This window comes from Pantherophis guttatus, chromosome 4 (genome assembly GCF_059756535.1).
Source record: "Pantherophis guttatus breed Tessera chromosome 4, ASM5975653v1, whole genome shotgun sequence".
Taxonomy (NCBI): domain Eukaryota; kingdom Metazoa; phylum Chordata; class Lepidosauria; order Squamata; family Colubridae; genus Pantherophis; species Pantherophis guttatus.
In genome coordinates this window covers 137,053,130-137,629,845 of record NC_142066.1, presented here as the reverse complement: position 1 = coordinate 137,629,845, position 576,716 = coordinate 137,053,130, and the positions used below count along the sequence as shown (strand labels likewise).

General features: G+C 37.1%; 12 protein-coding genes and 3 long non-coding RNA genes across 62 annotated transcripts; 8 read left to right on the top strand and 7 right to left on the bottom strand.

Moving 5' to 3' along the window:
* Window positions 1-18,248: 18,248 nt before the first annotated feature.
* On the top strand, window positions 18,249-103,412 carry ARHGAP21 (Rho GTPase activating protein 21). Of its 21 annotated transcripts, none has more exons than XM_060684277.2 (28): window positions 19,119-19,301; window positions 31,943-32,059; window positions 33,818-33,952; window positions 58,644-58,826; window positions 58,922-58,946; window positions 67,989-68,081; window positions 68,876-68,954; window positions 72,708-72,762; window positions 80,910-80,939; window positions 82,356-84,279; window positions 87,294-87,455; window positions 87,546-87,645; window positions 87,744-87,780; window positions 88,277-88,402; window positions 90,755-91,033; window positions 91,702-91,766; window positions 91,844-91,992; window positions 92,442-92,504; window positions 93,687-93,835; window positions 93,952-94,107; window positions 94,185-94,263; window positions 95,440-95,513; window positions 95,603-95,692; window positions 96,641-96,766; window positions 96,939-96,980; window positions 97,351-97,456; window positions 99,226-99,257; window positions 100,488-103,412. In XM_060684277.2, the coding sequence occupies exons 1-28, from the start codon at window positions 19,221-19,223 to the stop codon at window positions 102,048-102,050; spliced, it is 6,120 nt and encodes a 2,039-aa protein (XP_060540260.2). In that variant the 5' UTR covers window positions 19,119-19,220; the 3' UTR covers window positions 102,051-103,412. The 21 variants fall into 21 exon arrangements, with proteins under 21 accessions (XP_087749015.1, XP_087749017.1, XP_060540273.2 ...); XM_087892886.1 differs by lacking the exon at window positions 19,119-19,301 and adding an exon at window positions 20,187-20,325; XM_060684288.2 differs by lacking the exon at window positions 33,818-33,952.
* A 3,872-nt stretch (window positions 103,413-107,284) lies between these two features.
* On the bottom strand, window positions 107,285-132,743 carry LOC117655194 (uncharacterized). Its single transcript, XR_004588584.3, has 3 exons — window positions 132,602-132,743; window positions 130,881-131,031; window positions 107,285-107,463 (listed from the first exon to the last, which is right to left on the bottom strand). It is a non-coding gene; the product is annotated as an uncharacterized LOC117655194 (long non-coding RNA).
* A 15-nt stretch (window positions 132,744-132,758) lies between these two features.
* On the top strand, window positions 132,759-138,901 carry CLXN (calaxin). 2 transcript variants are annotated; one of them, XM_034402372.3, is made up of 6 exons: window positions 132,759-132,900; window positions 133,209-133,364; window positions 135,264-135,368; window positions 135,607-135,758; window positions 136,121-136,225; window positions 137,148-138,901. In XM_034402372.3, the coding sequence occupies exons 1-6, from the start codon at window positions 132,843-132,845 to the stop codon at window positions 137,196-137,198; spliced, it is 627 nt and encodes a 208-aa protein (XP_034258263.1). In that variant the 5' UTR covers window positions 132,759-132,842; the 3' UTR covers window positions 137,199-138,901. The 2 variants fall into 2 exon arrangements, with proteins under 2 accessions (XP_034258263.1, XP_060540298.1); XM_060684315.2 differs by lacking the exon at window positions 135,264-135,368 and having other exon boundaries at window positions 132,781-132,900.
* RBM48 (RNA binding motif protein 48) lies at window positions 136,711-143,078 on the bottom strand. 5 transcript variants are annotated; one of them, XM_087892899.1, is made up of 7 exons: window positions 142,893-143,043; window positions 141,395-141,509; window positions 139,218-139,408; window positions 138,876-139,021; window positions 137,705-138,255; window positions 137,457-137,549; window positions 136,711-137,200 (listed from the first exon to the last, which is right to left on the bottom strand). In XM_087892899.1, exons 2-6 carry the CDS (start codon window positions 141,404-141,406, stop codon window positions 137,457-137,459), a joined length of 993 nt encoding a protein of 330 aa, XP_087749025.1. In that variant the 5' UTR covers window positions 141,407-141,509; window positions 142,893-143,043; the 3' UTR covers window positions 136,711-137,200. The 5 variants fall into 5 exon arrangements, with proteins under 5 accessions (XP_087749025.1, XP_034258259.2, XP_034258260.2 ...); XM_034402368.3 differs by lacking the exon at window positions 141,395-141,509 and having other exon boundaries at window positions 137,417-137,549; window positions 142,893-143,078; XM_034402369.3 differs by lacking the exon at window positions 141,395-141,509 and having other exon boundaries at window positions 142,893-143,078.
* A 124-nt stretch (window positions 143,079-143,202) lies between these two features.
* Window positions 143,203-178,858, top strand: PEX1 (peroxisomal biogenesis factor 1). Of its 2 annotated transcripts, none has more exons than XM_034402252.3 (24): window positions 143,203-143,456; window positions 145,281-145,424; window positions 148,264-148,347; window positions 148,513-148,627; window positions 148,713-149,476; window positions 150,788-150,907; window positions 153,059-153,176; window positions 153,897-154,003; window positions 155,015-155,103; window positions 155,330-155,462; window positions 156,426-156,522; window positions 157,197-157,367; window positions 158,985-159,139; window positions 159,387-159,576; window positions 160,874-161,040; window positions 161,605-161,739; window positions 165,342-165,406; window positions 166,586-166,728; window positions 167,788-167,891; window positions 169,262-169,438; window positions 172,022-172,252; window positions 173,126-173,323; window positions 175,489-175,613; window positions 178,410-178,858. In XM_034402252.3, the coding sequence occupies exons 1-24, from the start codon at window positions 143,343-143,345 to the stop codon at window positions 178,489-178,491; spliced, it is 3,828 nt and encodes a 1,275-aa protein (XP_034258143.1). In that variant the 5' UTR covers window positions 143,203-143,342; the 3' UTR covers window positions 178,492-178,858. The 2 variants fall into 2 exon arrangements, with proteins under 2 accessions (XP_034258143.1, XP_087749007.1); XM_087892881.1 differs by lacking the exon at window positions 143,203-143,456 and adding an exon at window positions 143,995-144,091.
* Window positions 178,859-187,230: 8,372 nt separating this feature from the next.
* Window positions 187,231-210,430, top strand: LOC117655142 (1-aminocyclopropane-1-carboxylate synthase-like protein 1). The gene is made up of 14 exons (XM_034402272.3): window positions 187,231-187,564; window positions 191,420-191,479; window positions 191,821-191,891; window positions 193,312-193,381; window positions 194,447-194,513; window positions 195,366-195,463; window positions 195,799-195,876; window positions 199,785-199,885; window positions 201,373-201,459; window positions 203,626-203,671; window positions 205,175-205,316; window positions 206,270-206,412; window positions 207,373-207,526; window positions 208,994-210,430. Exons 1-14 carry the CDS (start codon window positions 187,397-187,399, stop codon window positions 209,173-209,175), a joined length of 1,467 nt encoding a protein of 488 aa, XP_034258163.1. The 5' UTR covers window positions 187,231-187,396; the 3' UTR covers window positions 209,176-210,430.
* Window positions 210,431-212,226: 1,796 nt separating this feature from the next.
* On the bottom strand, window positions 212,227-235,910 carry GATAD1 (GATA zinc finger domain containing 1). 2 transcript variants are annotated; one of them, XM_034402274.3, is made up of 6 exons: window positions 235,840-235,910; window positions 235,574-235,660; window positions 222,800-222,925; window positions 221,238-221,297; window positions 216,306-216,489; window positions 212,227-214,565 (listed from the first exon to the last, which is right to left on the bottom strand). In XM_034402274.3, exons 1-6 carry the CDS (start codon window positions 235,867-235,869, stop codon window positions 214,375-214,377), a joined length of 678 nt encoding a protein of 225 aa, XP_034258165.1. In that variant the 5' UTR covers window positions 235,870-235,910; the 3' UTR covers window positions 212,227-214,374. The 2 variants fall into 2 exon arrangements, with proteins under 2 accessions (XP_034258165.1, XP_034258164.1); XM_034402273.3 differs by lacking the exons at window positions 235,574-235,660; window positions 235,840-235,910 and adding an exon at window positions 225,051-225,443 and having other exon boundaries at window positions 212,938-214,565.
* A 13-nt stretch (window positions 235,911-235,923) lies between these two features.
* On the top strand, window positions 235,924-256,597 carry LOC117654911 (protein lifeguard 1-like). 2 transcript variants are annotated; one of them, XM_060684322.2, is made up of 10 exons: window positions 235,924-235,982; window positions 238,876-239,220; window positions 243,319-243,397; window positions 246,000-246,053; window positions 249,855-249,945; window positions 251,791-251,828; window positions 251,919-252,006; window positions 254,626-254,715; window positions 255,891-255,938; window positions 256,407-256,597. In XM_060684322.2, exons 2-10 carry the CDS (start codon window positions 238,887-238,889, stop codon window positions 256,554-256,556), a joined length of 972 nt encoding a protein of 323 aa, XP_060540305.1. In that variant the 5' UTR covers window positions 235,924-235,982; window positions 238,876-238,886; the 3' UTR covers window positions 256,557-256,597. The 2 variants fall into 2 exon arrangements, with proteins under 2 accessions (XP_060540305.1, XP_060540312.1); XM_060684329.2 differs by lacking the exon at window positions 255,891-255,938.
* Window positions 256,598-258,610: 2,013 nt separating this feature from the next.
* Window positions 258,611-310,556, bottom strand: ANKIB1 (ankyrin repeat and IBR domain containing 1). 6 transcript variants are annotated; one of them, XM_034402258.3, is made up of 21 exons: window positions 310,055-310,556; window positions 299,434-299,693; window positions 297,843-298,143; window positions 294,153-294,335; window positions 292,036-292,153; window positions 289,734-289,942; window positions 284,953-285,041; window positions 284,136-284,280; window positions 283,273-283,439; window positions 280,703-280,791; window positions 279,561-279,691; window positions 279,088-279,222; window positions 277,870-277,956; window positions 277,710-277,776; window positions 276,382-276,527; window positions 273,360-273,538; window positions 271,489-271,540; window positions 264,019-264,130; window positions 262,279-262,412; window positions 261,927-262,059; window positions 258,611-261,611 (listed from the first exon to the last, which is right to left on the bottom strand). In XM_034402258.3, the coding sequence occupies exons 2-21, from the start codon at window positions 299,619-299,621 to the stop codon at window positions 261,316-261,318; spliced, it is 2,961 nt and encodes a 986-aa protein (XP_034258149.1). In that variant the 5' UTR covers window positions 299,622-299,693; window positions 310,055-310,556; the 3' UTR covers window positions 258,611-261,315. The 6 variants fall into 6 exon arrangements, with proteins under 6 accessions (XP_034258149.1, XP_087749008.1, XP_087749009.1 ...); XM_087892882.1 differs by having other exon boundaries at window positions 264,019-264,112; XM_087892883.1 differs by having other exon boundaries at window positions 262,369-262,412; window positions 264,019-264,112.
* KRIT1 (KRIT1 ankyrin repeat containing) lies at window positions 310,468-344,802 on the top strand. 3 transcript variants are annotated; one of them, XM_034402267.3, is made up of 17 exons: window positions 310,468-310,559; window positions 315,353-315,491; window positions 316,733-316,892; window positions 317,666-317,755; window positions 319,070-319,199; window positions 320,846-321,089; window positions 321,179-321,294; window positions 324,257-324,400; window positions 328,558-328,714; window positions 329,495-329,602; window positions 330,386-330,542; window positions 332,323-332,474; window positions 334,023-334,189; window positions 334,384-334,471; window positions 336,372-336,578; window positions 341,637-341,753; window positions 342,853-344,802. In XM_034402267.3, the coding sequence occupies exons 2-17, from the start codon at window positions 315,387-315,389 to the stop codon at window positions 342,916-342,918; spliced, it is 2,208 nt and encodes a 735-aa protein (XP_034258158.2). In that variant the 5' UTR covers window positions 310,468-310,559; window positions 315,353-315,386; the 3' UTR covers window positions 342,919-344,802. The 3 variants fall into 3 exon arrangements, with proteins under 3 accessions (XP_034258158.2, XP_034258160.2, XP_034258157.2); XM_034402269.3 differs by having other exon boundaries at window positions 310,472-310,559; window positions 315,368-315,491; XM_034402266.3 differs by having other exon boundaries at window positions 310,528-310,797.
* LOC117655144 (uncharacterized) lies at window positions 329,304-369,042 on the bottom strand. The gene is made up of 5 exons (XR_004588569.2): window positions 368,948-369,042; window positions 347,205-347,273; window positions 332,297-332,454; window positions 331,491-331,632; window positions 329,304-329,532 (listed from the first exon to the last, which is right to left on the bottom strand). It is a non-coding gene; the product is annotated as an uncharacterized LOC117655144 (long non-coding RNA).
* On the top strand, window positions 348,454-359,148 carry LRRD1 (leucine rich repeats and death domain containing 1). Of its 4 annotated transcripts, none has more exons than XM_060684377.2 (6): window positions 348,454-349,093; window positions 350,393-352,467; window positions 352,942-353,140; window positions 355,189-355,350; window positions 358,263-358,383; window positions 358,900-359,148. In XM_060684377.2, exons 2-6 carry the CDS (start codon window positions 350,437-350,439, stop codon window positions 359,078-359,080), a joined length of 2,694 nt encoding a protein of 897 aa, XP_060540360.2. In that variant the 5' UTR covers window positions 348,454-349,093; window positions 350,393-350,436; the 3' UTR covers window positions 359,081-359,148. The 4 variants fall into 4 exon arrangements, with proteins under 4 accessions (XP_060540360.2, XP_034258153.2, XP_034258152.2 ...); XM_034402262.3 differs by having other exon boundaries at window positions 349,071-349,125; XM_034402261.3 differs by having other exon boundaries at window positions 349,072-349,321.
* A 59-nt stretch (window positions 369,043-369,101) lies between the features above and the next one.
* Window positions 369,102-386,650, top strand: CYP51A1 (cytochrome P450 family 51 subfamily A member 1). Its single transcript, XM_034402271.3, has 10 exons — window positions 369,102-369,336; window positions 370,442-370,540; window positions 372,087-372,263; window positions 373,804-373,930; window positions 374,755-374,929; window positions 376,763-376,882; window positions 380,908-381,103; window positions 381,791-381,886; window positions 382,357-382,525; window positions 385,690-386,650. Exons 1-10 carry the CDS (start codon window positions 369,178-369,180, stop codon window positions 385,884-385,886), a joined length of 1,515 nt encoding a protein of 504 aa, XP_034258162.1. The 5' UTR covers window positions 369,102-369,177; the 3' UTR covers window positions 385,887-386,650.
* A 412-nt stretch (window positions 386,651-387,062) lies between these two features.
* AKAP9 (A-kinase anchoring protein 9) lies at window positions 387,063-518,683 on the bottom strand. Of its 10 annotated transcripts, none has more exons than XM_087892872.1 (51): window positions 518,354-518,683; window positions 505,536-505,790; window positions 502,280-502,324; window positions 498,645-498,698; window positions 498,119-498,289; window positions 493,980-494,135; window positions 492,548-492,739; window positions 489,241-491,658; window positions 486,180-486,378; window positions 485,948-486,027; window positions 485,531-485,636; window positions 484,604-484,701; window positions 482,781-482,889; window positions 482,136-482,334; window positions 479,652-479,742; window positions 478,863-478,937; window positions 475,638-475,973; window positions 472,126-472,350; window positions 471,745-471,876; window positions 471,211-471,314; window positions 470,026-470,234; window positions 461,687-461,895; window positions 451,166-451,328; window positions 448,319-448,531; window positions 445,384-445,422; window positions 443,800-444,032; window positions 441,610-441,729; window positions 439,367-439,543; window positions 439,135-439,239; window positions 436,300-436,452; window positions 435,902-436,081; window positions 434,323-435,327; window positions 433,453-433,587; window positions 431,804-432,265; window positions 431,459-431,516; window positions 431,218-431,336; window positions 430,770-430,961; window positions 429,545-429,733; window positions 414,338-414,479; window positions 413,576-413,771; window positions 404,556-404,706; window positions 399,991-400,659; window positions 394,132-394,352; window positions 393,545-393,650; window positions 392,909-393,085; window positions 391,907-392,107; window positions 390,873-391,105; window positions 390,485-390,570; window positions 389,526-389,649; window positions 388,129-388,268; window positions 387,063-387,606 (listed from the first exon to the last, which is right to left on the bottom strand). In XM_087892872.1, the coding sequence occupies exons 1-51, from the start codon at window positions 518,399-518,401 to the stop codon at window positions 387,563-387,565; spliced, it is 11,544 nt and encodes a 3,847-aa protein (XP_087748998.1). In that variant the 5' UTR covers window positions 518,402-518,683; the 3' UTR covers window positions 387,063-387,562. The 10 variants fall into 10 exon arrangements, with proteins under 10 accessions (XP_087748998.1, XP_087749001.1, XP_087748999.1 ...); XM_087892875.1 differs by having other exon boundaries at window positions 472,126-472,305; XM_087892873.1 differs by having other exon boundaries at window positions 492,548-492,733.
* A 32,823-nt stretch (window positions 518,684-551,506) lies between these two features.
* Window positions 551,507-554,901, bottom strand: LOC148114365 (uncharacterized). Its single transcript, XR_015734075.1, has 2 exons — window positions 554,352-554,901; window positions 551,507-551,759 (listed from the first exon to the last, which is right to left on the bottom strand). It is a non-coding gene; the product is annotated as an uncharacterized LOC148114365 (long non-coding RNA).
* Window positions 554,902-576,716: the final 21,815 nt, after the last annotated feature.

The window sequence follows — 576,716 nt, the reverse complement described above, 5'->3', positions numbered from 1 at the left end:
ATATCACAGCAAAGTTAAAATGTTCTCTGAACAAATGGCAAGGTTCCCCATATTGCAATTATAATTTTTAGCAAGCTATGCCCTATGGGACCTTGGAGCCAAGATCACCAGATTTTTTATTTTATTTTATTTTTCATTGTGACTACAGTAAAATTTCAATTTTTCAGATTCTGAAGGGTGCTCATATGCAATGGATGAAATCCCATCATTTGTATGACATCATCATCAGGAGCCTGTAGTACAGTGGACTAAAGCACTGTTATTAACAGTTATTAACATCTGCTGCTTGCAATTACTGCAAGTTCAAAACTCACCAGGCTCAAGGTTGACACAGCCTTCCATCCTTTCAAAGGTAGGTGAAATGAGGACCCAGATTGTGGGGGCAATAAGCTGACTTTGTATAAAATATACAAAAGTATGAAGGCTATTGCTTAACACATTGTAAGCCGCCCTGAGTCTCCGGAGAAGGGCGGCATATAAATTAAAGCAAAAAAAAAAAAAATGTAAATGACACCGTGGATATCAATGGATTGAGCAGACTCTCAGGAATAATCAGCATGCCTCTGCCCCAATTAATTTAAGCATTCACTGATTAGTGAAATTAATTAGATCATTAGAATGAGCTATCATAATCAAGAAGCTGCTACATACAATATAAGGACATTGAAAAAAAATTACTGTACTTATGACCCAAATTGTATGTTCCAAATGTTATACATCCCTCTAGAGGGAATGGGGTGTTGAAAAAGCAGCACATGTTTAAAAGGGGGAGATTTGTTGACAAGGGTCCCATTTTGTGTTATTGTGAAGTACTCCTGTTATGTTCATGTAAGGATTGTGAAGTGGTTGCCAGATTTGTTAACTTCCATTTGTTATCTAATCTTATCACAACACATTGCTTTACCTGGAAATTTTTTAAAAAAAATCTTCTTGATGCTATTTCAAATTAAGGCAAAGAAGGGACTCTGGTTATTAGCATCAGTTTGATAGACAGAAGCATGAATACAGAATACTTTTATTTGCTAGCAATAAAAGGAAGGCTTCCAAGACTATTCTCCCCAGCTTGTACACCAAGGATTGGCAGCATGACCGAGAATCCATACCCTGAACAATGCAGGATCACTGGGATTCACAATCATTCTTCAAATATTTCCCACTAGAAATCTAGGAAGCCAGGGTGTCCGTGGGAAAGAAGGAAGATCAGAATAATTAGAATGGTGGCCCCAACTCAGGTAAGGCTTAAATGGCATGGTTGCAGTTGTTATCTTCAATTTTCTGATTTATTTATTTATTTATTTATTTATTTATTTATTTATTTATTTATTTATTTATTTATTTATTTATTCAATTTGTATGCCACCCCTCTCCGAAGACTCAGGGTGGCTCACAATGCATTTAAAATCATTATAAAAAAACATTTAAGTATTAAAAACATTAAAACTCATTCACACCATTCATGGTTGGATCTTGCCGGATCACAAGAGCGAGATCAACGGCCCCTGGCCTGCCGGAAAAGCCAGGTCTTCACCGCTTTTCAGAAGGCCAATAGGGTGGGGATGGTCCAGACCTCAGGAGGTAACTGGTTCCAGAGAGCTGGGGCAGCCACAGAGAAGGCCCTCCCCCGCGGGCCCGCCAGCCGGCATTGTTTAGTTGACGGGACCTGGAGGAGACCAACTCTGTGGGATCTTACCGGTTTTTGGGAGTTATGCGGTAGAAGGCGGTCTCAAAGATACCCTGGCCCTGAGCCATGTAGGGCTTTAAAGGTAATAACCAACATCTTGAATTGTGACCGGAGACCAATAGGGAGCCAGTGCAGCTCGCGGAGAATTGGTGTAATGTGGGTGTACCTAGGTGCACCCACAACAGCTTGCGCGGCTGCGTTCTGGACCAACTGTAGTCTCTGAACACTGATCACGTATACCTCATAGATTTATGGTTCTGATGATTAAACAGAATAAATTATTTTTTAAAAAATAAAATTCTGTTGTTGTAACAATATAGAACAAGAGATATAACTGTTTTAGATATCTATTTATTTTTTTGTTCATTCATTCATTTATTCATTTATATTTCATATTTCTAGACCATACATCTCCCTCAAGGAGGGGCTCCAGGTGGTGAACAATATAACTGACAGCATATGAAACATCATATAAAATTACTATTAGAATATTAAAATTATTTTAAGATTTTTTAAAAAATTATGAGGTAATAACATTATAAAATTTCAAAAAAAAAATAAAAAATCCCAAGATGGCCATTTAACATTGGTTAATAAAGATGGAAGTAGGGTTCTCATGGCACTAGCCAATTGCATGGTTCTTTGTGCCCCACATGCCAGGCTGCAAAGCCTAGTTTTGACTCTTTTATGGAAGGCCAGGGAGAGTGGGAGCCTGCCTCAACACTTCCCCCTAATTTTGGGGAAGGATGTTCTATACTGCGGGGACAGAGAAAACTCTCTTTCTAGACCCCAGCAGTCAGAATTCTTTTGGGGTCTGCACAGTGGTGGGTTGCTCCCGGTTCTATCCAGTTCTTTAGAACCAGTAATAAAAGCAGCGGGAGCAGGGGTGAAATGCTCCTGGTTCGGACCGGATCACCTGATCCAGTAGCAATGGCGGCAGGTGGTTTGGAGAACCGATAGCAAACATCCCTGCCCTCCCATGCCCAGCTGAGCCACACGATCATCAGAGGCTTTTTTTTTTTACTTTTAAAAGCATTTTTTCTACAACCTCTTCGGCTAAAAAAATGGTTTTAAAAGTAAAAAAAAAAAGCCTCTGATGATCGCGCGGCTCAGCTGGGATCATCAGAGGCTTTTAAAAGCAATTTTTTTCTGCAACCTCTTCAGCCGAAGATGTTGTAGAGGAAAAAAAAGCCTTTAAAAGCCTCTGGCGATCCCAGATGAGTTGCCTGATCGTCAGAGGCTTTTAAAAGCATTTTTTCTGCAACCTCTTAAATACTTTTAAAAGTAGAAAAAAAGTCGGCCACACCCACCCAGTCACATTACACCCCCCCCTCCAAGCCACGCCCACAGTACTGGTAGAAACAAATTTTACACTTCACCACTGGGTGGGAGGCTCCGGATGTCATAATTGACGATCTGTGCATGTGCAGAAGTTTCTGCACATGCGTAAAAGTGCACAGACATGCTCCCATTGTGAACCAGTAGTAAAGGTAAGTAGACCCACCCCTGGGTCTGTAGCATGCCTTCCCTGCCTGACCAAATGGGATGGGCTGAGGTGATGAGGCGAAGTCATTCCATAGATAGACTGGTCCCATCCCATACTTTATATGTGATGACCAACAATATAGAATTATGTTACAACCATAGAGCAAGAGATATATTATAATGGTACAACTGCTGTAAAGAAGAATGGAAGCTACTTTTCTGTATCTTTTTCTTTCTTTTCTATTTTTACTTTCTGTTTTTCCTTGCACGATTACCTCTCCCTTCGACTTCTTTTTTTCTCCTTCTTTTTTCTCACTCTATGTGACTTTAAAAACTAATAGAAAATCTCTTTTAAAAAAAATCTTTAATAAAAATATATATTTATAATTTATAAATTTCTGACCCCTTGCAGAATAATTTGCCTGGCCATGCCAAGCAGGTCAACATTCCACAGCAGTGTTTTACATCTGTGCTGTCAAAATTTCAAATGTTTTTTTAGTTGAAAAGATAGCCTATGCCTTTCCTACATTGGCTGCCAACAATAATCAGCAACTAATCTTAATGCAGCAAGAGTAATCCTAACTGTATCCTAATTCTGATCATTTCCATTAAGGTGCTATGGATCAACATGGGGCTTATTTCATTGTGGGGGGAATTTAGAGCTGCATCTTTATCTGCTTTAGAGAACACAGATCATATCACAAATTCAACTGTGGCAAAACTTCAAGGGCTGCTGATTTCTGGACTCAGTCAATTGTGTTAGAAAGCGTTTTATTAACTTGTACTTAGTTCGCTTATTTCATCTGAGTGCCTCAATTGTTTGGTGACTGCTGATCGCACATCTCTGCATGCAGCTTGTAGTTTTTTTTTAATTCAAAGTCTGGAGCATATTGATACAGGACTGCTGCAGAATAACAATTAATCATTAATATATTCCTTTTTACAAATGCCACACATTATGCCTGGTGCTTTAATCTGTCACAGTGCAATCTGCATAGCCAAACAATACTGGTGTAAGTCTGAAGAGGTAAGCAGTGTATATGAGAGCCCAGATCTGTTCATTAAGCACCCTTAACCTATACAGCTGGGCCTCCTTTCAAGCATTCATTTCTACTGACAGATAAGCCACTAACTTGCCAAAGAAATTTTGCTGCTCTCTCATTCTCAGATAAAAAGTTCTGCTTAGCCTTAAATAATGGTCCAAAGTTCCAGGTGTCTTCTGCTGTACAGGAAATCATTCTGAATTTTTATCAACTATGCAGCTGTTAAAAGGTTGGTATGTCCTGGGTCTGGCCAGCTATAAAACAACAATTTATCAAGACATCAAGGCAGTTGCTCCCCACCACAAAGTCCGCTCCCACCTGCCAATATGTCCTTGTTCCCAGCTCAATTTTGCCGTTTTTTCTTTGAACTTTTCAAATGTTAGGGAGTGGGATGGGGTAGTCACATTTTGTTTTATAATATGGGAGATTCCCAATTTTTCAAGTGGTCAAGGACCCTGCCAAGAATTCAGGAAGACATCTGGGAGGGCTTGTCTTTTGTTCATCCTCCTCCTTCCTGTGTTTTATCTTTTAGAACCACTGAGATGTCCTTGGTCCTGCGGTGGTCCATAAATATGAAAAATAAACAAATGACTTTTGGATTTGGTGGTGAAAGACCGGATACAATAAAATATTTTCTGCATCCAAGGTTGAGAGAAGCAAAGTTTTAAGTAAGAGAAGATAGAAGAAAGAAAGAGATAGCAAGCAGCGGAACTACTTTTACCAAGTATTCTTTCTTCTTCTTTTCAGATCAAAAATGTCATTTCATGGGATCAAACGCAGTAACTGGGTCCAACAGGATGATTTTTATGCCTGCATTAATTGTGTCCTACTCTTTCTCAATATAAACATGTTCACACAACCTGGACAACCAATCAGTTGCTCTCCTGAAACAGAAAACTTAGGTTTGTGATGTTCAGATCAAAGGGACGCTCAATATATTTTGGAGCTTTCCACAAGAACATTTTTTTAAGAAAAGGAAGTAGACACCCAATTGGAATCTTGGCTCCCGAGCCGAGGCCAAAGGTTTCAATATCCCTTGCTCCCCAGCTTCTCCTCTCCTCTAAAATATTTATTTAGTCAGTTCTACCCATTTCGTGCAAAAGAAGAAATTTGTCTTCTTCATTTTCAAAGGAAGAATCAGAGGCATAGCAGGTTGGGATCAAATGGAGTTCTCATCCTCTCTATAGCAGGCTTTAGTTGTTCGTCTCAAGACTCTGTGCCTCTGTTAGCTATGAAATCCTTGGAGCTCTCTGAACTTGGTTATTTATTTGCAGACATCTCATTACCCAACTAGATAACATCATCAGTGTAAATCCTTGCTAGCCGTTTTCTTTACAACTCTGCCATGTGAGTAAGATTAGCCCAGTTCTCCATCTGGCAAGATCTAGGACAAAAGGAATTCAATGGGCTACCCTAACTAGCGAAGAAAGAGGAGGCCAGCAGGCCGGTCCAATCACCTAAAATTGGATGATGAAATGCAGAGATACCACAGGATGAAGATTGGGGTATGGATTCAGGATAGCTGGCTGAGAAAGCAGGCTACTGCAAAAAAGAACCCCAACATTGTCTTGAGTGTTGTCCCTCCAGACTTTGAGTTAGGGAGAAGCTAATGCTAGTGGCTCTGTCCCTATTCTCTTTACAATACTAAGGAGGAAGAGGGAGGGGATTTCCCCACCAACCATCTTCTCTCACCTGTCAGCCCCATTACCTTGCCACAACTTGTGTTGTAGAAGTTCCACCTCTATTTAATGTTGCAACTACAGGAATGGTTTATCTTTCTATATTCTAACATCCTCTAAACAAAGAAAAGTTGTGCCATAACAACAATTATATACAGACAACAATCTCTCAAAAGTAAGATCCGGACCATCAGTCCACCCTCCAAATGACACCTTTCACTCTTGGTTTTTAAGAAGCAGAAGAAAGTATTAGGTTTAGGGTATTAATTGTTGCCTAATTTCTGTGTAGGCCCCTCTTGATCTTGAGGCCCTAGGCTGAAGCCTAGTTAGCCTATAGGAAAATCCGGCCCTGACCTCCTCTATAGGTTTGTCTCTGTGCTAGATCTAGCTGTTTGCATACAATGAACTTCTTTTTCTGTCCCAGTTAAATGTTTCTACATGAAATAGGGCTAGTTAGGGTCTTGAGATATTTCACTGTAGTTTTCAGTGTGTGACATAAGTGTCTTACTGCCAGTCCAAGCCCATGGCTCTTTTATTTATGCATGTTGACATATTAAGTATCATAAAATCAATGCAGGATTGTGCTAGTGAGGACATTTTATTCAGCTGTCCTAACACTGAAAGTGAAGATGAGAAGCTGTGATGACAGGGTGTTCTTGTAATGTGCTGTTATTTTTTTTATACTGTAATATTTCTTTTGGAGATGGGGTTTTATGTGGCTGACATTCCACAAATGTCTGAAATTAGTATTTCAAAAAGATACATCCATCCTTCAAAATTCCAAGGTTGTCTTTCTTCAGACAATTCTGACTCAGAGTTGAAGATCTTTAAGGAATTTTGTACTGCTGTATACAAGTAATGTCACAACACGTGGTAGCCTTTAATGGCCAGAAACCGTTCTTAAGAAGCTACACAGAATTAGATTTGCTTATTACTTGGATGAGAGACAAGAAACCACAGAACTGTAGACAAGCAATGGAAGAACACAATGTCATTCTTACTAAGAAAACAATAAGGATGTATGCTTTTAATTCCAAGAAACTGAGCTCAGTTCAAGTCTTTACAAGGCAGGTATTGGTTATATTTTATGCCAATGAAAATATTTGTTTTTCACACAGAATACAGTCTAACAGACTTGGAAGAGCTCTTGGAAATCTTCTAGTCCAACCCTCTGTTCAAGCAAGAGACCCTATACTATTCTGGGCAACTTGGCTGTCCAATCTCTTCTTAAAAACCTGTAACAATGGAGCACCCACAATTTCTGGAGGCAAGTCATTCCACAGATTAATTGTTCTCACTGACAGGAAAATTCTCTTTAGTTCTAAGTTGAATCTCTCTTTAATGATCTTGTCTACCTGTTACTTCTTGTCCTACCTCCAGATGCTTTGAAAAATAGGTTGGCCCCTCTTCTCTGTACCAGCATCTCAAAGATTGGTACTCAAATATTGCTATCATGTCACCTCTAGTCACCCCTAGTCATGGTAAGCTACAATCCAGTGATCATTCATATCTCAATGAAGGTGGGTACTACCATTATGGGATTTTTTTTTAAAAGAAAAGTTTTAATTACACAAAGGCAACAAGATTAAGGGCTAAGAAAATTAGTGTGCTTTTTCCTTTTAATTCTTGTCTCGGTTGCTGAGTTGTAATCAAGATCTCTTACTAATATTTGCCCAAAGTCCAGCAGGAGTGAATAGTAACTGATGATGACTATGAGTACTGCTCAGATTCTGAAAGCAAATTCTAATGATGGATAATTTATACTATTTCTTTCCTACTTTTACAGTAAGTTATTCTATTCCCTTAAACATCCACTGTGTTGTCACAATTACCCATGGTTAATGAAACTATGGTTTGCTCAACCAGATTAATTTTCTTGATTTGTGTAACACTGATTAGTTTTATATAATACACTAGGTTGGCTAGTTGTAGTGTACTTTGTGAAGCCAGACAATGGACTTACCTACAATTTTTTTTTAAAATTTAATTTATATGCCGCCCTTCTCCGGAGACTCAGGGCGGCTTACAATGCGTTAAGCAATAGCCTTCATACTTTTGTATATTTATACAAAGTCAGTTTATTGCCCCCACAAACTTGGTCCTCATTTTACCTACCTTAGAAAGGATGGAAGGCTGAGTCAACCTTGAGCCTTGGCGAGATTCGAACCAGCAGTAATTGCAGGCAGCTGATGTTAATAACTGTTAATAACAGTGCTTTAGTCTGCTGCGCCACCAGGCTCTTTAGTATGTTGTGCCAATGCAACAATGGGATTAAATCAATAATGTGTGGGTTGATGTGTATTAGTATAGTTAGTATATATGACCTTAGCAAGGTTTTGCAATTGACCCAATTGGTCTACCTTGAAGTTCATAGAAGAACAAAGAAAGATTGCAGAAGCTAAATACTGACCTTTTCCAAAGTATGCATTCTGGTCTGTAATTTTCCTGTACTTTATGAGGAATAAAAATCCTAACATGGATATTAGGAAATAATTCCCATTGAAATGGGCAGACATAAATAAATGGCTAGGATTATTCTAAGGCTATGTTTACATAACTAGAATGGGCTTACATCACATTCTGATCTAAAAACAAATGACTACATTAAGAATTAGCATGTGATACAAACCTGATCTTAATGTTAGTGATTAACTGAGAGATATAAGATACAAGTAGACTTGATTTACAATTGGGACCAGAATTTGTGTTGCTAAGCAAGGTGGTTAAGTGAGTCAAACCCAATTTTACAACCATTTTTTTGCCACCATTACTAAGCAAATCAATGCAATTGTTAAGTGAATCATCATAGATTCATTTGCCACTTATAACAATGTACAAAAAGCCAAAAGGCACAAAAGCTTTGGAATTCTTTCCAACCCTTTCAATACCATCACCAGACACCATTACTTCTTTGTAATGAAATAATGTCTTGCATCCCTTAGTGCATCCCTCATATTGCATATCTGTGTGTAGACATAAGTGTGCATGCACAGGGAAACTGTATATCCACTGCTCTGGGTTACACAAGCAAGAGAAACAGAACTTGGACTGGAAGAGTCAGCAACATTCCAAGCAACTACCTAACTTTCTCCCATGGAGATGCAGTGGGGATATTTTCCTGGAATATTTTCTCTAATTGGATCTGACCCATTTTCAAATATAATGATTCTTTCACTGGCTTATCCTTTCCTTCACACCAAATTTGATCCCAGTCTGTTCAATTTTTCTGGAGTTAACACACTGATACAACTTCAAGTTCCTTTATGTTAATTTCTTCCTAACATCTGAATTGGAATAAAACAATCCATAACAAAAAATTATGTTTTTAATAAGTTTAATTTAGCATACTGTTCGATATTAAATATATCAGATCTTAGCTGCAAAAATCCAGTTGACCCTAGATCAGGGGTGTCAAACTCTATTTCAATGAGGGCTGCATCAGGGTTGTGTTTGACCTCAGGGGACAGGGTGGGAATGACCAGGGTAGGCTACTCGTGTCGGGGGCGCCTGTAGCGGCCTGAGCACTCTGCCAGCAAAAATGGGCTCTTGAGCTCTTTTAGGCTGCAACAGCCTCCTACAACCTTCTGCCAGTGAAAATGGAGGCCAGGAGGGCAGCCCACAGTCCTCGCAAGCTCCATTTTTGACTGCAACGGCCTCCTGAAACCCTCTGCCAGTGAAAATGGAGCCCAGGAGGGCCGCCCGCAGTCCTCACAAGCTCCATTTTTAACTGCAACGGCTTCCTGCAACCCTCTGCCAGCAAAAACAGAGCTTGGGAGGGCCGCACACAGCTTTTGCGAGCTCCGTTTTCAGTTACGATGGCTTCCAGAAACCCTCTGCCAGCAAAAATGGAGCTTGGGAGGGCTGCATGCCATTTTCGCTGGCAGAGGCATGGCGGGCTGGTCCTTTGCTGTTTCCTGCTGTTTCCAGGGCAGCCCTGCAGACCAGATCTAAGCACCCCATGGGCCGGATCTGGCCCTCAGGCCATGAGTTTGAGATCCTGCCCTAGGTAGTAGCAAAGATCTGGTAGCCTAATTAAAGAAAAGATAGAAACTGTTCTGAAGGTAGCGAAATACTGGTGTTTGTTATACAAATGTTGCAAATTTGGATGATCAGCAGCAGTCATATTCATGAAATTCTTATTAATCTGTGTGTGATTCACAGATCACCCCAATTTCTCCATTTTATAAAGCAAGAATTATACTTAATTTAATGGGTTTGAAAAATAATTTAAAGCAATTCTCATTGGCTTTGATTTTATTCTGTTTCTACTTTAAGGCCAGATAATCTTCTTCCTGCTTCATTTAAAAATAAATTTCTCCTTCACCTTCAGGTATTAAATGAATGGGTCCAAGCAATGTATCTGCAGTTAAAAGATGACTGCTCATCTCCTGGAAAAAAGAAATGACTGCTTCTCAAAACTCATATACCGGAAATACACTATCGTTGTCTAACACTATTTAGGACAAGAAAAAGGATGGTTTTTCTTGAGTATAGGTAGTCCTCAATCTACAACTATTTGCTTAGCAGCCATTCAAAGTTACAATGGCACTGGGAAAAAAATGACGTATACTTACAATTATTGCAACATTCCCACAGTCACGGGACAACTAGCATGAATGCATGATCACTGCAGAGTTCTGGAGTCATATCAGGGGTGAAATGCTCCCGGTTCGGACCGGATTGCCTGATCTGGTAGCGATGGCGGCGGGTGGTTCGAAGAACCGGTAGCAAAAATCCCTGCCCCCCCCATGCCCAGCTGAGCCGCACGATCATCAGAACTTTTTCTTTTTTTACTTTTAAAAGCATTTTTTCTACAACCTCTTCTGATGAAAAAAATGCTTTTAAAAGTAAAAAAAAAAGCCTCTGATGATCGCGTGGCTCAGCTGGGATCATCAGAGGCTTTTCAAAGCATTTTTTTCTGCAATCTCTTGGCCGAAGAGGTGGTAAAAAAAATGCTTTGAAAAGTCTCTGACAATCCCAGCTGAGTTGCCTGATCATCAGAAAGGCTTTTCAAAGCATTAGAAAAAATGCTTTGAAAAGTTAAAAAAAAAAAAAGTTGGCCACGCCCACCCAGTCACATTACCCCACCACCACCACCAAGCTATGCCCAGAAAACCGGTAGTAACAAATTTTACATTTCACCCCTGAACCATATGATCACCATTTGTGACCTACGGAGCCAGCTTTTAACAAGCAAAGTCAATTGAGGAAGTTGGATTCACTTAACAACTTCAGTGATTCACTTCAGACTGTGACCAAAAGGTTGTAAAATTGAACAAGACTTCTTTAACAACTGCCTTGCTTAGCAATGGAAATTCTAGTCCAAAATGTGGTTGTAAATCAAGAACTACCTGTAGTCAAGTGGTTGAGACCTGTTCTTTTGATTTGGCTATATGTTATTTTACGTTGATAAGAAGATGTTAAAATAATCCCATAGATAACTGTTATGTATTAAATAGAAAAGTAAAGTATCCTGGTGGTTTTATGGACATTGGATGCAGAAATATTTCATTACTTCTTTTTTTTCAGGGTAATTTTTTTCCCCAGCTCTATACCTTTGGTATTTTCTGAATGATCTTCAGATGGCCAAATATTGGCAAAATCAGCCAAATGATCCCACTTGGCTAGATATTAATTTAGATTATTTTTTTAATGAGCAAAAACATTTTACAATATTTGATTTTTCAAAGCAATATTTACATATTTGAAGTACCACTATTTACAGTACTTCCTTCTTCCTTGTTTATTTAGGATTATGGTTCTCTTTCACCTTCCAAAATACTAAATTCGAAAGGAAAAAAAATCTAGAATTTATTTTACTTTAGTTGGAGGGAAGTTGGATTCCTGTGCTTGCATTTCTTGTGGACACAGTCATACAGAAGCAGGACACAAATTAATTGTTTCCTCTCTCTCTCTCTCTCTCTCCCTCTCTCTCCCTCCCTCCCTCCCTCCCTCTCTCTCTCTCTCTCTCTCTCTCTCTCTCTCTCTTTCTCTCTCTCTCTCTCTCTGTATGTGTGTGTGTGTGTGTGTAATGGCCTGATATACTATTACTGCCATTGGAAAAAATGCAGAATTATTAGTGTTTTTCTTTACCTCTTTTTGATGCTTGTTACAGCTTCACTGACTGTAGGGAGAAAAACTACCATGCCATCCTTCCCATCCATGCCTCCCATTAACCTTGACTAGCCTTAACCCGTCAGCAAACCTCAGACTGTAGGACAAAGGACACTAAGTTCAGAGAAGTGGCTGGTCATTTAATTTGGCCAAATGAGGGTACCTGCAACCATGTAACGTCCAGGTTTTTTTTTTCTTCTATTCTGTTTTCTCCAGGTATTGCCACCTCCACTATCCAGATTTCTCTGTCATTCTTATTGAAAAGTGTTAAATCCTGGGTGTTATGTGGCAAGCACCTCTCTGTTTGAATTCTAAAATTCCACAATACCTTAGCATCTTTGTTTTCTATTATCTATTTTATGGTCCCACCAGTTTTTGCTCACAGGCAAATGGTATTTCTTGCAGAACTTCCAGTGCACCATTGTTGCCACTTTGTCATGTTGTTGTTTGTAGTTGGTCTGTCTAAAAATCTTGCAGCAGCTAACCAAGTGGTCCACTGTTTCTTTAGCTTCTTTGCAGAGCATTTGCTGTCTATTGCTCCTTTCTCAATTCTGGATTTTGCATGCCTTTGTTTTTAAGACTTGTTCTTATGCAGCCAAGATTAGCCTCTCTGGCTCTCCTTTCAACTTTCCTGCTCTTAGCCATTTCCAGATGTCTTTATTATCTGCTTTGCCTTCTGTTGTTGTTTTTTTTAATGTTCATGTAATACCAAAGGCAATTTTTCCAAAAATCAAGTGGACTTTCTTGTTTTCTTTTTCTTTGAAAACGTTTAGCTTCTCATCCAAGAAGCTTTTTCACTTCTGATACGTTGTCATTATTTTTCCTGTCTTCCTATACAGTGGTTTTAATTCTGCTTAGTCCAGTCCGCTATTCTAACAGTGTGTCTAATAGCTGGAATTGCCCAGGTATTAATTGCCATGATGGCATATTCTCCACTGAGTTTGGACTTTTAAGATTTTCTTCACTGTCTTGATGTATTCACTTCTAACTTTTTTATTTGTCAAAGTAGTGCCTCCTTGGGGGATTATTACTATTATTATTTATTATATGCCACCCCTCTCAGAAATAAGGTGACTCTGGATGACAGTAAAAACATAAATATAAAAGCAATTAAAAATTTAAAACGCTATATAAAAAGTTAGAATCAAGGCAACAAATCTCACAAAGATAAGTTATTCTTACTTCATTAACCACCTCCAGAGGTGATTGCTCCCTTGGGGCACCAAGCCAACCCTCAAAATCAGGTTTTCATACCTTTTTCTTAGGAAAGTGGCAAATACCAGCAACTTAATTAAACTAAAATCTCAAGATATGAAAATCCCTCACACCTACAATAGGTTTCCCCTATTTCACACCCATTACCCAAGGTCACCATCTGGAATCACAAAGGGTAAAGATTGTAAAACCATTGCAGAGTGAAAAGTTCCTCTCAGCATTTCCTCTCAGCACACTTTTTGAGAGACAAAGTATATCTGTGCACTTTCTAAAACAAAAGATGGGCCTCTCTATGATGTAACTAACTTTTTTTTTAATTTATGCCCACCTTCCATTGTTAGTCGTCCGTTTTGCTGTCAAATAAACTTCACTTCCACTTCAAACAGTTATCCTATGGTCTTTGAAAACCTGGCTTGGAATGGACCAGAATCTCTTCTTATACTGAGAAACCAAAATATAGATAGGCAAACCAAGACTTCTTTAAGAGGTAAAAGAACATCTCCTTACTCAAGAAAGAGTTCACTGCCACTGCACTATACACTGCCACTGTAGCCATTATCTTTTTCAGGCCGCTTTAACAAATCAGGAAGATCATAGATCTAAAGAGCAGGTGGCCTTAAGACCCTGACCACTTTCTCAAGTTCAAATAGTCCAAACTGTTCCTAGATAACTGGACAAGACTTCTCCCCTGGGCAGGGCCGGATTTTCCTATAGGCTAACTAGGCTTCAGCCTAGGGCCTCAAGATCAAGAGGGGCCTACATTCAAATTTTAGCAAAATTAAAATTACACTTTCACTATAGGTGAAAGGGCCTCATAAGTGGAATAGCCTAGGGCCTCTTTTCATCTGAATCCGGCCCTGCCCCTGGGTACTTTTCCAGATTTGCAACAAGATCGGCATCCAACTCTGAGTTGATTTAAGCTATTTTGTCCAATAGATGTTGAACAAATTCTTTCATATTCCTGCTAGAAGTTCTCCTGAATCTCTCTACTGTACAAAGAGAGCAAGTGTCATCTGAATAGGCCAGTAGGATATCAATGCATTTCTCTGTAATAAAAGCAGAGAGGTACTGATGCTTTTTCACCCATATCACCACAAGGTAGGCCTTAATAGCAGCTCTGATTCATGTTCAATCAAGTTTGCCACCTCAGACCTCAGTCCTAGAGAAGGCAAATTGAAGTGACTCAAGAGTCACTTCATGGACTCTTCCACGACATGGAATCAAGGAACTCAGACATGAAAATTGCTGTTTAGCAGGTAGGTTGGACTGATTAGATACAATCCAATAACTTCAGCTGACCCCTAGAACTCAACTGAATGAACAGGTTACACATCTGGCAGCCTATAGAGAAGCATTCCCGAAAGCTGTAAAGAATTACTGGATGACAATTGTTATGCCACCACTCCTCCTTTTGGATCTTGACTGATGTCATATGCAAAAGCCAGATAGGAATATCTCAAAAACAACTATCTCCCTTTTTAGGAGGTGGGCGTAAAAGAGAAAAATTACTTCCAGGTATTGTTTGCCCCTTCATATGATACTCAATTGTTAAGAATTCTGGGAGTTGAAGTCCACACGCCTGGAAGTTGCCAAGACAGGAAAACACTGGGTTATTGTGTCCCCACCAACATAATGAACTACTGTTCTACTTTTTTAAATCTATCGGTCATCACTGAGAATTATAAATGAAATTTATATGAATTTAGCAATTTTAAACTACTGAATGCAGAGATGAACTGAAGCACACAGGCACATCAAATCTGGGTTCGAAAAATGTATATATTAGGAAAAGTAGATGTTAAACTATGTAGTGTGCAAAGTAGTGTGTAAAACTAGCTACAAAATACATATAACACGCTGAATGCACATGAAAAAAATATATTTTTGAGTGACTGTGCATAGATATGTGTAAAATGTGACTCTGCAAGCAAATACATTATATACTATGTGATGGAACTACTTGTATATTCTTGTATATGGTTGCAGTATCCAGAAGGTTACTGTTAGTTTGTTCAGGAAACATAAGGAATCTTGTTGTAATAAAATACTAACTCAATATGATATATCTTTTTAGAACTAGAGTTCACACTCTTATATTTTAGAAGTTTTATTATCTATATAGAAGTATAGAAGACAAGAAATGATGAATCTAAAATGCAACAAGTACAATGTATGACAATTAAATTAAATTTTAAATGCTTGCAAAACAAGCATATTGATAGTAGTAATTGATTATAATACAGTCATTTTCAATGTTTTCCACAATTTCAGAATTAACTTCAGACTTTCTCCCCGCAGTTCCAGATAAGTAGAAATGAAGATGATTGTGGGTGCGTTTCAAATTGATTTGTGAGGAACTACATAGCACAAATGTTGATAGTATGGAAATACCCATAGCTAAGTAATATTTTTTTTCAGGGCAAGCAATTAGTAAATCAAATTTTTGTTCAAAAATGCACTATTTGAGAAAAGCAAATTACAGAAAGACAGCAGAGTGCAAGAAGCTGAATGTTCTCCTACTGGCTTTTGAATGCTGACAATATTACTGATTCTAGCTCTTAAATTAAGACAGCTAGTCAAAACCAAAAGGCTACCAAGCTACAGAAATATTGTGGAGAGATTATTCAGCAAGTCCAGATGCAAACCTTCTCCCTAATGTATCTTGGCAACTGTTACCAGACTTATGCCCAGTGCATTTTTCAGTAAGATATATGCTGTTGTGACCACCAACGCTCTTCTATTTTTGGCAAAAATGTTAGTCTGTTTGGAAAATAATACATGAATTGCATACCTTTGGTCATTTATCTGCTAAGCTGAAAGCTGAAATTTTTCAGCAGAAGACCTTGAAGATGAAGTTCCACTTAACATACTTTGAACAGGAAATAGTAACAAAGATTGATGGTCCCACTATTATAGGTATAATTTATTCAGCTACGTTTAGATGACTAAATATCACCAATTAATACTTAATGTGCTTTTGAATACATGCAGGAGGTGATGGTGGCAAATAAGGTGTTGGACTTGCATAACGAAGGCCTAGATTCAGCCACTCATTGAACAAGTCACTCTCTCTCACAGGCCAACCAACCTTATGGACCTATTCTGGGGAAAATAGGAGTGCAATGATTTCTTTATTGGTTTTATTTATTCTTTATATTTTTATCCTGTTTTTATTACTTTATAAGTAATTCAAGGTGGTGAATGTACATAATACTCCTTTTCCTTCTATTTTCCCACAACTCTGTGTGAGGTGCGTTAGACTGAGAGAGAGAGTGACTGACCCAGCTTTCATACCTAAGGAGGAACTAGAACTCACAGTCTGCTGGTTTTAGCTTGATGCTGTAACTACTAGATTAGATTGGCAGCTATATGGCAACTATTTACGGTAGCTAGGCAACTATGGTTGCCACCTTGAGCTCCATAACAAAAGGTGGGATATCAATCTAGAACTTGTATTCTCTGTATTTATTAAAATAATTACTGAATTACATTTACATTTCATTGCTGTACTATGTCACCTTCGGTCTCATGTGCTTCAGACATTTGTGGATTCTAGTCAATAAAATGTTGTGCTAATATTTGTCACTTTGTATTTAAATGCAAACTTTTTCCATCTTTGAAAAGGTAAATTTCTTGAAATTCAGATACACACACACCCAAACACATACACACATACACAAGGATGCTATGAAATGTAGTAGAAAACCATTCTCACAGCATTTCTAATCTGAGGTTTCAGCAAAAGTTTGCAAGCAAATGCACCATAATCATTAATCATAATCATTAAGTTATGGGTTGAATCTGATATTGTAAAGCATCTCTCTATCTTCCATTCCTTTCACAATGTTAAAATCTTTGAAAAGTGATCTTTGATTAAGTCTAGAGGCAGATTTAAATACAGTATGTTTAGATGGACAATTATCACCCATTAATAATAAGTGCTTTTGAATATATATATAAGAATTAGAGGAAGGTGGAAAATAAAATACTGAATTAGGCATTGTTTTCACGGAAGTTTGTTTTTATACTTTTTATCAACTTTGGTTTGAGGAGCCATCCAGTTCTTTTCTTAGCATAAGAACTCTGAAAAATAATTGGGAGGACACCGCAACTCCAAGTGCTGCTTTCTGAATTGTTAAGCTCCAGCGGAACGCTCTTGGCTAGATTTTTAATGGTGGTGGTGGGGGAGTTACGTAAATACACCTGGTTTGTCTCGCTCTGTCAAACAGATTGGCTGAAGATGCCTGTAGTGTCCGGCAAACAATAGATGGGTATATAATTTGCCTTGCAGTTTTCTGTCTTCCCCTCTCCAGAAGAGAAATTGTTGCTTTATGTTGGAAATAGGTTTATATTTTATTTTATTTTTTTAATATTGTCTCCCCAACTCTCTCTTTCAGCAGCACATAAAGCACCTATCGGGCGGCTGACAGCTAGAGTAGACCTGGGTGCAGCTGGCACTCCTGCAAATTGCCTAGGGCAGCAGGGCAATGCAAATGCTTTGTTTACTTAAAAAAAAAAAGTAAAATAAAACCGGTAGCTTATTTCTTCTTTATTAAGAAGTTTTGATCCCTGTTTTTTTTTTTTTCTCCGTGTTAAAAACAGTGCCTTTTCCTGGCAGCCTTAAGTTTGCTCGCTGTGCGGCAAGCACGTTTAAAGAATTTAAAAACAGAGTTAGGACTCCCTCGGGCAGGGAGAGGTGACTTCCGTTTGCGAAATGTAGGAAGGCGAGGTGCTGGGCAGTTTTGCCAAGGTGTTTGCAGAGGAGGTATTTACACTATTTTTCCCCGGGAAGGGATTCGAACTTCGAAGCCAATCGGCCGTGAACTACCCACCGAAAAGCGATCCTCATTTGTAGAAAGGCGGCAAGAATCAGCGCTGCGCGCTAGGTAGCATACCTGATAAGGGCGATTTGGACCCCTTATTGGACTTAAAAGGCGAGCGAAGCCTTCCCTGATCGATAGTTTTCCCCCAGCACACCCCTCTCCCCGCTTCAGGTTGCAATCGGCCTGGGCCGGTTCAAACTGTGTGCCAAAAGCGTATGCAGCAGGCAAGACTTCCGTGTCACATGCCTGGCAGGATCGGGCAGAAAAGTTTTCAAATTCCTGAGCTTCTCCAAAGGAGCATCCGGTCCCCTCGCCAACCTGGCCCGGACCTTGCGCTCCTCCGTCGCTTGAGAAGGAAATGTCGGTCACGGGGAGGGGGCGGGAATCTTGATTTATTTCCCTGTCCTTGGACAACTTGTATATATGGGTTGTCCTCCTCCCTTCTTTTCTCAATGCTTCAGACACGGGTGTCTGCGTGCGCGCTGGAAGGAGGCAGCGGCAAGCGCCTCTGCTCCTCTCCGCCCAATCCTCCCTGCGCTACGGCTTTACAAAGGAGGAGGAAGAGGAAGATGGCGAGCCAATGCAATTAGACTAACAAGGGACGGACGGCAGCGGGAACAGGCGGCGGCGGCGGCGGCAGCAGCAGCAGCGGCGGCTTTTGCCCGGACCACTGACACATCCCCCTCCCCTTTTTTCCCTTTCTTTTTCTTCTCGCCGGGGCGACCGGTTGAGAAAGTCCAGCAGGATCTTTCCCTGCGCTCCCCCCCCTTTTTTTCCCCTTTTACTCTCGCAGGGCTTTTTGGACAAGACTCCCTTTTCCTCCTGGACCCCATTGTGAAGGCGAGGCTTGCTTAGAATTTGCGTGCTGGACAGCGCTCTTTTTAAAAACATTTTTTTTTTTTTTGCTCTCTCCCAAAAGGCAGAGACGGGTCTTTTTTCCAGCTTGAGCGCTATTCCCTTTTTTTTTTTCCCAGGTGGGAGTGGCTGCACCCCTTTTCCTTGGTGCATGTGGACAGCCGTGTTTTTCTTTTGCTTTTGCCTACAGCCCCACTTCCTCCCCCGGGAGCCTATTTTTTGCCGCGCGGCCACCCCCACCCCCACTCCCCCATACGCAAACACCCCATGTTGACTCCAGCAGATCCTTTTTTTTTTCCACCCATTGTAACTGGAGTCTGAAATAATGGCGAGCCGTTGGACAGTGGGGCCACTCTGGGGAAAAAGAGGCTCCTCGCCACCCGAAGTCCCCGAGAAATGCAGCCAGGTAAGATCCCGGGGGGCGGACGGGCGGGCGGCGTGGGAAGGAGGGGGGGGGGCTGAACCCGATCCCAGCTGTGGGGCGGCGGGGAAAGGCTGAGGCGAGCGCCACCACGGTGTTTATGAGGGAAGCCACGGCCGGGGGGCGGTTCGGTTGCAGTCGCCGCGCGCTGGGAAAGCCTCGGATTGGAGCGGCTTTAATGGCCGCCCCATCCCTGCGGGGCCTGCCTTGCTTCCTGCCTTCCCGTCCCGGAGTCGTTAGAACGGCGTGTGTTGCTCTCGGCCGCCCGACCCTCGAATGGAGGCGGGGAGGGAGAAAGACGGGGGAAAAAAAGGGGCGGGAAAAAAGAAAAACGAAAAAAAAAAAAAAGTTTCTCCGCTCTCTTTTCCTCCTCCCGCTTTTGGAGGCTGGATGGGTTCCTGGTCCTGACAGGACGCGGAGGCCCGGGGCGAAAGATCGGTTCCACTTTCTTTTTTCTTTTTTTTCTTTTTCCCTCTCGCCCCGTTTACTCCTTTGGGTGTGTGTGTGTGGGGGGGGGGGTTGGGATGCCACAGCGGGACCTCCCCTTGTTGATAAAGGGAGGGAGCGCTGGCTGCTTCCAGCCCTTCGCCCGCCCTCTCTGGGAAACCCTTTTAGAAAAGGCAGCCCCCAGATTTTCCTTTCTCTGCCTCTCTCTCCCCCCCCCTTTCTCTTTGTCCCATTGATCTGATAGGAGGGAGAGAGGGGGCGGTGCAGTCTTCCCCGGGGTTGTTTTTTTTTTTTTTCCTCTCTCTCTCTCTCTCTCTCTCTCTCTCTCTCTCTCTCTCTCTCTCTCTCTCTCTCTCTCTCTCTCTCTCTCGTGAAGCCCTTGAATGACACTGTTCTATTTTTCCCTCCCTCTGGAGCCTCTGTGTGTGTACAGTACACACATATTTCCTCCCCTTCTTTTTCGCGAGAGCCTAGCTTAGACCGGCAGCTTCCCGGGGGCTCTCCCACCCATCCCGGCTCTGCTGCTGGGGATGCTAAGTCCATGGATCTCACATCGGAAAAGGTGTGTATTTTTCTTGGGCTGAACCGTGGAATTGCCACTTTCCAATTTAGCAAGGCTTGCCCTTAAAGAAAGCCAACGATTTCAACCCTGGATCCCTATTAGTGGCACGTAGAAACATTAGATACTTTGCCGGCCGTAAGTATCAAAAGTGACCCGTTTGACTTAGAAATGCTACCGGAGTGTCTTTTGGATTGGCGTGCCAGAATATTGTGCGGTGTCTCCTGTGGATGCGGAGTGTGAAAGCATATGGTGTACGGACGTTTTATCTTCCACATGGAAAGCTTTTGAAAGCTTTGGTTATGAATTGTGTGCGTTTGTTTTAGGGTGTTAGGGAAGCCTGTGGAGCTGATTTATTGCGAATGTCTTCTTGAGAAATGTAATTTACACTTTTTAGATATGGAGTTAGTTTAGGAATGTAGCTTTAAAACACCTTCTAATGTTTTGTCCTTGGTTTACCTTGTGCTTTAATGTAAAAGTGCCAAATGGTGTTATGGTATTGTAAGCTCATTCTTAAAAGTGTTGCTTTCACTATAATACCTGGGCTGGGTAAGTCCTACATAGAAAATTATGACGGGGAACTGTCATTGTTTATATTTAAGGCTTAGCATTAAATGCTTTTCCTTCTCTTTTTTTCTCTTTTTTTGCAAAAGGGTAATGGGTTAGATTCTTATTTCTCCAGCCCCATTCTATTTATGTCTGAAAATATTATTATTAGGAAATGAAAGGGGAAAAAGGGATGCTTGACTGAGATTTTATTTCTCAATAACTCTTCCACTAAGTAGAAGTTGTGGACCAGGCACTACTTATATAATCCATCTATCATTAGTATGGTAAACTAATTAATCCCTTGCAGTTGAGGCATACAAAATAAGTAAAGTGATACCAATTAATTGAACTAGCTTCTGTTTTTTAAAAGGCAACTTCAAGTTGAATAGAAATTAATGGAATGCTTTTTTTTTTTTTTTGGTCCTTTTTTGAACTGAATGTCAGTCCTTATATTCTATTTGGGAGGCAGGGGTGAATATATTCTATCCTGAAATATTATGTGTTTTATTAACTATAATAACCTCTACTGACTCGCGCTGATCTCCAGTACTGACAGAGTTCTACATCTTTCCACTGAACTCTATTAGATCTGTATCTTGCAGTGCTATTTTTAATATTTGTTCAGGATAAGGAAAATATTTTTTTAAATCCATAATCATATTTCTGACCATGTATTTGATAAAAATAACCGTCCTTGTTTTTAAAAAAGTATATCCCATATTTGGTTCAGGAAATAACTTTTAGCAGTTCTGGAATCTCTTTGAGATGAAATGTAACTTTTTTTACTAGAATACTATAAATTTTAATTGTGGCATAGCTGAAGAAAAGGTATAATTGACATCCACAATAACTGATCTGTGGAGATAGTTCTTAAAATGTAACCATATATTGAGCTTTAGCAACTTTATACTGATGATAGAGTAATTATGAAGTAGAGCCCCAGTACATCATTTGAAATAATATATTTTAATTTTGTTTTCTTTCATTGATTCATTAATGCTAACTGTGGTTCTGGTTTTGTTTTCTCCTTTAGAAGTGAATACTGAATCATAAGTAGTTCCAGCTAGAGAAAGGAAAACGAGGGTCCTCTCAGTCCATGCAGTTGTTCTATTGATGAAAATTGAGTTGATAATTAGGCAGTATAATACCTGAACTGGTTTTATTTTGATGATAATGATACATTTTAACAAATAGAGAACTATGATTTTGCTGCTTTTATACCTTGGAGTCACTTGTTGAATATGAACAGGTAGCAAATATGTTTGCTTTTCACTGTACAAAGACATATTTTTGTTTAGAGATTTGTCTGTGTAGAAAAAAACCCAGATTTTTTGGAAAGATCCAAAAGAAAATATAATTTTCCCACTTATATTGAAAATGATAACAGTTGCTATATACATATTTAAAAGCTGATTAAAAACTGTTTTCTAATAGAAATAATTGTACTGGCCGTGACCAACTTAAAATGAAATGAGAATTTGTTCATGCCTTTACCTTGCCTTATTAACCTTTAGTTGAACAATTTATATTGCAAAATATTAATAGGACTCTGTCTAATATTTCCTAATATTGATTTTGTCCCTTATGTGGTATGTAGTTTTTATTTTGAAAAATAATCTGGAATCTGTTCACAATTTCAAAAGAAGTAGTGTACATATACACATACATCTATATGCATCAAATATATAGAACAAAAGTACTTCTGAGTAGTTATACAAATATGCTAATACTGTGTTTCCCCGAAAATAAGATCCTGACTTATAATTTTTTGAACCCTGAAATAAGCGCTTGGCTTTATTGCCATGCGCTCAAAAGAACCAATTGGGTTTATTATCAGGGGATGTCTTATTTTGGGGGAAATAGGGTATTATGGTAATATAATGTAGTCTGCTCAGAGTGTGGCAGCTTCTTACAACATTATGAATCAACAATATTTTATTTATGAATATAACTATCATAAACTTTAAACTTCATGGTTAACTATTATATATGTGAATCTTGCCTTGAAACACAATCCCATAGTAATTATTGTAGGCAATAAGATGCATATGATGAGAATAAGTTTTAAGAAAGGAATTGTAGTCCACCTGAACAAAATAATAGCGCTATTGGAATAATATCTATTATCAGTGTTGAATTTGTTAAGAAATTAATGATACAATAAAATCAAATTGTATTCATGGAGTTTTGCCTTTGTTGTAGGAATTGTTGCTTCAAATGTAGGATTTATGAATGTCTTTAAGGATTGCTATCTTCTTCTTGTGCCATATCCGTCATTGGATGTTGGCAATCATGTTGGCAATTCTATTTTTATCAACAGCCTCATGAAAAAGTTCTGTTGAGTTTTGTTCAAACCAGTCCCTTAGATTTTGTAGCCATGATGCTCTTCTTCTGCCTGGGCCTTGTTTGCCTTCAATCTTTCCTTGGGGTCTTGTATTCAAGCGTTGAATGCATCTTACAATATGGGGAATTATGTGTTAATTCTTTTTCATTTCAATATTGTACTCTAATATAGATGTGTGTGTGTATGTGTGTGTGTGTGTGTGTGATTGATATCTGTAAACACACACATACCCAAACATATACTGTATATACTTAAATACACACACAGCTAAAGATTTTCAAATTAATCATATGTGTATTTACTCAGAATTTGCTCTCTCTCTGGATTTAGTAAGGTACATGTTCATAAATAGATTGCAATCTTATTAATAGAGAAATAGAGGGAATACAGAGGAAGTGATCTTGAACATGGTTGTTTCTAATTTGGGGTATTAAAAGATCATTCAAGTGAGTTTGTATTTCTAAAGCCTTACCAAGGCTGGTCTCAATTATTTATTTAAGCTGCAACTTGAAAAAAGTCAAAATGATAATAGGGTTGGCCCTCCAACTTAAAAACCCTATTCTTTGTTCCCAGGTCAACTACTGATAAAGCATCTTGTATCCTGGATTTATTTCCGAATGAAGCATGAATGTGGCATGTACCATGAAGACCTGTCTGAGTGAGATGATGGGGATGGGATGGAGTTAATCTTTTGTAGCTGTTCTCTCCAGGTTACTCCATGGTTCTAGGTAAATTAGGAATGAAAATCTGAGAGGTGGACTAACTCTGATCTGTACAGAATTCATGTTTCTGAACAGATGTGACATCTGACAGTCTGCCAATTTTGGATGGATGATGCTATTTTTGAGTGTCTAGAAAAGATACCATCTGGGAATAGAGATGCTGTATAATGTCTCTTTTTGAGCTAGCTAAGGTGGTCTTTATGGTGATCTTGCCCAGTCAGGAGCAGTCAGGATGACTGGCCAAGTTCACCATAAAGATGAGAACCCTCTCTGAGAGCTCAGTTCTATAGAACCGGTAGTAAAGCTGGCAGGAGGCTCCACCCACCTGGCATGATGTCATCATTGGTAGTAAAGGTAAGTGGAACCCACCCGATACACACACACACACACACACACACACACACACACACACACACACACATGTATATATATATTAAATCTAAAGATGGTAGATCCCTGTGTGACTGTTGTCATGGTTACCCAGTTTCCTAGGTCAATTTTAGATTGTTGGTATAAGAACACTGTAATGGTAGGTACTGGTTAAATGGTTAAGATAATTTTGTTAATGTGCTTAAGGAATTTCCCATAATATTTGTGTATCATGCTGTCTTTGGCTGCTCTGTGAAATATAAAGGGTTGTGGGGGGACACATCCTTGCACAAACTGATTCACAATGTTTTATTAGTTTATCAAAGTATAAGGTACAAAGAAAAAGAAAAATAATAGGAAAATAAGGGAAGAAAAATAAGAGAAAAAAGTGTAGGGTACAAAGGAAAAGAAAATGTATTGACTTCCAACTCTTTTTAGTGCAGTACAATAATGTAAGAACATACAGCCTCAACTTTTTCCTTTTACAAAATAATATATACTATTTCTATAACAACAAACCTTATCAGCAAACTCAAAATCAAAGTTTCATTTTTTTCCTACCTCAAGCACAAAATCCAGAAGCAATTTCCAAATAGAAAGAAAATTGGTTGTATCCTTTCCTTTAATTAAAGCAGTCAATTTAGTCATTTCTGCTAACCCTTTGCAGCCAATCATCCATTGTGGGAATTAAGGTATTATTCTACTTTTGTGCATAGAACGTTCTTGCTGTTGTCAGCAAATATAACATTAAAATTCCAATCTTTTTTTCAAGATCTTTGTCCATTAGGCCTAAAAGAAAAAAACTCTGGTTTTATCTTTATATTCATTTTAATAGTCTAGATGTGAACCCTATTCCAATATCTCTTTGCTTTAGCACAAGTACACCATAAATGATAAAAAGTTCCTTTTTTAGATTTACATTTCCAACATAAATTTGAAGTAGCTTTGTACATTTTTGACAATTTATCTCGTGTTACATACCAAAAGTAACATTTTCTTTTAAATTATAATTTAATGTGAATTTTAAATCCTTTCTTTAGTTTCCCATCGTTCAAGCATTAAATTATGTCCAATTTTCCCGTTGAATCATACATATTCATTCTCCAAATTCATTTTCAATAACAATTTATAAACCTTAGCAATAATACCATACAATATAAATAGTCTCAATTTACAATCACAACTGAATCCAACATTTATGTTGTTAAGTGAAACATTTGTTAAGTGAGCTTTGCCCCATTTTGCGACATTTCTTACCACAGTTAAGTGCATCACTGCACCTGTTAAGTTAGTAACACAATTTGTCAAGTGAATCCGGCTTCTCCATCGACTTTGCTTGTCAGGTCACAGAAGGTGATCACATGAACCCAGGATATTGCAATCATCATTAATGTGAGTCGGTTGCCAAACATCTGAATTTTGATCATGTGGTCATGGGAATGCTGCAACCATTATAAGTGTGAAAATGGTCATAAACCACTTTTTTCAATCCTGCTTTAATTTTGAATGGTCACTAAATGAACTGTTGTAAGTCGAGGACTATCTGTAGAGTTTCCAATTTGTTTTGTACACAATCAAATCCATAACTTTTTAAATCTAATTTAAATCTTTCTTTCAATTGTAAATATGTAACCAGTGGCAGACAAGTCCTTTTAATTTCAGCTCCTCTTTGAATTTGGGGGTAGATTCACCATAATTAAAAAGTATTATTTGATCATAATTCCGCCAGTCTGATTTTGTCAACATTTCTTTTCTTTAAAAAGCCTTCCCGCAGTGACATCCAAAGAACATCTTCTCAGGGAACATTACTTTATATTTATTTCAGACCCTCAGGATGGCACGTCTAACAAAGTGAATGTTGAAATCAATGTTTACTTTAATCTTATCATTTCATAAATAGGCATGCTGCCCAAATCTTAATTCATGACCCTCTAACTCAAGTAACTTCTTGTTTTGGAGAGTCTTAAATTCTTATTGTGCCGCAGTAGGGACAGTGAAAGTGATTACAAGTAGACTTTGTTTAGTGATTATAATTGGGACTGGCAACTCATTTATTAAGTGAAACTGTCACTAAGTTAAACTGCAGTTGTGCTTATCATCTTACTTCAGCTTGCCTTTACAGCAGTAGTGGGTTTCTACTGGTTCTCCCTGGTTCGGGCAAACCGGTAATGGCGGCGGTGGGAGGCTCCACCCACCTGCCCGGACGTCATCATGGATGCTCTGCGCATGCGCAAAAGCGCCACACACATGTGAAGCTACCAAACCGGTAGCAAAGGTAAGTGGAACCCACTACTGCTTTACAGACCTGCGGAGTTTGTTAATGTGAACGTTGTTTGCAAGTTACTTTTTCAACACTTTCGCAGTTATTTTATAATGCAGTTGCTAAACAGTTTTAAACTGTTTAGCAACTTTACTGCTTCAGTTCCATCAACATAGAACAATGCAGTATAGTTTTAATGTGTTATATTTGAAACATCTATCCATCAAAATATTTGCAAAAAGGAGATAAAACAATCTATGTGGGCAAAATTAATATTTCCCATAAGATGGACTCCAGTGTTAGGGCAGAATATAGAAATGTAACTTCAACCAGCACTTGTCCTGTTGCTTTGATTTCTTCTCAGCCTGTTAGCCTCAAGGATGTGGCAAGTTATGTGGAAAAACTGGGGGCTAACTTTTTCTTTGACCTCCACAGGAGACAAGAAGATTTCACTTAAAAATTTCTTCCTTGATTCAGGACAGCTAACAATTATAGGCCAGTTTCAGCTATTTTTGGAAAAGATAATCAGAAAAGTGATAGTTTCATAGTTTCAAATATAACTGAAAGATATTTGAAATGATTTAAATTGGGGCTTTGGTGGCTATTATATATGAAAAAAAAAAGGACTTTGGGGTTTCATGAAAGAGTAGTTTGTTAATTTTCCTTGGACCTCTTTAGTAAAATTCAGTACCATCACTAATAGTATTTTTCGGGACTTAAGGTGCAATTTTATAATGGAATTCGTTCTCCCTATTGGGCTGTATTCAGAAAATGCTATTGTGGGGCTACTGTATGTAGATAGTGTTGTAGAGCATCCAGATTGAATTATATAGCATCCCTGCCCCACAGGGATTCATTTTATCTCGAGGGATCATCAACATCTACATGAGGTGATCTAGTGTTTTGGAGTGGCATACAGGTAATTCTCAAGATACAATTGTAATGGAGCCTGCCCATTACGGATGCATGACATTAAGTCAAATGTCTCACTTAATGATACCCCCATCCAGTGGTGGGATTCAAATAATTTAACAAGCGGTTCTTTGTCCTAATGATTTCTTCCAACAACCAGTTCATCAAACTGCTCAGAAAGTTAACAACCGGTTCTCTCAAAGTGATGCAAACTGGCTGAATCCCACCACTGCCCCCATCCCTGCTCTCTCCAATGAATTGTTAAAAGAACGTGAAAGTATTAAGTGGAGCATGGAATGTCTCAGGGGCAGGGAAGACCTGGTCCAGGCCCAGGCCCGCTTGCACCAGTTGTCCTTAGGTTTCCCCCTCAAGACATCCTGTGCTCTGCATCCTGCCCCCCACCCCCATGTCCCCACAGGTCTTTTCCCACTCCCACTGGATTCCCCCCAAGCCTTAGGCCTGATTTCCACTAGGCCAAATACCCCCCTTCTGGCTTACCTTTTGAAAAGCTCCGGGACCTTCCAGAGTGCTGGAGTGGCTCACTTCAACATGGGACCGTGTGGCACAATTCCAGAAGCAGCAGCGATATTTACAGCTACCAGAATGCAGTTCAACTGTTGGAAAAATGGCAGCTGCTTCCAGAATAATGTTGTGCGGCTGAGGGACAAAGCAACCCATTCTACTTTGCTAATGCAATCGGCATAGTCTTTTAGAAATCTCTGGGCCTTAAAAGCCTGTGCTGACTGTGTTAGCAAAGTAACGGCCCACTTTGTCCCTCAGAGGCTTGGGGCAAATTCAGAAGCAGCTGCTATGCTTCCACTGGCTAAATTGCACCCTTACTTCCAGAATTACCCCATGCAGCCCTGGGACAAACTAATCCATTTTGCTACCTTAATGAGGTTGCACTGCGCTGTAGAGAGCTTCTGAACACTACAAAAAACATCTGCAGGCTTGCACAACTGAGTTAAGGCAGCAAAATGGAGCAGTTTATCCCTGGTTGTCCAGCAGCAACTTGGAAGCAACTGCCATTTTGCCCCACCTACTTGTGGGCAGGGACAAAATAGCAAACGCAACACAAATTGCTCCGTTTTGCTGCCTTAACAAGGTTGCACAATGCTGCAGCACACTTCTAAAGTTTAACATTTTTATTAGATTATAAGATAAAATACAGAAGTAAATAGGAAGACACAGGGGGGGGGAGAAAAATGTGAGGAGAAACCAGGGAAAGAAAAGAAGAAACATTGACTTCCAACTCCCTCTGTTGCAGTAAAAAAAAAAGCATTAGCATCAAAACTTTGTTTTTCCGTGCTGCAGCAAGCTTCTGAAAGCTGTGAAAAGCTTCTGTAGCACTATGCAAGCCATGTTAATACAGCAAAAAGGAGCAGTTTGCCACTTGCCCATGCAGCATGATTTTGGAATTGTGCCAAAGCAACCCATTCCAGTGCTATGGAAAACTTAGAATCTCTTCAACTGGTAAGGGAGAAGTATGTGAGGCCTAGTGGGGAATGAATCAGGCCTAAAGCCAGCGGGGAGCTGATGAGGAAGGGAAATATTTTCAAGGACCCCATGAGGATGGGAAGATAGGTGGGAGGTGCTGCAGTGATCCTGCATTTGGTTATAAAAATGAATGAATATGGGGGCACTGCAGTGGCCAGAACTTTAGGACCAGATTGTAAGTAGCTCTTGGGTGGGGTGGGGGTGGGGGGTCTGCCGCAACTTTGAACAGCTGTTAAACGACCAATCACAAATTGAAGACTACTTGCATAAATAATATATTGATGGCATTCAACCTATTGCTCCTTACTGTTTAACTCAAAGAAGTCATAGATATTCTTGAATATTCATTAAATATAGTTATGGACTAAATTAAGTGGGCAAATTACATCCAGAAAATATAAAGGTATTCTTGACAAATGGAAACTGTACTCAGTAACAGAGTTGGAAGGAACCTTGGAGGTCATCTAGTCCAACCCCCTGCTCACACAGGAGATCTGTACTAGGGATTCGAACTGCCGAACTGCTGACCTTTCTGATCGACAAGCTCAGTGTCTTAGCCACTGAGCCACCAGTAGGATTCACCTATATTGGTGAGGTGGCGTTCCATTGAGAGAATATTCACAATTTTGGAATGGCCCACTATCCCTAGTATAAATAAAATATAGGACAAGTTTTCAGTTTGGTATAGGGTTTCCTGCTTGAGCAGGGGGTGAGATCTCCAAGATCCCTTTCAATTCTGTGATTCTCTTATCCATAATGATAACCTGTGTGTTGAGTGGCATTTCAGGCTTTGTGATCTGATTTGAATGGCAGCATCTTGGAAATTGAAGCTTCTTTTGTTTGGGATTCCAGGGAGAATATACTAGGCATTGACTTGTAAACTAAAGAGAACTAGGTTCAGACATAACAAAAAATTATGTATAGCTTGGAAGTTGAAATAAAGGTTTCATATTCTTCTTTGAGACTGCACAAGACAGAATGGTAGAACTTAGGTTAATTCACAATTTAATATTTTGTCTTTAAAAGGCCAATTTTGGGCTAATTAACCTTTTTTAGTTTCTCAGTAGCATAGTTAAGTTTTTTTTTAAAATTTTGCACTCACTGAAAAAAGTTGCCAAACCATCTGTCATTTTGAACTGCTCCTGATGCCTTTCTATTCTGAGTACGCATGCCTATCCACACAGTGAGAGCACTAGGAGGCAGATGAAAAAAATAACACATGAAATAATCACACAAACATTGTAATTTATGTTCTTGCATCAGATGTAGCGATACAAATATGTGATAGTGCCATCTGTATGATAATGCACCCCTCAAGTTTGACATTACTTGTGGTTTCTTGACTGTGAGCACGTTTTATTAATTCTGTACAAATTGAAATGCTACTCAATTTCAACAAAAGGCTAGTTCTCTGATGCGTATTGAAACGTTAAGCTTTATTCTCAGTTGCCTTAATTTTCTCATCACTTTGATAAATTTTAGAAGTACAGTATTTCTTTTTGTAGAGTGTTTCACTCAAGGTCCAGATATTTATTTATTTATTTATTTATTATTCGAATTTCTATACCGCCCTTCTCCTTTCGGACTCAGGGCGGTGAACAGCCAAAATAAAAAACATTTATACATAAGTACGATTAAAAATAGATTTAAAATAGTTAAATTTGGCCCATAGTTTAAAATTTATCAATTTAAAATCCATATCAAAATTTAAAACCAACCATAAAATCATAAAATCAAGAGAGACATCAAGAGATATCAAGAGAGATATAATTTTATGTGTGAAGAAAGTCAAGAAATTTGTTCTGAATTATGCTTAATTAATACTGAAACAGCAAATCTGCAAAGAAGCAAGGATTGCAGAGCTTTCACCAGTCTTAACAATTGGCTTTCTGTTTGAAGAATAATAATAATAAGGTAGAGGTTTCCTGTGTAGTTGTATGTGATTCTAGGGGGCAGTGCTCATGTCCATTTCCGAAGGCACTTCTGTGGTCATGTGGCTGGCATGAGTATATGCCAAAGTGCACTGAACCCTGTTACCTTCCCACCAAAATGGTACCTATTTAATCACTTGCTTTTACATGCTTTCGAACTGCTAGGTTAGCAGGAACTGGGGCAAGAACGGGAGCTCACCCCATCACATGGTGCTTGGGTCTCAAACTGCTGACCTTCCAGTCTACAAGCCCAGTATTGTAACTACTAGGCCACCATCTCCCTCAGTTTGAATATTAAACAGTAAATGGGATTGGTATGTCGTTTTAGATCAACTTCTAGCAAGGATACTGTGAATACTGACAGCTTTCTGGATAAAGATAAATCAGACTTGCTATACGTAGGATATACTTGCATCTAAAGTCTACTGCAATATGAATGAATCGTTTATATGAAAAATATTTTTATCCCATCTTTTTATGTATAACTCAAGGCAGCAAGTATAACTAATTCTCCTCCGTCTTGTTTTCTTCACAATAGCAACCCTGAGTGGTAGGTTGACTGGCTAGGAGGCTGATTGGTTTAAAACCTTCTGGTTTTTAGGGCACCATTTTAAAAATTATACCAAACTGTTGGTGCTCTTCGTATGTATACATTATACCAAATGTATACATTTGCTAACTAACTAATGTCTTATTCACAAATATTTCTTTTTATTGTGTTCCTCCAAAGTCTGATTCTTTTTGTATTTTCTCTTTTCATAATGATGTCATCAGTTGGAGGTAAATGTGGAAGTTTATTAAGGAGCACCATGATTTATGTCTTATTAGCATCTTAAAATGGTAGTGATTGAAGGTATCACTTATCTGCATATTTAACCAAAGTGTTAATGATTTTTTTTATTATAGAAACAGGAGAGGCGTTGCATTATAAATAGGTATATTTACCCAAAGGTGCAAATATAATTGTTCTATTGAGTATATAGTATGGGAAAGGTAACGGTAAAGGTTTCCCCTGTCCATTTGTGTCCGATTCTAGGGGGCGATGCTCATCTCTGATTCACAGCCGAAGAGCCAGCATTGTCCGAAGACATTTCCGTGGTCATGTGGCATATGCCAAAGGTGCACGGAATGCTGTTACCTTCCCACCAAAATGGTACCTATTTATCTACTCACATTTGCATGCTTTCAAACTGCTAAGTGGACAGCAGCTAAGGCAAATAACAGGAGCTCATCCTGTCACACAGCCCTCGGATCTTGCATCTAGACTGTCATCTTTAAGGGTACTAGACTGGAACACTTTATCTAAACCAAATGATTAATTCATTGAATATTAGAATTATATTGACCAACACTTCTCTGAAATATCTGTGAGATATAGCCTTTGATTTTTTCCAATTGGACTTTTCATTGACTTATAGTCAATTATCAAACTATTGTGTACATCAAATTACTTTGATAGTCATGGAGGCTTTGGAAATATAATTGTGCTTCAGCACTGGATTTTTCAATAACTGTTTGGTAATAATTTTTCTGTCTCTTTTAGACAATAATTTTCCCAAAGCTGTGCCTAAACAAATTCTACCCTGCTACAAATGGCATAGCTCTTAAGAGTGAAATGGATAACTGCAAAAAAGTTCTCTCTTGTGTTGGTTTTTTTTTATTTCACTGTTTTTGTTGTGAGGGGGAAAAAAAAGAACCTGATACTGTCAACTCTATCAAGTAGAAGTATCAGACCAGGAAATCAACTCTACAAGAAAATTAAAACTATTTTTATATAGCTAAATGTCTATGGAGATTCTCAATCATCCAAGTCATGGTGTTCCCAAAGGTGCTTTTTTCAAGAGGCAACTGGACTTTCTGGTTTTTCCTTGAAGATGTTTCACTTCTCATCCTTCTTCAGAGCTGAAGAAGCTTCTTGGATGCGAAATGAAAAATCTTCAAAGAAAAACGAGAAAGTCCAGTTAGTGGGATGCCCTTGTTACAGAATTTTTTTTTGACATCAGCTCTCCCCTCCATCCGGCTTAAAGCTTTAATATTTCTTACTGATTTTTCTGTGGAGATTTGAGGGGGGGAAAGATTTATTTCCCCTTATTTTGTTATTCATTTGGTGTTCTTGGGTTTATGCTTGTTATATTTATGTTTGTACCAATTAGGTTACTATACTCCAATGTTCTCTGTTAGAGTTCCCTTCCTGTAGAACTTGAAATAAGCATTCTCATAGTTAACATTCAGAAAGCTGTAAAAAAATCCTGGCTGTTGGATCTTTGAGCTTAATACCAAGGGTCTCCACTGTATTGTAATTTATATTAAAAGAGAAAGCGAAAAAGAACTGCTAAATACTGATAAGTATTTAATCTCCAAGTTCCCCCCACTCTATTTTTTAATTTATAAACTAATTGAACATATCTCACAGTTTCTCAATATTATACTCAGCATCAATTGTACAATTTAAGCAATGCTCTGCCATTTATATATCAGAAATCATATTTTACATTGATAGAAATTTTAAATACAGCTAGTCCTTGACTTATAACCATTAATTTAGTGATCATTCAAAGTTATAATGGCACTGAAAAATAACTTATAACCAGTCCTCACTTATAATCACGGTGGCATCCCCAATTATTGTGGCATCCCTGTGATCACATGATCAAAATTTGAGTGCTTGGCAATCAGCATGAAAAGCAAGCAAAGTCAATGGGGGAAGCCAGACTTGCTTAATGATCATGTGATTCACTTAACTTCAGTTATTTGCTTAACAATCATGGCAAAAAAAATCATAAAATCAGGCGCAGGTCATTTAACAAAACTTTGCAATAGAAATTCTGGTTCCAATTGTGGTTGTAAATCAAGGGCTACCTCATTTTAATTATTAACCTTACTATATAAGGCTCTTATTTATATTCTATAGTGCGGGTGTCGGCAACCCGCGACTCCGGAGCCGCATGCAGCTCTTTGGGCCTTCTGCTGCTGTTCCCTGCCCCATCACTGGCTGGCCCCACCCCTCGCCCTCCCTTCCCAGTCACTCCTCAACTGGCCTGAGAAGGTAAGGGCAATGGCGGGGGATGGAGAAGCGGCCGGGGCTGATTCTCCGGCACCTCACTCTTGCTGGAGCTTCTTCCAACCCTTGTTTGTGTTGGGCGTGCCTCGGTTGCTTGGGGAGATGCTCGACCTGCTCTCCACCCCAAGAAACAGGCCCAACCTGGCCACGACTGACACCGGCCTCACTAACATGAGGGCTGGCAGGGTGGGAATGGGATCCAGGAGGATGGGACGACGGAAAGGGGGACGGGCCCATAGTGCCCAGCCACAGCTTTAAGAAGCTCAGGGCAGTGAGAAAAGGGAGCTGGCCCCACCGAACTTCGCACACCCAACCCGGAGGTCAGGCTCAGAGAAAGCCGGAGCGCCCTCACCAAAGATATATATATGCAAAAAATTAAAATCTCGGGTGTTTTCCCGCGTCATTGTAAAGATTTTACAAGAAGATTTTAAGCTGGGATTTTAACCAGAATTTTAAACATTTTAACCAACTTATTTACAATGATGCGGGAAAACACCTGAGATTTTAATTTTTTGCATATGCACACCCGCAATATATATATTCTCTTTCTCTGTCTCTCTGTCTCTTCTCACTCTCTCAGAAAGCCCAGCAACTCTCCTTGGGGCTCTTTGCTACTCCTTTTCTTTCTTCTTGGCAACGTTTTTGAAATTCGGACTGGCTAAGGAACAAGCGTGAGCCATGGCGGAGGCTTCCCTCCTCTTCCTCCTCCCCCTCCTTCTCCTCTCGCAACCCCCTGGCTGACTGTGGCGGATCCGGGAGCGTGCACACAAGTAGAAAAGACCCTCCTCAAGCGAGCAGCCGGCTGCCCCGCACATGCCTTTGCTGCACTTTGGCTGAGGCCAAAGCGAGATCCCAAAGCGAGATAGAGAGAGGGAGAGAGAGAGAAAAAAAGTGGGAACATTCTCTCTCCCTCTCCCTCCCTTCCTCTCTCTCTCTCTTTCTCTCTTTCACACGCACACACACACACACACACACACACACACAGGTCCCTCACCCCTCCCACCCCCCAAAGGCAGCCACATCTCTTTACTAACCTGCTTTCCAGCTCTGTTCTCCTCTGCGCGTGCAGAGCAAGAAAAATAGTCTGTGAGACTATGGTAAAAAAAATAGTTCAGACCAGTGGTGAAATGTAAAATTTGTTGCTACTGGTTCTGTGGGCATGGCTTGGGGGGGGGGTGTCATGTGACTGGGTGGGTATGGCCAACTCTCTTTTTTTACTTTTTTAAAGCATTTTTTTGACTTCCTATTCGCTTGAACCGGTAGTAAAAAAAAATGCTTTAAAAAAGGTTTTTAAAAAAAGTTTCAACAATCACAGCTGTGCCGCGCGATCGTCAGAACTTTTTTTTTTTACTTTTTTAAAGCATTTTTTTTACTACCTATTCGCCAGAACCAGTAGTTTTTATCACTACCGGTTCACCCAAACTGGAGCGAACCAGTAGCATTTCACTCCTGGTTCAGACCTTCCAACTTCTCAAAAAAAAGAAAAGAAAAGATTTTGAAAAGTTGGAAGGTCTGAACTATTTTTTTTTTTTTTACGTAGTCCCACAGACTACTTTTCTTGCCCTGCTCACACAGGGGAGAACGGAGCTGGAAAGCAGGTTAGTGAAGGGATGTGGCTGCCTTGGGGTGGGGGATGGTGAGGGACATGTGTGTGTGTGTGTGTGTGTGTGTGTGTGTGTGTGTGCGAGAGAGAGAGGGAGAGAGAGAGAGAGACTCTCTCTCTCTCTCTCTCTCTCTCTCTCTCTCTCTCTCTCTCTCTCTCTCTCTCTCTTTGCAGCAGCAGCGGCAGCGCTTCAGTGCCTGGCCAGTAGGGTGCTTCTCACCCAACCTGCCTGCTGGCCCAGCTGCTGCTGGGACACTTCTTGGCTGCGGCGGGCCCCATTCTACCTGCCAAGTGGCTGTCCCTGTTGCTGCTGGCCTCGCGGGGGCTCTTCACCGTCTTGGCAACACGTCTCTGGGCTGCCCTGCTGGGCCACCAGCCTGCCAGGGCCCCTTTGCCAGCCGCCACCAGTGGAGCCATGCTGCTTGTGCCGCCTCTGCCCACTGCCACCTTTGGGCTGCTCATTGCTGGCCTGCATGGCTACTTGGTGCTGCAGACACTAGGCTTATAGCTACACTAGTTTTAACTTTGCTAGCTTCTTAGATTTGCCAGTTAAAGCAAAATAAAAGCAGTTTGTGTAAATAATAAAAAATAAATTAGTTTCCCTGAAGTGCCTTGAATAAAACATGGGAGGCCTTCCCTTTTATAGATATTATTCAAGAATATTGAATTCAAGAATTATTGACATTTAAAAGTATATAATTTAGATTATTAATCAAAATCTTATTTTGTTCAGAATACAGCAGATTATTTCAGAAATCAAGTAGGTTTCATGTTAAATGGTATATTTTAGTTTCAGTGAACCTACTAGACCTAAACACACTGAAAAAACTAACCTAGTCTAGTTATAAAATAATTGTACACCAGTTGATGTACAGAACAAGAACTTTGGCAACTATTGATTTTGGGTCAATCTATCTGTCTCAGCCTGTTCTATCTCGCAGGGTTGTTGTTTAGGAAAAATAGAAGGAGGAACATGTGTTGGATATGTCTGCTACCTTGAATTATTTGTAAAAACAATGAATGCAGGATATAAAACAAACAAGAAAACAAACAACATATAAAATAACAGTTAAAAGTGCTGCTATGTTTTATGTGTGAATCTACTATAATTTATGCCTAATACATATATGTGGTCTAGTTAAATGGCAACAACATCCATTTTTACTTGGAATAAGTAAAGAACTAGCTCTAAATATGGTTGCTTTTAAAATATCAAATATTGCACTTGGAAGCTATCTCAATACTAGTTAAATTAGATCAAACAAAAACAGAGTATAAAAATAAATGCTTATATTTTTACTCTCTATATTGCCCAGAGACCATCATTTCTCTTGAAAAATTCAGCGATATTGCATGCCCAAGCAAAACACAATTTACCTTTACCCTCAGTAATATCATATCTTCAATATTGCAAAGTATGTCAGCATTTTTGGAAAAATTGGTGATGTTATATCTGCAAATTCTATGCCATAATCTATTCAGATTCTTACATATTTCTATGGATGTATGACTATGCATGCTTTATTGTTAATGTTGGCACACCTAGCTTATCAGGACCTCACCCAGACTGTGTCAAGCAGCAAGAGGCCCTTTCACCTCTAACATAAGAGTAATGAGATGAATCACTGTCATCAGCTCCAGGTTGATTAAACTAAATTATTTAAGAAGTGAACTTTAATCTGTTAGATCATAGAACTAGGAGCTCATTATTTTAAACTCTCTATCAGATCCATGCATATTTTCTTACACCAAACATTACCTCGGATACTTATTTGCTACATAACCTGTTGAATGTTTAGAACTACTGGGGAGAAAGATGGGTTGATTTCTCAGTTTAATGAGTCTTCCTTTCCTTCCTCCTACAGTTTTTAAAATCAGAATGGAAATCTTTGGAAGGCCTAAATAATTTAGCATGTTTTAATTTTTTTTTTCAACAAATGGCCGATGATTTGCCACTAGCTGTCATTTCAGCATGGCTATATATGTTACTTTCATGTTACTTTTATCTCATTCTTCATCCCTTTAATAATCCCTGTTAATTTACAGTGAAATTTCTTCTAGAATTCAGTTATATGGATTGGCTTACCCCGACTAATGTTAATCTCGTTTAATAATATTAGTTAACTTAAATAAATAATGGGAGTGCATTAGACATAATAGATGTTGGCAAAATCTCTCTGGTTAGATTCCTTAAAAAATAATAAGATATCAGCTAGATAGTGCACAAAGACTGATTGCTAACAGTTTCGGTTTAGAGGAAAGTTTTGTGTGAAGTGCCATAAAACTCCTGTTTTTATAAATAACTCAAGGTGGTAAATAAATCTAATACTCCTTCCTCTCTATTTCTCAACAACCCTATGAAGTGGATTTGACTGAGAGAGACTGACTGACCCCATAAAAGTCAACCAACTGGCTTTTATGTCTATGGCTGGACTCCATCCTCAAGCCATGGTCTCCCAGTTTTTGAATTGCTACCTTAACCATTAGACCAAACTGGCTCTTCTTTTACTTATTATCATCTTGTTCATGACCAAATGGCAACCCATTTACTTGGAGGACGGAATTAAAGAGATGCTTATCAGTTAACATACAACATAAACTGGAGATGGGTAGGTGGTTGGCTAATACTTCCGAGAAGAGAGAAAAAGATTTACAGTAAAAAGATGAAATTTGAAAAAGATATATAATATAATAACATAATATAATATAATATTCTAAAATTGATCAGGAAGAAAATAGTACCATGAGGGTTAGAGATTTGGAAGCCTGGCTCAAGAAGGTTTCAGTTATGTTGAGCTCATAGCAGTCTTCAAATATGAGAACAGAGAACATGCCGAAGAGGGTCCAGACTCCACACACAAACACACACACACACACACTGAGGAGAGGAGAATGGATTCAGTATAGATGCCAGGAGGATCAGTCTGCTTCACTGGAGATCTTTAAACAGAAGCTGGCTTCTCATCTATCAGTCATTCTCTGAGATTCCTTTCAACCCTATTGTTCTATGAAGTCAAACTATTTCTTACTGTATATATTTTATAGATATACTGTAAGCCACCCAGTAGCAGCAGCTGATAATGCTGCTTGTGGTCAAATGTCTGGATGTTTTGGTTACCAGAAGGTGAAAGGGGCAGGGAATTGATAGGAACAGCTGCTGGATAATGGTTTAAACTTCAAAATGTGGTTAGAAATCCCACAACCCTGAACCTTTGAGGTGCCTCATTATAGACCTCCAGTTCCTTTAGTTATGTAAAGATACTATATTACACATTACTGAAAGCTTTCCGTTTGATTTTACTTTCTGATGAAAGCATAATATTAAAAGTAGTCCTCAGCGTAAGACAGCAATTGAGGATGGAATTCCTGTCACTAAGGGATGTAATCATAATGCACAACCACATTGCTTAGTGACAGCAATCCTGCAATCCCAATTGCAGTCTTTAATTGAATGCCGTGGTTGTTATGTGACAAAGTCAGTGGAGAAGCCAGCAGAAAACTGCAAATCCCAGACCAGTAGGCTGCTACTACGGGGGGTGGGGGGTGGAGGAAGAGTGTGAGAGGATTGGGGAGGTTGTGAAGATGTGTGCAAGAGGCATTTGTCTGAGAGAGTACACAAAGGTGTGAGGGCGGTGTGGTGAGAGTCAAGGAGGGTGTGTGAGTGATCAGCACAAATGCAGGGGTGGTAGGGGAGGGTCAGGGAGCACCCCAATGACCTATGATCTTCTACAAGCTTCCCCATTAACTTTCTGGAAAGCTGTAAATGGCAATGACAGGATCACAGGGTGCTGCAACGAGTCAGATGTGTTAACTGATTGTCAAGTACCCAGATCATGATTGTGGGGTGCTGGGATAGTTGGAACTCCAAAGATTAGTTAAAACCATCAGTTGAGCCCCATTATAGCTTTGAACAATCACTGAACAAATGGTCATACGCCAAAGACTACTTATACAAATATTTGCTCCTCTCTTAACAAATCAGTCTTCTTGACCTTTTTATTTTATACCTTTCTTTCAAATGAGATTTTCTTGGAATCAGATTTCCAGTATCTGTTGGCGTATGTATCATGAGTTTTGCCATGATCCCCTAAAATGATAAATAAATTGTAATGACAGTACTCATCATGATTTTGTTGGATTTAGAGTTGAGTAAGAAGTTAATATGCCACTTTTAATAATTATATTTTAATCTACGTGTCAGAATAAAGATGCAGTAAACTTTCATAATTTCATAAAATAAAAAAATTATATTTATTCCCTTTTCATAGTAAATAAACAATAAAACCATTAAAGCTCATTTTAAGGAGAAGAAAAAGCATGCTTACTTTTGTATAACTTATAAATGTGGATTTATGTATTTTTGATACAGCCTCTCTTATATTTTGGATCAATTCTTGCTAATTGTTCTAAACAGCTATAGAACATCCTTACTTAGTTGCTTCCTTTTCCATTGTCCAGGCAAATAGAGGAGAATTCTGTCATAATTGTAGCTTTGGGTGCATCTACCCACTTCCTAGTTTGAGAACTCCTGGATATATTCTGTACTTTTCTGTTATTTCTTTTCCTTTTCCATTATATTTCTCCAATGCAATCAGGATAATAAATAGGAACTTTTCACAGTTCAAGTAAAGTTGATATTATGCTAATTCTAATCCATTCTGGGAGAAGGCTAAGTAATAATTTGACTATAGTAAAATCTTGCATATTTATTACTGAATTTGGGCACTTCGGTGTAAGACTTGAAACTTGCACTATTTTAACTTCTTAAAAATAGAAGTCTTGTTTTTAATTTCTTTTGCCTGGTTGCTGAGCAATAAATTAGATGTCACTTTGGAATCTAGTCCAATTACAAATCGCCTGTGCTGGCTGGGTGATTCTTGAAATAGTTATTGCATTTATATCTACTTAATATGCAAGTTATATGGTAGCTTCTTTAAGTGCTGTATTGAGCATAACAAATAGGATATAGACTAGGATCATTACCATACTGGAAAGATGCTTTTGGTAAACAAATATTTCCATTACTAGTTAGAATATACTTCTGTCATTTTAAAGCTGGTTTAAAGGTAGGGTTGTGCAATAACTCAAATAGTTTCTTTATGTACTGAGTTCTCCAGCAATCAAACGAGTCCTGGCTCTACTTCTAAACTAACTTTGCACTGTACATTCCTCACTTGGATTTGCTGAAAGAGTGATGTGCCCCTGTGGAGCTGATTATATTTCCTGGACTGCATATTTTAAGTGGATTTTGGCAAATTTAAAACTTTCAGCCCAAGTCTCTACAATGTTTACTCAGAATCAAGTCCTCCTGAGGTCAGTGGGACTTCTTCCCAAGTAAATGTACATCAGAGTGCAACATTTTTAGCGCATACACATTTATTTTGGGAGGACATATTTTTAATAACAAGACATTTGGAAATGTGGTTAATGGACAAAAGCATTCTAAGTTTTTTGACTGAGTTTATAGTTCCAGTCTAATAATGTTTACTCCTTTTGCAGCAGTTTGGTGAAGATCTTGATAATATAGTTAATATAGTTCTATGCACATTTTTGAAGCCAGATGTTAAAATGATAATTATTTTCTAACAAGTAATGGAAATGGATTTTGAGGGATGTTGCTTACTGTTTTAATGAGTTCCTGTTTTAAACATAAGTGGCAATGAAATAATATTTTCAATAGGTATGCTTTAGTCCTTGACTCTTTAATTTCTTAGGAAAGCGAATTGTGGCAAAGAAGTACCTGTGGGTATATTATTTGTTTGCTTTAATAAACAATTTATTAAATCATATGAGGAAAGTTAATGTGATTATAAAATGGGTGTGCAACCTAAGACCAAGAGCTGCATCACAATCACTAAACTTTACATTTAACTATAGAAACCTTACGAAAGTTATTGCCAAACTGTAATTTTACTGAGACACGGGGGCAAATTCTTAAATACAGTGAAATGATCATATTCACTGTATTCAAATTAAATTAAATCAAGTATTTGTCTTGAGTCCATAAAATTTGGTGCCTCTAGTATCAAGTGTGGCTCTTGGGTTAGAAAAGGCTCCTTACATTTTTATAAAATGGAAAAACGTACCATGGGCATCTTGAAGCTCTTCCCTGTGGTTAACTGCTAGAAGGCTGAATGTCTGTGGAGATTCTCAGTCATCTAGGTCATAGTTGTCTCAAAGCAGGGGTGAAATCCAGCAGGTTCTGACAGGTGCTGGAGAACCGGTAGTGGAAATTTTGAGCAGTTCGGAGAACCAATAGCGGAAATTTTGAGCAGTTCGGAGAACCGGCAAATACCACCTCTGGCTGGCCCCAGAGTGGGGAAGGAATGGGGATTTTGCAGTATCCTTCCCCTGCCATGCCCACCAAGTCACACCCACCAAGCCACGCCCACAGAACCAGTAGTAAAAAAAATTGGATTTCACTACTGTCTCAAAGGTGATTTTTCAAAAGGTAGCTGGACTATTTTTTTCCTTGAGGAAGAAGAAGAAGAAGACATTTTGCTTCTCATCCAAGAAAGAAGAATCCAAGAAAGCTTCTTGGATGAGAAGCAAATCGTCTTCTTCCTCAAGGGAAAAAAAAGTCCAGTTGCCTTTTGAAAAAGTACATTTGAGCCTGCTAGAAGGTAGCAATGCTATTTTCAATTCTTCATTTTTGCCCACACAAAAGGCCAGATTCAGTACCCTAAAGCTTTAGACTTATTAAACAAGTCTTATTATTCAGATAATGACATTGCTCATCACAACAGCAACTGTGAAATTCAAAAAGCAGTGATGACAAAATAATTTTGTGGGATAGCAAAACAATATTCTCTACATATTGCCACTATTATATATTGACATAATTATAATTCATATATTGGCTGCTGACAAATGATCTTTCAAAAGAAAGAAGATCCTGGCAAATAGACTTTTTCTTGTTTCTTGAATTGTTTTTTCATTTTTTGTTTTTGTCTCTTGATTGCAGCCAGTCAGTAATCCAGTTTATAGATGCTTTGTTAAATATAAGTGTATGTGTAGACATTTGTAGAAGGAATTCTCCTTTGATACTTTTGGTCTTCAAGTATATGCACTGGACTGTATAGATTTAACTTTGCTCAAATATATTGAATTTGGAACTGATCTTAGAATGGTTCTACTTTGTTGATGATAGCTTGGTAAAGCTATGAGGTAAATGTGGTGGACCACACTAGTGCTACAATTCTGGAGCATACGTTATTTTCTCCCCACCCCCTTTTTTTTTAAAAAAAAACAACCCATTCTAATTGTATGAAGTTCTTGGATTAGTTTAGTGCCCATTTGTGGTCCAAGTGATCATATGTATAATATATTCAGCTCATTCATCTCGTGTTATAATTATGGGAAATGGGAAATATAGCTAAAGTAAGAATAGAGTAATGAACATCTTGCTTTCCTTTATGAAGATTGGAAGATGGAACTCCTTAAGAGACCTTTTTGGATATGGTTTTGCCTTTATGTACCCTGCTATAATTTTTTAAAAAATGTGTCATTCATTGCTACTTTTAAATTGTTATAGTGTTTCTTTGGAACACTATAGGAGTTATGCTGGCATATGGAGTCTACCAGGAGTTAAAATGGATGGGGCCCCTTATTTATTTAAGATAGTCCTCAATTTACAACAGTCCATTTAGTTACCTTCCTATGTTACAACGGCACTAAAAAAAGTGATTTATGACCATTTTTCACACTTTCAACCTTTCTATCAGCCCCATAATCATATGATCAAAATTCAGATGCTTGGCAACTGGTTCATAGCTATGACCATTGCTGTGTCTTAAGGTCACATTTTGCAACCTTTTCCCAAGCAAAGTCAATGAGGAAGAGATTCATTTAACAACTGTGGCAAGAAAGGTCATAAAATGGGGGGAAACTCTCTTAACAAATGTCTCACTAACAACAAAAAATTTGGGCTCAATTGTGGCTGTAAATTGAGGACTACCTGTATTTATTTATTAAACTTACATGCTGTCTATCCTGCTAGCAGTGATCTATGAATTAAGGTTATGATGAATGTAATATGGCAAATTGTAGCTTATGCTATGCAGGGAACTCTCCTGAGTTGCACTGCTTGAAAATATTTAATATGTCATGAAATACTAATATTTATCAGAAATTAATATTTAATAAAAATGAAACATAAGAATTATATTAGTTTTCCCCTTCTCACCACCCTTGCTTTAATAAAATATGAAATGCTGTACATTCTGTAAGCCGCCTTGAGTTGCCATGTGCGAATAGGCTGCAATATAAATTCCCTAAATAAATAAAATAAATAAACCATAGAAATATGGCTGAAGCCTTAACATACATATACACATAACCAGATGAAGTTTGAAGATAATTTATATTATGAGAGATATAAACAGAAACCAGTGCCTTGAGCTAAACAAATACTGCAGCCTTTGTCTTATTAGTGTTGTAAGTGTTAATGATCAATTTCTGTATCCATCCCTACATCTGTAATATTCCATGTTGATAGGTTGACAATTCTCATAATTCCTAACTTTGGAACCTAGTGTGTTATGTCTGATAGGAGTTAGAATCCAACATTGGTATAATGTTCAACAGGTTCCCAGGTTTTCATTTTTTTAAAAAAAGATCTGTTTTATTCTAATTAGAGTACCATAATTAGAGAAATACAGAAATAGGATATTATTGTTTTTGTTTTATATACTGTAATGCCATTTTTCTACTCTGATAAACGTTCATGGTGGATTTAAGAAAATGTATATATAGTTACAAACATAGATTGAAATTAATCAGGAAATAGATATTAAAATATTAATCATTAGAAGTCTAGTGAAAGGGATATATTGTTAAATATTTCCTGAATGCTGAGTATGACAGCCAAAAGCCATTTCTCAGGCACTTCTATAGCCTGGGAAAAAACCAGAGAAGACCTCTCTTGTGCTTTCGAAAGATGAGCCTCTGACACTGGAGCATTTTTAAAAAGACCTTTTCTACAGATCTTAGTAGCTGGACAAGAGAGGCTTTTATTGGAGGCAGAGTGGGCAGGCACAGGTGGCTAAGCATGGTCATTTGTTGTAAGTTATCCCATATAGGTAATGATGTGATATTCAGATTTGTAGGAATTTATGCTTTCCACCTGCACTACAGATAGATCACGTGAGGAAGACTTCCGATTTGCTAATGTCCATTTTTATAGCACTGTTGTAGGTATACTGATAACATAATTCCCATGCATTTTACAGTATGTTACGTATAGAACAACAAAATTAAAGAAAGAGCAGAGACCTTGATTGTTCAGTGTTTGTACAAATGGGATTGAGTTTGCATTTGGAAAAAGACTTTTTAAAGTTCTATAATAGTGTCAATTGAACACAATTTAGGATTGGTCTGGTTTATAGGATTATTATTTTTCTATAGGAACAATTTACCTACTGATTCTGGATTCTCCATATCTAGATATTTTTAAGATGAGGCTGGATAGCAACCTTTCAAAGAAGATTTCTTTTTTTCCTGCACAATGCAAAGAGTTGGACTAGATCCATGATGGCAAATTTATGGCACGTGTGCCGGAAGTGGCACGCAAAGCAATCTCTCTGGGCATGCCAGCCGTCGCCTGTTTCTATTCTGGGTTCTGGTATACACATGCGGGCCGGCCAGCAGGTTTTTGCGCGTGCGGGAGCACCAGAAACGAGAAGACCAGCTCCCTGGCGCACATGTGTGCACTGGGAAGCTGAGCTGCCGGTTTCAGGTGTGCACATGCGCGCTGGCCAGCTGATTTTTGCATATGCATGAGTGCCAGAAACCGGAATACCAGTCAGACCAGTCAGAGTTCTCTCTGACCAGAGAACTCAGCTTCCTGGCACGTGCATGCACGCCGGGGAACTGCTCTTCCCCTTTCCAGCGCTCCCGCATGTGTGTGCCAGGGAGATGCTCTTCTAGTGTCTGATGCTGCCCTGTGCATGCACGCACTCCCATTTCGGCACGCAGTGCCAAAAAAGTTCGCCAACACTGGACTAGATGATCCTTGTGGTCCTTTCACACTCCACAGTTCTATGGTTTTATAATAGATGTTTTCTAATGTTTTTAAAGGAGAAATTGCTAAGTTCCAGTGGCAGCTAATGACCTCCCTGTAGCTGCAAAACACCAGCTGAATTTACTAGTATTAATAGTCATTATCCTCATAAGTTTGAATTTTTCTAACTGTCAAGGCTCAGGCGATCATCTCTTTCCTGTCTGATAGTTTCCCAGACAGAATCTCTTCCCTTCAATTCCCCCAAGGTAATCCACACATTCCATTACAGACTATCTCTATCTGTCTGTCTGTCTATTTTTCTAATTTTGAAGCCGCTCATCTCCCTCACAGAGGGACTCTGGGCAGTGTACAAATAAAATATTAAAAATAAAAAAACAATATATAAAATTTAAAAAGGTGCAAAATTCAATTTTAAAAATTAATTAAAAAGTGGGGAGAAAGTTCAGGGTGCTAACCAATCCAATGGCTATGTGTCCCTCTGTGCACCCCAAGCAAGGCTGCAGTGTCATATTTTCATGCCTTTCTGGAAAGCCAGAAGAGTAGGGGCAAGCTTCACCTCTGGGGAGGGGGTAGTGTTCCACAGGATGGGGGGCAATAGCAGAGAAGGTTCTCTTCCTGAACCCTGCCAGTCAGAATTCTTTGGCTGATGGGGCACCTTCCCTGCCTGGCTGTGTGGGTTGGGCTGATGTAATAGGACAAAGACAGTTCTGTAGGTAATCTGGCCCCATACTATGTAGGGCTTTAGACTTAATAAACAACACCTTGAATTGGACCAGGAAGCAGACTGGCACCCAATGCACTCATGCAACAGAAGTGTTATATGTGTCATTCTTTAGATGTCACAAATTGCCCATAGAGCCACATTCTGTAAGCTGAAGCTTCCAGATACTTTTCAAGGATAGTCCCATGTAGAGTTTATTGCAATAGTCCAAGTAGGAGCTGTCCAGGGAATGAGTGACCCTATCCAGAAAAGGGGGTATGGTGCACAAATTAAAGTTGAGTAACTCTATGGAAGCCACATTCTCTTTGACTAGGAGCTGTGAGTCCAGGAGGACCCCAGACTGGGTGTGTCCAAAATAATGTAACCCTATCCAAGATCAAATAAACATCCAGAGGCAGAGGGGCCTACCCACAACCACACCTTCTTACCAGGATTCAGTTGAAGTTTGTTGTTCTTCATCCAGCCTCTAGGCACCATGAAAGAATGTCTATAGCATCATTCACTTCACCTGTGATAGAGATATATAACTGGGTATCATCAGCATACTGATGATACTTCATCCTATAAGGATGGATGATCTCACCCAGCAGTTTCATGTAAATGTTAAAAAGGAAAGCACTGAATCCTGCAGCATCCTACTAAGCAGGGGCTGAGAGATGGACCTCTTGCTTCCTGTCAATATTGATAGTGGCCTCAGAGGAAAAAGGTAACCAACACAGAATGGTGTCATCCATTCCTAAGTTTCCCCAAAAGGAGACCAATGGTCAATATCATTCTTGACCTTGTTTCAAAATTCAAAACTAAGCACTCTTATATTGAACTGCGACATATTTTTCATTCGTGTTCTAAAAGAAACTCATGGTAATCCAAGGCAAGTGAACCAGTAGACCCTATAGGCTATACTAATTAATCAAACTGTCTAAATTTTGAATCAGTTACAAGCTTTTGAATAATGATTCTATAATACATATAGGAATCACAGTCATTTCTGAATAAAAAAAGATATTGAAGTTTGCTTATATATGTAAATAAAGTTTACAAATGCTATTATTTCTCTTTAACTTAGTTACTGTTTTGTTCTTATCTGAACTTCTATTAATATCTATAATGTTTCCACCCTGCTTGATTTACTCTGAATTTGTTTATCATATTTAAAAACATGAATGATTTTAAATATAGAACAAATTTTACTTAGGAGATTACTGAAGCAAAGCTGCTAAGCTTTTATCTTTGAGCATTATGAAAAGAGGGGAAAAGACTTATTGTTCAAACAACAGAAAAACAAGTTGATAGCTAATTGGTTCCATTGTCAACAATTTATGGATTAGTCATCTCATGACTGCTGTGATCCCATTTTAACTTCCTCTCATTTTATAGATTATTGATCACATTCAGTTGTTTGCGAGGTTTCCTAACATCACATGCTTATTATCTCTTAATATGTTTGTGTAAATCTGAGCATAATATTAACATTTTTGGGTGCAAAGAGACATCAAAAACTTTGGTTTATATGTTTGAGAATTTAACTGGTTAAGACCAGGCTTAGCAGGGAGTGAAAAATGTGCTAAAATAGTAGTAATAATATATATTTATAATGCAAGGACAATAATACAGTTGAGCCTTTGTATTTTTTGTCTTACTCAGTAAATTGTTTTGCAGCTTTGTCAATATGTGTAGGTATAAAGTGTTGATATCCAGAATGTATGATTGTAGGTCTTTCATTTTTAAAGTCCTTAACTTTTTCATGATCCAATAATATCATTGCAACATTTGGATATTTTGGATTCCAATAAAATAATGAAACAAGCATAGGCTGTTTCTCTTCATTAAGAGGTTTCTCCTAGACCTTTCATCTTTCTTAATCTCATTACTATTTTTTCATTCCTTAGACTGTTCCTTCAATCTTTCTAAAGTTGTAAGCATTGGAAATGGCATCCTATTTTAGTCTGTATAATGTTGCAAGATGCTACATACCCGCTGAGTTCAGTGCATATAGAAATAAAATAATTTGCATATGCTGAATTGGATCAAGAATTACTCATTCATATAATAGTTTCAATAAAATTGACAGTAAATTGGTAGGGTGTAATTAATTCATGGGTCCTCGCTTAGTATTATTACATCTATATCCAAATCCATGGCTTTCTCTGCTGAACTCTTGACTTTCATTAAGAGGGATAACCTGTTTCACCAGTACCTGTACCTCTTTTTTTGTACTGAAGTTGGAAACAACTATTACACTTTTTTCCTCTATCAGATGAGATCTGTAATGTTCAGATATGTTCAAGATTGTTTTCTCTGGTTTGAAAAGATAAATATCAAAATCCTGAAATAACGATTTCAACCTTTGTTTATAACAACTCAGGTAGAGAATGCAAACATAACCTAGGCATTTTAATGGAGGCAGTGACTTTTTGATCTTGCTCAAGGAGGATGTCTGTCATTCCTGGAAGTCTTAAGGGACTGCAAAACTACCCTTACTAATGGGAGAGCCTCAAACTGTTCCTCTTGAGAGCTACAGGTATCAGTGTTGTTTTATAGGTAATACGCAGCAGTATTTGTCAGATGTACATTCTTGGCTTGATTGTGGTGCTTATAGCAGTTGAAAAATAAAAGGGGAAAAATGGCAAAAAAATGAAACCTTCCAGTAATTTTAGTATCACATTTTCCTATTTAGGGGTATATTTTTTATGTATGAAAAAAATGGAAGAATAATTCCAACTTTACTGATCTTCACTTTTGCTGAAATGCAAGATTGTATTGTGTCTCCATCTACTTCTCTCTCATTTTCTCTCAAAATTAAAAGGATTTAATCAGTATTAAACCATAAGCAGCTTTTTAACTGATACCATCCTGCTGCATCATTTTCAAAAATCAGGCCCAGCTTTATCATTTACTAGCTGGATACCCGTGCTCCACTATGAAACTTTGTGATCAGGCTTGATAAATCGATACTTACAGCATGAAAATTAATGAGTAGTTATAATCGGCCTCTCCTCTCCCCTTCTCTCCCTCAGGCTTGTCCCACAGAAACGTCTCCTATCCTATCCCCTTCTCTTCCTCAGCCATGCCCCAGAGAAGCCTCCCCTATCCTATCCCCTTCTCTCCCTCAGCCTTGCCCCACAGAAGCCTCCCCTATCCTATCCCCTTCTCTCCCTCAGCCATGCCCCAGAGAAGCCTCCCCTATCCTATCCCCTTCTCTCCCTCAGCCTTGCCCCACAGAAGCCTCCCCTATCCTATCCCTTTCTCTCCCTCAGCCTTGCCCCACAGAAGCCTCCCCTATCCTATCCCCTTCTCTCCCTCAGCCATGCCCCACAGAAGCCTCCCCTATCCTATCCCCTTCTCTCCCTCAGCCTTGCCCCACAGAAGCCTCCCCTATCCTATCCCCTTCTCTCCCTCAGCCATGCCCCAGAGAAGCCTCCCCTATCCTATCCCCTTCTCTCCCTCAGCCTTGCCCCACAGAAGCCTCCCCTATCCTATCCCTTTCTCTCCCTCAGCCTTGCCCCACAGAAGCCTCCCCTATCCTATCCCCTTCTCTCCCTCAGCCATGCCCCACAGAAGCCTCCCCTATCCTATCCCCTTCTCTCCCTCAGCCTTGCCCCACAGAAGCCTCCCCTATCCTATCCCCTTCTCTCCCTCAGCCGTGCCCCAGAGAAGCCTCCCCTATCCTATCCCCTTCTCTCCCTCAGCCTTGCCCCACAGAAGCCTCCCCTATCCTATCCCCTTCTCTCCCTCAGCCATGCCCCACAGAAGCCTCCCCTATCCTATCCCCTTCTCTCCCTCAGCCATGCCCCACAGAAGCCTCCCCTATCCTATCCCCTTCTCTCCCTCAGCCATGCCCCATAGAAGCCTCCTCTATCCTATCCCCTTCTCTCCCTCAGCCAAGCCCCACAGAAGCCTCCCCTATCCTATCCCTTTCTCTCCCTCAGCCTTGCCCCACAGAAGCCTCCCCTATCCTATCCCCTTCTCTCCCTCAGCCATGCCCCACAGAAGCCTCCCCTATCCTATCCCCTTCTCTCCCTCAGCCATGCCCCATAGAAGCCTCCTCTATCCTATCCCCTTCTCTCCCTCAGCCAAGCCCCACAGAAGCCTCCCCTATCCTATCCCCTTCTCTTCCTCAGCCACGCCCCATAGAAGCCTCCTCTATCCTATCCCCTTCTCTCCCTCAGCCAAGCCCCAGAGAAGCCTCCCCTATCCTATCCCCTTCTCTCCCTCAGCCATGCCCCATAGAAGCCTCCTCTATCCTATCCCCTTCTCTCCCTCAGCCAAGCCCCACAGAAGCCTCCCCTATCCTATCCCCTTCTCTTCCTCAGCCACGCCCCAGAGAAGCCTCCCCTATCCTATCCCCTTCTCTCCCTCAGCCATGCCCCACAGAAGCCTCCCCTATCCTATCCCCTTCTCTCCCTCAGCCATGCCCCACAGAAGCCTCCCCTATCCTATCCCTTTTCAGGCTGGGAGGGGGAGTAGAAGGTCTAACTGATTAGCATCAGAGCGTGTCAATAACAATATGAGAAATACTAATGATCTGATGGTCATTTTGAAAAATCCTTTCTTAGCGAGCATGTAGAAGCCAAGAGGAATATATGTGCCAAATTTCAAGTTTGTAGGCTTTATGGTTCTGGAGATTTCGTGATCTCAGCATGAGTGGTTTTCGCTTTTATATATAGAGATTTCCAGCTATCTGTGGTGTTAGTACTGCATAAAGCACTTTAAATAGGAATACAGTTTATGGCCTTTATTTCTAAAGAAGTACTTTAGGAAAGCATCTCATTGAAAGCACTTGTCATGTTGGAAGTGACTATGAAGTTAGATTTAAATAGGCAAAAGCAGACTGTTATAGGTATCATTATCTCTCAACATTGCTTGATGCTGACAGTTGGGGTTTCTGTCAGTGTCAAAATAAATGCTCTTCATGAAAGGAGAAGTACCTATGATTCATTTATGCAAACATAATTGCCAAGGCAAAGAAGTGCTATTGCAACTATTTGTGAAAACTAACATTGAAAGCAGAAAGCTACGGTTTTTCTTCCAATGCAGCCTGTTTGAGTGTATAAATTCCATTGCCTTTTTATGTGGCATATCAAAGGCCATATTCCAAAAGTGTATGCAATCAGGAACAATTTTCAGAGGTGTTTTGGGAGATTTATGATTGAAATGAATTCCTTTAGTACTAGCCATGATTAGGCACCTGTTTTACACCTTAAACTCCAAAAAATTGCATTTAAAAGATGTTTAGTCCTGTCCACTTTGGGGTATTCTGGGAGATCAAAAAAAGTATACCATCTATAAAAGTCTCTGTAAAATATAGAGGCTAGTATAGGCTAACAACAGTAGCTCTATGCTGAACTTTTTTCTGATTATTATTTTTTTACAAATATTAGACATTAATACAGATAATTCTTGACTTACAACAATTCATTTAGTAACTGTTCAAATTACAATTGATTTATGATCATTTTTCACACTTATGACCATTGTAACATGGTCATATGATCAAAATTCTTACCTTTCCAAAAGTGGTAACTACTGATCTACTTGCATTTACTCAGTTTTGAACTGCTAGGTTGCAAATTAAAAACACTGGTCTATCAAAATGCAATCCACACTATCCAATTGCTCCATTACCAAAGTAACAACTCAATTTCCAACAAGATGAGCTATGTGAGATCAGATGAGCACAAACTGTAGTAAACCAGAACACCATAAAAAGGAAACATCATCTGTACAACATCTTCCCACAAATGGATACCCACACAATTTTATTAAAAAGTGCCTAGCTAGTCAATCCATGAAAGATAACACTACCATACATCAAAAGCCTCTCAGGCAGAAGATTAGCACAGCACATGCAAGAAACCAACCTACCAGTCAGAAGACATAATGAAAACTCTGTAATCTGACAACACATGGTTAATCTCACATGGTTGGATAGATTCAGCCATGGTTTCAACTGGAAATTGTGAGCATCATAGGCCAAGCTAATTCCAAAAAACACTAGGGTATTCCTGGAAGCTTGGCACTCAGATAAATCTGTTAATAGCCACATAGTGATAGACCATATTTATACACCATTCAGATCAGACAATAAATAAGCTAAGAATGAAACAAAAAACCAGAACACATCCTCAAGGTATCCAACACTAAGAAGGGATTAATGTAAGACTATTAAGTAGAAAATAATACTCCAAACAAGGAACTGCCAAGGAGAAAACCACATCCCCATCAACATGGGTAGGCCAACAAAGCAAGCCCCCCACTCACGACCACTAAAAATCTTACCTAATTAAGTAATGAAACATCTACAAGCAAACAATCAAGCTCAGAGAGGACTCCTCAGTTCAATCCTGACCTGCACTACAGATATTCTTTTCTGCTAGGAGCAGTACGTTTTGTATGGAACCGAAGCCTTAATTTACATGTAGTTCTAATATATTCAGTTGCAAAGAGCATAGAGAGATCTCAACTACACTGGAGTTTTTGACCTCAACATATTCAGGGATTTCCCCTTCTCCCTTTTCTCTCAATGTAGAATATGGCACTATCGTTTTGCATTTTAAATGCCCTCTGCAGTTTGCTATATTGCTGATTTGGCAGCAGGGAGACAGGGGGAGGGATAGATCTCTTTCCTGAATCTCTTCACTGCATAGCTTGCAGATCTGAGTACTACACAGGCAAAAGCTGAGTCAGAGGAGAGATGCAGCTTGCGCTATAGGCAGTCATGGCCCAGTTAAGGATTTTAGACTGCATGATCAACCACAACTGGAATTTGATATGTAACCTCTATTGCGCTTGGAGTGGTCAGGTTTGTTCATTATATTTAGTAGTTTATAAAGCAGGAAAAATAACATTATGCAAAAGGAGGAAACTAAACTCTTTCCCCTCTCTTTTTCTGCACTTCATCTCCAATTCTTTACAGTATGCCATAATCTTTAGTAATTGATTGTGAGCTGAGTATTTAGTGTGCTTTCTGCCTTGACTAATTTGTTTTTAACTATTAAATTGGTTATTGAGAACTCTTTTCTTAAAGATAGGTTGCAGTTTTTGGAAAAGGTAGCTCAGTTCAAGAATAAGATAGAGAGAAGCAAATTTACAATGCATGCAAGGTTTGAAGTTCTAATTGTTATATAATTATATTTTAAGAAAAGTTACTAATTGATTATCAATTCATTTACTTAGTGTCCAGATTACCACAAGTATGTATTATAAGAATTTGTCATTGCATTGGAAAGAAATAAGTAGTATATGACTTATTTATAATTTACACAATTAAATAAGAAACATAAGGTAAATTAAAATAAACAAGCTAAGCTGCTTATACAAGGAAGGTCAGTAGCTGAGATAGTACAGTTTGGATTTCATGTAACAGCAGTTGTTCGTATTCTGAAACTCCGAAGTCTGATGTTACTAAAGTTAACTTCATTTTTGCTTCAGAGCAAATGATATATTTTTAAAAATAATTTTGAATTTTAAAGTGCAGAACTGAACTTTAAGGAAGGAACAGATTGTGAGTTGGTGTACGCATAAGCACTGAAAGGATGGATGTTAAGGGCTTAAGGCTGGTAGTCTCTGCATTAAGAGTGAGAATTATTGTTGCTTGTCCCTCATGAAAAATATGAGAGTAGATGGGAATCAAGCAATCTAAGTTGAATTTGACAAAGCTGATGGGTTGCCCTAAAGTGTGGCTTAACTTACTGGTTAGAACTTTGCCCATGTGCTGCTCTGGATGTGGTACAAGGTTTTGGTTTTATAACCTACTCTACAGCTACAAACAGTAATATAAGCATTTATTTTCTAATGAAGCTTGAGTTAATTAATATTAACAGTTGGTTACGCTTAAGAAGTCACAGTGCAAAGCCATAAAAAGTTATTATGCCTGTTTTACTTAGACACCTCTTATGGGTTTTTTTTTAAATCATTCTGTCCGTTTTCTTGCACACATTGCTGCTTCTCTTGTAGAAAGAGGGCATTCTTTTTCAGATAGTGGCAAAGACCATTGTCCAAGTAGACATTTTATCCCCCTTTGGGCATGGTGATCCTTTGTATTGTGATGTAGATTCCCTTGAAGTGGGGAACAAAAGCTAATCAAGGTGACCTTACAATTTATTCACCCCAATTGTAGCCTATGAAGAGCCTATGAAGAGGTTCCAATAACAAGTAATGGGTAAGCTTTGCCCATTTGTGGGGGAGGGGGCTATATCTGCCTGAGACAACTGATCAAAAGACAGGAGTCCTCTGGTGGACTCAACAAAATGCCTGCCACTGTTGTTACCTCTTTTATCTTTCATAAATGATTGTTTATATATGGATTTCCCTTATATTCATTCTCAAAACTTAGTTCTTATGGTTTAATGAAGATCTTGAATTGACTGCAAGTAAAACTGGAGAGTATAAAGATCAACATCATTAGAGAACCATTGATGACCATTTTAAATTCTATAGTCACAAAATCACAGACTTCGGAGTAGCCATTTTAATGAAAAATGAATGTGAGGGGCAGTTGAAGTATTAGATAGTGGCACTGAATTGATACTATTCATCTTTCAGTCCTTTTATGCCTGTTTTAGAGAGGCAGTTTTAGTTATCTTGCCATTTCAAAGAGTTGTGTTTACTATTGTACTATAGAATGATCTTCCCTGATCTCAGTCTAAAACAGATATGTTAGATTAAATCTTTAGGATTTGGGATCCCTATACAGGGAAAAAGTAAAATGGCAACACACGTCTTGTAATAGAAGACAAATATTGTATCTGAAATGTGAAAATACTTATTTAGAAGACTAAATGATTAATTTACACATTTTGACAACCAGTTTTAATATTTCTGTTCCAGGAATATTAAGCTTCCCTCTTTTATATCAACCTGTACCAAAGTTTCTGTAAGACAACCCATGTCAATCCTCATACATAATGGAACTCAGTTTAGAAGACCTACATGTGCCTGTCCTATCGTATATTAAAAGAAGCCTTTTATCTCTTATTTTTTAATTTTGTTTTATTTTTATATAATTTGTCACATGTAACTGCTAGAGACGACATTTTAATTCCTCTGGATTTAAAAAACTGTAAATATATATTTCATACTTCAATTATAGATCAGTCCCTTTTCTATGCAACCCAAATATTCTTCATGAGAAATAGCTTGGACATTTTTAGTGGTTTCTCAATGTCTAAAGTTAGTTTCTTTTTATCCCTCCACTATGAAAATGGTAACCATGTAAATGCATTAACCTCAGATTAACAATGCTTTTTGGAATTTTTTTGGGGAGTGAGGGAGAGCAATAGTTACTAGATAGTGTTACTTTGTCACCATAATGAGAAAGTATTGCAAACTCATCTATTGCATTGCTCCAACTTTTTAAACATTTTTTAAAAGGATTTCATTCCAAGGATGTTGCTCCACAGGTTGCTAAAATTCATATTCTGTTCATTTTGTTGGGTTCTTAGAATCAGTTGGGATTGTTGCTATGTACAGTTTCCCTGCTGCATAGCAGCCTCCCTGCCTAAGTTGGTTGATCCCATTTTTGGATCTTAAGGGTCTTCAAATGACGCCCTCTTTAAGACTGGGATCAGAGACAGCTCAGGAATTCATAGTCACTATGACAACCATGGGCCTATCCCATGTCATCCAGGACCCAAAACAAGACAGCGGTTGTACAGTTGGCCTAGCTTTCTTAATGGAGCAGTGGCAATGTGATCTAGAAGTGGGAGAGCTTTTGGTGGCAACCCCCCCCCCTTATCATGGTCAGATCATGCACTGATTACTATGAGGTTCTCTGGCACTACTATTCACTACAGGGACCAAAGCTATTAGATCAGTCTGCATTTACACCTGAGGGACCTGGATGGGTTTCAGACAGAATTTGGAAAGTGTCCTACTGATCTGCTGCACTTCCTGGCTGAAGCCTTGGTTGATTGGCTCACATCTGCCTTCTTGTGGATCCCATCATTCTCCATAGTTCAAAGAAGAGATGAAGGAGATGAAATGGCAGAAGAGATGTATAGAATGCTCCTGGCATTTAACAAAGAACAAACTCAGTTGAGCATGGGTTAGAGCTACTGTTAAGATTATCTAGTGGTGATAAGGGCAGTAAAATGACACTTTTTCACCCTTATTGCCTCTGCAGATAGCCTATCCCATAGCCCTGTTTTGAAATATAATGAAATATGTTCTCTTGGGTACAAAAGATTCATAGATACATTAAAATAGACTATTTAATATTTAAATGGATATTAAGTGAGCCTTCAAATAATACTAATTCTTGAATATTTGATTTTTGAATAAGTAGATTCAAATAATAATCAGTTGATTATTAAACTTGTCCTTAAACTTGCAATTAAATTTTACCTATCCTTCTACAAGGCAAACTAAAATCCTTGCTTCTTTGTGTGGGAGGGTGAGATATAGTAGTTTTGTACTGTAGTACAGTACACCTTGCCATAGTTTCCATTGCAGTTCAAGGTGTTTCCTTCCAAATGCCTGGAAATCTTGGAAGTATGCCATGAGGGAAACCTTTTGACCCTGACTATTATTAACTAGAAAAATGAATCAAGACTGCATATACTTCTGTACAGAACCTTTGATAAAATTATCAGAATGCTAGAGTATAACTTTTTAAATCAAATTAATTGGTTCAATATATAATCAAGTTGCATTAAGCTAAAATGTTCCCATGTTACTCTTGGGTATTGGAACTACTTTCTGTACTTCAGGAAAATTGAAAATATATATATAGTGAATTGGAATCCAAATCAGATGACATGCTTACTATTCAAGACATGAGTCTATGTGAAGGAACAGAGTAGCAGAGATACTTAGAAGGCTTGACTATAACCTAACTAATGATAGAAACATATCTATTAAAATAGTGAACATTAATAGTAATAGTAGTACTTAGACTTATATACTGCTTCACAGTGCTTTATAGCCCTCTCTAAGCAGTTTTACAGAGTCAGCATATTGCCCCCAACAATCTGTATCCTCATATCACCGACCTGGGAGGGATGGAAGGCTGAGTCAACCTTGAGCCTGGTTAGAGTTGAACTGTCAAATTGCAAGCATCCAGTAGTCAACAGAAATAGCCTGCAGTACTGTGTTCTAATCACTGCGCCACTACAGCTCTAATGTTACGTTATACAAGTGTCTACACTTAATACAGATTTAATTGTGGAAGATAGTGGGGAATTCTATACAAATTACAAGACCACATCTAAAAAAAATATAGTGGTATTAAGGGCTAAATGCAAATCTGAAATAATGAAGGATTTAATAAGGACAGCAAAAAGAGAAAAAGTAACATGAAAACAAATATTTAGGAACAAAGAACTCATAGGATTTTTTTTTAAATTAAGGTAGGACAATTCAAGTGTAATTATGAAAGCGGCTTAAAAAGGCATGTGAGATTTTTAAAAAGATGAAAAGATTATGTAACATTTCCAACATTATTATAGAATGAGAGAAAGATTTAGTGAAAAGCTAATTCAGGAACCAACATCATTGGAAAATGTTTTTTAAAAATCAGTAAGACCAGTTATAAACTATGAAAGCATTAGTTACATATTAACTATCCTTTGGACTGTTTAAGCTATAGGAAAAGAAGCTGTGAAACTATATGGAGTGTATGTTTTTATGATTTATTGTGAGCTGCTCAGTGTAAAGAGGTGATCTATAAAGTGATAAAAGAGAATAGAATAAAATAAAATACATAGAATTGTTCAAGTTACTGAACCATTACAACAATTTTGCTTAAGGTTTAACAAATAAGAATAAAGGCGTACAAGAGAGGAACATGCAAAATGAACGAGTGGGTTTTGGAAAATACAAAGGAATATGAGATTGGATAGATAGCCTAAGGTGGGTAGAGAGAGAACAAAAGAATTTAAGGAGTTTTTTCTTTGCTTGATTGACTACAGCGAGATCTTGACAATATAAGTCATTCTAGAATGTGAAACATCTTAAAATTAAGAGTTGAGCCAAGACGGTTGAGAAATCTTTACTATGAACAAAAAGCTAATGTAATAATATAGTTTTATGGTATAATGTGGTTTAGGATAAGGTGGAGACAATGATATATAAGTTTCTTATATCTGTTTCATTTATATTATAAAATGACTATAAAATGAACTGATACACAGAATCAAAATGTGGTGATCGAAGCACAGCTTGTTATGTAACACAATAACAGAATAACAAAAAATAAAAACAGAATAAAACAAGAAAAACAAGAACCTGTCTTTTCCACAGGTTCACTTCCCTGAGTAAAACTTCTTCCAAAAATATAATGTACTGCATGAAATTAAAGACATTAAATTGGTTTTTTCCCCCCTCTTACTAGGTATCCAAACATGAAGATGAAAAAGGGCAGTATGAAACAGGGTCAATGTCAGAAGATGAAGAAACTTTATCTTGGCCCGGACTCAAACTGATAGCTTTACGAAGATCACCAAATGGTTTTGGTTTTACCTTAAGACATTTTATTGTTTACCCCCCAGAATCTGCTATTCAGATATGTTTAAAAGTGAGTGAAATGAATTATGAATAAAACTTTTTGTTGTTATAAGAGGGTTGTAAGAAAAAAAATAGTGACTCTGAATTTTTCTGAATCTTTTACAGGATGAAGAGAATGGAAATAAAAGTGGTATGTTTTCTCTTTGATACTTGTATTTAACTTTCCACTTTTTTGTGAATATTGGAATATACCGTATTTTTCGGAGTATAAGACACACCTTTTTCCCCCCTAAAAGGGGGTGAAAATTTAGGTGCGTCTTATACACCGAATGTAGCCCCCACCCACCCACTGGCCCCCATCCTTTGGCCTCTGCCTCCCAGTAGTTTACCTCCTTGCAGCAAGCAGCAAGAAGAAACAGCTTTCAGCTTCAGCACAGCCTAATTAGCACAAGTTGATTGAATTGGCCTCCCGATTCTCAACTGTTTTGCTCTCAGCTGTTTTGCATGGGCCTCTGCTGCCTGCTGCAAGGAGGTAAATTGGTGGGAGCAGATTCTTGTGCTAATCAAGCTACGCTGAAAACGAAAATGAAAGTAAAGCAGGCTATTTGCTGTTTGCTACAATGAGGCAAAATTGCTGGAAGGCAGAGGCAGATTTCTTTTTCTTATTTTCCTCACCAAAAAAGGTAGGTGCGTCTTATAGTCCGGAGCGCCTTATACTCCGAAAAATACGGTATGTATGAAATATTGGTAGTGTGCAGGGATGAAATGCTCCTGGTTCGGACCAGATCGCCTGATCTGGTAGCGTTGGAGATGGGTGGTTCGCGGAACCGGTAGCAAAAATCCCTGCCCACCCCCATCCCCCATGCCCAGCTGAGCCACACGATCATCAGAGGGTTTTTTTATTTTATTTTTAAAAGCAGTTTTTCTTCGGCAGAAAAAATGCTTTTAAAAATTAAAAAAAAGAGCCTCTGATGATCACGCGGCTCAGCTGGGATTGTCAGAGGCTTTTAAAAGCATTTTTTCTACAAGCTCTTCAGCCGAAGAGGTTGTAGAAAAAATGCTTTTAAAATCCTCTGACGATCCCAGCTGAGTTGCCTGATTGGCAGAGGCTTTTAAAGAAAAAAAGCCTCTGCTGATCAGGCAACTCAGCTGGGATCCTCAGAGCCTTTTAAAAGCATTTTTTTACAACCACTTTACGGAAGAGGTTGTAGAAAAAATGGTTTTAACAGTTAAAAAAAAAAGTTGGCCACGTCACATTACTCCCCCCACGACCAAGCCACGCCTACAGAACCAGTAGTAACAAATTTTAGATTTCACCACTGATAGTGTGTTATTTAATTTATATGTGAAGTTTATAAATGTACATATGCTATGTAGCATTTTCTGTCTACCAAATAGACTCCCAAGTATTTCCCTTTTCCCTCTTGTAAAATTTAATATTAAAAAACAAAAAAAAAACAATTTGGCCATCCATATAACCATCATGATTTGAAGAATGAGGATGAGGAATTTATTTTTTTCCTCTATCTTTTATTCAAAAATAATTTAGATAACATTTTATGTTAATTTGTATATAAGGATGCTAATTGGAAAGCTAACACAGCTCATGAAAGAGAGATACCCTTAAAAATTACATTTGCTGAATTCAGAGTAGTTAGCAGGCTGAGAAATATCCACATTTCCATAAGTCTTCAACTTTTGCCCTTAACTAACTCTAGCAAGCTTTAGTCATGTTCAGTTGTAGATATTACAAATCTTTTATAATCATGAAATTAGAAATTATTATAAGAGTGCTAGGACTGCATGTTATATGTAAGTAGAGTTAAACATTATATAGGCAGTCCTTGGGTTAAGAATGAGATTTGTTCCCAAGTCTGTCTTTAACTCAGTTTTGTATGTAAGTTCTCCTTCCTTAAGCCAATGAATTGGTGAAGCCACACAATGTTTTCACAAACTGCTGAAAATAAACTATATATTAAATTTATATTTATAATATACAATATATATTATAATATACAACATATACATAAGTATATATTAATATTTGTATATTATATAATATATGTTTAATATATTGTAAATATACTAAGCAGTTCGTGAAAACATGGTGCAGCTTCAGCAGTTCATTGGCTCAAGGAAGAATGCTGTCCACCATTTTTACTAATAGGCAGGCTGTTCATAGGTATGAGTTGTCCATAAGTCAGATGGACTGCCTAAACCTTAATGGGATATAGTAGGATACTACATATTTTTATAAGGACAGATGTGAAAATTAGGATTTCTCTAAATAAGTCATCCAAAGCTATACTAGATCAAGTTATCATGTTCGATTATGAGAATGCAGAATTTGTTCAATATCAAATTCATCTTGTTCCCTTGATGACAATAGGGTCTTCAATACACTTTATGAAGAAATGTATCCATATTTTTCTTCATTTTTAAGTCATATACAGAAATGCCTTGGTTAGGAAATGATACAAAATAACTGAAGATATCTAGAGAAAACCTCTCCCTTTGTCCCAGGGTCTCCTCTTTGAATCCTTAGAATCATAAATATGATAATAAATCCATATCAGTAGAAACTAACAAAAGCCCATGGAAGCCAGTTTTAACTGATGCCATCAATTAAAACTGGTGACATACTGGTACACATGGACAAATAATAACATTTTAATTTAATATTAATTAAATTTGTATGCTGCCCAATCACAGGATTCCTTATGGTTTAGCACATACAAAAACACAATAAAGCATTTAAAAAGAACACAGTAACATAGATAAAACTCAAATCAATTTGTTTATCAAACTAACAGAACTGATGTAGGGCAAAAATCTCTAAGGGTGATATCTGTCTCTCTTGGTGAATAGTTAGACAGACTAAGAGCCTTGTGCACGGATCTTAGATATCTGAAAAAATACTATTTCCAAGTTACCCAACATCATTAAAACATTGCAACAGACTGCTGGGAGAAAAAAGAAAAGTTTCTCTTAGCCTTACCTGAGAAGAACTTAGCTCTACTTTCTTTATTACACCAAATTAATTACAATAGTTAGTGACGGTTATATTTGGAGCCAGGAAATTTCATCCTTGACAACATCTCTATGAAGAACATGAAGCAGATGAAAATGGAGGCTAAGACAGAGAGGGTATTGCTTTTTTGTGTGATTTTCAGTATTTGGGTCTGTCCCAGGTGGATGTATTAATACTGAACTATGACAGTATGTGCTATCTTAAAAGAAGCTAAAAAGAGGGTTATTATGCATTTTGAGGGGAATAAATAGCAGCTTAGGTTTGCCCGTACATGGGTGGGGGGGGGGGGGAAATGAAATTTAGATACTAGTTTTACATTTGTGAATTATGAGGTAAATATTGGCAGTTGAAAAAGATAGAAATCTATGTGTTCAAGAGATTGGAGTAAATTAAAAAAAGAAGGATTTGCCATTTAAGTAATTGTAGAATTAAAATGAAGGGAAACAGATGGTAGTTGCAAGACAGCAACTGATATCAAATACTGATCAAATCAATGTTTATTAGCCATTGGATACATTTAAAAAAAAATCTAGTCATTTAGCAGTGAGTATAGGGAGCTTCATGAAAGTTAAAGTAACTACATTGATTTTCTACAAAGAAATAATAGGGATACAGCTAGTTAACTTGCAAAGTTATGACAGACCCCCTCCCCTAATACTTATGACCCAGTTCTGAAGTTTTTATGACTGCTCTCCCCCCCTCCAGTCATGTGACCAGAATTTGCAACATTTTTTCTGAAAACTGGCTACTTCTAGTTTTGGCAAAAATGCCCATAGCAAACAATGGGTTCACTTAACAGTCATCATGGTTGCTTAACAAAACATTCTTAAAAATCAGGTTGATCACATGATGATCTGCTTTTACAACTATAATAACTTACAACCATAATTGGCAGTCTCCATTCTGCTCATAAATTGAGGACTACTTTAATTATTTAGGTTCCTTCATTATTATGCTTTTATGCCTCCTTTATTTTAGTAGCTCAGAAAGAGAGTGAATTGCTTGTTTATTTTGTTACTGTGCGAACAATCTCTCTTATGTATGGACTTCATTTTATTGGGACATGTATTTATTTTATTTATTTTATTTGTAGGGCCATCCAGTTGACTATCAGCTCATAAAAGTGACCCTCCCCCAGGACCTGCTTTAATAATAAAATGAATGAATAAATAAAAGAGTTTAATAATAAATAAAAGAGGGATTTGATTTTCTGGTTGTGGATCCCATCTGAGTTTTTCAATCCTCCTCTTTTTGAACATCCCCTCATGTGTATAAAATACATAATTATGGGTTAAAACCATACATTTTCAGATAAATTAAAAAGTAAAATTGTAAAATAAAACTTACTGATTTCTCAATTATAGATGCATGAACAGTATGCCTCAATAACTGTTTTATTAAAAACATTTTAAGAGCAAGTTAACTTTTAAAACATAGAAAAGGCACCATAAAATTCTGTATTATGAGGGAATAAATAACTCAGAATTCATGCTCAGTATGGCCATATAAGAGTAGCATCAGAAAGTTTATGTTTTTATATCTTTATAAAGTAGCTAAGATATAAGGTAGCCAATGTTCATGTAAGCATACTTGTCATAGTGGATAGATTGGTTTTTTACATGTGAAATTTGCTGCTATGCTGGTGCTTTAATTACATGCCCAGGAGCCACCTAGTGGCATAGTTGAGTAAAAGTATGAAATTCTTTCAAACTTGAGTAGCAAGTGCTCTGAAAGTAATAGATGGAGCTAACTTAGCAAATTATGCTTCACAGCCATCAATCATTGTTGATTGATTGATTGATTGATTACCAATCAGTGAGACATAAATGGTTATGATTCATTTCTGACATTGACTTATCCAAGAATAATTAACAATGTCTGGATTCAGAAATAGTTTTATGCATAAAAACAATTACTTGTTATGAAATTTTCTTACAGGTCATTTAGACTGAACATGGACTATCAATAAATGAGGAAAATATTAAATAATTCTGTCAAGTTCATTCTGAAAAGTTAGCATTTTTTTTCAGTTGTAAAGCCATAGTTTAATGTGTAAGCCTGACTCACTGTAGCTCTTTTATTTTAATAATTTCAGCCAGACCTTAGTGGAAGCCAAATTGCCTCACCCTTTTGCTGATAAAATCTGACACTGTTAACTCCAGAGATGCAGTTTCTTGAAATGGAATCAGGTGTTGTGGGGTTTTATTTCTGAAAAATTACCTGTCTACATTTAAGATTGTTAAAATTAGGAAGTTGTTGATATGCATCATTCACCTTACATGAGTGTTTTTCTCCTGGATTGTGTATCTAATTTTTCCTTTGAATCTAGGATGTAATTGTGATAAGTAGTTACTATTTTCAGAGAATTTGTCAAGTTCACTTTTACAACTAACTAGGTCATAATATATTTTGAGGTAATAAGATCCATAACTGAACTAGAAGTGGTGTGAAATGTGGTTTCCTTTTCTATAATTTGAATCTTGTGTTATTAGATAATGTGAAATTTTAGTGTAATGAGAAATGGGTCAAAGCTTTTCTGTATCTACTTTTTGCATACAAAAATAATGTTGAGCTATTAGAATACTTCAATGTGTTTTGTGATGAATGATTATTGATTTTGCTAGAATTCAGTTCTAGAATACGGGTATCTTTAATTTCTTTTTATATCAGTTATAATTATAAAAATCAAAAAGTGTACTTTTAGTCCTTATTATGAACTAACCTGGAATTTGTGAGTTCTAGTTCCAATTTAGGCATGAAAGCCAACTGGGTGACCAAGGGCCAATCGTTTTTTTAGCCTAACTCAGCTCACAGGATTGTCTTTCTGGAGAAATTTGGAGGAGAGAGAATTAGAAATGCTCTGTGCCCTGAGCTGTTTATGAAAATAATAAAGACAGGATATAAAATAAATAAAACTATTGAGAACATTATTAGATAATTAAAATTCAACATGATGATATAAAGGTGCGTGGGTATATGGTAAGCCTTACCTTATTTAAGTGGAGAATATATGTATGCAGGTAGTCCTTGACTTACAACCATTCATTTAGAAAGTTGCAGCAACCCCACAGTCATATGATCAAAATTCAGACACTTGGCAATTGGTTCATATTTTATGACAGTTGCAGTGTCCCTGGGTTATGTGATCACCTTTTGCGATCTACTGACAAACAAAGTTAATGGGGAGCCCAATTCACTTAACAACCATGTTACTAACTGCAGTGATTCACTTAACACTTGTCATAAAGGAAAGGAAAAGGTTTCCCTCGTATATATGTGCTAGTCACTCCTGACTCTAGGGGGCGGTGCTCATCTCCGTTTCAAAGCCGAAAAGCCAGCGCTGTCCAAAGACATCTCCATGGTCATGTGGCCGGCATGACTCAACACCAAAGGCACATAAAATGCTGTTACCTTCCCACCAAAGGTGGTCCCTATTTTTCTACTTGCATTTTTTACGTGCTTTCAAACTGCTAGTTTGGCAGAAGCAGGGACAAGAACAGGGAGCTCATCCCGTTACGCAGCATTAGGGATTCAAACTGCTGAACTGCCGACCTTTCGATTGACAAGCTCAGTGTCTTAGCCACTGATCCACCGTATCCCTAAGAAATGTCATAAAATGGGGCAAAACTCACTTAACAATTGTCTCATTTAGCAACAGAAATTATGGATTCAATTGTGGTCATATGTTGAGGACTACCTGTACACATACATTCATTCAATTTCATTTCAATTAAATAAGATACTTTTTTTCCTTTTTGAGAAGCATGTTAAATGAAGTAGAGAATATTTATTTATTTATTTATTATTTAGATTTTTATATCGCCCTTCTCCCAAGGGACTCAGGGCAGTGCACAGCCACAATAAAACACATATATCCATAAAGTTTAAAAACAGTTTAAAACATATTAAATAATTTGGCCCTTATATTAAAAAACTAAAACACCCATTAAAATTCGTTATTTCTATAATTCCTCTAAGATATTTTTGTGCACTTATCGTGTTTTCTGTTACTTCTTCTAACCATTTGCCTTTTGATTTTGTGTAATGGTATCCATGGCAACTGCAATTTCAATTTCCTTATTTTCATCTATCAATGAATGCTTTTCAGGCGATGTGAGCTACTAAATCTCATTTTTGCTACAGCTGTAGTCACTTCATACTTATTTAGAAAATGCAGTATAGCTATTCCATTAAATCATTACGGTAAATTATTAAACATTTTTCAGGTCACTGTGGAGCACCCCAACATTCAACATTCTGAGGACCCTAATTTTTTTCAGAAATCTTTTGAGATTTGACTGTTTGCCTATATTAGAATCAACAGATGGAAAAGTAATATATATGTACAGCCAGTACCCATCACCATTGCTAATAATTTTATAAACTGATTTTTTCTTAAAATAGCCAAGCATTTGTCTTTTCACATTTTCATGAGCACCATTTTTGCCATCTCATATTATAGAGATAGTGTAAATAAAGTTCGTTGAAATGAAAAAGAACTATTCTTTCTTTACTCTGTTATATTGAAAATATGTTTCATAGGTTGAAGAATGAGTTATTTCAATCAGCCTGAGTTAAAATTTTTGCAAATAATTTTAACAAAATGCACAACCAGTTTCATTCTTGTCTGGATATGAAATCCTTTTCCTATTTATAGCAATATAGATACAATGTGATGGATTTTCTTCTAATTAAAAAAGAATAAATGTGTCAAAAAGCTTAATCAGTTGTAGAACAGGGAGGAAAAAGCACCATTCATCTTTTGGGCTTGTTTGTTTGTTTATTACCATAATCTACATGCTGCTTCATTTTCAAAACTCTGTGGCATACAAGTGTTAATATATTAAGACTAGAAGCAAAAATTAGTTAATAGAACAATTCACAGGTTAAGGCGAGACTTTAAATTTCATCATTAATTGCAGCTGTGTCAGCCAGAACCTATTTCTTCTGAACCTTTAAAGAAAGATGCTATTACCTGTTGTAAGCTGCAAGAACGTTTGGACTGCAACAGGGTGGAATGGTGGTTGAATAAAAATGTCTAAGGATGGGTTCAGGATGTTCTTGTCCTAATCCATGCATCCCTTTCTCTTGCTCAAGAACTGAAGTAGACTTCACTGAAGTAGCTCGAGGTTTGTATTTTAAAAAGATTCCTTTTGGGAGAGGTTCATGAATTTAAAGACATGGAACATTAGTGGTAATCTTTGTAAAGATTAAATGTTAGGGCAACCACTATCAATCCCCAAGTATTTGCAAAATTCCAGAAAAGTTCTCACAACTTTATAGATATTGGAGGATATTCTAAAGAATGCAGAAGAATGTTGGGATAATTTGTAACAATCTTCAGTTAACATTGACCGTTGAAATTCTATGCAAATGTAGAGGAGAAATGTTAGGTGAGTTAATGGATCATATATAGCCATCATCATTTATTAAGTCTATTTTCTTGGGTCGTTTTAACTGCCTCACAAATATATTTATGGCATTTAATACAGTCAGTACGGTAAACTTATTATGGGTAGTGTCTGCTTGCACTTTTCAATTCATATTTCAAAATAAAATAAGTTTTGAGTAAACCTGCCCATTTAGTGACGTCCATGAGCAACAATTGTTTTTCTTAATTAGTAAATAATTTATTTTTGATAATAAAACTTAGATATAATTTTTCTAAAGAAAAATAGTCTTTTCTAGAAGGACCTAAATTCATCTATTATACAATACAGTTTGTATTTTTCAGTTATAATGGTATGTGCGTGTTAATTTCTGTCTTTCAGCTTTACTATTCAGCTAAGCGTGCTTCCATTGTTATGTGTCTGCTGCTATTACTACTATTACTATTAGTAATAGGGCTGCAAATATCCAGCTGTTCAAGATAGTTATTTGTTTCTAGCTATACATATATTAATGAAACCAATCCACAAAGTTATTTATGCTGTTTCAGAAAATCTTCATAATTACCACCAGACTGAGCTATTTAGATGTCTACCACATACTGCAATTTGTGAAAAAACTGGATAAAAAGTTTATAACACTAGATGCTACAATGAAACTAATAATTCAAAACTTGAATAATTGTCTACAAAATTGTCTACAAAATAAAACTATTAATATTTCAGTAATGAAATGTTGACTTCTTACAAGGATATTCTATATATCTATAAAATATTTCATGGCCTCAATATTTATGTTCCATTTATCTTTTAGGGAGAACAAGAAAGAAGCCTGAGCCAGTGGATACCATATTTGTTAAACAAGTTAGAGAAGGAGGACCTGCTTTTGAAGCTGGACTATCCACAGGTATTTTTCACTTCTCTTTATATAGTAATCATATCTCTGAATCTGGCTGGTATAGGATTTTATAGATAATAATTCAATAGGCAAATTTAAACTTCTTGCCAAATTTCATTGTTTGGCAAATCAGTCTGGATGATTCTCAGACATTTTATATACATGAAGTACGTTTTGTATGTTTTACACGTGCATATAATACCATTAACAATTTAATGGTCATTTGGCAATGGTGGAAATTACTTCACCTCTGTTAGCTCATTAAATTGAGGTTTAATGAAATGTCATAAATAGAATTATTTTTTTCAGTGTTTCTGAACAATAAAAGAACATTTCTTGGATAAGAGTGATATCTAGGTAATTCTTTTTAGGCAGTTTTAATAATTTATGGCTAGTTTTTGTTGGTGGATTTTTAAAAGAGTTAATGAGTTTTGAAAACCATAACCACTTCATATATTGCTAGAAAAGGGCAAGAAGTTGTTCTATATTTCCATATTGTGAGATCCATGTTCTGTAAATGCCATGAGATCTGAAATAATAAATGAGTTCCACACTTGTAGATTTTCATCCATGATAACATAGCTGGTATTATTAGAATAATCCTAGTTATGGTATCGAACATTCTCAGTCACTCAGGTATAGTTGTCTGGAAGCTGAGTCATCTTCCTAGTTCTGGTGTTATAGTAGATGTAAAGAAGACAATTAGAAAATTAGAATTGTTTTTAATTCCCCTTTTGTTAAAACATTTATGTTAGCTTTAAATCAAGAAAAGAATGACTTTGTTTCCTTTTTTTAATCTGTAGGTGACAGAATTATAAAAGTGAACAGAGAAAGTATCATCGGAAAGACATTTTCTCAAGTAATTTCTTTAATTCAGAACAGGTAAACCATTTATTTTTAAATATCATTTGAATTTTCATATAAAATATTTCATATAAATATTTCAAAAAGTATTGATTGATTTATGAAATATGTTCTGTGATAAGATACGATGAACTATAATAAACCTCAAAGTCAAATGGTTGACAAATGAAGGTGAATGGTTTAAAACATCTAGTTTTTCTCCTCTTCCAGTTTAATCATTTCAGTCTTGCTTTTCTTGTTGATAACATTTACAAGAATGAAAATAATTCTGAAGTGAATTTCACCACACTTTACACCAGGGTTTATAGGTATTTTTTTTCCAAAATATATCATACTTAATCCAATCATTTACTAGCCAAGTCTTCTTATGTTTGGTTTGCTAATGGACAGTCACACTAGTCGGGTCAAAAGTCATTCTTCAGGAATATATATCCTTGCTTATCAACCACAATTGGGACCAGGAATTCCGTCACTAAGCAACACAGTTGTAAAGTACGATGTCACCTGATCATGCCAACTTACAATAGCAATTGTGGCAGTTCTAATTGCCATCACTAGATGAATCTTATACAGGTGCTGTATCCTGCAATCACTTGATTGCCATTTGTGACCCCCCTCCTGACTTCATCATTGACTGCTTGATGGAGGCCAGCAGTGAAGGTGGTGATCATGTGACTCTGAGATGTTGCAGCTGTCATAATTATGAGCCAGTTATCAAGTGCTCAAATTGCAGTCTTGTGATTACAAGGACACTGTGAGGGCTGTAATTATAAGGATGTGTGCCATCATAACTTTGAATGGCTGCTGAACAACTGCTCAGTCACAAGGATTATCTACATGTTCATTCAGAAAATGCTTGGTAACCCACCAATGGACACTTCTCCCTGGAAATACTGGCAGGCTTCATTATTAATCCCTTTCTGAATGGCCAGGCAAGCTGTTTGGGGGATTGAATTCAGCCTGTTCTTTCCACCTCTATTTCTTGCTGGTCTGTATAAGCAAAAATGAGCAGTTGACTGGGATTTGGTGTTCCCAAAACATGGCTAGATAGCTGGGATTAATTTAATCCTTTGTAAGTGTGGATCTATTTTACTTGGACTTCAGTAAAGCATTTGATAAAGTAGATCATAACCTACTACTAGATAAAGTAGAAAAATGTGGGTTAGATAGCATCTCCACCAGATGGATTCGTAACTGGCTGACCAACCGCACTCAACATGTAGTCCTCAATGGAGCTGCATCTATATGGAGGGACGTATCCAGTGGAGTACCCCAAGGCTCTGTTTTAGGCCCAGTACTCTTCAACATCTTCATCAATAACTTAAACAGGGGATAGATGGGGAACTCATCAAATTTGCAGATGACACCAAGCTGGCAGGAATAGCAAATACTCCAGAAGATAGGCTCAAGATACAGAAGGATCTTGACAGACTTGAACATTGGGCGCTATCTTACAAAATGAAATTCAACAGTGAAAAAAGTAAGGTTTTACATTTAGGGAAGAAAAACAAATGTACAGGTATAGTATATGTATTATTGCTCAATAGTAGTAACTGTGAGAGGGATCTTGGAGTCCTAGTGGACAACCATTTAGATATGAGCCAGCAGTGTGCAGCAGCTGCCAAAAAAGCCAACACAGTTCTGGGCTGCATAAACAGGGATAGAATCAAGATCACGTGAAGTGTTAATACCACTTTATAAGGCCTTGGTAAGGCCACACTTGGAATACTGCATTCAGTTTTGGTCGCCACGATGTAAAAAAGATGTTGAGACTCTAGAAAGAGTGCAGAGAAGAGCAACAAAGATGATTAGGGGACTGGAGGCTAAAATATGAAGAACGGTTGTAGGAACTGGGTATGTCTAGTTTAATGAAAAGAAGGACTAGGGGAGACATGATAGCAGTGTTCCAATATCTCAGGGGTTGCCACAAAGAAGAGGGAGTCAAACTATTCTCCAAAGCACCTGAGGGTAGAACAAGAAGCAATGGGTGGAAACTAATCAAGGAGAGAAGCAACTTAGAACTAAGGAGAAATTTCCTGACAGTTAGAACAATTAATAAATGGAACAACTTGCCTACAGAAGTTGTGAATGCTCCAACACTGGAAATTTTTATATGCTTTTAAAAAATGCTTTTAAAAGGCTCTGATGATCAGGCAACTCAGCTGGGATCATCAGACCCTTTTAAAAGCATTTTTTCTACAACCTTTTCAGCCAAAGAGGTTTTAGAAAAAATGCTTTTAAAAGTTTTAAAAAAAAACAACCTCTGATGATCGCGCAGCTCAGCTGGGCATGGGGGGTGGCCAGGGATTTTTGCTACCGATTCTCTGAACCACCCATCACCATCGCTACCGGATTGGGAGATCCAGTCTGAATCTGTTGTGGCCCGCCAGATTGGAATCATGGCTGATCCCAATGACGAGGAGGCTGGTGTGGGGTTGCGCCAGCAGCCGGCGCAGCCGGCGCTCTCATCAGACAGCGAGGAGGTGGAAGAGGATGTGGTGCCAGAGGCAGAGACTCAGCCAGGGCCTTCAGAACCTCCAGAGGCTCCTTCAAGTGGAGAGAGCGAAGTGGAGGAGCCTCTCTTCGAGCACACAGGGCTGCCAAAAGGCAGGAGTGGCTACTCAGGAGGAGGAGGTCTCCTCGAGAGTAAGGTTTAAGGATAATTGGCCACTCCCTTAGCCTATTTAAGTCTCATGCAGTTAGTAATTTCTTGCTGGAAACAACGTGTAATTATTACAGAGCATTTTGGAGAATGAGTGTCTTATCGTATCTTGTTTTCTGGGCTGGTTGCCAACCTTTGCGGGAGTTTGTTTTTTCTTGGTACATTATAACTTTGATAAGGACCGTTGGTATGTGTCACAATCCTTGGGAATCCAGAGCTGGGGCAGAACAGAACTGGGAGCATTTCATCCCTGCCTGAGATAGAAGATGAAACAACTGAAGCACATTTTCATAGGATTTGCCCCTGCCTACTGCCTTCATACAGGTAGTCCTTGACTTACAGCCATTTAAAATGACAACAGCACTGAAAAAAGTGATTTATTACTGTTTTTCACACTTACGACTGTTGCAGCATTCCCATGGTCATGTGATCTAAATTTGAATGCTTGGCACCTGGTTCATATTTATGACAGTTGCAGTATCCCAGGGTCATGTGTTCCCCTTTAGTGACCTTCTGAGAAGCAAAGCCAATGGGAAAGCCAAATTCACTTAATCATGTAAGTGTTACTAACTTAACAACCGTGGTGATTCACTTAACAATTGTGGCAAGCAAGAAAGGCCATAAAATGGGGCAGAACTCACTTAAGAACTTTCTCATTTAGCAATAGAATTGCTGGGCTCAGTTGTGGGCGTAAGTCAAGGACTATTTGTGTTTATATTGGAAACTACAGTATGAACAGGAGATATTCTAAATGTTTTATTTTCTTTTAATTTAATTAATTAATTAAATTTATTTTTCTAAGTGGCAGGAATACATTAATTTCATCATTTATTTTTGCATAATAAATTATCTGCATGGAGGTAATTTTGAAAACAAATGCATGGGTTGTGCTTTAAAAAAATACAAGTGACTCATAGCAGATAATATTAAAAGAAATAAATATATTCTGTGCTGGGTTTTTCTTATATTCTCTGGATTTTTGAAAAAGGGTAAGTATTAAAGTTATTAATATTCCTATTTTTATAGCTAGAAATGAAATTCCTTCTCAAATTGTTAGTATATTAATTTATTTCCTTGATAATAAAGTTGTGTATTTATTTTTCCCACAGTGATGATGACTTGGAACTCAGTGTTATGCCAAAAGATGAGGACATTCTTCAACTTGTAAGTTATACTTCTAACCTGAAATCTAAAATCAAAGTCTCCATAACATTCCTGCAAAAGGGATTCAAGTCTTTAATTAGCATATTGAATGTAACAAAGCTTTGAATAACTCTATTTCTGTATTTATAAATGATCACTCACCCCTCTTATTCTATTCTACTTTATTTTATTTTATTTGCAATTTTAGTGCTGTAAAACTAGGTAAAAACGAACTAGCAAAAAAGATACTTTTTGTGTTTCTTATAGTTCATTTTAGTGAAATGAATATAAATTATGTTGCCTTCTTATGGAACAGATGCACTCTACTCTTCTGAAATGCATCTTGGGGGTGGATAAATCTCTACCAACTCCAGGAGTAAACTCACATTTGGGTATAACCCCTATACCCGTGATGATGAACCTATGGCACACGTGCCAGAGGTGGCACACAGAGCCCTCTCTGCTGACATGCGCACCATTGCCCCAGGTCAGATCTCCGTGGCGTTTATTTTGTGAGCTTCTGTTTCCCTGCAAACAACAAAACAGAAGCTCATGAAAGAAAAAGATCTTAACTCTTGCTGCGCATGCCTGCAGCTCCACATGTGCATGTGTGCATGTGCGTGTGTGTGTGCGTGTCTGTGTGTGCACATGCATGTCCACACAAGTGCACCTTCTTGTGTGTCCACGCAAGCATGTGCATGTCCGCACATGTGCGCATACCTTTCAGTTTGGGCATGTGCATGCACACAGTTTGGGCACTCGGTGTCTAAAAGGTTCACCATCACTGCCCCATACAAACCCAGCTAGTAATAATTCAACTACTGAAAATCCTTTCTATGGATCCAGATAGACTATCCAAGCCATGTTTCGAAGAACAGTTGCATGACAGGCTACCTTGAGATTGATCATTCTGCTTTCAGATGTGTCATCTCACAATATGGATTCTCCATCCAATTTCCAGTCCAATGAGATCTAAAGGCCAGCAAAATTTTCAAAGAGTCACTAATGTGACTGTCCCAATATTATCTAGCATCACTTAAATATTTTAAGTTTTTGTAGTGCCTGGCTCAACACAAATCAGCCTCCCAATTCGAAAAAAAACATTTAAAACTGATATGCCTCAATGTCTCAAAAGAGCTTTTGCAAGAGCTTGTTTCAAACAACTAGACTCCCTGGTAAAATATGGGAGATTTCATGGAGTTTCATTTGAAGAAAGACTGTATTTGTGGAACACCAGCCTTGGAAGACAGTGGACATTTTTCATTTAATTTCATGTAAAAACTAAAAAATACTGCGGTACCCAGGAGAAACGGTTTTACTTTTTGCAGCCCATGAATCTGCATATCACTAGGAAAACCGCCTTAGTTATACAAGGGCCATTTCAAAGAGGACAGAAAGTTTAGACCATTTTGGGATTAACTGTTGGGGTGCTAATTTATTGTGAACAAGTCCTATTGTTTTCTTTCTATCTACTTGTTTATTAATATTAGTTTTATACTTTGGTATGGTCAAATGACTAATAAAGTTTATATAGTATTCTATAAATGTTATTAGCTTGAAAGGTAGTCCTCGACTTATAACCATAACTGAGCCCAAAATTTATGTTACTAAGCAAGAGAGTTATTAAGTGAGTTTTGCCTCATTTTAGAACCATTTTTGCCACAGTTGTTAAGTGAATCACTGCATTTGTTAAGTTACTAACATATTAGTAACATTGACTTTGCTTGTCAGAAAGTTGCAGAAGTTGATCACATGACCCCAAGACACTGCAACTGTCATAAATACATGCCAGTTGCCAAGCATCCAAATGTTGATCATGTGACTATGGGAATGCTGCAACAGTTGTAAGTGTAAAAAATGCTCATAAGTCACTTTTTTCAGTGCTGTTGTAATTTCAAACTGTCACTAAACAAATGGCTGTAAATTGAGAAATACCTGTATAAGAACATGAAAATAATTTGATAATCTTCAGAAAAATAGAGATGGAAACTTATTGAAGAGATTATTTTCATCTTGAACTAAGGAAAACATGTTTGCTTTCCTCTTTAATATGCAAAAAGTTTCAGATAAATTCACTTTTTTGATAAATACTGTCAGAATTTGAACATAAAATTTTACTGAAACTTAATGTAAACTGAGATTATGAATATACTTCTAAAAGGTAAACCGCTTCTATTTGCTTGGCTTTCATTCGTTAGAAGTGATACTAGAAATTTCCTTTGGTTCATCTGCTCTAAGTTTTGTCCCATGACCAGCAACAGAAAAAGAGAGGTGATGGTAGTCAGTAATCCCTCTTTAGACGTTGGTATATTAGATCTGTATTTGCTTTTGCCAGTAAACAACCAACCTACTAACAACCAACAACCAACCTAGTTACCTACAGCAATGAACAAAACATAATACAATATCACTATGTTAACTATCATTACAGTTAACACCTAGAAGCCCTCTGTTATAACTTGATTTTAATTAGCTTTGGGGCAGAAGCAGGGGTCTTGTTCAAGCAACATGCAGGCTGATTTGTTTTGAGGTAAAATCCATCCTTGGGCCTTCATAAGAAAGGCCTAGAAGAAGACAAACACTCTGTACTCATGAACCAAGCATCCTGTTTGAGAAGAGTACACGGGAGACTGTTATACCATCTGTGGTTATTCTAAGTTTTGCAAAAGTATAAAGATTAAGGTGTTATCATGACCCAGACACTGAAAGCCTGAATCATAAAAATCCTCATTATCAAACATTGGACCCAAATTGAAAGTGCTTTTTTTGTCTTCTTCAATACAATATATGAAGGTTACCAATTCATCTTGTTAGAATACTTAGGATGATCCAGAGAGCTTCGGGTCTGTTAAGTCTGCAGAAAGGTTTTTAATGAGTGTTTTCTATGTACCCCTTAATTTGTTCTTTTTGCTCACGTCAACAATTTATCAGACAATTATGAAGTATTTTTATAATGTAGGCTTTCAGAGTCTGGGTCATGCTAACATCCTGAGTCATTACTGTTTACAAAAATATTTCAAAGTAAAATAAAATTAGGGTGGTGGAATTAGCCTTAAGTAATTTTGTACACAGGAGTCCAAAGCTTTTACCACCTTTTATATTCCCCCAGAAAGGCTCAAAATAGGATATGTTGTAATGGTCTCTCTCTCTCTCTCTCTCTCTTTTTTTTTTTTTTTTTTTTTTTGCTTTCTGATGGATTACTTCCAGTTAAACTTTGCAAAAGTATGTGTCTAACTTTTTTTCAATAAATTTTTATTTTATTCACAACATTAAAATATGAGCTCCCAAAAAAAGGGGGGCGGAGAACAGAACTAAACAAGATATGTATATGTCAAGAATAATTTCTCCCCATTTAAAAAGAGGCCTATGGTTTATGAATTTCTACAACTCTAATTACCCAACCAATTTGACCTGACATCTAAACTAAACTTTGCAAGTGTGTGTGTCTTTAACATTTAGAAAAGGCAAAGAAGTTCCTTTTTATGCATTAAGGTAATCTATGTATGTATGTCCAGGCATGAATGTTTCCAGTTAATTTTTTCAAAAAATGTGTGTTTACATTCAGAAATACAGGATGCGGTTTAAAATGACTACTTCTAGCATTTAAAGTGCTGGTTTTAAACACATTCAAAATAAAATATTTTGCTTCAAAATATAGGTTTCAAAATGTAGTGAATGGTGATTGATTGATTTAACAAATTTATGTACCCACCCAACTCATACATAGTGATTCCAGGTGGCATACATTAACAATCCAAAACTTAATCCTACACCCATTGTATTTTCAATCTATTAAAGTCAGGATTACCAGACATCAACAGTCATTACAGGTGTTCCTCGATGTACAACTACAGTTGAGCCCAAAATTTATGTTGCTAAGCGAGACAGTTGTTAAGTGAATTTTGCTCCAGGTTACAACTGTTCTTACCCCAGTTATTAAATGAATCTGGCTTCCCCATTGACTTTGCTTGTCAGAAGATCACAAAAGGTGATGACGTGACCCCAGGACACTGCAACCGTCATAAATATAAGTCAGTTGCCAAGTATTTGAATTTTGGTCACATGACCATGGCGATACTGCAACAGTTGTAAATGTGAAAAACAGTCATAAGTCACTTTTTTCAGGGCCATTATAACTTCCAAAGGTCACTAAATGAACTGTTGTAAGTCGAGAACTACCTGTGTCTTTAGGGTTGGTGAACATGGGATTTGGCTTGATGGAATTTGGTAATATCATATCCAATAGAGTTTGTGATTTCATGACATTTTTCTTTTATGGTTGGTCATGCAGTCAGTTGTTAAGACTGGATTCTGCATTTTTGCTACCTATTGAGTCTTTCCCATGCACCTGGGACAGGCAAATGTTTTTGTTGAATAATATTAAAAATATTATTGCAAGATACAAGCTGTTCCAAGTAAAACTGACTTTTGTAGTTAACTAAAAATTATTTGCTCAATGCAGATTGTGTTCAAGACATCTTTTACCACTGGTTCTATCGTTGGGTTTTTGTTTGTTTGTCTTTTGTTTTTTTGGCCAAGCCACTCTGTTTCTATTTGCAGGTCTTTGTATTTTGTGATTTTCTCCAGTTCTTTCTCTTCTGTTTTGCTGTCTACAGGTATTGCCACAACCACTGTCCAGACATTTTTTTGTCTTTCTAATCAACAAATGTTTTTGTGTGTGCGTAATCTACAGTGATATTCACAGTCTAAAACTGGTGACAATAATTCAAGCTTCTTTATTTTCTATTTCTTGTGTCTGCTTTGTGTTCTCACCAGATCTTGCTTGCAACAAACAATATTTCCAATGCACCATTGTTGCTACTTTGTTATGTTGCTACTTTGTAATCAGCCTGTGCAATCATGCAGCAGCTAATGATGTGTTCCACTGTTTCTTCCGTTTCTTTGCAGAGAGGGCATTTTCTGTCAACTGTTCTCGTCTTAATTCTGGCTTTATATGCATTTTTTTTCTTAAGGCTTGGTCTTATTCTGTCAGAATTAGCTGTCTCTTTCTTTAACTTTCCTGTTCTTAGCCATTGGCAGATCTGGTTGTTATTTATTTTGCCTGTTGGCTTTTTATGAACAGGCTATGTAATACTTTGCGCTGCCATGTCTCTTTTCTCGCTTCATTTGGTCTTTCTTATAGACCAGTTTGGTTTCTGCTATTCAATAAGCCTTCATGGTGTCCTAGCTTCAGCAAATCTTTTTCACTGCCCTTCAGAAGGTCTTCCAATGGCCTTTTTCCTTCCACTGTTTGGTATACGTGCAAGATTTCACCCCCCACCAATGCTCCTTCATCTGTCAACATTGCTATGTGGATGAAGGGGATGATTTATTGTTTCTGGTCTTCCTATTCAAGGCTCCCAGTTGATAGTTTGAGTCTAATCCAGTTTTTCAATTGTACATCTAATAACTAGAATGCCCAGGTATTAATCACCTTGATGGTATTTCTGCCATCTAGTTTGAACTTTAAGGTCTTCTTTACATTCTGATGTATTCATTACAGGTAGTCCTTGACTTACAACAGTTTGTTTAATGACTGTTCAAAGTTAGAGTGGCACTGAAAAAAAGTGACTTATGACTATTTTTCACACTTACAACCATTGTAGTATTCCCATGGTCATGTGATCAAAATTCAGATGCTGGTTCATATTTATGATGTTTGCAGTGTTCTAGGATCATTGCCTTTCCGACAAGCAAAGTCAATGGGGAAGCCAGATTCACTTAATAAACCATGTTACTAATTTAACAACTGCAGTGATTCACAAACAACTGTGGCAAGAAAATTTGTAGAATGGGGCCAAATTCACTTAGCAAATGTTTTGCTTAGCAATATAAATTTGGGCTCTATTATGGTTGTAACTCAAGGATTACCTGTGCTAAACTTCTTCTTGACTTCAGTATACCTGGTATAGTCAGCTTGAAGGATGCCCAGGTATATGTAGTGATCTTCTTCATCCATACTTTTGATGTTATTTCTACAGGGCATCTTGATTCTGTTACTTTTCACTATTTTCACCCTGTTGATGGTAAGGATAGCACATTTGTCCAATCCAAACTCCATTGTAATATCTTGGCTGTATGTCTATGGAGATTCTCAGTCATCCAGGTCATGGTTGTCCCAAAGGTGCTTTTTTTCAAGAGGCAACTCTATTTTCTGTTTTTTTCTTTGAAGACATTTCACTTCTCATCTAAAAAGCTTCTTCAGCTCTGATTGGATGGTGGGATATAAATTTCTCCATTCCCCACCATCCAGTCAGAGCTGAAGAAGCTTCTTGGATGAGAAGCGAAACATCTTCAAAGAAAAAAACCATAAAATCCAGTTGCCTCTTGAAAAAAAGCACTTTTGGGACATCTTGGCTGTATATTCAGCATTGAGCATTTTGTTTAGAATGTTTATCACACTTTTATTATTGTTATAAATAGCAAAAGGCAGCAAACATATTTAATATTCATTCCTCCTCCTATTTTCTTCACAACTCTGTGAAGTGAATCAGATTTCAAGAGAGCAACTGGCCTAAAGTCATCCAGCTCACTTTCATTTCTAAGGCAGGATTAGAACTCACAGTTGTCTGACTTCTCTCTTGGTGCCTTAACCATTGGAGATTTACCAAGAAATAAAAGATAAACATGAATTTATCTGAAGTAAAAGTAAGGGAAAAAAGACAAAAAAGCCATAAAAAGTAATGCAAGAAAAAGGAAATATATATACAGAAGTGACTTTTCCACAACAGTTACTAACAAATATATTCCATATTCAACCCTTTTTAATCAGAAAATCTATAAATCCCAGGGGGGTGGGAGTTTCTCAACAAAAGATCCACAAAAGATTTCCAATTTTGTTGTATTACCTCTATCAAAATGTCAATTTTGCCATTTCTACAAGTTCTAAGCATAAAGGCTGTATCTGTACATGGAACTCTTACATATTTGATATCACTGTAAAATATTTACTTTGATTTATATATTTTTCTGTATATGATGTTTTCTTTTGAAATAATGAATGACCATACTTGAATTTTTAAGAAAAATAATCAAAATGTGATATTATTAATAACTTATTGATTAATTACCTAAATAATAAATTACCTAAATTTCTTATGGCTGCCTACTCCAAAAGATCCTAATTTCCAAAATATTTAGCTTCAGTTGTATGTGACATCTTCTTATATATATTAAAGATTTTTTATTTTTTAATATTTTCTCCTTTGTGCTAATAGGAAATGAATCAGGAAATGGCTTACAGCTGGTGATTATATCAGCCTTACAGCTTCATACTTTTTTCAACCTTTTTTTAATGCCCATTTTTCAGAATTTTGCAAATGTGCAGGTTTGAGAATAAATATTTGAACCTACATTAGACTAGGGAGGCAGTATAGGCATCTTTCAGAGTGTCACTCAATATGTTGTTTCCTTAAAATGCACCATTGCTTAATTTTCTAGATGCATTTTTCCAGTGTATCTGCTCTCCTGTTTTCTTCTCCTAATAATCTGAGAAACACACAAATGCAGAATGTATATTTTCTGGTATAACTAATACATGCAAATATACCTTACAATTGAAACACAGCTAATTCCTAATTTGTCAGGGAAGGAACAGCAAAGATATACAAAATGAAAATAATCACATGGTGGGAGTGTTTCTTTTTTTAATGAAAATTATTCTGAAATCATCTTTCTAATGTCAGATGTAGAGTCAGCTGACAGCTTGTGGCTGTTCAGATTTATGAGAGGAAGGGGTGCACAGATTTAAAAGGCATAATAAAGCCCTTGTTTCGTCATCTGGAAGCAGGGATGGTAGCAGCTCAGACGAGATGAAAGACTGTTATGTTGCTGTAGCAGAAGGGATGCCTTGTGGCACAAGCAGAGGGCTCAGTTTGCAGCACGAAAGATGCACTGAAGCACACAGCACGAATGTGCTTTCTTTTTTTCTGGAAAGCTAGGGAAGAAATGCAAGAAACAGGTATTTAAAAAAATCCGAGACTGACATGCTCACAAGGAGGCTGAAGTTATTGTGTCCGCTCCGGTGCACCTCAGCCGTTTTGGTACCTTCCAGAGAAATTGGTGTAGCTGTATTTTTAGCTTGCTGTGTATTCGGCTTCAATATGACAACATAATTCTATCTTTACATATATAGGCAGCTTTTACTATGTTTTCCTGTTTTGTGCCAGCTGCAGTTTTCAAAGGATATCAGAGCACTGGTAAGAGTGTACTGTAGCCATTTCTCTGATTTTTGTAAGGCATGTGTTTCTTCGTAAATTTGCAAGGAGCTGGATTGTTAAAGCCTGCAAGTTGCTGAAAGCAAGCTAGATCTGCTGGTTAGCTGAATCTCAATTGTAATAGCTATCCTGTTATCACTTTAATGTATGCCTGTGTTAAAATTTTGGATTATTTTTTTTACAAAAAGCTTATAATACTTTGCATTTAATTATTGCTCGCTGTAAAATTTATTAAGCTCTGTGTTTCAAGCGGCTCGCCTTTTCATCCTTAACACTTGCTCTTGATCTAATGTTTATGATTGCATTTAGGCTTGTACAACCTGTCTAATGCTAAGGCAGGGCATGTTGATTTCTCTGAATGGAGCATGTTATGGTTTGAGAGGAAATGCTGTATTACAGTATCACACACAAGCTATGTTTGTTTATTTTAAAAGCATCAGGAAAGGATTCCTGCATTGTCAATTCTTATTTTTTTTTATTACTACTTCAGAAAGTCGTTGCAAAGTATAAAATAATAATATTTACAATTTCTGGGCAGACCTAGAAAATATGCTATTGTTGATAGTTATACAAATAATGTAATATAAAGGAAATAATGCAAAATTTAAAATAAATATTTCTTTAAGAATCATTTATTTAAAGTACAAGATGAAAATGATGAAGTATATAAGGAAAAATTACCTTAAGACAGACTGTGTTTCATGCTTAAGGAGTGCTTGAATATACTTACCAATAATGTACGTTCAGGATATCTTTGACTTTAAAAAATAGCACTACTGTGAAGAGTATGGAATTTATATAAGTAACATGTAAGTTTATTCAGAGGGAGGGTGGGCGTTGGCTGGCAACAAAGACATTGCCACTGTCTAGTCATGTTAGATACAGGAATTGTGCCTTTTAGAAAAGCCAATGGATCAAATGCAGAGGTTTCTTGCTGTTTCTATGTGACAACAAACTGCAAATTTAACCTGTCGATATTTATAGAACCCAGCCTCTAAATATAAAAAATATAAAGGGGGGGGAGAAGAAATTTTAAAATGTCATGGCGGAAAAATAGTTTATATTTATAATCTCTCTTTTTCTTCATTGCTTGCAGCACTTGCTACAATTTGATACATACACACACACAGAGGGGGGGAGAGGGGGAGAGAGAAAAAGAGAACGAGAACATGCTTCTTTCTGAAGACTTTTCATGCATATTTTTATCCATGGAAAACAATAATAGAAAAATATTGAAAAAATCCCTAGTAGAGAGCACCTATTTCACTCTTTTTAAATAGGAAGTCCATTTCTGTCAAGGAATTTAACTTTACCATGTTCATGCCTCTGAAATAGCATGATGGCTTTCCAGTAAATACTTACAGTGATTTAATTTCTTTTTAAATTTTCTGTGCACAGGCATATTCCCAAGATGCCTACCAGAAAGGCAATGAAGCCTACACTGGTAATGCTCTTTATATACCTGAGCCTCCACCAATAAGTTATCCTCGATTAACATACCCATCTCCTGTCCTGGCATTACCTATGGAGAAAGCACCTCCTGACTTATCACTGGGAAAGCAATCAAATAGTAGAGCTGTACCGACATTAGCGCAACCTGAAAAGGCCTGCAGAAAGGAAATTCAAGTGCCTCCATCTCCAAAAGATATTGCAAAATCTAACACAGCTGTCTGTGTTTGTAATGAGACCATAAGAACAGTTGTTGTGCCTTCTGAGAACGATGTAGACTTTTCATCAGTTAGAACAAACCATACTAGTCCATCACACCAGACAGAAGATATAAAATACAGTTTCAAGGAACAAACCTCTGTAAAAGCAAAACCACGAACCACTTCACCTTCCTCTTCGATGTCCACTGCCATTGTACTTCCTCAGACTCCACTTACAAAACCAACAGATTCCCCAGAAACAGCTTATGATTCTGGAAACTATGAAGGAGAGCCAGAAGGAGCTTCAGGTTGTAGTTCTCCTGCTCAGAGTGGAGATTCTCCCTCTGTTAATGTTAATCACACCACTTCTCCAAGTGCCCGTCATAAGATAGACTGGAAAACTTACAAAACCTACAAAGAATATATTGATAACAAACGCTTTCCCAAATATGGTTTCAGAACCATACAGGAAAGGTTAGATAGTTTAAGAGGCACGTCTTCACATTCAATAGATTACTATATTGGCTCACAGGTACGCTGCAGAAGCACCTCTCATGATAGGAGCTCACAGTCTCTATCTGCTCGGCAAAGGAGCATATCCCAGGAAAGAGTTAAGGATACTGTATTAATCAAAAGGTGGCCTAGAAGTGCTTCGCAAGATACTTTAACTTCACCAGTTATCAGCCCTCGAAGTCGTAGGGCACGCTCCTGGAACTATTTAGGCAGACAAGGTGAAGCAGTGGAAAGTATTCACAGTGAGGACCTTATTGCAGATTCAAGCACAGCCAAAAAAATTACACATGAATGTACTGGACTTACTGATCAAAATGACCCTCAAGGCATTTATGAAACTTCATGGCAACATACGTTTCAGGGGTCCCTTAGTGATTTTTCTGTGGCTCCTGGTGTTTATCCTTCAGGCAACAGACAAATAAGCAACCGAGTCTTAGGACCCTTTGCTCAATTCCAGAAAAATTCAACTGATGTAAAATTGCTGCAGACTTCCAAGGATTTGCCAACCACTAGAGGTTCAAACTCTACAACCACTTTTCAGGAAAGAGCACCTCGCTCAACAATTAGAAGCACAAGAAATAGTTCTTTGAAGACCTGTGTACGTTATGCAGCAAAGCCATCATTTCCTTCTAATCAGAGTCTGGATAGTGCTACAACCACAGACCAAAGAGAAATTAATTATGTGCACTATAGTGGTTTGCCAACTCAACAATCCAGGAAACATGCTGAAAGTCCACCAGATCCCAAACTAGACATGAGTAAGTCTAATCTTTCCCCCGTTACCTATACAGCTTCTGTCAATTTTGTCCCACAAGTTAACGAGCACTTAACTACCTTGGTTAATTTAGATGTGTCTGTCAGACAAAAGATTCAAAATTTTGAAACCGAAGCTATAAAACAGTCTGAAGTTCAAGCAATAGATGAGACAAATGAGGAGGAAGTGGTTTTGCGGGAAAAGTCATCTTCTGGCAATCAAACCCCACAACTTTTGCGACATCAGTCCTATATTTTAGCTGTAAATGGTCAGGACTCTGCCTCTGAGACCACTTGTTGGTTACCCAATGATGCACGGAGAGAAGTTCATATAAGAAAAATAGAAGAAAGGAAAGCCTCTTGTTCCTGCACACCTTATGATTCCTTGGCATCAATTCCATTCATAGGTGAGCAAAACCATTTTTATTTCTCTGAATTTGATACATATTTGGATCTTCCATTTAATCCTTTGGCATGAATACATTGTTTTATTCAGTGTAGGTTAGTTTTCTAAACGATAATTTTAAAAATGCATTCAAACTCCATGGTGCCTACTGGATCCTTAAACATTCTACCAGTTTATTATTCTCAGATCAGATTTTCAATCGTTTTAGTCCAAGGCTAATACACATACAAAAATAAGGCTAAAACTGCAGTAGAGGAAGACCAGTGAAGAATGATCTCCCACCTCTTTTTGAAGTGTAATATGGCTAATGTGTAGCATGTGGGTTTTTTTTTCAGTATCCTTAATTGTGTAAGATTGTTAAATTGATTCAAATTCAACATAAATCATAAAGATTTGAAACAATAATAATGTCTTTTTTTCTCCAGCATGTGGACATCACAGCCATCTACATTTTCTTAATTGGATATCTGATAATTTGACTACTTGTTTGAAGTCTTTCAAAATACTGTAGCCATTTCAGAAAAAAAATCCTGATTTCACTGATGGGATGCTTTTACAAAGACTTTGGAGTTTGTCTTATTTCTGTTTTGCAACCAGCATTCATGAATATTACACAAAGTCCATATGAGGATTTAGAGCCAGAATAATTGTTTTAAAATCATTTCTCATGTCACCTCTGACTGATACTTGTAAGCAGTATATAGTTATATTCATATTTAATAGATAGGAGCATATCCCTGGAGTTTAAGGTTTTGGAGAGCAGAATCTGCCATGTTGTAAACTACTTTGGAAGCCCCTTTAAGCTTCTCAAAGGTTTTCTTTTTCAGCAAGACAGACTAAAGTCCCTTGGATTTTAGGAGGTAAGGTGCATGGAGAAATGGACCTAATTGTAATATTGAATTACACATTTTAAAAATCTGATACAAAGTTCATTTGGAAATTTGATACTCTCTGACCACCTCACAATAAAATTGTAGTTTAATCTTTAAAGCATCGAGAGGCTTTTTAAAGCTTGACCTTTAACTCTCATTTTTAGAAGATTTTATCTAACTGTTTGTGATATGGCTATCAGAATATCACACAACATACTGAAACAAAAATACAACACACAACATAACTTGATTAATTTTTGTAAGTAAAAAAAATGAAGATTTCGGAAAGATTGACATCTGAATTATTGGCTAGTGAAAAAAAGGCCATGAAATAACACAACTATTAGGATATTATGGCTTCCTCAGCTATATCCTTCACATGCTACTGCATTTCAGATTGGCTAATGTGAAGCTCATTGCAGGAAGACTGCTTTGTATATTTTGAACAAATGGACAGTGTTTTGGGTCAAGAACTTGCATATCAGCTGATGGAACTATAGACATGTTTCTTTGCCTGATGGTAAAATAGAACTAATTTTTATCAACCTTTTTACTTTCAGTTATATATAGCTAGCTTTTTAAGGATTCTATATACCTCTTTAAAGAGAAATGCTATTATTCTGAGAAATTTTGCAATATAATAGCACAGTCTACAGTACTTCTTAATTTGCTCCAAATAAAGCATTTCTTGGTCAAGATATTGAATGTGAATGAAACTTGAAGTATAAAAATAATATGCCTCATTTCATTATCTTTATTTCTAGAAGATATATGTTGAGAAGATATAACAAGAACCTATTTTATAGATTATAAGAAATCTTTCCCTTTTTTTACAGATATACATTTTGGGGACCTGTTTTTTAAAAAGTCTGAGAAATAAAGTTCGCATTGATAAATTACAGTTGTTCATGTTTTTAAGATTTCAAAGCAGCAATTTTGAAAGATTTTAGCTCTGAGAGAGAAAATAATACTTTAATTTAGATTGTGAAACCATACTCACAAGGAATCTCACAAGAAATCATAGAATTACTAAATCTACCTAGGGTAGAAAAGATGAGACATTTTTGTTTGCAAGTTGGTGTATGCATGTGTGAACTAGGAAACTTGAGTTATAAACCCCGTCTCCTTAAATCAGAGCCACCAATTGCTTTGAAACCACAATGCAATAGGTGCTGATTTGTTCATACAAGAAAAAAATAAATCACTGTTTGCAAACGGCTTGCTTATCTCAATTGGCCTTTTAGAAACATATCATATTAGAATGCACAATACGTAAAACTATATATATTAATTAATCACAAGAAAAAATGCTCACGTTCACAATCTTGGTTTCTTTATAATTCTGTTTTATACATGGAAACCACAGTGAGAAGCCCTATTGCTATTTCAAAGATAGGCTTTGTATTATTTTGTGAAACTATTTTAGATTTTGGCAATTTCTACAACTCTGACAAGGTTTCAAAACATTTAGGCTTTAGAATATGAAGGATAGTTTTGGTGGCAATAAAAAGTACAAGTTTCTGAATATGTACAGCCTGTGACAAATTATATCAGAAGTTACTAGAAGCTATAATCTGCATGTAGCATAGCAGATGTTGATATTTCAGAGATTATGTTGTGGATTTTATTATTTTAAAAGGTTCATTGGGTAATTTTAGCTTCTTACTTAAATTTTCTGTAAGAATAATAGCATTTCCCTTCTTTTGCCGAAGGTTCATTATAATAAACGTGGTTATTTTTGGCAAAACTTTAAAACAGTTTTATTTTACTGTTGCATTCATTTTGAAATCTTATTTATGCCAATCAATTGATAGACCAATCTTTTAATAGATAGACCATCTAAAAGATTTATTATTTTGACAAATTTCTTTTATTTAAAATATAGATAACCCTATTATTAAAAGCTTTTCTAATGACACTGTATTGATTCAGCTCAGTCTTTGTTCAATTCAATATTTGCCTAAATCTTGTATATTTATACAATATTATACAATATTTATACAAATCTTGTATAAATACAGCCACTTATATTTCTACCAACATGTATTCTGGATACTGCTGGAGAACCTCCTAGTTTTCCCATATTGAGCCAACTCTTGTCCTTTTTACTAAAATATACTAATTTGCTGTATACTTTTTGTAGATGAGCTGACCAGTCCTAGTATTGACCTGGACATCACCCACATTCCAGCTTCTGCTGTTATTTCACCACCTCCTTCACGAGCAATGGGCACCACCAGTGCTGTTCCTTTGAGTTGTACTGCTCTTGTACCTTTTATTCGGCGTCAACTGTCTTCTGGCCATGGTTAGTATAGTGTTTCAAGCTGTTTAAGCTAAATTCAACAAAACCTGCTTATTTTTAAAATATGGGATTTTGCTTTTGCTTTGGTTACAGAATCAATTAGGACTAGTGACCTAGATGATCAATTACCTGCAAAAAATGAAAGGTCCAAATCTTACTCTGAAGGACTTGATGACTATAAAGAAGGAAAAAGGTAAGAATATCTATAAAAATATAAATGTGCATCACTGGATGTCTTATTTAGGAATTTCTATAAAAATGTTCACTAAAATATCTACCTTACATCTATAGGGCCATAAAGCATGCACCGAGCTTAAAGGAAATTAAGGTCAGTTATTTTATTTTCAATATTTATCTGCTGTGTAAATAACATTAGTATTGTATGACTAAGCATTAAGTTACACCTAGGTATGTGCGAATATAGACTGCTTAAAATTTAATGGTGATTTTTTTTTAATTAATATCCAAGCTTAGTGGACAGATGTTATTGACTTTTGCCAATTATAAAGATTAGATAGCATTTGATGAAAAAGTCCTTTTTTGGCTACAGACAGGATGGTACACTCTGTAGTTAACTTTAGAATTATTACTACTTCCTTGCATATTAAAAGAAAACCAACTTATTGAGATATATGGCAGGCCTTTTCTGTAATTCATTGGGGTTCCTTTGAGCTGATGGCTGACTGGAATGTACTGTTCCGTTAGTATTAGGTCCCGTTTCATGCTAGTTGTCTGTATTCCCACCTGACAGATGGAAGGGAAAGAAGAGGGAGATCTTGAATTATTAGAGAATGCTGAAGCTGGTTTGATTATGTTTTCTTTAGATTCCAAATAGCCAAGCATCTTCAGAAAATGCAGGATTCAGAAAAGCATCTGCTTCAGAAGTCTTTGGTGACACCTCCAAAGAAGGATATCTTCATTTTCGGCAGTTGGTTACAGACAAGGGGAAGGTACAGTTTTCCAAACCACAGCTAAGTGTAAAACCTGTCTTCTTATACATATTCAAATGTTTTCAGATGCCTACAGGTTTTTCATTTCCTGTGAAAAATACTCGAAACTTGCTTGTTTTTCTTTTGGCAGAAACTCAACTTTTCAAACTTTCCCGTTAATCTGCATAGACCTGGTATAGTTGTCGCAATCTTCCTGTTCTTGAACTGTTAAAACAAACATATAAACATTAAACACAATTAAATGATCCTTCGCAACTCAGTGCTCTGCAATTCCATTGCTTATCTTACTGATATTTTCACCATAAGAAAATTTTTGGGCTACTGACACAGATAAATTATTAGGATTTTTTTTTCTGTTTGAATGTAAAAATTCTCAGTGATATAAAAACAAGTCCTATCTTATTTGTATTCCTTGATAATTTGTCATTTTTGACTCAGAAAATATTCGATAGGCATTATTACAATTAACCTATTAAAAAGATTATATTTGCTCAGAGTGCTTTAAAGCATCAGCCCCCAACCTTTTGGGTACCAGGAAACAGTTCCATGGAGAAAGGCTTTTCTGCAGACCCACGGGGCTGTGGTTTTGTGTGCTGCCTGTATCCCATAGATGGGGTTTTGCTTGTTTGCACAGCCCAGTTGCTGGCATGCTACAGTCCAGTGCTGGTCCACAGATTGGGGTTGAGGTCCCCTGCTTTAAATCACTCTCTGAACAAATATCAAATTGCCCCCAACAGTCTAGGTCCTCATTTTACCAACCTCAGAAGAATAGAAGGCTGAGTCAACCTTGAGCTAGTCGGGATCAAACTCATAGCAGCTGGCAGAATTTGCTTGCAATGCTGCTTTTTAACTACTGTACCACAATGGCTGCTTGCTTGGTGGCAGTATTTTTTTTTATTATCTCTGTATCAAATTTCTACACCATCCATTTCACCAAAGCAGGCAGTTTACAAATTTTAACATATTTATTTATTTATTTGTTTGTTTGTTTCTATTTCTATACCGCCTTTCTCCAAATAGGACTCAGGGTGGTGAACAGCCAAAGTAAAAACAGAACATACAAAATTTAAAAAACAGTTTAAAATAATTAAATATTTTGGCCGTAAATTAAAACAATCTGATTTAAAATCAATTTAAAATTTAACTCAAGCCAGCCCAGCTAGTTGAAATAAATAGGTTTTCAGGGCCCGACGAAAAATCCGGAGGTCTGTTATTGTACGTATCTCTGGGGGGAGGTTGTTCCAGAAGGTGGGCGCCGCCACAGAGAAGGCTCTCCCCCTGGGGGTCGCCAGCCGACATTGTCTGGCGGACGGCACCTGGAGGAGGCCCACTCTGTGCGAGCGTACTGGCCGGATGGGAGGCTATTGGTGGCAGAAGGCGGTCTCGTAAATACCCCGGCCCTAAGCCATGGAGCGCTTTAAAGGTGGTCACCAACACCTTGAAGCGCACCCGGAAGACCACCGGGAGCCAGTGCAGCTCGCGCAGGAGAGGTGTCACATGGGAGCGCCTCGTCGCCCCCATAATCCCCCGCGTGGCCGCGTTCTGGACCAGCTGGAGCCTCCGGGTGCACCCCAGGGGGAGCCCCATGTAGAGAGCGTTGCAGTAGTCCAGGCGAGAAGTGACGAGTGCCTGAGTGACTGTGCGTAGGGAGTCCCGATCTAGAAAGGGGCGTAACTGGTGTATCAGGCAAACCTGATAAAAAGCCCCCCTGGCCACGGCCGTCAAATGATCTTCTAAAGACAGCCGTGTGTCCAGGAGGACGCCCAAGTTACGAGCCCTTTCCGTGGGGGCGAGTGATTCGCCCCCAATAGCCAGCGATGGCATCAGCTGGCTATATCGGGATGCCGGAAGCCACAGCCACTCGGTCTTGGAGGGGTTGAGTTGGAGCCTGTTTCTCCCCATCCAGGCCTGCACAGCCTCCAGGCACTGGGATATCACTTCAAGGGCATCGTTGGGGTGGCCTGGGGTGGAGATGTACAGCTGGGTGTCATCAGCGTACTGATGGAACTCCACCCCGAAGCCCCGAAGATCTTACCCAGCGGCTTTACATAAATGTTGAACAGAAGGGGCGAGAGGACCGACCCTTGTGGCACCCCACAAGCAAGGTGCCTCGGGTTCGACCGCTGCCCCCCTGTCAACACAGATTGCGACCAGTCAGAGAGGTAGGAGGAGAACCACCGCAGAACAGTGCCCCCCATCCCCAATCCCGCCAACCGGTGCAACATGGTCGATGGTATCAAAAGCCGCTGAGAGGTCTAACAGGACCAGGATAGAGGAGCAACCCCATATAAAACACTGGGCACACTCCTCTTGTTTTCTTAAATGAATATTATTCTTGATCCTATTTTCTAGAGAGTTGGTGGGAGCATCCGACCATGGAAACAGATGTATGTCATCCTCAGAGGGTGTTCATTATACTTATACAAGGATAAAAAAGAACCAGCTATGCTTTCTGAGGAGGAACAGCCCATCAACATCAATGCTTGTTTAACAGACATTTCATATAGTGATACCAAGAAGAAACATGTGTTTCGGCTTACTACATCAGACTGTGAATACCTGTTTCAAGCTGAAAATAGAGATGACATGCTGGCATGGATTAAAGCTATACGAGGAAACAGCAATGAGGAGGTTGGGTTCTTGTTAAGAATTTATTCTACTTACTTGTTATATTTTGCAGAGATCGTGTTTTTCCAGACCCATTATGCAATTCCACATGGTAGCCCTGACATGCAATAAATACAAGCTAATGCGATTAAAATCCATAATCTTACAGGCTTTTTATAAAGTTGCATGAGATTTCAGTGTTCCTACCAGTGAAATAATACATCCTTTAAAATGTGAGAAAGTTATATTGGTAAGAGTCTGTATGAAGTAAAAAGAATCAATTACACCTTTAACATTTGGCCACACTATTCCAAGTAGATTATGGTTCAGCTAACATGAAATACAGCTCATTTAGATTGTCAGGATTTCAGCCAAGGAAGAAGGTACAACTTGCCCAAAAGTTGCGCAATCCTCCTCCCTTTCTCTTCTAGGCCTTAGTCTGTTCACCACTCTCTTCTGTGCCTGAGTCTGTTCTGGCACCTTTCCCTTGATATTCCTTATTTACACTGTATTTGGATTCAGTTGTGCATACCTGCTGGGCATCTCCTCATCTTTCTTGTGTAGCTATTTCCTTGTGCCTTGCACACATCTGAGGGATGTCCTGCTCCTGTCCTAAATATGGCTAGTTAAGTTTTCATTTGTGGAGTTGTGCAAAGCAGAAATTCCAAAATAGTTCTCTATTGATTTTGCAGGACACAGGTGTCTCAAGCAGAGATCTAATTAGCCGGAGGATTAAAGAATACAGCACAATTATGGGGTAAGCCATCACAGTACCATTTGAGAGCTCAGTTAGTCAGTACATGGATTTCCTGCTTTTAAATATTTTTTTTTCAGTGCTTCTAGTGGCAAAACTGAGCCACTTTCAAAACCATCCCGACCGAGCCTAATTAAAAGACAGACATTCCTTGGCACTAAAACTGAGCAAAGAACTCAGAGTCCACATTCTCCTAAGGAGGAATCAGAAAAGAAATTCCTTACTAAAGGTATTGTATATTGAATATAAGAATACTATTACTTACTCTAGGTTTTCCTATTATACTGAAGGAAGCCTGATGGTGAGGACACTAAGTGTCATGGGGTTTGGAGTTTCATTGATTTTTAAGAGAAGTTCATTGAATAAACATCCTATGCTTTGATAAGTAATGATGAAACTCCTTTTGCGCTGGGAACTTTTGATTATTCCTTGTTTATAAGGAAACTCCAGATCAGAAACAATCTGGAAAATTATTATTTGAAATGTGCATGCCTGTGGGGTAGAATTGAAAAGGGAGTGGGAAAGAGTGTGGGATGAAATAGACTGAAAAGGGCAAATGGAGGGAAGGATACCTATATAAAAAGGATAGAACCATTTCATTCTGTAGTTGTGATAATTCCATATCATTTTGGGAAAGAAAGTTGATAAATACAGAGTATCTTCTGTTTTGTTATGAAGTCACGAAGCTTTGGAGATATTTGCAATCTTCTGTCAAGGAAAGTGGAAATGGCAGTGGGATCGGTAGGAATAAAACCATCATTCTCTGATTACTATACTCAGAACTACAATTTTGTTTTTTATTGTAGCAATTTTCGATGCAGCCTGTTTTATAAAACAAGGTTGCTTGTTTACATCTAATTGTTTTCTTATTTATATAAATGTAATAAATATAGCATGCTCTTTTGCTAAGTATTTGAATTAGGTCTCATAAGAATATTGCATTATTTCTTAGCTTAGGTAGTTACTTGAAAGTCAGAAGAGATATTTAAGTATGGATACTAGGTTAATAAAGAATTTATTACCCACAAAAAAATTTAAATCTCAAAAGTAAATCTTAACACATAAGAATCTTAATACAAATAAGAACCCCTTCTTGAATTACAATTCAATACATGGATTTGTACCACATTCAAAATGTGGGTTTCTGTCAGTGTAAAGTTTGTATTTTAGTTTTACAAGACTTCTAAATTAGAATAGATTTAGTAGCATGGACACAATTTTGTACAGTTCACAATTTCATTTTATGGTTTATAATGTGTTAACCAAGCTTCTTGATATTGATATTTACGCTTTGCTTAGAGTTTAATACTGATTTTTCAAGCTTTTAAAATGACATTTATTTATTTATTCAATTTCTACAGCCACCCATCGCAACCAAGTGACTGAATAATGTATTCAGGCATTCAAAATCAAGTAATGATACACTGGAAAATTACATGAGATTTGTAAAATCCTTGTTTACTCATTTGTACTCTAGTCTTTTACTCTTTTCTTCTTCCTTGTTTATATATTTTCTCTTCTCGATATGCAAACACACACATATGTACATAGGCATGAGCGCATGCATATAAACATGCACCCACACAAAAATACACATACGAATATCATTTTGTTGATTGTGTCGATATACAAATTGTAAATTGTTTGATTTATGTACTGTTCATATAGATTGCAGATGCCACCAAATTTGATTCTGTTCAGAGTTAATATAATTGCTAGACATCGGTTGCTAAGGTTGTGGTTAATCTGTGGCCTGATTGCGGAGAAGCCGTAGTCTCTAGTCTGTTTCAAGATTTATATGTACTAAGTATCTTATACTCATCTATTATTTTGATGATGCATTTGATCATTATATCCAGTTATATTCCATTAGCTTGCTGAAGGTTTTAAATGACTTGTTTTCCTTTTTGTTCTTCCTTGAAGAAAAAGATGAGACAAGTCCACCCAAAGATAAAGGTATATGGCGAAAAAACATTCCAAGCATCATGAAAAGAACTTTTGAAAAGAAGCCATCTGCCGCTTGCACGTTTGGTGTCAAACTAGTTGATTGTCCCCCAGCAGAGAGCAATAAGGTATTCTGTTTTTAAAAAAAAAATACAGTCATGAATATTGATAATTTCTTTGAAAAATATTCCTCAAGATACATAGATAGTGAACACAAACTTTCATTCCCTTTTGGATTTTTCAGTATATTCCAAGAATTGTTGAAATATGCTGCAAGCTAGTTGAAGAGAGAGGTCTTCAATATACTGGTATTTATAGGGTTCCAGGAAATAATGTTGCCATCTCAAATATGCAAGAAGAACTGAACAAAGGAATGACTGACATTGATCTTCAAGATGATGTGAGTTCTGCCCTCTCTGTTTTAAATTCTCGTAGTATTTCTTTTTAATGACAATGTTTTGTCTGCTCAATTTTTAGAAATGGCGAGATCTGAATGTCATAAGTAGTTTATTGAAGTCCTTTCTCCGGAAGCTTCCAGAACCACTCTTTACTAATGGTAAGTTTTGATTCAAAGTAGTGGGGGGGGGAAGAAAACTATTGAATAAAACGTATCACATAACTTATCTGTGATTAGTTAAATTAGAAGACAGTTTTGTTAGAATTCAGTTAAGCATTGTTCTCCTTAATTTTAATATTGCTTAGATATACCAGGATTCTTTTGCATTTCTCTTAAAAAGACAGATATATATTATTGGCTTATATGAAGAAAACACAGGTTTTATTCTACTTAGCCAGGAAATATATCTTTGCAAGCCACCTTGAGTTGCCATGTGCGAGTAGGCAGCAATATAAATTTTCTAAATGAAATAAAAAATTATTGAAGCTGATGCATAATGACTTATCTCTGCCTAAGACTATGAACAATACTGCTAAACAGAATAAACAATTCCAAGTTGCTGCAATTGCCAGTTGTTTGACTTTTTATTATATTTCTTCAAGTATTCTCATATGCAGGTTGTAGCCAGTAATTCAAATACTATACAGTCCTCCCAGTCACATATTAACCTGTAGGGTGCATCCATTTTCCATCTCTATGAACAAGGCAAACAAAGTAAAATGTCTTGAAGCCCAAGTGGATTGCGATATGTGGCTGGGGAAGTGGATTTGAGTAGATGAGTCATAAACTATATCAGAAGTTAATGGTTGGGAATTAAATATTAAAAATATGTTAGAATTGTACTTTCTTGCCTTCCTTTAATGGCCCCGTTTCTGTTCATTTGCTGCTAATATGCCATCTTTGGGCTACTGGGTTTTTCTAGTTACTTGTTTCAGCAGGAGAAAAAACATACAAGGAATGATTTCTCCATGGCAATATCAGAGGCACTTGTGTGGATTATTAAAACAAGTGGTTGTGTTGCCACTTGTGTGGCAACAACTAGATGAGATACATAGTAGGATATATAAACATCAAAGAAAATCCATTTGCATTTCTGTACAAAGGCAAATCATATCATGTTTTTCTGATCCCACAGTTTCAGTGTATATACGTAGTTTTGCAAAGGCGTATTTTTGAACTCTTATACAGAGGATCCAGGCTATTCACATTGGTTGAAATAAGTTAGAGTAAGCAAAACATTGACACAAATCCATTGTTTATGCTTAGTTGGTCCTCTTTTTCCTGCAGAGGGGTTAAAATGCAGTCTTGCAATAAAATTATTTTCTTTCTTATTAGAGAGATATGCAGCTTTCATAGACGCCAACAGAAGAGAAGATCCTGTTGAACGACTAAAAACATTGAAAAGCCTGGTATGTTGCTTTTGACAGGGATTGAATCAGATACCATTGTTATATTTTGGGATTATTTTTAATTTTTATGTTTATATCATCCATTTCAGATCCGTGATTTACCTGAACATCATTATGAAACACTTAAATTTCTCTGTGCCCATCTGAGAAATGTAGCAGAACATTCAGAAGAGAACAAGGTACTATAACTGGCTTATCTGTACCAAGAGTCTATATTTCTGATAACTAAATTCAGTGCTTGCTTCTAGGAGCTGTAGTAATAGAATTCTTTTTCTGGCTATAAGGCATACTCCAGATTATTTGGAATGTAAATATTGTAGTCTGCATTTGCTTTCTCAGCTCATTGGCTCTGTGGCTGCTTTAGCATGGTGAACATAGAGGAAAACCAATAGAGTAAGCATGTATGGAGAAAAAAAAAACAAGAAGCAAAGGACTGCCATTATCCTTGGGATAAAAATAAATCTTTCTTATTGAGTTGCTTCCCACATGGAGATAAAGCAAACAAAGAAGACACCTAGTCTTATAGATCAAAACTATTTTTGCTTTCTTTTTCTTAAATTGTGTACCTCGATCTGCAACATTTGTGGAAAAGCATTATTAGGTTTTATGGGTTCTTTTTCCTTCCACACATATTGGATGGACAGATGATGTGCTTAGGTACACAGAACCCATAGCTACTGCATTATGTGGCTAGGAAGCAGTCCTGTAGTTACAGGTTGAAGATTTATTGCAGAAAAAAAAATGTGTACTATAGCCCATAGGAAAGTCACCTGCTCAGCATTTAATTAAAGCTTCATAACATGTTGAGAGATGGGTGTACTACTTTAGATTGAGGAGAGGAATGGATACAACCAGACTTCTCTTTCTAAATCCCTAAATTTATGAACATTGAAGAATTATTACATTCAGGAACAGATTAAAAAGAACAAGGTGTCCTGATCTGCTATATAAATCAGTTTTATACACTGATCAGCTTTTGCTTTGAATTTTCATTCTAATGAGGAAGTTCAGGTAAATTTGGCAAAATTGACTGCTACTGTTAGATGCTTCTGCTTTTTAAAGAGACTTATACATTTATGTAAGTACAATGATGTGCTGTAAGAACACTCATTTTCTTTATTCTTTAGATGGAACCAAGAAACCTGGCAATAGTATTTGGTCCAACACTTGTGAGGACATCTGAAGATAACATGACTAATATGGTTACTCATATGCCAGATCAATACAGAATTGTAGAAACACTTATCCAAAAAGTAAGTGAATTCATTTCATGTTGCTAGACAGATTATTCAGACAGAACTTTATCTTTAGTTAAATCAGCCTGGATTTTGATTTTCTCATAAACTATTCCTTATCTCTTCAATGTCCACATTTTAATTCTTTCATTTCTGGGGAGTTTTTCACTTCTTTTATTTTGAATTGTAGCATGACTGGTTTTTCGCAGAAGATGATGCTGAACAACCTTTTGTAAGTACTAACCTTAACTAAATGGATTCTCCTCCTGTTTTAATTCAGAACATACAAATGAATATATGATTTCCGCCCCTCTCCAATGTGTTCTAACAGTGTTCTTTATTCACCATACCAAAACATACCAATGGTTTTTATCCATGAAGAAATAGCATATAAAATGAAGTTGTAAATTTCTCTTCCAGGGTAGTTTTTTTCTCCATTTAATATGCCAGCTTGAGTATTTTTCTTTCTCCTTAAATGTTATAAAGGAAGACTGACATTCTTTGCAGTTCTCAGCTGACTAATTTTTCTAAATACTGTTGAATCATGATGAAACCACTGACTGTGACTTGATGATGAAGAAATCTTTGTTTATTAACTATAGACAGGAGTTCAGGAAGCAAACACAGTAGAGTCTCAGCCAGTGCCAAGCATAGATCATTTACTCAGCAACATTGGAAGGATTGGAGTATATCCTGGAGATGTATCAGGTACCGTAACTCTTGCCTGGACAGTTTGTAGGTTAGAAAATTCTCTCTTCTGATGATCTATTATAATGGTCCTCTTTTTCTTTCTTTGCTAATAAACTCGATTTCTCCCTTTATCTACATGATCTTGGGTGTGTTATTAAAAGATCAGCAGTGAGTTGAGCATGTTGCATGATGTAGGTTGGAATGCTTTCTCAGCAACCAGTATAATTCTTAGACCACAAGAACAGCATGTTCACTAGTGTATCATTGACCATGGTTACCCATGTACTTTTTAACATGACACGGATAAGGTACCTACTACTTTCTAAGTCGTTGAGAAGAAGGCAGAAAGCTTTAATTTCTACACACTGTTCTGATGGTAGTAATTTTTTAAACTTAGAGAAGGCAAAATCAAGATTTTTAAATTCATTCTGCTTGACTAATAAGTATATTTTTCCAAACTATATTGCAACTAATTATGTTTATTCATTACTAAATGCTTTTTCTTCTTTATGACTGCCACCTTAATATTCAGCTAAATACTATTACTGCAAACTGCCACCATACTGTCTCACTAAATATGTTTTTATCCCAAATGTTATTCCTTTGTCTCTAGCTTGTGTTTTAGCTTATAGAAAACTTTTTTCAGCATTTTATTGAAACAGCCCCTCTATCCTGCTGTTGAAATAGGAGAAGTGGGAGGAGTCTATCACACGGTGATGTCACTAGTGGACTCTGTGGTGTCACTGATGGACAACTGGAACTGTAGGAAGAAGGAGGATTGTTGCCCACATTGTAGCTGCCTTGTCTGCAGAAACCCCCGCTTCTTGTAAATGCACAAAGGACTAGTTGATCTGTACTGTAAATTTATCCTTTCAAGAGTATTTGAACAGATCAATGCTACTTTTTAAAAGTATTTCTGCTGTTTCTTGTTACTTCTGAAGCAGACCCTGAGGAGAAATAGCATGGTATGGTCCACTGGTTTTTCTAGTCATTAGCCATGTGTCAAAAGGGGCATGGCATGGGGTTCAGCTCATTAATTCTCCAGTGGGGTCACTCTCCTGGCAAGTTGGAGAATGTCTTTTAGTTACTCTGCTAGCCCCTCCGTACCCCCTTTCTAATTGTATAACCTCCGTTGTTTTATTTTGCCGAATAGTATAATTATGGTATCCATTTTTCATTTCATAATAACGCTTCTGTTTGGAAATGAGTACAAAACTGATGGCTGTGGAAAAAAACCTACATAATGATAAATTCTTAAACAAATAGCTCGGAGGAGCACTGAAATGTTAACTGGGGCTTTTAAATCCATAAAGCCCAATATAATTTGACAGCATACAAAAAAGAATTTTGATAATTGTTTCAGAAAGTAGTCTAAGGCACGAAAGATAATGCTTTAAATGTACATTTCATTTGCTGGAATGTACAGAGTACAGTCCTGAAAAGATCCCCCAGCTGCGGTTTTGCAGGGCCCTGCGCTTAGAGCATTAAATAAATATTAGTATTTCTGTTTTATTTAGAAGAAAGGGCTTTTTTGCCATTTCTGTCATTGAGCTGATTCTGCCTCCAACTCACAGCATCCTTTCATGGCGGTGGCTTTCTGTGGTGCAGCTTGCATCTTTGTGAGCGATTACTATCCACTGTTCTGATTATTTTTTCTGTTATCTGTTTGCTCTCACCTTTTGTTGTGCTTGTCTTCTTTCATACTTCAGCATTGTCTAGAGTAAAAGCAAAACTTTGTGCCATGTTGACTAAAGTGCTATGTTGGTTTTTTTCTCTCTCTGCAATAGATTCAGCTACTGGTGACTTTTCCAAATTTAAGGTAAATCATTCATCTATATTTTTACAGGGTTGAGCCTATACATTACAATGTTGAAAGAGGGCTCATAGGCTTATTTATACTAGATCTCTCATGTGCTGTTGATAAAAATGGATTCTGACAATAAAGGGCTTCCCTTGCTTGTATTAAGCCCCATGGAGCTTTGAATTGGGCTCTGGTTTTTATATCTGAATTTAAATGACTCACCCACTGTACTTCTTGGGCCTGATTATTAAGGGTAAGACATATGTCATTCACTTTTATGTTGCTATGTATAAACATAATATGCGTAATATTGTTTCATTAGCATGACTAGAGGCAACTATTAATTTTAAAGATAGATTGTGGGAAAGAGGTTAAGATGTTAAATCCTATGTTGTCCTGAAATGCTATATGGATTTACATTGAAAAGTATATATTGGCAGCATATAATGTAAGGGATATTATATACAGATGTTTGTGTTCTTCATATCATAGTTTATGAGTCTTTTATAAAGTCTGCACAAATCCTGTATTGAAAATATAGAATATATTGTGAAATATTTTTAAAGCAGTATAGAATGAGTTTTGTAAAAAAAAAAAAATCGAGTGATAGATCAGAATTAATGTTAATTGGTTTGAGACACTCACAATTGTAAATTTTGATTAAAGTAAGTAAAGCACTTTATTCAGTCATTCAGTCAAATTTGCAAATCCTGATTAATGTTAATTGGTATTTGATAAATAATCAACTGCATTTTAAGAATATACTGGCAAGGTTATTTTTAATTTGGCGCTGTTTCAAAAAAAAGGTGCTACATTCATTTCACTTAGGCCACTGTGCTTTTACAAATTATAAATGATTGCATTTAAAGAAAAAACCTTCTATATCACAGCAACTGCCCAAAAGCACTAGTATAGATAAAGTAAAGAGAACAGGTTTTGATAGCAATCTAGTTATGGCTATGCAAGGCTGATCAGGCTCGTAATAACAGTGCATTTATAATGGGTGAGACTTCCTAAAGAGTCCTAAGCCACAGGTTAAGAAACCATGGCCTATGTAATTGATATGCTATGGTGCTAGAGCAGTTTTGTGCAGAACAACTCAGCAGTGACAGGTAATAACTTATATCTAGTTTCATATACATAAAATTTTGCATTGGAAGATTGGTAAAGAACATATTTTGAACCACAAATATGATTTTTTTTAAAAAAAAAAATCATGATGCTTATGATGGGTTTCTTTCCATACAGGGTTCTTGGGGATCTGGAAATAATCAATACAGCAGAGAGCTACTCAAGTCCTCTATATTTGCCACAACCAGTCGCAAGCGGAAAAAAGCAAAAGACAAACTACAACCCAGCAGCTCTGAAGATGAGTGGGATAGTGTTTTTTTCATGAAGGAGCCTGCAGAGCTCCATTTCAATGACTCAGCAAAAGAGGACACATCTAAAACGGAGCTGGAGAAGGAAACCACGGGGGGAATAGAGAGAGCAGGATTTCCGAAAGAAAAGGAAGACTGTGTTAACAGTCCTTCTACAACAAGCAAGGATGAAATGTTGCTGAGGAAAGAGAAATTGTTCTCTGAAGAACCCTCAACATCTTATATTCAGAAATACAGGAGATCTCCAAATCCCATCTCATGGCAAAATACACAAAAAGATTACCATAAAGTCCCTAATTTCCAGATTGCTTCTGTGTTGGAAGAAACCATTTTGGACTCAAGCGCCACCCTCAGCTGCAGTTCACAAGCTTCTCTGCAAAAAGTATCCTGTAAAAGATTAGGAGGCCCTGAAAATAAACGCAGTGAATTTTTAACTGCTGATGTTGGCTCCATCACTTCAGGTTACTCCACAACATCCTCCACTGCATATTTAGCTGGTGTAGATTCCACTGTGCTGGCTGCTGAAGTGCTTTACTCAGTGACAGAGAGTAAAGGAGAAGAGGCCGATGATGAAAGTAGTGAACTGATCAGTGAAGGTCGCCCTGTAGAAACAGACAGTGAAAATGATTTTCCTGATTTTGCAGCAAGTTCTTCTGTGGATAGGCTATTCAGGGAGAAGACTCAAGACATGGCAAAGAACCTTAGGAGGAACTCTGAAGAAAGTGAAGTAAGTTGTTCAGGAGGAACTTCAACACCAAAGTTAGACAGTCACAGACTTTTCAATTCATACAAACTTATTGAATGTGATACTCTATCTCGGAAAAAGTTGGCCAGGTACAAAATGGAGAGTGAAGGCTTAAGGGATGCAAAACACGAGGAGGATATAAAGAAAGGAAAGATAGACAGCAGCTTAACCCCATCAACAAGAAGTGAACCTGTCAAACAGGAGCCTACATGGAAACTCAAGATTCCAGACAGATTAAAACTGCGTCTCAAATCATCTGCCGATGATATGCTTGGAACTGGCAATGAGAAGACAAACCCTGCAGAGAGCTCCAAAAGAAAGAACATCAGGCGAAGGCACACATTAGGAGGACAAAGAGATTTTATTGAATCAAGTGTTCTGAATGCATGGAAAATTCAAGAAAAATACCCAAGCATGGAGAAGGACATTTTAGCAGTAACCCCGTTTAAGGCAAAATCCCCATCCCAGTACACAGAGTATGTTGCACAAGACCGTCTGCTGAGTAACCCAGTAGACCTTAAAACAAATAAAACTGAAAAGGTGAATGTAAGCCAATTAGATGATTCTTCAAAGGCAGAATCCTCATTTTCTGCAGAGATATCATCAGGAGGTGATAGTACCACTTCTTCTGGTAGTTCTTCCACTGAAGCCTGGTACATAAAACCCATGGAGTACTCAGTACTCTAGACCATTTTAGTGGAGAAAGCTACCAGACTATGAATGAGGCCCATCAGCCTGGCTGTTGATGCTCACCGTCATAAATTATCTGAGACCTTGGAGATTATGTCTCAATTCTACTAGTCCTTTTGACACAGTTAAATAGCCGCCGCCACAGTTCAGTAGCATATTTTCTTTTTTTCAGTTGTTCTGTATGCTTTTCCCCACCCCACACACAGTGTTAGTGTGCACTATGCATAATGCAGCTACAATATTATTAGTCAGAAGAAAAAAATAATTCTTTTTATTTTAGTCGTTAACAAGTGCCTCATCAACTTTTTTTAAAAAAAGTTCATTTGATTTGTTAAGGTGCCATAATAGTTGTTATATTTAGATATTTATGTTAACTGTAAAGAGCAAATTGCTGCATTTTATTGTAGAGACTGAAAGGGAGAATGTAAACCAATTAGATGATTCCTCAAAAACAGAGTCCTCATTTCCTGCAGAGTTATAATCAAGAGGTAATAATATCAGTTCTGATAGTTCTTCTGGCCCCAGGTTTGAATACCAGTTCTGATAGTTCTTCTGGCCACTGAGTACTTGGACTTCTAGTACTTGGATTTCACTTCAGTGGGAAAAGCTACCAATATATGAACAATGATGTTCACCCTCATAAGTTATCTGGGCCCAGGAGGATATAACTTGATTCTACCAGTATCATTGAGACCATTAAATGGCCAGCACCACAATTCAGTAGCTCTCCTCTTCCCTCCCTTCCTTTCCCCTCTCTTATTCTATGTTGCCCCACTCCACAGTGTTAGTATGCACTATGCATTAATGCAACTATGACATTGTTAGTTGGAAGAAAAAAAATTCTTTGAGTTCAGTGGTTAACAAGTGCCTCATCAAAATTTAAAATTTAAAAAAAGTTCATTTGGTTTGTTAAGGTGCCATAATAGTTGTTACATTTAGACATTTATGTTAAACATAAAACAAATTGCTGCATTTTATTGTTAAGACATTTCATTACATTTTTAAAAATTTAACACACATGGATACAGAGCTTCCATTTAGGCATTCCAGTTGGATTTTTGAGTTTTATATTCTGATTTTAATACAGTTTTTGAGTATTATGTGACTTGAATTTTTACTCTTTCTGTAAAATAAATAACTTAAGTGTAAATACACTATGTGTGTATCTTTTCCTCAGACACCAGCTTTGATATAAATGTTGTAACATAGAAGTGTAGATAGTAGATCCTGGATATGTGGATAGAACTGGTTTCTTTTATCAAGAATATAATTCTGCATGAAGAGTTAATAAATCCAGATCTGTACATGCTTCTGTGTATATCCACTTAAAACACTGGAAATAAATTGGTTTTGATTGTTCTTGTATGGACTGACTTTAATTTAACAGAGACAATAAACATGTCAAATTTATATCTATATAAAGCATAGGGATCTGCTATTTGAAAGATGGGTGAATTCTTTGACTAGAACTTGCTTGCAAATTTTATTAATCAATGAGACAAATAATTTTGTAAGGATTACTTATCAAATAACAGCCTTTAATTTTTACAAGCACACTATAAGCAAACAATGTTCTTGTACATACTAAAACCTTGTGTCAGCTTGATGAGAGTTTAGTTTGTTTCATTGCTAAGATAAGCTCCTTCATTTTACATTATAAAAATAAAATAAAAGTAAAATATTTCAGGAATTTTGGACGAAGTTACCATTCCTGGGAATTATTTAAAAGAAGACAGAATAGAATAAAATAATAATAGAGTTGGAAGGGACCTCAGAGGTCTTCTAGATCAACCCACTGCTCAAGCAGGAGACCCCATATTATTTCAGACAAATGGTTGCCCAGTCTCTTTTTGAAAGTTTTACAGTGGTGGAACACTCACAACTTCTGAAGGCAAGTTATTCTATTGGTTAATTGCTCTCGCCGTTAGGAAATTTCTCCTTAGTTCTAGGTTGCTTTTCTCTTTCTCTTTGTCTTTCTCTTTCTGAAGCACCTTTTGGTGTTTCAGAAAGTAGTTTGAATAGATGTACCATGTCTCCCTTGGCCCTGTGGATTTTGAGCTAATATACAGTTTTGCAAATATGAGCATGTTGCAAGCTGTGAGATGATAATTTTCTGAGTCATAAATTGGACAGTTAACAGATGTAACTGAAATGTTCATTTAAAATAAAAGTTTGAACTTCAAGATAAAACATATTTCCATTAAGAAAAGTTTTATATTGCAAGTTTACATAAAGCAAATAGTTTACATAAAGCAAAGATAAAAAGAATTTAAATTTGGCTTGGATAATAGAAGATAACTGATATTTTAAATTCAATGATCAGCATATAATATTATTTCTAACTATCAAATGAACACCAGAAATGAATCTCATGAATTCTAGAGAAATTCATTTTGAAACCCTTATCAAATATTTGATCCAACAGTAGTTCCTTGTCCTGATCTTCAAATCCTTCTAGCCCCTCCTTTTCGCTTCAATGCCCTAGAGCCAAACTGTCTCAGGAATTCTGGAAGTTGAAGTCCACAGGTTGTAAAAGAGCCACAATTGCCCACCCCTGCCGTAGAGCAAGGGTGTCAAACTCAATTTTATTGAGGGCTGCATCAGGGCTGTAGTTTACCTCGGAGGGACCAGGCTGACTGGGTGGACATCGCTAGCTTGACGCCACTCCCCAAACTGCTGGTATGTTTCCTCTTCTCATTGGGTAGATTGGGCCGAAGCTACGCTGACCTGGTCTTTCCTCTTCACATTGGGTAGACCACGACGGCCCCGAGGGCCAAATCTGACCACATTGCAAGCCAGATCCAACCCATGGGCCTTGAGTTTGACACCCCTGTCTTAGAGCATGACTTCTGCAACATTTTTCCTTTAAAAATGAATAAAGATCAAATAATGGATAAGGTAACAACTGGGAATGGCATCATCATGGATCCTTAGAGCCACATTTTTAATGCCTCAGACAAAAAATAACCGCACAGAATAATTTTAATATATATATACAGTATAATGGTCCATTTACATAGAATGTTATCATTTCCCTTATGAACACATATAACAGATGGGATGAGACTCTTCTTAATTGTGTATGAATATGACTTGGGGTATTGAAAGACCTGAAAAATAAAAAACTGCTAGTAATCACGTCAACACCACCCTAATTCTTCCGGACGCCAAAGAAAAGTACAGGTAGTTCTTGTCTAATGACCCTAATCAGGTGTGGAATTTCTGTCACTAAGCAATGCAGTGATTGGGCAAAATATTCTATCATTGCACCACTTAGCAATGGCAGTTTTTGCAGTCCTGCTTTTGCAGTCATTCGGAAAGGACTGCCAAAGCCCCTCCTGCTCGTCCCTTCCTCCCCAATCTGCTCTTTTAGCCCTTGGTTGTCATTGTGGGTGGACTGCCAAGCATCCAACTTCATGTGATCATGACGGCACTGCAATAGCTGTAACTTTGAAGACTGGCATAAGTACCATTTCTTAAGTGCTGTTATATCTTTGGTCGCAGAATATTAAGCGAGGACTACATATATATAATCAATGCCATTTCCACACTGTATCCTGGCTTGAACATGACTGAAAGATTCAAATAATCGATTTCCTCCAATACCCTCTGTAGTTGCAAGCTGGTCACCCTCTTAGCACCCTTTCCTAAGAAAAAAAGGTTGGAATCTGGATGAAAATTATTTAGCATGGTGGACCCACCAAATGTTCCTTGGCCTGGGTGGGGGGGTTGTGGGGGGGTACCACTGACTGCCTCCTTCCTCACTTAAAGATTTATTTGCATGACCCAATCACATGTCACCTGCCAGGCAGAGTTAACTAGCCAAGGGAGCAAAGACAAATATCTGCATTAATAGTCCTAAGGATGCAAATCACACTTAACTAACTGATAAAATGTATCTTAAACAAGTATCACCTCATGAGCATGATAAAGATAGATCTCTGTATGTTCCGGACTATTGTTAGTAAGAGATCTAGTTTATGAGGTTCTTCTTTTTTTAAAATCTCATAGCTTCCAACTTGATACAAAGAATGTCTCATGTTTTATTCAGCAATGTTGGAAATTTACCTGTGAAAATAAAAGCCTATGAAATACACCTGAAATGCAAAAGGGACTAAGTTCACTTATCACACTGAAATTACCACTGTGCCAAATTAAGTTGTGGAGCAAATTATAAACGAGTTGGACTCAGCTGTCAAGTATAGATCATGAATTACACTATACTATTTTGATTTAATGATATGTTCAGCCAGAGAACCAGAGGTAGCCAGGTAGCCTATTTAATGTGACACTCATTGGATTATTTTCGTCTACTTCACACTAAGTCCTTCAAAACAATGTGGTAATGATAAAATGAGGGGTGACCTCATATTATTTCTTTGAATCACTTAGAGTAATGCAAAATATAGATATAAAATATGCAACATATTAATCAATAAAAATCCTACACTATGACTTACTGTCATGTATTGATCCAGCCAAAGGGTTAGGCCTATTGTTCAAATAGTAAAGAAAAAGGTTAAGAGAGGTAGAATTCAGATTTTGAATCTTTATCTTCATCGGCAAATAACTGGTGGAAAGCTCCAGTTTTGGTTAAGGAGAGCACAGAGACTACCGTTCACATATCTGATAAATTCAATATTGCTTTATCTTATGAATTATCTAGCAAACATTTCTTGATATATAAATGACTTTTCTTTCTACCCTTGAAGGAGACTACTGTAAATACGCCTAGATACAATGCATGACTTTTTCTAGTTGGGATGAAAAAGCAGCAGGCAGTAAATAGTATCAACTTGAAGCAGACAGGACTGGTGGAATGATATATTTAGGGAATGTCTAGGGCAATATTTCTCAATCTTGCTGGCTGGGGAATTCTGGGAATTGAAATCCACATATCTTAAATTGCCAAGTTAAGAAACACTGATTTGGAGTCTGAAATAACAGCCCAGTAGGTCTGCATTTAGGCCACAGGCTCCTAACTCCAGTTCATCATCCTACCATCCATTTCCCTTGAACTCTATAGTTTCACAGAAGGAAGTCTTGATCTTTCTTCACCCTAATTCCACCCTCAAAATAAACTTTTAAGGTCCATGTCTTATTTCTTGGACCTAATTCCCACTGATCTCAATAAAACATACTTCCAATGTACTTGAGGGAAGCTGGAGCATAAGAACCAAGGCAATGCTAGTTAGATACTAAAACCAAAGGGAAAGAAAACCTAAAGGCACCTTTTGGAGTGTGTGTGGTTAAGATGACTGTGGTGAGAGGGCAGCAGTAAGTTGGCTGCAGCAAATTGTCCCATTCAGCTTTGAGGGGAGGAAACTTCCTTTCCAACTTGCCACAGGAAGAAAATTCCATCTTCAACATCTTTCAATATTATTGTCTTGTTAGATGTCACAGATTCCTTCTTAAATAAATAATAATAAAATAAATAAACTTTATTATCGTATCCGTATACACAGTATATACATACAACAAAATTTACTTGACACCCAAAGACCAGGTCCCACACGCATAATCCCCAAACACACTCCCACCCACCACAATTCCCCACTCCTAAACCACCCAAACATCGATACAACAGACCAAGTAAGGAGCTCCGAGGAGCTGAGAAAGATGAAGCGTCGGAAAAGATGCCTAGAGAGCATTTGGAGGACTAGTCAATCCGATTCCGACCAGACACTGGTGAGGTCTTATATCAAGATCTACTTAGTGGCAATAAAAGCGGCAAAATCTAACTATTTTTCCGCTCTTATCGCATCTGCAGAGAACTGCCCAGACGCTCTGTTTAGGGTGACCCACTCCCTTCTTCGGGGGGGGGGAGCGCAGGAAGATCCCTTGCAGGGTCGAGCTGAGGATTTTGTGCAATTCCTGCATGATAAAGTCGCTCGGATTCGGGAAGGCTTGGACTCCGACTGGGTGAGTCCGGGGGAGGAGACGAGGGTAGGTCTTGAGAACATTATCTGGGAGGAGTTTGATCCTGTGGCTCCCGAGGATGTGGACAGGGTTCTGGGTAGGATTAGTGCCGCCACATGTTTATTTGACCCGTGTCCCTCCTGGTTGGTACTGGCCTCCCGGGAGGTTACACGAGGCTGGCTCTAGGGGATTATAAGTGCTTCTCTGAGTGAGGGTGCCTTTCCCGCTGCCTTGAAAGAGGCGGTGGTGAGGCCCCTCCTCAAGAAGCCTTCCCTGGACCCGGCAGAATTAGCCAACTACCATCCGGTCTCCAACCTTCGTTTTGTGACGAAGGTTGTTGAGAGTGTGGTGGCAAGAGAACTGCCCGGGCACCTGGATGAAGCTATCTATCTGGACGCGTACCAGTCGGGCTTCAGGCAGGGGTACAGCACAGAAACGGCATTGGTCGCGTTGGTGGATGATCTCTGGAGGGCTCAGGACAGGGATTGTTCCTCTGTCCTGGTCCTGTTAGATCTCTCAGAAGCTTTTGATACCATCGACCATGGTATCATGCTGCAGCAGTTGAGGGGGTTAGGAATAGAGGGCACTGTTTTGCAGTGGTTCTCCTCCTTCCTCTCCGACCGCTCGCAGTTCGTGTTGACAGGGGGGCAGAGGTCGACTTCGAGGTGCCTCGCATGGGGAGTTCCGCAAGGGTCGGTCCTCTCGCCCCTTCTATTCAATATTTATGTGAAGCCTGGAGACAGTACGGGTCTGGATGGGGAGAAATAGGCTCAGACTCAACCCCTCCAAGACTGAGTGGCTGTGGTTCCCAGCGTCGCGATATAGTCAGCTGGTGCCATCGCTGACTATTGGGGGTGAGTCTTTACCCCCCACAGAGAGGGCTCGCAATCTGGCCATCCTCCTGGATGGACAGCTATTTTTAGAAGAACATATGACGGCCATGGCCAGGGGGGCTTTTTATCAGGTTCGCCTGATTCACCAGTTGCAGCCCTTTCTGGATCACGACGCCTTGTGCACAGTCACTCACACCCTTGTCACCTCCTGACTGGACTACTGTAATGCTCTCTACATGGGGCTCCCCTTGAAAAGCACCCGGAGGCTCCAACTGGTCCAGAATGTGGCCGCGCGGGTGGTTATGGGCGCAACTTGTTGTGCCCACGTGACACCCCTCCTGCGTGAGCTGCACTGGCTCCCAGTGGTCTTCCGGGTGCAATTCAAGGTGTTGGTTACCACCTTTAAAGTGCTCCATGGCATTGGACCTGGGTACCTTCAAGACCGTCTTCTGCCACCAGTAGCCTCCCACCAGCCAGTCCGCTCCCACAGAGAGGGTCTCCTCAGGGTGCCATCAGCCAAATTATGTCAGCTGGCGACACCCAGGGGGAGGGCCTTCTCTGTGGGAGCCCCTGCCCTTTGGAATGAACTGCCCCCAGAAATGCGTAAGATCTCCGATCTCCGTGTATTTCGCTGTGCCCTCAAAACCTTGTTGTTCCGCCAGGCCGGGCTATCAATGTAAAGTTTTTAATTGGTTTTAAATATGGGATTTTAAATTTGGGGGTTTTAGAATTGAGCCAATTATTTAATAATTTTAATAATTTTTAAATTTTGTCTGTGTGCTTTTAATCAGGCTGTACATGGCCCTGAGTCCTTCAGGAGAAGGGCGGTATAGAAATAAAATAAATAAATAAATAAATAAATAAATAAATAAATAAATAAATAAATAAACAAATAAATAAATAAATAAATAAATAAATAAATAAGATCTTGAACAAAACTTTCTAGCTTATCGGAAATATAGAAAAATTCAATTGTGTGTGATGACTGCTTTATGGACAAGATCCATTCTTTCTTTGAAATGGGAATTCTTTTAGTTTCCATTCGTAGGTTTGAAATTATTGTTTTTGTATCAGAATATTGCATTATAACATTCTCCCCATTCATATATTTTGGATTTCATCTTCTATAGTTCTCAATGTCAACAGTTGAGAACTACAGGATTGAAATCCATGTTCCATACAATACCAGATGGGAGTGCACTGATACAAACAAAGCCCAAGAGGCATAATTAATATTTCATTATCATATACATTTAGTCTATTATCTTGTGTCCCTAATTTCATCAGGAATCAAGTTCAGCTCAGCTTCTTATCTTTACACCCAACTACATTTGTAGACCTGATTCCCACATAAGCATTTAATGTACTGATACTAAACTTATAAATGGCTGATATACATTTTAAATCAAAGATACTGCACTGACCAAGAAAAAATGTGCATTTTAAACTAGACCTGGACTTGGATGAAATGACAACCAAAAAGAAGGAATCAGGGGAAGACTTTGAGATAATTATACAGTGTTTCCACGAAAATAAGACCGTCTTATTTTTTTTTGAACCCTGAAATAAGTGCTTGGCCTTATTGTCATGTGATCAAAAGCCCAATTGGGCTTATTATCAGGGGATGTCTTATTTTGGGGAAAACAGGGTATATAGTTCTGCAGCTGTCAAAGAATAATCAAACAATGATAGTGTAGAAAACTTTTTAAAGGAAACAGAATAAAAAAGCAAAGTTGTAGTCTAAACAACAGCCACTAGATGGCAGGAAGCAGCCAACACTTCTCCATGGATAAGAGAGATGGCATCATTCAACAATTGATACATGTATTGTGTCTGCATCTGTGTATCTATGTAACTAAAACCCAATAAATGGAATTTGAAACTAAGAACCAGAAACGTAAAATGACCACATGGGCTGGGTTTGTATAAGATGATAAAGCCATGCCAAAGCCAAATGGAAACTAATCCAGTTTCACTTGTATGAGATGTAGACACAAGATTCTTTAACTGACCCAGTTAACATACTGTCCAAACACAGCCAATCTGTTCAAGAATCCATGAATCTTTTCCCTAGCTCAGGTATTCAGCCATTCTTAAGCTGTGGGTTGTCCTTGCATCATGTATTGTGTGTGATTCTTGTTGACTACCTAAATAATTGTATTTAGTTTCTGAGTAACATTGTTTTCTCTCTGCCTTCTTTTACAACTTCCCAGACTCACCTGCAGATCTGGGAATTACTGATTGTCTCTTATTAGTACTAATTAAATCTGATTCTGCTCAGATTTTTTGAGACAGTAAAGATGAAGCGGGTGCTAGACCAATGAAAAATGTTTATTTAATTTATTTATTTAATTTATTTATTTATCAAATTTCTATACCACCCTACTCCCAGAGGACTCAGGGCGGTGAACAGCCAAGATAAAATACAGATAATACAAACATTAAAAGTCCATTAAAATTATTAAATATTTTGGCCGAAAACAAATTTAAAACACCCAATTTATAAAACAAATTAAACGATTTAAAAATTTAAAAGGGAGAGTTAGGCCAGGCCAGCCTGCTGAAATAAAAATGTTTTGAGAGCACGACGAAACGGGAGCAGATCCGGGATCCTCCGTATCTCCGGGGGAGCTCGTTCCAGATGGTAGGTGCCCCCTGGGGGCCGCCAGTCGACACTGTTTGGCCAACGGCACCCTGAGAAGCCCCTGTCTATGGGAGCGTACTGGTCGGTGAGAGGCTATTGGTAGCAGAAGGCGGTCTCGTAAATACCCCGGTCCGATGCCATGGAGCGCTCTAAAGGTGGTAACCAAAACCTTGAAGCGCACCCGGAAGACCACCGGGAGCCAATGCAGCTCGCGCAGGAGGGGAGTCACATGGGAGCGCCACACCGCTCCCATAACCACCCGCGCGGCTGCATTCTGGACCAGCGGGAGCCCCATGTAGAGAGCATTGCAGTAGTCCAGGTGGGAAGTAACGAGAGCATGAGTGACCATATTTAACAAGTCCCGATCCAGAAAGGGACACAACTGGTGAATCAGGTGGACCTGATAAAAAGTCCCCCTGGCCACAGCCGTCAAGTGCTCTTCCAAAGACAGCCGTGAGTCCAGGAGGACACCCAAGTTGTGAACCCTCTCTGTGGAAGCCAATGACTCGCCCCCAATAGTCAGTGATGGTACCAGCTGACTATATCGGGATGTCGGAAACCACAGCCACTTGGTCTTGGATGGGTTGAGCCTGAGTCTGTTTCTCCCCATCCAGATCCACACAGCCTCCAGGCATGGGGACATCACTTCAAGGGCATCATTGGGGTGGTCCGGGGTAGAGATGAACAGCTGAGTGTCATCAGTGTACTGATGGTACTTCACCCTGAAACCACGGATGATCTCACCCAGCGACTTCACATAAATGTTGAACAGAAGGGGTGAGAGGACCGACCCTTGTGGCACCCCACATACAAGGGGCCTCGGGGTCAACCTCTGCCCCCCTGTCAACCCGGACTGTGACCGGTCAGAGAGAAAGGAGGAGAACCACTGGAGGATGGTGGTCCCCACCCCAACTCCTCTAGCCGGTGCAGCATGATACTATGGTCAATGGTATCAAAAGCCGCTGAGAGGTCTAATAGGACTAGGACAGAGGAACAACCCCTTTCCCGAGCCCTCCAGAGATCATCAACCAACGCGACCAATGCCATTTCCGTGCTGTACCCAGGCCTGAAGCCCAACTGGAACGGATCCAGATATGACAATTAATCCAGGTACTGAGGGAGCTGTCGCGCTACCACACTCTCAACAACCTTCGCAACAAAGCGAAGGTTGGAGACTGGACGGTAATTTGCCAACACTGCCGGGTCCAGGGAAGGCTTCTTGAGGAGAGGCCTCACCACCGCCTCTTTCAAGGTGGCGGGGAAGACACCCTCACTCAGAGAAGCATTTATAATCCCCTGCAGCCAGCCTCGTGTAACCTCCAGAGAGGCCAGCACCAGCCAGGAGGGACACGGGTCCAGTAATTTAATTTAATTAAAATGTTCCCTGTTTCCCCTAAAATAAGACATCCCCTGATAATAAGCCCAACTGAGCTTTTGAGCACATGCGTTAAAATAAGCCCCCCCAAAATAAGCCCTCCTCGAAAATAAGCTCTCCCTGAAAATATTTAAATGCATGTGCAGCCGGTCCCTGCCATTTCCTCTGGTTAGGATTAGGGAGACAGAGCTGGAAATCAGGTAAAACAGCAAGAGGAGCCCCGTCTTGTTCCACATGCCCCAAAATAATAAGACATCCCCGAAAATAAGACCAAGCACTTATTTCAGGGTTTAAAAAAATATAAGACAGGGTCTTATTTTCAGGGAAACACGATTACTCTCCCTGGGTTCATTGATTTGTCCCTCTGTCCTATTAAAAAATAACAATATAGCAGTTGTTTGAATGGGGCTTTAGGGAATGCATCCAAAGTTCTAAGTCAGATTTTCTCAAACTTGGCAATTTTAAGACGTGTGGACTTGAGCTCCCAGAATTCCCCAGCCAGTATCAACCTAATGTTGAAATCCACTAGAACTGATCTAGGGGGTGGGCTGAAACTCTGAGATAATTAAACTATAGACTTTGCCTATTTTTAAAGATGAAACCAATATTAACAAGTTGTTAAGGTGATGGAGTGGATAGGGAGAATAAACTGTGATATTATTCTTTACCGGCTAACCATAAATCTGAGCACTCCATTTTTGCTGGATTTTTGGTACTGGAATTTCTTTCTAAGATTGATCTTGGAGAGGAACAATTTTGTTGCTTTAAAAAAAAAAATTAAAAAACTGAGTGAACTTCCATTGCTCAAATCATGTGTTCTTATGGGCAGCTTAAGTAGAATTAAGCCATCTGAAACTCAACAGGACTTAATCCTCCTAAATATGCACATTCCAGTATATACATATTCATTTCTTCCAAAGAGCTTGTTAAGGGTGAATTGGATTCCTTAAACAAATTAGTAATAGTTTCTTTTAAAGACAATGATCTGTAATTCATGTGAGCGCCAAAGCATCAGACTTTCACAGACTTGTAGTAGACAAAGCATCAGACTTTCACAGAGCTGAACAACAAAAACTGGATGGTTAATAGCTATCACTCTCTTACCTGTCAGCATCCTTTACAATTCAAGTTCAAGTTCAGCTAGAATATTATGCTAGTTCCATTATTAATATTACTTAATTGGTGCAATGAGGGCTGGCAATGTTCTACATTAATTTTTTTTTAATGCAGGTGTTCCCAGAACACAAACAACAGCAGAGTGCAAAGTGACAAAGGAAGAAAAGAAAGATAAATTGATACAAAAAGCCAATCAAAGGAAAAACTCTAAAGAAATGTGGACTTCACACAGCAATGATGGTTTTCAAGTTATTTTCCCCCCAGACAAGAACAGATAACATTTATTTTATTTTATTTTTTTTTTTTTTGGCAGTCAAAGATTGCAGCAGGCAAAACAATGGTAGAATTCAATAATTGAAATAACAGAGCTGGGATTTCCAAAATTCCAGAAGTTCTTTTTCTCTATGCCTCCCTCTTTTTGGAAAAGTAAAAAAGAACCACACTGCTGTTTTTCAGAGATTTGCAGCCAAATTCTTAAGGTTTTTTTGATGACACAAATAGAAGATTCAGGGACCCAAACTTTATCTACAGATTTCAGATTACTGTCCAAAGCTTTATAAACATTTTTCTGACTAAGATATATGTCCCATTGGCTTATCTGAAAAATTAATTGCAAGAACTTCCTTTAACTTGAGGTATCCCAGACAACTTCTGCTAACCTAGCAGTTTGAAAGCATGTAAAAATGAAGTAGAAAAATAGGGATTGCTTTTGGTGGGAAGGTAAGTGTTCTGTGCGCCTTCGGCATTTAGTCATGCTGGCCACATGACCATGGAGATGTCTTCGGACAGCGCTGGCTCTTCAGCTTTGAAACAGAAATGAGCACCACCCCCTAGAGTTGAGAATGACTGGCACATATGTGTAAGGGGAACCTTTATCTTTACCCCAGACATATGAACTAACCAATTCCCCTAATCCTTTCTCCAGCATGGAAATCTTGTGAGGAGAATGGAGAATGCCTTCAAACATATCTTGTAGCTACTGTCACAGATTCAGAAAGGAGCCAGATGCTAGAACAAACCAATAATACAAACCAATACAGTCCCGCTCTATGGTTCAAGGTCCATGCAGCTGCCCCGGCTCCTGGAAGACTCGGCAGCAGGCAGCTGGCCTGACTGGCCTTTTCTCCACTTCCAGCAGCCGGAGTTTGGAAACCACAGACTCCTCAAGGACCTGGTGCTCACCAGCTTCACCCACATTGTGATCCTGGGATACTGCTCAGCTGGTGAGTGGCACTCTGCCTTGCCGGAGGGGGGGGTGTCCGCTTGGTGGGCACCAAGTGGCAAGAGATGCCAGGCAGCTGCTCTCTTGTGAGCAGGCTCCTGAAGAGCCGGGCACAGGGACATGAGAACGTGGGCACGGCCTTGGGCGAACAGCTGATGAGCAGCTGTGTTGCGCTGCCGCAGCAGCACAACACAACAACAACCATGAGCACCCTCAAAATAATAAGACCTCTGATAATAAGGTCAAGCCTTTATTTCAGGGTTCAAAAGAAAATAAGACCCTGTCTTATTTTTGGGGAAACACAGTATTAATTAATTAATGCAAACTAAAATTTAGAAGTTCTATGCCTCCATGTGTTAAATAAAACTTTTAGAAGAGAAGAGGCCATGATTTTCGATTAGGGCTATATCTAAGTCTACAAATATATGCAGATTGAAACAATTGAATGCTTAATTGCAAATTCGTTTCATTATGATTTCTCTGAGCTGCTATTTCAGTCAATTGATCTTAGTATATAGGGCTTTCATTCTTGAAACCTCTAGAGAACATTTATGTCTACATCAACCATTTCCAGCTTCCTTAGATTGATTTTATGGAATGCAATGATTGTGATGCTTAACTTAGACCAGAAAGACTAGTTCAAATCCTATATAACCATGGAGTTCAAGACATGACTTTGGGCCAAATATTTTACTTAAACAAATTTAATTCACAGGGTCAATATTATGAGAACAAAACTGGGAAATCCATCTTGAATTCTCAAAAACAAGGCAGGAAATCAGTGATTAATTGATAGATCCCAATCAGCATATTTAGAGGATAGAAAGGCTGATGAACACAGAGTTTAGATAAGTTTTGCACAGTAGTGAAATCCAAATTTTTTTATTACCGGTTCTGTGGGCATGGTGTGGCTTGGTGGGCGTGGCTTGGTGGGCATGGCAGGGGAAGGATACTGCAAAATCTCCATTCCCACCCCACTCCAGGGGAAAGATACTACAAAATCTCCATTCCCACCCCACTCCGGGGCCAGCCAGAGGTGGTATTTGCCAGTTCTCCGAACTGCTCAAAATTTCTCTACCGGTTCTCCAGAACATGTCAGAACCTGCTGGATTTCACCCCTGGTTTTGAAATAATCAGAGTGATATACTATAATCATTGACAATCATTCCAAGCCTATTTCTAGACCATTATGATAAGAACAGCAGCAAGAGACTTGACTTAAAATAATTTTGGAAATAAAGAAACTGTTCCATATAAAGACCTACTTGTATACAAGGATGACTAATACAACTAATTAATTATATAAAGATTAACATATAGATGGAAAAATGTTTACTGAGCAAAGTCATTGATTTCATTGCAATTTAATCAGTAAAGGTGATGACCTTGCCTAAAAAGTACTTTAAGCTACTGAGCCAGCTAATACCAAGGATGGAAGGCTGAGTCAACCTTGAGCCTGGTGAGATTCGAACTGCCAAATTGCAGGCAGCTGGCAGTCAGCACAAGCCGCCTGCAGTACTGCACTCTAACGACTGCACCACCATGGCTCATTTACAGTAGAATATCATTCATAAACCTTAATTCTTCCATTAGGCTCACAGCAAGGAATCCCACAAGCACAACCTGATCCTCTTCTTGCTGAGACAGGACAAGACTGACTAATTTCAGAAAGGTTTAATCTCAAACTTGAGTAAGACTTCAATCTAGCACAGCTTCTAAAGACACATATTTGATTAGAGGTTAGTGCTAGATTACAACCATTTGTTTAGTGACTGTTCGAAGTTACAACAGCATTAGATCAGATTCACTTAAGAACCATGTTATTAACTGAACAATTGCAAATGATTTGCTTAACAACCTTGGCCAAAAAGGTGATAAAATTGCGTGTGTTTCACTTAACAACTCTCTTGCTTAACAATGGAAATTCTAATCTCAGTTGAAAGCAAAAACTAGCAACGTTATTAATATAGTAACTATACATCTAAATTCAGCAGAATATTGATTAAAAAGACATGGGTTTTTAAAAGGATTTTTAAAACATAGTTTGTTAAATTAATTGTAGATACAGTACCTTTAGTTTTACATGCAAAACAGAACAAAGTTTTATTTCTACTACATTCATGAGCAATAATTTTCTAAAACTCAGTATTAAGCACAGATATTAATCAGCATCTGAAAAGATGCTACTCTCTGGCTTCTTTTCCTGAAGGCATAAATAGGCTATTTCTTTAGATAGACCACCTATTCAATTAGCTGAATATAATTAATATAAAAAGCAATAAAAATGATAAGCAAAATCCAAATGGGGAGGCAAATTTACAGAAGATAGAAGGGAGGGAGGGAGGGAGGGAGGAAAATGTGATTGAGAAAAAGGGAGATAGGTCAAGAGAGCAAGCATCATTTATTCATTTTATTTATTTATTTATTTATTTATTTATTTATTTATTTATTTATTTATTTATTTATTTATTTATTTATTTATTTGTCATATTTCTATGCTGCCCACTCTCCGAGGACTCTGGGCGGCTTACACCAAAGACAGTATACTAAATAGTATATCGCCCCCAACAATCCGGGTCATCTCGGAAGGATGGAAGGCTGAGTCAACCTTGAGCCGGTGAGATTTGATCTGCTGATCTGCTGAGCAAGCAGTCAGCTGAAGTAGCTGCAGTACTGCATTCTAACCACTGTGCCACCTCGGCTCATTTTCATGAATGAATTTTCATTTCATAAATAAAAATTTATTTATTTTATTAGTTTGTCAAACATGTACAAGATAGCAAGTAGAAATATTAACATGGGCATGAACGAAGGAAATGAATACAAATAAATGGGGACAGTAGGACAGGGACCAGTAGTGGGTTGCTACCGGTTCACCCCAGTTCGGGCGAACCAGCAGCAGCGGTGTTTCCAGTTTATTGATTTGGTGAGCTTGATGCGAGTAACTCCAGAAGCAACAGAAATGAGAGACACCTCTATGCCAAGGCGGTCCTGGAAAAATTGAATCCACCTCTGGATTTAGACCAAGAATTCAGTATTAAATCAATATTTAATTATTACAGATGTTGAAAAAAAATGAAAGATGACCATCAATTTACCCCATAGGAAACATGATTTCTTCATTTCTGTATTTTCAGAATGAGATCTGATAGAAGAGAATATCTATAGCTCAAGGTTGAACTGTAGAATTCTTGGGACTCTGATTCTTTATTTGCTGACTAGGTAACATCATCAATGCCGATGTTAGAGGGTTTGCTCCCAATTTCTATACAGTAATTTGCTCTGCCATTGTTGGGGTATTGTTCTGTTCTTTGATACCTTGATTAGGATATTATATTCTGCTGGATAGTTTGGTATCAATCCCTGCTTATTGGGTGTAGACTGCCAGAATTGATGTATTCTTGTCTTTTGGTTTCCTTCTTAGCTTCTTATATTCTCTTTTGAATGGTGTGTAAATATGATTTATAGTTAGTTAGTTAGTTAGTTAGTTTATTATATTTATATACTGCCCTTCTCCTGAGGGACTCAGGGCGGCGAACAGCCATGGTAAAAACAATATACAACAAAAATTAAAAGCTTATTAAAATAATTCAATCATTCGGCCAAATTTAAAACATCCAACTAAAATCATTTAAAACCCCTATCAAAACCCAATTTAAAAAACCTTTATCCTGTCAGACCAGCTTGCTGGAATAATAGGGTCTTCAGAACGCGACGGAAGGCATGGAGGTCGGGGATCCTTTGTATGTCCGGAGGCAGTTCATTCCATAGGGCCGGGGCCACATTATCTCTGTCAATCAGTAAAAATGCTGATTAATCACCTGCCTATCAGGTACTTAGGAGCTGAGGTGTGGCAGCACAAGGAAACAACAACTAATGACTTTATGTCAACACCCTAATTAATAATTTACACACAAATAATTTACACACAAAACCCTTTTCCTTTAATCTTTCCCCTGGCTCAAGCTGATGAAGGGAGGAGAACTTGTGGCTCAGAAGGTTAATTCAACTGCCTAACATGCAGGAAGCCCAAGTTTGAATCCAAGTAAGGGTATGGCTAGCTGATGAAAGCTAAAAAGCTTGAAATAGATCTATACTAGTCTCCCTTTATTTCTTTATCAGCAAAATATAAATTTGATATATATACACACATATAAGTGTGTGACCACATATACATATATGTGGTCTTTTCCCCCTCTCTTTTTTTTTAACTGTTTAAAAAAATAGTTTTTTTCTATTCACTCTCTGTCATTGGAAATGTTATCTCAATTTTTCCTGCAGTCAGTTTGTTATGGAGTATCTACTTCTTTTGTCCTTAAAAGGAACCTCCTGCATTTTGTTATGAAAGTTCAGCAACAAGACAGATTTGGGCTATATTAAAAATGATAACAAATTAAGGATTTTTACTATTATATTCTTTACAATGTCACTCTAATGCCAACTGGAGCTGTTTCGTCCTCACACTGCAAAGCTGGTAAGGTCTGAGACTCAGCTTACTCACTACATAGTACAATCTAACATATACATAAATAGAAAAAAAATGAGCACTGCCAGGAGGACTCTACAAGTCTTCAGTTTCCATCAAACTGTACGGAGGGCTAAAGTGATCTCAAGAGCCATAATCAGATCACCTTGTGAAAGAATAGTTAGCTCAAATCTAGCATCAAGCATGGAGCAGCATCACTCACAAGAAAGGGTGAATTAATGGGGAAACTTACATTTCAAATCCAGACATTTTAAAGGATAGGGATGTTTTAGAGGGCAGGGCAGGGTGGGACAGGACAAGGAAGTATACTCAAGACAGGTAAATTAAATCTATATATTATTACAGCCCATATTGGTTAGAATAAGATATACCTGCATCTCAAGCTCAGCTTGTCTAGTTTATTCCTTAAAATCTGGAAGCCATGAGGAGCAAATAACAAAGAAATCATCAGATAAATAAATTTTAGGGCACATGTATTACATTAATAACTATATTGATTGCACAGTCTTTGCCCAAATTACATGTTCTTAGAAAATTATTTGATGGTTCAGATTCTGATTACCAAACACCCTTTGAGTCATATGGATTCCTCTCACCAAATTCCTCTCTTCCAGATCAATTCTTTTAGAAGAAATCTGGTAGCTCTTTTTCCGATTAAAAATGTTAATAAAAGGGAAATTTTATTAAATATACTGCTCAAAAAAATAAAGGGAACACAAGCAGAAGACATAGTGTTGCCAGGTGTTCACTATTTGAGCGGACAGTCTGCTTTTTTCACATTATGTTCACTATTTTTTTTCACAAAATAGTGGACTTTTTTTTTATTCAAAAGCTTTATGATGAAATTAAAATGTAATTTAATATTTTACATATTATTATAATATATTTGATGTTTTGAATTTTAAGTAAAGTTTTGAAGTGATTATTTTAATACGTGTTAAAATGTTTGTAAGAAAATATATAATTTAATTGTAAATTTTTTTTTTATTTTTTTACTACTTAACACCCCCGCCCCCAGCTTGTCCGCTATTTTTTGGAAGCAGACCTGGCAACCCTAAGAAGACATCTGAGATCTGAATGAATGAAATAGCCTTATTAAATACTTTGTTCTTTACATACAGTAGTTTATACACTGGTCAAACAACTAAAGGGAACACAAAACTACTGTATGTAATGAACAAAGTATTTAATAAGGCTATTTCATTCAGTCAGATATCGTATGTCATCTGCTTGTGTTCCCTTTATTTTTTTGAGCAGTGTATGATAGTAGGAAAATATGCTTCCAGACATCTAACACAACTCTCCTTTAATGCCTGACACTTTTTTGTAAACTCTTCTGAATCTTCCCAAGCAAAAGTCATATGCATATGGTAACACATAGCACTATTCTCTGAAATGTAAATCTTAAAACAAGAAATCCTAGATTTTACCTATTTGCAAGAGGCCTGGTGACAATCTTCAGATCATTTTTACTTCTAATTCCTTAGAAATTAGCTTTTGTATTCCTCAATCTCTACATTCAAACTGTTTTTATCTTATGATCAACCATTAGTAGTTGAATTTTTCCCACTGTTCTCACTCTTTAAATCAGTTTTTCTCAACCTTTTTACTCAGAAGACTCTTGAAATGATTTTTAAATCTCAGCGAACCCCTGAAGAAAAAGTAAAATATCTACAGTTGGCATCATGGTGCACAGAGTTAAAAGATTATAATAATTGTTAATGATTTCTTATGAAACAGCACAGAGAGGTGATTCATGATGTCATCCACAGGATCTATTTACTGAGGGATGGTGCATTCTTTTGGTAGTCAAACAATGCCATCTGAACATGGTGTTTGCATCATTCCTACAGATTAGGAAAAAAGAGTACCGTAATTGCTGTCCTTAAATGTAGGACTCCTGCTTGAGCTTTTGAGTTTAGGGTTCAAAAGAGAAAAATGCAGTGTTAGATACATTATCCCTGAGACCTCTAGTAAGGAATATATCAGGGAGATTCTTGTACCTCATTTTGAGTATTCTCTACATCAGGGTATCAAACTGGCAGCCCAGGGGCCGGATGCGTCATGTGCAGGCCACGCCACCCCAGCTCCATGAATGGGGAAAATGTCACAAAACGTCACGTGAAAGCAATGTGACGAGTTTGACACCCATGCTCTACACTGAGGATGGGACATATGTAGCTTTCTCTATGTTTTTAATTCAACTCCTAATAAACCCAGGCAGCCCAGCTGAAAGATGTCTGGCCTATCGTTAACGAGCAAATGATGGGCTAATCATTTGTTCCCAAACTGCACCTATTGGGAATTATTGTGCAAGGTTTCACAAAGGGTTTGTTTGCAATCGATGGGAGGGCTTGAAGCATTTCTATTCTGAATTACTGCTGAACTCTTGGTAATGGATCAGGAGGAACCTGATGGCAACTTTTATGACTAACATTTTATCTTAAAACACATCAGCTTTCATGAGCTGCAGCTCACTTCATCAAATTTCTCTTGTCCTCAGAACTTTCTATTTCTATAATTATTTAATATAATGAAATCTTCATTCTGGGTTAAATCAATTTTTTTTTCTCTTAAACTCATTTTATGCAACCTTTGCTATATCCTCTTCCTTTCCAAGTTCCCTCTTAAAGACAGCTTGCTTTGCAGAATTAGAAATAAAACAATTTGCCATGAATGAAGGCAAATATATGTCTCTCAGGATAATGAGATAAGATTGACTTCGGGTCTTTCGCACTCATGCTGGAGCCCATCTTCAGGGAATTTGTCTCTACTGGAATGCATAAAATTATCCATTTTTCGTTTCATAATGTTTCTGTTTTTGAGATGAGTGTGGAAAACATGGCTGAGGGAAAAAATCTAATTAATAATATTACTAATTAGTAATAATTAATTCATTTATAATTAATGAATTAATTTAATAAATTCTTAAACATATAGCTTGGAGGAATACTGAAATGTTAATTGGGGCTTTTAAATACATAGAGCCCAACATAATTTGACAGCATACAAACAGAAACTGCAAAAATAATTTTAAAAATTGTTTCAGAAAGTAGTCTAAGGCATGAAAGATAATGCTTTACATGTACATTTCATTTGCCGGAATGTACAGAGTACAGTCCTAAAAAGATCCCCTGGCTCCAGTTTCGCAGAGTCGTGTGCTTAGAGCATTAAATAAATATTAGTATTTCTGTTTAATTTAGAAGAAGGGGCTTTTTTGCCATTTCTGTCATTGAGCTGATTCTGCTTAATCTTGTTTCATTAGTATAATTAGAGATGCAATTGGTAATTGTGGCAAAGAGGTTAAATTCTAATCCCTATTGTCCTGAAATGTTCTGAATTATGTGGATTTACACTTAAAAGTATATGATTGATGGCAGTGGTGGGTTCTGTGGGGGTGGCTTGGTGGGGGTGGCATGACTTGCTGGGGGTGGCTTGGTGCACGTGGCAGGGGAAGGATACTGTAAAATCTCCATTCTGTCCGCAATCCAGGGGAAGGTTACTGCAAAATCCCCATTAGCTCCTGATTTGGGAGGCAGAGAATAGAAGGGGATGGGGACAGTCAGAATTTTTACTACCGGTTCTCCGAACTACTCAAAATTTCCGCTACTGGTTCCCCAGAACTGGTCAGAACCTGCTGCAACCCACCTCTGATTGATGGCATATAATGTAAGGCAGTGGTGGGATTCAATATTTTTAACAACCGGTTCTGTGGGCGTGGCTTAGTTGGGGTGTGTGGCTTGGTGGTCATGTGACTGGGTGGGCATGGCTAGCTGGTCATGTGACCTGGTGGGCGTGGCTATGTGCATAGGGACTACTCAGAGGGCTGAAAAAAGTCATTTCTGACTGGTCCTCGCACTTATGACCATCCTCACATTTATGCCCATTGCGGCATTCTTAACAACCGTGTCAGTCATTTCACCACTACTTCTCTTCACCATGGTGACAAGATAGGGCGTAAAACGTAAAATGTGAGGACAGTTGTAAGTTCAAGGACTGGTCAAAAGTGCGAGGACCGGTCAAAAATAACTTTTTCAGCCTTCTGACTAGTCCATATGCACATAGGGACTATTCAGAGGGCTGAAAAATGTCATTTCTGACTGGTCCTCACATTTTTGACCGGTCCTCGCACTTATGACCTTCCTCACATTTATGCCCATTGCGGCATTCTTAACAACTGTGTCAGTCATTTCACCACTACTTGTCTTCACCACAGTGACAAGATAGGGCGCAAAACATAAAATGTGAGTACAGTCGTAAGTGCGAGGACTGGTCAAAAGTGCGAGGACCGGTCAAAAATAACTTTTTCAGCCCTCTGAGTAATCCATATGCACAAAAGAATACAGCAATAGAGAGGGATGAAGGAAGGAGAAGAGAGATGGAAGAAAGAAGGAGAGACAGGGAAGGAAGAGAAGGGAGGAAGGGAAGGGAAATTAGAGTAAGAGTGAGGGTAAGAGAGGGAGGAAGAGAGGAGGAGAAGAAGAGGGGGGGAAGAGAAAGTAAGAAGGAAAGAAAAGAGAGAGGTGGCAGGTTTGAGGAGAAAGATTGCTGTACAGTAAAAAAGATGAAATGGAAGAAAGGCAACCCCAAACAAATATAAAGATATTAAGATAAAGAATGAATTGTTAAACTTTAAAGAATAAAAGAGAATAAATATGAATAAATAGCAGTAATTAGAAACACACATACAAACATACAATGTATTTTCTTTGAACAGAATATTTGGCCAGTGCACAAATTTAAACAGTGTTTAATCATTTCAATTAAATTTACAATTTCTATATTTCCTTTTTGCCATATTTATTCCTTATCTATTTTTTTAAAAAAACAATATTACCCTTCATCCTCATCCCTAATCTTAATCAAATTCAATTTTTCCCTTCTATTCTATATTATACCCCTTCTCATTGTCATCTATTTTTATATCCATCCTCACATTGGTTAATTATGTAATATTACAGTTGTTCAATATAAATTCAACATTTTAATATAAATCAATTAGTTATATAACTATCTTTTTTGTATATTAATCAATATGAACATGAATATTCCAATTATTTCCATGCAATCCAATTTCTTACAAATCAATTAATTATATTTACCAATAATAATAAACCAAATAATTTCTCTCATATATCCCTCCAAACCACAATTTAACCATTTCTGCTTTCAACGCAATATACAATTAATAGTATCTCAATTATTACAATTCCCTATTTAAATAGAGCTTTTTTTCTTTTGTGTTTTAAAATCTTGAACTCTCCTCTTTTTCCCTAAAGAGGAACTACCTCTTTAGGGAAAACTACCTTTCCACTAAAGGTAGTTTGCACCTACCTTTTTTGGTGAGGAAAAAGAAAAGAAATCTGCCTGCCTAATTTTCCAACGTTGCAGCAACAGTAAAGCAGGCTTTTACTTTCAGTTTCGTTTTTCAGCATAGATAGGGGGAAAAAAATCTGCACTCTTTGCAAGCAAGCAGCAGAGCCCTGAGCAAAACAGCTGAGAGCAAATCAGCTGAGAGTCGGGAGGCCGATAGAATCAAGGGGCTAATTAGCCTATGCCAGTGTTTCCCAAACTTGGGAACTTCAAGATGTATGGACTTCAACTCCCAAAATCCCACAGCCAGCCATGCTGGATGGGGAATTCTGGGAGTTGAAGTCCACACTTCTTAAAGTTCCCAAGTTTGGGAAACACTGGCCTATGCTGAAGCTCCGCGGGCCAATAAAATTACAAAAAAACACCGAACCATTTGTTAAATTGCTGGCTCGCCCGCCCCTCGCCCACCACTATTTATTGGCAATAAATAGTGGTGCAGAGGGGCGGGGCAAGGGGCGGGGTGAGCCAGCAATTTAACAAAGGGTTCGGCCGAACCCCCTAGAACCGGCAGAATCCCACCACTGATGTAAGGGTTATTAGGCTTGGTATCTTAGTTTTTGAGTCTTTTAAATATCAAGTCCACACAAAGCCTGTAATGAAAATGTAGAATAAATTGCAAAATATTTTTAAAGCAGTACAGAATGAGTTTTTTAATAAACTGAGTGACAGATTAGAATTAATGTGAATTGGTTATAGAGATACTCACAATTGCAATCTTGATTAAAATAAAATATTTCAGTCAAAATTAATTATTAATATTGATTAATATTGTTATTTGATTAATGATTGACTGCATTTTAAGAATACACTGGCAAAGTTATCCTTAATTTGGCACTGTTTCAAAAAAAAAAAAGTGTTATATTCAATTCACTATACCCAACTGTGTTTTTACAAATGATAAATGATTGTAAGTTTTTAAAAAATGTATCAGTGTAGCTGCCCAAAAGGATTAGTGTAGCAAAGTGCAGGTTCTGACAGCAGTCTAGCTCTGGATAGGCAAGGCTTATTAGGTTTGTAAAAACCTTGCATTAATATTGGGTAAGCCTTCCTGCAGGGTTCTAAACCACAAGTTGAGAAACCATGGCCTATGTAATTGATATGCTATGGTTTTGGAACAAATTTGTGCAAAACCGTTTTGCACAAATTTTTTCTAACACCATAGTATATCAATTATATATTATATGGTGACAGATAATAGCTATACAACTCAGTTTTACATCCATAGAATTTTGCATTTGAAAATTCATAAAGAAAATATTGCAAACCACAGCTATGGTTATTTTTAAAAATATAATCCTTACAATGGGTTTCTTTTTAACCCTTCCATTTCATACAGGGTTCTTGGGGATCTGGAAACAATCAATATAGCAAAGAACTGTTTAAGTATGATTTCATCAATAAGAAGTGAATCTATCAAACAGGAACCAACATGATGAAGACTCAAGATTCCAGACAGATTAAAACTGTGTCTCAAGTTATCTGCAGTTGATATGCTTGGAAGAGGCAATCAGAAGTCAAACCCCACAGAAAGCTCTAAAAGAAAAAAAAACATCAGACCAAGGCACACATTAGGAGGACAGAGACGAAAGATTTATACGATCTGAAAAGAAACCAGAGTAATACGAATATGGGAAGAAGAAAGGAGGAAGCAGTATATGAAAATCCTGAGCTGGTTATCAACTATGGAAGCCATGATCCACCCCAACACAATAGAGATTAGTAAAATGATTAGATATAAAGAAATTTTAGACAAGCATGGAAAACTCAAAAGTAACCAGGTTTTAAAAGAGCGGAGAATATCTATCGATTGGTGGCCATATATACAAATACAGTCCAGATACAAGAAGGATATGGAAGAATTTGGTATTGAGGTAGAATTAAATCAATTAGATAAATTGTTGGTGGACCCGGAAAGAAAATTAATATCTAGACTATATAATTACTTATTAGAATTTGATAGAGTGGAGGAGGTGGTAAAAGAACCAATGATCGCATGGGCCAAAAATATAGGGCACAACATAAATTTAGATGAATGGGAATTAATTTGGAATAAAAATTATAAATTCACAAAATCAGCAGCATACAAGGAAAATCAATATAAAATGCTATATCGGTGGCATTTAGCGCCTGCAAGATTGGCGAAAATGTATCCAAACTTAAGCCCTAAGTGTTGGAAGTGTAATCACCACCAAGGTACCTTCTTTCATATGTGGTGGCTACGTCCTGAAGCGAAGAGGTATTGGAGCAACATACAACATTGGTTACAAGAATTAATTAATAATAAAATCAAATTAATCCCAGAAACATTTCTCCTGGGTATACTAAAAACAAAATACGATAAAAAAATAAAATACTTGATTTTACATATACTTACAGCAGCGAGAATAGCATATGCACAATATTGGAAAGGAAATAATGTACCACCAGAGGGGGTAATTATTCAAAAAATATTTGAATGTACCGAAATGAACAAATTAACTTTAGAATTAAAAGAAAGAGGATTCAGAATACTATGCGGTGTGGGATACATGGTATAGGTGGATTGATAACCGAAATAAAAATAGATAATGTCTAGAAGAAGGTTGAAGATATATATATATAAAGTAGAGTTTACATGAATAACTAATCCAACCTGTCTTTTGGGAAAAAAATGACACTGTCTGTTCAAATATGTATTGGAATTTTGAAAAAGAAAATTATAATAAAAATATATTAAAAAAAAAAAAAGAGGGCAGAGACATTTTACTGAATACATGGAAAACTCAAGAGAAATATCCAAGCATGGAGAAAGACATTTCAGTTAAATGGTTGAAGATAAAATCCCTAACCTAAGACATATCAATTTCAAAGTGGATTGCACAAGAGCATCTGTGGAGTAACACAATGGATCTTAAGATGAGTAAAACTAAAAAGGCAAATATAAGCCAATTAGATGATTCTTCAAAGACAGAGTCCTAATTTCCTGCAGAGTTATTGTCAGGAGGTGATAGTACCAGTTCTAATGGTAATTCTTCTGAAGCATGATAAAAAACCACCCGGTTATATATGTGATACAACTCAAGACCATTTTAATGAAAAAGTTCATATGGTTTGTTAAGGTGCCATAATATCTGTTCCATTTACACATTTATATTAAACATAAAGAACAAATTGCAGCAATTTACTGTTAAAACATTACATTTTTTTCTAAATTTAACATGGTTGGACACAGAGCTTCAGTTACATACGATTGGTTTTAGCTTCAGCTTCAGATATGACATTTTAATTGGATTTTGAGTTTTATATCCCGGTTTTAATACAGTTTTTGAATGTTATGTGACTTGATTTTTTTTCTTTTTCTGTAAAATAATTTCAGTGTAAATACACCATGTGTATCTATTTTAGATACCAGCTTTAATAAAAATGCTGTAATAGAAGTGTGTATAGCATATCCTGGATACCCGGGTAGAACTGGTTTGTTATACCAAGAATATAATTCTGCATGAAGATTTAATAAATCCAGATCTGCACACGCTTCTGTTTATACCCACCTAAAACACTGGAAATAAATTGGTCTTGATTGTTCTTGCATGGACTGATTTCCATTTAACAGAGACAATAAAAGACTTTCTGATTTTTCTTTGAAGATATTTAACTTCTCATCCAAGAAGCTTCTTCAGCTCTGATGGTGGGGAATGGAAGGATTTATACTCCTTGCAGAAAGTTGGTCATAGAATGCAGATGACCAGCTATCTGCAAGGAGTATAAATCCTTCCATTCCTCACCATCCAGTCAGAGCTGAAGAAGTTTCTTGGATGAGAAGTGAAACGTCTTAAAGAAAAAAACAGAAAATCCAGTTGCCTCTTGAAAAAGCACCTTTGGGACAACCATGACCTGGATGACCGAAAATCTCCACAGACATTCAGAGACAATAAACTTGTATCTTCCAGTTCACTGACTACGTAAAATATAATGAAAATAAAAATAATAATTGAGTCTGTACTGTAGGAATCTCCTATTAAAAAGCTACGCAAATTCTTTGATCAGAACTTGGTTGCAAATTTTATTAATCAATGGAACAAATAATTTTGTAGTTATTATTTATTTCATAACACTTTTAATTCTTACAAGCATGCTATAAGTAAACAATGTTTTTGGGCATTCTAAAGCTTTGTGTAAGCTTGATGAGAGTTTTGTTTCATTATTGACAAGCTCCTTTATTTTACATTACAAAGTAAAATAAAATACTTTAGGAATTTTGGATGAAGTTATCATTTCTGGTACTTATTTAAGAGTGGATGTGCAAGGTCTCCTTTGGCCCTGTGAATTTTAGAGTAATGCATAGTTTTGCAAAAATTGTTAATACTGTATATAAAATATCCCAAAAATGGGGATAGCAGACATCATATTGATGCCAAAGCATGGTTCATGTAATCATCAAGCTTCAAGCTCAATTCACATTTAACTGTTAGATTAGGTTCTCCAAAATGTCACTATTGACCTCCAAGAGTAAATGAAAACATCCAAGGGCTCATTATTATTATTCATATTATTAAAATGGACTTTTAAAAATTATTTTCGTATAATACATGCTTGAGGGTTGATGAACACTTAAACTTCATAAAAAGGATGAGCTGAACAATTGGGAACAGCTGGTTTAGATGGATATCTGTCATTGTCATCGGCTTTTTTGGCACTACAGCACACTTCTGGCTCATATTTAAGGAGTTGTCCACTAGAACTCCTACATACATTTATTTATTATTTATTTATTAATTTAATTTGTATACTGCCCTTCTCCCAGAAGGGACTCAGGGCGATGAACAGCCAAAATTAAAAATACATACAATACAAAAGTTAAGATAATTAAAAAGAATTAAATCATTGGCTTCCCAATTTAAAACCCCCAAGTCTATAAAATTTTAAATCCCAATTAAGAACCATTTAGGCTAGGCCGGCTTGGTGGAATAAATATGTCTTCAGGGCCTTACGGAAGGTACGGGATCAGTCATATTCCAGGAGGCAGCTCGTTCCACAGGGTGGGTGCTCCCACAGAGAAGGCTCTCCCCCTGGGGGCCGCCAGCTGACATTGCCTGACCGACGGCACCCTGAGGAGGCCCTCTCTGTGAGAGCGTATTGGCCGGTGGGAAGTTATTGGTAGCAGCAGGCGGTCTCGCAAATATCCTGGCCCTAAGCCATGGAGCACTTTAAAGATGAGAACCAATACCTTAAAGCGCACCCGGAAGACCACCGGGAGCCAATGCAGTTCGCGCAGGAGAGGTGCTACATGGGAGCGCCATGTCGCTCCCATAATCACCCGCGCAGCTGCATTCTGCACCAGCTGGAGCCTCCAGGTACTCCTCAAGGGGAGCCCCATGTAGAGAGCGTTGCAGTAGTCCACGCGTGACGTGACGAGGGCATGAGTGACCGTGCACAAGGAGTCCCGATCCAGAAAGGGGCGCAACTGGCGTATCAGGCGGACCTGATAAAAAGCCCCTCTGGCCACGGCCATCATATGCTCTTTTAAAGACAGCCGTGTGTCCAGGAGGACACCCAAGTTGCAAGCCCCCTCTGTGGGGGTCAGTAACTCACCCCCAATAGCCAGCGATGGCACCAGCTGGCTATATCGGGACGCCGGTATCCACAGCCACTCGGACTTGGAAGGGTTGAGTCGAAGCCTGTTCCTCCCCATCCAGACCTGCACAGCCTCCAGACACTGGGACATCACTTCGAGGGCATCATTGGGTGGTTTGGGGTGGAGATGTACAGCTGAGTGTCATCAGCGTACAGATGGCATCGTACCCCAAAACATCCCTTTCATAGTTACCACTGTTGAGCCACATACTATTTATTCTATACTTGTGATTTGGTTTTTCTTACCTAAGTGTAAAATCTTACTTTTCTCACCACTGACTTGCATTTTGTTGGACAGGGCCCAGTATCTATGAAAATTCCTCTTCTTAACTGTAGGCTATTCTTCCCAGATTGGCGTCATCTGCAAATCTGATGAATTCCTCTTCTATCCTCTCATCTAAATTGTTTATGAAGATGTTGAAGAGTATTAGGCCTAAGACAGAACCCTGGAGTTCCCCAATGCATGCTTCCCTTCATGTAAATGTACTTTCATTGAGGGTTACATGCTAAGTGCAGTTGGTCAGCCAGTTACAAAGCCATCTGGTAGTGATTTTGTCTATCCCACATTTTTCTATCTTACCGAGAAGGTTGTGAAGTGATGAAGCTCTTTCCTAATTACATGTAGTCCTTAACCTACAGCCATAACTGAGCCCAAAATTTATGTTGCTAAGCGAGATTGTTAAGTGAATTTTGCCCCATTTTACATTTCTTGCCATAATTGTTATGCGTATCACTGAAGTTGTTAAATTAGTAAGATGGTTGTCAAGTGAATCTCTCTTTCCCATCGAATTTGCTTGTCAGAAGGTCGCAAAACGTGACCACATGAACATGGGCCATTGTAACCATCATAAATATGAAACAGTTGCCAAGTAACTGAATTTTGATCGTGTGACCATGAGGATGCTGCAATGGTAGTGTGAAAAACAGTCATAGGTTTGTTTCAGTGCCATTGTAACTTCAGATGGTCACTAAATGAACTGTTGTAAGCTGAGGACTACCTGGTATAACCATTTTTTAAAATCTTCCATTTATGTTTGCTTGCAGTTCCATGCAGAAAATGCCTTTGCCTCAAATCTCTGCAAAAGGTCCACCCAGGGGAGATTGGAGCGCCCTATTTTCTGCCTCTCCCTTCTGGCCTGGAATTCCTCAATTTTGGTCACCATACTACAAAAAAGATGTTGGGACTTTGGAAAAAATTCAGAAAAGAGCAACTAAGATGATCAAAGGCCCAGAGAGTAAAACATATGAAGAAATACTGCAGGATCTGGGTTTGGCTAGTCTAAGGAAAAGAAAAATTAGGGGCACATGATAGCAGTCTTGAGAAGCTAGGTGGCTCAGTGGCAGAAACGCTGAGCTTGTCGATCAGAAAGGTTGGCAGTTTGGTGTTCGAATCCCTAGTACAGGTCTCTTGCGTGAGCAGGGGGTTGAACTAGATGACCTCCAAGGTCCCTTCCAACTCTGTTGTTGTTGTTGTTGTTGTTAGTATTAGTGTATTAGTATTAGTATTCCAGTATTTGATGGCTTGCCAACAAAGAAGAGGGGGTCAAATTATTCTCCAAAGCACCAGAGGGCAGGACAAGAAACAATGGTTGAAAACTAACCAAAGAGTGAAGCAACCTGGAATTAAGGGTTAATATTGAGGACAATTAACCAGTGGAACTGCTTGCCACCAGAAATCGTGGGCACTCCATTACTGGAGGTTTTTAAGAATAGACTAGACCAATGTTTCTCAACCTTGGTAGCTTGAAGATGGGTGGACTTCAACTCCCAGAATCCCCCAGCCAGCAGCGCTGGCTGGGGGATTCTGGGAGTTAAAGTCCACCCATCTTCAAGCTTCCAAGGTTGAGAAACACTGGACTAAACAGTCACTTATCTGAAATGGTATAGGTTCTCCTGCTTGAGCAGGGGCTGGACTAGATTACCTCCAAGGTCCCTTCCAACTCTGTTACTGTTACCCATATTGTTACCTTCCACTTCTATTCTATTCCTCCTTATGGAAAACCAGAGGAACGACAGCCCCAAAGCCGGGTTTTGTCTTCCCACAAAACATAAATAATAACAAAAAGCCCCGGAACTTGCTACTCCGGCATAACAGCTGCCTTTAAACTCGTTTACATCCGGGGCCCGGCGGCAACAATTCCCTGTTGTTGCCATGGAAACAGCTTGGCTTGTGACAACCGGGCTCAGCCGGGAGCCAGAAAGCTCAAAATGAACAGAAAGAAGCTGCAGAAACTTACCGAGTCCCTGTGCAAATCCGCGAAACATTGTGAGTGAAAGTTGGGTCTACTCTTTCTTCTGTACCTCTTTAAACCCAGCTGCTCTTGAGTTCATTAACCGATCAGTGACAATTGTTTTTATATTATTATTATTATTATCCCGACCGGAATAAGATCCAGCTTTCCACCCAGAGAGGCTTGAAACTACAACTCCCAGAATCCCTTATCAGCGGTGTAACCCAGAATGGCAACATTAGAGAACCGGAGAGAGAGAGAGAGATACATATTCAAATTTACATTGGCTGGTGGACAAATGCAACTTTCATTGTAGCTTTTGTCTCACTGTTTCCTTTTGCAGTTAATAAATTTGAAGTGGAATGTCTCATAAAACTTTTCAACAACCTGGATGTGGAACCCAGCGACCGTCATGCTATTGTTGGTTTAGATCGCAACTCATTTCGCAATATTCTACACGTGACATTTGGAATGACAGATGACATGATTATGGACAGAGGTGAGATTAAATCGATGCTCATGAATTATTGTATTTTAAAGTATTTTTGAGAAGCTGTTTCAGATTGCAGTTTTGAAAACATTTTTTTTGAATTTTTAAACAAAACATACATACAAACATAAAACTATCTTCAATTACACAATGTGTGTCAGTTGGTTACAGGTCTTTTGTGCATCTTCACCATATTCATAGCTTACAGTTTACCTAAATTCTCATATTATCGATCTAATATATATCTATGTGTTATTATTCTCATTAATCATTTATTTGACTATAGGTATTCTCTCATTTTGTACAAAATATTCTAAAATTGGAGTTAATTTATAACATTCGTTTCATCATCCTAAATTGATCCAATAATACATCTTTGTTATATTTTATATAATTCTACAATTCTTGCATTATAAAGATCTCTATCATCTCATTTCCATATTTTTTTATCTAACCATTGATAAAATAAGTCCCATATCTTATAATATTGTTTATCTTCTTGTTCCCCAATTTCAAATGTCAATTTGTTCATTTCAGCACATTCCATTATTTTCTTAATAACTTCATCTTGCGTTGGTATTTTCTCATTTTTCCAATTTTTAGCAAACACAATTCTAATTCACATTTCTATGTTGGGTAATACGTTCATGAAGTTTGAAAATCGCATGTAAGTTCAAATTCATGTTTTACTTAACATGATTCATTGCTCATAATTAATAAGCCTTGAGTAGGATTTATTCTCCTGCATACTGAGGTCTGTTGATAATATTACTTGATCCTTGTAGTATTTGGGTTACTGCATCATTTGGCCTTTTTAATGTCCCCACATAATAGCAGTATGTAATAAATAGCAATAGCTCTAGTATAATATTTGTAGTACTATTTATATTGATGCAGAGCTAGAATTGCAAATTTTAATTTTAATAAAGATCTAAAAATGCTTCAACTATAGATATATAAGCTAACTTTGGACATCAATCAATTTATTTACAGCATGTACACCAGATGTGGGTTTCAGCAGGTTCTGAACAGTTCTGGACAACTGGTAGCAGAAATTTTAAGTAGTTCGGAGAACCGGTAGTAAAAATTCTAACTGGTCCTACCCCCATCTATTCTCTGCCTCCCAAGTCCCAGCTGATCGGGAGGAATTGGGATTTTGCAGTAACCTTCCCCTGAATTGGGGACAGAATGGAGATTTTACAGTATCCTTCCCCTGCCATGCCTACCAAGCCACGCCCACAAAACCGGTAGTAAAAAATTTTGAAACCCACCACTGATGTACACTGTGTAGGACAATATATGATGTAAAATATAAAACCTCCTTGGAGTTGAGTTTCACTCGAGACTTCCATATGACTCAATATGGAAAAGATTTGCTACTGATTTCTGGGATATTTTTCAACTTTTCAGTCTAGCCCACAGCCCTGGGCTTTCATTTCTAGTGATCTCCCTTCTAAGCACTGACTATATTCAACCGTTTTGCACTATGTTTAAACGTTATGAAATTGCTTTTTTAAATTTTCCAGGAACTTGAGATTCAGTCAGATTTGAATGGTGGATCTTCATACCGTATCAGAAACTTTGATTCAAACATGAAAGACTATGAATATAGTCTTATTTTGCAGAGGTATTGGAAGAGTTACTTAGGGGATGTCTGATTTTAGGACTGGCTTCAACTGCTTGATATTTGAGATATATTTATGAGATTTTATGATGCGATGTTACAACTTTAGAGATTACTATATTTTGGGATTACTGTTTCACTACTTTTATTGTGTTGTCCAGTCTTAGACATTCAGACATTGACCACATACATAGGTATAGACAATGTTCATACAAAAGAAAAATCATTTTAATACAAATGCCAATTAAAATAAAACTTTAGAATAATCTTTATTTTTCCTTCAGTGTTCCGTGCTTTTGACAAAGACAATGACAGCTGTATCAGTGTAACAGAATGGGTAGAAGGCTTATCAATATTTCTTCGAGGGACTTTGGAAGAAAAAATGAAATGTAACATTTTTCTAGTAAAAATTATTTTCATATTAATCTGAATTTTAGGGCAAATTCATTATGAAATATATTATAAAAATAACTATATTGTAATCTATTCCATACATACTGTACAATATATTTAGTCTAATTTATTACAAAATTGGTTTCTTTCTTTAACTACAATTTAGTTGTTTTCAATTATCTGGAAGGTATTTTGACATGCATGCAGTTAACGTAGTTATTATACCTTTTAAAGATTGCTTTGAGGTTTATGACCTGAATGGTGATGGATATATTTCACGAGAGGAAATGTTCCATATGCTAAAGAACAGTCTGCTAAAACAACCATCAGAGGAAGATCCCGATGAAGGAATTAAAGATTTAGTAGAAATAACACTGAAGAAAATGGCAAGTATAATAAATTTAAAAATCAGGTTTAGATCGTACTAATAGCTTATCCAATTAACTCAGTTGGGATTCATACCCTTAGTGGATAAAAAAGACAGAAATGAAATCAGCCAAAGAATAAATAGATAATCTTGGGAAATCTATTGGGTTAATCAGCAATGCCAAATTAGTGACTGGAACAGTATCAGAATATTTTTTAAAGTAAATAAATTTGTACAGTAGCAATTATATGAAATTTGACTAGCATGCCAATAAAAAAATACCATATTTAATTCCAATTGTATTTTAGCCCCAAATAATTATATATATAAGGCTATAGTGTAAACATAGTGATTATATGGGGTAAATATCTTATTTCATAGGACTATGATCACGATGGCAAAGTCTCTTTTGTGGATTTTGAAAAGGCAGTAAGAGAAGAAAATCTCCTCTTAGAAGCATTTGGACCATGTTTGCCTGATATGAAGGTATTTGTGAAGTCTATATCAAAGTATATTAATAATTAATTAGTAATTTTATTAGTAATTGTATTCCTATTCTAGATTTGAACTAAATGTTCTAAATACAAAACTAAAGTTATTAAACTGCTTTTTTTGAGTGGTCACTGAATGAAGCTAACCAAAATCATTATATATGTGAATATTGTGAGACTTTTAATGCTGATCATGAAGCAAGCCAATTGTATTACAGCATGCTTTAACTGAAGTCTTCCCCGATGTAAAATAACTTTAGCCCAATTTCAATTAATGCAATTAAAAAACATTTTCCTGCAGATATATTGTCTAGTTGTTATATAAACTTCCTAACCACATGTATTTCTGTAAACCAAAGTGTTTCAAAATAAATGTCTTTATATTTATGGACTATTTGATAATGGAACAAAGTATTATATGAAATGAAAATATTGATGTACAATAAAGACCCAGAGAATGATGCAACTAGCTTCATGTACTTAGGGAAATCTTTTATCTTTTATTTCTCAAAAAGCAGAAATTTGGCAAATAATTTCAATAAATCACGACATAATGGAATTATCTTTACATCTCTTTGTATAAAATACAAGGGGGAAAATATACCTAATATTCCTGCCTTGTATTTTCCCCACAGCTTCAACCCTGTGAGGGAGGTTGGGCTGAGAGTGACTGGCCTAGAGAAATGATTGGCCCAACCATCATTCATACCTAAAGCAAACTTAAAACTCATGAGTGTCTTGGTTTCTAGGCCAGTATTTTAATGGTGACACCAAACAGGCTCTTAAAATTTGCCACTTAAAAGTGGGGTATTGGACCTAATTTTGAACCATATTTGCCAAAAGTGTAAGCATTGTTCTATGGATGTAAGTTTGTTATAGTTTTGTTTTTTTTAAAATGTTTATTATTTCCTTTACAGTGCAGGATGTCCTTTGAGTCACAAGCTTTCCAAGATGCTCCTGAATTGTAGATCTGCAAGTAAAATATAATGAATGAAATGTAATATAGCTGGATAGACCCAATGCATTGCATCATAGGATAGCATTAGGAGCACAAGAAATAAGGTGATAACATTCATAGCTATCAATAAATTTCAACATAATGGATTAATAACTTTAAATTTACAAGAACTGTTTCACGTTAACAAAGGAAGCCATACTTCTTTGTCTAGAAACAGTCAGAGCCTACCTGTTTGTGCATCAAATATAAATGTAACATGCAATCATACTTATATTCGCCGCCTCTGCTTTATTATTGGTGTTGCTTGATTTTCCACTAATAATTCTTCAGATGAGTTTGAAGTTTGAACTGGATCAGCAATCTAGTTAAAAAAAGAAACCTAAACTTAGTATATTATATGCATCCATAATGGAATAGCAGGAATTAAGCTACTGCAAAATAATTAATATATACAAATTCTAAATGATGTTAGAACTACGTATTTTCAGAGCATTTAATGAAAAATTATTGGCCCACCTTTTTTAGTCTATTGCGAATTAAGATTGCCGAGGTGTTCAGTGAATCATCATCCAGATCTATTTTAGGTATTTCTGGTAGCCTTGGACCAAAAATAATTTCTTCACCATTAGGCTCTCTTCCCAAAAGGGCAAGTTTATTGTCTTCATCTCTTCTCCTCTTTCGTTCCTGAAGTTGAGTAGTTCGAGGCATGAATCTTCCAAGACCTTCATAACATGGAACCTTTTTTTCTAGGTTCCAGCAGGCCAATGTGTCATGCTGTCTTTGCTGTGGCTTCTTATCCATTCTTATCTTTTGGCTAAAGCATGCAGATGTTGTAGCATAGTGATGAGAATAATGAGGTGCTACTAACATATTCTGGCAATGCTGTTCTGCAGGAGATGTAATATCCTTCAGTAATAATGTGCAACAGGAAGATTGACAGGGGTCTTGTGTATATGTTGCTGGATTCCATTTGTTAATGGCTGTTTTAGATGTCCATGATCCATGATCCAATGGCATGATTTTTGAAGAACGTATACCACGATCCTGTTTTGTCTCCAGTGATTGCTCTCAAAACACAAAAAAATAATGTGTTAAGTTAGTGAACAGTAAAAAAGGCATTTTTGAAGTGAATTTTTATTTAGTTAACAATTTACCATGGTAGAAAACAGAGAACAGGATTTATTTGATGAGCAGTGAGAAAAAATGTTTTAATGTATTAGCTGACTGTTACAGAAAAATTCCCTCCAAAGCATTGTTCTGGTATGCTTAGGATGTGATGATTCTATATGCATTTTCAGAGAATTGGAATATTCTAATAAATTACATAAATGTCCATCATTCTGATGTTTTTTGGACTTGTGCAAAAATGTACAATGGAATAATAAGCAAAACAATTTAAATGAAATTGAAAATAAATTGAAATTGAAATTAAGAAAATTAATTACATCGTAATTCAAAGTAAATTCTGCAGACACTCTGTGTTTTTTGTTTGTTCCATACCAAGCAATTTAGATTTGGAATAATGCAAGATATAAAAAGAAAGAATATAATTTTTCAAACAGTAAGTGTAAAGTCCTCATTGAATTGAGTTTGATTTCTGATAACAACTTTGGCGAATTAATATTGGATTGGGGGGGGATTACAAAAGTTGTTTTGCCTTTTATTGATTTAAAATAAAGCCACAAACCACTGAAGTTGGTTGCTTTTGCTATATATTTTCGTCTGTCTCTTAGTTTGTCTCTGGTCTCTTGTACACTCTCAAATTCTGGAGCATAGCATATATGTAGCAAACTGCCAAAGAAACTCCGCTCATCCAGTTTTCTTTTGGCTGCCCTAAAAGAGAGGAAGTGTGATACACAATGTTAAAGACAACTCAATCTTGTTGAAGTTAAGTTCTCTTTAAATCCAGTAAGTTAAGTTTACACAATATAAAAATAACTGTTGTGGTTTACATAAAACTGATATATGAAAGATATTTCAATATCAAACAAGTAGGGATTCTAGGCAGAACAAAAGCAATAGTTATTACCTCGCACTTGGTATTTTTAAAAACTTGATCAAATACACTTCAGTAAATTCTTCTGCTGGATAACCATCCAGTGGATTATATTCCTCGATAGTACCATATAATGCAAAAAGTTCAATTAGCTCCTTCATAACTCCCAATGCAGGAACACCTTGGATTAACAAATATCGAGACTCTAAATTGACAGTGTAAACCTGAAAAACAAAATCACTTTAATAACACTTTAATATATGTAACTGAGCTGTTCTATTTTAAAATTAATTGTTTATAGTAATACAGTATAATAATTTTAAAAGAATGTGTCAAATGTGAGATATTTTAGCGTAAGTGATCAAGTTCATCCGTGGTAGTCCTCTACCTGTAAGCACAATTGGGACCAGAATTTCCATTGCTAAGTAAGGCAGTTTTTAAGTGAATTGCACCTGATTTTATGATCTTGTTATATGCTGAAGTTGTTGTTAATGCTGAAGTTGTTAAATGAATCATGTGGTCGTTAATGCAAACCTGGCTTCCCCTATTGACTTTCTTGTCAGAAGCTGGCTGGGAAGGTCGCAAATGGCAATCACATGATCCTTGAATGAAGCAACTATCATAAATACATGCCAGTTACCAAGCAACCAAATTTGGATTATGTGCCTGTGGGGATGCTATGATGGTTATAATGATGAGGACCGGTCAGTCATAAGCAACATTTTTCAGAGCTGTTATAACTTGGAGTGGTTGCTATACAAATGTTGTTAATTGAGGACTATATGTATATCTTGTTTGGTTATGGCTTAATTTGATGAATAAACCTAAGCAATCATATTTTTGATGCATTAAACTTTATTAATACTGTGAGACCAAATAAAAGTAACAATACAAGTTATAGAGTAAAAACAAACCAAACAAGTAAAGGAAAAAAGGAAACTAATATCATGTAAAATGAACATTTAAGTTAGTGGAAAAAACATCGTAAATAGTGGGTAAAAGAATAGAACCAAGTTCAGAAATTAAAGATTGCCAAGACATACAGTATAGGAAGAAACATATCAGTAATAACTGTATTATAGCAAGGATTCTAACTGGTTACTCATAGCATTTGGGCAAAATACGATTAGCTACTATTGTATCTTGGATACTTCAAAAACTATATTATTCAAGAGAAACAAGTGTTCTCATCAGACGAGCAACAACCATGGTTTACAGCATGGTCACAACACTGGAAATTATTGTTCAAATTTTCCTTGGACATTAACATACAGTATAAATTTCACAAGATAGGAAGCATTGTGAAAATTAAAGTGGTAAAACTGGAGATACATTTGACCACTCCAAAGACTACTGCTTCTATTTGGGTCAGTAAACTGGCACAATTCAAGAAGGATCTAATCCCTGAAGAGGTCCCAAAAATTATGCATGATGGTTTAAAAAGCAAACTGACAAATGTCTTATCAGGAAACAACAGATGTAACAGCTAAACACAACTTCCATTTTCAGAGGATACTTAGATTCAATAAGGCATTTGACAAAGCGGACCACAACTACTATTTGGTAAAACAGAAAATTGTGGAATAAGCATCACCACCAGTGGTATTATAATTAGCTGATCAACTGCACACAACGTATAGTTCTTAATTCAACTGCATCTACATGGGGGGAAATATGCAGTAAGGAACCTCAAGATTCTGTCTTCGTCCCAGTACTCTTCAACAATTTCATAAACAACTTACATGAAGGGGTACAAAGTGAATTCATCAAATTTGCAAATGATACCAAGTTGGTGGGAATAGCCAACACTTTAGAACAGGGGTCTCCAACCCATGAAACTGCATGCTAAGGATCTAGGCTAAATGGTCCTCCTCCCCTTCCATTCCCTAAAAAAATATGTTCCATGAAACCAATCCTTGGTGGCAAAAAGATTAGGGACTGCTACTTTAGAAGATAGGCTCAAGACAGCCTTGAACACTGGATCCTATCCAACAAAATGCTGTTCAGTGGTGAGAAAAGTAAGGTTTTACACAATCCAAATGCACAGACAGAGACTAGGCAATACCTTAATAACAACTGTGAGGGATCTAGGAGTCCTGGTGGACAACCACTTAAATATGAACTAGCAGGGTGGATTTAATTTAAATAAACTCGATTTAAATCATAATTTTTAAAAAACAACTGTCATCTCTGACCCGCTGTTGACTCACCAACAGTCCCATTCACTTTAATGGGATGACTGGTGATGCGGCAGTGACACAAGGCGAGGGATGTGGCAGGCAGAAGGTGTGTGGATATTCACTAACAGGTGCTGCCATGACGGATCTGAAATGACAGGTGCTCTTTAAATGTAAGGACTCATTCTTGCTGGTAGTCAGAATCTTTAATATTATTATTTGCAAACAAAATGAAGGTTTCCTATTTACCTTGGAGAGCTTGGATTCATTGAGTTTACCAAAAATGTAAATATTGCAGAATATACAGCCTCATGCTACATAACTAAGCTCCATTTCATGCTGAATAAATTAAATTATTAATGTATCTTAAATAGAAAACTATCTTTAGATAGATTTTTTACTCCAAAAGCATTTTATTAAAATAAATTTGATAAAAATTTAGAAAAAACATGGATTGTTATTCACCCTGAGCAGTATGCTACAGCTGCCAAAAAAGGCAGTGCAGTCCTGGGCTGCATTAATAGCGAGATAGAAACAAGATCATATGAAGTGTTACTACAGCTATAATGCCTTGGTAAGGCCACACTTGAAATACTGCATCCAGCTGTGGTCGCCATGAAACAAAAAAAGATGATGACATACTAGAAAGAGTGCAGAGAAGAGCAACAAAGATGATTAGGAGATTGGAGACTAAAACACATGAAGAACACTTGCAGGAACTGGGTATGCCAGTCTAATGAAGAGAACTAGAGGTGACATGATAGCAGTGTTCCAATATCCACAAAATCACAAAGAAGAGGGGATCAACCTATTCTCCGAAGCACCTGAGGGCAGAACAAAAAGTAACAGATGGAAAGCTATCAAGCAGAGATCCAAGCTAGAAATAAGGAGAAATTTCCTGACAGTGAGAACATTAATCAGTGGACCAGCTTGCCTTCATAAATTACGCCTGCTCCATCACTGGAGTTTTTTAAAGAAGAGATTGGACCTTCCACATTGTCTGAAATGTTTTAAGGCAGGGGTCCCCAAACTTGGCAGCTTTAAGACTTGCGGACTTCCAACTCCCAGAATTCTCCAGCCAGCATAGTTGAAGTCCACAAGTCTTAAAGCTGCCAAGTTTGGGGACCCCTGTTATAAGGTCTCCTGTTTGAGCAGGGGGTTGGATTAGAAGTCCTCCAAGGTCCTTTCCCAACTGTATTATTATTTTATTTATTGTATTTTATTATTTTATTTTATTATATTATATTTTATTATATTATATTTTATTACATTTTATTATTTTATTTTATTTTATTTTATTTTATTATTCTATTCTATTCTATTCTATTCCCTGTTTAGGTGCTGCGACTGTTATGTGTAAACAAAAAGGGGAGGAGGGAGGGAAGGAAGGACAGATTTGCCTTTTATCCGGCTTGTAGGCTTCTTAGGGAGATCTCAACAAAGTATTTGTATCCGAGATACAAACCGGGTTTCAAACCCCGGTTTGAAAAGACGAGGAAATGGCTCAAGGGAGAACTTTTTTCTCTCTTACCTTCACCGCTCGTGGCCTGCGCCCTTCACGATACTTGGCGCGCGAGGCGCAGATCGTCTGCTGCGCGTGATGCTGGCAGACGCCACCGACCTCCCCCTCGTCGCCAGCATCAACCGCCGCCATCTTCACTTCCGTGATCTCTTGTCGCTTCTTCAAAACGTCATCCAAGTCCTCCTCCCCGCCCCCGCCCCCGCCCCCGCTCCAAGGAAAGGCGGAAAGAAATCGACGAAGAACCCGGCGAGGGAACGAGGCGGAGCCGTGGGCATTTTATCCAATCACAGCAGAGAAAAACGGCTGGGCTTCCAATGACCGTTAGGGCTAGCCGGAAGCCGGAACAAATACTACCGCCAGTCTGATGACGGTCAAGAGTCGCGACTTTCTGTAGTTTTGTCTTCTTTTAAGGTGGCTGATTGGGGTACCTGGCCGTAGGTGGCCGTAGGGTCGGCGGTGATGTTGGGGGCAGGAGGATTCGGAATAGCCGCGGCGAGAGTCTCCTTGAGCGGCGTCAAGAACTGCTTTCTGCACTTGCCGCCTGGGCTGGTTTCTTATCTCGGACTGCAGCAGGTATAAGGAATTCAGGAAGGTGTCTACCGACCTCCATTCGTTCTGTGTCCCATGATTACTGAGGTTGAACTGTTCATTCACAGTCACAGCATACTTTATCTTATCAACATCTTTCCATATTCAAGTATGGGGCTGTTGGCACCTTCCATGGAAAGGGACTCTTGCCTGCCTCCGGATAGTATCAAAAGGCTAACTTATCAGAATAAGAGACGGGACCTTGGACATCTTCTCATCCAACCCCCTGCTCAAGCAGGAGACCATTATCCTCTTCATTAGCCATGCTAAGTAAAAGCAAGTTATTTGCTCCAGACGAAAAAGAGATTTGCAGACTGTGCCTTGTGGAGGTTTCTTGGCCACACTACAGAAATGATAGGCTATTTGTCTTTTTCTGAGGATGTTCAGATATCACCCGACATAGGATATCTTGGTGCTCTCCCAGCTAAGCATTCATCTGATCTTGCTGGGCATTTTGTTTTCGAAATTTGCCAATAGTAGGTGCTGCCGCCCACTGGGGATTACTGGCATATGGCACCGAATGTCATGAAGGGGAAAGAGGTGTTTCATTGCTATATTTTTCAAGCATTGCAGTATTGAGAATGATCTGAAATCAATTGCAACTTTCTGCAGTTATTAAAGTAATAGGAGTTTTTAAATCTGATATAGTATACTTTATCTTTTTTTTTTTTTCTGTTAGACCTGTGGGTTTTCCCCCCTCAGTGTGGTAAACACTGTTAAGAACTAGGTTTTTTTTATCATTTGGAAAAATACCTTATAATATCCATGATATGGTACCTTAGGGCAGTGTAATAATTATTGGAGGGGAGGGGAGCTAAGAGCTAAAACTGAAATTACCAAATTCCAGGCCATCAAACTATTGACACTCTGATTCAACCCTACCCTAATTCAGTGCTTATGGGAAGAGCCAAGTCTTTGGACCTTCCAAAAGGCTGCTCCTTTCCAGATCACTGACAATCAGAACTGATCTTCTAAAGGTTGAAGCTGAGAAAGCCAAAATTAAGAAACCTGAAACCACACGGGGTTGTTAGCAAAATGTGATGTATTACTTGCACTTCCAAGACTTAAAAATGTGCAGGTGCAATACTATATGATGTAGTATTTGTGCATATATGCAAGGCTGAAAAATGAGCAGCATGACTTCTATTAACTCATAAAAGCAGGAAAAATACATTAAAAATAATAAAATAAAATATAAAACTCAAACCCGGAGTATTTTATAAATAGAGGGATGGATGGATGGATGGATTGAGCCAGTCATTCTTAGCCTAACCAACTGCCATAATGTTGCTGTTGCAAGAAAAATCAGAGGAGGAAGGTGTTTTATGTTTGATATGTTTGAATTATAGGTTAAAAAGCCAGGATAAAATACTAAGAATAATAAGTGGGTTAAGGTCTTATGGGACTTTAGGGTCCAAATTGACCTGCATCTTGTTGATATATGCCTGATAAAATAGTTATTGAAAAGAAAAGAGTCTGATTCTTTGACGTTGCTATTCTAGGTGATGCTAGGATTGAGGAAAAACAATGGGGGAAATTACAAAATCCACGATTTACAGATCAAATTTGAACACTTATGGAAAAAGCAATCTATTGTTATACCAATTTGATTGGAGCCCTCAAATTGATACCTAAATGAATTCCTCAATATCTGGAAAGATTGAATTTATCAGACCAGAACACTTTAATTTTACAAAAATAAAAAATCCTACTCTTGCTTGGATCTGGTCTATATGTATCTATTTATCCACTTACATGAAATATCCCCTGTTCGTTTAATATAAATGTATTTATTTTTTAAATTCATAGGATCAAATTGTGAAAGCTTCTTGGGGGAATCAACCAGTATTCTTGGGTTGGATGGAAATCAGACATTATCGTCAAACAGAAGAAAATATTGTTGAAATAAACAGACAATTAGCAGGCAAGCTTGGCATCAAAGATGGACAACAGGTTTGAAATGCAATCTTCTATTTGTATACGTAGAGTAGGATATGAAGTTGATACATATGGAATATATCAGTTATTAGTTTCAAAATCTGGCTTCTTATTAAATTATCAAATTGTCTACAAGTTATGCTTAATAAAATACCGAGACCTAGCAAACATATTTCAAATGACATAGTTAACTTTTGAAATGATTGTTGTATACATTCTCTATTAATTTATTTGCTTTGCACCTGCAAAGCACATATACATCAAGTGCATTTCTTATGGGATATGCAGACATGATACACAAACGAAGAACTGCACACAACAAAGAACATTGCTTGAAAGGAACATGCAGAAATAATACAGGTATTCCTCAACCGAAGACTATAATGGAATCTACTCATTACATTCAGAAGTCACGAGTGTCATTAAATGAAGTGCCTATGCGATCGCCTCGTTTACAGAGCCCTGTTCTTTTTTTTCCCAATGCAGCCATTAAATGAATGTGCAGGTTGTTTAGTGAAGCACAGGGTCCCTAAGGGACCATGAGGAGCCCCTAGGAGGCCTAGCACATGTCCTACGCTGGGCCTCCCAAAACTCTTCCCTCCCCCCCCCCCCAATCCCCTTAGGCACTCAGTGTGCCACTTCCCATCCCTTGGGATTCCTGCACGCTTTGTGTCTACTTAATGCCCCACCTTGCCCCACACCCTTTTCACCCCATGTCATCCATTGTGCGCTTACCTTTCAAAGATTTCTCGAGCTTGATTTAGGAGGAGGAAGGAGGGTAGGCAGCTCTGTTCCTGGACCATGTGGCACAATCCTGAAAGCAGCTTAGGACAGCCACATTAAATTGTGGGTGCTCTGAAAATGATGGTCGCTTCTGGGATCACACCACACAGCCTAGGAATGGAGTGGTTTGCTCTGCTTCTTTAAAAATGAGTTCCAGAGAATTATGATGGGCAGGGAACTTTCCAGAACTTGCATTAGGGAAGCAGAACAAGCCTCTTCATTCAGAATAAAAGAATTGGAAGGGACCTTCTAATCTAACCTGCTCAAGCTGGAAACCCTAAACCACTTCAGACAAATGGTTGTCCAATCTCTTCTTAAAAACCTCCAGTGTCGAAGCATCCACAACTTCTTGAGGCAAGTCGTTCCACTGACTAATTGTTCCAACTGTCAGGAAATTCCTTCTTAGTTCTAAGTTGATTCTCTCCTTGATTAGTTTCCATCCATTGCTTCTTGCCTTGCCTTTGGAGAATAGATTGACCCTCTCTTCTTTATGGCAACCTCTTAGATATTGAAACACTATCACTTCATCCCTAGTCCTTCTTTTCATTAAACTAGACATACCCGATTCTTGCAACTATTCTTCATATGTTTTAGCCTTCAGCCCTCTAATCATCTTTCTTGCTCTTCTCTGCACTCTTTCTGGAGTCTCAACATATTTTTTATATCGTGGCGACCCAAACTGGAAGCAATATTCCAAGTGTGGTTTTACCAAGGCATTATAAAATGGTATTGACACTCGACATGATCTTGATTCTATCCCTGTATTAATGCAGCCTAGGACTGGACAATGTGGTTTGATCCTAGAAGTGGACACTATTTTCTGGCCAGCCTCATTGAACTGTGGAGGCTCTGTAAATGGCAGCTACTTCTGGGATCACACACTACATGGCCCAGGTGCAAAGAGGCTTGTTCTGTTTCTCTAATACAAGTTTTAGAAAGCTCCGCATTGGGTCAGACCTCATGTAAAATAAGCAGAACAAGCCTATTCGTTCCTGGGCCACGTGGCACAATCCCGGAAGTGGCCACTATTTTTAGGGTAGCCACAATTCAGTGCAGCTGACCAGAAAATGGTGGATGCTTCTGGGATCACACCACGCAGGCCAGGAACAGAGCAGCCTCTCTTCTTTCATCACCCAAGCGCTGGAGATTTTCAAAGAGTAAATGAAGAGGGTGTGAGGCATGGGATGGGAAGCAGGCCCCCCGGGACCCAGGGTGAGGATGTAAACAGGGGGACTCCTGCAATGTCTCTATATTCAGTCATAAGAATGAATGACTGTAGGGTACTGCAGCGGCTATAACTTTGGAACTGGGGTGTCAGTAGCTTTTGGATGGTTTGCTGTAACTTTGAACAGCTGCTAAGCAACCGGTGGAAAGTTAAGAACTAACTTTACGTTGAATTATTTTCAGTTCATCATTTATACCTCTCTAGTATTGTGACCCCCTAGGTGAGATCTGCACCCACCCTTCTGGCTTTCTGAAAAAGTTTGAAGATCTGCCTCTGCCAGCTGCCCAGGCTCCCCAATGAGAGCATGTCATTCTGGAGATGGTTAATGAGTTAAGACAAGACCCCAACTCCTCACCATAGCATCTAGTTTCCTTCCTACTCATCTTTTTCATTTTCTATATCAATTTTAGTGTTAATATTTACTGTTTTAATATTTTATTTTATTAAACTGCAGCTGCCTCTAGGCAAGATGGCTGGCATTTAAGTTTAATAAATAAAATAAAATATTAGAATATTTTTGCTTAAGATTCAGTGAGTCGGTCAATAGGTCAACAAATAAAAGTTTGCACATACTAACATTGTTCTCAAACTGTTTAGTTTTGGTTACTGTCAGAATTGAATAAAATACCATTTATTTGAGGATGTCAAAAGTATCTTTTATATTGGCAGAGGGAATAAATAACACTAATTATATAGTCAGATTGTATTTTGAAAATGTATGTTGCCAGTACAGATCAGCAACCATGTGATTGTTATGTCAGATTTTCTTTTCTCATTTAGAATTATTTTCAGTGGACTGATTGTGAAAATACTGAAAGTAATTTAATTAGATTTCTTATCTGCCAGGTATTCCTTGAACCCTGTTCTCAGGTTTTATCCTGTCAGCAAGTAGAAGTAGAACCAATGTCAACAGATGATTGGGAAATACTGGTAATGCAGTTTTTTAATATAATTCTTATTTTTTCTCCTCTTGTCTGTTTGCACCTTAACTAAACATGCTGTTTTATTTGTTAAAACCATTTTCGTGTCTTCATTTTGTTGCAATCTTCTCAGTCAGGATCAAAAAAATGTTAACATTCTGTAAAATGATTATAGGAGCTGCATGCATTGTCCCTGGAAAGGCATCTTCTTAATCAAATTCGAATAGTATTTCCAAAAGCTATCTTCCCAGTGTGGGTTGAGCAACATACTTGTATCTATATCCGGATTGGTAAGTGTTTATGCAAGACTTTATCAGATTTAGAGAGATAATTATAATTTTGGTATATATATTAACATTTCCCTTTTTATTTTAGTTACTCTAAAGCCCCAAGCTCTTTATGGAAGACTTGAAGCTTGCACAGAGCTTCTTGTATCTCCTAAATTACGGCAGTGTGAAGGTAGTTTTGCCATGTTGCCTTCCCTGAAAGATGACATTGTGCAGGAAGATGGCCCTGAAACTGAATTAAAACCAAGGAAAAGAAATGAGGAACCCAAAGAAACACATTTAAATAAACAATTTCAGCAGCATCAGCCAAACGCAAAGGGATCACTGAGTACAAATATTTTCCCAAACATTTGGAATTTACTTGGGAACATTTTTTTTTATAATTCTGAAAAGCAGCATGAGCCTTCTAATGGTATTGATGAACTGAACGCTGCTAAAAATCGTCTCTTAAACTTGATTCAGGTGGATTCTGTTTTTAGAGTATGTCAGGGGCAGCCTCCCAGCATGAAAAATACCCTGGAAACATGCACATTTCAGGAATACAACACTGTTTTTGTTTTTCCATGGAATGAAGTATTTCCTGTTTTAGAAGCTAATTCTCCAGTTTCCTATGGGAAAATTAGTAAACTACTTTCTCCAAAACAGCAGATGCAAGAGTTAAAGTATCATCTAACATCAAAGAAAGAGAAACATCTGTTTAATACAGAAGACCAAAAGCAATTTACTTCGAGTAAGGTTCAAGAACCTAATGAGTTTTCTGTTGTGCAAATAATATGGAATGGATTTGAGGATCTAAAGGATGCCATAATGTTCAATAACAATGTGGAACAACTGCATGTTGGAAGAATTTGGGTTAGTGAAATTTATGAAGGATACAGGGAAAATCATCATATTAGGCTCATTAGCATTTTAAATCAATTTTTGATTAGTTGTTGACTGATTAGAGCCATGATGGTGAACCTATGGCACACGTGCCACAGGTGGCACACGGAGCCATATCTGTGGGCACACAAGCATTGCCCTAGCTCAGCTCCAGCATGTATGCGTACGCCAGCCAGCTGATTTTGGGGCCTTTTGGACCCACCAGAAATTGGAAAACAGGTAGTTTCTAGCCTCTGGGGACGTGGGGAAGGCTGTTTTCGCCCTCCCCAGGCCTGCTGTGCCATTGTGTGCCAAAACCGGGGGGGGGGAGGCAGGGGGGGGTCGCGGATGCATGCACGGGGGGCAGTCACATTGAATTATGGGTGTCGGCATGCGTGCGCTCAACCCCCCGTACTCCTCCCAGCTTTTGGCACGCGATGGCAAAAAGGTTAGCCATCACTGGATTAGAGAATTAAAATATTTTACCTAAAAACTAAGGTGTATTAAATTTTAGTGCTTACTCAGAAATAAAAAAATGTGGTTATTTTGAGTGCTGGGCAGCAATCTTCAAACTATAATGCTTAAGACTGTTCTTTTGTAATTAGTGAGCACTATATCCTAATCCAACTTTAAATAAAATAATTCAAATAATTTCAATTTAAAAATACAAATTTAGTTTGCTTTATTTACTTCCAAGTATTTATATACCTTCCTAAATCAAGTTCTTAAAGTGGATTAAAGTAGCAAAACAAAAATCAGTGTATTTTTCATTTGTTTTTGTTCACTTGGACATTTCTGCTGCAAAAATAGGGTTACAAGTTAATATTATTGCCATAAATAATATGAAAGCCAGTTTGGTAAAGGCACAAGGCTAGAAAAGCAGGAGACTGAGTTCAAGTATTAGTCATGAAAGGCAGCTGGGGTTAATGTTAAGGGAAAATAGGAGAAAGGTGTATTGGATATGTTCGCCCCCTTGAGTTATTTGTAACAATATTAAATGTGGGATACAAATAATTAAACCAAATCAAATCAATCAATAGTGGTGAAAAATACAATGCAAGGAATCCTTTTTTCCCTTGAGAGAATTGAGAAATTATTAACATTTTAACTACAATTATAGCCTTTGAATAGCTTTCAAATCTTAAGTTGTCTTTATTTCTTTCTCAAATCTCTATACCAATCATCTCACCTAAATGATTCTACATAAACCTCACTACTATACCAGTGACTACATCTTATGAAAGATTAACGTTTTTCTATATTAGAGAAGGAACTGTTTGTGATTTTTATTTTGTATTTCAGATACCTGAACGGTTGAGAAAGAAGCTAGATATAGAAATGCATGCTGCTGTCAGAATCACGTCAATCAGTTCAGATCCTAAAATTCCAACCTCTCTTAGAATTCAGCCTGAACGTACTTTAGTGAGTTTGACCTAATTGATAAACTGTTGATAAACTTTCCAGTATCTTATTGTCTACTTACAAATTTTACTTCAACTCTCCTCACGCACCTATCTCTGGTATGCAAACAGCATACCATGGCAGCAGTGGTGCTGCCAATGGTGCTGGGACTGAAGTAGAAGCCTGAGGCCTTCAGCAGCCAGCTGTTGCTGCTCTTGGCCTCTACTTCAGCTCCAGTACCAAAGAGTGCCACCTCAAGTCCTGTACTTCAGCTAGCTATCTTTACAAAGCCTTGCAAAAAGTGCCTGCATGATTTGGAGAAAAGCACACAACGTTTGGAAAAAGATGACCACAACATTCTCATGAGGGTTTGGAGGACCTCCAAAGCATCCTAAGAAAGGGACATGTGGCCTTGGGGAAGAAAAGCCAGGCCAGATTTTTTTTAAAAAAAAATTGATTTATATGCCGCCCTTCTCCGGAGACTCAGGGCGGCTTACAAGCAATAGCCTTCATCCTTTTGTATATTTATACAAAGTCAGCTTATTGCCCCCACAAACTGGGTCCTCATTTAACCTACCTTAGAAAGGATGGAAGGCTGAGTCAACCTTGAGCCTGGTAAGATTCGAACCTGCAGAAATTGCAGGTAGCTGTGTTAATAACAGGGTGCATTAAACCACTGTACTACCAAGGCTCCAAGATATGCTTTATCAGCATTGGAAGAAGATGGCAGAAGTCATGGCAGGGCCAATGGAGCACAGGGCAGCAGGGGCAGCTGAGTCTGTATGTTGTGAGGGTAGAGTGGCCAGGGCTTGAGGTAGCATGACGCTTGAGGTAACACTTCCTAGTGGTGCTGGTGGCTGAAATAGAGGCCCAGGCACAGTAGTGACTGCTGAAGGCCATGGACTTCAGCCCTAGTGCTGTTGCCACCATCACCACTAAAGAGTGCCACTCTGCAGGGCAGCCGATAGGACAGAAATGGGGAGGAGATAGGTGAGTGGGAGGAGTTGAAGCAACCCTATGGTCATAAATGTGAACAGACTGCCTGAATTTTGATCACATGACCAGCTGTAACTTTGAAGACTGGGCATCATTATAATTCATTCAGTGCTGCCATAACTTCCAACAATCACTGAATGAATAGAGGGCTATCTGTAATTATATTTTTCTATTAATTTCTGATAAATTTGTCCTCAGTTAAATGTTTTATCAACAGTTATATTTTTTTTCTAGCAACTTACAGTAAGTCACATTCAGCCCCAAATTATTCAAAGATAATATCTTAATGATGAGGCATCTCTTTAGTGTATGCCGAAATGGATTAAGCCTCCCTAAAAGTTGTAATTTTTAAACTAATTCTTTTTTCCAAAGTTTTGTCAAATGAGTATTTGGATGATATTATTTATAGCCTAAATTTACTGAACAGTCATAAATGAATGGCTTACACTCCAAAAGTGCTTCACAGGCACAGAAAGCTCGTGGCTTTCTAATGATTCATCCGTTTCTCTCTGTTCCTGCTTTCATCCCACACGATCTATATCACAAGTTGCCCATATTTCTCCAATTCTTACTAACAATTCTCTGGCATGGTGAAAACAGTTATGTTGATTTTTTACTTAAAAGGAGCATGGCAGGAATTCTGCCAGTATAACTATGCTCCCAAATGTTCAATTCAACAGAGTTGGTAGAAATCGGTATGTTTAGTTCAGTTCACAGTCTTTATTTTATTTTTTTTAGGCCGTATTCCCCTACAATTCTGAGCCATATCGACTTATTTAAAGCTATTAAATCAATGTCCATTTTTAAAAATCTACGTTGCAATTTGTACCCTGGAAAAATCCAAGTGTTTTTTGTTCTTTAGTTTCCAAATAAGCATTTAAGAATAAAATTTCTGGAATGCTTGGATTGGTTGAGGGCTTACTCACTGTTGATAGAAACATAATGCCAATATGTCTGAAATTGTCATTTTGTATAAAAGACGTGAACCCTGCCAAATTTATATACTTTACCCCACAAAGACATCAAAGTGCCTTAGAAGATAACAAAAATGAAATCAACTTCTGATTACTGGTAACCCATCAGCCAATGGGTAACAGAATAAGAAAAGCTCCTTATAATTTTTTTATTAGAAAAAAATATTATTGAATTAACAGTCCTCATCATTTTTCATTTTAGAATAAAGGAGTAAGTGAAGAAGACATTAAAGATGCATTTAAATTGTGGCTAGAGGATTACATTAGGCTTCCCTTGATCACAGCAGAAGCAAGCTATCTACAATTGGCACTTAATTTTGGTAAGGAAAATTCAGCTTCACTTGTAACTATTGGATGTTGCAAGGTTTTTCCTATATATCAATTTTAAAAGATTTAGCCAATTACAATTGCATTTCAGTTAGTTTATCTAATATATTAGTTTAATAATTAAATGTCTCTTGCCATAAATATTTTTTGATAATTTATAAAAAAAGCTGCAATATTGCAAAGGAAATAGGTAATGTTTTATTTATTTGATTGTAGCACATCCAGTCTGACCTAACTGTAAAGGACCTTTCCCTCTGCTCTGTTTAGTTCTTTAAAATTGGGTTTTTTTTATAACTAATGAAAAGGAAAACTAAAAATAATGAAATACACCAGCAGTCCCCAATCTTTTCATCTTTGCCGACTGGTGCAGGGGAGGGGAAAGGGGATGGTTCCATGCAAGCAGCAGGTGAGCATGCATGCACAGAGAGAGCTCCACATACGCCCACTGCTTGCACAAATGGAGCTTTGCGTGTAGGAGCGCACCACCTACTGTTTTGCACAAGTGGAGTTGCGTACACACACATGCTCACTCACAGCTTCTGCAGCCCAGTTCTGAATGGGCTGCGGCCCAGTAATGGGCCACGGCCCCCAGATTGGAAACTCCCAATGTCCACAATGAAACTCATTGTCACACCAACTATATTTACTAAGTTAAAATATGGTATATTTTATATTGAATTATAATCAGATTAATGCTCATTGTATTTTGGAAGGCCTGGAAGACTTTGTCCTCACTGTAGTCACTTCTGACACTGAAGAAGAGAAAGCCAGAAATACTTTCATCTTGACCCCTAGCTTGCTACAGAAGGCAAATATACAAGTAAATATAACTAATTTCAGATAGTCAATAATTTAAAATGTTAATGCAATTTACTCAAGATTATTATTTGTATTGATTTTCTTGATTTCTATCTAAGATAAAATATTAGATTTTACTACTTATAAATTTATGATGCATTGTAATATTTGAAGAGAATTCTGGAGAAACCTCTTTGCAAAACAAGCTATTATCTTAGCTTACTTTAGCTTAGTTTACCTTATCATCTTATCTTATCTTTTAATTTGCTGTTCCTGACCATAGTTCTGTGATTAGTAGCAGGTGAAATGTGATGTTATAACCTAAAGAGTTGAAGTTTTGAAATACAAGGAAATGTGAACCTTATTTTGAATACAGTATTGTAATTTGAGGTTTGCACATCACTGTTAAAGTGCCTATTGTTATTTAAGTGCATCAGTCAATTTAGTCAAGAAATTCATCTTGAGCAAACTATGCTCGAGTTCTGAACTTCGGATGCCTTATACGATGTGGATGAGACCAACATTTTCAGTTCATTTTTTAGTAAAGAATATTAAAGAGCAAAGTGTGTGAAGTCTTATAGCTTAGTATATTTTAACCTTAATACTTCCCATAACTGAGCCACTTTTTCTTACTTTATGTAAGTTAACAGAAAAATGTGTGCTTGACAGCTTCTATTTTTATAAGTTCCTCCAAATAAAAATGAGCTCCAAAATTGGTCCTATCCACCTTGTGTTGTTTTGATATCACTGATCACAGCTCCCCATTAATTGTTTGAAAAACCATTTTGGAAATAAAAAATATGCCTGTCCACAGAATATGATACTTGTTCTTGTGTTACACTACATGCTTCTAGAGTTGCTACATAAATGCTATTTTTTATTTTTAAGTAATTGTATATCATTATGTCTTCTCCAGGATATTATTTCTGACTGATCAGAAATAAACTTTATTGGATTTAATGGGACTTACATCAGTATAAATGTGGCTTCTCCTTTATCACTTTTTCTGCTCCTAACTATATTCTTTCTGCAGGTTTTGTTACATCCCGAGTCTCCAGGATCCAGCGGTAATAACTTCCAGTCTTGTTGTGAACAGCCTTGGCTCAATCTAAACTGCTTAGGGTAAGTCATTTTAATAAAAACACAAAGGAAAGAAATGAATGATGACTAATTGAATTTTTTAATATTCATTGTGCATAATGTTCATCATCTTCACATTCAGTAATATCACAAGTGTAAGCATACGGTATTGGATTGCTTTATACAGTACTCTGAAAACATTGGACCTTTATTTGATATGTAACTTGAGTAGGGTAGACATGAAAGTTCTCGATTTTGTTCTTTGCAGAGGAGTGGATAACATTGGATTATCATCTTTGAAACACATATCGCATAGCCTCTTGATACATCCCTTGTCTCAAAAACTAGCTCCCTTCTGTGCTGGACTATGCAGTGGGGGTATCCTAATTACTGGAGCAAAGGTAAATAGGCTTTTAATTTCCCTTTTAGCATGCAGGATATTTTCATTTTAGTTATCTGTCTTTTTATGTCAGGCAGTCATGAAATTGTTTCAATTTGCTCCTTCTAAAGGAGTATTTTATGCAGTTCTTTGACTCTTAAATATCAATGTATAACAAATATATTTCTTTGCTGCCTTATACATATATAGAAGGCTGTATTATATAGCCTTCTATATATGCCAATAAAGAATAGAAGCAAATTTTAGAATCTCTTCTAGAACCCTGAAACTGGTAGTAAATATATAGATGATGATTGATTTTGTGTAACCTGAGTTGTGTAAACTCTGCCTGTTCTCATGGATCTGAAATTTCATTAAATTAATATGATTCCAAGAAACCAAGGTTCCAAGGTTTTACTGTGAGACAGGGAATGCAAACATGAGGGGTTGAATTTGCATTATATAGAAATATAAATGAAAATCTTCTCAGTAGCTGATCTGGTTCTTCAGATGAGGCAATGACAAATTATAAGAAATAATAAGATAAACTAAGTTGAGCTTAGTTCGTACAGATAGCTGCTCAGGTGTCAATGGAGAATCCCAGAACAAAGCACTGAACTCTCTTTGGAACAAGATATATCCCCCATTTGACTAGTTGCCAGAGGCTTTAATTGGTGGCAAACTGAGGGGTTACAGTCATTCATTTGATAAAGCCAATGATACGAAGCATGGGAAATAGATTTAAAAGACTGAAATGGTATGTAATAACACAAGACATTTGAGTACAACGCTCGATTAAGCAGATATTTTGCTGGTGGCTGAAGGAATGATAGATTTCTGAATTTATTGAACTTCTTCATTTTATCAGTTTATATTAAACTATTAGAATGTATTTTCTTAGAGAAAATGGCCAATTATAGCTAAGGCAACAATTTCTGTAATTTTCAGTATGTATTTTCAGTTTCAATCCAATTTTCTTTTACAGGGAAGTGGCAAATCAACATTAGCAAAGGCCATTTGTAAAGAAGCATTTGATAAACTTGATACTCACTTGGAAGTGATTGATTGTAAAGCTTTAAGAGGTAATGTTTGTCTTTGCCTATGTGCATTTTCTATGTGCATAGTAATGACTTCCAGCATTTATTCAACCTAACAATTCTTAAGAGTTAACTATATTAAACTATATGACTTTAACCAGAGTTCAGATCTCCTGTCCAAATGATGGTTTAATATTTATATTTGCCTTATTATAATTGGGTGGGAAAGGGGCACAGTGGCTAACACGCTGAACTTGTCGATCAAAAGGTCGGCAGTTCAGCGGTTTGAATCCCTAGTGCCGTGTAACGGGGTGAGCTTCCATTACTTGTCCCAGTTTCTGCCAACCTAGCAGTTTGAAAGCACATAAAAAATGGAAGTAGAAAAATAGGGACCACCTTTGGTGGGAAGGTAACAGCATTCCATGCGCCTTTGGCGTTGAGTCATGCTGGCCACATGACCATGGAGATGTCTTCAGCAGCACTGGCTGTTCGGCTTTGAAACAGAGATGAGCACCGCCCCCTAGGATTGGGAACGACTAGCACATATGTGCGAGGGGAACCTTCACCTTAATTGGTGGGTATTGGTAAGTGAATATTGTTAAAACTTGTGGATATAACCAGAACTGAAGCAAAGTTACATAAGGATACATTGATAACTGCATTGGATTGGTAAATGGTCCGCTTTTTTTTCTATCACTGACAATACATAAATGTTCCAGGGAAAAGATTAGAAAGTGTACAGAAGAAGCTGGAAGAAGCCTTCCTAGAGGCAGCATGGAGACAGCCGTCGGTCATTCTGTTAGATGATCTTGATCATATAATGGGTGTTCCCCTTGCTCCAGAACATGAGAACAGTCCTAAAGCAGTCCAGAGCACTTGTCTTGCTCATGGTAAATGGCTTCTGGGTTTGTTTGTTTGTTTGTTTGTTTATTTATTTATTTATTTAGTTATTTATTTATTTATTTATTTATTTTTGATGGATTGGTTCGATTTATATGCCGCCGTTCTCCGGAGACACAGGGCAGCTTACAATGCGTTAAGCAATAGCCTTCATGCTTTTGTTTATACCTGCTTAGTAGGGCTTTAGCCCCCGCCCCCAGTGGTGTTCTTTTTTGTACAAAGTCAGCTTATTGCCTCCACAATCCGGGTCCTCATTTTACCTACCTCGAAAGGATGGAAGGCTGAGTCAACCTTGAGGCTGGTGAGATTTGAACATGCAGTAATTGCAGGCAGCTGGTGTTACTTAACAGCACTTTAGTCTGCTGCGCCACCAAGGCTCTTTTTGTTGGGTTGTTGGGATGTTGTTTTTTTAACCGTGCTGTTAAGAATATTCAAGTATATTAGCATTTTTCTATCTGATTCTAAATGTCTTCCTTGGTTAAATCAAAATGTGTTGCTTATTGTTGTGGGAAATATTGTTCTGGAACTGAATATAGTTCCAGACTGCCCTCCCTCCCCCCCACCCCTTTTCAGAATGATCCCTTATGCTAGCTTCCCAGGAAATCCAATCTTTCTGAAGCAGAAGAAGGGCTTTTCCCTGCTTCAGGAATGATCCCTTTTGAAAGCAGGGAGGAGCCAATAAATCATGATAATTTAACTCATGTTAGTGGAAGTAAAAATTTTTTACTGTTCTGTGGGCATGGCTTGGTGGGTGTGGCAAGGGAAGGATATTGCAAAATCTCCATTCCCACCCCACTCGGGGGCCAGCCAGAGGTGGTATTTACCAGTTCTCTGAACTACTCAAAAGTTTCCGCTACCGGTTCTTCAGAACCTGTCAGAACTTGCTGAATAGCACCCCTGTTTAGCTCTCTTATGTATTGAAATGGATGAATGTGTTAATAACATGTTTGCCTCTGGATACACAAAGATATCAAGGTTAGGAAGTCAAAGTGCTAAAAATTAATACCTGGAGACATAATGTTAATCTATAACCCCGAGTGTAAGGAAGAGATCGTCATTTTTCTCATAATCAGAATGGCCAGTAAAAGGAAGCTTGAATCTTTAGAATCGAAGCTTCCTTTCTCCAGTCCAGTGGAAGAATTCCACTTCTTTTTTGACAGGCAGGTCTTTCTCTCTGCCTATTTATTGACCTACATGGTTGCTTAGCAACCACACCTGGGAGATGGTGAGCAAGGCAATCACATGGGTACCTAGTTTAACGACTGTCATGATTTGCATCCATAATAGAATAGAACTGGCTGCATTATGATACTAAGTTGAGGGCTACTATAATTGATATGCTATACATTGTATCCATTCTTGACAACATAATAAATGCACAGAATGTATAGGCATTTCTTTGTGATGCAAAATTAAAATACTGTAGGGTTGTAGATGCATAGGACAAATGCCCATTGGAAATAAACAGAATACATAGTTTCAAAGCCAGAGGTCTTTTTATGGAACAAACTGAACTTTAAGAAGTTCTTGTGTAAAATTTAATAGTCATATAAATTCTGTTATATAATCTTTGAATGTATAAAAGTTGAACTTTTTTAAAATTCTAGTTCTGAAAGAAATGATAAAAGAAGTTACTTCCATGCACAGTTTGGTTGCACATATTGCCACGAGTCTATCTGAGCAGTCTCTACATTCTTCCATCATTTCTACTCAAGGAATTCATATATTTCAATGTTTCCAACATATTCAAGTTCCAACTCAGGTAAAAGAATCATAATTCAGCTTCATTTAGAAGTTATTTAAAACCATAGAATCTTATTCTGACTAATTTTGCTTGAAGTTTGAAATATGATATATGGAATGTTTAGAGCTGCATTTTATCAGCTTCCAAATTTAGCCCTTTTACTTACGTTTAAAATTGATGTTGTTTATTTTTTTTGTACCTGGCATAGAGGTAAAATTGAAGCTTTCAGGAATTTCCTGGCTAAAATTGCTGTTTTTCTTTTCAGGGGCAAAGATATGAAATACTTGAGTCCATTATAAAAAACAAATTTGACTTCAGTTTACAGAGATTCTGTGATCTTGACCTCCATCAAATTGCAAAAGAAACAGAAGGATTTGTAGCTAGAGATTTTACAGTGTTAATTGATCGTGCCATCCATTCATGCATTCTTAGGAGGGGAACTTGTAAAAAAGAAGGTATATGTGAGCTGTGATTTTATTCTAATACACTTTAAAATGTTTGAAGGATTTTGTAACACAAAGCCATTAAATATAGAAAATAAAAGGCAAGGGGTTTTTTTCATCTTCTATTCGGTCATATATAATTTTTGGAGACTATACAGGTCCCTGCAGTTTTCTTGGCAAATTTAAGAATTAAAATAATGTAAGATGGCATTCGTATGTTTATTGAAGGCATATATAATATTGGATCCTTTCACAAATAGAACTATGATATCCTTTGCCTTAATGTTGAAGTAATGACTCTTAACAACTGTAGTTGTTCACACTTTGCAGATAAATTGTAGGGTAAGGAAGGTATTCTTAAATTTTGTACAGTCTTAACCATCCAAAATAATAAATAGAGTTGTCTGAACCCTAATAAAAGAAACTGTTGGCTTTGCTCTGACGTGGCCTCAAATGCAAGAGTTGTTGAAGGAAAATCCCAGCATTGGTATCCCATTCAGAGACCTATCCTGTGCCCAACAGCTCAGTCAAGGCTGTCCATATTCAGATGGAATTGAAGCAATATGACTCTACCCAAATTTCTTGCAATTGTTTATGTCAGCAATCCTCAACTTTTCTGGCTTGGCAAACTGGCACGGGATGGTGGTGGTTCTGTGTGAGTTGTGTGACCATTTGTGCAAGTGGCAGGTGTGGCCACACCTGCCACTCTCCCAATAGAATAGAATAGAATAGAATTTTTATTGGCCAAGTGTGATTGGACACACAAGGAATTTGTCTTGGTGCATATGCTCTCAGTGTACATAAAAGAAAAGATACGTTCATCAAGAATCATAAGGTACAACAATGATAGTTATAGGTTACAAATAAGCAATCAGGAAACAATATCAATATAAATTGTAAGGATACCAGCAAAAAGGTTACAGTCATACAGTCATAAGTGGGAGGAGATGGGTGAGGGGAACGATGAGAAGATAAGAAGATTAATAGTAGTGCAGACTTAGTAAATAGTTTGACAGTGTTGAGGGAATTATTTGTTTAGCAGTGATTGTGTTTGGGAAAAAACTGTTGTTCTAGTTTGCAGTGCTCTATAGCGTCGTTTTGAGGGTGGGAGTTGAAACAGTTTATGTCCAGGGTGTGAGGGGTCTGTAAATATTTTCACAGCCCTTTTTTTGACATAAATGGAGCTTTGTGCACAAGCGTGGGCGCCCACTCACCCACCGTTAAAAACTCCATTGTATGAGATACCCAGAAATACTTTGTGTGTGGCTTAGTATTCCAATGTAATACATGTTCTTCTCTGTTTTCACAGATTTGGTTCTATCAACTTTAGATTTCCAGAAAGCTATACAAGGTTTCACCCCAATATCTTTGAGAAACATTAACCTCCATAAACCTCAGAATTTGGGCTGGGATAAAATTGGTGGTCTTAAAGAAATGCAGCAAATACTTAGAGATACCATCCAGCTACCTGCAAAGGTATTTTTATGTGTGTGTTTTTGAGATCCGAGACAATTCCTTTTATCATTCTATTTTGTCTGAGAACTATAACAAAGATTTCTGAAATGTTCTAACCTAAGAAACAACCCTTTCACAACCTAAAAAGGGCATGTGTATGTATAAGTTGTATAAAGCAATTGATAATTATTGGTCTTAATATGTATTATAATTATTATAATGCACATAATTATTTTACATAATTGTGTAATTATGTATATGTATATGTATATATATATAATGCACATAATTATAATACACATTAACTCACATTAAAGTAAATGCAAAAAACAGTTGTCATCAGTAGAAAGCAAAAACATGTTTATTACACTTGAAAGAAGTATAATTAAATGAAAGTCCTAGTTTTTTAAAAGAAGCTACATTTTTTCTAGAATTGTTATTGTAGAGATCGTTACGCTAATTCTATTGATAATTAGGAAATACTCTAGCAAGCACAGAAACACAGCAACAAGGGTCAAATGAGTGTTAGGCAGAGTTTTGATACTTTTAAAAGCAGATAATATTTCTGATATGTTCCATTTCCAGTATCCAGAATTATTTGCTAATCTACCCATACGGCAAAGAACAGGAATCTTACTATATGGGGCTCCAGGAACAGGAAAAACTTTATTAGCAGGTGTAGTTGCCCAAGAGAGTGGAATGAATTTTATCAGCATCAAGGTAATAAATTGAACGGTTATGTAATTCCTGAGAGTGCTAAGGTGTAAGTGATTGGTTTCCAAGTAAAATACATATAGTGTTTGCCAGGTAACTAAAGCCTTTTTAAAATATACAAGATGCAATTTTGAATCTGTTTTGCAACTATCTGTATATACAATTAACGTATATTAATACAGTGATTATAGAAAGGCCTTTGATTGAAGTCATGTCAAGCTAGGAGATACAGAAAATTGGTGGCAAAAAAACACACATGATCCATTGTATCAGCCTTTTGAGGAGTTTTTGTTTGTTTTTATTTTCTCTTTTATTTTAATTTTTATTATTATTAATTATTTTTATTACAGTCTGTCACACAGCCAGCCAGGTGTTCAGAGTGGATTTGGCAATTTTGTCTGCCAATTAAATCCTTCCCAAAGACCCAGGGATAGGCAAATGTGGATGTTTGATGGTATTACAAATATTGTTACACAATGTATTTAGTTTGTTTCATTGTTTTGTTTTGCTTTACATTTTGAATTAAAATGTGGAATGTGTTCAGAAAAATGGACATCTCAGAAACATGTATTCTTCTTGTGAGGGGCTTACATACAGATCAGAAAACCCCTGTACTGATAGATTGTGGTGAAAAAGACTGGCTCCAGATTGGCAAAGGAGTGCAACAAAGCTGTATACATTCTCCTTAATTCATTCATCCTATATGTGAAATACATACTAAGTGAAGGTCAATTGGAAGAAGATAGCTATGGTTCTAAAACTAAAAGATGAAACTTCAATAATCTGTGCTACTGTGACAACCCTTCCCTGACAGCCGAAAACAGGTATCCTCAACCTACAATCATCCAGTCAGTGACCATTCAAATTATGATGTTGGTGAATGAATGGTCATTACAACTGGTCTTCTGAGTTGCAGTTGTCCTAGAAACCCATTGGTTACATTACTGCACGGGTATCAAACTCTCAGTGTCATGTTGCCATCACGTGAAGTTTCATGATGTTTTTTCCCTTTGCGGAGCTGTGGTGGGTGTGGTCTTCGCGTGACGCATCCAGCCCACGAGCCTCCAGTTTGCCAGTCCTAAATTACCACAATTTAGTTGTTTGGTAACCTGTTTGCACTTAGGCCAGGTTGCCAAGCAGCCACAATCATGTGATTGCCACTTGTAACCTTCCCTGCCAGCTTCCTCAAAAAGTCAGTGGAAAGGGAAGGACAGAGAAGATCACAAATTGCTGGGGTAAGTCTCGCCTACCTGTGCACACTCCCCCAGCCCTCTGCATTTGTGCCATTCGAGCCACTCATGCACCCCTTACTTCTACACACCATTCCCAAACCACATGGTACCTCTTATGCACTTTCTCACACCAACGCTGATCCTGCATAGCATCTTTCACTCAGCCTCCCTACCTGTGCAGTGCCTCTCACACACACCTCCCCACAACCTCTGTGGCACCTCTTACACACATCCTTTTCACATCCCCTATTCATTCCCCAACCACGCAGTGCCTCATTCACATCCTTGTGTAGCCCTCTGACGCCATGCTGTATCTCTCATATGCCCATTCCAACTCACACAGTGCTTCTCACACATCTCTCAGACCTTCACGCACCCTCCCCAATCCACATGGCTCATTTTGCACACCTACTCACACCCTTCTGCTTGGTATGCAATGCATTGCCTGACTCCATCCCCAACCTAGAACCAGGCATTTACATGCCTGTTGCCTGGCATGTGCAATTTCTGCTAGTTTAGTTGTAGGAAGTTGGCAAAAGTTGCCTGAGGGATTCAGTTAACAACAACAACTGAGACTGACGCTAAGCGATAAAGTCATGCTTTACAACTACATTGCTGAGGAATGAAAATTCTGGTTCCAATTGCTATCTTAAGTTGAGGACTAATTATACAATGCTCTGCAAGCTGGAGTAATATCAAGATGCATGGTGAAACAAATGAAACTGAAATTAAATATAAAGAAGATCAAACTAAGGACAATAGCTAGAACTAGCCTTAAAATTGACAATCAAAATATCAAAGTGGTGGATAGCTTCTGCCTTTTAGAATCAACTATCAACAAGAAAGGACCAAGCAGTCAAAAAAGCTACAAGTTACAAGCAAGCAGTTGCTAGAGCAACTATTATTTATTTAATGTATGATGAGAACATGACAGAAGAGAAGTAAACCTATGTAAACAGTCCACATAATTATAAATAAAACTTCTATAAAGGTATGGCAGTGGTCTCATAACTGGATGTCCAATTCAGCTATCCAGGCGATCACCTCTGGTGTTGCTTCATGCAGAGCAACCATGAAGGTCTTGAGAAAGAAATTTAAATTCTAGGATGTTTCTATACTTACAAAGATCAGAGTCATGGAAGCTTTGCGACACTCTATGGAAGTGAAAGTTGGATTTGAAGAAGAAGAGTTGGAAAAGAGTATTGATGCTTTTGAACTTTGGTGTTGGAGAAGACTTCAAACAATACAGTGAACAGCTGAAAACAAACTGATGGATCAAGGAACAAATAAACCTAGAATTCTCACTAAAGGCACAAATGTCTAAGCTCAACTTATCCTACCTTAAAAATACCATGCAAAGACTTAGCATTCTGGAACAGGCTCTAATGCTGGGAAAGGAAAGAGAAGAGCATGACCAGCAGCAAATCGGATGGACTCAATTGCGTGCCAATGGGTATATAATTTAAATAGCTGTGGTGGGGGGAATTATGGATATATTGTCATGTACAATATCATGTGGTTGCTTGGAGTTGGCAGTGATGTGATGCTCCATAACCATCAGTCAATCAATGGAAGGAGATTGTACAGGCAATTTTCTGTAATCATGCCAGCAAAACTCAGCAGAATATTGATAGTAGCATCTATTTTAATATAGTTTTATTATTTAATTGTATAAAATGTTTGTAGGGACGCGGTGGCTCAATGCTAAGACATTGAGCTTGTTGATCAGAAAATCAGCAGTTCAAATCCCTAGTGCCGCGTAACGGGATGAGCTCCCGTTGTTCCAGCTTCTGCCAACCTAGCAGTTCGAAAGCATGTAAAAAAATAGGGAAAAATAGGGACCACCATTGGTGGGAAGGTAAACAGCATTCTGTGCGCCTTTGGCATTTAGTCATGCCAGCCACATGACCACGGAGATGTCTTTGGAAAGCGCTGGCTCTTTCGCTTTGAAATGGAGGTGAGCACTGCCCCCTAGAGTTGGGAATGACTAGCACATATGTGCGAGGGGAACCTTTACCTTTACCTATAAAATGTTTCTATATAATTTATCTTTAGTATATTAGTTTTTCTCAGTAATTTTAACTTTAATTTTAAATTTAATTCAAAATTTAAAAGTATTGTATTATTGTTGTATTTATGGTTCAAAAGAATCCTTAGTCTTGTTTATTCCTCTTCTTTGAGAAGTATAAATCCTTGACAGTTTGAAAGTTGTAGTAGAAAAGTGAGATAGAAACATTTTAAAACAATATACATTTAAAAGTGTGTTAGAAATATTTTAAATCACTATATTTTTAAAATTACTTATTAGCGCAATTGCTTTTCACTTGTACTATATAACTTGATTTTTTGGAACATTTATCATTTTGTTTTTTGCAGGGGCCAGAACTGCTCAGCAAATACATTGGAGCAAGTGAACAAGCAGTTCGCGATATATTTAACAGGTTGGGTCCAGTAACACGGTGTTGTTTCCTGAGTCTATTTTTATGATTATTACAAAAAAAGTCATTGAATTTGCTAAGGGGTGATCTGAGAAAGACAGAGCAAGAGGATTATGAAAGAAAATAGCTAGTCCTGTACCAAATGAATGATACAACCATTCTAAGTTACTTCACTGAAAAAAATAACTTATGGCCGTTTTTCAACACTTAAACCCATTGCAGTACTCCCATAGTCACATGAACAAAATTCAGACATTTCACAGTTGGCATATTTTTATAATAGTTGCAGTGTCCTGGGGTCATATGATCACCTTTTACGACCTTCTGACAAACAAAGTCAATAGGGAGCTGTTCTGCCCCAGCTACGGACCCCAAAGAATACAGCACACAGAAAGTTTGTACAAAACTTAATTTACTAAAATAACTCAGTCTTTTTCAAAACAAAGGCTGTTAATAAACTTTCTTAACAGCCTACAAGAAACCAAAGATAAAGTAATCACAATTTTACTACAGTTGGCAGAAAGCCCAGAAGCAATTTACAGAGAATCCAGACGCGAAGTAGAGTGAACTAAAGTTGTTCCCCACAGATTGCTTCAATCGGTGTTCCTCCTTAAGTAGGCTAAGGAAGTGGCCAATTAGCCCCAAGCCTTACTCTCGAGGAGACCTCCTCCTGAGGAGCCACTCCTGCCTTTTGGCTGCTCTGCGCACCCGTGCATTGAGAAGAGGCTCCTCCTCTTCGTCCTCTTCACTTAAAGGAGCCTCTGGAGGTTCTTAAGGCCCTGGCTGAATCCTTGCCTCTAGCACCACATCTTCTCCACCCTCCTCATTGTCCGACTCGAGTGCCAGCTGCACAAGCTGCTGGCGCAACACTACACCAGCCTTCTCACTGTCAGAGTAAACTACAATCCGCACAGACCGCTGACGGGCCACAACAGGAGCCAAATTCACTTTGCAACCATGTTACTAACTTAACTAATGATTCACTTAACACTTTCACTTAAGAAAGATTGTAAAATGGGACTTAACACTCACTTAACAACTGTCTCGCTTAGCAAGGGAAATTTTGGGCTCAGTTGTGGTCATACGTTGAGGACTACCTGTAACAGGATTTGCTAATTTCACATTTTCACTTTTGGTAGATGATGTTTTGTTTCTTCAATCTCAAGTGTATTTATATTGCAGAGCTCAAGCAGCCAAGCCATGCATACTTTTCTTTGATGAATTTGATTCTCTTGCTCCTCGAAGAGGTCACGATAACACTGGTGTAACTGACCGAGTTGTTAATCAACTGCTGACTCAGTTAGATGGTGTAGAAGGCTTAAAAGGTATGTGTATATATATTGTCCAAAACCAATCACAAAAGCAAAGTAAAACAAATATAGTAAATAAAAGAATAATATTACATTGCTAAAAAGTCTGAAATGGTAAGTTGAAGGTGCATTAGATGGTTTCTAGAAACAAACCATGGTTTATTGATAAAATTTTTGCAACCTCCTGAGAATTTAATAGCATAAAGGAAGAGCATAAATCTCATAATCAGAAGAGCAGTTCAATTATTGACAACTGAGGTTGTGAGTTTTCATCCTTCTTGTGCATACAATAGGTGTTTAAATAACGTAACTGCAGCTTTCATATATAAATTTAGTGTATCTGCTAGGTGACTATATGTGTACTTTTGGTTTTTCTTGCCTAAGTGTAAGACTTTACTTTTCTCTACATTGAATTTCATTTTGTTAGATAGAGCCCAGTATTCAAGTCTGTCAAGATCCATCTGGATCTTGAGCCAATCATCTAGGGTGTTGGCTATTCCTGCCAGCTTAATATCATCCTCAAATTTGGCAAGTTTCCCTTTATGTCATTTCTGTCATTTCTGAAGATATTGAAGAGTACTGGGTCTAAGATGGGACTTTGTGGTATTCCTCTGCTTACTTCCCTCCATGTAGATGTAGTACCATTAAAGGCTACTTGTTGAGTACAGTTTGTCAGCCAGATACAAATCCATCTAATGCTATCTATACCACTTTTTTCATTATTACTACTGAATTTGGAAATTTGGAAATGAAACCTAATACATAGATTCAAAGCAATCCCAGCCACCATTAATTTGGATGATATGATTGTAGGCTAGATAATAAACCTTTATCAGAATCTGATTAGTTTGATCAGCTTTCAGAAGAATAGCCATGATTAAATTGTTCATACAAAATAGGCAGAGTGTGAGAGTATGGCATATCAGAAATCAAATATAACAATTAAAATATATAATTAAATAAAGTAGCAAAATAAGTTTTTAAAAACCCTTAATTATTACATTCTCATGTCTGATACTTTCACAAAGATGATTGGCGGGTTTTTAATAACAGATATTCTTAATTTGATTTTAGGAGTTTATATACTAGCAGCCACTAGTCGTCCTGATTTGATTGACCCTGCTCTTTTGAGACCCGGTCGATTGGATAAGTGTCTATATTGTCCACCTCCTGATCAGGTAAAGAAATAAAATACTATGCCAGATGTTACATTAGGGAGCGCTTGTTTTCCTCTGTAAAATAAAAAGGCAGAATGAAATGTATTTCCTGACAATCACTAGTATGGCATGAAATCAGTGATAGTATGTTCTTCTCTTAACCTGTTGTAAGCATGAAAGTCAGACCAATTATTACGTAATTATGACCTCCAAGTCTACTGATTGTATTACCATCTCAGATGTCAAACAGGCAACCAGGTCATTATAACCTTATGCAGCAGCTTCTTCCCTTGGCTCAGGCTTTCTGAACACTCATAGTTTTAAATAGTATTAAAAAATTAAGCCTTGGAAACTATCTAATATTAAATATTTTAACTGAAATTTTCCATTTTCTCCAAGATCTTCTGAACTCATTTAAATTATTCTTAAAATATGTCACTGGCAGAACATCATATTCTTAACATTTGGTAAATTAATTGTATTTGAAACATTTTGATTTCCAGATTTATACCTAATCTTTTCAGTTGTATTAGGCTCAGAATAGGCCATGCTTGTTCTTTTATCCAACAGTGTGTTTTTTAGAAATCAAACAACAGTTCTGTATAAATATTCTTACCTGACATCTTTAATACAATGCATCCCAGGACAATATTGACATGAATGGAAAGGCTGTAGTAGCATATCTGTTTGTGAATAAAGACACAATATTTAATTTCACTCACTAAATGTTTTATTTCTGTAAGTGACATTGGGGATGTAATCCAGGAGTGAAATACTCTGAGGTCTGCTACCGGTTCGCTTTGCTACCGGTTCGCTGTGCGCATGCATGCGCAGTGCACGCATTGCGTGCGCTTCGCACACACCTCGCACACAGGTGCATCACAGACGCTACCATGCAGCACTGAAAAAGGAGGCATTAAGGAGCCTTTTCTAAGGTAAGTAGAACGGTGAGGGGCGGGGAACAGCTGTGCCGCGCAATTTACATTCACTAGAAAGCAGGATTTCCTGCTTTCTAGTGAACATAAATTGCGCGGCACAGCTGATCATCGGAAATACCTGTTCGCCCGAACGGGTAGCTTTTATTACTACTGGTTTGGGCGAACTGGTCTGAACCAATAGCATTTCACCCCTGATGTAATCCATAAGAGAGAATGTTATATCTTGTCAGAATTTTAAGTTAAAAATTAATCATTCTCATTGAGATCTAAGTAAACTTTCAGTTGAGAGAAAAAAATAATGGAAATGTTTTTACTGTACAGAATAAGTCATTTATTTCCTGTATCTTTCTGTGTGCTACCTTCATTTCCAGAGTCTCTATTCCTGATTGACAAGAGTTTCCAAGGATAAGAATCAATTCCTTTAATAACGAAGTGTCTTTTAATTTTCTAAAGGCTTCCCGATATGAGATTTTAAAAGCTCTGAGTCATTCTCTCCCTTTGGCGCATGATGTGGATTTTCAGTATTTGGCAGCAAAAACTGAGCATTTCACTGGGGCAGATTTAAAAGCTTTATTATACAATGCCCAATTAGAAGCAGTGCATGCTAACTTGAACTCAACTTTGACCCACGTAAGTATATTGAAATGTAAAAAAAAAAAAATCCTTAGCCTTTTATTTATAATTTCTAAAATGAGGCAATGGTTGGGAAAATCTCAGATAGCTAGTAGCTGGATTATTTAAAATGTCTTATTTAAGAACACATTTTGTATTCTTAATATTCCCAAAATATTATTTTGACTTCCCTGCACTGTATAATAGTAATGAAGTCGAGGTGAGTATTGTAAGCTTTTGGCTTTGAAAAACAAGTTTCACGCACATTTCTGTGGAAATTCCAATGATTTAAAAGCTTCGGTCATATCTATTTTGGTATTGAATATTATTTCATCGCTTAAACCACTGAAAATATGCTGGCTGTAGATTTGTAGAATTTATCATTCTGCAGCAAAATGTAAAACATTTCAGTGACCATGCAATGTGATTGTATTTTCTGATTGAGATATATTTTCCCTCCTTTCTGAAGTTTTATTTATTTATTTATTTATTTTTCATATTTGTATACCGCCCTACTCCTGAAGGACTCAGGGCGGTGAACAGCCATAATAAATACAAATACATATAGAAGTTAAAAACTATTAAGAAACAGATTAAGTAATTTAGGCTCAAAAATTAAAAACATCCAAATTTATCTAAAGAGGTTTAAAACCCAATTTAAAAGCCAGTTTAAAAGCCAAAAGACCAGCTTGTTGGAATAGAACTGTTTTCAGGGCACGGCGGAATATGCGTAAGTCTTGGATGTTTCGTAACTCCGGGGGAAGCCCGTTCCAGATGGTAGGTGCCCCCACAGAAAAGGCTCTCCCCCTGGGGGCCATCAGTCGACATTGTTTGGCCGACGGCACCCTGAGGAGTCCCTCTCTATGGGAGCGAACTGGTTGGTGAGAGGCTATTGGTGGCAGGAGGCGGTCTCGTAAGTACCCTGGTCCTGAACCATGGAGCGCTCTAAAGATAGTAACCAAAACCTTGAAGCGCACCCGGAAGACCACTGGGAGCCAGTGCAGCTCGCGCAGGAGGGGGGTTACATGAGAGCGCCACATTGCTCCCATTACCACCCGCGCGGCCGCATTCTGGACCAGTTGGAGCCTTCGGGTGCTTCTCAAGGGGAGCCCCATGTAGAGAGCATTACATTACATTACAAGTTGACTATATTCAGTATTGACCACCAGGAGATCAAAACAGGCAAGATGGTAAATGGAAATTTGGGGTTTAGGTCACCATATGGTGTACACTGCTGATTACATATTATATGTTGAATATAATGCTTTTTCACTGATGTGTACTTCTATTCTTAGCTTTATTTAACAATGGGATTTCTTGATTTTATCATAATCTTGCCAGCTAATCTATTAAACATATTTATACAAAATATTGTATAAATATGCAAATATACATTTTGCCAGCTTATCTATTAAACATTTCTTTTCTTGTTGCTTTGAAATGTTTTTTTTTTACTTATCCAAGTAGCTTTTTTCACTCTGAGCAAGTTGCTTGGATAAGCAGAGAAACATTTTGAACCAACAAGGAAAAAAGTTCAGTTGCCATGGATCAACTTCCAGACTATTGATAGCTATTTACAATTGTTATGATGAATGATATTCATGTTTGGCATAGAATTGCTTTCTAACTTATATAAACATTAGTATGTACTGTACACTAATATACTTATTTTATTCTGAGCTGTTTTTAGCTCTAGACATTTATCCAATTTCTACCTGTTTGTGTACATGATCTCCATATTGTTTGGTCAGTCTTTAGTCCAACAACTTAACATTCTTTTTTTAAAAAAGAGGTTCAATATAATTAAAAATAGCATAATTTGTTTGGGAAACATTACTTACCATTTGGGAGTAAAATACTGAGCAGTATTTTTAGTACAGGATATAGAATAAAGATCAGAGTTATTCACTATTATATCTCTAAGCATGTTTTTCTGTTTATTTATCAATCCTTACTGCTCTGAAATAAACAGACATCTAGTTTTATTCAGTATTTGAAAGTTCACCAATTATCTTTACTCTGCTTATATGTTATAAATGAACACATAAATGTTTACACTTTCATTTTTCTAAATTTATGGAAAATATTTCAATCCAAGAGAATATGTTTTCTCACAATGCTTGCAAAGGTTTTTAAATAAAATCAATAAGTGCTGAACATTTGAATTGTTTCTAATTAAAAGTTAGTACTAATTAAGATATTTCTGTTTGATAAACCTTTTATCTGTGATTTGATAATAAGATTCTAAAAGCAATTTGTAAGGTTATTGAAGTAGAATTAGCAATTGAAACTGAAGCAGCAATAGCACAACCTACCAGTAAAGGAAAAAAAAAATAAAACACTTAAGATCAAACACAGGCATTTGTATTTAATGTTTATAGTATTCATATGATTTTTATGTTTTATTATTGATATTGACCTAATTCTTGATTGGGAGATATTTGCCTGAGTTTGGTATCAGATGGGTGGCTATATAAATGGGAAGAGAGAGAATATTTTATCACCTAGTCCAAAGCCTAGGAGGGACGGAGTAGACCATCATTTCTTAAAGAGATCATCATATATTCTAGGAGATTCTAATTTTATTTATTTTCTATTCAGGAGGTAGGTTCCAGCTCAGACAGTGATCTTAGTCTATCTTCAATGGTTTTCTTAAACCAAAGTAGTGGATCAGATGATTCTGCCAGAGATGGAGAAGGAGGCTTGGAACAATCATTAACTTCCCTTGAGCTGTGTGACCTGCTTCCTGAGGATCCAAGATCTAACATCTATCGCCTTTACTTTGGCAGTTCCTATGAATCTGAACTTGGCAATGGGACTGCTTCAGAAATGGTAAACTTTCCCACTTTGCTTAATTGCTTGTTTCCCCAGTGATTTAAAAATCATGCAATTGATTTGGAAGGGACATTTAATTTATCCAAATAAAATTCAGGTTTTTCTTTTGGAGTGGTGAAATAAATAAAAATAATTCCATGTGTATAAAATCAGCACAAGGGAATTTGAGTTTGCTTCTCTGGATCAGTACTTGTTCAAAGAATGTTGTATTCCATTCAACACTTTGCATTGTTGGGACCAAAAAGTTGAATATTTTAAAAATCAGTAGACATTTTTGTATTCGCATTTCTCCTCCTCAGCTTCTATTTCTTTTTTAAAAACAAAACTCTGCATTAAATCTGTTTCCCTGAATCATTGGTTGAAAAATGCTGTAACATAGAACAGTGATTCAGCTATATAACATACAGTATATCAAATACAACAGGGGTCCCCAACCCCTGAGTCAAGGCCTGCTGGGAACCGGGCGCAGAAGCAGCGGGCAAGCATGCAGAGCTCCATTTGCACAAGCAAGGTGCATGTGCACGAAGCCATCCCTTCCCCACCACTAGATGTTTGTGCTATACAACAAAACTAAAAAGAAAGCTCTATACAAAAATTAGTTGATTCTGGGAGAAGAATGGAATGTTTTGGAAAATGGAATATTCAGGCACTAAAATTTACATTTTTTGCTTAAATATTTCCTGCAAAGTAATTATTATTTTTTGTTTTATTATTATGTTTTAATTATTTTGCTTAAAATCAGTAATTGGATAAAACATTTCCTAAAGCTTATCTTATTGAATATTCATTACGGTAAAACTTTTATTGAGATATTAATAACTTAAATGACACGGTTCATTCTTTTTATGTTTCCCCTTCTTCTTTCCATAGAGTTCTCAGTGTTTTTCAGGATCAAACTCCATAAACCATGAATTAACCAGCATAACTCTGAAGGATTTAGTATCTTCTCAGCCTCCAACCTTAAGAACCACTGTACAGGAAGGCTTCCAAGAATGTAATCAAGAACAAATAGAACAACTCAGGGCAGAAATCAGTGCCATCAAAGCTAACTACAAAAGCATGAATGGAGTATGGGAAAAACTATAATTTTCTTCTCAGATAAATATTTTTAGTTATGGTGTTAGAGTCTGCAATTACAGCAAAACCATGGCCTAAAGTAATGTTTTAACAGCTTCCAGTTATAAACATCTTATCTTAGTTCAGACATTAAAACAAGCATTTATGACTGAGCATTTGTTACTCATAAGATTCAAATTAGTGTATTGTATTGACCCAATAGGAATTAGAAGGTCTAAGAATAGCAAAGGCTGTTGCACAAAGTTGCAAAATTGGAATATCTTTGAAGTGAGGGAGGAGGAATTGCCTGCCTTTTGGTAAATGTGGCTTTCTTTTTTCTTTCCTTCTGGATCAAATTATTTGTACCTTTGTTTTTCTTTCTACTTTTTCTTTCCCTGCACAACATCTTTCTACATATTCTATCTCAATCCAGCTTCCTTCCTTTTCTTTGTCTCTGCTGAAATGAGGAAGAGAAATATGTGTGTATTTGTATGGCTATAAGAAAATGAGGAGTGAAAAGTAATATTTGTAATTAATTGACATCATCTAGCTGACACTGACAGCTATGCAAGATCGTATCTGGTTAATAACTGAATCGAATACTGGGAACTTCACAATTATTCCATTTTATTTCATTGTTGCCAAGGAAATAACATGGACTGTTTATGAAATCACAAAGAATCATCATTGATTCAAATAATTTCTTTTTTATTTTAATTAGTATTTTTTGTGTTCACTCTGCTTTTGGGGAAGGGAGATAAGGATACTCTTGGCAGATGTATATACGTGTTATTTATACATGTGCAAATGTATCACAAGCATATATTTTCTCCAGGATTGCTATTCAGCTAGAGTTTGGCAATCCTAATTTGAAAAAATGGGCAAGCTGGCTATTGCACAGGAGTTATTTCATAACTGTGTGGTTTGTCAACAACTACCCTGTCACATCAAGCCATCATGTTATAGAATTCTCAGAAATGTTCAGAGGGAGTATTGGGTAATCCCACTTCAGCTGCCCATTTCACCCAGTCTTACAACTTTACCTTAACCCCTGCTGTCCATCTGTCCTAGTTTTTAAATTGGTTCTAGGTGTAAGAGCCAAGATGACAAAAATACACAGGTATTCAAAGAACAACTATTCATTGATTATTTTTTAACATTTAACTCTTATCTGGGATAATGATCCAAGATATTTTTCAGCCTATGATAAAGAACAAAATTATACACTTCCCACTTCCTTTCAAAAATATCCAACCAGATTACCTTATTAAAAGTAAGATTCAGCTACCAATTGGAATATCATTTGCCTCTGAATATCTACCAGAGATAGATGCCTTACTCTGTGTAATGATGAGAATGGTTCGTTTAGGATGTATTTTCAATTCCTAGTCAACCTCCTAAATATATCTAACATGCTCATCTCCACAGTTAATGAGGAATGTTATTTTTTTTCTATAATTCTACAAAATTCAAGTATAGTTATCTATATCTTTCTAGCACTCACTGAAAATGGGACTGACTCCATCAGTGAAATGGTGCTGATAATTGAAAAATACATTTTTAAAGGCTGGGCATTTCTTAGATAATGTTAAAAGAAGGAAATTTTAAGGCTGCAGATGCCTTGATTGTAGTGCTACTGAATCACTACAAGATCATTCAGTGTCATTTTTATTATTACTATGGTAATTCAGGATAAAATGTTTAGGAGTGTGCAATAAATCTGGATTTTATTGTAACATTTGGAAAATATACCATACTCTGCAGTGGTGAAATCCAAATTTTTTTACTACCAGTTCTGTGGGTGTGGCTTGGTGGGCATGGTGCGGCAAAATCTCCATTCCCACCCCACTCCAGGGGAAGGATACTGCAAAATCCCCATTCCCTCACCACTTCTGGGGGAAGAATATTGCAAAATCTTCATTCTCACCTCACTCTGGGGTCAGCCAAAAAGTGGCATTTGCCGATTCTCTGAACTACTCAAAATTTCCGCTACTGGTTCTCCAGAACCTGTCAGAACCTGCTGGATTTCACCCCGATACTCTGTCTTAAAATCAGGTTTGGTAGAATCTCTAAGCTCAGATGTCATTATCAGGAGATTAAAAATGTAGTTATTTTAAAGATGTTTAAATTTTACATTTTTAATATGTTAAAATGTTTTTCCTTAATTCATTTTTCAGGAGGAAGGCACTACCTGCATGTCATCCAAGAGAACTTTAAATATTACTCAGATTCATTTAATGGCTGCTCTTGAAAGTACAAAGCCTTCCATTAGTCAGGAAGACTGGAATAAGTTTGCTGAACTGTAAGTATCTGAGGAACATATGAGCTATTCTTTTTTAATGTTATCCATAAAATTTTTGGGAAATTAGTTTATTTAGTCTATTTCAAAAAGATCAGAAACATATTTAAAGATATTAAAATATCCTTAAAATGTATGCAAAATATGCATACATCTAATACTTATATTAGATCTCATATACAAATACAAAATAAATAATCATTCAAGATTTTAAGTCTACTTCCAAAATAGAACTCCAGAATTTGAAACTTGTTTTTAATCACGCCTGTTAACCAGCACTATTTCATATTCTCTTTGTTCTCAAAGAGAACAAATTTAAGAAGCTCAATTAAACAATTTAAGAAGCTCAAAATATTAATATGTTTCGTAATCTATAAAAGAAGAGTACTTGCAACAGTTCCAATCTCATCTGTTTGTATACAAGTTAGATTAAAGATGCCCACACACCCCTATCAATGCTATTAGTACTAGGAAAAGGATCTACAGGTATCTGAGCTATAAACATTTTGGTTCTGTGAAACTAGAAACCATAGAACTAAAAAGTCCATTAAAGCTATGAGGTTTAGTCCCCTGCTTGATACAGGAATCCAATTGAAACATCCAGGAAATATGCCTATCTATGTTCTGGCTAAATCCAGAGGACAGAAGTCTTTTACCAATCCACATCTTTGGTTTTGTTCTATCCTTGCTGTTAAAAAGGTTTTTTTCCCCAAGATTCAATTTGAATCTGCTTTCTTATAGTTTATATCATTCCTATACTCTTGTGGGTGAGGAGGGGCAGAGAGAAGGACTTGGCTTTCTTCTGGTGACAGCTTTTCAAGTATTTGACTAATAATATTACTATATCCCCCCCAAATTGGACCAAGCTGGATGTCAACTGTCCTGTAGCTCTGCACTTGATTTGTTTTCTGTGATTTGTATTGTCTCTGTTAAATCTTCTACTATCTGCTATCTTCAATTTACTAAATAGCCATAAATAAATCTAAACATCACCATTGCTCTAACCAGTTCTCTTAACCCTGAGATAATTATTTGTGACTCAGTGGATTGCTTTCAGAATCTCTAGGCCATTATTATACTGCATCTGTAAAATGTTGCATTTGTTGCATAACAGGGACTTTTTTCTTCAAGATGGCACCATCCCAGTGGGTATTTGCAGTGCTTTGCCCTAATAATCTTATGTTCCTCTAACCAGTTGATACTAATAACTTTGTCACTACTTCCTATCACTTGAAAACTTTATAGACAACTTATAACTGTTCATTTTGATGCTTCACCAACTATTCAGTAAGCTGTCTCAAAAACTGTTTTCTTCCAGTTTTTTTCTGTGCTGCTGCTGCTGTTTGTTCTCCAGTGTTATATTTTGCTTAAATCTGTTGGTTTTGCTTTCCAGAGCACTGGTGGGTACTTTAGGATTAGATATGACAGAAACCGTTCATGCAATTGGAGAATCATCAGTTGTGTTGCACATCTGTTTCTTGACTGATAAGCTAACTATATCTTAATGTAGGATATTAATGATCACACACACACACACACAAGTCCCTTTCTATGTAATCCTTTGACTGGAAATTAAATTGCACCATCTCCAAATTAGTGATTAGGTATCTAGCTACTCCATTAAGAAATTCCATGCAACTGACCATATACTTTCTGCTGTGCCAGCATTTCAATTATACTGAAAAGCCATCAAGTGAGAAGAAAGCTTTCTGATCATCTTCGTGTACTGTATTGTCAACAATTGAAGTACGCCAGGTCAGGGAACAATCTCCACAGGAAGTGCTCTGTTCTTTATTGATGTATAGTAGTAACACAATCTTGAAAGCCAAGGAGAATTAAGGCAGAGCTCGATTGTATTTCTTTCTTCATTTCCAGGGTTAAAATTAAACTTAAAATTAAGTTTTGCTCACTGTCCAATGTCACTTTAATAGTTCTTTACATGCATAAAAAAAAAAAAACAGAGCAGACTATATTCAGCTGTAACTCGCATTCTTCATATTGTTACCTAGCAGTTTTGGCTTATTAATTAGCAAATTCTGTTGGTTAGAGCTTACATAGTAATGACTTTGAATGCTGGGATATTCTGATTGATATTCAGCATAAGCTCAGAACTCCTATGAGAGGCAAACACTGCTCAGATGTTCTCTTAAATATTAATGGTTTCACATAAGCAGCTTGTTTTCTTCTGGATTCTTTTGAATCCTCTTTCAAGCTGGGATGATGAGTAAAACTATGGCTTGGACCCAGACTCTGCTTCTGCTATTCCTGTGAGTAGGGCTTTGGTCCCCTTCATTCACAGCTGCTATTTAGCAATGACAGATAGTTGTATCATTACCATACAGGTACTCCTCAAATGTAGGCTGATTGCCAAGTACCCAGAATATGACAGTGTGACTACAGGGGCCATCAGAACTTGGAGTCTAGGTCATAGATAGTTTTAGGGAAATCTGCCAGAACTTCAAATTGTAGGTCGGGGACTATTTGTATAATATTCTAGCTTTTAAAATAGCAACCCTTTTCCTTATAAGTTATAATAATTTTGATTATTATGTTAATGTTTATTAATTGATTATATTTTTAATATTAACTATAATGAAATATTTTTTAATCTATTCTGGTTTTCTCAATAGAGGCTGGGGAAAAAAGTAGAAACATTTCTGTGACTTTCAAAAAATTGTACTAAACCAATTAATTAAAAATATCCTTGAATGGGTTTAACCTGAATATTTACCTCATACAACATTTGCTTGGTACTAATGTGCTCCCGTTTTCTTTCTTTTCTTTTCATTCTTTTTCAAGTTATGAAAATTTTCAAAATCCAAAGAGAAAAGAATCCAGTGGAACAATTTTCAAACCAGGACAAAAAGTAACATTAGCTTAACTTCTGTTAAAGAAGTAGTAATCATGTTTACTAACAATTTTCTAGTAAAGTCTTTATTTGCTAAATTGTATGAACAGTCTATGTTACTGTTAATATTGCAAAGAACATTTGTTTACTTGTTAAATTTTATCTGTCAATAAGTCTATGTTACTGTTAATATGACAAGGACATTTAATTATTAATTACTTCATGATTATTTTGCATAATTTTAATTTTCAAAGTATGTTTTACTGAAAACTATATTAAAACCTTTTGAGATAATTACCTTTACTTTGTATTCAACTTTTTTTCTTGAGGGGATTGACATTCTTGGCTTAGTCATTCTCTTGCTCTTTCAGAAATAAAATTAAGCAATTTAACAACTGTCCGTCTGCTTTGAATAAATTTATTGCATTTAAACATATATATAATTGAAAGCCTAATTATGTATCAATATTTTTTAAAATATTCTAAGCAATTACTTTCTAAATTAACTCACCATGCTTTGTAGAGGGCAGATAATTGTAATGGAAGTCTTCATGTTCCAATATCTGCTGAAAAACAACTCAACTAAGAATGAGGCATCCAGCAGATCTTGCTGACAATTTCATTTTTCAAATGAAAATAAATTTAATCCTGCCCATCAGGAAATAATTGGTATGTATTGAAAATATCAGCCTCTTTGGATGAAAGTAGTTATGCCATGTTGGTAGCTCAGATTAACTGGAGAAGAAAATCTGAGGAAAACTGATTGGAATGAATCAAAGTAAAGAGTGATAACACACTATAATGTCATTTGCAAATCTAAAGGAAGAACAAGGTTAATAGGGATAAGAGAACCTGAAAAATGATACATAAAAACACAAATACAAATGAGCTCCCTGGAAAAAAAATCTCCCTCAGATAGGGGCTCTGGGTGGTATACAATGTAATCAATAAGCATAAATTAACATTAAAATATTAAAATTAATGCAAGTTTTAAAATGTTACAATTATATAACATTAGAAAATTTCAAAACATTATCAAAAATTTCAAAAACTGTGGGACTTCTCATGGGGTCAGCCAGCTGCACAGTTGCATGGTGTCTCCATGCAAGGCTGTGATTTATTACAATCGAAAGGGTACCTTCAACAAAGAGTTAATAGGGTTTTTTTATTGGCTGTAGCAGTTAAGTACCATAGTAGTAAGGCTCTAGAAAACAGGAAAGGATTTGAATATGTCTGTTGAAAAAGTTGACTGCCAGAAAGTAAATACAGAAGATGATTTACCTAGTTTCATTTGGTTGAAACAACAATGCATGGTAATTTTCTGCTACCTAATTCCAGATTTCTAGATAATATTAAATAAAATTAAATGTTTTTGCTTCTATGTATACTCTGCAATATTGTTAATTCTGAATTGTTAACAAAGGTTTAAAAGCTATTTGGTTTTTATTGGTTTACATTTTATTTACAAAATGTAAACAAGCTATATTTAGCTTTCGGACAAATCTCCCAAAGGATGCTAGTGATATCAGTGTACTTGTGACACTGAACCTCCACAGGATGTAAATTTGAGTCAGTATCTTATTTCAAGCATGGAGCCAATTATTTATGCACAACAGCATCTGTATCTGAGGTAACCAGCAAGTCAGCATTCCATAACTAAATCCCTGTATCTCACACATAGCTCATGTGATAGAACAAACCATAAATTCAGTTTCTCAGTATTTATTTCAGTCAGTAGAGGCTGACATGCAATCTTGTCCTTTCACTGATCTAATGGCCTATGCTCTTCTCAGTTGACCTATCCAACTGACCGTGAATAACCTTTCCATTGCTAGCCATTAATTTTTCTCAAAAATTAGCTTATTAACACGTGCAGACACTCAAATTTACATTGTTGCCTTCAAATTCTGGTTAATATGAAGAATCCACTGATATAATTCAGTTGTTACCACCACGTATATTTGCATCAATGGCTGGCAGTTTTGTCAACAGCTGTCTACATTTGTAATCAAGATTTTTGTTGTTAATTGAAGTGTTTAATAAAAAATAGTAAAAACCAAGACAAACTAGAAGAAAAAGAAAAGTTCAAAAGGTGCAGAAAAAAGACAAGAATAAAAGTAGAGAGAAAAATATACCAAAAGCAACAATAAAGTGACTTCCAACCTTCATTACACCAAGCATAAATTAACATGCTTTTCACCCTTTTTTAAAAGTTACAAATAAAAATCTTTTCCTCATAGCCTAACTGTTATCCAAATCCAAAAATCATCATTTTTTTTCAGCCATTGTTCAGGAAAAAATCCATTTGGAGTTACCAGAAATATCGAATAAATGGTTTATCCCAGTGGTGAAATCTAAATTTGTTACTACCAGTTCTGTGGGCATGGCTTGGTGGGGGGGGGGTGTAATGTGACTGGGTGGGCATGGCCATTTTTTTTTTTTTTTACTTTTAAAACCATTTTTTCTACAACCTTTTCGGCGAAGAGATTGTAAAAAAAATGCTTTCAAAAGGCTCTGATGATTCCAGCTGAGTTGCCTGATCGGCAAAGGTTTTTAAAAAAGCCTCTGCCGATCAGGCAACTCGGCTTGGATCGTCAGAGGCATTTAAAAGAAACAAAGGGTTTTTTTCTTTTAAAAGCCTTTGGCGATCCCAGCTGAGCCATGCGATCATTAGAGGCTTTTTTTTTTTTACTTTTAAAAGCATTTTTTGGCTGAAGAGGTTGTAAAAAAACGCTTTTAAAAGTTAAAAAAAAAGCCTCTGATGATTGTGCGGCTCAGCTGGGCATGTGGGGGGGGGGGCAGGGATTTTTGCTATCAGTTCTCCAAACCACCTGCCTCCATCACTACCTGATCGGGCGATCCGGTCCAAACCGGGAGCATTTCACCCCTGGTTTATCCTTGGTCAAATATTATAACTTTATATTCCTTCTTTTTTCTATGCACAGTCCTGACCTTTCAGACATTCCTATGGCACCCTATTTCATTATTCTTTGCATTTAAAAGGAATCTTGAAAATTTTCACAAGCCTACTTTTTAATTCCATAAAGAGGATTGTCCATGATTTCTTGTCACAGCTATTCTTTATTTTTATTTATTTTATTTATTTATTTAAATTTTTATACCGCCCTTCTCCCGAAGGACTCAGGACAGTGTACAGCCATATTAAAACAAACATATACCCATAAAATTTAAAAACAATTTAAAATATATTAAAATGCGGACCTATATTAAAAACTACAAACACCCCATTAAAATTCATTTTCTAAGCCAGCCCGGCCTATTGAAACAAAAGGGTCTTAAGGGCACTGCGAAAGGTACGTAGGTTGGGGATCATGCGAATCTCCAGGGGCAGTTCATTCCAGAGGGCAGGTGCCCCCACAGAGAAGACTCTCCCCCTGGGTGTCACCAGTCGACATTGTTTGGCCGACCGCACCCTGAGGAGTCCCTCTGTGGGAGCATATTGGCCGGTGGGAGGCTATCAGTGGCAGAAGGCGATCTCGTACATACCCAGGTCCTAAGCCATGGAGCGCTTTAAAGGTGGTAACCAGCACCTTGAATCGCACCCCGAAGATCACCGGGAGCCAGTGCAGCTCGCGCAAGAGAGGTCTTACATGGGTGCACTGTGTCGGCCCCATAATCACCTGTGCGGCCGCATTCTGGACCAGTTGGAGCCTCCGAGTGCTTTTCAAGGGGAGCCCCATGTAGAGAGCATTACAGTAGTTCAGACGGGACGTGACGAGGACATGAGTGATCGTGCACAAGACATCCCAGTCCAGAAAGGGACGCAACTGGTGAATCAGGCGAACCTGATAAAAAGCTCCCCTGGCCACAGCCATCATATGATCTTCTAAAGACATCCGGGCATCCAGGAGAACACCCAAGTTGCGAGCCCTCTCTGAGGGGGCCAAGATCTCACCCCCAATAGTCAGCGATGGAGCCAACTGGCTATACCGGGACGCCGGAAACCACAGCTACTTGGTCTTGAAAGGGTTGAGTCTGAGCTTGTTTCTCCCCATCCAGATCCGCACGGCCTCCAGGCACCAGGACATCACATAAAGGGCATCATTGGGGTGGTCTGGGGTGGATATGTACAGTTGAGTATCATCAGCATACTGATGGAACATCACGTCAAGGGCATCATTGGGGTGGTCCAGGGTGGAGATGTACAGTTGATTATCATCAGTGTACTGATGGAACTTCACCCCAAAACCACGGATGATCTCACCCAGCGGCTTCACATAAATGTTGAACAGAAGAGGCGAGACGACCGACCCTTGCGGCACCCCACAAACAAGGTGCCTCGAGGTCGAACTCTGTCCCCCTGCCAACACAAACTGCATACAGACAGAGAGGAAGGAGGAGAACCACCACAACACGGTGCCCCAACTCCCAACCCCTCCAATCAGCGCAGCATGATACCATGGTCGATGGTATCAATAGCCGCTTAGAGGTCTAATAGGACCAGGACAGAGGAACAGCCCCTGTCCCAAGCCCTCCAGAGATCATCAACCAATGCGACCAATGCCGTTTCCGTGCTGTACCCCTGCCTGAAACCCAACTGGTACGGATCTAGATAGACAGCTTCATCCAGGTACTGGGGAAGTTGTCGCGCCACCACACTCTCAACAACCTTCACCACGAAGCGAAGGTTGGAGACTGGACGATAGTTCGCTAATACAGCCAGGTCCAGGGAAGGCTTCTTGAGGAGGGGCCTCACCACCGCCTCTTTCAGGGGGGAGGGAAGAAACCCGGTGCTTCATCTCCCTCAGCTCCTCGGAAAACCAGGGAGCCAATTGAGATCGGCCCCGAGTCAGAGGCCGCAAAGGCACGACGCGGTCCAAAGCTCCAGTGGCCACCCTATCCCAGGTGGCCACCAGTTCTTCAGTCAAGTCATGAACCAGAGCCTCAGGGAATGGCCCAAGCTCCATCAGGAACCTATCCGGATCCATCAGGCACCTGGGACGGAACCATCTAGTCGGTTCCGTCTCCCTGCAGTGGAGAGTAGCGGCTCGAAAGTCTAGTCGAAGGAGTGAATGATCTGACCATGTCAAGGGCTTGATGGCTATATCCCCTATTTCTAGATCATTCAGCCACTGACCAGAGACAAAAATCAGATCCAGAGTGTATCCCCCTGTGTGTGTGGGCCTTGAATTAACTGGGTCAGGTCCATGGCCATCATGGAGGCCATGAACTCCCGAGCCGCCTCTGACGTTTCACCAATGGATGGTAGGTTGAAATCCCCAATGACCATAGGTCTGGGGGTATCCACCGCCACCCCGACTACTAGGGTTGAACAGCTTGGGCAGGGAGCCAGGTACGCAATCAGCAAGCTCATCTGCACCCCACAACCCCACTTCACAAGGAGGGACTCACATCCGGCTATCTGAGGCACAGTGGCCTCCCTCAGACAAAAACTTTCCTTAATAATCGCCGCCCCGCCCCTACCCTGAGCCCTCGGCTGATGGAATGCACAGAAGCCTGGCGGGCACATTTCCACGAGGGGAAACCCCCCTCCCAGCCCAACCAGGTCTCTGTAATACCCGCCAGGTCAGCACTCCCCTCTTGAACAAGATCGTAAATGAGGGGGGCCTTATTTATCATGGACCTGGCGTTGCACAGCATCAGCCTGAGGCCCAGGCCCTGAGGGTCTGTGCAACCCGGGGAACGAGAAATGCATTGGGGGCTGGAGTGCGCAATCGGTCACAAACAGTGAGTGCGCACTCCCGAAACCTGATATGCCCCCCTGCTTTCACCATATCTGCCCCTCCCACCCACAGTACTAATCAAACAGCCCTCACCCTTATCCCCCTGCACCCCATCCGTACTCCCAACCCCGTCCCTCCCGCCACGACCATCAGACCAGCTGTGCTTCCCTGTGGCTATATGGATCCCCCCAGATTTCTCCACATAACCAACTACCCCCCTCCCGGAACCCCTTAAAATGTTCTCTAAAAAATTTCCCAAGAAACCCCTTAACCCCCTTCTAGCAACATGCCATCTAACATGCCATTCTATATCTAGAACTTTTTCTTGACTTGTCTTCCATGCCTTCAAACGCTATTTATATGTCAGATAAGTTTTTTTAAACTTTTTCTCATTTCCTAAAAGTTTATCAGTTGAAATCTTTTATCATTTCCAAGATTCATATTTCAATAAACTGTTTCAGTTAAAAAAAATGTTATTTCCAAATTAGTCATTTTAACTCCTTTCTGCCTGATTATTTAATTCTTTCTAGTTCTCATCTGTAAACTTTCTCAAGTCTCATTAATATGGGTTTAGTTCCATTTCAGTTATTTCCCTCAAGTATTATTTAATTATATATTTGTTTTTCAAATTTTATAGCAAAATAGCTAAAACTCCATTTTTTCTCTGGTCTCCAATCTTTTTTAACACTTTCTTAAAACAAAAAAAATTCTTTTTGCAATTGTGTATTATTTATTATTATATGGTGTGTATTACTATAAATGCTTAAATCTATTTTTAAATTTTCATAAATTAGAAACCCAGGTGTTTTGAAGATATCCAATATCTATAAATAGCTAAACATTTCTGAATATAATTAGAAAGTGAATTTGGCTGGTTTAATGTCCTTGTGAAAGGCTTAGCCACTGCTGAGAACAAAAATGTTGTCTCCTATAGCTCCTGCAGGATCAGCATTCATAGATGCTCTTCTGATCTCTCCTTTTCTTGATACATATTCTCAAATTTACCAAGTGATAATCTTAATGCTTTTAAGGTTATAGTTTGTGGATATTTTGCAATGATATCAGATTGTTAGATATTTAGCTGATTTGCTGGTTAAATTGCAATTCCTTATTGGTAGGAAGCATGCAAACTCAATTCCATAGAAAGATTATAAAAAGGGGGACTTTTTGTTAGCTAGTTGAGTAGTTCTTAAAGGATTTTAGATTTCAGATTAATCTCTGATCAGATTATAGATTATATAAAAGTCTCTAATCTAAATATCTGTGGAGATTGTCAGAGATCCAGCTCACAATTGTCTCAAAGGTACTTTTTTTCAAAGGGACAGAACTAATCCTTCTAATCTAATTGCCTTCTGAAAAAAGCACCTTTGAGATCTCTAAACTATAAACCACCTTTTTATTCAGTAGCAAATAAGAGCAAGTCTTGAAAATTTTTAATTGGCTGTAAAAGTTTATTCACTGCAAATAATAATTCCACTTATTTTATTCTACAGTGTTCCCTATTTTCATGCCTGTCAGGGATTTTCTTATCATTCCTAATCTAGTATTCTTCAAGGACAGCAGGCTAAGTATACTTTTCCTACTCCTATGGGAATTATTTTTCCTAGTCAGTTATGTAACTAACCAACGGAATTGTCTATCATGCAAGATAGGTATCTGTTTACACTAGCTATGTTGAGCTTTGCCAGTTTCCAAAAACAAGCCAGCTAGCTCAAACTGGAAAGGATTAGTGTTGGTTGAACTTAAGAAACTTTAGATGTGATTCAACAAAATTGCCTTATTTAGCCTAGTGATTCAACAAAGCTGCTTATGGTATATTTGGAATTATCAATAATTATTACCTAGACTGTTCTAATAATGATAAAATCAGGCGATAATACAATTTTGGTTTGTTTACAATATATCTCTGTGTGTGTGCTGTACACATAGAAACTGTTACACAGTAGTATAAAAACACAAAACAGACAGCATTGATAAAGTCTTATAATGTAATATAATTAAACCATTATTTCTAAGAATAGTTGTAATCTGGTAAATTTTTAATACGGTTCAGAAGCTGAGATTTGTAGTCCCATCAATATTATTTCTATCTAGGTTTCTGTGCTCATTCCAACTTGCTTAAAATACAGTTACTGAACATTGAGGGATTAGGTCCTTGTATAGTGCAAAATTGTGTAATGTTTTTTTCTGGAAAAAATCAAATATTTAAAATATAAAAAAGTATATTTTACAAAGCAAGAATGCAATCCTCTACTTAACCATTAATTGTATAGTGCAATTAATTATGTTTCAGTCAATATTTGTTCTTGATTAAATTACTACCTTTTTTTTAAAAAAAATTGTTTTATATGCCACCCTTCTCCGGAGACTCAGGGCGGCTTACAATGCGTTAAGCAATAGCCTTCATACTTTTGTATATTTATACAAAGTCAGTTTATTGCCCCCACAAACTGGGTACCTCCTTCTCAAAGCTACAAGTGAAGATTGGGAATCCGCCTATTCTGCTTATCTTTTCCTTATCTTCTAGACATTCTTGTACCATTGACAATTTTTAATTTAAATGAAGAATTTAGAAACACCTGAAAGTATTCCCAATCCCCCTCCTCTTGGAACTATATGACAAAAATAAATGTATATATGATATGCATTTGTCCTTTCCTTGCCAGCTCGAGTTGTCGCATCTGACAATAAATGCAACCAAATATAGCAACCGTAATCCAGCAATCAGATGCTCGAAATGTAACTTCAGGCTTTGCAAAGTTGATCGACCCATTTCAAGAGCGCCTGGTTTCCACGAAGTTACAGTATTTTCTTAGTGCTGAGGGTGGTGGAGGTGTCATTTATTCTCTTATGACTAGGAAAGAACTAATCTGGGTGGGGTAGACTTCCCACCCCCTGCAACAGAAGAGACAAGCCGGGGAAGAAGCCGTCCCGTTGCGTAGCATCTCGCTGCGTCTCCACAGGACGGACAAATAGGGACAACACCCCCCCACGAAGCGAGGCCGAGAGGTGAGGGGGCGGGCTAATCGGAAGCTTCGGCCACGCCCACTGGGCGGGAAAGAAACCCGGCTCGGCCATTCAAAAAGGCGTTCATCCTGAGACGAGCCGTCACCGCTTCTGAGGCGGAGTCGCCTCATCTTTACGTGTCATCGCCGTCACTGACTCCTTCCTTTCGTGCGTTATCCTCAAGCGGGCCGGCAAGGCCCTCGCCCTTCGTCTTTCCCCGCCGCAGGATGACCGACTTCAGCGGAAGCTTGCCAAGCGTTGGCGGCGGCGAAGGACCCGGTCAGGGAGAACTATCCGCTCGCGGAGCCCGCATCGCCGATGGCACCAAGGGCCTCCTGGACAAAGGCTTCGATAGGTACCTCGACGACCCTTTCGACGCGGACCAAAACCCTCAGGTGACCGCGACGTTTCGAACCGCTCTCGACGGTTTGCAGGATCTCTGCCCTGGGATATTTGCGCCGCATCATATCACGTTGGGCTCGGGGAGGGGAAAACAAAAGTCGTCTTTGAGGATGGATAACAGATTAACAGAGTTGGAAGGGACCTTGTGGGTCATCTAGTCCAACCCCCCACTCCCGCCCAAGCAGACCTTACATCATTTCTAACAAATGGCAGTCCAGCCTCTTCTTGAAAGCTTCCAGTGATGAAGCTCCCACAACTTCCGAAGGCAACTTCGGTTCCACTGGTTCAGGGGTCAGCAATCTGCAGTTCCAGGGCCGCATGCAGCTCTTTGGGCCCTCTGCTGTGGCTCCCTGTCAGGGGATCCCACCACTGACTGGCCTGACCCCTCACCCTCCTCTCCTAGTCACTCCTTGCCTGGCCTGAGAAGGTAAAGGTGGCAGCAAGGGATGGAGAAGTGGGCAGGGCAGAGACAGAGAGATACAGAGATAGGGGGAGAGGAGGATGGGGAGGGAGGGGAGAGACAGAGATGTCAAAAGGTTTTTGTGGTTCCTGGTGTTTTTTAACAACTGGTTCTCTGCCCTAATGACCGGCTGGGTAGGCGTGGCTAGGGGGGGTCATGTGACTGGTGGAAGTGAGTGACATCGAGTTGGCCACGCCCACCCAGGTTTTGTGGCTCCAGGTGTTTTCTTTTCTATGGGAAACGGGTCCAAATGGCTATTTGAGTGCTTAAGGTTGCAGACCCCTGCATTGGTTGATTGCTCTCACTGTCAGAAAATTCCTCCTTATTTCCAGGTTGAATCTTTCCTTGTTTAGTTTCCATCCATTATTCCTTGTCTGGCTTTCAGGTGTCTTGGAAAATAACTTGACCCCTTCCTCTCTGTGGCAGCCTCTCAAATATTTCAATACTGCTCTCATGTCTCCCCTGGTCCTTCTCTTCACTATTTATTTTATTTTATTTTATTTTATTTTGAATTTGTATACCGCCCTTCTCCCTGAGGACTCAGGGCAGTGAACAGCCAAGTAAAAACATCAAATACAAATATTAAAATACAGTTAAAATATATATATATAAATTTGGCCCCATTAATTAAAAACGATAAACAAAACAATTAAAAACACTTAAAAAAAAACAAAAAAAATTAGGCCAGCCCGGCTTGCTGGAAAAAAAAGGTTTTAAGGGCACGGCGGAAGGCACTGAGGTCATGGATTCTCCTTATCTCTGGGGGCAACTGATTCCAGAAGGTAGGTGCCCCCACAGAGGAGGCCCTCCCCCTGGGGGTCACCAGCCTGCACTGTTTGGCTGATGGCACCCCGAGGAGGCCCTCTCTGTGGGAGCGCACGGGTCGATGGGAGGTCATCGGTGGCAGCAGGCGGTCTCAAAGATAGCTAGGCCCTATGACATGGAGCACTTTAAAGGTGATAACCAACACCTTGAAGCGCACCAGGAAGACCACCGGGAGCCAGCTCATGCAGGAGCGATGTTACATGGGAGCGCCATGCTGCTCCCGTCACTACCCGTGCTGCTGCGTTCTGGACCAGTTGGAGCCTCCGGGTGCTCTTCAAGGGGAGCCCCATGTAGAGAGTGTTGCAGTAGTCAAGGCGAGACTAGCCGTGCCCAGTTCCTGCAACCATTCTTCATATCTTTTAGCCTCCAGTCCCCTAATCATCTTGATTGCTCTTCTCTGCACTTTTTCTAGAGTCTCAACATCTTTTATAGTGTGATCACCAAAATTATAGTGGTGACCAAAATTGGACGCAGTACTCTAGGTATGGTCTTATTAAGGCTTTATAGAGTGGTATTAGTACCTCACTTGATCTTGATTGTATCCCTCTGTTAATGCAATAAAAGGATTGCATTTGGATTTCTTGATGATCTTTAAGTGGAGATTTCTCTCAAGAAAAGCCTCTGTGGAAATAAAATAGTAGGTAGGTTTCAGAGTCTGTAGAGATTCTCAGTCATCTAGGTCATGGTTGTCCCAAAGGTGATTTTTTCAGGAGGCAACTGGACTTTCTTGTTTTTTTCTTTTGAAGACGTTTCACTTCTCATCTAAGAAGCTTCTTCAGCTCTGACAGGATAATGGGGAATGGAAGGATTTATATTCCTTGCAGACAGCTGGTCATTGCATCCCTTTAGAGGGTCTTTGAAGCAGTTGGAGGTTTATCTGTGTCCTCGGGGTCACCTGAGTAGTGCAAACGGTTCCTGTAGTCTGCAATTTTTTCCCCTGGAAATCCATTCCTACTCCCACACCATTCAAAGGGTGTTCATCTCAAATTGTATAGCTAAAAGAATCTTTAGAGATTCTCAGTCATCCAGGTCATGGTTGTCCCAAAGGTTGGTTTCAGAGGTCCCTGGCTTACGGTTGGAAGGGCTCTTGGCGAGAAGGTATAACATTTTCAAGGAAACAAGGGAAGCTGAGATTTAAGAGAGATGTGTGAATCCATGTTTTTGTAATGTGATGGGAAAACAAAAGAGTAAGCAGGTTGGATAAGGTGACTGGGCTTTATCGGAAGTTTAAGAAGAATTTGGGGAGGGGAGGGTTGTGTGTAGGTAGTGGAAAAGCTAGAATGAACGATGCATGTTCAGGTGTAAGGATATTGGGTGAATCAAATGAACCAGGGGGAAGATAATGGCTTTGAACTATTTGGGGAACAAAGATATCTATAAGAAATAAATGATGGGAAGTGGCAAGGGAATGAAATGATGTTTCAGTTACCCCAGATGATGTGAGTAAAGGCAAAAGAAAGGCCAGGAAATGTGAGATTTAAGCACCTCTAGCTTTTCTTTCTAGAAGTGGAGAAATAAGGCAGTTATTTTACTTCCAAGTTATCAGAATAAGATGTGCAGCACTTTTCAAGACCAAAAGATGCAAACCCATGAATACTGCAGCTTTTCCCAAATTAGTGCTTTCGAAACTTGTAGAATTTCTATTCCCATTGTGGTTATGGTAGGATTATCTCAAAGGGACCAGGCTAGGCAAAACTGCTATAACAAGCCAGAAATTCAAGAAGAGAGAACTGGCAGCAGCTGCAGTTTGTTTCAGCTCAGCTTAAGTATCATGCAAGTCTGGTTCAATATCAAGTCTGGTTCCACTATTTCCTTGTCTGACATCCACTATGTTCTTAATCAGCAAAGCAGTTGTCTAGGACTGGAACATACTTACCGAACCTATACATAAGACAGCATTGTCTATGCAAAAGCTTGTAGGGAAGGGAAAAGAAAAGTTATATAAGTTGATTTTAAAATGCACAAAGTAAATACAGATAGTCCTTACAACAGTTCATTTAGTGACCATTGGAAGTTACAATGGCACTAAAAGAAGTGACGTACGATCATTTTTCACTACCATTGTAACATCCCCATGGTCATGTGATTTACATTCAGATGCTGGACAACTAGTTCATATTTATGATGGTTGCAGTGTCCAATGGTCATGTGACCACCTTTTACGACCTTCTGACAAGTAAAGTCAATCGGGAAGCCAGATTCACTTAACAACCATGTTACTAATTCAACAACTGCAGTGATTCAGTTAACAAATGTCACAAAAAAAGTCATAAAATGAGACAAAATTCACTTAACAAATTTCTCAGCAACATAAATTCTGGTCTCAACTGTGGTTGTAAGTTGAGGTCTACCTGTAATGCTGGCTATCTTTGAGAATCAGATAACTGATTGCTTCTTGTCACCTATGGCAGGTAATATAAAACATTCGTAAATTATTTTCATATTGCTCTTTGGTTTAGTAGATCAACATTTCTGATGCGAAAATTTATTCCTTTAAAATTTTGCCATATGGAAATAGAAGATGTTACTGGTCACGTGCTGAATTTGTTACTTTTATTCTCAGGGCATTTTGAATTTTGGAACAAGCGAGAACAAGCTTTGTTTTGATTTACTACAGGAAAGGGTAAGTTTGGATTCTTATTAAATGTGCAGGTTTCTAAATTTTTGAAATATTTGACAGATTGGTGGCTATGATTTACTATGTTTAAATAATCTAATAATATTGGAAAAAGATAATTATCATAGACACACATTCTTTGCTGTATTGTAATTTCTTCCTATTGATAATTGATGTATGGAATATAATTGTAGGTTAGTTTGTAAAGTTCTATATAGTTATAAAAAAGTAAGATCAACTGAGTTCATGTAAGTGAGATAATTTCCGTATTAAAAAGACCCTGTAAATCAATAGAATCAAGTGACTTATAAGAAGTATTGTCTCCCTTTCTTTATAACAATGGATAGCTTTCGAAACCTGATATGAATTATTTGGAGCCTCATTTACTCCAATACTCGGATACCCAAGGCATTAAAAGGTACAGTATGAAGAATCATTTCCCAATTTGTAAAACATGTTTTCAAACAAATTAACTAATTTATATTTCTAATTCCAACTGGAATCCAAAGGGTACAATGTATGGTTTCTATTTCTACCTTCACAATGTGTGTGATACACAATAAAAGACAGGGAGGCGGGATTCCGTTGACTATTCCATTATTTCCTAATAGTAATGTTTGGTGGGTTTTCTTAATGTGGATATATTGAAATTAAAGGCTGGATAAAAATATGATGATTTCAGTTTACATTCTAATTTATCATCATCAAATTTGAAGCCTAAGCAGCTTTTCAGCCCTATTCTACATTATGCAATTATAATAATGACTATGACCGTTCAATAACTATTATTGAACTTTTAATAGTGGCTATTCATAAAAAAATGATTAAAAACCATAATATTTTAAAATTAATAATTACATGTCTTCAATGTTTTTTCTGAAAATATATTTCTCGTATGTTCCAAAAATTTGATTTTAAATTTGACAACTATTGTACTTATCACTATGATACTTATCATTATGAGTATCACTATGACTGCTATTTGAAGAGATCAGAAAGATTTGGCCTTCTTTTGCAAGAGATTTTTCAGAACTGCAGTTGTGGTAACATCCTCAGTATGCTTTTGAAAAATCCATGAGTAGTAATCTCTTGCTCTTCTTTGTTTTACTTCTACATCATGCTGTAACAGATATTTTCACTTCTGATGGTTCAAAGAGGAGGGAAAATGAAGCAAAATTTAAGTTTTCTCTATTCTTGCTGATGTGAGCTGCCAATGTCTTAGAAAAGTTTCTTAGGACTTAGTTGATACTTCTGGGATGAGATCTTTCTAAACATGGAATACTTTCTCATCCAAATTCTTGGTGGTATCTATGATCAAACAACTTTAAAATAAAATTGTGTTCCTTATACTGTAATTCTTACTTTAATTACTGTTTGAGTATTTTTTTTTTTTTGCTTTAATTTATATGCCGCCTTTCTCCGGAGACTCAGGGCGGCTTACAGTGCATTAAGCAATAGCCTTCATACTTTTGTATATTTATACAATGTCAGCTTATTGCCTCCACAATCTTGGTCCTCATTTCACCTACCTTTGAAAGGATGGAAGGCTGAGTCAACCTTGAGCCTGGTGAGATTTGAACTTGCAGTAATTGCAAGCAGCAGATGTTAATAACAGTGCTTTAGTCCACTGTACTACAGGCTCTTCTTTTTGCTAGATTTAAAATCAAGCTTTCTGAAATAAAAATCAGTATATCAAATTTATGCTCAACAGATAAAACCTGCCATATATTGTTTGAATGCTATCTGTATGATTTTTCATATAACAATAGATGAAAATGTTGTGGCAAATTATTTGGTTAATTTGTTAATTATGGAAATATATTAATTTTAAATTTTAGCTTCCGAGAAGAAATTGCCAAATTTCTTACTGAATATGCAAATGCTTCAGTACCATTAGATCCAGAACATGTAAGATGCAAGGATATTTTTTTTCTTTCTTCATAGTTGATAACATTTGATGAAACTTATCTAAAATGTCATTTTTAACAAAGTTGATTAAATTTATTACTTTTAAATTGGTTTGGAAAATATGCTGGGATATATCACAATATTTTTATGCTCAAACCAATGTTAAATTGTTTAGATAAGTTTTAGATTCCTAACTTCTTCAGATAATCAGTCCCAGTATAGATATATTTATAATGATAATTTGGAAATAATATTCAGGCTTCTTAACATTTCTGAAAATGTTCTGTTTGCTTGAATTATCTTCATTCTTAACTCTGGTACCGTCACATTACCTATTTAGCATACTTTCCTATCAAATTAGTATAGCATTCTCCATGACTGCCTATCGATTGTTACACAATGTGGAAATATTAGTTTAGAGGTAGTACTTGCTTACTGACTTCCTGGACTGTTCAAAGTTATAATGGTTGGTAAAAACAAAACCAGCTTTGCGACCAATCCTCACATTAAATATTGTCAAAGCATCCTGCAGTTACATGATCACCAATTGGTTGCTTCACAACCAGCATTTATAGCTGTCATACCATTCCATGACCACCATTTGCAAGCTTCACAAACCAGCAAAATTTATAGAGAACACAGAAATGAAATTGTGAATTGTGGTCATGTGATATCTTGCTTAATGACTGTAGTTATTTAATAATGAAAGTGGAAGTGACATCATAAAATAGGCACGTGTTATGATTTTTCACTTGGCCACCGCGGCACCTAGCAATGGAGTTGCGAGTCCCAGTTGTGGTCAGCAAGCAAGGACTACCTGTAGCCCTTAATAATTTCAAATAACATTATAATCTATCAGACATTTTATAATTTATAATTTAATTTAATTATATTTAATTATATAATTAAATATAATTAATTTAATTATATTTAATTTAATGACATTGTAATGCCATAAGGATTATTAGATACTATCTAAAACCATGATGTGATAGTTTTTAGACTGGTCCCTTAGTATTTCAAATGATTACCAATGTTGTTAACTGCAACTTGGCATTTGTCTAGATTATTGTGATGAATGGCTGCTGTGCTGTCTTTGCAACTCTTTCGACTGTGTTGTGTGATCCTGGAGGTAAGACAGCTTTAGTGTGTATATATATGTATGTCAACTCTGAAGCGAACCTGGCTGAAGCCTCATAGTTGCCACAAACTCTGAGAGAGGGAAGGGAGGGGGAAATAGATAGGCTTGCTAATAGTCAAAACAAAAAGTTTTCTTGTGGGAACCAAGGTCATCCTAACAGGCGGCAGTTGAAGGAGGAGAGAAGTGACCAAGCAGCCTGCCGGCTGCTTTCATTGGACAATGTGACAGGTGACATCTGAAATATTTGCTTTTTTAAGTTGGGGAAAACCACGGAAACTTTTAGAGTTGATTTTCACTAGCTGTGCCGATATGATGTATCCAATAAACATGTTTTTTGAGGAATCTACCTGCCTCGGAGTTCTGCTTTTAGAGGGTGCATTATTCAGAATGTTTACAAAGTATATGTTTGTGTGTGTGTGATTTTCACGCAGTACATGTTACTGTAATAAGTTTCAGAGGTGTCTTTTTAAAAGCATATGTTTTCCATTGGCTGATATAAAGAGGTAACTTTTTCGGTCAGGTAATATTTACAGTCAACACTATTTATGTTATTTTCAAAGAACACTGCTAAAATTAAACAGTTGGTCTGCATTCTTAAATACCTGAATATAATTCTAATAAACTCTCATTACTTAATTATTTGTTTTAAAAATGAAAAAGGATAAAATACTGCTAAAATGTTTACTTAGCTAATAAATAGCATATTCATAAATAGTATTTATTGAAAAACCATTAGGATTTATGGAACACAATAATTAAAATGAAGCAAAATAATATAGTGCTTATAATAGCTAGTAAAAGTCTCCTAAAAAAGATTTCCTTTGTTTGTTTGTTTTTTTACAGATGGATATCTAATTCCAACTCCATATTATGGTGGCATAAATTCCAAAACTTGGCTATATGGTGGAATGCAACCTATTCATGTACCATTATTCAGTGAGGTATTTTTTTAATTAAATATAAATATTTATTTATTTATTTAATTATTTATTTATTTGCAAGTATTTATATGCCGCCCTTCTCCCGAAAGGACTCAGGGTGGCGAACACAGGTAAAAACAAATAAACAGATAAAAACATACAATTAAAACCCAATTAAAAATAAGGAAGTGTGTCATTGTATTTACCCTTTTCAACAGAGGGAAGTTCTACCAGCATGCTTCTTTATGCCTAAATCATTGACTACATTGACGTTTCCTCAAATTTGTTCAGGATTTTTTAAAGTAATAATTGCAATATCTTATTGAGTTACTAACATTGAGAGTTTTGAATTTTAGGTAGCTGACAAAGGAAGCCAGCCTTTTCAATTAACAGTTGAAAAATTAGAAGCTGCGTACAAGGGAGCCAGGAAAAAGGTAGGAATATTTTTGTTTGAACTTCATATTCTACCGGTAATTGTAGATGAATATTATTTGTAAAATGATTTTAACCTTTCTGGTAAAATACATCTGCTAAAATACAAGAGAGGCAAATGTGTTGAAAAGTGGGGAATTGATTGAGAAATGTTTCATTATCTTTACCCTTCCTATATTACCCCTATTCTGCTCAGCCTATTAGCCCTGTAGGCACATTTGAAATTTCAAGAATATGTCATGAGTGCTTTCTCCAAATAGTTGAATATGGCCAGGCACAAAATACGTTACTAACGCTACCTTTCCTACTATCTTTAGGATGATCCTATTATTCAGTGTACCTTTATTTCCAAAGATATGGGAGAGGATATTTCCAAACAAACTACTATGCAGCTTTTGCACACCACTTTTATTTTCAAAAGTAATAAAACAATGGTGCCTGGTAGATGCTTTTTAGTAAGCAGTCTTTCAACTTAATTTGTTTTAAATTTAAAAAATATCCTAAAGGATAAAGTATTAATAGGAAGTTTAGCAATTATGCCTGTGTGACTCTCTTAACCCTATACTCCTCATAGTTCACGGAGAAGCTCTAGCTTCTGAAAAACGCTGAAAGAAATCTGAAGTACCACTGGAGGAAAACAAGGGATGAATCTGACCAGATACAATTTAGAGCTGTTATTAAGGCCTACCTTGTGGCAGAAATAGCAGTGTAACACCATTATTTCTCCACCCTCTCTGAATCTATAGTGTTGCCTGGCAACCCTGTTCAAGATCACTTGATCCCTCCTCAGACAGGTGATCATCATCAGGCCATGCAGGGAAATTTTTTGAATACTTGATGGACAAAGTGGTTTCTACTTGGACCAATGATACCAGTTCTATTAGAGATGCCTGGAGAAAGGTCTTATCTGGTTATATTTGAGAATGGTTTGATCCTGTTGGACCTGGGGAAATGAACAGGGCCCTTGATGCTGTCAGTGCAGTGACTTCTCAATTAAATCTCTGTCCCTCCTGCTTAATGAAAGCTTTTAGAACTTGTTGACTGCCTGGTGATTCAGGCAGATTCTTAACTGCAGAGGGGTTTCTAAGACCTTTCAAGAAAGCTCTGGTTTCCCCCGTCCTCAGAAAACCATCTCTTGATCTCACCTGTCTGGACAATTTTTCTCCAATTTCCATCTTCCCTTTTTAGAAAAGATAGTAGAAAAGGTGTGGTGGCTTGGCAGCTTCAGAGGGTCCTGGATGAAACAGATTATCTCGACCCTTTCCAGTCAGGATTTAGGCATGGTTATGAGACAGAAAAAGTAGTGGTCACTTTGGATGAACTCTGGCATGAGGATCCTTGACTTTTCAGTGGCCTTCAATACATTGACCATGGTATCTTTTTGGGTCTGGTCAGTACAATCTTGTGATAGTTTGGCTCTTTTCTCCAAGGCAGGTCCTAGTCACTGTTAATAGTGAGTAAGAGACCCAGACCACAGCTGCTCCTTTATGGTTTGCTCATTGCACTGCACGCTCCACTCTGTTCTGTCCCCCATCCTCACACAGACAAATGCAATATCCAACACCCCTGCCAATAATGTATTGTATAAACAGACCAGAATTCCTGGTAGACGAGAGTTCTAGCAGCTACTTGTAAAATGCCTGCCAAATCCAATTAGTATTCCCAAAAAGTAGAAGAGGCCTTATTTGCAGTCCGGTTCCAGAGCGACAAATTATCCACAAGAGTTTAGTCCAAAATATATCTGAGCCGAAGTGCAGGATTCACGATGTGACTCTTTAGAGTTTAAACGTTTGTCCGTCACAAAGCCTGCCGAGCAATCACACCCCCTTTTATTCCTTGTGGGGCGTGGCTCAGTGACTCAGTTCAATCCATGGTCCTCCCACACCTCTTCCTTTGCTGTGCACGCTTCTCCCTCCGACGCTGCCTGGGATCAAGCCAGGATTCATCAGTATCACTCTCTATCAATGGGTGCTCCGAAATGCCTTCCTCCTGGCACATCCCAGGCTGTTCCTCCTGGCCTTCAGATGGACCTTGAGGCATTACCAGAGAGGAAGGTCCTGGAGAGGGAGGCCTTGCCAGTTCCTCCCCCTCACCTTCTGAGTCCTCTTCCTCCATGAGGACAGGCTCGGGAGTCGAAGTCACAACACACTCCTTTTAAATGTATATATGAATCCACTGGGTGAGATCATCTGCCACCATGGAATGAGGTGCCATCAGTATTCTGGTGATACTCAACTTTAAATCTCCATCCCCAGTGACTCAAATGCATTGCCCTTTCATGGTGCCCGAAGACTGTGGGTGTCTGGATGTGGGACAACAGGTTTCAGCTGAACCCTGGGAAGACCCTGTGGCTTTGGGTGGGTGGAGCTTAGAGACCTGGAACTTTAACATTTCTGGATGGAGTTGCATCACCACAGACAGACCCAGTGTGTAATTTGGGGATCTTCTGGAATGGACTCAAAAGAGCAGGTGGCAGTCGTAGCTGGGAGAGCCTTTGCACAATTTTGTTGAGCTCCTTCCTGGATTGGGAGTCCCTGCAGTCAGTTACTCAAGTCTGATAATCTCATTCTTGGACTACTGCAACAGGCTCTTGGTGGAGGAGGGGGGCTACCAGTGGTGGGTTGCTACGAGTTCGCCCCGGATCAGGTGAATCAGTAGGTGGGAGGCTCCCCCCACCTGCACGGAGAAGCGGCACGCATGCACACCCACAAGCAAACCAGTGGCAGTGGATTTTGAAAGCTCCCCCGGGGGCTACCCTTGAAGAGTATTTGGAAGTTACATCTAATGCAGAATGCAGCTGCATGTCAGTTCTTAGGTCCCTGGGGTGGCCCAGGGTTGCCAGATTGCTTTTAGGTCCAATTCAAGTGTTGGTTATCACCTTTAAAGCCCTTCATTGCATGGCTCCTGGCTATCTGAGAAACCATCTCACCCCAAAGGGATTGGCCTGCCCCACCCATGCTGGCAGAAGAGGCAAGCTGCAGACATACCAAGTAATTCCAACTGGCTGGGATCCAGGAGAACTTTTTCTGCTATGGCTCCTGTCCTTTAGAACTATATGCAGTCCGCATCCCTTGTGAAATTTGTAACCACTCTTCTGGCCTTCTGAAAGAGTTTGAAGAACTGGCTTGGGGCTCCAAAGTGGGGTGTCATTCTGGATTAATGGACTAGATTAAGACACCCCCCCCCCCATGGGCATCTTGTTCCCTTGGCCCCATCTTTTTCAATTTCAAACTAATTTAAAGTTATTTATTATTTTAATTTTTATTGGTATTTAATGATTGCAAGCCACATTCGCTTCCTGGTGAGGTACTATGAGTCATTGGAACGGCATATTTCTGTATCAGGATTGCGATGAAAGTGTGAAAACTTCACACGATCTTTTTAAATCCAATAGAATTCTTACTAACAATAAAATAACTAACAGTTTCAGTAGCCGACTGTATATTTTTGTGGAATATTATGTATTTTCCTTCTTTTGATTACTAAAATTATTGCCATTTGAAAAAATACAGAAAGTTTTCAGTTTTTATTTTCAGTTGTTTCATTCATTGTTTTTAATCTAGAATCAATTAAAAATAAAAATGTTCTTGTAGGCTATAACTAGGTGAATGGAATATGGTTGAAGTGCCTGTTTTAATTGATATAAAATATCTGTTCTTGAATTTTTCTGAAATTTATCTTTTTAGCCATTGAGGATGAAAACTACTAAGAGAAAAAATGCTGCAATTTTAAGATCATTTTCTTAAATTGCAAAGAATGCTGTTGCAGGAATAAATATGCATGTAAACAGTCTATTGTTTTCCATACATGAGTGACACTTTTAATGAAGGATGGCAGTGTTGCAGACTCCGTCTGCAAGTATGCTTGACGTCATGTTGGCGTCTCCGACTATCAGTTTTTCTTTTTTCAGGGCATCCGAGTCAGAGCATTAATCCTGATCAACCCTCACAATCCATTAGGGGACATTTACCCAGCACAGTTACTGACAGAATGTCTAGAGTTTGCGCACAGGTTTGCGTCCTAGCGCTATTTATTTGGGCTTTAATTTTCCATAATGCATTATTTCAATTAAGAAAATGATTTTGGCAATTTCCTTTCATTTGGCAAGTGCTAAATATGATTATCTGGCCTACTTAGGAAGTATATTGGGGCAATAATTTATCTTCTAAGTTTTGTGAAGAAACTAAGAATTCTTCAATAACTACAGTAATTTATGAAAACATAACAGCGATTATTAATGTAGGCATTGCCAGGGCAAGGTTACTCTTGTTAAAACTCAAATGCCTGATGTATGTATGCATATATACATATATATGTCAGAAATTGAATAATGGTCATTGCCAAAATCAATAGTAATAGTAGTGTGTAATATATTAAACTCTTGATTTCAGAAGTATTTTGATAGCAATTTATGAATTGGGGATTGCGAAAAGTCTCTAATTTTAAAATTAGAGATTTTAAAATATTTTAAAACCAGTAAATAGAAAGCTATATGGTATATGAATAAATATATCTATATCTTTCGCAAAGAAGGGTGTTTGGTTTAAAACAAAAATTGCAGTATATTCAAATAGTTAATTGTCTTTGAATACATTCTTATAGTTAATTAATTTATACACTATATCTTTAAATATATCCACAATTTTTTGTCTTACATCCAGTGAAATTTTAAATTTATTGATTTATAGTCAGAGAGACCAAAAAAAGAGGAGGAAACAGAAAGACCATTAGTACAAAAACTAGATAACAAAGATAGTGATAATATTTTAAACCCATCAAAAATAGACAGGCATTGTGCTGCAGACGACATCAAGCAACAAATGAATTATTTTTTTCAGAAATATTTAATGGAATAATGGTTCTACAAGCTGTAAATGTAAACCCTATAATGCTACCTTCCATCTTTCTGTGATTTTTTTTATTCAGTGACTAGAGTAGAAATAATTTAAAAAATTTCTAAGCTTTTTAAGCCTCAAAATTAGTGTTTTTCTATTTATATGTCTTTAGAAATGTGGGACTGCATTTGACATTAGAAATAAAAAAACCAGTTAACAGAATTTTTCCAAGAAACAGTTTTTAGAAAAATATTAAGTAGCTGTCAATACATTTCCAGAAATTCAGGAATATTTCTATCCGTAGCAGACTTCTGAATGTCTGGGAATATTAGAATAAAGAATTCAGTTTGTTATATATGTTGTGACTTTCATCGTGTAATGTAAGAGTTTCTAAGGGTTTTTAAATATGTTTTTAATACTCTGTTTTCCCCAAAATAAGACATCCCCTAATAATAAGCCCAATCGGGCTTTTGAGTGCATGGCAATAAGGCCAAGCACTTATTTCAGGGTTCAAAAAAATAAGACAGGGTCTTATTTTTGGAGAAACACGGTACTAGACTTACGGATAGTATGTTAAGAATTACTGAATGAAGTAATGAATTCATGGATCAAAATTAATACTTGAAGACTTTAAGGAATTCTTATATACTTTTCTGTATATAGGTATGAGTTACATATAATAATGGATGAAATTTACATGCTGTCAGTATATGGTGATACCACATTTACAAGCATCCTTAGCTTAAAGAGGTAAGGACACACTTTCTAAATATCTATGATATGTATATATGTGTGTTTCCATATTCATATATAGTTTTTCTGTCTCCAAATGTATCAGGCCTACAAGACAGATTATGTCAGGAAACAAATTCCATAGGACGCCTTTATTGAGACAGACTAGAATAACAGAATTTTGCAAGACTTCCTATGAAATTTTCCTTTCTCCCTTCTTATTCTCCAGAGATTTTGGGGGGGTTGGGGGGGTCAGTCTCTTTCTAATCTTTTTCCCTCATCCTGGGGGAATGAGGGAGAATATTCTGAACTTGTTGGTGTTTTAACAGCTTCTGGATAATTTCTCCAAGGTCATCTCAATGGATAGGTAAAGGTTCCCCCGCACATGCGTGCTAGTCATTTCAAGCTCTAGGCTCTAGTCGTTTCTCAATGGCTATCTCAGTATTTTTCAATCTTTGCAAGTTTAAAAGCGTGGACTAGCTGGAGAATTTTGGGAATTGAAGTCCACACCTCTTAAACTTGCCAAGGTGGAGAAACACTACATACTTTTTCCAGAATAGTATTTGATGTAATATCATGATTCAAGAGTTAGTAGACTTTTCTACCCACTCTTTCTATTCTAACAAAACATAAAGTAAAAAAACCCAAGAAAGTTGATATTTGAATTTTAATAATACCTTTGTTATTAAATGTATTATTTAATATTAAAATTAAGTCTGATTACAAATTTTTGCCATGGCTAGTTCAATGTTCTTCACAATAGGGGCATTCATATTCAAAAGACTTTGCTGTCAGATCCATAATGTTTTAAAGGTTTAAAGATTAATACTAATGTCAATAAGCAATTAGCAAAACTTCTTATTGTAGTTAGCAGTCTAGTTGCTGTATTCTCTACCTGTTTTAATTTTTGGATACATCTCAAGTGTCTGCATTCCTTATGTAGAATAGGTTGTAATTCTCATCCGGCAAAGGTCTCATCAACCATTGAAATGTAGGTAATTATATACAGTATAGTAGCTTTAAGATCTATCCAGACTGATGCTCAATAGAAAATCTCTTTTGTCAAATTCATTATTTTTTTATAAAATATACCATACACTCTTCAATACTATGTTTATGATTTAACACTCTTTTGTGCAAAGAAATTTTTCATTAAGCCCTAATATGACGAAGTCCTAATACATTGCTTCATCCTTATGCTTATTGCAACATGGCAAGCAAACCTCTTTAAATCAAAGTTACCCCATCTTTGATTGGAACTGTCTACTGTCATATTCAATCCTGGAACTGGAATATGTTATGTATAGGTGGGTGGATGGATGGAATAGGATGAAGATGAGAAGTTTCAGCAGTGATAATGTGCCTTATAATATGCTCAGGATAGCAAAAGTGTATTAGCCATAAGAGCAGGAAAGATGTATAAAAATGCTGGAAAACACGAGGACCCTCTACATATCTTATAGACCTATTATAAGTTTTTATTTATTTGAAATAATTGTTTTCCTGTGTTTTTATAGCATTGCACATTCTCAGACAAAATATAAGTAATCCTCACTCAGCTACAGTGTTTGGGATTAGAAACACCATCATTAAGTAATACAGTTGTAAACCGAAAAACCAGGCACTTAGCAACAGCAGTTCCAGTTGCCAATTTTTAAGCAAAGACCTTACATTATTGTAAGGTCTTTCTGCTGGCTTCCCCATTGACTTCGCTTCTGGGAATCCAGCAAGAGAAGTCACAAATTGTGATCATGTGTCTGTGGGACAACTCAACATTTAAGTACAAGTTCCAGTTGTCACCACAACTCATTGTAAATTCGAACAGTTGCTGAATGAGTACTTTATTAAGCAAGGACCACTTATATAATCAAAGCTCATAAACAGAATACAGTTCACTATCATAAAGCTATATTATTGTCGTCATTAAATAAGGACCATCTATAATTCCAAAATATCAAACTTGCACTAATTTCTGCAGAAGGTACAATTTTATTATTTGCAATCTCATTACAGGGTTTTATATATCTTCAATTGATAATTATAATTACAAACCTCCTTTGTAATTCCTATGCGTAATGAGGCCACTTGTAACTAATAGATTTTCTCTACCAGGGTATAATTGTCCTTATAACTAAAGATTTTATAAAAAGAATATATTAATTCTTTGTGAATATTTCTTTTTAGTTTACCTGATCCAGATCGAACCCATTTTATGTGGGGATTTAGCAAGGTAGGTTAGAAATACTTGATATTAATGTGTATTCAATATGTACCTGAGTACTTGAAGTGTCAAATTTTCCTCTCCCATACTATTCAGTTTGCATGGTAGAAATTATTAATGATACTGCTATTGGTAAATCTGGAATTCAGACTTTTTGTCTCTTACAGTGGTATGACAGACAGTTTCTAGTGGAACCTAGGCATTCTAATTAAAATCAAAGCATAGTTTAATCTCTTTAATCTAAAAAAAATCAAAAGCATCCTCAAAGAAAGTTGTAAGATGACTTCCCTTCCCTCAATTTTTCACAAAAAAATTTGTGTGCATTTATATCGCAGTCTGCATGCAAATATGTAAGCAGCTTTTCTTGCATTTTGATTCCACATTTTAGAATTTGACCTTTCCTTATGCCTACCCCTAGAATGCTGTGCAAATGTGCATATATTTCTGGGTATAATACTTCTTTCAAATGCAGTTAAGAAAGCATATATTTCTATGTCATCTTCATGGTTATTTGTTGTTAATAATAATATTTGTCTGCTGCTAAAGCTCTGATACTATGAAAATAACTTGTTTTGCCCTCCCAAAGCTGCTAAGTCTGCATTAGGTAGTCTAGACCAGTGGTGAAATGTAAAATTTGTTACTACCGGTTCTGTTGGTGTGGCATGTTGGTGGTGGTGGTAATATGATTGAGTGGGCGTGGCCAACTTTTTTTTTTTTTTTTTTTTTTACTTTTACTTTTAAAACCATTTTTTCTACAACCTCTTTGGCTGAAGAGGTTGTAAAAAAATGCTTTTAAAAGCCTCTGACATCCCAGCTGACTTGCCTGATCGGCAGAGGCTTTTTTTAAAAAAAAAAAAAAACATTTTTTCTACAACCTCTTCAGCCGAAGAGGTTGTAGAAAAAATGCTTTTAAAAGCCTCTAAGGATCCCAGCTGAGCCACGCGATCATCAGAGGCTTTTTTTTTACTTTTAAAAGCATCTTTTCGGCTGAAGAGGTTGTAGAAAAAATGCTTTTAAAAATAAAAAAAAAGCCTCTGATGATCATGCGGCTCAGCTGGACATGGGGGGCCCCAGGGATTTTTGCTATCAGTTCTCCGAACCACCCACCACCATTGCTACCGGATCGGGCGATCCGGTCCAAACCGGGAGCATTTTACCCCTGGTCTAGACTCAAAGATTCCTGCCTTCAGACAGAAGCTGTCGGGTTTTTCTTTTTCTCTTTTTCTAAAGATCTAGGTGGTGAACAAAAATATTGCCTAGTGCTATTAATTTAATAAGATCAACAGGGCAAGTTATTAATAAATTCTGCTTTAAATTATTTATGCGTAAAAAGGTAACAATTTATTTTTTAAAATGTAAACTTTTGGATTATATAAATGAAATTTGAGAAATTCCATATTTTATCAGAATTAGAAATTCTGAATATTGATTTACTTACGGATATGCATGGGGAAACTGCCATTTTAAGGGGATTTGAAATTACATTGTTCTTTATTTACCTCTCCCTTCTAGGATTTTGGCATGTGTGGTATTCGAGTTGGAATATTATACACCAGAAACCATTACATCAGGAAGGCAGTTAATCAGCTTGTGGTTTTTCATGGATGTTCTGGCCCTGTACAGCATGTTCTCCAACAAATCCTTAAAGACAGAGGTTAGACAAACCTGAAAATGTTACTACAGATTCTCACAAACAGCATCTAAATAATGAACATAGAGCCAGTTTGGTGTTATGGTCAAAGTATTAGGCTAGAAATCAGGAGTCTGAATTCTAGTTCTGCCTTAGACACAAAACCAGCAAGGGTGGCTTTGATTCAATTTCTCTCTCTCTCAGCCCTGGGAAGGAAGCAAAGGCAAACCATTTCTGAAATCCTGCAAGAAAGTTGTAGGGGCTTGTCTATGTAGCTACTAGAGTCAACAATGATTCAAAAGCCAAATAAAATAAAAATAAACTTTGATCTTTAGAACAATAGCTATTGAATTTTTTTAAAAAAAATATCACCCTAACTGTGACCAAAGTATGATTTCTCAAGCATTATTGTATTCAATAGCAAGTTATGTAACCAAAATTCACACTAAAATCCAGCTAAAACCAACTGTATTTTTTCTAGTACCATTAATTTGTCACTTATTGGTTGATACTATCCATGTTAGTGATCATAATTAGAAAAATACTTAACAAGTATGTTAAAATGTCAGATTACTTAATCCCCCAATAGCATGAGTCCCTTTTTGAAGCTAAGCAGTTACATTTAAAACCATGACCTATCAAAAATTCTCTCACATCCCTGTTTACACTCTAAAATTCTCACTGAAAAACCAGATTATAAAGCGATGGAAAAATTGGACATTAAATTGAAAAACTAGAAAAGTTTTTTAGAGTATGTATTTTGAAAATGTAAGTATGCTACATGAAAACTGCCAAGTTTTTTCTGCTTCTTCCTATTTTCGTCTGTGATAAAACCTAAGGTAGAAGACAGTGTATAAATTCCACTCCGGCTCTGCAAAGGCAAAAAATGACACGATACATCACGCGACACGATCGAGTTTGACATAGTATAAAGAACAGGAAATAAAAATGCATTATCATTTGTATTGTTTTGACAGACTGGCTGGATAATGTCTTTTTCCCAATAAATAAAAAAAGATTAAAAGAAGCTCAAAACATTCTTGTGGATGGCCTTGCAGATATTGGAATACCTGTTTTAAAAAGCTCAGGAGGGTTATATGTGTGGGCTGATTTCAGGAAGGTATGTAAAAGAAATAAAAGAATAAAAAGTATTGATTGAAGAAAATAAGTTCTATTGGCCATTTGAAAAATAAGGATGAAAATATTGATATTTTAAAATGATAGTTGATGTTTCTATATCAATCATATTTTGAGGCAGTGATGTATAAAATACTTTATTTCAAAACAGTTTGAACATGAAATACCACAAAATTTTTCACTATGGACATTTTGGAAATGTTACAATCTTCAGAAAGAAAACCCACAAATAGTTAAAGTGGTCTTGTTCTACATTCATATTTAGAGTATTTAATGAAATTTTGCATTTGTTAACATTTTAAAACAAAACATTTTAAAACAAAACATTTTGTATTTTAGTTAAACTCCTAAGGTGGTATTATCCTTACGTATAGTGATGAGCATGCAGAATCATAACATATACCCTTAATAGTACATTTATGTAATGCTCTAAGTTAGGGAAAAAGTTGGAAATCTGGGAATTCATTGATAGGTAAATTAATTGAAAACTTTGATCAGATCAGAACCAGTTTGGTCTAGCGATTAAGATTTCACCAGGCTCAAGGTTGCCTCAGCCTTCCATTCTTCCAATGTGGGTAAAATGAGGACCCAAATTATTGGGGGCAATATGTTGACTCTAAACCACTTAGAGAGGGCTGTAAAGCAGTATATAGGTCTAAGTGCTGTCAGGCAAGAAACCAGGAGGCCATGAGTTCTAGTCCTGCCTTAGGCATGAAAGTGAGCTGGGTGACTTTGGGCCAGTCTCTTGAGCAAAACCTACCTCATAGGATTGTTGTGGGGAAAATAGAAAGAAGAAATATTAGGTATGTTTGCCATCTTGAGTTATTCATAACAATAATAAAGGTGGAAAATAAATTCTTTATCTTTTTATTCTTTTCATATAAGGTGTTTATTATGTTAATTATAATTTAATATAGTACAATTCATGTTGTTGTTGTTTTAGTTTTTAAAAACACAGACATTTGAAGCTGAAATTGATTTATGGATGAAGATTCTTGACGAAAAACTTCTTATTAGTCCTGGGAAGGCCTTCTGCTGTTACGAACCTGGATGGTTTAGAATAATTTTCTCAGATTCTGTACATAAGATTATTTTGTGTAAGTTTTGAGTTCTATAAAATCATTATGATTCTTTTTCCATTTATGCAACTTCCATTCCTGATATCAACTAGACACATCAAGACTCAAGCAGAAAATATAGTTTGATATCTTACTCTATTGTTCATTCAAAAGAGCACAAACATATAATGAAAAATATTTTAATGTATCTATTTTTGTTATGATGTACTGTATTTTTCAGTGTATAAAACACACTTCCCCCTCCCCCAAAGTGGGTGGAAATGTCTGTGCGTCTTATACAGCGAATGTTGCCAAAGCCCCGCTCATCCACCGGCCCCCATCCTTCGGCCTCTGCCTCCAAGCAATTTGCCTCCTTGCAGCAAACAATCTGGTCAGCTTCAGCACAGCCTGATTTAGCATGTGCAGCTGATTGGTGGTTGGATCTGCCTCCCAGAATACTGCCTATCAGCTGTTCTGGCTGCGGAGATAATTACTGCCCATCGCTGCTGCCACCTCCGCACGCCCCATCTTTGTCCTCTGTGCGTCCCATTTTTGGCCTCTACACGCTCTGTTTTTGGCCTCCACGCACCCCATTTTTGGCCCATTCCATGCAGGGGGGATGCCTGCCGCCACCTATCTCTGCCATCTGGAATGGGCTAAAAATGGGGTGTGCAGAGGGGGGAAATGAGATACGCAGAGGCTGAAAATGGGTTGTGTGGAGGAGGCGATTGGCAGCAGCAGCAATGGCCAGCAACGGTGACAATGGGAGGTGCTGATCTCCACAGCCTGGAATAGCTGATAGGCGGTATTTCGGGAGGCAGATCCAACCACCAATCAGCTGCAGGTGCTTAATCAGGCTGTGCTGAAACTGACCAGGCTGTTTGCTGCAAAGAGGCAAATTGCTGGAAGGCAGAGGCAATTTTTTTTTCTTGTTTTCTTCCCCAATAGCTAGGTGCATCTTATAGTCCAGAGTGTCTTATAGTCCGAAAAATACAGTATTTGATCTTTCTTGATCATTTGAGAAAAAAATTGTAGAGAAAATTGATTAGTGCTGTAAATGAAGTAAGAATTGTAAATAAAGATCATACTACTTGATTATACTAATTGGATGTTTTTCTGAATCCTTAATTTGTATTTACTAAAAATAAGTCAACAGAATTTGAAAAGTTAATTATTGTTTTCTAAAAAGGTTTTGGAAAAAAATTAATATTGGGATATAATTGAAGGTGATATGATCAGTTTCAGATCAGTGCTGTAACTTATAATTTAGAATTTTCTGGGTGAAGAATTGTTTACATTTCATTTCCAATACTTCTGTATGATGAGAGACTTTATCTATTGGAATAAGCCTGTTTAGTCTAATCTAATGAACCTGGAATTTTATATTGCACATCTGTGTTCCTCATACCAATACATTAATTTTAGATTTGCTTTTTGTTGAATGCACAAAGACAATCTTGATATAAATGCATTCTCTAAAGTTGATTATTCTCTTTGTTTTTATAGGCATTCAGAGACTTCAACAATTGCTTTGTGATAAAATGGATGAACCTGTTACTCTTTGTTCATCTCCTGAAGGAAACAAATGTACTGAGTCAGATGACAATGTTTCTGCTAACGTCATAAATACACCAGTGGATGATATGTCAGAGGGTTATTCACAGCTAAAGAAAATAGCTGTTTTCTAAAATCTGGACTGACAACATAAATAACCCGTTTTTATGCATCATTTGACTCCCTTTCTTTTCTCTTTATATAACCTGAATATAGCTTTTACCTTGTACTTTGTAATTTATGGTTATTAATTTAAAATAAGGACTATTATATCTGGGAATGATTAACTTCCTTAATGAGGTTTCTCTTAACTGAAGTGTTAAATTTATATTGGAAAACAACCATTTCTCAATGTGTTTCTTTAAGACAGGTTCCAAGGCTTAAAACAATGCTTCTACTGGTAAACAAACAGTTGGGGGAAAGTAGGTGTGCTGGTGAACAATTACCACATTTCATTCATTTTCAATCTGTTTAAAATTGCTTTTACATATTTTATATGAATTTATGCTGGCAGAATTTCATTTTATTTTAATAATAATTCCCATTAGTCCATATTACTATCTTACTTTGCAATATTTGAGTTTCACTAATATCAAGTCAAGCATGTGTGAATACAATTGTTAATAACATATTGTGGACTTTGTATTGATCCCTTTATTTGTAAAATGTTAAAACCAAATGTTTTAAAACACTGAAAGTTAGTTTTCTTGACGTGTACTGCATTTTGCTTTCTAAGAAAGTTCAATTTTTCTGGTTATCGTTCAGTTCTATAAGTGTCCTTGTATGTTATGCTGTTCTTCTGGAAACAGTTCTATTTGTTTTGCACCACAGCTCCAGCTATCACAGGATCTGGGATCATGATTGCATCACATTGAGTCATGGTCATGTGATCGCAATTTCTGATGTACTTTGCCAGTTTTTCACAAACAAAGTGAATTGGAAAACTGGCAGGAAGTCAGAAGTCACAATTACATGAAGTCCTCAGTTAACAACAGCAATTGAAACTGCTAAAATTGCCATTACTAAACAATCTGATCATGTAATGCTTTACTGTCATTTCACATAACAATGGAGTTCTCAGTTCCAATTGTCTGAAGATTACCCGTAATAACTTCAAAACATTCTGACTAAAATAAGAATCAAGACAACTTTATGCCTACTAGGATTTTAAACAGTTTTACTGCATAATGTTAAACACACATGTGATTTGCTCAAAAAATTGTTTACTTAAGTTGCATATAAAATGTACCTTTCAGCAATGCAATGGAGAACCAATTCTACTCTTCCTTTTTTACAATAGGTATTACATCTTAAATATAGAGAAGTTGGATCTTAGGTTGGTAAAATCTAAAGATCACTAATTTACTGTAATAAATTGTTCGGCTGCAATTCCTTGTGTTGCATCTTCAATTCATTTCAGACGTGCTGCTTGAATAAATTACCGTATATTGTTAACCAAAAATTTGTTTTTATTTTTAAAATGTTTATGTACATTTTAATTTTTTAAAAAGTTTATACTACACCAAATATGTTTATAGTAATGCACAGATATTAAACACATAAAAGTTGAAGGCTAATATGCTGAAATAGCGGAAGGTAAAAAACAAGGTTGTTAAATGATAGAATCAATATTTTCCAAATGTTTCATCAAAATGAAACAGGCTAGTTAAAATGAAGATTCCTTTTGATGCCAGACTACTACCAGATACCTATTTTATCAGATGAAGTTATCTGTCAGTGTCAATATTAGAATTGTCCTAGTTAGGCAAGAAAAATCTGGGCAATTACTGGATAACATCAAATAGGTATGAAATCTCCACTGAAAGTGTTAACTTAGCATGTGATCATGTCTTTTATGATACAATGTTTCAGCAATGACTGCTAATGTAGATTAATATCAGCATTTATGATTTCATAAGTGGGACATCATTGGGGTATCAATTCACTCTGCAGTACTTTGTCTATTACACCAAGTGCAAACTTCCATGTTACTCAAGCTAGCAAAGGACTTTGTGGAAAGCTGAAAAATTTGATTGTTTATTTATATCATTATAGTCATATGCTAGACTTGGTTTATATACCTGAAAAGTGAGGTGCAAAAAATAGGCATTTTGGATGTATCAAAATATGTATGAATAATTTGGAATGAATCTTTCCCTGAACCTCCATTGAAAGTTGATGTTGCTGCCAAATGTGGATCTAGCTGGCTTTTGCTTATTTTGCATTCTGTTTTATGCAAGCTTGGTTGGTGGAACTGCAGCACTAACCAAGGTCTTAGAAAATAGTAGTGTTACAAACACAACATTAAATCGGATATTGCTGAATGCAATATTCTTATTTCAACTTCAGTATTCTATTTCATTCCACAATGAAAAAAAATGGAATCAATGGGTAGAAATGGTTTATCATCAGTTTTTCTTCTGCATAGAAAACAGAATTTTTGAGGATATCTGCATTGATAGTGTTAAAAAGTATTGCCACATCATATAAGCTGTTCCAAATAAGAGGTGCCTTTGCAATTAACTGATGGTGATTTTGTCAATTCCAATATATTCAAGTGGTGCTGCAGATGTTTTGGGATTGCATTAAAGACACCTATTAGTATTGGTATTATATTTTCTTTCTTTTGCCAATAATTATATTTGTAGGTTTTTGTATTTTTGTGGATTTTCTCCAGTTCTTTCTCTTCCACTATCACCAGGTACTAACATGTCCACCATATAGACCTTTTTATTTCTTATCAACAACTGCCAAGTCTGAAGTGCCTGCTTGCCTGTTTGAATTCTATAGTCCCAGAGCACTGTAGATTAATTTTCTATTCTTTAGTCTAGTGGCTCTCAGTCTGTGGTCTGCTGACCCCTGGGGAGACACAATGTCGATGGGGGGAACACGACGTGGTTTGTGGCCATTGTCCATGTCCACAAAAGGTATTTAAAGGGGGTCCTTGGTAAAGATTTAAAAAACACTGCTTTAGTCTATTTTGTGGTCTCATCAATTTTTGCTTGTAGGCAAATGGTATTTCTTGCAAACATTCTAATGCATTGTTGCTACTTTGCCATGACATTGCTAATGTCTTCAGTCCTCATTTAGTGACTGAAATTTGTTCCAGCCACTCAGTCATTAAGCGATGTGCTTGCTGTGTGAACATTATAGGACCGTGATTGGGATTATTATTTTACTTTAGCTTTTCTTTTGTTTTGTTTTGCTGCTTCAAGGAACAACCTCAAATAGCCCGTTGAGCCCAAACAGCAGGAAAGGTTTCCATACTCAAAGGGAAGCCATTTAATAGGGCAAACCTTATAGTCCCGTGTCCCCCCCCCCCCCGCTCTCCACCTTTTGAAATGTTCTTCCTGGGATTAGGATAATTAACGATAAGAGAATTGATGTATTTACATTCACTGGAAAGGAAGGGATTACAAAAGAATAAGCAGGCACACAATGGGGAGTACACATAGAAAGAAATGTGTTAGCACCAGCTATTGGCCTAGCAAACTGCTTAGGAGGCAAACAAAAACCTTTAGTGTGAAATTGATTAGTTTTGTCAATGTCAGCAGCACCAAACTAGAGAGTTCTAATTAACTAGTCAGAGAGCTGAGCTTGTTAGTGTGTGGTTAGCCCTTTTTAGAGAGACACTGCTGCAGAAGAAAGTACTCTAGAAAAGATCACTGGTTTAGATACTCCACTTTTGAGAGGGATGAAAAAAAACAAGTCAGGCACAGGATAATGCTTAAGCTGACAATGATGATGAACATGTGACTGGAGAGTTGCTGTAAATGTTGTAAATGTGGGCAGTTTGCAATTACTGGTAACTGAATACTGTCCAAGACAATAAAGCTAAATGAGTATCTGTATCTAAACAAGTCTTAATAAATTGAAGTTAACGCAAAACAAGTCTGTGATACTTATAATCTAACAGAATTTATAAACAATAGAATTGATTCATACAGCACTTCCAGAACATCAGAAATACTTTTTACCAGAAGGTCTGTTTTTACTAATTCTCTGGTGTAGTCATCCTTCACGTATTAAAGCCTAGATATGAATACAGTCCGTTTATTGTTTTATGCGATGATACAAAAAAAAATATATCTGGATTTCTTCAAAATTGTTCATGAGTAGTAGTAGCAGCAGTATAAAAAACTATTTTGATGTTAAAATAAAACCTGGTACCAAATAAACATGAAAATAATCAGGCTGGGATTGGGCTTTACATTAAGCCACAATTTAAACATGGTTTCTGAACAATTTACAATTAAATGGGTACATACAACATACTGAGACAAAATTATATGATTTAGAGTAATTGCACCAGGTTTTTATATTATCCAAGTTCAATCTAACAAACCATCTCCATTTCTGAACAATGTCTAAGGCAAAAGTAACTGTAACTTGATAAAATTTAAAAGAACACAAGGGATAGCTATTCAGCTATCTCTTAAAAGATACCTGGCATTTTAACTATTTTACCACTCCTCCTTCCACCTATTCATTTCTATTAGCCACAAAGATTTAAGGTAAAGAAATAGAAAGTTACATTTCCCCAAGATTACCCTTGGAATGAATCAACAAGATATTCTTTAATATAGCATCCCCAACATTTCGCACTTGGCAGACTGGGAGGCAGGGGAATGGTTTCCTGCGTGCGCACACATGCCTTTCACAAATATAGGGTCCTCGCCGACCACTCCCACAACCTGGTTCTGAATGGGGTGCAGCCTAGGGGTTAGATCTCTGCATTAATACGTCACAAGAATTACAAGTTGGTTCAAGAATTCACATTAAAGTTCTTGCAAAAGCCATCATCCAAATAAAGTGCCCATTATAATAGAATCATGTTGAAACAGATGATTTTCTACCAAAATTGTTTTAGAACTAATCCTTACATTTTTCTTAAAATCACCATGGATCTTATGTAAGGGAGATTTTGTAACTTTATTTCCAGATAAGGATAGCACAGAACATTTGCAACAATGGAAATGTACTCTTTTTTTTCCATAATGTTTTTCAACTGAACATTTTAAATAGATATATCTGTATCAAGGTTTTCCTCCATTTTCCTATAATTTCAGCTCACTTTTTAATGAACTTGTCTCCATCCCTCTGCTCCATGATCAAATTAAATACACATTAGTGTACATAGTATGCTAATATAAGGGCACAGTTCTAACACAGCAGGAATACTTTAAAATATTCATTTATCTAGATGAAATCGTATTTTTTTTGAGAAAAAAAAACACCTTCAAAAATGAAAAATTGACAAAGGCAGAGATTAACAATAAATAGAAGTCAGGTGGTAATTTAAAATATAAATAAAAGCATTTTTTGAAGAGATATTACAAGCTGGTACTAACAGCTTCCTTGATTGAAATTGCTGGAGTAGGTCCAACATGAGTCCAAATATAACCTTTTTCTGGCCTAGTGGGAATCGTAGGAAAAGGAGTTGATCGAGATTTGAAATATTCTGAAGGTGCATGGCAGATAAATTCTAAGTACTCAATTTTTCTTGGAAGATCTTCTTCTGGTCCTAAAAAAAAAAAGCATTTATTTTCCAGACAGTAAATCAAAAAGCACAGAAGAATCTTGGGGTCCTCTTAGTTGTGCAGCTATTGCTCAATCAACAGGTGGTAGCTATGGCCTGGACGGTCCTTGCAGAGATTCATTTTGTGTGCCAGTTGCATACATTTGCTTTTCCCAGCACAAGGTCTTCAGACAGTAAGGTTAGCACTTACTGCAATGTGCTTTACATAAAGGGGCTCTGGTACTTCCACCTGCAAGCTAGAGTTGTTCCAAATGCAGTGGCATGAGCAGTAACAACTTTGTTAACTCCCCTGTGTCATCACTGCTACAGGAGCTGCACTGGTTACTATCTGACTTCCAGGTGCATTTCAAGATGCTTGGTGTTACCTATAAAGTCCTTTATAGTTAAGTCCTGGCTATCTGAGGGACTGCCTATCTCTTTCTGCCTGTCCAGTACAGGTACTCCTGATGACCGATTGTTTAGTGACCCTTTGGAGTTAAAACAGCCTCAGAAAGGGTGCTTTATAAAGCTCTTCTAATATCATAAAATGCTACACTGCTATAGTCACATGAGCCTGATTTATGAAGTCCCACCCCCCCCTCCGAGTTTCTGGCAAAAACCTGCTGATTTGAGAATAGCTTTGGACTTTGGACTATATGATTAGCTTAATGACTGCATATTTTAGACTTACAGTCACACAATTCGCTTAATGACTACCATAAAATAGTTGTAAAATTGGGTCCAACCATGTGGGAAATTTTACTTAAGACATATCATGACTATCTAGTCTCAATTATGGTTGTAGCTAGAGGATGTTTGGTCAGAATAGGGGGGCTCACACTCTAGGACCCCTTAGTTAAACACTGTAATTTTGTGGGAATGAGGAAGCATGACTTCTCTGTCACTACCCCGACCCTTTGCAGCAGCATTCACCCAGAGATATATACGGCGCCCCCTCTTCCTGGAATTTGGAAGATCTTACTTTGTTTCCAGGCCTGGGGCTAATATATTTGTATAACCCCCACTATGTTTTCATTTTTACAGTTGTTTTTAATCTGGCTGCCATATTTTATGTGTTTTATTTTAAGTGTCTAATTGGATTTTGTAAGTTGATCAGACTATGGGAGTGGGCAATCATAGTAGATTAATACATAATAATTTAATAAATAAAGCAGATAGACATAAATTCATAGTATCTAGAGCTATAACCCTATTTTCTGCATGATTATTCCAGATGATGTTAAAGCACGGCAAAGACTATGTATCCAACTTGTTATATTTCTGTACCTTATTTTTTTTTCTTTTTTTGAGGGGGGGGGGAATTCTTTTGACTTGAGATTTATAAGGCTGATTGGTGGAAAGCTAGTCTTTCCTGCTCTTCCAGATCTGTAGACCAATGCCCAGTATTCTTACTTGCTCTACTGGTGGGAAACTTTGGGAACTGAATTCTATACTTTTGGAAGGTGCCCAGATAGAACAAAGCTAAAAGATAATGTATAAGATTGACATACGCTTCTAAAAAGAATGTGTAAACTGATCCCATTTAGTGGCATTTTTGCCTTAGCACACAGAAACACTGAACAGAAGAGGATGCTGTTAAATAAACATGTTTCTAATGCAAACGTATTTTCTCTAAAAAGATAGGCCAGATGGTGCCATTCTAGCGGAGAAAAACAAATTAACTATGAAGCCGTACAATTATCCACAGGACAAGCCAGACGTAATATTTTAGTCCTTGGAACTTACCTATTATGTAAGTTGCAGGATCAAAATAGTCTTTTGGGCTTGCTGTAGTAGGAATGAGCCATGTTAAAGCTGCACTTTTTTCACAGTATTGGTCTTGAATAAAACCTCTAATCTGAGCATAGTATGTTTTACCATCTTGCTCATCAATGACTGAAACAATATCTCCAATTTGATAGTATATTCCCTAGAAAAAATACAGATTGTTAAAAATGTAAAATGAAAAAGCTTAACTGCAGCTGAAAGATTCCGTTAATTTATACAAACTGTGCCTTGTATCTACAAAAAGTTTGTAGTATCTTCTCTAACACGAAAATTTCCTAAATATAGTAAATATTTAGTGTCTTCCAACAATTTTGTCTTAAGAGATAAAAATGTATTTTGATAAAAAAACAATAGCTTCTCATTTGATAGGAAAAACAGCATATTTGATTGATTATGTGTTATCAAGTTAGATGAATTTCCAGCAACTATACAGTCATATCTTTTCCAGGATGATCTTCTCCCCAGTTGGCCCTTCAGTCTTCCAATGATGCAACCATTGTGGCAATAATTGAGGCCATGCACCTTGGTGCTAGTTCTCTTATTTTCATTCTGTCTACCTTTTCCAGAGTTATGGTCTTCACACAATGTGGCTAAAATTCAATAATTTGAGCATAGTCATTTTTGCCTTAAGAGAATTCTGATTTATCTATGTATTTGTTTTCATGGTTATCCATTGTGTTCTGAAAAATTTCCTCCAAAATTAAATTTGAAAAAGATCCTTCTATCCTGGTTATTCAGACGTCAAGCTTAAATTTCTAGTTTCCATAAAGTATTATAGAGGGAGTATAATATTTTTAGACAGACTAGATTTGTCTTTTAGTTCCTCATTGCTACCAAATGCTGACATATCACATATTACTTGACTTTATTGATAACAGTCTATCTAAAAAGAGAGAAAAGATAAAGCTGGTGGCTGTACTTCTCATTAGTTTGGTTGTCTTTACAAATGTAGTTCAATTTTTTTTTCACTGTACTTGTTTACTTTTATTACTAGAGTATGAGTATCAGAATAGTGTCATCATTCTATCAGCTATTAATGCTTCTTCCATTTTTAAAACCACAGAAATTTTCTTCAACCAGTTTCCCCAATATACATTCAGCATATAGGGCGTATAAACTAAGGCGTATATAGTCTTATCTCCCTCTTTTGCCAGCAGGAGCTACCCTATTTCATAATGGTCCTTACAGGCAGTGGCTTCCTCTACCGCAGGGGTGTCCAACCTGATTGCCTCGCGGGCCGTATCATGATGTATCAGGATTGTTTTTGCCCTTGCGGGGCCAGGGTAGGTGTGGCCTGCACAGGCTTTATCTGGCCTGCAGACGGCATGTTTGACGTGCCTGCTCTACTGTGTGTAGATTTCTCATGAGGATGAGATATTCCAAAGATCTCCAGGTGAAGCAATGAGGAAGGAAAAGAAAAGATTATGACGTGGTTGATGAACTGACAAAGCTGGACCAACAGAATCTCTCTGGCAAAGAAAAAACGAGACATCTCCCACTTATGCTCATAACAACTATTCTTTGCAAGGAGACTGCAAGACAGCAGGTCTAAGCAACAGGAGATGAGAGAAGCCACCAAATTCTCAAGATAGCAGAGCCTTTAAGAACAGTGGGTCTGTCTGGCTTCACTTCCTAAATTTGGATTTATAATTATTTTTAAAGAGCTCTCCCAAGCAAAATGTTTGAAAAACAAAATAAATTGAGAAAGTTAAATAATTGAAGAAAGTTTAAAACAAATTAAGAGACAAAACAAATTTGGGATATTAGGATTTTTGAAACAACAAAATAAAATAAAATAAAATAAAATATTTGTGGGAATATAGTCTATTAAGAAAGAGATGACTGGTTGAAATTTGAAAATAAAGAAACAGACATTTGAGATGCTGTGATTACAGCAACGGAACACTAGAAGGGACCAAAGTCCCAGGTAGGAAAAAAGAAATAAATGTGGAAAAAAATTCCTGCCTTTTATCCTTGAATCACAAAAGAAAGAGTGAAATTATAAAATGACAAATAAAGATATGATTTTAAAGGATTTTTTTAAGAATTTGGAGATAAACTTACAATTAAATTGACAATAATAATTTCTTCACTTAATCAATTTTGAGGACTCTAAAGAAGAAACAAAAGATGGAAAAATGAACATGAAAGAATCAAAATAAATCTTTATTACCATCATAAACATAAAAGAAATTATGGACCAACAAAAAAAGAGATGAAACAAGTTCTAATCAATGGACAAATTTTGGAAAACAAATAAATTATGATTTATAAAACAAAGATGATTGCAGAATGGAAAAACAAATGATGAGCCAAGTAATGAAAAATGATGTGAGAAAGGATTTATCATTGGATTTTTTGTTTGTTTCTTTAAAAAGGTAGTTCTAAAACCTTGAACTCTCTTGAGAAAAAAAAAGTTTGATTTGAGTTTTAATCAATAGCAACAGTAAGATTTAAAAATAAAAGATCACAAGAGCCCCTTCTGGGCTATTGCTTAAGACACCAATTGAAAAATGAGAAAACTGTGGTCCTAGTCCTGCTTTAGGCATAAAAGCTGACTGAATGACTTTGGATCAGTCACTCTGTCTCAGCTCACAATCTTACTACACAAGATTGTTGTTGTAAGGAAAATTGAAGGAAGGAATGGAATTTTAGGAGTATTATATTCTTTATCCTGGGTTTCTTATAAAAACAATATGGGATTAAAAAAAAACTTTTAAAACTGTCAAAAACAAAAGGTTTTTGGATCTATGGATCTATGAATGGAAGAATGTTATAGAAACAAATGAATACCTTTATGGTCAGATTAACTTGACCATACAAATCCACTTTATCTGTTTCCAGTGACTGGAGCATAAGCTTAATAACTGTCATATTAAAAGCTAAACTACAAATTCTAATTATTATTAAGTCACCGCACTGTTTCCAAATATCATCTTTGCTATATCCTTCCTAATTATGAAAGCAAGGTAATCCCTTTGGGTTTTTTTATCCTATATATTAAAGTGTTCAATTCCAGTCTTTTTCAATTTACTGATGCCTAAAATATCAATGCATAATTAATTCATTTCCTTTTTTCCTGTTTTGAGATCCCATGTTCACACTTTTTAGGTTCCAGCTTTCCACCTTTATTCTGTTATGGGGTGGAAAATAAACACTTAAGGGACAGGTTATAAATAACTGTTGTGTAAGGCAATTTAGTTCAGCAACCATCAGATAAAAGATCAAAACAAAAGAAACATTGCTAGAGACCCTCTGTCTCGGACAGGGGTTAGCAACCCGTGGTTCTGAAGCCGCATATGGCTCTTTCATCCCTCTGCTGTGGCTGCCTGTTGCTAGTCGGCTCCACAATTGATAGGGCTTTCGGTTAACACAGGTAGAGGAAAAAGGACACCGCACTACGATGAGACTCTATGGTGGGGGAACCGGACTTCCGGTTGGCTCCAAAATTGAACCCGGGGGGGGGGAGGGAGGCCTTCCAGTTAGGACCTTTGTGGCTCTTTGAGTGTTTAAGGTTGCCGATCCCTAGTCTAGGATATCCCCATGTTACTGGACTAGACGTTTGACCAGCTCCAATTGTGAGAGTCACATAAGTGAATGGGTAAATAAGAGTGAAACTGTAGGTATAAAATGTTACATTTTAATAAACCTTAATTCATTAGAATTGTATGTTTCTATGCTTAGAATAACTAAAAGATTTTAAGACAGTCCTTTAACTGCTATTAGGGAAAGAAGTCCCATTGGGTGTTTTCTCTTTGCAAGTTTCCCCTGCAAGTTCAGCACACCTGTGATGTATAGTCATTTCAAGTCAACTTGCAAACTGTTGATCAAGCACTTGTGAAGGATCTAAATGCATGTATGCATAAAGGGGGAAGAGGAAGAAAAGTAACTGCCTCTATGTGGGACTTTTAAGATTAGAGCCAATTAGATTTTGGGAGAAAATTTCATGCCTACCACCCCCAAGAAGACATCCAAGCCCAAGCATAGGAAGACCTGGTGCAAGTATTTCTTTATTCTGGAATAAAAATATACCATTAAAATTTAGAAATACATAGTCCTGGAAGTTTCCAATCCATATCATAGCTCAGCCATGAATTTTCCAACCACATTATTCAATATATTATCATATGTGTATATTCACACAGTTCAGTAACACTGTATTGTCAAAATATAAACTCAATATACTATAAACTGTAAATTCATTACCCAATTATAGTAACATAAATACTGAATATTGAAATATTGAATAATATTTCAAACATAGTATATAATTATTCAATAATGCAAGTATTTACAATAAGAACTCTTATAGACTTGAATCCTTGAATAGGAGGAAGATAACTTAGCTCTTGCAAATGTCATATTTGCTTGAATTTTCCACTCATGCAAATTAAAACCTCTTTTTAATTAAACGTATTTTATTTTAGAATATTATATATATATTCTTTTAGAGAATTTTAGAAGAAACATGTAACTCCCAGACACAATCATTTTGGGAGATTCATTAACTTGCAGCAGGAAAGAGCCTGAAAGATCCTATTAAGTCAAGACAACACTCATAAGACTTAGATTCCAATTCCTACTTATATTTTTAAAATATATTCTGATCAGATGTTTTCCTAAGGGATTATAAAATTCCTAAATCATTCAGGTAAGTAGATAAACTTCATTAAATTCTTCAACCAACATATAAACCATTTTCCTTGATTTTTTAAAAACATTTTGCTTCAATATTCCTGAACTTTAACAGTGTATTTGCTTAACAGTAGAAACATTTCTAAGACTAAAAGGGCAATCCTACAACCTTATACTCAGAAATAGATTGCAAATGCATTCAGTGATACATATATGTAGATAAATACAATCTTTTTAAAAACATCAAAATCATACCTTATAGAAGATAGATTCTGCTGTAATGATTGTGGCTACAGATTCTGGGGCTTTGATAGGCTAAAAGAAAAAAGAAAAAGTTTATGACTGAATTGAACAAAACTATGATAAAAATGTACTAAAGTTGCATGCTGGCTAGTATTACTAGGAAGTATTTTGAAATACAAACATGTAATAAAATCAAGCATTACAGAAACTGCATTTCAAATTGCCTGAAATCTATCACTAGTTTATAGCAGAGCAATTAGATGCATCTGCTTCAATAAATGAACATACAATAACAGAATAGACTATTACTGGAGTTTGTAAATTGAATAACTTGGATGAAGCTTATATTACTTCAGATATGAAATTATAATCTTGTTTAGACATTGGCAGTATGTAACTATACTGTGCTGTATACAATATGGACCTGTTAGAACAAAGTTTGAAAGTGACATGAAACAAATATTAGTTTCCAAAGATGGATCAATTCTGTTAGTGTGTTTGAACAAGAGAATAAATAAAACAAAAATAGCAGGTGAATTAATAGAAAATAAAATTTGGAATACAAAATAAACAATATAAAAATATATAATATACAAAAAGAACATGATCTAATTAATTTCATATTTCATTCTGTTACATTTCTGACAATTGAATTTATAGACCAAATATGGCATACTTAGTATACCAAATATAATTAGAATGTTGGTGATTGGCCCAGATTCTACATTTCATTCCATGAAGATAAGGATATGTTCCTCATACAAAGCTTTCTTTTATAAAAAATACAAAATTTCTAATTTAGCATTTTTTGTAAAGTATTGTAAAAGCTTTAACATCCCTTGCCATGGAGTTGGAGCAACTGAATAGAGAGGTGAGGCAGCCAACAGGTGGAGTTCTTGCCTCACAATCAGGAGGCTCTAAGTTTGATCTTAGGTAGCAGCAAATATTTCTCTTTCAGGGCGCAATGACTAATTGTCTGCTGCAAACTCTATGTAGATGTTAGGAAGAGCACCTGGCCAGTAAACATTCGAGCTCTGTTCAGTCACCCCAAATGTAAAAGCTTAATAATAAAACCTCAATCAATAGTTGCAAAAACTATTAGTCCATTAGCTTTTTCAAGTCTCATCTCAACGAAGATTTCTAGTCCACGTTTCTATCTACCCTTTCCTTAATTGATCCCCAATTCATCCAATTCATTTCATTTTCCATATTGACCAGTTTCAAAGGTACCATAAATACAGCCAATAAATTTGGGTCTATTTTCAAGCATGTAAATCCAGTCACTGTGATTTATAAACAATGGCTCAAAACTCAGCATTACATGAAAATAATAATAGCTTGGTGCAATATGTATACCGAGGAATGAGCATCCATCACACATATCATACATATCATAGTATTTTAAACTTATGCATCTATAAGTACATATATAAAAATAGATTTTGACTATTTGTTGTTTTTCTACAGAAAACTGTTGATCATGATAGAAAACATATCAAGAATTTTTTAAACTGTTTAAGTCTTGCTGGTATTAGTAAATGCTTAACAGTAACAAGAGCCCACAATCTCCTTACATTTTTTAATTTGAAAATATGCCTTCTCCCTTTTCCTTTAGTGGAAACCTTTTTCTCAGCAGCAGGAGCAGATTTATATTTTGTGTTCCTCAATCGAGCAGATCTTCTGTGAATTTCTTGCTTACTCTATGGCATATGAAACATAAGAAATATTTAGAAAGTGTTAGTTTGAATTCCATTTATATTATTATGCATATTTAAAAAGAAACATGAAGTAAAGTGTAACAGGTGAAAAAGGTACAAACTAAGTTCCTATTCAAAACTTATTTACTTGAAAGCACATCTCAATAATTTCAATGAAAAATATTTTTCATGCTTTCCTCATAGGTTAAAATGACTCATAAGAAAATAAGACACAGTGCCAGCAGCTTCAGCAATTCTCAGAAATCATTTCCAATCATTTCCATGAATTCTGGGAAATATCCCAATATCCTACCTCATGTACTTCATTATCTGTTTATCCATCTATCTAAACATATGACTAGCTTACCACCCTTCAAAAAGACTCTCTGCGGCAAACAAACAAACAAACAAAAAAAGAATTCATTAACAGCCAAATTATAAAATGAAAAATTAGTTAATCTCTGTAGTAACAATAAACCAGCACAATACAAAGAACAATAACATCCCAAAATAGAAGTTTCTCTAAAGCAACTTAGCTTTCCAGAGTTTTTGAAAGATCAATAAAGGAGTGGGATCATCCACAGGGAGCTGTTTCCACAAAATTAGTAGTTCCACGCAGTATATTTATTTGTCTGTGGCTTAGTATATATGAAGTCATATAATTGTGGTTACTTAGTTAAAAAAAAAAAAGTTAAGCAAACTGGCATACCTCAACCCCATGACTGAGATTTTATTCCCAAGTGAAAAGGGCACTCATTCACAATTAAGACTGCAACCCTAACATATACATACATACACACACACACACACAGAGAGAGAGAAAGAGTACACCTGTGAATTTAATGGGACTTCTGAATAGAAACATATAGCAATAGCACTTATATACCGCTTCACAGTGCTTTTACAGCCCTCTCTAAGCGGTTTATAGAGTCATGGGTTTCAAAAAATTTTACTACCAGTTCTGTGGGCGTGGTTTGGTGGGCATGGCAGGGGAAGGATACTGCAAAATCTCCATTCCCATCCCATTCCAGGGGAAGGATACTGTAAAATCTCCATTCCCATCCCACTCCAGGGGAAGGATCTGCAAAATCTCCATTCCCATTCCACTCCAGGGGAAGGATACGGTAAAATCTCCATTCCCATCCCACTCCAGGAGAAGGTTACTGCAAAATCCCCATTTCCTCCTGATTAGCTGGGACTCAAGAGGCAGAGAATAGATGGGAGCCAGTCAGAATTTTTACTACGGGTTCTCCGAACTACTCAAAATTTCCGTTACCGGTTCTCCAGAACTGGTCAGAACCTGCTGAAACCCACTTCTGGAGTCAGCCTATTGCCCCCAGCAATCTGGGTCCTCAATTTTACCCACCTAGGAAGGATGGAAGGTTGAGTCAACCTTGAGTTTTTAGATCCCAGCAGATGCAACAAACTTTTTTTCAATGTCTTCTACCGTATTTTGGACTAACCTGGAGCGCACTTTCCAATGTTTAGTCATTTATACTTAAAAACAAAAACAAAAAAAATGAAGGGTATCTTTTCGGTGTGTATTTTAAATAGTAGTTAAAGTGCATAAAGGGTGCCTACCGTCCCTGTCCTAATATTTATTTATTTATTCAATTTGTATGCCGCTCGTCTCCGAAGACTCAGGGCGGCTCACAATGCATTTAAAATCATTATAATATTCCTTATTACTTACTCTTTTCATGTATTCAAGTTATGTTTACCTGTTATCTTATATATGCTTGACAAATAAATAAATAAATATTAATTAATTACAGTACTACATTAAACAGTAATGCTCCCCGTCTTAGTTACTGGGAGAAGCCAAACCAACCGCATGTAAACGTGGCCGCTAACGCAAACTAGCGTGATTTATAACCACAACCTGCAATGATATATGAATATTCAACGTATTTTTTTAATTTTTTTTTTTTAAAAAACCCAGTTTCCTCGCTGCTTGGCGATTGAGAAAGTCCTTAATCCAAAGACTGGATGGAGGGGAAGGGAGGGTGGAGGGGAGAAGGTCGAGGCCCGCAGCCCTCAGAGCCGGACTAACCTCAGGCAGCTCTGCCTAAAAAAAGTAAACCGCGCGGCGACCGATTGTTTCGGGGCGGCTCCTTGAGCACCTCACCTGCTTCCCGCCGCCACCCCCGCTATTCCCGCCGCCGCCGCCGCCTCCTCCTCCTCCCCCGCCGCCGCCGTTGCTGTGCTGCGAGGCCGCGGAGGTGCCGGCGTAAGAAGCTGCCCCAGAGGCGGGCGGCCCTGAACGGCCCGTGCAGTTGTTGCAAAGGATCTCGCCCTGCCCGCCTTTCTTCCACATGGACGAGGAAGTGGTGCGGCAGACGCTGCACGTCGGCTTGAGGCCCAACGGCATCCTGGCGCCGGCCCGTTTGCTCCTTCGGTTCTTGACACTCGGCCCGCCCGCCACGACGGCTCGGTCGCGGAAGCGGCGCCCAAGGCGAGAGGCCAGCGCTGCTGAGGAAACGGAGGGAAAGCAGGACGACGACGACGGAGAAGGACGCCCCCTGCCGGATGCCCAGCAGGATGCGCGGCTTGAGGCTGCCGGGGTGGGGGGGGGCGTCGGGGGGGGGGGAGCCTGTAATCATGGGGTCTGTCAAAGCCGGGATGGTGGGGGGTGTGGGGGGGGCGGCCTTGGTTGTGGCTCCGAGGCAGGCCAGCCGATCGTGAGGGAGCTCGTTGGCAACCAGGTTTACTACCTGGGATTTTAGGTTTTTAATAAATATATTATAAATACACATAATATTATTTATATTAAAAAAAATAATAATATTATATCTGAAATTCAGGAAACCATGCTTTCTTTTTAGCCAAAGCCCATATTTTAGGTGCAAAAAACTTTGCCTTTTCAGCAACTGAACAATAGGGACTTAGAATAACTTTATTGTCGCTTTGAATGTACACTAATCGGCATACGTTAAAATGAAATTTCGTTGCATGCGGCTCTCAAAGGGTCACCACCTCCAATATACACTACATAAACATGACAAAATAAACAAATACAAAATTATGCATATACCCACATATATGACATGGAGAAACCAACAGTCTAGTTCGGATGTATGGCAAAAAAAAAAAAACCCTGCAAGTTTACTAGACGGATAATGGCATAGGGAACAAATAGAGAGTATATTCTGAAAGTCCATGATTATACTTGCTAATCTAAAGGATACAATCCCAACCAGGAAAGAGAAACCTATAAATTTGCCACTTGGAAGATTATGTAGAATTTATGTTTTCTGTTTTTCAAGTCTGACGTGTACAGGTAGTCCTAGACTTACAACCACAATTGAGTCCAAAATTTTGGTTACTAAGCAAAACAGTTATTAAGTGAGTTTTGCCTCATTTAACAACCTCTTGTGCCACAGTTGTTAAGGGAATCACTGCAGTTATTAAATTAGTAACAGTTAAGTGAATCTGATTTCCCTTTGACTTTGCTTGTAAGGTTGCAAAAGGTTGCAATTATGACACTGGGACACAGCAACCATCATAAATATGAGTCAGTTGCCAATCGTCTGAAATTTGATCACGTGGCTATGAGTCATAAGTCTGCAACAATCGTAAGTCACTTTTTCAGTGTTGTAACTTTGAATTGTCACTAAGGGAATTGTTGTAAGTTGAGGACTACCTGTAATCAATATCTTTTATTGTTTGATCATTTGCCTTCTGATGTATCCAAATACATTTGTTTGTGCACCCTATAAAAATGCCTGATTCCCGTCCCCATAAAGGCTTTTTGTTTTACCTGTGTACATTGTGATTTGAATTTTTGGAAGGCAAAGAATCTCCTTTACAAAAATGAAAATGACTCTCTCAAATTCAGGGTTCATGTTCTTATGGACTCCGTGTCAAAGTTAGGGTGTCTGAGTTTCTAAGAAACAGATTGAAAGTTCATTTCCTCACCTGCAAATAATTGCTGGTAACCTGTGGCTACCTTAGGAAGCAAGTTTTATACCTTACAAAGGACATGATGGGACTCACTGAAAGGAAGTTCTCATTAGCCACAGAGTGCTAACGTTTTTACAATTAGCACATGAACAAACCATCTATAATAGGCCTGTGAAACTGACAGCCCACGGGTCAGATATGTCACACACACACCCCAGCTCCACAAAGGCAAAAAAGTCATGATACGTCACGGCACGTGACATCATCAAGTTTGATACCTGTGACCTATAAGAGGAAATTTTGCATAGAAAACGTGCATTTGTAGGATTGGTTCCTTTTCATCCTTATTTGTTTCAAAAAAAGATTAGCTCAGCCTTAAAAGAGGAAAAAAGTATGTCAAGGCAAATTCTAAGAAAAAGTAGGAACTTTTAGTAAAATGGCAGTAAGGATGGATGCGTAATATAGACAATTTTTCATTTTAATAATTTTAACATGGTAAACTATGTTTAATCTGGGTTTGTTAATTATTCTTTTTATTTGAGGGAGTTTTATTTTACTCTACTCTTCCATTATCTCCATGGTGATCACAGACTCATCCAGCACCTCTGCAAAGCTTATTTTTATGCTTCATACTAAATCAAACAATACAGGTGAAATTTAATAGTAGGGAATTGATGATTAAGAAAAGAAAAGTCATTAAAATAACAGAAAATTTTAAACAGATAAACCATAATCTACTTTGACCCCCAGCAATAACATTGAAGAACAACTTTGACATTCTTGATAATTATACTCTGGCTTATCTTACGCTGTTTATTTTTGGCTTTTGATCTTCTGCTATTGTAATGGGCAAGCAAGATATATTACAATTACAGAGCTCAAAGGGAAATTAGTATATTACAGGACGGCATGTGTTATTTTAGCTGTTTGGAGAGATATAAAGTATTCCAGGTCTCAATGAGAAGACGAAAAGGTATTTAATACAGAGGATGGACTAATATACATACATACATACATACATACATATATATATATATATATATATATATATCATTGTCTCCTCTATTTTGGATTTTTTTTTTTCTAAATTGAAATCAGGAATTGGAAAGCACACGAAACACAAATTAACAGGACTCTAATTGACTTGGATCTTTAGACAATAATAACCATTACGGGAGGAAGGCTTACAGAAGAGTCTGCATCAAAGCCTTGCTAAAAGCAGTATTGTTGAGCTATTAATAGGTATCAGGATTTAAAGTCTGAACATTAGTACTTTAGCCACAGGCACACGTAATTTTTAAATTTCCACAACTCGAGAAACAACAGTTTCTCGAGTTGACTTTTTTTATACATTTTAAAATAGAAATCTATACAGACAAATGCTTACAACATTTGGTCACTTCTTTCCATCAATATGAACATTGTCAACATGAAATTTTTCTCTAAAAAATAATCACATTTCACTGCTTGTTCTTGCACAGGTGGTTCTTCATTTACAACAGTCCATTTAGTGACCATTCAAAGTTACAACGGCACTGAAAAAAGGGACTTGGGACCATTTTTCACAGTTACAAAACTTTTGAAGCATCCCCACAGGCATATGATCAAAGTTCAGATGCTTGACAACTGGTTTATACTTTTAAAAAAAGGCAAAAAGAGCTATGCAGATAGTCCTCAATTTATAACCATTCATTTAGTGATTGTCCTAAGTTACTATGGAAAGGAAAAAATTACTTACGACCATTTTTCACGCTTATGGCCCTTGCAGCATCTCCATGGTTATATAATCAAAATTTGGGCATGTATTTATGACTGTTGCAGTTTCCCAGGGTTATGTGATCCCCTTTTGCGACCTGACATCTAAGTTAATGGGGAAGTAACAATTGTGTTACTAACTTATCAACTGCAGTGTTTCACTTAACAACTGTGGCAAGAACGGTCATAAAATGGGGCAAAACTCACTTAACAAATGTCTCACTTAACAACAGAGAATTTGGGCACAATTGTGGTCGTAAGTCGAGGACTACCTGTACACAATCTGTAACGGCCCTATAGGGACACAGAAGTGCTTCCTGATTGTCAGCTGAGGGCAAGAGAGGTCTAGTCCTGGTGCAATGATAAGAGAGGTTCATACAGGATCTTCTGCGCATGCCCCAAGATGGCGCTGTCCATGTGAGATCCGCCCGATGATGGGACGGTTTCTGGTCATTTGGGGGTCTGGGGAGCTGACTTGACCATCTGCAGCCCCAGCCCCAGCTGTGGGAGCCTCTGCCCAGCCTGTTGAGGGCTTTTTCGCCCTCCGGAGCATTGCGGCTGGGCGGAGCCGATGCGAGAGGCGCTGCGGGAGGATGGCGGCCTGGGTACGGCAGTCTTCTTCGGCGGAGGCCGCGGAGGCCGGGGCGGCCCCGGCCCCTGTCGTGGGAGCCCTGCCCAGCCTGCTGAGGGCTTTTTTCGCCCTCCGGAATATTGCGGCTGGGCGGAGCCGACGCGGGAGGCGCCGCGGGAGGATGACAGCCTTCTTCTGCGCCGGAGGCCGCGGAGGCCGGAGCGGCGGCAGCTGTGGGCGCGGCGGTGGTGGCATGGAGCAGGCCCTCCCCTCCCAGGCCCTGGATGTTGTCCCGGTGGTCCTGGGATGTGCCGAGGGGCCGGGTTCCAGACGGCATCGACGATGGCAGCTGAGGCGGCAATGGCGGCTGTGGCTCGATGGCGAGACGATGGCGGCGGCGGCCTGGTGCTTAGCAGCGAAGAATGAGGGGAGATATGGCCGCTTTGTTTCTGGCCTTACCATTAATATCTGGAATAGACTATCTGACCTGGGGGCTGGAGACTGGAGGCGGGAGATACAATCAGGGGGTGTTATGAAGTCCTGGGGGTTGGAGAGGCTGGAGTGCGACCAAAAAACTGGTCATCTGGTCGCCTCGATTGATCTCTCCCCCCCCTCCCCCATGCCCTTGACTTGGTCTTCGGCTCCCCGCCTCCAGATTGTATCCAGCTGTATGTTATCCCTCCCTTTGAACATCTTCTCTCCCTCGGGTTTAATAACATCATGCCTCTATGGTCTGGCTCCTTTTTCATCTTGAGCCCCAAGCTGGAGGGTGTCTGGGCAACTGTCATGCGGGAGCTGAGGGAGTTGCTGCCTTTCACCAATGGAGGAATAGACCATCTAACTTTCCTAAGCCCTTTCCATCTGGGCTAGCCACCGTGAGAGGGTGGCTTGGATTCTTACGTCCAATCTTGATGAAATGACACGGGACTCCTCCCACTGCAGTGAGAGGGCAGTGGAGTCCAGCTACCTGCTTTGAGATCCATCTTGCTCCAACATCTTAGACTATTTATCAAACTCCTGACCAGACTTTTTTACCTCTCATCTATGTATGGCTTATACCACGACAGACCTGCTTGCGCTGCGAGATGCCCCCCTCTCGCGGCGATGGCCTTCCACGTTATCAAAGGCCTACCTTAAGGACGGGCTTTGGAGCCCTGAGAGGTGGCATGTTTCAAAGCGGGGATTAAGGGGTTTTTTAATTAGGGTTTTTAATAATTTTTTAAGGGGAACCGGGAGGACGACCAAAGGGGATGGGGGGGGTAATCCACCAAGGTCAGAGCCGAGCCCGGCACTGGGTAACGGTTTGGAGGACATTGCACGAGGGAATGGGGAGGGGGCGGAGGGAAATACCATCTGCACGGTGGCTGGGAGGGGCAGATATGGCGGGAGCAGGGGGCCACATCATGTGTTGGGGACGCGCACTCGCTGTCTGAGAGCAATTGCGCGCCCCGGCCCCCAAGGCTCCCCTCGGATACTAGGTGGCTTAGATACTCAGGACCTGGGCCTGCGATTGATGCTGTGCAACGCTAGGTCTGTGGTAAATAAGGCCCCCCTCATTCACGATCTTATCCAGGAGGGGGGAGCGGACCTGGCAGGTATTACGGAGACCTGGTTGGGATCGGAGGGAGGTGTCCCTCTGGTCGAGATGTGCCCACCAGGTTTCAGAGCATACCATCAACCGAGAGCCCAGGGGAGGGGCGGGGGGGTGGCGGTTATTATTAAAGAAGGTCTTAGTTCGAGGGAGACCACTGTGCCTCAGATTGTCGGATGTGAGTCCCTCTTCGTGAGATGGGGTCATGGGGTTCAGATGGGCTTGCTGCTTGCGTACCTGGCTCCCTGCCGCGTGGCAGCAGCCCTGCCTGAGCTACTCGACGTGATAGCCGCGGTGGCAGTTGATACACCCAGGCTTATGGTCATGGGTGATTTCAACTTGCCATCCGTTGGTGAAACGTCTGGGATGGCTCGGGAGTTCATGGCTTCCATGACGGCCATGGACCTGACCCAGTTAGTTCATGGCCCCACTCACGGGGGGGGACACACTCTAGACTTGATTTTTGTCTCTGGCCAGTGGTTGAGTGATCTTGTTATAGGGGATATAGATATGGAACCCTTGTCATGGTCAGATCACTCACTCCTTCGTCTGGACCTTCGTACCGCTACACCTCGCCGCAGGGAGGCGGACCCAATTAGATGGGTCCGCCCCAGGCGCCTGATGGATCCTGAGAGGTTCCAGACGGAGCTTGGGCCAATTCCTGATGATCTGGCACACGACTCGGCCGAGGACCTAGTAGCTGCCTGGGACCGGGCGGCTGGTGGGGCCTTGGATCGAGTCGTGCCTTTGCGGCCTCTGACCCGGTGTCGATCCCTCGCGGCTCCTTGGTTCACCGAGGAACTGAGGGACATGAAACGCCGGAAAAGACGCCTAGAGAGCAGTTGGAGGGCCAGTCTCGCTGAATCTGACCGAACACTGGTAAGGTCGCATATTAAGACCTACCTAGTGGCGATAAAGACGGCAAAGTTTAATTACTTTTCCGCCTCTATTGCGTCATCAGGAAATCGTCCGGCCGCCCTGTTCAGGGTAACCCGCTCCCTGCTCCATCTGGGAGCGCGGGAGGATCCCTTGGAAGGCAGGGCGGAGGATTTTGGACAATACCTGCATGACAAAATCGCTCAGATCCGGGGGGACTTGGACTCTGACTGGGTAGATCAGGGCAGGGTGACGAGGAATAGTCTTGAGAATGTTATCTGGGAGGAGTTTGATGCTGTGACTCCCGATGATGTGGACAGGATCTTGGGGAGACTTAGTGCGGCCACATGTTTACTGGACCCGTGTCCCTCCTGGTTGGTACTGGCCTCCCGGGAGGTTACACGAGGCTGGCTCCAGGGTGTTATCAACGCTTCGTTGAGTGAGGGTTACTTCCCCGCGGCCTTGAAGGAGGCGGTGGTGAGGCCTCTCCTCAAGAAGCCGTCCCTGGATCCAGCAATATTGGCCAACTACCGTCCTGTCTCCAACCTTCGCTTCCTGGCGAAGGTTGTTGAGAGTGTGGTCGCGCGACAGTTCCCGCAATTCCTGGAGGAAACATCCTATCTGGATCCGTTCCAGTCTGGTTTCAGGCCTGGGCACAGCACGGAAACGGCATTGGTCGCGTTGGTTGATGATCTCTGGAGGGCTCGGGACAGGGGTTGCTCCTCTGTTCTGGTCCTGTTAGACCTCTCAGCGGCTTTTGATACCATCGACCATGGTATCATGCTGCACCGGTTGGAAGAGTTGGGGATGGGGGGCACCGTGTTACGGTGGTTCTCCTCCTTTCTCTCCGACCGGTCACAGTTCGTGTTGGCAGGGGGGCAGAGGTCGACCTCGAGGCCTCTTATATGTGGAGTGCCTCAGGGGTCGGTCCTCTCGCCCCTCCTGTTCAACATTTATGTGAAGCCGCTGGGCGAGATCATCCGTGGCTTTGGGGTGAGATACCATCAGTACGCTGATGATACTCAGCTGTACATCTCCACCCCAGGCCACCCCAACAATGCCCTTGAAGTGATGTCCCAGTGCCTGGAGGCTGTACGGATCTGGATGGGGAGGAACAGGCTCAGGCTCAACCCTTCCAAGACTGAGTGGCTGTGGTTCCCGGCATCCCGATATAGTCAGTTGACTCCATCACTGACTATTGGGGGCGAGTCTTTGGCCCCCACAGAGAGGGCTCGCAATCTGGGAGTCCTCCTGGATACGCAGCTGTCCTTGGAGGAACATCTGACGGCTGTAACCAGGGGGACCTTTTATCAGGTTCGCCTGATCCGCCAGTTGCGGCCCTTTCTTGATCGGGATTCCTTGTGCACAGTCACTCATGCCCTCGTGACTTCTCGCCTTGATTACTGCAATGCTCTCTACATGGGGCTCCCCTTGAGGAGCACCCGGAGGCTCCAACTGGTCCAGAACGCAGCAGCGCGGGTAGTGACGGGAGCAGCGTGGCGCTCCCATGTAACACCGCTCCTGCGTGAACTGCACTGGCTCCCGGTGGTCTTCCGGGTCCGCTTCAAGGTGTTGGTTATCACCTTTAAAGCGCTCCATGGCATAGGGCCTAGCTATCTTCGAGACCGCCTACTGCCACCGACGACCTCCCACCGACCCGTGCGCTCCCACAGAGAGGGCCTCCTCGGGGTGCCATCAGCCAAACAATGCAGGCTGGTGACCCCCAGGGGGAGGGCCTTCTCTGTGGGGGCACCTACCCTCTGGAATCAGTTGCCCCCTGAGATAAGGAGAATCCATGACCTCAGTGCCTTCTGCCGTGCCCTTAAAACTTTCTTTTTTCAACAAGCCGGGCTGGCTTAATTTCTTTTTAAGGGTTTTATTAATTGTTCTGTTTTGCTTATCGTTTTTAATTAATGGGGCCAAATCTATATATATTTTTAAATGTGTTTTAATATTTGTATCTGATGTTTTTATCTGGCTGTTCACCGCCCTGAGTCCTCAGGGAGAAGGGCGGTATACAAATTCAAAAATTAAAAAAAAAAAAAGAAAGAATTCAGTCAAACCATTCAAGAGGAGAGAGATAAGCAATAACAAACAATTTGCTCTATTAGTTGTATATTTTTAAATAAAACAAAGGATGTTTATTCTGATTGTAATGCACAGTATGCTATTTGTCTACTAAACCTTTCTAATACTTTCATGTTTCAAATTACCACTTTGCAATAATTGCCTTAATCTTTCCAATTTACTTAATACTCTACCCTGGAAGAGTATTAATAGGAGGAAAAATTACAAGCGTCAGTGGAAAATTAATTCACAAAAAGGAAACTGATCTTTTTCACTTTTATCATTAAGGTGAACACACATTAAAAACTCTTTTGGATGTTTGATATAAAATACATCAGTTAAAAGTTCTCCATTCTGGTCAAGTTTATCATATTATCCAAAAACCTCCGTCACTTTCTGTTAAGAAATATAGCTATTTACTCATTCTAATTTAAACCGAGAGCTTTCCAGCATCCTAAGCCTGCAAGCATTTTTCTGAATAAGGTTGTTATACAATTCTGAGGGAAGAGTCCAGCTGCTCCTATGGTGATATCAGTCTCTTTTTAGCTATGCTTTTTATGCTCTTTTTGTGATTCTAGTGCTCACAGACTAGTTCATTCTCTCACAAAGTAAGCAGTCTCAGACTCCCCCCCCCCATGCCCATATGCTTCTTCTTGAATACCATCAGAACCAATTACAGGTAATCCTCAATTTACGACCACGATTTCTATTCGCAAGTAGCCCAAAATTTCTATTGCTAAACAAGACAGTTGTTAAATAAATTTTGCCCCATTTTTTAATCTTTCTTGCCACAGTTCTTAAATGAATCACCACAGTTGTTAAGTTAATATCACGGCTGTTAAGCAAATCTGGCTTCCCCATTGACTTTGTTTGTCAAAAGTCACAAAAGGCCTACAACTGTCATAAATATGAGCCAGTTGCAAAGCATCCAAATTCTGATCATGTGACCATGGGGATGCTGCAATGATTGTAAATATAAAGAACGGTCATAAATAGTCACTAAACAATGGGTGTAAGTCAAGGACTACCTATAGAGCTGTTTCTCCATCAGGTGAAGCATCCATATTATTGTAGGTCTCACGCTGTCACAATAAGTTTCCTTGGTCCTATAATGGATCATGAGCCTCAACAGATTCCCCAAGATTGTGCCATTTTCTTACATTTGAGTTATCTCCTAAGGAACTACCAGCTAGCATTTACCTCCTCCTAACTCCTTAGTTGTTCACTTCATTCAAAGGCAGAGGGGTGAATTCAGCCTAAGCTGACTGTCACCTGTTCTCTGATAGGGGTACGAGCCCAAAGCACACTGTGTTCCTGTTGCCCATAGAATTGGAAAGAGTTAGGAAAGCTGGCTAGGAAAAAGTTGGAAAGAACCTAGAAACATTTGAAGAAACTTAGATTTGAAAGAACTTTGTAAAATGGCTTTTACATGTCTCCCCACAATGGCAATACAAACCACAAGTACTTCAGGCAAAACTTTATTAAGGGGCAGTTGAGTGTTTATATAAAGCACAGATGTGCATTTGATTTATGTAATGAAAAAACAAAACAAAACAATAAAAGACATTGATGAGCAATAAAGGCTTGTTATGGTTAGGCATTAAAATATGTTGTGCTTCTTTCCTTAACACTTGCAACTTTACTGTAATTAGAGTCTTCAGAATACAACTGTTTTGTTTAATTGAGTTAGTTTTTGCACCTGTAAGGAAATTGCTTTGGCTCAAATGAAAAACATGGTTATTTAAACTTCATGACATTTTGCCATGTCAGAATGCCAATATCACCTTTATTGCAGTAGTAATGATAAAGCTTTTTTTTTTTCATAACAAAGGAAATGCAGAGATGTGTTACATTGCTGTCTCTAGATATTGTAAAAGCACATTTTCACCTTTGAATCTGACGTTCTGTACAGTTCTGCTAGCAAAATATAGTCACCAACCGAGCCAAGGCTGTCTGCCATACTTCTGAACTTCCTCTTTTATAGTTCCCAGTAGAGAAAGACAAATAAGCAGTTGGTTAAATACTTTCAGTAACATGATAAATAAAGCAATTATAGTTTTGAAGTTCTTAGTAATAGAAGCTTTTACTAACAGAGCACAGAGATATATTGGTCTGTTTTAAGAGAAACAGATTTTGGCTGTTTTGGGCCATTACCTTTCCCCCATGTATTTTTCCTTGGCTCATGTAAGACTCTTTTTACCAACTGTTGCTCTTAGAATTTTCTTGCTTGAAACTTCTATGTATCACGTTGCCATAGTGTCTTCTTGAAAATAAATGTAGCAACCATCTATATTTTAGTAAGTAATCTTAACTTTGATTGATGCATAGTATTATCTGAATGAACTTTCTTTACTTCTTGTTCTGAACTTGCAACTCCTTGTAATGTAAAACACATTTCTTATTGATGAAAATGCTATATTTTGCATTAGTGTAAGAAACATTTGAAGAAACCAAGATCTGTTTTAATCTGCATCTAATTCTAAAAATAAAGCTTTGATTAATAGTTTAAATCCTGTGACTAGGAAGGTTATAGTGGGCCAGACAACATTCTTGCCAAAATAACATTTTAAATCAAAGAATAATGACAAAGATACTGGGAGACCATCCTACGTTGCATGATTTGGACAAAAATGTTAATGTCTACATTGATCTTTCAAGGTTTGGATTGATCATTTATTATCTCACATGATTTCAGGTAACAACATTAAAATGTTATTTTAAGAGAGCCGTGGTGGCGCAGTGGTTAGAATGCAGTACTGCAGGCTTCTTCTGCTGACTGCAATTGGTGGTTCGAATCTCACCAGGCTCAAGGTTGGCTTAGCCTTCCATCCTTTTGAGATTGGTAAAATGAGGACCCAGATTGTTGAGGGCAATATGCTGACTCTGTAAACCGCTTAGAGAGGGCTATAAAGCTTTGTGAACAGGTATGTAAATTTAAGTGCTATTGCTATTAAAAATTAAGTTCATTTCAGCTTCCTATGGATGAGACAGGGAGACTGCTTCTGCAGTGTGGTGGATTTTAATGGTCTGCATAAATAAAAGGTTGATAGTCATTGGCAAAGAAATATTTAAATGTTTTATTTATAACTAGTTTTTACCAACCACTCAACTATAATGTGTGCATCTCTTGGAAGAATTTCTTCCTTTTAATTTGCTCCTTGCTTAGATCAAAACACCAAACTCTGTAATTCAGAATTTATAAGTTTATTTAGCATTCAGATCAAGCGCACTGAGCACCCCTCTTTTATGGTAAATTTGCACATACCAAATTCTAAAATTCTTAGGTTTAGCTGCTCTAATAAGGAATAGTCTGATACTCACTGTTCTAATTGATACAGTTTTTCTCTATTGTAGAAGTGTAAACCATTCCTCCTTGTTCTTTTCTTATTTGTCTATGTCACGCTCTCATTTCTATATAATGGCAAACCACTAACTGCTCTTCTAAAATCACAATTGTTTAGCTTTTTAATAACAACTTTCCAATGTACCCAATATTTGTGTACTAGAATTGTGGTTTCATGAGGGATGTGGTGGCTTAGTGGCTAAGACGCTGAGCTTGTCAATCGAAAGGTCGGCAGTTCAACAGTTCGAATCCCTAGTGCCATGTAACAGGGTGAGCTCCCATTACTTGTCCCATCTGCCAACCTAGCAGTTCAAAAGCACATAAAAAATGCAAGTAGAAAAATAAGGACCACCTTTGGTGGGAAGGTAACAGCGTTCAGTGCGTCTTTGGCATTTAGTCATGCCAGCCAATGACCATGGAGATATCTTCGGACAGCGCTGGCTCTTCAGCTTTGAGATGAGCACCGCCCCCTAGAGTCAGGAACGACTAGCACATAAGGGGAACCTTTACCTTTACCTTATTGTGGTTTCAATATTGCCAGAAAGGTACTAAATGTTACCTTCAGATACAAAAAGATGTTTTCCTCCAAGTAAGCATTATTTATTGTTTTTAATCATAAAATATAAAACTTTACTTTTGGGGGATGAAATTTCATTAGATTAATATTTCACATGTATTTTAGAGTACTTTAGCTTTTCCATTACACTTCAATGGTCACTATTGTTTCGTTCAGTTCAGTAAAATATTTTGTTTTTGACCTGATTATATCTAAGTCTTCTTGTAAACATAATGGTATGAAGATATTAGTCCTTTAGTGTGATTTCCCTCACCCCCCTCATCCTTAATCTTATTCAACTGGCTTTCAGGGAAGAGACTGTCTCCTCCTGGTTTCTAATTTATGAAAAAATAATGAATTTCAATCTTCAATTTTAGAAAGTATAGGAGTCAATGAAGAACCTCAAAGAGCTAAAATAAAATGAATTGACTTTAGAAGGTAAAGTCTACCCTGGAAAGCTTTAACTTCTTGATTAAGGTGGAAGTAAAAACAAATGAATGGACTACACAGGGTGGGAAATGTTTTAGGAGGACATACTTATAACCTGAGGTAAAAAAAATAAAGCCAGCCATGGAAGTATCCTAAATTCTTTTTCGTAGACAGTAAAAACCCCGCAGGGAAACAGCAAAGAAACACCAACACTTCTTACCTTCACCTTGACAATTTAAAACAGATGAAAGCAATCCAAATAACAGCTTAATCTGCCCATTGGTTAACAATACTTTATTTAACCTAAATTATTTCGGAGAAAAACAGTTTGCACTTTTTCTTGGTAAATGATAGTAATTGGGACTGAAATTTCTATTCCAAATGATGTAGCTGTAAAAAGGGATGTCACATGACCATATTGCAATTCTTACATGCCCCTCGCCCTTCTTAAATGAATCTCACCAGCTGTTAGGCAAGGACTCGCCCAGATTCCCAACTTGCTTCTTTCCAGCATTGGTAAGGTAAGAAACTACCTCCTTCTTAACTCCCCCCATCTGCCTATCTCTTCCCATCTGTGCTCTTTTGGTCACTCAGGACTCCACTGCCTCTGCTTCTCCCAGCTGGTCTTTTCCATCTCCTGCTGTTGATGAGGCATGCCCAGCCTAGAAGGCTTCAAAACCTCATAAGAAAACTGCGCAAAGCATATGATCTCAGGAAGAAGGCCTGGCACAGCTAGCAGATATCTCAGAAAGTGCCAGTCTAGGCATAACTCATCAGCAGTAGGAAGAAGAAGAAGAAGGCAAAATTGAAAGAGTTTCAGCACAATAACCATTGTAATGAATTTATTGGTGTTCATCTAAAGGTATAACTGGAATGGAATTATCCAAGATGGAAAGTAACATACCAGCAAATTTTGGTGGAGATATAACATACATCAAATACCAACATCCTGGTGGTGATTCTCCAGAAGTCCCAAGTCCAGTGAAGCAATTTGTAAAGCAAGATATATTACCACAAAGTAAGGAGAAAATAATTGCTCGAGAGGCTTCATCAAAATTTGAAAGGGTTCCATCAAAAGTAAGAAGAACAAGATCTTCTCCATCATACGGCAGACATCCAAGACGTGGACAATCGCACAGAAGACGCCAACACATGATAAATGTTATTGAAGATGCAGGTCCATTTGCAGACAGAGCCATTCGCAGAAGTAAGTGGCAACAATCTCTGGCAAGTCTAGAACATGTAGGAAAGAACTGGTATAAAGTTGTCAATGGTTCTCATCACATGGTCATTGGTCATAGAATGTATATTACTTCAGGTTGAAGATAAAAACCTTTTTATTTCTTCCCTTTGGATTCATATCCCCAGGAATAGAATTGATTTTGGTAAACTTTATCCAAGATTTTGTAATATTCATTTTAAGGAGTCTAATGCAGTGGTGAAATCCAAATTTTTTTACAACCGGTTCTGTGGGCGTGGCTTGGTGGGCGTGGCAGGGGAAGGATACTGCAAAATACCCGTTCCCTCCCCACTCCTGGGGGAAGGATATTGCACAATCTCCATTCCCACCCCACTCTGCAACCAGCCACAGGTGATATTTGCCGGTTCTCCGAACTACTAAAAATTTCCACTACTGGTTCTCCAGAACCTGTCAGAACCTGCTGGATTTCACCCCTGGTCTAACCTACAATAACAAAGATTATTCAGAGATAATGGGTATACTTTGAATTGGATGCATTTGGCTCTAAACAATCATATTTAAGTTCATGAAGTAGCAGGAATTTGAAACATTCTGAATTTGAAATAAATCTAAATCTGTTCTGTATTTGAACTATTCAAAATTGCTATCAAACTTAAAAAGAGATATTTTGAATTTGAAACTTAAAATTCAAAATATTTGTCCCACCCACACCCCCAGTACTTACCATAATTTCCTGATTTTCCTTCATATCCAAGTGGAATCTACTTTAAGTTTAAAACTACTGTTCGTTTCTGCTTACTCGGTTACCTAGTGATGAGAAGTGAACAGAAAACTGCAGCAAGAAGGGTAAGGGGAAGAACTTCAGGAAATAGAAAATCTAGAAAGCCATTCCCTTCCCACTCGCACACACATTAGAGAATATCCCAAAGGTGCTTTTTCAGGAGGCAACTGGACTTTTTTCTTTTGAAGACATTTTGCTTCTTATTCGAGAAGCTTCTTCAGCTCTGACAGGATAGTGGGAAATGGAAGGATTTATATTCCTTGCAGACAGCTGTATTTTGCATCCTTTTAGAGGGTCATTGAAGCACTTGGAGGTTTATCTGTGTCCTCAGGGTCACCTGAGTAGTGCAAATGGTCCTGTAGTCTGCAATTTTTTCCTCTGGAAATCCATTCCTACTCCCACACCATTCCAAGGGTGTTAATCCCAAATTGTATAACTAAACGTATAGCTAAATAGACTTTTAGCTATAGAATTTCAAAGGCTATACACCCTTTGAATGGTGTGGGAGTAGAAATGGATTTCCAGAGGAAAAATTGCAGACTACAGGAACCAGGAGCACCACTCAGGTGACCCTGAGGGAACAGAAAAACTTCCATGTACTTCAATGACCCTCTAAAAGGATGCAGATTGCCAACTGTCTGCAAGGAATATAAATCCTCTGTTCCCTACTGTCCTGTCAGAGGCTGAAGAAGCTTCTTGGATGAAAAGCTAAATATCTTCAAAAGGAAAAACAAAGTCCAGTTGCCTCCTGAAAAAAGCACCTTTGGGACAACCATGATCTGGATAACTCTACAGACCTTAGAAAATAGTAGAGATGTTTTTGTTTCTTGACATTTCTTGACATTTACACTATGCAAACTTTGAGTTCATTGTTTCCACTGCTACTTCTTTTTCAGTTATTTTTTTCAGTATCAGAAAGTGAATTCGCTAATATCTGGCCATCCTAGTAACTCATTCTTTGTGATACATGCTTTGCTATGTAGCATACAAGGCAATCGATCAACGAAGTACAGAAAGTATTTTCTTTACTGATGTTCAATCTCAGATATCCACCTGTGGAATTTCACCAGAATGAAAATGTAATAATGTCCATTGCCAGCTGTAATGTTGTTTGGCAGCAAAGATTAATCCATTCATATCCCATCAACATTATTTTTTCATTTACGAAACATTTTCAAGAAAGAATATAATCCAAAATAAAGAAGATACATTTTATTTTGAATTCAGCAAAGGCTGTTGGTTGTTCTCGGCATTGATCAATTTCTTTATGGAGAAAAAAAATACAGATCGTCCTGGACTTACAACTATTTGTTTACTGACAAAGTTGTATGAAGTTGCAACGGCTGTCAACTTCGAAACGACTTTGGCCGAAACCATGTTTATTTTCTCTTCGTTTCTTAGTTGCCATTCTTGGGACGGAGAGGGGAGTTAGAAAGGATTGGAATGTGGTGCCTTAATCCGCTAGACAAAACATGTCACGGAACCAGTGGTGGGTTGCCCCTGGTTCAGACCGGTTCTTTAGAACTGGTAGTAAAACGGGCAGGAGGCTCTGCCCACCGACCCCAACGTCATCAGAATGCTTCTGCGCATGCGCAGAAGAGCATTCACGTGTGGTCCCATTGCAAACCGGTAGTAAAGGTAAGTAGAACCCACCCCTGCACGGAACTATGACAACGGCACTGAAAAAAGTGACTTACGACCATTTTTCACAACCATTGTGGCATTGATCATGATCACGTGGTCAAAATTCAATTGCTTGGCAACTGATTTATATTTATGATGGTTGCAGTGTCCCAGGGTCATGTGGTCACCTTTTGCGACCTGCCAAGCAAAATCAATGGGGAAAACAGATTAATTTAACAACCCTGTTACTGATTTAACAACTATAATAAGAAAGATCATAAAATGGGGCAAAATTCACTTAAATGTCTCACTTAGCAACATAAACTTTGGGTTCAATTGTGGTCATAAGGCGAGGACTACCTGTAATCAAATAAGTAAAAAAAAATCAAAGGATATTTTATCTGTTTCTCTGTATTGTCAATGGAAATTATGGGTTTAGCAATATATTCCTCTTATGCATCTCAGTGAGTTACACCTGTTTGCTGTCCCCTAGTTGACTCACAGGACTAAAGAGCTGATAATCAGGAAGAATACAACGGCAGAAACTCTTTTGCTCTTCATCTAAGAAAGTTGTTGAACACATAGTTGTTCAATGTCTGAAAAAGCAACTGAGGTATATTACATTTGAGAGAAATTACCTGGGGAACATAATAAGTTCTTATTTACATTATCTAATCTTACATATTTGATGAACTGAATAATTCATGGATTTATTAAAATGGTGCCGTTTTTGCTTTCTGAATATTATTATTATTATTATTATTATTATTATTATTATTATTATTATTATTATTATTATTATTATTATTATTATTATTATTATTATTATTATTCAAATTTCTATACTGCCCTTCTCCTTTCGGACTCAGGGCGGTGAATAGCCAAAATAAAAACATCTATACATAACATTACAGTTAAAAATAGAGTTAAAATAATTTATAAATTTGGCCCGTAATTTAAAACTTGTCAATTTAAAATTAATATTAAAATTTTAAAACTAACCCTAAAATCAAGACAGACCGGCTAACTGAAAAAAATAAGTTTTTAGGGCCCGACGAAAAGTCCGGAGGTCGGTGATCACTCGTATCTCTGGGGGTAGATTGTTCCATAGGGTAGGTGCCACCACAGAGAAGGCTCTCCTCCTGGGGGTCACCAGCCGGCATTGTCTGGCCAACGGCACCCTGAGGAGGCCCTCTCTGTGGGAGCGAACCAGCTGGTGGGAGGCTATTGGTGGCAGAAGGCCCTAAGCCATGAAGCGCTTTAAAGGTGATCACCAACACCTTGAAGCGCACCCGGAAGTCCACCGGAAGCCAATGCAGCTCGCGCAGGAGAGGAGTCACCTGGGAGCGCCCCGTCGCTCCCATAATCCCCCGCGCGGCCGCATTCTGCACCAGTTGGAGCCTCCGGGTGTACCCCGGGTGTACCCCAAGGGGAGCCCCATGTAGAGAGCATTACAATAGTCCAGACAAGAGGTAACGAGTGCTTGAGTGACCGTGCGTAGGGAGTTCCGATCCAGAAAGGGCGCAACTGGTGTATCAGGCGAACCTGACAAAAAGCCCCCCTGGCCACGGCCGTCATATGTCCTTCTAAAGACAGCCGTGCATCCAGGAGGACACCCATATCTTTTAACTTCCAAACAAAACTTGTTTGCCTGATTTGTTTTAAACGTATAATCTGAAATTATTTTTCTGTTTCCTTAGGCTTTCTTTGGAAATTATATCTCATGTTGGCATTTCAACTGGGTTACACTGTTGGTATAATATGTATGTTCATCTACTGGTAAGTGTATTTTACTGCAACTGTCACCAACTTGGTGCCGTCAGGATATATTGGGACAATAACTGTACTGGGTACCCATGTTCATCAGCAACTGGTTCCAATAATAATGCAATATAATACTTGACTCATTCCATTACACATGAATTACTAAATATTGCATGCCACTGAAAAACCAGTGTTTTGCTTGAAGCCAAATATGTCTACCACTTGATGTGTGCAGGAGATCTACCACAGGGATAGATCTGGTCACATCAGCATGTCTTGCAGTGGTGGCTCGCCCCCGCTTCAAACCGGTTCTATAGAACTGGTAGTAAAACCGGCGGGAGGCTCTGTCCACCGACCCTGACGTCATCAGGAAGCTTCTGCACATGTGCAGAAGCACACGTGTGGCCCCATTACAAACCAGTAGTAAAGGTAAGTAGAACCCACCCCTGATGTCTTGTATCTTGAATGGTTAAGGGTTGTGTATATTTTTGATGTTATTTACCATATTGCAGAAGGTGTATTTTCTTTCAGTCTTCAGTTGTTCCAACTAGCATATTCTTAGCCAATTGAGTTTCTCAATATTGACATGTGAAAGTCTAATCTTTTGATCCTTTTCTCATTTTCTCTTCCCCCATGACTTATTTCATTTTGGTGGATTCAAGTATTTCCTCTGTTACTGTGAGGGAAAAAAACCCTGTTCAATAATAAGATGCAACTTAGGAGAAGATAAACAAGTTCATATGAACCAAAGTGACTAACAAGTTATTCATGATAGAACTTCCATGTTTTCTAGGATCTGAATAATAGGAGGAGGGACCCCATCTTTCTACTATGTTCTGTGCTTGAATTACATCTGGGGCATAAAGTCTATTATTCAGGTTATATAGAGAATTATGTGCTAAATAGCTTATTATACAAAGGTAGGAAATACATTTCAGCTAGAAAAACAGAATAACTGAGTTGGAAGGCACCTTGGAGGTCTTCTAGTCCAAACCTTGCTCAAGTAGAAAACCCTATAATATTTCAGACAAATGTTGTCCAATCTCTCTGCAGTGTTGCACCCAAAAATTATGTCAAATTTTGATTTGAAATACAATTTTAAATGCAGAAAAATGTTCAGCTGTACAGTAAACACCATTTAAGCACCATTTAAATATACATAATGGATTTATGCAAAATCTACCCTTACAGATTTATATTTGACAGTTTTTCTCCTCTCTTGTGAAAAAATTATGCTCTGCTACTAAACAACTACTTGGCAGCTAATTTTTGTTTTCTTTGGATGGGGAAAAAAGTCCAACATCTTACAGGGCTACTGTTATAGGAAAAAGTAGGAAGAACATTACATACATACCACTTTTCACTGACACTGATCTGGATGGGGAGGAACAGGCTCAACCCATCCAAGACCGAGTGGCTGTGGTTTCCGACGTCCCGATATAGTCAGTTGACACCATCGCTGACTATCTGGGGCAAATCGCTGGCCCCCATGGAGAGGGCTCGCAACTTGGGCGTCCTCCTGGATTCACGGCTGTCTTTAGAAGAGCACTTGACGGCCGTGACTGGGAGAATTTTTCATCAGGTTCGCCTGATTCGCCAGTTGCGTCCCTTTCTGGATCGGGACTCCCTACACACAGTCACTCATGCCCTCGTCACCTCCCGCCTGGACTATTGTAATGCTCTCTACATGGGGCTCCCCTTGAGGAGCACCCGGAGGCTCCAACAGGCACAGAGTGCGGCCGCACGGGTGGTTATGGGAGCAACATGGTGTGACACCTCTCCTGCGTGAGCTGCACTGGCTCCCGGTGGTCTTCCGTGTGCGCTTCAAGGTTTTGGTTACCACCTTTAGAGCGCTCCATGGCTTAGGACCTGGTTATTTACGGGACCACCTACTACCACAAACAGCCTCCCACCGGCCAGTACGCTCTCATAGAGAGGGGCTCCTCCGGGTGCCGTCAGCCAAGCAGTGTCGATTGGCGGCCCCCAGGGGGAGGACCTTCTCTGTGGAGGCACCCACTATCTGGAATGAGCTCCCCCCGGAGATACGGAGGATCCCGGATCTGCGCACTTTCCGCTGTGCTCTTAAGACCCTCTTATTCCAGCAAGCCGGCTTGGCCTAATTTTTCTCCCCTTTCTTTTAAATTTTTTAAACTGAAATTTTAATTTGTTTTATATTATTGGGATTTTAATTGTCGTGGGCTAAATTATTTAATTTGGTTTTAAATTGTTTCTAACTTTTGTATTTCTGTATTTTATCCTGTGCCTGTTCACCGCCCTGAGTCCTTCGGGAGTAGGGCGGTATACAAATTTAATAAAACATAAACATAAACAAACACAAAGGTGATTTTTTAAAAAAGAAGTAATTTCTCCTGTATAAATTATTCTTAAATATAATAATTGTAAAATGTTTTCTGTATATTAAGCTCCTGTGCAGTAACATTCATCATGCTTTCTACATTTTATTGGGTTTTAAATCTCATTATTTTTAATATTGTTATGATCCCTACTGAATATAGAAAGGTGAGATAGAAATATTTTAAAATTAATTGAATAAATTACTATTTCCATTGTATCCTTTCTATATTTCTGCAACCATATTTGAATTTTTTTGGTCTAGGAAGTTCCTTAAAATATGGGTTCGGAGACGTCCATGGTTTTGCTATTCTCTATTGTAAGTATTATATATGCAATTGTCAATTATTAAAACCTGCTCCTTAGTAAATATGTATTGTTTCTTAAAAAAACTATAAAAAATTCAACATCTCAGAACAAGCAAACCAACTACTTGTAGTCCCAATTTTATCTGCAGTCTCTAGGTTAAGAAACAGTACAGTACTTAATATTAAGCAATTACATTGTATGTTTGATATATGATGATCACCTGTTTAAAATTTCATCAAAGAATATATTTTAAACAAAAATTTATATTATTTGTTCCTTATCTTGGCTATAAATGCTAATCCATTGCCTTCAAGTATCTTAAACCAATGATCCAATTAGGAACCTATAAAATTCTGTCTGGTAAAACTATATATTAATAGAATTGAGAAGGTGACAATGAGAAGATGATTTACTTTATTAGTATTCTGGTTTCTATTCCACTCTCTAGCTAATTTACATTTACATTGGCATTTAATATGAAAATCATAAATAATTTGATTATGAAAATAATAATTAATTATTAATTATTATGAAAATAATTAATAGACGTGGTATGCTCAGTAAATTGGACTGTAAGGTAAAGTCATCTTGAGTTAACACAGTGTCAGGAGATTATACCCACACTATTTTATTGGTAGCAATTGGAAGAAATTTGCCATTTTTTTCCAAATGTATTTTTTACTTTCAGTCTAATCTATAGCTCTAATTATAGGAGGCCCGCCACCAAAATTCTCCGCCTGTAGTCAGTCCTGCTTATCCTCAAAAATTAGCCAAGGACTTCCGGTTGGCACCGCAGGCTTCGTGGCGGTCTTCTTAGACCGCCAGCCCTGTGTCTGCGTAAAAGCCGTTTTGACAGCGTAAATCGGCTGTCTGGCAGCTAAAAAATCTCCCCTTCGGGAAAAGTAGGAGAGGAGAGCCGGTTGGCGAGAATAGAGCTCCCCAAAAGCCCTCTGGAATATTTCCAGAGGCTTGGAGGGTGAGAGTTCCCTAGTCAGCCCGCCAAGAAGCTCCGAAGCCGGGACGAGTCTGTGAAGGCAGAGCGAGAAGCCACGATCCGATCCTGCTGTCAAAAGTGAGTCTGACTGATTACAAGTGCAGGCAGAGCGGAAACAGGAGAACAAGCCTTAAAAGTACAGAGCTTAACTCCGAAGTTACTTTGTTTCAAACTGAATTTCATTGAGCTGGAGGCTGATGATGGCGTCTTTGTTATGGTTTTGAAAGTGAAAGCCAGAAACGAAAGTGCTTATTGAGAACTTTGCACTGGGAGAGTGGATTAGCTGCTTATTAACTGCTGGGAAGTGAGAGTTGGTGGAGAAAAAAAAAGCTACCTTGCCTGGTAAATTAGAGACTATAAATTACAAACATCTTAAAGTTGTTTAAGGGACTTTGTGGCTTTGGAAAAAAAAAAGATCTTTTTAAAAGGGGGAAAAAATGGCTTCTAAACAAGTGAAACCAGGAGTTGTTAAAGGAGGGGGAGGTTCTCCAGTTGTGTCAGTGGTGACACAGAAAGCACAACTTCCGGCTGATTCACAGAGTCAGGAGGCTGCACTTAATGATTTTAAAGAATTTATGAAAGAAGCCATGAATAATCAAACAACAGCAATGAAAGAAGCTATGAATAATCAAGCCACAGCAATGAATAATTTAACAGTACTTGTGGAAGGGAAATTAAAGAAAGTTGAGGAGGATATAAGATCAATTAAAGAAGTGGTTGCAGAAAAACACGATGAAATAAGAGATGATATTGTTTATGCTGTATCAGGATTGTCAAACCTTGTTATCCAGCTCGATGGGAAAGTGGAAGAAATTAATGAAGCCAATTTAAATTTGGAAAGCAAAATGGGAGATGTAATGACCAAAACAGAGAAATTGGATGATGAACTGGTAATGTTACAATACAGATCCATGGAATTTGCTTTGAGATTGAGAGGCTTGAAAGAAAACAGCAAAGAAAATTTAAAAGATATTTGTGCTGATGCTATTGCAGAGATAATTAAAGAAAGACCAGAAGATGTGGCAAGTTATATTGATAAAATTTACAGGATTAATTCCTGGCTGGCAAGACAAAGACAGCTGCCAAGAGATGTGGTGATTTATTTTACAACCAGGAGGATCAGAAATGATATTTTACAAGCTTCCTACAAGAATAAAGTTCAGGTGGCTGGGCAAGAGGTGGTGGTTTTGAAAGAGATTCTTCCAAAGATGCTGAGAAGTAGAAAAGACTTTGGCTTTTTGGTAAATGAGCTGAGAAATAAACAAGTGGCATACAGATGGGATGTTCCAACTGGTCTAATAGTGACTTATAATGGAAAAAGATATCATAATGCATTATTGGAAATAGATTCAGAAATGGAATTGGTTAAGGATTGTATGATAAAATGGGCACAAAACTTTCAGGAACCAGTGATGATGGAAACGTGGGAAAAGATTTGGGTCAGAAATGTTAAATTTACGCAAGCACAAAATTTGAGAGAGAATTTTTATAAAATGTTTTATAGATGGCACTTAGATCCTAAAAAATTATCATGTATGTACTCGAATTTGCAAGCTAAATGTTGGAGATGTGAATGTAATGATGCAACCTATTATCATATATGGTGGACCTGTAAGAAAATCAAGGCATTTTGGATAAAAATTTGGTGGTGATGCAGAATATTCTGAAAAGAAGGTTGAAATTTACTCCTCAATTATTCCTATTGGATATAATGACGGATTGTACAGTATCAGAGACTAAATTGATTTTGAACTTAATATCAGCAGCTAGGCTGTTGGTAGCGCAATATTGGAAGAAGGACTCTTTGCCTACTATTGAAGAGTGGATACTGAAAGTAACAAACTTAGCAGAAATGGCGAAAATCTCAGCATACTTGAAGGACCATACACAAGAAAGATATATATCGGAATGGAGAAGATGGATTGATTATATTCAAAATAAGTATCAGACAAGAAAATATCAAATAGCTTATGAATGAACGTTAAGTATTAGAAGTATTATGTTATCTATAGTGGAGTTAAGGTTTCAGGGGAAGAGTTAGTAGTCTGAGGATAAGTAGGTTAATCTAATTTATGATTGTTAAATGAAATACCTTGTATTTTGCTCTGGGAAGTCTGGGGGGGAGGGTGAGATGAGGGGAGGGAAAGGGTGGGGGGAACATGGGGAAGAATTTTTTTTTTCTGTAAAACTTTTCAATAAAAAAAAAATTAGCCAAGGTCAATTAGGTGCAAAAGTAAATTAGTCTTTTAGTTGAGTTATGGATACAGAGATATTCTTATAATAATCATGACAAAGTTCTAACACCGTAACTAGATAGAATAGAATCTCTTATTGAGATTTTAAAAATGGATGCCAGTCTTCTAACCAAAATGGGAAAGGAGTGATTCTACTCATTTGTCAAATTTTCATGTTCCCCAAAAAATACTCTTGAGGTTCAGTGCAAGTCATTGGGGCCGTATATGTGAGTTTGAAAATTGCCCTTTCAAATTTCCACTGAGAGAAGCAGCTCTATTTATAGGAGACCTGCATCAATTATTAACCCAATATGGTTAGAGTGAAATTTGGAACTGATGTTTGCTCTTTGAGAAATTGTGTGTTTACTGTAATATCTTAAGCTTTATCACTGTATTTCTTTTAAAGAAGTGTAAAGCTCTATTCCGTTTATATTGTTTTCCTTTAAAGGGGCTTTATTGAATTATTAAATGTAAATGTGGTTTTATCTGTAATTATTTATTGAATGTTAATTTTTTAAATTATAATTTCAATTGTAAAATAACAGGGCATTTTAAAGATGGCAGTATGTTTATCTGATTTTAGACCAGCAATCTTGTTAATGATTATTGGCGTAGCATGCTGTGATCAAGCACGAAGAAAATTTCCTTTGAATGTCATTTTATTAGCATTATTTGTAAGTATCTCTTGAAGGTAATGCTCTATATCATATATTAATTATATTTTAATATCAGTTTTTTATATATGTCATTGCTACTTTTTGCTGCATCTAGGCTCTCAATACTTTAGAATTTGAATAATGCACTACTCTACTTGTACAGTAAAAATGAAAACAGAACTGTCTACTGTGATATTTTCCATTCCAAACTGAAATGTGCTGGACCAGAATTTCTGCCAATATTACCCCAGGTCCCAGCCAGCTTGGCTAAAGGAGCATCAGGTAGAGAAAGCTAATCTAATTCATATAAAGTTCAAAGCAACAAAAGTTTGTACTTTCTATACTACAGCTATTTCTATCCCCAAAATAAGTTTTGGGAAAATGCTGTTTCATCTCCATATTGCGTATAATAGCAATTACGAATATGCAGTGTGTTGGCATAAATAGCATAAGAACATTTATCAAAGTTGTCAAACTGAATCGGTTAAAAATTAATTTTCTGCCATTCTTAATTTTTACTGTAGCATGTTGTAAATTATATTAGCTCATCCTGACCTGACTACTTTTGCTATATACTTACCATAATTAGCTACCCTAGAATCAGATCTACATTACTGATAGATCACAAGTCAGTTCAAATTGTTTTTATTATTAATAGTGCACAGGGGTAACTGTATTTTATAAATGATTGCATATAGGAATGCACCTGAAACATACAATAGCTACCTGATTCTGTTATCATTTGCACTTTTTCAAGTGAATAATAACAGAATAACAGAATTAGAAGGGATCTTGGAAGTCATCTAGTCCAACCCCTAGTACCATTCTGGACAAATGGCTGTCCATCTCTACTTAAAAATTTCCAAGGATGGAGCACCCATAACTTCTGGAGACAAGCTGTTTCACTGATTAATTGCTCGGATTCTCAGGAAATTTCTCCTTAGTTCTAGGTTGGAACTCTCTTTGATAAGCTTTCATTACTTCTTGTCCTATTGGCTGGTGCTTTGGAAAATAGATTGATTCCCTCTTCTCTATGACAGGCCCTCAAATATTGGAAGACTGCTATCATGTCATTCCTACTCCTTCTCTTCATTGGAAAAGACTTACTTAAGTTCACAACTGTTCAATATATGTTTTAGCCTCCTACCCCAATCATCCTTTTTGCTCTTTACATTCTTTCTAGAGTCTCAATGGGTTTTTTCTGTACTGTGGTGACCAAAATTGGATGCAGTATTTCAAGTGTAATCTTACCAAAACAGTACATAGCAGTACTAATACTTCACCTGATCTTGATATTATCTCTCTGTTGATGCAGCCTAGGACTGTGTTGGCTTTTTTGGCAGCTGCAGCATACTGCTGGCTCATACTTATGTGGTTATCCACTAGGATTCCTAGATCCCTCTCACAATTAATGTTGTTGAGCCAGCAGCATTATTCTATATCTGTTGCTTTTGGTTTTTCTTGCCTAAGTGTTAAACTTTACCTTTCTCATCACTGAACTGCATTTTGTTGGATAGGACCCAGTGTTCATGTCTGTTGAGATTCTTCTAAAACATTGGCTTTTTCCTCCATCTGCACATTCATGAGCTCCCTTTCTATTCCCTCATCTAAATTATTCTAATACAGTATACCATAATTTTACAAAATGTATTGATACAGTCTGTTCTAAGAAATACTGTTGTATGTAGGGTTGTTTTTTTTTGTCTGAGAAGTTATATGTAAAAATTATATATTGTAGAATGAATTATAATTTTTTTCTGAACTGAAAAGAATCTCCTTCAGGAACAAATGCAAAAAAGTTATTATGTACAATACTACTAATAATACATGGATAATGTAGTAATAAATTATTTTTGTTTTTAGACAATCCTCATGGGTACATGGCTTGGATCCATTGATGCGTAAGTTGTTAATAAATAAATTGAATTGCATTGTGTTGTATTGATGTGATTATGGATTCATAGAAATATTTATGTGTTCTTGGGTTTTAGCTTCTTCGATGCAGATACTTTGATGTGGACTGTTGGTTCTACTTCATTAGTGACATTGGGACTGCATTTTTTTGCTCTTCAGAAAAAAGTAAGCAGTCACTGTTTAAATGTCCTACAGAACCATTTGAGATCTGAACAATTAAATCATAATTAAAAATCAGATATGTTCTGTCTCTTGAACTACAGTGCATTCAGAAAGTATTCAGACCCCTTTCACCGTTGTCAATTTTGTTATATTGCAGCCTGATTCTACAGTTGTTAAAATTATTTTTTCTCATTAATTTACACTAAGTACCCCCTAATGACAAAGTAAAAACAGAATTTTAGAAATGTCTAAAAGTGAAGTGAATAATTTCCTATATTGTCTTAATTTCTATAGCAGAAATGTCAATTGGCCTTAAACTATAATTTATACAACAAAAATAATATTTATAATGCATTGGACACAGTTATGTTTGTATATTAAAAATCTTTGAAAAGGATTCTCTAGAAATAGCATTTTGTTGGATGTTTCCTTAAAAACACATGTTTTACAATGTCCTATACTTACTAAGTTTTGGGAGAAAGTAGTGGAATATAAAATGTGAATGTGTAACAAAAGCTAACATTTTTTGGGAATAACATCTTGAATCACATTCCCAGCACATGGAATTTGACCACTAGGTAAGGCAAATAGATTCTATGTGTCTTTATTGTAGCTAGAAGAATGATATTGCAGCATTAGAAAGATAAATATACAGCCCTGTTTATTCAATGGATTGGAAACCTGATTATACTTGCAACTTATGAGTTGTTTGCCTATAGACATAGAATTTGTAGGGATAAGTATAATAAAATGGTCTAATTTATTCAAAATATAGGTTAAAATCATGATAGTTATTAATTATGTAAGTACATTAGAAATAGACCTGTACACATATGTATATATCTATATCTGCATAATATTTGCGTTAGATAATTATATATAGAATTGTAATTATATACTATCAATCATTGTAATGTCATTTTTTTCTATTGTATTTTCTTAAGATACTTTTTAAGCATCATTATGTAATTTTTAAATAATGTTTATACCTTTGTTTTTTGTTTCTTTTGTTTTTCCTTTGCCTGATATTATTTTAAAATAATAATTTCCAATAAAAATAAATAGCACTAATCTACATTTTTATAGTAATTTTATTAAAGATTACAATTAGAACAATAAAAACTAGTATGTTCAAAAGGTTGTTGAATAAATGATCATTAAGCGAGGTCCACCAACATATTGGCATTTATTTATTTATTTATTTATTTATTTATTTATTTATTTATTTATTTATTTATTTATTTATTTATTTATTTATTGGTTCGATTTATATGTCGCCCTTCTCCGGAGACTCAGGGCGGCTTACAATGCGTTAAGCAATAGCCTTCATACTTCTGTATATACCTGCTTAGTAGGGCTTTCGGGCCCCCCTAAGCAGTGCTCTTTTTATAAAAAGTCAGCTTATTGCCCCCACAATCCGGGTCCTCATTTTACTTACCTTGGAAGGATGGAAGGCTGAGTCAACCTTGAGCCTGGTGAGATTTGAACTTGCAGTAATTGCAGGCAGCTGGCAGCTAAGTGCTACTTAACAGCACTTTAGTCTGCTGCGCCACCAAGGCTCTTAACATTTGTCTATGTTTTGAAAAATACCAAAAATAAAAATTTTAAAATGATTCCAATAGAAAATGTTTAGATTCATCTTTTTCTGAAGTATATTTATTAGCATTAAAATAAACTGTAAACTCTGAGAGTTGAATCAAATGACAGACTACATAACTGAACTACAGGGAAAGGAAATCTTTCTGTCCACTGTTAATAGCCACAATTTTCTTCTCCATTTCTCCAAATTAGTTTTCAACAGTATTTCTAAGCTATGTGCAAACTATTTAGCAGAAGAAAAACTGCGTTTTTCAGTTAGACCTGGAAACTAAGCTCTTAATTAAATATACTTTTATCACATACAGGAAATCTTTGCTGGAAAACATCCAAGATATAAAATGGCATAGAAGATTTTTATTAAAGCTATTTAGCTATTGTTGGTCCCAAAGCAGTGGACGGGATCCAATGGAGATGTCAGTTCAGCCATCTGTGTTTTAGTTCTGTGTCGTTCCTGGCTACTGAAAGCTTTCTGAGAAACATGTAATTGGATCCAAATACTGATGAATTGATCTCTGAGGCAGTGATACTGGCCCTTCTTCCTCAAGAAACCATCATTGGACCCAACAAGGAGCATTTCTCTGGTCGGTTTAGAGCTTTGAGAGATTCAGAAAAGCTTTAATTCCACTCGGGACATGCTCCTTATGAGTAGCAACTGTCTAGTGCACTTGTGGAAAGTCCCATCTTTCTCCGACCCACTCACCTGTTCTTCAGTCTGCTGTGGTTTTGGCCACCACTTTTAATGGAGCTGTCTTGAGTTCCTCATTTTTTTCCTGGAAGTTGCCTTTTACAACAAAATGAGACCTGGTTCTTCATGAGGGCAGTTATCCATCATCCCAGGTGCAATGTTCTGTTTTAATTTAAATATAAATTTAAGAAATAAGCAGGGATACTAAGTTTGGTAGGGACTTCATGTATGTATTACTTAGAATTTTTCCTTGTATGCATCCTATTATTCAGATATTCTAGATCTGAATATTTGTGAGATGACAAAAATGTGTTGATTTCATTGTTGCTTCTTTTCAGTGGCAACTTACCATCACATCTGGAATATTGCTAGTCTTGTTGTTTTCATTGACAATTACTGGAGTTCTTTGTAACTTTCTGCAATCACAAGTAAGTGAAGTACTTATATCTATTTTTCTCACTACTTTTTTCTTTTACCTATTTTACTCTTAACTTCATAAACTGTTAGCTAAGGAAGAATACAACTATAATCATTTTAGCTTTTATACGTTAATTATGGTTGCAAATACTTTTAATTCTGCTAAATCAGCCTTTGGTCTTCCAAATTCAGCTAAGCACAATCATGTGGAGTCTCCTGGTAATACAGGTTATATGGCACTGCCTTTTCAATGCAATTGGAGGCAAAATTTGATGAGTTTTTTTGACTGGAAGATTAGTATAGTTTCATTAGAACTACCACATTTAACTTTTATATGTGGAATTTTTGCTGACAACATATGCAGACACTTAACCAACAAAACATAAATGTATACGGGGGCAAAAAAACAAGAATTGGTAAGCAGGTAAAAGTATAATACCAAAAATAGTTTAATGCTATTTAATGCTCTCTAGCAAAAAGAAAGAACCTGGGGAGCAATACTCTACATAGAATAGATAGAAAGGTGACCCCAATATGGCATATTTTTGGAATAAATGTATGAAGTGCCCACATGCAAAAAGTGAGCTAGGAAGGGGCCCAGCTAGCATGCAACTTCATATAACCTAATTATTTGGATGAGGAGTCCCATCATAGTAGATTAATTGATAACTCCCAAAGGGGTAGATATAACAGATGAAGAGTGTCATACCATATTCTGAAGAGGTTTTGTGGCTTATGACCTGGAGTGAGGCTCAATTTAGTGAAGCATTCTGCTGTCTTAGCTTTACAAAGCATACCAATGAAGAAGGGTAGAAACATCTGAAGAATACCAAATCATCAAGTAGGGATGGTACATTAACTGTCATTACCATAGGATCCTCATTTAACTGACACTGTCAAAAAAACCTTGGTTTTTTTCCTGAAGTATCAGGACACGAGTTTGGTAGAGCAGACATAGATCACTGGTTCTGTTCATTTTGAAACTAAAAGAAGTACAACTCTTAGACAAGAAGCTTCAACTTCAATCTATGCCAAATCTTTAATCCAAGGAAAATATTTGCCTTCTAGGGAATGGAGAACACCAAAGTATTCCTGTGTGAGGATCATATGGATACTAATAGATTTTTAAGGAACCCTAGTTACTTTTGTTCCTGCTTAATTTTAATTCTTAATTCTTACTTTGCAGTTGAACGAAGTATTTTATTCTGGTATTGGAACACTTCTTTTTGGCATAGTAAGTCTTAAATTTAAATTAGCTACAGATTGAATCTATACCACATAGAGTGAGAGGCAAACAGCTCTGTGCAAGACTGAAACTCATTACAGCTTATTTCTGTAAAAAAATGATTTAAATGATTATCTGAATTAGGTCATCAGATTTATGGCCATCTGTTTTGCTTAGTTTCTAATGAGTTTATTTTTCTGAATACAAACCTTAAGATGATATCATTGTATTAGAAATTCTAACAATAATTACCACAAAATGGGATTGTTTTTATTAATACAGAGCTTTACCACATTAAAATATTAAAATCACTTAACTAGACCTTCGAGGATTAAGGTGATAAAAACAGTTAATTATGCAAACTGTTATGCTAGATAATTGCTTTTAAAAAGAATTGTACCTTCAGTGACAAGTGAGACAAAGATTTAGTAACATAAAGGCAATACCTGCATTTTTCTTTTCTTGTTTTTTTAAAAGTACCTGTTGGTCGACACACAACTAATGCTGGGAAAGAGACATCATTACCGACTGAATCCAGATGAATATGTATTTGCAGTACTGAATGTCTACATTGACATTCTCAATTTGTTTTTATTTATATTGAGATTTGTTGGTTTCATGAAGTGAAAAGCATGCCGTATAGGTTGAATAAAGAAGACTGTACCAAAGTAAAAGTTTCAAGAGAACTTCCGGGCAGAAAAAAAAAATAGAATTTATGAAACATTTATAGAATTTATGCCATAATATCATGAAAATTTGAACCGAACAAATATAATTCACGTAGTTAGTCCTTGGTTAATAACCATCTATTCAATTAGTTCCCAAAGTTATGGCTGATGCAGCAGTCACATGATAAAAATTCATCCTCTTAACAGCCTCAGGGGCATTCTAGCACCTATCTCTCCCCCACCCCCATCTTAGTATTTTTTGGGGCTATCCTGCACGAAGGCATTCCTTGCCGATGCTGGCAGGATGAGGTTGAGTAGAGTTTTGCACGGTGGCATAGGTATGGCTGTTGGCTGTGGCTTGAGGCAGCACTCCTGACTGGCAGTGGTGGGTGTACTGGAGCTGATTTAAAGGTCCAGTAATGGTGGTGGCCAGTTGACAATGCTGAAGGTCTCAGTGCTGCCACCACCAAGGAGTGCTGTTATACAGGATGGCTAAAGGATGGCAGAGATGGGGGAGAGATAGGCAAATGTGGGGAACTGAAGAGGAGGAAGTCCATTACTTTACCAAGGTTGAGGACTGACAGGGACTAAGCTGGGAATGGCTTGGCTTGGCTTGAGTCCTCGCCTAATGACCAGTGTGATCATTTAATGACAGCAATAGGGAATTTATTTATTTATTTATTTATTTATTTGTCACATTTTTATGCCGCCCAACTCCCGAGGTATTACCAGGGTTGCTGTTACTAATATACTTGGTCAAGTAAAATTTCATTTTTCAACTGCATTTAGCGACAGAAATTTTGATCTCAATTACCCACATTAACCAAGGGCTACTTGTAGACGTAGTATAGAAAATGTGAAAATGTAAATAAAATTATCCACATGTAGTATTTCTGAAAGACTTAAGATAATCTAATATGAAAATAAAGATTGACATCAACTCTATTTGTTTACCCTTCTTAGAATGTTTATTACCCTGTTTCCCCCCAAATAAGATACCCCTGATAATAAGCCCAATCAGGCTTTTGAGCACATGGCAATAAGGCTAAGCGCTTATTTCAGGGTTCAAAAAAATATAAGACAGGGTCTTATTTTTGGGGAAACATGGTACATCTGTTAAAAATAAACATTTTGAATGAATGAATAGTTGATATCTGAGGGCAAATTGCACTTCAATCAGCATTCCTTTCTGGTTTCAGTTTAAGAAATGTTCCAAGTAACGGAGGTTTTTCTAAGCAGAATTGTTAACAGTGCTATTTATTTTCATCAGAGTTTCAGATGCTAAATGCTTAATTATCTTTGGCCTATTTCTCTTCATAGTATTTACTTTTAGATACAATGTTTGAAATACAGAATAGCGGATTTGATCTCAAGATTCCAATTTCTGTGTTCAGATGTCTTCTGCTTAACTGGGTTTGGTTTGGTTTTATAGGTAGTCCTCGGCTTATGACCATAACTGATCCCCAATTTTCTGTTGCTAAGTGAGGCGGTTATTAAGTGGATTTTCCCCAATTTTACAACATTTTTAACCACAGTTGTTAAGTGAATCACTGCAGTTGTTAAATTAGTTACATGGTTGTTAAGTGAATTACACTTTGCTTGTCAGAAAGTCACAAAAGGGGATCACATGATCCTGACTCGCTACAACCATCATAAATATAAATTAGTTGCCAAGCATCTGAATTTTGATCACATGACCATGGGGATGCTGCAACAGTCATAAGTGTGAAAACTGGTCATAAGTCATTTTTTTCAGTGCTGTTGTAACTTTGAATGGTCACTAAATGAATGGTTGTAAGTCCATTTATTGTAATTCCATTACCTGTACTACAGATAATGTTCAACTTTACGCAAGAACAAATTACTTCTGTGCAGCATAAGAATTATTAGTGAAACACTCTGCTAGAAAATCACAGAAAATTGATGCATACCAGTGTGAGCTTTTTTTAAATTCCAAACACCATTCTTTCATCTAAAACAATATTTGGTAAAGAAATACAGGAGATAAAAGAATTAGTTTAAGTAATAAATGTTTAATCAAAAATTTTACATATTATTAATAGCATTCATTTGGCCAAACATCTATACGGTTGTAATATCCTACTGTATATAAAGTGGGAATGTATCAAGTATATACTATGAAAGTGCAAATACCATTTTCAAGATTATAGTAGTTTTGTTTTTCTTTATAAAATTAATTGGTTTACAAAATAGGCTTGCCAAACTTTCTTTCAGAATTCTAAATTCAGTTAGGGGGCTGGTCTTAAATTTTAAATAAGTATCAAGAAAATACAAATTTAATATGCTAAATTTCATGCTCAGAATAAATTTTACAATGGAGTATACTTCACAATTTAAACCAAGTTACAGAAAACCAGAACCCACAAACTTCACTATCATCACAGAAAGCACTCATACATATCTTCTCTTAGCTTTGCAAGACATCTTAATGCAATACACAAAACCATGTGATATTCTATTTTGAAATTAAAATTCAAGGAAGCTGTATGTGTATTTAAAATATGTAAGACCAATTAGTGACGATAGTGTCAAGATCTATTTTAAGTTAAAAAGGATTCTGTAATAGCTTTTTAAAGAGATAATTTTCCAAGGCTAGAAAAAGGGATTCAACATCAATACTTTCAGGACAGGGCAATTAGAAGCCAAGCTAAAAATATAATGGATGTACAGCATATAATAACAGAGAAGCAGACTACTCCTTCCAAATAAATGTCAAGAAACAGTTTTTTTTAAATGGATTAAATAGTTAATATTTAATTTTATGAGCCACAGGGATTGCAAGATCCCAACAGTTATGCTTAAATGAAGGATTTAACACTTTTTTTTGTAACACACAGTAATCAATATATATACCTTTTCTGCCATCAAAATACCTTACTGTACACAATCAGTAGCAAGTTTTTGTATCAGACGTAACCAATCTTTCATATCAAGTCAAACAAAAAAGAAATGGAGTATTTCATTCATTTTACTTCTGTTAACCTAGACTTTGATTATTTGCAAGCAAAACAGTAATTTAAAACAATTACTTCTAGTTAAAGTTACAATCTGCATCACTAATTTACAATGAGGTTTTGATGTTTTTAAGCCAATTTCAACAAAACTTTTCTTCACAGTAGGACACCATTAGCGAAGGTTTGGGGTTGTTTTTATTATTTTTACAAAATATGAAACACCAATCATACACTAAATGAATATTGTGCAATTGAAAAGAATACATTGTAGTGTTTAATTATTTCTGTAAAAATGTTGACATATAAGGTATGATACTCCCACCACAGCTATAGTGTCTGCAAATAAGGAATTTGTCTGAACAGCTGAATTTGACACCCACTTTGCAGAGTGTGTGTGTGTTGGAAACACACTCTCTTATTCCTGTGTTTCCCCTCTCTTTTCAGCTGAAGCTCACACAACCTCACAGAGTGAAACTAGTAGGCTGGATGGAGATATAGGAGGCACACACAGATACTCACATATGCTGTACTGCCCTCAAATGCATGCTGACAAAGATAGGATAGGGAGAGAAGGAGAAAAAATAAGGCTCTCTGGAATCCTATGGGGATCCTTCTAGGTGTGCATGCTATACCTGTATGGGGAAGGCTTATACCCTATATAGGTATTGAGTGGAAAGGAAAGGCCATGAGTGGTTTTATGGAGGTTTCTGCAGTTCATAGCATACCATAGTATACTCCAGAACAGATAAGTAATATTCATTTAACTGTGTCAACTATCTATTTAGCTTAGGCAAAGGCACAGTAACATGTTTGTGATATTATTAATCTTTCCTAGGTTGGGGGGGGAGGGCGGGCAAGGAGACTGTCTCTAGCTTCAGAAAGTTGCAGACTTTGTTGTTTTGTAAAATGTTACTGCTCAAAGCAACTGCACTCAAAGTGCAGAGAATAAATAGAAAAGACTGCACTTCTGTTAAAATGTCTTTTCAACTGAGCCAACTTGGCTGTTTAAAATAACTGTCTTTAATAGCAGAATTAGATTTAATTAAAATAAAATTATGTTAATGCAATCATAATGGTGATAAATATGAGTGAAATTTAAAAAAAGATATATGTGTATGTGTACATGTGCATGTCATTGTGCATATGTATGTATTCTTTACATCCTTAAAAATAAGAGTTAGCATAAAAAACCCAATACTGCATATTTTTTATGTTGATTTGCTGCTCAGTTTGGCACATTTATACTGGTACATAAACATGAAAAGTATAATTAGAAAAGGTTCACTTTACCTCAGTTCATACTATTACTGATTAATTGGGGAAAGCAAAACATAATTTTAGTGCTAAACCTTCTTAAAGGATAAGACAAATAAGAGAAAAAGGAGAAAATGTTTTAAATGACTCTCTAAGGAAGCCTTTAATCTCCCCTTTCAGTTAAGGATCATCAGCCTAAGGCTAAATAGATAATGTATTGTGTTAGGAACATGGAGTACAAGCTTTCTACTTCCTCCAAACAAGCAAGCCGCTTTACTGTCCAATGCAATAGAAATTCCCTGAAAGGTTCAAATAAGCTTCATAAAGAACACCTAGGAAATTTCTATTTATCCCATTTTTTACAATTCGGGTAAACAACTGAGCTCTGCTAGGATTGGTCAAAGTTTCCACTATATATTATACCACTGATAATTGCCTAATCATTTTGGCTCCACAAACTATTCATTTTTCCCCCCAGACTTTTTGTGATTACACCAAATGCACATGTTCAGCCCATTCAGCTGAAGTTTTAGATGTCTGACGTGAAACATCTGAATTTACAATTTGGCTGCTCGTGTCTCCAGAAGCCTCTTCGCTTTGTGGAACTGTTTCTCCATAACTAATGTCTCCAGCAGCAGTAGCACCTTCTTCCCTTTGAGTGCTTCTGCCTTCATTTTTGACTGCATCTTCAGAAGGTGCATTTTCCTCTAGAAGATCTTGTCTTACTTGTGGCTGCTCCATTAACCTCTCTTCAGTACTGGGTTGCTGTGAATCATCATCTGCTTCTGTAATTGCGGAAGGAATGAGTGCAATACTCTGAGGATTCATGTCATGGAACCAAGCCATTATGTTTCCAAGGAGATTTTCATTTATATTAAGATCTTGGCTACCTGAGTCAGATTCACCAGATGCTGAATATAAGCCACTTCTTGTATTATTGAAAGTGCGAGAGCTAAGATGGTCTGTCAAAAACTGATCACTGTCTGCACTTAATTTTATCAGGCTATCACCAAGTTCTAAAAGTTCAGTGCTACTTAGAGCTGCTCTTGGATTATCTACATTTACAGGGCCAGAGTCTAACCTTGTAGGCAAAGAAGTACCTATTGCTCCTAATGAAGCTTCATTAGTCAGGAAGTCTCTAGTTTCATCGTCAATAACTAGGCCAGATTCTTGCAATGATAACTGAATAGCAAGAAGTATGTTTGGATCATCTTCATCCAAGGAACTCAGAGCCTATAAGAGATATCAAAATTAAGAAATGCCTATATACTGTATGCCAGTATAATCAATGATGATTATTTCGGCTAAGATTCTATTTGAAATCTGTTATGTAGTCAGTTCCATAACTAATAATAATAATATATATATATATATTCTAATAAGCTGATGAAGTTAGAAGATAGATAACAAGCTAAAGAAATAAAATAGTAAAGAAAAGATAAAAGACTATACCTGCAGAGAATCCTGGTTTTCAGAGCGACTAACAGGAGTATAGTCATGAAGAGAAGAGCTGTGAAGTATACTCATGGAAGCTGAACTCACCATGGAATTACCGTGTCTTCTGTTACTGCCGGCTTCTTGAGTATCTGCTCAAAGAAAGTTTACAAATTAAAACAAGGAGTGTACTTTTGTCTCCCCCTCCCCAACACTTTTTTGTAGTGGATGTTTTTCTAGGAATTTTGAATTAACGTGATGCTATAGAATACTTGAGACTAAAATATCCTTCTCTCTGTCTCTGTCGCTCTCTCTCACACACACACCCCTAGCAAATATTCTTTTAATAATTTTGGGGAGGGCATGTCTTCAATTGGCTTTGACACATGGTGATTGCTTAGATTAGCATCTCCATGTTTCTTGGCAAGATTTTCGATTTCCCCAATGCTTTCTTCAGGCTGAGAGAGAATGACTGATCCAAGGTCACTCAGTTGTCTTTGTGTCTAAGACTAGATCTCACTAAACTACATCAAGCTGGGAGGTGACTTGAAGAATTATATTGAAAAATTGGAAGTGTAATACTGGTATTATTTCAGATGTCAGGGAATGATAGTTGAATATCTATTCTGGAAAAGGAAAATTAGTATCTTCTATTCTTTGTATTTAGTATTTACTATTACCATATTTTTCGGACTTTAAGACGCTCCAGATTATAAGATGCACCTAGCTTTTCGGGAGGAAAACAAGAAAAAAAAAATCTGCCTCCCAACATCCATCCGTTAGTCATCTGGCCTGTTTGCTGCCACCGCCACTGCCCTTTCAGTGTGGCCCATTCACCACTGCAGCCCATTCTAGAACAGCTGATCAGCAGCACACCAAACCCCCTCCCCTTATTCTCTGTATAAGACACACAGACTTTTCCACTCACTTTTTTGGGGGGAGAAAGTGCGTCTTATACTCCGAAAAATACAGTATATAAATAGTACTTTTTTAGTATTTAGAAAAATAGCATTTTCTACTAATCAAAGGATAAAGCAATATGTGTTACTGTATCAGAGATTTTTTTTGATACTTTACAATAACATTTTGTACTGATTACATTACAATATTTTTTCAATAGTCACAAACCAGTGACTATTGATAAGTATAAAATGTAACATAGATTTATTTTTTCTTTTCTTTTTTAGTTAATGTTGTTGATTGGGGGTTTAGTTTGTATTCTTGTCTTTTCTATTTTCTAGTTTTTCCTTTGATGTCTATTTTTTAAAATTTAAAGATGGTTCTATTTCTTATTTAACTTTTAAAAATGTTAAATAAAAATAAAAAGACAAATTTCTGAAATATCAAGATATATTGATATGAACGACCAAAATAGAATGCACCTCAAACGATGCTTCATACTTTTCTAAAATAGTAGAAAGGAGAAAAGTTATCTAATTCTCAGTTTATTATGAAAGATAAAATTACATTTCCATCTCTATGCAATCTAATAAATTCTGAGAATCCTACATTTGTTAAGCATACTGCTATATCTAATTTTCATTTTGAAAGTCAGAAATATGGTACCTTTTTTTAAATATTTCACTTTTCTTTTGAGGACTTAAAAGAAGGGATTCTCTTTGGCAATTAATATGGTAATTGTGTTAACTAATCACTTCTTTTTGTTGAAAAACAACTGAATGATAGCCCACCATTAAACTTCTGATTAAATAAAAGCTGGTTAAAAGGAAAATAAAGACACTGTAGGAAAAAGGTTACCTAGTGTACTCTCACTTGGATCATCAGGATCTGGAGCATTACTCAGCAGACTCTGCATATCTCCACGTCGGCGCTGTCTGTGTCTCCTCCGATACTGAAATTCAGCATATTCCTGCATAAACCAAACGTTACAAAATACAGGGAAGCATGCAGTAATATATTTGGAGCACAACAAACAAGCTTAATGGGGAAAAAAAAATACTCCCTGTGATTTTATGCATTATAAAATCACCTGTTTCATAAAAAGTAAATAACTAAGTAGCAACCAACACCATGCAGTTTTGGTAAATAAAACTCCAAAAATACATAAATTTGCTAAATAAATTCAGCTAAGATCAAAGAAGCTGCTACTGCTGCATGATTGGTTGCATTTTTATGAGTATTTCAAGGCTATTAATTTAAACTAATCAGCTTAGTATAATATATGCACATATTATTTTATATATAACTGTGTGTGTGTCGATTGTGTGTGTGTGGTGTGTGTGTGTGTGTGTGTATAAAATCCAAATTGATATTGTATGCTCTTATTCTTCTTTTATCAGCACTGATAACAATGTAGCAGACTGGATGAACAGACTTTTGCTTCCCTCTTTGCTTTTCTCTTGATATAATAAAATAAGTATTGCCAACAAAAATTGCCTGATAATGTCTCTGTTAAAACACTCAGCAACACTCTACTAGTTCAGTCTATCAAGTGTTCTTTTTTTATGAGTTAATTACCAAAATAACCTGCAGCAGTTTTAGCAAGTGTCATATTGATAAATTATATCTTTGGATTAAGCATTCTAGCAAACTCAGTGTCATGAATCAATCATATTCAGAAATGTTCAATGTTCAATTGATCTAATCAGCATATTTTCCATCAACTGCTTATCATGTAATGTGAAAAAAAACCTTGACTTACAGTTCTGTGAAATCCTGGAACATTTTTTGTTCAAAATGAAACAGGGTGATAGTTGAATTATTTTCAGAGTCACTTTTTTTTTGGCTTTGGCTTTTTTTTTTTTTTTTTTGAAGGGCCACAGAAATCTGCAGCCCAGATTACTTTTGAAGTGCACCTAGTCCTAATTGATAAGTATTCTTTATTTCAAAAATCAAGAACACAGGTCAAAAATATCAGCACACATCCCCAATTGCAATGGAACTCAGTGGAGGACATATGAGGAGTCATCATAGGCATAAATATCAGTAATATTTATTAATTGTCCAGAAATAATATATATTTCATATAAGCATAACTAGCTTTAGTTTCTGATTAATTCAGACTGTGATGGCTAATGGATGGGGGTGGGTGGGTTTGAAAAGACTGTACATTATAATGTTATTTTTTCTAACTAATACCACAATCAGATGCTGTCAGTGATATAAAATGCACAAAATAGTTCAGAGGAGTTTCTTGGAAAAAAATTGTTGGTCTAGTCAATAATAAAAATTCTGAATTAGACAAATTTTTCATCCAATGCTTCTAAGGTGACTTTTTTTTTACTAACTTGCTTCAACTTTTCAAAAATATTCTCATCTTGCTTAAATATTGATCAAGCTTAGTTTAGGTAATAATTTCATTGTTTAGCATTATATAATAAACAGGCAAATTCTCAAATAAAATTATTAATTTCTCTCATACCAGTTATACAGCAGTGCAAACTTCAAATAAGATTCACTGATTTTGAATAATTAAAATGTTTCATTGCAAACATTTAATTATTGGGGGGAAAAGCCAGCCAGTTTATTTGAATATAAGAAGCAAACTATAGTCTTGCAAGCATAATGCTATCCAGTGACTATAAAAAGGAAATATGCATAAGTATGCAATAGTATAAATCACAAAACAATCCTAAAGAAAGGATTGAAGAAGAAGAAAAAATCCCTTCCTCTCTATCCCAGTTATTTTCATATTTATATTTCACGTGCCTGGAATTAGCAAGTTTTATTTTTTAATTTCCTTTTCATTTTGTAATCTTTTGTTGTTCTTGCTGATGACACATTAGGCTGGGGCTAATTGGATTCTCATAACTATATGGATAGTGTTTCTCCACTGTTCATTTTTCCAGTTTTTATTCAGTCTACTGTGCTATCTTGCAACAGTACGATGAACTCGTTCATAGAAATGATGGTGCTAATTGTAAGGCACAGATCAAAAACAAAATGCTAAAGATAAAAGGGCACAGTCAACTATGCTTATACACATGTGAATAATGCTCCTGCATAGGAACTATGTCATGGTTGCAATAGTGTTTTTTGCTGGAAGCACTCACCACCAAATGGGTACACTTGATCATAATTTCCACCTGTTCCTTTAATTTCCCAAAACTGGGTCAGCCCTTGAAAAAAACGAGTCCTTATGAGACGTCAGTAGAGGAGATAATATCTGAGTGTCTCCACAGATCTGAAGAACTACAGTCAGAAGTAAGCAATCTGGTTTTTTTTTAATCCATAGTCTCTCTAGTTCTTTCATAAAGCTAAGTAACAAGCTTACATCAACAGAGATACGAGGGAATGCCCAAACACATACGTACAAAAGAGCACTACCCTCTCAAAATATTTTCTGTAATTCCACTCCCCCCTCATCATATTGAATGAACAGTGAAGGTTCTGATCAAGCAGCTACTTAAGCTTATTGAAAAGAAAATAAGTTTGGAATACTTTCTATAAGAAGATCTCTGCTTACAAGGTGGCAGGTAGTCAGTTTGCAAAACTCTGATGTAAGGTTAGCGAACGTTGATAGCATATGAATATCCGAAGTAATACAATCCATACAAAAATCTAATGCTCTATAAATACCTAGGGTATGATGTAGAAGAATATGAAGCAGGTAAGACAAGTAGTTGGAAGGAAGCAGAAACAAGTTTGTGAAGATACTTTAAATAAAATCAACATGTTTAGTTCTTGTAGTGTAGAAATAAGGTGATCAAATCATAAGGGCTCACAATCAAATAGCTACCATTTCCACCATCACATAACTTTAATAAAAGATTCTTGAAAAGTAAGTGAAATTAAATACTGAAATAGTGAAATATAGACTGTAGAAAGTAATTCAAAGATCTCTAACAAGATTAGAAGTGGACTAACTCATCCATTTGGCTACATATATGAATAATGGTGCCCTTTAAGCTGAAGCCAACATTTTCATCACTTCCTTTGAAAAGAAATCAATGGAATAATTAACCAACACCAAGGGAATAATCTTTTGTGATAAAATACTAAAATGCTGTTATTGAGTTAGAACATCTAATTTTTGCAGCAACTGAAATTAGTATATGCCATTCTGTGAAATCACTGACTCTTGGGATTCCCAGAAAAGACTTTAAATGCTAAAAATGGCCATCACTGTTAAAACCACAGCAGACGGAAGCCTTGCATTTTAAGGGTAAACAAAATCTAGCCTGCTCTCTGGTATATCCATACAGTTTAAAAATATAGAAAGAGGTTTTTTTATTATCTATTTCCTTTCTGTTCAAGAATGCCACTTAGATTTTATCAGTTGCTTCTCTTAATGCAATGAAAATGAATTTCCTGGAATCGGGGAAAAGTGCTGGAAAATGGGATTGCTGATGATGTGACCACCTGAACCAGAGATTATTTAAAAACATCATCCTTGGGCCTGGTTTAGAAATGCTCAATTCCAGAATAGTCTCCCTACAACTAGATAGAAGGTCTGAGAAGAATATTAAAATTAATTCAAGGCAAATTACCAACTTTTTATTTGATTTGATGACGGTTTAGGGATCATTGATATATGTAGATAGAATCAACAATTCAAGAGAATATACCTACTTTTTCTGAAAAACAAGATGCTTTTCTAAGATAGAGATGATGTGGCTACTATATTAAGGTTTCTAAAGTACCAATACTGCCAAAGACTTTTTTGGATCATAATCCTAGAATTTGTGAAAGAAAATCCAGTTCTTAAATTCTATAGAAATAAGAAATAGTGGATTGTAAAAAAAAATTTTTTTTTAGAAATAATTTAGATAAAAGTATTGATTTAAGAATTGTTTGGAACAAAAGTAAACTTTTAACAGAAATTATTTTATACAACATAATAAAACAACATAATAAGACAAAATGATAACAAAAAAGAGGCAGAAGAAAACACAAGCTATTTTGGATGGTATAAGGAGAAAAGAAGAAAAATTAAATAAATTTCCAGACAAGGCAAGCATGTCTCAACAAAATAAAACTTTACAAAGATTGTTATCTATGTTAACAGAGAAATGGAAATAAAAATGTACTATATAAAGCCAAAAAATATATATCCTTGAGTTTACAAACAAACCAGGCACATTTTTGGCATATAAATTACAAAAAAGAAAATAATGCTGAAATTACAAATGGAAGACACTGTATTAATGGATAGCATAATAATATGGAAGGCATTTCATCAATATTATTTCAACTTGTATAATGCAAGTAATATATCTCTGAAGAACATAGATGTATTCCTAAATTTTACTGAGGATTACAGAAGTACAGAAACAAATTATGAATGGATCTATAACAATAAGGAAAGTTTGTGAAGCTATAAAAAAGATTAGCTGAAAAGGTGCCTGGACTGGATAGATTACTAGGTTCTTATTATAAATATTCTGAGGATGAATTTTTACAAGTTTTACAAAATACAGCACAATGAATATCTCACAGGGAGTGAAAACGCAAGGAAGTTGGAAAGAGGCTAATATGGTAGTAATACTTAAAGAGGAACAAAATTTGGCTTTACAAGGCAGTATAGTTGAATCATTATTGAATAATGAGTAAAAGTTGTTTACAACAATGCTGACTGACAAACTAAAAGTAATTTTTAAGAATGTATTCATGGGGATTAATATGGATTTTTACTTAAAATATAGTTAAAGGACACTATTAGAAATGTGTTGGACCTTTTGGAATATTTGGTATAATGAAAAATAAGCCACTTGATTTTCTTAGATGTGTAGTAGTCCTTGGATTGGACCTTCTTGTTCAAAGTTTTGGAATAACTTGGATGTGGCTTTCTTGTTCAAAATTTTGTAAGATAATGAACTTTGGAAAGAACTTTATAAAATGGGTAAGAATGATTTATACTTCAAAGGAAGCATGAATAACTGCTAATGGATATCAAACAAAGGATACAGAAAGGAGCAGGACATGTATGTCCTATCTTGTTTATTGTGGTTCTTGAAATACTGAATTATAAGACAGGATAAGAAGATTTAGGAAGTAAATATAAAAAAATAGCTTACAAGTTAAGGGCTTTTGCAGGTAACTTGGATTTAGAAGCCTTAGCAGCACTCACTCTTTCATCAGACAATATTGTCTAAAATGTGTAAAGGCACTTCAAAATTACATTGTAAATATGAACAATAAGAAGTACCTTTCATCTTGCTTGGTGGAAGTATAGAAAATTTTGGATTCAAATACACTGATTCAGAGAATTTTAAAGTTTACAATTTGAGACCAGAAATCTTTCTTCTGGAATTGATGAACAAAGAGTTGGAAAAAGTCTCAAAACTCTGATTTTTTTAATATGACAAGTAGAGCCAGATTATTGTACTGTATTTATAAACTTTCAGCAATACCTATAATGGAAGATTGGTTCATGAAGATGATGTAATTTGCTGAGATGGCCAAACTGATTTACTTCATTAGGGAAAAGACATCATCATGTTTTTTGTTGATTGGAAATCCTTTATGGACTTTTTGCATATAACAGAAAAAATGGACATAGGTTTATGGTTTTGATGATTAGACATGAGATTATAGAAAGAAGAGAGTCATATTGAGGCTTTAGAAAAAGAGGTAAATTTATAAATTGTACTTATAGCTGCTGTATAGAAGACTGAAACCACATCTTATTGTTATCTTTTTCCTTTCTTTTTTATTTCCCCCCTTTCTTTCAGTTTTTAGCTTTTTTTAGCTTTTCTTTTATTTCTATCTCTTTTTTTCCTCCTTATGTATATTAGTTAGTATTAGTTTTGATCTTCATTTTTAAAATTTTCAATAAAATTATGAAAAAGAAGGAAATGCTCAGTTCCAAAATAAATATTACCAATTACAACTCCAGAAAAGAGGTTGCTATAATCATGATCCACCCCCATTTTCAGAAGTACAATCCTCCAACTCATTTAGTGAAGTAGTGGCAATGTACACAAGACAGATAAGGCAGAGAGATTGTCTATAGTCGGAATACTTCCTGAAGTCTATTTTATATGCCACAAACTCTGCAATCTCTTGAATGGTGCGGGTTGGAATGAGTTGCACGTAAAGTAAACAATAATTTTTTGAAAAAGAAAAGATTTACAAAGATAAAACAAAACATGTATAATTGTCATCCACAAGGAAAACAAGAGGAAACAAATGTTCTCTGAGAAGAAAAATCCAGATGCAATTGCTTGTTTTGCAGTAAAAAAAGAAACTGCCTAGAGAAAGATAGAAACTACCACCAGGAATATGCATGCTGGGATAAAGATATTCCTGCCAAAAGATCTTTCACACCACTAAATGTTTCCTGTATTTCAAAAAATTTATTAGTTTATCTGAATGTAATATAAAATACAAAAATACAAAAGACAGTAATAAGAAAACAAAGGAGGGAAAACGGAAGGGAGAAAACTGTAGGGCAAAGGGACAAAAGAAAGAAAAGGCATTGACTTTCCACCTAGATGTTTCCTATGTGAACTCTGTGTAGGAGTATCAACTTTATGGGTAAGATACCAAGAGCACAAAGAAAGATAAAAATCTTAGCCATCACACAACAGATGTAAAAAAAATATATATCCATGATACAAAAAGGAAGTTAAACTCTTCTGGTTAATCTGTTACAATGTTACATTAGCTTTTTGTTTGTGATCCAATGCCTGGGCAGAAAATGGTCTTACAGGAACATATTTGTGCTCATTAAAAGCAAGATTTTAAAATACTTGTAACTACAAGACAGTAGCCAAGTAAGAAGCATTAAAAAAAATTTAAAAAATGAAAATTATGTACCAAACAACAGCTAAATAGTAAACTCAATTCAGGAGCCAGCTCGGTAAGTGACTGTTGTTTTGTGGTACACTGTTGGCAAGGTTGCTCTGCCATGACAACCTGATTGCAGCGTTCATTTTCTAACAATCAGGAGGAAGTAGGGAGCTTCATTTGCAAGGGATAGAACATAATTGCTCTCATTCGTTTAACTAAGTTCAAAATTCTATTTCAGTTGTGACAATTATCACCATTTGCCCTGCCAGAACTCAAGCAGACGTTGAGAAGCTGGAAGACCAGGCTGCCGATCAAACCCTTAAGGACAGAAATTTATATGTTATATATTATTCACCACTGGATAGGAAAAAAAAATCCTTGCATTGTAAAGCTACAAAAAATAGAAAGTCAAACCACACCTTGCAAACTTTTGTACAATTTGCAACAACATTGGGAAGCTATTCATGCAAAGTGAAATTCCTTAATTATTTCTGTAATAAGTAAATTTATATAACTAAAAATGACAAAAATTACCTCAGGGGATGCAAATCCTAAATATTCCCAATCCCATGTTCCACCAGCAAAGCTATAAATTAAACATACTTTGTTATTGGAGAACAGAATTAACTATGAACAATTTCCCCTCAACCAGACAATTGAAAAGTTATTTGCTAATTAGCTATTTATATAATTTTAATAGCGTTAATAAGCCAAGAAAATTAAAAATTGGTCAAGATTTCAAATTATCAATCTAAACATTCATTCATTGCATGGACACAAAAACATATCCCACTCAATCCAATCCCACCAACTTTTTCAGTTGAAACATGGATAGCTAGTGCTAACACTACTTTCTAGTTGGCCAATAACAGCAACATTTATTTATTTATAATTTCAACTTTCTTGGCTACCACTAATAAAGACTCTGGGCAGCTAGTAAGGATTACAATAGTAGAACAATTAAAAGAAGTTCTAATGGTGTGGGAGAGGAGGAAATGGAACCAAACAATTCAGTAACATCCAGCCTTACATCCTGCTTTCTTGAAGGCAAGGAAGGTCAAGGATCTTTGGATCATGGACGAAATTTTCTGCTAATGCCTCAGGAAAAGGTATACCATACACATTTAGTTAGAATGGACTTAATGGCTACATTGAGAACCTGACAATCTAATGCAATATTTGAATCAGAAACAGCAAAAATTACAATTCAACCTTCTGTGCCTTGTTCCGAAAATGAGTGGTTGAAGTAATCTCTTCTCTGAATCAGTTCAAGAAGAGCACATTAACCTATTTTTTTTGCTTTTTATTTAAAAGTGTATCACGTTTTCTGTCATCATGATTAATTTTCAAGTGTAATTCTATTTTCAAGGTACTATTTTCACATTTATTTAATTTATTTATATAGCTGCCCATATCACATATGTGACTCTAGGGAGCTTATCATAAAATAAATAGAATGCAAAAAATATACAATATATAAAATAAATATTTCTTTTCTCCTATAAATAAAATTTGGTATAAAATATTTGATTTAATATGATCATTTACTATGAGAATAAAATTTATGCATTAAATGTATAAACTGTCCATTTCATAAATATGAATTTGGGCAGCTCTGAATTAAAAAGAATGAAAACCAGAGTTAAAGTAGCAAAAAGGATATAAAAATAGCATCTGAGAAGGCTTACAAACATTCAAAGAAGCCATGACACAGGTTTACCCTTGCTATCAGGGCCCCAGGCTCCATGACAAAACCAGGTTTTTAATGCCCTGTGAGAGATCAGCAGGGTTAGGGCAATTAATAAGTTAATCAGACTATCTAGCATATTTACAAATGCCACAGAGCTCTAATTCCTGGTATTGGCACAATTCTGTACTCATGAAAAAAGGTCAGCTGTTCAAAGGGCAACAAATAAAATTCTGTGTTTCATAACACAGCACATATATGTAGGGACATCTGCATATACATTTTACTTCAAAGTTTCTAAGGACAATTCTGCACTCTCACCTCTAACAAAATGGAACATGCATAACTTTTCTCCTTATTTTAATTTTAGTCACAAGCACCAATGCACCCCATGACTTAAAATAATTAAGCAATGGAATGATTAAACCAAGTTCATAAATTTTTAAAATGAATTATTCAAGGCAAACTATTTGCTGTTTTTCTAAATCATGGGTAGGCAGCCTGATGCTTTTCAGATGTTTTATACTTCAACTTGCATCAGCTCAGCTAGTATTGGCTATGTTAAAAGAATGAAAAGAGTTGCAGTCCAAAACAACTGGACATCATCAGTTTACTATACCTTACTCTCAACAAACAAGGTTGTAAGACAGGCTTACCATACTTGGTACTTACAAATTGTACTTCTTTTGGGGTGCAAGTCTTTATTTTATGGGATTACCTGCGCCTTGGAGCTTCTGGAGAATCAGCAGGAGCAACTCCACGGGCTACAGAAGCTAAGAACTCTTGCCTCTTCTGTTGAACAAGGCAAGCTGCCCGGATGATTTTATGGCGGGGAGTACGAAGGTAAGGTCTGTTCACTTTCTGAGCAAGATCTTCTGTAACCATTTCAAGGTCTGTCTACAATAGAAAATAATACTGTAACCAACACTTTACAAGATGAAAATATATGTGCCGGCTATATAATCAATGATGAAGACAAATATATGCACAAAAAGATGCATTCCCTATTATAATGGTTAGGGATATAACTAAAATTAAATTCTACTGGAATTTATAGTTCCAGTAAAAAATTGAGGTTTCTATGGTTTACTATTTTATAACTGTATAATCCACTTAAGCAGGAAGCATTACAACACATGCAATAATGCACTTTTTACTATACCAATAAAAAAAGTAAGAAATCTTTTGAGTTTTAGATTGGCAGCAACACCCCAAGGAGTCATTTTATTTATTAAAGTGTAATCCCTTTGAAATTAACATTTTAAAGAGCCATTTATTTCTTGTAAAGAGTGCACTTCAATGACTTCTATAAGAAGAATATCCATTTAATGTAGATTATAATTTATTAATGCAATGTAGAAAAAATAATTTGGGGAAAAACTCGGTAAAATGATAGGTTCAATCTATTAAAGCCATAAAATTATATCAGCTGAAAAAAGCTGGTTACTAGAGGCTTCTGATAAGTGAGCAGTTATGCCCCTGTGATAGAGCTGAGGTCGAACATGCTGTGGAGCATGTTCTTTTACACTGCCCTATGTATAACGAGGGCAGGACTAAATTACTGTCTCTCCTAGAAACAGATCTCTCTGGATCCAATGCTAGTAATTTGACCTTATATTGTTTAGGGGATGGCTCCTCACACATTACTTCTCAGGTTTCTAAATTTTTTTAAAGAGCCGTAACCATTAGAGGAGAATGCTGTAATTCCTCTCAGCCAAGGCTTCTGGTGGCCAACTGTTCATGATGTTACTTTTCCCATGTTCTTTTGTAATTATATTTGTATTTTGGTCTGTGACAGCAAATAAAAGTGTGTGTGTGTGTGTGTGTGTGTGTGTGTGTGTGTGTGTGTGTGTGTGTGTATATATATATATATATATATATATATATATATATATATATATATATATATATATATATATATATATATCGCTGGTTACTAAACAATAAATGTTGTTTGCACATTTGTGAATGCACATACCTGGATTTTGTGTTAGATTCATATTTATCTGGGTTGTTAAGTCATCTTAGAAAAATAAATCTATGAGAATGGCTGGGCTGAGGGAATGGGGCTGATTCAAGCTTATCTAGTGAGTTTCTATGGATGAAGTTAGATTTGAACCTGTTTCATAATACTCCTAGGACCTAGGCAATGGTAGTGAACTTGTGACATGCCACTATATTTTGGGTGACATAGTTGGATTTGCCAACATCCAACAATTATTCTCAAAAATGTCCCTGTTCTTGTACAATTTTTGCAGGTTGCACAAGAATGCTCTTGTATGGCCTTCATGTCCCCTAGAAATCATACCAGAATTGAACCTCCAAAAATTGTGCAAGAATGAAATGTGCTTTTGCATGATGTTCAGAAGCAGCATAGGCCACAGAACATCATTCTTCAAAGCCATGTTAAGATCAAAGGGTTCATGTGACTCAGAGCAGCCTTGAATAGGCCATAGGGGTCTGTCACAAAGAACATCAGCTGAAGGTAAGTGGCTCATGGCAGATCCTGGGAAGTGTTGGGTTATCCCACCATTCCCCAGGCTGATGCACTTTGGGAACAGTGTGAGGCAGTCTTTTGAAGTAGCATTGGGGCTGAAATTAAATTGTGGGTGTCTACTTCAGGCTCAGCTTTGACCCTGCTGCTGAGTGCCACTCATCAGGGTGACTTGGATTGGAGATCGGGAAGATAAGAGAATTGTTCCTGTATTGTTCAGAGAAGTGGGTATAACACACTAGCGGGGTCAAGTCTGAATTTTTGATGCGCTGAGCCCAAAAAGTTGGCCATCACTGTCTTAATCCAACTTTTTAACAATTACACTATATTGATAAAAATAAGAATAAAACATATAGTAAAGTGGGGTCAAGGGAGTCTTTATATAGCATCTTGGACAAGTCTTTATTTTCTATTGTTAAAGTTGTTTTTTTATTATTATATTTCTATAATGCCAAATCTATCAAAGTCAATATTCCCCCCCCCCCATGCAACTGACAAATAAAGTATTTGCAATACAAATAATCAAAATACTGGCAATAAGTAAGATAAATGTGTTTGTAATGCATGACTAGTTTATCAAATTATGGCTTGAGAAGTGTTGGGTGGGGTTCAGAATGCCTGGCCAATCCAAGTGTCTCAGATCAGAGTCTTCCTATCAAGCAACTACTTAAGGTTAGTGGCACAGATCCAAGGAGCACTGAAGCATTGTCTTCCTATGTGATCTTTTATTATGAGATGGTAAAACAATTGGGAGAAATCATAACTGGTAGATGAGAGCCGTGAGTAGCTCAGGATACTTTTTGTAAAGATGGCGTAGTAGAGAAGGCTCAAAGTAATGCTTTAAGCTGTATGGAATGATTTATTTGGTCAAGGATGCATAGTAAAATACCTGATTGTGTAGATGTAATTTTGCAACATGCATCACTTTCCTAGCGTTTTCTAAAAGGTATTCAAAAGATAATGCAGGGCTAGAATTGTTGGCCATACGTACAACATGATGCAAAGATGCTGAAAGGGGAATAACTGCTATGGCAATCAGAAGAGTAGTGAAGATTCTGTTGGGAGTTCTACTTAAGTGCATACTGAACACAACATATTCAGATGTATGTTGGTGTAGCACACTTGCAAAAACAACAACATAGGAATTGCTATTTTCTGAGTTGGTATGCAGGCACAGAATCCCTTTGTCTAAATCTTGATAAAGAAGAATTGCAGAACAAGGGCCACCACAGGGTAATATATTTACCTGCATTAGTTCAAATATTTCTTTCTTTGTGCTTTTTGGTTCTAGAAAGAATCCATAAGGATAAGAACACTTCAGAATCCGTCGAGTTTTGAGGAGTTCTTGTACTGCATCTTCAATGAATGTGGTATCAGGACAACTTCCTTCTGCTGCAAGATATGTTCGGGTATTGCAAGTAAATGTTTATTTTTTTGGTTCCTGAAAAAACTACTTCAGCAAGCATAAGCTCTCTTCTGAATTAAACAAAAACTATTAATATCGTATAAAATTAGAATGGTTTCTCAGCCTTGACTTCAAATAAAAAAAAAATACTTGCAAGTAACTTTCGAATTGACTGTATTCAGATTTCTGAAATTAGTAAAATTAGATTATGATAGCCATCCAAAGCAGATATTTCAAGATATAAACATGATAATTAGTTTTGTGACTGAAAAGTGAACAATTCTTACAGATATATAATTCTGATTTTTCTATTAATACTTCAACCTATATACTATTATTCTTTTTTAATGACTTGCTATTAAGATTTCATGTTGTTAAAAATAAAACCACAGAAACACTAGCAGAGTTTTTAGACATGAAAACAGATACAAAAATGCATTAAAAATACCCCCAAACCATACAAATTTGAATTCAATGAAGAAACTTTTGAGTAGATAAATTGTAAATTCTAATTATATTCTTAACAGAGTATTTTTATTTCTTCATTCAAGTATTTATAACTTTTTCTATAGCAGTAAAGGCTGGCAGAATATTAACAATTACTATATAAAACCATAAACAACCGGCACAAAAACAGAGTAAGTTCTAACCTGTTGTTGTTCAGACCAAAATCTTTGGTAAATATCCAAAATTTCTCTTGGGACTGAGAAGGAAACAACAGCACTGCAACTAAAAATGCCTTTCCTCATATCCATGCATAATGTATAGTTGTGATGGACACAAAAGAAAATCCTTTACCTTATCTTAAAAAGGACAGATGTATCTAGAGAACAATGCTTCCTTAAATATAAAAAGGGAGTATTTAGCTGGGCAAAAATACTTTGGGTTCTGTTCAGACTGAAGCATCAATTCAAAGAGAAATGCAGGAAATGCATCCGTTTGACGCTAGTATATTGTATATCAAAGAGAGATTTAGAATGAGATTTAGTTGTTATAATTTTGTTGCAGAGAATATGGCATATTTTCAAACACGCCTAAAATGCTCTGCTATATATAATATAATGTATTAGATCATTAATCAAACATAGTTGGCAAAAATAATTAAATTAATACAAGAATATTATTCTGAGTCCTCAACCATACTGTAGGGGGGGGGGAAAGGCACTTACATCCACCAAGGGCTCTACTCAGCTGCTCCATTTTTTCTTTGGCTGTTTTGAGAAGGCGCTGTTCCAACTAAAAGAAATAAAATGAAGACAATAATGAAAACTTTGTATTTTGAACAAATAAAGTTGGAAACTGATTTAACACAACTATTCGTAATCATACCTGATAGCTGAGCTCATGGTTCTTAAATCTTGTATAATAGTGCATAAATCTGTCAAGTTCTTGAAATCTTTTGTGTTTCTTTTCAGCCTCGAAAAAAATGTTTAAAAAGGGAAGAAAAAAGCAGATTTTAAATTTTCCTCATAAACAAGACCAAATATTCCACATTCTTAAATTGTGTACAGTAGAAATATACTCACACACAGTAATGAATATTGAACAAATAAATTAGTCATCTGAATTCAACAGACAAAATAGAGTAGTTAATCAATTTTGAATCAAAGAAACTCATGATATACTGGAAGACCTTGGGTTTTAAAAGTCAAGTGAGGCCAAACATGTTGATTCTGTCTGGATACAATGCTCACTCCATTCTAAAATGAAAGGGAATAGCTGTTCCATAATGATTTTTTTAATTATAAAAGTGGTATTCTAAAAGGTCAGGTTAGGCCCCATCTACTTATTAACTAGAAATTCTGGCTGAATAGTTTACAAGAGACACTTGCTGACTACGAAAATTCAAAGTCTCTTTTTTCTTTTGTAGTCCAATATAAGGGGCAAGTGTCTTAAAACTGAAGCCTCCTCCACCTTTTTCTATATTGCCACTTTCAATATAATGCAAATGTTAGGACATTTTAACAAACTCAAAATATATATCAGCACTCCCTTGCTGCAATTAATGAACTGAACTACTAAGGGTTTTTTTTTTCCAGTCAAAGTAATGCAGCTACTATTATGAACCAGTAAATCAAATTTTGTTGTTGGTAAATGATATTTTGGATTACATTTGAAACAGATTTTCAAAAACAGTTCCTCTCGCTCACAAGAAAGGCTTTAATCTTTCACTTCACATCTGTTTTCTGTACCTTTAATTTTGGATACTGATAGAAAATTTGGCTGGCTTTCAATTACTGCTGAGTTCGACCTTTGCTTAAATTTCTGATATGCACAGAAGACACGGATGAAGAATGTTTATGAGGCTCATATTACATATATTTTGGAAACGGATAGATGATGAATACTTAACTAACAAAAATACTTTTTAAAGTTAGATTTAACATCATCTTAGTTCATGTTAACTAAGTTAATGTTAATTGTCTAGCTATGAGTTAAAGAATCACAGCTTAGCACAATGTATGGAATCAGCCATTATATTCAAAACAAGAGAATAACACATAATGATGATGATGATCTATTCCTGAAAATAAATCATTTTCTTACCTCTGCTGTCATTTCTTTAGATTGTTCTTCTACGTGTTGAATTACTTCATAGCGAGTACATCTATAATATCCTCCAGTGGAAGAACTATGTTTTTTCCATTCTTCAAGGCATATCCAACAGAAATCATATTTGCACTAAGAAAGGAAAAGATATACATACAGTATTCTGATATACTATACTACACTAAAAATGTAATTATATCTGAGATGATGACTTCAGTAATAGGTCTTTATCAATTCTTTAGCAAAGTCTAAAACTGATAAATGATTATTAACTATGAGTCATCTGAAATTATTATCTAGAATGTGATTTAGATAAATGTTGCCTTTTATAACAGTATACTACCCTAAAATATGGCTTGGTCCAATTGTGCCTATCTTTCTGAAAACACTAAATATATCTTCTGGTTCTTTTTATTTTTCTTTAGACATTGGGTCTAAGAGTGACATAACCCTGGACAATATTTGTTCACCTTTGCACACTGCATGTGGTTGCATCCTTCATTTTTCTGAATGGGAGATTTACAGTTGGCACATGGTTTGGAGTTTGTGAGTAACCATAAGCAGTTAGCAGCATCTTCATAAGCTTCACTAACTCCCACAACTTTGAAGAGGGAAACAAAAATATTAGGTGCATATAATGTTCATGTAATATTTCTTAAAACAAAAGGCTCACTGCACTTCCTATTTTTTTAAGTTTGTAACCTAATGTTAAAAAACCTAACTTTAAAAATTTTTGACACAGAATTTAATTGAACTTGAAAACCATTTGAGATTATAATTTCCTATTCATGTGACACTGACCACAGGGGTTCTGCAACTCTCCCCTCTTCTCCCACCTGCCTATCTGTCCCATCATTTCAGCTGCCTATCGAGTGCACCAGCGAGTCCAAGTCTGCTCCCTACTTTCCACATTCAAAAGGCTTCTGCAAGTTACAAGGCCCAGCAGTACAAATAAATTGCTCCACGTACCCTTGCATTTATTTGCAACTACTGGTAGGTGCATCTAGGCAATGCAAGGCATGGCCTTCCAGAGAAGCTGCCTTGTGTCATACTGCAAGTGGACACCATACTCATGATACTTTGGAAGATTCTTTTCCAAGTTCACATGATTTGGAGAAGAGTGTTCCAAATGATTGTGAGAAGGATGTCAGCTGTTGTGATCACTAGAAAGAGGATCTTTCTGAGTAATCACCTTTGCTAGCTTTCTACACTTTCTAAGCTTGAAAGCTAGCAAAGGCAATAGTTTGGAAGGCTCCTTCTCTAAATTGCGTGATTGGGAAAAGAAGCCTTCCAAACAATTGTGAGAATGCTCCTTGCAGAATGATATGAGGCAGCTTCTGTAACAAGGCCAGGGGTCATTTCAGCTGGGTTTGCTTGTCAGGAGCTACAAGAAAAAAACAACACAAAGGTAAGTGGAGCAATTCATGTACACTGCAGATCCCTGCAACTGGTAGAAGTCTCCCAGGCATGGTGGGATGGGGAGAAGAGATCCAGGCCCTCTGGTCCACAGTAGGTTTCCATGCACCAGTAAGTCCCATAGCCTGCATGAGTCTTATAACACATTGCATAGTTTCTATAAAATAAACAAAAAAGACACGATGGACATTCTTACGCTCTTCAGGTTTCATTTCTGTTATTTTCTGCAGCCAATTTTTCCAAGTTTCACAATCGCAAGGTTCATGGGCTTCACCTAAACACTCCCTAAAAATGAACCCAGAGTTAGAATAAGGGAAAAAGTAAACTTCACATTAAAACAAATGAAACACTTACTACAGAATTTTCGAGAATAATTGTAAAAAAACTGAAATTTTAATCTATTACTTGAGTTCATTAAGTTGGCCAGCTGTGAATTCACATATAAAAGCCCTGCATCTACGGGGTATCCTGTCTAAAGCACAAAGAGATTTAGGATGGGAATCCTACCCTTATGCAATATATATTTAAGTATTGCTCCCTTCATTTCTGTCGTGTCCTACAATAAGAGGAGTGAAAATTGAGGTGCCTAAAATTGAGATTTTCATAAAGTGAAGAAATAGGTGAACTATGTAAACTCTACACAGTGCTGTAAGCACCCCAAAAGATAAGATCTGAAACTATAATATGGTTTAGAAGTGTACAAAGCACGAATGAAGCCTAGTCAGAGCAGTTTATTTGCTTATATTTTATCTATTAGCTATACATTCTGTGTTTCCTTGAGACAGCTTACCTGAGAAGTCTCAATTTATTTTACCGCCATGACAATACTATAAGAAAGACAGAATGGCTGAAACAGAAAGTGATTGGCCCAAAGCCACTCAGTCAAATGCCATGATTAACTATTGATTTGAATGTTAACTTCCTTGGTTCTAACCTAATACCACTATAACATTCTGGTTGTTAAAAACAGACCAAATATTTAATATCAGCTCTCAAATAACAGGCCAAAGTTCTATGAACTAGGGTTCCCATAATTATTCAAGGCAGTTATTCTTTCAATTTCACCCACCCATTAGACACAACTTCATCTTTTTCTAAAATACTTGAGATTTTAAATGATACTTCTGATCATTTGCAGAAAATTAACCCCTCTCTGCAATCTACATGCAGATTGGCATCACATCCTATTTCTCAGGAGTGAGAAACTCCATAGGAAGAAAAGCATTGGGATAATCTTGCAACCACGTGATTTTAGCAACCACATTTTTGGGAACAGGAAGGAATACTTAAAAACTGGTTAAACAGCAATATTATGACAGCGCATATGCCTGCATAGCAGGCATATTTTCCCTTCTATCCTTATTCCTCACAGATCAGTTTAGAAAATTTTTATGCATTATAAAAGAATAACAGGTGCCTGATGGACAGAGAAATGTGACCACGGCTCGGAATAACCAGTGTTTTAGATAGTAAAAAGCGTACATTGCTTGATACAAAAAATAATGTTAAAATCTTAATTTTCAATATCCTGGTTTTCAATATCAATTTACGGTAATGTATATTCCTTACATCAGAGGTTGGTAATATGTGGACATGCAGGTAGTCCTCAGTTAACAATGACAACTTAAACCAGAATTTTCATTGCTATGTGATGTGGTCTTAAAGTGTGACATCATGTGACAGCACTTAATTAGTGATGATATCCCAGAAATCCAAACTACTATTATTAGGTGAGGATCATGGATGATTAAGTGGCTTTCAACAAGCCAAGTCAGTGGGAAAGCCAGGAAGTTCACAGGCAGGCTGATGGGCAGGTAATTGGCTACTGAGTGCAGAAGTATACACAAGGGTCCAATGTCACAGAATTCAAACAAGGTGGGGCTTGGGGGGGATGCTGCAGAGTATAAGAAAGTGCAGACAGGCCCAGCATAGTGAGGCTTAGGGTGGTTGCTGCAAAATGTAAAGGACTAGTGTGAAGCAATGGGCTCACTATGGCTGCTACAGGGTGTGGAAGTGGAAGGTGTAAGTGTATGTGGAAGCCAAAGTGAGCATAGTGCAGTTTGGGAAGATTCAATGTGTTATGAATATGAAGGTGTTTGGGATAGCTGCCCCAGAGTGTAGGGTGCACTTGTGTGATGAAAGCATGGTGTGGCTCAAGGTGGCTGCTGCAGGGTGTTGGGTGGTATATGAGAGGCTGGTGAGGTGCAGTGTAAGTGTGGCAGGGCTGGAGCTGGTTGCTGAAGGGCGAAGAAGACGTACTTGAGTAACTTGTAACCTTCCCTGCCAGTTTCCCCACTGATTTTTCTTGTTGGAAACCAGCAAGGAAGATCTTGAATTACAATCATGTGACTGTGGGATACTGCAACCATCGTGACTGCAAGCTGGTTGCCAAGTGCCCAGATAGCAATCATGTGGCTGCTAGGATAGCCAGTTCTTTGATGGCGAGTCATAAATGCTCATTTAGCACTGTTGTAACTTGTTATAACTTGTTGTAAGTGATTATTAATCAAGGACTATCTGCACTGAACAAAGACCACTAAAATATGATAATTCATTTTTTATTGAATTATTGAAAATTTTGAATTAAAAACATTTATTTAAATAAAATTAGAATATTGGAAATATGCAAAAATATATTTACAAAACATTAATTATATCAGCTCCCACAACTGTTACCGGTAATTATTTCAATGCTTATACACAGCTTTCAAAATTAGTCCAAAATAGCCAGTAAAAATTCCAGGATCAAAAATAAACAAGCATTACCAGCAGAAAAGATGTCCTTTCCCACAATCCACAGCGGGGGCTCTTAATAATGGGAAACTAAGTGTTTCTGAACCGGTTGTATTAGATCCTTGTCTTGTTAGCCTGACTGCTCTTTCACAAGCTGGTGTAGGGCACCATTTAATAGAAGGATTATTTTCAACAAAGGCCTGAAAACAAGATTTAAAAATATAGAACTAGAAATTAGTTTCCATTACAAACTAAATCTTTCTATACAAACCTTATTCAGTTGATAAGTAGCCTGAAGAGTATGGTTTAAAATAATTATAAGAATAAAAATATATCAGGCTAAATAATTTTACTGATTTGAAACATACCCCAAGAATTATGTGGCATGAAACTTGATTATTAATAAATAAAATGTTACAATGATAGGAAACTTTGATATGATCCACCTGAGTGAGCTACTGAGTGTAGAGTAGGTCCCAAGTTTATTAAGTGAAACTGTAAAATACCAACATATTAAAACTGATTGTTCTCAGTGAATTGCTGATTTAAATGCAAACAGTCAGTCAGTCAATCAATCAATCAATCAATCAAATAAATAAATGCAATCAGACAAATTGTTCTCAACTAATAACTATCTAAGTGACTGAATGGCTTGACCAAGGTTTATAGGATGCAAAGCCCAAAGATAACTTTAAATTATATATACATTCAATTATCAGAGTACTTTGGATCATGGCTAAGTGAACATATATACTATTTTCCAGTGCAGCAGCAAATACTCTGATGGTTCCGGGAGCAGCAATTATTTGCCCACCTTTCTGAGAGATTTATTTTCAATTTAGAATAATAAACTCAACCAGATGGTTAAATCACATTCTCATAATCTCACAGTTTACCTTAATATCAAACTGTAGGTAGCGTTTATCCATCTCCTTGGAAACCACACTTTCTATTATCTCCACTGGAACAAGTTGAAAGCAATCATACGCTGGGCAAAAAATATTGTGAGCTTCACCCTCTTGAATCTTCATATTCAAAAATCTATTGAATATATATTAAGATTGAAGAGAAAATATTAACTTCCTCAAAGATACAGAACAAAATTAATTGTCAATAATAGTTTATCCATCAGGATAATCCAACAATTTGTAGTTAAACAAGTAGTTTCCAAAGGTTTTTTCCAACCACATGGGAGGTGGTCAACAAAATGAAGAATATACTTATGAAAGATTCACATGGGGTTGTTTTTATCATAATAAACTTTCAATGTTTCAATCTTATGAGAAAGATTATGGCTTGGTTAAAGGTTTATCCACTTTGATTTGATCTCCCTTCTCCCTTTCTTTTACTGTTGCACTTGCTTTATGATGCATCTAATCTTTTTTATCTTTAGAATAAGCCACCTTCTAGATGGCCAGGCTGGGAAAAACAGGCACCATCATTAATGGGAAGGATTATTTCCAGAAAATGAAAGCTACAGATTGCAAAAGAAAAAGGAAAAGGAAAAGGAAAAGAAAGAAGGTAGGAAGGAAGGAAGCAAGCAAGGAAGCTGCACTAAAATCAAATTTTCTACATTAATATACATGAATAGGATTTCTTATTTCTGATGATAACTAGCATTTATATATCAAAACTTTTTAAAATATAATTATAAGAATTAGACTGTGGAACATCCAAAATAGTTTTTAATAAAGAGGTTAAATTTGTACTTACGCTTCCCAACATGCTCTACAAAACTCATGCCCACAAGGCATATCTACTGGATCTTCAAAGATAGAAATATTACACATACAAATTTCACACTGCAGATAAAAAAACAGTTTAAAAATTAGTGTATGTTAAAAAGGTCTGATCTGATCCACAGCCTCTTCTAATTTCTTCCATTTTATTTATTTCATTTACATCCTGCCCTTAGTCTGATGTTGCTGAAATGTGAGAGTAACAACACATAGAGGCTGTGGTGGTGAAGAGATGTAGATGAGGAAGATAAAAGTAACAACTTATATTGATTGGTTCAAAAATTCCTAGCATTTCAAAAGAGCAGCGAACAAAAAACATGCTGTAAAATGTTATTCTTTGTTTTTTAAGATGAAAAATTAGACTGAATGAGATCATATTCTCCAAGGCTTAGAAACTGCTATTCTAACTCAAGAAAACTATCACTGTTTTATATTTCTAAATCCACTGAAAAAGCCATTTTACACTGGTTGCAAGAAGGCTTTTTATCAGCCCGGCTGATAAATCAGATGTTCTATTCTTCCCTGAAAGGGAGGATCTAATATAGACAATGCATCCATTGCTAATATTAAATTACCAGATTACTGCCATGCTCAGTTTGTGAAGTAGCCCATCAAGGCAATATGTCCCCCAAATGCAGTAGCAAGAATTGTGAGTAATGCTTTTATTTAATGCCACCATCTCCCCTACAGCTTCATTAGTTACCCATTATTTTCCAGACTCAATTCCAAGTTGACTATGCTCTATAAAGCTTTCAATGGTTTGGACCCAATTACTAGAACTGTGTACTCTGGTCTGTCTGGCACTCTTAAATCCACAGTGAGTCACATTTTCCAAGTCTCTTTATAATAGCAACCAACAATGGCTTTTCTTACAGGTAGTCCTTGACGTACGACCACAATTGGGTCTGGAACCTCTGTAGCTAAGTGATGTATGAGTTGTGCCTGATTTTGTGACCTTTTTTGCTGTGGTCATGCAGTTGTTAATGAATGTGGCTTGCTCCATTGACTTTGCTTCTCGGAAACCCCTGGGAAGATTGCAAATGGCAATCACTGACCCTGGGACGCTGTAATCATTGTAAATAACTGCCAGTTGTCAAGTGCCTCAATTTTGATCATATGACCATGAACAATGCAATGGTAATAAGTGTGAGGACTGGGTCGGAAATCACTTTTTTCAGCACTATCTAACTTTTAAGAGTTATTAAATGAACTACCGGAATTGGAGCACTGTAGAACTTTTGAAAAGAAGACCATTCCCTTTTGTTATGGTTTAAATGGGGAAAGAGTACATAAGCCAAAGCCATTTATACAGAGGCCATTTATACATATTTAAATAGAGTGTTTATGTTTGACGCTGACAAGACAAATATGAAAAAAAAACATGAATCCATAACTCATTTTAAAAAGGAAAGTGTGTAGGGGGCATTAAAAAGGGACTGTTTTTCAAATGGATTTTCCAATTATAATGAAAAGCCTTTGACATATTAAAAGTATGATGTTCTCACTGATATATGCAAGATCACATAGTAATAGTCTTTCTCATCTACAGTACCAGAGTATTAGGAGGCTGACTTTTAAAATTAGATAAAGTGATTGCTGTAAGGTAAGAGAGAGACAGAAAAAGAAAAGGAACAAGAAAAACTTAAGTACAATTACATACAATAGAATTACATCAATTACATACAATAGAAACTAAAATTCAAATTTTCAATGGAGTTACAAGGATATCTTACAGAATAATAGCCACAGAACTGATCACAATTCAGCAAAATTCGTTTTTATGTAAATTGTCAAATATCACACCTCTTACTGCAAAACTACTAGAATGAAATAAAATATAGTACTTTGCTCTTCACAGAATGGTAGTCAAAAATGGTCATGAAATTAATATTAAAGGGATTTCCACTGTTATGGTTTCCACCTTTCCTCTCTTAAAAGCACAGGTAGTCCTTGATTTACAACCACAATTGGGATCGGAATTTCTATTGTAATTAAGGGCAGTCATAAAAATGAATCACACAACTGTTAAACCAATTTGGCTTTCCCAATCCTTTCCTTGTCTTAAACTGGTGGGAAGGGAAAGGAAGGGAAGGAAAGGGAAATTTTTTAGGAATATTTCAACCTCTCATGATTGCAGTAGATTTTATTTCAACAGCCCAGTTTTTTACTGAGGGCAATAAAGTACCCTTATTGCTTAATCTGAATTTGAATAATCCATCATATGCATCTGTAACATTTAGAGAGAAGAAGAAAAAGTTTTATGAGAAAGCGTTGTTTAATTGTTTACTTCCTTTATTTGGGTTGCATTTGTACATACTGGCCATATAAAAAACAGTTACTATTTGACCTATTACAGATAACCCTCCACTTATGACCCATAATCTTGATCATTGAACAAAACGGTCATTAAGTCAGACACTATATGACTACTTTGCACAATGACAACAAACCTGGCTCTCTCAGTGGTAGTCATTAAATGACTGTGCGAATCATTAAGCAAAGCACCTGGCAGAGGGCCAAGACCTCTTGGGCATGGTGAGGTGGGGAGAGGGCCTGGACCTCTCAACACATCTTGGAGGTCCAGACTCTCTCCCTGCCTCACTGAAAACAAAGGCAAATTCTTCAACACTCTTTCAGAACGCTGTCATTCACTGGCATTTTCAAAAGACTCCAAAAGACTCAGAAAGGCTCTGAAGGGGAGAGAAATTGCTAGCAAATTCCAGCATTCTAAAAATTCCCAAATGCTGGCATTCACTAGCATTTTTGCCAGATTTGAGGTCCGTCCTCCTGTGTGGGTAAAGAGGGGAGATGAAATCTATCAGCATGCAGAGGGTTTCATTCTAAAATTCAAATGTACCCTCTGCTTGCAACCTTCCCTACCACTGACGTTTTTGGGAAAATAGCAAAGATTGGAAATGGAGATCACATGATCATAGGCACTTGGCAACTGGACATAAATGTGAACAGGTTGCCAAGCACCTGAAATACAGATATGTGACTGGGTGCATTCAGCAAGTTGTTTTACTGTATTCACTATTTGGTATAAGTAAAAAGTTGATATAACTCTATCATGGGTCTTACTGCACCGTAAGTAGTTGGAAGTCACTGCTTTTTGTTTTTCTTTTCTCTTTCCCTCACTTTATCTCCTCTACGCTACCCACTTTTTCCGTTGTTAATGGAGTATGATGGTTCAGCAGTTAAAGACACATTGTCAGCTGGAAAGCTGACAACCCAAGTTTGAGACATGAGCACCATGCCACAGGGTAAGCTCCTGTTACTTGCCCAGCTCCTGCACACCTAGCAGTTCAAAGGCATGCAAATGCGAGTAGATAAATAGCTATTACTTTGGTGGGAAGGTAACAGAATTCCGTACAACTTTGGTGTATAGTCATGCCGGCCACATGATCCAGTGGTGGGTTGCCCCCAGTTCGGACTAGTTCGCAAGAACCGGTAGTAAAACCGGCGGAGGCTCCGCCCACTGACCCGGATGTCATCACAGATGATCTGCACATATGCAGATGAGCGCGTGTGTGCACAATGCAAACCGGTAGTAAAGGTAAGTAGAACCCATCCCTGGCATGATCACAGAAATGTCTTCGGACAATGCTGGCTCCCTTGGCTAAGAAACGGAGATGAGAAATGTCCCTAGGGGTTGGAAATGACTGGACAGGAGAAACCTATCCCACAGAGTTGGTCTCCTCCGGGTCCTGTCAGCTAAACAATGCCGGCTGGCTGGCCCATGGGGGAGGGCCTTCTCTGTGACTGCCCCAGCTCTCTGGAACCAGTTACCTCCTGAGGTCCGGACTACCCCCACCCTATTGGCCTTCTGGAAAGCGGTGAAGACCTGGCTTTTCCGGCAGGCCTGGGGCCGTTGATCTCGCTATTCAATCTTGCGAGATCCAGCCATGGATGGTGAGCATGTGTTTTTAATGTTTTTAAAATGCTTTTATAATGTTTTTTTTTTTAAATTTTATGTTCACTGTTTGTATTATTTCTGTTGTAAGCCGCCCAGAGTCCCTTGGAAGTTGGGTGGCATAGAAATATGATTAATTAAATTAAATTAAATTAAATAACTTTTTTCCCATTGTTTTCATTTCTATTTGTATGTTATATTAAGAAAAAAAACATGTAGTAAAAACATATATAAATGGGAACAGGTTGACAAGCATCTGTAATATAGTCATGTGACCTGGGAGAATGCAGCATATTGCTTTAAGGTGGTCAGAAATGTTTTCTGGCCTGTAAATCATCAATTCCATGGCCATCATGACTGCAATGCGTCGGCTGACCTGAAACTCTGATGATGCCTTCATCTCAATGTAGAATTAGGAGGAGAATATTTGCTCACTACAGCTCATGTGTTCGGTTCTGCATACAAGGATATTACCTAAGCAGGACTAATAAAGCTACAGTTTAATAGCAACATTTTTCTAGTCAAAAGTGAGATTTCATTCTACTACCTAATATAGGGAGAGAAATGTTGTTGCAACTACTTAAAATATGACTCAGTGAGATATTTAACAACTTGAAAATGTAGCGTAATCATGTAATATTACTTGCACAAGTAATATATTATTGTACATTGAGAGCTAATGTGGTATCACAAGGTTTTCATTGTAGGGAGAAAAATAGGAGGAGACTCTGACCACTGCCCTGAGCACCTGTACACATTTGTATCCCCCTGAACAAAGGATACAAATCTAATAAATAAAATATTGTATCATTCTAGAAATGTATTTTAAAAATGAAGTATACCATAGTTGTCTCAATGTCCCCTGGTGAGAGGCTAATTTCATCTGGAGAAGTGATAGAAGAACGAGTAGTCCGAGGAGTTCTTGGTGAAGGAAGTGTATCCCAGGCATTATATCCACTTGGAGGTGGTGTTGGCATTTGAACACCTGAACGCTGGCAGCAGTTCTCTGGATTTGTCATCCAAGCTTCAAGTAATTTTTCTCTGTCCCAATCTTAAATAAAAAGTGTCAAGAAAGTAGAATAGCTACAACCTTTCAACAAAATGTCATAGAATTTTAAAGTATAAATGTTATAATCTTTAAAAATTCTTATACATAAACATGGGCATATGTAATGGTGAAGGAAAATCTTCAGAATTAAAAAATTAAGATAAGATTAGGACTAATCACAATAATATATTCAGAACAGCTTCCCAACTTTCAAGACTGTGTAGTAGAGACACAAAGTACAATACTGTCTGATAAAATATTAACTGATCTATTGAAGGAAGGTTTTTAAAAGAAAAATGGGGTTTGACTTTTAAAATTGTTTTTATTTTATAGAAAAAGTAGATCCATCTTGTTCTTAAAATTATGTGGTTGATCTTAAAAACATAAGCAGGCTAGGATAGTAGACTATTCAAAGAAATCGGAGAAAAAAGTATTCTGGAATAAGACAATGGTAAACTGCTTTTATTTTGTTGTCAAGGAAACACATGGTTGTGTCCAAGAAATCATTAGAAATTAAATTTAATTCAAAGGTGACTTTTCTATTATATACGTATGTGCTGGGTAGATCAAACTTTATTTTTAGCTAAGAGGTAAACTAGTTGCAAGATTGGGAATGTAAAGAGTGATACATTTCCCATAGCTATTTAGACATTGAAGAAAAAATATGTTAGTTTTAGAAAACTAAAACACAGATTAGATTTGTGCTACGTGTTATGCTGTATTATGGTTAGATTTAGTGCTGTCCGAAGTAGAAATGATTTCCTTTTGTGGTCTAACTTTTTTGAGCTTATAACAAATTATTTCAGTTCAGTTTTTAATTGAACCACTTTACTACACTCTGACATTTTGCAACAGTGATGAGAAAGCCAATTTTATTAGTTGCTGTTCAACAATTTATAAATTGATTTTTGAGATTTTATTGTACTATATATAGGCACAAAAAAGCATAAAGTGTTTTTATTTCTGCCCACTATCTTAAGTTTTGATCAGTTTCTCTTTGTTCATGGCTCGTTCACTGATTTATAACCATTGTATATAAAAAAATTAAGAACCAAATCTCAGGTATGTACTGCTATATGGTTCCAAAATTATCTACATAAAGGATTTAGACCACAGAATTTTGGTTCTGCTTAACTAAATAGTTGTCCTGCTTAATTCTAAATAAAGATAGAAAAGTCCTATTTTTTTTAACATACAAGGTATTTACATTTCATGTGACCAAATGAATAAAGTTACAATTAATATATTACTAAGAAACAGTCCTCTATAATCTCAATTTGAGAATGAAATGAATGAATGAATGAATGAAATTGCTCTAAATTTGAAACCGAGATCTTATAGTTTGATTTACAGTTATTCATGATTACAGTCACACTTTTTTATTTGTTACAAGCCCTGATCCTTTTTTTAATGTTGTTAAAAATTGATCTCATAAATGAGATCAATCATCTGAACCTCCTTAAATAAATTAGGCTAAAACTGTAAAATTCAAGTTAATTCCTTAAAGAAAGTGACTAAACCAAATCATGATCCAAATCTCACCTTATTCTGGATTATTAATTGGATTGTAATAATAGTCAATAATTTGACATAAATTTTCATCCTTAAGAAGGTTGCTACAACCTTCTTAAGAACTGTTAGCATTCAGTTGTTTATTCTGATCAAATATATTTTATTCTTCAAGACAGGAATAAACAATTCAACTTACTTCCGATCTCTTGCAGCTAAGAATTCCATGAGAAAGGTACATCTACAATTCACATAACTGTTAGATTATACTTTCATAATGAGTGGACCTATCCAGCTTCAGACGAAAATGATTTCCAACATTTTGTGCTCAGGCTTGAATAAAATTACTATTCTTTCAAGATGATCATTAAAATACTAAATATAATCTCACCACTATCAATGTTAAAAATGATTTTATACTTTGCAACATAAGGAATGGGTTAAATTACAAGAAATGCAAAATGGAATAAAGTATTTAAGCAATTTGCGCTTATAACACTCTGTCATTTTTATTAGAAAAGCGGAGGAAAAACATATTAGCATATTTTGTTATTAAAGTTTTGCTGAATGATATAGTTTCTGATTACCATGAGCTCGGAGCAAAGCTTCGGCAGTAAACAATGGTGCTTGCAGCATATCAGCAGATTCTACAATCAGCATATCTTTGAGCTTTCGAAGATCCTGAGGTCGTAGTCCTTCATATGGCTGTGAGATGGAATGAAATAAGGTAATAAAAAATATTTTATTTATAAGGAGGTTTCAAAATGAACTGGATAAAAACTCTTAAAATGAATTTTACGGCAACTATTCAAGGCAACCTAACCTTCACATTTTTCTACCCAATAATCCCCGACAATACCAGGAACTCCAAAATGATTTTTGAAGTCCTCTGAGCCAAAAAAGCCTGTTGATTTCAGTTGACAGTAGATTAAAAAGCTATTTAAATATTAATATGAGTTTTACTTTTGAATATTTTTTGATAGAAATGTGGAGAGAGAAAGAAGTTTGGTCATGATTCTACAAATATAGCTTCGCTGAGTATGCACTATCATCCTGGCTAATGCAGATTTCAGGCCAAAAACAGAACCCGAACATTCTCCTATAAAGTGCATATTGTATTGTAACCAAAATCTTGTAACCAAAATTTTAATGCAAGTTGGTGCGTTACGGGGGCACATTTAGAAGAACATTGCTAAAACTGAAAATTACATGCAGTCAGTGTAAGAATTTGCGGTTATGACTTTCATTTTTTAGCCAATTTGACTAATAAAGGGTCCAAAACCACTAGAATAGACATGTAATGTGCTTAAACATGTGCTTCAGCATATATGGAGTAACAATTATTTTTCAGATATTTTTTTAAAAGAAAAAAATGGTTCCTAGAATGTCAAGCTTGTTCAACTTGTCATTAATATCTTTTCTTCTCCTATTGAATCTTTCAGAAAGCATTAATTTATACAATGCACTATTGTGTTATATATAACTAGGGCATAACACTAACTCTTCGCCTCATTTTCTATCATTATGCTTTGTTTTAATGTACATCCTCCATTTTCCAGTCTTTTAAAGAATTTGGAGAGTTAAGACTGTAATGTTGTTATACCTATCAGAACTAAAAACTACTGCAAAGCAGCCCAAGGTATGAAATAGATATCTTTCTTAAGATTACACAGGTTTGCAAATATACTATGCTGCTTTTAGTTTTTACCAGGTTTGGCTTTGTGTACAAGCACACAAATTCTTGACCATTAGTCTTCATGTAGTCATGAAAGAACATAAAGACGAATTGTACATTTTGAGAAGTGCCAAATGGTTTAGATGGGAAAAAAGTCACCCACATTCTGTAAATCTGACCAATTAGAAGCATGTCCACAACTGGCATTCTTCCAGTCTTGAACTGCAACACTCCATGCTGCAACATAACCCCTCTTGCCTTATCTTCCTTTTTTGGAAAAAAAAATGTATTTCTATAGAAAAACTAAGCCTGCAATAATTTAAAATTACTAATAATAGTAAAGTAAGAGAGAAAAATCCCTATTTACCCAAACCCTCAAACATTTAAGGTAGCTAGCTGCTATCTTTTAGACGCTTATAAGCTTTTATCATAATAGGTTGAATCAGGGATCCCCTATCCGCTGGTTGTAGACTAATAGCAGTCCATGGCCTGCCAGGAAATGGTCTGAACAAATGAGAGAAACCTCATCCACTCACGTGTGGGATCCAGGCAGCTTGCAAAACCATGCCCTCTTGGTCCACAAAAAAAAAAAAAAAAAAAAAAAGCCCTCCAATAGACCGGTTCCTGGTAACCAAAAGGTTGGGGACCACTGGGTAAACTAACGTTACATTTTGTATTTATAAAGTACAGATATTTGCAACATATTTCTTTCTACATACGTAGTTTGAAAACAATTTGTGTAAATATAGCACAGGATATAGTCAATTCAAAGAAGATATAGGGAGCAAATCACATTAAAGAACCGTGCTTTCCAAAAGCATCTGAACAGTTTGTGCTTATTAGAGAATACAACAGTTAGATGCATAAATCTAGTTGCTCTAAAGCAGCTCCTTGTGATTCTAATATACAAGCCCAAGAGCTTACGATAAACATCACACAGTTCTCCAGTGACTCAGGCTTTTTCTAATAAAAAGCACATTAAGAGGATACATATTTGGCTGATATAAATCATTCTTCATTTTATTTTACCTCCTTTTTATCTAAAGCAGCATATTCTGCTTCAATACTTTCAGCTTCAGGATCTCGTGAAAACACCATCTGAGATTCTAAATTGAGAGCTAACTCTTTGTGGTGCTGCTTCTCTGCACAGTCACAGGGAGTATCTTTATTTTCATTTTCAGCAAACAAGTCTCCACCATGTTTTACAAGAAGCTAAAAATTAAATGGAAATATCAGTGATTTTTTTTTTAATACTATGGATAATACTATAGAAAGTCAGGAAATTTCAAGAGCCACTTTAATATAAACATCTTTAAAAAGCTACCATATATTACAAACTTTCAGGCAGTGTTGGACAATATGAAACAATAGCTTTTTTCTTTCACTATGGAAGTACAACCAAAGTGTTTAAGGGAAGTGTAAATTTAAGGTGGCTGCTAGAATGCATTAATTTAGAGGTTTGATGTGTTGCTGTAAGATTTCGGTCAGTTGGAATATGGTCTGTTTTTCAACTAAGCGGTGAAAATATTGCTAGATCACTACATGTGAACTGCTGGAGAAGACCTGCAAAGGTCTCTGTTGTCCTGTTTAGGCACCATAGCTTGAATTACAGCTTTGATCTGGAAATTTTATCTGGGGGTCCAGATGGTTGATTAATTCCTGGCATTAGAATTCTGGACAGCTTTAAATTAGCAATTAACATTTTGACAATCTCTCTCTGTGTCATGAAACCCTAAGTTTACCAGAGTGGAAACAAGCAAGAGCTTTAAGAAAGCAAAAGGTTTTTATTGGCAGCTATTGACATAGCATTGGCTCCACTGGCTTTTTTTTTTTAATCTATTGACTTTTTAATTCATCTGGATTATTCAGGAAAATGGTTTGGAAGAATGTTTCTGGAAGCTTAATCCTTTTTATTATAGCCTGGAATGTGATCTGGGACAATGTCCTTGCTGAACTACTGTACATCTGCCTTAATGTCCTATGAACTGCTCCTTGCAAGAGACTTTGGAGACAGCACTGGGTTTGGACTTTGGGATCTTGGCTTGTTTCCTGAGTGACAGCAAAGGCTTCAAATTTCCAATTTTTGTTAGAGCTTCCTGTTTTTGGTGAGAGCAAGATATGGCACCAGTGGTGGGTTGCTACCAGATCGGGAAAACCAGTAGCGGCAGCAGGAGGCTCTGCTCATCCACCCAGATGCTTCTGTGTGCGCTCGGGCACATACCCACAAGCAAACCGGTAGCGATGGGTTTTGAAACCTGCCTCTGTATGGCATCTAAGCAGATGATCTAAGCCTGAAGTAACTGACTGAGTGTTCCTTTATCAGATTTCCTTGGGAGAGAGAAAATTATTAGCTAGGAGAAGGTCATGGAGGAACAGGAGCTTGATTGCAATGGGCAAAGTAGGTATGGTAGGTGCTCTTGGGGAAAGGAGATTCCACACCTTTATAAGAGCCAGAATCAGATATTTGGATTCCAGGGGCTCCTGAGCTGCTATTAAATGCCAGATCTCCACAATTTCACTATGCATAAAAGGGCAGATCTGACTTAGATTACCAAAATCTAAAAGGGGAGAAAAGGGGAAATTAACCATCTCAGAAATCTGCCTAAGTGCCAAGTTTGGCACTTGATGTAATTTCTGAGCAATCAGTAGCCTTTTTGAAGGATATACTCTCTTCATGAATAAGGTGATGGAATGGAAAGGGGATTTTAGATAACCTTGGATTTACCTTCACTCCCCAACTTTTTCCCTTGTGAAAACACTCATTATTAGATAGGAAACAGGAATACGGAAATTGGAGGCTCTAACTTTAGTTAAACTCCCTTTTTCCTTTCAACCTAGATCAAAGCCTTCCCCCTGCTAAGGAATGCTTTCTTTATCAGCTTGCTTCATATAAGTACCAACAAGCAATTAACTTCTAGGAACCACTAGCTATTGGGTCATATGCCAGTTATTTTTTCTTTCTCCTACAGTGCAGACTGTGAAAAAGAATTATCAATGAACATTTGTACAATTCTTTGTTTCAAAAATATATAAAAATTAGTTAATTCCAAGATTGCCATGCTAATTTTGAAAATCCCAAGTGCCCTTTTTCTGCAGAAAATTAATTAGCATTCATACTACATGTGAATGGATCCAGTATTTAATATTAGATTAAATGGTGCTCTAACCTTTATTCAATAAAAGCATCAAGAAACTTCATGCATTGCAACTAAGGGTTGATCTTCTCCAGCAGATCACCGATATATATGTATCAAACATGCTACATGTATCATTCACGTCATACTTATGCTCAAACTTAAAAGCTGTAATTACTCTAGTAGTCGGGGACATGAAAGGATCCTCCACCTGCTGTTAATACATTTAGGTGTCCCCTGGGCAACAGTTTATAGCTGGCTAATCCTTTCAATACCTGAAGCATCCAAAGTATAATGAGGTGCTCATTTCTATGCAATTAATTTTGCTAGTTTCAGGGCAAGATCTGTTTAACTAGTACATATTTTAACCTGGTATCTTATATTTTAAATTTTATGTCATATAGTATGCCTTATTTTAATTGTGATGCTTCTGACATGAATAAAGAAACAAATGCCTAATAGTAATAGCAGTTTAAACGCTAACGCATGTAATCTGTAGCTGCCACCACTCAGTTTTCCTTCTACAATTTTACTTTTAGTCAAACATTATTTTTAGCATCACCACTTTTTTCCACAGGCAAATAATTGGCAAATAATAGTGCTTGGCATTATCTTTTACATAAACAGGATCTTTCTGCTTTTTTCAAGTGATTCTCACATAAAGATCATTATAGAAATTTAGCCTTAAAAATCTTGTGATCAGACTGAAATCTTGACCCTTTTCAGGTCTTAGGTCTCTCACCCTGGCTAAGAAAACCTAATCGATAAAGAAATGACATCAGTGTAACGTAACAAGAAATTCTAGGTCTGCTTCTCCATGGTAACTATGCAACTTGAAGAATCATTTCAAAATTGATATTTAAGTTTAAATTCAGAGGTTACACTTCTACAACTAAGATAGTAGAACATATGGAATGCCATAAGGTATTTTAAGAATAGCTACTGTGCTTGATGAAGCAAATCTGTTGAAGTTAAACAGCGACTGAATGGAGCCCCATTCCAAGTTTGAGGAGCATTACCTGTAATTCTACCACAGAAGAAAAGCAGGATATAAATGTATAAAAATGTAATATAAAACACAGTTCTTGTGTAGCATTTCTTTAGTGCTTTCTTTAATACTCTTAAATTATTAACATTGCCTGATAATTTATTACATTGCCTATCTTTTGTGCCAAGTATATGTTTTTTATTCACTTCAGCAAGTATTTACAGGTAGTCCTCAATTTAGTGACTATTTGAAGTTACAACAGCACTGAAAATATTGACTTATGACTGGTCTTCACACTTATAATTGTCACAATATGCCCAGTTGACTCTTGACCAGTGGAGTATATTTGTAACAGTTGCAAAGACCAGGGGTCATGTGATCATCACCTTCCCAACTGGTTTCCAAAAAGCAAAGTTAATGGGTAAAGCTGATTCACATAACAACAAGATTCACAACTACAATGATTTGCTCAACAAGCATAGCAACAAAGACTGTAAAATCAGGCATCACTTATTTAACAACCACCTTGCTTAGCAAAGGAAACTCTGGTCCCAACTGTGGTCATAAGTCAAGGACTACCTATATATGAATTTTTACCTCTACACAAGTCTTCATTCCTGAGGCAGCAGCATAGTGCAAAGATGTATTTTTTTTGTTATCAACAGCATCAATGGCAGCTCTTTCATATTCTCCTTGATCAAGCTTTGCCCCTTTCCATTTTAAAATCATCTGTAGACAATCTGCTCTTCTGAAATCATCTTCAAAAGGTCTTGTCAGGCGAGGTTGAAGAGCTCCATCAGAAATCATAATCTGAGGTCCCATACAAAGCAAGTGCATAGAAGTTTCATTGTGCACATTTCGTTTATTTGGGTTCCCATCTCTCACAAAAAGAAAAGTCCTATATAAAGAAAATAATTATGTAATTTGGAAGACAATTTTTACTACTCTGAATTTTAAGCAACTCTGAATTATATTTTTCCTATGCTACTGAGTTGAAAATATTTCAGAGAAAACAAAATAATTCAATAATCTTGAATTCTTTTGCTAAGACATGTAATTAAAATAAGTACTGAACTTTTTATTAATGTGATTGTTCCAGGATAATTAAAATAGTGAAATCATTAAAGAGAAAATTTTACATACAGTTCTGACCTGTGTGAGACAGTTCACAAGAAGAAAAATGAAATAATTATTACACTTCCAGATTTTTAGTAGGGATTTTGGTCTTTTACTGAAAAGTGGCAGTTGTGAATAACCAATTACATATTATTATAGCAACCAACCAAAATGCTACAACTGCATATCAAAAGAAATATATGCATACAAATATAAGACGAAAATCTATAAAGCATCTCTTGATCATGGCTGTACAAAATACTTCTGCAAGGACAGAAAAATGTAAAAAATAATTTTTTCCCATTTTAGAACAAAATGCTCAAGGTCCATCAAACACTTATTTCACCTCTTTAGAGATATAAAACAAGTTGTAATTTTAGTATGTTTAAGTGATATGTTTACATATTATAACAAGCTATAGGTTGTTGCTGAATAAGATATAAAAAGCCAGAATCAAAAGCAAAGAGCAAAGCTATCATCGCTTCTTTGGCTAATTTCACATTTTTCACCTTTGTCCTTGATTTTTAGATGTCCTTGCCTTGCCTTTTTGTGAATTAAGATAGATATTGCATAAGGCACAAGACCAAGCCAAGAATTATCCACAATTTCAGAAATCAAGCAAGTCATTTCATTGACCATCTCACTAAGCTACAACTACAGTCAAGAACCGAAGAGCAAATGATGTTTTCAAACAGTGCTTAATGCCCTAAAACTTTGGCTTATTACTAATTCGCAACAAAATAAAACATTATGGTTTTGTATCTAAGCATATACTGCAATCCAGTTAGCTAAATGAAAAATACGGAAATAGCCTTCCACTTGACATTTTAAATGAACAGAATATTATGTTGCCAGGAGACTCTTCCCTGCTTCCCTGCATCCTATTGATACATTTCATTGTGTTCATTTCGTTTATTTGGGTCTGGCAGAAATCCTAATCAGTACTGTCCATGCTTTATGAAATTACATTTCCACTTCAAAAATAAAATCATGTAGGAACCATCTGGTAATAATGCAATCTTATTGTGTGTCTCACTGAAGCAAGATGAAAACGTACGTCTATAATGCTCACCCCAATATTCGATTCATCCCATGCCTAGCAGCATAATGTAATGGAGTATTGTGCTGGTAAGGTTCTCCATAAGAAATATTAGGATCCAGAGATTCTTTTAATTGAGGGTTGCTCTCATATATTTGGCAGGCCAAATTTTCATCCCCATTGATAAGTGCTTTGCGGAACTTAGTAGTTGTATTTCCCATGTTGATACTAACAAGTGTGCTTCTTTTATGTCTTTTCAATAACTTGGGATGAAGATCAGTAGCATGTTAAGTCTGAAAGAAAAAAACAGTATTCCAATTCTACTGAAAAATTTTAGTAAGGTTTTGTCAAAACTAATCATATTGAAAAATTACAGTAAATCATAATCTTAAAACTTTATTGACTTTATCTAGACAAAAGGGGATTCTCTAGCTGTTTCTACAGAGTTTTAAGATTTATTCTGTTAAACTATAACATCTTTATTAGAAAAGCATAGTAAAATATTATGTCCAAAAACACACTTTGAACCCTAACCACTGGAAAAAAGCAACACAAGCTTTTATTCTGCAATGTATTATTTTATTCTGCAACAATACAAGATAACCTTCTAACTAGGTAAAGGCAAAGGTTCCCCTCACACATATGTGCTGGTCGTTCCCGACTCTAGGGGGCAGTGCTCATTTCCTTTCAAAGCCAAAGAGCAAGCGCTGTCCAAAGGCGTCTCCATTGTTATGTGGCTGGCATGACTAAACATCAAATGCGCACAGAATGCTGTTACCTTCCCACCAAAGGTGATCCCTATTTTTCTATTTGCATTTTTTACGTGCTTTTGAACTGCTAGGTTGGCAGAAGCTGGGACAGTTAACGGGAGCTCACCCCATTACGCAACACTAGGGATTTGAACCGCTGAACTGCCGACCTTTCGATCGACAAGCTCAGCATCTTAGCCACTGAGCCACCACGTCCCTCAAACCTTCTAACTATAGCATAATTAATAAAGAATTAAAAGACACTGAAATTGAAAATTGGAGTTAAAAGGTGTCCTTTACTGGGCAAAATGTTGTTTAATTCAGTTAATTAAATCAGCCAATTGAATTAGGAAATGCTAAATTTTCCAATTTTCTACTTTACACTATATGGAATTATCACCGAGAAACATTTCAATGTATTTGAATGACACACTCTGTGTCTTAAATAAGAATTTTCATGGCAAACTCAGTAAACAGATAAGCCTTTTATAAGCATCACATGTTCTTTGCAATGTTTTAAAGTGATTTTTTGGTTTTGTGCTTTTTTGTCCCCATTGTCTAAAACAGAAACTTTAGCATAAAGTTCTTAGAAAAGGATTCCTACTATAATGTTATCTTAGCTGTCAGCAATCACAAGACCAGAATGTCACTACAACTAATAATTTTATTATGTGATGATATCATAAAACTGAGAGATAACTCAAAAGATCTGAACAAGATGTTCAGACCATGGATGTATGATCATACTTTCTTTGCCAGAATGGGGTTGCAATGATCATAGCAGATGAAGGTTATATGTGGCACTTTGTGCCACCAGAAGTTATTTGGGTACAATAAGGTTTGGTTAAAATTGTTAAAGTGGATCTTCTACGTATTTCTTCCAGAACTCTTCCTCAATATTGTTTGTACTTAATTTATGTACTCATAAAAGCAAACTAGCACCAAAAGACAATAATTGAACTGAAGAGAAACAAAAACTAGACAAACAAAATGAAAGAAATTAATCTGAAGAGGCAAAGAATCACAGAGATGACTTTGAAAAAACAGTATTACAAAATCATTTTTTAAAGTCTGGGAGACAAAGAAAAGTTTTGAAAGAGACTCAAACTGACTTTGCCTTAAATACTTGAGTTATAGGAGGAAGGGAAAGGAAAACACCGTCTGGCTTTCAGGATTCTGCCCTTATAGCCTAAGCTAATAAAGTACAGATCCAGTCATTATCAAGACTGTCTCCTACTGATCCAGGCTAAAGAGCTGGCAGTAAACTAGACAACAAGCAGGTTAGACTGGAAAGCAAGGAAGCAAAGCTTGAAGACGTAGACATTACTCAACTATGGTCCTGTGCCAAAAGAGAAGCTAACATTCCCTTTCATTATTTTTACATGGGATTTAATCAATCAAATTAATAGACTGTCCATCTCTCTTATAGAGCAACTCTGTATATAACAACAAAAAGTTATCAAATAATAAATATAATTTGCTGGAATCATCATTATGATTATATTAAGAAATATATTGAGTATTTGCTTTCTAATATCCTATAAATATATGGTTCAGTTTTTACATTACAATGAAATAATAGAATCAGATCATGATACTTAAATATATTTCCTGTCAGGACATAAAATTTAATAAGATAAGAGAGACTTCATTTCAGTATGAAGCTTTTAAACACTAAGATAATGACTATATCGGGACGCCGGAAACCACAGCCACTCGGTCTTGGATGGGTTGAGCCTGAGTCGAATGAGTTAAACGTAGTTTAACAGTAGACAGTAGACAAATTCCATCTACACTACATACTATCACAAAACTGCATGAAAATTAGGATTTTCGCTTTATGAAAATCTCAAAATGATGTAATTATCTCCATTTATTATATCAATGTAATGGCCCAATAGGGTATGAATAAATGTTTTGCTATGCCTGAAAATCCATGCCATGAGCTCAGTTAAATTAGAAACTATCGGGTTCAGTTTTGTGTTTTATCTGCATCAAGAAATCGTGATCAATGAAAGCCATTCTAGCCAGGGATGAAATGCTTCCATTTTGGACCGGATCAGGTGATCTGGTAGCGATTATGGCAGGTAGTTCGGAGAACCGGTAGCGATGGCGATGCGAGGCTCCACCCACCTGCCCAGGTGTCATTACTTCCTGGTTTTAACCAGGAAGTAATGTGTTTTTTACCCTCTGCGCATGCACAAGTTTTGCGCATGCGCAGAGGGTCTGCACGTGCATACGTGAGCATTGCTCACGGTGTGTGCACTTCCAAACCAGTAAGGAAGGTAAGTAGATTTCACCTCTGATTCTAGTTTAATAAGGCAAAATATGCGCATCCAGAAGAGATCAATGTATCTTCTATTCCCAATAACCACTGTCATTTGAAATGGTGTTCTGTAGTATGTGAAGTGTTTCTAAGTCAGACTCTGTCAAGAATTTATCCACAATTAATAAAATGGAAATGTAATGAATAGATAAAATCTTGACTATGCTTTAAAATAGCACCAATTATCTCTACTAAAAGGGAAATAAATAACTGTTGAACCCTATTATGATAGCATTTGCTTTAAAGGTACATCTAAAGGAAATCTAACATTCATATAATCAAAACCATTACTGACTGAAGTTCAGGAAATTATTTCAATTTGGTTATATAACAATAGTTGCTTTTTATATTGAAGTATGAAATAACATGTCTTTGTGAATGTAACCCAGAATTCAGTTTCACTGCAGTTTATTGGCATTGCATTGCAAAACTATACAGAAATAAGATACTTAAAATAAATAATTATAATTACTTGACTTCAGATCACAGAAAAAGATTTAGCTATATTAGTGTACGGCTACAAAAGTGGCAAAAACATTTGAGAGCTATTTAGCAACTACAGGATGCATTCTCTTACCAAGTATTGACTTCAATTTGGGCTGTTGTTGCTGTTGCCAAGCAGTATCACTTGGGAACTCAAGAAGAATGATGACACTAAGTACAGTATTTCCCTTTCAGAGAAAACTAGCTAACCTGAACAGTTAGTTCATCCATTAAGCAAATACTTTTTAAGAAGTATCAAAATATCATAACATTTCAAATTATCCAATTGCAAATAGAGACTTACAACGAAAATGAACTCTCTCTCAGTCTCCTGGAGAAAAATTCCCTTAACCTTATTCTAAAGACGTTCTTTATGCTTTTTCATCAGATTTAGCTGATTTCATCAGTGCTCAGGAGCTAAGTAGGATCAGGCTGAGGTAGTAATTGGATAGGAGGCTACTAGGACCATAAACAAAACTAGGGAGCAGTATAAATGTATAAATGCTGTATAAAGGAATATAAATCTTTCCATTCCCCGCCATCCAGTCAGAGATGAAGAGGCTTCTTGGATGAGAAGCGAAACGTCTTCAAAGAAAAACCAAAAAGTCCAGTTGCCTCTTGAAAAAAACACTTTTGAAAAAAACTTTCTGCAAAAAAGGCAATTGGCAAATTGTGTCCACTTTTGACAAGAAAACTACTGTACATGCAATCACCAGGATTTATGTGCCATTGAATTGTTTTCAAAGCTACTTTGTTCTGAATTCCATGCTTTTTGTTTTCACAAAAATTTCTAGATTACATATATACAGGTAGTACTCTCTTAACAACTACCCTATTTAGTTATTGTTCAAAAGTCCCTACAAGCATAGCTGCAGATGGGGCTAGCAGCAAATAAGTTATGTAGGCAGGTACCAGCTAAGGTTCCGTTCTGAATGGATAAAGAGCATCACTCTTTGATCACTAATATGTGACTACTTGTTAGGTTCGACCACCAAAGGGATAATGGATTATTTGTTTTTTAGGCATAAAATTAGGAAATTACACATTTAATAGAGAATATACTTACCTAGAATGCTCAGCCAAGACGAGGCAGATATATCAACAGCCTTAAGATATATGAGTTGAAATATAAATTATTGTGCCTAAGTATTATATATTATTCCCCATGGTCTATATTATTCTTGCCAATGGCATATCATTATTATTACAGTGAAATATCTATTAAAGATGTACATTATATAAAGTTAATGAATTACTAAACAGGAGAAGTTTCTTCCAATGGACAAGGAAGAAGTCATGATTTCTACTTAGAAGAAATGCTTAATCCATTCCTGTTGTTCTGAAATGTACTTCACAATAAGTTCAACTGCTCTTTGCGGTCCCCTATAAGGAGTTTTAGAATATTTATTGAAAATTATTTCCCTGACCACTTTTTCTCTAGATTGGGTGATTATTAATAAGCTTACAAAGTCTGCATTCAAACGTAACCTGAATCTCAAGAAGGCACAGCAGCAAAGATGAAGTGCATACATAAATACAATGCTCAAAAATAAACCAACCAGTAATGGTTTTTGCATTTAGCACTAACAGTTAATCAATCTATTGAAATAAATTTATTTCTCCAGCAAAATCCATAGTTGCTCTTTAGCCCTATGCTCAAATAATTGCTGCTTTTTACTTCAGCACTATTTTCCATCCAGTCTAGCCCATATCATAAGAACTTGAACAGTCCCTGCTGCCGTACTAGCTAGGCTTGAAACATTAAAAATGCTTAAAACAAAACAACAACCAGAAACAATCACATGTAACAATACAAAAATCCAGTTGCAATGCCCAGAATATCCCAGAATACTGAGCTGTTTCTCAAAACGGCTAAATCTAAGCTTAGTGGGGAAAATGAACCTTTGGATCATCTTTTGTGTTGAAACATCGAAATTGTTCTGAATTTTTCAAATCCAAAACATTTTATATTCTGACTACAAAACTTGTTTAAAATTTTCCTATAAATGCATTTGCATATGATTTATACGCAGATAGAACTATTGTTTTAAGATACCTGTGTCATTGTATTATATTGTTTTAACTGCACTATATTGTTTGATTTTTTTTTTACTATAAACTAATGTAATCAACACATTTCTTGGTGGAAAAGTAGAATACAAGCCCAATGAATAATAATGTACTAAAGCTGTTTATTTTTTATTGTGATATCAGATTGCCTCTAGAAATAGAAACAAACATCTATATAGTAATAAAAGTACACCAAAGATGTATTCTATGCTTTTTTTTACCTCCAACAATAAAGGACTCTCCATTAACTTATTGCTAAATCTGGAAGTATTAACAGAGTTTAAATAATTTCCAAATTTATCAGTAGGTGATACTTCGCAGTTATTTAACTTTTAAATATCACTAAATATAGGGAAAATATAAGTATCATTTTAATTAAGAAAAATGGGGGTTTTGTATTATCACTTATTAGTTTTGAAAACAAAAATCCTTTGGAAAGCATATTATTGTACTCACTGTATCATGCTCAAAAATATCCAGAAAAACTGCAAGCACTGAAAAAGATTTTGTAGATGTTCAGTCCAAAATAATTTCATACAGTTTGGAATCATCTAAATTGTACAAATTTGATGTAGTTATATTAAGCTGGTGGCAATTTATCTGATGGGACATATTTATTCTGTAAAAATACAACAAACCATTTCAAATTTCAGGAACCGCCTACTTTAATATAATAGTTTTTCCGCTGAAAGGATGGCTGCTGAGATCAGAGATGCTTTTTCAATAAATTTTCCTTAGCAATTGTATCTTTCATTCTAATTAAGAATTCAAGCAAGTTTGAAAATGCTAGTATATTTTGTATTTTAAAACAGAAATTGTAACGCTTAACTCATGTTCTGATCAAAACATTGGAGTTTACAAAAATAAATTGTGCACATTTTATATTCTAACTGTAAATGTCTAGATAGTCTGAAGTAGGATATCTAATTTGAATTATCTTATAAATCAGTAGATACTTCACTGCATTTATTGGTGAAAAGAACTTTTAGCTTCAAATATGCAGTTTGCAGACATACCATATTTAAATTATTAGCCTCTGAGCACTTAATCAGAAAGTATTCATTTTCAGTCAGCATTATATTACTAAACTGAAGATTCAATACCAGTAGTCTTCAATTTACAACCATTCATTTAACAACCATTTGAAATTACAACAGCATTGAAAAAGTGACTTAAGCGATCACTTAAGAAATGATCCTTTAAGGATTTAAATGGTCACAGCATCCCCACAGTGGCATGATCAGAATTTGGGCAATTGGCATGTATTTACAATGGCTGCAGCACTTTTTGCAACCTTCTCAGCCAGCTTCTGAACAGGTAAAGCCAATGGGGAAAGCCAGATTGCTTAACAACTGCATGATTCACATTACAAATGCAGTGACTTGTTTAATAACCATGGCAAAAAAGATCATAAAGCATGACTCAGTTAATAATTGCCTTGCTTAACAATGGAAATATTGGGCCCAATTGTGGCTCTAAGTTGAGGACTACCTGAAAACAATTTAGACTTGTAATAATTAAAAAAATTGGGTTCCTGAATGCAAGTACCTTTTAAGTGCATTCCAATAAACTTGAGGAGAACCAGTTTCAATACATTTATTCATGTGACTGCCAAATAACCAATCATTAGTTTCAAAAATCAAATTTTATTAGAAAACAGTTTTTGTGCTTTTTAAAAATAGTAATTCTGAATTTTCTGAAAAGTTGGTATGATTTGAGTTGAACAACTTTATAAATATACTTTTAAAGCAGAAAAGTGACCTTAATTTTTTTTAATCCAGTGCTTGGTACAACAAAAGCTTAAAAAAAAATTACATGCTATTGAATGCTGATAAATTTTCAAGATGTTGGTGATCAAAAATAAACATGGAAAGCAACAATTGTGACGGAAGAATCTTTCCTTGTTTGTATTCTGTAAAGATGCATATCTTTCCCACTTTTTATGCATTATCCAGGTACTCAGTTCTATTTTTTTCCACATTGGTTAGCATGAAACAGATAAAGCCTCCAAGTTCAAAGTTCATCATGTTTATTATCATAAAAAAGGAAGTTTTTTACTTTCTCTGTTTTAGATTGTTCAACAGGATAGCTAACTATTATCAGTATATGCTTTGGGTAAGAAAAACTGTGTAATATGTCTTCCATGCTAAACAGTGCATACTGTTTATGAGTGTGCTGTCATATGATTCACTTCTTTAAAAGAAGACTCAACTAAAAGGACAGCTCTGATCTTCTGCATTCTAATAGCTTTATTAATAATCTATTCCAGTAAAACGAAGCAAAAGCAGCCACTTTTAACTACTAAAGTTTCTTAAACACTAACAGAAAGACATTTGTTTATAGCTTTAATTGTTGTGCTCTGAAATAGTACTTTAAGGAAACAAAAGTATAGAAGTAAGGTGTCATATTTAATTTTTAAAAATATCTTAAGCAAAACAAAGTGCTTAATTTTCAATTATCCAAGTCAATATGCTGAAACTCAAGGGCAGTGATCTTTTGAAAAGCCTAGTTTATAAACAGTAATCTTCTTCTTCTATACAGTCTTCATTAAAAAGCAATGATGCCTTTATGAATTTTGAAAATTACAAAAGAAATATAAATTGTTTATACACACACAGACACATATGCAATTAAATTTGTAAATAAAATATATATGATTTATTTCTCTGGCTTAGCTATTGTTTTCCTCCCTCACTTTTTAAATTTTTTCCCCTTTTCTTACTTACCTTTTAAGAAAAAGTATTAGAAACAAAACTACTTCAGAATTATTTATGAAATTATAGTAGAGTCAAAGAGTTGGAAAGGCCATATGAACTTCTGAATCCAACCTCATTAAAGTCCGAGATCCATACTAAAATGGTTCCCAACAGATTTTATTTATTTGTGCCCATTTCAGTCCCTAAAGATTCTGCATGCTATAGAATATTAAAAGACAGAAAAATAGGGTAGTAAAACACTAACCCAAAATCAAAACCCAATTGGCACAATAAATCAATTTAGGCTTGAGATAGTTTGAAATAAAACTATAGAATTTTATAGAAACTTGTGAATGCATTTGCAATAAACTGGCATTTGCACGCACATAATCAGTTGCTTAAACATCTCCAGTGAAGAGGCAATTAACACTTCCATTGGTGTATATGGATATACATAATATGTTGTTGTTCAGTTGCCAAGGTGTGCCAAATTCCCCGCAATCCCATAGTATAGGTATATGCTTAATTATACCTATCATTAAGGAATTTTTTTCCTAACAATCAACCCCTTATTGAAACTTCAATAACCTCCACTATATGGTAATAGGAAATAAATCTGAGTCTTCTTTTGTATAAAAGGAATGTGGTTTGTTGCTTTAGTTGTCTTTTCTAATGTTATATTATACCATCTCATAAAAAGGATTAGTTTACAGTCTGCTGCACTTTGTTGCTTTTTTCTTTATCAGTTATGGTTTGATTTTTTTTGCCGAAAGAATACTCATAACTGGATAAAGATAAGTTAGTTGGACAAATGTGTAATATAGTTACTTCCAGTACTTTGGAAAATACCTAATTAAAATGCAATTATGCTTAACAGCTATTCAATTTTGCTGGAAATTTCTAAAACATTTTCATTTCTCAAGCTTTTCATCTAAGGCTTTTTTTGATTTAACCACACAAAAGGTTCAATTTAATCCCACACCTTTAGCCATAATTTCCCATTCTCTGTTTTTGGTTTGCTAGCTGAACATTTATTTCTCAAATTTACTAGCTGAATTTAAAGACAGCTTTAAATTTAGGAACATCCTATTCAAATGTCTAAGTGATTAAAATCTAAGGGCTTGTCCTAAGACTTCGTTTGTGGAGAATAATGCTACTAAACACATTCACGTCTAACAGCTGTTTCTATAAACAGTGGGCATACTTAAGGTAGATCTATAATACAAATAGGGTAGCTCTAATCACAATCTGAATCCTGTCAATAGAAATAGAATGAAATAGAAAAAATGAAATAAAATATTTTCTTGAACCATTCTATAAGGTAATAGAGAGAAATTAGATTTGTTGGTTTTGAAAATTAGTACGCATAGTAAAACCAAAGTTAACAGGTAAATTGAATCTGTCACCTGGCCAATTTTGCAAGAAAGAAGTAGGAAAGAGAACTGGAAAACAATTTACGCTAGCCCCTTACATAATAATTTCTGAGCAATCCTTGCACAGACAGCAGCCCATTATCATCAGAAAATTAACTTTCTGCTACTCTAATTAGATGCACATCTTTCTTTATAAAAGATCATATCCTTCAATTCGTTGCTAATTAGAATCAATTAGAACCTGTCCACCCTACATTATAAATTGCCAAAATAGATTTGGAAATCTGAATTTTACCCGCTAAACTGACGCTGAAAAATAAAGAATTTTCCTAGAGGGGAAAAAAAATAATAATCTTCCCCTTCCCCTGGGTTACTGCCTACGAGAATAGTCCGGAGGGATTCCAGCCGGGCTGGCTTGGAAAGGTCAGGCTAACCCCACTAAGGCAAAAGCTGAAGCCCCGCATTTTCTGAACCGGACTTTCCTCCATCAGACTGGATGTCCACCTTCCCCTCTCCTTCCACAGACGCCCTCCACAGACGCCTTCCATCCCTGAACGGCAGTGAAGTTTCGGCTAGGGGAAACTGTTTTCCCTCGCCAGTTTTTTTATTAACCATCCAGGATAATCTGCTTTATCCAGAGGCTGCTGAGATTTGCGATCTTTCTCCGGCCTTAAGCATCTCCTTCCCAGCGGCAGCTACAGCGAAAGGGGCATGAGAAAGTAGCTGGGGACCGGGAGGGAGAGATCCCTCTCGTACAAACGGCACACAAGGGGTACCGAGGCTTTGCGGTTCCCAGGCCTATCCGGGGACGAACGAGGAAAAGCGCCCCGAGTTCCCCTCAGCAACGCTCCTTCTCCACATAAGACACCTGCTCTGGGCGCCTCTCACCTTCCATCCACTCCGCAGCGCTTCTGAGGCAACCTCTGCCCGTCTATCTGTCACCCCCCCCCCCCTTACCGAGCTCGCTTTTCCCGGGAGATCGGCCTGCTTTCCAGGCGCCGAGGACAAGGTGGACAGCCGCGGCGGGCTTCCAACGGGGATAGTAATCGGGAGATGCGGGGAACGAAGCCGGGTGAGGATCGGAGCGGGCGCTCCGGTGCGTCTCCTTCTCCCCGCTTTTGTTCCGCCCTGGCGGCAGGGTTTGCCCGTCTTCGGATCGCCGAGCCCGTCCGCCTCTCTCTTTCCTCAGCCGCCTCTTCTTCTTCCGACCGGCCCTCACAGTCCCGACTCAAGGCGATCCATCTCGGGCAGCCACAACAAGGCGACTGCTCCTCCTGCGACCAGCGGCGGCGCCCATTTATCAGGCCTCCGACCCGGAACCTTTATCGGCAGCCAGAGCTGTACGGGAACCGGATCTAGAGCCGGCTAAATGGGTGGGAAGTAAGGCGGAGCCCCGCCGGAGAGAAGCGAAACCCGGGCTTCAAGGATGCGTCTCTATCTGGAAAGTCTCCAAGGCTCCGTGGTAAGGAAAGCCGAGAGTTTCCAAAGCTTAGAGCGCTCCGGCGCTTTATATCGCTCTCCGTCCCTTTTGGCGCCGCTGCAGATGCTCGTTTAAGGGAGACAATCGACGAGCATTTGGTTGGCGGAAAAGCCAAAAGCCTCCGCGGCTCCCACCCTCCCTAAATCGGCGGTCGTCTTGAGAACCACTTGGATAGTCTTCGGATTTGGGATGCGTGGATCTTCCCCACTGTGACGAGCAGGTGTTGTTGCTAGAAATCATCATCACAGGATGAATATATATATATATATATATATATATATATATATATATATATATATAAAATTATATGCTGTGTGTGAAATATACTGCGTTCGTATTAATATAGCCCGTTCAGCCACTGATGATGTTACCTAGTTTGGGTAATGAAACGTCTGCAAGTCTGTAGAGATTCTCAGTCATCCAGCTCATGGTTGTCCCAAACGTGCAACTGGACTTTCTTGTTTTTTTCTTTGAAAACCTTTTGCTTCTCATCCAAGAAGCTTCTTCAGCTCTGACAGGATAGTGGGGAATGGAAGGAATGGGGGGAAAAAAACCCCAAACAAACAAGAAAGTCCAGTTGCCTCCTGAAAAAGCACCTTTGGGTCTGCAAGAAAACAAGCAAGCTCAGAAAGCACCAAGGACCCTTCAGTTACTGATTTCTACTAAGAAAATACAGAGCACCAGTTTGGTGTAAGTGGTTAAAGCATTGGGCTAGAAACCAGGAGATCATGAATTCTAGTTCCCACCTTAGGTACAAAGCCAGCAGAAGTCCCATCAGTTTCTCTCAGCCCTAGGAAAGAGGTGATGGCGAACAACTGAATAAAAAAAACCCTGTCAAGAAAACTGCAGGGACTTGGCCAGGCAATCTCACAGAATTGATTGTGTCCTGTATCTATAGGGAGTCCTCTTGGTTAACACTGCTTATGATCTCATACTTGCAGTCTGTAATCGTCCACTTTTAAGAAAATTTGCAGCACTATAATCTTGATAGCAGCCTGTTTGGTGGAGGAAACTATGAGTTCTAAATCCACATGAAGCTAAGTCACCATCTCTCAGCCCTAGGATGGAGAAAGTAGCAAACCACTTCTGAAAATTTGCCAAGAAAACAGCAGGGACAACTGCAATTGCCAGGAGTAAAAAAAAAAAAAAAAAAAAAAAAAATCCAATAAAAATATTGATAATATAGGAAGTCCACAATTTACGACCACAATTGAGCCCAAAATTTCTGTTGTTAAGTGACACATTCGTTAAATGAATTTTGCCCCATTTTACAACCTTTCTTGGCATAATTGTTAAGTGAATCATTGCAATTGATACGTTAGTAACCTGGTTGTTAAATGAACCTGATTTTCCCATTGACTTTACTTGTCAAAAGGTTTCACAAGATGATCATATGACCTTGGGACACAGCAATGGACATAAATATGAACCAGCTGGCAAGCATCTGAATTTTGATCACCTGATCATGGGGATGCTAGAAAGGTCATAACTATGAAAATTGTCATGTCACTTTTTTCAGTGCCATTGTAACTTTGAATGGTCACTAAATGAACAGTTGTAAGTCGACAACTACAATGGTTGCTTTACTACCCAGAATGGAAATTTTGCTTTGATGTAGAATTTTTGTCCACAAAATAAATGCCACAATTGCATGGGGGGTGGTGGTGGGGAGGGACTTTTATCATCAGTTTCTAATGAACCTATAAACTAGTCTCGTAATGTTCTCTCTATATATTTGTTAATACTTTTTAAATGTAGCTTTAACTCTTAACTCTCTCTAGTTGGTTGATATAAAAGTACAAAATAGCAACTGCCCAGCAATGGGACAAAATAGTATAGACCATATAAAGCAGCTTGTGATTGATCTAGATGCCAAAATGTGCTTACATATTTATTATGGTGGCACTCTTAAAGTACTTAATAAATTCAATCTCAACCTTTTGTGATTTTAAAATGTGGTGTATGACACATTACTAACAAGAACCTTTGTCAGCTATATGGGGGGAAGAGTCCCTACTGACAAATATAGAGAAAAAACATCATAAACGAGCCACAGTGGCACAGTGGGGTTAGAGTGCAGTAATTGTGGGCTACTTCTGCTGACTGCCGGCTGTCTGCAGTTTGGCAATTCAAATCTCACCTGCTCAAGGTTGACTCAGCCTTCCATTCTTCTGAGGTGGGTAAAATGGGGACCCAAATTGTTTGTCTGTAAACCGCTTAGAGAGGGCTGTAAAATACTGTGAAGCAGTAGATAAGTATAAGTGCTATTGCTATAAATGGCAATTTCTCCCATGTTTTTTATAATTAAAGTATTTATTTATTTATTTATTTATTTATTTATTTATTTATTTATTTATTAGTCGCATTTCTATGCCACCCAACTCCATAGGGACTCTGGGCAGCTTACAGCAAAAAAAGCAGTGTGAACAATATCCCGTAAATTTTTTTTAAAAGAAAACATTAAAACCCCATACACTCCATTCCATGGCCGGGTCTCGAAGATCGCCGTAGCGAAATCAACGGCCCCAGGCCTGCCGGAAAAGCCAGGTCTTCACCGCTTTCTGGAAAGCCAATAGGGTGGGGGCAGTCCGGACCTCAGGAAGTAATTGGTTCCAGAGAGCCGGGGCAGCCACAGACAAGGCCCTCTCCCGCGGGCCCGCCAACCGACATTGTTTAGCTGACGTGACCCGGAGGAGACCAGCTCTGTGGGATCTTACCGGTCACTGGGAGCTATGTGGTAGAAGGCGGTCTCAAAGATAGCCTGGTCCTCAGCCATATAGGGCTTTAAAGGTAATAACCAACACTTTGAATTGCATCCGGAGACCGATAGGGAGCCAGTGCAGTTCGCGGAGAATTGGTGTAATATGGGTGTATCTAGGTGCACCCACAATAGCTCGTGCGGCTGCATTCTGGACCAACTGTAGTCTCCGAACACTTTTCAAGGGTAGCCCATGTAGATAACTTTGCAATAATCCAACCGTGAGGTGACAAGGGCATGAGTGACTGTGAGGAGAGCCTCCTGATCCAAGTAGGGTCGCAATTAGTGCACCAGGTGAACCTGTGCAAACGTCCCCCTAGCCACAGGTGTATATTTTCTGGAGTTGAGAAACAGCAAAGGTAGACTTTGCAGAAGAAATTGATGAATAAAAAGTTTCAACTCTATGTACCATGGCTTCAAAAATGGATAGTTTTGCCTTTTAATTAAACCATGGTTGAGTGTATCCAGTTAGTTAAGCCAAAACCAAATATCTTATATCCTAGCTTTCAGTGTGCTTTTTTCATGGGCACAAAGATCATCATTTGAAACAGATAGGCCTGACATTTTGTAAGGGTTTCTAAGATTTAAAAGCAGTCAAACCTATTTTTGATCTTTGCTATTAGAATAACAGAGTTGGAAGGGACCTTGGAGGTCTTCTAGTCCAACCCCCTGCTTAGGCAGGAAACCCTACACCACTTCAGACAAATGGTTATCCAATCTCTTCTTAAAAACTTCCACTGTTGGAGCATTTACAATTTCTGGAGGCAAGTTATTCCACTGATTAATTGTTCTAACTGTCAGGAAATTTCTCCTTAGTTCTAAATTGCTTCTCTCCTTGATTAGTTTCTACCCATTGCTTCTTGAACTGCCCTCAGTTGCTTTGGAGAATAGCTTGACTCTGTCTTCTTTGTGGAAGCCTCTGAGATATCATGGAAGACTGCTATCATGTCATTCCTAGTGCTATCATGGAACACTGCTATCATGTCACCCCCAGAAAACTGTTGTGATCTTACACAACAGTTTTCATGTTCTTTATCTTAAGATAATAAAAGAAATATGCCAGCAGGTTTTTTTTACAATAACAGGTAGAAGGGACTGACTCCAAAAAAGATATCTAATTATAAACCATAATTAAGCAAACCTATAGGGTTCATTTGCATGAACCCAGATTTACCAATGTAAACATTTATGTTATAAATCAACAGTTGAAAATCCATTCTGTATTTACACTTGTAAGCTGGCGAAAAATGTCATGCCTTTAATAAAATAGATCTACAAAATCATGCCATAATAAATATTTGTTTTAAAATTCCACAGGATTTTGTTAGAATAATCCAAATAAGATTGGTCTATCAAACATTGTACTTTGGTACAGTATATATATTTCATTTATAATCTTTTTAAAAGATAACTTGCTTTGACTTTTGAGTTATCAGAATATTATAATAAAATAATTTCAGACTTGTATACAGTACCTATAAATAGACATAGGACTGATTATTTTTGCCCATGTATAGTTATTTTCATATCGGAAACTTGTAGCTCGATATTGAAAGCATCACATGAAAATCAGCTTTGCTAATCATAATGAAATTTGTGTTTGCTTTAATGAGAACTTCAAGCAGAAAGGCTGACTGCTGAAATGCAGCACGTAGAGAATTTCATATATCCGCCTTTTGAAATAAAGTACTTATATAGAAGAGTGCAGTCTTTGTATCTTTATAGGAAGGGAGGCAATTCAGTCTCTTCCCCTCCAGTGTCTAGCAATATCAAAAATGAAAGCATTAAAATCTTTCCAATCTGTGTAGTTAGTTCACAAACATCTGTTGCAAACTGCAAGCTTTATCTTAAAAAGAATAACAGCCTAGCTTTAGAAACCACAGAAAGACAGTTTCCTTTTGCATAAGATTTGCAAGCATATAATTCATGTAATATTCATGTAGACAAAGAAGGATAGAGCAATTGAAACACTGCTGTTTTTGGAACCTTGTTTTCTGAATTTAATTGTTATTTTCAGTTGATTTTTTTCCAGTAAGAAAAGTTAACAACAAATGATGGGAAATCCAGAAACAATAACAGAAGCCTACGTGGCTGTCATTCGTCCAAAGAATACTGCAAGCCTCAATTCTCGGGAATATCGTGCTAAATCCTATGAGGTAAAATAAGGGGGCAGGGGTTGACTTTAATGAAAACAACTTTTATAATTACCAGTAATTATATTTAATCATCAATATATCCATAATGTTTCATAATGCAAATAAAAATTCAGGAATATGTTCAGGTTGTAGAATGATTTCTTTTCCAGCAGTATCATTTCCATTATAAACATTTTTGCCTGTGTAAGCCATCCTTTCATAAATTGGAAATGATTATATAATTATATAAATTGCTAATTTCTCAATTGTAATTATTCGATCATAATGGTAGGTGATACCACAGATGTGGGCTTATGAAGATGATATTGAATCTAAAGTATGTAGTTGTTCCTTAATAAAGGTAATGAAATAGATTTGAAGCAAATGCTTTGAAATTAGCATTGTGGTTCTGTTTCAGATTTTGTTTCAATATTAGGTATTGTATTTATTTATATTTATTTTTGGTGAATATTTATAACATCTCTGGTGGCACAGTGATTAAAATGCAGTTTTGCAGACTAACTCTGCCCACAGCCTGGAGCTCAATCCTGATAGGGCTCAAGGTTGACTTAGTCTTCCATCATTGTTGGTAAAATGAAGACCTAGATTGTTGGGGACAATATGCTGACATTTGTAAACTTCTCAGAGAATTCTGTAAAGCACTACGGAGCAGTATATAAGTCTAAGTGTTATTGCTGTTGCTCTTTCTTTTTGCTTTATTATATAGTTCTTTAAAATGAAGTAATTTCAACCATGAACTTTTAAAATATTGGATTTAAAGCAACTCCATGCTTAATGATCAGAACGATCTGAAACAAATAATAGTGACAAAAGTTCTGTTGGAATGTATTTTGACAAATTAAAAAAAGAAAATTTTATATTTAAAAAAAGATTCATAGCAAAAAGTATCTATGCTTGATTTAGAAAAAACAAGTCTTGCTCGTAAAAAGGATGCAATACTTTCGGAAAATCTTCTGAAATTTCTTGACATAGTATTTAGTTACTTCTTATATGAGGTCTACATATTTTTGTTGATAATTTCTGCTTCTGATACTAATTTTATTGCATTTACTTTACATGCAGGAAAGTATGTCTTATTCTAGCATTTCTAGATTTAAATTTTGTGAGTTATAATTTCCATAGGAGAATTTTGGGTTGGGAAAGATTAGATTCTATCACCCCAATAGTTAGATATAGGTGTTAGATTTTTAAATAAATATGGATCTTTATGTTTCAATAATATTTAATTTTATCATTGCAAGATTTTGTTACTTGAGGTTCCCATTGAAGGACATAAGAAAAAGAGAAGGAAAATGTTATTAGAAACTAAGATTCAGGAAGGCAGTGATATAACCCAAAGCATCTTGGACTATATACTAGAAACCACCAAACCAATTTCACCAGGAAATCAAGGGATTAAAGGTAATGATGGCTTTAATGCTTGTGTTCTGTGTTTTCCTATATCCAGCCATAAAAGAACATTTCCATACTCTAATCCCATCAATTAATATCAATTAATCAACCCAACTAAAATATTGTTCTAATTCTCTGAATGCTTCCTAGAAAAGATACATTTTGACTTCTTTTTGCAGTATAAGATTATTTTATCTATCTTTAAAAAAATGGAAAGTTCTCCTGCTTTTAAAGACCCTTTCTCTTGCCTCTTCTAATCTAATCTCTGATGCTTTGAGTAAGTCCTAAAATGTTGATATATGGTCAGAAAGGTACACAAAAGAAGTTTATATAATATTTATACAGCTTAGGTCCAAATCAATAATTTCTAAGGAGTCTGGAAATTATAAATAGCTAATATGCGCTTTGCATCTTATTCCTAGAATCACATAGATGGATGTATTTTTAAAACTAATTAAAGTTTTCAAATAGCATTAAAGGCAATCCTTTGTAAGGTGTGTTATAGCTGTTTTCCTAAAGATTACCAACTATGTACTATAAATCATCTGGTGGGACACTGGCATACTTATTAAAATTGTTTAGAATCATCAGTGGTCATAACAACCCTTTGAATTCACAAATTTTTTACATGCACTGTTACTTCCAAATCTGCAGGTTTTTCAAGAATCATTCTTGAATTCTAAATCCCCAGGCCATTAATCTAGTTTTCGGTATGTTTTATATGTGGTAGAGAAATACTACTTCAGCTATTTAATTGAGAAAGATTTTCTTATTATGTGAAGGAAAAAGAGTTCTACTAATGAAGACGTTTCCTCTTGGGGAGGAAACAGGCAAGGATGCATCTCTTTTCGTTGTACCAACAGTTGTCAAAGGTAAGATAAAAAGTGCATTTTAAAAGTACAGGTGTTAATCAAAAGTTAGAAAATATTCTCTATATATGTACTGCTTCTGCTTTTTTTAAAAAGAAGTCTCTCTATATTAGTTTTGATATGGCTTGTGTTGTTTTTTATTTGTTGGTTTTTATGTGGCTGGTTGTTTATGTTTATGTGATACAGATGAATAATTAAATAAGCAGCTAATTAATAATTAGCTGCTTATTTAACTAACCCCATTACTTTGTTTTGCCTAAATGTGCACTTTATGGTATTTACGAAAACAATTTATGTCTCAGTCTTTATTCTTTATCAATTATCTGTCAATGATTTCATTAGAATCTTTTTGGGAAATCAGCAATGGAGAAGGAAGCTATAAGCCAGTAGTTCCCATTATGTAGAAGGTACTACAGGTGATTCTTGTCCAGGCACTTTTTCTACACATCTAAGGATTTCCTATTTTTTCTATGGTGTCCAGTGGTGGTTTGCTGGCTTGTGTGCTAGTCTTTAAAAGCTATCAGTGATGTAATTATCTGTGTAAAACACTGATTTACAAACATTATTCCAAGTTAACTATGGAGATTCTCAATCATACAGGCTATAGGTATACCAAAGATGGTTTTCCAAAATGCAACTGGACTTTCTTGGTTTTCCTCCTTTGAAAGTGTTTTGCTTTTCAGCTGAGAAGCTTCTTGAATGTCAGAAATGAAGAAGCTTATTGGTCTTTGAAATGACATTACTTCAAATTCCAAAGATAGATTTTGTGTTTTAAAGCTTTCTTTAATTTCTTAAATTATAGTATTTTTATTTTACCAGTTTATCACTTCACCAGTTTATCTTCTGGGCTACAATTATTTTGCCAATAGTCAAGTTTGTTAGAGTATTTTAAGTTTACTATCGATTATCATTCATTGGATATTCATCTTTCTTAAGATGATTGATTTATGATTATTCTTAAACTAGGAACTTTGGCTGTTTGTTTATTAATATCTTAGAGCCATAAGTCACATTTTTTTAGTTTAGCTTATACAGTTTTGTTTAGACATTTACACTGACAGAAAAGAAACGGGAGCAGCCAAGAATCCATTCTTACTTAAAATGATTTCTGAAGGACTACGATAGCAAATTATGTGGCCTATGTAAGGAAAAAAAAAATACGGCAGCAAAAGTATTTCTGTACAGTCTAAGAAGGGTGTGTTGAAAAATATACCTAGGGGAATAAAAATATAAATGTATACTTATACTATATATTAATAAAATATTAAAAAAAGATTAAAAAGTGCTTTACCTTTTTAAAAATTCTTTTCTTTATAGATAATACAAAGTATGTTTACAGTCCTGGATGCCCAGTTTTCTACTGTTTACAAGACATCATGAGAGTCTGCAGTGAATCCAGTTCTCATTTTGCTACAATAACAGCTAGAATGTTACTTTTCTTAGATAAGTAAGAAATGTTTTTTTTTATTTTAATTTTAATTTTAATTTTAAAATTCTGTCTGTAGGAGAATTACTCTCTCAGTAATTAACTTTTGTGACATACATAAGTGCCTGCTGCGTGGAATGGAGAAATGCATTTTGTACCAAATACAGGTAGTCCTCAATTTACAACAGTTTATTTAATGAATGTTCAAAGTTACAACAGCACTGAGAAATGTGACTTATGACCGTTTTTCATAGTTACCACCTTTGCAGCATCCCCATGATCATGTGCTTGGCAACGGGTTCATATTTATGTCTGCTGCTGTGTCCCAAGGTCATGCGATCACCTTTTGCACCCTTCTGACAAGCAAAGTCAATGGGGAAGCCAGGTTCACTTAGCAACCAGCTTACTAATTTAGCAACTGCAGTGATTCACTGCAGTTGATAAGTTAACAATTGTGGTGTAAAAAGTTATAAAAACTGTGGCAAAACTCATTTAACAAAGGTCTCACTTAACAATATAAATGTTGGACTCAATTGTGGCTGTAAGTCAAGAACTACCTGTATGAAAAAAAAATTATGGGACTGAAATTCAGCTGAACCTTTCTGATCAAGTCATAATTCATCTAAGTGAAACTCAGAACATTGTGATAATTGTAAGTTTCAGCTTCCCTCTCCCCCACAATAGAAAACACCCTAGAGAGATTTCAGAGGGCAAATGCAGCGAGGCGTTGGTGTTTCTCATGCTTTCCTTTTTAATGGTGGTATGCCAGCCTGCCTGTCCTTACCCCTAGCTGATGAAACTGCATACTACCACCTTTGAAGTCAAATGCAACCTATCCAACAAGCTGCCCTGTCCCATTTGGGAAAGTAAAAGGAAAGAGAGCTTGGAGAGATAGGATGTAGTACAGTTGACTAGAAGGGCAGCGGCCAAATGGGGTTATGTCTGAATTCAAGTGTAACATATCCAACCTGCCATTCATTCTTTACATCTTGCTGCTCCTGTTCTTTCCCTTACTTCTCCATAGCTCCTGTTACCTTATCCTGCCATTAGTGGGTTTGGGTTTTTCACATTCTCCTCACCCAGAAAATACTTCTGTTTGGAGCATTACATGTTTCAGATCCATGCCCTGATGAAATGTTTTAGTCTAAACCAGTGGTGGGTTGCTCCCGGTTCTGTCTGGTTCTGTAGAACCGGTAGTAAAACCAGCAGGAGGCTCCGTCCATCCACGATGACGTCATCATGGGTGATCTGCGCACTGCAGAACAGTGATGGGATGCACCCAGTTCGCACCGGTTCTATAGAACTGGTAGTAAAACTGGCGGGAGGCTCCGCCCATTGACCCCGATGTCATCAGAACACTTCTGCGCATGCGCAGAAGAGTGCGCGCGTGGCCACGTTGCGAACCAGTAGTAAAGGTAAGTAGAACCCACCCCTGGTCTAAACATAAACTATCCACAAATAGTTCTTCCATACACATTCCTAATGTATGTATATGTACATTCCTGCTAGAACTCACACTTTAAAAAGGGCAGAATTAGGAAGAAATATTAACAGTATATATAAAATGATGCCCATTATTTATACATGGGGCAATGTGGGTCAATCACCCTGTTTCTTGTCTGATTGCATGGGTAATACTGGTGAGTCTAATCCATTCTTTTCTGCAGATGGTTAGAAGAACGGCATTTGCAATCTCATTCGATCCCAGCTTTATTCAGACCATCTCCTTTAGAACGGATTAAAACAAACGTTACAAACCCTGCTTATGCTGTTGAACCCGGACAGAGCGAGAGTACCCTTCACATGGGATACACTGCGTTGGAGATCAAGAGCAAAATGCTTGCACTAGAGAAGGCGGACATGTGTATTTACAACCCTTTATTCGGATCTGATCTTCAGTATACCAACAGAGTAAGAAGAAATAATTATTAATATCACTTTTGGGCTTCATATTTTCATTTTGGGCTTTAAAACTTTTTAAAATTCTGCAATACTTCCAGGTGGACAAAGTAGTTATAAATCCTTATTTTGGACTTGGAGCTCCAGATTATTCGAAAATACAGATTCCAAAACGGGAAAAGTGGCAACGAAGCATGAGCAGTGTCATGGAAGACAAGTACTATTTTATTTTTATTCATTTTAATTATTTGTTGCTGTTTTATCCAGTCAGTCATAACTGACTTTAGAGACAAGTGGTCTCCATGCTGCCCTGTCAAGCACAACTTCTTTTAACTGTTGGATATTCATCTTTGTATCATGTTTTATATTATCAAGCCAGTGTGTTCTTGGCTTGGCCCTTCTTCTTGTTCCACTAACCATTCCTAGCATCACTGACTTCTCCAACAAATTTGCAAGCATGACACAGACAAAGTAAATCAGATGTAGTGTTATGATTTTAGCTTCTTCCTCCCCCCCCCAAGTTTTTTATTTTTTTATCAAAATATCAAATCAATGTGTGAACAGTGTGGCACCTGGGTGTCATACATTCTAACACAAATAAAGCTAATCAAATTAATAATAATCTTTACATTCAATCCGCTTATATATTTCTAATAATAATGCATACTTATATTAATTATACCCTGTCATTATTCAATTATTCCAGATTTTCTCTTGTTATTACTTTCATTTTGTAATATAAAAAGTCTATACTAATATTCTCCCTCTTCTTATTTCTATCACTTATTCTAGCTTTTGATCATATCACCCTTTAATAAAAGAAAGCTTTTCCTTTCTTATCTAACTTCTAATCATGTCACCTACTTAAAAGAGGAAAAAGGAAAACGATGCAGAAAGCGAGAGAGAAAAAAAAAAGTAACTCATAACAACAAAAGAGCATCTATTATCCCTTGCCTGCTTCCATACTTTCTTTACTATGCTTTACAAGAAAAATAGGAAAGAAGGAGAGTAAATCAAAACAACAATATATTAATATCCATTGTCTCTTGCCTGCCTCGCAATTTTAATTGCTATGCTGTTTTTTTTTTACTTGCCTCCCAAATTCCTCTCTTAAATCTGCTTCCTGAATATTTAATCTAGGTATTTGTCCCACCTCTACCCCTTTCTACTGCCTAGTTTCTAACCTTTCTAGCCAAGTCCCTATCTTGCTTTCAGACCTCTCTTTCCCTTCTGATATATTCTCCCCCTGATTTAATTCATTAGCCATTATTATTTCCATAGTTGTCTTCTCTTTGTCTTCCTCCTTCTTCATTCCTTCAGTTGACTATTCCTTTTCCTGGGCGTCTTTGTCTGTGCTTATCATCCCTTGTATAATATTTTCCATTTTGCCCATAGTCTCCTTAAATTCTTCCTCCAAAATTTTTTAAATTTTGAAACAGTAAATCCAACTTTTGTACAATTCCACCCATCTCTCCTTTATTAGGTACCTTGTTTTCTTTTTAACAAGACTTCAGTTTTTATCCAACAATCCAAGAGGCTATTTATTCAATCTTTAATTTATTAGTCCCAATTTTTTATGTCCCGTAAATCAGTTCCATTTGAATAGTTCCAGAGGTCAAACTTGAATCTCCAATAATCCAATAGTCATAGAGTACCTAGAAGTAATTCAATACAGATTTTCATATAAATTCCGTTGGATATTTCCAAGCTTGTAAAATAAAATTATTTTCTAATGTAGTTTTCTCTTTCGTCAGCAGGTAGCACTCTCAGTTTAGATTTCAGTATAATCACATTTCCAGTGTATTTTTAGTTATAACAGGGTTATAACAATAGGTTTTAAATAATTCCAGCATAAAAATATCTTCCCAGTACCAGTACCACGCCTTCCCAGTTAAAGATTTAAATTTCTATATATTTCAAAGTTTCAAAGTTCATTATTTTCACTCCAACAGTTCACTTCCTGTCAGATGGTCTGGTAGTTTCTCTGAGTGCCTAGCCACAGCTTAAACAGCTGATTTGGAGCCAATTATTCTGGATTATTCCTTGGGGTTAAATTTAAGGTTAAAAAAAAAAACCTCTTTCCCAGTTCCATCACAGCTCACCTTCTTCTCTCCTGCACCAGTCTTAGCTTTTATTCATCGGTTGTCCCAGCTTTGTAGCGGCCATCTTTAGGCTGCTGCTTCTTCTTGCTGTGGCTGAGAGGGAAAAAAGCGCCTGAGCGAGGCAGGAGAAGTGCGATTCTGCCCGGCCTCACAGGACGCTCCCTCCTTTGCTTCATCCCTCCTTCAGGGTGGCTTAGGCCAGGGGTGGGCAATTGTGGCTCTTTTACAACCTGTGGACTTCAACTCCCAGAATTCCTGAGACAGCCAAGCTTAGGCTCTCCAGAGCCCACAAACAGGAAGAACTCAGGACAGAGAACATGGAAACCCATTTCTCTGTGTTTGAAATTGCCGCGATGTCAACCGGAAGTTCAGATTTTAGCTTTTTATGATGCGTCTGGTTTTATATAATTCAGCACTTCTCTGTTGGTTGCTATGGCTGTCAACATGCAATAATTTATGCCACACCACAGTACACTAAGAGCATATGCACCAAAGACAAATTCCTTGTGTGTCCAATCACATTTGGCCAATAAAGAATTCTAGTCTATTAAAATAATTTTCATTCATTTTTTTAAAAAAATATGACTTTCATAAGTGGGAGTTGGCAGCTAAATATCAATACCAAACCAAACTCTGTTGATACAAAAACCTACACAGGATCAGTCATTGTTAATATTTAAATAGCAGCCCGAAAAGGAAATCTTAAAGCAGTAAGCTAGACTGGATAGTCACCAAAAAATGTTGAAACAGAACTGTTTCTAGTGCTGCCGAAAAACTACGTAGATGAATCTATGAAGGCATTGGGAATTGAATTCAACATGAAGGAGACCTTTCTTACAACTTTCTAAAAGCTTTTGTCAAAAGTGAATGGATTTTTAAAATTTTTAAAAACGTGTTACTGAACTAGATCTGTGAAATGTAAGATAAACTTGGATGTAATTTGTTCAAGTGCATTCACTTCTATTGCATTAGAAAATAGATTTATATGCTGTTTTGTACACATTCATAATATTTTATATTCTGACTGCTTTCTATTGGGACACGATTTAAATATTACATCTTTTTTATTCCTCCTAGGGAACGTCAGTGGGTTGATGATTTTCCTCTTCATCGTAGTGCTTGTGAAGGTGATATTGAATTACTGAGTCAACTTTTAGATGAAAAGTTCTCTGTAAATCAGTTGGATAGTGATCACTGGGCACCTATTCATTATGCATGCTGGTGAGTTCAATAAAGTTGCAGATCAATCTACAATTGTTCAGAACTGAAGTGATTTTAATATAGAAAAAGCTCATTACAAAGCTACAGTGACTAAAGTCACAATGCCACGCTTGGGTCTCCCTCCTGCGTTACTCCTTGAGATGCCAAAACAGAGCTGACCCAACAGCCATCCAGCTCCACCTCTGATATAGCTGAAGATTCCCAGACAAAAAAGATGACAAAAGCATGTCAAATGCTTTTGACAAAAAAAAGAGAGACTTTTGATGGAGTAGATCAGCCATCAATATTCCAGGTTAACAAGAAAATTGTATCATCATTCAAAGATAGTAAATGGCTATGAATTCTATTTTGGTGAGCTAATGAACTGAGATCATTGCATTGAGCTGCAGAGCCAATGGGAAACCAACCAAGCCTCCTGCAAGAGTTAGCTTGTCTCATGCACATTCCTGGGTATCTTGTTAGAATACGAAATCAGCACAGTCCAATAAAGTTTGCATTGCAGGGACATTGTTCAGCAACAATGGATGGAGGATTGATGGTTTTTGCTATATGCTGCTCTGCTCAATTGGATCAGCAAGAAGTCTGCTTCCTGCCCCCTGTTTCTTGCTTGTAAACCCAATTGGGTATAGCAATAGCAATAGCACTGAGACTTATATTCCACTTCATAGTGCTTTACAACCTTCTCTAAGGAGTTTGCAGAGTCAGCATATTGCGCTCAATACCTTGGTGTGCTGGAAAATCCCCCTCCCTCAGATGTCCTAGTGCCGTGATGTTGAACCTATGGCATGCATGCCACAGGTGGCATGCATAGCCATATCAGTGGGCACGCGAGTTTACCGGCCAGCTGATTTTTGGGCCTTCTGGGCCCACCAGAAATAGGGAAACAGGCTGTTTCCTGCCTCCAGAGGGCCTGGGGGGTGGTGTGGAAGGGTCGTTTTTCTCTCTCACCTGGCTCCAGAGCCCTTCTATGAGTCTGGGGAGGGCGAAAACAGCATTCCCCACCCCCCTGGAGGCACTCCGGAAGCCAGAAACAGCTTGTTTTTTCCAACTCCCAGTTGGATAGGAAGTGACGTTTTTTGCTGTCCCCAGCCTCCAGAGCCTCTCAAAAGTGTTTTTCAAGAGGCAACTGGGCTTTCTGTTTTTTCTTTGAAGACATTTCACTTCTCATCCAAGAAGCTTCTTCAGTTCTGGCTGGATGGTAGGGAAGAAACTTCTTGGATGAGAAGCAAAACATCTTCAAAGAAAAACCACAAAGTCCAGTTGCCTCTTGAAAAAGCACTTTTGGGACATGGATGTTTGATATAGCTGACCTAGAATTGAACAGCAATTTAATCTTTTTGTGATAAAAGACTCTGCTGGACAAGATTTCAAATAAACCTAAATATGTTCTCATCTTAAAGAACATAAGTAGAATGGCAAGTTGTTTGAAAGAAGAATCTGTTAAGATACTTGGGAGCCATTCAGAAGCATATAGATCTCTCTGGCCATGCTGGCAGTAAGTTGACTTAGAGAAGTTATTATTGCTCTGTTAAAATTCCAGCATTTGATATTACAGCTATTTACAATATGCTGAGAGCAGTCTGTTGTGTCTGCCATAAAGAGTTTGAATTACAAAGATTCTTCAACAACAGCTGGGCGAGCTTTAGTATATGTGAAGCTTGCCTTGTCAAGCTTTAAAGAATATTCAGGTACTGTGGCATTTTGTCAGATTGTTTTACTTTTTCTTTATTTGCCCCAGATAAAAGGGTTAAATAGACTGCCTTGATAGACATGAATGGTCCAGTTTCATGCTTTTAAATATAAACTTATATATGATCTTTCAGCATGTCCTGTTCATATTTTATGACTGAGAACTGTTCAAATTAATGGAGATCAACGTTTAACCTGTGTGCAGGCACTGTTCTGCCATATATTCTATTGAATTTTCCCTGGGGGAGTTCTTCCTCTTCTGATTTCAGCTTTTATCTTTCAGCTTGTTTTTAATTCCCAAGGCTGGTAGATGGACTAATTAGCTGGAATGGTGACTCATAATGTGAGTCCATGAGGGAGTCCTAACTCCCATTTTGTTCTTCCCTAACAGATAGGAATGCTTTGACAGCTGTTGTTTTTCTGTTTCTGTTTGAAGGTTCCATTCTAAGGCATCAAATTTGTTTGAAATAAAAGAATCATCTGTTTTACTTACAGATCCTTTCCTTGTAAAGTGCTCTATCTTTATTTATTTGCCTTATTTCTGTAAGGGAGAGAGTCTTGGCTAACAACATGTCATTCTTTCTTTTTCTCATATCATTCAAGTCCACAAAAAAATCTTTATCTATCCTTCTACCTTCACATTTGTTTCACCCAAAGGAGTATAACTTGAATTTAAAAGAAAGCTCCATTAAAAATGACTAAAAACTAGTGATATAGTTAAAATAAAAGGAGCTACAAGGAAATGTGTGTTACTGAGCTGATAGTTTTGCTTCCCCTCAATACAGTGAATATTGCTATACCATACTTGATTAGGATTTTGTAATATGGGCAAAGTTTACCTTTCATATCCTATCCTGGGAAGTTTGAATTAAATTAATACAATTCCAAGAAAGAGATTAATGTGCTATAGTGCAAATCCAAATGAAGCCGTATAGGATATATGTCCGTCATCTACACATATCCTGTATTCCCCAAAATAAGACATCCCCTGATAATAAGCCCAATCAGGCTTTTGAGCGCGTGGCAATAAGGCCAAGCGCTTATTCAGGGTTCAAAAAAATATAAAACTGGGTCTTATTTTTGGGGAAACACGCTATATACTACCATATAATAATAATAGTATTTCAAAAACTTCTGATGATATTTATTCATTGGCTGTGAAAAGATGTGGCAACTCAAATATAATTTCTTTTGTGGAGTTTTCACAAGCTATGAGCTGTCTTCCTGCTATAATATCCCCTGAACTTTGGTTGAGAATGATGGACATTCCTTTTTTTAGCCATTTACAATCAGAACTAAAAAGCAGGGGTAAAATCCTACCAGTGTGGACTAGTTCGGGCGAACCGCTAGGGATTATGGGCATCAGTTCGCCGAACCAGTAGTAATTACCCCTCCTTGGCCTTACTCACGCCCAGCCGGTTGCCCACTCGATATCCACAGAATTCAGTGTTAAATGCAGCAGAGAGAATGCTAACTTTTCTCCCTCCATTCACAATGGAGCTGCTGCAGCCTGTCCCTTTTAAGGTAGTCCTCAGGAGGAAGGGGGAGGGGGGGAAGCAGCTAGAATGGAGCCATTTTTGTGAAAGGCAGAAAAATGGGGAAGGGGATATTCCTGATTACCATCCTTCCCAGTGTGTGCTGAGATTGAGGAATGGATGACAGGCAGGAAAATCCTCTTCCCCATTTTCCTGCCATTCGCGACAAGGAGTGGCTGGGAGGGGAGGGGTGTTAGAAGCCACTCAAAGTGAGTGATGTCAAGTTGGCCACGCCCACCCAGTCACATGACCTCCCAACAAGCCACGCCAACAGAACCGGTAGGGGAATTTTTAAAATTTCACCCCGCTAGAAAGGTAAGGTGTTAATTTGACTAGACCTCATACTGGAAGTCTCAACACTTCCCTATGTCTGGGCTTTGTATAATTGTGGTTATATTCACTACTGACCACTAGAAAGAATGAAATAATTCGTTTTATTCTTGTTAGAACATATTAGGCATAGATGGTTGTATATCTGTTCTATGTATATAATATAATATAATTAATAAATATAATTAATATAAATATAATTAATAAATGTTCAGAACCTTACTGGAATTTAAATTAAGAGAGTGAGAACATTTTATTTGAAAAATCTGGGTGAAATAGTGGTAGATAGAAATATCTGATCTCCTTAATATATTGGAAAAAAATAACTTAATTCATTTAAAATCATAAAGGCACACACAATTATTTTTCATTAGATTGCACCTGTATTCTGATGAAGGCAGTGTATTTATTCAAGACATCTGTCATGTAGTTTCTACCAGGATTATTGATGACCAAGATTAGAATTATTTTCTAGAATTATTTTATACATGTTTATGTATTTATTTTTATTTTTTCTAAAGGTGCCAATCTCACAAAGAAGTGAGTCTAGTTTGAATGAAATAAAATCCTTTATTTTTTTATTTTTTTTTTAAATTTGGGCAGGTATGGAAAAGTAGAAGCAACACGAATGCTGTTAGAGAAAGGAAAGTGCAACCCAAATTTGTTGAATGGACAACTCAGCTCCCCTCTTCATTTTGCTTCTGGTGGTGGTCATGCCGATATTGTTCAGATTCTCCTAAACCATCTAGAAATTGACAGGGTAAATTTTTTTTTACTAGCTACAGTTAAACTTGCTTAAAGGGACCCATTTTGTCCTTTGAATGATAAAAGTAGGTGGCTTTTTGGTATCACCGTGGTACATAAAAAATTAAGATTCTTAGGAAAGAACTGATTTCTCTTGCAGGGTTTCTGATTTGCTATTGCTACAGTAATTATTAACATCATTGCCAGCCTTTGAACAGTATATGCAATTTACCTTTTCCTAGGAAAGACTGGAAAAGTCTCAAAAATGCTCTTATTTATATTTAGAAATGGTTTGAACTTCAAACGTAAAGATCCAGATCTTATGTATTGAAACTGGAAAGCAGAGATGAGTATGGAGTCTTTTAGATGATTACTTAAGAAGGTTTTTGGGACAGGAAAATTATTGTACATGTTGCAATTCTTACCAAAACTATAATAATATTATAACATGTGCTTTACAAGAAAACAATCTCAGGTACAAGTACCTGTAATTTTAAAAATGGCTGGAAAAGACACTTCTCTGAAATCCTGGAGAAATCAGGAACTTTTGTTATGCTGGGCAACAAAAACTGAAAAGAAAAGAAAACAAACACATCCAAAATCTCATGAAAATTTAGTTTTTGAGAATATTTTGTGAGATTTCAACAACTTTTTAAAAATTATTAAATAACATTGGTGTAAAAATATATGTAAAAATTACTGGGGTAGATAAACTCAGGTCTCACTAAAAGGAAAGTACAATTTGATTTTATATTTGCAAAACTGTATTTTTAAGTTGTCTTATTTCTGTTTGTAGCACATCACTGATCAACAAGGAAGAACACCGTTGAATATCTGTGAAGAAAACAAACAAAATGAGTGGGAAAAAACAGCTATGTTACTTAAAGAGGCCATTAATAAACAAGTAGGTATCATGTTCCTAATATTATAATACCTAGATTTTATAGGCTAAAAAGGTTCATATCTGGTATAATGACCTATAATTTAAGTGACTGATTTTGGACCATTACAGCAAGGCTAAGAACTATAAAGGTAAAGGTTCCCCTTGTACATATGTGCTAGTCGTTCCCGACTCTAGGGAGCGGTGGTCATCTCCGTTTCAAAGCCGAAGAGCCAGCGCTGTTTGAAGATGTCTCTGAGGTCATGTGGCCAGCATGACTAAGCGTCAAAGGCGCATGGAATGCTGTTACCTTCCCACCAAAGGTGGTCCCTATTTTTCTACTTGCATTTTTTACGTGCTTTTGAACTGCTAGGTTGGCAAAAGCTGGGACAAGTAATGGGAGCTCATTCCGTTAAGTGGCACTATGAATTCGAACCGCTGAACTGCTGACCTTTCGACCTAAAAACTAAGAACTAAAACCTCTGTTAAAATTAATAACATAATTTAATAAATAATGGTTTTCTAAAACAGGCTGTTTCTTTTGCATTTTAATTTTCTTATGTTGCTTTCTATCAGTATGATATGATTTCAGTAGATTAAAACAAACTTTTCTGAAATTCTTGGAATTTCATGGTGAACTCTAATGCTCTTCCTGACCTTCTGCACAGAGAAGGGGGATGAAAGACCTTGTCTTGACCTTCAGGGATGCTCATTAATTGTAAAAGGGATAGTTCCAATAACTATGTATTTTTTTTTGCTGTCAGTACTATGCAAAATTTGCTGATCTTCACCTTCAATTTTCTATAGTATGAAAAAGTACGAATTTATCGAATGGATGGTTCATATCGTTCTGTGGAATTGAAATATGGAAACAATACTACTGTGCAGCAGATAATGGAAGGCATGCGTCTTTCTCAAGAGACACAGCAATACTTCACTATTTGGATCTGTTCTGAAAACCTTAGTGAGTAATTAAAAATGCTTTTGTTGATTCTGAAATATGTTGATTTTAGAGTACGAAACCACTTTTTCTTTTACTTCTAATAGTGTCAACAGCCATAGAAATTATATATGGGTAGTCCTTGATTGTGACAATTGAGTCCAAAATTTCTGTTGCTAAGTGAGACAGTTGTTAAGTGAATTTGCTCCATTTTACAGCCTTTCTTGTTAGTTATTAAGTGTAATCACTGCAGTTGTTGAGTTAGTAAGATGGTTATTAAGTGAATCTGGCTTCCCCATTGACTTTGCTTGTCAGAAGGTCGCAAAAGTTGATCACATGATCCCAGAAGACTGCAGCCGTCATAAATATGCGTCAGCTGTCAAGCTTCTGAATTTTGATCATCTGACAGTGGGGATGCCACAATAGTTGTAAGTGTGAAAAACAATCATATCACTTTTTTCATTGTTTCATTGAAAGCTCACTAAATAAACTTGTAAACTGAGGACCAACTGTACTTAAGGTATTCTTTTAAAGACAACTGGGCAAAGTCCTTTAATCCTATAAAGCAGGGGTGTCAAATTCGATTTCATTGAGGGCCACATCAGGGTTGTTTTTGATCTTTGGGAGCCTGGGTGGGCATGGCCAGGGTGGGCATGACCAGCTCAATGTCACTTGTGTCGGAGCACCTGTAGTGCCCCGAGTGCTCTGCCAGAAAAAACAGAGCGTGGCCCTTCCGATCTCTGTTTTCACTGGAAGAGGCACCACAGGCTGGTCCTTCGCTGTTTCCAGGGAGACCCCATGAGCCAGATCTAAGCACCCCACAGGCCCTATTTGGACCACAGGCCTTGAGTTTGACACCCCTGCTATAAAGACATTTAAGCAGTAGTGAAATCCCCTTCGTTCTATCTGGCTGGCTGAACCCGTAGTGCCAGCAGCCCACCTGCCTGGATGTCATTACGTCATTTTTTTTACCATCTGTGCATGTGCAGAAGGTTCTGCACATGTGCGGAAGAATTGCGCACACACTCCCATTCCCAAACTGGTAGCGAAGGTAAGTGGATTTCACCGCTGCATTTAAGCTTCAGTTTGAATGATTGTAGAGGCTGGAAAAATCCTAAGGACATTAATGAAAATAATTGCATTCTTTTTGGTTGACATGATTTTGAAATAAGAAAGTGCAGATTCAGATTCTCTCCAATAAGGACAGGAGGAGAATCTTAGTTTGAGCACAGTTTTTTTATGCAAACCAAAAACTAGCTTAAAATAAATATAAATTTCCTAAGCGAACTACAAAAGCAATTCAGGCTCTAAAATTAGTTTGTCGTGTAAATTAATACCTAGAATTTACTTTAAAACTTAGTGTATGGTTTGCATATAGCAATACATTTTGAAACTGCTAAATGAAATTAAATTCTAATTGATTCCAATCCTGATCATGAAAGAGGAATGAGAATGGTTTAAGATGAGGGCTTGACATTTCATACCATTTTTCCTGTGCACCAAAAATTAAATTATATTTCATAGTGAAAATATCAGAATTTGTGAGGAAAAAATCAGCCTTATTTCCTTAACTCTAATGGAACTTTAGTATGATTTGCCAATATGATGGAAACAGAATAACGAATTACAAATTTTATATTGATTCAAAAACGTGATTTTATTTTCAAGTATTTAAAATTTAAATTTAACACGAACAATATTTTTTGAATTTCTTCCTCTTTTAATCAGTATAGCCTTTAAAGCTAAAAAGCTGTCAAATATATGACTTTGGTATTTACCTTTAAATAGAGCTGTTGTTGTATAGGTCTCCAGCTGAAGCCGTACCATAAGCCTCTCCAACATGTTCACGACTGGCCCGAAATTTTCACTGAATTAACAAACCTGGATCCTCAGAGGGAAACACCTCAGCTATTTTTGAAAAGGGATGTGAGACTACCTTTAGAGATTGAAAAAAAGGTTGGCATTATAAGTTACTCTATGTCACATGCAGGTTCAAAACCAGAGAATGAAACTGGAGGCCAATAAATAAAGTGCTGTCTGAATGTTCCATAAATTATTTTATGCATGCACTTAACAAGGCAAGTTATCTTGCTTAAAAAAAGTGGATGGGATAGTTCCTACGCATCCAACTTATGAGCCATAAAAACCCACTACAGTCAATAGTTATTAAATTTCTTTGTTTGCTAAATATTTGTCATCAGATAGCTGATTTTTAATCAGTTTAGATATTTGCTTCTTTAATAGCTACAAAGTTATTTGTAATTTTGAACAAAAGTGGCTTACTGTCAATACTTTGAAATAGGACAGATTGGGAAACATTCTAGTTCAGGGGTGTCAAAGTGGCAGCCCGCGGCCCAATGCGTCATGTGCAGGCCATGCCCACTCCAGCTCCGCAGAGGGAAAAAAGTCGTGATATGTCACGTGACAGCAATGTAACACTGCGAATTTGACACCCATGGTCTAGTTTATTGTTGCAATGTACAGTAACAGAATCTTGAAAGCCCGGCAGAATTAACTCTGCCATCATATACCAAAAGGAATCAATGTAGGACAGTCTTGGGTTTTTTCTCAGCTCTTCCAAGAGGGCTATGCTAATGTTTACATAACCACTCTTACAGCCCTTTTTCAAGGTACCAACCAAGATATACCTACAAATATTCCATCTGTAACATATAAGAATATCAGATTTTATTGATTTTGATTATTATGATGCTTCAGTTATTTATGTTATTAAAAGGAAAGTTATGGTTATTTCACTCTGAAAAATGTATACAATTTTAAAAATGCTGTAATATGCAAGCTTCTGAAGTAAGTCTATAGGATTTACTCCTAGAAAAATATATATAGGATTGCAGTCAAAACTGGTTGTTGTTTTTCTCCAGAAGTATTTATATGATTCCTGTATTATAGAACATTTGAAAAAAAGCAAATGAATTAGCTTTTAGGATAAGACCAAACCACTTGTTTCCCTCTATTGATAATTGACCCAAAGTGCAAAGCATTTGATTATTATTCATTCCACTTTGAGCATTTGTTTGCTTTTAGTAACTGTTAATTGCTTTGAATCTTAGAGATGGAATTTGGAATTTAAAGAATGAATATATTGGCATGTTACTGAATACAATAATATAAACTGGATTTCACAAATTCAGCATCTGAACTTTGACTTACTTGACAGTGATTTAGTTATATATGCATCAGAGGTGGGTTTCAGCAGGTTCTGACCGGTAGCGGAAATTTTCAGTAGTTTGGAGAACCGGTAGTAAAAATTCTGACTGCCCCACCCCCATCTATTCTCTGCCTCCCGAGTCCCAGCTGATTGGGAGGAAATGGGGATTTTGCAGTAACCTTCCCCTGGATTGGGGTGGGAATGGAGATTTTACAGTATCCTTCCCCTGCCACATCCACCAAGCCACACCCACAGAACCGGTAGTAAAAAAATTTGAAACCCACCACTGATATGTATCTATCCATATAATATATCTTTATTTTATATGTTTTCAGATTGAAGATCCACTGGCAATCCTTATCCTATTTGATGAGGCCAGGTACAATTTATTGAAAGGGTTCTATGCTTCGTCTGATGCCAAACTGATCACACTTGCAAGCCTCTTGCTGCAAATTGTTTATGGAAATTATGAAAGTAAAAAGCACAAGCAGGGCTTCCTAAAGTACGTGCATTTAAATTATTGCTATTCCACAGTTTATTCAATAAAATGTTCATAAGAATGTACTACAGAATATTTCATGTCTGAGACTTTTAGCGCATATTATTTCTCTATGCACTTATCATCTCTTAAGGCAAATATGTTTTATTTTTTCAAGTTTTCTATAATAATTTAATATATCTGATTTTAATTTTTAGTGAAGAAAACTTGAAGTCTATAGTACCAATCACCAAATTAAAGAGCAAGGCACCCCACTGGACAAATCGAATACTTCATGAGTATAAGGTAAGAAGCTTATTATAAAGTTATAATTAGGTAAAGGTAAAGGATCCCCTTGCACATATGTGCTAGTCATTCCCGACTCTAGGGGGCAGTGCTCATCTCCATTTCAAAGCCAAAGAGCCAGTGCTGTCCGAAGATGTTTTTGTGGTCATGTGGCTGGCATGACTAAATGCCAAAGGCGCATAGAACACTGTTACCTTCCCACCAAAGATGGTCCTTATTTTTCTAATTGCATTTTTTACGTGCTTTCGAACTGCTAGGTTGGCAGAAGCTGGGATAAATAACGGGAGCTGATCCCTTTACGCAGCACTAGGATTCGAACTGCTGAACTGCCAACCTTTCCTTAGTGGATAAGATGCTGACAAGCTCAGCATCTTATCCACTAAGCCACCATTATAATTTCAGAAATTCAGGCTCTTTTGGAAAAAAACTTGTGGAAATTTGAAACAGAACATGCCTGAAACAAAAGTACTGAACGGAAGATTTTTTAAAAATGGAATGGGTTACTACAATTAGAGTATTATTTTGTGATCGCAATGAACATCTTAAAATGATATGGTGGTGCTCAAAAGATTAGCCAAAATTATCAGGAAGATAAACTGTAGGAAAATTAGAAGATTTGTTCCTTTTAGTTGATGAGCAAAGAACATGTTTGTTGTTTATGAAATTGCATAGGAAGTATGCAGTTTTCTCTCATTCTTGAAGTTGTAGAACTAAATGATCTGAGGAAGCCAAATTGTTTCAAGATTTAAAAAGATTCAAGATTTTTAAACAAGATTTAAAAAAAGATTCAAGATTTTTTAAAAAAATACTAGACCTAAAATCTATATAACACAAGGATTTAACTATTATGTAATATGGTGATGATCACTGATTTAGAGTTCTTGAAAGCCAGTTATTGGAAGATAAGCCTGGCTAAATATTATTTGCAGATCAGAGGCACAACCTGGAAGATTACGCATGTGGATGCTGATTTTTATGGATGAAAGCAAATATACATGTCCCAAGATAATGTTACAGGGTCCAATCTGAGTCAGACCAAATTGGATCAATGGGCCAGAGATTTGTTCTTCCAAGCTTCTGGACTCGCACTGGAGCCCTTGTTTGAGATTGAGAAGTTTCCTGAGGATGGGTTTCCGCATGAGTCTGAAAGCTTGTTGAGACGCTAGAAAAAGTGCAGAGAAGAGCAACCAAGATGATTAGGGGACTGGAGGCTAAACAACATGAAGAACGGTTGCAGGAACTGGGCATGGCTAGTCTAGTGAAGAGACGGACCAGGGGAGACATGATAGCAGTCTTCCAGTTTTTGAGGGGCTGCCAGAGAGAGGACGGGGTCAAACTATTTTCCAAGGCACCTGAAGGCCAAACAAGGAATAATAGATAGAAGCTGATCAAGAAAAGATTCAACCTAGAAATGAGGAGGAACTTTCTGACAGGGAGAACAATCAATCAATGGAACAGCTTGCCTTTGGAAGTTATGGGAGTTTCATCACTTGAGACTTTGAAGAAGAGATTAGACTGCCATTTGTCAGAAATGGTGTAGGGTCTCCTGCTTGGGCAGGGTGTTGGACTAGATGACCCATAAGGTCCCTTCCAACTGTGTTAATCTGTATCTGTATCTGAACAAGCCTCTGGTCCCAGTGACTGACTTAAATTGGATCCTGATTTTTATGATTTTATGTATTTCCTGCCAATACACTGAAAAAATTCAAAATCTTTTGGCGTAACTTTTAGACCAATCCACAAGTTATTAGATACAGCATTTACCTTCTTTAACTATTTATGCTTATTTGAAACTCAACAGCACGTTCATTTTTACACAGGTTTTAAATTTCTTTGAAGCTTTTAAATTTTAAAAAGCTAAATCTATATCCTTTGTGGGCATGTCCACTTATATTTCCAGAGCCTCAGTACTAGCGAGGGTGTGAGTAAAGAGATGCATCATCTGCAGCGCATGTTTTTGCAAAACTGCTGGGAAATTCCTACGTATGGAGCTGCTTTTTTCACAGGACAAGTATTCACAAAGGCAAGCTCAAGCAATCATAAAGTCATCAGAGTTTATGTAGGCATAAATGTCAAAGGGCTCCATCTTCTAAATATGGAAACAAAGGTATGTGTGATGCTTTTATTGTAATACTTATTACAATAAAGGGATTTTTATTATTACAAGGATTTTTAAAAGCGATATATACAAACATTTTAAGGCATTCCTTTGAGATTGGAGTTTCTCAAGCCCAGCAAGTTTAAGATGTGTAATTGTCAATTCCCAGCAGACTGATTGGGGAGTTCTGGCAGTTGGAGTTCACACATCTTTTTTTTTTTATATAATACGTTTTTAATTTTTTTTTTAACTTGAACATATTAAACAGCGTGTGGTCTGGGTACAAATGTCTTTGCTATTACAATCAAAATTTACAGTATTCGTTACATTGATAATAATTCTCCAATCTTAAAATCATCATCATCATAACTATTCATTTCTTCCTCTTAACGTATCTTCTAATGAAAATATAGTATTATATTAAGTATAATAGTCTTAATCATATTGATAATAATCATCATATTGTTTACATCTCTATCTTAACATATATTCTTTGTTCCACTAATCTCCATTCATTTCTCACTTCTGTTTTTATTCTCCAACCATCCATAAAATAGCTCCCATGTCATATAATATTCAGTTTGTTCTTTCTCCTTTATAACAAGCGTTAATCTATTCATTTCTGCACATTCTAATATTTTCCTAATCACATTCTCAGCCATTGGGATCTCATCACCTTTCCAATTTTGTGCAAATACGATTCTAGCTGCAGTTAATACATGTATAATTCAGTGGTGGGATTCAAATTTTTTTGCTACTGAGTCTGTGGGCGTGGCTTGCTTAGTGGGTGTGGATTGGTGGTCCTGTGACTGAGTGGGCATGGTCGGTCAGTCATGTGATTGGGTGGGCGTGGCAACTTGAGGTCACTCATGTCAAGGATTAGGGTTAGGGTTAGGGTGCCTGGCCTCCCCTCACCTCAAAGGCCTCAATGAGGTACAATTTCCCTGTCTCTTTATTTACTACTACTGAACATTCAAAACATACTATTTAATCCTATGTATATATGCCGTATGTGAACAAACATATTACATAGTATAGAGTGTGTATAGGCACACAAAATGATAAATTATCTACTATATATACTGTATGTGTATGTACACAACACACACATACACACACACACAGCTCTTCTAAAACTATACACATTCAACGTCACTTACTACATTTGGAAAAACACATCCAGAGTCCATTTTCTGCCACACATTTAACTATAATTTCTGTACATTTAGAACATTACACGTGTCTTCAGATGTTCTTCCCTAGCTTGCACATGTTAGAGCCAGGAGAAATCATGGATTTAGTAAATTGTGGTGAAACTCACTTAACAACGCTCTTGCTTAGCAACCAAAGTTTTGGCCTCAATTGTAGTCATAATCTCTGCCTTCCTCTGCATGGCAGCCTTGTCCTAGTAAGTATGTGTAACTAGTAACAGTCCTAGTAAACTCCTTCTCCTTTCTGTTAGAGGCACCAAAATAAACCAGACGATATAAGGTTTATTGCTGGAGCAGGGGCTGAACTAGATAGCCTCCAAGATCGCTTCCAGCCCTAGATTGCTGTGCTGTTTCAAAGCATCTTATAAAGCCACGTCTAGTGCCAGGGTTTGTGGTCCTTCCTTCCTTCCTCTTCTTTCTCTCTTTTTGTCTTTCTCTCTCTCTCTCCCTTTTTTCTTTCTTCTTTCTTTCTTTCTTTCTTTCTTTCTTTCTTTCTTTCTTTCTTTCTTTCTTTCTTTCTTTCTTTCTTTCTTTCTTTCTTTCTTTCTTTCTTGTCTCTCTCTTTTCTCTCTCTCTCTCTCCCTTCCTTCCTCTTCCTTCCTTCCTTCCTTCCTGGAATGGAGCCGCGCTGGGCCCTGGCAGCTTAGCCAGCTACCCGAGCTCAGTGGGGATGGTGGTGCTCTGGGGAGGGGGGGGCCTAGCGCGACTTACCTGTAGGCAGAAGGAGGCAGCTTAATTGGGGCACAGGGCAGACACCACGTGGGAAGGCAGCTTAGGCAGGCAAGCCACCCAGGAGGTAAGGAGTGACTGGGCGGGGTGGGTGGGCAGGACGAGCGGGCGGGCGGGGCAAGTGAGCAGGGAGCAGGCAACCGGTTCGGGGGCATGGCCAGCCAGCGGTTGCTACCGGTTTGGTGACCCAGATGACCCAAATTACTGCTACTGGTTCACACAAACCAATGAGAACCAGCTGAAAATCACCACTGGTATAATTAAATATGCATTTCCTTTACTGTAAATTTCGGGCAAAATGTCCAACAAAAATATTTATGGTTTTAAATCAATATGCTGCATTATCATCTTTTCCAATCACATTTGTATTTTTGTCCAATATTTTTTTGCCTCTACACATGTCCACCACATATGATAATATGACCCAGATATCTGGTGGCATTTCCAACATTTGGCTGGTTTGTCTTTAAATATCTTTGCCAAACTTGCCATCTATAAAACATCTTATATAAATTTCCTTTGTATATGGTTGACATTGTTAATTTATAATTCCTATCCCAAACTTCTGCCATTTGTCTAATTCTATTGTATAACGAAACTTTTTTGCCCATGCTATCGTTGTCTCCTTCATTTGTTCATCTTCCAATTTAATAGCCAATAAATACAGCTTTTTTATCAGTCTTTCTTCTGTCCCTGTTAATATCTAGTTCTGTTGCCTCTTTATTAAAACCATATAATTTAGCATCTTTCTCATATGTAGAATGTATCTGCACCTGTGAATACCATGTCATATCAATCCCTTGATCACTCAATCCTTGTTTAGTTTTGAGTTCCCCCTTTTCATTTAATATATTTTAATAACAATAGCAATAGCACTTAGACTTACATACTGCTTCATAGTGCTTTTACAGCCCTCTCTAAGCGGTTTACAGAGTCAGCATATTGCCCCCAACAATCTGGGTCCTCATTTTACTCACCTTGGAAGGATGGAAGGCTGAGTCAACCTTGAGCCGATGGGATTTGAACTGCCGAACTGCAGCTAGCAGTCAGCTGAAGTAGCCTGCAGTACTACACTCTAACCACTGCACCACCTCGGCTCTTAAACTTGCTAAATTTGAGAAACACTGCTCTAAAATAATCTCAAATTGCTTGACAGTTTCCTAAATGTAGTATGAATGTTAGTGACATTTCTGTAGTCACTATTAAACTAGCTAGCTGTCTTGCTGAATGTATTTATTTAAAAGGATGAATAAACCATTCCAGTCACAACCAGCTTTTAGAGGTATACAATTCAACTTCCTCAACTTGGACTAAACCAAATAATTGGTTTATTATTTATTATTCCTACTCCTAGAGTAATGGTTGATATGTTCACAAGGAGTGCCTGTGACTACTTGTATAACTGCAGTCTGGATCAGCTGTAACTTCATAAAATCTCATGCAAACTGCATGTAATAATCCTGTCTAGTAAGGAAGTCATGAGTGATAGTGAGCAAACTTCTCATTTCAGAAAGAATTGTAATTGATGCAAAGGCCTCTAGCCATAGCTGCCTCCTGGCTTCTTGTATAGGAATTGTAAGCCTAGAAAGACTCAAGTTTTGTATCATTACTTCATATTGGGTTTTTTAGCTCATTTAATTTAAATTGTGTTGAAAATGCTACTCATGGGAAGAAAAAAAGGAATTTCTAGGCATAATATTTCAGCAGATATTTCATATTTAGTGGTTTTTTATCTGATAGTTGTATTGATACTCTTGAATTAGTTCTCTGTAATTTATTCACTAATAAAAATGTATTTTCCTTTGAAGGTTCCTTCAAATTATTGCCCATTTCCATTTTTGTTTGTTTTTCAAGCGCCCATTTCTTTTCAAGAAATAATAACAATGCTACAAAAATATATATAATTACTTTTAACAGGTGAATGTAATGTAGCCAATATGAGTTCTCAATACAGTCACATACTTTATCTGACAATTATCCGAAAGGCTTAATATATTGGTACCAAGGTAATATTCTGTGCACATCCTTGATATTATTAGTTTAATTCATGTAGAATCTAAATTGTTTGGCTCAATTCATAGGAAAAGAAACTCTGGATATTAAAAACCCCATGATCACATTTACTTTTAGTAGGGGTCCCCAAAGTGATCAGTATTGACCCCCCCCAATGATTAATGGTTTTATCCAAGGGTCAGTTAATGGCTGGAAATCAAAAAGGTGCTAGTAACTGATTGGGAGTCAATAGGTGATCAATAAACGCTGGAAGATCAGTTAGGATCATTTAATCTTTGGAATTCTCTGTTGAGTTCCACCCCAGTCCTTAATTCTGAATGTGAGGTCACCAATGATGAAGCAGTGTTGGTATTCAGGATTGAATGAACAGCCAGCAGTAACAGCAATCTTGAATATTTTAATATAATAAATGTTAGAGAGTTGATGAAGAATCTGAAAATTCGTGAATTGATTGAATGAAGATTTTGGGGATTCCTGACTTACAGATAAGCATTCCATTCTAATTAGGCCAAGCAACACAGTTTCAGGCATTGACAAAAGCACAGGTTTCTTGTGGAGTATTTAGAGGGAAAAACATTTGTCCCCCTTGGCACTAGTGCATATTAGGCTTACTCCCCTAACTGGCGCTGATGTATAGGGGATACTAATGGGTAGAATTGGTTCCTAGAAGAATCAGTGAGGAACTGGAAGAGGAAACAAGGTTGACATAAGAGAAAATAGTGAGATGATACCAGGGGTGGGTTCTACTTATCTTTACTACTGGTTCGCAACGGGATTGCTCGTGCGCACTCGCTTCTTTTGCGCACGCACCTTCTGCCCATGGGCAGATCGCTTCTGATGACATCAGGGTCAGTGGGCGGAGTCTCCCGCCGGTTTTACTACCGGTTCTATAGAACCAGTCCAAATGGGGGCCACCCACCACTGGATGGTACCCAATTGCTATACCTCAAAATGTATTTTGTTTTATTTTAATGTGATTAGCTGTTGTCATTGTTGCCATTATTTATTAGATGTGTTTTAGTGACCCCACTCCAAAAGATTTTGAGCAATTAGCACATTCCAATGTGCTAATTTATTTGTCATTTTTTTTCCTTTTATATTTTTTATATTCCAGGCTTTGCTCATAAGTTTAAAATATGGTTGCTTTATGTGGCAGTTGGGAGATGGCGATACCTGTTTTCAAATACATAGTCTGGAAAACAAAATGAGCTTCATAGTTCACACCAAGCAGGTATTTAAATTACAGCGTCCTTCCCTCTAATATTCCCTAATGGTAAATCTTCCCACAATAAGAACATTTGGTTGACTGGATTATTAGGTTAATGTAAAGTTATTGAATGAAGTCTTCACAATATAATCATCTGATCAGATATGTTCTGGCAGCAGCATAGAAATATTCTCAACTATAAAAAATAATAATAATTAAACCTGCCAGAAACTGAATTCAGAATAATTCAGGCAACTAGTCTGCATATGTCAGCTTTGCAAGATTATACAGAATATATGAAGCTGTTTGAAAACACTTGAGTGGTTAAGGCTGGATAAAATGTTAATAGCATTTTATATAATCTTATACTTAACCAAATGCCAAATTATACTCTAGAAAATATTTCAATCTGCATAATTATTATTAATCAAAATGCAAACAAACCCTACACTTTTAACAGACAGAAAACAGCATTTAAACAGCTTCCATTATTATGCTTTTCCTTTCAAACAGTTTGGCCTGCATAAAATTATGCTGCTGACAATAATACTTTAGCTTACCTACTGGAAATTAAGGAATTTGGAAAGCTCAAGCTTAAAGCAGTGGAAAATACAATGTGCTTGTCTTGTTATCCCCAAAGATTTGGGTATCTTTGTGCCAGTCTTCAAAGAAGACTGGGTTGTGAGACCTGGGCAATATTCCCTAAGTGGGTATGTAGAATGCTTATTTGCACAATCCTCAATTATCAAGTTTATCCTTGAGACAGTTATAGAATTCTGCTCACTTAGTTTTGGTCCGTCCCTTTAATCTTTGGGAAACCCCTTGAAATATTTTTCTATTGCCCTCGGGCATCCTCTAGAGAGCCTGCAAGGTGGTTGTATGATATTAGGTGATTGTTATTCCCCCACAAGTTTGGCTTTTTTATAATTTATTTTTTGTTCATGTTTCAGTGTTTTAAGAGTGGCTACATTGTTTTAACTATTGCTGAATTTGTATGCTGCCCAACATCACATGTAACATGGTTGCCCGTATGAATTTTCTAAATAAATAGATGAATTACAATTCTACAATGCTACAATTACATGACTTTTATTACTATTTTAATGTCTTTTTTTGTTTGTAGGCAGGTCTTGTCATAAAACTTCTGATGAAGCTAAGCAGTCAGCTGATACCTGAGAGAAGCGACTAAATTAAATGGGGACCCATTGTGTTCAAATGTTCCACATTGATTAATTGAACAGGATAAAAGACACTGCCTGATGGAGGTCCTACCGAAAGCGCCCTGATCATTTGTATATTTATATTGTACAGCACTATTCTAATATAATCATTTAAAGTATTTGGTTGGTAAAGCCATAAGAATAATATTTGTGTATGTAATTAACAGGAATTCAGGAAATAAAATGAGGACTATAATTCTAGACATACTGAGGCATACTGACAAGGGAATTCTTGGAGTTGAAGTGCAGATATCTTAAAGATGTCAAGGTTGAGAAACACCTATTTTCAAAAAGCATGTCTGTTCTCCCATGATTTTTGGAGTCTGCAGACTGAGAGAATGGTGTGTGTTCTTATGCATCCTCCAGAGCCACTGGACGTCATGTGAGATGGCTGTGCTTTTGCATGGCCTTTAGAGCAGTGATGGGCAATTAATTTTCCTAAGAGGCCACATGAGAAACAAGGACCTTTGTGAAGGGCTGCCACTGTGCTACCCTACAGTCGCCATGGACCAAACAGAGATAATCAAAGGGCAGGATGTGGCTTGCAGGCTGTAAAACATTCTGCTTTAAAGTCTCCAAAAAGCATGTGAAAGTGGGATTTTACAGAACTCTTTCACATGGTTTTTGGAGGCTATGGAAAAGCATTCTCCAAAGAGAGAGTGGAGAATAAATGAAGGCCTCATGAAACCTAGAACAGCCTTGGGTAGACTAGGTAACAGGCCTGTCAAAAAGAATACTGTCTGAAGGCCACATGGCAGATTTTGGGCTGTGGGGACAATCACACTGTTCCCCAAGGCTTACACTCCTTGGAGAACAGGATTAGGGTGGCTTTGCATGGCACCTGTGGCACTAGGACTGAAATCAAGGCCTGGGTCTCTATTTCAGGCCCAGCCTTGGTGATACTCTGAGTGCTGCTGTTCAGGGCCACAAGATATGGTGGGAGTGAGGAAGACAATTGCTTCTGTTTTGGGTTTTGTGTGTGTGTGTGAGAGAGAGAGACAGAGATAGAGACATCAGTAGAGCCAAGTTAGGCATTTTCTGAGTTTTTAATAAACTGAGCCCCAAAGGTTTACCACAGGGGTGGGTTCTACTTACCTTTACTACCGGTTCGCAATGGGATCACATGCGCAGACCGCCTATGATGGCATCCAGGTCGATGGGCGGAGCCTCCCATCGGTTTTACTACCGGTTCTTGCAAACCGGTCCAAACCGGGGGCAACCCTCCACTGGTTTGCCCTTACTGTTCTAGGAAGACATCAGGGTACTGGCAATTCAATATGAAACCTATGAAACATTTGCATGGGATCTTTCTAAATTCCTTATTTGTGGTGTTGTGGTTAAAAAACACCAAATTTGTAGTGGTGTGGTTGGATTATGAATGGGAGACATATATTTTAACTTGTTCACAAGCACACAATTTGTCTGCTTAATTTCAGTATTTTTGTCTTAGCCTAGTCTACCTCACAGCTGGAAAAAATAAGAGGGGGTACCCTAAGTATGCCTTCCTGAACTCCAAAATAAATGGTGCGGCATGCATCCCACAAAAATAAATAAACAGATGCCTAAGTTATAGGTAATTTGTGGGACCTGGGAATCTCTAAGGCAGGTCCCTAATCTCTAAGGTGTAACTGGCTACATATTGGTATCTCAAAGATACCTTATTACATATTTTGAATAATTTATGTCAATAAGAGTTACCTTACATAACAATTTGAAATATATGGTCCTTGTATGCCCTTGCTGCATCAGATAATAATTCTGTTTTTAAATTATGTTTATGAAATACAGCATTTAAAAATATTTGTATATAAGCTGAAGAAAATGTTTTTTTAAATAAAAATGGTTGATTAACATATGATTTGGGCAATATTTATGTATTTGGTGATAATAGAAAGTTCCTTAATTAATTTTATATAATCAGTGCAATGAAACTTGGATTTAATGGACTATAAATGTGGATGAACTTTCCATTTTTTTGTCATTTTAGGTAATTTGTGGCTGTTATTTTGTCATTTATGGATGGCATAATGTCTCTCCAGCAACTGGGATTGACAAACATCCATCCCCTTTAGTTGAGGGAAGTTCTAAAGTACAGTAAACTCTAATTACAGTACGTTATTTTCACCCATATGGATGGTCCTACTAGCAACTCCTATGAAATATAGTATAATAGGAATATATTTGGCTCTTATCCAAACAAAAGGTAGAACCCAGAATTATGTGGTGTAAGTTTCTGTGCAGAAAGTCAAAATTCAGTCTCTGGTATCTCACACTAAAATGTTATGTAACCATTGGGTCAAGGATTTCTGCCCAAGTCCTGGAGACCCACTGCTAAACATGCTCCTCACATATGGTATTTTCCTATATCTTTTATTATTCTCACTCAAAAGTCAAAATGTAGTAACCAAGATAGTTGAGCAATGCTGAGGAATGAGGGAACTCCAGGGTGAAATGCGCCTGGTTCAGACCGGATCGGGCGATCTGGTAGCGATTGTGGCAGGTGGTTTCGAGAACTGGTAGCGATGGCGGTGTGACGCTCTACCCACCCACCCGGGTGTCATTACTTCCTGGTTTTAACCAGGAAGTAATGTGTTTTTTACCTTCTGCGCATGCGCAGAAGGTTGTGTGCGTGCGTGGCATGTGCACTTCCAAACCGGTAAGGAAGGTAAGTAGATTTCACTCCTGGGGAACTCCAATGCCAGAATGTTGAAATTCTATATTAAAAGACACATCACCTTTTTGGGTAAAATCATGTGAAAATAAATAGCTGAACGCTTAAGTAAATCATTCCTGTTAGCAGCCATTGCTCTACTGCAATGATGGCTAACCTTTTTGCCATGGCAAAAGGGGGTTCTTGCACGTGCGTGTGTCCACACCTATAAATCTATGCGCTGCGACTCCGCACATGTGTGCACAACCCCCCCCCTTCCTGACATGCGATGGCCCAGTAGGCCTGTTTTTTTTCTCTTGCCTGACTCCAGAGCATTTCTAGCAGTCTGAGGAAGGCAAAAATGGTCTTTCCTACCCCCATGGAGGTCCTCCAGAGGCCAGAAATGGCCTGTTTACCAACTTCTGGTGGGACCGGAAGGCCCGTTTTTTTGCTGTCCTCAGCTTCCAGAGCCTCTCTAGGAGTCTGGGGACGGCGAAAACGGCCTTCCCCACCTCCACGGAGGTCCCTCGGAGGCCGAAAACGGCCCGTTTGCCTAATTCTGGAAGTGAAGAAACAGGCTGTTTTCAGCCTCCGGAAGACCTCTGGGGGATGGGGAAGGCCGTTTTCGCCCTCGCCAGACTCCTAGAGAGGCTCTGGAGGCTGGGGACAGCAAAAAATAGGCCTTCCCACCACCCCTCAGGCCGTCCGGAGGCAGGAAACAGCCTGTTTCCCACTTCTGGCAAGCTCAAAAGGCCCAAAAGTCAGTTGGCCGGCATGCGCCAGAGCTGAGCTTGTGTACCCAGTGATATGGCTACGTGTGCCACCTGTGGTACGTGTGCCATAGGTTCGCCATCACGGCTCTAGTGCAATGTTTCTCTGACATGAACCCAGAACAACTTGCTGGTCAGAAATAAACCTGCCATCAATGTGGCCCAGCATTGAATTAGAACTATGTAAATTTATGTTTTTATTAAAGATTTAATATTTTTAAATTTAAATGAATAATTTCCCCCTTTCTAGTTTCTGCATTTCTGCCATAAGACAAGATGAGATAAATCACTATTGCCAGCCATTGCTCTAATGCAGAGCTGTCAAACTCCTGGCCCGTGGGCTGGATGTGTCATGTACAGGCCATGCCCAGACCTGTTTTAGAGAAGGGGGGAAAAGTCCTGATATGTCACATGATGCCACTGTGAAGATGTGACAGCTCTAGTGCAATGTTTCTCAACCTCAGTAACTTTTAAGATATATGACCTTCAACTCCCACAATTTCTAAGCCAGGGATGTCCACACATTATAAAAGTAGCTGAGGTTGAGAAACACTGTTCTAGTTGTATGGCTGGTAGGCATCCTATGGGCAAGACTTGAGTTTCTTTCCTCATATTTTGTTTACCCCCGCCTTTTCAAATCCAGTAACATATTAAGATGTTATATTAAAGTACCACTGTAAATGAGGAAACAAATAAGGCTTGGCTATACCATCAAATTAGAAGAATTAACACATACTTGTCAGATAAAATGTCTAACTCTTGTATTTATTCTGCACTCTATGGTTTAGCATGGGTTAAATCCCTTAAACCCATCCCATTCCCAATTCCGCCTTACCTTTGACTCCTTCCTCCGGGTATATAAGTCCTTGTCTGTAAAACTTCTCCCTCAGATTTAGATGAATACCTATGAGATAAAGAAGCAAGGTTATAGATGTGTATGAATAGGTTAATTTATATTCTCAATAATAAATACATAAGTTATTTCTGTTATTGATGAAGTACTGAGAGTTATTGGGCTAGATCCTAGAAATTTAACAATACTCCAAGCAACTGTTTCTCAGGGGCAACCCTTATAAAGATAGAATTGTTGATATTCAAAGGCCAAAGAATTGAGGACTATGTTTTTTTTTAAATTCTTTATTAATTTACTTACAAAATTTATATTCCAGTTTGTATTCCAAACTACTGATTCTTTTTTTTTCCAGCTTTGCCCTCCCAAAAATTTAATTTCTTAGCTAGGTTTTATATCCCTTTCTAAATGACCCATATGATATTTGTTTTTATATCATACTCCAGATTGAACTTTACAAACATTGTGAATTTAAAAGCACATTCCCCATATTTAAAACATTAGTAATTAGGATGTACGTGTCACTGTTTTCATCCTAATTTCTAAAATTTAAACAGGAACTTGAAGTTGGGTAAAACTAGTACACAAAGGGAGGTAAGTAGGATCTTCTTAATTCACCAGCCATCTGCACCATGGAACAGCCCTATTGGGGCCCCAAGTCAATCAGCAGAGCCATGTTTTGAGGCCCTTGTGGAAGGGTGGGAGTAGCTCTCACCTCCATCAGCACAATGTTCCTGAGAGCAGGAGCCATTGCAGAAAAGGGTCTTTTCCTGGATCCTGCCAGACAAAGTTCTTTGAATATAAGATGGGCAGCAATGTCCCTTCTGTTGGAGCAAGAAGGGTGGGCTATTCCTATCGGAGTGAGAAAGTTTATTGATGTTATTTCAGTTAGAATAGAGATAATGCAGAAAGTTCCTGCTTTTTACATGAGAATAGTATAATATAAATAGCCCAGAATTGCTTCTATTCCATTTTATGATCTTTTTGCCATAGTTTTTAAGCACATCATTGCAGTTGTTAAGTGAACCAAGCAGTCATTAAACAAATCTGCTTTCCCCTATTGACTTTGTTTGTCAAATGCCAGCTGGGAAGGTTACAAATCAGGGGTAGATTCTACTTACTTTTACTATCGGTTTGCAACGGGGCCACGCATGCGCAGAAGCGTACTGATGACATCAGGGTCAGTGGGCGGAGTCTCCCTCCGGTTTTACTATCGGTTCTATAGAACCGGTCCAAACCACCACTGTTACAAATGGTGCTCGCATGACACCAAGAAGCTGCAGCTATCATAAATACATGCTAATTGCCAAGTGCCCAATTCTGATCACATGACTATGGGGATGATGCTATGGTCATAACTGTGAAAAACAGTCCTAACAGTCACTTTTTCTGTACCACTGTAACTTAGAATAATCACTAAATGAATGGTTATTAGTCGAGGATTACCTGAATGCAACTTTTAAAAAGATATGAAAGTAGCATTACAATAGAATATTCTTCTAAAAATACCAATATAGTGAATCAATATTTTGTCACAGAAGACATTTCCCAGGCCTTTGTATTTTTGTTTGTTAAACTGTTAAACAAATAAGGATCTAATCACATGAGGCACTTTCATAGATATTACATTGATATGCTTTCTAAAGGAAAGAAGTTTACATTATCCACTCACAAGAACACAAGATAATATCAAAGTTAAAGAAACGTATTGTCAATTACTTAAGAAAAACCGCTTGGGATAAACTCAAAAGTTATACAACTGAAATCCTAGATCTAAACAGAATCTCTAGCTTGGTGAGAAAAATAAGCCAATCAGAATTGCTTTAAATTGGAACTTGCATTAGAAAATCTCTGGCAGTTGGAAATTCTATAAGGTGAGGTTTAAAAGAACAACAAGCCCTACTTGGTAAATATACTCTAGCTTTTAGTAATGACAGAAGGTCCACAAATGGCAAATATTCTAGACACTACACTGTATGATGGCTACAGAGACTTTCAGATTCAATTTCACAAAGATGTTTTGCAGTACTGTATATAGATTTGTAGCTGTGGCAACTCTTTACAGTAAAGAAAGAAATTGGTCTTTTAAAAGTTGTAGAAAGGTATGACATTTGTATCCAAAGCACTGCATAATCTTAATATCTAGGTATAAGCCTCATAAGATTTAGTCTTGTTTCTAAGAAGATATGTTTAGTTTTTGCAGCCATGAATGAAATAAGGATTAACCTTACCTGAATAAGATCATAGTTTTATAGTAAGTTTTATTGTTATTAGAATAAGCTGTTGATATTATTAGAATTCTTTTATGTTTCTCTCATCTGTTTACAAATTAAGTTTATAAGATACATTATTTAAAATGTAGGTGTGATGGTTCTAAGCAGTTACAAACAGCTAAAATTCAATCTAACACTTACAATTTACAACACTTACAATATCACTAAGTGATATTTTTGCTTGATTGTTGGAAATGAATTCAACCAACAAGCATGGGTCGATAAAAACAGACTTTATTAAAAGAAAATAATAAAAACAATTTTGCAAAATAGGGTGGTATCCCAGCACACCTCAACAAGGAGTTTGAGCCACGAAGCCACACCTAAAGTTTCAAAAGCATTACATTTTATCCCGATGCCCCCCATGCCCCACCTACATCGCATCCAGTGACCGACCACAGCTGATCCGAAGCGCCTTTTAGAGAGAACATCATCTCTTTCTCTAATTACATATTTATCAACTTCTTCCCATAACTACCCATACAATATTTTGCAAGCATAGCTCTTTCTTATTTCTACTGCCCTAGCATTAAGGAATGTCCCCCTTTTCAAGGCCTCTTTCTAACGGTCCTAAAACAAAAGAAGATTTATTCTAACACAATATTGTTACATATTGGTCAGCATGTTCTCCAACTATCTTAAAGCAAAATAATATCTAACAAATTTACCAGAGTAGCAGAGTTGGAAGGGGCAGGTCATCCAGTCCAACCTGCTGCCTAAGCAAAATTGAATCTTTACTTATATGCATTTCTAACCTATATACCTACAAACTATTTTATTTTTGAATTTTCTTATATCCTACACTATTTCACTAATATTGTCTAAATCCTGTTTCTTACCTATCATATATCTTGCCATTATATTATGGTTTTCTCATTTATTTTTTATTTTTTAATAAAGGCTGGAATAAGCAACAACAACTGATCCTGCTTTTTTTTCGAAGTATGTCCGATAAAGAAGAAGACGCAAATGAAGATGGGGACGTAAATGAAAGCTCTCTAAAAGAGATTGAAAATGGCAGTATGCAATCTATTAAAGAACATGATACAACTGGAAGTTCTTCAGATCAAGTGCCAGAAGAAAATCAGCATGAAGCCACTGATGCTAATGAAAGTGAAACTATCCCACAAACATTGGAAATGTCAGAAATATCTTCCAGCAGTTTGCCCAAGGAAAAGGCAAGTGAATTCCAGGAGACTGAAACTGAAAAAGAAGCAAAAAGCTCTATGAGTCCTGTACAAGATAAAGAAAAGGAAAAATGCAGTTTAGATTCTTCAGAGAAACTAGAAACACTGAAAAAAGTTCCAGTAGATTGGACAGTGGATACAAAACATGTTGAACTTTTGGCATATCTATATGCTGAAGGATTAGCTGAAATCCCACAAGATTTTCTTGAAGTTCAGGCTAAAAAAAGTTTATTGCACTCTGTAGAAAATGCTTCGGTGTCTCAAATGCTAATCAGAGAATCACCATCTGAAATGATGTTTGATGACTTTACAGTTCAGTTACATACAAGAGGGCTCATAGAAGTTCCTTCAGCGATTTTTGACACAAAGAAGTTGAAGTTTTTGAATTTAAACAATAATGAAATAAAGACCCTACCACAAGAAATAAGGTTGTTGAAAAACCTGGAAATACTATGTATGGAAGAAAATCAGTTAGCTTCATTACCTCCTGAAATTTGTCTTCTTAAAAAACTTAGGACTTTGAATCTCAGTCATAATCAAATATCATCATTGCCACAAAATTTTTCTGAACTATCAAGACTCAGATGTCTTTTGCTCAGTTATAACAACATTGAAAAAATCAACTTTGCTTTAGAAAAACTTGAAAGGCTAGAAGTGTTAGATCTCAGTGGAAATAATGTGACCCTCCCAGACTCAATATCTACCATGAACAAATTAAATGCACTCTTTTTACATTCCTGTAGCATTTCAATATTCCCAAAGATGGTCTGTTACATTCCAAATCTAAATAAGCTTATTTTGTCAGAAAATCAGATCCAAAGTTTACCAAAAGAAGTCAAAGAACTCAAAGGTTTAAAAGAGTGTTCATTAAGTAACAACAAGCTTACATTTTTGCCCGTGCAGCTTTTTCAGTGGTTACATATTGAAAAACTGAGGTTGGATAACAATCAATTAGAAAGTCTTTCAGATAAAGTGGAAAAGCTTGAAAAGCTTTGTGACCTTAATCTTTCTAATAATCTGTTAAAAATAATTCCTGATAGTCTTTGCAACTGTACCATGTTAGAACGCCTCAACCTTAATGACAACCAATTAAGAGAGATTCCTTCCAGTCTATACAGATTGAAATATCTAAGAGAATTGTATCTAAGCAGAAACCAACTGATCTTGTTAGATGAAAAAATAGCATACATTAAGAAACTCTTAATTTTAGAAATATCAGGAAATTCATTAATGTATATTCCTGTTGAAATAAAAAGCTGTACTGAAATCATTAAAATTGACTTAAGTTATAACAAATTGGCTGTGTTTCCACTTGGATTGTGTGCACTAGCTGCTCTTAAACACTTAAATCTCAGTGGAAATTATATTTCAGAAATAACTATTGACATTTCATTTATTAAAAATCTGCAGCATCTAAATTTTAGTAAGAACAAATTGCCATCATTTTCCATACACCTTTGTACTCTTTCTAGACTGAGCTATTTAGACCTAAGTAACAATGAAATAAGCACTGTTCCCACAAGTGTGCATAAAATGCAATGTCTCCAGGTTCTGCTATTATACAATAACAAATTTACTTTGTTTCCCAGAGAATTATGTGTTCTAAGTCATCTAAAGGTTCTTGATCTTTCTGAAAACAAAATACAGTTCATTCCTGAAGATATTAAGGAACTATCAAAGCTAAAAGTCTTAAATCTATCAGACAACAAGTTTGCATCATTTCCAAATGAAATATGCCAACTTTTATCATTGCAGAAGTTAACTCTGAGTCAGAAAAATGGATTAAGGGTAAGCTACTTAAAATTATGACTCTTTATGCTGGCTGGGGAATTCTGAGAGTTGAAGTTCATACATCTTAAGGTTGCCAGGTTTGAAAAACATGATATATGTTCTGGTACACTAGGCCCAATAGCACAATCAAGATTGATTATTTTTTCTCCATTTTAAAATTACACCTTCTCCTTAAGCTGTTACCTCCTGGAATTGAATCTTCCTTAAATTATATCTGTACTCTGACTTCTGAAACGACTCCTAAAGATCAGAGAGCACCAATCTTTACAGTTCAAACCTGAGCCATATATATATTTTTCTATTGAGAATATTAAAAAGATTATTTGGATTATTATCCTTGTTTTATTTTGTTGTCCAGCACTGTTTTAGCAGAATCTATTTAATATTTTCTTATATAGGTAACAAAAGATGATTCTTTTATAACAAAACAATTCCTTGCTATAAAAATATTTTAATTGCTTTTATTTTCAGTTAAAATCATTGACAGAAGAGGTATCAAAGCTGAAATCTCTTAAAGAGCTGGATATTTCTCACAATGAATTACAAGAAATACCAGAAAGTATAGGGGACATACAGAGCTTGGTCACTCTAATAGCAAACAACAATTGTTTAACAAAGCTTCCCTCAAGTTTTTCGTCACTCTGTAATTTGTGTCATCTGAATCTGAGAGGTAAGCGGTTTTATATTTATTATCATAGGAAATGATACTCAGGTGTGAAAAGAATAACCCTAATCCAGTGAGAATGCGCAAACAAGTTGTGATATGCAGATCAGATGTAGCAAGTATAGAAAAGTGAGTGTAAACATGTACAAACTTGTATTCAGCTGCAATAGAATGCCAATAAATTATTTTGACAATGCTTGGATAACTGGAGAAGTGTAGTTCTTAAATAAGAAGATAATTTGGGTATATAGGGTTTGAATTACATAATAGAAATATTTGTCAGCTTATAAATGAAATGAAATCAATTGCAACATGATAAAATTGAATTAGAATTAAAATTTAAAAATCAAATGATTCATATAGTATAACCCACTATTTCCCCACAATTATATCAGTGTAATCACGTTGCTTAATATTAATATTCCTATGGTTATTAGGATTTGAAAGGAGGAAGAAAACAAAATTTATGCGACACAGATAATTTTTTTAAAAGAGGGAGAACAAGAGTAATCAATATTCCATAAAAGGCCCTGAGGAGTTTACATTTTTCTAGTATTTTACAATGCACACAAATGTGACTAAGAGTTGCTATGTAAACACAATACAGCTCAAAATAAAAGTCTTTCCCATAAACTGAGATTAGAGTAAGATGTGGTCAAAAGCTGAAGTTTGGGGTTGGCTGCAGGATATGGTCAAAAAAATTAAGGTGGTTGCTGATGATGAAATTGAAGCTGTTTATGTTTTTATGTGAATTGTACATTTAACACATCAAAAACAGGTGCGCTTTCAATTGCATCATTGTGGCTGCCATCTTGATGTTTTTTACCTTAGGAACTTGGAGTTTAAAAGGAAAGGACAAGTATGATAATACAGGTAGTCCTTGATTTACAACAGTTCGCTTAGTGACCATTTGAAGTTAAACAGTACTGAAAAAGGTGACTTATGACTGTTTTTCACACTTGCAGCATCCCCATGGTTACATGATTTATATTTGGATGCTTGACAGTCGACTCACATTTATGACCGTTGCAGTGTCCCAGGGTCATGTGATTCCCTTTTGTGGCCTTCTGACAAGCAAAATCAATGGGGAAACCAGATTCACTTACCAACTGGTCACTAATTTAACAACTGCAGTGATTCATTTAACAAATATGGCAAGAAAATACGTAAAATGGGACAAAATTCACTTAACAAATTTCTCACTTAGCAACATAAATTTTAGGCTCAATTGTGGTCGTAATTTGAGGACTACCTGTATTTTTACCTTATTCAGGATGTATTGTAAGAATAGTTATATATATATATATATATAAAATGACTATGAATGAATCAAGGCTATATTATCTAGAGCCGTCTGGTCTGTTATATAGTGGTCTATTGTATAGACTGTTTTACAGACAGAAAAGTTGCCAAGATGCCCTGCAAGAAGATGCATTGGCTTACTTTCTGCCAAAAATGTCCCAAACAAAAATTGTTTTCCAAACAATTCAAATTCCCAAGGGCTTCTTCATTTTGCAAGGAACAAAAGTCAGATTAAAATTATGCATGAGGAAAAAGGGCCAGCTGTACTATTGATCAAAAGCAGCCTATCCTGAGAGGGCCACAAATTCATTGCATTTACTATTCTTGTATTTTAATACAAGTGCAGGATGAGATAGTTGCGGAGTTTTCAACCTCCTAAACCAAGATGACTTGGTTCAGGATTGTAGCAAGAATTGCAAGATTGCAAGGAAAGTGTGTGTATGTTTGTTTGTGTGTGTATGTGCGTGTGTGTGTGCATGCGTGAACACATGCACATCCACCCTGGAGCAAAGTCAATAATAATGGGGCAAGGAGATCCATATACCTTTTGCCAACCTTTGCTGTAGCAAATGAGATTTTGTTGAGTACCAGGAGGTTGTGTTAGATTTCAGTAACCATGATTCATTATTGATGTCACATAATATTTATAATACTGATTTATTTTTGACTAATGAATTACAAGACTGAATCTTTCATCATGGCTGTACTTAGTTAACAATTCAAAATGGCTTTCTTTGTATTTATTTTACTAGAAAATAAGCTTATATACTTGCCTAGTGATATGCACCTTCTTCTGCAACTAAAGGATATAGATTTTGATGAAAATACTCTCATCAGGCCTCCTCTGGAAATCTGTAAAGGGAAACAACTGCTCCCCATCATACATTACTTAGAAAATGCTGATCAAAGAGATGGTAAGTTTGGATTAAATATCCCAGTATCAATAGACTTTCTACTCATGCCTCAGATTGTTTTCTTTGGGCTTCTGAGACTTCCTATCTACCACGGGGTAGGGAGGTACCAGTCTCCCTTGTTTCTTGATTGCTCTGATCATTTTACCTCCAATTGGAATAAGTCACATGAGTTAGAAGAAATTTATTATCTTATAGCATTGATAGATAATAGACAATGTTCAATGACGTTGTAATTATGTGTCCTTGCTAATAAACTGTGGCAGCAAATTATGAGTGTCTGCAGATTGTTTGCTGAGCATAAAACATAGCTAGACTGCACCAACACGTCACCTTAATTCACACTCTGAGGAATCCCACACTCTGACCCTCTTTTCATGGGTCAGCTGCTTGTACTAAGCCTCTTCTTCATCTCATTTTGGACACCAGTGTGGCAAAGACCTTTGTAAATAGAGGTGGAACTGACTTAAAAATTACAAAAAGCAAATGCTGGACTCTCCAAAGACATAGAGAACCTATTGAACTCTCAGTCTTTTGAACATTCAGAGAGAAAAACTGAAACAAAAGCAGACTTTTGTAGCTTTTTGTAGCTTCCATAGTCCAAATTGAGAACTTAAGATAGCATTTAAAATAAAATCTTTAAGCAAAGAGATAAATTCATCCAGCAACCATTTGAAGTTTCTGTTCTCCTATTCTTACACCAACAGTTTTAATAAATCTTCCAACGCTTCTTGAATTCAGTAGTGTCTGGCCCCTTCCTTCTGTACAAAAAGTTTTCTAGGTTGAAGAAACAATTCTCTTGCTTGTTTATACAGATCTGATAAATTAATCCAAGAGAGGTTTTCTCTGCTGACTTCTGTCATCTGCTACCTCCCTCAACCTTCATCTCTAATCCCTTAGTCCTGTATCAAAAGAGCCTTTAGGAATCACAGGCACTGAGTAGGCAGGTACTTATATTCTGCTGCTGTGGTTTATTTAAAAGAGGTTGCATTTTCTCTTCCCCATACAATGGATCCCCAAAGAAAGTCCTCGGTTACTTTGTATTCTACTAAAGACTAAATTCCATTAAATATAATTTTGTTCATGGCAAATACCTGGAGTTGCTTAAATGGCTCAAAATTCATCCCACTGTTTTTTGGGTCTTTCCCAGAACTCATGCTTGTTACTTGGGTCCTACTTACTTTGTGCTTTCCCTATCATTGTTTCTTCACTTCTACATTTTACATTTATCAGAAGATGAGTGGGTGGGCCCAGAAAACATTAATCAATATATATTACAAATCAGGAAAAGCAATTCCATTTAAAGTGTTTTCCTAAACAGACAACTATAGTCTATCAGTAGCTTGAAATCAAACAAAATGATATACTACAAATTAATAATTGTCTCTACAGACTGTTCTGGCTATATTAATAAACCCACAATTTAATACCTAGTTAAGGATACAGTTAGTCTCCAATCCTATATTCTTTTCAGTTCAGATGCATATTTAATTGTGATTTATTTTATTTTTATTTATTTATTTTATTTTATTTAAATGCCACCCTATCTCCACAGGACTCAGGGCGGCTCACAACAATAAAATAACCGAATAAAAGCGTGTTAAAATATATGTTAATCCCCGCAGTGCAGGCTGAACAACCATGTCTTTAAGTCGCGGTAGAAAGTGCGGAGGTCAGGGGCCAACCGGAGCCCCAGAGAAAGTTGGTTCCAGAGGATGGGAGCACCCACAGAGAAAGCTCTGCCTCTAGGGGTCGCCAGTCGACACTGTCTAGCTGACGGCACCCTGAGTAGGCCCTCCCTGTGAGAACGCACCGGGCGATGGGGAGCTGTTGCTGGTAGCAGATGGTCCGACAAATAACCTGGACCTAAGCCATTTGGGCTTTATAGCTCATCACCAGCACCTTGAATCTCACCCAGAGGGCAACCGGCAACCAATGCAAGTCGCGCAGGAGAGGTGTAACATGGGCGTATCGGGAACCACCCATCACAGCTGCATTCTGTACCAGCTGAAGCCTCTGGATGGTCCTCAAGGGCAGCCCTAGGTAGAAAGCTTGCAGTAGTCAATACGGGAGGTGACTAGTGCATGAGTAACTGTGCGTAGGGCATCCCGGTCCAAATAAGGGTGCAACTGGCACACCAGGCGGACCTGGGCAAACGCCCCCCTGGTCACGGCTGTTATATGATCTTCTAAACTCAACTGTGAATCCAAGAGGACACCCAAGTTGCATGCCTTGTCTACCGGGGTAACACCTCATCCCCTATAGACAAAGATGGAACCTCTAGGTCGGACCGGAATGCCATCGGACCGACAAGCCACTCGGTCTTGTCAGGGTTGAGCCGAAGCCTGTTCCTCCCCATCCAGACCCATACTGCCTCCAGGCAGCGGGACATCACATCGAGGACATCACTGGGCTGGTTTGGGGTGGAAATAAAAAGCTGGGTATCATCTGAGTATTGATGATACCTCACCCCGAAACCACGGATGATCTCACCTAGCGGCTTCATATAAATGTTGAACAGAAGAGGTGAGAGGACTGACCCCTGGGGCACCCCACAAGTGAGGGGCCTCATGGCCGACCTCTGCTCCCCTGCCAACACCGCTTGCGTACGACCCGAGAGCTAAGAGGAGAACCACTGCAAAACAGTGCCTCCCACTCCTAGCCCCTCGAGACATCGCAGCAAGATACCATGGTCAATGGTATCGAAAGCCGCCGAAAGGTCTAATAGGACGAGAACAGAGGAATAACCTCTGTCCCGAGCCCTCCAGAGATCATCCACCAGCGCGACCAATTTTGATCTACTCTTACTAGAGCAACATTTCCCAGAATTGTGTTTATAGTCTAAATAAATATAGTCTAAATAATTTGTAATATCAAATTGTTGTCCTCTAATATTTATAACATGTTTATTTTAGAAAAAGTCCTGGAGAAAATATTGAAAACCATTAGTAAAAATATTCCTCTTGAACATTTGGATTATTTTTGCCGAAAAATGCAACTTGACAATGATATAATTGTAAATATTGAAAATAAGAGGTTAGTGATATTTAATGATCAATATTTAATGAGACATTCTATCTTGTTTTGTATGGGTTGATCGCGGTTTCCCTTCTTTGTAAGCCACCAGGGTCCCATTGTCTAAGTTGAGCGGCCATATAAACACTTACATAAATAAATGCAATGTTTTTCCTTTTCCTAGTAGATAGCAATAGCACTTAGACTTATATACTGCTTTACAGTGCTTTACAGGCCTCTCTAAGTGGTTTTCAGAGTCAGCATATTGCCCCCAACAATCTGGGTCCTCATTTTACCCAACTCGGGAGGATGGAAGGCTGAGTCAACCTTGAGCCTGGTGAGATTCAATCTGCTAAATTGCAGGCAGTCGGCAGTCAGCAGAAATAGTCTGCAGTACTGCACTCTAACCACTGCGCCACTGTGGCTCAAAAGATAATACTTTTAATTAGTATTTTCGTTAATGTTTCATTGGTACATTTTTTTCACAGATTCTATCAATCATGGGGACATCAAGTATTTTTCTATTTATATTTTTAGATCATTTACATTAGAAGAAAAAGTTGCTGAGGCCTTGAACTCCTGGAAAGCAGCAAATCAAAATTTGTCTCCAACTGCTATGGTAGACCAGTTGATTAGAATATTGATTATATCTGGCCTCTATTATCTGTCCAACAAAATCAAAGCTTTAAAGCTGTGTTCAAGACTGGTAAAGTTTTGATAAACACTGTATTTCCAATTCCAACTTTTGGGCATATCTTGAAACTAAATACATTTATCAGCATTCAATACCTTGTTGATTTAGTGTGCTTAATCAATTGCACTCTTAATGGCCCTTGAAGACCATTGGACGCTACAACTTGTCCACAGTAGGTATTGCGGCTAGTGCTTCAGCAACACTACTATGACTTGAACTGCGTTGGTTTCAAGCAATGCCAGACATTGTCATATATAAAGCTCTACATAGTTTATTTGGATTATTTTGGAAAGTGTTTCCTATTGCATCTGTCCATCCAGTAAGAAACATGGTTTAGGTCCAATCTAGGGACCAGAGTCATTTCATGGGAGTGAGGAGGTATGTTCTTAGTTCACTGCATTCTCTTGAAACAAGATGCCATCTTGGATCTGCACAGCCTGCCTTCAAAAAAGTACTTAAAACCTGGCTACAATACTGGGTAGGACATCTGGAGTATCCCCACTACCCTGTCTTTAGATTGAATTATTTACCCCACTTTAACCACTGGAAATGTTTTAACTGTTTGTTTTAAACAGTTTGTTTTATATAACTGGGGGAAGGGAATAAAAGTTGAAATTATAAAAAAAAAATCATTATTTAAGTTTAAAAATGGATTTCAAAGAAAATTGCAAAATAATTGTAAAATTCCGTACTTAATACACATATAGCATAGAATTACATTCAGTACATTTAGTGCTTGGATCCGAACACAACTTTTAATCTTTAAGCTCTGTCTCTAAAAATTACAATCCCACATGTATGATTTGATCTCGGCCTGTCGTTCGTTCAGAACTGCGATAGGAAATAATCACCAGTAACGCACAGAGAATCAGGGTTTACTTTGGCAATGATAAGCTTGCAGTCAAAAGTAAAGTACAAGTCGGTGTTTTGGTTCAAAGTCAGCGCTGGGTGTAACCACACCACAGCGCTATTTAACAAAAACTCAACCCCTTAAACATACATCCGGTGATTAGCAATCAAGCACCCCCCACTCCCTTAACAGTAACAGCTGCAGCTGAGAGCACCAGAGCAGTGAGGACAGCAGAATCAGAGAGGCCCGGCAACGTCATCAATCATCGCCCTGCTATGCAGGAATGCTGATATCCAGGAACTGTTTGTGTGTTCTCTGCAGCTGCTTATCTCCGCTCCTCCGTCTCCCACACCCCCCATCGATGGCGAGCTCCGGTAGGACTCGACATTTGATTTGCACATATTTGCATTTGTTATTATACAGCCTGTCATAATAACATTATGATATATGCCTGGATTATGACCAGCACATAATGTTTTTCCCCCAAGTTTTTTATTTTATATTATTTATACATATCACTGCGTGAATAGTGTGGTACATGGGTATCATACATGTACCTATCTATTTGTATCAAAGACATAATATTATTACTTATAGTTATTACATTTCATTTTCATTATTTCATATTGCTTAAACAATATGACCTCAGCCTACCTCTTACTAAATGGACAATAAATGAATGTACAACGGAACCCATCCATACAACCCTATACAATGCTGTTAATAATCTAGGTCTAAGCCAACTAGTAACTAACAAGTCTCAATAACTGCCTCGACCTCATCTTCTGCAACAGCTTAAACTCAATTTATGGACTATAAATAAAAGAATCCTTTTACAACAGTGACCACAGCATGATTGACTTTTGTCTCAATATACTCCCTTACAAAAATCACCATAATAATGGGATACCCAACTACAACTTCAAAAAAGCCAACTATGATCTCATAGACACTGACCTCTCATCTCTTGATTGGCAAGACCATTATAACATTTTCTTGCTCGAAATCAATAGTTATTAATCACCACCAAAACCAGGAAAAACAAATTACCCATATCAATAAGAAAGCTTCAATAAAAAAAAGTCCCTCTGGTGAAAAACCAAAACTGGCTACATAGCTAACTTCAAAAGCTGCTACAAAAATATATGTCACCAAATAAAGACTGAATGTACCAATTATATCAAACAAGAAGAAAACCTTCTGTGCACAAAATCCAACTGCGCATTCTATAACTTTTGTAAACAACAAACTTAAAAACTCAAGATCCATCCCATCCCTAAAAGGACCTAACGGTAAAGACTGCAATGATGAAGCAGTTAAAGCAAACCTCTTTAACACATTCTTAGGCTCAGTCTTTGTAAACAGCAATGGTTCGTGCCCAACATTCCCTAGTCATACCACTAATAACTACAACGTTCTAACACAAATAGATTTCACAGAAGATAAGCACTACGCAGACTAAAACCATCTCTATCTATTGGACCTGATGGACTATGTGCATACTTCTTAAAAAAGCTTTCCACTGCTATAGCTGAACCCCTAAGCATAATCTTTGAAAAATCTTTCAGGACCAGCTGTCTCCCCAACCTATGGTCATCCCTATCTTCAAAAAACAAAAAACAAAAAAACAAACCCAGCCTAGTTGAAAATTACAGATCAATCTCTTTATGCTGCGTCACCTGCAAAGTCATGGAATCAATCATTAACCAATCCATTACCATCCACTTAAAAACAAACAACCTACCCTCTAACAAACAATTTGATTTCAGAAAAAAATTATCCTGTAATCTACAACTTTTACACTGCAAAAATATATGGACTACAAATCTTGATCAGGGCAAAGCAATAGATGCAATTTACATAGACTTCTGTATAGCCTTTGATTCAGTGGTACATGATAAACTACTTCTAACACTAAAATGCTATGGCATCTCCGGACCCCTACATAATTAGATAGCCATGTTCCTGTCAAACAGACAAGTGGTCAAAATAGGGAGCGCCCTTTCAAATCCTGCACCTGTTAATAGCGGTGTCCCCCAAGGCAGCATTCTAGGACCAACACTCTTCATACAATACAAAAATGACCTCCAATCATATTATAAGCAACTGCATTTTCTTCACCGATGATGTAAAACTATTTAACACCACCGACAATGCTGCTACCCTTCAAAAAGACATTGGTTTTGTGTCAGAATGGTCAAACAATTGGCAACTCCAAATCTCAACCAAAAATGCTCTGTCTTACACACTGGCAAAAAGAATCAGAACACAAAATACAAGCTGAGTGGACACGACCTTATAGACGACCCTCACTCTGTCAAGGGCCTTGGAGTACTCATATCCAATCATCTAAGTGCCAAAGTCCACTGTAACAACATCGCCAAAAAGGAATTAAGAGTTATAATCCTAATCTTAACGTAGCTTCTTGTCCAATAATATCACATTACTAACCAGAGCACATACAACATTTGCTAGACCAATTCTCAAATACAGCTCATCTGTCTGGAAGCCACACTGCATATTGGACACTAATACTATTGAACGTGTCCAGAAATATTTCACAAGAAGAGTCCCCCACTCCTCTTCTAGCAACAAAATACTTTATGCCACCAGACTTGAAATTCCGGTCTTAGACAACTTAGAACTACACCACCTTTGGTATTATCTAAGTGTAGCTCATAAAATTATCTGCCACAATGTCCTTCCTACCTGTCAATGACTACTTCAGCTTCAACCACTTCAACCAGCTTCAACCACAGCAACACACAAGTACGCAATAGATACAAACTGAAAAGTGAACTGCTCCAAACTTGATTACAGAAAATATGACTTCAGCAACAGTGTGGTCAATGCCTGGAATGCACTACCTGACTCTATGGTTTCATCCCAACCCCCAACCCCCCAAGTTTTAATCTAAGATTGTCTACTGTTGACCTCGCCCCATTCCTAAGAGGTCTGTAAGGGGCATGTATAAGAACACCAGCGTGCCTGCTGTCCCTGTCCTAATGTATCCTTTATTTGTATTCATTTATTATTCTTTTTTTTTAAAAAAATAAATTGATTTATATGCCGCCCTTCTCCGGAGACTCAGGGCAGCCTACAATGCATTAAGCAATAGCCTTCATACTTTTGTATATTTATACAAAGTCAGCTTATTGCCCCCACAAACTGGGTCCTCAATTTACCTACCTTAGAAAGGATGGACGGCTGAGTCAACCTTGAGCCTGGTGAGATTCGAACTTATAGTAATTGCAGACAGCTGGTCTTAATCACAATGCTATCAGTCTGCTGAGCCACCAGGCCCTTGCAATTCATATTTATATCTATATATACCTATATATATTAACTAATATGTACTTGACATATTAATTTCCAAACCTCCCTTTTATTATTACATATATCTTGATACACACATACACATACACACTAGTATTCCCCTTATTTCTTGCTCTATTTTAACTTTTTTTCCCATGTTACCATAATATTCAAAGATATTTCTTTTCTATCTTCCATCTTTCACCCGACCAGCACATAATGTTGTAAAACTACAAGATTTTTAAACACCAGAGAGCACTATATAATTTCTTTTCTATTTTGGATTTGGCAAACCAGCATTAGATATCCCTAATATTCTGAGTTGGTAAGCCTTTCCTTACCCTGGCATCAGAGAATATTTATGGCTCAGGATTGAAATGAGGCTGCTTGATGCTCTAGGAGCTTGGTTATTTTCTTGTAGATGTTTCAATACGTAAACTAGATAAAATCACCAGTGTTATTATTCCCTGTATGTTTAACCCGTCTACATCTCTTCCTCCTGCACAATCATGGAGGGCTTCAGTTAAGTGGCCATGACTACAATTTGATTTTTTTTAATCCTTCTTGAATCCTTCTGAAGACTCAGCCAGATGTGTAAGTTTGTAAGTTGAAAGTTTCAGAAGTGCTTCAATCTTTGCACATATTTCTGCTATTGAGTGGTCTGTCTTTTCTCAAGTTTCTATGATGGCCTGGAAAGTATTGTCGCCTATTTTCATTTTCATTATCAGTTCTTTAAAACAGCAACATCTTTTCTACAACTCAGTGCAAAAACATATAAGCAGCTATCATCTATCATTGATCTCATCTTCTGTATCAGTTTAAATTCTATTTATGGACTACAAAGAAAAGAACCATTCTCCAATAGCGACCACAGCATGATTGACTTTTGTCTCAACCTATACCCTCTCAAAAATCATAATGATGGGATTCCCAGTTATAACTTTAAAAAGGTCAATTATGATCTCATAGACAATGAACTCTCATATCTTGATTGGCAAAATCTATTCTCTGGCTGTAATGCTGCTGATGACCATTACAACATTTTCTTGCACAAACTCAAAAGAATCATTAAACTTTACGTACCACTAATACCTCACAAAACCAGAAAAAATAAACTACTGATAATAATAAGGAAATTACAATCCAGAAAAAAAATCTTTGGCAAAAAAACAAAACAAACTATGTAGCTAACTTCAAAAAACGCTATAAAAACTTTTGTCAATAAATAAAGACTGAATGTACCAATTACATCAAACAAGAAGAAAACATTCTGTGCACGAAATCCAACCGTGCAATCTATAACATTTGTAAATGATTTTGAAATATCTTTCAATACCTGCAGCTTGCCCTACCAATGGTCACAAGCCAGGGTCATCCCTATCTTCAAAAAGGGAAACCCTAGCCTAGTTGAAAATTACAGACCAATCTCTTTATGTCACCTGCAAAGTCATGGAATCAATCATTAACCAATCTATTACACTACACCTAGAGACAAACAAGCTACTTTCTAACAAACAATTCGAGACTACACATCTCGATCAGGGCATAGCAATAGATGCAGTTTACATAGACTTCTGTAAAGCTTTTGATTCAGTGGTACACGACAAATTACTTCTAAAACTAAAATCCTATGGCATTTCTGGACTCCTACATAAATGGATAGCTGCCTTCCTGTCAGACAAGAAGTGGTCAAAATAGGAAGTGCTCTATCAAATCCTGTACATGTTAATAGCGGTGTTCCTCAAGGCAGTATCTTTGGTCTAACACTCTTCATACTCTACATAAATGACATTTGTGATCATATTAAAAGCAACTGTGTTCTCTTCACTGATGATGTTAAAGTATTCAACACCACCAACAATGCAACTACCCTTCAAAAAGACCTTGACTATGTGTCAGTTTGGTCTAACAAGTGGCAACTTCAAATCTCAACCAATAAATGTTCTGTCTTGCACATTGGCAAAAAAAATCAAAACATAAAATACAAATTAAATGGACATGACCTTGTAGATGACCATCACCCTGTCAAGGACCTTGGAGTACTCATTTCTAAAGATCTAAGTGCCCGAGCCCACTGTAACAACATCGCCAAAAAATAAAATACTTTATGCACCAGACTCCAAATTTTGGGCTTAGACAACTTAGAACTACGTCGACTTCAATCTGACCTAAGCATAGTACATAAAATTATCTGCCACAATGTCCTTCCTGTCAATGACTACTTCAGTTTCAACCACAATAATACATGAGCAAATAATAGATACAAACTCAAGGTAAACCGTTTGCAGAAAATATGACTTCAGTACAGAGTGGTCAATGCCTGGAATGCACTACCTGACTCTGTAGTTTCTTCCCCAAACCCCCAAAACTTTAACCTTAAACTGTCTACTGTTGACCTCACCCCATTCCTAAGAGGTCTGTAAGGGGCGTGCATAAGTGCACCAGCGTGCCTACCATCCCTGTCCTAATATTCCTTTTTACTTACTCTTTTCATGTATTCAAATTATGTTTATACTTTAACCTGTTATCTTATGCTTGACAAATAAACTTATGATTATGATTATCACACAATACGGAATAATGCTTAGAGCAGTGATGGCAAATCTTTTTGGCAAATCTGGAGGGTCTGAAAGCCATGAGAGAGAATGGAAAAGAAAATTCTGGAGGGTCTGGAGGATGTGTGAGAACACACCCTATTCCTACATGACCTCTGAAAATCATGTGAGAAGAGGGCATGTTTTCAAGAATAGCTGTTGCATATTGATGTCATTTCCAGAAATCTCCTACGGCGCTTTCCAGTCTCACAATCGCCTGGGCTCGCTCTGTTCCAACCTGACCCAACTTGGTGGGCTCCGCCTGAGTGTTTTTGGATCCCGCCTTGTAAGAGCCCGTGGCATGTCCTCCTGGGCTGAAAGCACGATGGAGCCGAGCTGGTTCCAAGCGGGTGGCTCTCTGCTACAAAGGGTCGCGGCTAACAGCCCCAGTCATCCGACTCCAGGTGCTAGGGCAAGGCGTCCTTGACTCTCTGTTCTTTTGACTACATATCACCCACACTCTATACCTGTGATGGCAAACCTATGATAGCCATATCAGTGGGCACACCAGTTTATCTCTGGCGCGTATGCACGTGCCGGCCAGCTAATTTTCGGGCCTTCTGGGCCCACCAGGAGTAGGGAAACAGGCTGTTTCCTGCCTCCGGAGGGGCTGGGGATGGGTGGGGAAGGCCCGTTTTCTTTTTTACCTGGCTCCAGATCCTCTCTATGCATCTGCAGAGGGTGAAAACACCCTTTCCCATTCCCTTGGAGGCCTTCCAAAGGCCTGAAACAGCCCATTTCCCAACTCCTGGTGGGACAGGAAGTGACATTTTTTGCTGTCCCAAGCCTCCAGAGACTTAAAGTTGCCAAGGTTGGAGAACCCTGTTCTATTGGGTAATATTTTTCCCCCTTTGGGAGCTTTAAAAAAAATAGTTAATTGGGTTTTTTTTAGTTGTTCTTTTTTGAGACCTAGCCATTTAAAGTTTAGGAAGTTTTAAATTTAGCTGCTTTTATATAAAAATAAATTAAAATAAAATAATATTTGTGCAGCTTTCTGAGATTTAGTGTGTTCTGTAGTGTTTCACTCACACACACAAAATCTCACAAAGCTGTATGTGGAATTTTGTGTGTGTAAAGTGTGAAAGTTGGTTTTTTGGGCTTTTTGTGGCTGTGTGAGGTTCCTGTTTGTTGCGGGGCCATTTTGGGTCTAGCACAGCTGTTTTTACATTGTGGGTGAGCCAGTTGTGTTGTGTTGTGTTTTGTAGGTTAAAAAAGGGCAAAGAAGTGACATTGACTTGGCCACGCTCACTCAGTCACCTTACCACCAAGCCACACCCACTAATTAAGCCATGCCCACAGAACCGGTAGCAAAAAAATTTAGATTTCACCCCTGCACCATTGCGCTTATTTCACATGCTAGTAAGGTTATGCTTAAAATCCTACAAGCTAGGCTCCAGCAGTTATGTGGATTGAGAACTACCGGAAGTACACGCAGGATTTCAAAGAGGCAGAGGAACTAGAGATCAAATTGCCAACATATGCTAGATTATGAAGAAAGGTAGGGAGTTCCAGAAAAACATCTACTTCTGCTTCATTGACTATGCTAAAGCCTTTGATTGTGTGGATCACAACAAATTGTGGCAAGTTCTTAAAGAGATGGGAGTACCAGACCATCTTATTTGTCTCTTGGGATACCTACATGCAGGTCAAGAAGCAACAGTGAAAACTGGACACAGAACCACAGATTGGTTCAAAATTGGGAAAGGAGTCCGGAAAGGCTGTATACTATCACCCTGCCTATTTAACTTATATGCAGAACACATCATTAGAAAGGCGGGGCTAGATGAATCAAAAGTTGGAATTAAGACTGCTGGGAGAAATATCAACAACCTTAGAAATGCAGATGATACCATGTTAATGGCAGAAACTGAAAAGGAACTAAAGAGCCTTTTGATGCAGGTGAAGAAGGAGAGTGCAAAAGTTGGCTTGAAACTCAACATTAAGAAAACTAAGATCATGGCATCCAGCCCTCTCAATTCCTGGCAAATAAACAAGGAAGAAATGGAGGTAGTGACAGATTTTATTTTCCTGGCTCCAAGATCACAACAGATGGGGACTGCAGCCAAGAAATTAAAAGACGCTTGCTCCTGGGGAGGAAAGCTATGGCAAATCTAAACAGCATACTAAAAAGCAAAGACATCACCCTGCCAACAAAAGTACATATAGTCAAGGCTATGGTTTTCCCAGTTGCAATCTATGGCTGTGAAAGTTGGACCGTAAGAAAAGCTGAGTGCTAAAGAATTGAGGCCTTTGAACTATGGTGTTGGAGAAGATTCCTGCGAGTCCCTTGGACTGCAAGTGATCAAACCGGTCAGTCCTAGAGGAGATCAACCTTGACTGATCTTTAGAAGGTCAGGTCCTGAAGATAAAACTCAAATATTTTGGTCACCTAATGAGAAGGACTCATTGGAGAAGAGCCTAAGGCTGGGAAAGATTGAGGGCAAAAGAAGAATGGGATGACAGAGAATGAAATGGCTGGATGGAGTCACTGAAGCAGTCGGAGTGAGCTTAAATGGACTCCAGAGGATAGTAAAGGACAGGGAAGCCTGGAGGAATGTTGTCCATGGGGTTGAAGGATGATTCGGACACAGCTTCGCAACTAACAACAATGGTACGTTGGTTATGAAGAAAATTAATGTTGGCCAGGAAATTAAGAAAATTGCAATCTACTTCCAAGAAAAGGGAGCTGTTGAATATTATCTGCGCAGAAATCTGTGTGATATGATAGTTTATTATTTGCATATTCCAATATTCTGTTGAATACTTTCGGCAGCTAAATACAAACATGCAAGGATATATCAAGTAAAACATTAACCGTTAAAGTTTTGATGAAACAGACATCTGTTAGCTAGATGTTTTAAAGTTAATCCACCTAATGCAGTTTCGGAATAAATGTTAAGAAGAATGGTCCTGGATCGCAGACAGAAGCCATTCAAAGAGCGTCGGATCTCTCCTAAACAAATGAATAGGTAGAGAGAGAGAAAAATAACAAGAGAGGTTAGTTTCCACGACCCACCCTCCCCCATCACCACGCCATCCCTTCCCAATCCTAAACCGGTCCGCAGCTAGCTTCACCGTTGTCTGTAGTGTCTACAAATACCACGACCCAAAAAAAAAATAAATGTCATTAACCAGATCTGAATCTGCGGCTCTTTCCAGTCTCACAATCGCCCGGGCTCGCGCTGCTCCAATCCATCCCAGTCCTCCCGTGATCACCTGTCCTTGCGCGCTCGCCGATTGGCTGCCGTGCGCTCTTCGTCAGATGGGCAGAGATCTGCCCAGCCGCGGTGGGCTCCGCCCAAGTCTTTTTGGATCCTGCCTTGTGAGAGCCGCGCGGCGCATCCTCCCGGGCTGAAGGCACGATGGAGCCGAGCTGGTTCCAAGCGGGTGGCTCTCTGCTGGAAAGGGTCGCGGCCGACAGCTCGCTCTCTTTGCTTTTGGCCGCTTCTGCTTTTGCCCTGAGCTTGGGTTACTTGTTCCAGCTCGGCACTCGCCAGCAGCGGCAGTCTGCCAGCGGCCAAGTAAGTAACTTGATCCTGGATGGCCTTTTTTCTTTAAAGGCACGGCGGAGTTGGTGTGCTGTGTGTGTGTATGTGTGTGTGTTGAGTCTCATTCCCCATATGAACCCTTCGGTGCATTTACTTTGATGTGACTCGGGGTGCCAAAGAGCACAGTGCAGGTGTGACACACAGTTTCCCTGCCCTTCAGGGGTTGATAATGAGAACTCCTTTTTGTTTCCAAAATAAAAAGAGCATCTATTCCTTGAGCTTTTCTTTGTAGAAACCTGTGTGTAGGGTGAGAGACCTGTCCTCAATATTCCCTGATGAAAGACAAAAGCACTGCTTAGTTCATTGTGGTGTCTGGCCATGACACTCATCTGGCTCCCATATGTATTGGGAGCGTTCAGATGTATTGGGTTCGTGACTTCCAGAATCTACTGCCAGTGTGGCCAGTGAGCACTGGCAAAGGTGATGAGCCTTTCTTTCCAATGTACAACTTCAGTTTCTATTCCCTTTCAAGTTTCAAAGATAGTAGGTTGCATAGCAACTGCAGATCTTAAGAATATTTTGCTACCCAACCCAAAATAAAAAGCAGTTGTCCTCCGTTCCCATAATGGAGTACTAGAAGTGAGCATTTTTGGGCCTCTGTGTAATGGTTAACTACTGTGAGAAACTCTGCTTAGCAACCAATAAATTAAATGTGAAGGGGTAGGACCAGTAGCACAGGTTTTAGGTTTCTAGCCAAAAGTTATGTTCCCTAAAGTAAAATGCTTACTTGTTCTATTCTTAAAATGAACTTACTCATTTTAAGCATTACTCTTGATCTGTTCACCTAGCATTATTTTCATTTTTCTTTCAGTTATAGTCTTCTGATTTTCTGGGATCAATTCCATGCAATTTTTTTGTATGATTAAAGCCTCCTCCAATCAGAGTTTTGTTTGTTAAAATGTTATCTTAGCAGTCTTATTCAGCATTTGTTCACTCACTTCTAATAAAGACAGGGAAGCAAGAGATTCAATAAAGATTTTAAATTTTCTGTTTAAAACTAGTCTGGTTAGATATGTAGTGCTCTCTGTACAGGTATACAATAGAGTTTGTTTCTCTCTCTCTTATTTTCCATCTGTAGAAGTATCCACCTTACATTCCATCAAATATCCCTTTTCTGGGACATGCAATTGCCTTTGGAAGAAATCCTATCCAATTTTTAGAAGATGCCTATGAAAAGGTGAGCCTAATTCTTTTGCACCGCTAATGTAATAGTTCTGTAATAATACAGTTATTCTAAATATTTAAACAGCAATATTTGTTTTGGATAACTGGAGGAATTAATGAATCCATAACTAAATAAAGACAATAGTTTAGTTTGACAAACATAATTGCATATCCAACAAATCTAAGAATATTGATGTTACTCATGGAGCATAAAAGCAGAGTATTGTACGTAATCTTTTTGCCATGTCTTCTCTTTCTCCAAAGGTCATCTTGTTAGTGGTTTCAATATTTCATTTAGGGCTGCATGTGAAATCTAACAAAAACTTATTCTTAGGGCAGGTCAAAGCAAAGTGATAAAACAATATGGACTTAATATGGAGGCAACATATGGTTTACTTTGCTGAAGTGAGATGGGAGCAATTTGCGTCAATGCAAAGGTCAGGTGGCTTTGAAGGCAATGTTACAGAAGGAAGTTACTCCTAGGATTCTCTTGCAGCGTTAGGCCAAAATACTTCCTGACTGAGGACTGCCTGCCTTACAAGCCAGTGGTCCTCATTGTAGAAGGACGTCCAGGATGGGAAACTCCACTCTGTATTGTGAACCCATCCAGTCTAGAAGAATGTTGGGGTCCACAAAACCCCAACATGTTGTTGCTTCCTTTGCAATACTGAGAGGAGCCTTTGTGATGACCAACAGATACCATTCTTCTTTTGTGACTGTTTCAGGTTGTCTTCCGTTGGCATGTACTGCCAACGGAATGGTAATGGTTGCCCAGTCTATAGGCTCGCTGTCTCTAGTACATGCTGCAGGATAGCCTGAAACATGCCCCAAAATCACCCGGTTTGGAAAATCTTAGGTGCTCAATATGGGGTTCTAGATTGGGCAAGCTTTAGGAAACACTGCACTTGAAGACCATCTTAGCTGCTTTCTGCAGTGCTCACTGAAGAAGGTTCCTCTCTACTACAGGATCTAAATCAGTGTTTTTGTGAGATATGGAGACATGGAGAAGGAACTGTGGAAGGAAAGCAGTAAGGACATAGCATATTACAGAAAGAAAGGGGGGAAACAAGTAAGGATTTGGTCTAGCAAGAGTCTGTCTATTGGGTGTAAATAAAGAACTGAACTCTGACTGAATTATCCTATGTTGCTCTTGGATTTACCCTGACCATTTTTCAAACTTGGTAACTTTAAGATGTGGGAACACTCAGAATTATCCAGCCAGCAAGGAAGTTGAAATTCACATATCTTAAAATTGCTGAGTTTGAAAAACTGATCTAAACTATAATTTAAATAAAATAAGAACATGTGAAATTAGAATTTTATTGTCAAGATGAAAAAGAATGAAGAAGGCCCCAAATAGTATACAGGTAGGCATTTTAATTATAGCAAGGAGAATTTCAATATGTAGTTTGGTTACTTGTCAAGTTGGGGAACTCTTGCAGTTACTTACGCAAAACATGATTTTCACTCATATGCAATTATGCTAAAAATTACATTATTGTACACTTCTGTTTTTCTTCATTTTTCTTATTTCTAACTGCTCGGTTTGTCCCTTGCAGTATGGGCCTGTATTTAGCTTCACTATGGTGGGAAAGACCTTCACTTACCTCCTGGGCAGTGATGCAGCTGCTCTCTTGTTCAATAGTAAAAACGAAGAGTTGAATGCAGAAGACGTTTATTCACGGCTAACTACTCCTATTTTTGGCAAGGGAGTAGCTTATGATGTACCCAACGCAGTATGTATATCGTTACATAAATCATTAGTTTAATTACATTTCAGTACTGAATCATACAAATAGAATATAAAAACTAACATAAAAGTTTACGTTTAATTGAAAAAACATTTCTCTTAAAGATCTCTAATTATAAAGGTTTACTGTTGACAAAGAGCTCCATTTGGAAAAAGTCAATAACAAGGCTGGATTTGTGATGAAAGTACAGCTTTCATCTTCTGACTGCCTTGTTCAAGGGCACAGTTTATACCTTCAGCTGAAGTAATGGGATCTTTGGATGACTTTGGGAAATGAGTTAAAGAGATGCAATTTAGGATTAAATCAAACAAGGGATTGCGGAGCCCACAGCAGCTTAACAGGGAAAGAAATTTAGGAAGGACCCACCTAATTGTTCAGGTGGTTAAAAAAGAGTAGAAGGAATTTTGTATCTTCAAACTTGTGAGATTCTGGTAATGTATCCTTATAATAAGAGCGTAAAGTAAGTGTGTGTGTGTGTGTGTGTGTGTGTGTGTGTGTGTATACATATATATGCATATTCTTTCTAGCCAGGTTTTACCTACGTAAACTAAGTTGTTCTACAGCCCTGGTTCTGTGAAATCTCATTCACAAGTTTCTGTGCCTTTTTTCTGCTGACAAACTGCAACTCTGTGTTGCTCTCTGGGAGACTCAGATAGCTATTTCTGCCTTTTAAGGTGTCATCAGTGAGCCACACCCACTTCTCAGATATCCTCCCTGTAAAGGTACAATGTGTCTTTTTCTTTTTCGTAGGCTTTTATGTGCATATTCTTTCTAGCCAGGTTTTACCTACGTAAACTAAGTTGTTCTACAGCCCTGGTTCTGTGAAATCTCATTCACAAGTTTCTGGGGCTTTTTTCTGCTGACAAACTGCAACTCTGTTGGTCTCTGGGAGACTCAGATAGCTATTTCTGCCTTTTAAGGCGTCATCAGTGAGCCACACCCACTTCTCAGATATCCTCCCTGTAAAGGTACAATGTGTCTTTTTCTTTTTCGTAGGCTTTTATGTGCATATTCTTTCTAGCCAGGTTTTACCTACGTAAACTAAGTTGTTCTACAGCCCTGGTTCTGTGAAATCTCATTCACAGCTTAGTTTACGTAGGTAAAACCTGGCTAGAAAGAATATGCACATAAAAGCCTACGAAAAAGAAAAAGACATATATATATCTACAAAAGCTACAAAAAAAACTTGGCTACGTAGGGAAAACCTGGCTAGAAGAAAAACATATATATATATATATATATATGTGTGTGTGTGTGTGTGTGTATAGTTAATATATACAGATATACACATACATACATAGACACACATACATACATATATATATGTTTTTTTTTTGTTTTGTTTTTTTAATTTGATTTATATGCCGCCCTTTTCCGGAGACTTATGTTATGTGTGTGTGTGTGTGCATGCATGTATGTATGTATGTATGAATATATCTTCTGTGAATTTAGATTTTAGTCCTCCAGAAACACAAAGTTTGAGCAAGTATTTTGCTTTGAAATTAATATTCTTTTTATTTTTAAGGTATTTTTGGAACAGAAGAAGATGCTAAAAACAGGTCTGAACATAAGTCAATTTAAAAATCATATACCAATAATTGAGAAAGAAACTATAGAATACTTTAAAAGCTGGGGAGATAAAGGAAAAAGAAGTAAGTATACCATTTGAAAAGTTTTACATTTGGACTATAGGATTTAATCTGATCAAACCAAGGAAGGCAGATGTAGTATATAGAAAATGTATGCCAAGCCAAAAAAACACTTCAGTGAAAATTGTAATAATAACATCAATTCCAAATTCCAGGAAATTCTGGTAGTTGTTTTCTCGCTACATTATTGGTTGTAAATGGTACTTGCTGTCTTGCAGAAACTTGATGAAATTCAGTTGAGATCATGGCTGGCAGTTCTGTAAATATCAGACAGAACTCGTGTAAAAATTTGAAAATACAACTAAATAAACAAATGTATTATCTGCTTTCTGATGGCTATTCATGACTTAGGCAAGGGCTGGCCCTGAATGCTGTTGAGCTTCTGTACTGTTCGATGATTAAGTGCAGAAGTAGGCTAGTTTTGGGTTGGCCCTGGCATTCCTTATTAGGTAGAATGCAGACTTTGGCCAGTTTGCCTGTGATAGATTTCTGTGTACATAACTTACTTTACTGATCTTATCAGAACTAAAGTGCAAGCTTCAGTGGTGATATGCTGTGTGTGTGTGTGTGTGTGTGTGTGTGTGTGTGTGTGATATTCTTTGACAATGAGGGATGAAAAAGGAAAGTCATCTTATCTCTTCTCTCCCCATCTTCCGCCCTGTTCCAGAACATCTTTCGCCTTCCTATCTCAAAATATCGACCAAGGAACCATCATAAAATTTTATATTGATCTTGCTATATTCATCTTATTAACTTTTGTAATTTTAAAAATGGACTGGAAATAGTAACCCTATTTTTTTTAAAAAAATCCTTATTGAATTTCACAGATTTACTTGAAGCCCTTTCCGAACTAATCATTTTGACTGCAAGCCACTGTTTACATGGGAAGGAAATAAGAAGCATTCTCAATGAGAAAGTAGCACAGCTCTATGCCGATTTGGATGGGGGATTTACTCACGCCGCATGGCTCTTACCAGGGTGGCTGCCTTTGCCCAGCTTCAGGTATTTTAACACCTTGATCACCCAAGAATAGTATTAATCAAGTATGATGAACAGTATGTGGGAATGACCTTGAAGACAGGATGAACAACTGTAGCTTGCTCAATGGTTTTATAAATGAAATTTGAATTCAGAGGGAGAGATGAGAATAAAGTCTCAGAAGGGAAGACCCTCCCTAGAAATTGGGAGAGTAAAAGTGAGGAATGGGAGGAATATTTTCAGACTTGCAATAAGTCTATTAATGTTGCAATAAAATTAGAGCTAGTAATCCTCGTTACTGGCTTGTGATGAAAGCTAACACATATTACTATTTTTTAAATCACTAACATGTTACTTTTATCTCTCTTTATGCCCAGCACTATCCATTAAACTTCAACACAGAATCCAATGTTTCCTAATTGAATTACAAGTTGCTGTCAGTTTTGCCCTGTCAAATTCTAGAAACTTGTTTTTCAAATGTGTGGATAAGCTAACCCTTGAAATTTTCAAATGTTTTAATTTTCACAATTTGCTAATGTGCAGATGGCACTTCTTTCATGGCAAAAAAGTATTATTGCATATATTTGTGAATAAGCCAATCCAATTTTGGAAGTGTATTTTGGAATCTAAAATTCTCAGTTAATTCAGTAAACTTATAAATGAAAAAGTCTTCTAAACTCTCATTCAGGATTGAAAGCTAATAGTAGAGACTTATGAGCCTTTTCTATTAGGTATAATTATTTTCCATCATCATAGATTGTGGTTAATGTACTCAAGAGTGGCCTGTTAACCAATGTCTGAAACTAGATAGTATTGTGATTATACCAGTTCTACCATCTATAGGCTGGAATCATAGAATATAAGGATTGAAAAGGATCTTGGAGATAATCTAGTGCAAACATTAGATACAATTGTACAAGAGAGAGGGCAGCTAAAATGTATAAAAGCCTTTAGAAAAATCAATTCGATAAGCGGGTTTTTTTTTATTTAAATCCCTTTTCTCCCCCATATATACTTCAAGGGTGCAAACATACTTAACACTACTTCCTCCTCCTGTTTTCTTCACAATAATAATCCTATGATGTAGGTTGGGGTTAGAGTGACTGGTCCAGCCAGTTTTCATTCCTAAGAAAGGATTAGAACTCAGTCTCCTGATTTATAGGCCAAAACTTTAACCATAACACCAAACACTTTGATCCTCAAAAAACTCATTAGTTTTATTTGGCACAGTGTCTCAGTGCCTAAGATGCTGAGCTTGTCGATAGAAAGGTCGGCAGTTCAGCAATTCAAATCCCTAGTGCTGTGTAACTGGGTGAGCTCCTATTACTTGGCCCAGCTTCTGCCAACCTAGCAGTTCAAAACCACATAAAAAATGCAAGTAGAAAAATAGGGACCACCTTTGGTGGGAAGGTAACAGCGTTCCGTGCGCCTTTGGCGTTTAGTCGTGCCAGCCACATGACCATGGAGACGTCTTCAGATAGCGCTGGCTCTTCAGCTTTGAAATGGAGATGAGCACCGCCCCCTAGAGTTGGGAACTACTAGCACATACCTTTACCTTTATTTAAAGTAAGTTACAGAGTTCAGGCTATAACTTCAAACACCAAAGGAAGTGTACTGGGTCAGTTCTTCAAATGCAAAAGAAAAACAGTTCTGAACCAAGTTGGGAATTGCAGACTGGGCAATGGATTGCTTTCAGTAAGTAATTGCCAAGTTTTGGCAATGCACTACAATAGCCCTTTTAAAAATTAGACATATCTTTTGTCCAGCGTTAAAAAAAAGAATTTAGGGGGCAATTAAATATTCAAAAATATCTGTAATATCCAAGTTTACATTTTTGCAACTTGTTTTTAATTTCAGATGCAGAGATAGAGCCCATCGTAAAATAAAATCTATTTTCCATGAAGTAATTCAGAAACGAAGACAGTCTTCTACGAAAGAGGATGACATGCTGCAAACACTATTGGATGTTACTTACAAGTATGTGAAATTGTTATAACACCTGGATAAGGATTACCATAATCCTAATAGGAATAAAAACAGAACTGTGTGAAAACTTGTATAATGGATTAGAAATCAGGAGAAGATTCAAACTTTAATCTATAAAACACAAGAACAATTTTGAAGAACCACACATTGCCCATTCCTGCCATAAAGTATTTATCTGATAAATTCAAAGCTACTTGTTTCCAGGAGCCAAACTTTTATAAAAGGCAAACTTTGATCCTGGCTGAAAATTTTTGAAAAGATTTTGTGTATAGACATAGCAGCATTAAGAAGTTTTCTTTTAAAATGATATTTAAATAAATCAATATCTAGAAAGACTAGTTAAGACATTTTAAAAGGAGACTGTTGTGCCTTATTACTTTGATTAGTCCTATAATCTCCAATATTTTAAATTTGTAAGCTCTCCCCCACCCCCGCCATTCCTGATCCTGCCTTTCTACTACCAAACAGGCAGTTAGGTTTCTTTCCTCCCCCCCTTCCCCCCCACATTCCTTACCCTAACTCTAACCTATACCTCACATGGACCAACAGGCTTGGTGAGTGGCAGCTGGCTCATCAGTATCGACTGAAGGCGGAGACCTCATTGGTCAGAACGGCTTCAGAAGAATAGCACACGGTGTGGTGGCAGCCACTTGAACAGCATGTGCAGGTGTAGAAAGCAAAGGGAAGACTACTACACTATATATTTCCCAAGAAAATCATGTTAATGGCGGCAAAACCTAACAATGGCCCCGAGTATGGGCACCCCTTAAATGGGGCAGGTGTGCTAAGATTCTCCCGGTCTGCTAGACGCATGATAAACTCAAAACTATGAATTGGAACGTGGAACCTGAGAATCTGGGAAAACACACAACACTACCCAAGAAATGTTCAAATACAATATCTCTATACTGGGAGTGAGTGAAATGTGCTGGCCTGAAAATGGAATGTGTAGAATAGGAAATTATACTATCGACTACTCTGGTGAAAATAGTAAACATCATCAAAATGGAGTAGCTATAATAGTAAACAATCTTGTAAATAAATGCATCAAGTCCTTTATTCCTGTATCCGATAGAGTGATGATAATCCAAATAAATAGTACTCCAGTAAATATGAATGTTCTACAAGTTTATGCTCCCACAGCTGAAGACATAAGCAGTATATTGAAAACCCTAAAAAGTAATGATACTCATGGGGACTTCAGTGCAAAAGTGGGAGAAGGAAATGATACTCCTGTAGTTGGAAACTTTGGCTTAGGAACCAGAAAGGTAGAGGTGACAGATTTATAGACTTCTGCAAGAAACATAGGCAATATGTGATGAATACTTTTTTCAAGTTACCAAAAAGACGCTTTTACACTTGGAGATCACCGGCAGATACACGAAATAATATAGTAAGGAACCAAATGACTCTTTTACAATAAACAAAAGATTTTGCAATTAGATTTAGCTGATTTTGCTGTAAAATCAGCAAAGACATACCCAGGTGCAGATGTACCATCCGATCATAATATACTGCTTGCCAAAGTCCAGTTGAAACTAAAAAAGATGAAAAACCCGAATCCTCCTAAACCAAGAATTGAACATGGAGATAAGATAAAAGAACTAGAAAATCATTTAAGAGAAATGAACAACCGAAATAATGAAGATGTAGAAGTGAACTGGAATAAATTTAAAAATGCAATAGTAGAGGTAACAAACTCAAAACAAAGAGAGAGGTACCACAAGAAACAACAGTGGATGATGGATGAAGTTCTTCATCTCATGGATGAAAGATGTTCTTATAAAAATAAAAAACAAAGAAAAATACAATGAATTGCAGAAAACAATTAGAAGAAAAAGTGGTTTGCAAAGAGATGCAAAGAAATAGAAGAGACAGAACATATTCATGATAATTTCAATTTACACAAAAAAGTGAAAGAAGCAGCAGGTATCTATAAAAAGAAAGCCAACAACTTAGTTGACGAGGGGAAAATCATCTTGGATAAGGATGAAAAATTAAAAAGATGGAAGGAATATATTGAAGAACTTTTTGAGGACACTAGGGATGATACTGATATGGAAAGTATAACAACTGGACCAAACATCACTATGGGGGAGGTTGAACACGCAATAAAAATAGCAAAAATAAGGGCCTGGTAGCTCAGCAGACTAAAAGCATTGTGATTAACACCAGCTGTCTGCAATTACTGTTAAGTTCGAATCTCACCAGGCTCAAGGTTGACTCAGCCTTCCATCCTTTCTAAGGTAGGTAAAATGAGGACCCAGTTTGTGGGGGGCAATAAGCTAGCTTTGTATAAAATATACAAAAGTATGAAGGCTATTGCTTAACGCATTGTAAGCCGCCCTGAGTTTCCAGAGAAGGGTGGCATATAAATCAAATTAAAAAAAAAAGCCACAGAACCTGATGATATCCCAGTAGAAATTTTAAAATTGCTGGAAGACAATGGAAATAAATTTTTACTGCAGCTCTTCAATCAAATATATGAAACAGGAAAGATACCAAATGATTGGCTAAAGTCAATCTTTGTGACGATCCCCCAAAAAATAAATTCAAAGAAGTGTACCGAATACAGAACAATAAGCTTAATGAGTCATGCCCTGAAAATCTTCCTGAGAATAATTCATACAAGAATATACAACAAAATTGAGGAGTGTCTAAGTAACACACAATTTGGTTTCAGAAACAATCTTGGTACATGGGATGCCCTATTCAGGATTCAAGTTCTTGTATAGTGCTGTAGAGATGTCAGTCACAGTGTTCACATGTGCTTCATCGATTTTGAAAAAAGCATTTGATAAAATAAGACACAGCAAACTATTACAAATCCTGAAACAAGTGAGGCTAGATGACAAAGACATCCGAATCATAAAGAATCTATATTGGCATCAGATAGCAAATGTGAGACTAGGCCAAAAATAGTCAGATAATGCAGAAATACGAAGAGGGGTCAGACAGGGCTGTATTCTGTCTCCACTGTTATTTAATATCTACTCTGAGTCAATTTTCAACGAAGCACTGGAAAACACTGATGCTGGCCTCAAAGTAAATGATATTCAGATCAACAATTTAAGATATGCTGATGATATAGTTCTGCTTGCCAGTAAGTATGAAGACCTTCAGCTCCTCAACAACAGTGTCTCAGAAATATCTGAAAAATATGGCTTGAAGCTTAACACCTCAAAAACCAAGATTGTGGTCGTCAGCAAACAACCCATTAATTTATCACTGATAAATTTGGAAGGAATACCATTAGAAAAAGTTGAAAGGATCACCTTGGTTTTAATTTACATGAAAGCTGGGACATGTTCAGTGAAGTAAAGACAAGGCTAGAGAAAGGTGGAACAGCATTCTTCAAAATGAAAAAGGTTTTCTGCAGTCACGACATAAGCCTAAGACTGAAAACCAGGCTTGTCAGATATTACATCTTTTCTATCCTTCTCTACGGAGTAGAGGTCTCTGACAGAAAACCACTTGAAGAAACTAGAAGCATTTGAAATGTGGATTTACAGATGGCTGTCACGTATAAACTGGGTTAACAATCACAAATGAGGAGGTGATAAGCTGCCTGGGAAAGCAAAGGGAAATAATCAAGGCCATTAAAAGCGAAAGTTAGAGTATTTTGGACATGTGATGCGACACCCAGAAAAATACAGCATCCTTCACTTAATCCTCCAGGGAAAGCTTGAAGGCAAACGAGGCCCAGGCAGAACATCATAGCTTCAAAACCTAAGGGACTGGTTTGGACAAAACTCAGCAGCACTTTTTCATACGGCTGTTGATGTTGACAAAAATAGGATTGCCAACATGATCGCCAACGTCTGATGACGGACATGGCACAAGAAGAAGCAGCAGCTCTTTAAATTGAAGTCAGTATAGAAATGGCAAGACTTAAATACTATTAATAATACTGATACCTATGCTGAAATTCTGTATTGTAAAATATTGTGAGGATTAACAAAAAATTGGGGATTGTCCTTCTCATTCTGGTGTGTTATCTATGTTTTGAAATTCAGAGACGGACGATCACTAACTGATGATGAAATTGCTGGGATGCTTATTGGATTGCTCTTAGCAGGCCAGCATACATCTTCAACCACTAGCACTTGGCTTGGCTTCTTTTTGGCTAGGGATAAATCAATACAGGAACAGTGTTATGAGGAACAAAAAAATGTATGTGGAGAAGATTTACCATCATTGACCTATGATCAGGTTTGTAGGCCTATTACTCCTTTTCAATTTACCAATATAGCTTTTAAACGTATATGTGGAATCAGAGAAAGTTTGCATTAGTGAGATAATATATACTATTCTAAACCTACACGTTTTTTTGCATATGGATATTAAGACAGAAATGTATTAAACAAAAAACTCCTCTGTGACAGTTTTTAAAAGTATTTTTGGTCTGCAGGTGATCATTTATACTCTTAGCCTGAAAGTGGGTGTCCAATGCTTGCTTTTCTTTTTCTTGCTTTTCTCTCTCTCTCTCTCTCTCTCTCTCTCTCTCTCTCTCCCCATCCCTCCCTCACTCCTTCCTTCCTTCCTTCCTTCCTTCCTTCCTTCCTTCCTTCCTTCCTTCCTTCCTTCCTTCCTTCCTTCCTTCCTTCTTTCCCTTTTGTCTAGATTTTGCAGTGACTATTATGTACAAGGTATGTATTATGTGTATCAAGTTTTGTATATTACTATCAATACTAAAAACTCATTTCTATTTCTTTGCTTGGGAGTAAATTCTTCTGAATGCAATTTTAAATCATAAGTAGATATTACCATTCTTGTATCAAAGCTATTTAGTTCATTGAAGATTTGCAATATCAACTACACGAACATGAAATTATATCTTATAATTATATTTTTAAAAAATTCTGAATATAGGAAATTGTAAATAAACTTTTTTTCTAGATCAAGAATTTGAATGTATTGGATCGTTGCTTGAAAGAAACATTAAGACTTAGACCACCTATAATGACCATGATGAGACTGGCTAAAACTCCCCAAGTAAGACATTTGAATATAATATACATATTGAATATATATCAGTGTAAATAAGAATAAATCCCTAAGGTAATATTAAAAAGAAAACCTTGCTTGCAGATGTTGCAATACCCAACTAGATAATGTTATCAATGCAAAAGTATGGGGGTTTTATAAAGTAGTTTTCCTTTCAGTATTGGTAGGCAGTGTGCATTTCTCTTTGATAGTTCCTTGATTAGGCTGTTGTTTTTCTGTTTGATAGTTTATCTGGTCTTAATCCCTGCTTATCTGAATATTGGTTACTGGAGATGATGTGTTCTGATTTTTTGTTTGTTTGTTTCCTTCTTAGCTTTTTTATTGTCTCTTTGGTATTTTTTTGTATAAATGTAGCTTATCTCTATTTGTGTATTGAAAGTTGTGTCTGAATCCCAATTCCTAATGTATATTCTTGGTAATTTAGGCATCAATAAACTTTTATATTCTTTTGTCTTTAGACTGTTGCTGGTTATACAATTCTACCTGGTCATCAGATTTGTGTATCTCCTACTATTAATCAAACACTTAAAGACTGTTGGATGGAAAATTTAAAGTTCAAACCAGACCGCTACCTTCAAGATAATCCTGCAGCTGCAGAAAAGTTTGCCTTTGTGCCATTTGGTGCTGGTATGTTTACTTACTACATCCCTATATTTCCAAATTCTAATTTTATTGCAATGAATGATTGCTTGCAGTGTATCCTTCCTAATACTAGGAAGTATTACTCCCTCCCCCCTCCAAAAAAAGCAGCAAAACAACCATGATTTCAACTAATAAACTGGAACTGTTGGGCAGAACATTCATTGTTAGGGAAAAAAAGTTACCATGCCCAAAGTATAGTTAGTGCTAATGTTTCAAGTATTTAAAGTTATTTGCAAATTCAAACAGTCTTATTAAAAAAAGTTGTTCTGTTGAAATCAATAATGTAAATACTTCCAATGATTGGCTTAATTAAATAGAGTCGATATGGGAGTATGAAGGAGAGGCGCATTTTCAGTCTACCTGGTCTCACCTGGCTCTGCAACTATTAACAACCAGAGCCAATCCCGGAGATTTCCCTCATTCCCAATAAGCCTGTGTTTCGTTGTACACACATAACATATTTATTCACGCTCATTGGCCTAAAGCTACTCCCAGAAAGTTCATGGTGAGAAAAAAATTAAGATTAAATTGAATGAGATCTCCACCCCGGACCACCCCAACAATACCCTTGAAGTGATGTCCCGGTGCCTGGAGGCCGTGCGGATCTGGATGGGTAGAAACAGGCTCAGGCTCAACCCATCCAAGACCGAGTGGCTATGGTTTCCGATGTCCTGATATAGACAGTTGTGCCATCACTGACTATTGGGGGCGAATCGCTGGCCCCCACGGAGAGGGCTCACAACTTGGGCATCCTGGATTCACGGCTGTCTTTAGATGAGCATGTGATGGCCGTGACCGGGAGGATTTTTCATCAGGTTCGCCTGATTCGCCAGTTGCATCCCTTTCTGGATCGGGACTCTTTACGCACGGTCACTCATGCCCTCGTCACTTCCCGCCTGGACTACTGCAATGCTCTCTACATGGGGCTCCCCTTGAGGAGCACCCGGAGGGTCCAACTGGCGCAAAGTGCGGCCACGCGGGTGGTTATGGGAGCAGCATGGCGTTCCCATATAACATCTCTCTTGTGCGAGCTGCACTGGCTCCCGGTGGTCTTAACGTGTGCGCTTCTTGGTTACCACCTTTAGAGTGCTCCATGGCTTAGGATCTGGTTATCTACGGGACCGCCTGCTGCCACCAGTAGTCTCCCACCGGCCTCTACGCTCTCATAGAGAGGGGCTCCTCCGGGTGCCGTCGGCCAAACAATGTCGACTGGCGGCTCCCAGGGAGAAAGCCTTCTCCCCCTGGGGGCACCTACTATCTGGAATGAGCTCCCCCTGAGATACGGAGGATCCCAGATCTATGCACCTTCCGCCGCACTCTCAAGACCTTTTTATTCCATCAGGCTGGCCTGGCCTAATTTTTCCCTTTTTCCCTTTTTCAAACGCAAATTTTAATTCGTTCTTAATTTATTGGGTGTTTTAAATCTCTCTTCGGCCAAATTGTTTAATTCGGTTTTATTCAGTTTTAAATTTTGTATTTATGTGTTTTTATCCTGTGGCTGTTCACCGCCCTGAGTCCTTCGGGAGTAGGGCGGTATATAAATCAAACATAAACATAAACAGATGCCTATAGCGTAGATTGTCCTATTTATAAAATTGATTTCTGCATATTCTCTCCAATAACAATGCCCCCCCTCTGCAAAAAGCACCTGAAGAAGGCTATCCTGGGAAGGGTGAATAATGGTAAATGGGGATTCTTAAATATGAGAAACCAATAACTGGATAGGAAAAGAGCAGCTCTTTTCTGGGATTACAAAAATGATTAATATTCATTCTCTAGAATGAGGAAGTTATTTTTTCTATCATTATTTTATTTATTTGATTTGATTTGATTTCTATACCGCCCCACTCCCGAAGAACTCAGGGCAGTGCACAGCCAAACAATAAAACACATACATACAAAATTTAAAAGTAGAATAAAATCAAATTAAATAATTTGGCCCCGACAAATTAAAACCCCAAACTATTTAAAACCAATTTTAAAATTGAATGTATAAAATACTAAAAGATATTTAAAAATTAAAAATCTTTTATAAAAGAGGGAGAAAATTAGGCCAGGCCCGCCTGGTGAAATAATAAGGTCTTTAAAGCGTGGCAGAAGGTGCGCAGATCCGGGATCCTCCATATCTCTGGGGGGAGCTCGTTCCAGATAGTAGGTGCCCCCACAGAGAAGGCTCTCCCCCTGGGGGCCGCCAGTCGGCATTGTTTGGCCGACGGCACCTGGAGGAGCCCCTCTCTATGGGAGCGTACCGGCCGGTGGGAGGCTATTGGTGGTAGTAGGCGGTCCCGCAAGTACCCAGGTCCTAAACCATGGAGCGCTTTACCCAAAGGTTTTAACCAAAACCTTGAAGCGCACCCGGAAGACCACCGGGAGCCAGTGCAGCTCGCGCAGGAGAGGTGTTACATGGGAACGCCATGTTGCTCCCATAACCACCCGCGCGGTGGTTATAACATCAGAATGCATAGAAAAGTAGTCCTTGACATACAACAGTTCATTTAGTGACCGTTCAAAGTTACAACAGCACTGAAAAAAAGACTTATGATCATTTTTCACACTTACCAGTGCGGCATGCCTGTGGTCATGTGATCAAAATTCAGATGCTTGGGAACTGACGGATATTCGCGATGGTTGCAGTATCCCACTGAGCTGCGATGGCACAGTGGTTAGAATGCAGTACTGCAGGCTATTTGGGTCTCACTGGCTCAAGGTTGACTCAGTCTTCCATAAATTCCAGACCCAGATTGTTGGGGGCAATATGCTGACTCTATAAACCGCTTAAAGAGGGTTGTAGAGCACTGTTAAGTGGTATATAAGTCTAAGTGCTATTGCTATTTATTGCTAATTTTTGGGCTCAATTATGTTCATAAATCGAGGGCTACCTGTATGGAAGACAAATGTATGCTGATGTATCTGTCTTTCTACCCATGAATGTCATATACTTTTTTAGAATCCCTGTGAGGCAGAAGCACCATCTTCTTTTCGGTGCACTAATTCTTCAAAATTCATGGGAGTAGATGAGAGGGGGTGTGAATAATTTTCTGTTTGTATTTTATGTATAAATAATGAGAATTCTGCTGTTTTTAAAGTAGACTAAATAAAATGGAAACAATTTTTAAAAATGGAAAGTCAATGTGCTTTTTTCTTTTTAGGTCGTCATCGCTGCATTGGAGAGAACTTTGCATATATTCAGATTAAGACAATTTGGTCAACACTTCTGCGTTTATATGAATTTGACTTAGTGAATGGATACTTTCCTGCCATAAATTATACAACTATGATACACACACCTACTAACCCTATAATTATTTATAAAAGGAGATCACCAAATGAGACACATACATTGTAGAGCTTTTCTAGCACAGCTAAAGAAGTTGAAAGTTGCCTGTAATTTGTAAAGAAAACTTGAAATTTTGTGTTACAGTTTGCCATTTTTTTATGTTTCAGTAACTTGAATGTGTTTGAGTTAATTTTTCTTGTTAGATGAAAACTCTTACTAAACATAATTTGTAAAGCTCAACGGTAACATGGATGAAGAGAGACTGGTTCATAAGGCACATAAGATGTCATAATTTAAACATGGGGAAAAAAACTAAAATACTATCAATGAATTTTTAGAAATACAAAATCAATTTCAGGTTGCTATAACTTTGTAGATATTGGCATAGTGAATTTCTGTATGACTAACAAGACTCCTTCCTGGAAAACTGCTATTAACATGCTTACCAGAAGTTATGTTATTTCTTCTAAAATAAAATTTGAATAGTTTTTTAAAAGCAGTTTATAATCATTGGGGAAAATAGAATCTTGTTCCCTTCATCTTAATGACTGTGACGCCTGATGCCTATTAAGTTAATATAAAGCATATATGAAATATTTGCTATTGCAATATGGCAACTGTCTAAGTAGAAAATAGCAATAAAATCTGCAGGATTTAAAGAATAATTTGTTAAAGTGATGACATATTAGTAACTCCTTTTTAGAAACTAGAAACATTCAGTCATTGGGGGGTTATGTACTGTAACTAGGCATATAGAATGTACAGTGGAAAAATGTTGTTATTTAACTATTTGACCTTCAGTAATGTTTTTAATTAAAGAGAATGAAAACTGACCGGTACTGTATAACACTTGTCATATATCATCATGTATCGTAAGCAGGTGGATTTTTAGCATTTCAATCTGATTCATTCCCTTTTTAATATTCTAATGGAATATATATTCTGTATTATTAGAATATATAGAAATGGAATTTTATATATAGACTATATTCTAATATTCATATAAAGACACAACAGTTCTTTACCCATTTAAATGCTATAATCTTTGTGGCAACAAGTTTCTGTTAGCTTGGGTCTACTGTATTTACAACCCCAAGAAACCTACTCTGAAGTTGAGTTTTTGCTGTGAAGGACTGATAAATGTAGATGTCAATACAAATAATTATATTTAAGCTTTTAAAACAACATTTTCATTATTTAAAATCAGAACACAAAAACCCATTTTAAAATAGTTTCAGACACGTATTAAAATGATGAAATCATCTTTATTTCAGCACTTTGACAAAATAACCAGAAAATCCAAAAGTTCTACCTGTACAAAAATAGGTCTCTAGAAGTGATATTTCTCTCTGCGATGCCAGTAGCAAATAGAATAAAATTGTGAAAAGTCCTTCACTTAGACCTTATTGGGAGGAAAAAGTTGTGCTCCTATGCATTCAGTAATCTCAATACTTAAAGGTTTTACCCTCTCACCCCTTTGATAAATACACACTTTAATAATTTAAGTGTTTAAATTAGCATTCCACAAATATACATGAGATTTAATAATCAAGCTCAAACAACCACAAAAAGTGCCTATATACATAACTTCTAATCTTTGTGTGGTGACAGCAAGGTGAACTGCATACAATTGTTGAACTGTGTTCATGTTGGTCCCACGACATTGTACAAAAGCACAGCAGCAGGATAATTTGCAGAAGGCATTTCATTTGATTTTACTATTGGTGGCAAAAATATTTCTAAGATTATCTTCGGAGAGCAGAATGCAGCTGAGTTTGTGAAGCAGATGCTGTGGGGCAGAAAGACAAATATTCAGAATCTTAAAGATCTTATACAATCAACATAGTAACTACTGAAAGCAGCAATACAGGTAGCACTCAACTTATAACTGCAATTAGCCCAACATTTCTTTTGCTAATTAAGACAGTTGTTAAGTGAAGTTCCCCCTATTTTATGACTTTTCTTGCCATAGTTGTTAAGTGAATCCCTGCAGTTGTTAAATTAGTAACTGTTTTTAAGTGAATCTGCCTTCTCCATTGACTTTGCTTGCCAGAAGGTTTCAAAAGGTGCTCACAGGACCCTGGACGCTACAAGTGTCATAAATATGAGCTAGTTGCCAAGCATCCAAATTTTTATCACGTAACCATGGGGATACTGCAATGGCTGTAAATGTGAAAAACTCTCATGTCACTTTTTTCAGTGCCGTTGTAACTTTGAACAGTCACTAACTGTTAAGTTGAGGACTACATGCAGTAGAATTTAGTCTGAGGTACCAGACGAGGAAACTAACTAAAAGAACAATAATATCTACCTGGCTGTACATTGCCAAGTCGTCTCTGTAGGGACTCCAGACGATTAATATAATCTGTTAAAGCTCTATCAGGATCGTAATTCTGCAGCTGAGAACATGCAAGGGAAACTGGGCTGAAATCAGTATGGATGCCCTGATACCTTAGAAAAGAAAAAACATAAAAAATGGTAATGAAACAGACTTGCAAAATATCTGGCAGTTTATAAATACTGAAAAGAATGTCCTAGATACTAGGAAAGTAAATATATTGTATACTGCAATGCCCTGAAGAAACACTATCAATTTAAACTTGTCAGGTATTTTCCTGTCCATTAATTTTAAACAAATCCTTACTTGGCACCATTGATATGCATCTTTAAAAAAACATTGCAATTAAAGATTCAACAAAAGAAATGGAGGCAGGTTACATGGAAAAGTAGTTTACAATTATTTCAGTTGCACTTGATATTTGAAGTTCTTATTGTTGACTAGCCACAGAGGTTTTCAACTGATAAATACACTAATAAGGTGAAGTTGTGTACGACTCTAGGGAGTGGTGCTCACCTCTGTTTCTTGATGGAGGGAGCCAGTGTTGTCCAAAGACAATTTTGGTGGTCATGGAGTTGGCAGGAGCTAGGGCAAATAATGGGAACTTATCCTATTGTGTGGAGCTCAGGTCTTGAACATGGGCTGTCAGCTCTCCAGCTGACAAGCTCAGTGTCTTTAACAACTGAGCCATCACATCCCTAAAATACACTAACATAGCTTATAAAATAGCTTTCCTATAGTACAGTACTATTCACTAAATATATTTTGTCAAGACAGTATTATTTCCAAAAGTTTCCAATATTAAAAAATACTCTAGATAACTAATGCATCTTATGAAAGTGTTTTCCTACATCCACAAAACAAAGAGTTGTGCTGATTTAGTTTTGATTTCAGCTCCTTTTGCTGAGTTATAGATTTCTATGAAGAATTCCCCAATCTTCAGAAGCTACTTTTAGTAACGCAAAATTGGAGAAGTTGGAGAACTTTTTAGCATACAAAAATTCTCCTATCATAAATCAATTAGTGGAACAGTAGAATATCTGGTCAAATTCAACACAGACCTGAGATGTATATGATACGTAATGGAGCACAACAGTTTCATAATATACTTGGGAAAAAGTATATACTTACCAGGTTCAAGTTGCAAAAATTACTTTGCAAACCAATAAAAACTACCATTGAATACTATTCCGAGTTGCAAAGATTCACATCAAAATATTTCTAGCATTCAATTTCCAGAGTCACCAAACATGTGCATCTGGAGAGCTAATAAAATTGTTTTATCAACCGCATTTTTACTGAGAAAGGGTGTATACGCTCTAGCAACCTGATATTTGAAATGCAGGCAATGAGCATAGATCAACATTTACCTTTGCTGATAAGAAAAAGGAGATCTGAGAGATTCCAGTTCCGATCTGGATCTATAAGAAGCAGCTCTATGTTCTCCACAGAGTTCCAGACTACCAGAAAATGAATCGGACCGTAACTCGTTACCTACACAAAGAACAAAAATAACCTTATTTTAGAACTTAAGCAGCTTTCTTTAAGAAAGCTGTTTCTCTGTTAAGAGCCTGTAAATATTCTGACAAATTCTTAATTTTTTTTAGAGAAAGCTTTTGGCATAGGTACAAGAACGATGAGAGTAAAAGATTTTATTAATCATGCCTCCAATGATTGCTACTGTTAGCCAAATATATTTTTTGAAATTTCCTTAGCATTTTGGAAAGAATAAACATAGATAACTTCAAGTAGCAATAGGCATCGGACACTTTTACAACCATACAATATAGAACAATAAATACAACAAAATTCAATTGAAATTAATTAAAACTGAAAGTCTTAAATGGTTGCCATTTCCTGGTGAAATGACTTTTGGGTAATACCATATGAAACAAGGAACATGTGATATTTCACTCTTCTTGTTCAGAGAAGATCTGAAACTGAACCTTACAATAAATACCATGTTCTTATATACATGTAGTCTTTGACTTATAACCACAATGGAGCTCAAATTTTCTGTTACTGAGACAGTTGTTAAGCAAATTTTGCCTCATTTTGAGACCTTTCTTGACACAGTTGTTAAATGAATCACTGAAATTGTTAATTTAGTCACAGTGGTTAAGTGAATCTGTTTCACTTTCTCCATTGACTTTGCTTGATGGAAAGTTGCAAAAGGTGCAAAATATGACCTGGGACACTGCAACCATCATAAATATGAGCCAGTTGCCAAGCATCTGAAATTTGGATCATGTGACCCTGGGGATGCTGCAATGGTCATAAGTGTGAAAAACAGCAATGTCACTTTTTTCAGTGCCGTTGAAATATTTACCTGTGTTCTGACTACAACTATCTCTGTTGACGCCAATTAAATGATAACCAGTAACTCGTTTCCACCTTCGAACTAGGAACTTCATTCTGCATTTATAATAAAGGGAAATATGTTGTAATATTTAGGACATCTGATATGAAAAATCAATAATAAGTAACACATTTCATGTCCGTATATGAGAAATTCTTGCTAGATATAACTAATTTCCTAATTTACTATCTCCTTATTTGCTTTCTAAATATTCTCTATGTACTTTGGGGAATAGTTTCCTAGATAGAAGACTTAGTGTTTAATTAAGTACCTTGTTTTCACCATTTTACCACTTTACATACAAAACTAGCTTGATGTATTTCTTATTAAAGAAAGAATTTAATCTTTTATGTCTTACCTTGAAATTGCAATTAGCACTCTAGCAGCTGAGCGAAATCGGGTAAAACTTTTTGAATGGTGTGTAATGACCTCCAGTTGAGTGTAGGAAGGCTGCCCACCCATTCTTGCAATAAGAGTTAAAGTGGCTTCTTCACACTCCTGAAAGCCACCCAGTAAGAGCAGCAAATATTTCTTTTGATAGATGAGAGCCTTCCGAAAGCTCTCTGCTCTCAGGTACCTTCCATAAACTCTCTAGAGTAGAAATTAAATACAGTGATAAATTACATATTGTGAAGTGCTATATGCAATCATGCTTCTCGGTTTCTAGACGAATAGAAACTTTCAGTCTTATGAATAAAGACTAATAAAGAAGTTGTGATTTTATGGCATTCAGCCCACTTTATCATCTAATAAATCAAACTGAGACTGATGATAATTTATGTTATTAGATTACTATTCTTCTGAGTTGCTGGCTTTAGTAATACAGCATGGATGCATGAAATTTCCAATCATAAGTGGACAAATGCTTTCTTCTGAAAATCAGCTGGATGTGGGAAGCTGATTTTTCTTTCAATTTAGTCCAGGCATATATTTGGGTGAGGGATTTAATTCAGGTCTCTTTGTTGCTAGTGGGCTACACAACATCTTTTACTGATGCAGTCATATCACAAAAAGAAACACGATAAAGAACTTTCATACCATTTTATACTAGATTTCAGAAGGAATGAAAATAAGAATGCTTCCCATTTTTAAAATCTTCAAAATCCCAATCGAGTAAAAAACAGATGACACCAAAGCTCAAGCATTTTGCTACCCGATTTGTGAGATTCTATAGGAAATATTAGATTACCATTATATTTGGTTGTGGGGCTGTCACCATTCCTTAGTCAAAAGAAAAAGATATGGAATGTTTTGCAGCTAAATTGAGACAAATAAGGGTGCCACATTTCAGACTTGGATCATTTGATTTCAGATTGCCATAAAAAGCAAATCAGTGCAACATCTAATGACAGAAGAAATGATCCAATAAATAGTTAAGATAAAGCTTTTCACCTTTAAAGCTGCATTTTCAGAATCTGATCCCAGTTCTCTCAAGAAAGCCTCATTTCTTAATTCTGCTCTCAGTTTGGCCAGTTCGGTTTCCGCCTGCTTGAGGGACTGTTGAAGACTTAATTTCTCTTTATGCCAGATTTCTTTTTCAGAAGCAATCAGTGCATCAACATTTCTTCCATTATGTAATGACTGTCTAAAAGTCTTGCGAAATTTCAAAAGGAACAAAAAGAAACATTCAAATTAATTAGTAGTAACTACACCTATTCCTTGTTACTAAGAGAAAATAACAAATGTAATGTACACAGCTAAACTGTGTACAATAGTCAAGAAAGCATTTATAGAAAGATCTTGGTAATTCTTTCTGGCCTCAGTTATCACTGGTTGAATAAATATGCAAATAGGTCCTAGTAATCATAACCGTTAAGACCTATGGAAAACACTTAATGCTGAACTCTACAACTTAAACATATTTGCCTCTTATATATTGTGTGTCAATGCAACGTAAGGCAAGTCTAGTAATAGGATGTGCTCACCTACCCATTATGCTTCTGCAGATTGATTACCTATTACCGTAAAATGATTATCTGTGATTAGTCGAAGTATATGTAATTGCATGCAAAAGTGAATGTTCTTAAATAGAAACCACTGCTTCTTCACTATGGAATCTGCATAGGATTTCAATCTAAGTACTGAATTACATATCCAGTTAAAAATACTTTTTATATACATAAGATCTAAAATACAAATATTAAAGGGAAAGCTAATAATTTTTATACTGCGGAAATTAAAAGGAAACCCTTATAATGAAATCCTTTTAAATTATTTCCACTGGAAGGAAATCCACCATTAGTCTGTTTTCATTTTTTAAAAAGGTGTAGGTTAAATGAAAGATTTAGTATTTAACTTTACATTGGGCTTGCAAATTATTTTCCAGTCTGTCCAAACAAATAAGTACTTAAGATGGAGTGGAAACCGATAGTTTCAAAGAATGGAAAAACGTACTGAGTCTCCACAAGATCCTTTGTATTGATATCTTCTCAATTCCTCCTCCAGTTTCATGACTGTGTTCCTCATATTGTTCTTGTCCTCACTCAATTTACTGACAAACCCAGTCAATTCAGCATTCTGTTTTAGCAGTCTTTCAGTCAATGAGGCTGAAGATGGGCAATCTGAATTAATCTATGTAGGAAAAAAATAGGAAGTAAAGCAGCTCAAAATAGCTCGAACTCATCCACAATTAGGAAAGATGCTGCAATGCTGCTTTCTAAGAAATGGAAGTCAAATCAAATCACAAATCTAACACATATTTACATTGCATACAAAATCTATTGCTTCTTTTCAGATAAGATCTTCCATGAAAGATTGTACTTTGCTTTATGCATTTGGATTCATTGTAAATTACATGGATTATTTCACATAAAGGCAGAACTGATTCAAAATTCTAGCGCCATGTAGTAAAGACCCAATTGTACTCTCCCAAATTCCAATGTTAAAAACAGTGCATATGCTTTAAAACAGGAAAACAGAAGTTATCTTATGCTTGCAAATGTACACAAACTAATTCAATTTAAATAAATCATTTTTAATCTTAAAAATAGGCCTAAATAAGTATTTCTGCTCCCTCTCTCTGAACATTACCTCCAGGCTATATAAATCAGAGAGCACTTGCAATTTTAATAGAACTTCTTCAATGTCAGTTTGTATTCCAATTAAGTCTTCATCATCTGATCTTTCAAAGGGTAACCTGGAATTTAAAAAATAACCTCTGACATTTGTGTAACACAATTGACCATGAAATACACATAATCATTATTTTCCCTGTCCCACTGTCATGATTTTCCTATGTCTATCACAGATTTTAAATGCCAGAGGTTCAATAATGATGTTTTGTGAAAAATGACACACATAAAAGTTATTACAGAACGAGGATTATGATTTTAAAGCAATCCAAGCCGAGTTAAATTAAAGCAATCTATGGTCATAATTTTAAATGTAAAACATAAAATAATGGAAAGTAAATAATACAACTTTGGTTATTGCTTAATACTGTAAAAAATTTAAAGACTTCCTTCAGAAATTGTTACTTTTATTTATGACTTAATGAGTCACATGAAGCTCATAACCTGGCTTCTTATTACTCACATCAAATACTCCTAAATTGTAATATACACATTATATACAGGTTTTTCATCACTGTATTGCTATTAAAAATAAATATATCTAACCTGCAGGCAGCTTTATTGGCCAAGTGTTTCAACTTGGAAAACACATTTTTGAGCTTCTGCCGAACCATCTCAAGCTCTTGACATTGTCTGGAGGCATCACCTGCTCCTCCTCCTCCAATGCCCATTAAGGAAGAGTAAGATAATTCTTTTGTTTCAGCTTGTCCCATTTTCTGCTGGAAAATCCACTTTCTTGTTCGTTCATTAGATTCATCCAAAGCAACCTGCACGGGTAAGCCCACCTCCCCCTCATGGGGAGGTGAGGGGGAGGTGAGAAGAGAATAAAGCTACTTTCTACTAAATATATGAAAGTTCTAAAGTCAAGAAAAGACATTTTTAAGTACGTGGTGTTTGTATTTTTTATACAGTTAAATAATACTTTTACTGAGTAAGAGTATCTATGGAGATTCTTAATCATCCAAGTAATGGTGTCCCAAAGGTACTTTTCCAAAAGCAACTGGACTTTCTTGGTTTTTAATGTTTTCAAGGAAAAAGACCCAAGAAAGTCCAGTTTACATTTGGGACTATTGAGAAAGAGCTTTATTTAAAATATATACTTACTTACATTATTAAAAATAAGGTAAATATTTATATTGTTATTCCTGATCATTTATATTGCTTGTTAGCTGCTTTGGGAGGATTTGTATTTTGAATTGACAAAATATGATATTAAAAAACATATATTGTGATAAAGAACTGTTAAGAAGATGGTTTTGTGTGTGTGTGTGTGTGTGTGTGTGTGTGTGTGTGTGTATTGGAGGTAGAGAGAGAAAAAATACTTTTAGAATAAACAATTCTAAAGAAAAGATTAGCATGTGAAAGTCTGGTTTAGCTTATTTTATATAAGTCTACATGGTCGCAGATTCTCCAGCTTTTAGAACAGTTATTTATGTTTGCAACAGTTCTAAAAGCTAGAGAATTTATGACCACAAAGAATCATTTTAACATAAATTTGATTAACCTTTACATGTGTCACAGGATATTTTTTTAACTATACCCATTTTAATGGGCTCCAAATACAAAAGAGCCAACCATAGAGATCCTTATACAACGGTACCTAAACAAACATTTACAGATATTACTCATTGCTCACCACTACAGCGTTCTTCCCCACTGTTTACTACTACTGCTACTGCAATTATCACTCCTTCTCCTATTACACCTACACCTTGTGAATACTATTACAGAACAATTATCTCTTTCTAGCTGCTTCAGACTGCTTTACTCCACAAATGGAAACGTAGCTTCTTCTCTCTCCCAGACCCACTACACCCAACTGTCTCTCAGCAGAGCTTTTATTGATAAAAATTACCGGTTCAGGCAAACCAGTAGTTTAAAAAGTAAAAAAAAGGTTCTGATGATCACATGGCACAGCTGATTGTCAAACCAGAGCAAACCAGTAGCATTTCACCCCTGCTTTAGAGTGAGAGACAATGTTGCTGCCGTTCTCCTCTCTCACAGACCAGTTCCAATCAGTGATTGTAAGAGGAGAGCAGTCTAGCTCCAGACTCCTGCTTTGTTATATCTATGCCCCTGACCATGGGACAAATGGACAGCTATGATGTGGGCCCTGACAGAGTCCGGGTTACTACTGCTATTCCTTACCAGAGGGGACAGTTTTTTGAACTTCTCCACAGCATATTCCATCTGGCCAGACATCGTGAGAGGATGCCTGGGAGGAACACTCCCTGGATTTGCTGAAATGGCATAAGACTCCTCCCAGTCGTGGGAGGACAGTGGAATCCAGTTACCCACGCCTTTGAGTTTGCTGCCTCTTTGTCTTCAGGACTTTTAGACTCTTTGGAACCCTGGCCAGAGGTCATCTTCACCTTTTCCGTTTTGTGGATGTACTCAACTGTTGAACTTCTTGCGCTGCGAGACTCCCCCCTCTCGCAGCTCTGGCCCTCCACATTATCGAGGGCCTACCTTGATGACAGGTCTTGGAACCCAGAAAGGTGGCATGCCGCGAAGAGGGGGTTGAGGGGTTTTTTACACAAATTTTTAGTCAAACTTTTAAGGGGTTCTGGGGGGGAAGGGTCAGATTAGAATTCGGCCTGTGGATATGGGGGATAATCTACTAAGGGGAGGGTCAGGTCTGGCTGTGAAGCGCGGCATGGGGGGTGGGGGACCCGGGGTCGAGGGGGCGGTTAGAGCTTATCCAGATGGTGTTTCTAATATCAATACTGTGGGTGGGATGGCAGATACGGGGGGAGCAGGGGGCCATATCGTGTCAGGGGAGCGCACACTCGCTGTTTACGAGCGGTGGCGCGCTCCGGCCCCCAAGGCTCCACTCGTTCCCCAGGTTGCACAGACCTCAGGGCCCAGGCCTTCGGCTGATGTTGTGCAATTCCAGGTCTGTAGTAAATAAAGCCCCCCTCATTTGTGATCTTGTTCAGGAGGGGGGAGCGGATCTGGCAGGTATTACAGAGACCTGGTTGGGCCAGGATGGGGGGTCCCATCATTGAAATGTGCCCACCAGGTTTCCATGCATTCCATCAGCCAAGGTCACAGGGGCGGGGCGGGGTGGGGTAGCGGTTATTATTAAAGATCTTAGACCGAGGGAGGTCACTGTTCCTCAGACAGCTGGCTGTGAGTCCCTCCTTGTGAAGTGGGGTCATGGGGTACAGATGGGTTTGCTGATCACGTACCTGGCTCCCTGCCACATGGCAGCAGTCCTGCCCGAGCTACTCAACGTCATTGCAGCAGTGGCGGTTGACACCCCTAGACTTATGGTCATGGGGGATTTCAACCTGCCGTCCGTGGGTGAGACATCTGAGGCGGCTCGGGAGTTCATGGCTTCCATGACAGCTATGGACCTGACCCAGCTAATTCATGGCTCTACCCACACGGGGGGAAACACGCTGGACCTGATTTTTGTCTCTGGACAGTGGTTGAGTGATCTTGAGATAGGGGATATAGTCACCAAGCCCTTGTCATGGTCAGATCACTCTCTCCTTCGTCTTGACCTTTGAACCGCTGCACCTCGCCACAGGAGGCGGAGCCGGTAAGATGGTTCCGCCCCAGGCGCCTGATGGAGCCTGATAGGTTCCAGATGGAGCTTGGGCCATTCCCTGAGGCTCTGGCTCACGCCTCGACTGGAGACCTAGTGGCCGCCTGGGATAGGGCAGCCGCTGGAGCTCTGGGTCGGGTCATGCCTTTGCGTCCTCTGACCCGGCGCCGATCTCATCTGGCTCCTTGGTTTACTGAGGAGCTAAGGGAGATGAAGCGCCGGAAAAGATGCCTAGAGAGCAGTTGGAGGGCCAGCCTTTCTGAATCTGACCAGACACTGGTAAGATCTCATATTAAGAATTACCTAGTGGCGATAAAAGCAGCAAAGTGTAATTATTTTGCTGCTCTTATTGAGTCATCAGATAACCGCTCGGCCGCCCTGTTTAGGGTGACCCACTCCTTGCTCCACCAGGGAGTGCGGGAGGACCCCTTGGAGGGTAGAGCCGAGGACTTTGTACAGTATTTGCATGACAAAATCACTCAGATTTGGGAAGACCTGGACTCCGACTGGGTAGTTTCAGGGGGCATGACTGAGACAGGTCTTGAGAATGTTATCTGGGATGAGTTTGATCCTGTGACTCCTGATGATGTGGACAGGATTCTGGGTAGACTGAACACGACATGTTTGTTGGACCCGTGTCCCTCCTGGTTAGTGCTGGCTTCTTGGGAGGTGACGCGAGGCTGGCTCCAGGGGATTATAAATGCTTCCCCGCCACCTTGAAAGAGGCAGTGGTGAGGCCTCTCCTCAAGAAGCCTTCACTGGACCCGGCAGTGTTGTCAAATTATCGTCCGGTCTCCAACCTTCACTTTGTGGCGAAGGTTGTTGAGAGTGTGGTTGCGCGATAGCTCCCCCAGCACTGGATGAAATGGTATATCTGGATCTGTTCCAGTCGGGCTTCAGGCCTGGGTACAGCACGGAAACGGCACTGGTCGCGTTGGTTGATGATCTCTGGAGGGCTCGGGACAGAGATTGCTCCTCTGTCCTGGTCCTATTAGATCTCTCAGCGGCTTTTGATACCATTGACCATGGTATCATGCTGCATCGGTTGGAAGAGTTAGGGGTGGAGGGCGCTGTGTTGCGGTGGTTCTCCTCCTTTCTTTCCGACTGGTTGCAGTCTGTGTTGGCAGGGGAGCAGAGGTCGACCCCGAGGTGCCTCATATGTGGGGTGCCACAAGGGTCGGTCCTCTCGCCCCTTCTGTTCCACATTTATGTAAAGCCGTTGGGCGAGATCATCCGTGGTTTCGGGGTGGACTACCATCAGTACACTGACGACACTCAGCTGTACATCTCCACCCCGGACCACCCCAACGATGCCCTTGAACTGATGTCCTGGTGCCTGGAGGCCGTGCAGATCTGGATGGGTAGAAACAGGCTCAGGCTCAACCCATCCAAGACCGAGTGGCTGTGGTTTCTGACGTCCCGATATAGTCAGTTGGTGCCATTACTGACTATTGGGGGCGAATCGCTGGCCCTCATGGAGAGGGCTCGCAACCTGGGCGTCCTCCTGGATTCACGGCTGTCTTTAGAAGAGCACTTGACGGCCGTGACCAGGAGGATTTTTCATCAGGTTCACCTGATTCGCCAGTTGCGTCCCTTTCTGGATTGGGACTCCTTACGCATGGTCACTCATGCCCTCGTCACTTCCCACCTGGACTACTGTAACGCTCTCTACATGGGGCTCCCCTTAGGAGCACCCGGAGGCTTCAACTGGCGCAGAGTGCGGCCGTGCGGGTGGCTATGGGAGCGACATGGCGTTCCCATGTAACACCTCTCCTGCGCGAGCTGCACTGGCTCCCGGTGGTCTTCCATGTGCACTTCAAGATTTTGGTTATCACCTTTAGAGCGCTCCATGGCTTAGGACCTGGTTACCTACAGGACCGCCTGCTGCCACCAGTAGCCTCCCACCGGCCAGTACACTCTCATAGAGAGGGGCTCCTCCAGGTGCCGTCGGCCAAACAATGTCAACTGGCAGCCCCCAGGGGGAGAGCCTTCTCTGTGGGGACACCTACCATCTGGAATGAGCTCCCCCCGGATATACGGAAGATCCCGGATCTACGCACCTTCTGCCACCCTCTCAAGATCTTTTTATTCCATCAGGCTGGCCTGGCCTAATTTTCCCTTTTAAAATGTAAATTTTAATCTGTTCTTAATTACTGGAGTGTTTTAAATCTGTCTTGGGCCAAATTGTTTAATTCGGTTTTATTTTGCTTTTAAATTTTGTATTTATGTGTTTTATCTTGTGGTTGTTCACCGCCCTGAGTCCTTCGGGAGTAGGGCGGTATATAAATCAAATAAAACCTAAACCTAAACCTTGTGGAGTGAGTCAGGGTTATATTCTTTCCCTGCTTTTTTATCATCTGCAGGAAGTTGCTGGGGGAAATAATCTGTCAATACATCTGTCTCTCTCTCTCCCCATTGCCCTCTCCCCCCCGCCACAGACTAATCAAGTGATGCTCTGAGGTTCTGTCCTAGTGTCTTGAGATTGAAGAACCTTAGTTGCAGAAGTAAAGGCTTCAGATCAACCCTGAAAAAACTGAGTGGATGTGGAATTGGACTTCCCTGACACTAGAAGTGGAGATTTCCATCCTATACATTATCTGGGAGTTTTCAGAAGGGCTTTGCAAAATATTAAGTGCCCATTTGTGCCTAATCCCAGAAATCATGCTTATGGACATTCTCCTCATATTGTTAGTGTCATCTGCATTATAGGAAACAATGAAATTATTTATAAAAGAGCAATAAACAAAGGCAGGTTTTTGAAAATTACTCTGGACAAATAACTAATATAAATGTATTAATAACCACCTCTAATACTAAAAGGCAAAATAATTTTGTTTCTGAGGGACACGTACCTCATTTACAGCATGACATGTTGCTTTTTCCTCCTGCGATTCTACCTCTTTTCTCTGTATTTTTTGCTGTAATTCTTCAACCATGTCTTGCTGTTTTTTTTCATTACCCAGCAACTGAAGACCTTGTTGTCTCTCTTCTTCAAGTTGCCACTGCAAGTCTTCCATTCTGGACTCCAGTTCATGTATTTTTTTCTGTGCCAAGATATTAGCATCTTGTTCTGCCTGTAGAGTTTTCCTCTGAATCTGCCTCTCTTTTTCCAACTGTTGTTTCAATTTCACACATTCCAATTTGTTCTCTTCCAATTCGTTAACCATTAGAACTATACGGTTATGCTTTTCATCCAACTGCTTTTGCAAATCTTTGAACAGTTCTTCTGAATGTGTAGAACTTCCATCCCGCTTTGTCTGTTCAATCATCTGGAGCTGGGCACGTAAATCTTTTTCTCTCTCTAGGGCACTGCATAACTCAAGAACTTTGAGCCTCTCAGATTCCAACAGTACTTGGAGCTCAGAATTACAGCTGTGCTCCTCAGATAGTTGTACTGCATTTAGTGCTTCCTGGGATTCAATCTTCTTTTGCAAATCATTTGACAGCTCTCTTTCAAGTTCCAAAAGATTACTCAGTTCTATATTCTTCTGTCTTTCATTTTCAAAAGAAGATTTCAAATCCTTACAAGAGGAAAACAACAAAAACAAGAAAACTGTCGGTATATAAGTCTTTGTAAGACCACTGTGGAATGTACCATAAAAAACAGTAATTTTGAAGATGTTAGAACCTGGTAGTTAAAAGCTTGGGAAGACTCTAGTCACATGCTTATCTTGCTAGGATTCTAATTCAAAATTTAATTCAGAAGTCTGTTCAATATTTTTTTTCTGGACTACTATATTGAGGATATATGTCACTTACGATTTTAGGAGTAAAGCTATAAATCATAACTATTTATTTTACTGTCAGCAAAGCTATCTTGGAATAAATAATGAATAAATAATGAACAAATAATGTTCAGGAATGAAAGGCTGATCTAATCTGAGTCCTGTTTAGGCATATTGGAACAAAGGAGATCTAAATCAACTCTACTAGTTGAGTAACCAATAAACAGCACCAGCACAGGTTGGATCGGAGAAGAAGAGGTTGCCATGGCCTCGCACAACATGTTTGGGTGTATGTTGTAAGTATTTGTACTGCCCATGTTGCTGTTCAACATCTTCCCTGCCTGAGCTGGTGGATACAATCTGAAAAAAGGCATTTATAGCGAATAAAAAAACTCTCGGATTTTAATAGGCCTAACACATATTGGTTACTTTCATCTGGCTTTGAGATTGCGGTGGCGGGGGGGCGGGGGGGCGGGAGACGGGGACTGACACGGAATTTATGATTGGTGGGGTGCAATTCACTTCATGGTGAAATGTGAATTTTCTCTAATTATCTTTTCTGAAAGAGAGAAGTAGCCATGCACCCTCAGAGATAATTCCTAAATATTTTTAAAATATTTTTTCAGATGCAATGCCTGACAGTTCTATGGAAATCTCTGTACCTCTACTAAACAGTGACATTATGTTTCCCAAGAGCATCTTTGGTTATGATGAGTCCAAAATGATCCTAAGCTTACAGACCAAACATCAGACAAAGGAAACAGGCATAGAATTACTGACTGCACAGGTAGCACACATCTTGGGAAAATACTACTGACCATGGATCAGAATGCGTAACTTCACTTATGCAATGTAAAAGAGAGTTAATTTCTCCCCCTCACTGCATCCTTAAACAGTAAGTTTTCTTATTGACTGGAGGCTAAAACAGAAACAGATTCAGAACATATCTGTAATATCTTTGAAGGATAACAATATTTGCATCTGCTCTTGTTAACTATGGGGGTCAAGTCAGTTGTACTTACAAAATCAATTTCACCTAGTGGACCCTAAGGAAATGTACATTTATGGAGGCTTAAACCAATTATCTGAGCTAGATTCTTACTCATAATTGTTAAGCATCAACAGGGATCTTACAGTGTCCTAAGAATGGACAGTGTTTCTATATATAAGAATTATAACCAATACTTTAAAGGTAATGATACTGTCTCTCTTAAAAGAGGTCTTCCCAGAAAGGAGGAAAACATTTATTTCTTGGTGCTGAACATGGAAATGGCCATCTAACTACAAATACACTTACAGGAAACCAATTATCTGTCCATTTTAACCTGTCTTTAAATCTGGATATAGCACAGTTTAGGTGTTGTGATTAGTCTCTAAAATCCTAAATGGCTGAGGAACCAGATGATAAAAGTACTGCTTTTTCTAGTACCATCCAATCATGCATTAAAATTGACTGGGATTGCATGCATTAAGACAAGATGAATAGCCCTGTTCATACAGATCACAACAGACCAGGAGAGCAGAGCAATCTCAATGGCAATGTTCTAAACACGAAACTCTCCTGAGGGAATTTTAATTGGCTACTATTGTTGTCCTTATTCAGAAACAAATAGGGTCAGAACTGATTAGTACATAGAAATGAGACTATCAGGAAATCCAGAGATGTAGGCTACTCAACAACTGGGAAATCGAGAAAATCCCGGAAGAAGGCAATGGCAAAGTTATTCTCTATTGTTGCCAATTATATATATATGCCCATATAGTCACTATGAGGCAAGCTTTTCGACAAAAAAATTATACTATAACAAGATCACTGGTTATTTTGCTTTTGATATTTTTTTAAAAAAATAATTTTGCTTACATTTTCTATTCTTTTTAAGAATGGTTAATTGTAATGCCTTTACTTAAGGCAATGTTTATTGTTCTCTAATAAACTGGAAGAACAACAATATAGAAATAAAATAAATGCCCAAGGAAACAATATTTCAAATGTGTCCTCATATATTAACCGATTACACTATTTATGAAATAATGATTATAAAACAGTAAATTCAAAACTCGTAGACAATATTTTTGTCACTTTTATTGCTTTTTTACTGTTAGAGCAGTATGAGAATTTAAAGGCCATTCAGGCATTTACATGTGTTGCACCTGGTTCTCCAGTACAACGTAATGAAAGGTTTATGATAAAGTGGAATATTTATCACTTTTTGATTTATCACTTATAGCTTTTACGTACACTGAGCTTATGCACTTAAGACAAATTCCTTGTATCCCCAATATTTCTTTGTGTAATAAAATAAACATCCCACATATCTATGCCAGCAGGCCGCTTATTCTTTCATAACCCTCACTACTGAACATGGATTATAGAGATGAAGTATGCACAGTTCAAGGTTTGGTGAAGTGAAGTAGATTGGCACAATTCCAAGTTCTGTATTAGATATTATAGTGAACTATCTCAAGCTTCTGGGATCATACTGTCTTATAAATACACAGCAATATTGTAAAACATGTGCACAATAAGTACTTCTGCTGTTGCTTTCTCTCTCACAATTATATTATGTAAATACAGATAGTCCTCAAGGTAGGACTGTAATGGAGGCTGATCATTACAGTAGTAAATGCTTGTTTTCAGCAAAACCATAGTAAAATACAGTCACATGACCCTGGAATGCTGCAAACAGCCATAAGTGCAGCCCCAATGCCAAGTGCTTAAAGTGTGGTCACATGACTGCGGAGGCGGGGCAGTGACTATCAGAACTTTGAATCCAGATTGTAAGTGTCCCCATCATGCCCTCTTTGACACAGTTATAATCCAGGCTGGTCCAGGCGCTCACTGGCCCCAGTAGAAATTCCTCCTGCACCTTGCCAAAGTGCAAGTCATGACCAAACAGCAAGACACTGAATTCATCAGCCAGGTTTGATCACAGCTGTACACATTCTCAGCAGAGAAAATACTTAAGTTCCTATAGGAAGAATTGGCCTTTTGCTAGAAGCAGCTCCAGCATCTGGTTTCTCTATCATGACAACTTGGAATCTAGTTATTTACAAACCTGGCTTGTTGATTAACCTTGGCCAAGTCTTTCTCTTCATCTGGCATTGTAAATGTTCAGTTTGATTTTGGATTGCTATAATTGGAAATGCCTTGCTCAATAAAGTCTTATCTACAATTAACTGTGTTTCTTGCTGCCTTGTTAGGATTTAAGTCTCTTTCTTAACACTCTGTGCTCCTAGGAACTGAGTCTGGCTTCTGAACTCACCCCCAAAGTCTTTGAACAGTTGTTAAGTGACCGATCTTAAGTTGAGGACTACCTACCTATTCATCATATTCATAATTTGTTCAGTAAGCCTATAGAAAAATACTTTTTGTTAATGATTTAGTGTAAAAGACTACATCTGGTACAAGGAAATTTCTGACAAGAACAATTACAAATATCTAGTTTTGATCACTGAGGAATTTGGAATGAACTCTGCTTTTTGCAATTTGTTGTTTTAATCTTGAGCCTCCATCTGCAAAGTATGTGGGGAAATACAAACATTAAAGATGCTGTCTTAATTCTCAATCTTTACAATGCATGGTATCTTATTAAATATATACTAAAGAATGAAAAACTCCTCCTCCTGCTCATCATAATAATTTATAAAGCAATCAATTCCACTGCATATTTTGAATAACAAAGATTGGTTACCTCAATTTCTTCTTTTTCTCTTTTACCACTGTGTTCCACTTTTGCTTTCTCCTTCTCCAGGGCCCATTGAAACTCCCTTGATTTTTTCTGTTCATTTGTAATCGTGTTTTTTAAGATGTCAAGTTCAGTTGCCTTTCCCTTAAGTTCATTTCTGATAAAAGCCAAGATAAATTATTTTTAGTTATTTGAAAAATAACTAAAACAGGAAAAAATATTTATATTCCTTTGTGTGCTAAGCACAAAACTGTACATTACAAGGCAAAGCTGCAAGTTTTCCTAAATTTTACTTCTTAATAATTCTGACATGGGCACGTAATAATTATGAGAGAGGCATAATAGTAATACTCTAGTAGTAAATATTACCTGTACTATTAATCTTCCCCTATACTCTTTTTTTGATTGACTAGGAGTAGATTAACACTGAACATTTAATATATCGACTGTCAATATTATTTTTCTCTTATCAATAACATTCAGCAAGCAAATAAATCAAATTAAAATATGATTAAAATAATCAATTCCATACAATGTCTGCTGTAAGAGCCTCTTCATTTCAATCATTTTAAAAATGATAAAAAGCAAAAGAAGTCAAAGTAAATCTTGCATTAAAATGAGTAAGATTTGAACAGCCTCACTTTAAAACTGATTTTTAATAGAATATATATATATATATATATATATATATAATTTAAATTTGTATACCGCCCTTCTCCTAGTGGACTCAGGGCGGTGCACAGCCAAGTAAAAAACATCCAATACAAAATTTAAAAATTTAAAAGAATTATACCCTTTGGCCAAACATTAAGAACCTTACAACTAAAACCCATTAAACAATTAAAAAATCTAATATCTCAAAAACGGGGGGTGGGGGGTGGGGTTTCACGCCAGCCCTGCTTGATGGAAGAAAACAGTTTTTAGGGCACGGCGAAAAGCCCGGAGATCTGATATCTCCCATTCACAAGCTTCTGGGCTTTTTTTTTTTCTGTTGACAAACTGCAACTCTGTGTTGCTCTCTGAGTCTCCCAGAGAGCAACACAGTCTCCCGGAGAGATATATGTGTATACACACACACACACACACACACATATATGTAAGCTTGCTGCTTACGTACCTGGCTCCCTGCCGCGTGGCAACGGACCTGTCCGAGCTACTCGACGTGATAGCCATGGTGGCAGTTGATACACCCAGGCTTATGGTCATGGGTGATTTCAATCTGCCGTCCGTTGGTGAAACGTCAGAGATGGCTCGGGAGTTCATGGCTTCCATGACGGCCATGGACCTGACCCAGTTAGTTCATGGCCCCACTCACAGGGGGGGACACACGCTGGACCTGATTTTTGTCTCTGGCCAGTGGTTGAGTGGTCTTATTATAGGGGATATAGACATGAAACCCTTGTCATGGTCAGATCACTCACTCCTTTGTCTGGACCTTCGAACCGCTACACCCCGCCACAGGGAGGCGGACCCAATTAGATGGATCCGCCCCAGGCGCCTGATGGATCCTGATAGGTTCCAGACGGAGCTTGGGCCAATTCCTGAAGATCTGGCACACGACTCGGCCAAGGACCTGGTAGCTGCCTGGGATCGGGCGGCTGGTGGGGCTTTGGATCGATTCGTGCCTTTGCGGCCTCTGACCCGGTGTCGATCCCTCGCGGCTCCTTGGTTCACCGAGGAGCTGAGGGAGATGAAACGCCGGAAAAGACGCCTAGAGAGCGGTTGGAGGGCCAGTCTCGCTGAATCTGACCAAACACTGGTAAGGTCGCATATTAAGACCTACCTAGTGGCGATAAAGACGGCAAAGTTTAACTACTTTTCCGCCTCTATTGCGTCATCAGGGAATCGTCCGGCCGCCCTGTTCAGGGTGACCCGCTCCCTGCTCCATCCGGGAGCGCGGGAGGATCCCTTGGAAGGCAGGGCGGAGGATTTCGGACAATACCTGTATGACAAAATCGCTCAGATCCGGGGGGATTTGGACTCTGACTGGGTAAATCAGGGCAGGGTGACGAGGAATAGTCTTGAGAATGTTACCTGGGAGGAGTTTGATGCTGTGACTCCGGATGATGTGGACAGGATTTTGGGGAGACTTAGTGCGGCCACATGTTTACTGGACCCGTGTCCCTCCTGGTTGGTACTGGCCTCCCGGGAGGTTACACGAGGCTGGCTCCAGGGTGTTATCAACGCTTCGTTGAGTGAGGGTCACTTCCCCGCTGCCTTGAAAGAAGCGGTGGTGAGGCCTCTCCTCAAGAAGCCGTCCCTGGATCCGGCAATATTGGCCAACTATCGTCCTGTCTCCAACCTTCGCTTCCTGGCGAAGGTTGTTGAGAGTGTGGTCGCGCGACAGTTTCCACAATTCTTGGAGGAAACATCCTATCTAGATCCGTTCCAGTCGGGTTTCAGGCCTGGACACAGCACGGAAACGGCATTGGTCGCGTTGGTTGATGATCTCTGAAGGGCTCGGGACAGGGGTTGTTCCTCTGTTCTGGTCCTGTTAGACCTCTCAGCGGCTTTTGATACCATCGACCATGGTATCATGCTGCACCGGTTGGAAGAGTTGGGGATGGGGGGCACCGTATTACGGTGGTTCTCCTCCTTTCTCTCCGACCGGTCGCAGTTCGTGTTGGCAGGGGGGCAGAGGTCGACCTCAAGGCCTCTTATATGTGGAGTGCCTCAGGGGTCGGTCCTCTCGCCCCTCCTGTTCAACATTTATGTGAAGCCACTGGGCGAGATCATCCGTGGCTTTGGGGTGAGATACCACCAGTACGCTGATGACACCCAGCTGTACATCTCCAGCCCAGGCCACCCCAACGATGCCCTTGAAGTGATGTCCCAGTGCCTGGAGGCTGTGCGGATCTGGATGGGGAGGAACAGGCTCAGGCTCAACCCTTCCAAGACTGAGTGGCTGTGGCTCCCAGCATCCCGATATAGTCAGTTGACTCCATCACTGACTATTGGGGGCGAGTTGTTGGCCCCCACAGAGAGGGCTCGCAATCTGGGAGTCCTCCTGGATAGGCAGCTGTCCTTGGAGGAACATCTGACGGCTGTAACCAGGGGAACCTTTTGTCAGGTTCGCCTGATCCGCCAGTTGCGGCCCTTTCTTGATCGGGATTCCCTGTGCACAGTCACTCATGCCCTCGTCACCTCTCGCCTTGACTACTGCAACGCTCTCTACATGGGGCTCCCCTTGAGGAGAACCCGGAGGCTCCAACTGGTCCAGAATGCAGCAGCGCGGGTAGTGACGGGAGCAGCCTGGCGCTCCCATGTAACACCGCTCCTGCGCGAGCTGCACTGGCTCCGAGTGGTCTTCCGGGTGCGCTTCAAGGTGTTGGTTATCACCTTTAAAGCGCTCCATGGCATAGGGCCTAGGTATCTTCGAGACCGCCTGCTGCCACCGACGATCTCCCATCGACCCGTGCGCTCCCACAGAGAGGGCCTCCTCGGGGTGCCATCAGCCAAACAGTGCAGGCTGGTGACCCCCAGGGGGAGGGCCTTCTCTGTGGGGGCACCTACCCTCTGGAATCAATTGCCTCCAGAGATAAGGAGAATCCAAGACCTCAGTGCCTTCCGCCATGCCCTTAAAACCTTCCTTTTCCAGCAAGCCGGGCTGGCCTAATTTTTTAAGTGTTTTTAAGTGTTTTGTTTATTGTTTTTAATTAATGGGGCCAAATTTATATATGTATATTTTAACTGTATTTTAATATTTGTACTTGATGTTTTTACTTGGCTGTTCACCGCCCTGAGTCCTCAGGCAGAAGGGCGGTATACAAATTCAAAATAAAATAAAAAAAAATAAAAATAAAAAAAAGAGGCGATAGACATCACGATCCCCGGAATGTTTAAAAGTTTAAAAATTTTTATTTTAAAACTTGTGCTAAGCTTTTGTCGGCCCCTACCGACTTCGTCAGAGTATAAAATCCCCATTGAGGAGCTGCTTGCTTTTATGTAATGCTGATCAATTTGGTCATTGAGGGTGTAACAGGCCCACACCCTTGCCTTCCCCCTGTAATTATCTTTTTTTCTGCCTTAGTCATGCTGACGGATGACGATGCACCCTGCCTCCTTCCTCATTGTGTGTTGCCTCTTTCTCTCCCTGGGGTGTAACACAGGGTTATCAGGCATTGCTTTTATCCATTGCTGTATTACACCCAGGGCCCGGCAGCCCATGGAGGGCGCATGCGGAACAACAACGTGGAGGATGCTCCCATACATACAGGGGTGTCCGAAACTGCGGCACGCATCCTTGCACCACATGGGGTTAAAGTGGCACAGAGATCTGACCAAACACTGAGGAAGAGAGTAATGCGTCCGAAAGAAGCTTTGCTGAAGTAGGAGACTTCCTCAATAATCTATCATATTAACTGCAGCAATTGCGCAGGTCATTACATAGGAGAAACATCAAAACGACTGAAAACAAGGGTGCATGAGCACAAACTAGCGGTCAGACGTAAGGAACAGCGCTCCCAGATTTGGATGCATATGGAGGAGCATGGTCACGAGTTCAACTTCCAAGAGACCGAAGTAGTTGCCCACGACGAAACAAAAGGAGGGTGCCTCTTGAAAGAAGCCTGGTTCTCTAATAACAACTCCCTCAATAGATATATTGACATACCACCAGCATACCAGGCTTTACGGCACCAGGAAAGACTTAAGGAGGACCGATCACTAAGACTGAATGGAGATCGGGGACAAATCTCCTCCTTCAGGCATGGAGAGTGGCCCAATGAAGGTGTGATAAACCCTGGTAGAGGGCAAGAGAGTAGGTTAGGGAAAAAGCAGAATGAGGAAGATGGGGGGATAAGGAAGAACAACGCAGACCCATCACAAGATCATGGGTAAAACAAATGAGTTTAGAGGAGGCAACGTGCGTGCCTAAAAGGGGGAGCGGACCTGGCGGGTCTTATGGAGACCTGGTTGGGCCCGGAGGGAGGAGTCCCTCTGGTTGAGATGTGCCCACCAGGCTTCAGAGCATTCCATCAGCATTCCATCAGCCGAGGGCCCAGGGGAGGGGCGGGGGGGTGGCGGTTATTATTAACGAAGATCTTGGTCCGAGGGAGACCACTGTGCCACAGATTGCCGGATGTGAATCCCTCTTTGTGAGATGGGGTCATGGGGTTCAGATGGGCTTGTTGCTTGCGTACCTGGCTCCCTGCCGCGCGGCAACGGCCCTGCCCGAGCTCCTCGACATGATAGCCATGGTGGCAGTTGATACACCCAGGCTTATGGTCATGGGTGATTTCAACTTGCCGTCCATCGGTGAAACGTCTGAGACGGCTCGGGAGTTCATGGCTTCCATGATGGCCATGGACCTGACCCAGCTAGTTCATGGCCCCACCCACAGGGGGGGACACACTCTGGACTTGATTTTTGTCTCTGGCCAGTGGTTGAGTGATCTTATTATAGGGGATATAGACATGGAACCCTTGTCATGGTCAGATCACTCGCTCCTTCGCCTGGACCTTCGAACCACTACACCCCGCTGCAGGGAGGCGGAACCAATAAGATGGGTCCGCCCCAGGTGCCTGATGGACCCTGATAGGTTCCAGATGGAGCTTCGGCCATTTCCTGAGGATCTAGCACATGACTCGGCTGAGGACCTGGTAGCCGCCTGGGATCGGGCGGCTGGTGGGGCCTTGGACCGAGTTGTGCCTTTGCGGCCTCTGACCCGGTGCCGATCCCACGCAGCTCCTTGGTTTACTGAGGAGCTGAGGGAAATGAAACGCCGGAAAAGATGCCTAGAGAGCGGTTGGAGGGCCAGTCTCGCTGAATCTGATCGAACACTGGTAAGGTCGCATATTAAGGCCTACCTAGTGGCGATAAAGACGGCAACATTTAATTACTTTTCTGCTGTCACTGCGTTATTTTATTTACCAGCTGAGCTCATTATTTCTGGACTGTCAGACTCTCCGTAGCTTTGCCAACTTCTTATCAGTAAGCTACGTGTTTCCGTATCCACCCACATTCCTTCACACTCTCTTTCCTTTGTTCTCTTGCCAGAGGTCCGGCTCAGATAGCCGGCAAGAATTACTTTCAAAAATGTAACAATTAACTTTTCTTAGTTAGTGAGGTGTTTTATTTTCTTTATAACAAATAAATGAGTTTTATTAGAAACCTTCCTCGCGTTTCTTTTCAGATTATTGCAACTTGGAATAAGCCACGATCCATCTCCTCCAAAACCAGGGTAATTAGTCCCAGAGCCAAACATGGGATTAATAAATGCCCTGACATCCGCCTCTATTGCGTCATCAGGGAATCGTCCGGCCGCCCTGTTTAGGGTGACCCGCTCCCTGCTCCATCCGGGAGTGCGGGAGGATACCCTGGAAGGCAGGGCGGAGGATTTCGGACAATACCTGTAGGACAAAATCGCTCAGATCCGGGGGGATTTGGACTCTGACTGGGTAGATCAGGGCAGGGTGACGAGGAATAGTCTTGAGAATGTTATCTGGGAGGAGTTTGATGCTGTGACTCCCGATGATGTGGACAGGATTTTGGGGAGACTTAGTACGGCCACATGTTTACTGGACCCGTGTCCCTCCTGGTTGGTACTGGCCTCCTGGGAGGTTACACGAGGCTGGCTCCAGGGTGTTATCAACACTTCGTTGAGTGAGGGTTACTTCCCCGCTGCCTTGAAAGAAGCGGTGGTGAGGCCTCTCCTCAAGAAGCCGTCCCTGGATCCGGCAATATTGGCCAACTATCATCCTGTCTCCAACCTTCGCTTCATGGCGAAGGTTGTTGAGAGTGTGGTCGCGCGACAGTTTCCACAATTCCTGGAGGAAACATCTTATCTAGATCCATTCCAGTCGGGTTTCAGGTCTGGGCACAGCACGGAAACGGCATTGGTCGCGTTGGTTGATGATCTCTGGAGGGCTCGGGGTTGCTCCTTTGTTCTGGTCCTGTTAGACCTCTCAGCGGCTTTTGATACCATCGACCATGGTATCATGCTGCACCGGTTGGAAGAGTTGGGGGTGGGAGGCACCGTATTGCGGTGGTTCTCCTTTCTCTCCGACCGGTTGCAGTTTGTGTTGGCAGGGGGGCAGAGGTCGACCTCGAGGCCTCTCGTCTGTGGAGTGCCGCAGGGATCGGTCCTCTCGCCCCTTCTGTTCAACATTTATGTGAAGCTACTGGGCGAGATCATCCGTGGCTTCGGGGTGAGATACCATCAGTACGCTGATAACACCCAGCTGTACATCTCCACCCCAGGCCACCCCAACGATGCCCTTGAAGTGATGTCTCAGTGCCTGGAGGCTGTGCGGATCTGGATGGGGAGGAACAGGCTCAAGCTCAACCCTTCCAAGACTGAGTGGCTGTGGCTCCTGGCATCCCGATATAGTCAGTTGACTCCATCACTGACTATTGGGGACGAGTCCTTGGCCCCCACAGAAAGGGCTCGCAATCTGGGAGTCCTCCTGGATATGCAGCTGTCCTTGGAGGAACATCTGACGGCTGTAAACAGGGGGACCTTTTATCAGGTTCGCCTGATTCGCCAGTTGCGGCCTATTCTTGATCGGGATTCCCTGTGCACAGTCACTCACGCCCTCGTCACCTCTCGCCTTGACTACTGCAATGCTCTCTACATGGGGCTCCCCTTGAGGGGCACCCGGAGACTCCAGCTGGTCCAGAACGCAGCAGTGCGGGTAGTGATGGGAGCAGCATGGCGCTCCCATGTAACGCTGCTCCTGCGTGAGCTGCACTGGCTCCCGGTGGTCTTCCGGGTGCACTTCAAGGTGTTGGTTATCACCTTTAAAGCGCTCCATGGCATAAGGCCTAGCTATCTTTGAGACCGCCTGCTGCTACCGACGACCTCCCAGCGACCCGTGCGCTCCCACAGAGAGGGCCTCCTTAGGGTGCCATCAGCCAAACTATGTAGGCTGGTGACCCCCAGGGGGAGAGCCTTCTCTGTGGGGGCACCTACCCTCTGGAATCAGTTGCCCCCAGAGATAAGGAGAATCCAAGACCTCAGTGCCTTCCGCCGTGCCCTTAAAACCCACTTTTTCCAGCAAGCCGGGCTGGCTTAGGAAGAAATTTTTTAAATTTTTTAAATATTTAATTGGTCTGTGGTTTTTTAAATTTTTGGGCCAAATTTAAATAGATTTTAACTGTTTTTAATATTTGTATTTCATGTTTTTAATTCTGGCTGTGCTCCGCCCTGAGTCCTCAGGGAGAAGGGCGGTATATAAATTGAAAATAAATAAATAAAAATAAAAAAAGGGAAAGGCATAACAATGAGGGAGAGGGAGCCGGGAGAAATACCTTCAAAGCAATGCCTGATAACCCTGCGTTACCCCCCAGGGAGAGAAAGAGACAACACACAATGGGGAAGGAGGCAGGGGAAAGTGCATCGTCATCTGTCAGCATGACTAAGGCAGAAAAAAAGATAATTACAGGGGGAAGGCAAGGGTGTGGGCCTGTTACACGCGCAATGACCAAATTGATCAGCATTACATAAAAGCAAGCAGCTCCTCAATGGGGATTTTATACTCTGATGAAGTCGGTAGGGGCTGACGAAAGCTTAGCACAAGTTTTAAAATAAAAATTTTTAAACTTTTAAATGTTCCAGAGATCATGATGTCTATTGCCTCTTCTATAACTATACCTGGAACTCGCATCTTTAGGACAATTCTTAATATATATATATATTTATGTAAGTTTTCACGGGTATATATGTGTGTACAGTTAATATCTCGGGTTTCTTCCCGTGTAATTGTAAATATATCCTTAAAAGGGTAGTAGCGACGTTTCGACAAAATCGCATTTGTCATCTTCTGGCTGAAGTTCTCGGTTTGGTGTTTGCCCATAAGCACCAAACCGAGAACTTCAGCCAGAAGATGACGAATGCGATTTCGTCGAAACGTCGCTACTATCCTTTTAAGGATATGTTTACAATTACACGGGAAGAAACCCGAGATATTAACTGTACACACACACACACACACACACACACACACACACACACACACACACACACACACACACACATATGCACGATCTTCTATAGTGCTAAAGAAAACAGCCCTTGAAAATTATACCTGATAGCTTCCAGATCCCTCAAGTGCTTATGTTGTGCTTTTAGGGTTGTTTCCAATTCCAGCTTGGTTTGCCCAAGTTCATTCTTCAGTTCTGCAATCACCATCCTTTCAGAACTGAGCTGCTCTTGAAGTTCAGCTGTTCTGTCCTTGGTATTTTTGAGCTCTATTTGCATTTCCATATTGTATTCCAACAGTTCTAGGGAGTGCATTGTTACACAGTAAGAAACAGACTAAACATGCTAATCTGTCATATTGAAACAAAATCCTGAACAAAGAACAAAACCAGTTTCTTATTTATAGAAAATGTTTAACTTCAATAATAGTAAACGTGTGTTTAATCTTTAGTCCTCTAATGAAATTATTTCCATTACAGTGTTCCATATTATAAATTATTATCATATAATAATTTTAAACTCACTGCAAGAATTTCACTCTAAAATTAGGCCACTAATTTTTATTTGTCAAGCTCTTGGGATAATACCTCAAATGTCTTTAACCTGAGAGGTCAGGAATCTCTCAAGTAGCTGAACCTTGTGGCCTTGGCATTGTTAATGCTACTTTCTGTCTTCTGAAGTTGGTTAAGTGAGATCATGATCATATGATATGTTGTCCAAGTTGAGTTTTTGGTATCCTTGTTACTAGTTCACATATACCAATAATAACACACAAACCTCTTTTTTTTTTCAAACTGAAGCCTAGAAAAGAAGTCTGATGCAAGGGAAGTGAAGGTAACCCCATTGATCAAACAGTTTTACACATTACCTTGACATTTTGGATGAATTTCTATTTCTTCCTTTTCTTCACCTTGCCTGATTAGCTGTGCATGCAAAATATTGGTTTCCATTAACAAACTTTGTCTGTCCGCATTCTGAAGGAAATCCAAAGCACTCCTCTGATATGTCACCTTTTATTAGTTATTGAGAATAAAAAGCAGAAAGAAATACCAGATTAATAAATTGTGTTGCCTTTACTAGTTAAAAAGTTAACAAGTTCTCATCTCAGGTAAATTATAGGAATGTACCGTATTTTCCGGTGTATAAGATGACTGGGCGTATAAGACGACCCCAAAATTTTCCTGTTTAAATATAGGGTTTGGGCTATACTCACCGTATAAGACTACCCCTCTTCCAACGCACACCAAATAAAAATTAAAAAAACATCAACTGGCTCACCCACAATGTAAAAGCAGCTGTGCTAGATCCAAAATGGCCCCTGCAACAAGCAGGAACCTCACACAGCCACAAAAAGCCCAAAAAAACAACTTTCACACTTTACACACACACAACACAACACAACACAACTGGCTCACCCACAATGTAAAAGCAGCTGTGCTAGACCCAAAATGGCCCCTGAAACAAGCAGGAACCTCACACAGCCACAAAAAGCCCAAAAACCCAACTTTCACACTTTACACACACAAAATTCCACATACAGCTTTGTGAGATTTTGTGTGTTTGTGTAGTTAGAGTGAAACACTACAAAAACATACTAAATCTCAGAAAGCTGCACAAATATTATTTTATTTTATTTTATTTTAATTTTTATATGAAAGCTAAATTTAAAACTTCCTAAACTTTAAATGGCTAGATCTAAAAAAGAACAACTAAAAAAAACCCCAATTAACTATTTTTTTAAAAGATCCCAAAGGGGAAAAAAACTTACCCAATAGAACAGGGGTCTCCAACCTTGGCAACTTTAAGACTTGTAGACTTCAACTCCCAGAATTCCTCAGCCAGCTTTGTTTTGCTGGCTGAGGAATTCTGGGAGTTGAAGTCCACAACTCCCTGCTTGCTTGATTGCAGGCAGGGAGTTGCTTGCTGATGGAATGGATTCAGGCAAGCGAAGCAAGGCAAGCAGCTAGGGCAGTGGTTCTCAACCTTCCTAATGCCGCGACCCTTTAATACAGTTCCTCATGTTGTGGTGACCCCCAACGATAAAGTTATTCCTAAAACCATCAAAAATATGTGTTTTCCGATGGTCTTAGGCCAGGGGTCCCCAACCTTTTGGACCTCAGGGACCACCAACTTCATAATTTTAAATTTCGCGGTTCAGACAATAATGATTTTACCAGCCAACAAAGCACACTGTACTTATATCCTTCCTCATCCATTTTCTTAAAAAAGAGGGGGAAAAAACACTTTGAAGGTTTTACTAAAAACAGTTTCCAATTACATAGTATTGGCATAAAGCCTGGTTAAAGCAAACATGCTTAGTCATAAAGACTTGAGGCAAGCCATTCTGCTTAAGGTTTAAATTGAACTTAAGTGCATTATCCGGTATAATGCAGATTACTTCTGGCTGAAATACCATAAATTGGGCATCTTAACCATAAACCAGGGATATGAATTTTTTTTGTATGGGTGCTGAAGGCTATAGTAAGTACAACATGTTGGAGCCTGCACTGCAATAGGGGACGGAAACATATAAAAGCTTTAAAAATACAGGAAGATTAAATATTGTTACTGTTAATGTAATCATCTGGACTCTCAGTACAGGATGGGGTCCTTCAGGCACTCTCCCTCCTCTCTGTCTCTCTCTCTCTCTGTCTCCCACTCTTTCTCATTTTCGCTTTCTCTCTCTCTCTCCCACTCTTTCTCATTCTCTCTTTCTCTCCCTCCCCCCTCTCTCTCCCCCACTCTCTCATTCTCTCTTTCTCTCTCCCACTCTTTCTCTCATTCTTTCTCCACCCTCTTTCTCTCTTTCTCCCACCCTCTTTCTCTTTCTCTCTCCCCTTCTCTCCCCCCACTCTCTCATTCTCTCTTTCTCTCTGTCCCCCTTTCTCTCTCTCCCCCCACTTTCTCTCTCTCATTCTGATTCTCTTTCATTTTGTCTCTCTCTCTCTCTCATTCTGATTCTTTGATTCTCTCTCTTTCATTCTGTCTCTTTCTCTGTCTCATTCTCTCTCTCTCTCTGATTCTCTCTCTCTCTTTCTCTCATTCTCTTTCATTCTGTCTTTCTCTCTCTCTCATTCTTTGTCTCTTTCTCTCTCTGTCTCATTCTGATTCTCTCTCTCTCATTCTCTCTTTCATCCTTTGTCTCTTTCTCTCTCTGTCTCATTCTGATTCTCTCTCTTTCTCTCCCATTCTCTCTCTCTCTCATCTCAATGGCCAGCCAGTGTCTTGGGGCTGAGAGGAAGTCAAGCATCTCCCTGAGAGACTGAGGGCCGGAAGAAGTGTGGGAGCGAAGCACTACTTGAACTTGTGCGGCATGAGCATTCGCCTTGGTATATTTGTGCCAGCCGATGGCCAAGGCAGCCCTCATCTCTCTGCTGAAAGTGCAGCATCAGGATTCTGTCTTGCTATATTTGCGGCACAAGGCAGCCTCATCTCCTGATGCTTGGGACTCGGAGCGGTAAATGGTGACTGGTCCGGGGAGCAGCTGGATTTTGCCCTCCATTGCGGACGCCAGATCAGCCCCCTGCAAGATCTCATCGCATGCTCTCCTGTAGCATCATCAGTCAGCGCCAGCAACTCAGATTCAGGAAGCTGTGCAGATCTCGTCAAGGCTGCATGCCACTCAATGCTGGAACCAGCTGGTTTCTGAGCGGAGCTTCCCCCAGGCATCCAGGGGGATATTACCGACGCTCCGACTTCCCCAGACAGGTGGGGCTCGCCATCACTGGTGGTCAGCTGGGGAAGTCGGAGCGTCGGTAATATCCCCCTGGATGCCTGGGACGGCAGGGGAAGCTCCCCGTAGCAACCAGCTGGTTCCAGCATTGAGTGGCATGCAGCCTTGGCGAGATCGGCACAGCTTCCCCTCAATGTTGTCGGCGCTCCCGTAGCATTATCAGTCAGCACCAGCAACTCATATTCAGGAAGCTGTGCCGATCTCGTCAAGGCTGCATGCCACTGAATGCTGGAACCAGCTGGTTGCTGAGCGGAGCTTCCCCCAGGCATCCAGGGGGATATTACCGACGCTCCAACTTCCCCAGACAGGTGGGGCTCGCCATCACTGGGGGTCAGCTGGGGAAGTCAGAGCGTCGGTAATATCCCCCTGGATGCCTGGGACGGCGGGGGAAGCTCCGCATAGCAATCAGCTGGGTCCAGCATTCAGTGGCATGCAGCCTTGACGAGATCGGCACAGCTTCCCCTCAATGTTGTCGGCGCTCCCGTAGCGTCATCGGTCAGCGCCAGCAACTCAGATTCGGGTACCCGGCGTATAAAACGACCCCCAACTTTTGAGGTGATTTTCCTGTGTTAAAAAGTCATTTTATATGCCGGAAAATACGGTAGTGGTTTTCATCAACAGAAGAATAAAAATGTTTTTCATGAAATCTTTTTTATGTCTTATGTAGGTGTTCTTAAGTGGCAGTCCTTCAGTTTTATTAAACATTCAGAGAATATTCATAACAATGCTGTTGCAATAAAAGGACACAACATCTTTAACTATATTTCTTACAATTATTTTCCAACTACCCATCTATCTTTAGGATGTAGTAGAATTATAATTTCTGTTTCCCCAATTACAATGTTTATTTCCAACTAACTATTTTAAAGTAAAAAGGTAAAAAAATGCTATTGAACATGATGAAATCTTTTGCATCTAATAAAAAAAAATCTAGAAGGCCAAAATAGTTGTTTCATTCATTTGCAAATTTATACGTAAAATGTTCCCAATAGACCTAGGTATGAAAAATAAATCATAAAATTGAAATGTATACAATAATAATAATAGCATAACAATACAAGACTATGCAAAATTATCCAAGTTTTCTCTACTTGTAACAAAATTTGTGTATTGTGAGAAGTTTTTTTCAGTTTGAAATAAACACATTCTGTTCTATATTTAAAACAAAAATTGGGACTTCCGGCGGTGACGTCATCACGAACGGGTGAGGAAACGGAGGCTCCGTCTCTGATACCCAAATTTCCTCATTAATTGCTCTTTAAGGGCATTCCCAAACTTGGAGGGATCGGGAAACGAAAGAGGAACTTGCGAAGCCCCCTGGTGTTGCGCTGTCATCAGGGAGGTCAAGCGATCAACCTCTTAAATTGGTGGAGAAGAAGTCGGCCTTATCTGCGGACAGGAGTGATGGCGCCCGCCTAGATCGAAGCAAAAAGTGGAAGCAAATCCGAGTGACTGTCAGATAGATCACCTACAATAGAGGCGGTAAACAGGGGACGCGCGATCGAATCAGAGGAAGACAAGTGAGTTACAACAGTGGAGATACAAGAGGAGAAGGAAAAAAGGGGAAACAACTACAGCGCGGAAGAGAGGAACCCATAGAATGACTAAGCAAACATAAGAAAGGAGAAATAGCGCTCGAAGCGGTGTGAGTGCGGACTTTTACAGTTGAGCAAAGGGAGCAGCCTGTGGACTCTGTGGTGTGGATATAGACAAGCCATTTGAACCTGGGAATTATAACTGATTCAAACCCCAAAATATCGGAAAACTGAGTGCAGAGACTGAAATACCGGACTAAGTGATGAAATTCACGGATACAGAAGACCTATCTGGATTTCGGACTTTGGATTTACAAATAACTTTGGACAATAAGAACTTAAGTTAAAAAAAAAAAGATTTGAAAACTGAATGCAGAGATCCGATTACTAGGAGAAGTAATTAAAAAAAAAAAAGACTGAGACGGACACAGATCGCGTTTTTTATGACTGTGAAAGAACGGATTGATAGAGGTAAAGCAAGAAGACAATAAAGACTAAAGAAAATAAAAATTAAGTGAATTATTAATTTTGAACTGTTTAATTAGTTAATAAGTTTAATATTTAAAAGAAATATATAAGTTGATAATATTTTTATAGCTATAAATTGTATTGTGAAATTGTGGTTAGATAAGGAATTATTGTTAAAGTGAAAGGTTGATTTTTATACAAAATAACAGATGAGTTTACTGTATGTCTGAGATAGACTGATTGAAAAAGGGGGTAATTTAAAAGATTGCTAATTAGAAAATTAAGAAAATTAAACTAAAATCTTGATTGATAAGTAAATTGATTTATACTGTGAACAAGAATTAATTGCTCAATTGGGATAACTGGCAATATAATATAATATAACTATAAATAAGCTGTGTGGTGTATAAGCAGTGTTTGGAGGGGAAAAGAGATACTAAGGAATAACTTAATAATTGATGTTAAGGTTGGAAAGCTTTACATGAATATTGAAAATGTCTACAACATCCACCATAACAAAGACAGGGAAAAAACCTACAACCAATACGTCAGTAATGACTCCTACCCCCTCACAACAAAAAACAATAGATAGCATGATGGGAAAGAAAAAGAAAAACTGGAAATGGCACCAAATGTAATACAAGATATGTTTCAAAAGATCCAGGAAACACTGCTCCAAACACAAGAAAAAATAGCTGAAAATCAGGAAGAAATGAGAACATTCCATGCAGAGATTAGAAATGAATTAGGAGAAGTCAAGGAAGATATCAAGACCATGAAGGATAAAATTGGGGGCATTCAAAATTCTATAGCAGAAAATGAACAGAGAATTAGGAAAACGGAAACAAAAATAGATCATGTGGAATTAAAAGTAAAAGCAATGGAACAAAAAACCCTACAACTAAATAAAGAAATGTCAGATTCCTTGGCCATGCTCGAAATGGAAAAGGCCTCATACTTCTTGCGTTTTCAAAATATTCCAGAAGAAAAAAATGAGGATTTAGAAGGGAAGATGGTGGAAATTATCGCAGGAATGATACAAAAAGAGCCAGAAGAAATAAAAGGACAATTGGAAGAAACTTACCGTGTACAAATTATATAAGAAAACACAGACTGGCGAGAGAAGTCCATGTCAAATTCTTAAAAAAAATCAATCCGAGATGAAGCCTATAAGAAATCTAGAGAAGAAATGGTGATCTATAATGATAAAGAAATTATAATCTTAAAACAGATACCCCGAAGAGTAAGAAATCTACGACAACAATATCAGTTTTTAACACAACTATTGATCTAATACAAGATAATGTACAGATGGCTGCCAATAGAGGGGATCTTAATTACATGGGAAGACAAAAAATATAAAATAGACACTCTAGAAAAGGCAAGAGAATTTCATAACACACACTTTAGACTAGACGAAGAACAGGAAAGCAAGGAGGAAACAGATAGTAAAAGTCAAGAAGAAGAACCAATAGAAACAAATCAAGAAAAAGAAATAAGACAGAGGCAAGAAAAAGAGAGAACAGAGAGGAGGTGCAAAAGCTAAGGAACGGATGGAAACAAGAAACACAAAAAAACCAGATACGATAGGCAATGGATGAACAGATCAAACTCTTTTCGGTAAACATTAATGGCTTAAATGCCCCAAAGAAAAGGAATCAAATTTTCACAAAATTACGAAAATTAGAAGCAGATGTGATATGTCTGCAAGAAGTACACATTCAAAAAGATTATCAAAAAATCCTAGAAAACCCCAAATTAGGGAAACTATATTCATCTCTGGCCCCAAAAAAGAAAAAAGGAGTAGTGATTTACGTAAAAGAAAAAATACAATCTAAACTAGTCTATACCGATGAGCAAGGTAGAGTGGTGATGGTTGAACTAGAAATAGGAAAGAGGAAAATGTTAATTGTAGTGATTTATGCACCTAACCAAAAACTACAGGTTTTTTTTAAAGATCTACATATAAAATTAGCAGAATTAGAATATGATGATATTTGTGTAATAGGGAATTATAATGCAATAGTAAATGCAAAGAAGGACTACAAAACTGGGGGAAAAAAACAAAAGAAAAAAGAAATACTTCCAAAAGAATTCTTTACTATGGCTGAAGAACTAAACTTGGCAGATGTATGGAGGGAAACACATGAAGAAGAGGCCCAATACACCTTTTACTCCCATCCGCATAACTCCTGGTCAAGACTGGACATGGCATGGATGACCCCAAATATCAAAATAGAAGTAGAAAAAATTTAGATAGGCACAAACCAATGGGCAGACCACAATCCACTATTCATAAACTGGAAAGGGGAAAGAAGACGTAAGAGATGGACAATGAACCAAAGATTATGTAAAGAAGAAGAATTTAATTCGATGTTAGAAAAGGAAGTAAAAATATTTTTTCAGATAAATAAAATAGAGGAAACCTCTTTACAAAACACATGGGATACTTTAAAAGCATATATAGCATATATGCTAGTAATAGCATATACGAGGAAAAAGAATAAAGAGAAGAAAAAACAATTAGATAATTTAGAGAAAGACCTAAAACAAATAGAACAAAAACTCCAAGAAAAGCCCCAGAACAAAACAATAAGAAAAGAATAGGAAATGATTAAGCATAAATTGAATTTGATAAACCGAATAGAACTAGCCCAAAAAATAAAAATGGCGAAACAAAATTATTTCGAACACGCAAATAAAACGGGCAGATGGCTAGCCTATAAACTGAAAAAAAGAACAGAAAAAAAGAATGATATACCAATTGAAAGACGATAAAGGAGAAATTCAACATAGTAAAGAGGCCAAAAAAGAAATTATTAAGAAATTTTATGCGAATCTATATAATCAGGGGAAAATAGAGGAAGACAAGATAAAACAGTACATAGGGAAATCAGGAATGCCAAAAATCACAGAAGAACAAAGAATAACTCTCAATAGGCCAATAACCAAATTAGAATTAGCTGAAGTACTGAAAAAGCAAAAAAACAATAAAACACCGGGACCCAACGGGCTACCAGTAGAAATATACAAAACAATGCAAGATGTATTGGGAGAGAATATGTTGCGATTATATAATGAAGCTATGGAGAAAGCCAAAATACCAAATTCATGGACAGAAGCCATAATAACAATCATTCCAAAAGAAGATACAGATCTCCAGTTAATACAAAACTATAGACCTATTTCATTATTGAATGCCGATTACAAAATATTTGCAGCAATCTTGGCCGAAAGGATTAAATCAGTATTAAATACATATATACACCCAGACCAAAATGGATTTCTGCCGGGACGCCAAATAAAAAACAACATGAGAATAGTACTTAATGCTCTAGAATATTATGAATCACACCCGGAGAAGCAGGCAGCGTTGGTTTTTCTTGACGCCCAAAAGGCCTTCGATAATCAAAATTGGAAATTTATGATTGAAAAACTACAAAATATGCAAATTGGGGAAAAATTTGGGAAAATTATAGCAGAAATCTATACCAAGCAATCAGCAAGGATAATTATGAATGATGACATAACAGACAAATTTAATATAACAAAAGGAGTCAGACAAGGCTGTCCACTTTCCCCCTTACTATATATTCTATCATTGGAAATCCTGTTGAAAAAAATTAGAGAAGACCAAGGAATTGAAGGTTTAAGGATCAATAGAGAAGAATACAAAGCTCAAGCCTTTACTGATGACCTAGTGTTTTTGACAGAAAATCCTATGGAATCTATACCTAATTTGTTCCAAAAAATAGAAGAATTTGGAGAAGTGGCTGGACTAAAAATCAATAAAAGTAAATCGAAGCTAATTGTTAAAAACCTTACGGAAATTCAAACAAAAGATTTGATAGATAATATACAAATTCAAACAACAAAAAAAATAAAATATCTAGGAATCTGCTTATCTACAAGAACATCAGCAATTAAAGAAAACAATTATGATAGATTACTAGAACAAACAAAGAAAGACTTAGAAAAATGGAAAAATTTACACATTTCATTCCTAGGAAGAATTTCGGCCATCAAAATGACTATATTACCTAAATTTTTATATTTGTTCCAGGTCACCCCAATTAAAATAGATAAACCGTTTTTTGAAAAGCTGAATAAAATAACATCTAAATTTATATGGCAAGGGAAAAGGCCACGAATAAAATTTAAGCTGCTTCAGGATACAAAAGATAGAGGAGGAGCTGCACTCCCTGACTGGGAGGTATATTACCAAGCAGCAGTACTATCGTGGGTCAAAGATTGGATAGCATTAAAGGACTCTAGAATTTTAACAATTGAGGGACACAAACTCCAAACTGGCTGGCACTCCTTTATGTGGGATGAGAAATACAAAACACATTCATATTTTAAAAGACACACAATAAGAAACTCATTATTACAAATTTGGCTTAAAATTAAAAAACAACATTATATGAAGATACCAAATTAGCTAGCACCGGCAGAATCAATTAGGCACCCAAATTTAACAGATAAGACAAAAATAATTAGATATAAAGATATAATTGACTATCAAGGCAAATTAAAGACAAAACAACAATTGGAGACAGATTTACACAGAGAAATAGACTGGTGGACTTATACTCAAATACAATCCAAATACAGAGAACATATAAAAACATATGAAATTTATAATAAAAAACAAGAAATAGATAAAATTATATTAGATTCAGAAAATAAATTAATTAGTAGAATTTATAAATTTCTTCTACGCTATAAATTGGAAGAAGAGACAGTCAAAGAAACGATGATTAAGTGAGCTCAAAACATCAAACACACAATACCTTTGGAAAAATGGGAAAAGTTCTGGCAGGTAAACCTAAATTTAATGAAAGCAACGGCGTACAAGGAAAACCAACTGAAATTTTTTTTTATCGGTGGCATATGTCTCCAACCAGATTGGCAAAAATACAACCTAAAAATAGCCCGATTTGTTGGAAGTGCAAAAAGGCACAAGGGACTTTCTATCATTTATGGTGGACGTGCCCGGCAGCAAAGAAATTTTGGTCTAACATTAAAAAATGGTTGGAACAAATAACAAAAACACAGATTGCAAAAGAACCAGAAACATTTCTATTAGGAATCTTTAACAAATCATACCCTAAGGATATCAAATATCTCACAATTCACATATTAACTGCTGCAAGAATAACCTACGCAAAAAATTGGAAGCAAGAAAAAGTACCAAGTGAAAAAGAAGTAATAGGGAAAATTTTAGAATGTGCTGAAATGGATAGGTTAACCAAAGAATTACAAGAAAGAGAAGAATCAGACTATTATAAAATATGGAATAATTGGTATAATTGGTTAAAAATCAGAAATATACAAAAAATATAGGGGAAATATTACCGATTTAAATATATATATATATATAATAAAAAATGTTATTAGATTAAGGAGAGGTGAAGGAATATATCATAAATAGAATTGTAGAACGTCACTCTGAAAAAATGCTTAAGAAGAAATTACACTCTTTTTGTGTATAAATGTTTGTTGTGTATATGTCACGTATGTCTTTTTTAATATTTATATTCAATAAAAACTACTTTTATTAAAACAAAAATTGATCAGCATTGTTCCAAGTTTAAACTTGGAGGTCGTGAGCACCTGTGATTACATTTTTGTCTGGTAGCTTGACAGAGTTACTATAATTTACAGTGATTAGAACAGTAGTAGTGACTAGTTATGTTCTTGCTACTACTGGGGTGATAATCTGGCCATTTTGATCAGTGCATTTTAAGTGTTTTGACTGTTCAGAACACTGTGACAGAGCCATTGTTTATAACTCATGACTAGATTGTGTTATTTCCAATGTTTTTTCAGATGAGCCAATATACTGAAATAGAAGTCAGGTCCCTGTCTACTGACTTAGACTAAGTAGGTTATGAAGGAATGGAGAATTACAAAGAAAACAACAGGAGTTAGAAGATTTCAGCCTGCATGGCTGGTAAGTACACTTCTTTATTAAAGAAAAAAAATCTTTACCATGAGGGACTCCAAGTTTATAAAATTGGGTTATGGGCTGTAGGTGTACTGGGCATTATTTTGCAGATGGTTAATGCAAACACATGCTTGTATATGCTATATGTTACAGTACAGTAACAAGTTTACAGTACATTTCAAGTTTTATTCTAATAATACAGACAAAAGGGACAGTTTTCAATGAAAAAGAAGCAGTCATTTCCATTCCTAGTAAATCATATACTTTTATCATCATAAAGGTAAATAATATGTTTTTTCCAAGTATAGGTAGTGCTCATTTACTGACCACTTGCTCAGCAACTGTAAGATGAAACAATGGTGCTGAAAAAAGTAACTTTATGGCCAATTGGAAATCATATATACCTTTGCAGTATTCCTCAGCCACATGAACACTATTATAATCAGTACAATTGTCCTATGCACGAACTTTTGTTTTTAATTCCCCATCCTGCTTGCAGTGAAATTGGAGAGGAAAGGATTACAAGGCAAACTGTTTGCTTTTTTACACACTGAAACCAGTACAATCATATTGGCAGCTCAAGACTGTGGGGTTGTAAGCATGCTATACAATCAGCTTACAATATTCCAACGATTGCTGGAATTGGGCATATCTAGTTTACTGAAAGGAAGCACTCAGGGTGACATGATAGCAGTGTTACTATCTCAGAGGCTGCTACAAAGAAGAGGGAGTCAAGCTATTTTCCAAAGCACCTGAGGGCAAGACAAGAAGCAATGGGTGGAAACTAATCAAGAAGCAACCTAGAACTGGACTTCCTGTCTGGCTTCCAGCGCCGCCAGACGGTCCTCCGTGACCGCCGCCCCGTTGCCTGTAAAAGAGCCGCCTTTACATCTGAAAGGCAGCTCGAAAAACTCCATTTCCTGATGGAAATGTGAGTCTGAGCGGGCGGGGGTGGGTAGAGCCCTCTGCGAAGTCCCCAGAGTCTTTTTTTAACTCTTGGGGATGAGCAGGTTGGAGCTCCCTATTGTCCCTCGCCGCTGCTCCGGGCATCGGGTGCACTCTGCCTTTTTGCAGAGCTAGGCGCTGGAACCGGATTAACTAACGAACCTAACAGATGGACTTATTAAAAAAGATGAGACTTGGACTTGGGACCCTAAATCGCAAGTATCCTTAATGAATTTACAAGCATTTTAAAGTGAAAGAGGAAAAAAAAAAAAGCTTTAAAATGGCCTCTGAGGCTTGGGAAGTAGAAGAAAGCTGAAAGTAAGAGTCCTTCCATAACAGATACAAAGTAGCAGAATATATAGTGCTGGCTACAACTTGAAAGAAAAATAGTTATTTTAAGTTCCTCTCTTCTTGGAGATTTGTACTTGATCTTGTTTGGGGGGTAAAAAAGAAGAGTTTGCTGGAAGGATGGCGTTACTAATAAAATCTGAGAGACAAGAAGGGGGGGTGCTCCCCCACTCACAACTGTTTGAACAAGCTCTGAGCCTACAGATTCTGCAGAATGATTTTAATTTAAAAGAATTTATTCAGGAGGAAATGGCAAAATATTATGAGACTGTGAACCAGAAATTTGAAAATTTAAGGCAGGAAATTAAAGAAATGATACAACTAAAGTATGACAATTTGCAACAAAAGATTGTAACAGTGACTAATGGTTTTTCAGAAGTTGTTATAAAGTTGGATACAAATATTAAATTGCTAGAGTCTAAAATGGAGAAAATTGATAATTTGGATAATAAAATATTAAGAATTGAAAAGGACTTAATAAATATTCGAGATAATAGCTCAGAAGTAAAGTCTAAAGAGGAAGCTGGTCACGAGACTTATAATGCAGAAGATATAAAGCAAGGAATTGAAAGAGAGGTTGAAATGCTGCAATACAGGATTACAGAATTTGCGATCAGAATCAGAGGCTTACAGGAAAATAACAGTGATGACTTAAGAAAAACATCTGCTCAAGTTTTGGCTGGGATCTTAAAGGTTCATCCTGAGGAGGTATTCAGTAAAATTGATAAGGCTTATAGAGTGAATTCCTGGATTGCAAAGCAAAGGCAACTGCCTAGAGATGTGGTGATTTACTTTACAGATAAAGAGATAAGAAATGATATTGTGCAAAAATCCTTTAATTCTACTTTACAACTGAATGGGAGAAAAATTTGGATATATAAAGAATTGCCGCCTAAGATGGTAAGAGATAGAAAGAAATTTGGTCTCTTGGTGACTGAGTTAAGAAGACAAAATATTTTATTCAGGTGGGATGTCCCAGTGGGTATAATACTGAGATATCAAGGAGTAAGATATCAGTTAAATACTGTTGAAAAAGCGGAAGAATTTTATCATAAGGTACTTAAAAAGCAAAATCAACAAGAGACAGAAATTCAAGAAAAGCAGAAGGAGATGGAGACAATGAAGAAACAATAAGTTAAAGAGGTCTCCACAGATGAGCCGCTTTTGGATTCTCTTTCAGAGGTCTCAGCTGGATTATTTAATATAAGAGAGGCGGTTCCGGACCCTAATGCAATGATTTGTCAAGCCACAAACCAGCATGGAAGTCAATCAGTTGATATACAATTTACAGAACCAGAAAGATCTCAGCCACAAAAGCAAACCCAACAGGATCAAGTTATACATCAGCAAAACCAAATAGTTGACACACAACCTACAGAAAGGAATTTAGGATGGAGATCCAACCCACAAAAAGTCAAGAAAAGAAGAAGTAGGTCTCACAAACATAAAAACTTTTAAACTAAACAACAGTGTAATGCCAGTTACTTATGAGAGGACTGAATATATGAAAAGATAACTGGCAAAGTATTGGTTTATTTTATCCTGAGGATAGGGCAGATCTCTGCAGTGCTGAATTATTTTGGGATGTGAAAAAGGCCTTAAATCGAATGGCTGGAAATATCTTGTTTGTTTTTTGGATTTCCGGATAAATATATTACGTGTATGCTGAGTTATATGGCAAGAGATCTACTGGATTGGGGCACGCAGAAGATCTGGTTGTTACCCTATTATGATGGTTGGAACTAATAATCTGGATAAAAGACACCTCCATAAATATTATATGGAATATAATTATAAAGTCACTCGGGTGGTTGTCGGGGTTGTTTTTTTTTCTCTCTTCCAATATGAAGATATTTGTTACTGATGGGGGCAGATGGTAATTGAAGATACTGAAAATACTGTTGGAATAAGGATGCAATGTTACCCTAACATGGGCGATGGAGTTTATCATCCAGTTGAAAGATATTACAGAAGATGTTATATGGATTACAAGCTTAAAGTTTTTTTCTTTTAGGATTTTATTTACATAAGGAAATATTTTTCTAGGGGAGTGGGCAGAAGAATAAAGATATTAAGAATAATTATGGTAATTTTGTAGGAAAGTGGGTGGAGATAGGTTAGGTTATGGTTTGTTTAGTTTAAAGAAAAGGGATATTATGTTTAGATGTGAATATATGTAATGAAGGGGGGGGAAGGAAATGGGTAGCTGAACTGAATAAGTGTTAAATTAGGATTTATTGAATAGTCTTAGAGTGGAAGTATGTTATGAAATGTTATATCGTATGGGGGGGTAGTAAAAGGGTAGATCACGAGCAGAAATCGTTAAATTGGGAGATATAATAATATTATTATGTTAAATCAGGAGTTATTAGACATTGTTATAATAGAATGTCACTTTGAAATGCATATTATAGCATAGTATAAGGGGGGTATGATAATTTTATTAGAAAGAAAGGGTCAGTATATGGAGATGGAGTAAGTGGATAGTCAAGCATGAAATAATCTGTTATGAATTTGGGTTTTATTATGAAGAAGTCAAACGGGAAGGGGGGGTGAGGGGGGTTAGGGAGGAGGGGGGGGAAAGGGGGGGAAAATCTGTATTTGAAAAACTTTTTCAATAAAAAAAAAAAAGAAGAAGAAGCAACCTAGAACTAAGGAGAAATTTCATGACAGAACAATTAATCAATGGAACAACTCGTCTCCAGAAGTTGTGAATGCTCCAACACTGGAAGTTTTTAAGAAGAGATTTGTCTGAAATGATATAGGGTTTCCTACCTAAGCAGGGGGTTGAACTAGAAGACCTCCTAGGTTCCTTCCAACTCTGTTATTCTATTCTATTCTATTCTATTCTATTCTATTCTATTCTATTCTATTCTATTCTATTCTATTCTATTCTATTCTATTCTATTCTATTCTATTCTATTCCATTCCATTCCATTCCATTCCATTCCATTCCATTCCATTCCATTCCATTCCATTCCATTCCATTCTCTCTTGAAATCTCTTGCTCTGCTCTGATAAAAAGTATAAGCAAACAATCTTTTTAACTGCTAAAATAAATACATTTTTTCATTACTTTTATCAAGTATAATTCACCTGTTCTTGAAGTCTCCTTTCCAGCTGATCTATTAGTCCCAAAGTATCTTGAACACCGACTTCTGCCAATTCAGTCCGAAATGCTGCTAAAAGAATATCCTTTTCTTTTTGGAAAATTTGTTGAACAGCATAGAGCAGTTCAGCCCGCCAATCTGAGACATCATCAGAAGATTCAGATGCTACATAAAACTAGGGGAGAACAAAAGTAATAATGTAGAAATATATAAAAGCTTTAAAAATATTTTTTTATGGTTTATATAATATTTATGTTATTGAAAATTCTTAGCTCTCTCACTTTTTTCATTTAATTAATATAATGACTTCCAGTAGTCTTAAGAACAGATTTATGACTATAGGTTATCATATAAACTTTGGTAATTTTAGCAACTCTTGTTTTATATGAACTTTTTTTCCTTTCCCCATCATGGAAGATTTCCCATTTCAGATATATTCATCTCTGGAATTCCAAATCAGAGACCCAATACATTTGCAGACTGGGGAAGGCTGCTTTAACCTCTTTAAAGTCACTACTGAGAAAAATTGTGAAACTGAAGATTAGTGTTAAAACAGAGGTCAAAAACATTATTATCAAGCTTTATTTTTTTCCTCTAGAATCTCTGTACTGAAATTTACTATTACATGACTAAAACTATACTGTAGTACACATTTGCCCAGACATATGAAAGACTGGACTGATAACAATTTTTTGAAAAATGAGACTAGAATTTGTCTCAGCTGGTTAAATAAAAGAAGCACTTTCAAGAGATTCAAAAATAATTTTATAATATATTTATAGAAGCATAAATATTTCTATAACTAGAGAATAATCAGGCAAAAGTAACCAGAACCATTCATCAATAATTTCAACACAAGTTTTATTGCTGGTCACTTAAGTTACAAGCATTTTGCCAGACTGACTGCATTCCCTTAAGGATGGCAAGATTCAAGGATTCTGGAGGAGACTTGGCCTATGCCACTTGCTGCAGTGCAACTACTATAAACTCTGATCCCTCTTGATCCTTCCCTTCATTTTAGCTGGAGATTCCACCACATTAATAGAATATTTCATAATTTATGTATGTAGGTTGGTAAAATGAGGAGCCAGATTGTTGGGAGCAATATGCTGACTCTGTAAACCGCTTAGAGAAGGCTGTAAAGCACTGTGAAGTGGTATATAAATCTAACTGCTATTGCTAAAATATAACCATTCTGTGATCATAATTACCTTGGTTTGTCTGTGAATCTGCATTTTGGCAATTAATTCCTTCAGAGATGAAATACTGCTTAAGAAAGCCTTGCGTTCTTCTAGCCAAGGTACTAGTTCTTTTTTAGTAGGAAGAACTTCACCTTCATTGTAAGGAAATTCTGTGAGAGAAAGTACCTGCACGCCCTCGTGATGAATAGCTCTTAGCAAACCCTGGGGGAAAAACATCAGATACGATAGAATGGAGAATGAATCATTACTATTCATAACTATTCCTTTTCCAATGTTTAGAAACTACTTTTAAGAATGTGTAGGTGGGAGTGGAAGAAAAGAAAAAGAAGAACATTTTAGTTAGAATTGATAAATAATTTAAATCATGGTAGGTATCTGGATGGTATCTGGATGGTATCATGAAACTGCAAGGATTTTTTTTTACTGCAATTGTTTTTTTATTTAAGGTCTTATTCACCTTGATTTTCTTTGGAAGAAAATCCATTGTTTCACCTTCCTCTCCTACAGCATCTGATATGGTTTCTGATCCATGGCTTGGAGTCAGGTATGTTTCTTGGTTCCAGTCTGAAGCAGAGTCTGAAATAATAAGTCAAACTCAGCTGACAAATCATAAATACATAGTTTTTCCAAGGTTTTAATAATCACTCTGAAAATAAAGTTAACCAATATGCTCTTCCAGAAAATTAATATTCTCTTACCACAATATGATCTATCATTGGCAACAGAAGTTACCGACTGTGCTATACCCGGGATTGCCTAAAATGGAACAGAAATTACAGTTGACAATATGATTCTATAAATAAGAACTTCTGTTTCAATAGCTCAACTTAAAAGTACAGCAAACTCATCAGCACAATACAATTTTTATTTTAACCAATAATATAAAAACATTCAGAAACAGATTTGGATACGTTAATTAATTACTGCTAGACAATCCAAGATCAAACGGTGTCATTGGTGTGGTGCCTTAATAACATTTTTAGAGCAATGAAAATTTTATCTATGAAAAACCAAGTATTGTTAGTATTTTACATAGCACATACCTCTTTATTTCTTAGAACATCTATAACATTTTTCAAAGCATTACATTCTTCTGTTAACTCCTGTACTGCAATAAATTGTTCTCTTTTCAATACTTCTGATTCTGAGATGTGTCTCGTTTCCATGTCCATTATTTCAGCAGCATGTAATTCCTGCATTTGTTCAATTTTTTCATTAAATTCTTTTATGAGTTCTGTAACTTCTGCTGAAGAATATTCGTTTCGTAAATCAATCTGAATTCCTTCACTTTTCACAAGGAGTTGTGAAGTCTGGTTGCAGCTACTGATCTGCTGTGCTTTTTCAGTCTGACTTGATGCATTTATCCATTTGGCATCTATTTGCTCTGGTTTTATAATATTCTTTTCCTTCTTTATATATCCAGCAATTTTTTCTTCTGCCTGTGCTAATTTATCCCTGATATACTCTAATTCATCTTTAAGACAAATCAGGTTTCTTTCTTTTACCTGTAAACAAACAAAAGTTCAGATGCGTCCAAACTCTCTCCTTCAGAAAGAAGATACAACTAGTATGATCTTTTTAAACCACCCAGTTCTTCGCAAATATTTTGAAGTGATAGCTACTCATAAGTATACATTTTGGACCTACTTGTAATTTTACTGCTCTATATTCTCCTTCCACTACAGAAACTAATGAATATCATTATATCACTAGTTATTAATAGGTAGCAAGTTTAAATTTTATTTTTCATTATTAAAACACAAGTGATATACTGTACAAATTTAAGAATGATGTACTGAGCATGATGTGGGGAGCAGGGCACAGCATATAAGAGTAACTAAGCGATGATATTCAGGAACATATTGAGACTCACAAGCTGAGAAACATGGAAACAGCCTAACTGTATATGAACAACAAGCAGTCAATGAACACAGCGAGCAAATTTAAATGTGGTACAGTAATTAAGATGTTGGATTGGCACAGGTTCAAATCTTAGCGACAGGAACTCATTTTGCAACTTCCAGCCAGCTCCCCCCCTCCCAACCTAGCCTACTTCACAGGATTTTTTTTTTTTCTTGTGGGGAAAAATGGGAAGAGGGACCACTATACATTTTGGGCTCGTGAATGGAAAACAAAATAAAAATAAAAGAAATAAAAAATAAGACCATTACATTCTTCTGTTGCTAATAAACCTTTGCTAATAATGTTTGCCACCTGTCCTATAGATTTTATTTAGTAAATTTTATTTAGTCTGGACTATTGCCTGTAATAAAAATTTGATCTGAATTATATTAATTGCTTGTCATATTTTTCTATCTATAAATCACATTTTAAGATTATTGCTAGTCTTCCTTAAAGTGTAGATATAAATCATTCTCAATGTTTACTTTTACATAAAAGCCTCAGTAAAAAAGCTCTTAATTGCTTACTGAATTACTGACAAATCATGCAAATAAAAAAAAATCATCACAGTAAATCTTCTGAATATTTGAAAGTTTAGTTGTAGATTGATTACATGAAGATAACATGACAGTATAAAAAACAGCTATGTAATAATCATAGAACTGAAATTCTCTACAAAGTCCACCCAATGTGCTTTTAGTTACTTAATGCTTTTATTTTGCACCCTTCAAATACTTTGCTCCCAGCAACTTTTAGTGCAAAGTGCAACAGATGTTTATTTTATTCTTACCAGTAACTGTCCTTTCAATTTCTCTGCTTTTTCTTTGTAGTTATTAAGCTCTTCCTTGGCTGCAGCTGACTCCGCTCTGACTTTTTCTAATTCAAGATAATTTCCTTGCTTGTTTTCATCCAGCTCTGTGACCACCTAAAGTATTAGTGCCAAAATAGTAATTCATGTGAGTATGAACCAACTTATGGACATGAATTTAGTATTTCTTAGTTACCATGTTAAGGTAGTATCTCACATTGGTAGTGGTTTAAAAGTATAATGGAGGATGAGTCTTGACTTAAATTAACCCTTGGCATAAAGATTTAAGCATTTCCCCAGTTTACTGCCCAATGAAAGTGGCTACTCGTATGCAACTAAGATGGTAGAAACATATATGCACGTTCCTGGCTAGATGGCTCAGTGGCTAAGATGCTGAGCTTGTTGAAAGGTCGGCAGTTCGGTGGTTCGAATCCCTAGTATAGATCTCCTGTGTGAGCAGGGGATTGGACTACATGACCTCCAAGCTCCCTTCCAACTCTGTTAATGTTACGTATGTTGGTAAAGTATCACCAGTTTTTGCAATAAAAGGTAACCAAAAATAATGGCTTTATTATCCATGCATCACTTTTGTTAAATGTCTGGTGATGGGCCAATTAAACAGTTTAATGCTGTTTTATATATGTTATTGGTATTTTATATTATGGTTCTTTTATTATTTGAACTTGTACATGGAGTTTTATTCCTCATAAAGGTAATATAGAAATACTTTTTTCCATTCAGTTTCAGTTTCAGTTTCTGCATTTTCAACAGTTACAGCCCCATTTCTCCCAATGTTTGAAGAATTACTGACTCATTTAATATTTGAAGAAAACAATTTCAAGCCATACATACCTGAGTTTGCAACTTTTCCTGACAACTTGACAATTTCTCTTCTTTATGCCTTTGTTCTATTTCTTTTAGCAGTTGTTTAAGTTCAACAAGTTTCTCTTCCTTTTCTTTTGTCTCCTTCTGTACATTTTCCAGTTTTGTTCTTTCTAGTTGAAGGTTATTTTGTGCATCTGTCAATTGGCTCTGCATCTCTGAAAGTTTCTCTGATAGCTCTAATAACCTAGTTGTTGCATCTTCCCTATCTATATATTTTGCATTTTCTAATGGAATACATAGGGCTTCTTCGTTACCTTCTGAAACTGCAGCTACCAGGGGAGAAAGCTGACTTTGCTCCAGAACCACATTCAATTCAGCTTGATGTTGAAGGGTTGCAGCAATCTTTTGTTCCTTTTGTTCAAGGGCTTCTTCTAGCTCCATTATTCTTTGTTTGAGCTGGTCTGATGCCATATGGGCTTGGTCTTTGAAATCCTTGAAATCCTTGTTGCATTGGATTAACTCCAAATCCTTCTCCTCTAGAGCTTTCTCAAGTACCTGAAAATTTATACTTGTTCTAGAAGCATCTTCTTCAAGCTTTGTATTTATTTGTGCATCTTGTTGTTGGCATATGTTTATATTTTGTTTAGATTTTTCTCTAGCTTTTTCAAGTTCTTCTTTCAGTGTATCTAGTTCTTTCTCTAATTTTACTATGTTAATTTGTTTTCTTTCAAGTTCATTCTTTGCAATGCATAACTGCTTAACATTATTTTCCACTTGTATCACTAAATCTTCCTTTTCTGCCAATACAACATCAAGCTGGTGTTTTAAATTATCAAAATCATCTTGAGTCAGTGAAAAGTCCAAAGGTATCTTGTGTTCAATATTCTCCATTTCCTGCTGGAGTTTTTCAATGACTTCATTTAGCTGTTCTATTTCTTGTTCATTGTTCTGCTTGACACGTTCTTGATCACTCTTTAAAATTTCTATTTGGGCTTCCAGTTCTTTTATGTGCTCATTTTTCTGCTCAAACAACTAAGCAGAATTGAGATAAAAACAAAGAAAAAATATTATGAAGGGCAAGAATTCTCATTTTTATGTCACTAATTATATTTCTTTGTATTAAATATATGTATTTAAAATTCTGTATACCAATGCTTTTTATATGAAATTTGTAAAAACTAAATCAGAGTAATTCTTATTTTATTTAAGTAAAATAAGATAAATATTTCATTCAGATGTTGTCTTTTAATGTGTTATGGGGGGTACTGATCACTTTATGCATTTAAAAAACCTGTTTAGTTATGTTTAGTTTAGTTTAAAAGCTCTCCACTATGAGAAAATAATTGGCAGGAAAAATAACACAAACCAACTACTAACAATTACAACTACCAGAAACTGTACCAGTTGTGAAAGTTCTACTATGTCACAAACTGTAAATAAAGAGAGGAATGATATGGAATATTAAATATGTATTACAAAGTATCTTTAATAAGCATCCATGCAAATTCTATTTTGAAGTAGAATTATGTGTATTTTAGTCCCTGTTCTAACATGTTTGTTACTTGCTTAAAGGGATGGCGTCACTAAGGATTCCATAAATTATTACTTTATTATCTGTTGTAATTTCCATCTGCTGTTGCAATTTTGAAATTTGGTCTTGCAGTTCATGGATTTTTTGTTCCTTTTCCTGTATAATCTCTATATATTTTCCAGGAATTTGATGATGACCCTTTATAGAAGTATCTTCAGGGTTCTGGATAGCTTGACCCAATTGTTTCATGTCCTCCTACAGATAAAAAACAGCACAGAAAGATTTGTAGATTCCCTTCACTCATTATTTTCATTTTATCAGAGGAATAAACTGAAACAAGAAAATATTTTCAAATACCATTTTATAAATAGTTAAATACTTCAAGATTTTAAACTTTTTCATAATATTCAGATTTCATAAACTCACGTTGTTTAAAACAGGAAAGAAAAACATGGTTTCTTCTCAGATAATACCTTAAATAATTTATTTTCTTGTTCAAGTTCTTGTTGTCGAGTTGTAGACTCTTTTAGCTGAATTTGTAGCTGCATCTGTAACTGCTGCACTTCTTCGTTTTTGTTTTCTAGTTCTTCACGGAACTGTTCTAACTGTTCTTCAAGATTTACGATCTGTATATCCAAAATAAGTAGCAATGGAATAATTTATTTTATGTAAACAAGAACAAATTTTTTTAGCAGTACTTGTTTTGAGGAATAAGATACTATACTAAACATTTTCTTGTAAATATTAAAAAGACATCCTCAAACTTTCAAGCATAAAATATGATTTATTCATATATTCTCAGCATTACAAAGATGAGAGGGAACATTTGATAATTTAAAAATAAACAGATAATCCTAGGTTGGAATTATACAAGAATTTTTAATATAATTTGGGTATATTTTAAATGTATCTCAGTGAATAACCTGTTTAGCATGATATTTTTTTTGTTTATACATGATTTAATCCATCAATGAAGATCTAAATCATTGCCATTTCTCTTATCTAAGAAAATGAAATAGCAAAATCATGTTGATTTATCTTCTGTGTTGATTCTTGGCAAACAACTTCCAATGCAGTTTATGTTACTTTATTAATATAGGATACTTAGAGAAATTTCAAATATTTGGTTCATTTTCATTTTTTCATTTCATTTTATTAGATTTCTATACCGCCCTACTCCCGAAGGACTCAGGGCGGTGCACAGCCAAACAATAAAAACACATACAATACAAAATTTAAAAAATAGAATAAAATCAAATTAAATAATTTTGGCCCCAACAAATTTAAAACCCCAAACTTTTAAAACCAATTTAAAATTGAATATATAAAATACTAAAAAATATTTAAAATTTTAAAAATCTTTTATAAAAGAGGGGGAAAATTAGGCCAGGCCGGCCTGGTGAAATAGTAAGGACTTTAAGGCGCGGCGGAAGGTGCGCAGATCCGGGATCCTCCGTATCTCTGGGGGGAGCTCGTTCCAGATAGTAGGTGCCCCCACAGAGAAGGCTCTCCCCCTGGGGGCCGCCAGTCGGCATTGTTTGGCTGACGGCATCCGGAGGAGCCCCTCTCTATGGGAGCGTACCGGCCGGTGGGAGGCTATTGGTGGTAGTAGGCGGTCCCTTAGTACCAGGTCCTAAGCCATGGAGCGCTTTAAAGGTGGTAACCAGAACCTTGAAGCGCACCCGGAAGACCACCGGGAGCCAGTGCAGCTCGCGCAGGAGGGGTGTTACATGGGAACACCATGTCGCTCCCATTACCACCCACGCAGCCGCACTCTGCGCCAGTTGGAGCCTCCGGGTGCTCCTCAAGGGGAGCCCCATGTAGAGAGCGTTGCAATAGTCCAGGCGGAAGGTGACAAGGGCATGAGTGACCGTGCGTAACGAGTCCCGATCCAGAAAGGGACGCAACTGGCGAATCAGGCGAACCTAATGAAAAATCCTCCTGGTCACGGCTGTCAAGTGCTCTTCTAAAGACAGCCGTGAATCCAGGACGACGCCCAAGTTGCGAGCCCTCTCCGTGGGGGCCAATGATTCGCCCCCAATAGTCAGTGATGGCGTCAACTGACTATATCGGGACGTCGGAAACCACAGCCACTCGGTCTTGGATGGGTTGAGCCTGAGCCTGTTCCTCCCCGTCCAGATCCGTACGGCCTCCAGGCACCAGGACATCACTTCAAGGGCATCGTTGGGGTGATCCGGGGTGGAGATGTACAGCTGGGTGTCGTCAGCGTACTGATGGTAGTCCACCCCGAAACCACGGATGATCTCGTCGATTTATCTCGGTTAAAAGTCAGTATGGTCCTCAGAATAATTAAAAATATCTTATAATGTGTGTTGAGTACATAATGATACTATATCCTAATATTTATGGTGGAGATTAGAGCTGCATTTGTTTTAGGTTGTTTCGGATGACTAAACATATAAAATAAAATACATGGACCTACATACTATTCAAACTCTCCTGTCTGTTTGTAACCTTCAATTGGGTGTGTATCTCATAGGCCAACTTTTTTTGAATCAAGGTATTTCAAATGGGCTATGTGTCCAAAATCTGGGGTCTACTTCTCCTGTGGGATTGAAATTTCAAGGATCCTAAGGCCAATTGTAGTGACGAAGTAGTGCCCTGCAGCACTTTCTCACCACCCTGCAATGCTGCTGAAGCCAGGTGTGGTTTCTAATGCTGCCTGCCAGCTTTGCACGAACAAAGCCAATGGCAAAGCTGCCAGCAAGCTGGAAGTTGTTTTCCTCTCACATAAAGGCACTGCTTTTATGTCTACACATGGTAATTTTATTTATCTATTTAGATAAGGAAATATTTTTGAAACAATGAATGAATGGGTCATGGGTTATCTAGTAATAAAATAAATGCAAAATGTTTTTTTTTTACTTACACATTTGTTTTTACTCCCTCTGAATAATTTTCTATAGGTTTAATACACTTTTCTGAACACTACAATGATCAACACAAACCCAAGTTTTGTTTATAGAGAACCATGAATTCCTTTGTTCCAAAGGTGCTTTTCCAGAAGGCAACTGGACCTTTTTGTTTTTTTTTTCTTGAATATGTTTTGCTTATCATCAAAGAAGCATCTTCAATTCAGTCAGATCTGAAAAAGCTTCTTGGAGGAGAAGTGACATGTTTTCAAGGAAAAAACCAAGAAAGTCCAATTGCCTTTTGTGTAAGCACTTTTGGGACAACCATGACTTGGATAATTAAGAATCTGCATAGATATGAATTCCTTTACACCTCATATGCTGAATTCAATTCAAAGTAGTGAAAGTTCTCAATAATTAAAAAAAATACTCTACCTCTTTTTCCTTCCTGTCTACAGCTTCTTGCTCAGCCTGTAGCTGTACTTCTAGAGGCAAGTCCCTCCTTATAGTTGCAGACCCAAATTTCTTTCTTCCTTCCACCTTTAAAGTAAGTATATTTAACTATCATTTCTTTAAGTCATATTTCTTTCATTATTAAGTAAAGCAAGTTACATTGATAATAACACTGCATAAATAATTCTAAATGAAACAGACTACTGAAAAATACCTTTTGTATATTGTCTGCACTGATCATTAAAGCTTGTTCCAGTTCTTGAATTCTATATTCTAATTTCTCAATTTCTTCATTCCGTTCTTGCACATCTCTCTGAAGTTGCTCCTTAGAGAGCAGAAGCTCATTACATTTATCTGTTTTCTCCTGAAGATTATTTGTTAACTCTTCAACCTGGTGGCAAACCAGAGGAAATGCATTCTAATATAGGCTATGTTTCAAACACAAATTTGCTACAAATTGTGGTAAGTTAAAATTGTGTGAAATAGGAAAAGAGAAGGATGTACATGTATTAAAAAAAACTTAATGTCTGGAGAAATCACAAGCAACCAAAATCAAATAAATAAAGGGAAATCAGAAAAATAAAGCTGTTCCTGAACGCTAGAAGGGGGCAGATCTCACCACTGGCAGCAAAATATTCCAAAGAGTGGGGGCCACTGCAAAAAAGACTCTTATCTTGGACCACACCTAACCAAAATTCCTTGGCTGATGGGATCCATAGTAGGCTTTTACTGCTGGTGTGAGTGAGGCTGGTTGATCCTATTGGGGAAAGATGGTTCCTCAGAGATTTTGGACCAATGTCATAAAGGGCATTAAAGGTAATGACCAATACATAATCTAAGGATAGATGACCAATACCCATCTAAAAGTAAACTGTAGAATTCTTAATATTGTGGCATAGGTTTTTAGATATTATTTCAGCAAGTATTATACTGAGATTACAAACATATCCACAGGCATACACAAACATGAAAACATAGAGCTCTGCTAATGTGAATATTTGATGATATAAGTCCTTCCATGTTCGATTTATAATTTTCGATGTTATAAGTCCTTCAATGCTCAAGTTATAACAGAACTATTCTCTATTGGAATTTGTGGCTTTTAGGCTACATTGTGTGTTTGTCTATGATGTATGTATACGTGTGTGTGTGTATCCTAATTCATTCAGCAACTCTGCAAAGTTGCAACAGAGATCAAAAAGTAGACAGGCAACCCATGCCTGAAGTTATGGCAAAATGATCAAAATTCAAGTGCTTGGTAGCCTGACTGCAATTACAAATGCAGGGGCACTTCAACTCCCCATTACCTGCCTATCTCCCCCCCAATCTCTGCCCTTTTGGTCATCCTGCACCATGGTTAGAAGCATGGCAAACAGTCCCAAACCATGTGGCCCTGGGGCCCATTTCCACACCCCAGGAAGCTTCAGCTACCACTACACAACCCAACAAACATCAGCAAGCCTTGTTGTCTTCTCTCCCAGTTCCTTGCAATAATTTCTCACCCAGTTTTTGCACCCAGCTACCCGTTGAAAATATAAACAACTCACTGCCTTGTCTTTGGACCTGTGGCTACCATGCTACTTCAGGCACACCAGTTTCTCCAGCAAGCGCTCATGTGGCTCTCCAGCCCACTTGAGCAGTGTGGCACCAAGCTGCAGCATCCATGAATCCCAGTAAGAACCAGCAAGCTTTAATTCACCTAGCTTCTCTCCCATTTGCCTACACCAACCTTTGCACTTTTCACACCCAACCAGATGCAGCCAGAATCGAAGCACTTCCTTGTCTCCTGTTTGAACCCAGTTTCTCTGGTGAATGTTTCCCACATTCCCTAAGCCTTTGGAAAGCTATATGTCTTTGGAAAGCTGTGCTTCTTTTGGAAGATGGGAGAAGTTGGAGGCAGTCCCTTACCTTACTGAAGCTCAGGGCAGGGAAGGAACAAAGCTTGTCTTGGGATGGATACTTAATGGTCCACAATTCCTGGTTAACAGTTGTAATGGGGGATTGCTACCCTAAATTGCTGTGGTCACATGATATCTCACAACTACAATTATAACTGTGCTACTTAGCAATGAAAATTCTCATGTCGATATGGTTGTAAGCTAAGAACTACCTGTTTGTAATGGTTCTAAGGATATGAGGGGGTTCTTTTGGGAAAAGTACAAACTGGCAATGAACAGACTATTTTTTCCCTTCTTCTGTGTTTTCCCAGGAAGCTTTTTCTAAAAAAAAAATCCCCTCCCACACAGCCATAGTTTACACATTCTTTGCAATATTTGTGTTTTACCATACTTTGTAAATCTTATTTTAATTACCGTAAAAATTACCATAAAAAGTGGCTTAAACACAGAATAGCACGTCATTGAATTGAAACATATGTATATATACCCATTAAGATTCTGTAGAGTCTCATCATTAATTCTCAAAAAGCCATGTTAGCCTTTATCCCCTTTATCTTACCTCTCTATTTTGTTGTTCACTGACTGGTTGAAATCTTTGAGGAATTTTAAGCTGTTGCTCAAGCTTTTGTATTTCTTGCTGGAAAACATCTCTCTCATGCTCCCTATCAATTGCCTGTTCCTGAAATGTAAGCCATTATATATATATATATATATATTTATATTTCAATGGGAAATATCAAAATGTTATGCACAATACAGAAAGTGCTCGACCCTGTGACCATTTGTTCAGTGACTATTCAAAGTTACAATGGTATTGAATGAATCGGGGTTATGACTGGCTGTCGCAGTATCTCCATGGACATGTGATCATAATCTGGGTACTTGGCAACCAGTTTCACTTACTACCTGTTTCCAAATAATAATGAAGATAACATGATTGCCATTTGCAATCTTCTTCTGGCTTCCGTAGAAGGTCAATGGCAAAACTGGCAGGGTAGATGACAACTCACTAGGATAAGTTTCCTCAGCTCCTCTGCTGTCATGCTGCACCAGCCACTCATGCACCCCACACAGCCTCCCTGATCCTCTCTTGCACCCCTGTGCAACCTCCCTGATCCATGCTGCAACCACCCACAACCTCCTTGACCTGCAGTCACTTTCGTGCATCCCTTTACATCCTCCCATCTCTTGTGCAGCCATGACTGCATGGCAGTTTCCTCAGTTGTTTGTTTCCTCACACACTCCCTGACATAACACTTCTCACTTTTGTCTGCACAAAACTTCACTCTCTCCCCACCGGGCAACAACCACTTACCTGCCTGCCGGTTTGGGATTTACAACTTCCTGCTGGCTTCTCATATGACTTTGGTTGTTAGAAATTGGCAGGAAGTTGCTCAGATAATGACTATGGGATTCAGTTAACAAGAGCAACTGGGCCTGCAAGGACTGCTGTTGCTAAGCTTAGTGTGAAAATTCTGGTCCCAATTGCTGTTGTAAGTCAAGGATTACTTGTATTTTGTTTTCAACTTATTATAAAATATAATAGGAAACACTGTGATGTCTTAAGCTAACTCCATAAAACCTTAGTAATTATTTGTGATAATTTAGAGTGTGACAAGAATTGACTGTATGTATGTGTGTGTGTGTATTGCTATTCTTATGGAACATGAACCCCTTTCCATACATTTACATACAACATTGCACAACGTAGACAAGCAATACACAAAGTAAGAGCATCTAATTTTTCAGATCCTTTGCAATGTAAAGATTATAGTGCTAAATGTGATCTTTGATAGTAATCAATTTGTTTACATTACAAAAAAAATCCAAGTAGATTCTCAGCAAATATATAAAATCAATGACAATTTTAGCATAAAATTATGCTATTTGTTATGTCAGAAAGATTGTAATTAATTTTACAAACTTTTTACATAGAAATCATTTTAGGTTTGAAAAGCTAGGGAAGTCCAATTCTACTTGATATACCGTATTTTTCGGAATATAAGACGCACCTACCCTTTTTGGTGAGTAAAACAAGAAAAAGAAACCTGCCTCTGCCTCTGCTTCCCAGCAATTTTGTCTCTTTGCATCAAACAGCAATCAGCTTGCTTTACTTTCATTTTCGTTTTCAGCATAGCTTGTTTAGCACAAGGAAAAAAAAAACCCTGCTCCAGCAATTTACCTCATTGCAGCAAGGAGCAGAGGCATGGCAAAACAGCTGAGAGCAAAACAGCTGAGTGTTGGGAGGGTGATCCAATCAACTTGTGCTAATTAGGCTGTGCTGAAGCTGAAAGGAGCTGTTTCTTCTTGCTGCTTACAGCAAGGAGGTAACTGCTGGGAAGCAGAGGCCAAAGGGTGAGGGCCAGTGGGTGGGTGGGGCTACATTCGGTGTATAAGACGCATCTAAATTTTCACACTCTTTTTTGGGGGGGAGGGGGAGGTGCATCTTATACTCCTAAAAATACGGTACTTTAAATTGTCTCAACGCTCTACTCCTGAATCAAGGCTTTTTAAAGGGTTCATGCTGAGATTGATTCAAACTAAAACCATTGTTCACAGGAACAGGGTTTACAATGATAACCTTGTGTATCTTAAATTTATCATATTTTAAAAAGGAAAACAGCCATCTTATTTATTTATTTTTTTACAAAAAATATTTTTTTTAAAGTATAAACTATGTATGACATAAGCATTTTAATGAATTGTGCTAATTGGGTTTTTGTTGAACTGAGCTCATCATTTTACTTACATCTAGAAATTTTTTTGTTTTCTCAAGCTGTTTATCTAGAGCTTGATTTTGCTGCCTTAGATCCATTAGCTCTGCATTTTTTTCTTGCTCTAGCTCCAAAAACTGGTTGACCTGCTCCTCTATATCAGTTTCCAGGGCCTTCACCTGCTTTTGAAGGTAATTGTATTCTTTTTCAGCCTGCCGCTGCACTTCTATTTTTTCTTTCATTAACTTTTCTGTCTCCGCCAGCAACTCTGTTTAATAAAGCATAACTTGTTATGTATGGATAGTTAATATTGTTCTATAAAATAAACTTACTCCCAAGATTACGCTACAGCATAATAAAGGATGAAAATAACTTTGGGTTTCATCAAAATTATGTGATATTCTCAATAAACAGAAGTAATAATAATGTCTGCATAGTTTAACTTTCCTGATAGAATTATTCTACGTTTATTTTCATTAATACTGCAGAAAATGTACAATGGCATTAAAACCCAACTGTCTTCTCATCCTGTAGGGCTGTTCCAATTGAAACATAAATATTCCCACAAATGACACATACAACATTTTGATGTAAAATAATTTAGACCTTCACCTGGTGAGTTATAAGAAGAAAAAAAACCCAGATATTTCTTACCTTCATCTGAAATTTTCAATCAGTTTACTTCCTCCCTCCAATTTTTTAAAAGAAACTTTTAAAAGAAAAATGGAAAAAACTGAAGAACTTAGGGATATATGGTGAGGGAGCTATGGCTGCAGATATACTGTACATTCCATACTGCTCCAGTATCACTGGAATTTTAACATGATTTTGGGTGTTATATTACTTCTATCCAGTATTTGGGTAATTCTCATATCCCAACAACCTCTTGGGAATTGCACTAATAGTGGCAAGAAGCATCCTGTGATTTTTTTAAAAAAAAATATATGATCTGAAACTTCAGATAATACTTAGCAGCATATGAAACTTCACATGCCAGGACAATTCCCAATTTACTGAGGTAACATCAAAGGGGAATACATTGCTTAACGTTACATATATAATCAGAAATAATGGGAATATAATTTATGTTATATTTCAATCATTCAATTGGTATACATGCTGTAATCACAAATCATTTCTTGATTGAGAAATATTAAAAATAATAATTTTTGGATTTAAGTCTTTGCCAAATGAATAAAAAAACATCACCAGATAACGGTCTTTTCGCAGGGTTTGTTTGCGTCTTATTGTGTAGATTTTTGTACCCATCATTTTACATCATACTTGCTTCTTCAAATATCACACACGAAGGGAGAGTTTTATTTGACAAAGATCTCTATTTTCATTTTATTATACGAATGCAGAAATTATTAGCTGATTAAGATGATGGTTATTGAAGTAATCTGCATTTTTAAAATATTAATATAGCATACTATATAATTGTGAGCAGTTGTTATTCAAAATAAAAGTGTGAACATGAAACACAGTATCAAAGCAGCAGGCCAGTAAAGTTAATGTCAATAAGCTGAAAGCCCAAAGAGAGACCATGATTAACAAGTGTCAATAGCTGTTAAATCTTCCACCCAATGAAAGATTTGCCATGCAATATACAAACACACCTGTTTGGGAAGCTGCATTGACTGCAGCATCTACTAGGCCTAGGAGAACAGAAAAAAAAACAAGAAGCAAAGTAATTCACATGCCATCTATAGCTTTCTCAAGCTGAAATATTATATGAGAAAAATGAAGCTGAAGACAGAATATAGAGTTCAGTAAAATGCCCAGTGAATTAAAAAAAAGTGACATTGATTTATTAAACATAACTGTTCGATATTTTTCCATATTTCCACTTATTTTTCTCTAAAATGTTACAAACAGCTATTCACATAATACTTTTATTATATATTATACATTATTATTTTATTATATTGTTGAATTAAAAAGTGGCATACCTTTCTGCCATTTTTCTTATCTTCTCTTTTGCTTTATATCTATCCAATGTATCTATCACACCTCTTCAGTCTTTTATACCTTCCATCCTCATCATTGCCAATTTGTACATACTTAACATACTCATTTTATCTTTTGCCATTAGGCACAACATGACCACCATCCTCTCTCTCTGAAACCAGATTTGCTGCCAGTCTTCCTTCTCCCCAGTGCTTAACATCTCTCCCCTCAAAAGGTTTTTCCACAACATGTGTGCTCTGAACAAAGTGTGTGTGCTGCACTTCAGGCATAGACTACCCAATAGTGCCTAATCCATGCAGAGAAAGCTACATGAAAATAATGCTTTGCATATCCATAATCCATTCTGACTGATCTTTTAACAGAATATAAATTTTTAAAAATCTGTTCAATCCATGCATCTATTTAATGAGTTATGTTAACATTATGGATAAATGTGCTTGATGCTCCAGTTCAATTTTAAAAGGTAAAAAAGGAGAATAGTTCCTTTCTCAGTTCTGCTGATAAAAGCAATTACATTAAAGAACTGCACTAAATCTTGCTAAATATAAAATGAGTTATTAATGCCCTTCCATCTATAAAAGCAACCTACAAATTATATAAAAGCAGATGCAAAATTGAGTGAATGACTGTTCCCAATAAATGCTGCCTAAAAATGCCTGGATCTGGGGAATTCCTGCCCATGTCATCCCCTGCACCTCATTGACTTTATATCCTGGAAATCTTTTGAAATGCTAAATAAAAAGGCTTAGGATCACCCATTACACATCTATAAAATCTATTAATATGTTTCTACGAAAATAAGACCAGGTCTTATTTTCTTTTGACCCCTGAAAAAACGGCTAGGGCTTCTGTATGGGAGAGTCTTATTCCCCCCCTCCTATGTACCGGCATGAGGGGGGGGCAGTGGCCCTTGTGCCAGCTTCCCAAAGGGTCCCAGTAAGCCATCCCACCATCCACAGGTGCCGCTGAAGCTCTTGCCTCCAGGAAGCGTGGCTGCTTTTGCAGCCTTAAAAGCGGCAGGAGGCCAAGTGATGCACACCACGCATCGCTTGGCCTCCTTGTTGCTTGCCGTGCAGAAAACACTAGGTGAGGCCAGAGGAGGGGGGAAGGGGGGGAGGAACATGCCCCACACGCCTTTACCTAACAGTCGCACCTGCCATCCACCTGAAACATCCTCTCAGTGGCCACTCCAACAACCCAGCCCACCGGGCTGCTTCTTTTGCAGCTGCAAAGAGTAGGAGGCCGAGCAACCCGCCCCACACACCTCGCACTGCCTGAACTAACACTCAGACAAGCCAGCCACAATTTTTTTAATACTGTTTATTTTGTCCCAACCCACATGGCCCAGCACAGCAAAGAACAGCTGTCTTTTCTTTGCAAAAAAGGTCCCTTGTTGCAGGAGGTTTTGGACTCCGTGCTTTTGGCTGGGATATTTGCAACCTCCTCTTTCCAAACATCTCACTGAAACAAAAGTGACGTATGCCCATTTTTCACCCAGATACTCATGGCAACATTGCCAGGGTGTCAAGTGGTTAACACTCAGTAGAGAAAGAGCACATCACCGTCACCTTCCAAGGTTGGATCGGATCTCTTTCTCTCTCTCTCTCTCTCTCTCTCACACACACACACACAGAGGTCCCTCACTCACACACATACACACACCCTTCAAGGTAGCCATATCCCTTCACTAACCTGCTTTCCAGCTCTGTTCTCTGATGCGCAGTCAGGGCAAGAAGTCTGTGGGATTTCAGTAAAAAAAATACCAGTTCGGACCTTCCAATTTCTCATGAAAAAAAAATAAATCTTGCGAGGTTGGAAGGTCTCAACTATTTTTTTTTACTTCTTGCCCTGCACGCACAGTGGAGAACAAAGTGAAGGGAAACAGGTTAGTGAAGGGATGTGGCTGCCTTGGGGAGGGGGGGTGAGGGAGTGTCTGTTTGTGTGTATGTGTACTTATGTGTGCGTGAGAGAGAGGGGGGGAGGGAGAGAGAGAGAATGTCCTGCAATAAAGAATGATCGGTAGGAAATGGGGGGGGGGGGAGATTTGCTTCTATGCTACAATAGAGTGTTGCACTGGGAAGCCTCCATGGGTAATACCAATACTGAATTGCATGTCTTGCTCCTCTGAAAGGAGTGCAGGCAGGGGGCTCGGTAGCCATGGAAGATGGGGTTTCAGGATGCAAAGAAGAAGGGGGTGATCTCACACTCCCTCCTGCTGCAGGGCCACCATGGAGCTTGTGCAGGGCAGTGTGACTACTGATGAAGGGGCCCTGGCAGGCCAGCGGTTAGGGAGGCGCTCTGGAGATCTGGGCCGAGTTGATTGGCCCTCACTGGCTCAATTGATCCACGAGCCACAATTAAGGGGCCGATCTGCCATGAGGTGACCAGAGAAGGAATGGGCTATCTCCTATGTTGGCCATGCCCACCCTTTCACTAGGGCTTATTTTGGGGGTAGGGTTTATATTTGGCCCATCCTCAAAACTCAGGCTAGGGCTTATTTTTGGGGTAGGTCGTATTTTCGGGAAAACACGGTAGATATTATATAATAATATACATATTTGAAAGACTCTAAAAAATACATACGTTGTTCTATAGGTCCTGCATCAGCTTTCATAGCATCTTTTTGTCTGAAGAGCAATTCTTTCTCTTCTTGAAGGTGCTGTCTCTCAGCCTCTAGTTCCTGTAATTTGTTACCTGTACGAAGTAGCTCTTGTTCAAGATGCTCTGTTACCTCTGTCTTTTCCTGGATTTGTTTTTCCAGAAGTGATTTTTCATCTGCATAACCATCAATAAGATCTATGGAAAAAGAGAGATGCCCAAATTAAGCATTGTAGTTTTTGAGTAAAATATTCGAAAACCTTCTGAAAAAAATATGACTAGCATGGTCATAGCACTATGTAATTTTATACCAAAAAACTTTATTCTGCCCAAGTAATAAAAATTAAAATATTATACTGTAATATTAATGCTATATTAAAGATTGAAACATTCATTTTTTTTTTAAAAAAATAGAATTTTTATGAAGATGAGTGTCAGTATATGAATATGATAATACACTAAAACATATGAAGAACGGTTGCTTGAATTGGATAAGTTTAGTTTAATGAAAAGAAGGGCTAGAGTAACATGATAGCAATGTTCCAATATTTAAGGGGCTGCCACAAACAAGAATGAGTCAATCTATTCTCCAAAGCATCTGAAGGCAGGAAAAGAAGCAATGGATGGAAATTAATCAAGGAGAGAAGCAACCTAGAACTGAGGAGAAATTCCCTGACAGAACAATTAATCACTGGAACAGCTTGCCTTCAGAAATTGAGAATGCTACAACACTGGAAGTTTTTAAGAAGAGATTGTACAATCATTTGTCTGAAATGGTATAGGTTTCCTGCCTGAGCAATGGGCTGGATTAGAAGACCTCCAAGGTCCCTTCCAACTATTCTGTGTTCTGTATTCTACTATGTATTCTGTATTTAGTCTCCATTATTAAAACAATGTTATAATAGAATTTTACTAAAGCAATAGTCTAAAGTTGATAGAATTCCAGATAAACGTGGTTACTATTATTTTTCATTATATGTACAGTCTACTGTGTATGCTTCCTTGTTTATGAATAAGGTGTTCACTCAATACATATATTATATAATACAATATGGTGATATCTATACATTTAGAATTTTCAGATGACTGCAAATTGTACAAAATTATAATGTTATGAGAGTGATTATGAGAGAAAATATTTAATTGGAAAGATGAACTGATATAAAAGATGTGTGTACATGTGTGTAGACAACACACATTTTTCATAGCTGAAAAATGGTTACAATTATAAAGTTATAAAGTTACAAAGTTACAGTATGATCTTTGTTATCCCCATATTTCACTTCTTACATTAAATATGTAACTCATAAAACTGATACATCCTGATAACAACCAAGAACATTCATAGATATATAACAATTAAACAAGCCTAACCATTCAGTTCAGAACTTTTCTTTTATGCTAGTATTTTAACATATTAATTGTTCATTTCTGAAAAAATGTCTTAGAAATAATGATCTGTACCCATTAATAAAATTTAAGTGGGGTTTATTGTTCAATTTAATTTTTTAATAGTTCAAAATCTTAAAAAGCCAATAATTTTGTGAGAAGTGACACTTACACATTTGTAGTAAAATGACTGCATTTCAAACTATTATTTATTGCAAACATAATCTGATTACCAGCTAGGTAATATTTCAAAAAGCAATAATAAATATTAGTATGTTTATAATAAATCTATTAAGTTGTGGATGAATGATTAAACATTTATATGTTCTCTTGCACACTTCAATATTATCATTAACATCCAGTTAATGCTCCCAGCATATTATAAATTCCCAGATTATGTATATGCAGTAATATCAGCAGTACTTCAACAAGTCTCCACATGTTAAATTTATTTCTTCACAGTTGAATAAACACTTCAGTGTTAAACTCTTTCTTAGGAGGTTTTGTTAGTATCAAGAATTGTGTATAGGTAGACTTGGTTTTTAGATGCACTGACTTCCAATAGGTTTCTGGCTGCAAATGAAGGTGGTTATTTCTATCAAGTGGTTCATGGTGCAACACCAGATTATTTGGGAGATACCCTATTATGATTGCTTATCGTATGAGGTTCAACAGAGTAAGCATGTTTCAGATCCCTTTCATGTAACAATGCCGAATAATGGAAGCAAGGAAGCATTTCTGTATAATATCAGTCTTTTGAAACAGCATATTGTTCCCAAGATTCAGTTAGATTTATCCTGTTGATCTTTGTAAGGCTTTATAAATTCAGTTTTTCCCTGATCATTGAGATAGCATGTTGGATGAACTTATCTGGAAAACTGGTTTAAGAGCTTGAATATGATTTAAGACTTTGTATTTTTGGTCTTTGTGCCATAGAATATTGTGTATTGTGCCATAGTATATTACGTTTTGTGCCACAGGATATTGTGTTTTGTGGATTTATTATTATTTATTCATCTTAATTTGTTTTCAATCCATATTAATTATCCAGAGTCACATTTTGTGAGATAATCAGTAATAAATGCTTAAATAAATAAATATGCTGATCTAATTAATCTAGAACTTTTATTAGGGTAAAGTATGTTTAAAAAATTACAACTTATGAATAGGCATCCTCTATTTCCTCTTTCAAATATCCTATTATCTTATTATCATTTCTATATACATTCTCTCTTGAATGATGGTTGCTTTTCTTTCTTTGTGACTTAATCAATTTTCTACTCATTTGTAATATATTTTCAACTGTAAAAAAAAAAAAAGCATAAACTATAACTGCCTGAAAATGTATGTAATTAAAGTAGCTGCTTTATAATTTTGGATTGGGGAGAAGTAACAGTGTATAATTATTTAAAATACCATATTGCAAACAAATCAATTACTTACTCTCTGCTTTGCTAAGTTCCAGTGCTATCTGCTCTCTAGCTCTGACCTCTTCATCAAACCTTTCTTGCAATTCTTCCTGACATTTGGTTAATTCAGTAGTTTCATGTTCCCATTTAAAGGATTCTTGCATCAATTCTGTTTGTGTAGCTTTTGCATGTTCAAGCTAAAACATAATTTAAATGTTGACATTTTTAATGTACATTTTAAAAAGTCCTACATAAGAACAATGTCAAGTTTGGGAAATTAACTTGAAATGAGAAGTTTACTGCCCTCTTACATTCTGAATAACAAGATAAACAAATATTTGTACAATGAATGACTTTGCCATATGTCTGTATCCGTGTTGAAGTACCGGATCTTAAGCCTGTCCAGTTTACACTAAAAAGAAAACCTTGAGTTATTAATATAAACTTCAGCATGTACCACCCATAGTAATCTTTATTTAATGTATGACCTGAATTGTTCAAATTAATTTCATGTCTCAAATAATTCCACCTTTTGATAGTTTTGTACTTTTTTCACTGATCAGAGAATACTATATGTAGTATTTGAAAGCACTCAATTATTTAACAACTTTGATTAATGAATCTTAATGAAAAAAAATCTTACAATCAGTGTATTTCAGAATCTAAAGCTTCTTTGAATCATTATTATTCATATTCTATATTTTCCACTCACTGTATTGATCTTGTATCTATTTAACTTAAAATGATATGTCATGGTATAATACCTTTATTCCTTAAACCACATGTCAAAGATCAATAGTTCACTTCCTGCAAATGTCCTGCCTCTCTAAACTGTTAGTTATAATATTTCTTAGATCAATGTATGATATTAACCTCCTTAAAAATGTGATCCTTTTCATCTGATCAGCCGATGAATCTAGCAAAAATGACTACAGGCATTTCCCCGGTTACTCAAATTACAAAATGACAGAAGATACATTTATTTACTTTCCAGAAATAAAACAGCACACACCTATGTTTTTCTAAGTATAGTTAATGATGAATAGCTATATCATTCAACATTTGTGACTAACAGACTATATGCCTTGGATAAACTCTGTGAATTTATCCAAGAAGAATATTAATATAGGGACTGTCAATCAATAGTTAAATAATAATTAATACAACATGTTAATAATGAAGACATGATCTAAAGACATGAAACAAATTCCTAAGATCTGTATTTAAAATGAAATCAGTAAAACTGGTAGTTACATTTTTCCCTTACAATATAGTTACCGGTTTCAGATCATCACTATCAGCACAGTTCATCAGAAATAAAATTAAAGGCTAGCTTATTTTTATATAATTTATTTAAAAACAATTTAAGTTTTCATAATTTAACAAATTTAAAATTCAATTTACGTAGATGCATCCATTTATTCTAATTTAACCTATATTATTAAAACATATGCTAAAGTATACATTAAACAATGTTAAGCTTATTTTCTTCAATTCAAATAGGTCAAATGAAAGTTTAAATTATTAAGAAGTGTACTAATACACTTAAGGTACTATATACTAAGAATGTAAATGTATATAATATGTAAATATAAATATTTAAAATTTACATTTACCAGTTAAAAATGATCAATATGCACTGATCCTCACTTTTTAATATATTTTTCATTGTCAACTATAATAATACTGTGTTGCAGAAATGTTCTGTTTAATTCAAAATTTTCTGTATATTGAATCTTTAAAATTAATTCTGGTAGTTAATTATTAGTTTAATCAGCTGTAATTCGGTTACATGAAGCTTATATAAAAGTCTTAAAGTAGCAAGCACTAAAAGGTTTCTGGAAAACATTATATTAAGAATTCTTTACATATAAATCAACAATTTGAGAAAAATCTGATTAAGTACTTCTGCAAAATTATACCAGACAGAAAAACATTGTTAGATAATACACATTCACAGTAATCTTGTAAAAGAAAAGGGAAAAAAAATTCTCTATTTTGTTATACTTACTGAATAAGGGGGTGTAGGCAAAGAAATTTTTGAAACAATTCTTAATCTATGTCCATTTTTCTTGTGCTTTACATAAAAAAGTGATGTATTGAGAACCACAGAATTATTATCATCCAATTGGTCAGTAAAAGGAAAAGGATAAGGTAAAGGCACACGAGATTCGACTTCTAAAGTATTTTCTTCTTGACTTTTTTCAGACCTTAGACTACTACAGATATTTGATGCCCAGTATGTACGGTAGGAATCCATTTCATAGTAATCTATTGCAGTTCTTTTTCATGAAATAACTTCCCTTGATTAAATAGCTTTAACTGTTCTGGATGAAATGACAACGTAGTTCAATAACTATTTGCTCTTTTGTAGAGAGCAAGGAATTATAAATTCATACTCAGATGAGGAATCCAAATACACCAGGAAGTTCCAGGTAAACATTCAGTTGAGAAAAAAAAAGCAATGTTTGCAGATCTCACAGAATTGACATTTCCTCTCATGGAACCAAATAGAAAAGGGCATTAAAATAAAAGGAAAACCAAGGAAATCATTCATCAACACGAAAGATTATCTTCATAATTGCCTACTACGGTATATTCGCAGCCACACCATAAAAAAAAATCCTGCAGCACCTGTCAATACTTAAAATTCTCCACTGAAGTACGACAAGAACATACTAAATTAAGATACTATTTAATCATTTTCCCCTTAAGTTGTATAAAAAGCTGGTCTGAAATCAGATAAGCTTCTCTGTACAAAATAAAAGCTGTGTCTCAATGGGAGGAAAAGGTCAGAACATTATTGTAGGAGTGGCTAGATTACTTTACTGCAGGTACACAGAGATTTGGAATTTGAATTAACACACCCACATCAAACCTTGTTCAACAAGATTCAAAAGCCAAGTCAGAGTTCATAAATGAAGGAATTAAAAAGCTTTGTGACTGCCTGATCCATTTCTTAAATGCTTTTTTAAAAAGTCACACCCAGTAAATAAATAGTTTCTAATTAGTACGTCATACTTAAAATAATTTATTTTTACTTAATTTAAACTAAAATTGACAGAAATTAATAAAGAGAAGACAGAAGAGGTGACAGTACTCAATATCTAGATGACACCCAAAAGGTAGTCAAGATCTATTGTTTATCATTGCAGAATTCCAGATAAGGAATAATGCACCGATATTATAGATTCTGACTCAACTTTTGTTACAAGGATTCATGGATCAGGCCCAACAACAAGACATGAGTCAGTAGATTAACTAAATCTCTTTTATTCACAGGATCATCTCAACAACACTTGCAACATCTGGATCTGAAGAGCAAGGAGGAGCGTGCCCACCTTTTATGCCAGAAGGCGGAGACTTAGGTAAGGAGGGGTTAGTGGGAGGAGCTGGACAGGTGGGAGTTTGGATTAACCCCTGCACTGCTGCACTATAGCTGACCCCTGGCACAGTTAAGGCATTTACCCTTGACAAATCCCCCTCTAAATGCCTAACATGTGTCTGTATGCCTGACTGATTGATTGGCACTCCGGGGCGGATATTGAGTTTGGACACTAGGTGTGAATGTTGTTTGCCCTGCAGTGGTTTTGTGAGTATGTCTGCAGTCTGTTCTTCTGTGTCACAATGAATGGCCTTTATGAACCCGATTCTGGAGAGCTGTCTTACGTGTTTGTATTTTATGTCGATATGTCTTGATCTTTGCCCTACGGCATCGGCCATGGATATTTCTATGGCGGCCTTGTTGTCTTCATAGATATTTATCGGGTAAGTTGGTTCTCTCCACACGCTGGCGAGCAGGTCGTCGAACCAGATAAGGTTGTTGGCGGCTTTGGAGAGGCATATGTATTCTGCCTCAGTGGTCGAGGTGGCTACCAAGATTTGTTTACCTGTGTACCAATGCACAGGGCTATTGTTCAAGTAGAATATGTATCCTGATGTGCTTTTCCTACTTTTGATATCTCCAGCCCAGTCAGCGTCGGCGTAGCAGGAGAGGACAGGTTCGTCAGATGCTTCTGGTTCTAGGATTAGGCACGCATTGGCGCTTTGTTTCAGGTACCTTAGTACCCTCTTCACTGCGTCCCAGTGGTATGTGGTGGGTCTGCCTACGTGTCTGGACAATAGATTAACTGATAGCGCAATGTCTGGCCTTGTCCAGTTAGCGATATACAGGAGTGAGCCTATGACTGACCTGTACAGCGTGTTGTCTTCAAACTCAGGTGATTCGTCATGCATGTTCTTCAGAAAGTCCGGTTGCATGGGTGAATCACATCCCTTGGCATCTGCCATGTTACATTTGTGGAGTAATTCCTCTATCTTTTCCTTTTGGGACAGTTGAAAGCCCTTGGGGGTTTCACTGACCTGCACGCCCAGGTACCGGTTTATTCTTCCTAAGTATTTTAGGGTGAAGTGTTCGCTTAGTCTGTTGGCGAAGGCCTTGCGATTCTTTTCGTGTTTGCTGATGTAGAGAATGTCATCCACGTATACTAGGATGTATTCTGGCGAGTCCCCCACTCTCCTGGTGAAGAAGCAGTTGTCGGCCACGGTTGCTGTGAATCCCATTGACTTCAAGACCTCAACCAGGCACTCATACCAGCGTTTACCTGACTGTTTAAGTCCGTACAGACTTTTGCGAAGCAGCCAGGTGTCCCCCCTGTTGGTCCTTTTACTGTGTGGCGCCTTGACGTATATCTCCTTATCTAGGTTGGCGTGCAGATAAGCTGTCTGCACATCGAACTGGTGTACCTCTAGTCCTAGTAGGGAGGCGATGACCAGGGCACTTTTGACGCTCTCTGTCCTCACGGTGGGTGAGTAGGTGTCAGTGTAGTCCTCTGGGAACCTTTGAGCAAACCCCTGGGCCACTAGCCTGGCTTTGTATAGGTTTTGGCCACCCTCAAGGTTCTTGACCTTGAAGATCCATCGGGTGCCTATCGCGCTTTTGCCCTCAGGGACCTTGGCTGGGGTGTAGACCTCTAGTTCTCTCAGACTGTCCAGTTCTTTGGCCATGGCGGACTCCCACCTTGTTCTCTCCTCTTGAGGTAGCCTTAATACCTCTTCGTATGAGTTTGGTGTGACGTGGTTCGTGTGTATGTGCATCACGTAGTCATTTAGCCTCTTTGGCAACTGGTTCCTGGTTGACCTGACCGGTCTGTCTATTGTCTGTTCGGTGTCATGTAAGTACCTGGCCTCCCTTTGTGTCAGCGAGTCTACACTTATCTTGGGATGGTTCCCTTTCCACTCCCCAATTTGGATGCCTTGGAGGTTGGGTTTGGGTCCCTTCTTTTCCTGTCTATTCACCTTTTCGTGTTTGTCTTGTGCTTGCTCGTCTGGCCTACTTTCTAGCTTGTTGGGCACCTCGTTCAAATGTATCCTGGACCAGTTGGCTTGCTCATGGAATGCCGCCGTCCTAGATACCACGAACCTGTCGTTACTGTCCACAAACCTGTAGCCCTTGGTTCCCGGTTCATACCCCATGAACCTCAGTCTTCTGGATACTTTGTCCCCTTTTCTGCGCAGCTGTTTGGGTATGTGGACATCGGCGGTTACGCCGAATACGTGTAAGTGTGCTATTTGTGGCTTTTTGTTGTACATGAGCTCGTATGGCGTTTTGTCTATCACACTGGACCATGTTCTGTTAAGTGTGTAGTTGGAGTAAACCAAGGCCTCAGACCAGAAGTGTTGGCCAATGCCCGCGTCCTCTAAGGCGCACCTGACCATTGTTTGCAGCGTTGAGTTTCGTCGTTCTGCGACCCCGTTCTGAAAGGCCGAAAATGGGGACGACGTAAAGTGAAGCACGCCCTTGGATCTGAGCCAATGGGAGAAGTCCCTTGATAGGAACTCGGACCCTCTGTCAGTCATGATTTGCTTGATTTGGGTGTTGTTCTGTGTCTCTACCCTTTTGTAGAACTCTTTGAATTTTTGGAAGGCCTCATCCTTTCTCTTTAGGGTATAGACGAAGCCATATCGACTATAATCGTCCACGATGGTGAGAAAGTATCTTTTTTTGTATTTTATGGATGGCCTTAGGGGCCCTACCAAATCCATGTGGACTAAATTGAATATCTGTTTGGCGGCGCGTGATGACTTCTTAGGCCTGGGTTTGACCTTTAACTTAGAACATTTGCACACCGAGCACTCGAGGTAGTTTTCACAGCTCTTTATTTTGATGCCCTCGGTACAGTTGGCCATTTTTTGGATTACGGGGAAACTTGCGTGCCCTAGCTTCCTGTGTAATAGGTGTGCACAGTCGTCGTGCATGGGCTTGCCTATCGAGGGCCCTCTCTGAGTGTGTCTGCTGTGTCGTGTCTCTAGTGTCGTGTTCTTCTTGTTCTCTACCTCTCCCTCATCTACCTGTCCTCCTTCAATTCTGTTCTGGTTAAGGTCTTCTATGCTTTCCGAGCTGGCGTATATGCTGTGTGTGCTACCCTCAAAGAACGTTACATGGGGTAACCCTTGACTGATGGTCACTCTCCCTATGTCCTTTCCGCCCTTGCTGACTTGAACATTCCCTTCCGTAAAGGTCACCTTAACCCCTGATTCCTTGCTGAGTTTTACTGCGGCCAATATGTTGTGGGGTATCTCCGGGACCAGCAGTACCCCCTCTATTTCCCCTACTCCTGGCAATATAACTGTCCCCTTGCCTGTTACCTTAACCTCGCTTTGGTCTGCAACCTTGATTGAGAAATCCTCTCTTTGGAACGATGAGAGAAGTTTCTGGTTGTATGTGGTGTGGTTGGAGGCTCCAGAGTCTAGGAGCCATGAATTGGTGTCTCTGCCCTGATGTGTTATGTGAGTGCGTTCTCCTATCCCATATAATGACCCCGTTCTGCTGTCACGTGAGCTGTCTCTATTCCCTCTTCTATCTCTGGGGTTGGGTGAATCTCTGCGCCTGTATCTCTCCTCAGAGGTGCGTCTCTCTGTTTGCCTGAACCTATGTTCAGGTCTGCCTCTCTCCCTGTAGTTCTTGGGGCAGTCTCTCTTGAGATGCCCCCTTGATCCACAGATATAACACTCTGATATGTTGTGTTGTTTCTCTTGGAAGACTACTCTTTTCTCGCTCTTATGCTCTGTGGAGGGGCCAGAGCGCCTCCTCTTGAGATTGTCTTCTGCTATGAGTTTGTTGGACAGCTTTTCCACGGATAGCAGGCCTAGGCTAATGGTATCTAAGTGTGATAAGAAGCTGTCCCATGAGTGATCTAAAGAGTTAATTATTACACTCTTCATGATCTGATCGGATATGACCTCCCCCCTAAGGTGGAGTTCTGCTCTGGTAGCGCTTAAGGACACTAGGTGCTCACTTATGGGGGCCCCTGGTTTTAGTCTGGCAGAGAAGAAGTCTTTGGAGATCTGGGTAGTGGTGGACACACTCTCACTGTAATACAACCCAAACATTTTCTGTATGATTTCAGATACTGTGAGATTATGACCAATGCAGTGATAGATCGTGGGAGATATGCTTGCAATTAAAAGGTAAAAAGCCCTATGGTGCGTACAGTCCAATTCCAAGGACCAAGGTTTCTCTGGGGGGTCATTAATAAAATGTGACATATTTTCTTTTAGGAACACTACTTGGAGCTGCTGTGACCACTCTAGGATATTGCCCCCATCCATCCTCAACTTAGGAAAGTCACTCGGTAAGTTCCCAGCATTATTTGTAAAGTTACTTACTGCTGGCTGCTGTCCATGGTTCCTTATGTGCCTATAACAGCAATACGGCATGGGAACGCTAGCCGGCATTTTAAAAGTCCCGCTTTGTGATTTTTTTCTCTTTTCTTCTTCTAGGCGGAAGAGCGCATGCGCGAAGTCCATTTCTGCCCTGCCGTCGTCGAGGAAGGACCTGTTCATCGCGGCTCCGGCGTAGAGGTCTTCATCGGCTGGGTAGGCCTCGACTTCGGTCTTGGGGGTCCAGGTGCGCTCCGGATGGTGGCGGTCAGCAGCGGCTTCATCAGGGTGACGATCCTGGCGGTGCTGGGGTCTCGGCGACGAAAGTAAGTAGCTGGCCCAGTCCCTGCGTTCTGGGGTGCGCGGTCCGGGCGATCGGCGGCGCGGTGTCCTTGGGGTGCGCAGGGGGTTTGGTGTGCTGGCGTGGGCATCGTCGACCCTCGGGTGGGCGTTCCGGTGCCCCTCTCCTCGCCTTCCCTTTCGTTTGGGCCCTTCCGGATCCCTTCTTGTGACTTTGAGGCCCGGGCCGAAGGCGGCGGCGAGGGTCCTCATGGCCTCGTCGACTTGCCGTTCGGTTGGGGGGTCCCCGCGGCCCGAATCGGACTCTGCCCCCTCGCCCCAGTCGTTTTCATCATCGCTTGGGGTCGGATATTTTTCGCGCGCCGGCCATTTTGAATCCCGGCTTCTGATTGGGCGGGGGTCGGCCATTTTGCCCGACCACGTGGTCAAAGATGGCCGCCGTTTTGAATTTAGCGCGGGGCTGTGGGGCTCGGTGACCGTAGTGGGGTCGTTCTGGGGCGATCCACTCACCGAATTCAGTTCTTCGGGCTCCGGGTCTGAGTCTTCCTCGCTCCCCGCCACCTCGCGGTCTATTATGAAGCTTCGTAGGTCCGCGAGGAGATTCTTGTCATTGGCTCGCTCTTTTAGCAGCCTCAGGACGTCGATCCTCAGTTTTTCTTCCTCCTGATCACCGGGATTCGTTATTTCCCTTTTGTTGGTCTCCCTCCTTTCCTCCGTTGTGATGGCTTTGGGATCAGTCTTGGTTTCTGCCTTCCTAGGCGATCCTGCTGGGTTGCTGTCCCTTTGCTTCGGTGGAGTTGCCATCTCGTAGGCAGTGATGTATCTTCGTTGTAGGTTCGGAGGTTATTGGGCCATCCAACCATCCTCTGCTACCATATTGTTACAAGGATTCATGGATCAGGCCCAACAACAAGACATGAGTCAGTAGATTAACTAAATCTCTTTTATTCACAGGATCATCTCAACAACACTTGCAACATCTGGATCTGAAGAGCAAGGAGGAGCGTGCCCACCTTTTATGCCAGAAGGCGGAGACTTAGGTAAGGAGGGGTTAGTGGGAGGAGCTGGACAGGTGGGAGTTTGGATTAACCCCTGCACTGCTGCACTATAGCTGACCCCTGGCACAGTTAAGGCATTTACCCTTGACAACTTTACCAAAATGTATCTAACAATAAGGGCAATTCAACATGAAAAAATTCCAAGAGAGATGGTAGACTTCCTTTCACTCATTGTGTTTAAGCAGAGATCAGACAGGCATCTGAGATGCTTTGAATCTGGATTCTTGCACTGTACAGAGAAATAGATTCAATAGATTCTTAACAGACTGTAGGAAAATTATTTATTCCATGTGAGTTTTGTGCATCTAGCAAAAATGTTGCCTGTAGAAAGTAAATGAGTTACTTGTTATAAATTTAATTAGTTTTTAGAATTTTTCTGTCATAACACCATCACATTATCCATATAATATTTCCTTTGGAATTTGTGACATAGTAGAAGATAAACAACAGAAAAATAATCATTATGTAGTACATCTTGTGATAAAGGAATCACAAAATATGAACTTAATGGTCAACCTTTGACTGACAATCTTTGTTTGCTGACTTGGAAGACAGTACAGATTTTAAGATACTGAATTGTCAGAATAGAACTTGATAGCGATAATATAGTTTTCTTGGAACATAGTTGTGCTTATAAAGTTAAAAAGAGTACCTGATCCAATATACAGTGCTTTTGGGAAGTAGGGAAAGGAGAAGGGAGTTCCACTGTAATTACTGCAAATATAAATATATATATATACTTCAGAGAGATCATGCTTTTTTTGCTTTCGACTTAAATATTAGCCATTTAAAATTTTATCTTTATTACACATTTATTGCTCTTTTCAAACACCATTTTCTGTTCAATTATAAATGTTACCTTGCTCAATAATTATTTAAACAAGAGGAAAATATATTTAGTACAGAAATTTTGGATTGTATCTTGAATGTGCCTATTCTATTATTCTAAACATCAAGTTGCTGATGAGAGGTAAGGAAAATAAAAACATTTCAGTACTTTATAGAAAATGTTTTGGAATAGAGAGAGCATTAACTACAATATGTGTCTACAATTTTTGAAATAACTGTGCTTTTTCCTAGGATCCCAGAAGCAACTGCAACAGGATCTTAAAAAAAAATCAGATAATTTATCCTGTTACAGATACTACATTTGTGTTCCTGTACACTCCAGCTTTTTGGAAACTATCTTTTCTAACTGAACACGCACCTTGAAACATACTAATAGCATGACAAAAGGCCTTTCAAACTTGTGTTTTAAACTTTTTAAATGGAGATACATTATAAATAAAATATCTGAAAAAGAAATGCAGCTTTGAGTTTATATAAACATTGATTGAAATAATATTTAATTAATATTTAACATCATGATGTTGCAATATAGGGCTAAAAGAAACTAACTTGTAATCATAGTAAAAAGTCCGTACAATAAAGTACTCTCAGAATTTTTTTTTAAAAGGAAACTAACGAAATTAAGCAATTTCATTTTGTCTTTTCCACTCAGACATTCTTTCAAGGCTATAATTAAACAATATTACCTGATTAGCAGTTTCATTTATTGTTTGAAGAAGTTTTTCAAATACTGCTTGAAGTCGGCTATTGATATTTAGAATTAGCTCTTCATTTTTTGCATCTATTTCCATGCCAAGGAACTGGGTGAATTCAAAGTCTTCATCTGTGATTTCTGACCACATGATATTGTCTTGACTTTCAAGATCATTGCCAATATACTGAGATGATGGCCTTTCTGTACAACAAAAAAATTAAAAGAAAAAACAATGTCCCTCTTGTTGCTTTTTTTGTTTTGTTTCTAACACTAGCAGGATCTTTCTTATACAAGTTAATGAATATGATCAAATAAACTATATAATAAACAGAAATATTTCCACTGAGAATGAAGTACATCAAGCAATAAAATAAATTACACCTTGCAATAAAATTACACAAATGAAGTCAGTTAATTACAAAGCAGACAGCAAATACAAAAGGAGATACTAACAGAAGAAAAATATTTGAATATCAGCACATTATGAAAACTAATCTAATTGGTTAAATCTATCTATTTACCTATAGGGTTATATTTCAAGCATTACCTTCTATTTAGGCATTACAGTTGTCTAGTATAAAATATGCACATTGCAAGCACAGAGATAATCTGATTGCATTCAAATTCCATTTTGAGAAAACACTAAAACTCTGCCACTAATAAATTATTGTTCTACATTTTAATTCAATAATTGAAAATAGTTTAGTAATATCATTAATGGAAAACAAAGAATTCAATTTGTATTTATGTGAAATGAAAACAATCTGATCATTGAAGATGTTTGATCCTATTAATGAAAGATACATGATTCTATCTTCCTTTTCTTAGCATGAATCCTCATAGATTAAACATCTTTCTTTTGCCAATCATTTTCATCCATCTAGAAAGTATGTCTAGAGAACTGTTCTAAAGCAGGTCCATCTAAATTTAAAGTGTCTTGATATTTGAGGATATAGAAACAAGGTTAAATCTCATGCATATCTATTTATGACTAAAGTTAGACTTTCAAATAAATATGAATAGCAAGTTATAAATTATGTTTGCAGAGTAATATAAATGGTTAGTTATTATGTACAAAAATATATGAAAATATATTATCAAACCAACAACATGAAAATCATTTCATTGTGAAGTAGTATTTTATACAAATGTGACTGCAGTTGAAAATCTATTAATAATTTTGTAGTGGGCAGGGATTTGCCAAAATGTTTCTTTCCAAAACATTTCCAGCCCAAAATTTTTCAGAACATTCCACTGCAAATGACAACCTGTTGCCTTAGGTGTGAAAAATCTCTATTCTGAGATTTTTTTGGAGATGTCCAATTTTTGTCCTAACTCATTTTAATCTGAGAATTCAAGTCAACCCTTAATTAACAGTTAGTATAAAAATGGATTTTAAGGAGTTAATCTGCTATCTCTGCCTTTATCTTTTTTATTAGCTTTTACTAATCTTAATCTTTATTTTTAAAAATAGCAATAGCACTTAAGACTTATATACTGCTTCACAGTGCTTTACAACCCTCTCTAAGCAGTTTACGGAGTCAGCATATTGCCCCCAACAATCTGGGTCCTCATTTTACCCACCTCAGAAGGCTGAGTCAACCTTGAGCCGGTGAGAATCGAATTGCATACTCCTGGCAGCCGGCAGAAGTAGCCTGCAGTACTGCATTCTAACCACTGTGCCATGATGGCTCTTCTATATATAACATACTGTAAGCATACTGTTGCTTTGAGGCTTTTTGTTTAAAGCACCAATTGGGGAAAAAAAGACTTGTTTCCAGTGAAAAGGGCATCTTGATCAAGCATAAATATACTTGACAAAAAGCAAGCTAAACTACCTGATCTGACATTAGGATATAAAAGAAAGTACTTTTACATTATACTGTCACAAGAAATATATGTACACTTATGTTCATTGACCTAAAAGATCTTTTTTTTCAAACTTCTAAGGACAAATTTTATCAGACCAAAGTACTTAAATATGGCTCAGTACAATTCAGAACCTTTAAAAGGAATAATTAAGAGTGACTCCTTAGTCATTTCTTTTGAAAACCTACCGTGTTTCCCTGAAAATAAGACCCTGTCTTATATTTTTTTGAAATCTGAAATAAGCGCTTGGCCTTATTGCCATGCATTCAAAAGCCCAATTGGGCTTATTATCAAAGGATGTCTTATTTTGGGGGAAACAGGGTAACTGCTTCAATAAAAGTCCCAAACATTCTGATTATATTTTAAAGTGAATGTACCATATTTTAAATTACTCTTTATACCTTGTCTGAAATATTTTCCTTAATGGTAATTACTGTTATATATCTCCTTTTAGCTTTGTAAAGCTAACAAAAATACTAATCGAAATACTCCATGAAAAGAAAACTCATTGTTTTTTATGAATGAAATGAGTAACTGGATGAATTTAATTTATGTTCACTTGGCACCTTTCATCTGCACAGGATTTCAAAGCACTTCCATGTCCTGCAGAAATAAACTCCTAGGCACAATATGCAATTTCATCAAGGATGTCTGACATATACCATTAGCCAATTTACAACGCAATGGATTTTAAATGGGCAGTGCTTAAAAATTATAGACATCACCACTGTCACTTTGAATAATTTGAAAAGTTACTTCAGGGCCAGAAGATGAAAGGGCTTTAATATCCTCAGAGCAGAAAGCACATTTGCAATGAATATCCAGGATATTGTTTGTCAATGCTATACCAAAACATCGGTTAAGACTGAGTTGAGGGAAGATCTACCCTCTACTGAGCCATCAACACCACTTACTGATGCAACTGATGCTCTTTGAAGTTCACCCATCTTAAGTACTGACCAGGTAAGAGACCCTGCTCAGCTTCTGACAAATAACAACCTGGAGTACAGTAAGCAGAGCTACAGAAAAATACAGTCAAATAAAAGGATAAATTAGTTATTGGGTATTCTATACTATAAGCAAAGAACAATGAATATTTATAATTAAGGGTAAAACCTGGAACTTCATTGCAGTGTGCACTGCACAATATTTTAACTTTGGAATATACATTCTTGACATTATTTTTTGTAGCTAAAACAACACACTGAGTTTTTCTTCTCTCTGTAGACTGGAATAGTGACAATAGATTTCGGGACTTGGTATTCAATAGTTTCCTAAAAACTTTTCATGTTTCCCTAAAGAAAGGACACTGAAGGACAATTTCCCTAAAGAAGGACACTGAATAAGTAGAGAAAAGGATTTTGTTGGCTGTAATATTGCATTATGTAAACCAAATGCATTGACAAATGTTCTTGTATACTTTTAAAACCTTACTTTTAAGCACATTTTCCTTGTCTTACGTCCTATACAAAGGAAAACAATTTTGTTCATTTTTTCTATAGATTTCTAATGCACATGATAAGCATGGCAGACAAAACATGTAGTAAATAATATCATGACTTTTATTGGCATTCTTCATTATGTTGAGCAGAATAGTTTCACCGAGGCTGAAAGCTCATTCTTTATCAGACAACTTTGTTTCTAGGATTAAAGGTCAATTCTTTTCATTTTGAGTTGGATAAAATATTGATAGCTGTTTTGACCCTATGATAACATTAACAGACAATGCAAGTGAGAGCAGAAAGGATTTCGGTTAACTGCAATTCTGATAGGAAGAAATTTTGCTGTTTTAAAGACTGGCACCAATCTCTTAAAAGTGAATATTTTTGCATTAAATGAATTGTTGAATGAAATCAATCAATTGCATAATGAATCCAATAAAGCGAAGTAAACCTACACTTATAAAGGTAATAGTCAAGTTCCCATCAAGTAATATTGACTCAAGGTAATTTTGCATTGGATAGCTTATAAATGTGATTTATAAAAATTCTTGGCAACTTTTGGGAAGGCCCTTGTAATTTTGATAAGTCACATACTAGGAAGGATTTTTTTTCTGTTAACTTTCTAACCAAGTCAATATTCCAAGTGTCTCTTGGCGGTATTTCAGCAGTGTATTAACTAGGTCCAACCTCCTTAGCTTTTCTGAGATGGTTAAGGATAACTAGTTACCACTATAAGTTTGGACTATCAAGTATTATGCTCTTCATGATAACAGAAACATATCTTTGTCCTTTAAGTTATAGACCATGGTATTCTAATATTTTTAAAGATTACAGAAAATTAAAAAATTAAAATATTTCACTCATATATTTACATTAATTTATCATATCCTTTAATTTGGGTTCTTACGAGGACATTTTCTGGATGATTTGATGTTTTACGTTGCATGAACTACTTTAGAATAAGTAATACCATTTCTTCAAAATTCCATAAATGTTAATTATTGAAAAATATTTATCTATTTAATTATTGAATCAAAAAGATTTATTTCTTTTAAATAATGGAACAAGGAGAATTCCAGAACTATATCTGGTTTTGCTTTATTAAGCATGATAAGGTTTCTGACTTAGCAGAACATAAATTGTTAATAGCCTTCAAAATCATGGGAATACTAGGTCACCTCATTGCCTACTGAAGAATGTCTATGGTAGCCAAGATTTATCATTCTATTTATTTGATATGCAAATGTAAAATATTTTATTTAACTTATATGCAGATATATCATTACCAATTACTCTGGACTAAAATATGCTGATAGTATCACTTTGATTATTGGAAGCTAAGAAAACTTAAGGAGATTCTTGCTCAAGATAAAAGAAGAGCTATCTATAGAGATTCCCAATCATCCGAGTCATGGTATCCAAGGGTGCTTTTCCAAAAGGCAACTGGACTTTCTTGCTTCTTCAGAAACTAAAGAAGCTTTTGGGATAAGAAGAAAAATGTTTTCAAAGAAAAAAAAACACAGGAAAGTCCAGTTGCCTTTGGAAAAGCATTCTTGGGATTTAAAAGAAGAGAATAAAAAAGTTAATCTATTGCTTAAAATTACAAAAAAATAAAAAATAAAAAATGAAGACTATGGCAACAAGCAATGCCAGTCCAATGCAAAGATAAAGAAGAGAAAGTGAAATTGCAGGCTTTATGTTGCTAGGCTCAAAAGTTCAGAGAGTGTTGACTTTGGCCAGCAAATAGACAGAAGTCTATTATATGGACGAAAGATGACAAATCTACACACAACATTGAATTATATGTGCAGTGACAATATGTTCTAGTATACTAGTATTAGATCACAGTGACAATGAATTCTAGTATACTTGTATTAGAAAACATTGTCAAAGCCACATTTTCTAATACTCATATAGTTGGGAAACCAAACCATCAGACAAAGCAAAAAACAAAACAAAACTTCTCCAAAAATAGTGAAAGGTGGTGCGTTCAATTTATTTGCTTCCTATCTCATTATGGCTACTTTAGGGAATTTACAACAAAGTAAGGCCTCAGATGCCTTAAAACCTGGCTAGGCTTGGATACAGATGTAGGTGATTTTTCAAAATTTGTTCCCAAATGTTTTTGCCACAAAATTAAATAACACAGCTTATGTTGGGAAATGAATTGTGAGATAAGGTGGATAGTATAATATGATTTGAACCTGCTTTCTAAGTTCTGAACTTTACAAATTATTGTTGAGTACTGACATCTAAAACAATTTATACTGATCAAGGATTTCATGAAGGATGCTATTGAAGTGAATCAATTTTTTTCTAAGAAAAGCTGTAATTCCTGAACTAGCCAAGGCTATAGCTAAATCTTATACCAATATAATTTTCAAACAGCATATCAGCTTTTTAGAAAGAATTTGTCCTTTCTGAGTCATATGCATATCTCCATTCAGATGACCTCCAGATGAAATAAATTTCATTTCCATCCAATATAAAAAATGGTGCTATTTGCCACTGTGTACAACAGTTTATTTAATATTTTAAAATGCCACTTTTATTATCACAATTGTGTAGTAACAGTAGAAGAACAAAAAGTTTTTATTTCCAAATTTACTATTAAGTTTAAACCACAAATCTATTGGATTTACTCTTTTAATCTAACTGCCATGATAAGACAGAATTGTTTCGTTGAAATGAATTTCTTTTTCTGAATTGTACTGGAATGTAAACATGAGCATACAAAATTTATATTTCTCTAAGGCAAAACCAGCACAGAAAAGCAATGTGGATTACTATTTTGAAATTACATTTTTGAAGTCTGTTGTATAAAAAGTTGTACCATATTCATGTAGCACAGATTACCCTAAATCTAGTGCCATATTGATAGTAGAATCGTATTCTAAAAATAAATGACCAACTGCTCTTACTATTAGAATCCTAGAGAAATTGTCATTATCAGTCTGGCTGTCTAGATGACACTTTTCTAGAAAGAGGCCAAATTCCTTGAGATTGTACCATAATCGATCAAGAAAGACCAATCCAATGTAAAATATGTAGGTATCCTATGTAAAAATTAGGTACTCATTGCTGATAAATCTATTCAACAGATATAAATTAAACCAATTAAATGTTTGTAATAACATACTCACTATAATCTCCTATTAGATTGCCAAAACAGTAAGGAGAGATTATGTTTAGGTCAGGAAAAGTATGGAAAAAATTAGCAAAATATATTCTATCATTTGACTCCATTGAAATCACCATTACAATTCAAAATCAAAAATTATTTAGGTAAATCTCTAGATAGTTCTTGACTTGCAACCATAATTGCGACCAGAACTTCCATTGTTAAGCAAAGCAGTGAGTTGTTCCTTATTTTCAATCTTTTTTGCCACAGTGGTTAAGTGAATCACACAGTTAAATGAATTATGTAGTTGTTGAGCAAATCCAGCTTCTCCCCTTGACTTTGCTTGTCAGAAAGGCCATGAATGGCAATCACATGACCCTGGGACATTACAATTGTCATAAATACATGCCAATTGCCAAGTACTTGAATTTTAATCACATAACTCTGGGAGGCTGCAATGGTTACAAATGTGGTTGTAAGTCATTTTTTTTTCAATGCTGTTGTAACTTTGAACACTCACTAAATGAATGGTTGTAAGTTTAGGCCTACCTGTACTTTGACCCATAAATTGTTAATTTGGAGTAGATTTTCCAAAGATGGATATATACTTTTCCAATAGCATGTTGTTAAATGTTATCAGGACTGTCAATGCACAATACAGCCATCTCAGGTTGTTTCAATACATTGCTAAAGTCTACCTTACCACTAACTTTCCATCTTTAGGAGGTGTAATCTACGTAATGCTAAATCACTCCTTAAATCTTTCTCTATGTATCTTCTCCAAATTTATTTAAAAAGTTCTAATTCAGGTAAGATTTCTGAAATCTTGTGAGAGATTGAATTTGTGGTATCTATACACAGACATCATCAGACCTTTCTTAGAGGACATTTTTCTGAAGTCAGAGTAGTGTGCCTGAATGCTATCAGAAGCATTGCCAGCTTAGTACTGCTCCATTTCAAGCACACAACATTTTCAGTGAACAATCTGGGTTAAACTCAAAGAACTGTTTTAACTTCTAAGTGGAGCATTTCAATCTCAAAATAGTTTGTATTTAAAACTTTTGTACATTCTTAGTTTAAATCATCACAGAAAATAGGTAAAGTTTATTTATGGAATTTATGCGATAGACAAAGAGCATATTTTTAATTACTAAGATACAAAGGGATATTGATTATAAAAATATCACATTTATTGCAGTTGATAGGCAGCTGTTTTTAAAATAATGTATATAACTTCTTACTGAAACAAACAAGCCATGATGATAGCTGACATGACTATGTTAGAACAGGAGAATAACAGAGTCACCAATAAGGCCCCATTATATGCAGTTATGGTCTATTACTATTTATTTATTTATTTGACGGGCAATTAGACATTTTCAAGCATATCTAAGAAATTAGCTAACCGGTAACTCTGAAAACAAATTGTGGATTCAAGAATGAAAAAACTTTAAATTGCTACAAATTATTTACATTATTTATGGATCAGAAACGTTAAACTTCCATATTGTATTTATTGCGTAATTGAATTTTAAGGCCTCTCAAAGTGATGAAACGTGCACTGCAGAAACAGTGAGGGAGACATTTGGCAACAAAGAGGTTTCCCAGAAAGAGGCAGAGATTAAGGGACTGTGCAGCCCAGAACTGGATGGGGAAGAAGAGAAAAAGTTCAGGATAGCCACACCCTAGAATTTCTCACGATATATTTAGTAGGCAAGAAAGTTATAGTCTTACTTTGGCAAGATTATGCCTATTAGGTATAAGCTACTAAAAGACTGAATTATTTTGTCTCTGAGCTCAGGCATGATACTCAATACATTTCAGCCTGAAATTATTAAAACTAAGTATCACAAATACTTTTCCTATAACAGACGTAGAATATAACTTTACTACAAGTACCTGGCTCATATCCCATGTAAATGCTTGGTTTTAAGGTGTCTTCTGCTCTTGCCTCCCATGCAAGACTTTTAAAAAGGAACTGAGATTCTGGTGACTGATCTAGAAGTTTCACAACAAGGTGTCCAATTGTTTCTTCTACAGCTGCAGTAGTCTTCACAATATCCAACAGAATCTTCATCAGCCTACTACTGGCTTTCTGCAAAGTACATCTGAACTCATAAAACAAATATAATTCCAATTAAAATACAATATGGTGTTTACTTCCACAGTTTGTCTTTACACAAAAACTAGGACTCATGGCACTATTAAATTAAATCACTTGGAATAAGACAAGAATTAAAAAAGCAGATAATATATTGAAAAGGTAATGAATAAGATAACCGATTTGCTAAAACTAAAATCAAGAACTATTTACTAAATCCTACCCCCCCAATCTCCAATTGCTCATAAAAAGTTATTTCCTCACAGTTAATGGCTGTTACATTTGAGCTTAGATAACATATCATGATCAAGAAAATATCAAATATTCTCTTGAATGTAAAAAATGTAGTATAATAGTCTCCCAAAGTAGATGTTTACCAAGCAATTTATGTTACAAATTATTTTTCAGAAAATAGTCATTACAAAAGTATTCATATATTAAAAAATATTTAATAGCTAGAACTCATTTACTACTTTAACACATATGCTGTGCAATGTAATATATATATCAAGTGATATTACTGAATTAAATGGAAGTTAATTTCAAATGAACAAGCATGTTTACAGTGTTTGCCAGATAATTGCTTTATATAGGGATTAGTAATTTGTAAAGTTAGATCCCAGAATGTGCGACCATGGCTACCAGTCCAGGCACACAGATAAATCCATGGCAGATAAAGCAATCACTAGCTATATTTTATGTCTAGTTTATATATCATTTTCAGTTTTAGAAACAAATTTCATTTTTAGTTAAGATTCATATACCTAAACACCACAACTAAATTTATGGTTTGGAAGAAAATTTCACTACTCTAAAAAACATGCTTACTTTTAATTAAGGGATGAAAAATAAGGAAAAGGAATGGATTAATTCCTATTAATAGGAATCTCATTAATAATTAATAGGCATGGATTAATTCCACTGAAATGTCAGAAAAATTGAACAAAAAAAATCTAAACCTTTTAGCCTTTCTGACAGCTTACCTCTCTTTTGAAAGAATGTCGACAGAAGTTTGTCCATGTTTTTCTTCTCCATCTTCAACTTCTAAAACATGCTCTTTATTTTCAGTCTGATTCACACTTTCATTCTGGGTAAGTTTTGGTAATGGGAGAGAAGAAAAAAGAGACAAAAATCCTGTCATATTGCAATCACCATATGTTCTAATTCATGCAGATATGCAGATGTTTAAAAAATAATAATTCACAAGTTTCAAGCAATTCTAAATAATAATTAACTATCCTATTATCGGACATTTAGTTCTGGCAATGGAAGAATATTAGTCACAGCCTGTCAGAATTAAATAGTTATGCTAAGTAAATAACTTCTTGCTTCCCTGTAGGACGTTACTATAGCAATATTAAAATAAGACTTTATTTTCAATAGAATATCAGTTAAACTCCACCTTCCTATGTAATCAACACCCATTTAAGCAAATCTGACAGTCACCTGGAAATGACCTACACTGCATAGTCACAATGCCATTGTATTTATATACCAGAGCAGCAAATTAACATTACCTGTGTTTGAGTACTGCTGTTTTTTAACTCAGAGAGTTGCTTTTCTCTCCCAGCTATTAATTGCTTCTTTAGTGATTCTAGTTCATCTAAAAGCATTTGTTCTCTTTCTGTTATGACATTTTCATTAATATTCTAAAAACAAAATGAGATGTCTCATATTAGAAACTCTGCAAATGCAACAAAATCCAAGTTTATAAATAAATACAAACAAAATATAATAGAGTAACAGTCCTATATAGGGTATTATTAACAAGACATAGGTCTCATCGTCACAGAAAATGCAGCAGATGAAATAGATTGCAATATTTATGATTTTAAGACAAATTGAACCTTGAAAATTGGCCAAATACATGAAATATTAGAAATCCCAGTTCACATTACCTCTGCTAACTGTAATTTAAGACTATCAAGCTCTGTGAGGAGAAGCTCTTGATTTTCTTTCTGCCTCTCCAACTGCTGCATGTGACTCTGTTTTAATATTTCTGTTGCCTGCTGATGTTCTTGATACTGACGAACAAGCTCTTGATGCATATCTTCCAGACGATCCTCATAAGACAATATCTGGGTTGAAGTAAGAATGCTGGAAGTTGAAACTTCATTTGCAATCTGTAATTTTTGTTTGTAAGTATTAAAAATAGAATATCAGCCACGAAAGAATTGTCATTTAATTTTATGATAAGCAATTCTAGAAGTGGACACGGTTATAAAAAGTAAGTTTGCCCTGAAGACGTTAATCCATTCCAACGGGCAAACGGAAGATCCTCAACCTGTGTTTTTTATTGCTCAGCAGTAATGTTTGCTGGGTAAATAGATAAAATATAAGAGGGAGGAAGAATTGTTCAGAAAAAGAATGGAATACAAGTAGTCCACAAGATATGACGGGTCACTTAACGAACATTCAAAATTAGAACCATGTCCCAAAATTACATATGACCTTGTTTTAAATTTACAATGACTGCAGCATTCCCAGTCATTCACCTTTAGGATTGACCAGGAAGATGCAGCAGCACTCCCTGCCTTTCTCCTGCCCCCCCACCCCCACCCGGTAGGACTTTGCAGGTCTTACTCTGTTCCTCATACCTCCTGGAAACAGCTGCCATTTTCAGGACTTCAAAAATTCCTTGTGAAATGGTGGCTGATTTTGGAGCTTTCTGACCTGATCAGCTGGCCGTCAAGAAACTGCTAACCTCTCCTGGCTCCTGCTAGGTTTTGGGAAGAGGCAGGGTTTGCTGCTGTATGCCCATGGTCAATCATAAAACTTCTTGATCTTTCTCTCCCCGCCCCACCCCAGACAGACACCATTAGGTGCTAAAACTAAAGTCCCCACCTCTGTCCACCAATCTCTATCCCTTGACTCAAAGATGAAGAATTGAGGGTAGGAAGGAAGGAAGGAAAGAAAATCTTTCTGCAGCTTTTTTCCCTGAACTGAAGAAAAAAGTGCAACTCAAAAAGTTTAAGCGTTTATAACCCAGCTTTTTGCTCTTTGTATGACTGAGTTTAGGACCCAGTAAGTCCCCTGTAAGACAGACAGCGAAAAGTTTTCAAAAATCCATTTTCTGCCAATTTGCTGAACATGTTGCGCTATCGCCTTATGAGTTGATTTTTTTTTTCTGTAAGTCTTCTAGGCAAAAAGCTGAAAAGTTTGTCTCTCCCAACATTTTTAGTTTTTTTATAGAGGAAATGAGATTTTCTGGGAGAGGAGAGAGTCAAAGGTTTTGGGAAGTTTGTCCTGAAGTGGCTGCTTTTACATAGGGGATAGTTTCCCAAAGCCTAGCAAGAGCCAGGAGAGATTTGCAGTCTCCCGATAACCAGCTGATCAGGTCAGAAATCCCCAAAAGTCTAGGGAACTGATTCTTTCTTTTCTTTTCTTTTTTTGCGTCAGAAAGATAGAGGCATCTTGGCAGAACAAAGGACAGTGCCCTGTGTTTTCTTTCTGCATTGTTTCTCCCTGGAAAGTGGAGTCAGCTGGGCTATGGCGGCATGTGCCAGAGAGACGTCTCAGAAAAAAATAACTAATTCCACTTTTTTAGGATGCATTCCTTCTTTCCTTCTGGAAGCAGGCAATTTTGAAGCCACAATTCATTACAGCCATTCTGTAAATGACATGTGCTTCTGGGCCACAGCCATGAAGTCTAGGGCTGCTCCCGGAGCTTCCAGAAGCTGGTATAAAGCAGGGGTCTCCAACCTTGGCAACTTTAAGATTTGTGGACTTCAATGCCCAGAATTTCTCAGCCAGCAAAGCGTATAATGTAATGTAATGGGTAAACAGTGACAGAAGTTGGGAAGAGCATGTGAGACCCAAGGGACAGGAAGTGGAGTATGGTTTATCTCAGGAGAGTGGGGGAGGCCTTCAGAGGCCTGAGGCAGGTAGACCTGTGTCTGCACAGAATCTACTAGGATCTCCTCTAACCCGAAGCAGCCAATAGTCCACTTAACAACCAAACATTCATTTAACAAGTGCAATGGGGACAGCAGGGATGGCTGGTTATTACTTGAGGCAGTTCATTTAACATTTGTCCTGACTTATCCTTCCCTAATTGGGCAAGCTCCGTTACAGTCATAACTCGAGGACTACCTATAAAAAAGCATAGAAGGATAAATCTTCGCTGTGATATTTTGATTATAGGTAGGAAACAGAGTTCTAAGTTTTGTATTGCTTTGTTTTAGTGTTTTGTTTATTAGGAATCATTCCATTATATTTTAATTTCAAGTCTGCTACTCAACTCTTCAGTCCAAATAAAATTCATATTTTATTCCGTCTAGGAAATTACTTTTAATAAACTGGAGGGGGAGAAGATATGTCCCAAACTAGTAATGATATCTGACACATAAATATAACTTTCCCCTAATACAATTTAGAAAGCAGACCATAGCATTTGCTTTATGCTGAAACCCTAAGCATGGTAACTAAGGAGCAAGTCCTGCCCATCAGTGTGACTTATTACTAAAAAAAAATACCCACAGGAATTGGTGAGTGTGTGTGGATTCTTATTATATTTTTAAAGTTTAGTTTTAGATGGAACTTGTCTATATACTTATTTAGAAACATTGAATTAATTCAATTTTAAGAATTTATAATTTAAGATTTTTCTCTTAAATCTAATACTTTGTTTTATATAAAATTATAAAGGGCTGCTACTAAAAATTTATCCACTCTCTCCCTTCCCCAAATACTGTTGCAATGCCTCATTGTGATGGTGGGAATATTTTTGGGAAGGATGAGTGAAGAATATCAGGAGTGTGTGCTCATAGTATATATTCTGGACAGTCACCCAAGGCACTTCCAGCTAAAGGAAGCAGGCACTTGTATTGGACAGCTGTGACACAGGAAAATGGCAGAATCAGATCATTTTAGTAACAATAGAACGGCATCAACTCATACTGAGAGGGAGAAGGTAATGGCAAACCACTTCTGTATTTTCACCAAGAAAATCACGTGGATACAAAATACAAAGAGAATTTTGTATTTACCTAAGTGGTTGCTAAGAGTCAACAATGAAATAGATCAGTTTCTGCCAACAGGAGGAACTAAATTAGGTAATTGGGCTCCAATTTATTTAGTGTTATATAAGATTTCCTGAGTTGTTCTTCTTTTAACTTCTTGACTTATGATTCTGGTTTGCTAAAACATGCCAGAGACCCCAATTCTTATGCATGTATCAGAATTTTTCTGCATATAACAATGTGCACACCACAGACATAGCATTCCAATTTATTTAGCTGAGATGCTAAAAATGGTACGAAAAGTCCAGAAAGGAATTTTTAAGAACTGTTCTACAGAAATCTGATATTGCAATGCAACAAACATGCTAACAAGCCTTTTGCTATTATTCACAGGTGGAAAATAAAAGAGAATCTCAAAAAATTAAACTGTATTCTTAAAATTTATTTACCATAGGCATCTTTTCAATAAATTTTTCTTCATGGGAGGAAGAGTACTGGTATGTTGAAATCTTTGGATTAAAATGTTGCACTTCATATAGTGTAGCTTTTTTAGCATCAAGTTCAAATTGTCCTCCGAGGGATGACATTTTACCACACAATTCTTCAGGCTTAGTGCATGTCTTCTCATTTATGTGACTGTTTAATTCTTCTAGATATTCCTTTCTATGATAATTATTCTCCAGCTGAGTTTCTATTGGTTTCATCAGTGAATTTTCCTCTTCCAGATTAGCAATTCTTGCTAGTTCAGTTTTCTGTGCAAATTCTATACTCATGGTTACAACCACCTTAATAAAAACATTGAAATACAAAGAAGAGCTACTTCATTCATGCTTTCATATAAACTAATGAATAATCTATTTCCACAAATTAAACATGAGCCAGCAGTGTGGTACAGCTACTAAGACAAATACTAACTTGAAGTGCATTAACACGAACACAATCTAAATCAAAGGAAATAACAGTTTCACTTTTTTCTGTGCTTGATGAGTCTGCCCTACTTATTTGGAGTATTCTGTTTACTTATGGGCACCATAATTCAAAAAGGGTAATGATAAATAGAAGTAAATTCAGAGGAAAGCTACTAGGAAACTATGAGGATCAACAAAAGAATGTGGGTATCTTTCACCTACAGAAAAAATAAAGGGGACAGAACAGTACTCTTCAAATGTGAATTGCTGGGACAAGATGAATCAATCAAAGAGTTAAAGGGCTAAAATCACCACAAAGGATGTTCAGGCTAGACACCAGAAAGTGCTGCCATGTGATGTTATGAATTTGCCCTAGATAAATGACTTCAGAGTTTGGATGGTTATCTATCAGAGATGCTCCAGTGCAGACTACACTGAGCACAAGGATGAACTAGATTAGTGGTCCCCCAACCTTTACAGCTTGTGGGGGGAGAGGGAAACTATCCTGCTGTTCATGCAAGTCGAGCTGTGCAAGTGAATGTGCACTGGCCTGCCACTCGCACAAGTTGAGTTGCACGCATGCGTGTCAGCCCACTGTTAGTGCAAGTTAGCTGCACGCACACGTTCCCCAGCCACTTGTGTGACCTGGCCTCAGCCCAGTAACGGCCCGCAGTGCGGGCATTGGGGACCCCTGAACTAGATGATTTGTAACATTCTTTCCAAATATATGAGTCTCTGCAAAAGAAATAGCTAAACATGGAGCTTCCAAAAAAGTGATCAGAATTAAAAGTAAGTGACAAAATGATATGAAACTGAAATGAAGTAATGTTGGAAGGAGTGTTTTAAATATTTATATGGAAATGATAATATTATGTTGAATGGTAGAAATAAAATGAATGCTTTATATGTCAAGTATTGAACTAAAATGATGTAAAAATGTTGAACACGTAGTAAGGTTTTATAGTATTTATGCTTGTATATACCACACATATTAGAAGGAAAATGCTGTGAGCATTGTAGATTGATAGTGTTGTATTATAATGGTTCCTGTAGTCCTTCTTCCTAAAAGGATGAATGCGATTAGCTGGGAAGGAGAACTGAGCTTAATGAGTAGTCCCTTATTACAGGTGATCATTCTCTCTACATTTTAATATGTACATGAGCATATTTGTGAAGGTTATCTGGGGTGAGATATGATTAATATGCTGGTATACAATCAGCAAATGTAGGCATTCTACACTCCAGGCAGAACTGGAGATACTGTTTTCATCAGCACCTAGAGGTTATGGGATCCTGAATAAGATCAAACAAAGCTAAAGTTGAATACTAAGAAAAAGGAATTATACCTCTAGATGGTATTGCACATCCTCTGAATTCTATTATTGCTGAAATTCTAGTATTGACTATTATTGCTGGATAGGACGATACGAGGCTATGCTTAGGGGACTTTTGCCAAGATTTGGCTGGTATGCCAGTTATGGCCCTTCATGGAATGGGAGGATATATCAACAATTCCTGTTTTCATTAGAACCAGAGTAGTCCACTGCAATGTGCACTATATAGGACTATATTTGAAAATATTTATAAACTGCAATTGATAAAGAATGCAGTTATCTGCATGACAGATGTTACAACCATCGCAGTGGTGGGTTGCTCCCGGTTCACACTGGTTCGCAAGAACCGGTAGTAAAAATTTGTAGTAGTTCGGAGAACTGGTAATAACATTGGCTGGCCATGCCCCCAAACCAGTCCCCGGCCCGGTCGCCGCTCACTTAGCCTGCCCACCTCATCAGAGGCTTTTTTTTTTTTACTTTTAAAAGCATTTTTTCTATGATTTCTTTGGCCAGAAAAAATGCTTTTTTAAAAAACATTTTTTAGTTAAAAAAAAAAAAAAAAGCCTTTGATGATCGCGGGGCTCAGCTGGGATCATCAGAGGCTTCTGAAAGCATTTTTTCTGCAAACTATTCGGCCAAAGAGGTTGTAGGAAAAAAAAGTGCTTTTAAAAGCTTGGTGATCCCAGCTGAGTTGCCTCATCATCAAAGGCTTCTGAAAGCATTTTTTCTGCAACCTCTTCGATTGAAGAGGTTGTAGGAAAAAAAATGCCTTTAAAAACCTCTGGCGATCCCAACTGAGTTGCCTGATCGTCAGAGGCTCCTAAAAGCATTTTTTTCTGCAACTTCTTAAGGTTGTAGAAAAAAAATGCTTTTAAAAGTTAAAAAAAAAAAAATTTGGCCACACCCACCCAGTCACATTACCCACCCACCCCACCAAGCCACAACTGGTAGCAAAAATTTTTAGGACCCACCCCAGAACCATTGGCACTTCTATAGATTTTAGGTATAATTCAAACTTCTGGTTTTTACCATTAAAACTCTACATGGCTTTGTTCTTAGCTACATCTAGAATCATCTTTCCCAGTCAGAACTCCTCATTTAGCATTCTCATCCCATAATGTTTAATGTCACTTACTTTGAGTATGTACCTCCAAGGATAATGTTTGATGACAGCTCCACTTTATGGAATTCCTCCTGCAATTTGGGACCATCTATCTAGAAAGCTATTAAAATGCAGTTTTTCATTGGGCCTTTGAATGTTAGTGTTGCCCACATTTGAGGGGAGCACCAGTGGTTACACTACTATATTGCTTAGATGATGATGATGATGATGATGATGATCATCATCATCATCATCATCATCATCATCATCATCATCATCATTATTATTATTGGTTTTAAACTCTCCTATTGTATCCTAATACAACTGTACCTTTGCCACTTCTTGTAGCAGCTTTTCTTGGTACTGTTTTTCCAGCAATTCAGTTGCATCAGCTTCATTTGGTAACTGGGGGGAAAAGTGGTCATTCTTAATTATTAATTAATTAATTATGTCAGAAATAATTATATTTTGAATACCAACCATATAGAAATATAATGGATAAAAATACAGTCTTGCTTTAAAAGAGGTAATAATGGAAACTGCATTAATACTGCATTATTACTAAGTGCTTTCCTCAAATAACAAAAGCTCAATGCTCTTACACTTATTGTAGCACAATGTTTTGTAGACAGAAATATAATCCATCTATAAAGGAGAGGAAAAAAGCAGCTTTTAGGGTATATTAAGGAAATATATATTTGGTATAAGAAAACAGACCTAATTGCCTTTCTAAAAGTAATGCTAAAAGCTTTTCACAAATGAAAATAGTCACTAGAGCCTCAAGGCTAAGGATGAAATGGCTTCAGCATCATACAAAAAAAAACAAAAAACAAGCCTAATCAATTTCAATAGTTAATTATCTTTTCTAACATTATAATTACTTGTTCTATTATTAGTGTTACACACAGACATAAGCACACATATACACACAAACAAACACATGATATAATTAATTTTATAAAATCAAAATAACATGTTTCATTCCAACTGTTTCAAAGAATTCTAAAATATGTACAAGTTTTGTTTGCACTAGGATTTTGCTTAAGTACAATACCCATGTAAAATATACATTTATAAATTCTACTCAATATACACTGTGTAAATAGGGGAACATAGTACCTCAATTATCTTCTCAGCATTTTTTTGAATATCACCTTCAGCATGTCTTGCTTCCTGCTTATCTTCATTTACATGTGACTCCACAGAAACACTAATTTTTTAAAAAAGGTAATAAAAGGATGGTTTTTTAATGTAATTTCATTTGAAGTTTTTAAACAGGGAATTAGGGCCTGACAATTTCTAATCATAAAAGGAGCCCTTAAGTGGGACTTCACTAGGAATTTTATACTTTCCCAACTTTCAGCCTAATATAAGCAGCCTTATTCTTTTCTGCATGATCAACACTCAGATGGAACAAAGATTTTTTGATCCTTTAGTTGTTGCTCACACTATTGTTGGGGCATTTAAACCTGCAGTAAGCAGATGTGTAAGAAGGAAGTGTAGGATGCTGTTATTTAGTCCTGTTCCTTAAATGCAAGTCACTCCTCCTCCTTTGGAATCCAGATTATAGATTATCCTTGAAACGGGACTGCTCACATATTCCTATAGTTCTCTCTTTTTAACTTTATTCAAATCTTGAACAGCAACTTGAAATGGAACAACAGGACATCAATATCTTGCTGCTTTAATATGATGTAACACATTTTATTAAAAGGCATAAACTGCAGCTTCTGAAAGATTATACTTTACCAACAGAAGGCAAAATCTGTAGTTCAGGACTGAATTGAAGGGTCCTTGGTGCTCTCTGAGCTTGGTCGCTTTCTTGCAGACATTTCATTACAAAACTAGGTAACATTATCAGTGCTACGAGAGAGTGGATTTTGCTCTCATTTTATATACTAGTGGCCTGCCATGTCAGGGTTGGTGGGAATGGTCTTGGGTGATTCCTTGATTAGGCCATTTTTTGCTGTTAGCTTGTTTGTCTGAGTTGGTAGCTCCATGACTGGGGTATTGTTTGTTTCTTGACTACTGGTATAATGTTAACTTTAGTGTTAATCTCTGCTCTTCTGGGTGTTTATTGGTGATATGATGATGTTTTAATCATTTCATATCCTTTTTGACTTTTTGATTGTGTCTTGGAATGGTATATAGATGTTAGTTAGTTCCATGTGCCTGACAGCTGATTTATCTGAGTGGCAGGCTTCTAAGAATTCTCTGGCCATCATGTCTTCTGACTGCTAGTTGGTGTTCATGAATGCATTAGTGTTCATAAACAACCTACAGCATAATCAAGGCAACCACCAAAATCATTTGTGAAGGTCACAAATGGCAATCATGGGACTGTGGGATCTGCAGCTGTCCTAAATTTGAGGGGTAATCATAAACCTACTTTTTCAGTACCATTGTTAAGTTCAAATAGTCATTAAATGGGACAGTCCTTAATTGAAGTCTAACTTTATTTTAGATTGTCATCAATTTTCTGTTTCTCAGGTTATAGGAACAGTGGGGCAATACAGAAGACTTTTTTAAAAGTGTCAGAAAATCATAAGCTTTTTTCAGTAATGAAAAAATCCTGCAAATAAATACCCTATTATTAGGTGTATTATTTACACTAAATGAAAAAAGGTATCATATACTAGACCTCATTTAGGAAATACAAATTGTACAATATACCATTTTTACTTGATTATTTATTAATGAAATCAATAATAATCCGCATGACAATTTTCAAGATAAATATAACTAAGCAATCTTTTCTCTTTAGAATTCAGATACATATTAAATATTCTTTTCATTTTACTGATTCCAATAAAGAGATGAAGTAATAGTCTTCTTTTTTTTCTCTACTCTACCCTTTACAAACTGGACATATGTATATATCTATGATTCTGCCCATCTATCATATATAACAATTATGACAAGTTGCAGAAGTCTTTTTCAGCACTACCTAGAAATGCTGAATATTATATCTGGGATCTTCTGAATGTAAACCCTATGCTCTTTAACTGCGTTGCAACATACACTTTACTTAGATCAGGGGTCTCCAACCTCCAGTACATGGTCCACTACTAGGACACAACCTGTTCGAAACCAAGTCGCACAGGTGGTGGGCAAGCATGTATGCGTGCACACGAAGTTCCTGTCATGCGAGCGGTGGCTGGCTTGAGCTCGTACACAAAGGTCCCTTCACACAAGTGGCAGTTGTCTCGCACGAGCATGTGCCCTCGTATGAGTGTCGTATGTGCTTATGCACAAAACTTCCCTCGTGCAAGTGTCTTGTGGTGGTGACCTGCACGACTGCACGAAGCACGTGCTTGTGTGTGCCCTACTTATTTTCACAAGGAGCTATACCTTCTCCCCCGCCTCCTGGGCCACCAAGCCCGAAATGTTGGGAATCTCTGTCCTAGATACAACTATAGCTTCTTTTATTTTTTTTAAATGAAACACGAATGGAATTGGGAAAATCCAAGAAAGGAAGGATAAACTCTCAATTTCTACTTTGGTCAGAGTCTGTTAGCATCAAAATTAATTCTGAGTACCCAAAAAAACTGTTGAAATCAACTCAAATCATAAAATAAAAATGAGATCCAAAATTATAAATACCTGGAATTTTCAGAAGACTCGCTGGCAATTTGGAGTCTATTCTGTAGGTGAACTATCTCTGTGAAATATTTTTCTTCAGTTTCTTTTAACTGCTGATGGAAATATGATCGAAGATGTTCAATTTCTTGGGCATGTTGTTCTTCGAGTTGAAATTTCAAGTTCTCTACTTCTTCCTGAGAAACTGACTTAATTTTAATACCTATAAATGAATAAATAATAAAAACTAGTTTACTTAATAGAAAAACAAGCAATAAATATGTCAGAATAACATATTTTAAGATTTTATACATACACATATAATGTATTTTTCATATATAAGATGAGTGACAAAATTATGAACATTCATAGGCAGCCTCAACTTACCATGCCTACAGAGTTCAAACATTTTTCAGTGCTATGAAAATAGACAAGAGCTATTTTGCTCTTGAGAAGCATGAATATATCTAGATCTGAACTTAAATCTTTAAACTATAAACATTTTAAGATATTAAATATATACTCAGGTTACCAAATGTAATAAACTAAGATTGTTATACTGTGCTATAGTTTCATTTCCTTTTGTATTTCTTTCATATGCATAAAAGTTTTTAAACCATGCATGTCTACTTATATTAACAATATAAGTCCAAAATTTAAAGTGCATACCTTTACCAACTAGATCTTGAGATGCAGTAGGCAAAGGTTCTACATTCTGTTGAAGAGAGCCAATCTCTTTATCATTATAATCAGCATGGGATGTCTGTTGATCTTCCATCTGAAAAATTTAAACAAAAAGTAGAGAAAAACATGTACGTTAATTTTTAAAAACCCTCAAAGTAACCATGTTTGGCAAAAGAATAGAAACTTTTCCATCACATAATGTTCTGAAACTTTTGCACTTCTAACAATGTACTGCTCATAACATGAACATTCAGTAATTCAGTAATAATTGCCTGGACACTTGTATTTACAAACCACAAGAAATATTATATATCCAAGGCTGAAGTTATTATTTCACTTATTCAAATAGCAATAGTACTTAGACTTATATACAGCTTCACAGTACTTTACAGCTCTCTCTAAGCTGTTTACAGAGTCAACATATTGCCGACAACAATCTGGGTCCTCATTTTACCGACCTCGGAAGGATGGAAGGCTGAGTCAACTTTGAGCCTGGTAAGATTTGAATTGTCAAATTGCAGGTAGCCAGCAGGCAGCAGAAGTAGCCTGTAGTACTGCATTCTAACCACTGCGCCACCATGGGCTCAACTGAATGTTATGCTTGTTTATACATTTAAAATTAAACAAAAAAATGTTTTTTTATATTTTCAAATATGCCAATAAAGTTAAATATCAAGATAATGCCTTCTTGCTTTTAGATGTCAGATTTTATTTTATTAAATATAATTTTATTTATTAAGTAAAAGAAGCTATATACCAAAGCCCCAATAACTCCAATAAGATTGATTTCTTAGTGCACTACACACGTTATACTAAATATTTCAAATCATAATATATTTAGGGCACCAGAACATTTTTAATTCAGCATCTTCTGAAAAAAATAAATTTTGCAAATGTTTGAGAAAGTCTATAGCTATTTATATTTCCTACATCATTTTTTCCTCTTATGATACACTAAATAATAAAGATTCTAATGTAAAAAGATTAAGTTCCAGATATACCAAAATAGGTTCAAGAGAACCTATGTCTGATATTTATGATTGTCTTGAGAAACAGAATAGTCATTGTGTGTTTAAATATTCAGCCAATTACAATCTCATAACACTAAAGAGTTCCACAATTAAAAAAAAACACCAAAAGAATTAGAACACATTCAATCCAAATCACAAAAACAAAGTAAGAGGTAAAAGAAATTAATAACAAGAGGTACAAGTTATTCCCTGGATGCGATCCAGTTATGAGGCAAATATGATTGCCGGGAGGGAGCGGGGTGGAGCTTTCCACAGCATTTGTGCTACTTTACAGATATTGCATAGCTTTGATTCTCAAAACTAAGGGACACCAAAGTTCCTCTCTTGATCTAACGGGTATGCCAAAACCAGTAAATAAAATACTTTCTGTATTTTAATTTCTGTATCCACTATCAAGTGGGCCTGTAGCACTGTACTACAGATTGATAAATCAAGATTTAATGTACTCTTATGCAAGTTTATTCAGAAATAGATCTCATTGTTTTCAACAACTGTATCTATACCCAAAGGTGCTTTTTTCCAAAAGGCAAATGAACTTTTTTTTCTTTGAAAACATTTCACTTCTCATCCAAGAAGCTTCTTCAGTTCTAACTGGTGTTCTGATTGGTAGGAATGTTAGCTGTCTTAGAGTTGCTGAAGTCACTTGAGAGCTTATTTGTATTGTCAGAGTGCAAACAGGCGTGGAAGTTTTCTGGGACTGCTGAAAAGACTACATTGTAAACAAAAAATAGGTAGTGTCATATCCCTCCCCCTTTGCTCCACTTTAACGAATCTCACCTTTTTTCTGCTTTCTATGAATTCTACTTGATATTCTAGTAGCCTCTGGGACGTTTCCATTATATTATTCAGGAGACTTTGTAGGGTTTCTTGCAAAACTAAATTACAGAGAATAAATAAACTGTATATATCATTTCATTATTCTAGTATAAATTTTAATTCCTTGTTGTAAAATACATTTTTTTATTAAACAGTATTCTACTTTTCTTATAATAAAGCTACTAAGATATTATCTTCGAAAGTCTAAGGATGTATGTGAATTTTCAATTTCTGCCAATTACTTTAAATAAAAGTACTGAATTATAGCAATAGCACCTAAGACTTATATACCGCTTCACAGTGCTTTATAGCTCTAAGCGGTTTACAGAGTCAACATATTGCCCCCAACAATCTGGCTGAATTATGAGTGATTTCTCTCCCAACATCACCTGTGCTCCCACCTGCACTCCTGCCTCTTCCCACTTTATGGCCCACATTGTTCTGAATGTACGACAGCACATGGGACTGCATTGCTTAGCAAGGGACATTCAAACTGCTATCAAGGACTACCTGTACTATATGAGGACAGAGGAAGCTTCAGAGCATAAAACGGATTTTGTACTTCCATAACAGTGTTCCCCAAGAGAAAAAGCAACAGCAGCAACTTTTGATAGAAGTGACTTGAAACTTTCCTTGCTGGCTTCCCCACTGACTTTACTTGTGGGAGGCTGACAAGGAAGATCACAAATGGTGATCATGTGACTGTGAAGTGCTACGATGATCAGAACTTTGCAGACCAATCAAAAGTTTCCTTTGTTTAACATGTTCTAACTTTGAACAGTCACTGAACGAATGGTAGTCCAGGGACTTCAATTCTATAAACTTTTGTTTAAAGTAAGCCTTGTGACCATGTATAGATTTGCACAAGAAGAGTTTACTTGGAGTTACCTTGAAGGTCTTCTGTTGGCATTAATGCTGAATTATATTGATTTCTCTCACCAACATCAAGTTCAGTAGCATTTGAAAAAAGTTCAGGAAGTATTTCACGTACTGACTATAAAAATAATAAAAATTAATATTATAGCTTTATAATTGATTATATCAAACCAGCTGGGGAAAAAACAAATAAAGCTTTCATAGGAATACTATTTTTCATTCATTAAAAATTACAAGATAATTTTATTACAGGAAAGATCCCTTAGGTAAGCGCCTAAAAGATTCACCCATATTTTCCCAATCCTCATACTTAAACTATAGCCTAACAATATCATAAAAATGCATGGGATACCATTTAACATTTTTGTAAGATTAGAGCAAGAATGAAAACACAAAATTTAAACATTTCTAAGGCAATTTGTTCTTGACCTTAGTGAGCTTTGAACATTCTTCAACTACTTTCTTGCTAAGTTCTTCCAGATGCACCCATGCAGACTGGTCTTTTTCATCTGTGGAAACAAATTATCACTGAAATATTTATTTTAATAAGTTTTATTTTAAGAAACTATGGGTATGGCCTAAGGGGGAGAGAATCTACTGGGAAAGTATTATAAGAAGTTTGGAATTCTAAAAATAATTTCCTTCTGGCTTATCCGTTTACCTGTTTTTTGATTCTCCACAATCTGACTTTTCTTTAGCTCACACAACTCTTGTATATGACGTAGCTGGAGATCTTCTTTAAGAGCAGAAAGAGCATTCTCTTTTTCATTTTCCATGTATTCACGCACCTGATTCACATGCGCTGAATAAACCACAGAGAGACAAATACGTTGGGCCTCCATCTGCAATTTTAAATCATTCTAGGGAAAAATACACATATACAAATTTAATAACCATTTTATTCCCCAAGATGTTAAAGATATAAATGATCTGAGTTATAGTCTCATTTATTAAAACTATATGCTACCTTAATCTGCAATTTTTCAAGCAGTTTATAACAATAGTCTTTTTCAGCAATATATTAATCAAAAAATTAAAACATCCAAAATAGTAATTACTATTTTACAAATGAATTAAAGACCATCAAAAGCAAGGAAAATAAACCTTTCTTTCCTTATAGCCCCAGTGACTTGTGGTGCTTCATTTTTCCCAGCCATGCTAGGATGTTGCTACAGTTGGTGAATGGAAAATGAATATAGGAAAAAACTATTCCTAATAAGCCTAGGTGCTAGGAAGTGGGCATGACTGGAATTCCTTTAAGGTGAAACAAAAACATCCCTTTAAACAACCAAGCAGCAAAGTATTACCTTTTCTGGTCCTCACAATATATGATATGGATTTCATAATTAAGGAAGCTATCCTAATGGCAATATAGTAAAACTTTAACTTTAAAAATAGATGATTATATTTTAGTCTAGAGATTGACATTGAAATAAATTATTATTTTCCTAGTTTTTAAAGGTACATTGGGGTGTGCAATATGTCATTGGAAAGATGTACTAAATATTTTATTTTATTTTATTTTATTTTTATTTATTTTATTTTATTTTATTTTATTTTGTTTTGTTTTGTTTGTTTGTTTGTTTGTTTGTTTGTTTTATATGCTGCCCTTCTCCGAAGACTCAGGGCGGCTTACAATGCTTTTAAGCAATAGCCTTCATACTTTTGTATATACCTGCTTAGTAGGGCTTTTTGCCCCCCCCAAGCGGTGTTCTATTTTATACAAAGTCAGCTTATTGCCTCCACAAACCGGGTCCTCATTTTACCTACCTCGGAAGGATGGAAGGCTGAGTCAACCTTGAGCCTGGTGAGAATTGAACTCGCAGTAATTGCAGGCAGCTGGCAGCCAAATACTACTTTAACAGTAGTTTAGTCTACTGCGCAACCAGGCTCTTAATTTTCACCTCTTTGGAAGGCTTTCTGGAAGAGAATGTTCTGCATTGCTACTCTCATTTCTCCAAATAATTAAGCCTCTAATAATTAATTTTTAAACACTTGGTAAAAGCAGGTGAGTTGCAGACTGACCACCTGTCTTTCTGTCATACTGAACAACTGGCTTTTCCTTTTTTCCCGCCCCACTATTACCTTTCCAATTATTAATCAGAATAACATTTATTTTTAATATCACTGTTAATGCTAATTCTTAAACATTTAAATATTCCTTCATATTCAAATTAACATTTTTTAAAATTGAAAGATCCAATTTTTATTCAAATCTTTTATTATATTCAGTAATAAACTGAAGTATCTTTAGTATCTGTTATGTCCCATTAAGAATATCGCACCATATAAGAAGGAACACAATAGAGATTTTCAACTAAATTCTTCATAGCCTACCAACCACTATTTGTTGCTGAAACTACATATTCTATTTTTTTCAGATTAATAGGTATGTTTAAAGTCTTTTAAATCTTATGTCTACATCACTCTATAAAATAAAATCAAATATTCTAGATGCTTTTTGGGTAACAGCCAAATGTATCTTGATAAATTCCAGGTTATTTTATCATTTACTTGAAATTGATCATGAGAAATATGTAAAAATTTTATTAACACCTGGCAAAAACTATCTAAATGAATACTTCTGCTCAGAAGTAGATGCCAATAACAAAAACAGGTTGGAACATCATACTAGTCCTAGCAGTACAGGATCTTTTCCAGGATTTTAGAGGTGAAGGTGGTAGTGAGCTTAAAGCTTAAGTAATGGGTCTGGATAATACCCTTTTCCTGAGGGAACTTCTAGGTGTGCTCACTGGACCATTAGCTGATCTGCTTAACCAGTATCTTCTAAAAGGTGAAGTTCTCCAGGGCTGGTTAACAGCTAATGGTGTACTTATCCACAAGAAAAAGGCTAGGGAAGAAACTGGAAACTATAGGCTTTTGAGCTTAATATATATAGTAGTGAAGTTAATAGATTCACTCCTGAAAAAAACAAAAAAACCAAAGCAGACTCAGGAGCAGATGAGGGCAGATCATATCAAATTAAACTTAAAAAACTAAACCTTTTAAAATATGTCACGAATGTTTTAAATTAAAGTGGCATTGTGGACATAGCCTATCTAACTAGAGCCAGCACTGGCCCTCAACCAACACATGCAACCTCCCCATACCAGCAGTTCCCAATGACCCTGACCTGATGTAATCTTATTACAAGACCATCCCAAGACTCACTGATGACTCACAGCTGACCCATCACAAGACCTTCACTTGACACACCTACACCTGAAGCCCTTATAAACAGAAGAACACTGACACCCCCTAAACTCCGCTGAATATGTTACCTAGCCTGGTAACGAAACATTTGGAAACCAATCCACAAGCTCGGAAAATGAATCTTCACCCTCATCCTATACCCGAGCTACAGATATTTGCCACTATTGCATAGATCTATCTAAATTTTAGTAAAGCATATGATATAGTTCCACATAATATAACGAGCTCATAAAAAGTTGTACAGGATAGAGCTTAACCACTGGTGGTTCACTGGATAAGAAGGTCTTTCTCTGCCATCAGTTTTTTGTGTTTCTATGTTACTATGTTTCAGAGTTATTGACTGATTTGCTATAAATACCTGTGAAAAAATGTCACACATTCAAGGAAAATCATGTCAAATAGATATGTAACTGTACATCCTGAAGAAAGCCCTTATTATCACATATTAGCCTACAAAGAAGGCATGCAGAAATGCATATATTCATGCATTCATATATGTTTATCCATACCTGCTCAGTTTTCAACATATCCAGCTGTTCCTTTAGCTTGTTTTCACTTTGCACAAAATCCATATACATGGAGTCTCCTGTTATTTCATGCATTTGATTAAAGTTATCCAACAGTGATTCTGGTTCTGGGCTCAGTTTTTGTTGAAGTATCTCTTCCACTGGAATGCTATGAGCCAACAGCTCACTTGGTATTATTTTTTCTTCTTTGTCTCCTATCAATCTGTCAAATTTCTGACTGAAGTCAGAAATAAAATTTCCAGGTTCATTAACTATAGGCTGGTCTTTGGCTAGTTCCCCACTGCAATTTTCTGTTTCCTGTTCAAAAGAATTCATATTCTTCTCCAATTTATGACTAACTACAAATTCTAGTTCTTTACACCTTGCTGAAATTTGTTCTTTATCTTGTTTTAGGCACATAACCTCTGCATTTAATTGGCTGATTTGATGATGCTTTATTTTTAACTGTTCAGAAAGATCAGAAAGTCTTAATGAAAGTTCTAAATTCTCATGCTGAGAGAGCTCTAGTTTTTCCATAAGTTCTGTTGTGTCTTTTTCTATAACTTCCCCAAAATCTTTTAATACTTTTTCTCTCTTACTGTGAACAACTGTACTTTTAGTTTCCAACCCAGCAGGAAAAACTCCCTGTAAATGTTGAATCTTTTCCATCAAAGCCTGGAGTTTGGTTTTATATTCAGCTTCATTCTTGTCCTTGCTGTCTTCTAAATCCAATTTTACTTTTAAAAGAGAAGTATAATTTTCTTGGAGTTCTTGGTAATTATGATTAAAATTTATTTCAGCAAGTGAAAAGGAGTTTTTTAGTGTATCAATCTCTTCTTTTTGTTTGATGTCTTGTCGTACAAGTTTTTCATTTTCAGCTATTAATTTGTCTATTCTGTTTTGTAAATCAAAATTTTCTGAATTCGAATTGTCACTAGTTAAAATCAAGTTCCCTTCCAGAGTCCTAATTGTGCATTTGTTTAATTTGTCTTGCAGAGCCTTATTTTCACCTTCAAGAACATTATTTTGTGCTTCAACCAATAAATACTTTTCTTGAAGACAATGTGCTTGCTCTTTCATTTGTTTCTCAAATAATTCTGTTTTAAGTTGCAACTCCTGAATTTCCTGTTCAAGTATACATTTTTTCTTTTCTTCTTGTCTAAGAACTTCTATCTCTTCCTTGAGGTTATTTACCAGAAGCATCATTTCTTCGGAAATAGTAATTACTGTAGGTAAATCTTTTAGTCTTGCTATTTCTAATGTAAGTTGATTCTGATTTTTTATTAAGCTGTCATTTTCGAATTGCATAGCTTCTAATTTTTTGTTCATTTCATTTTGCAAATCATCTAATTGTTGTTTAGCTTGCATACTCATATTATCTTTAAGATTTTCAATATTTATTTTGTGTCCTATTTGTAAATCATCTTTCAATTTTGATAATTCTTCTTCATGACTGAATAAAAGTTGAGTCCTCAATCTCTCTAGTTCTGCTTCTTGAGATTCTGCCATCCTATCCAAAACAGCATCCTTTTCTTTTTCCAGCATTTCAAGTTTTATTTTGTAGTTTGTAATTTCTGCCTCATGTTTCATTTCTAGTTCTTTCTTGATTTCTGAAGCTGAAGCAAGTTGAGCTTTTAGATCTCCAATAGTGATTTTTAACGTATCTACTTGCTGCAATTTGGATTCTTTTTCATTTATAGTCTTCTTAACTCTTTGGATCTGTTCTCTTGCAAAGCTCAGTTCTTGACAAAGATCTTCCACTTGATTTTGAAAAGAAGATTTTTCCAAAGATAACAGTTCAACCTGTTTGGATAATTCTTGTTTTACTTTTTCTTTTTGATAATTAGCATCCTGAAGCATCTGATTCAACTCATTAATTGTAGTATTCATTAAGTGCATTTGGTCTTCATTAGTATTATCAAAGCATACTTTCTCTAAATCTGCTTTTTGTTGGGCAAGGAGTTTTGCGATTTCTGCTGAATGTTCTCTGATTAATTCTTGCTTCAATTGTACAATCTGCTGGCCATGCATTTCTTCTAATTCTGCCCTGAGATTTGCAAGTTTCCTTTGGGCTTCAAATTCCATTTTTTCTTTGATATCATTCTCATGTTGGGTATCTTTGTGAAATCGCTTTTGCAGTTCTTCCACAGTTCCCATTAACTGTTTTATTTCATCAGAGCATTGCCTTTCTTTTTGTTTAGAAATTGTTAGTTCAAGCTTTACATTATCCAGCTCTTGATTCTTTTGAAAAGTCTCTTCTTTTAATTCCTCTAGAGATTTCTCAGCAATTGATATTTTTTTCAGATATAGAAATATATTTTCTTCATGTTCTGTACATTTTGCTTCCAGTTGTTCAATAGTTGTTTGTTGTTCATTCATTTTCTTCTTTGTAGAACAATCTTCTTCATCTTTCCATTTTTCCTATAATAAAAAGTTTACTTATTTTATTTATTATAAAATTTCTAATGTACTTTCATATATCTCAGATTTCTTAAGTTTTATATTATTATAAAAAGCTATTGATTTTTAGAAGAACACATTAAAAAAGTTAATAAAATGACCATAGGATTTGGATTCAAATAGTACATTAAATTGTAAAACTGGATTTAAAAAAGTAACTGTTCTGTTTGATAATACGTTATGTCTATTCAAATAAACTACATTATGATTTCATGTGATAATCTTATTCTCAAAATATATTTTAAATCAGTGGCTAAGTTTCCATGACATAACAGCCAACTTTATTTTTGCCTAGTCTAACCATGTTTCCCAGTCAGGAAATTAAAAGAATAAGAGGTAAAAAAAAAACCCATTAAGCTTATTCTTGCCACATGTAGTCTCCATAAACTGGTTAGAGTAATAGATATCACCCCTCATGCAGGCCAAAAATTATCTCATGTTTGTTGCTTTTTTCATAATTCTTGTAAAATATTATTTGGCAGGTGCTATACGATTAACCAAACATGATTAAAGTTTTAAAAGAATAAAAAGAATAAAACAAATAGTCAATGCAGTTCTATATAGACAAACCACAGAAATACCTGACTGAATAATAAGAAAAAAGCTAAACAGCCCTTTTCATTATCCACATTGCACAGCGTAATTCTCACTGTATACTTTAAACATCGCTAATGTGGCTAAGTGAAACTTGCATGGTGCAAGAAGTCATACACATACTTTAAAACTAAATATTCAGTTCTCTTCAACCCATGTTTTATATTATTGTGTATCTATAAGTGACAGACAACAATTGTACCAGTTTTTTTAAAACAATAACTATGATAAAATATACAAGTCTTAAAATACAAACCATGTCCATGATTTTATGTTGCAGAAGGGAAACCTGCACTTCAAAATCTTCATTTTTCTTCTGATAGTTTCTCAATAGCTGCTCTTGTTCTTCAAGCTGTTGCTGATAGGCAAATATCTGTTGCCTTGCTTGTAGTAAATCAGCCGCTGTACTGCTGTGACTACTGTTCCTTAAAGTTTCACTTGCCTGTAACTTATGAACAGAACAGTATGTTAAGAGACATTTTTTGAAAAAGTGGCTTCCAAAATAAGCATTCTCAGTAATGTATTTTTATTGCTCTCCCACATGTATTTTGGCATTCAGATCATGTAAAAGGCATGTATTTTGCACTTTACAGAGGAAACATTCTTAGTCTGAGACATCGTAAAGAGCAATGTATTAGCAATCCCATGTTCCTTTTCCTCCTGAATTTTTATAACTTACTTCTCTGATGCAATCAACCATTGGCCAGAATAAATTATCCTGAAAAAGACTAAATTTATTTGAATATACTTTTTGGGTTTATAAAAGAAAAAAGAGCTTCATTCAGGGTACCAATGATTAGTTGATATAGAAAACTTTCAGTCACACTTTCAGATATATGCATGCAATAGAACAGGGATCCCAAATCCTCGGGTTGTGGCCCTTTACCAAGCCATGGACTGTTTGGAACTGGCCCATGTGAGTGGCTGACTGGTGCATGTACTTCCTTTCTTTTCAATGAATTCAGAACATGAAAGAAATGTGTATATCCCTTTTTATTCAGGAGAACACAGAATTCTTCCTAATGGTTCAAAACAATACAGACAGTAAGATGCTTCTAACTGATCTGAATAAACAAAATAGCTTTTGATGGGAACCTCGCTAAATTTGATTCTCTATCCCCACACTGAAATGTGTTTAACTAGTTCCTCCTTGCATTTCACAAGGCTTTGAAACCTATATTGTTCAAGCTTGCTTTTGCCAAATTAAGGAAGATTATCTTTGTATTTGATGTTTCCTGATTTATTGTATACTGACCAGATTCAATGTACTGATTTTTAAGTAAACTGAATCCTGAACATAGTCTTATCCATTCTTCTCCCGCTCAAGTTTGTTCAAACTGAACTTTTTATTTTATCGGATAGTCAAACTACTGCTTGTGAACTCTCTATATCAGCACTGTTTTCAGCTTGTAACTCTAATTGGAAAGATTTAAACTAAAATTTTCGAATTTGGATAGAATGAAAAGGTCATTATTTATAAGACAGAAAACTGAAAGTATCATTTGCAAAGTGAAAGTTTAATATGAATCTAGTCAGAGAATAATATATAAAATCAAAATCAATCCATTAACTCAAAAATGGGTCTGCCTAATGGGAAAGTAGAGAAAATGACAGATATACATTTTTCATTCAATAACTGGAATGATTTAAGCATAGTTTTTAATTTTAATAAAATATCAGTTACTTACATGCTGAAATTGAATTTGCAGTTTTTGACTCTGTTCTGTCAATTCCAAAAATTCCCTCATAGTTTCATCTTTTTCCATCCTGGCTTGCTGCAGATTAGCAGTGAGCTGAGTTATAATGTTGTCTCTTTTTTTGATAGCAGTTTCAAATTCCTGAAGCTAGAAAAAGTTATGTTAAATATTACCATTTATAAGGAACTCTATATCAGTTCAGGTGAGTCTTGGATGCATACCATTACAAATATGTCCAGATATTTAGAATGCAGAAAAAACAAAACATGTTTAGTAGAAAGGCATAAAAGTAGGTTCTCTACTTATTAACGTTATTAATGGGGAATAAGGCTTGCCAACTTTCTCTTTGATGGTTGCTTGATTAGGCTATTGTTTCATCAAGGAGAAAGCCACATACCTACAAAAATTGACAGGGCAAGCTAATTTAAACAAACAGTCTGCAAATCTCACTGGTACCGTATAATTTATCTAGCCTGGCAATGAAACATCTGCAAGAAAATAACAAAGCTCTGAGAATGCTAAAAACTCCACAGTACAACCCTGAGCTACATATATTCTCTTTATGTATAACAGAATATTGATTTCCTTGCTAATGATATTATTTTTACCATTTAATACTTTAAAATGCTAATATAAATAGAGGTTTTTGTTACTTCAATATAGTTCTAATATTAGTACCTTATGAACAATTTTTTACATTTCTAAACATTTTTCCAAGAACTGATTTTCAGCACAAGCCCCAAATAATTTTTTTTAATGTTGGCAAAAGAATATGGGACTGCTTGGTTTTTATACTCCCTTGAATAAAACCTAAAAATCTGAAGAACTAAAACTTCCATCATCAAACAATTAGCAGTCATTCAAATATCATGCTGCAAAAAGATAAAACAAAAGGACAAATGGGGACAATGTTAAAAAAGAAATTGAATCCAATGAAAATTATCCTATTGGGTTGAAATAAATATTGCTGCATACACAAGACATATTTTATCAGGAAGCTGTTTTCCCAACCATCAATTCAATGCAGTTTTAAGTTGGAAGATGTCTTGGTTTCTCTTTCAGGCCTTCGAGGTTTCTCTTTCAGGTCTGTGTTCAGCTTTAGAAGAACACAAAATGAGCTCAGAGTTGAAAAAGAAAACATAAACCAAATATTTCTTTCCATTGATTGTAGCAGATGGGATAGGATTATGTAAATAGTAACAGAGAAGTAAAGAAAATGCTTTGCAATATTAGGTTACAAACTGGAATCTTTACTTAACCTCATTTTCACTTTGAACGTGCTATTTTTCTTTTTCAAATTTCTCACTAAATAGCTACATTACAAAAATCAAGAAAGATGTATTGTATAATAAGTATGTAAAATTAAAAAAGAGATTAGAGTTCTTTTTATAAAATAGTTTCCTGCATTTTTAAATCAATCCAATAAATTATTTTTTAGAAGGTTTTACCCTTATTTAAGCATTCTCTATATTTAGCAAACATTGTAACATATTATACCTTTCTAACTCATGTCAATCAATTATACTCTCAGTTCCCTATACATGCACTCTAGTATATTATGGTATCTAGAATCAGTTATACCAATTATACTGAAACTATTTTCAGGCCTTCTTTGATGAATATAATAAAACATAATTGTGATACTAAATGGGCAAACTCAAAAACAAGATATCAAAAGATTATATAGTAAGAGATACAGATAGTCTCCAATTTATTATTGTAATTGAGGCCACACTTTTGGGCATAACATCATGACAGTTGTAAAGTAAGTCTCTATGTAACTACATCCACTTTTATGACCTTTTTTGTGGCAGGCATTAAGCAAACCCAGTAGTTGTTAAGCAAACCATTGTTCACTCTGGGGCAGATTTTTCCAGAAACTGGAAATAAATGCTGGTTTCTGGCAAAAATGTCATAAATCATAGTCAACTGCAGTGTGCAGTGAATGGCCATAAATATGCCAAGTACCAAAAATGCAGTCACATGACTCAGGGAGCATGGACATTGGAACTTTGAATTCAGATTCTAAGTCTCATTTTGGGGTTCATCATAACTTTGAATTTAGCTTAGTGACTGGTCATAAATTGAGGACTACCGTTAGCTGAAAGATGAGGAAAGAAAAGCACTGTAATTATATCCAGACTTTTTAAAACACATATACTCAAAAGTTGAGTAAATTCTTTCTCCTGCAAATACTAAACCAACACAATGATTTTAAACTGTTAACATTTTAATATTAAGACTTATAAAAATCTTGTTAAGAAGTTTTTTTCATTTAGTATTTATCTTTTATTAAAAAACAGATCTACTGCAACCTAGAATAACAATATTACATTCTAAATTTAAAAAAAAACAAACATCTAAGCTCGACAATTTATTTAGGCAAATAAATAGTGGGATAAAATGCACTCTGAAAAACTCCAACTTTTTCCTGTTACTAGAAATTACTATTAAGAGGTTGTTTACTTTCTATAAACAGAGCAAATTTAGTATAAGTTACACATAAAGTAATAAAGGTGGGATATAAATAAATCTATCAAGTAAATAAATGATATATCTTTCCAGACTTGTATTTAGATAGCCTGAGAAACAGAAAATTTTAATGAACTAAATAATTTAATTAAAGTTAAGGTGTAAAACACAATTGTTTCAACATATCATAATAAATAGCGATGACTATTTATTACTAATTATTGATACATGGTATAATGTAAGTTTTGGGTGGTACAGTGTACCTCATTATGGAACATTTATTTGCTTTTAAGGATTTTATGCAAGTGTTTGCACTTTAATAAGAATATTCTGAATTATAAGAATAAATAGAAAAAAAAAAGCATGGTAGTGCTGTGTATATCACATTTCCTTGTTTTAGCAGAGAATACTTACATTTTCTGGAATAATATTTGGAAGGAAAGGGAGGGATAGAATGGGGGAACACAGAATCCACAAATTATTTTGCTGAAGTAAGACAACTCAGATTCTGACAAAACCATGGCATACTTAAAATATTTTAGGCATAAAAATAAAGATTTGCAAATAGGCTATCACAAAAAATTACTTCAGCATCTTCCACAGTTCAAATCTTATTCTATTTAATTTTTAATTAACTCCTTTTATCTTTTATAAAGAGGCCAGGTGGTGGCACAGTGGTTAGAAAGCAGTATTGCAGGCTAACTCTGCCTATAGCCTAGAATTTGATCCTTCTGAGATGGATCAAACGAGGACCCAGATTGTTGGGAGTTTACAATGTTGACATTGTAAATGTCCCAGAAAGTGCTATAAAGAACTATAGAGTGATATATGAGTTTAAGTTCTATTGCTATTACTATCTGTCCAAATACTCTGGGCCACAAAACAAAGCACCACAAAACTTTACATCATTTTATAAGTGTACAATGCCTAACAGTAAACATACACAGAAACAGAAACATCTTATAGGTGCATTTTCTGAAATCTTCCTGTAATTATTGTATCTGTCAAATTTGAAAAATAAAAACAAAATATATAATCTTTATATAAGAGAAGAGAAACCAGATATAGTATGAAAAATTGGGATAAAGTTGCCTACTTTGAAATGCTATTTTCCATCGCTATTTCATCAATAATCCAAAAGGACAGATAAAGAATGTGTACTATAGGCACATACTAAATAAAATAGGCACAATAGCAGGGTAATGTGCACCGAATGCAAATGATAATTATGTGTATACGTTTTAATTGTGCAGACATTATTAATTTAATTTATATTGTATGCGACCCATCCAGCATCCAAAGTGATTCCTCAGTGTTCTTCTAAGAACTGGATTTATATGTTATCCAGGTCCAAGAAATGGATAAATTTTATTGCACCATTACCTTATCAACCACTTTCTTGATTTATAAGAGGAACGCCAATTTCACTGTCCTTTGTCTAACAAGACTAGGGAGTATTCTTTAAAAAAAAATAACCCTATTATTTTTTATAGAATTAAGGTTAAAACTCATTAAGAACTGAACCAAAAATGTGGAAGCTGAAGCAATAATTATACTGATACTTCTAATATTAGTATCAGTAAATGAAACAAAAAATTAACATTTTCAGCAACTCAGATTGTACCAAACATGCAGAAAGCAACATAAGGTAATTATACCTGTTGCAACCCATCTGTACCATACGCTGCCCTCATTTCTTCTAGCTCTTTATTTAGCTCTTCAATCTCTTGCTGCTTTCCAGCCAATTCATTCTTCATCATCTCCAGTTCTGTTACAGTATTCTGCACCTCATGACCAGTATACTTCTCTCCAAATTCCAATTCTTCTTCCTAAACCAATTCAAGGTTCTTAAAACCCAGCATGGTATAATATTGTTTTAGAGTGAAGATATGTAAAATATTTATTTTTCTGCAAAATGACACAGTACTTTAGAGCATTGCTATGGAAACTAACTTTATTAGTATAGCTTGCTCTATAACAGCAACAGCATATTAGTCCAAATTAAATTTTAAAAGTTGTCTTCTCAATACTGTGAAAATGCAACAGAAGAATAGAGCACGTAAACTAGAAATTGTTATGGCATGCAAGTAGAAGAATTGCAGTTAATAGTCTTAATTCATTTCTCAAAGCAAATCACTTAGTGTTTTAGTATTAACTGCCACAAATTAATTATAAATACTGTACCCTAATAAAGTCAGAAGGTACATCGGTTCTTGTCAAAAAATTGCCACCATTTATCTGAATGAGAAAAATGTCTATATGGGTTATATTTTAAAATACAACTTAGAATGCAATTGATGTGTTCTTAGAAATAACTATCTGTCCTTTAATAAGTATACAGTAGACTCTTATTTACTCCTGATTAATTATACATCCAGTTTACTTAATCAATATAAGGAAATAGTCTTATCAGTAAAGTAAAATAAGGAGAAAGTCATTTTTGTAATATTTTTCCCCAACAAAGACTTGGACGATGGAAAAAACATGTTTAAAGGATTTCATTGGACAATTAGTATTTATTGAATCAGGATTTTTTTTTTCTTAATGCAGAAGTAGGCATAAAGGCTTGATAAAGATATCATGGATAATTTATGTATTTTTAAAAAGAAAATACTTCAAGGTTTCTATTACATTATGACACAAAATGTTTTTCCACCAAAAAGTAATAGAAATCTAACAAAATTTGTCATCTAATGTCGGGAACTATAAGGAAGAGTTATAGAGATGGAAGCATCTAACCAAAACTGACAGATCCTAACAAAGCTAAATTGGTCAGACCCGATTAGTAGTAGGATGAAGGACATCAACAAATCCTAGGATTAAGGCTAAATTGAGAGAGAGAGAAACATGGAAGAAAAAGTTATAAGCCACTTCCATACTACTGCCAAAAATCTACGTAGACACATTCAAATAATCACCAGCAATTGAACTTAACCTGAGGATAAACTTACTGGGTATGATTCCAAGACTCAAATGGAAGAAAACAGAAGTGACAATTACAAGTAACTTATATTTGGAAAATACATCACAGGTTCTGTTATTCCAAAAATACCCAATATAACAGCTGACACAAAACTCCAGAGGTTTTCAAAAAGATGGATTCTGAGTTGAGTAATAGAATTTTATTTGTTATGTTAGTAACTAACACCTTACCTAGGACACTAAAAGGCAGAACTGAAGTATATTGAAATATTAGATATTCTGACAAAGATTAAATAAATGTCCGCTATGCATAAATTATTAATACAAACGTATCAGAAACAATTTATGCTTCTCACCATTTATCCCTGTCTTTTTGGTTCACCTTATAGCTTTCAAGGCCTTACATTCAAAGCCACTGCTGTGCTTATTTGAATATTTGTGCAAAATGAAGCACAACAAAAATATAATGAATTATCAAATACTTGACAATGCTGTATTAAATCATTTCATTCAAAGTACAACTGAAGTAGCCTTTAAGCAATAGCCCTACCACCTTATGGGGAAAGGACAGAAGTGTCAAAACCTTCTTCTCACCTAATTCCCTCCATCATGTTTGACCTGTTAGGAAACTAATAGGCTTCTATGAAGTTCAATAAATAATTTGACAGAGGATGCAAAAGATGTGCTCAACAACAACTTGTATGGATGAGTCTCTCCATGAGAAATGGTCCTATGGATGAAGGAACCAATATGAATTGGACAATGGCACAGAACATTGAAGAGATTGGGCTTCACTACAGTTCTGTGTCCTGTATTCAATCAGCCATAACTGTCAACCTTCTGGGAGGAGAAAACTCTTGAAGAATTGAATGCCATGCTTGCAAAGAAACTCACTCTCTTCATTTTAAAAGCATTATTTATAGTAAAAAAAGAACGGTCACTGGAAAGCACTGTTGCTCTCCTTTTACACAAAAATAGAAAAAAATATGTTGCCTATAAATGAATGGTAGTCAACATGTGGGCCTGACTACAATACTTTTCTAAGCTTCCAATTATAAGCCTCATATAATACAGCCTCTTCTGAATCCATAACTAATTCAACTTATTTCAAATTGTAATCATCAATTTTATAAGTAATTTTTTATAGTATGTGGGAGAAATCCCATCCCAAGAGGGTCAGACACAAAAAAGAAAAACTTATATCTGATCTGTCAGTCAAATTTAAACCTATCAATCTAGATAAGAGATAATGAGGGAAATTTAAGAAATTCAAATCTTAAAGAATCAATAAGGAATATGAAAATTTACATGGCTTAATTTTTCCTTGGTACTTTGTTTTCATGGGAGGAGCAGAACAGATCTATTCCAGCTTGACTTAGAGACAAGCAAGTAAAGCCCTAAGTTTCAGGGATGTGGAAGCTGGAGAATCAGGAATGATATAACTATCTGAAGAACAATGGAGCTAAAACAAAGTAACAATTTGGATTGATTGATTGATTGGGTTGATTGGATTGATTGATTGATTGATTGATTGGTTCGATTTATATGCCGCCCTTTTCCGGGGACTCAGGGCAGCTTACAATGCGTTAAGCAATAGCCTTCATACTATTGTATATTTTATACAAAGTCAGCTTATTGCCCCCACAAACCGGGTCCTCATTTCACCTACCTCGAAAGGATGGAAGGCTGAGTCAACCTTGAGCCTGGTGAGATTTGTCTTTGTTTCATTTTATTATACTGTTATTTATTCTCTTTTGTCTATTCTATAGGAATGTTTCTTAGTGGAGAAGCAATTAAATAAAGAGCCGAGGTGGTGCAGTGGTTAGAGTGCAGTATTGCAGCTACTTCAGTTGACTGATAGTTCAGTCAGATCAGTAGATCAGCAGATCAAATCTCACCGGCTCAAGGTTGACTCAGCCTTCCATCCTTCCGAGGTGGGTAAAATGAGGACCCAGATTGTTGGGGACAATATGCTATTTAGTATACTGTCTTTGGTGTAAGCTGCCCAGAGTCCTCGGAGAGTGGGCAGCAAAGAAATACGAACAATAAAATAAAATAAATAAATTGTTCACCTCTTTTTGTTTTTTGTTCTTTGTGGGTTCCTTAATTTCAATTTAAAATAAAAAAGGGTTCAATTTCTTTGCTAATCAGTCCATTCTGACATTTTTAACTTTATACACTTCCTGCTAGGCTAAGCTACTGAGAAAAGTTAAAGGAGATTCCATTTTATCTAAACATTAAACTACTGCAAAAAAGAACTAAAGAGTGTGTTGGCTGCATACATAACAAGCTACTCACAAATGTATGAGAAGGTGAAGTAGGAGAGTGGTAAATAGAGGTACCAAGGGGAACAGTATACAACATCCCCTTTCATTACAATGTTCCAATGCTTTCATATATGCATTACAATTTTTGTTATATGCTTAATATATTTATGTTCAAATAGTAAAAGACCAAAAATCAAGTCAGTATATTCATACCTAGTACAATTAGAGTATATGTATATAATACAATAACATTTCTACAGTCATATAACTATATTCTTATGTGCATTTATGCATGCGTGTGTGTATATGTGCGTGTGTGTGTGTGTGTGTGTGTGTGCTGTATACTGACACAATTACACACCACAAAATAGTCCAATAATATTTGAAAATTATTGATAAACCCATTTTTGCAACGCTATATCATGTTATTTGGTCATAAATATCCCTCCTAAAATTATTTTTAGGAATACTTATTTAGATGTGTATTGTAGGCTATCTTTCACTATGCTGATTGTATAAAATGGTTCACATAAAATAAACTGACATAAGAAAAATAGAGTACAAATAATTTAAAGCAGCATTTAAAAAACTATGTTTCCTTAAACAACATATAAGACATCATCATCTTACCTCTGAGCTGTAATCATCTGCTGGAGTGGAAAACTCACTTTCTAGCTAAAATAGAAATAAAAATAAAAAGATGAGAATTTTTAAAGTAATCTAACATAGGAAGATAATGGAAACCTTTAGTATCTTAAACAAGAGTTGCTAGGCAGCATCTGTTATTGCTAAGACTGCATAAAATTAACACACATTTTAAAAAGATGCTTATATTGGAAAAATGAAGTAAATGTAATGACTTTTGAAAGTAAGGCTTGAATAATAAGGCTTGAATAATAAACAAAGATTACTCTTGACAATTGGTAATTTGAATCTCTTTTGATATTTCTCTTTCCTGGAAACATTTTATTTTACTGACTTCGCCCATATTTGAATCCTGGTACAAATCTTTAGTATAAACTAACATTACAGGGAATTCAGCATCACAATGGTGACATTCCTTAAAGCTGACTGTGATATTACATAAATTGCAGGTGGAAAAAAATTGATTATTACAGCCAATCTCAATAAAAGTAGTTTTAGCTTTACTGTGAAATTAATTTCCTGGCCTGGTTTATCTAGTGGGGCTGAAAGTTGGGCCAGAATATGTGTTGTGCTTGATATAAGCTGCTCAGATTCGTTCAGCAGCTCAGTGATCTCCAAATATAATAAAATAAATATTAAAGCCTTGGTCCTTTGCCAATTTTGATGCCATCAATCATGGTATCCTTCTGGACCAGCACAGGCGGTTGGGAATGAGGTCATGGTCTTGATGAAGTTATCTTTCTTCCTTTAGTGCTGGTTCCAGTTAGCGTAGACGGGAGGACAGAAACCTATGTTCTTGCTGTGTGGGTACTTCTGGGTTCCTCAATATCCTTGTTCTTGTTTTACATTTCCATGACACCAATGGGAAAGGTCATCCACAGTATGAGGTTAGACGGTATCAATATGCTGACAATACCCAGTTATATATCTCAACTCTGAGCCAACCAAGTGATACTGTCAAGCTTCAATTTCAATATCAATGTCTAGAGGCTAGCAGTTTGAATGCAAATGTATTTATGCTCAACCTTTGACAAAAGAAATGGCTGTGAATTTGGAGGGGCATTCTGTTCCAGAGATGTTTCAGAGTTTTATATAGGACTATGCTATCCCATACAGAAGTGTTATGCAATTTTGAGGTTCCTATAGACTTCTGGTTCCACAAATCATCTTGTATGATAAGTGCACCCATTTATGAATTTGGAGCTCTATTCACTGTCAGTGGATTCTAGTTATACTTTATCTGGATTACTACAATGTGCTTTACATGTTGTCCTTGATAGCCCAGAAGTGCCCACATGGCAAGAACATAGGTCTCTGTCCTATCTACGCTAACTGGAACCAGCCCTAAAGGAACTAAGTTTCTTAGCTTCTACACGTTCAGTAGAATGTGTAACAGATTGTGGAAGCATGAGTAGTTATGGGTCCTCTTGTGTACTCTTGTACTGGATCGATCCGGAGCTCTGTTAGCAGCTGCAGATGTCTTCTGGCAGCATCTGAAGATGAAATGGAGGCTGGGGCGATCTGTGCAAGTGGTAGCAAGTAGCCACAGAAGACGCGGCCGCAGAAGAAGGAGAAGCACGTGTCGTGGCGGGTGAGGCCTAGTAAATAGGGCAGCACACACACCCATCCCCACCCTAGCTTATTTTTTATCTGTGTGCCTCGCCCCACCACCTGCACCCCGGGGTGGGCAGGGTCTTAATTAGGGCTAACTTTGTGGGTGGGGCTTAATTTGTTGCATGTGCTCAAAAACGTGATAGGGCTTCTTTTCAAGGAGGGTTGTCTTTTTGGAGAAACACGGTATTTATAAATTGAAAAATACTAATAAGGTTAAGAGTATTTTCAGATTTATAGATAGAAACATTTGATAACTTATTTTGTATTTTGTGTCATGTACTGATATGATCTGTGAGGACCCCCAAGGACTTCCAACAGACATTCAGGTAGTTCTTGTTTAATGTCCATTTGTTCAACCACTACTTTTTTTTTTTTTTATTTGATTTATATGCCGCCCTTCTCCAGAGACTCAGGGCGGCTTACAATGCGTTAAGCAATAGCCTTCATACTTTTGTATATTTTTACAAAGTCATCTTATTGCCCCCATAAACTGGGTCCTCAATTTACCTACCTTAGAAAGGATGGAAGGCTGAGTCAACCTTGAGCCTCACAAGATTCGAACTTACTAATTGCAACTACTTGAACTTAGGATAGTGCTGAAGGGACTTACAAGTGATCCTCAAAGTTCCTATTCGGCTTCTTCTTTTGCACACTAGCTAAAGAAGCTTGGTATGTGAGAAAAGGCCTTATCTTTCACATCTTGGGCTTCTTTCATAAAAGAAAGCCCTGGCTGACATGTGAACAGAAGCCCTGGGCAGGGCGTGAAACAAGCCCTAGCTATACCAGTGTGAAAGAAGGCAGCATGAAAGAAAGTCCTGGCAGCTGTGCAATGCGATGTGGCAGGTATAGTTGGGCAGCTGGATTGCCAGGCATCGAAAACGACAGAGATGGAAGTAGATAGATAGGTGAGGAGAGTTCAAGAAGAGGCAGCCTGTCATTTTACTGAGGCTCATGCTGAAACAGGCAAAGCAGGATTGGCTTGGAGCAGGGTGGATCCCCTCCTATTGACCAGTGGCATTCACTTAATTATGGCAATGGAGACTGCTGGGGTTGCCAATGGCAAAGTGATGTGGTCATGTGACATCACACTTTAAGACCGCAGTGTTTAGCGACAGAAATTCCAGTTATAATTATCATGGCTTACCTGAGGGCTACCTATATTACATTCCAATATAACCAACTATTAACTCAATATTTAGAGATTGCCAATAACCAGTAACATTTCAAATAAACATCAATGTAGATTATTTTGTGAGATGATTTTAAAACACCACAATTTCAATAATTGTGCAGTTTCCAATACATTGGATATGCAACAATTGTCCGTATCCAATAATACGCAGTTATTTTTTTAAATCAATATTTATACTCTGTCTTAATCCTATTAAACTCTGGCACTATAGCCTCTTATGGTGGTACTGTTATTAATACTATTGCCCATGTTAAAAACAGTGGTTACTTTAACTTTTACACAGGAAAATTACCTGCTCTTACATTCAAAGCAAATTTGAATATTTCAAAGCATATTTACAATATATAATATACTACACCATCTAACAATAAATAGCCTCGAACTTTAACCTTGGTTTTTTTTTAAAAAAAAAATCTCAAAGTCTGAAATACTTACTTCTGTGGAATATGTTTGATCATGCTTAATCATTTCATCACTGTGCAAAGTTCTCACTGTAACAGATTCAGATGTAGCAGCTGCTCCTCTTTGAAAGCTATGTGGGGACGCTTCTTCTGTTTGCAATTGGTTAATATCCAAACCTTCTTGTATAAATTCTTCATCTTTGATTTTCGTTATCTTTTTCTTCTTCTTCTGCTTCTTAAATGCATGCTGTCCATCAGAGTATGCTTTTCGTTGCCTAAACTGTGCAAGCTGAACATAAAATAAAATCCTGTTAGAGCAGACACGGTTATTTTACAGCCTGTGGGCCCAGTGGTAGGATTCAAATAATTCCACTACCGGTTCACCGAAAGTGTGAGTGTGCGCATGCATGTGCGCACGGCTTCCACACATGCACACACAGCCTCCATGCATGCAGGCGTGCACACGGCTTCTGTGCATGCGCATGGCTTCTGTGCATGTGCTAATGCACAGCTTCCATGCACAGCTTCTGTGCATGTGCAGCTTCAGCCACGTGGCAACTGAGCAGCCTTTCGGGGCCTGCTTCCTTCCATCTCTACTCTCCAGGGCAGGGCTGCTTCTATCTGCACAGCTGGGAGAGCATCTTGTGCAATTTAGCAGCTGTGAGTCCCATCTGGAAAGTGCTGCGGCTGAGAGAAACAGCATTCAACATGGCTGCTGCTTCTCTGTGTCACAGCACTTTCCGTATGGGACTTAGAGTAAAGTGGTGGCTCACAGCTGCTAAATTACACAAGATGCTGTCCCAGCAAGAGCAGCAGTGGAGAGAAGCAGCTGCCAACCTGGAGACCCCATGGAATGTCTCCGCGAGCAATTGAGGCTCAGCAAGGGATGGAAGAAGTGGCTGCCAAATCTCTGCTGCAGCACTTTCCAGAGAGGACTTCTTACAGGTAAGAAGAACCATCCGGTCCATTCCCAAACTGCTTTGGTCCTTCTGTGCCCATGCTGCCCCCCCGCCCCCGCAGCCCTTCGGCCTAGCACAGCAACATAAATTGCTTCGGCCTCGGGGGGGCATAGTTGGAGGCCAGAGGGGAGGCGGAGGCATGCGAGGGAAGCCCAGGGCAAAGCCGGAGCTAAGTAATGGTGTGTCCCTGGGCCCTGACCTGAGTAGAAGGGCAAGCGGGCATGCTTACCTTTGGTGAGCAGAGCAGTGAGGTGTGGAGGCAAGGCACAGAGATTAGTTGGGCCCGTGGCGAAGGCAAAATATATAGGACAGGGTGGGATGGGATGGGAGAGGCAAGTGGCAACTGGGCAGGCAGTGAGCTGGTAGGGGCAGGGCCAACCAGAGGTGGTATTTGCCGTTCTCAGAACTACTCAAAATTTTGGCTACCAGTTCGCCCGAACTGGTCTGAATCAGCTGAATACCACCTCTGTATGGGCGACATCCTGCCCTTTAACTGTCCCTGTCTGGTCCAGATGGCAATGGCAGGATGGCAGTGGTGGGGTGAAAGTGGGATGGAGGTAGCGGCCCTCCCCAACAGCCCCAGTTTCTCATTTGGCTCTTTGGGAAAAATGCCAACCCCTGTATTAGAGTGAAAGACTTCTAATATATTATATATGAAAATATTTTTTTAAATGTATGAACTTTCAATCTGTAGATTAACTCAGATTAAAGGTCATTTTTTTTACATACAGTGTGAAAATAAGAAGTTGTAGTACAATAAGAGAATCAGTATGTAGCCTATTTAATATATATCTTGAAATCTTCAAAGTAGTCAGTAATTTCTTAGAAATAATTCAAAATAAATTCAAACTTAAAAACAGACAATAATGTATTGTCGGGGGGGGCTGCGGTGGCTCACATGGTAAGATGCTGGGCCTGCGCACCGCTGAGATCAACAGCTCGGCGGTTCGATTCCCGTGAGCAAATGAACTGTGGAAGGGACAAGAAAGGAACCTTCCCCAATTGGCTACCAACATTCAGGCATCCCACAGGTAAAGAGAACACCATCCAAAATCATTCCTTTCACAGAGGCAGCCAGCCACCTTGGTGATCCCTGGCTAACATGTGCCATATGCTAAAGAAGTAAATAAATTGTATTTTCATCAAATTTTTATTTCCCTTGCAGTCAGAAACAAATATATGATACAAAATAACCCCCAATGTATCCGAAACGTTAAACTTCAAAAAATGTAATTTGACTTCATTCTTACGAATGTCAACATTTTTGAAACATGAAAGAAAGAGAGAGAGGGAGAGAGGGAGGGAGGGAGAGAGAAGGGGGAGGGAGGGAAGGAGGGAGAGAGAAAAGCAAGCAGACATCCTTACTATTTATGAGTTAAGATATACAAATGTATCCTGCCATTTGAATAAACAAAAAACAGTCAAGAAAGAAAGAATTTGCAGAAAACAGAAAAAATGAAATATTTGCAAATCAGGCACAATATATTGCATATGACTCTGAAATAAAATAATTTTTGCAGTCCCCTTGCCTGGAGTATTGACAGTCCAGCATTTGGCTCCTCTCCCACTCACAGGAGGAGCTTGAGATTTGTAGAACAAAAATATTCACATATATATTTAGCCCTTGCTTCCTATTCGATTACCCAATTAACTAATTTGTTTATTAAGTTTTTATGCCACCCATCTCACTTATAAGGTGACCTTGGATGGCTTAGCATTTTCTAATTTTAAAATAGCAACACTTATTTAATGAACTCTTATAAAAGCCTAAGTATTTCATGGGGGAAGGGAGAGAGGAAGAAAGACAGGATAAATTTCCTTAGCTTTCTTTCCAGTTACTCCATTCAGCTATCTCATTCAAGCTCAGAGTAAGAGACTTACTTTTGTAGCAAAAGACACTTTCTATATTGCTATAATAGATATTTAACATCAGTATTACCAAAAGCCTGCAAATCTGCTCATCTTAATCTTATTAACTACAATTACAGAGACATTTTTTGTTGTATCCGATATATTTATTAACTACACTCAATAAATAGATGCTTGTCTTCATGTGACTGATTCTCAAAATCAAATAATATGGTTTTAAATGATTAAATAAATGAATTTAAGTTTTAAGTGAAGACTTGGTGCCACATTTAAAATATCTACTATAACTCAATTAAATATTGAATTATTTTGACCATTTAAAATGTCAATAGCAAAAGAATGGGAAAATGTGACTATTACAAGTAATCCTTAACTTAACCATTCATTTAGTGACTACTCGAAATGAAAACATCACTGAAAAAAGTGACCTATGAGCATTCTTCGCACTTATGATCATTGCAGCATCCCCGTGGTCATGTAATGAAAATTAAGGCAACTGGCATGTATTTACAATGGTTGCAGTATTCCAGGGCGTACAACTATCATTTGCAATCTTCCTAGCTGGTTTTTAACAAGCAATGTCAATGGGGAATAGCCAGATTTTCTTAATGACTCTGTGAACAACTGCAGTAATTTGCTTAATAAGTGTGGCAAAAAAAGATTGTAAAACTAGGCACAAATTACTTAAAAGCCACCTTACATAGCAACAGAAATTCTGGTCCCAATATCAAGAGCTATCTATACCAGCAATCTGAAATTACTGATAAGATATTCAATGCAGGTTAACAAATCAAAGTATTGGAGGGGGGGATCTATTTTAAGCAGCTCCAGGATGCCAAGTGAGACCATCGCCAAGTCAAGCTTGGTTCCTGGTTACTGCACGCATAGAGGTACTCTGGCAGTATTATAGAAGTAGTTGCCACTATCTTCTTCCAAAATACTTTTTTGATAACGGCATAATTAGCTATGTGCAGCCAAGAGCTTATTTTCACACACAACAGCAATTTGGACTGCATGGCAAATCTGACAAAACATTACAATGAGGAAAACTTATCTGGAAGGAAGCGCCAATGAAAGCACCACAATTAGACTGCAAGTTTTGTTTATAACCCCTGTCACATAAACAATGGTGACTGTCCTGATCCATCTTTGCAATGATTTTACTTCATTTCTACTGAAAGGAACAGGTGCTGGCCCAGTTGGCATGTTGAGTTAATTAGTCATCTGATGGACATTTAGCCTTTTTGAGTCTGCCTGAGCAATGTGCTGTTATTATCTTCACTCAGCAACACAATCTTATTTCTCAAAAGAACTCACATAAATACTCTCAATTTATTGCACCATGTCATCATACCTTTGTGCAAACAGCAATATTATGTCCATATACGTATTAGTTTTTAATTCAACCAGGGGGTAATTGACAGGAAATGTTATAAACTGAATCAATACTCCTCTTTCTGTTCCCACAGTTTTCCTTAGTCATAATCACTCACCCTCCCCAGCATTGTTCTCCTCTGGAATATTCTATCCACCAACAGAAACACCAGACAGTTAGAAAGAAATCAGTAAACAAGTTTATGGACTATAATAGAGACACATTTGGTCCTGTTTTTAATAACAATCTTAAAACAAATCTGAACAATATAAAAATAGCACAAGCCCTATCTAACAGACTCATTCCTGCACTGGCACGTGCCTACATCTTACCTCTATTGTCTTCCTTCATTTGCCCAAATTTCCACTGCTGACAGAGCGTTAGCAGTAGGAAAATTCATCACCAAGAGCAGCATGTGGTAATAGGAAGAAGGATGGAGAAGTTGCCATGATTTAATCATTTTTAAAAGGAGTCCTAAAAATGCATTGTACAGCCTGACTAGTATTTACAAATAGTTTATGATTAATAGAAATTTGAATAATGCAATATTTTGATGTTCAGTGCAAATTATTAATAGATTCAAGCTCATATTCAATGTAAGCCAAAATTCTGTTAGTGTGAGAGTAACACAGTATGGTTGGGACTAGCACGCAGTTGCCATTGGGGTTTTAGATACTAATTAATTTAGATACATGAGCCCTGGTGGCGCGGCAGACTAAAGCACTGTTATTAACATCAGCTGCCTGCAATTACTGCAAGTTCAAATCTCACCAGGCTCAAGGTTGACTCAGCCTTCCATGCTTTCTAAGGTAGGTAAAATGAGGACCAGATTGTGGGGCAATAAGCTGACTTTGTATAAAATATACAAAAGTATGAAGGCTATTGCTTAACGCATTGTAAGCCGCCCTGAGTCTCTGGAGAAGGGCGGCATATAAATCAAATTAAAAAAATAAATAAATAATAATTGTCCTTTGGGCAAAATGAAGAAAAGGAAGAGCTCACTTCAAGGAAAGTTCAGAAAACAACTGGCTGATTTGAAGCAGAATACCTGAAATGGCAGGTACACTTTGTATAGGGCTTTGTATTCCTTTACTATTATATAGAATTTCAGAAATAAACATATAAAAATTTAGGTTTATCAAGCTGGAACCAATTATCCTCTTTTCCATAGAAATACTACTTGAAATAATGCAAATTTAAATACCCTGTTTTCTCCAAAATAGGACATCCCTTGATAATAAGCCCAATCAGGCTTTTGAGCACATGGCAATAAGGCCAAGCGCTTATTTCAGGGTTAAAAAAATATATAAGACAGGGTCTTATTTTTGGGGAAATACAGTCGTAGAAAGTAAAGGGAGATTTTTCTTCTCCTTTCACTATTGACTTTAATTTGATTAATTAAAGCATGACTAAGTGATGACAGCATTTCACCTTTTCATGTGATCCAATCTGTTGTGTCTCTCTACAATTACTACTAATATAGTGTTTCTGAGCTTAGTTGCTTGCTTGTATTACTTAACTAAGTAACATCAATGCAAGTGAGTTTGAGGCTTCCTTCCTATTTATATATAATAGCTTGCTCTGCCAGTTTTGATGGCGGTATTAGTTCCTTGATTGGGGTATTATTTTCTGCTCAGTTATTTTCCTTGTATTAATTCCGGCTCAACTGTGTGTTCACTGCTAGAGAAGACATATACAGTCTTATTATTTCCTGTTAATATTCATTTTAATATCAGTTGTGGTCAGTGTGATCAATTGACCTGACTACCTAAATTATATTTAATTAGTTTCTTATTGTATTGCGGTCAAAGCTGTAATTTGGAAGCAAGTTTAGAAGGACTTGCACTCAAGGCTATTGGTAATTGCAGGTTGTATAACTCAGTCTTTGAAATCCAGCTCAGTGTTTGAAATCCAGCTCAAAACTTATTTGAGCCATGATTTTGAAAGAAATTTGCTGTACTTACTGTGATTTCTCTTATTTATTGCTCTGCCCTTTATTCTACCTGCCTCCAGAGTCATTCATACTCTATTTTCCTGTAATATTTTAGCAACATAGAAAAGTGGTATATTATACTACGTTGTTATTATTAACAACGTTTTTAAAATCCCATCTTTATTATTATTATTATTATTATTATTATTATTATTATTATTATTATTATTATTATTATTATTATTATTATTATTAATTTGATTTATATGCCGCCCTTCTCCGAAGACTCAGGGCGGCTTACAATGTGCTCAGCAATAGCCTTCATCCTTTTGTATATTTATACAAAGTCAGCTTATTGCCCCCACAAACTGGGTCCTCATTTCACCTACCTTAGAAAGGATGGAAGGCTGAGTCAACCTTGAGCCTTGGCGAGATTCGAACCCTGCAGTAATTGCAGGCAGCTGGTCTTAATAAGCTTAATAACAGGGTGCCTTAAACCCCTGTACTACCAAGGCTCTTATTTATTTTTAATAAATTATTCAAGACTGTGAACATACCTAGTACTTTCTCCTCCTATTTTCTCAACAATAAGCCTATGATGTGAGTTGGGCTGAAAGAGAGTGACTGGCCCAAGTTACCCAGCTGGCTTTTAGGTCTAAGACAGGACTAAAACTTAGTCTCCCAGTTTCTAACCTACTGTCTTAACCACTAGACCAGTTGTCTTAAATAAATGCAAAACCAGGTTAACTAATGCTCAGCTTACAGTTGTGAGCACAGATCATACTAGAGAAAAAACACAAAAGATCTTAATAAAGGAATAATAATACTTTACACACAAGCAGTTGAAAGTGACTTAAGGCCAGGGATGAGTTGAAGATAATGCTAGAGGGATCCAGCAGACAGAATAACCCATCACATAAAGATTTTGTGATGCAAATCAATAGATAAATAGCCTGCTTCCACTTATCCCAGAATTAGGCATTTCTCATTCCTAAAGATTGGATTTAGGTTGACTTTTAGGTGAATTTTTAATTCTAAATGATACAGTATACGCACATTTGTTAACTGAATATTTGTTGAACAATTTCTTGCACAGTTCATGTATAAAACCAGCCATTAGTTTGTAAACAACCGGTTAGTAAAACTCTGACCAAAGAAACAATGTGTTAATACAATGTGTGGCTCTCACATCTGAACCTATCATAGAGTTGTTATAGCTGACCTTTAGTGGCTCTTGCCATTGATAAAATAGGCTTTGCTCGGCTGCTAAGCCAGGTTGGGGCTGGGCTTTCCAATTAAAAAAAGAAGAAGAAGCTCCAAAGCCACTGAAAAACAATAAGCCCCTTTGTGCTGCAGCATGGGAGCTGCTTTTGCCTACACCCCCTCACACATACACACACACACAGCTGAAGCTCGGCCCCAGCCAGGCCCCAAGTGTGGCACAAAAAGACGTTTTGGCCCACTGCACCTCTGGGACTACTTCTGATTCCCACCACCCACAATGCAAGTCCAGCCCAGCCTGGCTGTGAATTCTAGTTCCGCTTTACCCATGAAAGCCAGCTGCATGACTTGGGGCCAATGACTCTCTCTTAGCGCAACCCATCTCATAGGATTATTGTTGTGGGGAAAATAAGAAGAGGTATTAGATATTTTTCATTGCTTTGAGTAATTTATAAAAATAATAAAAGTGTGATATAAATAAATGAAATAAAATTTACCATTCCAAATAACATGCATATAAAGCATCTATATTTTTCCCCCATTGAAATCTGCACACCAAGTCTTAATATGAGATTAACCTATAAACCAACAAAATGTTATTAGTTTTCCTCACTCAATGAGCATTAAAAATATTTTGAATTGCTTAATTCTTTGGAAAAAGACATACTGTTTTCCTAATTTGAATGAAACATGTCATCTCCCTTTAGCCTGCTAATAAGAATGAGGAGAGGCACAATTTTTATAATTCAAAAGTAAAATTTTGCTGTGAAGCTACTATGAGAAAAAAATTCCAAGAGTATATAAGTGTTTTTCAATAGTAAACTTACACATACTATCTTAAAAATTAACTCTACTGAACAATATTGATTTATTTGTAATTAAAATCATATATAATTGCACTGTTAGTTACCCTGGCAACAGTGATTATCAAATTTATTTAACAACAAGGATGAACAGTATCTCTTTTTTTTCAATCCATCAGAAATATATCTTCTAAATTTTTTATATAACTATCGAATTTTTTAAAAGTCCTACAATACACACCTAAAAAATATAGAACAGTTCAACAATAAAACAAAGGCTATGACATCAGCTATTTACTGGATATAATTATTTGCTTATATTATTCAGAGATGTACAAGTGCTTTCTTTGTTCTACAAACAAGATTATTATTCACTATCATCAGGTTTTACAAAAAGACATGCATGCCCAACCGCAGCATGTGCATAATATTAAGCTCTAACAAATTAAGTACAATTTATTCATTTCTAGGATTTTCTGACTTCTACAGAATGATAAAGACTGGATAATAGAGATAACTGCTATTGAGAGGGTCTTCCATAAGCAGCTGGATGTTTTAAAACAAATACAGAAAGAGAGACACACCTATAGATGAATGAAGATTACATCAGAAACAAAGGAATCAATCTTATAATAGAAAACTTGGATTTGACTACATCTTTACATGTTTCTTCAGCAAGAAACATAAATTAAGCAAATGACTAATTTTGAGAAAGAAAATGTGTTTTACAATTAATCCATTAATCAGCCTGTAATAGCTGGATTGTAGCATACGGATAGAAAACAAATTGCATACATATATGTGAGAAAGTCTAGAAAAATCAGCTGAATTCTAGAAATTAACTAGCACAGAAACAGAGTCCCTTTTAGTGCAGTCTCTGGTACCAAATTCATCCATGTGTACATTCTGTATTTGCTTTATTGCAAAGGATAAAAGAAATGAACACAAAGATGCACAAAATGGACTGTGGTGGTGATTTTATTTTGCTTGGTTAAGACCTTTGAAAAATTGTGTTGGGCAGACAGTGTAGAAAAATGTTGAATTATGAATGTGAGTTGCTTATGGAATAATTGTGTAATTTGCTCAACACATGTATTCAAGACTATATCAGTGCCAGATAACTGGAAGAAAATCATTAGTGGCCCTCTCTATAAAGATAGCATAAGTGAATGTAAAACCAGTTAAAATTGATGAAAAATAAACAGACATTAGGCAACGTTAGGGAATTTGAATTATTTGTTGATAATAATTTACCATTTTGAATAGCAAGAAGATTCACAAGTGTTTAATTTTCAGGTTGGATACATACACTTTCTGTTTTTGTGCCTTCAAGCCAGTTTTGACTCCTAGTGACAAGTCTCTGCAGGTTTCTTGGCAAGGTTTTCTGAAGTGATTTGCCTCTGCCTCCTTCCTAAGACAATAGAATGTGACTGGCTCAAGGTCACCCAGTTGGCTTTGTGCAGGTGGGCCTAGGATTTATGGTCTCCCTATCTCTAACATGATGCTTTAACCATTACATTAAACTGACTTTCTCAAAAATACCTTTAGATGTTTAAAATTAAAACACTGTGTAGAATTAATCAGTCCATATAAAGAAAAAAAATGGATTTTTAGTCTTCATTTCATTCTGGTTTATTGTATTATATATTCATATTATAAAAATATTGCTACACCATTCAGAATTTTAGCAACTGTAGAATTAATATATAAAATTATACTCCTGTAATACCACATTTGCCTTAGAAAACATGTCCTGAAACTTTAGGATTTTTAAATATTGCTTTTAATAATGTATTGATAATATACTTTCAATGTCTTGCTTTGAATATTTTCAGTAAATAAATATGGCAATAAATACAATAAGCATATTCCTAAAATTTTAATGTAACACAGATTAAAAGTAACAACTCCCTCTGGTTAACTTCAACTTCAGAGACATATCCATATTATCCCAAAGGTGCTTTTTCAAGGGGCAACTGAACTTTTTTTGTTTTCCCTTGAAGACATTTTGCTTCTCATTCAAGAAGCTTCTTTAGTTCTGAAGAAGACCTGAAGAAGCTTCTTGGATGAGAAGCGAAATGTCTTCAAGGAAAAGCAAATAAGGTAACTGAAGAAGTTTCTTGGATGAGAAGCGAAATGTCTTCAAGGAAAAACAAAGTCCAGTTGCCTTTTGAAAAAGCATTTTTGGGACAACCATCACTCGGATAACTGATAATCTTCACAGACTCCATATTATATTATTTATTGATAACTTTATTCAAAGTTATCAAGGGCCTGGAAAAGATGCTTTATGGCCAAGCCATTATAAAACAATACATCCCCCCAATTATATAATTTTAAGTTTGGTGCTTGGCAACCTTTTTCACACTAACAACTAATTGCCAAGCATTCCATGATCATATGATTGCCATTTGCAATTTCCTCTGTTGGCTTCTCCAGACAGTCTACTGGGAAGCTACTGAAAGAGTTCCCTTCCATGTGTGGAGGAGAGATGAACTTTGGCGGGAAATGGAAAAATACATCTCAGATCCTGATGATTTGAGGAGGAGTTCATATGGAAGGAGTTCCTTCCTGCACAGAGGAGAGTTTAACACAGTAACAGAGCTGCAAGTAACCTTGAAGGTCTTCCTGCCCAACCCCCTGCTCCAGCGGAAACCCTATACTATTTCAGACAAATTGCTATCCAATCTCTTACTGTCTTACTCTTACTGCCAGGAAATTTCTCCTTAGTTCTAGGTTGGTTCTCTTTTTGATTAGTTTCCATCCATTGCTTCTTGTCCTGCCCTGAGGTGCATGGGGGAATAGGTTTACTTCTTCTTTGTTGCTACCCCTAAATATTGGAACACTGCTATCATGTCAAACACACACCCAATCCCTCTTTTCATTAGACTAGACATACCCAATTCCTGCAACTGTTCTTTGTATGTTGACATCTGGCTGTGGGATGTAAAAACAAAGCTCAGATCCTTATTATTAGAGTTCTTTTCCTGCGCCTACTGAAGGCTTCCCTTCAGCTGGCAGCTCTTTCAGCCAGCACTTAGAGACAAGAGGTAGCCAAAATTCAAGCAGGACTTTAGCTCCTGAGTGCAGAGACAGCACAGTAAAGAATGTGGCATGCCTTAAGTGAGTGGAGAAAGTCCCTGGAGGCCCAGAGCAGGCCACATACAAGTTTCTCTTCTCTCAGGGCTGAAAATCCTGCTTGGATTTCAGGAAGGAGCATTTTCAGCTCCTGAGCGGAGCCTACTAGAGTTTCCCCCATCTCCAAGTATCCTATGCTCCTTATCTGGGACTATGTTCACTTAATAACCCACACAATCACTTAATGACAGCAATTCAGAGTATCATGATTGCTGTCATTAAGCATAGCAGTCCATATAGACATTTATGTGAGGTTCATTTAACAACCTCACTTCATTTTTCGCTCAGCAACAGATTCTGGGCTTAAATTTAAGCAATCCCTGTTTAAATTTCAGATATACATTTATGGATTGAATAATTAAAATTATTTCATAAATTAAAGAACTCATCATCTGAATCTAGCAATGCAAAGTGTTTTAAACCTAACACAAGGATGTTGAAAATAACATTGTTGTACTGGTAGTTACTTAGAGGTATCTCATAATTTTCTTGTCAAGCATGCACATTGAAAACGTTATACATTTTCCACTTTTCTAAAAAAAATTACAAATATCTGATGCCCAAGAATGTGCCTTTTTAACATAAAACTGCAGTGCAGACAAAATGGTTTAATTTTATTCTTAAATTAGCAATGCAATCCATGTAGTGGTCAAATTACTTGCAATTATGAGCTCACTGGCCTGTTTGGGTATCCCAAAAGTACAGTAAGGGACTAAGGCATCCTGAGAAGCCATTCATATATTCAATCCCGTTACAGAAGTTAAATAATTAGACATTATAAACCTCTTACTATGCACATAGGTTACATTCCACCAAATAGAGGTTGCAGTGGGTATACAGGTTTAATTATCAATTTTTCAGTGACTGTATTCATCTTTGTCTGCTGTATACATTATAAACCTGACTTAGGGCAGTACATTTTTACCTTGGTTTTTAAGGCACCTATTTATAGAGCAAGACAGAATAAACGGCGATCCCCTCCAGCCCTATGTGCTCCCTTGCTAAAATAAGAGATACCAGTTGGGACCTGTGGCATTTCCAAGGCATGTACAACCTCTTGCCAAGAGCAACAGCTGTTCCCGAGCCAATGGCATTGATACGTATCACAAGCAGGGAAGAAAGAGCCTCGCTCTGGAGCCTGCAATCTGCACGGAGAGGACCCCAAAATGCGATGACAGTTCCACGACAAAAAAAAACGCCCCCACACACACAAAGAAAAGAGTCGTACACAAAGGAAAGCGCAACACGGAAAAGTCGGCAGGGAACGCCTCGCTCCCTCATCCCCCCGCGATTGAGCTCCGTCGCTCCTGACAGCGGGGAGGGGGCGAACGGGCAAGCGATATATATAAAATAGTAATGTATAGATATAGATATAGATATATTACTTATGGAAAAAGGGGCGGGACAGGCAAGTTTTATGTTCCTTACCACCCATGAAGCCCAAGCCGCCCGCGCCACCACGTATTTCTCCCACCCACCCACCCACCCACTCGGGACCGCGTCCAGGCCTGCCGCCCGGTAGCCTTCCCACCCCGCGCTCCCTTCTCGCCTTACCTTGGCTTTGCCGGCCTCCAGCTTCTTCTGCCTCTCCTGCTCGTCCATGGCTCCTGCCCGGGAGACAAGACAATTACGGTGCAGCCAACTAAACCCAAAAGGGAGATTTGCCTTCCAGCCTCCGAAACGTCTCGATCGCTCGCTCTGCCTGTCTACTCTACGGGGGTCTGAAGGCGCCTCGGCTGACCCACCGGCGCCGCCATCTTCAGCTCCACGTAAACACGCGGCCGGGGAAAGTGACGTCCGCGCCGCCGCTCTAAGAACCCAACCTCGAGGCTTTTATAGAGAGGTCCCGCAAGGTGGCAACCGAGGAAAAGGACGGTTCTTGCTGCGGGCGGGCGAGCTCGTTCCCTCATTTTTTCTTTAATACTGCATTTCCATTCTGGTTTTTTTATTATTTTTATTTTTTATTATTTTTATTTCTATTATTATTATTATTATTATTATTATTATTATTATTATTATTATTATTATTATTATTATTATTATTATTATTATTATTATTATTATTTACAATATACACAGCAAACGAGATGACCATACTGGATTTCGTATCCCAAATCACTAGTCCAACACGGCCGAAGCGTTTAGGACTGTGTGATGTATCGGCGGATTATGCGAGCAGATCCCAGTAAAGTGGCCTTCTGCCGCTGACCTATTATTATTGTTGTTGTTGTTGTTGTTGTTGTTGTTGTTGTTGTTGTTATTATTATTTAATCTTTAGTGAGATTCACAGCCTTTGAGGCTGGTTAGTAGCTCAGCAGCTCGAGTCCTAACCAAGGACCTAGAAACTGTTAAGGTATTGTTGGAGGATGCAAGCTGTTCTGAGTAAGGTGGTTTTATATTATTATTATTATTATTATTATTATTATTATTATTATTATTATTATTATTATTATTATTATTATTATTATTATTATTATTATTATTTAATCTTTAGTGAGATTCACAGCCTTTGAGGCTGGTTAGTAGCTCAGCAGCTCGAGTCCTAACCAAGGACCTAGAAACTGTTAAGGTATTGTTGGAGGATGCAAGCTGTTCTGAGTAAGGTGGTTTTATATTATTATTATTATTATTATTATTATTATTATTATTATTATTATTATTATTATTATTATTATTATTATTTAATCTTTAGTGAGATTCACAGCCTTTGAGGCTGGTTAGTAGCTCAGCAGCTCGAGTCCTAACCAAGGACCTAGAAACTGTTAAGGTATTGTTGGAGGATGCAAGCTGTTCTGAGTAAGGTGGTTTTATATTATTATTATTATTATTATTATTATTATTATTATTATTATTATTATTATTATTATTATTATTATTATTATTATTATTATTATTATTATTATTATTATTTTGGGGCCTGAAGGCAGAGAGCTCCAGCCGCCTACTTTCTCAACAACAACAACCCTGTGGGTATCCCAGAGGTGCTTTTTTTCAGGAGGCAACTGGATTTTCTTGGGGTTTGTTTTCCCTTTGAAGACGTTTCGCTTCTCATCGAAGAAGCTTCTTCAGTTCTGATAGGATAGCGTAGAATGGAAGGAATATATTCCTTGCAGAAATCCTTCCATTCCCCACTGTCCTGTCAGAAGTGAAGAAGCTTCTTGGATGAGAAGCGAAACGTCTTCAAAGGAAAAAAAAAAACCAAGTCCAGTTGCCTCCAGGAAAAAACACCTTTGGGACAACCATGACCTGGATGACTGAGAACCTCTATAAACCTCGTGGGTAGTTTGGGCCGAGAGAGGGATCTGCCCAACATCGCTTTCTTTATTGAATGCACGCTTGGAGTGCCAGCTCCTAGATCAATAAATGTCATTAAATTGCAATACAGCAATTTCCTAAATGTAAAACATGCCTGAACTATGACAGGAGTAAAGTAATAATTCCATGAATGCTAAAATTGGGCAAGAAATAAAATGATTAAAATTTTAGAGGTAGTGTTTAACGATTCAGTCTCTTTTGCTATGTATTTTAATTATTGTAATTACAATTAAAAGTATTTTTAAAAATTTTGTCCTCTATTTGTTGAGATAGCTGATCAGATAAATAAATATAATTTAATTTATGTATCACAGGGATTCTAATACTCCTGGGTAAAGCAACTACATTGTAAGCTTGCTTTGATAAAATAAATTTTTAACAAACAAAAAAAAATTTGCTGCCTCAGCTACACCAGTCTGTTTTCAAAAGCAAACTCCATTGTTTGAGAAAACTTGTCTTAAATCAGTGTTTTTCAAACTTTGTTTATTCTACTTTTATTATTTTTACAAATAATTCAAGTCAGCAAACATATCCAACACACATTTCTCTTGTTTCCCCCATAACAACCCTGTGAGGGGCACTTGGCTGAGAGAAAGTGACTGACACAAGATCACCCAACTGGCTTTCAGAGCTAAGGCAACACTTGAACTCACAGTCTCCTGCTTTTCTAGCCTAGTGCCTTAACCACTAGCCCAAACTGGCATTCTCAACTGGGGAATTCTGGGAGATGAAGTCCATATAGCTTAACGTTGCCAAGTTTTAAACATATTGCCTTTAAACAATACATCAGGGTGGTCCTTCAGAGCCAATTAAGGTTTAATTTTAGCTTTACTTTGAACTTGTCAAGTGGAAATAGCAATAGCACTTAAACTTATATACCGCTTCACAGTGCTTTATAGCCCTCAACCTCGGAAGGATGGAAGGCAGATTCAACCTTGAACTGGTGAGAATCGAACTGCCAAACTGATGGCAGCCAGCAGTCAGCAAAAGTAGCCTGCAGTACTGCATTCAAACCATGCGCCACCACCAAAAATGCATTGCTTAATGGTGCAGTTTTTATATCATGAATTTAGTGCTCTCATGGAAATGGAGGTAATGTCTTATATCTTACCTTTAATGCAGGAACTCAGGGCAGAGTAGGTAACCTTCCTCCCTACTCCTTTTACCCACCCTATAAATAAGTTGATCTAACCCCATGATGATGAAACTATGGCATGCGTGCCAGAGATAGCACGCAGAACCCTCTCTGCTGGCACTCTCACCATCGCCCCAGGTTAGATCTCCGTGGCGTTTCTTTCATGAGCTTCTGTTTCCCTGCAAATGACGAAACAGAAGCTCCCAAAAGAACAAGATCTTAATTTTTGCCATGCTGTCGGTGTTGGGATGCCCCACCTCCTGCTGGCCAGCTGGGTCTCTGCTGCATGCATGTCCACGCATGTGCACAGACATATGTACGCGCATGCACATAGACATGCATGGGCATGCGTTTGGGCATCTGTCAGTTTGGGCATGCGCACGCGCGCAGTTTGGGCACTCGGTGTTTAAAAAGTTGGCCATCACTGATCTAACCTAAAGTCAGCCAGTGTACTTCCATGTCCAATATATACAGTAAGTACAACATTGCTGCAGGGAAGGACACCCAGTAGAAACAGTAAGTGGGGGCATTCTTGGTGGCAGCTCTCCTCCTAGGGACATTAATGGACCCCAGTAAGGATGGTTCACACTTTCATAGTGTTCTGGAGATTGGTAAAAATCTGTCTTTTGCAGCAGACTTGGGGACTGAGTCTGTGGAGCCATAGATATTGTAGGGTTTATCTCTGTTTAATTTTAATGATTTATTAATTTATTGTTATTTTAATATCTGCAGACTATCTATAATTCACTAGGATTAAAGCAGTGCATAAATTACAAATATTTCTAAATGTGTTAATGTTTTAAAATAGTTTATATTTTTAACCCTATTTTCACTGTTTTTGAACATTTCTGTACAAGTGAAACCTAGGACCCAGTTCCTTATAAATGTTTGTAGAGCAAACATTGTTCTAAATAGAGCTATATAGCAATGTAGAAATGCTATTTAAAGAAAAAATGGATAAACAGAAAGAATAGATTTATAATAGCAGCAGTACCCAGCTCCCATTATCTCATGAATGTAAATCTGGGTTTAAAAAAATACTGTGGCATAAAGCTTTAATTGTTAGACTCTGAAAGCCTATGGCACCTTGATTATTTATGCCAAGCCTGTTTGCTGCTTCTCTTCCAATCATCTGCCAATTTCTTGGCAATAATTTGAAGAAGATTTTCACAATGTGGCTCTGGCAGCACTGGAATATTGCATTGAAATACTTAAATTTAAAATATTTTGGTGAAATACATTTAAAACTAACTTCTAGCATTCATATCAAGGTAGGGGCCTACTTGACAGATTGCTTTCTTTGAGTATTGTACCTTTTGCAGATATACTTGCTTGAAATTCAGGAAACAATGGAAGAAGTTTCATGAGGATCTGTCTTGTTCCAGTGGACTAGTTGCCTTTAATCATACGATGTATTTATCCATAGTATAATTAATACATTAACCCAATATTATAGATGTTCATGAATGCAGCACATAAACCAATCAGCTGGGTTTACCGAACACACTAAAACCACAAACTAATCAGGTTTGGTTTACTGGATACAGCAAAGCCTCCATTTACAACCATAACTGGGATCAGAATTTCCTTGCTAAGCAAAATAGTTGGTAAGTGAATCATGACTGGTTTCATGATTTTTTTTGTAATTTTATGTAAATCACTTCAGTTGTTCAATGAATAGTCTAGTCATTAAACAAATCCAGTTTCTCCCATTGACTTTGTTTGTTGGAAGTTGTATGAGAATGTCATTAATGGTATTTACCAAACGACACAACCGTTAGATAGATTCCTTCTGGGTGTTGAAACAAAATTTATATCTATGACCTATAATCTTTTGTTATCAAGTTATACAGCTGAGGAGATAGTAAAAGATACAATGATTTCCTGGGGAAGAAATTTAGAAAGGCCGATGCAACTTGAAGAATGGCAGGGAATATGGAATAGATAAATTAAATTGACATTATCAGCGGCATATGGTTAAGGAAGAGGACAAATATAGAATAAATAACATAGTATTAAATATATACTTAATTATAATGAGATAGCTTTTAGTATTTAAAATAGTCAACGCTAATTGAACAAAAGGATTTACCGGGATGTAACTATGAATAAGTATTTGGGGTTTCGATACGACCCCGGTTAGTCCTTCTCTATGGTTGTCTTTATGTGTTGTGTTGTATACCCATATATAATTTATATTTGTTCAAAAATTACACTATTAAAAAAAAGAGAGAGAGAATGTCACTAATGGTAATCACATAACCCTGGGACACTGCCAACATCATAAATATATTCTAGTTCTCAAGTGCACAAAGTTTGATTACATGTCTGTGGGGAAGCTATGATGATTGTAAGTGTGAGAATTGTTTGAAAATCACTTTTTCAGTGTCTTTGTAACTTTGAATAGCTGCTAAATAAATGGGTGTATCTCAAGGATAACTTATTAATCAGCCATTATCTCTTCCAGATAGTCTGTGCAGTTCTATGAACTGAAACAATTTTCAGAGTACTTGTCATTTTGTCTATTGCATTAAAAATTGGAAAGTATTCTATTTAATTTTCATTTAATTTGTTGTGCAAACATAACTAGTTTTTCTTCAACAAGCAAAATGAGGAATAACTGGAGCAATTAGGAAGTAAGAAGAAGACAAGTTGAGTTGCTGTAAGTAGCCCGGTGGAAACTAAAAACAATCTTTACATTTAGAGATTGCTAAAAGCAGAGAGCCAGTTTGAAGAACTGATTAAGATGATAGCGTAGAAATAAAAAAAAACTGCGAGTTCAAGTCTGCCTTAGGCCTTGATGTCTTTATGCCAGTCATGATATGATATGAAAAAAAGATTACTGAATAGAAAAAAGTTGTCTGAAAGGGAAAGTTAAAAGTGGGTTAAATGAACCACTCCAAGAACCATTTACCAATTTTGGCATGTTGTATATAATAGCTTGATTTTTACACAAGTATTTTTATGTTTCAGCTGAAAAGCTATGAAGAAACTCAGAACAGGACAAGTACTTATTGACTGTAGTCTTATGAGACACAAAACCTATTGATTCGTTTACAAACATACAAAAACAACTGTCATATAGATACTACAATAAACTTAGAAAATTGTTATACCATTAGGAATACTTTGGGGGAAAACAGCAGATGACTTATACCAATATTTCTGAATTCCTTTGCAAATGAAGGTTTTAGCATTTCTTTTTTCTTCAAAGCCATTTTTCTAATTATATTATACGTTACAATAAATGTAAATTCCAAGTAATTGCCCAGTTTTCTCAGAAAGCAATTTCTGTCAAACAAGGCTTTTAATTCTATTTACCAACAATGTTCTAACACAGCTTTACTTTTTTCCATGTTTTTTTTTAATTAATTCAATCATTTGAAAGAAATATATATGAAGTAACTGCGTCCAAAAACATAGAATAGTCGAAGTCCAAAGCAACATGTGTTCCTTCAGTCTACATTCCTCGATAATATCATCCAAATCTATGGCTCCAATTCAATAATCATAGACCTACAAGCTGTATCCGTTGATCTTTCTTTTATGTTTTCTGAGATGTTGTTTTAAAAAAACAGCTTAACATGTGTTAAAAAGATAAATGACTAAAGTGTGACTACTGATTTTTAATTATAGAAATCTAAAAAATACATTTCTCAGGTAAATAAGGAAGTTGTTCAGTATCAAGAGACCATTTTTTAAATCTTTGACATAGGATCATAATGTTTTTTTATGTCATTGCACTGATAGCTAGTTGTTCTTAAAATGTAGAAGTATGCACTTTTAATATCCTTTTTCCATTGTGGGTTCTTTCAAGAAGAATTGTAATTTTAATTGTAATGGGGCTTATCGCCTTAACTACAAAGTTTATTAAATATTCTTAATAAATGTTAATATTAAATTTAAATAGTTAAATAAATTTATTAAAATGTATTTGTTCTATTGTATTGATTTCTTAAAAAAAAACAATCTCTCAATTAATTCCTCCTCTCCCATATCCATACATTTACCATACTAGTCCCAAAAGTGCTTTTTTCAAAAGATAGCTGGACTTTCTTAGGTTTTCCATTTAAAACGTTTTGCTTCTCATCCAAAAAGCTTCTTCAGCTCTGTTTTCAAATATTTCAAATATTTTCAAAGAAAAAGCCAAGAAAGTCTAGTTGCCTTTTGAAAAAAGCACAACCATGACCTGGATGATCGAGAATCTCCATAGACATTTACTATACTAGTGTTCAATTATTTAGGCAGATGAGTGTATGGTATGTGCACCTTAATTTCTTTTATTCTTGAAATCATGTACAATACAGATATAATGTTGTGCTCACTGCCATCATCTGTTTCAGACTTAAATGCCAAATCAAATTCTCATAAGCCATGTACTAATACTAGATTAAAATATCTTTGCTGTACTTTGTAAGTGATACCTGAGTTATTTTAAAGAATCAGTACAAATAAGAAGTCTGATTTCCTTTTAAGTTTCTTCAATAGATTATATAAAACTTTTTTTTGGTTTGTGTTTTCAAATCAATCTTGTTTCCTGGCAGGTACATGGACAAGGCCATCCAATTTTCTTGGCAACGTTTTTCAAAAGTTTTTCCATTGCATTCTCCTTAAGGCTTCAGGCAGAATAACGTGTCCAAAGTCATCTATCTGGCTTTTGGATCTAAGACATTAGAATCTCACTTTCTCCTGTCCTAGGTCAATCTAGCATCTAATCACTAGATCAAAATGGCTCTAATATAGGACAGGAATGTTTAAAATCTAGAATCTTTGTTCATTTAACTATCCTGATTTTGGAAATATATATTCATAATATATAAAGCCCTTCATGGCATGGGGCTGGGGTATTTGCAGGATCACTTCCTACCGGCTTTCCACCGCCCAGTGCACTCACATAGGACTGCCCTCCTCCGGGTCCCCTCGGCCAGACAGTGTCAGCTGGCGGTCCCCAGGATGAGGGCGTTCTCTGTGGTCACACCATCTCTCTGGAATGGGGCTCTGGACTGCCCCCAACCTCTGCACCTTCCGCGCCGACCTAAAGACATGGCTCTTTCAGCAACTTCCCTCATCTGCCGTGGATTTTAATTTGGGAATTTGGGGATTTTAATTGGTTTTAATATTATTTAATTTTTATCTATTGTCGGGTTATTTTTATTGTTGTGAGCCACCCCGAGTCCTACGAGAGAAGGGCGGCATATAAATCTGACAAATAAATAAATAAATAAATAAATAAATAAATAAATAAATAAATAAATAAATAAATAAATAAATATACTATAATTATTACTGTACGAAGCATCAATTCATTGTGTGAATTAGCATCAAACTAATGTGTTTTTTTTTTTTTACCTTTCATTTGTTTTGCTGATAGTTTTGCTGGCCAATTCTAATTTGACCATTTCCTTTATAATTTTTCCCTCCATTCAGTTTAACTTCACTGAATAGTTGAAAGTTCTGTTTCACCTAATTATTTTAATAAAATTGTATCATTGTTTGAGGACTATCAAAACAACTGAATAATTCAAATTGCTTTTATTTTATGATACCACAATTCATAAATTCAATTGATCTCAAAATGGTAACACTAAAATAGGCAGTAATAACCTCAACAGCAAATACATTTATTTTATTTAAAAATGTATTAAGATAATTATTGGTGAAAAACAAATCTTCTAGCCCTATATTGTGTATCTTTATAATCTGCCAATGAGATTAAAATCTAATAGAAAGTAATGCTGTCAAAAACTCATGACTTAAATCTTTGAAATGCTATGAAAAACAGACACCTAACACTGAAGGAGTATCTGTGCCTGAAGCATTATTCAATTAAGTTCTGCTCATATTTCCATTAAATCTAATAGATGTTTTCATATTGCTTTCATAAGGCTAGGATCCTGATTCACATCTCCAGTTATCAAATTATATATTTAAGGTGAGCATGAAATTTATTACCATAAAAAGGAACATTATTTATTTAGTATTCATGACCATTTGGTACATGATTTCTTTCTTGTTCACTAAATTGTGCAGTGTTAATTATTCCACAATGGAGCTGAGCACAGCATTATATCTGGATATGCGAGAAGACAGTGGGGGTTTTCTGTTGCTATGGGAGCAACAAGAGTTTTAAGTAACACTCAATATTTGCATAATTCTAGAAGAAGATAAAACAGAATTTTGTTCTTAAATGGGTTTAATACAGAAAGAGAATTTGCTGAGAAACCTGTGTCACTATTGAATTTACACTATGTTTGATCTATTAATCTAAAGATTTCCACTTGCATAGTTCCATTCTTAAACTATATCTATGAGTTGAATCAGCATAGAAACAGTCTGAAACTCCAAACTTTTATTTAGATTATATCTAATTACCTATGTTCCTAATGATTACATAGATGATTTTGAAAATACAATGTCAATGCTGGGTGATAAACAGAAGGATCAACTATCAAAATGATCTTATTTTACAAAGGAAGCAGACAATTATTCAAAACTATATACAGCTACATGTTAAAATCATATTCATGTAATTAACATGCAGCTAAAATCCCATAAAAACTTATATGCTTCTTTAGTTGTTTTTTTCCTGAACTTCCATTATAGCCTTTAATTGCTGCTCTGCTACAAATATTAGGTCAATTCAAAGGAATATTTGTTTAGGGGCGGAAGTTGAGTAATTAGTATTAGATAGTTATAATGATAGACAAAATTCTTATTAATGTGAATAGCCAAAAAGAAATTCTCATTATATCTGTCTGTCTGTCCGTCTATCTATCATCTAACTAAATGATAAGATGCTCTAGAAAGGATTAGAACACAAGAATACAGAATTACTTTAGAAGAATTGGAAAATTAATGAATAAAGCATGCTATGTGTATACCTAACTTTACATTTAGCCACATACAAACTACTCACAGCTATATTTTCAAGTTCTTACATGCAGGCATTCTCATTCCTTTGTTTCCAAAGCAACAAACATATCAACACATTGACTCCCTATTGTAAAGAGATCAAGGTATTCATTAATAAATAAAGCATCAAACACAGATCTCTAGAAATACTACAATAATACATACCCCCCGAAGAAAAATCTCTTTTTATTCTGGAGCCTGGAGTTGTGCAGCTTATAGTTTGACAGATTGTAAGCTCTACATAAGCCTTTTGGGACATTCTTGATTATTATTGTTTATCTTTCAATTAAACAGGGAATAATGCTTGGGTATATTGTTAGAAGGAACTTCTGCTTCAGCTGAAAAGCAGATGATAGCTTGGACAAGCTAAAAAAGTTTTGTGAGATAAATAATTTAGTTTGCAGGTATAATATATCCACAAGGATAATTAGAAAGCTTGTAATTGATAATTAATGAACATTACTCAGCCTCTAGTTGGAACTTGCTTTGCAAATTATATATAGAATATTATTTTGTACTATAGTAAATCACTTGCTAAATCATGCAACTGTCAAATAATCAAGGGTTACAAAATTAAAAGTAGTTTCTAAGGTATTGTCTGGATCAACGAAGATCCAGGAAACCAACTCAGGGCTGGTTTGCATCTTCTGCTTTCTTTTCTTCCAGGAAAATCTAGCCACTGGTTCTTGAGGTAGGAATTCTCAAATAATTTCTAGCTTGCCAGAAAGGCAACTATATACCTTTTCTTGATCTTTATCAAAAATAGTATTTTACCAATACTAGCAGAAGCAAAGCCTATGCTCTAATTAGTTAGTGGGCAATCTCTTTCCATTGGGTGTTTGGCTGCTGCTCTCTATGGCCCTCTTTTCCTAGGCTGTTGAACTGTTTATGCCCTTCCCAAGGCACCTTGACCACATAAACACTCAGAAAAGACTGATGAAAAGTTGGATTTTCTGACCATAACTCTATCCTGTTTCCCCCAAAATAAGACATAAGACATTCAAAAAAATATAGGAAAAAGGATGGAGAAGTTGCCATGATTTAATCATTTTTTAAAAGAATCCTAAAAATGCATTGTACAGTCTGAATAGTATTTACAAATAGTTTGTGATTAGTAGACATTTGAATAATGCAATATTGTTACAGTTTGCACTTACAGTGCAAATTATTAATAGATTCAAGCTCATATTCAATGTAAGCCAAAATTCAGTTAGTTTGAGAGTAACACAGTATGGTTGGGACTAGCACGCAGTTGCCATTGGGGTTTTAGATAATAATTGTCTTTTGGGCAAACGGAAGAAAAGGAAGAGCTCATTCAAGGAAAGTTCAGAAAACATATAAGACAGAGTCTTATTTTCGGGGAAACACAGTTGTAGAAAGTAAAGGGAGATTTTTCTTCTCCTTTCACTATTGACTTTAATTTGATTAATTAAGGCTGCAGGACTAATTGATGACACCTTTTCACGTGATCCAATCTGTTGTGTCACTCTACAATTACTATTAATATTGTGTCTCTGAGCTTAGTTGCTTGCTTGTATTACTTAACTAGATAACATTAATGCAAGTGAGTTTGAGGCTTCCTTCCTATTTATATACAGTAGCTTGCTCTGCCAGTTTTGATGGCGGTATTAGTTCCTTGATTAGGGTGTTGTTTTCTGGTCAGTTATTTTCCTTGTATTAATTCCGGCTCATCTGTGCGTTCACTGCTAGAGATGATGTATATGGTTATTATTTCCTGTTAATATTCACTTTAATATCACTTGTGATCAATTGACCCTGACTACCTAAATTATATTTACTTAGTTTCTCATTGTATTGCAGTCAAAGCTGTAATTTGGAAGCAAGTTTAGAAGGACTTGCACTGAAGGCTATTGGTAATTGCAGGTTGTATAACTCAGTCTTTGAAATCCAGCTCTAAGTTTTGAGCCATGATTTTGAAAATAATTTGCTGTACTTACTGTGATTTCTCTTATTTATTGCTCTCCCCTTTATTCTACCTGCCTCCAGAGTCATTCATACTCTATTTTCCGGTAATATTTTGGCAACATAGAAAAGTGGCATAATATACTACGTTGTTATTATTAAGATTTTTTTAAAATCCCATCTTTATTATTTTTTATAAATTATTCAAGGCTGTGAACATACCTAGTACTTCCTCCTCCTATTTTTTCCTCAACAATAAGCCTGTGATGTGAGTTGGGCTGAAAGAGAGTGACTGGCCCAAGTTATCCAGCTGTCTTTCATATTTAAGGCAGGACTAAAACTTACAGTCTTCCAGTTTCTAACCTGCTGTTTTAACCACTAGACCAGTTGTCTTAAATGCAAAACCAGGTTAACTAATGCTCAGTTTACAGTTGTGAGCACAGATCATACTAGAGAAAAAACACAAAAGATCTTAATAAAGGAATAATAATACTTTACACACAAGCAGTTAAAAGTGACTTAAGGCCAGGGATGAATTGAAGATAATGCCAGAGGGATCCAGTAGACAGAATAACCCATCGCATAAACATTCTGTGATGCAAATCAATAGATAAATAGCTTGCTTCCAATTATCCCAGAATTAGGCATTTCTCATTCCTAAAGATTGGATTTAGCTTGACTTTTAGGTGAATTTTTAATTCTAAATGATACAGTATACGCACATTTGCTAACTGAATATCTGTTGAACAATTTGTTGCACAGTCCATGTATAAAACCAGCCATTAGTTTGTAAACAGCAGCTTAGTAAAACTCTGACCAAAGAAACAATTTGTTAATACAATGTGTGGCTCTCACATCTGAACCTATCATAGAGTTGTTATAAGGAGAAAATTGAACAATATAAGAAAGACTAAATACATCACTTTGAGATTTAAGTAAAAATGGGGCAAAAACTTAAGAAATAAACATATGTCCTTTTATTTCAAGTATATTTTAGAAGGCCCGTCTTCGTTTACAGACGCCTAATGGCATGTCAAATCCGCGGGCGAATATTAAAATTTCTCTTGAACTTTTTGTTGTCTTCGATCCCAAAACAATCGAAGAAAGAGCGAGTAAGTTGTGTTATACTGCCACCTTTTTGAGGTAAAAAATCAGTGCAATGGAGGTCTCAACATTAGATGGCGGTAGTTTTTTTAAAAAAACTACGCTTTTTCTATCGGGTGTTTTTTCCGTTTGTAAGCTCTTTACGCTGTTGTTATTTCGGCTTTTAACTTTCACTTCCGTGCGCAAGGAGGGTGCAATCTCGCAGGGTCTAAGGGCAGCAGGTTATTAAGATGGAATTCGCCATGTTGCAAGTCCTAAAGAAAGACCGTTTGTCTTGGAAACAACCAAATTTCACAGCCGTAGCGCTGATTTATATTCCCCACGAGATATTTTGCATTTTGTGTGCAAAGCAAAATCGGCTCTGTGCCTCCTTTTCTCCAGCCGCAGCTTAGTCGGATTTTTCGCAGCAGACATTTCTCCATTACTAGCTGCCTTTTGTCTGCGTTTATTTATCCCAGGATTTCTAGTTTTACAATTCAAGAATGACTGAGTTAGAAGAAATCTATACTAGGGTGCTTGCTGAGATTCAGTTCGTTTTACTGTCAGCAGGAATCCTTCCAAATAAACTGAACAAAAATAAGTTTGCATAAATGATTTATTTAACTAGTTTCGAAATGCCAAGCTACTAGAATTATGAATGTACTCTGTAGCTGTGGCACCTGGGTGCCATCAATACAGGCAGGTGAATACGAAAGAAAGACTGCTTTCCAGTTACAATATTTTCTGTTTTATTAAATTAATCATTACGTTTGGAAAAACATCACCTAGGTTTCTCCAAGTTTGCATTAATAGCTGCAATGCTGAATCAGGGGGAAAAAACATCTTGTTGTCAGGGTATCACAAAGGCAACTACATCTGATTCTCACAAACCAGATTGTCAAGCAACATGGTATTTAGAAATTTTTGTAAACTAAAAAGAGCTAGCAAAGAAACTATTGTCAGTAGCAAAAAAATACTGTACATGTTCCATAATTCATTCAAACTCTCAAATAATGTTGGACATATACAAAATATATTGGTGATTGACTTGGACATTCAGTCAAGTTTGAAACATAATTGTAAATTTTCTTTTGTTCTGGAAAAAATAATAATATTATGTATAAAATAACACTTTTCATTCTCTTCCCCTGATTTCCACCAGTTTTAGTAGGATACTGACCAGAGCAAGTAGGATATTTTGTAATAGTATATATCTTAGTTAAAAAGTGGTAGAATTCTTGCACAAAATCTATTTGTCTTATAGTGAAAAAAATCCAAATAGTGATAACATTTCAGTCATCACTATTTTTACCATCACATTGGCAACTGAATATAATAGCAAAAACCTATGCATTCTTATCTAAACATAAAATATGCTATATTGAACGAGTTTTTCATCCTCTGGTAATTATGGATATAGTATAAACCATAGATATTATGTATAGGCTATTCACCCTTTAACTGATTCAGAACATAGTTGACAAGTGTGTGAACTATATTTCACTTCAATGCAACAACAAGGCCAGTGTAAGGACTGATAAAATGTGCTTACACACATTTTAAAAGAAGCTCTACAGAATTCTAAGTTAATTTGCATACTGAATAGTGCTGAATCATCTTTAGGAAGTTCTACTCCAGGCATATTATAGTTATAATTAAACTGGGTACTGCAGAAGAGTGGATCAACATGGCAAAGGCAATTTGTCTAGAACAGGAATTGGAAATATGTGGCCTGTCACTCAAAATCTTCCAGACTATATAGTTCCCCAAAGAAATATATCCACCTGGCCCACAGGATACAGAGGCTGTCCCATTCAGCTGCTCTTGTGAACAGTCACCACCTTGGCAACTATTTGGTGACAGCTCATCAGCAATTTAAGGCAGAGATAGATGAAGAAATGCTGGCAGCAGTGGTGTTATGGCTTCCAGCTTCTGGAAAAGGTTGTGATCCCTGGTCTAGAAAATGGAAATGCCTCCTGTTCAATCAACTTCAAGGCCAGACATTATCTCTGAGTAACCATATTCGGAAACTTAAATTTTTTGAGAAAAAAATTACAGAAACTTCATAAACGCCCAGGAGAGTAACTGTCTGGTAATGGCTTTATTTGGGGTGTACCAGGTATGAATTTAAAAACAAAACAGAAGACATCCAGATATCTCTTATCCAGATAAGACATAATTAAGTAATTAAACTGGGTGCTGCAGAAGAGTGGATCAGCATGGCAATTAAGCCATATAATTACTGGTAAGTACAGTCTCAGAACAAGAAATTTCTCCTTTGCCAGAAATTGATTGGTAAGTTTCATGAAAAGAAGAGATTTTGAGCAACACATGTCAAATTGACAATGCTTCAATGCATTATTTGTTTTTAAAGCTAGAACTGTAAACTTTGGACTGAAAATAGAACCCTTTACATCAACCATGTTTCTTTTAGTATTGTGATTATTTTTGTATGTTTATAAGGTTGTGATACACAGAGATTCTCAAGAATTTTTGCGAGCCTGCATAGCACTGCCCATCAAATTGGGAATCCATTTTGAGTACTTTTCACTGATGATGAAAATGAAACCACTTCAGGGCTTATCAAAACGCTTATTTTCTTAGGACGCATCATATGCTCTCTGAATAAATTATGAATTTATAATTTCCAAGTTTAATTTGGAAAAGTCATAACTATCTGGAATCTTCATAGCACCACTTGTATAAATAATCCTCTAACTATTATGTTATTGTTGCCATGAAATTCACCAATGACAATATGATCTTATAATAGTTTTGAATTTTTAGTGTTTACTGCAGATAAAAAAAATTCTTTGGCTGCAGTCCTTGTAACTAAAATACTTTAGTTGACGAAAAAAGTTTTTATTGTGAACAACTTCATAAAGCTGATGTTTTATTACAATTTTCTAAAAATTATTTTTATATTTTTTACACTTTATATAAAAAGAAATGAAAAAGCAATGCAAAATAGTTTCTTATGACTAAAATGTTTCACTCATAAAATTATGGTCCAGCTGTCACAGCCATGCATTACTATTAGGAAAACCATGGAAAAACTTTGATTATACAGATCTTTATCAACAAGGTGATGTCTCTGCCTTTTAACATGCTGTCTAGGTTTCCCATAGCTATAACATAACAAGCTTTTTGAAATTCTAACTGGCATTTAAATTTTTAAAGTCAGTGTGAGATGTGAAGGAGCTTGGAATAAAAGCAGGGAGACTTGGTATTGAGACTATCCTCAGCAATGAAAGAGGGTACAGTAATGACTATTTCTCAGTCCTAATAACCTATCCCAGTGGATTAATCTGGGGAAAATGGATGACGTGATGGTGATTAACCAGTCATCAAAGCAAGCAAAAGGTCAGGAATAACAAATTAAAATACTTAACAACAATTTTATAATACACATAAATTATAAAACATAATTTGAATTGTAGACAACATTATTAAATTTCAAGGATCTCTGCCAGTGATGGGTTGCCCCCGGTTCGCACTGGTTCTATAGAACCGGTAGTAAAACCGGCGGGAGGCTCCACCCACCAACCCCAACATCATCAAAACGCTTCTGCGCATGCAGAAGCGGCCCCACTGCGAACTGGTAGTAAACGTAAGTAGAACCTACCCCTGATCTCTGCACAGTCTATGCTTGACTGGTTGAGAAAAGCTTTTAAAAATGGTTGTCCTTATTGACAAGCTAAATGTGGATCAGCTCATGAGACAGAGAATACAAGGGCTACCTGGTTCTGAGCTTCTTCAAATGAAGCAACACATTAAAGACATATGTAGTCATTTTTTCCTTTCTACTCACTATTGGTGATAATCTCACATGTTCTTTGCAATACTATGAATAACATTTCCAGAGGTGTATTGACAAGGGGTCTAGGACAACTCGCAATGGGACAAGTGTTACATTAGGGTCGAAGAAGTGGTGGAATAGAATAATTTTAAAAAAGATGCAAAATGAAGGACAAAATGAAATATGAATGACAAAAAATTAAATGATTTTAAATAATTGAATAGTTGATTGTCCCATGGCAAGTTGTCCATGACAAGATAGCCACAACGAGTTGGCTGTGATGAGTTGGCAGCAATGAATTGGCCGTGGGAAGTTGTCCCATTCCAATTGACAAATTGGGGTTCAGAGGAAAACAATAAAGTTGTTTAATGGGAAATTACAGAGAAGAGAGTTTTCTATGGCCGCAGAAATAGGACCAAAAATAACAGTAATGTACTTAGATTTTGTTTAATTATAAAGAAAATACAAAGAAAAGAAAGTCATAATACTAAAATTGTACAAAGTGAAACTATGTAAGTATGGAAGTTATGAGTTCTCCAACTCCGATAGGCTAGATTGCTTCTGTATCAGTCATGGATAAATTGGGTGTTGGTCCTATCTCAGGGCCTAAGGAAAGTGCAGACTTGGTCCTGATTGGCTAGCTGACGGAGTCAGCTGGCATCGCTGACTGCCATTTCCACCAAGGAGGAGAATACTTAGTTGTCCTGTAATTGTAATAGAAAGGACAATATGACCTATATGGCCCCTTCCTTATAATTTCCTTATGATTCTTAACAAATTTTCCTGGTTTTTGTTGTTGTTGTTAGTTGCTAAGTTGTGTCCGACTCATCACAACCCCATGGACAACATTCCTCCAGGCCTTCCTGTCCTCTACCATCCTCTGGAATCCATTTAAGCTCACGCCTACTGCTTCAGTGACTCCATCCAGCCACCTCATTCTCTTACAATTCCCCTTCTTTTGCTCTCAATCTTTCCTAGCATTAGTGTTAGAGAAAATTTATTTCTCTATAGCTGTGCCTATTAATGGCTTTTGGAATGTACAGATACATAAGCCAATCAGAGGGCAGCTAATATGTTTGAATCTCTTGGGCCCTCCTCTAACTGTCACAGTTAGCAGTATAAAAGGAGATTCTTAACAGAAACCCTGCTCTGGCTCTGGTGCTGTTGTTGTTGTTGTCTTCAGTCTTCTCTCAGCTCTTCTGTATTGTACTGTATTATATTCTCTTCTCTTCCGTTAGAAAACTGTGAGCAGTTTGGAAGTCTGTTAGTAGAGCAGTTCTGGTGGTTTATAATACTATTTCTTCTGAGGAAGAATAGTCCTCAGATAGAGGACTATTAGATAAATAGATATAGATAAAGATATATAGCTGACAGGATAATTTATCATAGTAACTAAGTGCTGTTTATTAATTGAATAGATATTGTTATGTTTTTATTATGTAAATAAAAACATTTACTGTTAACTGCTTCAGAGGCTCATTTTTTTACGTAGAATTTCATAGAGATAAAGGTTCACGGTTAATTGATTTATTAACCTCCACAACAATTAGGCTCTTCTCCAGTGAATCCTTCCTTTTCATTAGGTGGCCAAAATATTTGAGTTTCATCTTCAGGATCTGGCCTTCTAAAGATCAGTCAGGGTTGATTTCCTCTAGGACTGATCAGTTTGATCGCCTTGCAGTCCAGGGGACTTGCAGGAGTCTTCTCCAGCAGTTCAAAGGCCTCAATTCTTTTGCGCTCAGCCTTTCTTATGGTCCAACTTTCAAGGCCATAAATTGCAACTGGAAAACCTACAGCCTTGACTGTACACACTTTTGTTGCCAGGGTGATGATTCTGCTTTTTAGTATGCTGTCTAGATTTGCCATAACTTTCGTCTCCAGGATCAAGCGTCTTTTAATTTCTTGGTTGCAATCCCCATCTGCGGTGATCTTGGAGCCCAGGAAAATAAAATCTGTCACTATCTCCATTTCTTCCCCATCTATTTGCCAACAATTGAGAGGACCTTGGACACACTATTCTGCCTGAAGCCCTAAGGAGAATGCAATGGAAAAACTTCTGAAAAATGTTAGCAAGAAAATTGGATGGCCTTGTCTATATACTGCCAGGAAACAAGATTGGTTTGAAAACACAAACCAAAAAAAAGTTTTATATAAGCTATTGATCCTAGTATCCTATGGCAATCTGCTTTATAAGAAAAGTCCACAGGACAAGGATATTTATCAGAACAGTACCCATTTTATTTATTTAAAAATAAAAATTAATGAACATTGTGAAGATTTTGTTAAAGAATTTAGTTTGCTACTGAAATACAGGAACATATAAATATGTGTGATTTAAATCTTAGGTTGATTGGAGTATCTTCCTACACTTAAAATAGGACACATGACTTCTTGATGATAGCCTTAGTTCTCACATGACCTTCCTGCACAGGAATGTTTAATGCTTATTCTTATTTTATGGGACATTGGCAAAGATGTTTTTATTCTCCCAGGCATCATAATAATTTTATGTACAGTACACCGCATTATGTTGCAATAAAATCCACTTTTACTTTTCTTTCCTCTGTTTCAGTTTCTACTGCTTTGTAATTGTTACAAGTAGTCCTCATTCAGTGACACATTCATCAATCATTCAAAGTTACAGTGCCACTGAATGAGGAAATTTACAATGGGTCCTCATAGTTGCAGCTGTCATAGTGTCCCCACAGTTACGTGATCACAATTTGGGTGCTTGGCAGCCAGCATACTATTACAATATCCCACAATCGGGAATCACAATAACTCACAGTGATAGGAACACCATTTCTGACCTTCATTGTAGCTTCCCACAAGTGAAGTTAATGTGAAAGCCAGTAGAAGCTCTCTAAAATGATTACCTGATGTGTTTCTAATGACCACACAGGATTACCTAATGATGGAAAGTAGGAATGCAAAACTAATTCTAGGCAGTCACATGATGTTGTATTTTATGACTGAGCAACAGATTTTCTGTTCCTAATTACTATTATTAATTGAGGATTATCTATATAATTTTAATTTAATTTAATAATTTAATACTCTATAATTATCTGAGTATTTTAAAGCTACTTCTTTGCTTTTAAATTAATTTTTATACTCTGGTTATCAAATATTTTCCAAGGTGTTAGAAAATTTTTATTTTAAAGTAAAAAATGAATGAATAAAGAAATGGAATCAGATGCAAATAACCAAGTCCCAAACTATTTGTATTACTCTGCTCCAGCCAAATTGGGAAATCAGAACATCTGGTGAAAATCCAATACATATGGAGGTCACAAAGCTGAGAAAATTTACTCTGTGAAAAATTGTCTGCTATGCTTTTACCAGGAGATATAAATTACCGTGAAATCAGTCCTTGATGCTGGAAGACAGGTTTGTCTTGAGCAATTAAGAACACATCTGGATGTTTTTGGTCAAGGTGTTAGTTGGCCACCGTTTTGATGAATTAGAAGCACATTTGGTAGCTGTAGATAGCACCATCTGCCTTTTTCTTTTTTTACAGCCCATGGCATTCTACGGATTCTTAGTAATCTTTGACCCGTAGCTATGAAGATCTTTTTCTGTAGCTCCATCGTCACAGAGAACATGAAGTTTTATTTTTCTCTGATTTAATTGTCTACTCTTCTAATTCAATGGTATTCCTGTTTTTGCAAATGAATAATATCATGAATTTATATTCATAGAAAATCCCATTAGTATTTGTGTTGACTAATATAATATTTAGTTAACACTGCTATTCTCTTGTTTGATCTAATACGATTTATTGTATTTTATTTTATTTCAGTTGCTATTAGTTAAAGTTGTCTGAGTTATACCATGGGAAAAACAACCTCAGCTTTCATGCATGAAGAAAGCCACATCAATTAAATAAGAGTTAAAGAATGGTGCTTTCTCTCCTCCTCCTCCTGTCACTGTCCTGTTAATCTTGTGTCATTCATTTGATTAAAAAGCTCCTGTCTATTCTGGATGTCTTCCCAATACGATGCAACCCCCTTTGCATTAAAATACTTCACCTAAAAGATTTTACGTTAAAATACTTTGCCTAAAAGATCAAGAAATACCAAGTTTGAAAAATGATTTTAAATTGAATGTAATGTGATCTGAATTTGCGAAATCCTTTTGCTCAAAATAATGTAAAATACAATGCAAATACAATACTATGTATTGTCTATTTTAACTTTCTTTTTCCTTTAGATTTATTAGGGATTTATTTTAGTACCAGACCCATGGCTTATTTGCATTCACTCTGTGCTTGCATTCATTAAATGTGAAGATATTGAATATCAGGTTCTCTGATATATGATTGCTGTGTGATTGATACTCTAAATCTAAGCATTACAGGACAAACCAATATTGTTTTCAAAGAGATTATTGTATTTGCTTTAAGTGCTTTAAGCAAAAATAGCAAAATGTTTGGAATCACAAGTAAACACTGAGCTTATTTCTTTGTTAATTGCTCTAAGATAAAACATGATCTTTCCTTACAATTCTGTAAAGAAATGAATCTTGCATCAAAGAAATAATGTATTCTGAATTACTATCCCATACTTAGGTGTATGAATTTCTTTATCATCCTATTTAAGAATATGGTGTATTATTAAGTCTGACACCTTACTGGTTTAGAACTGGAAATTTAGATTCTCTTAATTTGAATTGGGATGCTTGTTCTGAGTGATTAATCAAGTTAAATAGGACAGAATAAAATAGGTGAATTTGTTAAAGTGAATATGGTATCAGTTAAAATAAACCTGGACAAGTGAAAGCATTCCATCTTCTGATGGACCTTTGCTTTGAATGTTAGGGCTTTCAGAATCCATGAGACATTATGGTTAGAAGAAACTTTCCATGCAGGATTCTGTGCAATTTTTCCTTTGGGAGGTTTACCAGATTATTTTTTTCTTGTCTGGTTGTATTTGTTCAAATTTCTACTGGACCAAATGTTCAGCTTAAAAATGCAACAATTTCTAATTGAAAACTGAAGATTGACTAATCTTGGAGGAAGAAACTAAATTAAAACACATACACACTTTTTGATCCTGGGTTCCCTTTCTGATTATAGTTGATTTAAATTGTTGGGTGACAGGGAATCCACCATTTTGATATGGGAAGCTTACAAAAAGATACTCCAGTTCAGTTCACTTGAACTTTGGAAAAATTGGTCCCACTTATGCGTTTAACATTACCAATCCATTGTGCACTAAAGTATTGTGTGAAATTCTGTAGTATCACATTTCTTTTATTTTTTTGTCACATAGACTAACATAGCCCTGACCATTGAAAGATTGTTCTCATTTGGCTTAGTCTTTAGACAAAGACATTAACATTTCTACCTATAATATTAACATTTCTACCTATAATATTAAAAGATAGAAATTTCTAATTCTACATTATGGGATGCTGTTAGTCATATTGATACTATTGTGAGGGGAGGGGACAGTTGAACCAGGAGTGGTATTCACTTAACTTCCCTACCGGTTTGCAAATGTGCGCATGCACACTCACTCTGCTTGCATGTATTATCTTCCGTGCATGCACAGAGCCTCAAAAACGTGAAAAAATGGCATATCATGATGTCCGCGCAGGTGGGCGGGGCATCCTGCAGTCACCCCTACCGCTTTGCCCAAACTGGATAGAACCGGCTGAATACCACCACTGAGTTGAACTATTGATGCATAGATGTTTGTTTGTTTAAGTCTAGAGCTGGTGAAAAACTGCAAAGTTAATATAAAATAGTTTTAGGTAGACATATAAAAAGTGGCGCAGTTGTTTTCTTTGTGCCACCGATATGTAGGATGTGGCACTTTGTGCTGCCAATATTCCACTCACAATTGTTTATTTCAGCTGTTTCTGTAATATATCTTTGCTGACAGAAATGTGTAAATGCTGAGTTGAGTAATAAATCTGCATTGTGATGAGAATATATTTTTGCTTCCCAGGAGAACATTTCAACTGAATTCTTTTGCCCCTCATGTGATGGATCTCATCTACAGGGTTGAGCTCCAAAGAATCACTTTGAAAGAACAAAATGCCAATGGGAAAAGACTTGAAGGGAAGAAATCTTTACTTTTAATCAAATTGTAAAAATATTTTGATTATAAGTCGTACTTTAGGGGAAAAAACCCATATAAAACACTGTAGTACTAATAAATGTCACATGCAGAAATTACTATTTGTGCAAAACTAACATATTACAATTAGTATATTTCAACCAGAACTAAATACATCACCCTAACAAAATAAGCATTTTGCAAATGCCTTAAAACATTTTAATGTTTATTTTGTGACTGACTTTCTCCTTACAAATTAAAGCTGATGTTCCGTTTGCCATTTTAGTAATTTTTCCAAAGCATTTTTTCATATTAAAACCATTATAATACTGGAGTATATTGGCAGGAGTATATTGTTTTGAAAAATGAATCCAAGATTATCTTTTTTTTTATTCCTCTGCACACATTTGCACTGCACCTTTAATAATAACAATAGTAATAATTATTTAATAATTAAATATTTAATAATAAATATTGTTACAATTAAATATTTAATTATTGGCTCTGTAGTGAAAGAGATGAAAGCATGGACCTTTTGATTGGTGGCTTCAATAAAATTTCACAAATTGACTATAAACAGCACCATGACTGAGGTATCAAAGTTATTCGTTGAAAGCTGTGAGAGGTTTTGATTCAAATGTAGTAAAATTACAGAGACCATCAAGTTGAGATTTTGGAAAATGAGCAAGTTAAGATCTTATGGGACTTTAAGATTCAAACAGGTAAGGCATCTTGTTCACAACATGCCTGATATAACAGCTATTGAAAAGAAGAATGTCTAGTTCATTGATGTTGCTTTCCGGGTGAGGCTAGGATTGAGGAAAAATACTTGGAAAAAATTATGAAATATTGGGACTTGCAGATTAAAGTGAGCACTTATAGAAAAAGAAATCAGTTCATAAACCAATTGGGGTCCTTGGTGTGATATATAATGAACTTTTGTAATAACAGAATATTCAAAAATACTGAAAAATACAATAAGATCAGGAAAGTAAGACTTTCTGCCAATATACAGGCTCTGAAGCACAATTAGGCACACTGCTTTTCAATTGTCTCATCTTACCAGGTGTTATTAAGAACCATGAGCATAATTCAGTTTTAGCTTAGAATGTTTTGCCCTCTGCCAAGAATGAGACTGTCACATGTTCAAGGTTGAGGATTCCTGCCAAAAATAAGACCATCAAGATTACAAAATCTTGGTGTCAATCTCAAAGCGTTGTGGTTGTTATTCAGGTGGGCAGGAGAGGGAAAACCCCGCTTACCAGTTGTCATGTCCAGAGTGCGTACCGTTGCTGATTCCACCCTGCTTGTCATTTCCACAGTAGCTGCTGGGATGTGGAAGCCTTGGATAAGATTGCTGCCTCCATTATAGCAGCTCCAATGCTATTGCCACTGCACAGCTGAGAGGTGGACCCGGAAGTAACTATGCGGCTTCTAATATTAAAAACTATTCCTTAGTGTTTCGACAAGCTGGAGGGGTGGAGCTTTGTGTACCATACCCATGATGACGGAATGTAACTAGCATTGAGGGGGGGAGTATGGGGTGGAGTCATGGGATTGGCGGGTAGCTTTAAAAGGTGATGGGAATCACTGCATGGTAGCGCTGACAATAAACCATTCTCCATGGGTGTTTGATTGGTACTTGCCGGAGCCGAGGATAAAGATTGCTAAAACACAGATAACTTCTGGTTTGGAGTTTTATCTCACCATGGAAATCTGGAACCTGACACTTGGTTTATAACAGATGATAATGAGGCCAATGTTAAGAAGTGTCCGTTTCTCAAGGTTAATTGAATCAAAGATGAGATCACTCTAATCTACAAAGGTAGATTAGGCAAGGACAAGATAGAACAAATTATACTATAACGCAATAGTGATTAAAATAAATATTTGCTTAATTCTACACTATAATATAATGTTGAGCTATGCAAAAGTAGAAAATTAGTTTGGTCTAGTGGTTAAGGCACAAGGTTAGAAACCAGGAGATCTGTGAGACTAGTCCTGCCTTAGTCATATAAGATGGCTGAGTGACTTTGGACTACTCATTGTCTCTCAGGCTACAAAGTCAGGTTGGTCAATTATTGTCACACTCAATTGATCGACACTGGGTTGATTGGGAAATGCTAGGAAAAAAAAATGTTTTTGAGAGGCAGTTTGGTGTAGTGGTTAAAACGTCAGGCTAGAAACCAGAAGACCACGAGTTCTTCTTCCACTTTGAGCATGAAGCTTGTTGGATGACCTTGGGCCAGTCAGTTTCTCTAAGATCTACGAAGGAGGCAACCACAGATCACTTTTGAAAAGCTTTGCTAAGAAAACTGCAGGGATTTGTTAGTTTCTGAGAATTGGACATAATTGACCAAAAGAAGAAAAAATAACTCAAACATACAAAACCATATGGAGTTCTATGTAATCTGCACCCAAGGAAAAGAGGTATCCACTTTCCCATTCCTTTGTCTCAAACTTATTGGAGAAACACCAGCAGTACAACAGCGTTTTTTTGTGCTGTTTAATGCTGAGAGGAAATAAATGCACTACACACACAATACACATCCCTACTTTATTAAGGCAAAATATATCTTCCATGAAAAATTAGATATTTGATAAAGATGATTCAAGCTGATGAACAACTGATTAAGAATCCCGTTGTACATTGTGATACTTCATTGGATAGTGTAAGCACTTTTTTCCTTCAGTTATATTTGAATTGTATCTGAACTATTTGAACTGCATTTAAACCATTGTTATACTAGAATAGTTATACTAGTATACTAGAATACTCAACTTACAACAGTTCATTTAGAAACGATTCAAAGTTACAACGGCACTGAAAAATGTGACTTATGACTGCTTTTCACACATACAATTGTTGCAGCATCCCATGGTCACATGATCAAAATTCAGATGCTTGGCAAATGGTTCATATTTATGACAGTTGCAGTTTCCCAGGTCATGGGATCAGCTTTTGTGACCTCCAGCAAGCAAAATCAATGGGGAATCCAGATTCACTTAACAATGTAGTAATGATTCATTTAACAACTCTGGCAAGAAAAGTCGTAAAATGGGGCAAATTCACCTAACAAATGATTCAGTTAGCAACATAAATTTTGGGCTCAGTTGTGGTTGTAACTTGAGAACTAACTGTAGTTATTAGAACAGTGTGCTGCAACTGCCAAAAGAGCCAACACAGTCCTAGGTTGCATTAACAGAAGGATAGAGTCAAGATCACATGAAATGTTAATACCACTTTATAATGCTTCGGTAAGACACACTTGGAATATTGCAGCCAGTTTTGGTCGCCACTCTGTAAAAAAGATGTTGAGACTCTAGAAAGAGTATAGAGAAGAGAAACAAAGATGATTAAGGGGACTGGAGGCTAAAACATATAAAGAACGGTTGCTGGAATTGGGTATGTCTCGTTTAACGAAAAGAAGGACTAGGAGTGATGTTATGTATTGAATACATGTAGTTGTGTTAAGCCCTGCTAAAGTGAAACTAACCTTTAGATGACCCTAACTGTTAATTTCAACTGTTTTGGAGCGAAACTTAGAACATTCATATTTGGGCGGGCCGTCCTGTGGCCCAGAGTATAAATTACAGGAATTTGCCTGTTGTTAAACAGTTCCAATTGAGTCAATAAATACTGTTGTATCTATACAGTATGTTCTTGCCTACCGCAGCCCACAATGTAATAGGTGACATGATAGCAGTGCCCCAATAATTAAGGGGTTGTCATAAAGAAAAGGGAGTCAACCTATTCTCCAAAATACCTGAGGTCTGGACAAGAAGCAATGGATGGAAACTAATTAAGAAGGGAATCAACCTAGAACTAAGGAGAAATTTATTGATAGTTAGAACAGTTAATCAATGAAACAGTTTGCCTCCAGAAGTTGTGGGTCCAGGAGCTCCATCACTGGAAGTTTTTAAGAAGAGATTGAACAACCATTTGTCTGAAATGGTATGGGGTTTCCTGCCTGAGCAGGGGGTTGGACTAGAAGATCTCCAAGGTCCCTTCCAACTCTGTTATTCCGTTAGTTATATTTAGTTATATATTTCTTTAATTATATTACACAATAATAAACATTGTGACCTTTCTATGATTGTATATTTTCTCAATTATACATTGGGAAATATTATTTTGTATTTTCACCAGAAGCTTTACTATTTAAAACCTATTCATAATTTTCTTTTTCTTTGTGAGAATATTAACTTTGTCAGTCATTCAATATGCAGTTCCCCAATCTTCTTTAAATCCTTTTATTCTTCATTCTCAGCTTTCTTTTAATTTAGAAAGAATGTGTAATGGCTGTTTTGGAGAATCCATATAAAACATCTTTGTGGATTTTCATTTATTTATAAAATCTCAAATGAATAGCTTTATTGTGATGTTATCCAAGTACCATCTGGTACTGGAACTCATGACTGCTGAAGTTATTCATCAAAAAGTCAGAACTGTTAAGAATACAGAAGTATTGTTGGAAAGCGAAAGAAAGAATATTTCCGCTAATGGCTAGCTCACTTTGTGCTAGTAATTATAGAAAAATATAAAATCTAGTAGTAGAATAATCTATATACTAATAAAACTCTCAAATCTGTTAATTTTGTGACCTTCAATTTGGAGAAATTGAGAGGCATGGGGCAGCTATTATGAACCAAGATAATTCAAATGGGGTTAACTACAGAATGCTGGGACCAAAAAGCTAGTAGAACATACTTCCACATTTGGAACAGATGGCAGGAGTTTTGGAAATAAATCTGGAAAATATATACATAAATAATTATATAGTTATTTGGCTGCTTCGGTGAATTTAGAAACAACCCTAGTTGTGTTTTAATGCATTGATAGTTGCCAAAACTAAATCACAAAAGTGAAAGAAAATAAGAATGTAACTATAATAAAGCTTGAAGGATTATCTATGTCTTGACCACATCCTTAAAAGTAGTTATTAGTTTTTAAAAAAACACAATCCCTTATTCATAGCCTCAAGTTCTCTTTTCTCTCGCTCTCTCTTCTATTTCACTCAACCGGCCCATAAAATTAAGTAAAAGAACACAGAATATCTGCAGCATTTCTTTTTTTAACAATTTGATACGGTAGCCTAGAAATAAAGGTAAAAAAATACACATTCCTTTCCTGATTGAAAGAACAATTTAAAAATATTATTCTAAATTAGATTAGTTTCACTTAAAATTGGTGTTTTTGCAGTTCCTAACATTTTTGCTCATACTATAGAGTATTACATGGAGAGAATAAACATAATATTGAATTACTTCCACATGTTCCATTGTTTTATTAGCAGAAATAGCCATAATGTGTTTATTAATGTGAGTGACTGTGCGCACAGTCACTCACGCCCTCGTCACTTCCCGTCTGGACTATTGTAACACTCTCTACATGGGGCTCCCCTTGAGGAGCACCCGGAGGCTCCATATATTTACTTATGACATTCTGTGTTATAAAATGGAAACTATAACATAGTTGTAAGTAACACAGAACATTCTATTCTATAAAAAATGACATTATAGAACTAGGACAAAGTAGGGCCATCTGTGGCCCCTCAGCTAAACTGTATTAACTGGAACTTAGGTTATTCCCCAAATTAAAGAGACGGTCCTACAGTGTTGTCAGCAGTGGTGGGTTGCTCCCGGTTCAGACCGGTTTACAAGAACTGGTAGTAAAACCGGAGGAAGGTTCCGCCCACTGTCCCAGATGTCATCATCGGTAATCTGCGCATGCGCAGAAACAAGGCACCTGCACCAGTGAAGCAAGCATGTGCACACGATCCCGTTGCGAACTGATAGTAAAGGTAAGTAGAATCCATCCCTGGTTGTCAGGCAGGAAACACCCAATGCTCCTACTTTTAATTTATGGCACATTTATTTCACTCATATGAGACTATAGTAAGTGAGAAATACAATATACAATATACAATAATTATAAGTAGAAGTGGATATCATCCAGGAAACTCATAAAATATGTAAACAAGTTAAAATAATTATGCAATAAAATATTGATTAAGAATAACCTTTATTCCATTTCCACATAATACATGATGAAATCAATTCAAAGTAAATATATTTTGGCCTGGTTACTGGAATCAAATGTCCTCTTGGTTGCTCTGCTTTTCTCCTGATATTTTCGCTTTACTACCCCTTATTCATACAGTCCTGAATGTACTATAATGTGCAGGTAGTCCTTGACATACGACCACAATTGAGCCCAAATTTTCTGTTGTTAAGTGAGACATATGTTAAGTGAGACATATGTTAAGTTTTGCTCCATCTTTCAACGTATCTTGCCACAGTGAATCACTGCAGTTGATAAGTTAGTAACCTGGTTGTTAAGTGAATATAGCTTCCCCATTGACTTTGCTTGTCAGAAGGTGATCACATGACCATGGAATGATGCAACAACCATAAGTATGAGCCAGTTGCCAAGCAACTGAATTTTGATCACATGATCATGGGGATGCTGCAAAGGTAGTGAAAAACAGTCATAAGTTGTTTTTTTCCCATACTGTTGTAACTTCAGTTTAAAGTTTTAACTTTGAACAGTCACTAAATGAACTACCTGTATTGCCACTTCATTTCTTAGATTAAAAAATAACAATAAGCAAATAGACTACCTTGAGACATTATAGTTGCATATCATACTTCAGAATGAGGCTCATAAGGACAGTTCTAAAGAATGTAAAAATAAAAATAAAAAATCCTACATCTGATGATATATTTCACTAAATATATTACCCTCCAAGATCTATTTATCAACCAATAATGCATTCCAAATTATAGTGTTTTTTCTCAAATTAACATTTGTGTGTATTCATGTATGCAAATACAATTTAATTCATTATTTGTATTTCCAATATCATATGCCAACATTGAGATTCCTGGGTTAAAATCAGCGAGGAATGTGCAGAACATTTTTTCTCTTTTCATCCATGAGGTGGCATCATATAATGACTTTTGTTCATATAAAGTGAAAAAGACAAATAACAAATCCTAGACCTAATCATATTAAAACAGCTGCAGTAGCTACTCAATTCAGAAGAATAACTGATTTTATTATGATAATCTTTTTTAGGAAGATCAGACTATTCAGATTATAGTTTTCTTTCCCCCAACCCTGGAATGCAGCTATAAGGCATAAAGTTAAGAATTTAACAAGAGTGGGAAAATAAGGCTACAGCTTTGCTAATGGAAACGCAAAAGAAGGATTGTGTGTCCCTGAACATATATTCAGAGGCTATAATAATACATAATAATAATAATAATAAGAGCAGAGGGTGGTCGAAGACTCCTACGAGTAAAGCAGACTGTGGAAGAAGAAAAATGCAGCTTGAATGATTACATCCAGAAAAGTGAAGAACCAATGATTAAGGAAGTAAATAAAGAAGGCCTTTTAAAGACAACTAAAACAAAAGCAGAATATAAGAAAGAAGTAATTGAGCAGCAAGCTGAAAATTGGAAACACAAAGCTCTGCATGGCCAATACTTGAAAAATATTGAAAGCAAAGCTGACCAGAAACTAACTTGGAACTGGTTAAGATCAGGAGTACTGAAAAAAGAAACAGAAAGCTTTATTTTGGCAGCTCAAGAACAAGCCCTAGCCACAAACTGCATGAAGGCAAAAATTCAACATGTTACCACCAACAGCAAATGCCGCCTATGCAATGAAAAAGATGAGACAGTCGACCACCTGATCAGTGGGTGCAGCAAAATTTCACAAACTGACTACCTACAACGCCATGACCGTGTTGCTAAGATCATTCACTGGAAATTGTGCCAGAAGTTTGGATTTGAGTACAGCAAAAACCACTGGGAACATCAGATTGAGAAAGTTTTAGAGAATGAGAAACTCAAGATCTTGTGGGACTTTAGGATTCAGACTGACAGGCACTTGGTCCACAACACACCTGACATAACAATAGTTGAAAAGAAAAAAGTATGGTTCATTGCCATTGCAATACCTGGTGATGCACGAATTGAAGATAAGCAGCAAGAAAAAATCACAAAGTACCGGGACTTACAAATTGAAGTTGAGCGACTGTGGAAAAAGAAATTGTGTGTTGTCCCGATTGTAATTGGAGCCCTTGGAGCAATACCCAAAGGGCTACCCCGCTATTTAGAAATTCTAAAATTGCCGGACTTGAACATTTTGACTCTACAAAAAACCACCTTACTCGGAACAGCTTACATCCTCCGACGATACCTTAACAGTTCCTAGGTCCTTGGTTAGGACTCGAGCTGCTGAGCTATTAACCAGCCTCAAAGGCTGTGAATCTCACTAAAGATTAACCAATAATAATAATAATAATAATAAAAACAATAATAAATAAATAATAACAATGCTGGTTTGTTTGGTTATTTGTTTTACAGACTAGGGTTTTCATTATTTTTAATTTTGTTGCTGGGGAGACAGTCAGATAATTGGAGATTGGGGCAAATCAAAATTAAACCCTAACAATCCCAGCATATTGTACTATCTAATTGTGAGAAACCCAAAGGTGCTTTTTCAAGAGGCAACTGGACTTTCTGATTTTTCTTTTTCTTTGAAGATGTCCAAGAAACTCCTCCAAGAAACTTCTGTTCTAATAAAGGAAATTTTATAGAGATTTCTCCCCTTAAAAGGCAAGAAGTTTGAATAAACAACTTGAGTCAAAAGACATAGGAAAACTTCTGATATCAAAAAATCAGTTTTTTAACTTTCAAAATAGTGGATTCTGATTGCCAGGTGGGTTGCAAAATATAATATTAATTTTGACAAACTTCTAAATTCTTATTTAGAATCTGATTTATTTATTTTAATAAATTTGTCACACAGCTTGTGAATGAGCATTGGCACCTTATATGATCATATCTAATGATTTCATATTTTTCTATTCGGTCAACAGAGATTGATGGTATACAACAGGAGAATCCTTTGAGCCCTGCCCTAATTTTTGAGAGAGGCAACCCCCCCCCCCCTAAAATTACAATTTCATCAAGATTTGAAAATCTTTGTTTAAATATACTGATAAACTTCTGATTTCATCAAATCAGAAAGTTTTTCATATTAAACTGAATATATGATGCAAGAAAAAAAATGTGTATAAGAACAAGGCTTTGTCATTTAACTATCACTACATTTTCTGTGTTGTAGAGTTTTCTATCTTCAATTTCCAATGACAAATTGTTGAACAGGTCACTGAATCAGATGAAAAATCGCATTGAATCAATACTAAATTATTTTTCCCGCTATCATTTTTTCCCTCGGAAGACTATTTTCATGGCTGGCAACATTGCATGGAGTGTAAGGCTATAAAGATATCTACTTGATATTTTGCTTCACTGAGCACAGAGAAAATCTGTGCAATCTTAATTTTTTTCCCAAGGATCCTCATAAATAGATTCTATCGCACAGAAAGAGCCAATCTGAAAACAGTTCCTTGAAATGTGGCCTTTCCTGCCTTGTTACTGAATAAAATCAATAAGCAGCAGTGAATTTGTTGACCTGGCCATGATGTTGGAACTGTACTGTAATGTGAATTATTTAAAAAATGTTTTCCTCTGATAATAGGCTTCTCTCCTGTTGTATACAAGAAATAATGTTGAAAAAATGGCATGTTTTCCTGATATTATCATGTTAACATTCTCTGTCTCTCTCTCTCTCACACACACCTGCACATATGCACAAATAAACACCTATCATGTTACTTAAATCCTATTTCAGCTATGTGAAAAATGTAATTTCAACTGACCACTGTTTAGGAGGAAATTTACAAAAGAAATCCCTGATATTAATCCATATCCATTGATATAAAATCCTAACATTTTAATAAACCTTATTTTGTTAGTGGTATTGTTTATGATAACATAATCTTTCATGCTATCTCACCTGCCTGAGAAATGTGGAATATAATCCCAACACATATTCAATGTGATACCTATGCAAAATTCAATACTTGTTGGTACCCTGCAAACTCGTATTAATTCAGATCAATGCTCTTTCTAATAGAATCTATACAACTGGTTATCCCACAATAGAAATTTGGTTTAGTTGCTCCTAGGGTCAATTAGTTAAATTTAATGGGCCTTTATTCATGATTAATTAAAAAAACCTATTGATATCAATTTTAGCTATTACTAAAATTGGATTCAACCCAATCATTTAAATCATACTTGTAGTCCCATAAAGCTTTCATGTGTTGTCAAAAAGGATAAAATGTTTCTCCATCACTGCCAAATACTATATACTTGTGAAAGATTAAAGTGTTGGACTGAGATTAATGAGACCGGTTTTTAGCCCCATTGGACTATGGAGCTCAGTCCACCTTTCTTCAAAGAGTTGCTGTAAGGGTAAGATGAAGGAAAACCTTCTTACATTTACTGACTAGAGTTCCCAGAGGATAAGTGAATATAAGTCAAATGAATGGATGGATGGGATGGGAATAAATTGCTCATTTGATATTTTTCTTCATAAAGAAAATAACATGAAATGTCTAAAAATTTATAAGCCATTTTATTCTGAATTTACAGTAACTGAAGTCAAAATTATCTGGAGAACACTAGCTTGCAAAGATTGTTTTTCAGAATATGAAGCAGGACTGTCTTGCTTGCATTGAACCAGAGATCTCCCAGGCAGACAGTCTGTTTTCAATCATTTCACTCAATCCCGTGGTTTAATTGATGCAATTCCAAGAGCTTGCTTGATGGGTTTTCTTTTTAAACTTGGCATAAAAATCCTGTAAACTGAAAGGAGTAGCATTTTAAAATTGTTATCAGGAATAGAACACATTCCTAAAGCCTCTTTGAAAACTTTATTCTATGAAAGAAACCAGTAATAGTCAAGGCATTGTGTTAGATACTGAATTCAGCCACAAAATTACAGCCTTTTAAGACTTGATGGATTATGCGTGTTTGGTTTGTTACTCCTAAAATAATTCTTTCTTTTACTATAGTCTTGAATGAATTTATTGAAAAGGAAATTCTCCAGAAGTTTCTCATGATGTCATTTTACTTCTGATTGTATGCTTCCTTTATTTGAAAGGCAGTTGACTTCCTAGTAGAGTTGGAATCTGTAATTATAAGGGCACCCTAACTGATTCTTACTGCATTGTTTTGTGTCAGAGACATAGTGGCACTGAGCATAAAAACATAGTAATGGAAAATTCTGAAAAAGAGCAGATCACTAGTTAAGATCACAGGGTTGGTTTTGGCTGATTTATTTACATGGAAGAAACAAATACATTATTGTATGATACATGGCATAATTGTGTGATACAGTCCATATTAGGGGCATATAACTTAGATAGTATCATGTTGGACTAATTTTTTCATAACTGGGCTGGAAAAATTTACATGATGCCAAGATGGTAGGAAAGAGGAACAGAAAGCTGCCATCGTAGTCCTACTTTTCCAGATGAATTTAGATGGTAATCTGAAATTAATGTTTTTTTAAACACAAAGTTAATCTCCTATAGCAGCAGGGTCTTTCTGGTTAATGACTTCAGAATTAGAAATACTCTTCCTTGAGGGTTCAATTAAGTTTCTATTCCAATTGTTTTCCGAGATATTGTAATATTTATAGTATGCTGATATAAAAGTAGTGTTCGAAGTATCCAAAAATTCTAGGAAAAAGCATTTATTTTCACAATCTGAAAGATATAAAAAAAGAAAGAAAACAGCAAAGAAAACAAGAGCTAGCACATATTTATGAAGTCAGGATTGTTCATAGTTCTCTTAAAGAGAATGTAAAAAAAGTTATCCTATAAGGGCTTTGGAAATTAAAATCAATTGGAGATTAATATTTGTTTCATACTAATTTTAATTATCTGTAAAGAGAATTGGAAACACTATTGTTTTTTTAAAAAAATAGTACAGTCACATACAAAAAAATATCATCTGGACCACACAGTCTTTATTTCTCACTATGTAATATAGCTCTTATTAGCTTCTGGGATGGAAGCAGCTTTCACCCTGGAAGGTAGCTTAAAGAATTATGGTAGAAGGAAAGAATACCTCGTTATCGTTGTGGAAAAGTACTGTGGCAAAATTTTTATATCCACAAAGATGGAAAAGTAAGGAAATAACCACAGGTTAGATTGAAGATTGAATTATAAAATGAGCTGAAAATGGCAAAGCTAAATAGTTTGGTCAGGAAAAAACAATAAAGTTTTTTTTTCTTTTTTTCCCAAAAGATTGGAAACCATTTGGGCTTTCGGTTGAAATAAGTAAATTGATGATTTCTGAATTTGGGAATTAGAAAGGGTAAAAGAAGGTGGGGAAAAAATAAGATGGCAACTCTCAATAAAAAAGACATTACTATACAAATTTTCCTATTTTATTTTATTTATCTTTTTTCTTACTTTCTATCTTCTTTTTATTTGTATATTTTCCTATGTTGAAACATCCTAATTAAAAAGAAAGGCATGGAAAATTATGGAAGAATGATCACCTTAATGTCTTCCAGTTTAAGGAAAGAATTCTCCAGAGCTAAGCATAATGTTTTATTTTCAGCTAACTATCAAATATAACAAAATCCCTGTTCCTCCATAATCTATGACTTTGGAGAGATAGTTTGGCATGTGCTTCTTTATTGTGACTGCTGTAGAGTTTCTCAAAAACAACATCTGGCACCCAAAGTTTGAGAAAGATACAGCATAGTCATACTCCACTTAGTATCAAGGATGCAGCTATAGAGGTGGTTAACAGTATTAAGTATCTGGGGGTGCAGATAACTAACAATCTGAATTGGTCTCTCCACATGTCATCCTTAGTGAAGCGTGCAAACCAGTGTCTGCATTTCCTGCGTCAGATGAGGAGAGCACATCTTTCTCCTTCTGTCCTGGCCACTTTTTACAGAGGCACAATTGAGAGAGTTTTAACAAACTGCATCACTGTTTGGTTTGGTGGCTGCAGTGCCTCAGATAGAAAGTCTATTCAGAGAGTGGTAAGGACAGCCAAGAAGATTATAGGAAGCTTGCTTCCTGTCATTCAGGATACTGCTTATAAGCACTACGTGTGTAGAGCTCAAAGCATTGTTAGAGATCCCACATACCCACATTATGGTCTGTTTCTGTTGCTCCCCTTTGGGAGGAGTTTCAAAGTTTTTCTAGCAGGACTACCAGATTCTTTAACAGCTTTGTTCCCTATGCCATCTGTTTGGTAAACTTGCAAGATTCGTTTTTCTTGCCATGTATATGTATGCATCTGAACTAGACTGTGTTGTTCCTCTGTGTCTTATAATATTTGTGGGTATATACATTATTTAGTATTTATTGTGTCATGTTTATGTGGTGTACAATATATTGGAGGTGGTGACCAGTAGTGGCTTCCACTTACCTTTGCTACCAGTTTGGGACTGTGAGCGTGCAGGTATACGCACTTGCTTCACTCACACACACTTCTGCTCAGCGTCTGCACAGCACTTCTGCAGACGTCATCCGTGATGACATCCGGGCGGGTGGACGGAGCCTCCCACTGCCGCCACTATGGGTTCTCCCGAACTGGGGCGAACCAGTAGAAACCCACCACTGGTGGTGATCCTTTGAGAGTTGTACGCAATGAAATATCATTTTAATGTATGCTGATTAATGTACATTTAAACTGACAATAAAGTTATTCTAAATTTAAAAGTCTAACAATTCCTAGACAAAATAGATGAGGTTTTATAAATATGCTAACAGATAATAGTATAACTTGTATAATAGATAATAGTGCAGAATGATGGTATTTATTGTTGAGCCATAAGGAAGACATGACAGCAGCTGTTTTCTCTAACTCATTTTAATTCCATTTTATAATTGTGGAGGGAGTGCTTTGAAGGACAAATTGAAGAACCACTAGCAAGGTAAAGGTCAAATAACTGACTGAGTGGGGACTAAGAAACTAATTGGAGAACATGGGAAGGCACATACATATTATTGTAATTGAAATAGATAATTTATACATATTTCTTTGTGTTGAGTATAATTTCTGATCTTTTTAACAAAGATTTGGTTTGATGATATCGTACATAATACTGACTAAGAAACTATTCAGCACTGTGATGCAAAAGATGGAAGAGGTGTAGTTAGAAAAACACTTGCTTCAATAAAAGTTCTGTTTTATATAGCATCTATTTGATTATTATTAGCAGTATTTGAAGCCTGATTATTTGTATTAGTAGTAGGCAATATCATTTGAAACAGCTGTCCCACATTCTGTGTAGAGAAAATGGTCACAATGATAGTTTAATAATAGTAAAATGGAAAAGTATTCTCCACTGCACCCAGAATCAGTAAAATACAGCAATTGCCTCATTTTTCCTACCTGTGGGGCAAGTGCTGACGTTCAGCAATCCACAAATATAAGACATTTCATACTGAAAGAGCAGTTTCCAAATTACACCTGATTTCATAGATTTGAATTTTCATCACAATTCTAGCACATTTGGAAGGTGTATTTTCTTCTGTTCTAATTATTTCATGTGAAAATCCAATTAATATTTACTACCTCTCATTTCGAGCTATGTAGAATGGGATAAAACAAGAATAAATTCTTCTATATTAAAATATGTGGGGATATTCATACAACATGGGGTTTAAATTAAGGATTAAAATATTACTGAAAGACTGCTTATATTTGAAACAATAATGATACTGTAACTTTAATACAATTTAGAATATGTGTTTTTAAAAAATGGGACCTGGGAAGAATAAAAAATAGAAAGTTCCTCCAAAGAACAATTACGTAAGATTCCTAAAGGAATTCTACCAGGGTTTCATATAATAGGAACCTTGTCATATTTTTGAGAAGCTGAAATGTATTTCTATAGGAACACAATCAAACCACAAGTTTAAAATTCAGCCTGGTATTCAGATAGTCTGGACCATTGTACTGACCTCCTGTCATAGCCATCTGCAGCATAAAAGGTGGCACAAAGATAAAGAAGCAGCTGGGAGGCAAGAAAAAGGCTTAAACTGAAGGATCCAGTGAATTGTGAAGCAAAAGTTACATGTGACATGTAAGCAGGTATGCATAATAGATCTAAGGAAAAAACACGTAAGTTAACAAATAGGGGTTGATATGGTGCTGAACTTGAAGAAAGAAGAATAATCATATGGCAAGATATGAGGGAGGAATTGTGATGAAGTAATTCTTGTGCATGATGACTCGGAATTGACAAATTCAGTTTACAGAACAAAAGAGACAATCACTCTCCGGATGCCACGAAGCATTCAAGCAGATGTAGCATGCACAAGGCTAATAAGATTTGATGAAAGAAAACGAATAACTGCTTTAATCATTTTGTATAATAATACAGTTTTGATTACTATCTTACAGTTTTAGGTAGAGTTGGGAAATGTGTGTGCATAGACTTAGCAAAATTCTAGAATTAAATGTAATCCATTGTGCCACATCCGCTGGGAAGAAACAGATTCCATTTCCTGTTTATATAACTAGCCTATCAGAATGAATTAATCAAAATACATGGTAACCTCCACAGAACTATCTTCCATGCTGTACTTGAACTAGTTGCAGAATTGTGCGCATATTTTTATAGCACATTTTTATTTCATGTTTTAAAGGAATCCAAAATATGAAACAAAAAAAACCCAAAGCAAGTAAATTTATCAGAAAAATGAAAAAGAGAAAAAAAATCCTCTTCTAGATTGTTATAAATAATGTGTCATCTATTTTATTGTGGCAGCTCGTTTGGGACTATATTGGAATGTGCTTTGATTTTACATCTGGACAAGAATGTGAAGTCTTTGGCAATAGGAATTTTCAAGGAGCTAATTTGATTTTTGATTATGAACACTGTGCAACAAACCTGTCTATATAGTAAGGCAGAATATTTGCTATTTTCTGGAATACTAATATATCAGTAAAGTATAAGGCAGTTTTTGAATGGATATACATAAGACTTGGCCTTTTGTTTCATCAAAATGAATGACTTGGGCTTTTGCTTAGATTAATGAGATCATACATAGAGTACAATATTCCTGAAAGAACAAAGATTTAAAACAAAAATTGGAAACAGAACCAAGTTGTCAATCACTGAGAGTAATATGAACTTTCTACAGAAGATTGAAGTAGTTGGAGCAGTCATAATGTCACAAGCAAAAACCTAACTGTTATACTTTTTCGTTTATGAATGTTCAGTACCAAACTCTATAAATTAGCTTGGTAGTTAAATGCATCAAACCAATCTTATGCATATTTAACTGCAGTTTTAACTGAATGGGAAACAAGCATAGTTTATGTAAATATGTATATATTACTAGGTATTAGATTTATATTATGGCTTTCCTCTTTTCTCAAGGCAGCATATATAACATTCCCTTTTTCAAGTTTTCCTCATAACAGCAATGCTGTGATTTATATTAGAATGAGAGTATCAAGTGAGTTTTCATGGTTCATTTGAACTTGGGTCTCCTTAATTCTATTCTATTATCTTACCTATGCTCATCCTAATAGCATTAATGAGATTTAGAAATGTTATGTGAGGAACGTACCTAAATTATGCTAATATTTATTTCAAAGGGCTTGCTGTATCCTATCTTAATGAAGATCACATAAAACTAACATTATGTAAACTATTTTATATATATATCAGTGGTGGGTTCCTCCCGGTTCCACCCGGTTCCGCTGGTAGCGGTTACGATATGATGTCACTGAACCGGTTCTGGCCCCCCTGCCCCCCACCTCACACGTTATTCTTACCTTTTATTTGGCCCCACCCCCAATCTATTGCTGCCTCCTGAGTCCCAGCTGATGGCTAGAGGGAAAAAAACTGTTTAAACTCTTGCCACGGGACTTCAAAGGGCCGCCCTACAGATCAGTGTTAAAAGAAAACAAATGAGTAGAATGGTGCCTGCAAAAATAAATGGATAAACCAGTGCCTGCAAAAATACATGAGTAGATCAGTACCTGCAAAAATAAATGTGTAGACCAGTGCCTGCAAAAATACATGAGTAGATCAGTGCCTGCAAAAATAAATGGGTAGACCAGTGCCTGCAAAAATAAATGGGTAGATAGGTACAGCTCTGTAAGCAGTTAAAAGCCTGGTAGACCAGTACCTCTGCTAAATCCTAAGTAATTGTCACATGACCATCAAGCCATGCCCACAAAATAAGCCACACCCACAGAAGTAGTAAAAAATTTTAAAACCCACCCCTGATATATATATATATATATATATATATATATATATATATATATATATATATATATATATATATATATATATATATATATATATATATATATATGCATATTCTTTCTAGCCAGGTTTTACCTACATAAGCTAAGATGTTATACAGCCCTGGTTCTGTGAAATCTCATTCACAAGTTTCTGGGCTTTTTGTTTCTTGCTGACAGACAGCAGACTCTGTGCTGCCCTTTGGGAGACTCAGATAGCTATTTCTGCCTTATAAGGCTTCGTCAGTGAGCCACACCCTCTTCTCAGGTATCCTCCCTGTAAAGGTACAATGTTTCTTTTTCTTTCTTTTTTGTAGGCTTTTATATATATATATATATATATATATATATATATATATATATATATATATGTATGTATGTATGTATGTATGTATGTATGTATGTATGTATGTATGTATATGTATATGTATATGTATATGTATATGTATATGTATATGTATATGTATATGTATATGTATGTATGTGTGTGTGTGTGTGTATATATATATATATATATATATATATATATATATATATATATATATATATATATATATATATACGTTTTCTGAGGTTTTCGCGGGTGTTTGTATGTAGGTCTTTGGTTATTCGGGTTTTCTCCCGTGTAAAATAGGAGGTGTCTTGGCAACGTTTCGACGAAGTCTCATTTGTCATCTTCAGGCTGGTGTTTTCGGCTTCATGCTTCTAGGAGCAATGTATGTGATCACAGCTGTTTCTTCCTTTTAACTGCCAGTGGGGGTGTGAACTGATTGGGTGGGACATTGGCTGTGTTCTGATTGGGTGGGGGTTTGGCTGTGCTTTGATTGGATGGAGGGTTGGCTGTGCTCTGATTGGCTGGGTGTGTATTCTGTTTAGGTGGGGGCTTGGTTGTGCTCGGGTTAGTTTGAGTAGCAGGGGGATTTGAGCTGGTGAGCTGTGTTGCTGTTGTTTGGCTTCATGTTCGTGGCCGTGCCACCTCTTCATGGTGGGTGTCAGTTTGCTTCATGTATGGATTGGAGGGGTTTAAAGTAGCTAATGATGCAGCTGTGGTCTGGCTTCTGGTCCATGGTCATGCCTCATCATCAGTGTGGGTTTGCTTTCTGCGTGGATGTGTGGTGGTTACATTACATTACATTACAATAGAATAATCAGAGAAGCCATCGAGATAGAAAAACGTCCACACAGCATGAATAAACGAGATGATACCTCCCACCTACCAGCCATTTGGAAACCCTCCCTTATTGACAAACGAGTCCCTAACACCAAGAATGACACCAGACCCACACTCACGAGAGCCACACAGGATGTAACCACCACACATCCACACAGAAAGCAGACTCAAACCCAAATCTAAATTGTCAAAGGCTTTTCTTGGCAAAAGTTCAGAAGCAGAAGACAACAACAAGAAATGATGTTGTGGCCCGCCAGCGGCCTGCGCGGATCGTGGCTGATCCCAACGACGAGCAGGCTGGTGTGGGGTTGCGCCAGCAGCCTGCGCAGCCTGCGCTCACATCGGACAGCGAGGAGGCTGAAGAGGATGTGGTGCAAGAGGCAGAGACTCAGCCAGGGCCTTCAGAACCTCCAGAGGCTCCTTCAAGTGGAGAGAGCGAAGTGGAGGAGCCTCTCCTCAATGCTCGAGCACGCAGGGCTGCCAAAAGGCAGGAGTGGCTACTCAGGAGGAGGAGGTCTCCTCGAGAGTAAGGCTTGAGGATAATTGGCCACTCCCTTAGCCTATTTAAGTTGCACGCAGTTAGTAATTTCTTGCTAGAAACAACTTTTAATTATCATCAGAGCATTTTTGGAAAAGTCTTATCATATCATGTTTTCTGGGCTGGTTGCCAACCTTTGCCGGACTTTGGTTTATTCTTGCTACTTAATAAATTTGATAAGGACCGTTAGTGTGTGTCAATATCCTTGGGAATCCGAAGCTGGGGCAGAACAAATGAATACAGTGAAGAAAGAAGCAATTCTCTCAACATTGTTTTCCAGCAGAGAGGCCAAGAGCCATTGCTGGTCATTTAAGCCTTATGGGAGGGGCCAATCATCTCTTGGCCCTACTCCCGAGTCGTCCTCTCTGCTTTATCTGCTCCTGCCTTCTGGCAGCTCTTCTCATACATGCACTAGGAACAGGCTCCTCCTGTTCCTCCGCCTCTCTGCTGTCAGCCTCTGGAGGCTCCGAAGTCTGCACATCATTCCCTGATGGCCCTGGCCCCATCTCTGCCTCTGACACAGAGCCCTCATCCAGGCCTTCCCCAGCCTCCAAGACTGGCCCATGTTCTTTCTCAGCCTCATCGCTGGCCGACTCCACTGCCAGCTTCGCAGGCTGCGGGCGGACCACAACAAAGTGTAGTATTCTGGATGTGGCTAATGGATTTGATAACACCTCCATCTCTTCACCATGCACACTTTGCTCCCTTCCTCTCCACTTTGCTCAATTAATTTTAACATGTTTAAATTTAAGATCTCTATTATTTTAATATTTTATATGCATTTTATTTAATGATTGTAAGCCGCCTAGAGTCTCCTTTGGCAAAATGAGCAGTAAGAACCAAATAAATAAATAGATAAACAAACAAACAGCACAATTGAATAAGCTAGAAGCCATTTAATAGCAAGCTTGTTGAACAAAACCAAACACTGGCAGAGAAGGTAATAAGTGAGAAAGGAACAGAATACACAAGAGGTCAAAACAAGTATCTTTATCAAATCAGAGAAAGAAACAAGTTAGAAATAAATATACATGATCAAGGAGAATGCTGAAATTTGCCTAAATTTTGTTTCAATAATATAAACAGGAAGATGACAAAGCGCTTGTTTGTATGTCATTTGTGTATTTTTCATGAAAATCAATAAAACTTCAAAGCACTCTTCTTAAAATTCATTAAAACACTTCTCAAACCCTTTATGAAAGTCATTTGAAGGTCATAATCTTGTTCTTATTCTGTTCTCTTTTCTTTATCTTCTTATAGATAATGGGAAATTTCTTATGCCTTGCATTTGGACTAAAGCAGCAAATTGAACCTGAGACCACTGAAGCACACTGTTGTTTAACATTGCTCACTCCTTCTAATGTTTGCATTTACGGACACATGGAAGAAAAATGGCTTTTTTGGCAAAAGAAAATCAAAAGTAAATATGAATTACTTTATTGGAATGCAGACAAGAAATTACATCAAAGATCAACAATAAGTGCAGCTTTTCCCCAGAAAAGGGATATCTTTACTGCCTGTTAATTTTCTTCATGCCATTCCTTTGTTTCTCATTTTTGGCAGCAGAGCTCTAAGGTCTTAAATGGCAAATGATAATGGGTTACGATCAATGCCTATAGACCAGACAGCTAATCTGAACTTCACCAAAAGTCAATATTTAGCTTTACCTTATCAGTGGAGAAATGTCAAACGTAGATGTAGACAGGCACAAATTTCCAACTGACTTTCTCTCACTCATGCTTCTGTGTTCAAAGCTGCACAGAAGAGTTTTGGCATCAGATAAGACAAAACTACCTTTGAAAGAAAAAAAAATGCAACACATGACTAAACTTGCAACTGCACATATAGTAGTTTATGCGGCAAAACCAACACGAAATTCATTCTAATTTCTCCTCACACATTCTATTGGTTACTTTCCTATCTGCATGATGCTTTCAAATGATAGTTACATGCTGCAGACAGCCTTTAAGAGATAAGGCTATTTTCTTTGTGTGGAAATTTAATGTTTGTTGTGTCCCCAAAACTATACTGTGTTTGCCTGAAAATAAGACCCTGTCTTATATTTATTCAAACTCTGAAATAAGCGCTTGGCCTTATTGCCATGTGCTCAAAAGCCCGTTTGGGCTTATTATCAGGGAAGGTCTTATTTTGGGGGAAAATAGGGTAGGTAGTGTGTCGAATGCCAGGGGTGCAAGTCAGAGTGGAGCATGTGTATTAGCAGTGTTCCTTGATGCATCTTAGAAATTATAAAATTATTCTTTTAATTTAATTCATTTTTGAATTGTCAAGGACAGTACTTTCCAGGATTATAGCCATATACATTCCTCTAGAACAGTGAAAGGGAAACTTTGTAATATGAGATTGCTGCTTTTGCAAAAGCAGTTTTTGCAACATAAAAAGCCTAATGAGTAAAAACATCACAATAACCAGGCAGTAACAATAGCTATTAGGCATATCTTGCACAAACTTCTATAAATCTTAATAGAATTCTGTGTTTGCTATCATAATACAAACAACTGTTGGTATAACTATGAATGGCCCTGCTAATTTTGACATCCTACAATATTTATATGGTATTGTAACTGGGCTATGACTACGAAAGACCAGGATAAGTACAGCATCATAAGGCTGGGGTAACATTGGGTTATCTGGCTATTTCCCAAGAGCACTAACTCATTTCATATGTGTTTAAAATGGGATAATAACAAGTAAACATTCAAAATAATAGTTTCCTTTGATAAGTATTCTGATGTAGAACCACAAAGCAAATTCTCTATCAGCAATATATTTATTTCAAGTATTTTTATGTTACTTCTCATTTACAGAGGTTATTGAGGCAACTGTCTGGAGGCTTGAAGGCTAAATGTTTCTTATGTTAAATAGAAATGAAATGGACCAATTCAGTGTGTGTGTGTGTGTGTGTGTGTGTGTGTGTGTGTTGTATACAAAAAAAAAATCATCTCTGAAATAGTTATCCAATACCAACACTGTTAGAAAGAATTTGCCATATAAAAATAATATTATTACAGCAATCTTTCTTGATTAAAAGAAGAAGTAATCATTGTCCTCAGTATTTATTTTGAGACTCAACAGTGTACCTTGCAAATAAATGTATGCCAAGCAATTATAAATAAAGAACAATATTTTTAGGTGACAAAGCAAACAATGTAGCCTGCAGATACTATGAAATTGCTGGTTTAGCTCATCTTGCTTATCATTAGCAATAGCAGAATGAAAAAGTTGATGCAATTATTTATCCTGAGATAACTGATTTTTTTCAGGGGGTTAGTGGGTGGGCCTTGGATTTTTAAACCCCAGCATGCTAGTTTTTATACTACACAGAGTCAGCATATTGTCCCCAACAACCTTGGTCCTCATTTTACCCATCTTGGAAGGATGGAAGGCTGAGTTAACCTTGAGCTTGGTGAGATTTGATCTGCCAAATAATAGGCAGCTGGCAGTCATCAGAAGTAGCTTGCAGTACTGCATTCTAACCACTGCACCACCACAGCTCCTATATCCATGCATTATTGCTTTATGACTTACACTAGGGCAGTAAACTGTATTCGAAAAACATTTTTCAAATAAGGACATTTTATTAAACTATAATTTAACGTATGTTTGCAACTAAATTCCAAGCTTTAGAAAACCAAATTTAATCCTACATTCATTCTTTCAATTTCCTCCAAAGCCAAACTTAAATATGATGTGTGAAATAATTGACTTCTATCTGCAACTGCTATAGATAGACAGACAGACAGACAGACAGACAGACAGACAGACAGACAGACAGAATTCTTTATTGGCTAAGTGTGACTGGACACACAAGGAATTTGTCTTGGTGCATACACTTTCAGTGTACATAAAAGAAAAGATGCATTCATCAAGAATCACAAGGTACAACACTTAATCATAGTCATTGGGAACAAATAAGTGATCAAATTATATTAGGAAACAGTCGATATAAATCGTAAGGATACCAGCAACAAGGTTTCAGTCGTACACTCATAAGTAGGAGGAGATGGGTGATGGGAACGATGAGAAGATTAATAGTAGTGCAGACTTAGTAAATAGTTTGACAGTGTTGAAGGAATTATTTGTTTAGCAGAGTGATGGCATTCGGAAAAAAACTATGAAAGAATGCCTTCTTCCTTCCACCGGAAGTAACTCATAAAGATCAAAAATTAATTAAATTAAATTTAGAAGATACGTATGATTGGCATGAGATACATTCACTGCTTAGTAAACCCACCAAATAATAAATTTTTACTGGTTTGACATTATACATTAAGTCAAATTCATCATGCACTTTTAATACTGACCTCCCACTGAGATTTGTGCAAAGAACTGAGCCACAATGTTACTCTTGGCTAACAGTTATGGTATGGTTTTGGAGGCTGAGACTTGGATTATGAACAATAGGGCACAATATACTCAGTCAGTACTCAGACCAGGACATACAGAAACTTGGACTGCAGTTTTCAGACTGAATCTTATTTATTTTGTTAATCAATGTTGATAATGAATACTTTGCCAAAATGTCATTCAGAATCGATGCAATCATTTTATTTTCATCTGTGCTTCATTAGAGACTATTTTTATTAGCACGTATGCTCTCTGCACATATATGCCAAATTTAGCAGTAGGTTGATACATTGAGTTTAATAGGATTCAGATGTGTAAAGACTGAAGGATACAAAGTTTTTTAAATCTATATATTAACAGATCCTGTTCTTGGCATAATGTAATAGAAACAGATTCTGTTTTAGTTTTCTAATTATCTTAAGACAGTTTGCATTTAAATAGAAATATATACATATATTCATATATTCATATACATATGAAAATCTAAAGTTTTCACACAGTGATAGACATATTATGTTTGTAACAAAATATACTAATTTTTGGACAAGGATGGAAATTTGGAGAAGCAATGCTTAATCAAAATTGCAATAAAAGGAAGAACTGCTTAAAAAAATAAGATAGAATTCTATTGTTATGATTGATAGTCAAGAACTGTTGTAGCAGAAGGCAAAAATGTGCTCTGATTTCCTGTACAAATAACTTGCAGTAAATTGGAGCATAGAAATTTACTTTTATTTTAGAGTTGAAACTTCCAAATTTCTATTACAGTGTCACGATTTATGGAAGAAATATTTATTTAAATATTTATTGAATATTCTGTTTTTGTGATTTTATATTTAATGAAACTGAATCTAGCATTTGATGTGCATTAATATCTAAGTCCATTTAATGGTTGTCAACCAATATTATGCTATTGTATTTCATACTGTACATGATGTTCAATTGTATGTTTTTATACACTTCAATTATGTGCCCTAAGGATGGATTAAAAAAAAGAAAGAAACATAGTTTAACAAGTAAATAATATTTTTATTACATTAAAAGTTTTAGCACATTAAACATTGCAGTTCAGCAGCAATTTTTGAAAAGGTTCAAGAGAGGGTTGGAAGGTGCATATAGCCTTGATGATTTTATGTTCAATTCTCTGTTTTGATTTTTTTTTAAAAAAAAAAAAGGTGGAGCCATTGCATTTTAAAGAGACATGAGATTGTTGTTTGTCAGATACCAGAAATTTGTCAGGATGAAAATGGAAGGGGCAGGGTCCAAGGGTAAGATACTGAAATCATCCAGGACACCCAAAAAATTCAAGATTGCCAGAAAGAGAGGTCAGTTATCTGGTGATAATAGCCCTGATGGTATTCAGATGCAGAATGGCAACCTTGATCAGTAGCAGTGGAAGATGATGTGGAAAATAGCAGTGGTGGCAATGATGTGGAGAAAAGAGAAGCTTCTGAAATGACCTGCTTGTTTTTTTCTCTTCATGCTCCCCTCCTCACCTTTATTCACCATAATACATATGCTGAACAAAGACCTACACCTGGTCGACAAAAGAGAGGAAAAGGGCCTTCAGCCAAGAGATTGTCCAACAACAAAAAGGAACCTAAGCTCTGAAGAAATTCCTCACAACAGTTGGAGAAACTGTTCAAAATTAGTAGTGAATTTAAATCTGATAATGGAATTTAATAGGGACAGGAAGGAGTAAGCCTTAGAACCAGATTGGGAGAATAATAACAAAAGGACCAATAAGGAATAAGTTGATAGTTGAAATCGGTGGTGAAATCTAAAATTTGTTACTACAGGTTCTGTGGGCATGGCTTGGTGTGTGTGTGTGGGGTAATGTAACTGGGTGGGCGTGGCCAATTTTTTTTTTTACTTTTAAAACCATTTTTTACATGTAAAACCATGTAAAAAAATGCTTTCAAAAGGCTCTGACGATCCAAGCTGAGTTGCCTGATCGGCAGGCAACTCAGCTGGGATCGTCAGAGCTTGGATTGTTAGAGCCATTTAAAAGAAAAAAAAGTTTTTTTTCTTTTAAATGACTCTGGCAATCCCAGCTGAGTTGCCTGATTGGCAACCGGGAACCGGGAGCATTTCACCCCTGGTTGAAATAGAATAAACTAGGGCTATGATGGTGAATCTATGGCACACATGCCAGAGGTGGCATGCAGAGCCCTCTCTGCTGGCACGTGCGCCGTCGCCCCAGGTGAGATCTCTGTGGCATTTCTTTCGTGAGCTTCTGTTTCCCTGCAAATGACGAAACAAAAACTCATGAAAGAAAAAGATCTTACGTCTTGCTGCGCTGCTGGTGTTGGGATGTCCCGCCTCCTGCTGGCCAGCTGGTCTTTGGGTCTCTGCAGCGCATGCGCACATGTACACATGTCCGTGCTTGCACACATTCTCTCTCTCATGCACATCTTTTAGTTTGGGCGTGCCCATGGGCAGTTTGGGCATTCGGTGTCTAAAAGGTTTGCCCTAATTGAACAAGGACTTTTCAAACAGTGTTCTGTGCAACCCAAGGTGATTTTGTGACAGAGTAAACACACAGATGCACACATACCAAATTTTTTCAGATACAGTGGAAAGGGTAGATCCTGAAAAGTGGCATTTCAAGGCCCTCAGGGAATATGTACCCATGACTACTCATCACTTTGCTTCTTGATAAGAGATTCTGGATTTTGTTTTTTATCTAGCAGATTCTGTAGCTTGCAAAAGTTTGAAACCTCTGGAATAAACCAAATAACAGAAGTGAAAACAAGACACATAGAAAAAGTTAAAAATAATTAGAATATAAGAGGATCTTAATGAATAGCACTAAAAAAGGATAATAAAAAAAGTATTAAAACATAGAATTAACAAACAATAATTACATAATAGATACTATGTAAATAATTACACGTTACTCAAAGATTTCAGCAACAACATTTATTGCAAATAATTTATTTCTTTTGACTTGTGAACTGCCTAAATTTGTCATCCTCCTAGTACTTAGGACAAGACTGTAACTTTTTTTCTTCCTCCCTCTCTCCCTCCTTTCCTCCCTCCCTCAAACATTTATTCTATCAACATCCACACAAATATTACCTAGCTATTGCAAAAGTACAATTTCACTCCTACTTTTCAGAAATTCAGCCTGCTGAGAGAGAGAAAAAAAGAGTGTCAGTGTTGAAAAAATATAATTGATCTTATTCATTAAAATTCAGATAATTATGGAACTACAGATGTTCACTTTTCACTGAATATATTACTGATTGTAGAAACGTCTGCTGCTACGGTAATTTTTTATGAAATTACTGTTATGTGCATCTGAAATATGTGCCAACCTTCCTCAAATTGGCATTTTCCAAAAGTGCTTGGATTATATCTTCCCAAATTTTGAGCTAGTAATAATAATGCTGGCAAGGTATTCTGGGAAATATAAATCCTACACATTTGTAAGACATTAGATTGGAGAAAGTTTGTACATTTATTTATAAAATTTATAAGTGTTCTTATCTGGACAGTTTACAAAATATAACAATAGAAAATAAAATACAATTAAAACAGAGAATATACCATCAAAAAATTGGGAGGGGGCAAATCTAATAATCTCTTTTTTTTAAAAAAAACACACAAGGGATACATCACCTAATCTAATCTAGGGCCAGAGGCAGAGCAGGATTTTAAAGGTTCATTTAAATAAGGCAAGGAAAGGGGCCATATGAATGTCCTCTGTGAGCATTGCAAATTTGACTGGATTATGCAGTGCAGCACTTTCAAATGCAGGCACACAGCGGAATCATTCTAGGCATGTTTTTAATGGAGGCTGTCAGTAAATAGAATTGCAGATGAATAACCAGCATTCCATTATCTCATCAGCATTTTGCTCCAGGTGCAGTAATTTTCCACTTATTAAAACAGTCCTAGGCTAAGTTGAAGTACCATTTTGATGGAATAGTAAAGCTGCTGTTTCCCTATATATTGTGCTACTGTCCCATTTATCATGATTTTCAGACAAAATTGGGATAAGACCTCCGGACTTTTCGTCAGGCCCTAAAAACTTATTTTTTTCAGTTAGCCGGTCTGTCCTGATTTTATGGTTGGTTTTAAAATTTGAAAAGGATTTTTAAATTGATAAGTTTTAAATTACGGGCCAAATTTATTTAATTATTTTAAATCTATTTTTAACTTTATGTATAAATGTTTTTTTATCTTGCTATTCACCGCCCTGAGTCCGAAAGGAGAAGGGCGGTATAGAAGTTTGAATAAATAAATAAATAAATAAATAAATAAATAAATAAATAAATAAATAAATAAATAAATAAATAAATAAATAAATATTAAGTCTGGGCTACAAAAATCTAGACAACCACTTTTCAGATTATGTCTTGCTTCCAGTTGTGGAAGTTCCTACTATTATTTGAAACTGCAACTCTTATATTATACCTACTTGTCCTGTATTGTTAGGTCTGGAAGGAGAGATCCCATACTCTGGGATCAGCCTGCTAAGGAGTGCCATCTGGCAGCGTTAGAACAGGAAAAGAGCCTTTTCTGTTGTGTCACTTGCCCTTTGAAACATCATTCATCTGGAGATCAGACTGGCGGTGACCCTATCAGCCTTTTCCTGTTTTACCAGGTAGACCAGACAGTAAACCCATCAAGATAAGCTAATTCTTCTTTTTTGGTAAAGCTACACTGACAGAATCTTGCAAGTCTGAGAGTATAAATCTCCCACAATCTTCTTTATAGACTGAGAAGCTAGAGAGGGTTTCTCCTGACCCTCGTGTTTTGCCCACTATCCTAGCTGTGGGCTATACCCTCTTATCTGATCATTTCCTAGACAAGCATCTCCATCACCCAAGGTCTTTCACACATGCCATCACAACCTTTCCTAAGGCCTTAAACACATGGCCTGGGGATCCGGTTGGGAGGGGAGGAGGGCTGACTCTCTGATTATTTTAATTGTGAATGATGGTTCTGCTTTTGCTTTTTTATTTTTAATGCTTTTATATATTTTTATCATTTTTTTAGTTTTTATTTTTTTGCAAACATATCAGTGTGGGACCAGAGTGTCTTACATTTTAGTACAAATAAAACAACATTCTTCATATTTAATACATTTAATGTATTAATATTAATATATTTAATACAGATTATAATGCAACAAACATGTGTATTATTATTATTAGAATTATATAACTTGTCAAACATAACTAATATGAGCATTGTTTTATTTGTTTTAAAATGTGATTAGAAACGGGATATCTTTTAAATATAACAGTGGCATAACTAAAAGTTAGAAAGGGGAACAATGGAAGATTATAATTCAAAACAAATCTATGTATTACTATTAGAATGATATAAGTTTGTTAAACACAACAAATATGATTATGGTATTTTATTTGTAGTAAAAGGAGTGATATTAAGAATACGGAGATTGGCATCAAAATAATATATTGAAATATTGAATAATTAAGGAAAGATTATAATTCAACAAAAGATGCGTATTACTAAAAGTTTATAAGATTGTTAATTGTATTAAATATGAAGTATATATTTTTAACATTGTTAACCACTCAGAGTCATGAGTTTTAGATTGTTGGCCATATAATTTGAAATAATAGATAAATAAATTCTTAAATCTTATTTTAAATTTGGTGAAGACAAGAAAAGCTAGGCAACCCTAGCTTTCCACAATACTTTTGACAATTCAGGCATCTCTCTGCTGTACTGTTCTGTTCTCAGTTAGTGGCATGGGGATGACAGGACTGTAACATGAATAAAAGAACTGTAACCTAGTGGCAGAGCATACATGTTGTAAAAAGATAATCCTAGATTGATCCCTAGTATCTTTAGTTAATCAAATGTTCTGTAAGACATAGAAAATATAAAGGTATTCTTTGTACTGAGTGAAAGATTGGTCCATTGACTCATTACTTATAGCAGCAACCTAAGGTTTTAGATGGTGTGTGTTCTCAGGCATGCTTAGAGATAAATGTTAATAGCCTGGAATTTTCTGTATGCAAAGCATATACTCTGCTAATGAGCTATAGGCTTCCTATAGTGTGCGAAAGAGCTCAGCTTGAGAGATGGTGCTTAAAATAGACAATATTGAGTGAGATGGACAAATAATCCAATTGGACATAAAGAAGTCATAGTTGTCCTTAGATCTGCAATTTTTCACAGATAAAATTATGGCAGCCAGAACTCTTTTAGTGACATCTGATTTAAATCTGAGCAAATACACCTTGACTTTTATATGAGGTCACAACTGAATTTATTTTCTCAGTGTCAGCTTTATATTAAAAGAAAAAAGAGGGTGCTTTTTTTGGCTAATTGCAATGCTTTAGACCACCTGGAAAGAGTGAGCTACATTAGCTAGATGTTTATTTTGTTGAGTAAGAGTCTGAGAACGCAAAACACATTTCCCATCAAGTTCTGAACATTCAGCACCTTTATTTTGTCCTCCAAGGCAGATATTTATGTTTCACGTTAGAAAATGAGGCTATGCAGGGCCTGATTATGCAGAAAGTCTGCATCTCTCAACAAGCAGATGGACTTAGTTTAGCCTAACTGCTTTGAAACTGCACAAAAAAATTAAAGTCTTGCACTTTGAAATTGTGAAAGATATTAGTTCAGCAATTATTACAAAATTATTGGCACCAAGATTCAAAGCTGTGAAAGGAATGAAATCAATCCTTAAAGGTTGCTTTGAACTCAAACCATTATCAAATGAACTCTTGAAGTTCATTTGAAATTTTGCTTATGTATTGTTCTGATTCCCAAAGTCTACATAATTCGTCTGCTGAGGCAGCGTGCACATGAAGTATTTTGATGTGGACTCACCAGTGGTGACATCAAAAATTTTTTACCACTGGTTCCATGGGCGTGCAAAATTCCCATTCCCTTCCCACTCCTAGGGTACCTACGAGACCACCTTCTGCAACCTATAACCTCCCACCAATCAGTACGCTCCCACAGAGTGGGCCTCCTCAGGGTACCATCACTAAAGCAATGTCGACTGGTGGTTCCCAGGGGGAGAGCCTTCTCTGTGGGGGCACCTACCCTTTGGAACAGGATACCCCCAGGGATAAGAATAATCCCAGATCTTCGTACTTTCCGTCGGGCACTTAAGACCTTTCTCTTTCACCAAGCCAGGCTGGCATAATTCATTTTTTCTTTCCTTTTCCTAATTGTGTAAATTTTATTCTGAAGATCTTAACTTAACTGATAAGCCAAATTGACTTAATTATTATTTATTGCTTCTATTCACATTTTTATATATATGTTTATTTTAACTGTTCACTGCCCTGAGTCCTTCGGGAGAAGGGCGATATAAAAAATTAAATAAATTAAATAAATAAAATAAATAAATAAATAAGGATATTGCAAAATCTCCATTCCCTCCCCACTCGGACCAGCCAGAGGTGGTATTTGCTGGTTCTCCGAACTACTCAAAATTTCCACTACTGGTTCTCCAGAACCTGTCAGAACCTGCTGGATTTCACCCCTGGGACTCACTCTTTGGAATATGTATTGTACAGGTTCTATAGGTTTATATTCTCTACAAAAGATGAAGAAGTTGAAGTTGGGAATTGGGACAATGAGGATTTGTCCTCTCATTAAACACAACAAAACTCTATGTCTTCAGGAATGATAGAGTTGCAAGGATCAAGGAAAAATTCAACTGCTCATCTAGCCAGCTAAACCTGGATTTGTAAGAAGGGCCATTTTGTTCTCTAGGAAGAAATGATGGTTTGAGTTAGCCATAGGAACAATGGGATTGGTTCCATCTTCTCTACTTGTTATTTTAAAAGAATCTAAATAATTTAGGGAATATATTTGTATGAATGGGTATAAACTCATATTTAGCTGTCAGTTGAAGCTCAATTAGGTGAAAATTTGCATCTTCAGTAATTATGAGTGAGGAGCTGAACCCAGCCACTGCAGGAAAGATCCATAGCATAATGAATAGTTCTCGACTCCAATCAATGGTACAACTGAGCTGAATGAGAAAAGGAAGAAGGGGGAAAAACAGCCCATCACCTCCAGGCAAGATCGTCAATTACACATGGGATATAAGCATCATAAACAAAAGTGCAATAAACATATATTCCATCTTGTCCTTTGCATGTTTTTTACCATTATGATTTCCTAACATCTTTAGTGAATCAAACCTCGCCAAGGACTAATAAATGTTTTAGATTTCACCTCATACAGTTTGGAAATATTACCATGCAAAACAATTTAATTGTTTCCAAATGTAAAGGCAACTGAAGGTTTATAGCAGAAGTAATGAAGAGGTAAGATGATAGTAGTGGCCTGCAATCTGACTTCTGTGGTTTTAACTGGAAAATAAAATAATGTAGATACAAATGCATGCATTGAAAACTTAAATCAGTAGATTGGTGGGGTGGTTTTTTTTATATATATAAACTACAGTTGTTCACAAAGAGTATGTCATTTGCATAGTCCCTAAGGACTCCTTGTCCTCCTAATCCTCGCAAAATTAGCCTCAGGAACTGTTTTTATATGCCATAACCTCATGGTGTTACAATTGCCTTAACTCCAACCCAAGAGAGAAAGCAGCTGAAAGTCCATTTTAATCTTCCAGATTTTTTTCTTTTCTCAACAGAATTTTTTTTTGCTGTAGATATGATCTAGTGTGCTTTATTGACAAGGAGATTGATGATCTGATCCAAGATATACCCAAGTCCTACTGGTCACTTTGGGCTTTCAAAGGTTCAACTAGACCACTCCCATCTAGTTGAGGATATTGCTTTCCACAGTCCCTTTGGTTTAGGCTTTTACCTGCATAATATCTATCTGATCCTTTCCAAAACATTTGCCTGGTTTCTGCATTTAAAAACAAGGCTAGCACATTTGAAAGAACCCTAATCCCAATTTAGGGTTCTCTCCAGGGGTGAAATCCAGCAGGTTCTAAGAGGTTCTGGAGAACTGGTAGCAGAAATTTTGAGTAGTTCGGAGAACCGGCGAATACCACGTCTGGCTTGCCCAGACTGGGGTGGGAATGGAGATTTGCAATATCCTTCCCCTGGAGTGGGGTGGGAATGGAGATTTTGCAGTATCCTTCCCCTGCCATGCCCACCAAGCCACGCCCACAGAACCGGTAGGGAAAAATTTTGGATTTCACCCTGGTTGTCTCCCTAAATTTCCCCTAAATATGTCTTAAAAAGAGGTCATAGACCAGCACTGAACTAGTAACATAACAATTATGATAAAACAAAAATAAAAAGTCATATTGATAAAATAAAAGGTAAAGATAAAATTATTAAGGTAGAAATACTGAGTAGAGGTATTAAAACCCAAAATAATTTTATAAGATTACAATTAATTTTATAAGATTACAATCAAGTAAGTAACACCCCAATCAAGAAACTGCCAAAGAGGCCAACAGCAAACAGCCCAATCAAAGAATCTCTATCACCCCCCTAGAAGAATGAAATATTTTGGGAAATATTAAAAAGGCAGGATAAAATATTCCCCCTAATGGAGAAATAAAAAAATCTTAAGGGAGGCAGAAACCAGTCTCAGTTTCCCTGCCCCAAGCAGAAATTGAGGAGGCCAACTTTTAGAAATGCAGATTTGGTAATCAATTCATAAATACTGGGTCAAGACAGAGACTCAGATAAGCAACAAATAAAGGATTGAGAAAATTAGCTCAGACAAACAATTAGGGTTTGCATTTCCTCTTTTGCCTATAGAGCCAGCTATGACCGCTAGACAACCCCTACATGACCCACACAGGAATCCAGAAGGTATAAAAACCCACCCACTCTCAACTCCATTTTGTCAGCTGTCCAGAATCACATGTGGTTGGTAGTTCTGCTTCATCAATAAAGGGAACCTTTCTTTCCAATCAGCCTCCAGCCTCCATTTTATTTCCAGTGCCTTTCTCCTGGCTTGGAACTGGACCTGGATATTTCTTCCAACACCCGCTCCAACATTGACAGGCAAGCCATAAACTGACAGCAAACAGCACTCCTTACTAGCATTGATGATGTTACCTAGTTTGGATAATGAAACTTCTGCAAGAAAACAAGCAAGCTCAGAGAGCAACAAGGACCCCTCATTCTAAATATTATAAATAACAAAGACAGACAACTATAAAGAACATAAATAAAGAGCCAGTTTGATCTAGTACAGTGATGGCTAACCTTTCCTGACCAAGTGCCCAAAGCACACGCACATGCGTGCAAATGCACTGTGCATGCCTGAACCCCCCAAATGCAATGTACATGCGGACCCCATGCGTGCGCCTTGTCCCTTCACACATGCGTGCATTCCGCGCATGCACGGCAGAGACCCGAAGACCAACTGGCTGGCGGAAGCTGAACTGGGGTGATGGCTCGCGTGCCTACAGAGAGGGTGCTGCGGGCCATCTCTGGCACACGTGCCATAGGTTTGTTATCATGGGTCTAGTACTTAAGACATTAAGCTAGGAAGCAGGAGACCATGAGTTCAAGTCGTTCCTTAGTCATATAAATCAGCTGGTTGACTTTGCCTATCATTCACTCTCAGTCCAATCCACCTCACAGGGTTATTGTTGTGGGGAAAGCAGGAGGAGAAAGATAAGCTCAGGTATGTTCACTGCCTTGAGTTATTTGTAAAAAAATAAAGAAAGGAAATAAATAAGTCTTCTGAGCTAAATTATATTAAGTCTAAATTTTTATTACATAACAATAATTAACTTTTCCCTCTATTGTTGCAAATAATGAATAATCTGACACACTAAAATTTAGTTTCATAAGATTTATAAGTATACTGCAGCACTAATGGGCTTTACTCCAAGGTATGTTAGGAAACCTATGCAGTTACTATTTATGACTTTCAAGTAGAAATGTCATAAAATTTTCAACAGCTTCTGAAATCCTGCATATCAATTTCTGAGGGAGAAGCAGCAAAATCTAAGTCAAGGAAGGAAAGTGAAAAAAATTCAGAAGTGCCCTTGAGCACACTTAAAATAACTTGCGTTTGCTAACAACCTAGTTCTTACTGATTCAAATGTGAAATGTTTACAGTGGCTTGCATAAAGTAATGAAGAATTATGCAAATAAGCCTGGAATATCTTATTCTTCTGTACTGTATTATTATATTTTACTATATCTTGGGATGGGAAGATATGTATAATTCAGTTTTTTATAAATCTTTTTAGCTAACGCTTTGAGGCTATGACTTGATCCTCCTTTCAAGTTTCCAGGTGTAAACAAGGAGAAAATCAGTTATTCAAAGACTTCCTGTTATTGGGCAGGAAACTTAATGGAACCAGACTTATACTTAACATGAATCATACAGAACTAAATATCCTGATTTTAACTCTTCCTCTCACAGCTTTATGAATCTGAAAAACTGTCATACATAAAATCTATTTTGCTTTGAATCTTTCCAATATACCAGTAGGAAACATACAGCTCATCAGACCACATATAGCCTGACTAGGTGGCTCAGTGGTTAAGACACTGAGCTTGTCGATCAGAAAGGTTGGCAATTTGAATCTCTTGTATAGGTCTCCTGTGTGAGCAGGGGATTGGACCATGGTCCCTTCCAACTCTGTTACTGTTACATAATCTAAAATTATATATTTTGCTCTGTTTTCCTTTCAGTAATTATGGTAAACACATTTGAAATTATAATCCTTTAAATATCTCCATATTAAACTCAGTAATTTCCAATTGTGGTTTGCGAAGAGGAAAAAAGATTAGTGTTTTAAATTCTCAAAAGACAATAAATGCCAATAATTCAGATTTGTAAACTATGATTAGTTGTCAAAAACCGTAAGTCTTCATCAAGAAATATATTGTTCCCTGATACTATTATATCAATTAATTTCCTTAGTATAGATCTGTAAGAAGGTTCACCTAAAAGCTGTAGTAATAAGATTTGAATGTAAAATAGAACTATTGTATCTGGATACCAAAACTTCAGACAACCATTAGATGGCAACAAATATTTAGAACTTCGCATCTTTCTTTACTGTCAATCTTGTGGGCCTATAAATTATTGCAGAGTATAGGTAATAGCGCTATATAAAATATGTTATTTTTTGACAACTGAGAGTCTTGGTGGCTAGGAAATAATTCAAAGTCGGTATGCATGACTTTTTACAATTGTCTGGGAGTTTTTTTTAATGGAGAATGAGACTTTTTTAAAAAAAAAACATTTTCTAGAATTCAAGCTCAGTTTTTCTGTTTCTTCCTTTCAGATTGTAAGCAACAATTTTCTCTATATAAGCTCTATATTTATTTGTTCATTTGTTCATTTGTTCATTCATTTGTTCATTCGTTTGTTCATTTGTTCATTTGATCAATCAATTTCTATAGTCAACTATTTCAATTAATGACTCTGGGTGGCTTATAATTTAAAAAATACATTACAGTTAATCTACTAAAATATATTAAAGTAGCAAAAACAATGGAAAACAATAAATAAATACCCTGTATTCCACAGGAGG

Coding starts and splice junctions, on each gene's coding strand:
- ARHGAP21 (XM_060684277.2), top strand. CDS start 19,221: ATGGCGAGCCGTTGGACAGTGGGGCCACTCTGGGGAAAAAGAGGCTCC. Junction 72,763..80,909: donor ATGAGGACATTCTTCAACTT/GTAAGTTATACT, acceptor GTTTTGTGCCAG/CTGCAGTTTTCAAAGGATAT. Junction 94,108..94,184: donor ACATTGATCTTCAAGATGAT/GTGAGTTCTGCC, acceptor CTCAATTTTTAG/AAATGGCGAGATCTGAATGT.
- AKAP9 (XM_087892872.1), bottom strand. CDS start 518,401: ATGGACGAGCAGGAGAGGCAGAAGAAGCTGGAGGCCGGCAAAGCCAAG. Junction 451,329..461,686: donor TAAATGAAACTGCTAATCAG/GTAATATTGTTT, acceptor ATTATGTTTTAG/CTTGAACATGCAAAAGCTAC. Junction 436,453..439,134: donor TAGACAGGAAGGAAAAAGAG/GTAGAGTATTTT, acceptor TTGGATATACAG/ATCGTAAATCTTGAAGAACA.
- LRRD1 (XM_060684377.2), top strand. CDS start 350,437: ATGTCCGATAAAGAAGAAGACGCAAATGAAGATGGGGACGTAAATGAA. Junction 352,468..352,941: donor GTCAGAAAAATGGATTAAGG/GTAAGCTACTTA, acceptor TTTTATTTTCAG/TTAAAATCATTGACAGAAGA. Junction 355,351..358,262: donor AAATGCTGATCAAAGAGATG/GTAAGTTTGGAT, acceptor TGTTTATTTTAG/AAAAAGTCCTGGAGAAAATA.
- CYP51A1 (XM_034402271.3), top strand. CDS start 369,178: ATGGAGCCGAGCTGGTTCCAAGCGGGTGGCTCTCTGCTGGAAAGGGTC. Junction 373,931..374,754: donor GGGAGATAAAGGAAAAAGAA/GTAAGTATACCA, acceptor TGAATTTCACAG/ATTTACTTGAAGCCCTTTCC. Junction 376,883..380,907: donor CTATTGGATGTTACTTACAA/GTATGTGAAATT, acceptor TTTGAAATTCAG/AGACGGACGATCACTAACTG.
- RBM48 (XM_034402367.3), bottom strand. CDS start 143,015: ATGGCGGCGGTTGATGCTGGCGACGAGGGGGAGGTCGGTGGCGTCTGC. Junction 139,409..142,892: donor GCAGGCCACGAGCGGTGAAG/GTAAGAGAGAAA, acceptor TTTGTTTTTCAG/GTTTACACTGTCAATTTAGA. Junction 139,022..139,217: donor TTAAAAATACCAAGTGCGAG/GTAATAACTATT, acceptor CCTCTCTTTTAG/GGCAGCCAAAAGAAAACTGG.
- ANKIB1 (XM_034402254.3), bottom strand. CDS start 299,621: ATGGGAAATACAACTACTAAGTTCCGCAAAGCACTTATCAATGGGGAT. Junction 273,539..276,381: donor AAATATTTGAACTAATGCAG/GTAAATATATTA, acceptor TTTCTATTGTAG/ACAGACCTTGAAATGGTTAC. Junction 264,131..271,488: donor TAGGATTTGCATCCCCTGAG/GTAATTTTTGTC, acceptor TGGTTTATGCAG/GAATATGCTGAATTTCAGTA.
- GATAD1 (XM_034402273.3), bottom strand. CDS start 225,293: ATGCCGTTGGGCCTCAAGCCGACGTGCAGCGTCTGCCGCACCACTTCC. Junction 222,926..225,050: donor GGGGTGGCGGCGGGAAGCAG/GTGAGGTGCTCA, acceptor CATATGCCATAG/AGTAAGCAAGAAATTCACAG. Junction 214,566..216,305: donor TCCTGCAACTTACATAATAG/GTAAGTTCCAAG, acceptor TTTTTTTTTTAG/GACCAGAAGAAGATCTTCCA.
- LOC117655142 (XM_034402272.3), top strand. CDS start 187,397: ATGACCGACTTCAGCGGAAGCTTGCCAAGCGTTGGCGGCGGCGAAGGA. Junction 199,886..201,372: donor TGTCTAGAGTTTGCGCACAG/GTTTGCGTCCTA, acceptor TTCTGTATATAG/GTATGAGTTACATATAATAA. Junction 205,317..206,269: donor ACAAATCCTTAAAGACAGAG/GTTAGACAAACC, acceptor TTGTTTTGACAG/ACTGGCTGGATAATGTCTTT.
- PEX1 (XM_034402252.3), top strand. CDS start 143,343: ATGTTGGGGGCAGGAGGATTCGGAATAGCCGCGGCGAGAGTCTCCTTG. Junction 167,892..169,261: donor ATTGTCCACCTCCTGATCAG/GTAAAGAAATAA, acceptor AATTTTCTAAAG/GCTTCCCGATATGAGATTTT. Junction 172,253..173,125: donor ATGGGACTGCTTCAGAAATG/GTAAACTTTCCC, acceptor TTCTTTCCATAG/AGTTCTCAGTGTTTTTCAGG.
- CLXN (XM_034402372.3), top strand. CDS start 132,843: ATGAACAGAAAGAAGCTGCAGAAACTTACCGAGTCCCTGTGCAAATCC. Junction 132,901..133,208: donor GTGCAAATCCGCGAAACATT/GTGAGTGAAAGT, acceptor TTCCTTTTGCAG/TTAATAAATTTGAAGTGGAA. Junction 136,226..137,147: donor CATGTTTGCCTGATATGAAG/GTATTTGTGAAG, acceptor TTTCCTTTACAG/TGCAGGATGTCCTTTGAGTC.
- KRIT1 (XM_034402267.3), top strand. CDS start 315,387: ATGATGGGAAATCCAGAAACAATAACAGAAGCCTACGTGGCTGTCATT. Junction 329,603..330,385: donor AAGAGGCCATTAATAAACAA/GTAGGTATCATG, acceptor AATTTTCTATAG/TATGAAAAAGTACGAATTTA. Junction 336,579..341,636: donor TTCTAAATATGGAAACAAAG/GTATGTGTGATG, acceptor TTTATATTCCAG/GCTTTGCTCATAAGTTTAAA.
- LOC117654911 (XM_060684322.2), top strand. CDS start 238,887: ATGGAATTATCCAAGATGGAAAGTAACATACCAGCAAATTTTGGTGGA. Junction 239,221..243,318: donor AGACAGAGCCATTCGCAGAA/GTAAGTGGCAAC, acceptor CTGTTTCCTTAG/GCTTTCTTTGGAAATTATAT. Junction 254,716..255,890: donor GTAACTTTCTGCAATCACAA/GTAAGTGAAGTA, acceptor CTTACTTTGCAG/TTGAACGAAGTATTTTATTC.